At 32.9% G+C, this 576716-nt stretch overlaps 9 protein-coding genes across 17 annotated transcripts in view; 6 read left to right on the forward strand and 3 right to left on the reverse strand.

Annotated features, from left to right (window-relative positions):
* Nucleotides 1-14569: 14569 nt before the first annotated feature.
* Nucleotides 14570-56774, forward strand: LOC137931007 (protein spaetzle 5-like). Its single transcript, XM_068774394.1, has 8 exons — nt 14570-14760; nt 21735-21810; nt 51502-51644; nt 52349-52572; nt 52948-53263; nt 54415-54585; nt 55976-56152; nt 56453-56774. Exons 1-8 carry the CDS (start codon nt 14738-14740, stop codon nt 56622-56624), a joined length of 1302 nt encoding a protein of 433 aa, XP_068630495.1. The 5' UTR covers nt 14570-14737; the 3' UTR covers nt 56625-56774.
* A 38231-nt stretch (nt 56775-95005) lies between these two features.
* On the forward strand, nt 95006-236006 carry Tet (Ten-Eleven Translocation (TET) family protein). Of its 4 annotated transcripts, none has more exons than XM_068774725.1 (10): nt 174590-174803; nt 189991-190008; nt 218707-218904; nt 225063-225132; nt 225587-228217; nt 228435-228574; nt 229018-229246; nt 229836-230114; nt 230386-230614; nt 231048-236006. In XM_068774725.1, the coding sequence occupies exons 3-10, from the start codon at nt 218707-218709 to the stop codon at nt 233314-233316; spliced, it is 6045 nt and encodes a 2014-aa protein (XP_068630826.1). In that variant the 5' UTR covers nt 174590-174803; nt 189991-190008; the 3' UTR covers nt 233317-236006. The 4 variants fall into 4 exon arrangements, with proteins under 4 accessions (XP_068630830.1, XP_068630826.1, XP_068630827.1 ...); XM_068774726.1 differs by having other exon boundaries at nt 218725-218904; XM_068774729.1 differs by lacking the exons at nt 174590-174803; nt 189991-190008 and adding an exon at nt 95006-95052 and having other exon boundaries at nt 218725-218904.
* A 108-nt stretch (nt 236007-236114) lies between these two features.
* On the reverse strand, nt 236115-270593 carry Pdss2 (Decaprenyl diphosphate synthase subunit 2). Its single transcript, XM_068774167.1, has 7 exons — nt 270042-270593; nt 262587-262718; nt 261548-261736; nt 248354-248490; nt 239483-239643; nt 238992-239183; nt 236115-237967 (listed from the first exon to the last, which is right to left on the reverse strand). The coding sequence occupies exons 1-7, from the start codon at nt 270353-270355 to the stop codon at nt 237815-237817; spliced, it is 1278 nt and encodes a 425-aa protein (XP_068630268.1). The 5' UTR covers nt 270356-270593; the 3' UTR covers nt 236115-237814.
* A 1610-nt stretch (nt 270594-272203) lies between these two features.
* On the forward strand, nt 272204-350965 carry LOC137931263 (uncharacterized). The gene is made up of 44 exons (XM_068774690.1): nt 272204-272413; nt 277338-277447; nt 279767-279897; nt 316660-316829; nt 318575-318660; nt 319019-319141; nt 320386-320495; nt 320569-320666; nt 321200-321451; nt 322389-322510; nt 322941-323063; nt 324898-325055; nt 326077-326205; nt 326950-327106; nt 327430-327607; nt 328989-329093; nt 330285-330427; nt 331024-331144; nt 331252-331339; nt 331803-331922; nt 332633-332760; nt 333922-334046; nt 334667-334811; nt 335653-335861; nt 336622-336767; nt 337473-337582; nt 338206-338339; nt 338658-338843; nt 339343-339491; nt 340845-340981; nt 341471-341597; nt 341883-342031; nt 342468-342609; nt 343071-343301; nt 343620-343885; nt 344607-344743; nt 345347-345430; nt 345990-346180; nt 346563-346772; nt 346863-346988; nt 347559-347647; nt 348012-348182; nt 348618-348704; nt 349681-350965. The coding sequence occupies exons 2-44, from the start codon at nt 277340-277342 to the stop codon at nt 349806-349808; spliced, it is 6129 nt and encodes a 2042-aa protein (XP_068630791.1). The 5' UTR covers nt 272204-272413; nt 277338-277339; the 3' UTR covers nt 349809-350965.
* An 11167-nt stretch (nt 350966-362132) lies between these two features.
* On the forward strand, nt 362133-369222 carry GC (gamma-glutamyl carboxylase). Its single transcript, XM_068774621.1, has 8 exons — nt 362133-362289; nt 362476-362631; nt 363383-363548; nt 363724-363909; nt 364894-365057; nt 366327-366775; nt 367842-368337; nt 368852-369222. Exons 1-8 carry the CDS (start codon nt 362133-362135, stop codon nt 369220-369222), a joined length of 2145 nt encoding a protein of 714 aa, XP_068630722.1.
* Nucleotides 369223-371153: 1931 nt separating this feature from the next.
* Baldspot (elongation of very long chain fatty acids protein baldspot) lies at nt 371154-457217 on the forward strand. Its single transcript, XM_068774298.1, has 4 exons — nt 371154-371729; nt 407834-407971; nt 452520-452741; nt 454066-457217. The coding sequence occupies exons 1-4, from the start codon at nt 371539-371541 to the stop codon at nt 454430-454432; spliced, it is 918 nt and encodes a 305-aa protein (XP_068630399.1). The 5' UTR covers nt 371154-371538; the 3' UTR covers nt 454433-457217.
* A 741-nt stretch (nt 457218-457958) lies between these two features.
* kri (krishah) lies at nt 457959-462416 on the forward strand. The gene is made up of 4 exons (XM_068774351.1): nt 457959-458128; nt 458308-458500; nt 459317-459484; nt 460646-462416. The coding sequence occupies exons 1-4, from the start codon at nt 458001-458003 to the stop codon at nt 460826-460828; spliced, it is 672 nt and encodes a 223-aa protein (XP_068630452.1). The 5' UTR covers nt 457959-458000; the 3' UTR covers nt 460829-462416.
* Nucleotides 462417-465920: 3504 nt separating this feature from the next.
* The window catches only part of LOC137931236 (four and a half LIM domains protein 2-like), a 230379-nt gene continuing 119583 nt past the window's right edge, over nt 465921-576716 (reverse strand). For 2 of the 6 annotated variants that reach the window (XM_068774657.1, XM_068774655.1), the window contains exons 3-11: nt 542190-542337; nt 541405-541621; nt 541208-541311; nt 539893-540036; nt 506066-506266; nt 501403-501577; nt 468891-469060; nt 468147-468333; nt 465921-467510 (exon numbers count right to left, since the gene is read on the reverse strand). In XM_068774657.1, coding sequence (XP_068630758.1) covers nt 467353-467510; nt 468147-468333; nt 468891-469060; nt 501403-501577; nt 506066-506266; nt 539893-540036; nt 541208-541311; nt 541405-541621; nt 542190-542337 — 1504 coding nt within the window. In that variant the 3' untranslated portion in view covers nt 465921-467352. Of the gene's footprint in view, nt 467511-468146; nt 468334-468890; nt 469061-488687; nt 489134-501402; nt 501578-506065; nt 506267-506635; nt 506889-533606; nt 533696-539892; nt 540037-541207; nt 541312-541404; nt 541622-542189; nt 542338-574272; nt 574507-576716 lie in introns of those variants that run through there. The other 4 variants (XM_068774656.1, XM_068774658.1, XM_068774660.1 and 1 more) reach the window with 4 other exon arrangements.
* Nucleotides 515578-517167, reverse strand: LOC137931238 (serine/threonine-protein kinase fray2-like). The gene is made up of 2 exons (XM_068774661.1): nt 516367-517167; nt 515578-516163 (listed from the first exon to the last, which is right to left on the reverse strand). The coding sequence occupies exons 1-2, from the start codon at nt 517011-517013 to the stop codon at nt 515725-515727; spliced, it is 1086 nt and encodes a 361-aa protein (XP_068630762.1). The 5' UTR covers nt 517014-517167; the 3' UTR covers nt 515578-515724.

The following is a 576716-nucleotide window of genomic DNA, read 5'->3' on the forward strand; positions in this document are numbered from 1 at the left end:
GGTTGAGTTTTGTACCTCAAATCGTCTGACTTTAGTTTTTAAAATGAACTTTCGACAAAATGTAAAAATATCTTAAATTAAATGAAAAATGAATACATTTAAACATCGCAATGTATTTTTTCATGTATGTTTTCAATAATCTGTGTGATTTATTCGCATATTTTTGATCACTCTGTATATGTTCATTCGAGTTGAAAGTGACCCTAGTTGTTTTTTCAACTTGTAAGTATTCACGATACATAAAGGATGCGTATATTTGTGCTCAAAATGTGACATTTTGAAATGTACGATAAATCCTTATAATTATAATTTTTTTAAGTAAATATTTCATCTCCTGTATCATTATTAGGAATCGGATAGTTGGATGTATTTGCCTATAGTAATTTCACGATGTGTTGGTTGAGCCCGGAATTCCTTAAGAAAGAAATACAAATTGATTAAACTTGAAAAACCCAAAGTTTCGATACAAAAATATAATACAAGGTCATTATCTAAAACTAATTATATAGGGCGATTGGAAATAGACAGTGAAAGCTTTAAATGTATAGTACATTAGCTGACAAAAATGAAATGCAATACGGATCATTATTTTTTTGACTTAAGTTTCACCCGGTATTAGAACGTTCCGGTATTACGTTCCATATTGTCGTATATATCGTCATCCATAAAACATTTTTTATGGATCCCGAAACCTTGTTTTACCTTGAGGTTAATTTGTTTCCAACTATCCGAGGCCTGACTTATGTTATCATGTATTTATTTTAAAGTTTGTTAAGTTTTGTGATTATTTTTGTTAATTTATGTTAGTTATTGTCTAATTATTAATGTATGCCACGATTCAGCTAATCGGTTATAGAGTTAAATACGGCCTTTATGTTTTCATAAAATTACATACAGTACCCGGCGATAAATATGGCACATCGACCTTTGGAAAGACACAATCGGCTAATTTCGGCTTCGTAGAGTATTACCTCTGTCTCACACTACCTATGTGATGTTTTGTCAGTTGATTCTCTCTTTCCAAAGGTCGATGTGCAATATTTGTCGTCGGGTATTGTAATTTCATTTGTCTAAACCGAGTGCTCGAATTTCTTTCAGAAATTTGGTATGTAAAAATAGATATAAATATAGAAAGTGCTAGAAAATATATAATACCAGTTTTTTAATGTTTAATTTTAGTTATTTGAGTTTGATACTTTTATCAAATTAAAAACATTTGCATCCATTAATTAAAAATAACAATTATTGAAAAAAAGTAACCTTTTTTAATTTTGTTTTATCATTCAAATGGTTTAAACAGATATTTTATTATTGCAGATCCCATAATTATTTTGCATATTTTTATTAAATTAATTAGAGATGATATTTTTGATTTTTTTAATTGACTAAATATTTCCTTTTCAAATTTAATAATATTTTTTATCAATTTACCAGTTTTTTCGGATGCTTATGCCCCAAATTAACTTAATATAGGTTTTATAATAAAATGTCTAATATCATAGTTTATAACGGCTGTTCGATTGACGTCGCACGACGCCTATAACAAAGTTTAATTGCCATAGGACAAAGTTATTGTGTTAAAAAATGTTTACGTGAAGTTACAAACACAAATATAAGTGAGAGTGCATAAGTGAGGTTTAAACATAGCTTGTTTCACGGCTTTATTAAAAAAATATCACTTGACAGCTTGACGTTTGGACGACGCCATTATGAGATGAATTGCAAATGGCGTTTGATTGAAAATATTTTTTTGCATAATTACTGTTTTGTTCTTATAATGCTATTTATCGTTAATAAAGCAACAAATTGTTACCATTATTTTAATTTGTGATGGAGCTTAATGTTTACTCCTCATTTGTGCGCAAAAATAAATGTCGTTTATATTCAAGTATTGATGTTTATATTGTAAGCTAGTTAAATGAGTATTAAATTAATGTGTATGTGTGTTATAGATGCGTTCAAAAATATCAAATCACATCTGCTAAGCGAATTTGGGATTATATATAGTTTAATAATTAAATTTGACTTTCATTACCGTCGCTTGCGCTTGCCGCCATTTTAATTATGATAATGGCATTCAAATCGCTTGAAATTAATCTCAAATTCGCAACACACGGCTGTTCATAGATATATATTCAATTAAATCGGTTTTGAGATCTAAGATTAACCGTCAAAAGCTATAGAGGAATGATCTGATACTGTGGTTTGTTGTACAATATTTTTATTTTACAGCAGATGTTTCGCGGATTCGAAATTTAAGTGCATAAAGAATCGCTATAAAAAATTTGCAACAAACCACTTACAATACATGTCGTCTGTAGACTTAGATGTGACTAAACTATTTGTTATCTATGTGACTTATTGTATTGAAATAAATTAAATAAATTCCATGCGTTTTGTTTATTTTTTATTCTCCGTGTAAGTGGCCAGAGGCGGTGTTGAATTCATTTATCAAAAATTAATTTTGCCTTGAAATGAGTCCGTATATATTATTGCTTTAGGCACACATTCAAAGCTGGATAGCCCAGAATTTTGAAGTTCGTTAGGTAATTTAAGGTTCCGGGCTACCGCGGTAACCTTGCTTGGCCGTTATATCGCTCAATATTATCGGCTTGTTTGGCCGCCGAGATCATGGAGCACTTAGGTGGGTGTTCCATGGAGCGACCTGGTATGGATTCCTGAGAGGATTTGGACTTGGGCTGTCACTCAATTCGTGTTTTGCATTCTACGTATTCCCCGGTTACCCAGAGAGCAAAGGAAGATGGATATGCGCGGCGCTATGTTGCGTGATCGAAGCAGAAATGAGATTTGCAGAAGAAATAAGGTCACCAACGCACAGTGAATCGAAACCATGGTAGAGCGGACTTAGCACGTTTTTTTTAATGCCAATCGATAGACGTAGTAAAGTTTAATTGAACTTGTTCTGTATAACTTTTTCGTAAATGATGTCTGAATGAATAATAGGTGTAAGATTTTGTGGGCGAGCGTAGCCGACGGGCGAACTTAGTGTGCCGAATTAGTGCAGCGGGCACATGCACGCACCGGTGACGCGGGCGCAGACCTTTTGTTACTTTTGTTTCTTTTGCGCCTTTGATCTATTGCCCGCTTTCACTCGGTCGCGGAGCACATTGCGCCCCAGAGTCCTACGACGAATGCACGTCCTTTTTGCTCGCACTCAAGCGCTAATAAAAATTTGTTCGTGTGTTAAATAAATTGATAAAGTGTTACAAACGTCATTTAATAAGCCACTCTTTATAGAAAAAAAAAAGTTTTTTTTTTATTTGGAGCCTAACCACAAGAAGTAAATTACTGTTAAATTATAATCGATTCACCTTTGAGACCTTTTATATGCGTTATATCCTGGGTACTATTCTACACGAATGCACTGTAAACGTTTGCCTATAGTTGCCTATTGTGGAAATAAATTATTAAATCGAAAAAATGTAACAAAATGCTATTTTTAATATTAGATTTATATTTTACAACGTAGCTCATTTCTCGTCTATAGTGGCAGTGCACGGTAAGCTCTCCAGTAGGCGGACCGACTATTGAATGTCGCGGGAAGCAGCTTTATGTGGGCAGTGCAAGACCGGTCATTGTGACAATCTTCAGGGGAGGCCTTGTAATGCCTATTGGCTGACATGATGATGGTTCCGACTCAAGAATACCTGAGAGGACCGAACTTCGACTTGATCGGTTGCTAGTACCAGACTTACTCTGAAGGTAGCGGAAAAACCTCTTAAAGCAACAGGATGAAAGGGAAATTGTAGAGTTACTCGAAGGAATAGTATATGTTAATAATTAAAACTGAAAATGAATTATAATATTGTTTCCCTAAAAAGTAGTGGTATTTAAACACGACATCTGGACCGGTGCATTAATAAAATGGAATTATAAATCAAACTTTTATTTGATATTACAGTTTAGATTACTACAGACTTAGAAGCAGTATATTTTGAAACATTGCAAACATCAAAGCCAACTAACCTGATGTACTATACACGTATTATCTTTATGGTGTATGTGATTATCGGAAGTTTTGGTACTAGGCATTTCAGATTTTCAGATTATATGGCAGGGGTGACCAATCTCCTTACGAAATTTGGAGTTCGCGAGCTACAATTGAACATGTATTTAAAGGGTATTAAAGAAATTTAGCAATTGTATTTATAGGAAACATAAAGTACAATATATGTGTAGTAAATTTAAATATAAAAAAAACAGATTTATTATACTTCTGATATTTCTATTATATTTGATGACTAAACTAATCGCCACGAATTTTAAATTGGAATAAAATAATTTGTAAAAATAATCCTTCAAAGGGCCGCATGTGGCTCCCGAGCCGCAAGTTGACCACCCCTGTTTTATAATGTTTCTTTAATTACTTAATAGTTGTATTTATAACCATGGAAACACGTGGACACAAAACCCCTGGAAATTGAACCCAAGTTCTTCAAACAATCACAATACCAAAACACTAAGCTGTAACTGATTTATGGTGTAGTAACATTAAAATGGGGTAACAATTTGCATGGCTACTTTTAAGTGGTAATCGGTATTCTTTGAGAACATCACGATTAGCACTGCGTAATATATTACCTCCTGCTCCAACAAACATTTTCACCGAAATGACTCACGCGTCAACGCATGTCACGTATGAGAATATATTTCGAGTCGGCCAGAAAAGTGTCCACATGGTCCAGACTATTTAATATTTACTTCTTGGTAACCCAAGCAAGCAAAACTAATATAGATACAATATTTGTACTAAAGAAGAGTACTACTGTTCTATCTCTTATTCACGTTGAGGTACGTGTTGAGTCTACCACCTATTCGAAAGATAAATGCCTCTATTACACTTATTACACCCTGAATAAAAAGTCGTGTCAGTTACACCTTTAAGTCTAGAATGGTACGACCTGTTTTTATGATATTGTGTAAGAACACAAATGTCATTAGATTTGTCTTCCTCCAGAATTGGATGATAAAAGAATTAAATTCGGTTTTGGCAGTCTAGTTTGTATAGAATATGACGCCAACTTAGATTAGCTTGGCTAAACTCGATTTAACTCGAGACACTAGGAACACAAGAATTAAGAATGCAAGAAGAGCGCGCAAACAAAAGTATTGTGAATAAATTATTAATATTAATTATTAAAATAAGGGTACAAAAGGCCCCGAATAGCGGGGGCCATAAAAAAATTTAAGAATTAACATATGACGTTTATGAATTATTCAAATCTTGCGATCGTACGCCCAGGGTTCGATTACCGATACAACCTTCTATACAACCAGATACAACTTTCAATAATTCTCGCTTTGTGCACTAATTATACAGAATTGTCACTGCTGACAAACAAGTTTCCAGAGGATAGGCAGCAGCGACCTCCTTATACAATAATACAACACAGCGATCGCAAACCATCCTCCCAAGCGTAGCAATTATGGTATATCCCCCCATAGATATATTTTGATGAAGCCTATACCTTGTCCTGGGGTCTTTGGACTGAAACGACGAACTTAAAAAATATCATTAACCCTTGGTAGCTTGATTTACGAAAGTGATGTTTTTTTTTAATATTCATACTACTAATAGATTAAATAAAACAATAATGACATAGATTTTTTTTATTTCGTTGGAAAGATATTGTACAACAGTAAAATACGTACAGCCAACCTATAAAAAAAGTAATAGTAATGTGAACAATCGGTTTAAAAAATTAGATTAAAAATTGAAACTCTAGGTTATTAGGGTTAAAAATATCACACAAAAATCAGTCCAACCCGTTAAAAATTCAACTTGGTATTTTCAGTTTTTTGAAAATTCGAAAACTATTCGTTTATTTACTAACAAATGACTGACTAGAAAAATTTCGACATTCAGTTAAAATCTTTAAAAAAAGTTTTTTTTTATATCATCGACGATAAAAGATGTATAATATTAATTATTATAATAATAAAGATTCGATAAAACTGAAATATTTTCTTTTATTTTTGTACAAGGAGGTGTCTTAAATTCATTTTAATATTTGTTTAAAAACTCATTTTTTTTCTTTCTTTTTTCGATTTGATAAAATAATATTATAGTAATTTAGCTAACCTTGATTAAGTACATACCTAAGGGGTGTTCTTTTCGAAAACTTTCCATAAAGTTCAAAAAAAAGAAATCATATTTATACGTAATAGTAAACCACTACACTGTTACTTGTTCACCAACTCTAGAAGAATAATAGTAATGTAACATTACGAATGACATTTAAAACTAGATTCAAATAAGTATACTTAAGGCGACTTGTGTTTGGATGTTGTCCTACTTTCACGTGTTTGTGGTTATCTCTGTGCTTAACTGTACGCGAGTTGACCACGGATTTGTCAATTTGTCAATGGTTTTGTATTTTCCTATGTATGTACAAGGTTTCAAAATATTATCTTATGTCTTCGATGATATTGACTGTTTGTTTGTCACAGAATGATTTATTATGGATGTGAAAGTTTTATAAGGATGAATTCGTAGCTCATTTGCTATCAGCTTATATATGATAAACCATAAAAACGATTAGTTTTTGATATAAAAAAAAAGTTAAATAACGAAAAATCTTTTTCAAAATTCGGATTATTGCGTGTTAAAATTAATTCATATTAATATGTTATGATTAGATGAGAGGCAAGATCTTCAAGCTTATCACTGCTAAATTACTTCGTATATGGTTTCGCAGGCACAAATTAGGCAGACGAATAAGAATTACGACAAATATCTCCCTTCTTTACCGAATTTGCTTTATTTTTTAATTATAACAAAGAAGACACTGTACCTCGCTTCCTGTTGAACAGTACTTAAATTAACGATGCAAATGATATTATTTTTGTCGAAATAATATGTTACATGAACAATTTACTCAGCATCTTTTTGTGTTAAAAATTGTATATTAATTAAGACGATTATTTAAGACTTATAGAAATTTACATTATAACATATAAAATGATTGTATACAACATTTTTTTGTGGGCGTGGAGGGGACTAATCTAAGACCTCCTTTAAAGTAGTGACAATTGAAGGCTCTCAAGGTTTCCGAGCCTCTGCCCGAGATGCTACATTCTTCTATTTTACATTGGGATGTCGTTGATCTCGTAGATCGTTTAGGCGGATGCTTCATAGACTAACTAGGCATAAAGGGACCTACCACTGGACCTGGTCTTGGGCTGTCAATCGTTGATAACATTAGCTTAGCATCACGATATAAACTCACCCGCGAGGGCCTAACTTCAACTTGGTCGGTTGCTATTGTCTGCCACTAACACTTAGATTGTTAGTATTGCTTCTATCTATGATGATACTATACAATCATGGGACTATCCATTTTGGGAAACCGTTGCGATTGCTTTATGTTACATTATGATTCTTCACACTTTTATTGAACGTAAGCAGATTTCATAATATCTAAAAACAAACCCGAAAAGTGGTTAAGTAATATAATGCGATAGCGTACCTGCAGTCGGAAGCTAGTTCCGGACTGGACTGGTTTTTGCATACAGACGAGACGAAGAACGTGCGCCGGTGGATTCCCACGAGTTGCTTGCGCAAGACACGATCTTGTTATACGCGCTTGCGCAGCTCCATTAACCACTACGATTCGATAAATAATATTTGTATAGTATTTAGTTATAACGGGAGAATGTATTGCATATTTTATGACAATTAATGTACGGTACACTGTACCTAAAAATCAACGGTTTCAAAAACAATAACGTAATTATAATACAGTAAGAAAAAGCATTTCAAAAAGTTCAGATAATTTGTAATTAATTATTATTAACTGTCTATTCCTGGACAGCGTTAGAACAGTCATTGTGGTATCCTTTGAGGAATGCGTATGCCTTGCAGTGGGTGTTTATCGGCTGCTATGATGGTGGTGATGATGACATTTTACAATTATTATTAGACTGTGTCATTTAGAGTCATTATTTTGTACATGGTGATTTGAAATAGAAGTAAAAACCTCTAAAGCTATTTGCTGAAAAATGGCCTATATATTCTGCTCTTTAAAGCTTCTACACCTATAATCAAACATCATTTATACAGACGTGATATAGAACGTGTGTATTTCGTGGCAGTTTCAATATTTACGGGTAAAACATATAGGTTATTAGTATTAGTTAAGCTGAACACGGCATTGTCGCATCTTCTTTTTCTTCTATTCAGCCGATGGACTCCCACTGCAAGGTATAGGCCTCTCCAAAGATCGCCACAATTACCGCCCATGTGCTGCCCGCAACCAGTGACTTCCTACAATCTTAACTATGTCGTTATATATATATATATATATATATATATATATATATATATATATATATATATATATATATATATACATAAATATATTATATAAATATAAGGTAAAGAAATCTGGATATTCTAGATACTAGTTAGTTAAAAAATAAAAAACAAAACAAAATGACGCATTCGATTCCGATTCATTAGGATTAGACAAATTCATTTGAAATCGCTTCACTAAGGGAACTGCTATTATGGAGAATGTCATATCATACGGAACCACTAAGGTGTTCTTTCCGTCGTGATGCAATTTCCGCTTAGGCCACAGCTAGAGTTTGACACGGTGCTCGCTCAGGTGTTTACGAGATTTCTAATTGTTTGCTTAATGATAGAGATGAAATACGTTTATTCAATATTGGAACTTTTAACATAACTCTTGTTGATCGTCAACTTATTATCAATTAGTATTTGAATCCTATTTTATTTTTAACTCTTCTTCGCAGATTATTATAGTTGTGTATTGTAATTTATCGTAGATTTATGCTTATACACTTTATCAGATATAGCCTAAATTTAATCAAAATGATCAGGTGACATCACTGGAAAGGATTTTTAACATTTTATATATTCGTTTATTGAGTAAGAAACTTTTTTCATCAATTTATCTTTAAGAAGGGCTTTGAATTTTGTTAATAGCAGTCCAATAATTAAGTACATGATAACAATCTGGTATGTGCCTGGGCCCCAAACAAATACAAATAGAACAACCTTTAGATTGACAATATTAAAAATGTAGAAGTATATGCTAATGTACAATGAGATTATTTAGATATTGTAAGTACATAGCGAGTTAATTAATTGAGTTAAACAAATTAGTAACGTAATGGGAGCTGTAATTAATATAACTTTATTTATAAAATTTAACGTATGAGGGTCTGTTCGTACGCGATAAATTCAAAAGCAAAACCAATCTAATCGTCAGGAAAATTTGGGCAATTATTTTAAATAAGTTTATGTTTGAGATATCAAAACTGCGTTTTTGTTCAGAATTTTAATTAAATGCATGACATAGCAATACGTGAATGGATATGTCTAGTGTAATATACATGTGTGTGTGTGTGGATTAAGCATCAAATTATTTTTAAGATTTTATTTACTTATAACTCCATTAGCGTACCTTATTTGTCATTTTTGTTTTTTTTTTGACGTTTAACTGTCAAGTCATTGAAATGTCACGAGAAATATAAAGTGAAAAGATTGTTACGATGCTAAAAATAAAATAAAGACTAGTGTTCAGGACCGCCCCCTTATTTTCTGACAACTCCACATATATGCTACATGCATAGATTAAAAAAGAATACATTAAATTATATTTAAACAATAGATAGCACAGCCAATCAAGGTTTGCAAATCAATACAAGATAATTTATGTATGAAATAAATAAACATGTAATCAGAGGAACTAGGGAAAAAATGTCATTTGTTCGATGACATTTGTTAAAAAAAATAATTAATTTAAAGTATATCTGATTAGTCAAAGGAGGTGCAATGGAAACAATCGCAGTAAGAATATGGCAAGGATGATAATCAGAATTCTGACCGCGTCGCGTGCGTCTGCAATCTGAATAAAAAGGGAAAGCATTTTAACTCCATTTATAGTCACTTTTATTAGAATATAAAAAGAAACCAGAGTAGATGCGTTGCCGGAATAGGCGATTAGCTTCGATGACGAACGTGAATTGCACAATAGGACAGGTTGCCACATCCGCTCGGATTCGATAGGCTTTACGGATTTTTAGACGTTAAAGTGAACATAATCGTTCCTTTGTGAATAAATCTACCCTAAAGAACCTTCACAGCGAATGTTCCTATGCCTGATAATCAACATTGTTTAGTAAAGCTTTGTTACAGATTTAAATGTTCGAAAAAAAATCACAATATTTGAAATCTTTTAGATATAAGCTGGCATTATTTTGAATACAGCCTACTATATGCAAACATATTTAATTTTGTACTATGTTATATGAAACTAATTTGAGCTCATATTATATACTAGTTTACTAGCTACCTGCAACTTTGTACGCGTGGGTTTTAACAAAAAAATACTTAATTTATTTAGTTTTTTTTTATAAAGAATTTTCGTAAAATTAAAGTAGCCTTAGTTACTCCTTATTATATTAGCTACCTGCCACTATAAGCCCCGTCAAAATCGGTTCAGCCATTTCAGAGATTAAACGAAACAAACAGACAGACAAAAAAGTAAAATAATGTAATTTTGGTATATATACCATATGTGGTTCATCTGCATGTAGTAAAAAGCTGTTATTTTAATATTATAAACAGACACATAAATTTTACATATTTGTATAAATAACTATTGGCTTAATAAATATAAAGTTACTTTATCATATGTTTCAAAAGAAACTCGTAATTAACAGAATATATCTATAAAACCTTGTAATAATTTCTTAATATAATTAGGTGTATTTCAATCAAAAATAGTTGATAAAAACAAAAGGAATACATATGATGTTCTGAGAAAAAACAAGATACTTGGATGTATTTTCATTAAGTTTTTTTTTATTTCCATTTTTAAAAATGAGGTACTATAAAATAATTAACAAATATGCCTTGATTCATTTCCACAAATATTGTCTATCATTCATTATGAACACAACTAGCGTATTATTATTTTTACCTTTACTCATTTCAGAGAATTGTTTATTTAAAATAATATAAATATAAACCACAGTGAACTTCTGAAATTATTTTTCATTGACGCGACCGAAACATGAAAAAAAGTAAGATCTTTACGTATCGAGTTACCTATGTTGAACTTAGTGTACTCTAGGAGAGTTTAAACATCAATTTCGGCACCTCGGTATTACAAGGGATTTGGTGTACTTAAATATAATGACCGAAATATTTCTAGTAAATCACTTTTATCTTTTAATATTTTACATAAATGCAAACTGTTAAATGTAAAGTGTGAAGTTATCTGTAAAGAAAACGAGCTTCGTTAAAACTATTGGCACCTTAGTTATATTTTAACTACGAAGACGCGAAAAGCAAGGAAAACTACGGTGAAAATATACAGGTTTAAAACTAGGAAGTGGTATTTCACTTTCCAGTTTGTTCTTGTTGATTTGTTAGGGCAATGCTTTTTATGTAACGAATACTTAACACGTTTATTTCTAAGTTAGCTCCAAGAGGATTTATTTACAATGTGAAAATATTTGATTATTACGAAACATTGTTTATGTTGGTTACATTGACACCAATTTAATCATCTTTCAATTCAATTCCTAACTTAATTTATAACTGTATAAGCAAAAGTGATCTAAAATACTAAAATTTAATTAGGTACTTTGTCGTAATAAAAGGATTATATTAAAGACATTAAAAATTGTTATGTAAAATTTGAAAATTTTCTAACACACATTTGATAATTATTTTAAGCAATTACAATACCGTATATTGCATAAAAACAAAGAAGTCTTACGATTTAATTAAATTAATAAATAATAAAATTAAATAAAAACTAAACTATACTATATAAATTAATAAAAATAGTTTTCCAAATCTCCGAAAAGTGCACATAGCGAATATTGGTGTTGACCTGGATAATTTGCTTTTAGACAAGGGTAAGTTACAAAAATACAAAACATTTTCTTAAGTAATTACTACAGCATATGTCTGTAGTCTAACTCGAACTATAAATTAGAACGAGACGTTACGTCCTCTCTCAGTATTTTATTATAGAAATCATCACAAATTATGAAAAAGCAATAAATTACTAATTTGTGAAAGTATTATATCACTTCCTTATTAATTAATTTTTAGAATCATATCTATTTCTATATTAATAAAACTAATCACTTTGTGTTGCTAAACTCAAAGCCCAAAAACTCGACTACCTCAGCTACTTTTGAATTATTGTGAAGTCATGTAGTAAGTTCTTATGGAGAGAAAGAATGTAAAAACTTCGAGAAAAATATAGAGTACCTCAATTTAAGATACCAGCCCCAGCGCTGAAACATTTGACGGCGATAAAAATAAACGAACACGTTTCAGTATTTCATTTAAAACATTATTAGCTTCCGATATTTTTGTTATTATTTTATCCGTGTATATCCTCAAAAAATTACATAAATAGATATTTTTTTAAAAAGCTTACATACAGAAGAAATTGTTACTTAAGCGTTGCTTCAACAGATAAGTTATTACTATGTATTCGTCGCTTATTATTATCAATAAATAAAGTGATCACTGGGAAATGATATTAATTTATTGATCTTGTAATGATTTGCGATAAGCAAACGATGATAAATATAAAAAAAACCTCTCTGTTATATGTACAGGTTGATTAGTTATGGCTGTAAAAGATTTAATGGAGTGAATGCATAGCCCATTTGGTAATAAAAAGATTTAAAGCTGTTACATCTATTTTTAATCACTTTGTGCAAAATGGTGATACTGAAATATTATACATTGAATTGGATGGTCCACAATAATAATTTTATGCAGTAATCAGAATTTTGAAGACGATTTGATAGCTATATTATCATTACATTATTTATTATTTCTTAAATCTATGAATTTTTGGAAAAGGTATACTTTTATTGCATCATCCATAGTAATTAAATTATAAGTTCACATCTTTAAAACTTTTACACCTATAACTAATCACCTGTACATTTCTTTAATGTTTTTTTTTCACAGAAAAGGACTGTCAAACAGGATCACATAGGCGCTTCTACAATATCTAACCATAGGCGTCAGCACCTTTCCAGTATTACGTCATGTAATTATACTAAGCAAAAAATAGAGCTACAAGCTTTAAAAATATGATCGAATAGCGTTAAGTAGTACATACAAACAATTTACGTTACGTCAAATATCATGTTTGTTACACTTATTATATATTTTATATTAAATTTCTAATAATTAACTTCAAAAGTATGAAATTAAAATAAACGAATGAAGATAAATAAGACGCAGAGAAATTTGTAAATGCATTAATCTAGCGACGCCGCAACTTACAAGGCTATGCAAAAGTTATTTCTTTCTCAGACGATTAGTCAATAAAAGTGCATGAAATATTTTCCGTATTAAGACAAGTTTTCGTAACACTGGAGATGTCTCGAGTCACTGAGTCTAACACATGTAGTATTCGACCTTGTGTGAAATTCATATATCTATATTTAGTTATACATAATATTCAAATGCGTATTTAGATCAGATGTCATCTTTTGACATCTCATGTTCGTTACAACTCACAGGCGAGTGGGAGTCACGCGGAAGGAGATGGCAACATAGAGGACTACAATGCGTCTAAGGCATTGCTTTCTTTGCCATGTAAGTAGGTTGTTTCGGTTTTCGATTATGTCAGGTGGGACATTCTAAGAGCTGCTGAAGTGTGACAAAAAATATTCAAGAGTGATAAATTTTGTTACAACTTAAAATATTTATTATTGCTATAGTTTGTTTTGAAATTATATAAGAAATAAAAACAACTTTTTTTCTATCTATTGTGTTTGTGACAAAAACAAAGAAATTAATTAGTGAAAATTTATTCGTAATATTTTAAGTCACAATATTTGTTATTAATGCAAAAATTAAACTGGTGGTAACAGTGACTTGACTTAAAAAATACACCGCTAGTATAATTCATACTAGGCTAGCGTTACCAAGCGAAATTTTTAATGTTTTGTTTTATTTAATGGATTCATAGTAGAAAGATTTTGTCTAAGACAATAACCAAAGGTATTGAACTGTGGTTGTGTTTTTATTTAGTGTTAAGTAAATAAACATATACTCGTACTTGCCCTGACCACGCATTGTCTAGGACCCCGTTTAGTGGGCCGACGACGTAGTCAAGGTCGCGAAAAGTTTCTGGATGCAGCCATCGCAAGACCGGTCATCTTTGCGATCTTTTAGGAAGGCCTATGCATTGCAGTGGGCATCTATCGACTGATATAATAATGATGATGAAGTACAAGCACATAATAGGAAATAGTCTAATTTTACAGGCCTAACGAAAAATCAGAGCTGCCAAACAATCTTTTATTAGGTTTTTTAGGGCCCCTGCTATTAGGGACCTCTCGTTTTCCTATCTTGTGGAAGGACATGGTCATTTCTTTTCGTTTAATATTTTTTTCACATCTTATTTTATTTCCGCACTCTTTTTTTGGGTTTTGGTTAGATCAGCTCTATAGATGTCCTCTCATTCGATTATGCGGAGTGTGTTGGCGCGATTAGCACACTTACGTCGGCCGGGCCAGCTGTTCGGCAGTACCCGCTCGCAGGCCACGGCGAGTGCTTGCGTAGCTCTACCAGGCATTCCATGCGAATGCAGCGATGCACGTGCGTAAATTCGCCGTCGAGAAATTCGATCTAGTGAGGTCCGTTCTAGACGTTTACGATCGATAAATAAAAACGATTCGAATAATTCGCGGGTGTATGTGTGTGTGGACTTTGCGACGGTAGGTTGATTTCAACGTTCCTTAATTTATTTCTTATTTTCAATTATAACGTGTTAATTTTAATTATAATATGTATGTATAAATTAATAATAATCGAATGTAAATAATCAAGACTAATTTTCAACTAGCACGTCAACCAACGACTATTTTTAATTTTTTCCCCAATATATATCTTGTTGTAATTTTATTAACAAAATATATTGCATATTACTAGATCATTGATTATTTATCCTTTAATTCATTTTTTCTTTTTCTAATAAAATATAGTATGCCTAATTTATTATAAGTATATATACTATATGCATATGTATATGTTTTGTACACGTTAACTACCAGTTATTTATACTTCTACCGTTTCCATAATTTGGTTGTCTGGAAGAAATTGCCTCGTGTGATAAAACTCCCATTGTACTTTTTCTTTACTATTATGCAACAATGTATAAATCTTTTAGCGTGTACAATATATAATATGAAATAAAATATTATACGTTCATGTGATAAAAGCCCACATTTACGTACGTTTTTTTATATGTTACAAATACATTTATTATTGTAATTAATTTGTTATTACTAAGTGTAACTTAAAGTTTAAATCGAATTTATTTCAGGAAATCCAACTTGATTTGGTGCGTATGTAAATATATATCAAGAACGCACTTACACTTACTAAAAATCTTACTGAAAAACATCAAATTTAAAATATCACTTACGTATACATTTAAAAATTAAATAATTGTTTTTGCGTACTTCACTTGTACCAACATAGTTTTCGGTATTGTTATATATGGTATACAAAGGCAACCTCTTGCGTCGGTTTAATGACTTATTTACTTTCAATAAATGATAAAAGAATAACAAATACATATTGTTATACTTAGATAAGTCGAGCCTTGTTTTAGTGACAAACATTATTGACATAAAGCAAGTCTATGTGATACACCTTATCGTACTAATATTTCTATATTATACATCTTTAGATTAATATATAATAGGTTCTTTAAGCTGCCCACTTTATTACACATGCGGGGCTTATTGGTTATAAGAATTGTAATTGAATATTGTAACGAATACGTTGTCTTATAAATTTTGGAATGTTTTTAAGAATTATATTATACGCACTACATTTTTAATATGACTATTGTCAATTTATAACAACTGTGGTGTATTTATTTACGACAATGCATATAATTTTTTGGATGACTTTTTAAAAATGGACATATTCGTTTCCTTACCACTCAAAATATGTAAATCATTTATTAGCTTATACATTCTACTCTTTGAGCTAATACACATTAAAAGTGTAGACATATTTTTATTTTTAATTATAAATAAAAAACTTGCTTTAATGTTGCATGCTACGTGCATAAATCAATGTCTTAGATTTCGTGTAAAACATTTTAAATTAAATCAAAATATCACTTACAAAATCTATCGCAAATTAACACTCTTTGCATCTCCTAATTACGTAAGTTATATATGTAATATGTCAATATAAGAACATGGTGGATAATTTGTTTTGATTTGATTTGATGCTATCACATTTGAAAGATATAAAAAATTTTCAGCGGATCCATTGTATAAATAAAATGAATTTTTTATATATAATTGTATAACGAAACAATTATGAAAGAGATTAAAAAGATATGGTCTTGTAACGAACATTTTTTTTATTTGTTACATTTTTTTCGTACATTTTTTGATTCATGTATATTTTAAATGAATCCTATACAAATTACTTTTAATTTCTTTTTACTCATTTTTTTAATGAAAGTTTTGTAAATGACTCTTACAATTATTAAAAAAAATCATATCAAATCTGAATTAAAATTTTACAATATCATCTTGTTATTAAAAGAATTCGTTGATGTCTTTATTATGAAAGTTAAAACTATTAAGCTTTTGTACTATCGACTTGTGGATTTTATCGGATTAGTTTTAAAAGTTTTGAATTACAATGTCTTTCTATTTTAATATATATTCGTAAGTTTTGCATAAAATACTTCTAAGTATTTTGTAACACTTGTATAGCCGTTGGGTCGTCAAGACTCCATAATAGATCTGTATAAAAAAAAATCCTAATTTTTTCCGCTAACATGATATAAGAAGCTTAATAATCCCAATTCTAAAAACAGTGATTGATTCTAGGTGTAAAAGCTTCTAAATTAATGTATAGTTAAGCAATAACAGTAAAGTAAGAAAAATCTTTTTCCAAATTCAAATTACTACATATTACTGTCGATTATTGTTTACTATCTGTCCTTGCAGACACTGTACCGCTAGAAGTTTTTGGTCTGCAGTATTGTTACAGAAAAAAATAACGGTAACTTATTTCAGAATGATTACTTAATATAGATTGATTGTAAATAGGTGTAAAATATTAGGTCTTGTTACTGCCATAATTGTCGTAAATTTAAAAAGGAAGTAATAAAAAAAGTTTACAAAAACTAATCGTAAATAATATTTATTATTAATTTGTTGTAATTAGAATTTCGAATACGATTCTTCTAACTTTATTATCATTATGTTATTTATTATTTCTGAAACCTTTGATTTTTGGATAGAATGTACCATGAATTATTTGAAAGCAACTGTATCGCTACATTCACTCCTTTAAAGCTTTTATACCTATTACCAATCATCCTGTATCCAAATTCACGGATCAAGATCAAGGATAACCTCAATATTAACAGAAAATACTTCATGTGTGATCTGAAATATCTCAATACGTGGTATGTCTCAACGTGTATAATTTATATAAATTTTCAACGAACGTTAGTCAAGGGGTTAAGTAACATACCACGATATAAACCTTTCCTATTCTGTTTTAGCTTAACTCACGTCGCACCGAATAACCTTTGGCTTCGTAACATTTCCTTATGATCTGTTTATTTTTGCAAGGGCGCGATAGTTTATGGCTGTGATGTAACAAGGCATTCACCTGAGGACCTATGTGACACACTTTGCTTATTCCTAATAGAGGTTTTTTACATTAAATAAATATGTAATATATTTCAAAAATAAATAATTCCCCAATATGTTTAGTCACCGCAGAATTCTCGACTAATCCTCCAAGCTATCAGTAAAATAGCAACGGTTAAAAAAAAATACTATACATGGCATCGCTAAATACAAGATCATTAAAGTTAAACGAAAAGCTAATAAAAGTAGAACGAGCGTTAAAACATATATAATACACATATATATATATATATATAACTTGGTATAAGTGACGATGTTGATCGCAAGAAAAAATAGAAGAATATTAGTAATACAAGTTCTAATATAAATATTCAATAACAGGAATTTACGATGTGGGATAACAAGTTAACAAATTCCTAAAATGTAATATGATACAATTCAAAGGAATGTAAGACAAAAAAGACCAACATTACACAACTCTACTATGGTAGAACTGTCTTTTACGTGCGAACGTCATCGTACATCTAGAGTACGATAACACAAGCAAATTTTTTTTGTAAGTTCACGGATTCTCCAGTTCCGTGAACTCAATTCTGATGACGTTGTAAAAACCCTCTGGCTTACAGTATCAGCATCAACTGAAACCAAGCAAGTAGACAAAATAGCCATCTTAAACATTATCAGATTTTAATAGTTTAGACATTAAAAGCATATAAAGAAAATAAAAATCTTTTTGACGAAAATAAATAAAACAATGAAGCCTTTAAATTTAAAAAAAATGTTTTGGATTTTTGTAACAAAATTGGTCAGAGTGAAAAACATGCCTTTTTGCTTTTTTTGCCATCTTTTGTCGGTTGTATACCGACAAAAGAAATGGCAACGGACAAATATTTAATTATAAACTACGCATTAGGATATAACTTATATAACATGAATAATATCTATAAAAGAAAATTTAAAAGAAAACGTATGTAGGAGTTCCTCGAATAATATAGGACCTAGAATGAAAATCTGCCAAAAGAACAAGCAAGGTTTTCTAGTGGTTTGTAAACCATCGAGCACATTCACACCATAAAATACATAATTCTGAAATGGAAGGAATACGTGATAAATTATTACTTATGGTTAGTAGATTATAATAAGGCATTATATTCTACCAAATACGAAAAAATATTAGAAGCTCTGACGTCACAAGAGATTCACAATACGTACATTTGTATAGTTAAAAAAATATACGAAAAAATTACGGCAAAAAACGGCAGAAAAGATGGCAAATATTTCCCTAGATAAGGAAGTCCTGTCTCCTGTCTAGTAAGATGGGCAGGAGAGACAAGAGCCTCTTTGGTGCTCTAGATACAATAAGAGAAGACGAGATAGATATTGCCGTAGTATAAATTATTATAATAAAAAGTAGTAGAAATGTCTGACGTATAAATAAAATAAAAATTTTAAATTAGTATTAATAAGTAGAAATAAGGAAAGACGTTATTTGAACACAAGACTAAATTTATTTATTTATTTAATATAGCGACTAAGATCAAAGTTGAAATAAGAAAACTATCAAGTACGATCATTTAGGAATTGGATACCGATTAGCTTCTCTTTTATTAACAAATTTATATTTTTTGATGTGATCTGTCATTACCATTTTAAAAAAAGATGACATTTACTTTGGTGATGATAATGGCGTAATACTTTATATTAACACAATTAATTCTTAATTTTTTTATTGACATTTTTCTGCTAAGAATAATCCGTTGACTTCATGAGTAATTAAATATTTTTTAAAGCAATTAATTAAAATACAGTAGTTAAATGTCGTTAATTATAATAAAAATCCCCTTCGTAATGACCAAACTTATGATTTACATAACAACTGGTTCCTTCTCACCGCGTGTATATAGACTGTAAAATTATTACTGTGAGAATCGTTACTGCTATTGTTTGTCGAACGAATTTGTTTTAAAAAACTGCTAGCTTAGAGATTTTTTACGCGGTAGTGACGAATATATATTATTTAATGACAGAAATTATTATTTTTAATTAAAATTTTTAATTTGTTCTACAAATAAAAAAATATATTTAATTTTTCGCCAAAATCGTTATCATCGGTTCTTATATTTAAATATTTTGGAGGCTTCGTTTTTATTACAATTTATTCTCCGATTCGTTTATTGGTGATGACTCTATTTTACAATATATCGCTCTTAATACAACTCTTTGATAGTCTCTATGGGGAAATGAGGAATAAATCAAGTATTATTACTTTTAAATTCCAGACTCTCCATAGAAAACAAATAAACTTTATTTTATCGGAACTACTGAACATTGATATTTCCTAGAAGCAACGTAAAAAAACTATCGTCAGTATATTGAGCGAATTAATCACTGCAAATTATTCACTATTCATCACAATTGACTATATGCGAAATATAATCGTCATCGTCATCATTTCGGACAATAGGCGCCCACTAGATACATGAATAGGCCTCGCTCAAAATTTTTCGGACAAAGGTCTTGGGCTCCACGCTTCCAACGACCTATGTGTCTATCGTCGGTCTACTTCGTGGAAGCTTATCTAAGTCTGTGGTCAGTTGCAAAAGCGACGTGCCTCTGCCATTTCAGACGAGCAATTACTCAAGCCTCGTCGATGACCTTGGTTCTTTTAGGGACTCGAGTCTCGTAGCAAAGTTCCCAGCATATCCTTCTTTATTGCTATATTAATCCAGATTAATTTTAATCTAATATATAAAATTCTCGTGTCACGGTGTTCGAACTTGAACTCCTCCGAAACGGCTTGACCGATTTTTACCAAATTTTATATGCGTATTCAGTAAGTCTGAGAATCGGATACTATCTATTTTCCATACCCCTAAGTGGTAAGGGTGGTCCATCCCTAAATTTTTTTTATTTTTTAGACAATTTTTTAAGTTTTTTTTCTTTTATTATGATACAGCATACAAAAATGCATACAACCCTAAATTTTTACCCCTCTACGATTAACCCTTATTTTTTATTTGTTAATTAAAAACTTTAATTTTTTTGCAAAACAACGTTTACGAGATCAGCTAGTATCATATAATATAAGATCGAGTAGGAAATGAGGAGTTTGTTTAAAGTGATAGTGGGCGGGGTACATCGCTCGTGCAATGAAAGGTTCTCGAGTGGAGATCACGAGCTTCTACACGTGGCGTGGGTAGTCACCCACTAGATGGACCGACGACATAGTTAGAGAGACTGGTCATCGTGGTGAACCTCGGAGGAGTCCCAAAAGAAGAACATTAATCCTATTACATGATTTATCTTTGGTCAATAAACTTCAGGAAATTTCAGTTTGCAGCAGCTTGCTCCAAATTGATACTTTATAAGCAACTCAAATAATAAAATCCACAATGATGTGTTCAACCTCGCAATAACAATGACAGAGAAATCCCCGGTGTCATGGCCGCGCACGAGCGGATCTCTGTTACGGCCCGAACTGAAATTGACGTACTTATCTGCGGTTATTCCTTCGGATCTCTTAATAACGTATTTAACAAGCGAAGAAACATTTCTGACAACGTACAATTATCTAACTCGTTTTTTGTTTTCTGCACTATTGTACGGTTTTTTGATGAATAATTTATTGGTTTATAATTTTAGGTTACAATAAAATATTTTTTAATATGTGCGTTTTAAACCACCTAATGTCAGATTCTTTACATTTTTGTGTTTTTAAATATTTACTTGTTGTAAATGAATAAAATTTTAAGAAAAGGTTAATATATTTTTTATTCTCATAATTGAGGTTTTTACAAAAATAAAAGGTTTTATACCTCTTTAAGCTTTAATTTTTGAATAGAGTTTTTCATACAACAATTGACATCAAATGAGCTAGCTATACGATGTACGAGCAATGGGCTTAGCGGAGGAGGACAGACATGCGGTCGTAGGCCGCATGTTGGATTCCCGAAGTACAATTTTACATAATTCACACTATGTGTTTTTAATAACAATAAACAAAAAGATCCATCATGTTTTCTTATGCAAATTCAATTTAATATATTTTGTTTCAGATCGAACCAACACGAAGCTTTTCGCGTCAATATCACCACAATGAAGCGGTCAAAGATTTATGCGGTGATATTACTGGTAGGTACAATATTTATTTGTAAATAGTTCACTCAACAGACTTAGTACTGTGGGTGAGTTTAACAGGTCAGATAGGCAATGTTAGAGACAAAACCTAACGAGCTGGAGCACAAAAATTAAAACGCTTGGATGAAAGATAGACAGTTTATTTTAAAAGTCATCTGCCTACAATTTTAGATACACCGATGCCGTAATAAATTATTTGTCATGCTAAAGAAATTATTTTCACCTCTCATTTGAACATATCAAACATTGATTCAAAATTGATATAAGATAGTCTTTAATTCCATATTCCATCACCGCACTAAAGATTTAATACAAATTCACAAACAACAACACATATGTCATTTGACGCCGTTTGCCATTCTTATAGTTATTTCATAATATTTTTCGGCGTGAGACGCGGTTTTTACAACCGCCTACAAATCATACGCCGCGCGTTCTTAGATTTTAGACCGAAAGATTGACAGATAAGCGAAAGCATTTTGACAACTGTGATCATTTCGCTACAGTTTTAATAGAAACAATTGGCCGGACGCAGTCCAATAGAGAAACGAACAACCAAACAAATAACTAAAACGTATTATAAAGTGATCACCTTATTTATTTATTTTGTTTTTTGACTTTATAATATACAAGGATTAGTTATAAAAAGTAATTATTAATTTCGTTAATTGTAAGACCTAAGTAATGTACTTATTATATTTTTTATTGTACCGCTTTCCAGAATATGATATTATTATTTTACCACATTATATTACGCCTTTTGTCTTGATTCGCTTCAAATCTTTGACACCTGGAGACGGGTGTTATAATTTATCTGTGCTTTGAAAAGTAATAAATTATTATAATATATAAATAAATTCATATTATAATAATAACATGATTTTTTTATTATTGTTTCTATAACACGAAATGCGATAACAACCTCTGTTTAAGAAATACATTACACTATGTAAACCTCCATAGAATCAATTACATTTGAAATTACACTTTGAACTGGCTTGCAGTATAAGACAGTGCTGAAAGTTTAAAAGTTAAAACATAGGTTTTTTTTATTCCTCTAGGTATTTTCCCCGTCGTAAAAACTATAATTATATTAAACAAATTAATAATAATAGAAAATATTTTTTATTTATTCTGATATGTAATTAAGAAGCGATAAGATTTTTTTTGATTATTTCCTTCGTAAAACAATAAAGCGCATACCGTGTTCCAGTTTGAAGGGCGACATAGCTAGTGAAAGTTCTGGGCTAATGTAACACAATTATGTCTCAAGGTAACTAACTCAAACACGGTGGTATACTCCTACGCCTAGTGTTTCATAAGTCTAGGCTGTATGTCTATGGATGTTGTTGACTTTTGGCAATCTAGAAAAAAAAAACTGTTTATGCCTTCGTTATGCGCTGGCTATTGCAAAAGTTTTGTAGATTCTACTGTTCTATTTATGTTTCATATTTAAGAGAGATTATCGTAACATTAACACCGAAATAGTTTCATATATCGTAATACGTCAGAAAAAGGAATACGGAAATAGTGATAGTGACTATTATGTCCTTATACAAGATAGACTGATGAACGTGCTAAGGTTGATGGAAGACGCTACATTTTGTATTTTTACGTATTGATGAGATCCGTAACCTCACAAAAGTAACAAACATAACTCAGTGGGTTGACTAAGTGCAGTGGCAGTCTACAGATCAAAAAGAACGTATTGCAAATGAAGCAAGAAGGTTCTGGACTGGTAACAATGAACCTGCAAGTTCAGCGCGTGACGTCTAGTCAAGAGTTGGACAGATGTGTTTGTTAAGGTCATCGGATGTAGCTGGAGATATGCTGCAAATGACCTGTCTTATTAGAAGTCTTCAAGGTGGTCTATAGCTGGAAAATGATACCCTACGACTTAAATATGATGATAATGATACTGCTGATAAAAAGACCATGATTTCATAGTGACATAGTGGCGTGAAAAAAAGTGAAATATCTTATTCTCTTAAATCCCTCATCAGCCGATAGACGCTTATAGCAAGACAAGAGCTTCCCCAAAGGTCATCACAGCGAATGGTCTTACCCTGCCCGTAAACCCGACTTACGGCAACCTTGACAATATCGTCCGTCCATCTCGTAGGGAACCTAACCACGGAATGTCTACCGCCTTGTTGTCGACACTAGAAAACCGGCTTCAAATCTCAATCACTTCTATATTGTACTATAGCATGTCATACGTTGAGCGAGTAAAAAGTCAATAATTTTTGGTGAATAATCTAAGCTAAGCTCTCTGTATTTTGTTTGCTCTGTGGCGTTTTGCTGTTGACGTAATGTTTTACCGATAATACGGGGCACAGAGGATTGTTTCGCTATCTATCATACTTTAATAAATGTTACGAAAAGTAGCTTTATCCAAGTTCATAGTGGAGTATGGTTACTAAAAAATATGTTTTGCGGACAGTAGGCGTTGTGATTTTTTAATCCTAATTTGAGAATATCAAGCACTTTCGCAATCACTTTGATAATTATTGTAAAAATTTCGATTCTTATTGCAATCCTATCATTAAAATTTGAAATTTGATATTATAAAACAATGGTTGAAAAGTATATGAACTTCCGTTATATTTTTACTTTAGCTTTTACGGTACCTAACTAACAATTTATATATTAAGGGTATTTTTACGAAGTCTTATTTATGACTGCGTAGGTATATACAGTTAATGTTTATATATAATGATATTATTTAATATTTCAATAAATTACTCTAGTTCGTTATTTATTCAATTGATTATATTCAAATTTAAATAAATGAATTCTTTCAATAATATATATTTTAATTTAATTATTTGAAAGCAGTATTCGTTTGTGATGAGACCGCTCCTTGTATTAAATTTTTCTGTCAATTTCAATTGTCAACAAATAATAAATAAAATAATTTCTTTAAAACTCTATATAAGTTAAATAAAACAATAACAACGACACCAGTGAATAACTTCGAACAATTAAAGGTCAATACTAGAAACTGAACTGTGGCCAAATGGTCCACGCCAGCGCGAGTATGACGTAACTGTCTCCCACCCACAATGTATCCTTCACTAACCGAAATAGGAAACTATTTCATATGTAATCGTTTCTGCGAACTATTCGAACAGAAATTTATATCACGCGGAGAATTGTATCAATTCCTGTGATAAATTTAAAAGTTAACATCACAGCAAAATAATTATTCGTTAGCTATCATAAGCTTTGTTTAGCGAGAACTTATTGACCTTTCGCACTCAAATAGATAAAAATAAATTAATATATCATATTTCAGAGTCACCACTTTAATTATTGGTTAAATGTAAAATAAATAAATTTATTATGTTATCTACAAATACTGGCTGGTGTAAATTTGGAACGCGAGCTGTCAAATAAAGTTCATAGCGAACTGTCAATTATAAAAAGTTTCAAAGTTTGTCGCCGTTGTTTCAGCCCATAGGCTTCCCTCAAATATATCTATAGTGGTGATATATCATAATCACCACATTTGGCAGGTGGGTTAGCGATCACATTGTGTTATTATAGTATGCAGAGGACGCAGCTAAAAAAAGTTTCAATAGTCATTACATATTCTAAAATTTTTCAACTTTCTGTCTGATTTTAAGTTTTTTTTTCAAAACCATAGAGTATCTACAGAGTATTAGGAGACTTGTAATTAAAAATCTTAGAAGACATTGTTACGCTGTTAGTACAAAAAAAAAGGATTTCCCGAGGCTGTACAGTATTGGAAATTTGTTAATTAAATTCTTGGAGCAATTCTCGACTCTTTTTTATCCAAAAGAATTTCCTATAAAGTTCTATTAAATTTATTAAAAAAGATGAATGAATCGCTAGTGCCGTTATTATAGCTAGGTCATAGCGTGACATATGGCAATAGAGATAATTTTTTTCCTATCTAAATTAGTAGGTTAATAAACATAAATGAATGCTTACATATTCATCTAAATTAATGTTATTGTTTTTAATATTTTACTGGATTTTTTAGGTTAGGATACATTTAGTACACAAGAATGAGACATTATTTTTTACATACGAGTATATCGTTCATTAATTACCTATGTACCCACTATCGAAATATATATTAATAATGAAGATTATAAGTATTTTTAATTATCAAAATAAAGTAATCAAAATATGATGTTTGTATAAAATTTGCTATTTTTGAATTTGCACAAAACATACAGTAGCATGTTATGTTAAAGGCGGTACAAATAATTTAAAACGTTGAAGTCTTTTGTATTAAGCTTCATACACGAAGGACATCTCTTTTATTAATAACAATTTTAAATTATTTATTTTAAAAATTCTTTCAAGTCGCTTTACTGTACCTCTATATCTAATATACATACAGGTTACATTTTACGAAAAAATCTCTTTGTAATTTAAATCGTTTTATAAGGTAATTTGTTATAGATATAAAAGTTTTAAATAGGTGAATTTACAACATATATACAGCAAATTTGCAGTCAAATAATTTACAGTAGACCCTAATCAAAAATCAATAATTTCGGAGATAATAAATAATCTAATGATGATATGTTAAGAAAAAAATCATATTATTACTTATTAAAATTAATTATTGTTTACTCTTTTAATGCAGACTCTGTACTTCCAGAAGTGAGCAGCCTGTAACATTCCAATAAAAAAAAGACTTACTCCAGGGTGACCTCTACGAGTATATACAAGATTGAAAGAAATACAATTAAAACCTATAAAGCTTTGCCCTGACACAGGAGCTTTTACATCTATAATCAACTTGTTTAATGGTATGTTTCGTTATTCTAATGTTTACAATAACTTTGATTTTACAATACCGAAACACAGCGATGCGTACACTCTTCAATTCGAATAAATACCCATGCGTAATATACAGATGTTCATAAAAGATTCGTGAGACCAAAATTTCAATGTATATGTTATTATTGTAACTTATGTAAACACTATTGATTGCTGTGATCATACTAAGCGAAACAATTGAAGCGTACCGATAATATAGGTTGTTATATTTAAGTTACAACGTTATAAAAGAGGTGCTAACAATTTAACTCTATTAGATCAGTTTACATCGCTGAATTAACAATAATGGCTATTGTCTAGATTGATTCACTTGACAAAACGCAGGTGCATACGATAAACTGACATGTGTCAATTTGGATTGAAAGAAAGGAATATTTAAATCTTCAAAATTAGTTATTATATAAATACAAAGAGTCATTGATGTAAAAGAATAAAAGCGGTAAATGTATAGTTCAATTTGTCAGCAAAAAGTTTTAAAGCTTATTTATAATCATCCTGTATTATTATTAGATTGAAACAGACCAATAAATTGTGGAAGTATAGTCAGTAATGACAGATAGTAAACAATAATCAATTTTAGTACTTATGTAGTATTCCATATTTTATTATATACTGTAATTAAAATAATTATTTAAATTATAATTTTTAGATAGTGTGTACATTAAATAACGGCAAATAATTGCAATTAACAATACATATAATCCTTTAAAATTTTTTACTCCTAAAACCAATAGACCTGTAAATATGGGCGACGACAAGAAAAACTTTGTGTAACTGATTGTAATTTTAATTTAGTTTAAAAGCAAACGGAAAATTTTGCTGTCATCGTCTTCTTTCGGCTATTACGCACGTCGATCATTACTATCCAATAATATTTTTATTAAGTAATAAAATATATTTTAATCGCCCGTGTCAATTATAATAATATTTAACAATTGAAAGTAATAATAACTTTAAAAACGAATCTAGATTGAACACAAGCCACAATCATTGTATTCAACATGTATAATTTGAAAGCGAAATAATGTCGTTAATATTTGATGTCAAAAGAACAACCATTATATCCAAATACAAATTCGAACTGATAGTCAATAATAGAGAATGAAATAGCACTTCACGCGTTACCAATGTGTAATTGTTTGCCTTTCGCAGAAGCCACCATCGACCTTTCACGGAGTAAAGAGGTCGCAACTGTCACAATGCTTGTTGTATTTAGTTGACGTCAATTTCAAACATAACACGTTGAATTATATTCTTACATTTTGTTATGAGAGCTTCTGTTTTGATATGAATTTTGTAACGTAATAATCAAAATCATCACCATCGTGTGAGGTGATAGACGCTTACTGCCAGGCATAGACCACAAAGATGACCAAGATGATCGATCTAAACTTATGTATGATGTATATGTATATATGTATATGTATGAAATAAAAAAAATATTATGCATTAACTAAATTTTAAATTGTGGTTCCATGATCCAAAACCCTAAATACATGAAATAAGGATGATTTGGAATTAAATTTTCTATACTTAACGTTGTATAATGTCGGATAATATTGTAAAAATAGACGCCATATTGGTACTTATGTTAATGGCTTATTACATGAGACATCAATATTAAAAATATATAAAACTCGCTGTTTCGACATACTTTGTACTGCTTGAAATTATTGAGTAGCAGCATTAAAATACCGAAGAGGTAATGCTTGCAATATATACTCGAATGATCGCTAAATTTATTATTTAAATGTAAATTAAATCATTTGTTTTTTATGTCGATTTATGTTGACCATTGCGACTGTTAAGACGATAATATAATTTTGCACAAACTATTAAACTTCTAGCTATATTTGATTGGTGTTGGACGCTGTTAGCCATTCTGGCTTTTACAGCTTTTTCGGACTCAGGCCTCGTGGATCGAAAAATCTACAGACAGATATCTACGTCATATATATCTACGTCACAATATATCTACGTCAGATAACACAGTTAACTATGAACCCGATCTGAGCTTATTGACTCGAAAGTATCGACCACTCACCAGCTTCAATCCCACGGCACGTGAACGACAACCGATTCAGTTTTAAAACGCGCCGCCCTCACATCTGTGTGCGACCTAGTGCCACACGCACCGGCGACTCAAACCGATCCTCTCCTAACTCCGAAAACGATTCAGATAAATTGTCTTCGGTGGAAAGGATTACACTTTTAATTTCTTCGAAAATAGTAAATATATCAATTAGTTTGTAAAGTTCATAACGAGCTATCAAATGTACCGTTTCAATAGTTATTTTTCTTACATTCTATCTTACGCTATTTATATATTTAGTGGTATGCATACTTAAGATATAATTTATTAACTTTAAACACTAAGACATTTATAAAATTAAATGTAATACAGGTTATATTAGAGTGTAGTAACAACGTTTGATTTAGTAGCTAGCTCGGCTCGAGCTTGTCACTTGTCTTTACTAAAAGGTTAATTTAAACTTAAATAATTCTCATAGCCTACATAAATTATAGTTTAAATTATAGACTATATTCTGAAACTGTCAGCGTCAAGTCCTTATGTGACAACTGCAGTATTTTGTTGACGACTGTACCACTGATAAATTATGTCACAGTTATCAGCGTCCTTCTCCTTATGCAGCGAAATATAACAAATTTTTTTTAAACGCAAAAGTACGAATCGTTATTGTCGTCATTGTTTCTGCCCATATAGGCCCACTATAAACTACAGGCCTACTTCAAAGATATCTATTGGGGGGAAATACCATAATTGCCACCCTTGTCTGGCCGATTGTCGATCGCAGTGTTGTATTATGGTAAACAGAGGACACTGCTGTCCATTCTCTATATACTTTTTGTGAGTGAAGTGTTAATTATAAAACATCCCGGGAATCAAACCCGTGACCTGGGATTACAAGTCTCAGTCGTCTACCAGTGGGCTACCATAGTTCAAAGTACGAATAGCTAAGTATAACAAAAATAAGTTAAAACTCATTTATAATATTATCTAACATTTTATCATCGTTTAGTATTCTAATAAAGGAACCTATTCTTAGAAGAAATCGCCGGCGAATAGTTTGTAATATCTAATGGATTCAGGCGTTATTTTGCGGAAGTCCATCCTAAATAAGAAAAGGACCAATATATAGCTACTTCCGCCCACGCTTTGTTTGCCGCATGCGCATTTATCAGCTGGCGGGCGGTGCACTTTATTGCACGACTACTACTGCATTGGCGGAAGTAGCTATATATTGGTCCTTTTCTTAAATAGTTTGTAAAACCTAATAAAATTTTTATTTATTTATACGTTTATACGTATGTGAGTGTGGAGGTGGTAGAGAATGCAGTTTGTGTTTGTTTCATGTCTGTTAAGTGTTAACGAACAATAGAATACAATAGGTAGACTGGCAACATGATACCCATGATGAAGAAATACCATGATACATACCTGCTTAAGGTTTTGTGTTTCAAAATCTTGTGTTAAACATTTTTGTAATATCTGATCACCCACCGCAGAACTTTGTGGTTGAAATTAATTAACATGTATCTGACTCTCTTTAAATATGAACAAACTAACCATTCTGCTAAGTAATACGCATAGTGTAAAATATATTTGATAAGACGACGTCAAATGTAACTTTCGAAATCTTCTGAAAAGTTAAATTTACTTTACACTTAACGCTTGTAATTGCAAACGTGATAATTTTATTATACAAATAGCCTTTTTTGAATTGCCGCTTGTCCACTCAAAAAACGAGTCCTTGAAACTTTCGTGAGAGTCGTAATGTGTAAAGAGGCTATTGCCTAAAAAGGCTTTATATGGCAATAAACAAATATGAAAATGTTCCAAAAGTCAAACGTAATATAAACGTATTATATATTCTATGTTATTTTTACGTTAATTATTTGATTATCTGTGGTGTACAATAAAGTATAAATAAATTAATAAACTTCCTACTGTCAAAGTTTCCATATATAAACAAGAAAGACAAGATTGACATTGTAGATAAAGTTAATTTTAAGTTTCCTGATTTAGTTAAGCTATTCATCAAAGAGAAATAGGCAAAGAAAGAGAGTCTAAGAGTGATTAAAAAGATACTGGTATTAAAATAATATTATATATACTTCTTCGTTTAAAGCAAAATCTTTTATTTCACAGACCGTTCGATTGTGAAATTATTAAACGTTGAATATAAGACGTGCTAACTCACTACCGATCTTTAAAAATGCTTAAGCACTATTTAATATAGCTCTGATTATTTATCGGTTTATACATATTTTTTTCTTCCTCTGTTTTTTTATTCTTTCTGTGGCAAGTGCAATCCAAAACAGTTTGATGTCTTTATTTATTATTGTATGATATTTACAAAATGTATCATACCGTAATATGTATTATGTCTTATTTATTATAAGTATAAGTGTGTATAACACACATATGTATGTTTGTATATATGTATATTTTAGACGTTAACTACCCATTACTTATACTTCTACCGTTTCGATACTATGGTTGACTGTAAGAGGATTGCCCCGTGTGATAAGATTGCCCTGTGTACTTTTTTATTATTATTGTGAAACTAATTAAATGTATCCTAAAGTGTACAATAAATAATAAAAGGTAATATTATTTGATTCAATACGCTGTTATATCCTAGTGGATGCCCTAAAAGACTGCGAGATATAGTGTAGGCCACCAATTCGATTCCCACTAGACGTATATATTGTATGAATTGTTTAATAAAAAACACGGACCTAATTTGTCGTGGGCTTCTATTAAGGAAAGCCGTCTCTGGAACCTTTGTTACCATGTATTTTAAGTTTAACCCTTAAATGCATGACTTTTATTTATACTTTTAAAATAAATGTTCATCTTGCAGATAAGTACACTAAAATGCAGGGCAAACAAAAATAAAATGTACATAATATTTTTTAAACTTACTTTTTAAAAAAACATTATGTTGCATATATACGACACTATGGATTTACTCTCTCATTTTACGTTTAAGTGGTATGATGCAGTTTTACATCATTATGCATTTAAGGGATAAGAAAATGTTATTCTATCTAACCTCGTTTTGATCCATTTTTTTATCAAATTGTGTTCTTTTGTCATTCTGTCTTGTCACATGAGATCGTAAAAAACTTCTCGCAAACCTTTTTCTAGTAACAGTGCTTGGCTGGTCTCAGATATCTTGCCTCGGACGTTACATTATTTCTTTCATCGGTATGGGAAGACATTCTTTCACCTTGTCTACGATTATTAAATGTATTCAAAAGTAATAAATCAAGTCACACGGCCGTCAAGATATAAGACACGTAAGCTTTCATTTGTAAGCGGCAAAAGATATACAGCGACAAGTTAATTTACGCGACCGCTGTGAATAGAGACGTGACATTGACTTTATATCGATATCGATAATAATATAAAGTTTTTATTTTTTGGCATAGTGTTGTCCATAATTATATATTTCATAAATATGTTTAAAGCATAAAAAAACAGGATATATCAGAAGTAAATATTCTAAAAAGAAGTTATTTTTTTAAGTTTTGCTAATTCAAACAATGGTAGCTTAATTGTGTTTGATTCCCATTAAGCAATCACTTTGAGCAAATGATGTAACCCAGAAATGTCGTGAACAATGCTCAAACCAAAGGAACCAGCCAATACAAGGACTAAAAATCAAAGAAGTCCTCCTATTCCAGGTCAGTTCACGCTTAGTTACGGATATATTTTTCAGGAAATAAGCCTTTAAAGCCTGCAAAGGTTACATGTGCCAATTATCATCAGTCGTTGTTGACTAATAACGTTTGAAACATGACTCGACAGCAATTGAAATAGTTTTCTTGTATAAAATGTTTAAATTCTTTTGTGCAAATCCTAGTTAATTCTTCTTTTAATAATACAAATAATAGATGCTTTTAATTCTATTCGATAGTTTTCGAGAATGTCACGTATTATTTTGACCTGGAAACTTGTTGTATTCCAAAGCAATTCTGGTATCATAAATTTAAAAACGTCACGATAGGCGCAAAGAAGATACTAAAGTGTTCTAATCATTTAAAATTTGTTGAGTGACAAGACAGAAGATCTATAATTAGTTGATTAAGTGAGGGCTTTGACGAATTTGTCTCCGAATTTGTGCATATAAAGTGCCCCGGAGAAATGGTAGGAGATAGAAGGACCGTGTAGTAATCCCCAAGAAGAGAAGAAATAGCTGAACCGCGTTAAGCTATACGTACGGCGAGATAGAGAAGAGTATCTATATAGCAGTACGATAAGAAGAAAATTTATTCACAATGAAAATAAATTAAGTTTTTAATGCCATTTTGAACATATACGCCTTTCTAAGCAATTTCATTTTTCTGTAACGGTTTTAAAAAAAATAAACACGCCTTTATTGTACCATTTCATGATTTAAAAGTATTATGTTCAAGTGCAACACTAAATAACATGTTGAACATTTTTTCGTTGACAATTTAAATAAATTTCTACCTTCTAACATAAAAGCAATGATCGATGGCGAAGAAACGTAACGACGTGATGTCATTTGACTAATATCTTTCTAATTTTAATGATGAAATACAGATTTCTCCGAATTTCACACGCGATGAGACTACATTTCTAGCAAAATCTTATTATTTTTACAAAACTTTCAAAAACATTTATAATCCAATTAAAAATAATACTCATCAAAAGTAGAACAAAAGTTACGATAAAAATTACTTAGTTATTCAAATCAAAATACTACTACATAAATTTTATAAACAATCATCAAATTTTTTAATACCTTAAACAGTACATACAGAGTTACATCTATTGCAATTTTAAAAAAGATGATAACAGGGGAAAGGTTTGGCAATTAGAATTGGCAGTAGGCAGGTCACAGTGCCCGGAATAGATGACTGCTAGAGCCTTAAGGTTTTAGAGTGGAGACCACACACCGGCAAGCGCAGCGTGAGATATCCCCTTTCCAACCGATTATAATGGAAATCTATTGGAGAGACCTACGTCCAGCTGTGGGCATCTAAACGCTGAAATGTTAATCATTAAAGACCTACATTGGCCACTCATAGTGTGTTAAAAATTTTCAATCATATTTTATAAAAATGGCGAGTTTATTCAATCAAACACATCAGGATTTATCAGGTTTAAAGCAGCAATAGGCAAATAGACAGCGACCAACACGCCGCAGCCTCATGGATGGACCACGCAAGATACCACAAAAGCCTTAGCAATACAAACTGACGAAGACTAGGATAAATGGCGTATCATAGTGTTCGTGGCATATTTTTATTGAAGCGGTTGTCATTGAAGTCATATTTGTTGTCTAACTTCATAAATATAGTTAAAATTGAAAAACGCTAGAGTTTTCGTTCAATAGAAAATCCATGTGTTTCCATGAAATCGCTATTTTTACTGACAAGTGGTTGTGTTCCGGCAAGGAGGTCTACACACCTGTTGAATATAGAGGACCGTGGTACCTCAATATGTTTACAACAGTGATGTCAAAAATTTTGGGTCTTAAAATCCTGCTTATTCCACTTATATTATCTTACTTACAATCTTTAAGTATTTGTCATGGCTAATGTATGCATAGTCGGAAAGAAAGCGCAGGTCAACAAGTTCACGGTCGAACGACAACCTCATTAGTTGATTTTACGCGAGCCGCGATTTTGAGGTCCCTCTATAGCAATACGCAACACACCAAAATTAATTTATTTAAAAAAACATGTTTTTTATTTATTATCGGTAATTACTCTTTGCAGTTACTACTTCTACAGTAACAGACAACAGATATAATAAAAAAAAAACAAATTTACTGTACAGAATGATTGTTTACAAGTATAGAACCTTTAAAAGGGTGGAAATCTCAGTGAAAATCTTTAAAGCTTATTCACTTTTTTCATGATCACTTTGAAGCATGTTACGTTACCCTATTTTTTATTGGAATATAATAGCCGTTTAGCTTCAGTCTGTACAAAGTCTGCACGAACAAATAGTAAACAATAATTGATTTTAATACGCAGTAGCTTGATTTTAAAAATGTTCTTTCTTATTATAATGTCATAATACGGCGAATGTCGTGACAATGCATGGCCCATTTGCTGACAATTAAGATACGAGTATATTATACTATATCTAAAAATAAATGATTTAAGAAATACTTAATAACGTAGAGATGTTATAGTATGAAAAGTGTTTTTAAAACCCTTTTAGCTTTTAGACTTTTAACCAAACACTCTTAATATTTTATATAAAATAATTTAATAAATTTCAATAAATTAAATTTAATTGCTTATACGTTGTAAATGTTTTTACTTATTTAATATTCAACTATGTAATTTCAAAAATATTTAAAACAATTTGATAAGCAGATTCATAATTAACTATGAAATAGCAAAAATGGAGGTTGTAAAGTTGTTAATTAAATATAATTGAAGTGGAATCATAAATTAATTTAAAGTTTTTTCAAATTAATAATAAACAGGTTAATACAATGTCTTATTTAGTTTTTATCGATTTATAGGTAATCATTAGAAATAATAAAACCATACTTTAGATAGAATTCCAATCGTGTAATCATATCACAAAATTTATGTCTGTATTAATGAACCAGCCTTAACATGGCGTCCGGTTCCGCGACTCGGTAGACAATTACGAACTGAACAACCATGTGAATAATTTTTCGAAGTTGTTAATCTATGACTTCCTTAATAATATTTTTTTATTCGGACCTTGGACATACCACTGCAATTAAATTACGACCATAAAGTATACTATACAAGACAAATATTTTTATTGTAATTACTACGGACAATAAAAAAAATTGTAGATAACTAATACGAGAATACTTACTTGTACTAACTATCTTAATGTTCATTTAATAAATATTATTTTCAATTATTTAAAAATAACACATAGTCAGGCTGAGTATCTTTCATCTGTTCTTCTGAGATATTTATCACTGGCACAGGTAAATATAACATGACGTCAATGGGAAATGTGGATTACAAAAATTCTTCATTCTCGTGAAGAATTTTTGAATTTGTAAATTGTCGATCATTGATTCTAGTTAACATTAATCGTTTTTGTGGGGGCTAAAGTTCATACAGAATGAGTTTATATATATAGTAAGAGTATGAATTTGACTTTTTTATTTTATTTATTTCTTATTCATCCGTTTTATAGCTATGACAGGGCACTGTATTTTTAAATAAGTTTTTTATTTCTTTAAGATTCGCCTTCTTTTATCCATCTCAATCTCCTCCGCTTTCTTTTCTTGCATCCTTCGTAATTTCTTTCACTTTTCTGACTTTTACAAATCAATAGTACACCGCTTTCTATTCTTCGCCACATTTCTTGACATTTTACATATTACTATATCTATGTTTCTTATCTTATTATCTACATTATGCATAATTTCCTTTTTTAACTTTACTAAAGGTTTAAAACATTAATTTTTTTATTACAAATTGTTCATCATGTTTAAAACTATGTTGGCGCAATGCTGTATGGTTTATTAGCTCTATTTTCTCACCACCTGGCACAAGCATTTTCACAGAGAGATATGCGCTATATTTTCGCTAATTTTTTATTAACTATCGATGTTACTATACATATGCATATAATTTTTTAACCATATCGCGCCTGACTTGATTCACTCTGGTGTTATATAGTGTTCTATTATTCAAAAATTGCACGATCTAAGTTATTTATTAATTGAAAGTACCAATAACAAAATTAAACTAAAATTTCGACAATGACAATTAGTTTGTAATTTTTTTGTCATTTCATGTATTTAATTGCATTCAAACCAGCCAGATAGTCTCTAACGTAAGAGATTATATTTGACCTTTTTCTTATTAAATACAAAAAACTTTCTACGACGTTTTATTTATCTCTCTCTTTGTTTATCTCAACTATCTCTTAATAGTATATTTCGCGGTGGCAAAAAGTATTATATAATATTAATAAATTAATAAAGGAAGCAGTATAAAGCATGTACACTCTTTCACATTTCCGATACGTAATTTTTTTAGTTTTTACGCTATTACTAGATAATTTGTTAAATTTTCAAATATAAGCTGATTGGCTATAGAAATAAAAGCCTAAAAAAGGATGAATGTATAGCACATTTGGTGTTAATTAATCTATCCAAAAATCAACGATAAAAAATAATGTAATAATAATATAGCAAAAAAAGTATTTTCAAAATTCGGATTACTGTCTGTTAAAATTATTTATTCTTTACTTTCTGTCAGGCTTTGTAATGCCTGAAATTACTTTACCAGTCGCATTATATTAGAAAAAATAAATTAATGTAACATATTAAGCAGGGATAACTTGATATAGGGTGATTGGAAATAGGTTTAAAAGCTTTTTGCTGAAAAATAAGATATACATTCACCCTTTAAAGCTTTGCACCTATAAACCTTGTATAACGACAGCAAAAATTAGCGTTAAATGCGGCAGAAAAGTGTCATGTCGTACGTCAACGGCAATGGTCAGTAATGGAACTACTAAAAGAGAATGTCGAAATATCTTTGCTGACTTAAATGTCCTGTTCACAAGGATTTCGTGCACATTCCTAATAACTATCGAAAGCACAGTACGACAATCAGATATTAGATGTCATTATAGGCTGTGACAAGCTCATTATATAAATAGTTGCATAATTAGATTTATATCTCGACACGACTTAATGAGAATAACAATAGTAATTAGAACACACGACACGACACGACGACGACCTTGTCCGTGATTTATCGTGTCGTTGCAAGCCTTTTAAAAAGATTTTATTAATTAGAACGTAGTTAACAGAAGGTTAGGCGTTAAATATTGACTTGTTAAAATAGACAAGCGACTCTGGTGGCTTATAGTCAATTAAGGTAAGCTTTCAACTATCCTATCCTATTATCTCCAGTCCTATTGCATGTTATGCAGGCCTATGTCTAGCCGCAAACTCCCTATGACAAAAATAAAGATGGTTAAGTCAGTGGTGTAGATCAATTTTTAGTTTTTATTTTACATTTACATATTTATAGGTACTCAATATAATAAAATTTTGGAACCTAAACTTATTATATATATTGTAAATAAAATAATTTTATTGTTATTGTAAACTTTAATATGTTGTCAAAGTGGTGTCGGTTGATCATTTTTATACAAAGCATTCGTCGACTCTCTAAGTATATGTAATCACACTAACTTGAACTTGATTCAATTTAACATCGATTTGTTTTAACGAATTGATTTTTTGTAATTTATCAAAAAAGTTAGAAAATCATAATTCTCTTAATTATTATAAATTAAACGTTCTTCTAAATCGATACTTTGAATAACGTTCACCAATAGATAGTTTCGTGAGGATTTAATTCATTAAACCTTCGTATGCCGCAACATGGAGCTTGTCTTTGTCAGAAACGATTTTTTTTAAATAATAAATTAAATATTATTTTTTATGATCCTGTTGTCTGTAGTACATTCAGAGCAAGCTATTTTAAACTGTAATTTTCAGGTGACTCGATATAATGTTTCATACTTTTTTTCTGGCAGATCTAACCCATACGCACCAGGGGAGTTTGGACAGATATGTCTATAGGCAGTTGACAGGTTAAGTTTCGTATACTTTTTTGCTAAAACAGAAGAGATACCAAAAACAGTAATGTTTACCGTTTACAAGCTTCTAGATTTCGTAATACTAATTGGCTGAATTAAAAAAGTATTCCGCATCGTATTTGGAGAGCCAGTTAAACTATAATGTCAATTATTTTACAGGATTATTCGTTTTAAATGTAAGAAGAAGGGAAGGGAATGGAAGAGAAGGGAAGGGAACTTTAAAGAAGGGATACTGAATTGCTGTGTAATAGTTTTTATTGCCATAAATTAAAAGGCAACTGTTATGATATCGAAATCTTTTGAATTAGACTCCCGGATACATTAAATCTAGATAAGGCAATCCAAATACAGAATTATCGATTTTTTTTTATTGGATCGAATGATATTATGCAAATAGAATGTTTGACAGTAGGCGAGTGTGTTGAACTCGGTCGTGACCGTGCTTTGTTTTGTCACGGTGCCGCCAGTCGTCCGTAAATAATGGCGGTTCAACCGCTTGCGAATTGTATAAGCAGATAGGGTCAGACACTCATTATATAATAATAAACATTTAGTCTTAGTCATAACTATTTAAAAAATCTATATACATATTGTTTTTATACATAATATATATGTATATTGCATTACTGTAATACTGTAATACATTACTGGGGTAATCATCGATTCCAATTTGTCTTGGCTCCCGCACGTCAATGAGGTCAGCAAAAAATTACATTTTTCACTTCACTCGCTCAAATGCCTCCAGAACTTTTTACCTCTGAAAACCAAGATCTCCCTCGTACAGACTCTCCTTTTCCCCATTCTTGACTACGCTGACGCGTGCTACCTGGATGCCACTGAGAAGCTTCTAAACAAACTAGAGCGTCTCCAAAATGTATGTATTAGATTTATTTTCGGTTTACGTAAGTACGATCATATTTCCCAGTTCCGATCGCAACTCAAGTGGCTTCCAATTCGTCACCGCAGGAACGCTCATGTTCTTTCTACTCTCTATAACATCCTGTACAATCCCTCTGCTCCTTCTTATCTCCGTAACCTCTTCCACTTCTCCCGGGCCCAGGACAAACCTTGTCGTACGAACGTAAGGACGTCACTGGCCATCCCCACCCATCACTCTGATTTCTTTTCCTATTCCTTCACTGTCCATGCTGCAAGATTATGGAACGCTCTCCCCTACGAAGTACGTGATTGTCCATCATTACCTGTATTTAAAAAGCGAGTCAAAGAGCACTATTTATCGCTAGTTGTCTAGTATATATAATATTTTTAGTTATATATGTTATATATGTATTTATGCTTATATTATGTATATATATTATTTATTATGCTTATTTATGTAAGTATATAATATGTAAGTATACATTTATGTTCATGTTAAGTATGTAATTATGGTCAAAAGTCGTATCTATTGTAAATATTTCAATTTAATTATTGTGCACGTTGTGTCTGCCTTACTTTTTATGAATCTCCTTCCGTAGGCCTACTGGAAGAAATTTCTGGTTAGAAATAAGTAGTGCCTGTTGTGTCAGTTATATTTGTATTGTTACTTTAGTGTTTTTATTGTGTACAATAAACTGTTAAATAAAATAAAATAAATACTGCTGCAGTCGGTCACAGTCGTTTAGAAATGGATACAAAAAAGAAGTAGAGAATTATAGGTATCAGGGTACCAGGAGACGATCGACGGTTTTTTAAAGACCTATTTGAAGCTCTCGAAAAATCTACCACAGTACTCTTTGCATCTTTGTATCATTGTATTTCGAAAAAATTATTATCGTTCGATTTATGTTTTAGAAAGTCTTTTAAATTACTGATAAAAAATAATTATTCATCAACTTCTTAAGAATCCAGTAAATACATATACAAATACATTTGGTTTTCAATATTGTATTTAAATGTGTTGTCACATATTTTTTCCTTTTTTGTGTATTTTCAATAATAAATGTAAAATAAATTTTTGTTTAAATTTAAAAACGTGTCGAGACTTGTGAAATTTTTTTAATTTTGAAAAATTGCTCGTACTTTAGAGGAGCTTGGTGACCCTTACTGCAGATGTACAGTGATTTTTTGTTCTTTTTATTTTCTCATTGTTTATATTAAATACATACAAACATCCATAATGTTGGATTTTGTTACTCTTATTACTATATTATACGCATATATAATGTTTAGTGATACAAAAATAAATCCAGAGTTTGTTGTAGGCGCTTTTCAAACCAGGCTTCGTTAGTAACCTTATAGCTTCAAGCTGAAGTGAGAGCTGGTTGAGCTCCCATTTGATTCTAGTTTCAATCACATTGAGCTTTTTTCATCTTCTGTGGCATTACATGACGTGCACAAGTGACCACTGAAATTAAAGTTTATTTTATACACCCAAAACTTGATAAAATAGTATCAGAAATTATCATTAGTAATGAGTAAGTGCGGAACAAAAAGGACACCTGTCTACAATTAACATTCAGGCTGTCTGTGTCCCCAAATGACATGCAAGTGGAGCAAGGCTGTGTAGTCGCGAACAAAAGTGTTAAAACCTCTTACCTAACTAAAGTCGGATGTGTAACGCTATGTGCCTGTAATGTTTCGACCGACGATTTGAGTAAAACATCTTTACTATTGCACTGTTATTATTTCAAACACAAAATTTTCCCTTACACTTCAGAATTTTATAAAACCTTCTTGTCAATATGTTTATATATTTATAAATCAAAGAGTTTTATAATTATTGCATTTGTTAATAACGGGTCGACTACGCTATGAAATATTATATCTATTTTAGTTAATTTACGTGGTACAATTTTTTCTTTTAAAAAACAAACAAAAAATACACTATGGAAAATCGAATCAAAGAGCCATTTCTAGAAGCAAACTTTGTATTTCTAAAAAAAATATATGGTTATGCGTACATTCTGTATGTTGTCTTTGCTAAGTTCGATTCTTTTAAAGAGTAATGAAGAGACGAACTAGAAAAAGACAGGACTCTTCGCAAATCGCAATCTGAAGCGTCATTAGAGTATTCATCAAAAAGAAGATGAAAGCAAATGAAAATAAGCTTCACTGATAAGAGATAAAGTGTATTCTCCAATATACATCTAAGTTTAAGACTATCAAAACATTATCACAAAACTTTTTACTGATTCGTGAACTTTGTTTGTCAATCTATAGAACACCTTTTAGGTCGCAATGTGTTTTTATGATTTATTTAACAAGCTGCATTATTCTGTTTCACGACTGTTTTATTGTGGTTATAAATTAATTATAAATGTCACATGGTCAATCTTAATATTATTTAAAATATTATATTAATCGATCAAACTATAGTACATAACATAACAAGGGCCCCTGTAAGTTTAAGCACGAGTTTAAGTATTAGTATATCTTTTAAATATTACTGCTGTAATCAACTAATCGTTTTAACAAGGTTTAATAAAAGTCCGTAAACACACTTGAATTGGCATCTGAGAATAATAAATATTTTAAAGTTCACAAAAAAGAAATAAGCCGTGAACGCGTTTTCTCAAATAACACGTTATTATGCGTAGTATTAAATCTTACATCGAGTTAATGTTTGTTTTATTAATATAAAAAGTTTGTATCCTGACACAAAATCTTTAATTTCTTTAAATAAAAATAATTTCTGGTATTGATTTATGTAAACAAGTTAATAGATTTTCGCCCACAATTGTACATTTTTCTTCCTGTAGCACAATACGCAAAACTTAATGGCGACACCATTTTATATCGGTTTACAATAAGATTTATTTGCGGACTACAAATTCCAATGTGTCAATAACAAGATAATGTTATAAATAAGGATGAATTAATCTCTGTAATATTTATTTCCTGGAAACATTAATATTTATATTTATATACATTTTCTTATATTGAGTAAAATGCGTAGAACTATAACAGAGTAATATTTACTTTTGGCTTGTAAATGAAGATTAATTCTTAAAATGATGTATTTTGTTTGTATCTACACTATCTAACTTTAATATAGACATTTTATGTACGTAAATGGATTTTAAATATGCCTTTACTTATTGTACTGTATTGGATAGATAAAGATAATGCAACAGAGGGGTCTCTCAACCACACTTTAGTAAGCGAAAAGTACAGATGATTGTAATGGGCATCAACAATAATATAGAAATTCTAGCTGATCCGGCAAACGTTCTTTTGCCATATAAATTATTTCTAGGGTACATATAATAATAAATAACTTATGATAAGCGTGTGAAGGAGGCAGGAAGTACTGTGAACGGCGACGGAATATAAAAATAACAAAACAATAAACTTTTTTATTTCTTTACAATAATTTATACCTTAAAATGTTATATACCGTTAATTACAACAGTAAAACTAAAAAACAATATCAACCCCTCAATGTAGTGTGTACGTCATAAGTGATCAATTTTTGACCTCAAAGAGTATTAAATTATTGAAGTGCTAATATTACTATTAAAAAATAGGGGTTAATAGTAGGAGGATAGAAACTTAATACTTTGTTGAATAAATAAATATCCACCATTATTTACACTTGAGTGTTTGAAATATAGTTTACAAGCGATTCTCTGGCTTACTGAATATACATATGAATTTTCAAAAAATCGGGCAAGCCGTTTCAAGAACGATGAGGCGAGGATTTTGTATATATATATATTTAAATATATATATATATATATATATATATATATATATATATATTTATATATATATATATATATATATATACATATATATATATATATGTATATATGCGTTTCATCAAAACGGTTTCATTTTAGGACGATGTGCGTTGTTAGAAATAAAAACTTGTTAGAAATGTAGTCGTGTGAATTTAACTTCAGAAAACGACGTTATATTCCGGTTCCCCTAATATATGTAATTCCCCTAATGTATGTTTATATTTTAATGCTTTGTGGTACACATTTTTTATGTTGATTAACTTCAAATTATTTATTATCTAGGTATAGGTGATTTAATTTATAATGCGGTTTGTATGGGAATAAATAGTGACGTTTTTGCTTTTAACATTTTTTATCATCTATATATATTGTATTAGATGCAATTTTACTGAAACATTTACATACATACATTTGTATTGTACAAGGAATTAAATACATAAAGCTCTACTATGAGTGTGTCTTGAATATTTCGCTGACCACTCGAGACAAAGCGCTCGCAATAATTAACATAAATAACAAATAAAGCCGAATGATGTGACATTGAATAAATGAAATTTAAATATGAATCAGTTATGGACAATTGATCGTGTCAGTCGTTTCGAACAAGGCTAAATGAAGGGTTCATGAATTAGCATTTTCTGTCGGAAGTGAGGTAAGCACTTCTGTGCGCGATTATCCTTGGTCGCGCGTTGCTTTCCTTCACGGGGCCTGGTCACGAATCGATTGGTACAGGCGTGGTTCATAATGTTTCATGTATCTACTTAATTCATTACATGCTCTAATGATTTGAATATTAATCCATATTAAAGTGCTTAATTGATTGCAAACTTCGCACTTATTTTAATATTTATGTTAATTATATTTATAATCTATTTGAAGTTACTTATTCAGTTAACTAATGCGAAATGTTTAGTGCAACTTAATCAAATTGAATAGAGAACATTCGTAACATTTATTTTAATTTATTCACAAAACCAACAGTGCTTACATTTGACAGATTATTTTGTAAATACTTAAACATGCAGGGAAGACAATATAAGGTTTCCACGTTTATGTTCGAGCATAAAAATGAGTAAAAACTTTTCATATATTACTAATATAAGTTAAATCAAATATTGCAATAGAGCGGAAAATAACAGCAAGCAGTTGTAGCCCAGCGATAAGGATTGTGATTTGCGATTGTAGGTCGCTTCCCGAGGAGGAGTTCGATTCCCGAGATTCAATCTTGTGTAATTTGCACTTTGTGCAATAAATATGTAGGATTACTGCTGTATATATGAATAGGTTTCCAGAGAGTAGGTAGCTGCGTCTACTATGTACTATAATACCACAATGTGATCGCCAACCCACCCGCCAAGCGCGGCAACTATGGTATTTCCCCCAGAGATATCTTTGGTGGAAGGCTATTCTATGCAGTGTGCAGTCTATGGACTCAAACGGCGGCGACGGACTCTATGTTTGGCACTAATCAGTGTAACAAACCTCCTGAAGATGCCCCATGGAGGGTTGAAACACTTGTTGAGTGATTTGACTATGGCAGTTGTGTAATACGCACTGTTTGCCGCATACGCATTTATCAGCGGGCTGGCGGGCGGTGCGCTTTGTTGCACGGCTACCACTGCATGTGCGGAAGTTGCTAAATATTGGTCCTTTTCTTACGTAAAAACTTTTCCTATAGGAAAGCAACACGCCATTGACTTTTGGCATTACAAAGTCTACAGTTACAGACAGTAAATAATAATTAATTAAAATATGTAGTATCCGAAATAAAAACAATTTTTCTTTTATTATCATTTAACTTTTTTTACTGACAGTAAATAAGCCAACATTCATCTCTTTAAAGCTTTTAAAATTTTACCAATCACAGGATGATGTTTTATTTTTTTATATCAGGAATTAAAACGAAAACCAAATAAATATATATAAATTAAATGAAGTGAATGGCAACACTTGATTACATAACTAATTCGGTCTAAAAATATGTGTATAACAGAGACACAAATATAAATATGATTCATTCGCTTATATACACGCCCATTGTAAGGCACAGGCTATAGCATATCTATATATAATTATCGACTAACATATCCTGGCCGTACGATAACAAAATTTACAAAAAATATATACTCTGTAAGCTTTTTAAATTGTAATTTATAAACACTCCACGTCAATTCTTAATGATTGATCGCATTATTAACATTACTAGGAACGCGACAATTAAATGTTATGATACTAAATTCTTTTTAATTGAACCGCAATGTTTTTTATTTACATTAAAACTTACGTTAAGGTTTCTTAGTATATATCTTATTATTCTACTACTGTACCTTTGTCCATATAAAACAATCATTAACTATAACATTATGATATAAACAATTGTTATGTGCAAAAGCAAAAAAAAAAGTTTTTAGCAATGATTACTGAATTAAATTAAATTAATTCGTATGAAAATAACTGAACTATGTGAAAAGTTTACAAAAAAAGTACTGGTTTGACAAAGAATGATATCTACATGCATATAAATTATAGATACAATAATGTTGACCGGTGAAATCGATACATTACAGAAGATAGAAATTTACCCTGTATTTTCTCTTGGTTATCCACATATTTGTACTTGTTTTAATATGGATTCAATTCAACTACAACATACTCTAATAGATATAATTAAGGACTTGTATTGTAATTGTAACACACTTGTAGTGTATTGTAATTGTGGACATACGGTAATTGTTATCAACTACATTATAGATATAAAACAAAATATAATATCTCATCAAGCAGTATTCAAGATACTCGTGTAGATTTAAGCCTTATTTATGATATCTAAATTTAAAGTTATAATTAAATGATACAATTTTACATTACATATTCGCCACTATTTTTTACGTAATCTTTACTATTTATATATTTATTAGATTTAAGATACACATTGCTTTGAACTGTGTTATCAATGTTAACTTATTATAACTTTTTATTGAGTCTTGTTCGTACGTATACAAATACATGCATACATATATATAAACATACATATATATATATATATATATATGTGTGTGTATATAAAAATATGTGTATATATGTAATATATATATATAAAGGTATTGATATATAAAAATAAGGGGGATCCTGAGTAAGTCAAAAGTACCGACGATCATCAATGGTAAATCATATATAAGGTTTAAAATTGTCTTCCTCCGAAAGGAATATTCTGTTTTCAATAGTTGTTCAAAAGCTTTTAATATGAAACAGAGTAATAGCTATGCACAACTGTTTAAAGGGTTGTGGTACTGACCGAGATGGTGCTTAGCGAGAGTAAGTATCATTAAAGTAAGACAGATTGTGCGAACAAACAGTTTCGTACGGATCATTTCTATAACGTCGCCGCACCGTTACCTCATTGTCTGTACGCATTACAATACGTTTCGCAGGCATACGTAACTCTTTACACTTCCGGTATTATTTTTGCTGTAATTAATAATTCTCGGGAAAGGATCGTAACAGATCTAGTTAATGGCATCCATTGCATTGCATAAGACATCATGTTGCCTATGATCTTAACAGTTATATAGTAAAAAGGCATTAATTGTTTTTAACTTTATTATGAAATTAAATTTTAAATTTACCTATCTGAATTTTTATAACATATCCAATATTTAAAACATATTAGAAATATATTATATTACCTGCTCAACTAAGTTATAGCTGTTTGTAAAAAGATAGTCACAAGGGTAAATACATATAGTAGCTATGTGAATTTATATATTTAAAATAGCTGGCATTCGTTAGGTTAGCGAATTAAATGTACCTTCTTAACCAATGGGGGTAGTATTTTTAAAACTCTTCCTTAGTTAACTACTACTTTGTAAAAGGAAAGTTCTAATAACCTCTAAAACAAATTTTATTCTTCCCGGCATACCGCGTACTGCGCACAGTGGAGCCTGTCTGACCCCAATGTTTACGGGGCACTGGGGATTCTCAGGGTACATGTATAGGTTTAAGCTCAAAGGAAGTCCCTCGTGTATTTATGATCCAGTGGTGGACAAAACCATGGTGCATGCAATTACATGCTATACCGTATACGGAGGGCTTAGAGTGGCTTGCGAATTGGAAATGGGCAGGAGCTTTGCTTGCGGCAATATCGCTTCCCTTTTGGTAGAGAAAGAAAGCCCTCACACTTTTCTCGTGGTTTTGTTGCAGGTTGGTGGGTGACGTAATTAGGCATAACGAAATCGTGTAACAGAAAATATGGCTAGGGATGGGAGAGGCGATGCGTAAATGTATTGTAAATGAATGCTGTATGTTGAATGTACGCTGAATGATAGAAAATATGAAGGATGAAAGAAGGAATAAAGAGAGAAATTGTCAAGGATGAGAGAGGCAAGATGCAAGTAGGGGAGTGTATTTACCTATCCCAAAACCAAGATGTGGAAAGAGTATTTAAAACAAAATTTAATTATATATCTTTCTAAATCTCTTTTAAGTGCATGTACACATATACACCTTAAAGTACACCAATACACTATACAGTATTAGTTAGGGTATAAAACACCAAAATATAATGTTAATTTGAGATATTTATTTTTAGTTGTTTAATAATAACTTATCTCGCGGTAGCAAAAGCAATTCATGTTTACTTTCGGGATTTATATGTTCAGCTTTAATTTATTTTTACTTAAGAAAAAGAATAGTGATCAATAAATACAATTATTTGACATCTATACCACGTTGTACAAAGTAACTCAAATACATAAATAATTTACTGACAAAATTATTCAAATCCTTTTGAACGTATCGCACATTTAATTTCCTTTTCTATTTGAATGCATTTGACAGCTAAAGAAATAAGTCACTGAAATAAATTGTATACAATTTCGTACTTGATTTAATGTAAAATCAACACTAACTTATGTTAAGCTTTTTATTATAACCGTCTAAATTTTTGTAACTATCAATACATATTTTTTTTAAATTTAATAATCACGCAACTCGAATGTCATACAGTATCGAAAGATAAACAATTTGGTAATAGATGGAATATACGATAATTTAATTGCATTCGATCAAACTCAAGGTGCTTTCTATCGATCTTGACACAAAATCGCCTAATTACGTCGTAACCAAAGAAAAAAATAATAAATAGACGTTCAGTAAATCACCTATTCTAATATTCTTTTGATAACGGCCTTGTCTGATTGTCGCGTTGAGACATATTATTGATGACACAACGAGAGTAAACTGTAATTCTTCTAATGAGTAATAATATGATTGTCATTGTTTATATTGGTGGGCATTGTAAAGTTTTGTCTACACTAAACAAGAACATGTGCCTTTTTATTACATTTGTAATGTAATGAACAGACAATAAATTTTAAATAGTATTACGTAATAATGTGAGTTGTAACGAGATTGTAAAAATAACACTTGGTAATAAAGGCGTCGAAGATCTATATTCTGAAGTCTTGAAGTTTAGAGCAAGTCTATCTTAAAAATAAATTACTTTTAATATCAGCAATTAAACAATCTCAAAACATCTCTTGAATTTTGGAAATAGTGATAGTAAAATATATTCTATAAAGGTCAAACCAAGAATTTGGCTTTCTTGGTCACCTTCCAATGAAAATACTAAACGCGAAGCGGATATCCTCTTTCAAGAACCCTTTTACTCCATGACATCCACTAATGAGTTTGGGGCATCCCATTCAATGGAATCAATTAATGCAACGGTCTGAGCCGAAGTTGCTGAGGTAGCTCTCCAGCTTAATTACTGTAGAGGTGTAGGTAAAAAGCTTTTAACAATCTTCCACTTCAAACCATATTCACCAAATTTAATGCCAACGGGAAAATATAATTTCTTGATGTTGATTTTATTTCTTATTTTTTAAGTGCCCTCGAGCCAAAGATACTTATAACAATTGTCTTAATTAGCATGTTTTAATTAATTTATTGTCAACGTTCTTTTCCTCAATATTAAGTAGCATTGACATAATTAATTACAATTTGGTTAGTTATCAATTTGGTAACAGGAGTTATCGCCAAAGAACTCCTTATACCTGCGATGCGGAATGTTAGCCTCGAGCACCGTACCTGGTCCGTCTTCGTACAACGCGATAGACCCATCAAGACGAATTCATGGAATATAAAGAAGCAATATCTTTGACTATATATGCAAAATAAATGATAGTGATAACTTGTGCTATCTTCGTAAGGTTTAATAAAACAAAATCGATCACAACAATAAAATGTAGATTATAATTATCTTATTTCATTTATAAGTTTGATATTCAACTAAAATAAACTGTGAATACTAAATAAAGTGGAAGCAATGACCACGATCAAAGTACGGGCCGTTGGCAAAGGTGTCAGCGTGCATCACGTATGCGGCGCGCATAAAGGAAAGTGGCTTAGTAACTAATCCGAGACGTCCCGCGCATATCGTACCCACTTCTCACGGTTTCCAAAGGCAAGCTTACACGGAGAAGGCTTTATAGTTTACGCCATACACTATCGTACCGACCAGAAAGATTAACATATGCGTTCTTTAACATTTTTAAAATAAAGTAACTATTTTCAACTAAAAAAGCCTTAACGTGCTCAATCGGATGTTATTTCCAGACTCAACTCTTAAAGTTTTTTGTTAGTTTGTGATCTTTGATAAACATACGTTTACATTTTCATCTCTAACCATCGTATATTATTTTGGTTGGTGCAGTGGTTGGAGCTTCAGCCATCTTACACTTACTCTTCTATTCCTGGCCAGTGCAACTTTTACTACTATCTTGCAGAACGAGAGGAGAATCAGTAGTAGACCAATAAGAGATGCAGTGTGTTCTCTTCCACATTCGGGTCTTACCCGCACGCTTGACTGTCTTTTAGCTTAAACCGGTGCAGATACGCGGAGAATCCGGTAATTATCTTGGGTTAGATTGAAACGAATACTGCGCATCGGCTTATAGAACTATCGAACTTCTGGCAGAAAGGCTAATTGTAACTATGGCGATTCCGCCTTTTGAGTAGCATCTCTACCAGGCGCCCATAATCGCCTCCCTTAACAGGCGTTTAGCATGCGAAAGAGATACTGCGATGTTTTTTTATTAAATCTTAGTAATTTTTCCTTTTTTTCTGACTTTTGGCTTACTGGCAGGTCTCTTTTTTATTTGAGGCTATCTAGTTTAAAATAACTGCAGCATTTGTATTTTCAAACAGAAATACGGATACATTTGTGTACTACTGCTTTTTCAATATGCTGATTTCTGATTTAATAATGCATGTATTGCTTTCTTATTTTTTAATGGAGGTAAATACGAACACGGGTTTTATATTTAGAATACCTTGTGTAGAGCATTGATTATCTAAATAATGATGTTATTTATATATGCAGTCATAACTGTGAATTATGAAGTGAATTAATAATAAAGATAAAATAAAAAATATGTTTTTGCTATCTAGCTTTTGCGCTTGTGTAATATTATTAAGAAATCCATTAATATTTTTATTTTTTCTGTCATTGAATAATAAAGATATTACTTATAAACATTAGCCTTAGATCAGACTAGGTCGACCCACGATATAAACAATGTCGCAATAAGACCAGTTATCGAGGGAATTTTTTGGGGGAGGCCTTTACCGTGCAGTGGGCATTTGGGCAGGATGATGCGCAATATCGCATTACGGTTGGACTGTATAGATCAATGTTTCCCAACGTATGGCCCACACCCCCACAGGAGAATAATTTCATTAAAGGGGCAATTCGAATATGGACTCGACACGAGTTTAACCCTTTCGTTTTAATATGAAAGTTATGTATGTTACACAGGAGGGCGTAACAATTTTAGGAAGGTTAGGAAAGAGCATGGCACAAAAGAGGTTGCAAAATACTAGTATAGATGATGGTATGGTATAAGATAGATAGATGACAATTTTAAGGTTGTATGAAGACGTTGGATGCAGGCCTATTCTACTGAAAATATATAGGGGATTAATGTTCATGTCGAGCAGTTGACGTTCTAACACTGAAATGATGATCAAAATTATTAAATAAAAAAGAATAACAACAATTTGAAACATTAGCGACTAATTTCAGAAAACGTAAATATTTCAACAACGCTTTATTTTATTTTTTTTGTAAAAACAGGTCTAAATCTTTTTAAATACATATTACAAGATTTTTTCTTAAGTATTATATGAAAACAGTTTATTAGTTCTATGTTATTTCTTTTCCAGGTGTAATATTTTGTTTTAATAAAAGCGCATAATTATTATACAAATTATAAAAGCTGTTATCTTTTTCTCCATAGACTTTGGAAATTATCTTAAGTTGAGAGTTAGAAATTAATATAAGACCGCCCATTGTACTTTTATTTAGTATATATACATAATTAGGTTTTTCGTTCTTCACGTGTAAAATTAGGAGTATTAAATTAAATTGAAATTATAATTTGTAAGTGTAGACTTATACTAAATAAATAAATAAACAATTTTTAAATAAAATTGTTACTAATGGCTTTGTGTAAACTAGTTTTGTAAAACAGCTTGTGTTTTTTGCAGATAGTGTGGGCTGTCTGTGGCGGCGACGGGTACAGCTGTCCCTACGGCCAGCAGTGCGGGTTCGAACCCGCGCCCCCGGGGCGCTCACCGCCCTGCGCGCAACCTGGCCTTACTTACTGTCTGCACCCGGAGCCCTACCCAGAGTAAGCCTTCCAACATTAATTTCTAAACTTTGACAGTTGATAACGGCCATCTTGTTAAAGTCTGGCAAATTTGTGTATTTAGTAATTTATATATTTTTTGTCAAATCACTATGATTGGGTATAAGATTAAACAAAACGTTCACTTAATAAATTTATTTTACTAAAATAGGTTTTCTGTGCGGGCACCGTACCGCGTGCTTCACTAGTTTTACATGTTTTCTTTTAATTCTCATAAGAAGGTTTGTTTTTGAAGCAATGCAACCAACAAACAACCACCACACCAGAAAGAAAATTATTTTCTAAATAGTAATATATTACAATAGTTGCTTTCTTTAGCATAAGTAACTTAAAAAAAACTCAATTAAAATTATTTACTTATCTAATGGATTCAGGTGTTACTTTGCGGAAGTCCATCCTAAGTAAAAAAAGGACTAATATATAGCTAATTCCGCTATGTAGCAGTAGTCGTGCAATAAAGTGCACCGCTCGCCAGCTCGCTGATAAATGCGCATGCGACAAACAATGCGAATTACACAACTACCACCGTTAAATCACTCAACACGTGTTTCACCCCTCCGCGGGGCATCCTCAGGAGTAATATTACACCGATTAGTGCCAAACACCGAGTCTGTGTGTGGCACGCGGAAGTAGCTAAATATTTGTCCTTTTCTTAATTAATTACTTGACCGTTTTCTTTTTTATAGACACGTCATTCACAAGTTGATAGAGGCAGGCCAATACGACATACGGACCCTGCTGTCAGACGAGAGTCGAGACGACTTTGACTCTAAGAAGAAGGGGACCTACCCTTATGGCTACGGACCTAACTCGTTGCCCCACGTCGACCAGATTTCCCTGGTCAATGAACATTTACCGCCCAACCTATATCCGAAAAACAATAATAAATATCATGGACTTTTCAACCAGGGTATGTGTTTAGACGTGTATTTCAAGAAGTACGAACTTATGAGTAAATTGTTTAACCATATGGTATTTATTAAAAAAATCTTGAAACACTAGAACTTTTTTTTTTCCAACAAGATCATCAGCGACATCTGGTTTCAATAATTTCGTACCAAATTTCACAGAGTATAAATGATTTTAATTCGAATCTAATTTGTAATTAATTTTTTTTGGCTGTTTCTTTAAGTTAACACAAAGTTTTAAAACTCAAAATTCGTAACGTGATTTTCAAAATAGACAATAATTAGATTTAAATAAAACTTAGACGTTTTGAGTACGATTTTTGTAACATCGGAGTGTTGCTATTTACCCTCAACAAGTTTTGTTATTAATTTTACAGATATCTTTGCGGATAAAACTCCTTTACAACCTCCATCGCCAGTGGACCCTTCGCCTTACAACATCAACGCATACCAACCATCAAATTATTCCAAGTTTGGCTTCAACGACTACCACATGTCTGCGGATGGTTACTGGAACCCGTCGACTCAGAACGACTATTCGAGAAAGGGCTTGAGGCATAATAGCGCGTTACCGAACGTGGATGGTTATAACCACGGTTTCTTAAACGGACCCAATCTGTATCAAGGATACGAGGCCGGCTGGTATCAGCAGCCTTCTGAAGTCACACGCTATAACCCTAATGAATGGTGGAAGTGAGTATCTTTGATAGTATTGAATAATAATTGCGAGACAATTATAACAATATGGTACGTATATTCTTCTTATTTTTTCTTCTCAGCCGATGAACGGCCCCTGCAAGACAAAGGCCTTCTCTGAAAATCGCCATGATGAACTGGACTTACGCTGCCCGCCTCCAGCGACTTCCTGCGACCTTAATTATGTCGTCGGTCCACCTATTGGATGGCCTATATACAAATATGTATAGTACGAGTATTATCAAAATCGTATTATTGCGCTTGGGAATGGTAAATGTTTGTCTAATGTTCCAAACAGAATTCCACGGAGCGTCTAATTGAATGGCATTAATCCTTTTTATTGAAACTAAGTTTAGTTCTCCTACAGATCTCAACCATCTCATATCTAGAGAAATTTTGAATACCGACACAAAACTAACATTGTCCCATTTAAAAAGTAAGAAAGGGACTGATATATAGCTACTTCTGCTATGCAGCAATAGTCGTGCAATGAAGTGCACTTCCATTTATTCCTCTTTTTTATTTAGATTTTCTTTCTTCTTTTCTTATTTTTCCTTTCGTAAATCGCCTTCTCTGCAGTATCCTACATTTAAATTTTTTTTTTTGATTATTTATGGGTTTTATATTCATTGCCTTAATTTAATATTAATATTAATTTGTGTCCTTATTATCAATACACACGCTCATAGTTTATTCTTAGTCGATTTTTAAACTATCACAGTTAATTGTCACTTTTCAGTTATACCCTTTTTTTGTTGGCTCTTATCGTAGGTCCTTTAGACCTCCAAAAACAAAAAAAACCTTTTTCTATAAGTCTAGAAAAGTCTTTCGACTTTCCTTATTGCTCACTAGTAAAGCAATGGTTCTCTTCTCAATATTTTTCTACAGAAACTAGTTATTCGCTTTTTTCGCGGGCTCTCAGATCAGGGCGGATTTGGAAACTTTGTTTCTTAAAGTTGATTTTCAGCCATGAAATCTGACCTCTCACAATGATTTTCTATAGAACCGAATGGAATCGGCCTGCATTCGTTCTTCTTCCTTTTAAGAAGATCGTCTCTACACCTTATGGATAAAATATAAATAAATGAATGTAAAGGTATTTAAAGTCATACATTAAATTGTGTTTATTTAAAACTTTGCTTATTCAGATACATGACACCCACACGATCCGACGACGTGACGATCGAGCGCTCCGTGACGTATCCGACGCACACGACTACTGCCAGAAGAGTCCGGCGCAACGCCGAGCTCGTGGAAGCCGCCGCCAAGAAAACCCTCACAGGCGCCGAAGCTCTGCGGATAGCTTTAGGATTGGCTAAGTAATCAAAATATTTTTAAATCCTATTACACTTGTAGCGTTCTCGAGCGTTTTCACTTTGACAAATAAACATACACAGATGTATTCATGACTTCTATAATTTCGCTTCTAATAAAATATCGGCATTTTAGCCCATAAACGTCCACCACAAGGCATAGGTTCCCCCAAAAATCTATGGGGATATTTTATAATTGCCATGGTTGACAGACAGGTTGGCGATCAAGATGTGGTATTATGCTACACAGAGGACTCTGCTGTCCATGCTCTGGAAACTTGTAAACAGTGCAACTCTTTGTAAATAATCCACAAAGTGTGAATTTTACAAGATCGTTTTCCGGGTGTAGTACCCGCAACCTACAATTGCAAGTCTCAGTCCTATTCCGTTTGACTGCCACCGCTCAAAGGATATATATAACCTTCATTTTATTACATATATCTGTTCCAATTATCAGGCTCTAATTTATAGATGTTTATGGTATAGGTACTGTGTAAAACTCCTTATATTCGATTATGTACAACAATGTCTTCAGAGACCATTGTTATTTATGAACCTTCAGTGTACTTACATTCTCCCGCCCTCAATTGATATGTTCTGACAATCAGGCGTTTAAATAATATGCGTCTAGTCTACAATAATCAATTTTCAACAAGTACAATGCAATTACGCCGACTTATCTATTACTTGCGTACGTAATTATTAGTTTCTTTTTCGCATGTAATAGGTTTGCACGAAGAAAAATAGAGTTTTAGTTATAAGTTTCATCTTAAGTTATTGTCAAGATAAATTAAAATGTTTTTGGTTTTTTTCAAAATTGTCGTAGCACCAGGAACCGGACAGTGTCAATTGAACTCTCCGATACTACCGCTGCCTTTTTAACACGTGGAAAGCTATTTAAAAAATCGTGTATTTCCATATAGGCCACGCTGCTCACGGGCGAGCCATCTCTCACTCAACCATTTAAGCCAAGGAGGTCACCTCTGAGCCGCGTATAAGGTTCATTGGAATCGTTATCCACGAGCGACATATCGCAACTATTAAACAAAAGAGATAAGCGAGCAGCGTGGCTCTGGCCTGCGTGGTTTTCAAATCTAAAGGAACTTTTAGGTTTGAAAGCTTTGGCTATATCTTTAAACTCTAATTTACAGTCTACGGTAAAAATCTCTAATTTTTATTTTATGTATGAATAACCTTATTTATATCATTTAGAATATTGCGTAAAACTCGATTGATGAAAATAATTGACGGTCCAAATAAAGTAGCTTGACGTGATAGTTTTCTGTGTTAAAACACATGGTATATTTTACCTGTTTGATAACTATAGTCTCTCTTGCAGCAGGTCATATCGTTGATAAAAATATCATATAAGTAACATGCGTTCGACTTTTAACAGTGAGGATAGCTCCGCTGAACGACCAAGGCGGCAAACACAGGACAACACTCAGGAGCTGTGCCGAGTCCGAACACAGTTCATCACGCCCCGCGCAGCTCTCAACAACAAGGGCAGCTGGAGATACGTCGTCAACATGGCAGACAATATGACGCAGTTGGTTCGCGCTGAAATTTGCGCGTAAGTCTTTTTTTTATGGAATTCTAAGTAAATGGGTTCAAACGCGTAACTCAATTTTAAAGGAGAGGTAAAGGGTGTTTCATTAAAATTTTGTTAACATTGGTCCTTTTAAACAATGTAACAAAAATGTTTTGTCTGTTTATGAATTATTGTACACATATTCCTAAAGCGCCCTCTAGTTGAATTGCTGGGAATGTACATTGCAACCATATTAGTGACATCTGTGATTGAATAGTGAAATTAGTGACGATTTATTTTAATGTGTATTCAACGACATTAAGCTTTCAATAAACTTTACAGGTCAACTGAATGCAGTGGTCTGTGTACAGTACCGCTTGGATATACTTCACGATGTGAACAGAAATATATTCAGAAGAGGTTAGTCGCATTGGAGACAAGTGGTCAGACGCTTTACACGGATTTGTTCTGGATTCCTAGCTGTTGTCAGTGCACGATCGTCAACAATAATTGAACATTTATAACATTATTCGATTTGATATAAATGTGATGCAATTTGTGTTTTAGGTTAATCTATTTGACGGTAGATGGCGCAAAAGCCAATGTAAAATGTAAACTGTTTTATGGAAGACAATTTCCCTCAGTCATGACAATAATGTTAAGAAGTAATAAATGGTGAACACAAAATTACGTTCATATTATGTGAAACTTTCTATTTACAAGGTGTTACAAGCGTAAATACTTATTACGTTCAATGAAGCAGTTGATTTTATAATTTAGTTCTTTCGTTTCCTACATACTACATATATTTTGCAATTTTTTAAATATAATTTTAAATGAATGCTAATGATTTTTTCTTTATAGCCAAAATGTTTTAGATTTAATTGGTAATAAAATTTACCCATCTGCAATTTCGCTTATAAATTTTATGAATCAAAATTTTCCTAGTTCATTCGCTTGAATCTATTTAATTGTAATTTCTAAGTGAACGATTTGTGTAGATTAAATATGATGTTATTTTATAAAATTTTAGTGCTGTGCATAAACTTAGATATAGATTTAGCGCAATAATAAAAATCGGGTTTTTTAATAGTTTTAAATATTAAAATAAATTATTATTTCATGTAAAAATAGCAATAAATAATTTACGTTTAGTGGGAGTTTTATTTTTAAATGTACTTATAAGGTTTTGGTACTCATTAAAATTAATTATTCTTATCTTTAATGAAGGAAATTATTAAAATATTTATCTAGGAGAGCAAAGAAACCTAATTTTTTACCGATGAATATTTGTTTTATTATATTGGTTGATGGCTAACCAAGAAACCATTATATTACAGTAAATGGACGTGGCATTAACGGAATATTTTAGTTTGACTTAAACGGCTATAACTAAAACATGTCCTAATATTTTTTTCAAATCAAAATCATAATTACTTTATTATGTAAGATTATTATCATCATCTACAGTCGTCACCTTAAAATTAAGTTCAAGTTAGTTCTAAGCACGCCACCTACTGAGAAGAATTAAAAAGAAATTCAATGGAGTTTGTAATTTTTTTTTTTGATAATTGTTTCAATATTTTTTTTCATAATTATTTTACAAACAAACTTAACTTGTACATATTCTGAAATGGAGCAATATTCTTTGTGGCAGAGCCTGTGCTTAATAAATTTCTTAAATTTTCTAAGAGACAAATTTACCGCGTCGCTTGGTAGTTTGTTATAGAATTGTAAATTATTTATTACATTTTATAATGACTTACGAATGAAAGAGACACTTTATGGAGCTTAATAGCAGATACAGAGTGTTTATTTTAAATCCTGAAATCACACTGATGGAGATAAAAGATTCCATTTTTCTGCTGGCTATAAATAGTAAATTATACCTATCCGTTTATTAAAATATGTTCCAAGGGAGTAAATAATATAAGAAAACAATGTAAGAAAAAATTGCGCTACGTAATATTATTTTATTTTTTTATCCAGTCAATAACAAATGTACAATTGTAATATGCGCAGGTATTTCATATAGATGATTTTTCTCTGTTAAAAAGTGATCATTATTTATTTATATACTTCTAATATGTTGTGTAATGGATGTAACTTCTTATAAACATTCCCTACCAGTCGAAATGAAGTGAAGCAAAGATAACCAGCAAACAGCATAGAAAAATACTATAAACTACGTATATATACCACATACTATACCTGTTATATAATTACCATATATAGCTTATTAATAGTCACTAATTGTAAAGTACACTCTGTCGTGCAGAAGTTGCCCAGCGGTAGAGGACTGAAACTTGTGATTGTAGGTCGCGGGTTCGATTCTTGGGCTACAATCTAATATAATTCACACTTCGTGTATTAAGCTTTGTTTGAGGATTGACACTGCTCATAAATAAGCTTTCAGAGGATGGAAAGTAGCGTCGTCTGCGTACCATAATACCACCTTGCGATCGCCAACCCGCCTGACATGCGAGGCAATTATAGTATATCCTCCCATAGATACCTTTTAGAGTTCTATGTTTTGTAGTGGACGTCTATAGGTTGAATCAAGTACGAACTAAGAGTGTAACTACTCGGTCCAAAAATCGATAATTTAAAAAATAACAAATAACGTTATGGTAATATATAGTCAGAAAAACATTTTCAACATTTCGATTACTACATATTAAAAATTTATTATTGTTCACTACCTGTCCCTGCAAACTATAGTGCCAGAAATCATAGGCTTACATTCCAATAGGAAAAATAAATTAATGTAACATATATCAGAGTGATCCTTTAGTACAGAGATGATTGGAAAAAGGTGATTTAAAGTTTTTTTACTGATAAAAGCTATACCTTCTCCCCTTTGAATTTTATACACCTTTAATCAATCATATATCTGTATTATTGTTTTGGGCGTTTAGTTTCCATTATTTATCGGTACTTTGAAACCGAATCACAAAATATATATACAGGAAATTTAAAATCAAAAATATTTTAAAATCTTAAACAACAGTTCAGTTACGCAAGTTTTATGAATGGTATTGTTTATATTTCTACTCGGCGTTTCCAAATTTTTCCCACCAATCTGCAATGATCCGAGAATTATTTTCCTATTTGAATGACGCCATAGAAATAAAAATAAACTAATTGGACTAATACTTCTTGACGACTTAAGTCTGTAGTAAAATGGAAAACACGATTCGCTTGATTTTTATTTTGAAATACGAGTGAACACACATATATAGAGCAATTGATTGTAGACTTTATATATGTCTAAGTTAGGGATGAATGTATAGCTCATTTGCTGTCAACTAATGTATGTTTATATGCAACGTTTCCATAATTCAATGGTTTCAAAAATAATAAATATATGTATAACATAGTAAAGAAAAGGGTTTTATAAATTCAGATTATTACACATTAAATTTATTATTGTTTACTATCTATTCATATAGAATTTGAATAATATGTTATTGGCTTGTTAAATTTCAATAAAAAAATTAATCTAACTTACAATAAAAGCTTCTTATTCGTGCTTTCTTCATTCACTATTTTGTTTTCACTATTTGCGGATTTCAAAATGCCTTCCGTATTCCTATATTCGCAGCAAAAAACTTTATTCTCGGATCTAATAAGTACATACATAATAATAAAACGATTCCAATAGGTATCCAACCCAATATCCTCTGCAAATGCCGTCAAATGGACTAGTAAAAAAGTTATGTTAAAATATTAAAGTCATAGCCTATTGAAGAAGAGGCTTCAATAAGCACTAAAACTTGCCAAATTATTTAAAAAATTAGTGAAGGCTTAAAAATGGCAAATAAGCTTTGCGATTTCTTTAGGACCATGATCCGACTATGAAACGACGTTATATTTTTAAGAGGCAAATCGCTAATGTGACTGCTACGTATCACTCTGAATTGAAGGAGCTTTTAAATTGTCAAGAAAGAGAATTAAAAACCGCCAAACTTGAGAAAATTACAAATTTTTTAAACCATTGTTTAAACCTTAAAATAAATAATCAAAGAATTCCAAAAAAATAGAATTTTTAATAATTTGTTTTTTATTTTGTCACCTGAGAATGTATCTCCTATAATCCCATATAAATAACAATTCCGTATTCACGGTTTCTGTATTCGCGGCATATTTACGGAACGTATACGCCGCGAATAAAGAGCTTTTACTGTATTTAAAAGCGATCTCTTTATACACAAAGCTTTTACACTTGTGGAGGCGTTTATTGTGAGAACATATAATAGGAAAAAGAAATTGGTCTGACATTTACTTCACAACAAAAAAAGGAATATTAACGCCAGCGAGATAAAACAAAAACTTGTCTCCTGGTGACCCAACAGCAATCACAGAGTGATAGGAAGTTTAGAAGAACTTTCGAAAAAACTTTAAAGCTTTTGCTCACGAAAGAGGTCTTCGTTCACCTCTATGAAGCTTTTGCACTTATAACCAATCACCTTATAAGGATCTTATGACTTACGATCACGAAGTAAGCTTTCGTTCATCGATATCCTGACATCATCACCGAACATTTGACTAACCGACAGTTATTTATAAATTAGAACGAAATTCTTAATTCGAATCTTCACAACACATAAACATTTTTTTTTCTAATATAAATACCACTTGTGAATTTTATTGTTTAATTAAATAAGGTTTAAGTAGTTATTATTATAAAAAAAAATCTAACCTAAACTATTGCAAATAATTTCGGTAAATTATATTCGATGTGTTGTTACACTCTTAAATATTGATTTATTTTGATAATATATGCAGAAACGTTCGTTACGTTGCTTCAAAGTAAAATCGTAAATAAACGTTACTCGCGGCTCCATCTATTGGGAGGGAGATACACTAAGGTAATCGTCCACACGTCCACAATTAGAAAGCGAAGTAACGTCACCTATTTTGATGCATGGCCATGTCAAAGACTATTAACTTACACCTTTAAGAGAAAGTGTAACTTTAACATTATCAGTGAATTAATTTTAACTTGTACAAGCGTAATATATTTCATAACTTTTCTGTTCGCTCCTAGTTGTAATGACTTTTTTCAAAGACTTAATTAAAGCTCTATTTTCTTTACGACTAAGCTTAGATTGCGACGAAATATATACGAAGTTTTAATTATTATTTTATATTTCACCTGACGACAGATTATAAACGCAACCGTGGCCGCAATATTAAAAATCTAATTCCAATTTAATGTGCATTTTAAACAGATCCGTTTTACCAACGAATCTGTTTCAATCAACAGACTGTAATATGGTTATTATACAGCTACGTTTTTGATTACGTTATATAAAAATACCATAAACTACTAATTGTAAAACTTAATTTATTGATAAATTCTATCTTGAACGTAAGTAATAGAGACTGATTTGAAACAATTCTCATTTAAAGACTTCCTAACTGCCCTGTCAGGAAAGCAGGTAGTGTTCATAGTTTTTCAACATATATTACGTATAATAAGGACATCATTACTGCTTCGCAAAAGGCTACATTTTGCGAAGCAGTAATGATGTCGAAGCAGGCTTTACAAAAAGAAAGAGAACTTACATCTGAGCTCATCATCCGCAACCGGAGACGTGGACGTCACAGAAGATTTTACTGCACCCTTTTCAGACCTTCATCACAGGACCCTTGCGACGGATTCGAGGTGATCTACAGCTAGTAGCTGCTTCTACTCACGTCGAGTCGTTAAAGCACTGACTTCAAAACTTGTAAACAAAAACGCTCCAGTAATTTTAACATAAAGCGTCAAATTATACCGTAGGATTTCAATAGGTAGGAGTCCGGCATCCTTTCGTTTCTGTTTCGTTTTTCTATAAAGGATATCTTGATCATTTTATTCATATTAGATAACGTTGGTGCTACTGCTTCTTGAAATGTCAAGCTTATATCCGAACAGTACGAGTTATTATGTCTCTTATTATGTCGGTATAGACCTCTCCCAACAATTTTCATCATGACTTCGTACTACGTCGACTTACGTACGACATCGGTCTACCTTATGGATACATGTAGACCGACAGTAAATCTATTATGAATCGGATTTTATAAATACTATTTTTTCTACTTTAATAATTTTAAAGTGCTTATTAATATTTTTACTGTCATTTATTTTAGTTTTTTGAGTATTACAAACACGTAAAATAAAATTCTTTCTATGCACTGAACGCGAATATCGATTTGCAATATAATGAAAAAGTTATAACAAAAAAACTAAACGTCCATTCTTCTCTTTATTTTCAGCAGATAGACACCCGCTGCAAGACATAGACCTCCACCAAAGGTCGCCATGATGACTGATCTTGACTGATCTTCCAGCGATATTCCGAAACTTAACCATATCGTCAGTCTACCTTGTGGGGGGGGGGAGGGCTAACCACGCCACGTCCACCGGTTCGTGGTCGTCACTCGATTACCTTTTAATATTATTATAACGCTAATACGCGTTCATTTTTATATTCCCTCATACTTATTAAAAAAAAAACTTGCACCCATCGCACTGTAAAAATTTTTCATTGAGCACTCACTTCGAAAAAGGTTGACCACCGCTGCAATACATTAACGTTACAATGCATTATAATATAAAATAATATCCGATAGTAAAAATCTTGATCAACAAGTTATAATGTAGACATAAATCAAATCAAGTAATTTATTTGCATAAACGTTACATTTATGCTAAAGTAGTTACGTGTATTTAAAGTCTGCTAAAATTCGACTCTGCGCGAATAATACAAATGAAATATTAATTCAAACACAATATTTACACATTTATAATTAAATAAAATAACTGTATCACAGCCTAATATTAGAGACCAGAAGGTAATGTCGCTTTCTTAGGTTTTTCACATGACTACATTTTTAAACAAGTTTTTATTTCTAATCAACAATATATTCAACTTTTATATCAACAACTTTATTCCATCTAGTGTACAACGTAACAAGTACGTAATGAACTACCAAATGACAATCAAATATCGACATGCGCAGAAACGACATTACTTTCCGGTCCCCCCAATATATGTCAATTATAGTGATGTAGCATTACATTAATTTCAATATATTCACTAATTCGTAAATTTTATAACAAGCATCATCTCGAAGAGTTTATTTGTTTTTGTGTGTTCAGCAGTAGACGTCATACGGCAATGAATATAGTGATAGATAATGACATTGTTTAGGAAGAGAATAAAACACCTTAGGTCTTTTGATAGTTTTTTTTTTGTAAAACCAATATTAAAAACGAAACAATTACGGTATGCTTTTTATAATTAGAGATTTTCTGGTGTGAGTTTTAAATTCAAAATAAGAATAGAATAAACACTTTAACGGGGTTAATTCAAAATTTACGTTGTACAATGATTCAGCCGTTTCAAGGTTGTTCCGAGTTTTGAAACACCTGCCGCTATAAAAAGAAATTGGAGAACTTGTTGAAAATTCAAAAACTTTAATTAAACCTTTCGTAATGCCTTTAAGTGAGATAAAACTTACCTAAAGATTCATTACAATTTGTGATATGAATTTTCAGTTATGTTTTGTTAGTGAACTAAAAAATGGTTATTTGGCATTTTAAGCCGGTACCTATTGCTCTTACAAATCAAAGATGATAATGGAACAAACTTAGTTAAAAGTACAATTCCGTTTGGAATAATTATCACTTCAGATGCAAGACGTTCACTGTTGAACATAGGTCTCTTTAGAATTTAGGTCCAGTTAAGCGCACCGAAGAACTTCCAGCCACAAGATTATGCTATGGTGATCGGAAGGTTCTGATCGATCATCAGAAATAGATTAGGACAGGACTATACCTAGCGGTGAAAGTCCTACGACTGAAATAACGATGACTCCAGCTTCAAGGGATTTGAGGTAGCTGAACGCAAAGAGTGCTTATTCTATTTTCTTTTTCACTCTACTCTCTGCCGGTAGGTTTAGGTTTAAAAAGGTTTTAAAGGGACGCCATAAATTTGTTCGAAGGGCCCCGGGTAGGAGTCGAACCTTCTCCAATATCTTTTCTGTATCGCAGCAATCTGAGACCACTTCGCGTAGCATCCTTTCTCATGTCTACTGTTCAGTTTAGCTCCTTTTATTTAGTTCCTGCAGAAGTCATTTCTTCTTGTCCTGTCTGTTCGTTTGCCTTCTTTATATCCTATATAGCGATCGGACTATTTATTGCAAGCTTAATAATAATATAAACAAAAAAAAATATAATAATCATAGAAAAAGGCCAACTATATTGTGGAAATAATTTTTATATATTATTCATGTAATATTATTTACGAGACCAATTCGCGTTGTGTTCAACTCCCTTAAGACAACATATTTTCCTACTATTGAGTTAACGACGGATGAGAGGGTGGAAATCGCCACATCTGTGAGGGATTGAGACCTCAACCCTTGGGCCCGTACCCAGGGGGCTACAGAGCCTACCTTAACAAGTTTACCCTTAACTTATAAACATGTAACCTTTGAAAAACAATTTTAAATTTATTAAAGTACTTTAAAGTAGAAAATAGGAAAAATAATAAAATTACATACATACGTGACACGAATGTAATGGATTAATTAATTTACCAAAATATTCATCATTAAACTAAAATAGTATTTTATTGCAATCGTACTTTTTTTTATTTATATTTTGCAGCTATACTCGAAATAAATGAATTGCAATATAGATAGTAAATCAGTACCAACATAATATATAATAATATAATAGATAATAAAAATGAACTGCACACAGACAAGGTGGGTAAAAATCTAACACAATAATTATTTTATTGTTTTAATTGGTAAAACTTAAAATTTAATTTAGACGTTTTATAGTTTTGGAGAACTTTAAACAAATTAAAAATGAAAATGAAGGCCTGTGTATGTTGATCATTGGCTGATTAGCGTGTGTTTTTATTATTTATTAACAACGTTTTCAACCAAACCTTAACATAGTGAGGTAAAAATTATTAACTAGTGTTAAAAATAATGTTTTCATTTCAATCGCGGAAAATTATGTCGGAAAAAAAATTCATACATCACTCAAAAAGAGTTTCGTAAAAGCGAACGTTTAAGATGACTAGAAGAATAATAGCACTCGCGCGTCAAAACTCCTGTATCAAAGTCCCTGTATTACAATAAGTCTAAAAGCAACCGCGGCGAGCGCCGAAACTCGCACTTTTAAAAATAAAAATCCGAGCAAAAAGTCGCTCGACACGCGTAAAAGTAAAGAGGAAGCGGGGAAAAAATCAATGCTGCGTTTTATGTTCTGTGCGTGTGACAGATCGGTCGCCATGGCAACGACGGGGGACGCCGAAAACGGTCAAAGAAGGTCTTATGTGCAAGAGGTGTGCACAAAATGGCGCGTACGCTTCCGGCTCAAAGTTGGCGTTCGCGCGTTCCGTTTTACGCTACTATTCTGCCGTTGTGTTTCGTGCGTGGAAAGAAAGAGACGGACTGTGGGGCAAGGGAGCCAGTAATCGATATTACGCACTTTTGTAGCAATGAAATTGGCGCGGCGCGATGCAAGAGCGCGGTTTGCACGCGTTGCAACCTTTTTAATTTTTGATTCCGTTCCGTTCCACGTTCGCACTTTGGAATGCTCGCCGTTTGAGAAGAGCTCGCCCGGGCAGCGTCAAGTTTCTCTTATCAAATACTGCTCCATTCCTACATTATTCAACAAATATAAACAAGAATATACAAATCCGTATCCTTCGCTGTTTCTTAAAATAAATACTTTTTGTTTTTAAATCCAAAAAAATAAATTTTTTACTATGTTACGTTATATGTTATAAGATTTTTAATCAGTTCAATTAGCTTTTGAAATACATTATAAAAATTACATTAATAAACTTTCTAACAGACATAAAATTAATTGACTATTTGTAACGAAGAAAACAGATATTTTCATTTCAATGAAAGTTAGTCAGGATAATATACGTCATAATTCTGACGGCGAAATTTCGTGAAAACAGCTATGAGTCATCGCGGTCTATCGTGCAACATAATCGATTGAACGGGAACGCCGCCAGCAAATATATTTTGTTCCTATGAATCTTAGACGGCTTATGCCGGGATTCGCGTAAAACATCGACGCCAACGACCAGAAAACTTCAACAACATAACTTACATATTATTTTTCTTAATTATAATTCAAAATTAAAATCTTATAATTATGAATAATAATCTTATACCATTTTAAAAGTTTTTAGTAGATCAAAATATGTGAAACTTAGTTTGTTGACTCATTATATTATATACACTTAACACGTATTTAAATTTTATTTAAAAACAACAATTGTTAAGTTTTTGGACGACTTTTCTCAGCAAATCAGTACTTCGAGTCGGTAGCTTATAATTTATTGTGTTAAAATAATCTAAGATTCAAAAGTACATGAAAATGTCTATTTAAAACATTTTAATGTTTGATGCATTATTTATTACGTTACAAGATTTAAATATTAATTATTATTATGTTATGTAATTTAAGATAAATGTTTAATGATTGGTGTTATTTAATTTCAAATAAAAGTTTAGAATCATTTTGAAAATGGAAGGTCAATGTCATTGTCAACGACGTGCATCAAATAATTGCGTGTTGTAAAGGTAAATACACATGAGTTTCAAGCACATGCGTCATTAATAAAAATATTTTACCGGATTCCCGAGTACTACATTAAATATACTTGATATTTGCAAAAATTAATTTCAATTAAAAATGATTTTTGATGTATTTATTTGAACGGATTATGTTAAATTCGTTTATAAAATACTTTAAATTCAACACATACAATATGATTGGTTATAAATATAAAATCTTTAAAGAGGTGAACGTATAGCTTCATTTGTCAGTAAAAAGCTGCAAACCTTTTACACCAATTTCCAATCACCTTGTTTAAAGTTATCATTCTGAAATATGTTACATTAATATATTTTTTCTATTAGAATGTGACAAGCCAAATATTAAAAACAATTAATTTTAATGCAGTAATCCGAATTTTGAAAACGCTATTTCTTACGTACGTTATGTATTTTTTCTAGAACCATTAATTGTTTGATTGTATTTATGTCTGTAAATATATAATTACCAAACGCTCTATATATTTATCACAAATACATATTAGTAACACCATTTATAGCTAAAGAAAGGTTGTATCGATTTCAATATTTTTTGTTTTTTTTTCGTATGTTTTGCCCGAAATAGATAATGATTATCATGTATATATATATTTATAATAATCATCAATAAAAAAACATCAGTCTAGCTATTAATTTATCATAAATGTATAGCAGAATGCAATTGACAGCTTGCGTAATGTTTTCTTTAGTTTGTTCAGAATATATATTATTGCTTATTCTTGCTGACGCGTCAAAAAAAATTTTTTTAGTTAACTTACATTCCAATTAACAAATTGAACTTAGTAATTTTGTATTCATTTTAAAATTCTAAATCTGTTCATTTATGATGACGGAACAATATCCGCTGGGTGAACTAGTTATGTATCTTTATAATCGTATCAAAAACTGCTAGTCAATAACAAAATACTGATTCTGTTCTTTTCTTTATTATTTTCTATTTTTAAAATTAGAATCTAGTTTTCCTTTTAGACAGAAACTCAATAACTCTAACTAAAATAGTTTTTATCATAATAACATGCTATATGCTATCATGCTATTTATCATTAATGAAAAGAATAAATTGTTAGCGTTTGGAGATCCATCGCTCTTGTCTTCCCCTGGGGTGTCGTAACCTGTATGGAACTACAAAGTACGATCATACTTTATCTGGCTTTAGGTCCGGCACCCTCAGGTTAAGTCAATGTCCAAAACCATCTATATCGCCCTATTCAATACAATTTATATTATAAAAACAAGTCAATAGCTTTGTGTTGTAATAACGAAATATTTTTAAAGCTATACATATTTAAAAATTTATATTAAAAGAATATTTAATTGCCTGGTGTTCAGTTTAATCTATAGTAAATGAACTATGCGATTTTATAAAATTGAGATCGATGTTGATTTTTAAAAAAAACTTTCAGCTGTATTTTTTTTTTAATATGTTTAAAAGTTGACCTGTATTTAATCGCTTCTTGAAATGTAAAATTAAAATTAATGTGTGTTTTATACATTATTTAAACACTCATTTACAATTGTGTTTTCACATATTTAGTCTAAATTATTATATTATTTGAGAAAAAATATTTTAGAGATCAGATGCGTTAGTACAGTACCCGACGATAAATATTACGTTAAAATGTCGTTGTATTTCGTGCGACAGAGATAACGCTCTACGAAGCCGAAATTAGTCGATTGTTTCTTTCCAAATGTCGATGTGCAATATTTATCGCCAGGTATACTGTACGTAAATTTTTTTCTACAAAATCGTTAAGAACTATCTATGTTTGCAGCTTTGGACAACATACGGCTTAAATCATAATGGACTAAACACAGATGTATAAACGAAATATTTGGTGGCAAATGTGTCGGCATGTCCAGGCGACCTCTCAAAGGACCTTTTGCCTGGACATTCCATGGTGCGTTTACCTAAGCGAACTAAGATCTCAATAGCCTCTTAATCTATTTATAATACTTTGTAACGGATTAGACCAAGGATCACGAATGAATCCTCAAATTTAGTTTCGTAAGACTAGGTCTAGGTTAAGCGCCTTTCGTGTTATATTCTGAATATTTAAATGGCAAAAAAATAGCAGTGACCTTCCATCACAAAAAATCGTAGTGCTTATCTGAACAGTATCAAAATAAAATCAACAGAAAACCATAAACGGTATATACGACGTTTAATATTGTTTATGGATTGAAGTTGTGACTTCAGATCGGCAATCGCAGCGTAGGAACAAGATGGACAGACAACATTATAAGTTGGAAGACGCTTGATGGAGGTAGCTTCCAACCCGACATATCGAGGGTCTCTGGTTGATTCCTATGTCCAGCTGTGGACATCTCATGTCTAAGCGTTGATGATGAACAATAAATACTGTTTATAATTCATTTCACATTTTCTTTTTGCTTATGTATCCTAAGTTTTAAAAAATAATGGAATACTATGACGTACAGGCTATTGTCTAAATAACATAGCTAAAGTATTTTTAGATAGATATAATAAGGAAAATGCTAATTATAATAAGAGCCGAGTCTTCTATTGCATGTTTTAGAAGACTCCGTTCCTAAGTTTAAAAAGGAGGCTCCAGATACTGGTAATACTTTAATAAATACATTTTGTTATTAATAATATTATAAACTTTTTTTATTGTTATTAGTATTGGTAACAGATTAGTAATAATCACAAAAAAAGGGATTCCATTTTCAAAGTACAGCGGCCAAGGGTCACGGTTTCAGAGGGGTCTAACCAAAGATGTATAGGTGAACATGCTGGGGTTCAAACCCTCTTTGCACCTTACATCCTGGTTCCGAAACAATCGGAAACGGCAACCTGTCGCGATGTAGGGAATAGGCCACCCTCCTCGCGAAAATGGCTAAATAATTCCATTATTGACTATTGGATATCGCATGAAGAGTAGCGCACATCACAGGTGCTTGGTGTTATCAATTTATAACTTTATATTTAAACACTTGAACTTTCCGATAAATATAAATTACATTATAATGGTAGTAACTAGGAATATGACATTTTATTCATGTTGAAATTATGTTGTAAATCTAAAACTACATTTTCACAATATTTCGTCTCTTTCTATTTAAAATATAATTTATGACTTCATTTATATTTTATATTTATTTGAGAATTATATTTAAGAGAGTCGATTTTGCGATGTCATTATAAATGTATTTTTAGATTTTTTTGTGCGTTCTAAGAATAGTAACTCTTATCGCTTTTTAAGAAAGCACGATGGATAGTAAAAAAGCTAAAAAAACAGAATTTAAAAATAGTTAATTTTAGTAACTTTTACAAAGAAACTTTTTTTAAAAGGTTTATTTAATTTTAATTCATTTCCAAAAGCATTGTGTTTTTAAACAATTAAAAATTCTTACATTTTTTACTTAAAAATAGTGGCAAGATATGGGGGAAAGGGAATAAAAATGATAGACCTACAACTTTCGAGAATTCGCATGCACCCAAAAAAGAAGTGCCAAAAAATGATGATTTTTTCCTCATTAAACAATTGATATTATTCTATTATTCAAGAGTTTTTGTTAATCAAAATGTGCGAAACAAGACTTGTTGACATATTTACATGGTTGATATTATAACGTATACATCAAATGTTCTTAAATTTCATTATAAAAAGAGCAACTGTTGAGTTTCTTGTCCGTTTTTTACAACAGTTCAGAAATTCCGAACCGATGGTAGCTTACTACTTATATTGTTAAAATAATTGATGCGTGTAAATACGGCTTACAATAAGATTAGGAGCTTGGTCGGCGAGAAGCCGATGAAATATGAAGGTTCAAGTGGCAGCTACAATATTTAACATTTGAATTTGATTAATAGTTGAACGTGGAAATACGTGCCCAAATAACGAGCGTAGCATCGATCGTGCGGCATCGTAAGCTTCGAAGTAAACAGATCGAAGCATCAGCGAATGTTCCGAATCCCGCCAAATGCAGCGACAGCTGTGCGTAGCGCGTAGCACGTAGCTGCCGCGGTGTAGAGGCGGCGCCACCGTCCCTATTATTATTATTTGTAAACAAGCGTGTGCGGGCGCGGGGCGTCACGTGACCGCCCGCCATTGGACGCAGCGGCAGCTGTGTGCCTCAAAGCGTAGTGATGCGCTCGTTGTAAATAGCATACGTTATAGCTCTGCTACATATTCTTTAAATTTACTTTAAATATACTTTTACTTAGTCTATTGTAGAATAAACATACATTATTTATTAATATGGAATAAATTAGTTACTGATCAATTAACAGATTTTATGATTTTTATGAATAAAACTTGTAAAATTTTTAATTTTTTTCGTTCAAAATATCTTTAATTAAATGGTTTAAAACATAGTAGGTGTACGGAATCAATAATTAATTAATATGGTATTGAAAAAGTGAATAAGTGAAGAGCGCGCGAAATAAAAATAGCGCAGCTAAGCCGGTGCTGTAGATTGCAGCCGTTACTCCAGCTCTAGGCCGCGCGCCAGTCTGCCGCCGACCGCCGCCGCGATTGATCGCGTGTCGTTCGTAACAACGACACGCACTGACGCGATCGCGAACTTCTAATCCCTTTTTGTTTATTTTTCGCGCGCGTCCTTCTTGTGTTTCCGAGGCAGCGAGACGGAGAAAAAAAGGAGGCGCGGATGGATCGAGCAACCAGAGAAGGTATCGGCCGCGTCTCGATGCAGAAAGTTTTGTGCGAGCTTTTTAAGTTGTGCAAGTGTAGTTTAAGTTGTAGTGGTAGATTCTGGATGGTTTTTTTGTGGTTTTGTTTGAGGTACGGCGGCAGTAGAGCGTGAAGCGAGGTCCGGTGTTCGTTCGCGTGCTTCCGTCGGTGCTTTCGCCGTGGAGCTTTCGCGAATCGATTCCTGTTTCATTTTGAGCTTTTCGATATATTTGTGTGTTTTATAACAGAGAATTTAAAGTGCTTTTATTGTTATCAACTATATTTGTGGATCTGTTAAAAGCTTCCATATTTTTGTATAGAATATGTTTTTGTTGTGTACGCTTAATTGATAATCCCGTGTAGCTTGGTCTATGATCTTTGTACAGGAATGTAAATATTCAGGCGTGTGGCATGCCTGTGGGAATAAGGGCCGGTATGAATGGAGAGTTTTGCGATGACGCATCAGACCGTCGCTATCGTTACTGCGCATGATGTCACGCAATTTAACCCTTAATTACGCGCAGCGATATTTACTTAAAAGAGTCCATTTTAATGACATGTAATAAGGGCGCGTCTATCTGAACGCACGTTAATAGATACCTACAACGTTAGCGTCGTCGCGTCTGGAAGCATTAAGTCGTGAGTAACGCTTGCATTTGTTTCGGCGTTGAGAAGTATACGCTGATACGTATTTGGAATACGCATTGCGTTATAGAAATTATTCGATTTTCAAATTAAACTAAGAAAAAGAGCATAAACAAATATAAATTAACTCTCACAAATAGGAGTATAAACGATATATAGACACTGTAAGCATTTTTAATTTTTTTTTAAAAGGAATTGTAAATGTTATTTTTTTAATTTTTAATGTATAATACATTAAAGATTTTTATATGGAATACATACATTGTGCGTAAATATTTTTCATTACATTTTTTTGGGTTGTAGCTTTGTATATATTTAGATATGTACTATGTAAACAATTTTAGATTATATTAATTTTTAAATTACTTTTCAAACCATCGATGAAAAACATTAGTCTATCCGGTCATTCACATATGATACTTACATTACACTTACGATATTATATATAAGTAGGTATATTTACTTTATGTGGAAAAAATTGAATTCTTTAAGATCCTAGCCGGAATATATAGATTCTTATAAACTCATCCCACTGCATGCTTAGTCCGAGACAAATATGTAGAGCATTTTATCTGAAGAGTAGTGGAGATATTTATCTATAAAATTCTTGTTAGGAGTGTTTAAGCTGCCTTTGATGTTTAATTTACTTACTTTTGTCTATTCCGTTTCTCAAAATTGAATTATTTTGCAATAGTTAGTAGATATTTTGTGGCTTATTTTCATTTTGATTGTTATTTTATTTGCCTATACATTACTTTTTATACCGACATTTATATAACTTTAAATATTAATATAATTTTTATATAAAAAAAGTATTTTGAAAGATTTCTTTCCTTTATAGATATATATAAATATCATCGTTGTAGATTCATTGTCTTAATTGCAAGAAAGATAACATTTAAATATTAAATATTAAAAATACTCTTAAAATTCCAAAATTTCTGATCCAAATATTATAAAACATAACTTCTTGGGCAATGCATAGTTTCATTTATCGTTCATTCACATAATTGTCTTGATACACGTAAATTTGGAAAATATTAAACGTAATAACGATTTCTTAGATTCTTTCTTGTAAGTTCTCGAAGTTTCTAGTGCTTCGCAGCACCTATGATCGCGGCGAATAACTGGTAATTAAACAATTATTCTTTTGTTCCTTTATGAATTCCAAGTTAAATGAAATTAAATCGTGGTAACTTATTTTCAGAGGATTATCCTTGCATTTCCCCTCACACCTTTCTCTAGGTTTCGGTTCGAAGTCTAACAATTTTTTAAGTACACATTACAATAACAACAAAGTAAATTGGCCAATAAAATCAAGTTTCACACATTTCAATCAAATAAAGATTTGAATGCTATATAATAAGATTTATTTACTGAAGTATTTTTTATTTTATATCATAATATAAATAAACGAATGAATGATCACAATAAGCGATTTATCGTATTGTTGAACATACACCTTACGTTAACATGATTCGATCAAATCCAGTCCCGCGTAAAACGTAGTCGCCTTTACTGAAACGTACACAGCCACGATTCTGCACTCCTTTGACGGAAACCAGTCGCGTGTCGGTCGTGTGAAAGCGCTTTACCAGACGCCACCGCTCGCCGGCAGAATCCCGGCCGGTCCCACGGAATAATCGGATAAATAATACGCCTTCCTCCCGTGAATGCGATAATGGGGAGTCAAGTTCAGCGAGGGCAATGAAAACAAATAAACAAATTGGCCAATTTCGCCGCAGCTAACTGTTGCTATAACCAGAGCAGCGCTACGGATTGTGCAACACACTTGCTTCCTTTTTAAATCGGACCGCGAGCTATGTTTCCTATGAATTGGTTTTGTTTCTCTTTTATTTCTAAATCGAATTCTTACATTTACAAATGACATGCATAATGACGTAAAACAAAATTATCAAAACTTAAATATACAAAATGCATTTTATTTTATATTTTATCACTTTAAATCATTGATATTATTTTTAATTTTATCTTATCGGTTATCAACATTTTTGTTTACAAGTCTACGACAAAATTAAAGTTTTAAATTCTGACCAAATTTAATTCAAACTTGAGATTCAAATCATCTTATGTATACATATATCTACTTTATCAATATATTTATAGTAATTAAACGTAATATATAACTTTTGTATAGATTTACGTAAGAATTAAAAAAGCTGATAAAAATGAAAATAATCTATATTTCCTTAACTTATTACAATTAAAGTTACTGCTTAATGAAAGCTAAGCATGTCATATCTCGTATAACGTTGAAATAATAGTATAAACTGTTATTTAGTATTAAACAATACTGAAAAATGATTAATTAAGATCTAGGTACATAAGATTGTAATTAATATAGATAATAGTTAAGTTCATAAAAATGTAAAAAAAATAATTAAATTTCGAAAAATAAGCGGCAACGATTTTATAGTTTTTTCGTGGTTTTCATAAAATTGCGGTTGCGGTGTGTAAATACTTTTACGATTGTATTTTAGGCTTTCCAATAGTTAACTTTGCAGTTTTTATTTTATTTAATCAATCTATCGATATCTCTATAAATTATCTACACATATTATTTTCCTATTGAACTATTGTTTGATTGAACATATTGAGAAATATTTTATATCGGAGTATTTAATAATGAACTGCGGCCAGTACGGCATGAACATCTCTGAGGCTGTAATATCTTAAGTCGAATCATACTTTCTTAAGCCCTTTCTTATTGCTCTTGAACAAACTAAAAAGACGCGAGCAGTTTTCATAACGGGGAGCACTTTCTCTATCGTCTAGGCGGTTAAGGATTTCGTATATGGATAAAGTTTCGAGTTTTGGACTCTCCAAGTTATTTTATAAGAGATATACTACAAACTTATTAACGTACCATTTTATTATACAGTTCAATATTTACATATTATACTTGAGAGATCAGGAAAATAGCTGTAATTAATTACTATAGAATTTAATATCCTTTATGTATTTTAAATATAGAATGTAAAAAGTCAATCATACACTATGTAAAAGTAATATAAATATACGAGGAATCTTAAGTAATTATTAATAATCTTACATGGTTAATATTTTATATGTTACCTTACTGCACTATATAAGATACATATACATCCATGCACGCTTTTATGAGTTTTATCTATTGTTCGTATTTTTAAAATTAGAATTGTTTGTTCCACTGACTAGATTATAATAAATAATTTAATATAGACAAAGAACAATGTGCCCTAACATAAGTTTTACTCTGCTTAAAAGAAGACACTAAAACTTAATGTTAAATGTAAAAGAAAAATTAGTTAAATTTATGAATTAAAATCTATCAATACTTGGTTTATCACCTTCATAAATGCACACATTACCTATGACACTGTTAGGTAAACATCGCGCTAGACACTAAAGTTTATAAACTTTCTCGATAATTGCACGTTTTCGCATAAACTCAAGAATTCCAAAGTTGAACACACAATAATAATACACATCGGTTGAAGAGCATTTGAAATCAGATTCCGGGAATTTAATATAAAATACAAGAGTACTTAGTAACTGCACTTTTAGGCGTTTCTTTGTGCGGAATTTTCTTTTTGATTTCGTTATTCGATTAATTTTAAAATCTAAAATCCATGATGAAATTGATTCGTATATATTCAAACAAATGTTGTTATTTACGGTAAAGTATGGAAATTATAAGCATTCTATAGATCATTTAGCATATTATTTAGCAGTCATGAGCGATTTTTATTTTTTATTTGAAATGTCATGAGGTCGTGATTCGTAAATATTATGTGTGTCTCATATTAGGTTAGTCAAAAGTAGTCAAAGAGAATGATACTGGCACAAACTAATTTAAAAAAGGAAACAATAGTAAATCAAACAATCACACCGTGCATGTGTGACTTCCTTCAGACAATTCCATTTTAAACGCGCCTGATGAAAAAATGCTCAATTTCCTATGTCGCATCCGATAGGAGAAAGACGTGTGCGACAAAAAATCTTTACAAAACTGTATCGTCCAATAATGTTTTGCGCTTCATATTGTACAATATGTAACATTAAAACACCTTATTGTGTGGTGCGAAGGATCAAATTTGTGTCAATATTATCTTAATAGAAAGCAACGTTGTTTGTAAAGGTATTAAGGCATCAGAAAAAGTAGTAGTGTGGGAAAGATTGTTGTAAAAAACGCCACATCTGCGGTCCTATTCAACTGGATTCGAGTGCTTGAATGGGATGGGACGGTAACTCTATATCGGGAGATTCTTTCGTCGCCTTATCATTGTAATGTGCCTTAATCGCGCTATTGGCTTTGTCTTCGGCTTTTAAATTTTAAATTAGTGACGTCAAATGAAGTGAAGTTTTCTGGTATGCCTGCACTTTTTTCTTTTGTTTTCTTTTTTTTTTATGTTCTTTTTTTGAATATCACTCCTTTTATCTAGAACACTTTTGATTTCAAATCTAGTTTAAAGTAATGTATTTACTTTTTAATTAATGTAAATGCGAAAACGGATAATTGTATTTAAGTACCCGGTTTAATTTTATTTTATGTATGACAGAGTTATATTTAGCCAAATCAAATGCAGGCTAATAAACCACGTTTTTGAAACAAAAGGACGTGCCACAAAATTATAAAACAATGCTACTTCAGAATACTTAACTTTCAACGGTAATTTTTGGAATACATGACTATTACAAGATGCACATCTAATTTATAACACGAGTTTTAGATAAATATACTTCCCATTTAATCTATATAATAAATATATAATATTCATATATTATAAATATTCATTTGCATTACCTGTACTATCATTCCATCTTTATTATAATATAAGAGAGCTCTATTTTACAGACGATGTATTGATCATTTAATGTTCTCTATGGACTATGATAATAATAAAATAATGGACTATGATATTGTAGTCCACAAAAAAATTTTACCTCAAAAATTTTTGTACATTTTTCTATATAAAAGCAGCCTCTCTTATACAGGATGATTTGAAATAGACGTAAAAGCGTTAAAGCAAGGCAATGAGTAACACATCCACACCTATAACCGATCGCACTGTATACAGAAAAACGATGAAATAAATAATTTTTTAGGCGCGTCTTCTAACACGTCTTTTTTACAGTGTATTGTATGAAGTTTTATGAGCAAATTTCTCTTTTGTACAGTTGCACATAGGACAGTTGTGTATCAACCCGTCGATTTAACAAAATAACAACTAGGATTGAACCCGCGGCGGCGGGCAATCAAATTGATGTACGCATCCTGTACTCGCTGTCATTACACTGCGATGACGCTATGTAGGTCTGTGTGCTGTGAGAAACAATGATTTACATGTCGCGTTACATAAAACCTTCTTGATAGGCCGCCATTTATGCAGACCATTTTATTTAATCCTTTTTTTTTTCAGTTACTTTTAATCTACCGAAACGAAGGCTATATATTGAGATTCAAACCTATTTTACTATCTGTCGTTTCGGCCCATAGATGTGAAGATATCAATGGGGATATATCATAATCGCCTTGCATAGCTCCCGGGTTGGCGAGCGGGGTTTGGTATTATGATACGCAGAGGACACTGCTACCCGACCTCTGTTTCCACATTTATTTCTACGATACCTTTTAACAAATTTAACTGTTAATTTTTTATTGGCAAATTACCATTGAGATTCCACAGTATTAAAGGTTTAGTTTAGATCTTTATTGTTACAAAAATATAGGATTTATTTAGAAGGTCCTTTTTGCAATATCCTCTCTGGGAGGATCCCGAACAGGGTTTTATAGTTCCATATGAAAATAGGCTCAAATTATACATGCCTCTTTTGGTATGAAGGTAACGATAAATTTATCTAAATAAATCGTCTCCAATTTTAAATAATTTCTTGAATTGGAGTAATAAAATAGCATGCATTAGTGACTTTAGTATAGCACCGCGAGTAAATATGAACTAAATTCTTTTAAATATGATTTATCACGAGTAAAAGTAATGCCGTGTGCCGTAAAATGTTATGGTCTAAAGATTCTCGAGTGGTGATCCCGAGCCAGTAGACTCAGCGTGGGTGCGTGGTCATCAGTCTACCTAGTGGGGAACCCATACCCCACTACTAGTCTACTGGCTTGTGGTCGCCACTCGAGAGTCTACCTAGTGGGGTAAGGGTGCACTAGGTGGACTGATGACATAGTTAAGGTTGTGGAAAGAGCAGCGCTAGACTGGTCATCGTGCTGACTTTAAATGGAGACTAAGGCCTTGCAGTGGCCAGCCATCGGCTGAAAAGAAGTAGAAGAAAATTTTTAACCCGTACTAACATTATTAATAATTTTCGTTCATTGCATTTTGTATTCCAAAAATTACGGTACTTGGTTCTTTCTGTTTCTTCAAAACTCTACTGTTTCAGTTCTCTACTTTCTCAGGCATCTTATATTCTACCTCCATTACTGTTTGGTAACTCCTGTGTATATGTAAGTTTGTTATAGTCAATCATTTAGCCAAATTTATCCTGACTTTTATGTCCATTCACTTTCCTTCTCTTTGCTCTGTGCTCTGTCAAGTTCGTCTCTTTATTCTTCTTTGAATATCTAATTTTTTAACTAAAAATTAGACAGGAAAGTATTAAAAAGTTAAATGTCCTTCTTGCTGTTGAAATTCTATAAGTAAAGTAAGAAATAATAAATGTAAAATGTTAAAAGATAACTAAATGTTTGAGCGTTATGACCACAGTTATAAATATCTGTTATAAAATAAATAAAATCACATATGTTGATATATCTCAATATATTATTTCTATTATATTTTAATGTATTATTGAATATTGAATTTGTTTAGGCGCAATATTTTCAAGTAACTTACCAAGGACCTTCAGCGAGCGTGCGTGTCGGACGAAAATGTTTATTTATAAATAATAATGACAACGACTGACTAATTTTACTGCGCGCTTAATGGACGTTTTCGCTCAAGATTTGCATTTAGCTGTAAACATTCTCTTATGCGGTGCACTCGGTGCATATTCCTTGTCTGTCGATTCGTTAACGTCCAGTTCTTTTTTTTTTGTATTCGAGTGTAAACTCATAATGTCTTATAAGATAATTAGCAAAGTCAAAATTGATTTTTAAACGCAGTACAGTAATATCACACAGTAAATCCTAAAAGATAGCAACTTAACCATTCATACTAGCAATACAAAACAATATTTTAAACGCATCGCTTAACAAAAAATATACCATCGTACAGGACTTATGAATATAGACGATTTGTTTTTCCTACTTCTGTTACTCATGGTAGAACATGTTAACATCAGGCTACTTCAGTAAATACCGTCTATTATATTTATACCAACTATATTAAACTTTAACGACGACATAACTAGTGAAATTACTAAGAATACTACAATATACAAGATTCTAAAGATACTCTAGTATCTATACTATGTACAGTAACAATCAAAGTGGAGTATATTCCTGCTTCTTCTCTACAACTATAACAATCTCACTAAGCAGAGTAGATTAAAAAAAATAAAAATAAGTTGACGATCAATAACACTTTTGTTAAAAGTTCCAATGTTGAATAAGCGTATTTTATCATTTATATTTTTATCTTATCAGTGGTAATGTTGTGCAAGGTTATTTCAAAATCCGGCTTTAAACACTAACTTGTTGATTGTAGGTGATGCTACTTACAAAACAATCACCCCTAGCACATTCAGACACCGCGCCTTCATGAGACCCAGACGTGCTCGAGTCTTTGGACGTTCTAAAGACATGCATCTTATAAAACATTTGACAGCTATTGGAAAATCAACATAGACGGAATCGAGCTATGCTCGTATATTACAAGGGTCGTCAACCATCGGACATTATAACTAGAAGCATTGCTGAACTTTCGCTTATGAGATCAACGAGCTTGGAAACCTCCTAGTCGAGTAAAACTGTAGTTTAAACCAGCTCAAGCCGAGGTTCCCTAGGCAGCCTTCGAGCTTCGCTGTCTCAAAAGGTAGTTTAAGCTGAGAGCTATCTAGGCCCTGCTCGTTCAAATCCGCGGAATCTGCAAACGTCCCATGGACATTGTAATCCAGAACAATTTTTTTTTAAATATGGCATACCACAGAATAAATATATTCTAATCGTATACATTATATCGTATAATTACATAAAATATCCTAATGCATCCTAAATTTAAGTGGTAATGCAATTAAAATGGTACAATCGTTAAGAAAACGACACGTTACCTTCTACGGTTAAACATGGAATACCTCTTTACGACCCGAAGTATTATTTGAAAACGTAATCCAAAAGAGTTTTATTGGGCATAATTATAAATAAGATAGGTTGAGTTAAAGAATGTTGATGAATATAGAAACTTAGTAAACGTTCATCATTGTCATCATTATAGATATAGAATGTCCGAAACCTAAACTCCAAAACCTTCCTAGCTACTATTTATTCTACGCGGTATGTATCTTGCCCACTGCTACTTCAACTTTATAATTAACTTATTTCAGCGAAATCCTAGGCTTGCCAATGAGGTTCTAGTAGGCATGATCGTAGTTATCAATCGAAGTATCTATGAATAAATGTTAACTGGTGAAGAATCACGAAAGCGTCAATATAACACATCCAGCTTATCAGTGATTATCAGTGAAATGATCACCGTGACATTGATATCAGTTTCCGGCGCAGGTATTATGCGCAGGCGCCGCCGGATGTGTTACTTTATGTAGCACATCTGGCTGTGTCAAGAAAAAAAAAACTCGATCAAATAGTAGTCAGTTGCTTGAACCCGTTCATTGCCATATAAAAAAAGCCTATATCGTATTCCAGGAAACGCCATGCGTTACTTTTACTTCCTCTTTTATATAACGTTAATTTGACTCAGATAAACGTACAACGTGACGAACGTAGAATTGGGTTAGCGCGATGCAATTAACACAAAGAAATGTATCGCCAAGACTATGTTGAAATTCGATAACTATACAGTGAGACACATTTTCAACTTTTTCTATCTAAATGTAACAAATATATAATTCTAAATAAGGATTAAATATAATAATTAAAAATAATACAAAATATAAAATAAAAAAGTGAATGATAGTGGTCCACATTAAAATGTTGGAAATTGAAAATAGTGGTTTACATTTTAATTTTAATCTTTTTTTTTTTTGGATAAATAGCCACACATCGTGTTAGTGCTATGTGTCAGTAATTTTAAAGAACCTTATATTAATTTGTTTTGATTTACTAAGTTTTTTTTTAAATGTCACACTTCTACGAGGAACAAGGCGAATTTACAGGCAATCTTGGTTAAATAGAGATATCATAATCTTTATTGAAATGTAATAATACAAAAATAAGTATTTATTAAATTATAATATTTTTTGATTATTAATTAATGAGTCTTTGTAAATATTTATCAAATATACATATAAAGCAGGTTATAATTGAAAAACTGATAATTAGTTTTAAAACGACGGTATAACAAATGTTTAGAAATAAATACATGCAGGATGATTGGTTATAAGTGTAACAAAATTGAATATATAGCTCATTTGGCATAAACTTTTATACCATTATATACTATACTTTGTACAAATTGATCACTTCGAAATATATTGCATTATGGTTTTATATTGCACTGTGACAGACTAAAAATTTATAATAGTATATAGTCTGCAGCGATAGATAGTAAAAATAATTAATTTTAATAAAGTATTAATCCGAATTTAGTAAACACTTTTAGTACTTACGTAATTATTGATTTTTGGATCTGGGTGTACCGTACGAGACAACCTTTATATATTTTTACATGATAAAGATTACGTATTGACGTAATTTATTCTTCACCATGTTATAGATTGCATGAAACTAAAATTGTGTTGATTGATAAAATTAAAGAATTCTCTTTCATATATATGCAAAAGAGGTAACCTATATAGTAAAATGTCGTCTTTTACTGATACAGATGTCACGTGTGGTTCAAATATACAAATAAAACAAACCTTTTTATAACAAAACGCACGACACAACAAATAATGTAAACTGAAAACATTTCAGTGCAATATTCAAGTTCAGCTTTTATAAATTTCAAGGATTTCCGAGCGTCAACTAAACATTCCCGCTCTGCGCCGCACAAAAAAGCGACAACATCCGCCTCTAAAAATAAGCCGTAGAATTATAGCAAGGCGCTTTAAGCGCAGCGCTTTCGCTGCAGCGGTTGTACGGTTGCCCTTGACAACTGAGACCCAGATACTATCGCGTTCAACGCACACCAGCCCGTGGCACGCACACAATAACACAGACGAATCCTCGATCCCCCGAGCAACAAACACACACACGTAATTTCGAGTTGCGTTCCGTTCAAACTAGGCTGAACAGAAATTTTGTAATTTTAATCTGTCCCGTTTTAAAACAATAATATTTTATCAAGCCGCATAATTTCAACATTAATTTACACATAATAATAACATTGATATTTAACTACTATTTATTTATAAATATTTATTGGTAAATTATCAGTTTGACTAAATTATTCATTGTTATTAACAGGACTCGTGTCCTTAATTTTGATGATATATGGTAACCAGAGTGCCGAAAGAGCTTTTTAATCTTTTTTTTTTCGAAGAACGCTCTTTGTGCGCATCTACAAAGAGTTTCGCCCGGTGATTACCATCCAGGACGTTTTGATCGTACATTTGTAATGACGATGACGTAATAGTCGAATAGTAACACGTTAAATTTCAATACGACTTTATCAAATAGTTCTTTTAAGACTCGAAAAGAATGAGAAGTACCATTAATATTTTACAAAGCGGTTTTATTGAACAACCGATTTGATACAAGATGCGAAAAGGAGGGAATTAGACCGAAAATATATAATTGTAGTTTTAAAAAGAGAACACTTATTTAAATGTTTCCTAATGATTCCAAAACGTGCTGAATATCTTTTAAAATTAAAACTAGTTCTTACCATAAAACCGGCCGAAAAAAGCTCAGTTACCTCAGAATTTTAAAAAAGATAACAATATCAAAGTACAAAATCAAAATCTCATTGTAAATAGGAAATAAAAATACGCGTTTATATACAGACATATTATAACAATTATTACTATCTAAACTTTTTTTATAACAATAAAGAATTAATGTAGAATGTTTTAATATAAAAATAAATTAATCTTCATAATTCATCGATCACTTTACGTTAATAAATTTTATATTAAATATCCTTATATTACTATTAATTACCGTAAAATAATTTCGTGATATAAAACATTAAAACTTGTTCCGTAGTTTCACTGACGCGTTATTACAACAATTATTGCTTTTTACGAATAGTATTATTAAAAAAAATCAGATGCAATAAAATATTGCGGCTCTAGTTATTCTTATAATGTATATGACAATGTAATATTTTTATAAGAAATTGACTCGTAAATTTTTCTTTACTTTAATTGTCTAAACCGTCAAAAAGTTTACATAACTCCTTGTCATTCCGAACGAATGAAAAAAAGAAGTTTCGGGAAAAAAAAAAGTCGCGAAAATTGAACGTTTTTAAATTGAAACATCACGAAAATAGTTTCCCTTAAAATAGAGACTCCGAAATAGAGCGTAGCTTTACTATGAACGTACCCTTTCTATTAATAGTTTGTTTACAAGCTCATATACCGAACCACGTGATGGCCGCCGAAACATTTCCGAGACGATTACCGCATTACAACTCGAGCCGTGGACTGCTTTACTAACATTACATGCCAAACAATATATTACTCTCTTTATTATTTCACCAAATATACTAATTATAACATATTAATATATAACCTATTTTAAAGAAACTTCTTTCGTACAAAAAACGTTTACAACAAATATTGTATAATAATTTTTGTAACGATATTTATTATTATTAAAATACCACTGAAAAGAGGCTTATATAACTGTAACTGTATAAAGAATAATTTAATTAGTACTATAGTGACTGTTATATATATATATATATATATATATATATATATATATATATATATAAGAAAAAGTATTTTATCAAACACTATTTAAAAAAAAAACTACTGATTCATAATTTTATAAAATATGATACACGATGTAGTGTTATGGTATATAGCGTCTTCGTCTTCGTAACATAATAACACATTGGGATCGCTAATCCCCCTGCCAAGCGTAGCGATACATACATACCCCCACAGGGAGGCCTGTACCTTGCAGTGGACGTCTATGGGCTGAACCAAGACGACGATGTAAAGAATATTTTCAGCGATTTCGGCTACCTAATTTTGAAAACAATTCTACGGAAGGTTTTAGACACAAAAAATAACGTCGATTATTATGTATTAAAAGCCTCTTAGATTAAATGTTACATAATCTTGTAACAAATCTCTGAAAAAGTGTACTTGGATCTTATGTCCTTCAATTACATAACAAACAAAATGTACTACAGTTTGAATTACTATATTTAGCGATTTATTAATTTTGTTCACATACATTTTGATATGATTTAACTACAATTTTTAAATAAAATTTATTTAGGTGTTATTGAAGTATATAACATCTGCCTCAACACTTTGTAACTGCCTCAACAGCTTTATACTGTCAAATCATTGGTCTAGCGCAGTCCCATAGGAAATATATTTATAAAGCGTAATTCAGAAAGATCACTCACTATTTTTATTGACTTAATGTCTCGATAAAAAATAATAATTGATGTCAAATATTTAGCGAATGTTTAAATGTTTAACAGTCAGATATGTTGAAAGTGATTCTGTGGTTTACTGTTTAACCCACAAATTTTTAATTTTCATTTCCATAATCGTGTCTTAACGATATGAAAAAAATACTTGAAATGGTCGATCCGTTCTTAAACATAAAAAAGCTTTGATACATTTGGCTATTCATTTTTATTTATAAGTTAACTAAATATGAACACAAACGTATCTTATTCAGTGATAAAATAATATCTCATTGTAGTCGGGAATTCGCGATATTGGTGCACAACCGAAGGGCGTGAGGGGGTGTTGACACCCGTGAGGAGTGGGGTCCCTGTGACGTCACGGCCTGCGAAATGTTAACAGTACATGACAACGTGATTATCGGCCGAAGTTCTTTATCAACGGGGCCGACGATACGCCGGCTGCGATTCGCGAGACACACTCCGCTTCTTTATAAGCCGTAAAATTCCGACCGGAATTTGTTTATACGAATATATGGCACACAGTTCTGGATCGTACTATATTTATTGATATATTTTTCTTTGAATGTAATTTTATAAAAAGGTAAATTATTTTATTTTGACTTTATTGTCTGGAATATGTAAATAAGATATGAATTTGCTTATTAGTCAGCAAAAAGCTTTACCCCTTTTTCCTAACACCTCGTTTAAAGTTATGCGTCTGAATTATGGCATATCAACTTATTTCTTTTTTTGTAATGCAACAGGCCAATAGCTTCTGGTAGTACAATATATAGTAAACAATAGTTTTTTTCTTACTATATCATAACGTTATATATTATTTCTGAAACCATTGACTTTTGATATATTATATTGGGTAGTGAAAAGTAATTTAGTTTTTTCCGGACAGAGGATTTAATTGTATTTTTTTGATCCCAACTTCACAATTAAGCCGCACAAACATTATATGTTTTGAGAGATGATATAGCAAGACTTGTGTGAAAAAGTTTAATTGATTTTACGCAGTAGTTTTTGGTTGGTGCCATTTTAAACATGGAGAGCAATAAGCAATAATCATTTACGTCATATTTTTCTTGTTTTTACTATAAAAAAGGTAAAAATGTTGTTCAAGCGAGAAAAAAATTAATCGATGTGTATGGGTTTGTGTTGACAATACGCTAGTGCTAAAACTAGTAGGCAGAATTTCGATCGGACGATTTTGATGTCGAAGATGCATCACGTTATGTAAGGCTGTTTGAAGCTGATAAAGACATGAAAAAGGCATTATTTGATGCAAATAACAACACATGAGATCAGTGAGAGGTTAATTTTATTGAATTAAATTGTTTATGATCACCTGAAAGGCTCGGGTTTAACCTAAAAACTTGATAGATGGGTTCCCCATGTCCTCAGTAACAGAAATTTGTGTCGTCGCATTAAAATGTCACGAAAATAATCTATTTTTAAGGCATTATTACTAGGGACGAAAAATAGGTTGTACAACAATATCAAACGTAAGAGATCATTTAGCAGAAAAGATGAACTAGATTAAAACATTTCGAAAGCCAATATCAATCAAAAAAAGGTTTGTCTGTCTGTTTTGGTAAAATTTTAATGGAGTCGTTTTTTTGTGCTTTTACCAAATAACACTACAATTATTTCAGAAGTCTACTGTCATTAAGTGGACAAACTAAATGATGCACTTTAATGGAAAAAGCCTGAATTAATTAACACAAAAAGTAGTGTTCTACCAAAATAATGCGAGACCTCATACATGTTTGGTCACTCGCCACCACTATATTTACCGGTTCTGGCGCCTTCGGAGTATTATTTATTTCGGTCACAGCAAAAATTTTGGAACGGTAAAACCTTTACCTCAAACGCAAACGTCAAAAACCACCTATATCAGTTTTTTTGCCAGCAAACACCTAAAATTTTAGGAGCGTGGAGTCACGCCTACCAGAAAGATGGCAAAAGGTTTTAAATCAGAGTGGCCAATGTAAAATTTAATAAAATTTTCGTAAAAAAAAACAAAATTACTTTCTGAACAACCCAATACATAAGTACACAGCAAAAGAACGTTACAATACACAAGTTTTTACTCCTATAGTTAATCGATAAGAAAAGAAAGGTGTAAAATTTAGTTTATATGTAAATTATTCTAATCGGATATAATCTAGGATACGGCGAATTGCAGTAAACAATCCTAATTTCTAAATTATAAACAAATAAAAATCAAATACTGGCGACTAATTACGCATTGCACTATAAAAAAAAAAGTAATTGTCCATTTATTATTACTGTAAAATATTATAAAACTGGCCAACAATAAAAAATGATACCGTTAAAAATAATGAAAAAAAAGTTGTAAGTTCGCGCCACAATTTCCGTCATCGATCGGCAAGATGGCAGACGATCCAACACGGACGCGCGTGCGCCTCGTTGGCCAGTAAATATGTCGTGCCCGCACAATAACTTTATAAATATTCCCACGCGTTTCGTTTCACGGCTTCATTTCGAATTAATTTATCCTAAATTGCAATAACTTCGAGTTATTGGGTAATTCTAACTTACGCCGAGAATGAATAACAATTTTTATAAATAACCCGGTTGTCTTCATTCGCAACAAAATTGTAATTCTAAATGAAATTCGTACGTAACATATTAATATTTGTTTTTAATAGAATGCACATTCAATTCTGTATTTATACGGTGGATAGAGACTACATAAAAGATTGCAAAAAAAACTTCATGGTAGTTTAGTACTGTCCGCAAAACAATTAAAAAGTATCTTTTCGAGCAGTGGGTTAGGACTATTTAAAAATTCACTTAGAAAATGACTCAAAACCTTATGGATTTGTCACTTGTGCAGGTTAGAAACGAAAACAAAAAACCATTCTGTTTCCTTCAATAAAACTTATTCCACCTACCCGCCAAAACGAAAAAACCCAAAGATTAAACTATTCGGCAACTATCTCATTACCAAAAAATCAAATCGTTTGTAATATGATAAAAATGTAAATATAAAAAAATAGCCAGTCAAACCTGCTATTTTTTATCTATAAATTGGTCAGATATGTTCCTATTTTTTATATATACCACATACACATATTTAATAAAAGAAGCCTACAGATGCGCTTTTGCTGTGAAAACTTAGATTTAATGTCTCGCTGCCTTAAATTAGGTCATCCGTACGTTATACTTCACAAAATCGATTAAAAAAAAAACTTCTGCCTACTCAGTGGATGAAGACTCTTTTATTATAAGTAGAAATAATATAAAAAATATTTACTAATATATTAATTAATTTGATACAGAACCTGTACTAACAAAGTAAATGTTTGTCCACAGAATCGTGCAGGCCGCACGGATAGTACTGGCCAAGTCAGTCACCTAATGCATCGCCCCGCAACACAGAAGACAACAACAAAATCAACCAAAATACACGAATTCCTCAAACCAAAGCCTCCAGTCATATCTTTCGTTTCAAAAAAAATAATATAAGCACTATTTTTTAAAACCTTTTAACGTTAAAAGTAAAATAATAAAACTGACATAGTATACGCTAACTCCCAAACAGTACAAATTAATTTAAGTCTGAAGCAATCGGTATTTACAATTAAAAAAAGAAGCCTTCGAATGAGCAAAGTGTAGAAGAGAATCTATCAACGACCAGTATTTAAACGTTCCAAAATAATAGAGAAATCGTTAAACGAGTGCACAAAATATTTTATCGATAGTTAAACAAGTAAACGAACCGATTCCTCGAGCATTTTCTAAAAAGAAGTCAGCCAAAGATTTTATAAGCCCGTAACCTTAAGACTCGTATAATTTAAGCTGTTAAGAACTTTTTTACACTATTTATTTTATAGTGAGCAAACGAAGAAATTGTGATTAGGGTAGTGTAAACCGGTGTGCCGTATAGTTTGTAACGTAAGTGCTATTTAGAGTTAGAGCGAACTGAAGCCAGATATTTAAAGTACAAATTAACAAGTTCCAAGGCAGTTCCGAGTGTTCAGTACAACATAGACATAGTTTAGAGCTTATTTTTGTATGCGTTACGGTTTCGGAAAACGAAGTGACGCGATGCGGGCGCGCGGAGTGGACGCGTCATGAGCGAGGCGCTCAGGAGCCAGGCGGGCGCCGACAGCGCGCACTTGCCGCCTTTCTCCACCTTCGGTGAAATGGCGGACGAGCAGAGGATACTCACCGCCGACGCCCGGCTGCTCGACCCGGGCTGGGAGTACTACGAGAGGACCGGCGACACAGTCTCCGTGATCGCCAGCCAGGCGCAGTACCGACCGTGGGAGTCCATGCCCATCACGGTCAACTCCAAAGATGCAATACTGAGGGCCGGCTTCTCCGCACCGCTCGACTACCAGTCGGTGACGCTGCAGCCGATACCGAACAAGCTGCCGTCCTTCCAGAGCCAGTTCCAGACGTTCCCGGAGACCACCGTGATACCGGAGACGGGGTTGCCGAGCGTCACGCCCGTGCCTGTCACGGCGAGCCCGACGCCCAGCGCGAGCCCTAGTCAGTTAACTCAGCTCACGCAACTCACGACGCCATCGTCTCCGGCGCATCTCACTACATTGGCACAGGTCACGCCTTTGTCGACCACTTTAACTACACTGTCGCCGGTAAACGCAACAACATTCCATACGCTAACAGCTGTGAACGCAAGAAGCTATCCGTTAGTTCCAGCACCTCTACAGGCGAGAGAGCTGGCGCCGGCCGGTCAAACTTACATAGACGACCGCCACATACAGCTGTATCAACCCAATATCGCTACAATTAACGCGTTCCCAACACAGAACGGTATTTTACATCAGAACGGAACCCTCTTGCATCAAAATGGAAGTCTTATACAGAACATACAAAGTCCTACAGTTGTTCACGTTCTAAAAAATGAACCATTCGATATGAAGTCCTTACAAGACAAATACACGCCGAACGGTCTACACCACACCAATTTCCAGAACCCAATGTTGCTTGACAACGGGTACGACAAGAAGTCTAACGGTTTCGGAAGTGCATCGTCTCCCACGAGGTCGGATTTTCGGAAGAAGGAGAGACGGAAAATGCGTGCGAACAGTTCAGAGTCTGATGGGTCTAATATGGAAATGGGATCCGAGAGCAGTGGGCAGGTCGCAGCCGTATCTTCTACTGCAGGCTTTAAGTCTCCGATGCACGGGGCTCCTCCCATGAACACCGGACCCATGGAGCTGGACGACATCTCCAGCGAGAAACAGGTGAGACATGTTCATTTCTGTTTAATTATAAAGTTGAGACCTATCGAGGACACAATAATATTTATATATTTTCTATTTAACTTGGCCATGTGTAACTTATGTGAATCCTCTATAGTTTCTCGACTTAAAAACTCGACTCCGCCCACATCTTTATTAATACCTACACAATTTAAAACATAATTATGTAAATGTACAACTTTGTGTGGCCATGCACGTAAATAAAGTATAAAAGTCGCTTGGGATTTGCGAAAAATGAACTGAATATCTGAGGAAAGATATGAGAATTCTCTAAATTCTATCTTACGCGCCGTCGAAAGAGGATATAGGAGTGATACCGAAATAGAGAAACTTTCTCAGTAATTCCACCTTTTATTATTCGGGGAGCAGTTTTTATTCTCGAGGCCCCCGAGTTGCAAAATGGCCGAACTCTGTCTTCGTGGCAATAAATTTAATAGTTAGCCGATTCGCTTGCTCCGCCAATAAATTAACTTCCTCTCCCGTTTAAAATACAAATTAAAGTCGGCCGATTTACGCGTGTCCTGCTTAGAAAATTTTATGACTTTCATTTCAACTTAACGGTCGGCGCAATTAGGCGGCAGTTTTGAAGAGGCCGTTGCTTCTTTGCTTCTTGAGTTTTATTACTAGGGAAACACACCTTGTCCAGGAATTTATATGTGCACAAGCGTTTCATAAATACATTACTGATTTATGTGACCGCGTAAGACTGTCAATTTGTTATACATGCCTTGATAATTCTCCGTTATTTGCAATTCGAATTATTGAAAAAAACATCATCTAACGATTATATGAGATCGTGAATTCTTTTCATATTAAATGTCAGCGTTTCCCGATCTAACAGCAAACACCTTTGGTGAACAGCTGCCGTTCTCGGCTAATTATATTTACGGAACGGTTTTTTTATCATCACTTTAGATGTTAGAAGCATCTACGTAATAATTATGTAAGTGACTACATAATATAATTAGGTATTTTATTTACAAACTTATTATAATATTTTCAATAAAGTTATTTAATCCAATTAAACACGTCACCTGCATTTTCTAGCATTATTTAATTCTCTTAATACTTACGAAGAATTTTGAAAAGTGTTCAGTTTTTAAGAAGCTATAAAAATTTAATAACAATCACAATAGATATGAAATTCATTACTTATTGCAAGTTACAAAGTACATAAAAGATAAATTTCTAACCAGTAAAACAAAAATAATGAAATAAATATATCAATATAAATATAAATATTGGACTATTGTTAATAATCAAATTCTTCAAGCTTTGTCGTCGAAAAATAAAAGCTTGTTAAATATATAATTTAAATTAATAATACAAAGCAAATTCACCTTTATCTTCAATATTTATTATAGTTAAAATCCCTTTACATAATAATAAAGTTGTATAGGAGAACAGATGTATGATTTGCTGCAATTTATATAGCTCTTATATAAATAACAAATTTTCTGTATAGAGTGCCGGCCATAAAATAAGGGTCATTATCCACTGTACCGTTACAGGACTCCCGACCAGCAACGATTGTACCTTATAAAATACAATACGTATATTATAAAGATACTATCGCAATACTCGTTACAAACACGCGAAAGCTAATCACAATGTGCATTTTAAATAAAAACAAACAGTAATTTTGAGTATTGATGTAGATTTATTATTTTCCTACATTTTAAATAATCTCAGCGTGTATGATGATAAAGTTTTTATTAAAAAAATATTACTTAAATCGTACTTAAATAACTTATTCGTTTGATCGTAGAAGTAATCGTTTCTATATTGCCATTATCATAATCAAATTCGATATTTAAAATTACTTACGTATGTATATGTTAAGGTTTTGTATACGAGATCGATAATAAATTGGTCCATTGGCGATGAAAGTAACAGATATAGCCCAATGCATTGGCATCGTGTTAGCAGTGGGCGGATTATATCGCGCCCAGGACAGATGGTCGCAGATCTTAAGGTTATAGAGGAGAGGCTAAGGCAAGTAGCGTAGGACGTTTAGGCAAGACGGGTGGACTAACTCATAATACAATTTAAATCTATGGAGAGGAAACTGATGACATTAAAAGTAGACATTTAAAGAGTTATCGATATACATGATGTTGAAACTATACACTAAAATTCGAGAAACAATTCTTCAAAAGTATACTTTTCAGACCCGTTCATGTTTAAGCAAAAATTAAAAATATAAAACAATATTTTGAGTGTTTTAGATGTGTTCATTACTATATTATAATGTATTAGAATATTTTCAATGTCAAATCTAAATTTCCAAAGTCATCTGGGTACAGCGAGGGGATAGAATTCAAGGGCGTTTAAATATCGTTAAGGGGGAAAATTATTACGTTCACTTAGGTTGATTACGCAACACGTTAAAACACTAAATCAACTTACACATACTCTGTTACAGATATCATTTTCTTTTTTTATATAACGTTCCTAATATATAAATTTAAAACCAGTAAACACAATTACACTAGGCAAATAAAACTAATAAATTTCGTTACCAATTGTTATTGTAACTAAAATAAAACTAGAAATGTATCATATAAATATAAATAGTCTCAAAACGTTACGGAACATTCACAAGAGAATATGTTTAAGTAAACATTCATATAATAAAACTCGTGATACAGCATTTTTCTTTCGTACTCTTATTAATACAGCCATAACAATTTGATCTATATTGTATCGAAATAGAACTTATTTTCGTGTAACTTGTAATTTAACGATTCGTAAGTTACCAACTCATTATACGAATGAGTCAAACCGGGAAAATCCATTGTAAAAGTTTCCTAGAACAAAGAACATAACAGGGAAAGCGGAAGAGGCGACAAAATTTTTGGTGATTTATGACTCAAATGTATGGAACCGGAGAAAAAATAAACTTCACGATACACAATGTTCGCCAAGTTTCCAAATTAATGTGTTTTGTTTTTGGTTCCTTGATTTAGATTATTATGCATATAACTTTAATTTAAACTAAACTTTTTATTTTAAAATATGTTCGCATGAAAGTACCAAGATGACACCGTTTCATCTGCAAATAATTCTACATTTTGTTTTCATTCCTAATCCAGACACAAGAAAAAAATAGCAAAGAACACAAAAAGTAGCTAGTAAGAAGTGATTTTTATTAAATAAATAAAAAAAAACAAATTAGGTTATAAAATAAATTTGAAAATGGAAAAAGAATTGAATACTTGAATTCTTGGTGATCGAGCCCGCCATTTTATAATCTGTGTCTATAGATTTTTAAAACGTAAAAAATACTTTTAGTAATTAGCAGCTGAGCCCGAGACATAGTAAAACCGGTCTAAAGAAATAAAACGTGAACATGAATATTCCCAAAATGCTAAACAGTTAATCTTACATAGAAAAAGTTAGAGAAAAACTATTCTTTTTACGTGCGTCAGCTGCTTGTCTGTACAATCGGCTGATTCCGATTACAACCGAAGATAGTCGAGCCATATACGAACGAAATTGCACCAAAATGGCGCCGATATACACTGTATCACAGCTGTTGTATTTTTTACGGTTGGGGATTAATTCTAAGTTATAAACGGGCGTAATAACAATAGGAACCATAAATTAAAATGCATTACTAAATTTACAAAAAAAAAAACTCGTTTTATGTTATTCTCTTTGATTGGGATGGAAAATTAAATTATTTACTTCTATTACAGTCTTTAAAATAACTTAGATGACCTTTTAGGACATATCTAATTTAATTAAAAAAAAAAACAGAAAATGATTTTTAATCATATTTTGTATATAGACTTATTCGATTAAATTGTAATAAAATATATCAGGAATGATATCTTACAGTTAAAAATAAACACTTTATATGTTTACGTAAATATTATAAACCGTCGCCTAAATGTTTTTTGTCTAGTCATTCGTCAAAACGTAAATAATAAAATGTAAATGTAACATAATACATAAAAATAAAAAAAACATTCGTTATATAGTAATAAATCGATTTAAAAATCGATTATAGTCGACGGTGAAAGACAATACGTAAACAAACCTAAAAAGGATAAAAAGTCATATTCGTCAACATATCACCTGATAGACGCTCGTTTCAAGAAATAGATCGCCGCGATGATTGGTTTTCGCTGTTCTCATTTAGCTTCCAGCGACGTGCAATTTTTGGACTTGAGTCGGTGACTTTGGTTCTCCTGCGGACCTCGCAATTTCCGATTCGATTAATACTTATATAAAACATTTAAAAATACTGAGTAATATCCTAAAGACGTAATAAAACCGTAATCCTTACATATACATACGAAGTAATTTTCGAAAAATGAGATATCAATTTGGCGCGATCGTTACAGTTGGCCGCGGACGCATGACCCAGACGACCCATTAACAAGGTTCGCAGAAAGCGCCGAATTCGCGACCGCCTTATAATAACATTCCTTGGGTTTTAATGGGAACGAGTCCCGGGACCGGACACGCGAAGATCGAACCCAGATACGCTTGGCGTTTTCGCTTTGAATTCATATATGAAAGGACCGCATACAAGTACCAGTTACACGCGGACTTATTAAGTTTTAAATATCTATGAGAAATCCTTTTTAAAACAACCTTTGCCTAAAATATCTAGTCAGCAAAAATAAAAATATTTAGTAAATATTAGATTCCTTGCTTCTTCAGGACATCCAAATTTAAACTAAATAAATATGTAAGTTATTATCATTACAACTTTTGCTCATAGATCGTAAGCGAAGGAGGTTTTATTTAAATATAAAACTATTTTGTTAAATGTCTCAGTCTTTCACCTAGATAGTAGAACGAACGTTATTAATGAGCGGCGGAGTCGAGACACTTATCTTAATTGCGCAAAGAGAAGAAACGAAATCACTTTATTGTAGTGCTTCCCGTCACAGACTAAAAAGAAACGGAAGCGCTGCGGCGAGTGTATAGGCTGCCAACGCAAGGACAACTGCGGCGACTGTGCACCGTGCCGGAATGACAAGTCGCACCAGATCTGCAAACAGCGACGATGCGAAAAACTCACCGAGAAGAAGGTAAGTTTATTTATTAAACTAACTTATTATATTTACATGTGATATATATACATCTGGTGGAAGTGGGCGGGGCTTTTGCAACCGAAGGCCGTTGGGGCCGAACGGCTTTCAAGTGACGGCCATAAGCAGTAGTAGTAGGTGTGCCCCCAATAGCTGGACCGAGGACTTAGTTAAGCTCGCGGAAAATCGGTGAATAGTCAACGTGGCAATGTTTAGTAAAATACAGAATACTGTATAGAAGCGTTTCCGAAGTTTCTTCTATCACTTCTGCTCCCAGCGCTAATGATTTCCAAAGTAGTAATAAGCAACCGACTAAGTTGAGGTTCGTCCTTCTCGGGTGCACTTGATTCGGAATGCTAGACGGGTAATATCGACGAGAGAGAACCGGGCCGAGGTCCTCTCGTGGGCGCTTTTGAGCCTGGTCACACCATAAAGCGTCCAAGACCAGCTCTTGCCCGGCCCGAGCCGAGGAAATAAGGAATCCTTGCGATCCGGAGTAAGCCAGGTCCAAATATAATAAATCGTATTTAATCTGTGCACTGATGATCTTTTTAGACTATTAGAAAATATATTCAGATGAAATCCAACACAAAGTTCAACTACAAAAATTTACATATTTATTTGTATTAGCCTTAGAATTCAAAATTTAAATAGTTTATCGGTGTTATAAAATTGTTCTGTAATATTTGATATGTTTTTTTTATTCCATACAACTTTTTATGTATGGTGCTCGAAGAAGTATCTGTACTACTTAGACTATTAACGTAACATATTTTATATTCCATAAAACATTAATTTATATTCAGTGATTGCGATAGAAAATTTTATAATATATATATTATTTAGTTAGTGTATATATAGAACATTGTAACCAACCTCAAAAAAATAGTTATACAAAATTATTTTTATAGGTAAAAGACGGCCACTTTACGTAAAATCATAAGATTTTTGTAGCATAATCGTATCAATGCTTATTTTCTATAAAAAAATAACTATTCTACCTATTCCTTGATAGTATAGAACAATTTTGAAATATTAGTTGTTGTGACATTCATGTACATAAAATATATGCATTTTAATATGTAGACATTTTAAAAGAAGCTATTGATCTCCGGGCCTGCTCGGAATAATAAAATAAATTATTAATGTCATAGTCGTATGATAAACTTTAGGACATTCTTGGAATTAAACCCATTGCAAAAACTTTTGCATTGACTTGCAGTGACGCAAACGTACATTGTATGACATATTTACGGGCTATCATTTGCATTAATTTATTCGTCTGCATAGATTACCGCCATCTTGTCTTGCCGCGCCGACATGGTGTACCGCAGGTTTGTAAAATGGCCGCGGAAGTAATACATTTACGTCTCTCTGAAAGTCAAAGTGTGTTGGTAGTTGCTTAAACAAGTTTTTATTTACTTTAAAACACGATATATATATTTTAATATTTTTAAGATATTTTATAAAAAATATAACTTTGTTTGTGATTCATAGTAGTTCAGGATTCGAAAATAAATTTTGAAAATTTAAACCACTGTCAAAAAAATTTCACGAAAGTCTGCAAACTTTATCTTTGTAATTTTAACTATGAATGTGAATATCTAAGAAAATCATATATAACATAAAAATATAATAATGTTTCTAGTATCATAATTATATATTTTTTTACTTTTAGTGCAATCAACATGGTAATTACCTACGCCCAGTTTACCCGAAAATTTTGGACCGACCATTATATTTTACGGACTTAATCGTGCTGACTTTGCTGAGAAAAATATTCCTTTAATTAATATCTTAATCGCTTAGTGTAAGAAAGAAACGATTTACTCAAATAGAAATTCTGAAATAAAGACGACTTATTACCATAAAATAGTAATAAAATATTATAGCGAATTTAATAACCCGAGAAAATGTCTTTACAAGTTTCTATTTTCAATTGAAATTTAATGTATAACAACTAAAGAAAACGGAAAAATTGAACAAATAGAATCACGATGTGTATGGATTGTTAAAAATGGAAGAGAAAAAAAAGCAGAATACGTTTATATCGATAATCGGACGAATTTGTGATATTGCGAGTTTTCCTCAGTAATGAGATCGATTCTTACGAAAGCGTTTTCTGATAATAATAAAATTTGTACGAGAAAATTCGAAATACAAGACTTGATTCTGTATTTTTATCACTTCTTATAAACAATAATACAAAATTGTTTGAAAGATTTAACTGAATAAACCCTTAACAAAAATGTGCTGTGCTAGAAAAAGCATTGGAATAATTATTGGCTTTATCGGAACATCTGTGTTTGATAACAAAACATACAAGTTCGTTAACAATATGAATACATAAAATTTTTAAAATCTCAACTTTAATTTAAACAAATGTAACGTAAGAATTTTAAGATCTGGGTTAAAAGATTTGTACACCTAATTCCTTAAAAATCATGTTGAATGGTGGTGATTGAATACAGTAACATTATTAAGCTAGCAATTATGTCTTAAATGAATCTAATAAAACCTTATAAAACATAATTAGTCCAGAAACTTGCAATGCCCAGGCCTCAACCAGAAAAAGTTCTGCGGAGAAGGTACTTGACTTAATTTACGATTATAAGTTAAGGACTGCAAAGTAACTTGGCAAATTAGTTTTAAAACAACCACCGTGAAGCCTCGTTGGGGGGGAATTGGGGAGACACCTTCCCTTGTTCTGAAATCACCTTTATTTAAACCCTACTTAGTAATCTCCAACAATCTGTTAGCTGATTTATTTCCGTGAATGATACTGAAATTTTAGAATTGATTTCTGGTTAAACCTTTTCTTTATTGAAATTAATTTAGTTAACATGTCAAAATATGTCATAAAAACCGATCTATAGTCATAAATATAATAAACTTAAACCTTAAAATTGTCAAAAGCTCTGTTATGTAATTAAAGTGTGTACATATAAAATAGACGAGTTTATATTGCTTAAAATAAGAGTACAATTTGGAGAAGAGAATTAATTAAAGGTAAAGATTCATAATTGGCTCCGATTAAAATGAATACAGGCTAGATATTACATAGGCAAGATATCAACTATGGCTGTTTTAATACACATATTAAATTAAAGTCAGTTTAAGTATTTTATGTGAATGTAAATAATTATTCTTTTTAATTACTTAAATCTAATCTCCATCTTTAACATGTCAAATATATCGGTGACAGATTTGAAAGAGACAATTCTAGATTACGGATTTCCGTTGTAGTTTTGCCTTTTTTTCATCGTTTACATGAAAAAAGTTCAACCTTGTGAAGGCATTATTTATACCGCACGGTTCATATGTCGGCCATATTATCTCCGGTGCGCACGCGTCCCGCGCAATGTGTGCGACAGCTGCGCATGCGCCCCGCTCCAATCATGGCGCGCTGTCAAACTACACCTCTAGGTCTTTTATCGTAGAACCGATTGTATCTATTGTTGACTTAAAAGGTGTTTTTTGGTGCTTGATTGATGTCTTATCATAAAATGCAGCTGGATTTTATCTTTAATACTTCTAAATCATATTTTTACTCTTATTAAAATTACTATTTACTTATCTAAACCCATACACACTTACTTCTTATGCATTCTTTTCATCAAAAAGTAAATAACTCCTTCATGGATCTGTGTGTACGCACTTGTAATAAGACTTCTTAGTCATTCCTATTCTGAATTTTGTATCTATAATTAAAAGTATATTATTCAATGAATCTTATCGTAGGATTTAGGAGTTTAAGTCGATCGAAATGAGAGTAACTAGGTTTGTTGACTCGATTAGGTGGTTGTTATTATAATGTACACATCAGACATTGTAAAATTTCATTTAAAAAAGAACAAATTCTTTTTTAAATGAAATTTGAAATGGATTTCTGGCTCTTCCCAGCGGGTCAGCATTCGAAGCCGGTGGTAGTTGTTACAATATTTGATGAGTCAAAAGTCTAGTAGATGGCTACTCGGATGAAGATTTGTTGAATTTTGATCCCCAACATTTGTTTTAATTCTGAGACTGTAAGAAATAATTTTATTCTAGTAACGTAGTGTAGTGATAAGTTTATTTTTCATTTTGGTTTTAAATAATACCGTTCCTAAATCTTTGGTACTTAAAATATATCAACTTTATCTAGATATTAATCTTAATACTAATATTACATTCCTCCACTTGAATAATAAAATCGAGCTATAGTGCCGTTATCTTAAAAGACTTTAAATCATTCCGTAAAAGAATTTGTAGCTACAAGACAGGCGAAAAAAATTCGACGCCAAAATTGTCTCGCCAAAGGAATAAATGTATTATCGTCCATCCTCGCAAACATTACAACAATAAACATTACCGAGAAACTTTCTTATAAATCTACCGCTTTCATCGCAGATTTTAATGGCTTTTTTGTTTCGCAGATTATTAATACGCTCACTCCGATCGGGTTTTTTTTTTCTTTCACGAATTAATGGCACAGAAATGTGTCAGGTCGTGAAATTAATCTGAATTTATTATCTAGGGATTCCACGTTTCTTATCAAAAACACTGAAATATATTTCACATCGCACATCTCTAGATGAACTATTTAGGAGAGTAATAGCGTATTATAATTTATTGCCACTTTGTGTCGTTCCAAAATATACAATGTTATGAAATCAAATTTTGAAGTTATTTTTTTTTCAAATAACAATAAACTAATTAGATAATTCCATCCTTAGAACTGATTAAATAACATTTAAAATTTTTATACAGGATGATTGGTGGTGCTGGCTGTAAAAAGCTTTGAAAGGAAAAAAATATCCCACTTGTCAGCAAAAAGCTTTAAAGCTTTTACACCTTTTTCCAATCACCTTGCATAAAGTGATCACTTTAAAATATGTGACATTAATTTATTTCTTCTATTAGAATTAGAAGTTAAATTTCTACCAGTATAAAGTTTGCAGGGACAAATAGTAGATAATAATTTATATATGTAGCAATCAGAATATTGAATTTCGAATGCTTTTTTTTTACTTTTTTGTGAAATATATGTTTGTAAATAAAACTTTTTGGTGATCTGTCAATATAAAATAAAATCCTGTTTAAAAATGATCAAACCGCCACGTGAGTTCACCTACATGCAACAGCACGATTATAACGGTCGACGGGAGTTTACACTTTCGGTTGTTTTTTTCCCCGGGCCGGCACGAGCCAAGGGCCGGTGATTCACGGCGGCCGGCAGATGTTAGGTGGAGCTTTTTGTGCTATCAGCTGATGTAACGGGCAGGACGGATCGACTTGTTAATGATGCATCTTGCGCGCACCGCGCGGGACTGAACGTGTGACAGGACACGCGTTGCGTAATATGCATTTTTTCCTTTTTTTATCGAATCTTCTTTTTTAAAATTGTTTGCAGCCAGTATTCTCATTGTATCTTTTAGCAATGAATTAATATTTGGCACTTTTTTAATTAAATACGCATATTTTCGTAAAAAAATGATTTGATATGAATTTTACAAATATAATCATTAAGACATCGTTACCATAATTTTATTTAATTTGCAATAGGCGTTGTGTAATACAGATTTTTCTTCTTTTTTCAAATCTTCTTTTTTTAAAATTACAGCCCGTGTTACATTGTATCTTTTATCAATGAATTAATATTTGGAACTTTTTTTTTAAACTAAATACGGATGTTTGGGAAATAAACTTTGATATCAATTGCACACATAATTATTAAGTCGTAGTCATCGTAATGTTATTTAATCTGTATTAGGAGTTGCTAAACATAGATTTTTTTCTTTTTTATCGAATCTGCTTTTTTAAAATTTGTTTGCAGCCAGTGTTTTCTTTGTATTTTTTTTATCAAGAATTAATATTTGTGAAATTTGTTTTTTAAATCATATCGAATATTTTAGTTAAAACAATTAAACATTGATTTCAATGTTACACGCAATGATATAAAATCATTTATTTGTCGTTACTAATATACTATTAATGCGTTTTGATATAATTTTTTATGTGTGTTTTCTCGAGGAATTACGTTTCAATTTTTATAAATTCGTGCCGAATATTTTGTTTCAATTAAATCGAGAATGTGACCTACAGAATCAAAATTACTTAATAATATGTTTTAGGCACATGTTTCATTAATTGTTTATAAATATATTGTAAAAATATTAATTACTTCAGTATTTACGTGGTAAATATCAATTCCATAACTATTTCTTCGAGAAATTTAATTTGTTTGCTGTCAAAAAGCCACAATAACATTGCGTGTCTTTCCATTGTGAAACAATAAATAATGATGTAATGGTTTAATAATTAAAATTGCTGTTTTAATATAAGAATAAACATTCGTTTAAACTCTATTTTTTTGAATATCAATTTTATGTGAAAAACTGTTTCATTTAAGATAATATATATAATCTGTTTATCATTCGTATTAAGCTTTTCTAAACTTAAATAAGGCGGTTTATGTCACGACAGACTTTTAAGTTCGTACAAACATTCTATAAGTTCATTTTTTCTTATATTTTGTTAATTTTAATTTTTATTTACACAATTAACTCTTCATTGATAAATCATTAAAAAAATGAAAAAAGATTTAACAATTTCTTTTTCTATAACAAATTCATTCGTTCAAATGTGCGTTTGGCTATAATACACCGCTTCAGTAAATATTCAGTTAATACCATAGCCAAAATATTATCTATGACAGATTATTATGTATTTAAAATTAGTATAATGTATTAAAAAAAAACTTATGTATTAACAAATGGTTATAAGTTTTAATTCTGCTTGTTACAGAAGCGTCAATAATATGACTATAGAGTTAAAAGTAGAAGTTTAAAGTAGAAATTAAAATATCAATTAAAAATATTAATGGAAACATTCGTCATCTGTATTTTCATCATTTCCTTGCACGATTCTTTTAAACTGTTAACATTTTTCTTGTTATAACTTTAAAAATGAAAGTCAATTTTTTCGGAGTAAAGCCAAAATGTATTTTATACCATACAAGTACAAAATTATTTAACCCAAAAAACACAGGACCCTTAATTTGTTTACAGTGAGGCAATTACTCTCGACTCATCGGACGTACGAAAGCTCCACAGAACTAAGCAACCCAACAGCAAATCAATACTTTTTCCTAGCAAAGACTACCCCAATGCACGCAACTAATTCATACAACCTAGTTATATATATCCGTTGTGTTAGTTGAGTGTGTGCGTAGATCTCAGCCAATGGCGTTCCAGTTTCTCAGTGTACATGTATATTACAAGTACATGCGCGTGTAAGTGCGTGAGGGGTGCGTTGTTGCACCCCTTACCATGCATTCGACACGAAAGTGCGTTTCGTTTATTATACTGCACTATGAAATCGGGTTTTTGAATTGTAAGCTCCGTTGGGCTATAAAGCTTTCGTAATTTATGGCGTGAGTTATTAATAATGAAATAAATGACGTTATAGCATGCTAGTTATTTTATTCGACTAATTTGTATTTCGAATAACGAAAGAATAATTTGTATTCTATAGTGAAACTCTGGTTTAAATTTGTATATTAATTCGTTATAAGCATTTGTACGTAATAATAAAATTAAATAAATCCAATATTTAATTTGAAAGGATCTTAAATTAAAAGTTTTTAATTTAAACCTGAAAATGTATTACACTCAGAATTTTTTTTGAGATATTCGTCTCATTATTGATTTAACCACAGACAATATTTTAGTGAAATAATTCTTTAAAATTTATATCTGTGTATAAACAAGTTAACGAAAAGCAAAAATACACTTTAATATACAAATTTTAATATGATAACTATCTAAAATTATTCTCTTATTGCATGTATTAATATCTATATTATGGATATAGAAACAAAACAAATTACTATAAATTGTAAAAATAAATTTCATGATATACTGGCAACACATAAAACGTGATTAAGTTTAAAAAAAAATAAAGAATGTAATGACGTTTGCGAAGCGCTCTATCCATAACCGCACATCGGTGTGCGTAAGCGATGCATATAAATGTTCAATGTGGTGGTAAAATCGTGCGCGACCACGCATACGCTTGTCCTCCCACCCTTCTCGCTTCGACTACTCCAATAAGACTTGGAGAGCTTTTAACATACATTTCTTAAAATGACTTAGTATCCGTTGATATTTATATTCACGCAGGCATATATTTATTCAATATTGCATTCACTGTCATTTCACAAATTAATTTATTTTTTTGTGTAGTGTTGCCATTATAATAAAAATCGAAAGTGATCATAATTTTTTTAGGTATATATTATTTACGGATGCCTTAAATTATCAGTAAATTATTAAGATCCCTAAAAATTTAGAAAAAATATACCTTTTTCATCAGTTATTGAAATGTATTTATATAAAATATTAAAACGGTGTATCATGGTTTCATTCAAGCGACCGTTATCTATATTGACGGGAAGGATATTAATTATTATTATTATTATTATTGTTATCTAGCTTACACTGCTGCCAAAATGGCATTTGCAGATTCTGCGTGTTTCAGCCTTTTTCAAGTTCATGGGCTCCATGAGAAATCTCGGTTCAGGACTCAAAATACTAAACATTTCACCGAATTAGATATATAATTATATTAATTAAAGTTGTGTAGTGTATTGATTAACGTATGTACCGGTATTAAAATATCTAAACATAATTTGCTATAGTTTTACCTACGCAACTTCTAGTTCATACAGTTCATTAGAGACTTTCCCTACTGACACGCCGGGGCCGTGCAGCGTGAACCCCACACCTCACACCCGCATCAAGCCCGGCACAACACCCCACACGTCAGAGAGATCTAATTCTGCACGCGTTGGAATACCTACTTACTAAGATCGAGTTACCATAAACGTGAATTTTTGTTTTTATATATAAACTTACGAATGTGACAATTGTTACACATGCAGGTTTCATCTGTGTTTGAAATCAATTTATAAAATACGATTTTTGTAACATTTTAATTATGAAGAAGAACACGTCATTAACGATATTCGTCTTTCTTTAATTAACATTTTTTGATTGCCTGTAAGAAATTGCTTAAGTGATAATACCGCTTATTGTACTTTATTTAGTTATCAAGTACCTGTGTATTTCTTGGACAATAAATAGTATTAAATAGATAAATCGTCAGATATTTATAATTTTTGTATATATTTAATACTTTATTTCGTTACTTTAACATAACCTTTGAAGCGATTTATCTTAAATATCCATAAAAGCTTTGATTAAAACTATTAACCAATATATACACATGTACCAGATAGATTAGTCATTAATATAAAATTCCAGCAGTGATTGATTTTTAAAATAATCTTTTTAGTTAATGGCTGTGTTATAAATTTAAACTGAATAATACTTCGAATCATACTCGATATGTAAATGGCATTTTTTAGAACTGGCCACGATAGATGTTATTTAAAAAAGACACATAACGTCAAAATCACTGATCCGATTTTTTATAATTGTAAACTATAATTATTTATACGTGTTTAAATAGATGTTGCAAGCAATAACTGATGTTTTCTTAGAGTTTAGATATTAAGAAGCGGTTTATTTTTCTATTTATTTTCGTAAAAATCTAATATATAAAATTCTCGTGTCACGGTGTTCGAACTTGAACTCCTCCGGAACGGGATGACCGATTTTTACCAAATTTTACATGCGTATTCAGTATGTCTGAGAATCGGCTACTATCTATTTTCCATACCCCTAAGTGATAAGGGTGGTCCACCCCTAAATTTTATTTTTAATTTTTTAGACAATTTTTTTGGTTTTTATTTTATTGTATACATCATACAAAAATACATACAAACCTAAATTTTCACCCCTCTACGATCAACCCTTAACTTACATTTGTTAATTAAAAACTTTAATTTTTTTTTGCAAAACAACGTTTGCGGGATCAGCTAGTTATTTTATATATTATCGAAAAATCTATGTTAAAACTATTGAAGATTTAAAGCAATTCACCAGTGACCACGTTGAGATATCGCGCATACCTTGTATTTTATAGTAGTCTTAATCCCTGTGCTGTATTGACACAATTAAATATTGAAGCGCACCTCATCCGCACATCAAAGCTTGAATGATCGCGTTACAGATTAACCTGAGTTAGCGCGTTTACGTTAACTGGTTGTTAAGTCGTTTGCGTTTCGTTTACGTCGCTCCACACGCAGGGCTGCCCCCGCCTCGTCGAGGGCCCGACTGCACGGGTAACCTACAAATCTGCACTCTAGCTGACCTGCGATTCGTAAACCGTGTCGGGCGACTTTGTAACGAGTTTCAATCGAGTTGTATCTTTTCTTTTTTTTTTAATAACCAACGCACGTGTTAGGGTTGGACCAATTGGCAAAGTACTTGAACATTGTATAGGGTATTTAAGGCGATTTATTTTTATCTTACTATAACTTAGCTTAATATTTGAAGTTACCTTTTATTACGATTTGTATTTTACACGTTTATTTTGTAAAATATAGCACGAATTAAATCGAAGAAATAACTTAAAAATCTCTCATTGCACAGCACAATAAACAGCTTCGTTTAAAACATCAAATATAAAGATATTCAACTATTTTCTAAATACATTTAGTATGTAAATATGTAAAATATTATTGTACACACAATAAAAAAAACTGCTCTCATCAAAAAGCTCTACATGTCTCAAATGTCAAGTCTTGTGGTATTTTTGTAAGTAATTTTATACTTGGCCGTGTTATTCTTTTTGTAAATATTGATCAATGTTTTATTACATTCACAACGTTATATAATTTAGTATAAGTATAGTAAAACAGAGTTTTTAACACAATATAAAAAAGTCGAATTTTGTACTACATTCACTTATCTCTTTAAAAAATAATGTTAACGAAATTACGATGTACGTTTAAGATTTCATGAGTTTTTTCGATTAAAAAAAAACAAACTCGTGTATAAATAAACGATTTCATAATAATAACAAAAACTGCAGAAATATTTAATATCTCTCTATGATGTACTCCATGATCGCAACCATAAATAAAAATGTTGTTCTCAATTAAAGAAATGCGTTTATATTTTTTCATATTTCTAAGATAACAATTTCTTAGTTACCTTAGTTACTCCGGAACTCTAGTCTCCGAGAGTAAATAGACAGGCTCGGTATATAATGCGCGCACATAAAAGAAGGCGTAGCCTAGGGGAGGCACGCATAACCTACTGAACCTAGTACCTATTTAAGAGTAAGGGGGAATACAAATATACATACAATTGGACCTGTGTGCCACTGCAATTACGCAAAAGCAGGTACATAAGCAATTTTTATAGGAAAGGGGAAATAGAAAACTGTGATCACGACACGCCTAAGGGAAGTGACGCAATGTTATGAAACTTTTAAAATCACTTTACATCCTTATAACATGATATTTAAATCTTAAGATATTGAATTACACAAAACCACGAAAACTACTAAGCTGTCCTAACCTATTTCACGTTATGGAGTGAATGATTACAGACTTAATGATTTAAAAGTTTAATTTATATCACATTAGTCCAATTAGTCTACTTAAATGATCTGTTTGAAATACATTAATTTATATTCTCTTTTAGAATGCGACAAACGAATAACTTTTGACAGTATAAAATCTGGAGGGACAAATAGTAAATAATAATATGTGATCCGAATTTTAAATCTCTTTTTATTACTATTCTATCCATATTTATTATCTCTGAAACCATAGATTTTTAAATACGGTGTATCATACATTAACTGGCAATAAATAAAACTCTTACACGCATTTCCAATCATAATGTATAAAAAAGGAACAAAATTGTCTATGCTCATCTTAAGGAAAATTATTAAAATAACACTAAACACTGTCATCACTCTTAAAATGTATTAAAAATCCCGATGTGTGATTTAAAACTTTACATCATAAATTTTTTAACAAGAAGATAATGTAAAACAAAATTTATAAACATATATAGGACGATTGGAAAAAGTAGTAGAAGTGTGTTTTAGCTGACAAATGAGCTACACATTCAAAGCTTAAAGCTTGTTATCTATAACCAATCATGCTGTGTATTTCAAAATTCCCACAAAGCATAGTTACGTCAACATTAACAAACCCCAGAAAGATATTTTAGCTACTATGGTACTGTGACATCTAAATCATTTTCGGATGCATTTTAAAAGATCGATGCGCCTAGCTAAATTTGTTTATTTTCGTAGAAGCTTATTTTTTAGTTAGTAGAAGTTTATTCTTTATTTCGCAAAATTTAAGATTGAGGAACAGTAAAGTAAAACAAGCAAAAAACAATTAAACAAACTTTAAAATTTACTTGTAGTGGATTTTAACCCAAACTTTTCGTCAATCGGATATTGCATCCGGAAAGATAGAATTTATACATATCGAACATATAATTGATGTAATGAATTTATCTCATGATTTTAGTTAAAAAACATAGTCCGGTTGACGTGTACATATCTTTTTTAATCTACCTCTATCTTCTTTTTCCTAATGCTTTTTAAAAAATCTTAAAGTAATGGAGAGAAATATCTTACAAAAATATTTTTGAAAGTCTAAAGCCAGGGCTTTATTCTACATTTTGTACTATAAGAAGGTGTAGGATTTACTTTTTATATTTCTTCTATATGCAATACGATGTAGTGAACAATAATGATAAAAGTAATAACAATATTAATAACCTAAAAAAGTATAAGTTTTTTCATACATTTGTAAGTTAGAACTCTACACGTCTTCCAAGAATATATGACTAAATGTGTCGAATCATACTGTACAGTTCTATGAAATGAACACCGTATTAAAATTTTATTATTAAAGTTTCCCTATATAATATTTTCCCGTTTATTTACATACAAGTGACTCATTGCACCACTCATCGGACAATCAAAGCCAGGCTAACGACCTCCCGGTTTCAAGCGCTACTACCCTTTAAGCTTAAACCAATATCACCTGATCCGCGCTCTACGGTACATCTCCGTGTGCACCTTCGCGTTTTTCAAATCAAAGGGAGGCAGAACAGGTCTAAGATAGCTGGAAAGGGAGCCAAGTTGGTTATTGTGTGACCCAACTGATAGGTAATTGCAATTTTTTATGCGCCGATGTAGGGTAAGGGAGATACTGAGTGCGTGGAAGGCAGCTGAAGTAAATGAAATGCTCTTAATGGTGATAAAGAGTACTAATTACAAGCTCAAAGGGTCTTCGATTGATTACTTCTTTTATTCCTCCACACGTGTCTTTTCTATTCTGCGTCAATCATTATCTGCTACAGATAGATTCTCTTTGGCTAAGATAAATGAGTGGAGAACAATGGATTTTTAATTAAGACAGGTCTTAACCGAGCTTACTTTTATACTAACAAAACAATGAATCGTATTAATTTAAATAATTACTTATAATGCATTTATAATACGAAATCATGCTATATAATTACGACTAAAGTAACCGTAACAATTTCATTATAATGGACATATGGTCACACTTTTTTAAAAGGGCTTATACTCTAAAACTGGCAGCGTCGGATAATTAAATATATTACTTTTCGTTTATATTAGTGATTATATTTCTCTGAAAGAATATTTTTAATTATAAATCATCATTTTTAACTTTTTAAAAACTTTTTTTTCAAATATAAATAAAACATAGGCCTTATATAAAAGCATTCAAACTTTAATAGCATAAAAAAGAATATAATTTAAATTTAATACCAATTTTAAGTTTTTTTTTTTAATTTACTCCTTTAATGGTTTATTTAGTTAATTCATGTAAAATTTGTAAATAAGTCCAGTTAATTAAAAACCCTTATCTTACTTTTAAAATTATTTGTTTGTTTTCAATAAATCTATTCTATAAGTAGTTGTGTTGTTTTGGATAGGTTGTTGCCTTGCAGTAGGCTTCTATCGGCTGAAAAGAACAAGAAGACCAAAAGCGTTTTGCGATAGCTTGGTATACTAAGTAAGCCTTAAGTTTTATTCTAACTTCAAAGGACCTCTCCTCAAGATCGCAAATAACGACCGGTTTCGTGTTGTCCGCGACATTTACTAGGTTGTCGGTTATCTAGTGACGAGGCCTCTCCACGCCGCATCCATCTTGGATACGACTCAAAAACCTTTCACCCTTAAAGGCTGTTTCACGTGCGATATGTCCTGCTAATTATCACTTCAGACGAACAATTCTTTGAGCTTCTTCGGTGACCTTGATTCTTGTGTCTCTTTATTTTTGATGCGATATCACTAAGCACATTTTCATTGCTCTCTAGGTCCGTCTTATTATTCACTTTGATTAAAGTAATCTCTTTTACTCAAATTCAGAGCTTATGATTATCAATTCCGTCATAATATTCGCTGCGACGGCTGCACGTACGTGAGTGCCAGCGGGTACCGTGAAGTATAATTTATGATTCGGCCCCAGTTCGTACCGAGTCGAGCTTCCGCCGCGCCGAGCTCAAACACTGTAACGCTATACCACACCACCTTTATTTGATTTATACCTTAAACTTTTTAATTTTTTATACACCCAAAAAGCCATGGGAACATGATGACAGACAGTATGTAATAAGAGTCGTATACACGTGGTGGCTGTATGAACGTTGACATCGTCCTTTTTTTGATCCGTGATTAAAAAAGTTAATTATTGACGTTTGTTAAAATAATTATTGTACGTATCATTGAACATTTCAGTTTATTGAACAAAATAATTAAAACTAATTAGAAAATAAACTAAAGCGATGCTCTGAAAATAAAGTATTTGTTTTAATACTTACATCTTACTCAATAAAAGACAATAATAATACTGTTTAACCTAATACACTTACTATTCTACCTAAAAACAAAGAAACTATATATTTAAAGTTTCTAACCTATATTTTCAATTCCTTTTAAACAATCCGTGATGTCTCAGGCCTTGAGAGCTGCCATCCCTTACAGTATATTCATGACTACATCAAACTTTAAATTAGTGTTTACAAAGAAAGCTGTGTCATCATCATCATCATCACATGTCAGCTGATAGATGCGCATTACAAAGCATAGACCTCCCCTAAAAATTTGTCATAATGACAGGTCTTACGCTGCGAAAATTAAGCATATTTTTACATATATATTTTGAAGGAAGTTCGTTCAACACAAAATATATATATTTAAATTTGAAACATAATTTAGTTGTATATTTGCTACCAAAGACTTCACCACATTGTCGCTTTAACTAACTATTCTATGTTAAAACCATTTTACCGCTTGCTATCTTAGCCTATCGCAAATGTATTATAAAACTAGTAGACATAATTAGTTTAAATTAGCGACATCTCCTAAATTATCTGGTTATTAAGGAATATTAAAAACTTTTTATGTTATTCCTAACTGAAAACTGTGTATACAGGTTGATTGGTTATAAACGTAAAAGTTTTAAAGTTGTGAATGTATAGCACATTTGCTGACAATTAATATATGATACATCCTGTACAAAAATCAATGGTTTCAGAAATAATAGATAATGTAATTATAATGTAGTGAAAAAACCGTTTTTAAAATTCGGTCTACTGCTTGTTAAAATTAATTATTGTTAACTATCTGTTCCTGTAGACCTTGTACTGCCTGAAGATATTGGCTAATTACATTTCAAATAGAGAAAATAAATAAATGTTTCAAATGTTATATTTTTGGTGACAAATTCAAAATTCAATTTTCTCTCTTTGAATCTTCGATTATTTTAATACTATAATCAGTAAGATACCATCGGCTCGGGGCGCAGATTTGTTGAGAAGAGCCGGCTAGAAACTAAACAGTTATTTTTTTAAATGAAATTTATCTTTTTTCGTGTGTAAATTATAATAAATGAAGTTCCACGTATTTCGATCAAATAAAAACTCTTTGAATGCTATAATAAGATCTATATTTTAGATTTAAATCTAAGAAACGGAAGGTCCATGGTATCTTATGGGCTATATATTCTCTCTTTTAAGCTTTTACATTTATTACAAATGATCATTTATAAAATGAACTAATTATTTTTTCCCAGTAATATCGCCTTGGTTCTAAATATAAATGTTATTTTTTTAATTTACTTTATTGGTTACAATTCTCTGTAATGTGTTACGTCATGGGAACCGATGTGTAAGAATAATAAATATGAATGTTTAAAAATATGTGCCAATTCACATCCGAATTGAAATTAAATTGATAACTCCATAAAAAGTAGGGATACGTTCGACACGCATCTGCTGTATTTCTATTAAATTGTAATAATATGTCATATGGTTTTGTTGTCATGTTTAATAGGACATTGTTATGGCATATGGTATAAATTGGACAGCGTTAACGTTCTACGTTTAACGTTGAAAATAAAATAAATATTATGAATATTCATAAAGGTGGCACAACCATATGTATGTCATAATTATTTAGGCTACATTACTTCAACGTTGCTATATTATTCATACGAAAGATATTGTTACATCGAAACATAAATTTACTGATAATAAAGCATATCACCTTTTATCCTAACAGCTAAAGGATTGTCTATTATCAAGCTTGCTTTGACTAGTATTGATAGTAGATATTGTATTCAGTTTTTTATATAATTTTACAGTCCTAATGAGAATTACAATAAATTAACATTACTCGCAATAGCAAAACTTAACACTTAACTTCTTCCGCTACCTTGCAAGCAGTTCCATGGATATAAAAGAATAATATGTTAATTTTGTTCCATAAAATAAATAATTAATATCAGAAAAATTGAACTGGCTTCAGTGTTAGCTAGAACAACAAACTGAACTATGATCTTTTACTTTTTATTGCACAAATATCTTTATTATTTATTTTCTCAAAATATTTAATAATCTCAAAATAATTAATAATGTTCTGAATAGCTGGCTGGATTTAATTACTTTATAAGCAGTCAAAAATAAAATTAAAAAGTTATTTAAATTTTCTTTCATAAAAGACATACAAAGCCAATTTAAAATAAATACTAATGCAGAGGTAGCCTAGCTATATAGGTCTGAGATCTGCAGCCGTGAGTCGCGTGTCAAATCCCCGGAATACAATGTTATGTAATTCACACTTTGTGCGTTTAATTATATAGGATTGCCAGTACTCACAAAGAAGTTTCGAGAGGATAGTCAACAGCGTCCTCTGCGTACCATAATAAAACACTATATGTTCTCCATAAATATCTTTGGGGATCGTATGCCATGCAATGGGTGCCTATGGGCTGAAAAAACAGGCTTTAAATATAACGTACCTTTTATTAGATCACAAAATATAGGTAGTTTCAGTGCTCATAGATCTTTGTCAAGAAATATAATTTAAAGATATCTCAACAAAGCATATATACACTTTTATCAGTACAGCAATACAGCTTCCAAAGTATCAAGTAATTACAGAAACAACCATCATATAAGTCGACGTCAAAATATATTATTAATATTTAAACGTGTACTTAACTTCAACAGCACATCTGAAAGCTTTTTATTTTTTACTGTGAATGTCATTTCCTGTTGTAAATGCGCACCTCATACTTTGTTCGCGTCTGTGTTTTAAGAAAATTTTGAGCTTAATATACACAGGATTAACATATACATATCAAATATTTAATGCCTAGTGTGCAATTGTTCGTTAAAATTGTTTAGTGCGGTGTATAGAACATTGCGAGGATGTTCTAAATCCCAACGGTATCAAGGCACACGGTATTAGATTTTAGTTTGAGAGAGTAAAACCTTCTTTATTATCTTTGCTATTATAAGTAAGAATTCTCGATGCATATTATATTAAAAGGTTTAGAAACTTATTAACTGATCAATTTGAATTTAATCGGTTTTCTTTTATTTCATTAAATCTGATCCTTGAGTGATGATTTGTTTAGGAGCTTTTTCTAATAATTAATTATAGATATGTTACGAAAGAGGCAGCCCAGAGGTAAACTGAGACTTTGGATCGAGGGTAGCGGGTTCGATTTCTGGGACACTGTCTTATATATAATTCTATGCATTAGTTATATCGATTTGCCATTGCTTACAAAAGTATTACAACGTACTTACTTTGAAGTGAATTTTTAATACACTGCATCTTATAATAAATAAAATAGACACTTTAAACCTAATTGATACTGTTTCCTATATAAAATTTGTGGTACAACAAGTTACCTTAATAGATGCTATCGATATATATATAATTTTTAAATAAAGCGATAAAAAATATATTTGTAACACAAAATTTATAATTCGAATGACATAACTCATTTGTCAAAGGATATCTAGGGCTTTCATCTCTAGAAAAATTATACAGGAATAACATAAAAATGAGCTATCACATAGTTATATATCAATAATATTTGTAGACATAAAATTATAAGTTAAATATTTCTACTAATACCAATATAAACGGTTTTTATCACAATGAATAAAACTGTTAATACACTTTATAAAGGATATTATAATATACATGTATGGTTTAAAAAATATAGAAGAGAAGTGAAACAAACAATGGTCTCGATGTCTACTACGCAGCCAAAAGCGCATTATTAACTGTCTAGATAAAACGTTGAATGGCGGTCAAAACATTTCGCTCGCGTGATAAAATACCTCCGCTTATTATATTACAGTTTCAATGCATAGGGAATGAACTCGAAGTAAATCGCTCCAAACCAAATTCATTCCACGATAACAGGCTTGCATTTATTAATTTTTGACATAAGCGGCTGCCATTTTGAATGGGAGCAGCTGTTGCGACGAGTTCGATGACCTGTTTTTTTATGGTGCATCCAGGTAGACGACTGTTCTATGGGTCGAATAGAATTTTGAAACCTTATGTCGTTCGACAGCGTTTAATTGTTGTAACATATTATTATTTTGATGTTATTATAGTGCGATATCTTGAGAAAAAAATAATAGAGATCGGTTAAAATAACATCGTCTTGCCGTGAACAAGTTTACAGTTACTTAAAATAATGATAATAATAAAGCTTTATTTCGTTCCATACAAATGACTTAATTAGTAATTTTAAATAATAGTTTTGATAATTTTGTACTGAGTTTGTGTGGATCCCCTCAGGCTCAAAGCCTCCTCTGAATCTTTGGCACCTTGAAACCATTCGTGACCTGCCGTAGCCACGATCTCGTCAACCCATCTGACATTAGGTCTGCCTCTCGCTCTGGTACCTCGTAGTCCCGTCCATTTTATAAAAATTTGTGTCCACCTATTATCAGCGAACCTCACAACGTGACAGCTAGCTGCTTGCAAACCATAAAATAAAAAATTATATAAATGTAAAAGCTTTAAAAGTTTAAATGTCCAGCTTATTTTCTGTCAATTAATGTATGTTACATTCTTTAAAAACGAATGGTTTCTGAAATAATAAACACCGTAATAATAATACATTAAGAAATAACGTTGTAAAAATCCGTATAAATGCATATTATAATAATTATTGTTTACTATCTGTCGTGTAGGCTTTGGATCAACGGAAATTATTGGCCTGTCGCATTTTAAGAGAAAAAAATTATGTAGCTAATTCCATAATGATCACTTTATTGTGCATTGGAAGTAGTTGCAAAAATTTTAAAGCTTTTTACTGACTAGTGATCTATAAATTCACGCATTTAAAGCTTTTAAACTTATAACCAACGATCCTGTTTTTAACCCTTTCAGGACCATAAGGTTACGGTACCTTATTTAATCAATTTTGCTAAATGTAATGAATTAATAGGCATCCTAAAAACATAATTTATACTAAAAATTCAAAAAAGTTTTACTATTTTTTTGGAAATTTATGGGACAAATATGTCCCTATGGTCGCTAAGGGTTACTTTCTACTTAAACATCTAAATTTTGGTTTACTTGTTGGTAAGTCTGTTTTGTTGTAAATAATGTACATTTGTTACTTAGTGTACTTTTTTTTACTTGTTTATGAATAATATAAATATAATAGGGCCAGTTATTTGTGATACTCGGCAAAACAATTCCTTATGTTAGATGATTGGTTGATGATTAGATGGATTGTTTTTTGAGACGTTGAAGGTTCAGGTGATTCTTGCCGTTGAAGAGACGTTGTTTCTTCACCCTCGACATCAAATACCCTTTGGTCATCATCCTGTACTAGAAGTCTTTGGTCATCGTTATCAAGCACTAAGTCATCTTCCTCATCGCTATTGTCACCCACAAAAATTTGAAGAATTTTATTTTTTCGAAGTTCATAAACTCCACGTCCCTTACGAAACATATTCTGAGAAAAATATGAATAAGAAAATGATAGCATTTTGGTATATCACCAGGCCAAAAGTTAAGAAATCCCGTAAAAAGTATCCCTTTACGCCGACAGGGACATCCGTGTCCCATAATCTTTATAACGATTTATCACAGAATACAACATAAATACATTACTACTGAACATTTAGAATAACAATTTACTTACCAGGTAATGATAATTTGACACTGTAAAAACTTGAGAAGCGCTTTTACAATATCAATTATTTATTCCAAACAGCAGATCCTTCGCGCCAAAAGAACTCTAACGTTCCGATGACGATAAACAATAAACGGTGTTAGTTATCCTATATTGCCAGTAAAAAAATAATAAAAAGGTACTTTCCGAAATATTAAAACAAAAAAATAATTTACAATGGTTACGTAAATATTTAAATAATCCATGATTTTTGCTTGGGACACCGGCGTCCCCGTGGTCGTGAAAGGGTTAAAAGAGTTTTTAATTTTTAATTTAGTTAATTAATTTTAAAATGATAAATAAAATAATTTGTGTAAGGCTCTGTAAACAAAATATGCAAACACTTTAAATGATAAGCGATAAACAATTTTTATCTACAATGGGGTAAATTAAAATTTTAATCGCACCCTTTTATCTTAATTAGGCCTATTAATTTTCTTAACAATACTTTCGGAGATTCTGCTTAGTCGCTATTTAATATAAATTTATTATAATTATTTTACAATATATTTGCCAAACAATTGATTTAATTTATGTTAAATGGCATAACACTCTTTACGGGTTGGCAGTTATGGTCATATTATATGTTCATAGTTAGTTACATGTTAGTTTATTCGGTTTTGACGCGTTGAGAATTATTTCTACTTCTTCTTTTCAACCAATCTTCTTCCAGGACTTCTCGCGTACCCTCCCCACGTCTCCGTCACGAACGATTTGCCCCGCCCACTTCTAACAAACGAGCAATTCTTCAAGTCACATCGCTGATCTTAATTCTACTGCAAATTTCCACTTATCCTCTTCGATATCGCAGCGAAACTCCGAGCATAGCCCTCTCTATTGCCCTCTGTGTAACCTTGAGCCATCTTATGAAGCGTGTCGTAACCGACTACGTTTCGGATCCGTCAAAGCCGCCGTCTTACGAGATTTCTATATTTTCAGGATTATTTTTCTTATTCATTTATTATCTTTGACCATTTGTATACGTCATGAGAAAACTGCCTTAAGAGTTCAATTTGATAGAAATTAGAATCTGGTTAAACTATAAATATAATGACAACCTTTAATTTAAAACTACTAAGATTTCAAACAGCGCCCTGATCTGATCTTTCAAAAGCCCAAAACAAAATCAGATTTGTTTTGTGTGATCACTTACAATATCCTTAACATAGTACTAGAGCAATATATTTCCAAACGTGTTATCACTTAGAAACCCTTCACATTATAATAGGATTTTTAAACAAAATTTTATAAATTTTACTTTGTAAATTTATTACAACATAATTTTGAGACAACACATGCGAGTATCCTTGTGTAATAATTTAAAAATAACTTATTTAAAGATGTTAGGAACGTTGCTATATATATAATTATATATATATAATTATATATAATATGTAATTTTAAGATAAAAAGCTTATGGCAAAGCGGTAAATTCTCTTTTAAAATGTATAGCCGAATGTTATGCAAGTATGTTAAACTTACATTATCTTATGCTTTCTCTTCTTTTAAGACTGAGTTCCAAATGACACAATGCTGCGGAAATTTTAACGCCTTCACACAATGACTAAATTCAACCTCTAACCAATCGATACATCCTGTATTTAACTTTGCCTTACTTAATGATGGGTTAACGACAGTAGTTAAAATCTCCAATTTTCTATTCAACGCTTTTTTTTAACATCCGGAAATCACACCTTGCTACAATTTTTGAATTTCCATTGACTTGTATTTGACAGGTTATTATTAAGACAAAAAATAAAGGTTCCTTTTTTGAAAAAAAAAATAAGATTTATGTTTTATCGTCAGTCATATTAATCGAATATAGTCTTGCAGTTAATAATACTCACTAAATTATCTTAATATTAATGCTGTTTACAAAGATTGCACATTCAAATCCGATTTGTACAGGATGATCAGTTATAGGTGTAATGTAATGTAATATAAGGCTTTTAATATTTGAACGTATAGGTCAATTGCTGTCAATTAATGTATGTTACATCCTAACCAAAAATTAATGTTTGCAGAAATGAATATATAACTACAAACAGCGTAATGATAATATAGTAAAAAAAACGTTTTTAAAATTATAATTTCTTCATATTAAAATTAAATATTTTTTTATATATGTCCCTGCAAATTTTATGCTGCCGGAAATGATTGGCTGTCATATCCCAAATTTTAGAAAAAATGAATTGATGTAGTATTTTAGAGAGAGTTACTTTATGTAAAGATTGGGTTACTAGAAAAAAAGGTACAAAACTTTTTTTCGGACAATTAAGCTATATATTAATTTCTTTATAGCTTTTACTCTTATAACCGATGAATCGTGCGTCAAATAAAGCTAAAAATGCTTACATTTTTAATCTATACATATAAAAATGTCCCCATTTTAGATTTACATAGCGTAGAACATTAATAAGTCATATATTACATAGCAGAAGTCAATGCCAAGCCTATATCCATATTATTCATGTCAGAACTTAATCAACCTTTTACTTTGTTTTAATGACTTATTTTAAACAACAATGCTCATTATAAATAATGTTTGTGAAACTTTACAATGACTACTATGCCAAATTACAGGGTCTAAACTTTTGACAGATATATATTTTCCACAAGAAAGTACATCGAGTAATAAGAATGTATATCTTTGTATAACAAAAGAGAGGCATAATAATTTTTTTAAATTACGCATTTCAAGTCTCTGCCAAAGTGGCAGAAGTCTTTTATATTAAGTTTTTAATTTACCTTTGCTTAAATTGGATATATATATTTCGTATTAATTTATTATACCAAGGTACCGATTCTTACTAACCCATATACGGTCACTATTTATATATGTATGTATACATTCAATATGTTATGTGTGACTTGTGAAACTTAAATAACTTATTCTAGGCGTAATTATTTATTATTTGGCGTTTCTTACAACGATAATTTAACTTAGATCTGCGTGTTTTTTTTTTCTTGCTACAATAAAGTTATTTTTTTAAAAATAAATGGAATATTAATAATCATATTTTGTGCTTGCTGAATAAACATATTTTATTTAAATAAAAGACGGAGCGTCATTCATTTCTTTTAAAGTATTTCGTCGAAGTATTCTCCAAACAATTCTTTAACATATTTCCAAACGACACTGAAGGTTTTCAAAAACACGCTTGCTAAAGTTATTTAAACCGCCATTTACATGTTTCGTCTTAAATACTATAACACGCTTTATTGATTAATCTTTCTTTAATGTAATCTATAATTTTTCTCAGATAAATGTGAAATTACTTTAGAGATTTTATTATAGAAACGTATACTTAATATTAGTTAAGCGGCCATGCTAAATGACAACGACAAGTCCCTTGTATGTCAACGTGAATACACCACGTTATTTGAACGATTTCGCCCAAAAAAATAACTGTACATCACTATATACAAAAATTAATCGATAAGAGAACATAGGTCCCGCATTCGGGAGCTATCGCATAAGCCGAAGCTAGCGCACGAGCCAACAGCTGTCGCCAGGAAGTAACACACATGTACCCACTGACAGCTGCAATGTCGACAGATTTATCGTAGTGTACCACTTATCGATATTCTATGATGTCTCACTTAGAACGATCGAAAAGACGCCGGTTCGATCTGAGCATATCAACATACGATAAAGGTAAAATGGTTTCAAACTTTTACATTGAGGTTGACGAAGTATTTTTATACGTACAATAACGTAAATACGAGTATGTTATTTAAAACCGACCAAAATTTTGTCACTAATTACAATGTATTAAAAATAAAATAAAATAAAATAGTTCACGTGCAATGATTTTTTTTAAAATTGCATAGAACACTTTAATTTTAATGAACCTAAAACGAAAATTACTTATTTCTACTACCTAATAAAATGTTTTATTAATAATTTTACTACGATAAGATTTGTTATCTTTCATGCTTGTTCAAAAACTGTACATGTTACGGCAAAGTATTAAGGTGTTCACACACTAGGAATTACAATTTTACATTGAGGGTTAAAAGGAAAGGAATATTTTTACAATATTTAACTCTAAGCTCCATAATTATATTCTATGCATTCATCTTGCCTTTTATATAAAATAATAGGTCTCCTACTATAACAATACTTCTCACTGTTTAGACATTGTCAGGCGTTTAACGAAGTTATTACTTTTGTTACAGGTAAGTGTTTCCTAGATTATTTCAGAATCAACAGAAATGCTGGGCGGTGATCGACGATAAGGTAAACTTAGAAATTAGCATTAGTTTGTTGCTTTTCAATTGTTTTATTTCAGATTAGCTTCCGCAATGTTTTTGAAAAGGTCGAATCTACTTTTATTGACGACTATTAAATAAAACAATTCAGTGCGATAATAGAACGGAAATTAAAAACGGTAAACATTGAAATACAAAAAATCACGCAATATTATTTTTTTTTACAAAATGTCCGAGCGAAAACATAAAAATTTTTTTTTTTAAATAAACGGATGAAAGCGACAATCTTGTGAGAATTAGTGGTATCAAAGCTCCAGTGTAACTAGAAAGGTTGAATGAGTCAGGCGGGGGGGGGGGGTGAAAGGGTGCGGGGTTCACAATCGGGAGTGAAAACTCGGCGTTGCATTTTTTCCCGTTCCCGTTTCAACGCAAAACGCTCTGTTACCTCTTTAATTACAGAGCTGCGGCATGATTTTTTTAAAACATAGACCTCGGCCATTAAAATAAATAAAAAAAATATAATTGTCTACGGGAAAAAGCTGAAAGACTGTACTCGACCTGCGGCTTTTGCCTTTTTCCTCAAAGGTTTTATTTATTTAAAATATTTTATTTCACTGTGTCACACGTTTTGTGAACTCATTTACAAAGTTGTGTGCATGGTTTTGGAAAAAAATAGTAATTTTAATTCGTCTTTTCGAAACTTCGTTCGTTTAAATTGAAGTAATTAATTAGTCGTAGTACAAAGACTTTAGTAATAACATGAAGAATTTACATAAATCGATTAGTTTTATTTCAAAGTTTCTCCTATATTCATATATTTAATGACATAAATAAAAAAACGTACAAAGGTCAAAACATTAAATTCCGTAGAAAAATCGTCTAAATTTAAAATAAATAATACATAAAGTAATAAATGAATTAAAAAATTTGGCAGCAATTGAAAGTACGAGTGACCGGCATTTGACACTCGACTAGCATCAATTACTTTTGGTTACTATCTACCAATCCAATTTAAATTAATTACAGTTAATTACTTTTCACGTATTCATGGAATCAATTAAAACCGTTGACATTAATGGAGTAGGAATGCGGTTAGAAACAGCTGTTGGATGGAGTGCCCGTGGAACTTAATGTCAAGAACTTCTAACAATGATCATAGAGGCAGTATGAGTTTTTTTGCTTTTTACGCTACGCTATGTGCAGAAATGATATTCCTTTACATTTTATCCTGTTTCCGTAACATCTTGCACATATAAACGTAAATTAAAATAACTATCTTTTAACATATGTATGATGTTCACTGTAATTCGTAATTATTCTATTTTTAAATTATGCAAATAAAATAGAAGATATTCCGTTATCTTTTACGATCGGAATGATAAATTATTAACGTGAGACTATTTTCACGAATTTTTGCGGCAATCGATAAAAGTCTGTGTAAATCTTTCTGCGTTTTATAAAGTTAGTCTTAAATCTCCGAAGCAATCGCCAGGTGTGTTCTTCGAATAGTAAATTAGCAAACAATTTATCTGCCATTGTGCGAAATCGCAGCTTACGTTGTGCAAGCGTCCCGGAACAAATGCCGCTGCACAAAAGAGACTACCTGGACTTTATTTTTTTTTTTATCAACCGTCAAATGTCAACAAGCGATAGAGCCCATATAAACATAATGCGAAAAATATTCTTTATTGTGAACATTGTTATGTTTATTAGATAAGAAAGTCCAGATGTTTAGTAGTAAGGATAATTTATTATTGCATTAAAAAAAAGTTCCCAAGACTTTATATCGAATATTTTGAATTTATTAATTTTTTTATCACTGTTCAAATTTTATAGAATATTTTTACGTAATAATATACTAGATATGCCGATTCATAATCAGCAAGTAACGAACGAATTAGATTTATGTACTAGTAAATATTAAAATAGACAGTTATTGCATTAAAAAAGTTACCAAAACTATGTGACAAAGATTTTAAATCATGAATCATAGATATTTAAATAGTTCAAATGTAAAGTATTTTTTCGTAATAATGTATTAATATTATAATGCATAACCGGCAAAGAAAAAAGCTATTTAGTATTACATATAATAAGTATTAAAACCTTTAACTTGAACTATGTCTAATAATTTACTTTCGTGCTACTAAACATCGTTGCATTATAAAAGTTTAAGATAAATATTAACATGATAGCAAATTTTTGTATTTTTTACATAATTATTTAATCGAATGCAGTATACATATTTAGTTTTAATGAATTTATTTTATAATATTTCTTTTCTTGGTGTACTTTAAGTACAAAAAAAAACTTAAAAGCGAAACTGCATAACCCATTAAAATATTCCAATTCAAAGCGAGTAAAAAATAAAAACTAATTTTCCTGTTTTAAACGACAAAAAAAACTGGCTCGTGCACTCGAAACAAAAGGACATCCGAGTGCGTAAGAGCAAAAGCAAGATGGCGTGCGTCCGGTGGCACTTCCGCCACATCCGGCCGTAACGCGACTCCTGCGCAGCCTGCTCTACAACCTTCACCAATCGATTTACTTTATTACCGTCGAATTTCGTTTATTTTTTAGCTTTTTGGGACTCTGGCCAATTGAAAATGGGTTCCCCAATTACAATGCCCATCTCCGGTTTTAAAGACACAATTGAATTGGTTGATTGAATATTTCTAAGCTTAGACTAATTTTACCTTTCTTTTTAGAAAAAAATAGCTCGTGACTCCCAATTTTCGTTTGTACAAAGTTGATTTATTCTTTTTGAAACAAGGTATACTTCTGTAATAAAATCCCTGGGGCAATTTTTCGTTTATCAATGTAAAAATACAAAGCTTTGTTACGGAAAGATTAACCAAAAACATATATTATTAAAGATTATACGGATATAAAGATGCCTGAGATTTGTATTATGTTGATTTTCATGGCAAATAAAATTGATTACACGAATAATTGTAAATTTGGTTTTAAAATAATAACTATCGTGTTTCCCTGAGTCTCTATCGTTATCAGGTTATTCTAGATAGAATTAACATTCCGACCCTGACAGTATTACTTATGTATGGAGATAATTGGTACCAATTATCTCCATACATAAGTAATACTGTTATACTGTAGTAATACTGTAATATTATATATAAATACATATTTAAATGTGCATTGGTATATTCTATTCACTTTTCGAAGTCGCTTAGTAGTCCTTTCCAGGGGTGGCCAACCTGCGGCTCGCGTGTCACACATGAAGGATTATTTGTGGCTCTCGATAAATGTACCTTAGTTTACTCTTCACTTTTGTGCCAAATGTTTATTGTGTTTCGAAATGATTTAAAAATTTTGACAGTAAATTATTGCGTTCCAAATTTTAAAGAATTATCAAGTTAAATAAATGAGTTTAATTTTTAATATGTAAAAACCGACATCAAATTTTGTATTTGTATTTACTTACCAAAAATAATTTTTATTCTACTATATTTTACGTAAATTTTGATGACAATAATTGACGAAAAAATATTTTCAATAACAGTTTTTGTTTAACTTTTAAATACTTATTTAATTGCGGCTTGCCAAGACTAGCAAGGAGTTTGGCCACCCCTGGTCTGTTCGAAATTATAATATTTGTTTCATTGTGTTTATTTTAAGTAATGATTAAAATAAAACTTATCTGTAAGGTAAACCAACCAATAAGCCTGTGCAAGTAAACTTTAATTTCATTGCAAATTACATTTATCATAGATTTATTTAATTAATAAAGTAATAAATATGTTAATTGACACTAATCTTAGCTAATGTTTCTTGAATTTTGTTTCATTGATATGATTTACAAGTACTCTCCCAAATCGCTTACAGTTTTTGTAATTTAAAAACTAGAAACTGGTGGGATGAAATTGTATAAGTGGAACCTGAATAACGTCAGTCAAGGCTTTTGAAATACAAAATAACGTTAACACTTGCAACAATAACACAAAGATGGTATACCTTCTAATATAGTTTGCTAATTTCAATACAAAGGAGGTTGAATATATGATGTTTCTGGAGAAATATATAATCTGGAACAAAACGTTTATATTGCTGAAAATAAAAAGGATTCTCAAGTGTTGATAGACGTATTTATGTCCATACAGTACGTCTCGCATCGATCTTTGCACAAACAGAGCATTCTGTTAGTTCTCTCCTAATGGACTACAAGAGAACCCTTTAAAAGAATTATTTTTTCGCGCTTGGACCGTGAAATATACTCTCCTGCAATTAGTTTTCTATGTACATTTAATTCGCTTTATTTATCTAAAAGCTAACACGTTATATGATCGAAATAAGTATTGCCCTTGTATCAAAGAAATACATAGATGGACGCATATTACATATTACATACAATGTTTTAATTTCTTCATGATACACATGAGAGGTCTTTGAGATCATCAGAGAATATGAAACTAAAAATGTCGACCAAATCTTTTACCACACAGGCCGTTCGATTGTGGAATGATTTACCGCTGTATATAAGACGTGCTAACTCACTACCTATTTCTAATAAAACGGTTAAGAACTATTTACTAGACCTATGATTATTTATTCTTTCTGAGGCAAGTACGATCCGAATCAGTTTGATGATTTTATTTATTATTTTATTATATTTATAATATTAATTTTACCGTAATATGGATTGTACCTCGGCTATTAGGGGGGCCAGAAAGTATTGTCGACATATTTTACAGAAAAACCGATTGATTTTTACAGCTCCGGCATTGAAAATTTGTATACTAGATAGCAAAAGGTTGTTGACAACGAAGGTGAATATTGTTGATTAGATATAAAAGTTGTTAAGAATGTAGTCGTGTGAATTTAACTTAAGAAAGCAATATTACTTTTCGGACCGCCTCATAAATATTTATGTTATAAACATATGTATGTATATAATATTATATGTGTCTGTCTATGTATGTTTATGTACATATGTTTGTATTTACATATCTATGTTTTGTATACGTTAACAAGTTATTATATTTTTACCTTTTCCATACTATGGTTGTCTGCAAGAGATCCTCATGTGATAAGACTACCCATTGCACTTTTTTGTTTATAATTATGAAACTATTTGAATGTATTCTAGCGTATACAATAACAAATTTTACAGGGAATACTCAAAGAATGTTATCGTTTCGAGTTTTAGTGTCTTTAAAAAAATTACGTAAGCCGGTCAAAAAAAATTGTAAAATTCAAAAAAGGAATAATATTTTTTTCTGTGAAATATTTCCTAACCATTTATTATTGCCATACGTTAATCCTTATGAAAGAAAACCTAGGGAAATAACAGGCGTCAAGGAGTTTTTTTTTTTTTTTATAAAAAAACTAACAACGTATCACGTATCAAACTACAGATTTCTAATCTACCAACCTATAAGGAAGCTTGTTAGCAACACTTTGGCCTCGATACATAAAACAACGTATAAATTGTTCACAAGCGACTTATATCCGAAACTCATTGTTATGGTGAATTCATTAAGATAGCGACAAGGTCTCGAAATGAAAAAAAAATTAGACGCAAATGCAAACCATTCACAGCGTCGGGCATCTAAATTCGAACAAAATTGAAAACGATTCCTACTAAATCTTCGCCAGGTTCAACTGGAAAAATATTTTTTGAATATTACAGCCAGTATTGATGTTAAATTTTTAATCAATGATAAAAAATACAATTTATTACTAGCAGTATTAAAAAATTTAAAGGTTTTTTTAAATATAATTTGTAAATACCGTAAATAGACACTTTTCAATTAAAATATTTTATTTTTATCTGTGAAATTAAATTAGACTTTCAGTTTCAAATCTTCACCAAGTTAAATAGAAAAGATATGATGTAAAAAATATGGCGACGTTGGGAAACTAATCTTTAATAGATAATATATAAAAAATAATAAACTGGTAGGAGTATAAAATATTATTATTATTATTATTATTAAATTGATTTTCACTTTTACATTTGAAATATTTTACTTCTATCTGTGAAATTTAATCGATCTGTCACATTCAATAAACGAGATGACGTTTAGTTCATTGATTTTTGATTACAATTTAATATAATTATAAAATTAGTTTAAGAAACTTAATAAAGAAAATATAATTTTTTCATTTCGCTTCATCGTTGGAAATTCGCAAAGCAATAATGGCAACCCTGACACGAGCGACTGGAGGGCACTGGCCTCCCCAGAGGGTATGGAGCGCACACGTTGCTTCGCTGCGTTTTGGCGAACATTATGTGCCTTTTGAATATATTGTTCTCAAGAATTCAGGTGTCCATAGGGTATAATAATTATTCATTGAAGTAACAATAATATCAAAGTAATAATATTAATTAAAAAAGTAATATAAAAACCTGTATGAAAATGAAATATTTTATTCAATTTATTACAATATTAACATATATATGTGTAATAGAATATCTACTTCATAATTTTTAGGACAGTGTCATTGTTTAATCATCGAATAAAGATTCAAAACAAATTAATAATTAATTAAAAATAGCTTCTGGCATAATTATTGTTTCCTCAACCGACATATAGGACATAAAACATCATTGAGGCGTTTATATTATTAAAATATGTAAAATTCAAACATGCCTTCGATTTACCAAAATAAAATCGTCATTAAAGGAAAAACCGTTTTACGTGCAAATATAAATCTATTTAAAAGTCCAAGTGTAATATTGTAAAATTCTAAAATGTACGAAAGTATTCACCTCGCGTCCCTTCGCGAGTCGATAGTCGTGAGAGAAGGACAACAAACTAGCCGTCTCACTCCCCCGAGGATGACACTTCCGAGAATCGTCTGAGCTTTGAAGTGGGTATTTGAAATGCCCCACACACAGTACCGTTAGTTTACTACAATTCTCATTTTCGTATTTTTTTGACAACACTGTTTCTTACATCCCCTTTGCATTCTGCAAACCCGTTGTCATTGATATCCATTCATCTATAAGTTAAAAAGATCATGGTTTAAAGAATGTTCATTTACAATGTCTATCTAAAGAAGCATTAGCTGTTTCTCTCCGAATAATGAAGTTATTTTATCGTAATACAAATATCGTTTTTATTTCACTTTCGTTGCATTTTATCTCATTAAAATAAACATGGAGCCATATAGATATAAAACTCCATTAGAGGAGGTAAACGAACGATGTATAGCCTTTACTTCTTAAGTTTTTACTGCCTGGCAATACGAGAATCGTTTTAAAATCACAGTGGCAACATTAAAAATAAAAATGTCGTTTTCGGAACGAACTAGCCGTACACCCACCCCATTTGAAATGTCGACGAACGGGGAGGCGTCGCGCGACGTTGCCAAAACGGAAAGTGAAATTTCGTCACACTCTCCCTCTCATTCACACACACCAACACAGAGAACGTCTCGTTGCATATACATCACATCGGTGTGAGTTTAATTCGGCAGACGCGTTACGTCTGTGTGCGTTTGTTTTGATGAATATTGGAATTTTCGATGTGTGCGCGGTCGAATTTGTGAAAGCGTTGTAGTGTAGGTGAGCTAGGCTTCCGTGTTCGATCGACTTCGTAGACTACGACTTTACGTGCGTACTACGAACAATTAAAGCTCATCAAATACGAAACTGTCTGTCTCTCTTATAAGACTATTAAATTTTATTTACTTTAATAACTTAAATGGCTATGTTATAACTTAGTACACAACAAAAAAACAATCGTTGTTTTGATCATAGAGCATCGTAAAATGGTTTCCGATAAATTGTAAAAATTAACCTATCCGTTAATATCTCAAATGTATTATAAGGACATACTGATCATAAGTAACTTGTGTTCAGTAAGATTTGTTGAAAATCGAGAATCATCTTGGTACACAGGATCGTTAAAATGCTAGTGAAAAAGCTGTTAACCTTTGTGCTGATTGCGTTCGGGCTCACGGCTGAGGCGCGAAAATCCGATAACTTTCGTGACTACCCCACCCCTGCCTTCACTTACACCCGGCCCCCGCCACCTCTCCTTTAATGGCATAAAAAATCAATTTCCCGCCCAAATTACGCCGAGTCGACAAATTGCGAGCGCGTCTAGTCTATAATCGAGTGTTTTTCGGTTTCGACTTCTAGTTTTTCTTAAATTTAGCTTATCAAACTCCTTTTTACAAAATATATATATTAAAATAATACTAGCAGGTTTAATTGAAAATAGATTTATAAATAAAATGTCCATAATTATCTAAAAAAAACATTAAATGGATTTACATATTATAATATTTTACAAGAACCAATTAGGTAATGTTGCATCTATTAACCAAAGTAAATGTTCTAGAACACATATTTATTACTACGTTTTAATAATTATTGTAAATCTTTTGCCAGGATCGCTGGTACATAAAAGAGATTCACGATTTATAAACCATTCAATACATTGAACTCTCCATTACGAGTGCGTGTATTAAGCAGAGCGCATGCTACAGATTCCACTCTCGATTTCCGAACGCATGTCCACATCGTAAACATAACCGAAATCGCACGGAACTTGCCCGATGCACACAGGCGCGTTCACACCGACGGCCGCACCCGCTGCATGTCTGTGTGACCTTGACGCGAGGGCGAAAGTCCTCCCTCCCTTTACGCCCCACTCCTGTCTTCCGCGTCTATTTCAGGTCTATGTAAGTACGGTCTTTTGTCTTACGGGGCAGAATTAAAAGAAAATCTAAATTGTAGACGCGAAATAAACCAACCACGGAAGGCGTTGGTCTATGATCCACCATTTTGACTTTTTGAGTATAGATAATAAATGTTATAAGAAGGGTCGACTTAAAAAATATCAAAAGTCAATTTCGCTACTAAACGGCATACAATATTTGCTCCGTAATATTATTAATTTTCATCATTATATTTATTTATTATATAATTAATATTTCCTAGTAAAAACATTTATAAATTAAACCTTTTATAATTCCAATGAAACCCCTTATACACTAGTCTTAACATTACGTAAGACGGATGTGCACATTTGTACACAAAAAGAAAAACTATTTTTTCTGAAAAACCTGACAAACAGGATTTTTTTCATAATTTTTTCCTTAGTCATTTTACACCAATTTAGCTACAGAGTTTTTTTTAGATTCATTGGATACAAAAAAATAATTCAGGTCTGAAAGGGTTAAATATTCTCAGAAAAATTACCGATGAATTCAACCATAATAAGAGTAAATAAATATGATAAGGACATTTGAAAGTCTCCATATATATATATATATATGATGCGAAGTTATCATATATATACAATTATTTTATGTAAATATTGAATACCGTACCTATTAATTTTAAATAAAATAACGCAATAAAAGAATATTGTTAAAAAAATATGTCAAAATAGACCGAATTTATCCTTTCGTGATTATATTTATTTGTTACAATTTATGTAGAACTAAAACTCGTAGCGACTATGACGTAGCATAATCTTAAACAATAGCTACTTGAATGTTCGTAGAAGTCTAAGTGCGAAATATTGTTTAACTTAACCGCAATACTTTCGCATTTACTCAAAAATAAATTGACTTATATTTCAGTATAACTTGTGAGCTAACTTAAATTGACTGGAATATTTATTTTTAACGTCAACAGAAACTTTTTAAATATTCATTATGTTCAGGCTCGATACAGGACATTTTCAACCGGATCTATTGGAAAATTACGTCTAACAGTGATGAAAAAAAATCTGATGATGATTATGATGTTGATAAAAATAATTTTAACTTACTGTTTTTATCTCTATAACAAAAACAAAACTAAAAATCGATATATTAAGGTTAAGTGTATATGAAACAAAAATGAAAAATCATAAATTAAGAAAAAAAATATGGTTAAAAAGACCAAGGTCATGGAGATGCGACATTCAGATTATAGTATTTGCAAACACGACCTTGAAAGACTATCAGATAACCACAAGAGGCATTAATCTCGATACGTTCGGGATGCGGGCAGCAGACACACGCCAGACGGGGCCCCTCGGAAGGGACCGCCGATATCCGTCCGGAAACTCATACACCGCTGGGACGTGGATCAACTCGCCTGCGTAATCCGCGCAATTTCGAGGTAAAGAGGTCGCAGTTAGAGCCTATGACCGCGTGACACCTTTAACTTCAAATTTAAAAAAAAAAAACTATTTTCCCGCCAATGACACTGACGTGCTTATTTTATCTGTAATGACTCTGTTGTTCCTTGGTATAAGTGTCATTCTATTTAAAGCAAAAGTTTGTTTTATGAATTAAATCTTATTGATTATTACTTGTAATTAGTAATACAAGTAATAATTCGGTCATCGTGGAGATTTTCACGGAAGGCCTATGACATGCAGTGAGCGGCTGTCGTCCGACATGAATATGAGTGGAAAACAAAAATAAAATATAGAAAGATAGTCAGAGAAATGAAGATAGAAAAGACCATTATTCTCTTTATTTATATTATTTTAATTTTTCGTTCAATCTTATCACGTGTACATGTGATTTAATTTTACAAAAATCTTAAAATGTATATTAATAAATACCTATATTATTATATTTTCAAAGGACGCTTTATAAATACTTAAATTTAGAACCTTTCAATGAATCTTAAACTTTCGAGACGTTTGAATTTTTAATACAAATAAAATTAAACGCGATTGCAATGTTTTGCTGACAGTTGACACGCAAATGTTACTATCAAGAGGCTGTTGTTGTACTTACGTGACTTTATAATTACTATTATAAAAGGCTACTGAGTTTAACTAACAAGGGGTCACTTAAAATGTAATTAAAACAATAAACAAGCGTAAATGTAACATAATTAAATATATATAATACGTCTATGTACTTACATGTACACCTTACATTATATCGTAATAATAAAAAAAAAACAGATTTTTAAATACTAGTTTACTAGACTCTAGATAAGGTTCTAGAGTGACGACCACAGTTGGTAGACCCGGCGTATGTAAGTTCCCGCTTGGTAGACCAACGACATAGTTAAGATGGCGACGGGTCATCGTGGCGACCATCGGCTGCAAAGATGAAGAAGACTCCAGATATGCAAGCGTGTTAGGAACCATCGTTGCTTTAATATAAGGATACCAATAGTTTTTCATCACGTTCTATTGTATTTTGGTCACTGTGTGGATAATAATTACAATCACATTACAATACTTTTGCTTGCTAACAATACGCATGCTTTTACATTTCGCTATGTGAAAATAAATCGTTTTGTTTTGTTAAATGAAAACCTTATAAGTAAAGACGTATTATTTTTAATGTCAAAAGGTCAAAACACTCTCTGTTTATGTATTCAAATAAAATCTCGGCATGGTTTGTTTATAGACCGATGTCTAGAGATTGTCTGCTTTGACAGGATTATACTGGAACGTGGAAGTTCGCCGCCTTAATCCCCGAACGGCCGCGGAGGTCAGGTTTGAAACTTCCTCGTCCTATTCCCTTAGATAAATAAAATATGTTACAAAACGTCGTAAGGTATGCATAAACATTAATAAGTGTTAGAGAATGATTGGTTATAACTTTAAAAGCTTTGAAAGGGTAAATATATATCTCATATGTCAGCAAAAAGCTTAAAAGCTTCTATAACTATTTAGAATTATACAGTGTAAAGTGCTAATTCAAGAACTTCAGTTCAAAGTCTGCGCGTATTTTTGCAATTTGAAGGTTTGTATTACTAAATGATCATTAAGTTACTTGTTATTTTTAAAACTTTTGTGTTTTGGATAGGGTGTACATATTAATTGACAGTAAATTAGTTTACATTCATCAATTTAAAGCTTATTGCTTTTACTTAACTTAAAATGAAAGCTTTGCGCTTATTAGTGTTAAAGTTAGAAAGCGGTGATGTACCACGGAAAGAGACACATCTAGATATTTATATTCCTATTTTCGGACGGTATAAATAGAACATATAAACGTGCGAGATGTAAGGCATCACGTAATGGATAGGGTAAGAGAACAAATCGTCGCCGCCCAGAGTGACTGCCAGCTCCACCGGCTGGGCAAATGGCGCCCCGCCTTTATTTCACCATTTCACTCACGGGGCGTATCGCGCTGACACTATTAATAAACTTAAAGTGATTTCTATTTTTTTACACGGCTGCTAATGCACCGTGTTATGTGCTAGTCGGTGAAATGGAGCGCATATGTCTATTCGGCGTAACCACGGACGCCATTTTGAATTAGACTTGACGTTTAGAATGTTTAAATATGGATTTCAATGTCACATGCATTATGTGTTTCGTTTCAACTATTATATTTATAAGACGCAATATTTTTCTGGTTTCAATTACGTTGAATCCGGGTCCTATGATATTAGATTTTTGTAAAACTGTAAAAACTGATATCAATTGGGACGAATAATTATTTAATTTCTACGTCACTCGACTGTGTTCTGAATATTCGTTTGTTTGTGTCATAAAATAGATGAAAATAGACAACTTCGTCGATTGAATTCAATTTATTCTGCACCTCGATGGTATAAGATTTTCGTAAATATACCAACACTGCAAAAAAATTCTTGTTAGCTATTGATGTAAATATATATTATACATTTTATTCGAAACTTATCCGTGACTCACAGAGCTAGATGTGACAAATGAATTTATAAACGTCAAAATCATTTCTTAATACATTTTTACCATAAATCTGTAAAGTTCTACGTGCTAGGATAGAACCTCTGGATGTTGAGTCGTAAAAATCTTTATTTATTTAAATAGAATGTTCGAGACTACTGGCGGAAGATTTGACGTAGTTATTGTCACTTAATTAATATATAGTATAATTAAGTATTTATTTTTAAAATATATTCTCGTCTTTTATTATGGTTTTTTTAACTAGATAGTAAGTAATAGTACTTATCGTAAATAAACAGTAAAAAATTACAGTAAAGTCTTAAGTTCGCCATTATACGAATTGAAAAATTTCTAAATAAAATTCACACATGCATCTTTACCTCGTGTTATGTCGAACAATCGTTAACGACGGAACCTGTGTGTTTTTGACAGTCACAAACCTTCCATCTTTTTGAGGGTTGGAATTTTTAATCAACGGAGGAATTTACGTTCTATGAGCTTCAATATTCCGCAGTTGCTTTTTGTGAGACGGGAGTGCATTGAAAATAAAAGTTTTTGATGGCGACGTAACACCGATAGAAGCATAGGGGTACAGGATCACTATCAGAGAAACAAAAGGTCTCTGGTATATAGTATGAAAGATTTTTTTACAACAAGGGCTTATTTTCTGGGTTATGCATCTGATATAATATTAAATACCTAATTTTCCTGAGAAGTCGTCAAAATATTGACTGACCAATACGCCTGGCTTGAAAACCACCACAGCAGATGTTTTGTTACATAATAATACCACATAACTATGTCTTTTTATATAAAGGCCAATGTACTACTCTCTCAGTTTATCAACATCGAAATATAATATATAAAATAAAATAATTTAAAAAAAGAATATAAAATAATTTTTCATATTCGAATATGATAGTATGAATGATTAGTTATTTGTAAAAGTTTTGAAGGGGTGAATACATAACTCTTTTGTTTTGAATTAATGTATGGTATACTCTATCCAAAAATCAATGGTTTTAGAAATAATAAATGACGTAATACTAACATATAAAATTGTTTTGAAAATTCGAATAACTATAAATAAAAAATAATTATAGTTTACTATCTGCCTTTACACACTTTACACTGCCAGTAACTATTGACATGTCGCACATATTTCAAAATGGATAACTTTATACCAATTTCTAATCTGCTTTAAAAGTATTTGCTAAAAATGGGCTATACATTCTTCTATGTAATCTATTACACCTGTAAACATTCACGGTGTATGTTATTAATGTAAATGAAGTTTATTATAGTTGATGTAAATACAAAAAAAATTTTCGCAAAAAAAAAATATCATCCAAAATTACATCAGTACAAAGGCTAATTTAATTTTCACAAAGCAATAACGTTTCGACGCCCGTGTTTTGAAAAAAAAAAAACACAAATTTCTTCAGCGTGTAAATTTTCCTTTCATGTTTTCACATTTGACCGCGAGCCGTTTCCTCGTACAAACATAAAGAGGTCGTGGAAGGAAAATGGTCGGGTCCTCGAGAGCCCGTATAAAAATAGCTGATTCGGGACACCGGGCTTAAGGGTAGACCCTCGTGGCCGAGGTCAGTGCCGACCGTGAACTTGATGATACGGACCCAAGGGTTATTGCACCCATTGTTGGTTTCCTCGTAAACATCACATGCGTTATGTAAACAATAGTAAAAACTTTTTCGTTGAAACAAATACTGGACGACTACAACAGTCATGGAAATTTCTAGGACTTATATGAAAAAGTTTATATTAAATATGCAAACTATTAATGAGATTAGTAAATATTTTTATTTAAAAATTTACTGAAAAGCATTACACAACAAATAATTATAGATAAACAATGAAAACCGAACACGAAATGAGTATCAGAAATCTAAGAAGACTGTATGGGTTGCATATAAAATATATATAGGTATAAGCAACTTAAAATTATATTTAAAAAAAACAAAGGTTAAAATTGACTTAAAAGCTTTATAGGGATGAATGTATAACGGATGTATGGTTTTAAAAATAATGATAGATATATAATGTTAAAATTAATTATTGTTTACTATCTGTCCCCGCAAGTGAGCTGTGGTAGCCCAGAGATAGAAAGTCGAGACTTGAGATCACAGGTCGCGCGTTCGATTTCCGCGATACCGTCTTATATAATTCAAATTTTTTATTGGACTCAAGCAAGTTTCAAGAGAATGGGCAGCAGCGCCTGCCGAGCGTGGCTATTATGGTATATCCTTCCATAGATATTTTTAGGAGAGGCTTATGTTCTCCAGTGGTCTACAGGCTGAAACGACAAAGACAATCTGTACCTGCACACTTTGTATTACCAGAAGTTATTGGACTATATATAAGACTGTCTATAAGAATTAAAAAAATTAACTTATATATTGCAAAGTGATCACTTTATACAAGGTGATCGTTGTAAAAGCCTTTTGTAAAAGCCGAACTTTTTACTGACAAATGAGCTATACTGCTGACCCCTTTTATATGTGTATGTAATGTTCTTGCCTTGTAATATTCCCACAGTTGGAACAGAAGCCATCAGAAAGAATACTAGTGATTTCGCGTAATTACATTACTCTCTAATTGTTTAAAAACATTCCAAACACAACACCGGTCACGGATGCGCTGTGACTCAGTCGTCTGGATGGGACACAATGTAACTGAATCGCGCGCCAATCGAGCTTTTCCCGCGAATTCCAAATTTAAATTATTCAAACGCCGCCATGATTGACGTTTCTTTGTTCCCGCGTAAACAGTTTGAACGTTTTTTTTTTGTTGATTGACTAACCGTGTAACGTAAAAAGCATAAGCAAATAATTTAACATATGTAATTATTTTTGTATTGCAAAAAATCGCAAAAGGAGAATTGAAGTAACGGTTTTGTCGTTATTTAATAATGAAGAAAAAACAAAACATTCTTATTTTTTTTTGTTATTCCTTTGAGTTTTTTAACACAAAAATTTAGACAGTCTCACAAATAAGACTTTTTTGTTTGTATCTATTTAAAATCGAAAATAAAGTGGGAATAATTATCAATTTAATGTCGTAGCGAATAATTGAATTGAATTCTAATTATAACGTCACGATTGACAGATTGTATGTTTATTCTTTATTACCTTTGACCGTCATATAGTTCTTTTTGCTTTATAAAGATATTTTAATTTAACGTATTAATCTATTTTACACGTAACAGAAATAAATACACTGAGTTAAAATAACCTAAAAAGTACAATTTGTAGTCAAGGCAATGTTTTACAGACGACCAATATAGAGAAATCGAATATATGTATTTGTTAATTAAAGTAACACTTTGAACGACGCTTACAAAACTGTTTAACTATACAGGGTGATTGGTTATAGTTTTCAAGCAAGTTTCTACTTGGAGTTAATAGTTATAGGAGTAAAAATTTTAAAAGGGTGAATGAATAGCTCATTCATCGGCAAATAGCTTCAAAGCTTTTACATCTATCTTCAAACGCCCTGTATAAAACGATTACTTTGAAATACATTACATTAATTTATTCTTATATTTGAATACGATAAGTCTAGAGGGACAGGTGGTAAACAATAATTGATTTTAATATATATATATATATAGTTATCGGAATTTTCAAAATGCTTTTGCTTACAATATTATCATTACATAATTATTATTTCTGAACCCATTGGTTTTTTAAATGTGTGAACTATACACTTATTGACAACAAATGATCTATATGTGTACCACTTTAAATTACCACACCTATAACCAATCATCCTGTATGTAAAAATATAATAAAAAAATCGTTTCTTAAATTTATTTACAAATAGAAATCTTCTTATAAAATTTCAACAAAACGTATTGTTTTAATTTTGGAATGTATTTCTGAGTACTAATTTTTAGTAATAATAATTTAAAAACAGTTTTTTTATTTATCTCTGAAATGATTGAATTTTAGTTCGTAAACACTGATTTATACTTAAAACTTTTCTGGTGAGCAAAACAGACGGAGACGGAGTTGGTAGACGTTTGAATCATTTTTCATTATGATCCATACATGATGCCTCAAAAGTGATAAACATGTAGTGTCTACAAAAAAATAATTATTTACTTTTAGACATTTTAGAGAACAAAAAACAAAATGTAATACACACCTGAACCACACCTTCTACATAAGTTTGTTAACACTAGATTAAATTATTTAATGACTTACTGTCTAAGTAACAATAACTTTATGGTTAAAATAAGTAGAATCATGTGACACCGGGGATATATTGAAAATGTAAGAGATTAGCTATTAAGGTTTATGTACTTTATAATAGAAGTCATATGAAAAAGTTAAATTCAAAATATCTTTATTAAACTAGATTTTAACATGACTTTTTGACATATCGATTACTTTTACAGTATAAATGGTCAGCTACCACTGGCTCGAAACGCAGAACTGTTGAGAAAAGCCGACCAGAAACTCAACTGCTGCTATTTTAAATTAAATTTAATAATTTTTTTTCATGTGGACATTATAATATCAATCACGTAAATATGTCAACAATCCAAGTTCAACACATATCAACTAAAACTTTTGAATGCTATGAGATCGATTGAATAATATACATTTAATTTTAAATTTAAAACTAAAAAACGGGAGGTCTAAGATATTTCGTGGAAGTTTAATATACATACGTATCTCCCATAGTCAAGTTAACTCTTTAGAGACGAAATTTAGGAGTTATTGTTTATTTTTATTTCTTGTAAACATCATGTGCTTGTAACTATTTTTCTTATAATATTTTACATTTATATCAAAGATTACTGATCCCTGCCGTATGATGGCAGGGGTGGTAAAGTGGTAGTTTAAAAAAAAGACGTCTGTGCATGATGGGAGATAAAAGGCGAGAGTAAAAGGGTACTATAGTATTGTAGGTAACTGTGTGCTATTAAAATATATCATTGTGGACAGTATAGCTGTGTAGCGAAGTGCGTCAGCGGCATCATACAACTTCCGCTGCGGCGACGGAAGGCGCTCCAATTTGTTAAATTAGTGACATTCGCTCGCCGCACAGATTCCCTACGAGTGGATTGTGAAGGATGTCAATGATTTTCGCGCTTTGTTCCTCGTGAACGAATGGGAGCGGCGAATGGGAACGGCTCAGCCGGCTGATTGTGGAACATTTTATCATTTAAACTATGCGACTAGTTTATATTAATTTAATTATGATTTCTTTTTAATGAAAATGATAAAATCATAACTCTGCATATTACAATACAGGTAAATTTATTATAGCTTTAAAAACTAAGAAGCGGAATGTATAGCTTATTTGCTGTCAGTTGCTATTTCAGAAATAATAAACAACGTAATGATATTAAAGTAAAAAAGCGTTTTCTAAATTCGAATTTATGCATATTAAAATTAATTATTCTTTGCCACCTGTTCCTGCAAAGTTTGTAGAGCCAGAAATTTGCCTGTCGCATTTTAATAACAAATTATATAACATATACCAGAGTAATAAGTTTACAAGAGATGATTCGAAATAGATGTGAAATCTGTAAAGATTTTCATCGAGAAATGAGATACTACAACACATATACACCTATAAAAAATCAACCCGTGTATATTTAAGATAATAATTTTATTTGTATTTTTAATGTTATAAATGCGTCTCGTGTAATAATTTAATGTTTAGAAACATATTTTAATTTTGTACAGCGTACATAAAAAGTTTTGTAAATTGAACGAAATATCGGTGAAGTGATTTTCAACATACGCTCCTGCATAACAGAAACATTCACTTTATACTCGATTTATGTGTATTCACATCATTAAAATTATTATATCGTATTATAATTAAACGAACTGTATAAAAGCTTACACTATATTTTTAAGCTTTTATATTATTGTATTTGGTTCACTTACTTGTGGTAATTAAATAATTCAAATTATACGTAATAATCATATATACTGTTAGACGATAGATTTATTTAATTCATAAAGGAACGTGTGTAAATTCTGCAATACAATTTTTTAGTGACGCTGCTCACCGCTGGGCGCGCTGCTGTGCACACTAAAACTAAGTGCGTACCGCGCCACCGCTCGATTGCTTTGAATTGAGCTTCCGCCGCCGACGGGATAAAAGCCCCGCGTCCTCGACGTCCATTAAACAATGTAGAGTCCGAACGCGCCGACAGACGGGCCGGCTCGATATAATCGAGTACTGATTCAGTCGTCACTCCCGTGACCCCGTGAGTCAAAACTCTATTGTTTTGCATCATTGTTGGCTTGCACTAAGTATACATGTATTAGGTAGTCCGGTTGTAAAAGATTACTTACGATCGCAGAATCAATTCCTGACGGTGAAAACTGAAAGAATACATTCTAAGCCTATCCTTGGAACAATATCAAAAAATATATAAAATCAATTAAATCGCATCAGACCCCAATGGATTACGGCCGGCAACTTTTTCCTTCTTCTAGTGAGAATGTATTATTATTTGTACATTGAATTTTCTCGGAAAAAATATTAATTAGTGTATATACTATGACAAATTCTTCAGCAATAAGCTCTTGGATAATTATAAGATTTCTTTAATAAAATAACGAATATCCAAATTGTGAACCATTTTTCTATAAAAATTTCATACTATACATAAATACAATTTTAATAATCTGTTATGTAATAAGTGATACAAAATTGTTCACATATTATATATATATATATATGCAAATTTATATACACATATATATATATATATACATATATATATAATATATATATATAATATATACATATATATATATATATATATATATATATATATATATATATTTGCAGAAAAAATAATTTTTTTGATGTATTCACATATCATGTAAGATGGCATGTATTTTAAAATATACCTACTCAACACTTCACTTTCGTTGGGCACTAATTCATAAGATGACTAAACGAATGACCACTCAAACCTGCAAATAAATAAAAATAAATGATGACAGTATTATGTATATAATACATAATAATATTATATATATTTTTAGGCAAAAGATTATATAATCGATACAAGGGGAGTCCTTAAGAGGTATTACCATGTCTTACCCTAAATTAAGAGACTAACCTTTTAATATTTCTGCTCCAAGATCTCAAAAGATCGATGAAAGTAAGCTCGGATATACCTCGTTTATGAATATTACAATCCGCTCAATTTCTTACATGTCTACAAATACCCAATCGGTCCGTAACGAGCTGCTTTCTAGGCAATTTGCGCCCCATCAGGAGCCCTCGCATTCCCTCTCGTCCCTCCGCGTCCAAGAGGGATCTATCTCGAACTGCGTCACACCTGTTGTAACCTTGGGGACGGTACTCGATCGAACGCAATTTAGGGTGAAATCTGTATCGCAAATAATTATCTATTTCATTCCCTCTGTCAAAATTTAGGTTTAAACTTAACGAGCTTCTTTAGTGGCGAGACGATGTGGCCATTCACCTGCTCATATGCCTTTTTCACATTGCATTATTCAACATGATTTTGCAAAAAATATGCAATAAGCCTACGATTACTAATCCTAGAACTGTGTAATAGCTAACATGGATTTATTAACAAGAAAGACATAAATAGATATAAAAGTTAAGTTTATAAGTTGGTATCAAGTAGTCACTAAGTTAAGTGAAGAACTAATTCAATGTAAGCAGTAACACATATATTATATACATTTTAATCAATAGTTAAAATAATCAAAATATAATTAATGTATTGCAAAATATATTGTTTTTTAAGATAAAGTTTTTTTTATTAAATTTCACCTACTGTATGAGACAATCGCGGATTAAACCGCGCTAGGATTTCATTTTTTCTTGTAATTTGCTTTATGTTTTTATTTTATTAATTTGAAAGGCTGTCAACTATTTTCAAAAAAACATGTATAAAAAAATACACCTCATATAACTACACACATAACTTCTCTTAATACATTTATTAGATTCTAAAGAAGTTTAATTAGTTGTTAGATTCAACGAAATACATTGAATAATATTTATAATAATTATCTTTCTTATAATGTTTCGCATAGCACTGGAACAAATAAGTTAATATGAAATATTTCAGAATTATCACTTTATTTATTGTTAAATGTGAAATTAATTAACTTTATACATAAATACTGCCCAATACAGCAGTTATAAACGACAATCGATGTCTGCAGCGTGTAAACCTTTAAACACCAAGTTTAAAGCGAACTGTGTAACGCGAAAATATTAAATAGACATTTTATTTTACTAAATTTATGAAGCTTTTGAGCAATTGGTTAGTATGAAAACCTTTCACAATATACCAGTATTACGAAATTAATAAAAAAAGTATAAATAAAATAAGTTTGTCGTTCTCTCATCAGATTCTAATCCTACGTAAAAAACCAAAATAGACAATTTATCATGCCCTAAAAATTTGAAGGATTTTTTTCTTACAATAAGTCTTTATATATATATAAATATGGCACGCAGTCTCTTTTGCTTTCCCTCTTAATTTACTTTCTTGATTGAATGCATCTATAGATCGTATAAGAAATTATTCTGTAAAGGTAGAAAAACAGATTTCTCATTAAATACATATAACTATACCAATCTAATTTCAAACATTTTAGTTTATTTTTAAATTGTTTATATTATAAGTCATTTATTACAGTATGTGATAAAGTAAGTAAAATAAGTAAATAAATCATGAGCTACTAGACACACTGTGATCATGTGTTTAAGTTGCTTATTTCTTAATATGCTTTAGATTTTTAGTGAGTAATTTAAAGTATTTTTAACAATGGCTTACGTTTTTTGTTATATCTCACAGATATAGTCCTGCGCAATTGAAGAACAATATAAAGAAAAACATTAAAAACCGTTTAATTATACATACAATTATTCTTTGTTTCCGTATGATAACGAATTGAAAACATAAATTATTCTAAGAGCCATCTGTCGTTGAATAGCGGCACTAAATATATAATAATTATTTAACGGTCTGCAAAAACGGTTTAAACCGCCACAGCACAAAGCAAATTCCAGCTAACTTCGTTACTTTAACTGTACAGATTATTTTAAAAGATTATCTTTTACCTTTATTATCTGTCGGCCATTGCACCTGTCGGTTTAACGGATTTTAAATAAGTGCCAGTTGGATCCATCATGGCAACGTTACGTTAAGCTACTTCGGACACGTTTTATTATCGTAAAATATCTTACAGTGTGCTTTTTAAATTATGAAAACAAATTTATGTTATAACGACCAATATAAAACACTATTCTAATTTAATTTTGTGTATAAAAAGTTTAATGAATGACTCATTAAACTTTTTAGTTTAATTTATTATAATAATACCCAATATAATATTTCAAATAGAATTAATATATCTAGAGATTATTACTTTTTTAACTTCATGTCGACTAGTCTCATGTGTGAGGTTTTAAATTATTATTGATTCGACGGTTCTAATTTTCGTCAAACAATCTATTACTCTTGTCTTTTTTCATGATTTCATAGTTGTAGCCGTATTTTAAAAGTTCCTAATTATAAACTATTTTATTTCTACGTCCTAATATTTTTTAACATTGAATTTACAAAAGAGGTAATAAACTTTTTCATCAATAAAGCCATTCCTGTTTATATTAAAATTTAAATTACTATGTACATTAATATCAAATACTGTTGACTGTCACTGCGCCTATATTATGTCAGAGATATTATATATCTGGCCCCTAAAAGTTTTTAAACCAATCTGTATTTACATAAAAAACATACAAATTAAAAAACAATAATTATAAAGTATTGTGTAATATGAAAGTATATTCGCTTAATGAGTTATAGATTAACTGTTTACATTGTAATAAAGATATCTGTGTACTCATAACAGGCAATGATCAATGAAATATCGATGCGATCGCGTGATGTTCACGACCTACCTCAACAGGCCCACGCGTCCTACGCATACGCCACATTACGATGCCCGCCCACGCACAAAACGCCACGTGCTCGAGTAAATCTCAACGGAGTAAAATTCCATCGTGACTTGAGCATTCAGATTTCGCTTCTTGACCTGTATATAAATTCTCTATAAACATAAATTGGTTATGTAGCTCAAAGCGATACCACACTGAATCATTTGAAACGAATGTCATTCACATATCAAATATACAACAGATTCTTTAACAATATTCAACATATAGTAAAATTCAATATTAATTTAAATATATTCTAGAACACTTTTAAGTTAACTTAAATACTGTTTAGTCGTCAATACGTTGTTAACGAAACAGTATAGCAATGAATATGACTAAAAATCTCTTAAGAAACAAATATGTTTGTTTCCTATTAATCGTTTTTACATATAGTAGTACAAAAACAAGATGTTGGTAGTTTACGGAGATGTGTACATATCTAAATAATCTTATTTTATAGAGATAGTACATAAATGAGTAGTATAAATAATTAACCGCCAAAACGATCACAACGCCATCTATTATAATCCGTTGAGACTGGTTACGCTGGGCAGCTGTCGCAACCGTCGCGTTTGTTTGTCCATTACCAAATCACACGGCAGCACGCTATCCCGACCTGTCCCAGGGTTACTTATAAAACCTGCGATTTGAATGAGAATAGACGAATTCGTATGGTGTCCACGTTCGCTGTACCACTTTTCAAGGACGCCCCTGAAGTATATAGTTATGTATTTAATTACTTATTAAATATTTATACAAATAATTTAATATTCCTGTTGTTTATTTTAATTATATTTATATATAAAAGTAACTGTAATATTATCTATCTTTTTTATACTTTCAAAATGAAATAACGTAAATACAGGCGCTTTCAAATACAGTGCTGCGAATCCAGGATCTATTAATTGAAAATATAATATATTAAGTATCAATATAATCGGAGATAATTTAAAAATGACATAATGTATGTTTAAAATTTTAAAGACGTTGTTTATGTTGATTTTGGCTAATGAATAATAATTTTTTTTCTTGACTAAAATAAAATTAACCCCTTTACAAAAATAGTGTCTAGAAAAGTCCCATATAAAAACGAAATACTCTACACACTATTAGATAAAAGAGATAGCGAGGGAGCGAAGGAGATAGCTATCCAGCAAATGTCGTGCGTTCTAATACAAAAACAGGAGTAACGAACTAAAACGCCAGGTGTGAGGTATGCCATGTGCTTGGCAACAGAGCGCGTTCGAACCGACGTTGCTCCCACCAATCCCACCACTGACGACTGATATTCAAAAAATTTGACGTCTAATGCTAACCTAATACGATAATTATAAGAAAGTCCTTACAAAAATATATATTTTTAAATACATAGGTCTCATTTTTGAAATGCATTCAGAAATAAAAAAAAGTCGTTCCCGAAATTTTATGTCTCAATTAACAAATTTACTATACAACAACCAGTTTTACTTTGAAAGTCGTAAAGCAAAATTTAAAACAAAAATCACTGTACACGACAAGCGTTTCCGATAGAACAAAATAAAAATACTAGCCTTGGTTGTAAAATGTGCTTTGAGAGCTCACATTATTAAAGTCGACGGATATCTGGAATTTAGCTTTCAAACTACGTGAAACTTACGGATGAAAAGCAGTCTAGACAGAATGTACAAACTTGTAATTTTGATTTATTTTCCCGCTACCTAATTGGACGAAGTCGGAATTCAATTCGTACAGTACAAACTTATTTTATCGAATATTTAACTTCATCAAGATTTAAATCGTAATGTTTAGGTCCTTTAAAGTCATATTATTTAGAAAAAAAGACTATTCACTAATAAAATTATATTTTTAAAACAATGTCAGTAAAGTTTTCAAAGCGCCATCTATGTTAAAACCGTGTGTTCTTTTTGTGCGCTGCCTAGCGGTGTAAAGCTTAACTATAAAAATGAACGTATCGTCATAACGAAAGTACAGATGGCACCACATACCGCAAATTATTTCCATTTGTTTGCCAAAGTTAGAGGAACCCGTAATTTATGTTTTATTTTTAGTTACTGCCTCATTAATGTTATAACTTTCATTTACTAAAATAACTAATCTCGCCATCTAACCTTCCACTGCATGTTTGTTTATTCATTTTTCCCTTTTTGTGTTAACATTCACTTTTTGTTTTACTTACTTTTATTTGCTTTATGTTAAGTCTGTGGTGTGTCTGTGTTGTTTTAGCTTATTTTGGGGCCGGACGGGACGCTGCAGACAGTGAAGAGCGAGTCGCGCCGGGGTCGCGGCAGAGGGCGCTCTACGACCACACCAGTGAGTACCACACCACTTCCTTACCTTTTTCTTTTTTTTTCTTTCATCCCTTGTCATGTGTAACCTGTCGTTCGTTATATTGACTAATCGTTAACAAAACTTACACACATTAATATGTTACGATATAACTTTGAAACATTGTTGGATATATTTTAATATCCTAAATTTAAATTTGAAAAAAAAAACAGAAAACTTCTGTTTTCTTGTTGAATTTACTACTAACTTTGAATTTAAAATACGATAATAAATCAGTTTCGCATTGTTTTATTATTATATTAAAATATCTTCATACTGTTTTATTACTTAAACATGTATTTTCAAGAATATTATTTTGAAAACACTTTGGTTTTTCGGAAAAAACCTGGGTGAGTCGTTATGATAAATGTCATTCTGTCGTACGCGTGACGGAAATCAAACGTTGCATTCGTTTTTTCGTCCTTCATTAGACCGGTCCGGCAATAAATCAAACACAAAAACGGGAACACTCTCACTTTCACGGCGGGACACCCAAATACAGGAATAAAGTGTAGCCACCGCGGCTTCACGGTCGCCTCTACCGGATAATGTATGCCATTCAACAAATTAACACCGCCTGTCAAACGTGCGGACATTACGCCTGTACCCTAAACGTTACCACATTCGAACTCACCAGTCGCAACACTTTTAACAAGCGCAGCAATGTACAGCACACGTTTCGTACGCGTCGTGATCGTTTGTATTTTTGCAACCGCCTCTGGCGTGCCACCTGTGGGGTCATTCACACGGCGCCAGCGAATTTTGAATTGTAAATTGTAAATCAATGGCCGAAAGGTTTTAAATCATTGCTGGCAACCGACCTTGAAAATGTATCACTGGATTGCCAAGCGGAAAAGGAAAGTCATCATTTTGTACCACACGCGAGTGTTATTTAACAGATAAATGTTATTTTAACTCAAACACCGAAACACTAAATTAAAACAATTTCGAAAGTTGGGAAGGAACATCGAGATATTTCGTTTAATAGACCGGTACACTAACATAAAGAGCAAAATGCAAGCAAAAGCAAAGAGAGCTAAATGCCAGAAGATTAAAATTTAATATAAACTGGAATCGAACTGCAATCTTTCAACTTAAAACAGGTGGTAACAAACAATTTCAAGTTCGCTTTTAGAAAAGCTTACAATGAACTTCGTGGATTTTTTTTGGTTTTTCTATTAACTACACTACCATTTAGTTACAGTGAAAAACCTTCAACTTTTAAACTACAAGACTGTGATAATAAGCTAAATGCTGCACTATATTATATATTCCACATATATTATTACCTCCTAAAACCTCCTCCTTTGGTGTTGATTATAGGTAGCTAAGTACAAGTTAATTAACTTTACGGTTTATTTACGAAAAGTTAAATGAAGGTTTCATTATTTTCATTTTCCTCGCAATTTTTCCTTTTTTTTTTGATGAACGTTCGTGGTGCTTTATGTAAAAATTGGCAAATCGCTTAGACATTTTACACAAGATATTGAAATATGTAAAATTATTTGTCATATCCAATACGAATCTGAATTGATAATTATCATTAAAATTGGTAAAATAAGGCGGATAACGTATATTCTAAACATAACAGTTGATTATTAAAGAAATTTTAAAAATTGTTATTATAATAACTTCGTAAGTAATAAAAATGTAATTATAAGTTGTTGGTAGTTGTTTCGTTGGTCCGTTAGGACTTTCATTAAAACAATTTCGTGGAAATTCTAGTCTAAATGAGCGCCGGAGGGCGCATCTGTTGCAGCCACTTCACACAAGAATTAGGTCAGAAAGAGTAAAATGACATTATCTGTCTTGTTTATGATGCGAAAAAATTTATAGGTGGAATTATGGTGTGAATGCCTTTGCCCAAATTTCTAATGTTAGAGACTAAAACAAATCTTTAAAGGGGTGAATATATAAATTATTTTCTGTGTAGTTATGTATGATACAAACTATCTAAAAATCAGTTTTAGATATCATTATGGTTTGATTGAATTGATCCTTACGAACAACATTTGGTCGACAGAAACACGACCAAGGTAAAGTTTTACCCCACAAATACTACACCGATGTCTCTATTGACGACTTTTATTTATAATAAATTATTTTTCTTAAACATTAAATAGTTTTACGACTTTTTTGAGTCTTAAAGTATGATTATGATAAACGTAACGTAAATATTTTTCGTCATTTAAGACTATAGATGTAGGATACAGCCCCCCCCCCCCCAAGGATATCTATGGGGGATATACCATAATCGCCACGCTTGGCAGGCGGGTTGACGGTTACGGTGTGGTATTATGGTACACAGAAGACCCTGCTGTCTGCGCTTTGGAAACTTGAATGTCAGCAGCGGCAATCAAAATAATTAATGCACAGATTATAAATTATATAAGATTATATTTCAGGAATTGAATCCGTGACTTACTATAGTAAGTCTGAGTCCTTACCGCTGGGCCACCACTACTCAGAACTAAGTGACATATCTTATTTAAATAATTTTCAAAGATGTTCAATCACCGATCCTTCGTCGTAAAGTCACATTAATATTGTCTGTCGGACAAATGGCTATAAGTATTATGACTATACACGGTCGTGTACGCCAGCATGCAAGTAATTTGATTTTTAAGCCGATCGAAAGGCATATTCATTTTGATGTAATGGCATTGAATACATTAATCCATTAGCCGCTTCACTTGCAATCGATATAGAAGGGCTGGAGTAATATCGAAAATATTTAATCATTTTTATCGATATTTGCATTCTTCGGTACATGTTTCTCGATGCACATAGTCTTTTTGTACGAATTTGTTTATACAATGTCTGTTAAAAAAGTATCCTGATTATGATTTTCTAAAATTCTTCTAAATTTTTTATGAGCATATTTTACTCTCATCGAAATCTTTGAAGTATTATTTTTCTAATACTTAACGAAATATATGTTTAGTGATCATATTCGAACTAATTCGATACATTTTAAACACACACATTCGCGATACTTTTTTAAACAGACATTACATAGACAGAAATTAAAAAAATTCTTCAGTTATTTAGTATTTTAAATGTGTCTTTTTTAATTATTCCAAATATGTGTAAACCATTGTAGGTAATACAACAAAGCGCCTCTTTAACAGGATAAGCAACTCTACTAAGCCTTTATTAGTCTCTAAGACTTCTTTGCTTATTCAAAAAAACACGTAATTTGTAATAAAGGATACAACCAAATAATTACATAAAATGACTGTATCTACATTTTTATATAGACTATTCATAGATACTCAATGTTAGAGCGCATGTTAGGATTAATAATTTAAACCTCTAAAAGCCTCTCACGTAAAAATCATAGAATGAATTGTAAAAACAAATATAAAAAATCAGTCGGTACAATGTGATAACGTGGCGTGGCTGAAAGAACTTATTTTGAACGAAAACAACCACTACTATTGTATTTATTTTTAATTTTTACATTTAGATTCTTAATTCAAAAAACATAGGTATAATATATATTTTACATTATAACTATAAAATAGTTTATTTAAAATTCATACATTTGTAAAAGTTCAACAGCTCCGAAAATATTGAGAAAATAATATAAAACTATCTGAATTAGAATAGATTTTAAATTTATGAATCTTACGATAATAATTTTGTAATCCTAAAGAAGTGACTCGTAGAGAAAATGTGTACGGTGCTTCTGCCTTAAATAAAAAAAGTTGATGACGTCATCACTGTTTTGTTCTCCAAAATGTATCTTCAGGCTAAACGTCCGTCAGACATGAAAATAGTATAAGAATAATAAATAAGTCATAACCTGACAGTGAAGAAAGTTTAAAATAATTTATATTAAATATTGGAGATTCTTTCACTTGGTAGCGGCTATCGTTCACCCCCACCACCCCCACCGAACTTAAAAATACAAAGAGCAGGAGTTGGAACTAACGAGCGAACTGAAAGATTGGACCGGTCGCGGAACACGGCGAGACAAAACTTCCTCAAATGGTCTCTTTGATTCGTAACGATCTAGAAGAACTAGAAGTGGCTGCTCATTATATTAACAAATTAATTAGCCCATAAATATTTTGTTTGATTAAAATAAATACTTTTTACTTAAACTAGATGATGTAGACCTTTGAAGAAATAAAGGTTTTTAACGGGAAAAAAGTTAGGATTGGAGGTGTTCTGTAATTTTAGTGTGATTTGAACATCTATGTCGGTTTTTGACAGACGGGAATACGTTAATATAGTTTTCGCTCCTGAACTGACATACACCCATACTCCGTGTGCCTTCGCAGACGGAGACTTCCTCTTTTATTCATACCATCATCAACATATCAGTCGATAGGAGTCCACTACAAGGCAAAGGCCCCACCCATAGATCACCACGAGGACCTCTAGCGCTGCCCGCATAGGCCAATTTTTTGCAACCATAACTACGTCCTCGATCCGCCTACCGCTTACTGCCACTCATTGTTATAATTCAACTCGATTTGTATCTATTTTTTATTAAAGCGAAGTGTATTCTTGTACAAATCTTCTAAAATTGATTCTTAATTTGAATCTATTGGCCGGCTATTCTCAACAGACCAGCATTCCTAGCCTGTGGTAATTCACGGAACGAATATAATAATCTTTTTGAAATTGCTTGATTCAAAATTGCTTTATTTGGATTAATTATTTTAAATATAATTAATTAAAAAAAAGTCATTTTTCCCTAAATATGGCACTAAATTAATAAAATTGAAGTGTAATTCATTTTGCTCAATTATGGAGTCCTTATTCAAAAGTACACCTGTCACGTTTTAAGGAGATGTTCACCATTATAAAAGTTATGCGTGCTAACAATTACAGTGTTTCTAATATACTGAAAAATTAAATTTGATAGCAAAGTTATCTTTAGTCTAAAATTACTTAGCTGCGACTATATAATCATAACCAAGTTACTTAATAAATAATGATTTTATAACATTTACAACAAGTACATACATATAACTTGATTTAATTTCGTAAATTACTCACATATGTTTCAATAAAAAAGTTAATATAAATGAAGCACTTTAGCAAAACTTCCGAGTGGATGTTATTAAGCAAACACGATGTGAAAGCTTTCGTATTATTAAGAACACGTTGATTTAATTTATTATGTATTAATTTATTCCATACATTTCTATGTTCCAAGTCACCGATTGCATTAACTTGCGAATTTCATGTTCGATAATTATTTTTAGAATATAAAGTACAAAGAGCTGCAAATTATAAATTTTGAGTTCTTCTAAATCTTTTCAACTTTAACTTTAGCGATGTATAGTCTAATGCAAGTGCAAATAATTCTATACTTCTTTCCTCGTTTTATTGCAATAATTTTTTCCGAAAGGGGAAATTAATTTAAAAAAAACATTATTGGAAACTGGATAACTTAAGTCATTTACGAAATTGAATTCTAAATAATAGTATTCGTATAATGTGATAGTTAAACCTACTCTAGACAGTAAATACGCGGCCACCGCGTTAAATAATAAGTATTGTTATTATCGAACATAAGCAAAGCATTTGAGTTTTGTCTCGCCTGATGCTAAGCGATGACAAGATCTACAATGGTATATGCTAGCCTAAAAGATAATTATTCAGTCTATACATGAAGACTCCCATGTTATAACTAGCTGAAAACAATGAAGTCGGTAGATTGTTCCATTTCTTGGTTGTTCGCGCTACCAAAGTAGTAGCGAAACGCTTAGTGCGGATTGAAGGGATCTCAACTGTGCAAAGATGTCGTAAATCCGTGCGTCTTGATGAATTCAGAAGTAAGGAGACGAGGGAATTGAATAATGTAACTGTGAAGCACAATCTCCAAAACGCAGGCTATAGAACACTGATAAGCCGGCAACTTTTCGCCGATGCTCCAAGCTCTAAAGCTCAGCGCTTATCAAAGCATCGTTACCAAAAATTGGCTGTCTCCTTATGGAGTCCAAAGATTAGAGCTGGTATTAAGCAACTTTTTAAAAAAGTTAACGCGAAGGTAGAGAGGCGATGTATGAAAGGTAACAAGGTATGCAAAATAATGAAATAGAATGAATGATAAGCACAACAGAAGAATGAATAAAAGATATTAAAAAGGACAAAAGAGGAACGTGGAAATAAAAAATGCAAGGAAGTACTAGATGTAAGCAAAAACGGGCGCCATAAAAAGAACTGTTAAGTGATAAATGAAAATAAAAAATAAATGAAAATGATTAAAGATTCCTGCCATGTATTGGCAGAGTGTTTTATATAATGATGGATAAAAATATCTTATTATAATAAAACTACTTAATTAGCCTCGGATAAAATAATAATGACTCTCCACAATTATAAGCCACTAGAAAATATTGTACTTATTTTGAATATTAAAGAAAATAATTGTTTTAGGATACGTTCGCAATATTTACAACAACCATTTACTGGTGATGATATTTTACCGGGTTTCTTTTTTGTGATCGATTTTATTATTATTTTGAATACAGTAGTTAAAGTAATTCATTATCTAGGTTCATTATTACTTAAAAATCACATATACTGTAATATGATTTTACTGTCTTTTATCGCGACATACGTATCCTGAGTAATAATATCAATTTACATTAAAGGTATAACAAAATAAGTATTGGATAAAAAATTGAGAAATTTCTAGAAATATTTGTCATTTAAAAAAGATTTTTGTTTGTTGGAATCAGATTGTTGGCAAGAAAACATTTTCTATTTTCAATAAAACTGGTAGACTATAAGTTCAGTAATGATAGAGATATTGAAATACAGCTAACACGAAAGTTAATCATGTTTTATACGTGTACGTATATAAATATTCAGAGCATTCAATAAGTTGGAGCAATCGTGACAGGATCGGAACTTGTCGGAAACTATCGCGAATCCTAATTCGTAGAGTTCAATTCGGAAATAAATTGAAACTCGGCATAATGAAGACGGGCCGCATAAAGCCCGTAGACGTACTAATTTCGCGGGCGCCATCTTGTGGTTGCTATAGCAACGAGACTGCACCAGACCCCCCACCGCCCCTTCGTCGTCTCCCCCTGCCTGCACTTGCGTTACACTCTAAAAGCTAGACTAGACTATGCCTAGGTCTAGATAGAACGCCTCGCTGAGATGGGTCCGTTCGCCTAATAAGGATACTCGGGAAGGTTTCCGTGAAAACTAATAAATTTTTATTGACTATCAACTCGATTTATAACTTAATTGCAGATACTGAGTACATTAAAAGTATTTTTAATTGAAAATTTATTTTCAATTAAAATATTTATTAACAAAATTTATTTTCAAGACGTACGGTAATTAATTATACATATAAAAACTTTAAAGGGTACATTTAATATATTTTATTTACTGTCAATTATTGTACGATACACCCTCTGGTTTCAGGAATAATAATTAACGTAATAATAATATAGCCAGAAAAAGCGTTTTCAAAATTCGAATCGCAACATAAACTCAATTAAAAATTAATTAATATTTGCTATTTGTGACTTAGTACTGCCATAAGTTATTGGCTTGTGGCAATACAATAGATAAATTAAAATAATGTATAATTTTTCAGAATAATCACTTAATACATGTTGACTAGAAGTAGATGTGAAATCATTAAAGATTTTTGTTCACAAATGAGCTAAACGTTCAACCCCAATACAATTTTAACACCAATAACAAATCATCCTGTGTATATATAATAACTTGATAATAACAACTTCATGATTATGGTTTACAAACGACTAGGTTTAAATAAGTTTTTTTTTTGTTCTCATTTTTTTCTTGCATTTCCATTATTTAGGTTCAAACTTACGTGTTGCTTAAGCTCCACAGTAATAAAATGATTCAGTTTAAATAAAACCTAAAATAAAATTGACGAAATTATTTAAAAATTAAAACTTAAATATATTATTTATAAAAAATTAAAGAAAATACGTGGTTTAAAAATATTTACATTAAAAGGTCATCAATTAATGGTATTAAATATTATCCAGTTGAAAAGATTATAGGCCGAAATACGTAACTATGTAATATGTCATCATCGTCATCATCATTACAGCGGTAAGACGTCCACTGCTGGAGATAGGTGTCTCCTGAAACCTTCAAGAGAACTGTTTGGTAACCTTCTGCATGCAATTTCTGACGGCGACCTTAGCATATATGTTATAACTACTATATTTATATACATATGATTATGTTTTCTATTATAAATATTAGATGTTTATGTAAGATGTCCAAGTAAATATGGAATAATTTATACATTTAATATTTAATTTGAAATATGAAACAAAGTTTTCAAATTACTTTTTGAAATGCGATGTTATCACGCGAAGTTTATCGATTCCGAATGACAGTGTCAAGGGCAAATGCAGGTTCATTGTAAAATACTTAAAATTCGTTTCACAAAAATGAATGAAATCAGAATTGTTAAGGCTCGTTGTGAAATTTTCCGACCACCGGGGGCAAGATGCTATTGGCTTCAGTACCGTCGGGAGCGGTGAAAATACTGTGACAGATACAAAAGTCGAGATCTCGTGCGCTCTCACGAGTGGCCTGCCTTTATGTTCGAAAACGAAAGTACTATTTCACAATTGTGTCATTGCTTTTAATATAGATTAGAAAAATAAACTGTTAAACACGTAATTGCAATAAAAATTAATAACTGATCGAAATTCTGTTTTAGAAATTATTTATTTTATTATAAAAAGATTGAAACTAAATATAAACATTAAAAAATTCAACGTATTTTTTTCAACCTTTATTTCGAATTTCACACAAAATGTTTAGTTTTCACCAAAAAAAATATTTTACGTCTATAGGTAAACTGATATTAAAATAAGTTATGTGGACATTTTTCACTTTGAATATTTTTCATTTCGTACTGCCATTTGCATAGACTTTAAAACTATTTTACCGATTCAATTAATAAAACGATACGGTGGCTATATAATAAAATAATCAATTGATATACCCTTAAATGCATGACTTTTATTTATACTTTAAGAAAATATAAATCTTGCAGATACAGATGTACACTACAATGCAGGGAAAAAGATATATATATTTAAATAAAACATTTCTTTTACTTATTTATTTTAAAAAACTTATGTTGCAGACATACAACACAATGTAAATGCATTGTGTTGTAAGTGTAGTACTCATTTTACGTTTAAATGGCATGTTGCAGTTTTTCATCATTATGCATTTAAGGCTTAAAGGAAAATTTTTTTTAAATATAAATAAAAAGCGGAAAATATGTCGTACTTATTGTAATAGATTCGATTAAAATGAATATTTAATTTATTATTTTAAACAGAACTTGCACGTAAAAAGACAGAAGTACGACATCCCTAAGCTCGAGCGAAATTTGCACAGAGCACTTTGTAATTGCAAATTTCGTAGCTCGGCGCATGCGTCGCACTTCGATCAATACAAGACTTTGATAATGTTTTTTTTTTTTTCAAAACAAAATACAACTTTTACTTTAAAGTTTCCTATGTAGTTTAATCATAAACTATAACGTAATTTGAAAGTTTGGTAGTTTTACTAGTGTAAAAAAAATCGTTTTTTTTTTCCCAATCAGCGAGTTTCGTATGCCGATTGAAACATAAATTGATGAAACTTTATGATCTTCAAAGTAATTATATGTTTATAAAATACATTTAACGTTTAAATGGACATATTGTAGATGTTTCATCTGAACAAGTTAGTTTTATAAAAATAATAATCATTGTATTATAATATATATTTAATAGGTTTTAATTTATTTATTTTACGTTATTATTTCCAATCTACTTTTTAATAAAATGACTTTTACATACTTATCTTTCTGTGTCGCAAGTTTTCTTAAATTGAGATGAATTTTATTACGAACGACTTCATCATTAAAAAATTTTAATTTTATTGAATATATATCTGTTATTTAGTATATACTATCTTAGTAGATGAATATTTTTATGACATCTAGTGGTCTTCGATTCGAACCATGCTGTTGGTTACCGCTTCACGGCCCAAACAAAACCTTAGGAGATATTAAATTCAACAGCATTTAAAGCCCACCACCAATAAAGTACAAATATAAAGTGATAAATTTATAATTCCATTAATATATTCCTCATTGGCAAACAACACAGTGGCATAGGGATTTTTAATCTGACTTGCTCAGCTGCCCAAATGCTATTTTCAGAAGTTCGGGAGCGTGAGGGCAGGTCTCTGAAGGCGCTTTACTTATCAATTCTTTTAAGGTAGCAAAGTTTGACTACTCCCTAAGAAGCCTCTTTCTGCTGAGCTCTTAGATCGTACCGGTAGACGCTCCATTAAGTGATCATACTCAAAGTTTATCCGCAATGGGATCTGGACTTGGGATCATAGATAAGGATATGCCGCGATTTCTCTACGAGATCAAATTAGAAATGAGGAGATCCTTAGATGGCGGAAAGTAGTCGAAATATTCTAACGGTTTGATAAGTTGAAATAGCAGCCCATAAAACATGCAAAATAGATGTCCGGTGAGATCTTGAGCTTCTAATGTGGAAACTGTGAACCGGCATGCGCATCGTTCGCCAATGGATGCAAGCTGTTGTCAACTGGTCCTATTAAAAAACCATGGGAGAGGTCTATGTTCAGTAATGAACTTCCTATGGCTGAAAATATGATGATAAACGATGAATATTCCAAAAGAAAATAGTAAAAATAACCTCTTTTGAATAGTTATGATGGAGCTAAAGAATTAAAAATTAATAATAAACGTTGATACATTTTTTAATAAAATACTTGAATATAATATTTAATTAAATAAAATTTACGCGTGATGCGATAAAATGAAATGCATGAAAGCGGTTATTTCCGTAAGATATTTGAAAATTTCATAACTTTTCAGACGGTCTCGATGTTACAAAGAGCCGTTAAATATTATATTTGGCTCGCTGTTCCCTCTAAATTGTTCTTTTGATTACAACGGTGTAAGGCCTTCAATTGATTTCGTAAATATTTAATGTGCTTCACGTAACAAAATGGCGGTGTTTTTGCTTCTGCTTTACACAATTGTTTTGGCACGTTGCCAGTGTCATTAACAAAGTTTTTTTTATAAGCCTTTATCATCTTTGTTTATTTTTATTCTTTTGTAATCTCTTTTATGATGTAGCATTAAAATCGTTAGTGTATTTTGTTAAAATTATTAATATAACCAGACGATAATAAGTCTTTTTTAATGGATAAATGATCTGTGATTTCATAAAACACGAGATAAAATTCCTGTTGTCAATTAAGTCAAGGCTGCCAACGTGCAGCGTTTAAAAGGAGTAGTTTTTTTTTTTTTTAATATAACAACAATGTGCGATTGTGAGCCGTCTGGCGCGCACACACGCTAACATATGCACGGAATGCACGCTAAAAACTAGGGTTGTCGTCTGGAAAATTCCACAGCTTTCATATGCGTTAAAAGAATGCCATAGTCGCAATCTTTCGAGTACTTCTGCTAATTTTTACCTCTCTTTTTCCACTTGCCTAACTAAACACTTAATATACATTTAAAAATAATTTATTTTTCGCCCTACTGAAGATTGCTTGAATTCTACAATGATTATCACCACTTGGGAAATGATTTATAATTGTTTTTAACAAGTTTTTAAGATCGTAAACATAAAAAGGTTTTGCAGTTGTTCTAAATAGCGTGAAAGAAGTCAAAATAATTAACATTAATTACATTATCTGTAACAACAGATAAAGTAATTAATGTTAAATAAAAGGTTTCAGGCACGTTTTTAAGTAACCAAAAGATATTAATTTATTGTCACCTTGATTCAACCAATGACTTTCCTGTGTATTCTTAAGTAGTAAAATATAATGAAAATGTGAGAGTAAATGTCTTTAATTACTCGAAATTAATTAAAAATAAGCATAAAGTGATAAAATAGAATGGATGTTTCCAGATTACTGAATATAGGCCGCGATAAATAAAACAAAATGGTAACCCTGTAACCATGGGTTCGTACGTTTTCGCCGGTATTGTAGATAGCCATACTAACTAGCCAATATGCTGATGCAACCGTCTGCCCGCAGAGAATGTTCCGAACCTATATGTTTACTTGTAAGCATGGAAACGAGGCTGTGAATCGGAAAAATCCGATAGAACACGCTATTACACTTTTATGGCGGGCAATTTTCAAAGAATTCGCTTCAATCTGTTTCCGCTGAGTGCGATTGGCAATTTTAGAACGTTATTAAAAAGAAATGTAACTTTTTTTTTAAAAAAAGTCTAGTAACATTTTTATTTTTGTATCAAAAAGTTGCTAATACAGTTTTATTTTATGAGTCAGATATCAATTTAATTCATAAATTAATATTGTTGTTTTTCACATTTATTTCTAAATCCTTGATGATTCTGTCAATTAATGTCTGGTACACAAATCAATGCTTTCAGAAATAAATAACGTAATGATAACATAACAAGAAAAAACGTTTTTAAAATTCGGCTAAGTACATATTACAATGAAATGTTATTTACTAGCTGTCCCTGTACACTTTGTATTACCAAAATTTATTGGTCTGTGGCATTCGAATTGAAAATATAAATTGATGTAACATATTCCAGAGCGATCGCTATAGAAGAATAATTGGAAATAGTTGTAGGGATCTGTGCCAATAAATAAGCTTTACATTGACTCCTTAAAAGCTTTTACACCTATAACCAATCACCCTGTATACGGTACCTGAGCTCGAGAGATGCCTCAAGGGCCTCGTTTCGAGTCCTTTATTCAATTTTTTACCAAAGAGGGGACAGCCAGGGTGAGTAGATAACTTTGGCAGTCATTTGACTAGGACCGTAAGACGTCGAGAAACTTAGAAGACAACTCACAAAATGATTTCACCACTAATAAAACTATAAAATACGAAATGACTTGTTACGTTTGTAGGTTGTGTGAAAAATTACTGAATTTACATACCAACAAGTTTAATTTTCGTTAAATTGTAACTTTTAAACTTTTTTTCGTTCGTTTTATTTTTTACCGACAAGCAAAGGAAAATTGAACACTCTGCTCACGGGTATAAAGATTAGAAAAGCTTACAGTTCATTTTCACTGTAAACATTGAATTCCGCCCTATTTGTGTTTGTGTTACGTGAAATATTAAAATTTATGCTTTTTAACATTTTTACGCTTAAAGTGTGTTCGCTTTTTCATTACATTATTACGATGAAATATTGAGTTTTCCACTTTGCGTATAATATTTTTATTTTTATAGAATACATCTGCGACGCCGTTTTTATTACGGATATAACACATAGGCCTTTTCAAGTTTTTTCACAAATTATTATATTTTAGTATATTACTATGATTATCGTAAATAAAACATATCGGAGAATTAATAACATATATATTCTTCTCTTAAAGGAATGCACAAAAGTAGGAAGCAGTGTACTTATATATCTAAATAATTTTTAATCCTGTAGTGTGGACCTTTTTACTCATTTTTGAGAATTTCTGTTTTCATTTTCATTCATTTCAGTGACGGTTAGTGCTTTTAACCAATCTTTACGGCTTTTACATCTTCATAGAAGTCAAGTCTCGGAGGCACAGAGTCCGCAAGCTATACTTTACTTAATCTTTTGACTCAGAATGTCGCATATTTTCTGTTTATTTAAATCTTCCTTATTTATGCTTGTTTCTTATATTTTTGATATATAACGCAATAAAAACGATTAAAATAAACCTTTGATTTTAACCGTCAAATTTATCAAACGCCGTGTACAAAATGTAACCAGGTAAGAAAAAATAAAAGTAACCTGTTCCATTTTCAAACACGAGGCAGTGCAATAAATCCGCGTGATATCAAGATGGTGAATGGTGACGCGGTGGGGAATCCCGCCGGGATGCGCAACAAGTGAACCCAAGTGACTCTCGAACCCGCCGCTAATAAGATTGAGCGCTCAAAAAGACGAACGTGGGCAATTCATGTAACAGAGAACAAATCACATTTCAATTCTCTTTTCATTAATTTTATTTGTGTACACAAAATATGACACAAAAATAAATGCAACCAAAAATGCTCTGTGCTAAATACCATCGTGTTTATTTAGATTTTTACATTTAAATTAGTATTATAACTATTACAGGAACACAATAGTATATTTTCTAGTAAATAGACTTGATGGGAAACATTACGCGGTCAAATAAAAAGAAACTCAAACGAAATTCCAATAATGAAAATGGCGGCCACCGCGTACAAATCGGCCCTGTATTAAACGTTAAATCTTTTTACAGCTCGCCCGGTATGCGACGCGCGCCATTAAAATTAGACATTAACCTAGTTTTACGAATTTTCCTACGTCCAACAACTTCATAGCGACGTTGTCAAACCATTTTCCATTATCTGGTATGTACAAGTGTAACTTTGAGGCATATGTGCCTTTATGTTTATTTCCACTACGGGGACACAAAGTTTCTTTGGGGAAAAACATGCAGACCCAATTCCATTGGAAGAGCAAATTAGTAACTAAGTTGAAAGAGTCAGAATTTTTGTCACATAGCTCTTTGAATTCTCGATCCTACAGATACCCTAATTATACCTATCAGCAGTAGTAACTATTTCCACAGATTTACGATCGGTGCTGGACCTAAGCTGCTTTCCTCCTCCGTCCTCATCGTCGTAGCATTTTTCGAGAACTTCTTATACTGCGCTTTCGGGTCAGATGTTTCTACTATATATAAAAATTATATATTTATTTATACATAGGTATATATTATTTTATCGACTTATTATCATTTACAATGCCCACATGTGTACAATAACTTACAACTGGTTGTGTGACTTTTTACGTAATTTTTTCTATACATAAACACATACACAAAAGCGCTCATTAACACATTTGTTTTTATGTAAAGTGGATAAAGCCATGAATTTTTTCCCCTCTTCTCTTCTCTTTTAATTGTAGTTCTTTTTTCTCTTAAATAACTCTTCGAGAGTTTCAAAGTAGTCACCTTTTTAATCATTCGTGTAGCAAAACGCAAATGTACTCCACGAAGTAAATTCACTATTAGCTTTGTCTTTATTTCATTTATTAACGAATGTTCTGCGAAAGCTGGCAACCATCACGGATAGCGCGTTGTGACGGACCGCAGTGCTGGAGTAACCGTGAAGAACCGCAACAAGTGGTTCGCTATGTCCATGTGCCAACTCCACACGCCTTTCACAAATTGAAATATCACGACCACAGGGCAACCTAACACGCCTTTAAAAAGATTTGTTGTATTGTACATCGTTCGGTTTATTTTATCGTTAAATAGAGACGTGAATAGCGTAATATGAAAACTTATTGATATATTTTCGTGCTGGTTATACATCGACGCTTCCGTCGACTTAGGTACGAGTCTTTACTATGAAAACCGTGGTGGAAACGATGATGTATAGAGTTTAGTTATAAAAACCTTTACAACTATATTGCCACCTAAACTGCTTTACCACGCTTTAGGTACGCGGGGCGAGACGGAAGTAGCACATGCTCTTTTTTCCTCGGTTTTGCAGCGGTTTCGGCAGTATCGTAGTGACAATGTCCAGTTCTGTCTTCCCGTAAGATCTAAACAGAGCTTCTTCTTAGTCGTTTCCTCGTGACTCAGGGTCTTGATCTATCATGACAGGTTTTGGTACCATTTTTCTCAAAACTTACAACTCTTTACACGCTTTTAAAACTATATTAGTCCAGCTAGTAAGTGATTTTCCTTTTCTTCTAGTCCTTTTACATTCTACATTACTGACAACTATAGTCTTTTATCTAATCCTAAGATCGTTAAAATTGTAAATGTGGAACTATGAAAACTAATATATAGTTATTACACAAATATGTAACCTATCTATTACAGAGGCAAGGTATGAAAGGTACAGAAATGGAAAATAATGTAATGAATAAAAGAAGATAGAATGAGAGATATTAAGAAGAACGTAAAAAAATTAAGAAAAAAGAGAATGTGAAGAAATGATTAAGCAAAACTGTCCATGTGAATCCAAGACAGAGGTTGTACGAAAGGTCCCGTATAGCGGGGGCCATAAAAAAAACTTATCAATAACACTGCTAAGTTAAACAGAATTTTGAAATTCAAAATTTTGCACATCACCAACTGCGGCGCCTTTAATCAATGTAAAACACAATAATACAATAATGTTCTGTGGTAAATATAAAGAAATCTGTAAGGCTGAGTGATCAAACTTTTCGGTCCTTGTAAGTAAGTATATAGGTAATTAAAAATAAACAACTTTGAAAATGATTCTATTAACGCATTAAAAAAAGTCAATTAAAATGAAAAGTGTAAAATACGCCATACCTTCTTACAATGTACCGAAAAATGACCGCAAAACATTCGAATACATTTGAATTCACTAATTGTAACTCCGCCGTCGGAAGGTTGATTAACATTTTCACGATGATAAAGTTCCGAAGAGTTATTTAGTCCATATACGAACGGAACGAAGTCCAGAGTGACTGCGTACACAGAAATAACGGGCCCATTGTTCGAGATAATAAAACATACATTATGTATTACGCCCTTATGAATTATTCAACGCGAATGTCAATTCCCAGAAAGTTTCACGTTGACATTTACATATTATCTAGTTCAAGAAAAAACTTATGTTTTAATTTAAATATGGAACAAATGTGAGCCGGCGATAACAGTAATATTTGAAATTGGATTTCATTTCATACCTAAACCTGTTTTTCATTATAAATCATCATTCACTATTCATTCAGCATTTATTTTTCAAATTCAATTGTATTTCATTTCCCTTTTTTATTTTAATACATTTTTCTTAAGTCTTTGATGAAATGCTTCATGAGAATGTGAATCGTAGAAATTCACTATAACATTACATTGTTGTTTTTTGTCTTTTCTATGGTAACTTTAACTATAAATAAATTCCTTTACATAAAATAGAGTTAAAAGAAATCCTAACACGCCCTAGTATGAAAGGAGCGCAAGCAAATTAAATCGATTTTTTTACAATGTGCCCATAATTAGATCCAATCGAAAAAAAACTGCGCTTTTTCGAGTACCACAATGAAATGCGCATAAGAAAATTAGAAATAAAGCTCCTACTAGTTTCTTTTTTGTGGTATTCGAGACACTTCTTTTATACCATATTCTGGCCAACTAACTTATCGCATGTTTTGCCCTTTGGGTTCGTCTTCGAATCTCTTGCTTCCTCCCTGATGACTAATCATTGGCCCCACATTTACAAAATTACAGAGAAGTGTTCAGTAACGTATTGACATAATATGTACAGTTAGGTGTTTTTTATACAGATAGACATCGTATTGCCTGGAGATAGTAGCTTGTCACATTCTAATATAAATAATTAATGTAACATATTTCTGAATGATTACTATATTTATTTATTAAATGTAAAATAAATACATTAATTTTTGATCTGTGTTATTCACCAATGCAGGAGATAAACGACAATATAAATAAGCAGTACGTTAACTGTCAAACGCGCGAAGTTCACAGCGATCTGTCAATTGCGTCCAAGTTTCAATAGTCGTTAAGTTTCTTCGCAATACATTTTTTTTCACGAGAACTTTCTACAAAGTATTAGGAAAGTTATATTATAAAAAAAGATAAATGAAATTGGTAAAGTCGTTCTCAAGTTGCGGCTTGATGAATGGAAATATTGTATCATTTATATATATAAAGTAAGATTGTTGTATTTATGACAATCTGTGTCAAAAAATAAGTATTATTTTGAACAGTGGTTACCTGTGGTGGAGGACCGAGACAAGCGGTCGTAGATCACGGGTTCGATTCCCGTATACAATCTTATATTATTCACGCTTTGTGCATTAGTTATACAGAATTGGCAACACTCACAAACAAGTTTCTAGAAGATGGGTTGCAGTATCCTCTGCGTACCATAATACCACACTGTGATCGTCCACCCAAGCATGGCGATTATGGTATACAAATCCATAGATATTTTTGGGCGGAAGCCTATACATTGCAGTGGGCGTCTGTAAGCTGAAACGACAAGGCTTTCACGTGTATTTTATGTCTATTTTATTAAGCGTTTTATGTGATAAAAATGATCGTTTAATGTCTCAACGACTTAGTACTCTGCTTTAAAAATGCTAATTCTTTTCCGTCTTCCCAAATATGTCCTTGGAGTCTACATTTTCATTCTTTCATCTTACCAATTCTCAGTCATATCGAACATCAGGTAGGTGCCGTAAGAAGCTTATCGGAGGAGTTTTAATATATCGCGGATTACCCCGGTACGCTCTAAAATCTGTTTTATGGGCAGATTATGCTTTCGTATAGCTTTAAACCCTGTATATTAGACGCTCTTTCAATATTTATAATAGTCTCAATTCGTCCGATGTAAAATTTTGTTTTGTGGATCTTACATAATGATTATGTAATAAATATATTATAAAATAAATCAATTCAGTTCTACTTGCGAGTGTTTCGATCATAATACGGTACAATTACAAGTAAATTCAAACTAAATACGTAATTTGCCTAGTTTAGTACCTAAATGGGGAATGGGGTACATTTAAATAATTTCACTATAATAAATAAAAATGTACAATTGGCGGTCTTATCACACGAGGCTATCTCTTACAGACAACCATAGTATGGAAAAGGTAAAGTATAAATTAAGGTAGGAGTTAATGTGTACAAAACAAACATATATACATATGTATATAACATATGCACTTATTCTTTTAAATTGCTTTTATCTAACCTATTCTTTGTATTTTCACAGACTAGCGATTAGCGTTACATTTAAAATTTTATTTTAGAAATTCGTTACATGTATCTTAAGTTCATTTATATTTACGACGTTAATATATCAGTGAATCATATATATGTAATCATATAATATTTTTTTATTAAAAAATCTGAACAAAATTTCAGTTTTGATACTTCAAACAAACGGTCCTAAAAATAATTTTTCAAAAACCTTTCTGGGGATATTTTTAATAATTTATTAAACACACGGCGATTGGGAGTAAAGTTTTTGACCAAAACACTCAAATACTGACAGACAGACACACAAATTGATTGTTATATATCTAAAGATTACTCAATTTTTAACGACAAAAATAACTTGTTCTCAAAAATTTAACACTTAAAAATAAACGTACGATTATCTTAGTTTTGAGAGCTTTCAACTTTTTCCGGATGAACGGTAAATTTAATTTTCTGTGGAAATTGCTATCCCGAGGCACGGCGTAGCTGCAATAAATTGAATTTAGCCGATAAAACTCCTATAAATACATATTGTCAGTACCCATCGCTAAATGTTAAAAACGTTATATTTTGAAACGGTAAAAGCTATTTGTATAAATAAAAAACAACTCGTATAGAGTCGTTTTTGAGATAATGTTGTTAAGCTTTTATATATATAAAAGCTTCGTTAGTTATTTCAGTGAACAACCTTTTAATTTCCCTTTCATAGACTTGAACGTCAAACTTTTTAAACAAGTATTTATTACAATACTATTGACATAATACTTATTGTACAACAAGAACAATGGATTTCGCCTGCAATCACGCTTTGGTATCAATATTTTATATTTAAAATTTTCATATATTTAATCATTTATTTATTGACTCTGAAAAATGGTAAATAAATATTATTATGTAACAATATTTTTTTTATGTATCTAGAACGTGATAGACTAGATGTTTTATTCTCAGAACAATATTCTAACACTTTTTATTATATTTATTATAAATGTAATGTTCAAATAGTATCATCTTTCGGTCCGTGATGTTGGTATAGAAATTAATCTAATAATTTTAAAATTAAGGACGTCAATTAAATTTTAATGACGTACTAACAAATGCCTTGACGGTATCAGACAGACTACCATACAAGGCAGTTGTAAGTCAGTGAAAAGAGTTGAACATACATTTTATAGTTACAGTAACGAATCTCGATGTGTTATACTTTCAAGCCATAATAGGTATAGTTTTTCTATTTTAAACTAACAGTGTCTAGTGACATCGAGTAAAAATTTATTAAGGAAAAACATTTTTAATTAATTTAAATTTAATCACCAAACAAATGAACACCTAAAGGGCTAAGATAATCTAGTAAGTAAAGTAGGATGGTCAATCTAGTATTTGGCAATATATATATGAATTATTAGATATACCCATCAGGACACCTTCCATCCGGACGTATTGAAAATATATGAAGATGACCTATATTTAGCAATGGGTCGTACAGCTGAAACGTTAAGAATAAAAACCATGATATTCCATGGAGTGGTCTTACCATGAATTACGTTGTACTCCTGCTTTATAGAAATAATAAAACAATAGATATATAATCATTGAATAAAACAACTGTCATAAAACAAACATATCACAAACATGTTTATCTGGGAGGTCAGTGTTTGAGTGGTCAACAGAAGATACATTTTAACTTATTAACAAATCACACATCAAACTGTCGATAATATCAAATTTCGAGTCGAAACATGAAATAAATTGTGTTATTACACATATATTTTCAATTCTTAACTTGGCAATTCCATCAACGTGCCATCACTTTTCTTAGTATTTACGTAGTAGATCGAACAAGTGTTGGGATACGTCATCGGTAGCCATGTTGCACAGATAATAAACAAATTATCATTTATAAAAATATTAATTTGCATAAAAATAACATGAACAAGTTAACACTTCCGTTTATTTAATAAGGAATAACAGTAATAATTCACTATAGCAATTAAATATTACATGAATCATCACGACGCGAGATCGTAAACATGGCCGTGGTCTGATAAATCATCCTTGAACCTACAATTATCAATACTACCGTAAATCACTTAAAGATATTTTAATTAAACATCTTCTATATATCAGCGAGGGAGGTGGGAGAGGTGAAGGGGGGAGCGGAATTAATTTAATTTTAACTTGATAATATATCAAGTCTGCGTCTCGGTAATAATGAAATTATGTTTGTACTTCGGGAATCCATTTGCATTCTTATTAGATTCGTTACCGTACCTATTCTTTGATGGAAATGTTATAAAATGTTTATAAAGCTCTTAAAATGATATTCCAATTAATTACATTACGATGTATTGTTTTTAATCGCATTAATTTTTTTTAATTAAACGATGGGCAATCTACATAGTGTTTAGAAGAGATGGCCACTAGGATTTTATGGTCCTTAAGCGGAAACCACGGATCGGCAAACCTAGTACACTACGTCCCATTAGGGGGAAAAAGACAATAAGGTTGTTGGAAGACACAAGCCACTTCCCAGGTACTATTGGAAATGTACAGAGAAAGCATGTGGCTAGTAGTGGAAGTCTTACTGCTGAAACGGTGATGACGATGATAATGATATTCCTGTTGTGATAAACTTCATGGATAGGTTCAATTTTGGGCGTAACCGTAGAAGATTTTCAGATGTATTTTAGATTGATTCCACCTTGAAAGACAGACGGCCCTATGAATATTGTTATGAAATAATTTATATTGGTCACTTGTGACGAAAGAAAAATGCCAATAGTCAAATTTGGCAGGAACTAGAATTAAATAAGCTGAACTAAAAAATCTGAAGCTGTCATATACGTTATCATAAAGTGGTCATCGTATTTTTTATGGTTTTATGGAGCCTCTGACGCTTTTAACTTTTAAGGACAAGGAGTTTTATTTCACTGATTTTTTCGTTTATACTTAAGTACGTCCCTTTTATTTTACGATTTCTTTCATTTGGTTACATCTTTCGTTTTTCACATTTTCACAAATTTTATAGCATTTTTACACATTCTTCCTATGCAACCTTTTCGATCCTTTTCCATATTTCATGCAACGCTACATATATATCTACATTTTATTTTTAATTTTTTTTAAATTCTTATTTAATTTACATAGTTATAACATTACATTACATAGTTATACTTTCCACGCTTAAGTAAAATTTTCAAACTTAAACTCCATTTTCTAATACTATATCACAATGTTTACCGTATCATGTATCATCATACACGACCTTACATCATATGTTTTGTTTTTTTAAGTTACCACCTGTATTATTTTTCCCCAGTATAGTAAGTAAATCGGCAGCTTTTCTCATCTCCATTAAGGAGCATTTATTTCCTTAGAGTTGGGGATACTTACTACTGTAGTACATAGAAGGTCATTATATTATGGTATTAACATTAGTAATTAATTTTAATAGACTTCGAGGTCAATCCACCTTCTTCGAACGGTTTTTAGCTAAAGAGACCTGCCCTAATAAATTTGATCCACATTACATAAATATTATTACTTGATTTTTCATATATATTATCGTAATAAATTCCTAAAATTGATCACTAAAAGTCATAAGAAGAATGCCAGAATAACTAAATTTAATTGAAACTTTAAGCTAAGAGAGTTCTCAATGCGCTCTGATCTAAAAAGAACCCACAATAAACTCAAACGGCTTTATTGTGGTCACATTTACAACATTCTTAATACAGTAGTTAAAGCAATTCATCCTCAAACTCTATTTTCACTTTAATAGTCCTTTGCACTGGTAATGGATTCTTTAAAAACTTCTTAAATTTATAAAAGATAGTCTTCCATCCCATTACGTATCGCCTCACAATAACTAAAGAGTGAAAAAATAATTTATATCATGCAGACAAACTTAAAACCATTAGGCTGTTACCTATTCAAACAAAATAGCTACCTATAAATAATAAAGCATAACACAGTGCCTAAAATATTAAACTTGTGTCGAGAAATTGCGTACACGATGCTCCAAGTACAATGACTTAGCCAAGTACAAAGTCCATGTATGTTAGTAGAGTAGTTTAAATCCTATATTAAAGTATTATAGTTGAATTAATGAAACATAATTATAAATAATATATATATGCAAAACTAATGATTTTAGTGAACAGATTACTATTAAATAGGAATAATTTATTTTTAATAATATTCCTCTTCTTCGCTTGTGTACTCTGCCGTGTACACAACTTTTCTCTCTCACCAAGGCCTTTTGCGAGATGTAATAGTACCAATATTGGAGCTTTCGACAATCTAACCACAACTACCATCATAATCATTCTTTAGTTCACTACATTAAACTAAAATTAGAAATTTATATCAACTTTTTAATTTATATCTATATCAACTCGTCTTAAGCACAATGTGGCCAAAGAATGTCCAAATTCGTACGTAAATGGTTACCCTTTGTCGCTACCTAATCTTCAGCTCCTGGAGACAAGAGAAACATCAGCCCGGCCCCGAAATCATAATAAATTTCACTTTTTTCTTTACTTTTAATTGCCCTGGTTTGGGACCTCTTGTTCAACACCTATCATAGGTAGACAAGATCTTTATTTATATTACAATTTTTCAAAAAATATTTACTAATTACTACAGTATTACATTTTCAAGGCATAAATCAATTCTCTCATAACATCATCATTGTCGCTTTAGCTGCACGACGTCCACTGATGGACACCGGTTTCCAATAAGACCACTCGGAAGTGACCAATATCACTTTACATAATGTAGTTGAAATTAAAGTCATATTAGATTCTTACTCAAAGCTTTGTCGGAAATCCCATTAATACTGAAGCTTTGCATCGGTCCAATCATCGGTCGTACATTTGCCTAAAGCATGTATTATGCAAGCATCATCTAAGCCTAAAACATTTTCGTATTTCTGATGGGCAGCCGGCTACGTAGATATTCCATTCAGCCGCCCAGACAATTCGACCACCCTAGATTGCTATTCTAACCCCCCACCACCTCCACCCTCAAGTAGGAGGCAGTCTGCCCGTTCGCATGGCGCTTAATTTCCGTATCGTATGGCCATTAATTTGTAAAACGATATTTGCTTATACATACGACTTGTATGTTTTATACTTACCTATACATTTCTCGTGTTCATTAATTGTTCTACCGGCAAATTTATTTTCTTCGCAAATCATTATGGCATTATATAAATTAAATAATATATAATTATGAATAAAACTTGCATTTTAGGTATCAATAGTTCTAAAATAAAGAAACAATCCGATCATTTTGTCACCGTTCAAGTTAAATTTTTCATGAGACCGCCTCGAGGTTAATGCGACTAAAAGGCGGGAAGTTGTTTATCTGTGGAAGTTTGGCGCCCTTTTTGTCGTCGGCCTGTTGGCGGGTTGATGCGGATTGCCCGACGTCACCGGCGCTCTCCCAGCCAACTTTTAATTACGACTATTGTGAGGAAAGTTTAACTAGAGGACAAAACAACTTTTTTTTCTAATGAAACTCCAAGCGATACCGCTCTGGCTATGTTTTAAGTTAGCTTACTCTGGCTGGTTTTTTAGGTTGATTTAAGAAAATAAATTGTAACTTTTCAAGATTGGGTGACGTCTATAAAGTCTTGAGTACTTAATATTCATTATTAAAAACCTTCAGACATTATTTTTATTTTTATTTATTTATTTAAAATTACAATTTAATAATAATTGTAAAACATTGTTAGAGCCGTTAACGTTCTTCTTAAATAGGGAAAAAGTTTAATTCCAATGTAAGATTTGAACAACAAAAAATTGAAACACGTATTTAAAATTGAGTTATTACATATGCAATTAATATTTATTTATACGTAAATATGAGAAGTTTGATTGTGTCTGTGTTTGATAATAATGTATCTTTATGATAAATATTTAAAGCGTTTAGATACTTTTAACATGACAAACGATTCGACCATCAAACTAAGTAGGTTAATATTAACCAAATTATATAATTTGATTAATAGCCATTATCCTTACTAACACGTTTTGCACCAGGTAATTCTTTAGACAACGCGCTGGGTGATGCCCTAACTTTAAGAAAGAAAAAACTTTGGGCATTAAAAGCACTTATTAAATGCAGAGATATTCCGAATAGGGAATCTAATCTTACCGACTATTATCTCCCAACATTTGCCCACAGTCTGTCGACTGATTACACGATTTAAAAAAATTTGAATTATTAACAAACGAAAAAGCACGCGTATTTACATCTGTATACCTAATTTTCTATCTCTTAGTTTTAAGAAATCCCATTCATTTAATGCATATTTCCAAACTCGAGTGGAACTTGTTCTGGCGCTGTTTGTTCAGAAAACTGAGACGCCATCCCGCATAAATTGCAAGGCTCCACATAATTAAAAATCAACATTTACGTTCAATTCAATCTTCAGCGCTGTCTGTATCAAAGCACTTTTGTTTTCTTTGTCTGTCACTCACGTAACGAATAATAAGCAGTTATAACGATAATAGCTTATTAGCTATTTTTAGTAATAATAAATAACAATTCGTCTCTAACAATCGGTTATATATTCTTATTTTTATACACTATTTTTTTATATATATTTTTAACTTAGTCTTGTCTTCTCTTATTGCCTTATTTATTGTAAGTTATTTTTTTTAAATATGAAAGAAATAAAATCTAGAAACTTAGCGCAAACTTAACCTAAATCAGACTTGTGTCTCATTTGGACTATATTATAAATTAATACCTATTACTATTGCAGATTCAGATCTGTTTGACCGGAATGACTTACCTCGAGACTGAACTTAAAGTAACACGTATTTAACAACTTATATCGAAGCTCTTTCACTGGGCTATTTAAATGTATATACTAGTATTTCAGAAATTAAATAAAAAAACTCTGCAAACAGAAAACGTCAGCTGACATATTTATGATATCATAAATTAAGCCTTATATGTGCCTCTGTACTACCTTGAGCGATCAACAGTGAAACCGGTCAAACTCTTTAAAACAAAAATAACATACATTAACGTTTTTGTTTCTTATAAACGCATCCTCAATCAAAAAAAATCTCATAGTAACTATTCAATGTAGTCACACCGCGAAGAATATCGATTGAAGTATAAGTTATTACCAGGTAAATGCGGGTAATTCGTGTACATACATTGTGAAGTGGACAATAGTGATTACACCGCATAATTTACGTAATAGCCGGTGCACGGGTTCGCGATAACTACAGGGCAGTTGTTTTAACCATACACCGCTGTGGGCTTGTTTATTTTTTAAACTGTTTTCTCTCAAGTCCACTATTATTTAATTTTCGGTATTCTGTTAAGGGTGCTAACACACTATTGCAATGGTAATTCGTATAAAATTAAAACTTAAATCTTTTACACAATAAAAAAAGCTTATATTTTTATAATAAATCCAACTGATTTATTAGTAAATAATATGCGTATGATTGTTGTAATAATTCTGAAATCTGTTATCAGCTTAAATTTAGTTGGTACAGAATATATTTCAAGTTATGAAAGGTTTACTATAGGTTTTAGTCATTGAGATACTTTTAATCATCGTCTTTTCATTCCGAGGAAGTTCACTGCTGGACATAAGCCTCCTATATTGATTTCTAATAAAGACATATTGGAAGCGCCTTTTACTTTTAACATAATGAAATTAAAGACATATTAAAGTCTTATTCAAAAGTTTTTCGGAAAACCTTTAAGAGAATTTCCAACAGGACTTGCCTACGTCCAGTATTCCAGGGACTATTACATTTAAAGACACAACAACACAAGATATTAAAAGAATGAATTTAAAAAATATATTTTACAATTACAATGATAATGATTATAAGTTATATCATTTATTTTAGTTTTCATTTACAAATTAAAACAAGTAAAAGCAATCGGCCAAGTATCGCAACAGAACGATATATCCGCCTAAAAGGAATTGTGTAGCTTAACACTTTCGAAGAACAAACATTATTTCCGAACGATAAAGTAGCGAACTAGCAACTTTAACAAATCTATTTCAAGCAAAAGAAACTAGCAAAGCAATAAAAGCGAAATAATAGTTATGGAAATAGTCTTTCATTTTCCACGAAAGAAAACTCGGAACTACCGACAATATGAATGAAACTATAATATTAGAAAAGTTTCGTCGCTGGAAATGAGAAAGCGCTGTACTCGTTCGTCTAATACGCGTAGTTATAAACTTGTTCAATATAATATCGAGTGGAGAGAGGCTGTCCCGCTCGCACGACCCGGTACCAAACCTTCCGCTTTAATTGCATATTCAGCTGAGTAATGGCACCCTAGATACCTATACCAAGCACTACTTTGAGCTATCATTTATATTAATAAAGGTGTCCGAAATCTTACACTCTACAGCATAAAGCAAACGTGTGCCGCACCGAGAGACTAATCGCAAAACCAACACATATAATTTTATCGTCTATCATCACTTTACTTTGATTTTGCACTAGTGTTTATTTATAGAAAAATACGCAATATAATTTCTCTACAATATACAGAAGAAAGGATTAAAAATATCGATACTTTTTAACCAGCATCACATCTGCTATTTTTATTCCAGTATTAAAACTCATACCTGAGTTCACGTTTATTAATTTTATGCAGTTCGTTGTTCACCATGTCTCATTTATTAGTGATTTTACGTACAAACATATGTATATTTATTTGACTATAATGAAACTTATTAAAATGTAATAATAATTTTCATGTCAATTATGGAGTAATGATAATACGAGATAAATAAATAGATATGTCTACGAAACCAAAGCCCGAATGAGAACATTAAAAAAGAAAGTGAAGTTCACGTGGTTCTGGAGCGGAGACCATAGAGAAGCGCAAGGTAGAACGTACATCCGTAGTTTGAAGATACTGGATGCAGTCTGTTGCGAATCGATTCTTTTGGAAATCTATGGGAAAGGTTTATGTTAACTAATGGACGTACTATTGCTGAAGTGATGATGAAGATGATGAATTAAGTGTATACGGGTCGTTAGTCAAATGAAATATTAATTTGAAATTTGTGGTTAATAAATAATGTTTAATGAACTATAAAATAGTTGATAATAAAATATCGCAAAGTTTAACATGCAAATAAGATTAGCGGTGCATCTCAGCGCGTAGCTGTAGTGTACCTAAAAGCAGAGAGCTCTGTGTACTGTAAGCGATTGTTATGATAATACGGGCTGCAATAGACGGAGTAGCGATGAAATATTGGCCTCTTTTGCATAAGCACCGCGTTGTAACTCGGGCGGAACGCTTCTACGCCGCGCTACGCCGCTACGAGCGGAACTCGTAGCCACTTAATTGCTCATTAAGGGAAACTCTAAAGCAAATTTGTAACGCGATTTAAACTTATCCGGAAACAATAAACATGTTCGTTAGCACGTCAGACGTGCGATCGTTAACATTCCTGACGTCTTATTTATAAGTGTTAGTTCGTGAATAACTTTGACTCGATGCTTAAGCGTTGTATAACCACATTTACTCATTTTTTTTTCTGTCAAAAAAGAAAAAAACAAAAAATATTTATAACAGTATTGTTTTAAGTTAGCTTTTGCTTTCGTTATATACTTTATCATATTTAAACTATTACAATACAATTGGGTATATAGTTCTTTTAGTCGATATACAGAGTGTTTATGATTTAAAAGATTTAAAGGGATGAGTATATATATAGTTAATTAATACAGTACACCTAATCTAAAAATCAATAGTTTCATAAATAATTAATAAAAAAATGATAAGGTAGTAAGAAAAAGCGCTCTGAAATTTCTGATTACTATGTATTCAAATACATTATCCTTTAATATCTCTCCCTGGAGACTTTTTACCGTCAAAAGTTAATAACCTGATATATTCCATTGTGAAAATTAATTAAAATCACATATTTCGAATTTTGAAATTGGTGTAAAAGTTTTAAAGGTTTTCGCCATGAAATGAGATATACATCCACCCCTTTAAAGCTAATACACCTATAACCAAACACTCAGTATTATTGTCAACTTTTTTAACTTATTTTTTCTCTTTTATGATATTAACTTATCTTACATACTGAGCATCACTGCTCCGCCGAAATGTTTAACTGGTAGAGAATGCTTTTGACATTAAGTTTCCTTTTTTTTACTATGTACAAGAATTGTACAAAGTGGAAATAGCATACATAATATAACTCTTGATACAAGGAACAGTAGTTCAGTATTTTTATAAACACATTGATACATGTTACAAATACCAATCTATATAGTAATATAATAATACAAAATGTTATATAAATTGTAAATTCTGGCGATAAAAAAGTCAAACACTTTAAGAAATTTAAAAGTAAAAATTTTTAACAAATTTCTTCATATGTAGTGTATTTATCGTAATAACTATTTTTTTTTATTTACAGTGTTGTCGTAAGACCATTGATACTACAGTTTTTCATAATAAGACTCCCCGTGAACAGCCTCCTTAAGATCAAAATTAAGCCTTTACCGACAAGCGCCATATTTTATTCCAGAGTATTCCTAATTTACTTTTATGTGTTCACTTCGCTCGCCTGATATGATAATGCATATACGAACTTATCGCTATTCTTCGTTGTCGTTCGTTTAGGTTCGGTTGATAGACTGGAACAGCAAATCGTAGGAGGCTTTTTCCGATAAGTCGGAGTGGGATAGCATCGGAGATCCCAATGCGGTGCATACGATGTTTTATCTTCTTCATCGGAAATGTAAACTCGATTTTTTTATGATTCAATTATATTTCTGTTAAGTTTCTTGGATTATTAAATGTAAAACAAGGTGAGATATAATGTCTTAAATGCTATTTCTTTTCACATCTTTGTTAATAGAGAAGTTAGATTTGTCTCTACATTTCAAAAATTATTGTGTTTAAAAGTGTACATTGAAAGATTTAATTAATAATAACACACGCTATTTATCTCAAGAAACGATAAATAAATATTTTTAATATAAGCTTTCAAATATTTAGAACGGTAGTTAACATATATTTTCACGCGAAAAGCTATAAGAAGGTGAAGCTCGCGAATGTATCACAAATTTGTAATTTGTTTATCAAATGTCTGTTCTATGTATATGTAGAGAAGCCAGCTTGAAGGGGGGAGTTTGGGGGGGAGGGCGTCGCTTGCCGCGCTCGCTTCGTCCGTCACACGGGCACCAGTCACGTGCGACGACGCCGTCTCTTCGTGCGTTTTATGTAACATATCGATTCGCTGCAATCGATTACCGATCGCGAATTGCACATCACTCGGACGATTTCCCGCGCGAATTCAAATTTCGAAAGTCGTGTGTGCTTGTGTTATTTTTAGTTTTTTTTCTTTCGTTTTTTGGTGTGCCATAGACCTTGGATTTACAGCTTCCGCGTTCGACGGCTGAGGTAATAACGTGTTACAAACTTATTATTGTTGGATTTGGTAAATGCGGCCTGAATTGTTGCGCAAGAAATGACGTGCTTGCATAAAATCTCATAGACATTGATGGAAAGGTCAATACACCCAGTGGCACGCGAGTAAGACGAAACGAATAAATGTGCCGCTGTGATGGCTAGTCAATCTTTTACTGGATGGGCGATACACACAAATATTTAATAATCTATATTTAATAATTTTATAGCAAAAATATGAATATTAAACATTACTTGTACAGTTTTGTAACAAAAGGATGTTATGTTAATTGAATGTTAATTAAAACAAATACATTTGATATTTAAAAATATTTCAACGGGCAACACAAAATTCCGTCGGTTGATATTTATGCTTTTTACATAAATTAACATTTATGTTCCATTTTGTAATCATAAAATGCTAATATTATTCAAATTAGTCCATTAAAGCAATGTGCGAAAATACAACATGGATAAAATAATATTTCTCATTCGGTATTTGTATTAAGTCAAAAGAAATTATAATAATTAAATTTAAATTAATTTTTCATGAGAATAATATGTAATGAATATGTTAACATATTCCATAAATTAGATTTGAAAATAGAAACGGATGTTTGATTTATTTTTAGTCTAAGATAACTGAATGTATTTAAACAAGTTATCGAAATAAATCAAATTGTGTATACGTCTATATTTGTAGTCATAAATTATCATCATATATATTTCAATTAAATATTTTATTACATTTTTAAGAATACTATAATAATTACATAATTTGCAAATGTATTGCAAATTTAAAAAGCTGTTCATAATAGCGTTATAGATAATTTAATTTTTAATTTGAAGAATTATTAAATTTCCCGATTTTAATAAATATCTGGAAAATACGAATACTTTATAAAGTTAGTATTTCAATTATGCCGAATTCTATATTTATATTATATAAATCGTTTTTACTATGGTATAATTAAAATGATATCAAATCATAAACATATTTTAAAAACATTAACATTTTAAATTTATAGGTAATTTATATATTTAACAACTATTGTAGCTTAAATTTAAATTTTAATGTAAACAAAAATTTAAATTTCATCGTAAATTATGAATGTAACTTGTTTAAATTATTATCAATCAGTTAACATATGTTTAACAATAATTTTAATATACAGGATGATTGGTTATAGGTATAAAAGCTTTAAAGAAGTGTACATATAGCTCATTTTCTGCTATTTATACCCTGTCCAAAATAAATGGCTTCAGGAATAATAGATAATAATTATATATTTATTTACTTGCCGATTGTAAATCGGTGTAAAAGCTATAGATCTTTTTACCGACAAATGAACTATACACCTCTTTAAAGGTTTTACATTTTACATCTGGAATCAATTATCTTGTATGTAGAATAAAATATTAGATAAAAATTGTAGGTTTATTGCTCAACGCTGAGCTAACTAAATATAGCTTGCGATCGTATGTTGTCTGTTGGATTCTGAACAGATGCACACTTTTGTAAATGATTTGAAATTACTTGTAACAAACAGTTAAGGCAACCTTGTGAAAACTGGCATTTATGACTAAAATCTAAAATATTTTTACATTTATTCATCCGGCACTAAGTTCTAGTGATAAAATACGGCCATATTGTCGGTCTTTAAATGAAAATCTAACGTACCTATCGTTGTTATATTAGAAAGCTATTAATTGCAGTAAATGGCGTAAAATTAAATTTTTGATTTACTTACAATTATTCTGATATACTCAGTAGTGGTAGCCCAGAGCCAGAGAACTGAGGCGTGCAATCGTATTCCCTAGATACAGTCTTAAATATAATTTACAGATTATGCATTAATATATTGCCACTGCTTACAAACAAGCTTTATAGGATCGCCACTGCTTAAAAACAAGCTTCAAGAGGATCGACAGCAGCGTTCTTCGTACCATAATACTATGGTGTATCCACCATAGATATCTTTGACTCCCTCAAATCCTATCCCCTGCAATAGGCATCAATAGACTGAAACAACAAAAACTATTCTGATATATAACCTAATATACTATGTACATTAGTATATTATAGTTGTAAATTAATTGATAAACAATTTATTGTCTATGTTCTAAATTTATTAAAAAAAAAAAACATTTTAAAACAACAAGTTGAAAGCAGTTGTTAAAATTTTTAAATTAAGGAGTTACGTCAAATAAAATCGCTTATTAAAACTTTTTTTTTCTGAAATAAGAAAAATAAGATGCAATTTTATTTAATATACGTCATATGTCTTAAGAGAGACATACAGAACGTAAACGAAAATTTGATCAATTCGTTACCCTGATGAGAAGTGATATAGCTCGCCTAAAATACTATCACAGTGAATTTAAAAAGATATGGTGTGTTATCTTACACTCTGCATATGTTTTATCTGTGCTTTCAATTTCAGTTTTAATATGCATTAAAAATTATATATTAATATAAATAGGATTCTCTATAAAAATGGTAAGACTAGATACCCTGTAAGAAAAATATCCACTAAACAATTTATGTCCTTCATAATAATTACAAATCTACATTTAAGATAAAAAATATGAATCAAATTTAACGATCGTATTCGATTCATGTTGAAACGACAGTAAATTAACACGGTAATAAAAATATAAACGCGTTCGAGATATTCAACACAGAAACGTGTGATCGAATGATAAAAATACTCTAAAAAAAATTATTACATTAATGTTCATGGTAATTAACATCAGTAACTGAACGCAGTTGAATTAGAATGGGTGTGCCGGCGGTATGCAGGCTGTACAAAATATTTTTAACTACATTTAATGTTTGTTCATTTCCTTCTTCTTTGAACACATATTAAACAGTGCATGATTCTTAGATATATACATACATAATAACAGTTGTAAAGCTTGTCATAATCAACGATTATTATTTCATTGATCCATTCATTCATTCATCCATTCATTCATTCATTTATACATTCATTCATTCATTCATGTTAGCCGGTAGCTGGTAGGCCCCAAAAACGCCGAAAAGACCCGCATCAAGCAACTTCTCGCGACTTTACCTATGTCGTCAGTCTTTCTAGTGGGGGACCTACCCTCGCTGCACTTACATGCTCGTGAACCAGAATCTTTCGGCCCCAACTGCCGTCAGCTGAAGCGACTACGTCGGTGACTTTGGTTTTTCTGAGAATCTCCCCATTTCTGATTTGATCACGCAGCGAAGCTTCAAGCATAAGTATCTCCATTTCATTGTGTGTGACCGTAAATGTTGTAAAACCCATCGTAAGCGATCACATCTCGGATCTATTTGTCATCACTGGCAATACTCATTGAGCAAAGACCTTTGTACTCGAGACATTGTGGACCGAACATGGAGATGTTGGGATTATCATTTACTTTCTATTAATTTTAATAAAAATTTAAGTAATTTTAGAATCGAATTAGAAACGATGATATGAAACAGTTTCAAGGCAAATACAGCAAGGCTGCTATCGTGTTCATCTTCGCATATAACGTATATAACATTATTCCAGGAAATATTCGATAACTGAGAAATATTTATAAAGTAACAAGATAACTACAACTAAATATTACATTCAAGTTTCCTAAATGAGAACGATAAGATAAGCCCAAAAATTGTTTTGCTTTCATTAGAAATAATAATTTCGACGAATGCATTTGAGCTTTGATATCTTTGTGACTAGAGTAACCACGTTTTTGATAAATTCCTATCGGTTATAAAATATTTATTAACTTGCCTCTATTATCATCATATGAGCAATAAGACGTCCACTGCTAGATGTAAGCCTTCTTCATAAATTTCCAAAATCACTGATTGAAAGCGGCCTGCATTCCGACGGCAAAGTCGTCAGCCTTGTGGATGGACGTATTACGCTAAGCTTGCCAGTTCTTGGCGTTCATTCCAGAAGATCCTACTGGTTATTAGGTCTAGCATTAAGCAGCATGCCTACAACCACTCAAACCTATTCAAGCCGGACCTCTTAAATACTGATTCGATCTTATAAAAAATCTCAACCATATTGAAGGCTCATTGAGTTAATATTGGAGATATATATTTTTAAAAGCTATATTGTACATGATCTTTCTAAGAAACACTTCTCACATATTAAATAATAAAACACAAACATGGTTTCCATTAAACAAATGTCCGAAAAAATCATTGATTGTGGTGACCACAGTAAAATGTGATTCATAGACATTTCTTATCTTTACTTATCCTGATGTAAAGTTTACATAACATAGTAAATTGAGATTGGCTGGGCCACAGATAATGTTTATCTGTGTCCTCATTTTCGGCTTTGTACCATACAATATGGCCTTTTTATTTTTATCTTATACCTATTCTGGACAGGAAACCCAGTTGTCATTTTAGTATTAAGACTTTCTGGTGCATACCTATAATGTTTTTCTCCAATAAAATTAAATATTTAACTCGTTAATCTAAAGAAACAGATATTCTTACAAGCATGAAAATAGTTGTTTATATTAAGGTCAACATTTAAAATTTAAAACATAATTAAAGAATGAAATAAAAATAAATACGTAATGAAAGTTAAAAGAAATAAACAAGCATAGCTAAATTTTTGTGGAAAAAAAATCTTCACGTATGCGCTTTAGGCAGTCATAATTGTTGTGTTCCAAAAATAATTTAACAATAGACGTGAAAACCTAAAAGAATGCTCTTACCCGCTTCATTTTCCGTAGTGTTTTCACGTTTCGCGCCAAAAAATATTTGTAGGCATGGCGGCCATGTTGGCGGATTGTGACAACATTCCTACCTACATAATATGCGTGGCGTGTCGAATAAAAATTTAGGTCACTCTCGCCTCGGCCTCGATCCATTGAGAGCGGGCGATCGAGTGCGTTGCCGCTTGATACATTTGTAAATAAACACACGTGCTCGTCACGCGGTCCTGAAAACTTGCGAAACTTACAGGGCTGTACACAAGGGCGCTTGCAGAAGTTCTACCGAAAGCTATTTCATGCGCCTCGAGCTGTTAACTCTCTAAAGCTCTAGTTCACCGTAATGAATCAATGATGGATGCTCTCAGTACTCTCTTTCATCATCATTATCATGTGAACAGATAGGCGCCTGCTGCAAAGAATAGACCTTCTTGGACGATCATCACAATGACCGGTTCCTCTATGAGACAAAAAGTATATTACATTATGTAGTAATACTTCGACTAACCGCGAATCTGTCCTGATTTATAAACAACGTGTGATGCAAAATTAAAAAGATATGCAACAGGGCTATCAATACGATATTGTACAAAAGGAACCTATCACCGTGGTTATAAAACAAAAACGCCTGAATATTTTAAGTAAAAAGATAATAACATGATCTAGAATCATCGAAGAGCACATTGTATTCAATTAATTTGAAAAATACATCCGTTGAGATGTCTAACAAAATAATTAAGGCTATCACTTAACAAGATAACAAAATTTACCAAAAGCAAATAACAAATATAATTAATTAATTATTGTTAACAATAGAAGTAAATAGTTGATTATTAATGAAAATGTTGAACGTAATCATACCGTTGTCTAATTGTATGTTTATAAAGTCTTTCATTATTCAATTATTTATTAAAAAAAATTATACACCTGTTGCAGACGAATTAAAATAATTACAATAATGCTTTACAAACAATTAAAAATTCAGAAGCACCTGCTCATTTAAGGTGTGTACAATATTTACAATATCTTTACATTGCAAAGGCGATAATAAACGTTTTATGACATGCAACAGCTAAGAAATACTGGTCTATTATATTTTATAATTTAATACTGTGAAGTTTTTCCACCTCGGTATCTATTTTTATCGGGTAGTTTTTTTTGTTTATTGATATAGTCAATGGTGGCAGTATTTTTATGGTTTCTTCTTATTTATTTTGTTTTTTAAATTAAACATTTCAAATGACCTGTTTCATTAGGTGATGGTGCGACATTTAGTAGGTATGTAAAAATCTAAAGGCTTGCTTTTTAAAATTATGCAAAGATTAAAAGAGTTTAATGTATGACTAGGACTAGGAAGCAATCGTCCAAATCAAGATTCTGCCCTTTTGCCCCCCCCCCCCGCCACGTAGCAATCTACTGCCTGATCACTTCAGGAAGAAAAAGTGTCGGAAAAAGTGGAAATATATCGGAACTCTTTTTTCAAATGTACACCTATTTGTTTTAGTAATTGTCAAAAGAAAAAATTTAATTGATTCTACAGAAATAACTCAATATTTATGACTGTCATTCCAGATGGCAATAAACACAATATTTTTTTTAATAGAGAAGTATCCAAGCTATCACGATTTAAAACTCATTTAAAAAACCATTCGCGCTCGCACTGACGTTTTTAATCAAAATGCGTTAATGAAATCTGTCCGTCTGTGAAACGCAGTCGAATAAAACGTGAATATCAATGTAGCAGGCTCTGGTCAAATGAAAGTCCGGAAGCGGAATTAAGACATTACTTTTTATAATGATAGAATAAAAATATATAAGCGATCTTCATAAGTACTACAGAACTGAATAATAATTAAATCTTTATCAAAAAGTCACATATGAACAAATGTTTTAAATTTGTTTATTAATTCAATATGCACACATTACAATTCATTCAACAAAAACCTTTTTATACAGAAGAGACAAATATCAAATCATTTACCTATAAGTACAATGTAAAATCATATTTAAAATTACGGGACATTATTGAATTTCAGTACGTATTTTAAAACAGTAATGGCACAGTAATAAAACTGTTTACATTTTTTATAACGTATAAAATTGAGACATACGTAAAATAATTTTAAAAATTGATTTTTAGTTTTAATAGATGACATTGAAATTTTTCCGTTATCTAAATTTTTTATCTGAAAAATAGTATAAAATACTATGTTTTACTGGTGCGATGAAACAATGCACTTCTACTATTATAAAAGGTGAAACAAAATTTTAAATTTCGAAACCCTGTTTGGTGTCACATTGTTATGATAAAACTCTTAAGATGAATTACAAATAGTCGCATTTATGTAACGGTATCCTTTTGTAATCGATATTTATATATTAAGAAGCTTGTTGCTTTGAAAACTATCCAGACGATAAAGGATTCTGTCCGAAGTACAGGTAAAAGCTATGTAGTATATTCGCGTTGAAGCAAAGCAGACCGCCACCATTACGCACGGAGCTTTTACGTGGCGGCGTAAATTTTAATTCTGGCCATTTTCACGGGTCCCGTAATTGACTTTACGAGTCATATCAAATGCAATTAACCATTCTTCTGGATCCTGTTTCGTGCCATATTTTCATTGTGATACACATATAGACCGTATTAATGAACACTCTCTTATAACTGTTGTTTTAATTCAAATTGTACGTCGCTGCGTCAATGAGAATAAGCGAGTTTTTTTTTAATTTTTTTTATAATTGATTACCATTACGTTTAGTTTATTTATCTATTTACATAGCATACTTGAACTACGAGTATGTATTTGATTATCCATTGTTATATATGTTAACAAAGGTTTTTATTCCTTGAATATATTCATTAATTATGTTTAGATCTTTTGCTTGAAAAAATTTTGTAAATGGAATTAATAGCTATGTATAGAAGTCTTTATTCGTAATATTCAACAAAACTTATGCATTCTAGGCCACATATAAGAATAACACTTACAGTTTTCATAAAAATAACTGTCAACACTGATCGGAAGACGCTCGCTGCTAGTATGTGATGAGATTTCTTGTAGGAGTGATTGAATGCGGCCTGTATCAAGCGTTTACCAGCGACCTTAAAAAGATTTCTTTATGTGAGTGGATATACTGCGTTTGCCGAGCCTTCGTCTCCCCACCAGAATCTTAAGGTCCCAGCAGCCATCTGTCATGAGTCCTATGTACCCCGTTCGTCCGCTTCAAATTGTTGTACTGCTTTTGAAATCGAAATTATGACCGCCCCAGCAATTTAATTTTTGTTTATTTATTCAATAAATATATAAGATACCGATCAGTCAACGAAAGGAGAGGACGAAGTCGTGCTTGCCTTTAGTAAAGAAGTAGATTTAAAAGATCTGAAATACAAACTCTGTAAATATATATATTTTTTTGTCTAATAGAGATCACTTTTCGCTGTTAACTAGTATTTCACGAGAGGTCATCGACCTTCGCTCCGCAGACATCAAACGCCGGACCCGACGTTTGTTTACAAACAAACCGAAATCAGTCTATTCACGGGCGGCTCACATTTCCCGAGCCCCCGGGACCGCGGCGTAAGATTCCGCACTCCTGTTAGCCTTGAACTTGGGGCGCTACACTACTACCACCATGATTTCTTATTTTCCCGGACTTTTCAATAAAAGCCTCACTGCTGTTTACTAAAATTACAAAATAACCAATGAAATTGAAAGCTCTCAATAATAACTTTATTTTTCATTGAACATTGTTTACTAGGTGCACCGAATATTTAGTCAATTTCGCGGGAAATGGCTGTATGCAGCCAAAGGAAGAACGGTTATCTTGACGATCTTTGGGAAAAGCTAATGCCTTACAATGGGCATCTATCGGCTGATATAATGATAATATTTAGGCGTACATAAAATAAACATTACCTCTTGTGCTATTTAGTACTGTGTTACATTACAGTAGGATTTTCACTCTCAATTTTACAAGAATACTCAATTAAATAACAACGAGAACTAAAGATCGTAGATATTTATGCTTATACTAAAAAGCAAGATAGAGGGATTTTAACTATTACAATAAGATAATAATCATATGAATAAAACTAAATATTTTGTTTAAATTTTATGGTTATCCCAAAACGTGGACTATTATTGGTTACCCTATTGACCGCGGCGGGATTCTACCAAGTCGTTGCGGTAGCAAATCGCTCTCGACGTGGGTGACAAAGTATCACGAGACCTTACTCAAGCCGGTCTGTCGCCGACGTTTATTTGTACGGATTGCGAGATAAGCCATTTTATATCGTTATAAAAATACGTTTAAATGCGCTTGGTTTCTAGAATGCTTTAGTTTTTGACAGTCTCAAATTTAATAAAGTTGGACAATGTTAGTTTTATATCCAATGCAGGGTGTAGGCCTCCCTCAAAGATCCCTACCCTTACCCTTAGACCTTAATATGTTCTTGGACCACCTAGTGGAGGGACCCCCGTCACGTCTATTGGCGCGTGGTCGCAACTCTTGCACATTTCGATCCCAACAGCCAACAGAGACACGAGCGTTGTGCCCATAGACGAGCAATTCTTCGAGCTACGTCAGTGGTCTTGGTTCTTATGCAGTTCTCATTTCTGATGTGATCTTGCAGCCAAGCTTCGAGCATAGTCTTCTTCGTTTCTCTCTAAGAAACCTTGAGCTTTATAATAAAGCCCGTTGTAATCGATCACATCCCCCAATCGACTAAAAAAATAAAAAACAATTTTATACCCAAGTATTTTATATCGTCACTGTAAACACTAAACATGGAGAGCGAAATACTAGTGCGTGAACTTGCCCTTTAGCCGGAAGCGCACGTGCTTTCAAAGAAGCGGCATCCCGGGCCAAATCCGAGTGAAATATATCCGGCCACGGGGAATCGGCGTAGACGCGCTGCAGACGGCGCGACACGGATATACAGCGACTGGATGTTGTCGCTATATTTACTTACTTTTTTTAAAGTGTTTCATTACTTTTTAAGTTCAAATATTTTTTTCCAAATTAGTATTCAGATTGACATTTTATTTAAACTACAAATCAAATTGAAATTAAAATATTATTGTATTAAAAAAATTAAAGAAAAAAGGTGTAAACCGATAAATTAAATTAAAAAGAACTTTGCCAGAGTTACGACATAATTAGTAGAAGAGTTAAAAATCTAGGCGTCTTCTGCGCTCTGCTACCTGGAATCCACGGAATCTGCCACTTGGATAACAGTGAAAGTCTAAAAGAAAATAAAAATGTTGAATGTCACTTCTGTAAACTTTACATCCATGTTGCGATTTGTTCACGCGATTACACTTAACCCTGATAAACGGGGCGATAGTGGTGACGGCGCCCGGGCACCCGGGTACTCGGTCCCGACCGGTTCAGCGCGACACGTGTTTTATCGACGTACAGAACCTTTATAGCAAAGTCTCGCTTGTCACACGCCTCGCCTGCCTGTACGTGACAAGCCTAATCGCTTTATGATTCCGCTTTTGAATTTGGAAGCCCGTTTACGTATATACGCTTCGCTTACAGGGCAAACAACAACGAATATATTTTCGTACTCGCATGTTACTGGTCATTTTCAGTGTTTTATAAATACGATCGACTAAGACTTTATTAACAAGTTTTTCCTCTTGCTCTCGTCTACTTACCTGTTATATACAGATTATATATATAACACGACCGATAGGTCATACGAGGCCCAGAAGTGGGGGACGTCAATAACACAAACACAACCTTTTGTTATATAGTAGTATCAATGCCGGAGCGGTAAAATCAATCGGTTTTTCTGTAAAATACGTCGACTGATACGACATTACTTTCCGGTCCCCCTAATATTTCTCGCCCTTCATGATATTTGCGAGTTTGAGATTTTTTTACAATAAGCGATTCCTTCAGAGATCTGAATGATACTACAAGTGAATAAATAAATAAAAATGAAATATTTGAATAAAATCTAAAAATTAAATTATTTTTTCTGAAGGACTAATGATATACAGTTAAACTATTATCTATTTAGTTGTTTGTGACCGTAACTGACCTACCTTACACGTAACAAGCGGTTACGCTCGGGCCGGATAAAATTTCTTACTTGTCGGCAAAGGCCGGGTCACTTAACCCAGCCGCGGACGATGACCCTCGAGGTCTCGGGAGCCTCTCGTCACTCCCGCCCTCCGATCGGTGTTTAACTGACATCACAGACAGCGAAAGTGTAAACGGTCAGTTATATAAATGTGTTAATCAATCGATTTTAATTTAAATCCACTTTGTTAATTAAAAGGTATATGAAAATCTTTTAAAATGTCTTATACATGTTCAAAACTGATAATTCTTATACAGGCGTACTTATTATACTCAATTCTAAATAGATAAGGCATATACTGCTATGTTTGTAAACAAAAAAAATCAAATTTGGAAAATCTAAAATTAAATATTTCATTTTTAAATCCGCAACTCAATTTATGAGCAGAGTGAAATTTAAAACGATTTTCTAAAATACGTACTGATGAAATTTACTTTATTTTCTATATTTTTATTAAAAATTTGCAGCTTGTACATATTCACACTTTTATTATAGTAGTAGAGAACGAACAAAAATTTTTTCACTTGAAGAATTAAACAAAAAACTTATTCTTTTAAAGTGTAGCAACGAATTGCGACAGAGATAATCCCGTCTTCTCACTTTTCACGACCTACGACACGCTCTTTCGCCAACACCGGCACTTTATCCGGTTTTTATCTCTACACTTATCCGGATGTCGACAAGTACGATAAACTGTGGCTTCGTCAACTGGAACACTTGCATTTGATGTTTTATTTTCCAGAGCATAACAGTTACTAGGGAAACTTGTAAAGAAAGTAAATTCCAATATAATTTTATCAGAATGAAAGATTATTTAAAATTTTTTATGTGTTCTCTTATAAAATATTTTATCTTGCACCTGAAACTTATACCCGACAAGGACATTATTGCTCTTCCAATAACCCAAAACGCAAAGATAGTGTCTGCACAAGAATCAACTCAGTCTATTTATGTAACACACTCTTTTATTTATCTCCCATGAATAAACAGTGACTTTTGACCTTTTAATGTTTCTGGTACTGCTATAGACGATCTGGTTCGTGATATTTGGCAGTCATATAACCGTTGAACTTACTGTTTGATTTTAGATGGCATTTATAGTTTCACAGCCGCTGAAGATGCTTTTCTCATACCTTTATATTGTACTAAGTTCAAGCTCCATTGCGAACCTCGGTTTTGATCGTTGGTTTATTTGGTTTACCATATTGAGAGGTCATTGAACACTCCCTTACACAAACTTCGATTTTAGCTATGACTTGACTATTTTTCTTAAATTGCTTCCGGTCTGAGTTCATTAATGTTTCTTCTAAGATCAGGGGACGGTTGCAACCCTCACAACTTCAAATTCAAAAATGTAATTATTTGGAAACAAATGATCTACGCATTTTGTTTTTGAAAAATAACATAAGCGAATAAGTAAATAAATATATATTCTCAATATCACGTTCATAATCTGTGTAATAAATATAAGTAAATAGTTTAAAAAGAGCACACTCGGAAGAGCAGCCATCCTTTAATTCCTGCTTAATGTCAATTAAACACTTTTTTACTCGGATAATATATTTTGACGCGACGTACGGATAGTTAATTGACTTTCCGTGCAGCGAGGTTTTAATTAATCACAATGTGATTAATTAATTACTTAAAATGTTGTATCTCTTAAATTGCAATTAATGCAATTGCGAAAAATTCTTATTATTTTCTTATTTATAGTAATTGTAAAAATATTTTAATCTACATTGTAATTGAATAAAATGTTTACTGAAAGTCAATTGACTATCCTTATGTCACGCTGTCATATATTTATGATAATTTACTTTTATTTTAGACAACATGCGAATATTTCATAAGTTAACTATATATTGTTACAGTTTACTTTATTTTATTAAAAATAACTTATTTATCAAAGACTTCTTAAGTTAATATTAACGTTATGAATATATTCACGCTTGGTTGTTAATTATAAGTCCGTTAATTATACGGCGTAACAGTGGCCTGAAGTGGTCTTATTATCCGACCTGGTTTAAAGAGAAGCGCGAATAAATTAGTTTCAAAACAATGTTTGGACCCCAGGGATGAAATGCCGACAAATGATGAACTTTTAAACGAACGCATTCTGTTTAGACATTGAGATGAGTTTAGACGGTAGACGTAAGGACAGCCATCTGTATTATCAGATGAATTTATATAAATTTGATATCATTAAAATATCTATGTATATGTTTTTATATTAAAAATTATGTTACATCGAATTTATAGATTTTCATTAAACCTTATGGAACATTACCGAGCAACCCTGACATATTTAAGATATATACGAAATAGTACATAATCATAGCACCACTAACACCCAGCGTATACAAATGACACCAAGTTATTACTGAGTAATAAACTTCCTTGATAATGATTTAATTAATATTTTATAACGGTTAACGAATATTTAGTTTAGACAATATACGAAAATTTATTAAATTTGTTAACTACGTATGTATAAATAAAAATAAACAATGTTTACGTATGAAATTATGGTACCCAAATCAAAAATAAACTGACGGAGATACTACCTGCCAAAAACATAGACAGCGTGTAAATAACTTTTTAATGAACAAAAATAGAATTGAGCAGTTGTAGCTCAGCGATGAAGGACTGAGGTTTGCGATCGTAGGTCGCGGATTCGATTCCCGGAAATAAAATAATTCGCACTTTTTTTATTAATTACCTAGGATTGCCACTGCCTAATAACAAGTTTTCAAAGGATGGGCAGAAGGGTCCGATTATGGTATATCCTTCCGTATATTTTTCAAGTCGAGGCCTATACCTTACAGAGGGTTTCAAGGAGACAACGTATGAACAAAGTCATTAAAATTGAGTTAATACAAAATCACATACAACTGTGTACTTAACATGCTTAAATAAATGTTTTCTTTACAATTGTTAAAGAATTTAACATAAATGTCAGGTCATTAGCAATTTTTCAAGTATTACAAGAGAACCATTGTTGTCAATATTCTAAACATATTCTTCTTGTACGTTTTAATATCTATTACATTGTATCATAAAACATTACATTAAAATAAAAGTCATTATGAATGAGACGTTCATGATTAGAATTGCTCGTTATTGTGGAATTTTTCTACAATAGAATTTTTAAAAAGAACATGGAGGTTTTAGGGCCGTATTTGTTATTGAAAAAAAAAAAATAAACACAGAGAAAAAAAAACTAGGTTAAGCTCTGCGACGCTGTGATAAAAGACGTCATTCTCAACCGTGCCATCGATCTATTTGTTATTCTTTTGAACTTTAGATATTTTCACTTTGCATATGCTCCGTACGAAACCAATTCTAAATGTCAAGCGTAACCGGGTTACAACCGTTGCATCGTAATTGTAACTTTATTGCACAGGAAATAAGTTTTTTATTAGGCAATCGCCGTTTGAATTTTTAACAGGCTAAAGCCGGCCAATATCTTGCCAAATGATCTTTGTTCGTTCTATATTTAATATTACTATCTGATTTATAATAAATATTTATTATCTTAATCTGCAATATCCAGCTTTTTAGTACTTGAATATTTAGCCAAGAAACTTCAGCCTTCTTGAACATAAGTATTATCCATTTGAATAATCAATAATACAATATTTATTTTATTTTTACCTATATGCAGCTTCGAGTCTTACTCCTAACATGGTGATAATGACCTGAAATCAAGTGATCAATAAAACACCTTGAAAATAACATATTCTGTTTTTAAATTAAACATACTGATATATTTTGAAAGAAATAACGTTTTAATTATATATTTGGTCCTGTCTTATTTTAAATCCGTTGTCTATGATATGTCTAAGATAACTAAAATTTGTGTGTATGTATTCGCATATATTTATCCATCTTATCGTTTCAACCTCCCATAGATATCTTTAAGGCTACCATATATCATAATCGCCATGTTTGGTAGACGGGTTGGCGATCGCAGCATGGTATTCTGGTACCGAGAAGACGCTGTTATCCATCCTCTGGAAACTTTTTTATGAACAGTGGCAATCCTACATAATTGTATAAGGTTGTATCCCAAGGATTGAAGCCGTGACCTTCGATCACAAGTCCCATAGATGATAGACAAATTTATTATCATAACTTAGGGTTTGATGGTTTCTTTAAGATTCAATGGTGAACATTTACCCGATCGCGATAGATCAATGATAAGTTTTAATAATTGTTTGAAGTAAATGGCCATGAAATGTAAACATAGATATACCCTTAAACATTACCCTATTACATTAGATTGTAAAGCCGAGGTTATCCGTGTGAAACGACTCCCATTGTATTGTTACTGTACAAAAACACTAATATATTTCTAATTGTTTACAGGTCTTGCAAGACATCAAGGTAAATATTGTTATGCGCTAACCCTGTCTAACAAAGCATATTTATTTTCCGTTTCGTTTGCACATTTCTAGCACTACAACGAAAGGGAGGTCACGGATGAGATCGTCTGATATTAATGAGTTAAAAAGTTTAATTAATCGCTCTCTGGTTACTTCCCTTATAACGCACTAAAAGCACGTACAATAATCTTTTTTTTTAATTTCGCTTGTTACTATAACTTAGCTTTATTTAGAATACGTAGATATAGCAATTCAATTCAATAGCATTTTTAGATTGTATCTTCAAGCGAAGCTAAATAGCTAACATCTGTTTACGTACTATTTTTAAAACATAATTTATATTAATTTAAAAAGTTTTTTTTTTCACAAATTAAATAATAATTGATATATCAGGCAATAAAACCTTTTTCAACACATACCTATGTTAAATGCTATTTCTTTCTCACGCTATAACGGCTATGTGTTAAAATGACAATGACTAGAGTCTTCACATTATAACTTTGTAATTTTTTTTCGACTATGTATACTTTATGATATGTATACAAAGGTATACATTGCATAAAGCGACAAAAAATCAGATTTTAATTTTATTCCTGAATAATAAAGAAACATGAATAATAGTAAAACAATTTGTTGAGCTTATTCTGAATGCTAATAATAATATTTTAATTGAATTGAAATAGATTGAAAGATTAAAAATCGATATATTATAAGGCAACAATGTGATTTTCATTACAACGTTTTTTGTTTGTATTATAAAGTAATGTATTGATTAAACAGTTACTTCGGTCGCGATCAGATACAATTGAATTTAAATAAATTAATAATTCATTGTATTTATTATTCATTAACATGCTACAAACGTTTCATATTTTAACAAGTATATTGTGTTGAAGCAGGGCTCCGGAGTTTAATTTTTGGACGAACTCTCCTTTATTTTATAACTGCTACGGTCTATTCTATCCTATTGCACTTTAACTTTATAGCAATTTCACTGTTTGTCAAATTCCTTTACAACTTTTGCAACATATTTCGATATATGCATGTTAAATATAAAATTTGTTTGAAGCGCCATTTTGAACTTAGTATAGATGCCAGCTATATATATACATAGAAATAAATCACTATTATTTATTACAATTAACTTTTTAAAATAGTCGTATGAAGGAACATTGAAAAAGTGTCATTAAACGAAAAGCATAAACCATAAAATATAACATATGTATACTAAAAGGTTACGAAAAGTTTCAATTGAAGGTAGCATGGAATTGGGTCAAAATTAACTAACAAGATTTGAACGCTGGATAAGTGACTAACTAACGAACTAACCGGCGAAGTCGCACAAGTGTTTGAAAAAATTAAATAACCAATTCGCTCTTTTTTTCTCTAATTTAATTCAATTCATATACTCACAGTAAGATAGTATAGTAACTTGGACTCGTATTAATAACCCAGTACAACATTGTTTTGGTATAACATATACATACATGGGCTACTTAATTAAAAAAGTGCCTTACAGTAAATAAGACGAGCCAAGCACAGCTTCAATCTTGTATCGAATCTGTTACTGAGGCAGTCAAAGAGCTAAAGAAAAAGCTTGAGAGACTGAGAGAAAAAATCAAAAACAATTCCGTAATATAACTTTTACTTTAATAAATTGATCAAATTAAAATCCATATTCATATTTTCAAATTCAAAATATCCCAATTCAAGTGGCATTAACATGCACTTTTGAGTCGTCAATTCTTTGAACATCATAAGTGCGGGGTGATAAGATTTTGTGATCTATGATGGAAAATGAATGAATAATATGAAGATTGATAGAAGAGGACGAAAATAGATATGAATAACATGGTAAAAAGACAAAGTACTATCCCCAAAAATTAAATAGGGTTACGAGAGATCCTTAATAACAGGGGCCATATAAAAAATATGGTACGGGCATATGGTCATAGAAGCGCTGTTGAACCCACTTTGACCCCTTAGTGATACTGTGCCACTATTATGTAAGATCATACCGAAATCCTCTTGACATTTTCTTTCATCGTCATCATTTCAATCATAGGATACCCATTGCTGAACATAGGCCTCCATAGACTTCCAATAGGATCGGTTGGAAGCGGTCCGGATTCACCGTCTTACGACACTAACAAGACCGTCTGTCACCCTTGTCGGAGGATGTATCCACTCCAAGCGCGCTGTTGGGGACCGAACTTTAAGGTTCTGCTTTAAGTTCGGTCGCCCAACTGCGCGCCTACGTTTTCAATAAAAGACATATATGATTGTAAGTCGCGTTTCACTCTGTATATGGCACGAGTGAAAAAAATTACACTCATATTTTCGAAAATGTTTTCCATAACTATCGCGTTTTAAATTAATTATTAAAAGTTTTAGCTTAGATAAAATGGTTGTCATGATTCGAAAAGTAAAAGTGATTACAAATTGAAAATTCTACAATTTTTTATTTGTAGTACTGTATTTGTATTTGAGTCGTAATTTCTCTTCTCTTCGTTTTTATATTTGCACGAACGTCTTTGACCTTATAGCGGCCTTTTTTAATATTTCTATCAACTCGTGTATTTTACGATGTATAAGACACATCACATCCGCGAAGGTTCGATACGAGGGAGCAGTGCCGTGGGGGGGAAATGGGGGACTATGGAGGCAAAAGGGTGGGAGGGCGGTCGATGGGTCGTCGACCCCGACTGTATTTCGATGCCGCCCCGTACCGCCTTTCGGTTTATTTATTAAAATTTCGCCGGCACTCGCCAACATAAACAGTCATAATGACGAACTTATTAAAGCAATGACGGAATTTAATTAATTTCAGTGCGAGTTCCGTGATATAGGCGTCGATAAATGCGGTGCGTAGACACGGATAGTGTTGAGCTTTTAGGGTACAGATAATAAAACAATGTGCATTTTGATGGACGTCACAGACGTATCTAATGTATCGATGTTATCAAGCACTCTCTGGGGATTTCCATTATAGTGATATATTTAATTTTCCTACTAACATCATGTACAGGGTGATTGGTAATAAGTATAAAAACTTTAAACGAATGAATGTTTAACCCTTTTGTTAGCAAAAAGCTTTTATTCTTATTTTCGATCATCCTTTGACCATTCTAAAGTATTTTACATAATTAGTTTTCTTTCTTTTGATTTCAATCACTCCTGGCAGTACAAGCAGGAATAGATAATAAAATAATAATTAATTTAAATACATAGTAATCCGAATTGTGAAAATTATTTTTCTTACTTTATTGTCATTACGTCAATTCTTACTCCAAAAACAATAGTTTTTCGCTAGGGTGTTCCTTACTTCAATTGGCAGCTAGTTAGCAATACATTCAGCCTTTTAAATCTTTTACATTTATATCCAATCATCCTATATATAGATATATTAGATACATAAGAAATTTCTCAAATAATACAGTAAATTGTTGATATTTAAAATTTCATAGTAGTACTTCTTGCATCTGGATACATAAATTATGTTATACCACAATAGGATGACGTGAAAATAAAAATCAAAAAATCTTTTTAGAATTTTAAATATATGTAACACTATAAGCAATATTTAGCCAATCGAGAAGGAATACAATGGCGACCGTACGCCTAGATGCCATTTTGAAGATCAGAGTACCTTTATCCAGATTTGAATGTAGAAAAAGAAACTATAAATCTGTTATATTATGTAGTTTGGTACTTAACTTACTTTACTAATAAAATCACCATCATCATGTGAGCTGATAAACGCCCACTACAAGGCATATGCCTCCGTCATCCTCCGTCAGATAGCCAAGATGACTGATCCTGCGCTGCCTGTATCCAGTGACCATCCACGTCCCTGGCTACGTCGCCCTTTAGTCGAAGATGCCTTCCGGTTCGTGGTCGCCACTCGATAATCTTTCAGTTCCAACTGTTGACATATATCTCAGATCCCCATTCCTACCTTCAAATCGTAATGGAATATACTCGTATATGTATTTATTTTTATGTCGTAGAAATGTCGGGAACACTAATGCAAATCTTGACTACATCTCACATTACAGAAACAAAAGAAATATGAACTAGAAGTTCATTTTTTGTTTGGTAATGTTGATGTCTACTGCAAGACATAGGTCTCCACTATTTATTTTCAATAAGACCGGTTAGCAGCGACCTCTAGCATTATGTAACACGTTAGAAATTTACTAAAAAAGCATTTAACGAAATGTTCTTCTGTTACCATTGGTATTAGGGTTATAACTTTGCTTATGCAAGTCTTGTGAAAGTTACTAGAACTATTTTAAAATTTGACAGCGTAACGAAAACTCGACATTTAAACTTTCCAAAGCTCATTTTTATTTCTTATTCTCGTTGAAAGTTATTCGTAATAATTAATAAAGCATCTCGGCTCACTAACCAAAACAAAATCTGATAAAAACCGTGTAAAACGGGCTTCGGTTGTACAAGAACGGCTCATAACTGTACATATTACTCACTATTCCATAATTCAACTACGTAAAGTCCAATATTGTTGTGTTTTTGACACCATTTCTTTCTCTATCATACGCATAGAGCTATCGCATGCGCTCTAAAGGGTTGTCAAGGCATATTTTTAAGGTTAATTGAAAACATACACATCGCGTCAGTTAAATAAATTATAATTATTTTGACTTTAAGATTAAAATTTAACTCGAATACTTTATTTCTCGATTTTTATATAAGTTTCAAAATAATTTTACCAGATAATAAGCTTATATTATATTCGAACTTTAAATTACTTCCATCCCTAAATACTAACATACCACTTTTTTTAAATATTTTATTGGTCACATCAGAACAGAGTAAACGATATATAAAAATCGTAATATTAAACTACTTTATATTATCTTATAAAATGATATGCAAATGACCTCCTCTCACAATATTTTCGGTTATTCTTGCAACCCTGGCACAACAATCGACTTCTATTTACAAAACATTTAACGCGGCGTTGCCATACTCTGCGCTGGCGCAGATGACGTCACGCACTATCCCTCTTTATCTACACGTCCCTTTCTAAACAAGGCGGTCACCAGTTACCCAACCATATTAAATTCATATGAAAATGTTATAAGCAAATTTTTTTAAAAAATGTATAATTTTCTTCAATGCTTACCCTTGCTGCGAGAACATATACCCATTATGCAATATTTAACACAAATTTCCTTCATTTACATACTTTGAATATCTTGATAAATTTAACTCGACTATAAACATGTATACCGCTCAATTGTCTATAACATATTTGAAACCAACTAAAAATAGTATTACATGTTCTTGATAAAATATAACAAAACTTAAAACTTGATATTATTAAACGGTTTTATTAAAGATCAGAGAGCTGCGGTGTGGGTAGGCCCTCCAGGTAGACTAAAGACATATTTAAGTTCGGGGGAAGTGGCTAGATTCGGGCAAGACTGGTGTCATCGTGGCTATCTTTGAGGCAACCCCATACCTAGCACCGAGCGTCTATCGGCAGACACGGTGATGAAGATGATGAAATATAAGTGAAAGAATATATTAATTATTGATCATTAAAAATAACCTATACCAATAATTTTGTAAGTCTGTGATTTAAAACTCATCTATATTTTCACACGTTCACTAATTGCGTATATACGTGATATATTTACCTTATCAGTTTGCTGCAGAGATAAAATATTAATCTTTTGCGTAAACCAAATATTATATATAGATTGTGTTTATCTCAAAAGCGAAATGATTTTTAAACTACAATTTTAATAATCGTGTAAATGAGGACGACGATATGACCATGGGGATATGAAATTGGATCAATTATTGTCAATTTGTTTCAATTAGTGGATTGAAATTTTAATTTATTACTACCTCATACAGTTAAGTGCCATTCACATATTAATATTAACAATATAATTTTGTATTTAAGTGTGAATATTAATATTATAATCAAAGAGAAATATTTTTGTTTATTTTAATCACTAGCATGTATATATAAAAGCTTTCTAAATTGTTAAATGAAACCATTTACAATCATCCTGTAGTAAGTGATCAGTCTTAAATATATATTTTTGCTGGCAGTACAAAATCTGCAATAATTAACTTTAATATGTAGTAAAAGCAGATTTTAAAAAAGCTTTTTCGTACATTCATCATTACCTTATTATTTCTGAAATCTTTTTTTTTATACAAGATATACCGTACGTTAATTAATTGCAAATATGCCATATATTCACCCTTTTCAAACTTTTACACCTATTACTAATCAACCTGTGTAATATTACGGAATCGTCATTTCAAAATCGTACTAATTTACAGTGTCGAAAAATAATTTTTTTAATGACCATATCATCCTGTATCTAATTTGAGATCAAAGTAGTTTTAATTATAATTCTATAAATTAGAATAAAGGCAATAATAGAATCAAGTATACAAAAATTAAGATTACTAAATGTAGTAAAAAGTTTCCAGAGGTAGCGGCGTCTTCTGCGTATCGTAGTGACATTGCCATTGCCAAACCACCTGCTATGTGTGTCGATTATGGCATATCACCTTGTAATGGCAGTTAATGAGTTTAAAAGACAAATGTATTAACAAGTTATACCTAATATTTATCTATGTAGCAAACCTTATTCCAAATGACGCATATTGTTTGGATATCAATGGAGGATGTTTTAGAAATATCGAAGCGAATTATTAGTAGTTGTCAGTGTAACCAAATGTTATTTAATAAACATGGCTACTATTGTTAGCGGACGATAACATAACAATAGAATGTACTAGAAAATTAATTATTAAATAACGTAATGTAAATTATTATTAGCATTGACCGATTTACTTTGCAATAGTGAGCATCGACGAATCTTTATCGAAATATCTGAGACTCTAGTCTACATTATGTATGATCTGCGTCTCCATATTGGAAGTTTTTTCTTTTAATTTAAAATGCACCAATGCAGCAAGAAGAAACTTCGCTTTTTTCTTACATAGTCATCTTAGGTATGAACCGAGTAAAGAGACCCAAAGGCCATACATACTAAAAAGTTAATCTGATCTGTATCTTAAAACAAAAATCTATAAACTGTACGTATACCCTGGACCGGATTTACATAGGCAATTTTTTTATAAAAGGCCAATTATAAATCGGTTTTATACATCAATCATAACAATAAAAACTTCGAGGAGAAGATTTTTAATACGTTTTATTATTTTGTATCAAACATTCATTTCTGAATGATTCTGAATGGAGGTAGCGAAATGCTATAGGGCAGCAAATTCGTAAATCCGGCTCTGTCTACGACAGTAGCCAATAAGATCAATTCATCTATTCAAGAACAACAATAAAACAGCTTTTTAACAATATAAGAATGACCAAAAAAAACTAAAACTTTACTTTAAATTCAACCGAGACGAACCAAAACAACTATACGACCACTTTCTTAGCACCTCCAAGACGTATACAATATTATTTAAGACTTATAATGCTATGGAAATAAAAAAGATGATGATTTTTTTTTATTTCTATACCATTTTGGACCAAAGTCATTAACTGAAGCAAAGCAGAGCGGGCTGAAAAACGGATCTTGCCGCCATAGTTAGAACTAACTAAATTGCAAGCTAATCGATTATTTAAATTATGAACCGTTTCATTACACTGAACTGATGTTCGGTTGTGCTGTGAATAGTAAAAAGATCGTCATCATCATTATTTTAATTTTAGGGCGCCCACCGATGGTCATTTGCCTCCACCACAGATTTCGACTCGATTTAGGACTGGTTGGATGCCTCGATTCAGCGTTATACTCTGCCCTTGCCGAACCGAGGTCTTCACTCAGAACCTTATGGCCCGCCTTGTACTGCAACTTACCAATCCACTGGGCTATGTCAGATATGTAGAACTAATACATATAAAAAAAGTGTTTGTTCATTAATTCGTTAACCGTGGCTTAGAACATTTTATTTCACAATTCCCTTCCGATGCGACAATTATAACGATTGCATGGTCATACAACTCCGTACATCGTATCCCGCTATTGACGATCGTGACAATTTTTAGAAACTTTGCATTGTCATAATAGATACTAAAATGACAAAACCAATTATATTATTGTTGTTTTGTGAATTTTTTTACAATATTAGTTATACTTGTCGGAAGCGAGACGTCGTTAGTCATAAAATAATATTTAACGGCCTAAATACTTTCGTATACTCAGTCGAATATTTAAGTTGTAAAAGCAACGTGAACATCAATACTTCGCCGGGAAATCGATACGTCCCGACGCGAAACTTGCGAAACTTAAACGTTGCCCAGCGCACCCCAGATGCAGCTAGAGAATTGGGCTGCTCCCAGAACAAATGCTACACTTGGTTTATTTTTAGGTTCCACTTTTACTCTTTTACGTCATTAATATTATATGTAGAAACTTGCCTGGGACTAATATCATACGTTATAATCAAATCCTTAATAATACTTAATATATCATTTATTTTTAAGACGCATTAAAATTATTTGAATATTATATATTTTCAAATACAATTACTATTTTACAGAGAACCACTAAAATATTCGTTACTACTACACTTTCATAAAAAAAGTATTTAGGTCGTTATTTTTTTGTATATTTTTTTATTTAGATTCACTTTGTTTTTCGATTCATTTTTTATTTAGATTTTTTTAATAAGGCTTAAATATACATTAGGTTAGTGTCCAATGTAATTGAAGTCCAAAATTAAAATTGTATTTTTCTTAAAAGTATTATTTTTATGATCTTAAATAATCCTATCACTTGTGAACGGATGGTTCCTCTATCATTACTTATTAATCAAGTCCATCCAACGGTTGTCCGAAAGAAATTGCCGTTTGCGATAAGACGGCCCTTTGAACTTCATCTTTTCCTTATTGCATCATATTTCTTATTATATCCTGTGTTAATGCATTGTGAGATAAATAAAATACTATTCTCTCAAATAAATGACGAATAAACACCTACGTCAGTTTAAAAATGTGCTCTTTCAAATTACTAAAGTAATACTTCAATTTAAAAACATCGATTAAAGAGCTTCGTCGCAGTACGGATGCAATCAATCCCGGGGCACAATAGATTCGAACTAGGAAGGTTAAGAGTTGCAATCAAACGACAATAATAGCAACCTTGCTTGTTATTTAAAACATCTCATGCGGTAATAAGTTATATAAATGAAAAGAACTTTACAAACATTGTGAACGTCAAATATGAAGCCGAAATTTGAGAAATGATTTTAAACTATTTATTTCAAACATTTTGATATTTTTATTGACTTCTACCTTATCGCTGTTTCTTGTCACATTGCATGTTTATTTATTTATTATAATTAAAACATGTCATTTCTGCTCTCGATTGTCATATTACCTAACTAGCCCTTGTAAATATTTTTCCAATATTATTTAGTTTTATAACAATAAACTAAATATTTTGTACATTAACGTAAAAAAAGATTTTCAGGATCAAGATGATATTATAATAATATTATAACAAATTAAATTTCTTTATTAAAGACACCTGACCTCTTTTATCTCTACATATGAAAGGCCAGTGATGTAAAACATAATGGAAATTGTTGATTTTTGGAATAGAGCAACCCCGAATCACCTTCACGAATAAACTTGAGTTTATTCAATGCGTTCTTACTTCTTTTATCTTTATATTGTTGTGTCTTAGACTGGTTACGATTCGTATATACTTTTAGATAACGAAAGAGTAAAAGAGCTATGCTTACCATATTTCTATAAGATCAAATTTAAATAGAAGACATTTTAGATAGAAGGTAGCATTTGTAGATTTCGCAGGTTCGAGGTGGTGGTGTGTAAAAGGTACCTAGCCTAAGATCCCGTAAAAGATAACGGAGGTCAAAGGCTCCCGGAGAAGCCTCCGCTCGGGTCGCTACATAACATTACATTCGATTGAACAATCTCAATTTCTGTCAATCGCCGACTAATTGTTCGACCTCGGCTTTTGGTAAAAAAATGTTCCAAGTAGAAACCGCATATGAAAGAAAAAGGTGTATTTCGGCCTTTTAACGGATAGACAAATTTATTAAATACACATGTTATCTAATTACAACGATGATTAATGGCTTTTAAAAAAAATTGCTATTTTTGTAACTTTTAGTGATATAAAAAAGCTAATTTATGAAACTAATATGTATATAACATTGGGGTTTATTTTTATGTAGTTTTTTATGTATGGGTAGGACTGAAGTATTAGATGATTATATTTCGTAATTATTCCGAGGTACGTCAAACTTATTAATTATTTGGGTAATATTCACTGAACGCGGACCACTGGCCATCGGTCTATTTTACAGCGAAACCATATGATAGACCAGCGCCGTTCTGAATGATGGACAACAATATAATAAGCACCAATGTCAAACGAAGTATCATCACCACATTATAGCCACCACTTAATGAAGTAAATAGAGCATTGTGTAAGCGTGTGGCGCAGTAAGCGCGGGACGTGTCGACGTTATTTATGAGTCATAGACAACGCCTGTTTTTGCCATAAACAATTCATTGCTCGTAAATATCGAATGACAAAAAAAATTGCTTTCCGCTCTAATACACTCGAAAAATTTAACGTGAAGGACTTTTAGGTAAGACTTGAGGAAACAACGATCTTACCGAATAGTAAATGAAGTTAAAAATTAGTTAAACACCTCATCATACGATACACACTGTTCGTTGGAAAAATTTTAAATATGATTTTAAGTATAAATGTTTATATACGATTTGTTTGTATATATTTGTATTTTGTACACGTTTATTACCCATTATTTGTACTTCTACCTTTTCCTTACTATGGTTGTCTATAAGAGATTGGCTAGTGTGATAAGACCGTCCTTTGTACTTTTTTGTATATTATTGTAAAACTAAATGTATCCTAACGTGTACAATAAAGAATATTAAATAAAAAAATTAAAATTGATACATTTACTAGTAGTAACATCGTTTGACCTATTAATGTAGTTATTTCAGTGTGCACAAAGCAATACAAATACGTTCTTCGGCCAGATAGTAGCAGCCGGCTAAAATAAGGTTCTGCCCTTTCAGGCGCTTAAGTCAGAAAACTCAACAAGTAATATCGAAGAGTAACAGCCTAAGCCGAGGTCCAGTCGAGGAGGTCCTTGGGCCTAGTCACTACATGGAGCGCTCGTCTAAGCGATCCTCGGGTAAAATTATTTGTCTAAGAGATCTCCCGAGGTTCGCTATTTTAAATAACACTTGGTCACCAATAAGCCCGATCAAAAAGTATGACTATTGTCATCACAATGATATTTTGTGATTATTTTTGGCGGCAAACGCGATCTCTAAAAGAGGCGCAATAACATTATCTGATCTGAATTGGCGTCATGTTCCATACAAACAAGAATAATATTATCATAAAAATTTATTACCTATCCCTCAGTTACACTTTTCCATCATAACGCTATTGATGAGTTGGTGATCAAACTACAAATAGAAAATAAAATATAGAATTTGTAAGAAATTACATATAAAATCTTGCGTGTGTTTCTCACACAATTCTATATTATGCGACATATTTGTAGTTAGTGCAGTGTATTTTTAAATACGATGACATTCGCTAAGCTTCCAAATGTCACTGGGTCAACGCTTTACAAGAATTTCGCAAACAATTGTATGCTATATTATTCGTTATTATATCTTTAATTAACGTAAAATCATAAAACAAAATAACATTCAATTATTGCACCAAAATAAATGAAGCTTATAGCTATTTTTTATAATACGTATAAATTGTTATTATAGATCATAGATTTCGTTTATTTTTACCTCACTACACTACAAGGTCGATTTGTTATAGTTTTCCTGTTACATTTCAAATATACGATAGACGTTGAAATAGTATGTATACTTCGGACTAAAATTAACCAAAAGGTTAAAATAACACTGTGTGGAAAATTGATAACGAATTTATAGCGTATTTATTTATTCAACTTTATTTATAACGAACATATAACAGCGGACGTTAACACCTTTGCTAAATGCTAAATAGCAGATTAACGTTACTTATTATTTGAGTTTAGGTTTATACGTACTTATTTTTTACCTACATCAATGTACAAATCTGGATTTTATAAAACCAAATTATAAATGAATCGCTTTTGCTTATGTTATAGCTAAATTCAGTAAATAACTTCTTTCAATTCGAAGAATAATAATATTTTCTAACTGCTATTTAGCAACGGAAATATGCTTTCTGTTGACGTTCTGCTAGACGCGCTTATTCAAGCATTACAATAATATTGTCTGCAGAACTCCATTCTAGATCCCGAAGATAATATGATATATTGTTAAATACACTACAGACCTTTTCCAATATAGCTCTGCTATAAAAATAATTCAACAATAGCGCTACATTCTTGAATTCTCATTTATACATAGCAATAAACGTCTTGGAGTTATATTAGTACGTCTCCCTGTATACGTGTGGTATACAGGATGATTGGTTATTAGTGTAAAAGCTTTAAAGGAGTAAATGCATATCTCATTTGTCAGATGAAAGCTTTTTCATTCAATTACATTGTATAAAGTGATCACTCTGAAATATGTTACATTATTTTTTTTCTATTGTAGTCGGAAAGGCCATTTTTAACAAAATATTTAACAAATAGATTATTGTTAATAGATTATTCAAATAGATTATTGTTAAATATTTAACAAAATATTTAACAATAATCTATTTGAATATTTAGTAATACAAAATTTAAAACAGTTTTTCCTATATCGTTGGGTTATTTATTATTTCTGTAACCGTATATTCTTGATTGAGCGTACGTTAATATTATCTAATTATGTTTTATTTACGTCTCATCGAAGAGACAATAGTATTAAATATATCACAATGTTTTAGGCAACTGGCCGTAAAGAAAACTTTTAGTGGTCATGATATAACTTTGAATTTGGAAGGTTATGGCTGGTAGTGTTAAACAAAAGAACATCATCAAAAGACTGATGACGTTAGAATTTTTAAAAAACAGTTTGTTACGTTAAATATTCCGGTATTTCTCTCCGTTTTGCGTCTCGTTTTTATTGTCAAGTGTACAGGCTCTGACTGCCACGCACTAGGCGTAGCACATGCGACTTAAATATGAAAAATTTTATATTTCGACGAACCGTTGCAAGGCTGAAGTTGAAGCGGAGAAGGTTCTAGAACATAAAGGTTTCGAACGAAAGATTTTTGAACAATGTTGTTTACTTTAGTTGCACTTTTTAATGATCTTAAATCAAAACTTCTGAAACAAAGGTTACTACCACCAGATTGTTTATACGAATTATTAGCTTGACATTTGTGGTGGAGGGTCAAGCTAGAAATTATTACGAAAAGTGACATCAAACACTTTATTCAAAGGCTATGCAGGACATTAAAACAATAAAAGAAATGATTCTAATACATATATGAGAGAGATTTCATCTATTTACTGACTCGTCACGATGTCTTTGTATCTATACGGCATCGAAGCTTGAACTTTAGCATTAATATTACTTTTATTGAGTAAAGATTGCCTAAGAACTGCAGAGGCTGAGAAAGCTTTCGTTAAAAACAAATCATATTTCCAAACTATAGTTTTTATGTTTTACGCAACGCGAAGCATATACAACATATCAACATTTGAGTGTTGTTTTACACATATTTAGGCAACTGTCATATTTACAAAAGGAAGGGAAGGGCATACTTGTCAGCAAAAAAACAATACAAAACCGAGATCTTTATTATAAAACCTTCTAATATTTCATATTGTTGTACAAGTCCGAAAAACAAACGATTATATTTATTCTCATACAATAATTCGCAAAGTATCAAATTACGAAAGCTCTGAAACCGCATTCCGGGAGCTCGTGGCTTGTACCAAAAAGCACTCCCGCCTAGCGCAGGAATAAATATACGGGCCAACGTGGCTCAACACGTGTTTCACTCCATACTCCTGTGTAAGTATTCCATCAACGCACACATCTAGTAGACGTCTATGCTACGATACACACACAGGTATGGCATACACGTGTGCGTGATGTCGTTTAGTGTGCGGCGAACAATTGAAAATTTAATTTAAACGAACAAACGCCCGCTATTGTTCTTTATAATTTGTACAAATATTCTATTATTTGCACAAGTTGATTCTTTTGAATAAATTAATTTCCCACAAGGTCGACAGGCTAATTAAAAAAAAAAAGATATTATTTCAATTTGTTCACGGTGCAGATTGTTTAGAAAAGAAAAAAATACATTGAACGTGTTTTATAAAAAGTGCTTAATAGAAATTCTCGTAAGATTCTATCTAAACTTTAAATTAAGATCGTTATCTATTTTGAACAATTACTGAACTATCTAAATACAAAGTTTTAATTACAGTGTTATTATCTGTTAATGATTTTATTTATAACCTGTAAAAGCGGGATTAAATATAAATTGTCTCTATCTTTGTGCGTAGACGTACAACAAGTTACCGATCCGTGGTCCTAACTCCAGAATTTTAGGTCTTTACGGACCTTATTAAGGTCGTCGGAAGACGCTAAATACAGGCAGCTTCTAACCAGTTCTAATGCTATTACTATAGAGAAGATTTATATCCAACAGTGGACGTCTTCGATTAAAAGGATTACGTTAATTTTTTAAAATTATTCACAGCGCAACCGAATAGCTTTTCGGTGTAATACAACGCCTAATAATTTAAATGAAATCGTTTAGTTCGCACTATCTATGGAGGCCATAGATAAAGTCCGTTCCTCAACCTGCTGTGCTTTACTCAATTTAGCGGCTTCATTGACAAATGAAACGCGTACTTACTAAAGGAGAATAATTTCACGTAACAATAGCTTTAATTAAAGCAATTTATATTGTTTTATGTCTCTAATAACTCGTAGTTTTAAAACCAATATCGTATTTATTGATGTTAGCCGATAGACTCCTATTGCTAAGCAATAGGCATTTCCTCAAAGGTCGCCACAATTACCGGTCTTACGTGGCTCGTATCCGGTGAATTTCTTCCGTTCTTCTTCATCCTTCATTCCGATTTCTTCATCCGTTCTTCACTATCTCATCCGTTCAACTATTGGAAGGCCTACTCACGCCGTGTCTACAGGCTTGTGGTAGCCGATCAAGAAGTTACTGACCCCAGCGGCCGCCGGTTGCACGAGAAATGTGCCCCACTCAATGCTACTTTAGACGAACAGCTGGAAATCTTCTCATTTCTGATGCGATCTCACAGCAAAGCTCCCAGCATAGCTCTCTGTGTGACTTTATACCTTCATATAAGGCTGTGAAAGACCATGTCTTATATCAAATCATCACCGGCAACATATCCTTGTCCCTTTAAAGACCTTCATCTTCAGACAGTGCAGTATTTATTTTTTTAACCAATATTTAATACAAGGCCCAAATGATCCGAAAAACTATGAAAATTTTCTATTGCGCATAGTATAAAGATGTAAGTTCTCTTCGTTCCTTAGATCCATCGAGCATGTGATATGTATATCGCGTTGTAAATAGAGATACCTAGTACGGTGCTAGGAATGATGACCCGAGTAGCACATTTACGGGGGCCTACTGGCAATTCATTGACCTACAATTTCACCGACGGTTTTAAATGATATTACTAACGCTACTTTGTAAAGCCGTTTCAGATATCTGTTTTCAGATATCAAGCTGATATTCGCTTATGACCGACCAAAATGTTTCAGAAAGTTATAAATAAATTACTCTGTTATACCTCTTGCCTCCTACCTCCATCGCATACAAATTCATCACGGATTTATTCCTAGTTACTTCGTTAATTAGGTCGTACCTATTGAACTTAATTATGTGAACTTAAGTATATTTGTTTCTGGGATACAAAAGTTCTATTTTTCCTGCACATTTCAACGTATATCTTTGTAGATAGACATTTAAGTTTTGGTAGTTACCGTATAATACTTAGAGACATAACTGTAATATCTCTTTATACAAATATATGGTTTATTTTTGCGCGCAGATACTAGTCATCTGCGTATATGTGCGGATAAAGAAGGATAAAGCTCAAATATCTGTTCTTTCATATCTCGTGTGCGTCAATCGCAACTTCTTCTGTCTCACCGCTCATATCATTATCCTAGGTTTCTAGCATCGTATATCTTTAGTTCACTATCAATCTGATTTTTATTCATTTATTGAATCTATATTCCACAGACATTAGTGTTCGTGCCTTTATATATATACATTTAATATTTCTGTAGTTTTTTTTGCCCACATTTGTACATATCACCATGTTCACTGAACTAAGTTACTCTAGTCTCTTATTCTTTAAAGAGTTTTAGAGACTAGAGTATCAAAATTGTTTAAAGATTCAAACAAAAATGTCTGCTCTATCTGGGCTTTTAAAACTATGTAGATTATTCTCAGAATCCATTAGTCAAAATGGTAAATAGCGATGATATTATTCCGTTAATTTTTTCAATGATTAATCGTCTTTGTTTTCTAGTTTTGTGTACGAATTAATAGACAGATACACGGCTATTTATTTAGACTGAATTTTGATTTTGACATTTCTATAATCACTTCTACAATTAAGTAGTATGCTGAGTATATACATAAAGAAGCAGTATGTTTAGTATTAATGGCACATTTTATCAAAAACATGTAAAAGAAAATTCCAATCTCTTCTCTTTCTTCATTGTGAAAAAAAAAAACAAATATTTATTTATCAAAAAGCTATTATATTATGTTGACGTTAATTAACGAGCTATTCGTATAAATAGCATAAAAATGTTTTTATAATTTTATTCCGCGTGCGTTGTAAAACGTCATAAAAAATCGTAAAATCGAGTTTAATTCCAGTCGTAAACGCGCGCTGCCAAACTAAATACGCGAAAATTGTAAATGTCGCATTTAAAATACGATCGTTGTGTGGAAATAACGATCGTGTGTAATTTTGTTGATTAAAATTTAAATAAATCGCCTTTATTGTCACGTACGAGCTCGTGGAAAATATCTCCCGTTTCTTATAATGATAACTTTGTAAATAAACATTATTTACAGAAATAAAGATTGTTCGAGGCACATTTTTCTTGAAGTAAATTAATTCAAAAGAGTAATAATAAATAATTAATCAACATTTTTTTAAATCAATGCCAAAAAGCTCACATGCTAACTAAATTTAACAATTTAAAAATAATGAACGTAAAATATAACTGCTAAATTGATGAAATGACCTATAAAGCGATGTTCAAACAATACAGCATGTTTCTTACAGTATTTTTTTTTACAATGTTGGTATACAAATGACACTATCCCTAACAATTTTTGTTTAAATAAAATCGCATCTACACACGTATTAACGCGATAAACAACAGAATAAACAATTTTAAAAGCTAAACAAAAGCGTACCGAAACGATAAATTTTCCCGCGAAATCAGCGTTTCCCTCCATTTTGAATCGGCCGCGCGGGAACGCGAATAACATTTTTATAAAGAGCCCCATTTATTGCTGTATTCACATTTTTTATTCCCAAAAATATTGCACGCGTAGACTTATTCATATGAAACCTATTATTGTTATATTCCTGCAGGATTTTTTACCAGGCATTCTTACAACTGAGGCCCGGACAAAGAAATCGATATTGTTTATGGTTAGTTTTGAATATCTATACTTAAACATTTATTTAAACTTTTATACAGGGTGGTTGGATTTAGAGATCTTATATCTATAAAGAGCTATTATGGTGTGAACGTATAGTTTAGCTGATTCATTTTAATAACTCATTTATAAATCTTACGAATGCGGGCAACAAGACGGTCATTGTGGCAGTATTTTGGATAGACCTATGCCTTGCAGTGGACATCTATCAGCTGTCATGATGAGTTACAAAAATAAATGTTTTATTAATTTTATCTTATATCATCTTTATCTGTATAATAACTTATAGAACCTTCATGACTCCGAAAAGTAATTTTTAAAAAGCATCCACTCTTTAACTTTTTATCTTTTTGTTTCGTTTTACGAAAGACTGTTTCTTTAGCGTTCAACCGCTCGTACATATTTCGTCGTAAGTTTAAACGTGGAAAATAAACTTGAAGTTAAATTTATCGTGTCCCATTTAACGGAGCGATGGCATGGTGGACGATTAATTATTTTAGACAGCTACCCATCGCATGGCGTACGATAACCTTATCAAATGAGGGCGTACCGCGTCGATGACTACCATCGCTTGAGTGCAATTCCAGTACAGGTTAAACTTTTAGTAGTACGTCCATTTAAGACAGTAGTGTTTTAAATCTTTTCTAAATTCTAGACACAGACAGACAAAAATTGGCAAGTTTCACGATGATGATTTTGTTTATTTTAGCACCTCTATTTATTATCAACGGATGCACTCTTTAACTATCTCATTTATAGTTTTAAAAATATATATAAACTTCAAAAGTGTCACATTGATTTGACAAACTTTATAAAAAAATTACGATATCGTAGGAAATTTTTTTTTCTTCAGCCAGTTACTCGACAATTAAGGTTAGAGGCACAGATTGAAAATCACTGTATAATATATTTTTTATCTGTTCTTAATTTGAACGGTATATCGCTAAGATGATCTGTTAAAAAATTTTGAATAATATCTTATTCACTGCTGGCCTTTTGTATATATAACTAAGATTTCTCTGAGTCATATAAATGTCATAAAAATTTACAAATCTGTAGCATTTAAAAAAGTCAATTTTTTAGCCGCAAATTCATTTCTTCAAACGAACGTTCCTTAATTTATTAGCACAGTTATTAAAAACACCAATTACTTTCATTTCCTTGTTAAATGGAGGTAACTTAATACAGTAATTGGACATCCTAATAGAATAATCCTTGCTCTATCTCACTACGATATTATTAAAACAATAAATTCCAATATCCGAGGCAAAGACGATAATATTTTAAAACTAAAGAAACTTAATCATGGAATGCTAACTACCCGTAAGTTAATAAAAATATCTTAGTTGTTTGAATATGTCAATTGTTTCGCGAAAAACCTAAGGAGAAAATCTTAGATAGATTACGTCTTTTTTTAATTTCAAAATAGTGCAGATGAACGACAATAACGACATAAACTGACATAGCCTAAACGGATTGGCAAATTGTAGTGACAGTGAGCATGCTACATAGCGGCAGGGCCTGACGGCCCAAGCCAGTCCTAAACCACATGGTAAACAGGAGACCTAGACAGAAAACCCTGGAGGTACCCTATGTCCAATGGTGAACGTTTAAATGATATTGATAATTTAAAAGTAGGTTAATAAACTCGTGATGTTAGCTTACTTTAATACAAAATCCATCTATATTCAGACCTTACAAAATCTTACTATATCAATATCAACTGAATGGCCATATACGAGTGAATCTATGTGACGCAATTCGGAAAAAAAGGTAAAAAATAGTGAATATGTTCTTTATTTCAAGAAATCGACTAGATGGCTTTTAGCCAAGTGTTAAGAAGTAGCGTGTTTCATTACCGTGTTCCAGTTTTTAGACAACGCAACATTTTAAGTAGGGCTTATATTAATAACTATTAGAATCAGTATTGGCATTGTGATAAATAACCCTGAAGAAGGTTTACCTAGAGAACCTAAAGAAGAAATTTTTGAGAGAATCGGTGAATGGATATAAAATTCCAAAAATTTGTAACTTCCATAATGCGCTATATTCAGTTCGCGTCAAAAATGCCTCTATACGTTTTAGGATATGATATAGGTAACTGAGATTGACTTTAATTTAGAAAGATTTCATTGGTTGCGGGTCATTCCCTAGTTTATGACTTGTCTTCTTATTTTAAAAAGTCTTTTCTAACAAAATTTGTTTCTCAGATGTGAGATTGACATACACACAAGAGCCATCCTTATTTTATATCCTTCATAATAATGTTCAACCAAGAAATAAAATAGGTAAACAGAAATCATGTCAAAAATTATTATTACTGTTAAAATCTGAGCTACAATTTAAAAGTCGTTCTAACACCTTCCGACAGACTTACAAATAACGCTGAACGTATTTTAGTTCTTACGTTTTAATAGCTTCACAATTTATTATATTTACAACAATAAATACTTGCCATGTAACCTGGCGTTAAAATATGAAACAACGTCTGCACTGTTTTAGATTTTAACAAAATTCTGTCAGACTATTTGATTTATGAGCGCACATGAAAAATCTTCGCACTTCTCCTTGAAACGTAAACGACAATTTATGAAAAGTTATTTTATAATGAGAAATTGGCTGCGAATCAGAGGGAACATTAATACATGCGTCCTTGTTACAAAGTATTGAAGGAGGTTGAGAAGAAGGTTATGTAAGATTCCTATCCATTAAATTTCCTTCGGTATACATCCAGTATTGTGGAGGACCTACGAAATCCTTAGGAACAAATGAATGTCTCTCATACTACAAGTTCCAAAGCTACGAGTTCTTAAAAATATTCTTTTAAAAAAATCCTATAACAAAGTAATAACAGATCTTTAAAATGAATTGCCCTACTATTGTATTAAGGATATTGTGAAAGTGACCAAAAAAACAAGCTTTTTTTTGAACCGGAACCACTGCTGCCACATGGCATTTGCAGATTCCGCAGTTTTGAAGTGGCACGGCGCAGGGGGGGCCTAGACTAAGACCTCTTTTAAAATTACAAAGCTCTATTTTACTGGATTAGGAGGCCGTTTTTAGATCGCTTCAGTGAACGATCTATAAAATGACTAAACTCAAAGGCTCCCACGAGAGGGTTTTTATTTAGGAGTGCTAAGCGGGTATTATGTGTATATGTGTAACAGTCCTAAAACAAACTTGTTGTGCGTGAGTTTATTGTGGACTCTTATCCCTTCAGGACGTTACGTTTAAGGGAACTCTGGAATTCTTCATGACATGGACATGATCACTGTAAACGATCATTGGTGGATAATAATTTAAATAAATAAATAAATAGTATAACCATCGTTTTTGATAGAGAAACCTTTATAAATATAATTACAGCTCTCCAGCTTAATTGTGCCTTGTTACCTCAAATTTGTAAAGCATTACCGCTATATGTATATGGCATTTATTTAGTAATGTGTATGTTAGATACATGTAAATGAACCTATGTAAATTAAGAATATGAATAAATAAATATGTATTTATATAATTCTGCAACAAGGTAACAATCGCCGTTAAAGCTCCATTTCGCATCGCATTACTATTTAAACTATGCTAAACAATTGGCACCAGTCACGTAAATCAAAATGAAATACACCGGCCACATATCATAAGCGAAAGCCAAACAATGGTCGACTAGCGGCGGAATTAATTCGCGAGTCGCACAAAATTGACGATTTATACGTTTTGATTTGGAGCCAAGAAGATCAAAGATGCGGTGACCTTGCACGGAGTGCGTTGCCTTTATATACGATGCTTTATTATATATCGTGATAGAAATCTTTGTCTATCGCTATTAGAAAATAAACTCATCTGTCAAATCAATCATAACTCTCATCATCATGTCAATAGGCGCCCACAACTGGGCTTAGGTTACCCAAGATCGCTATGATTACTTATTTATTCTCGGTTGAAGTTGTTGCTGTTAGTCCGGGGGCTTTTACAGCTTCATCGGAGCTGACTTCACGAAGCAGAAGAGTCCGTGAATACAAAAAGACCGATATAAAAAATCCGACAAAAAAAAGTAGAAAACATAGTAACCATATTGCGTGCAGTTTTTTTTATCTTTTTCCCACACCGAGAGCATCGCCAAGTAGAGATAAATAATTAGCATAGGTCCACTCGTACCATTTTAATAATATATGAAATGACGACTCACTAATTCTATGTATTATCTGACGACAATAAAAATTAAACGTAGAAGCGGTTGCTCGAAATCGGACAAAGGCAGTGTGTACACAGCGGCCAAGTTAGAGACGGCACAATGGGCCTTTTGTTTACAGTTAATGGACGACCTTAGTAGAGGCCTGAATTTTGACTTATTGTTTAATGAACGGCGTGGGAGTGTGTACACGCCTTGAGATATTTTAAACAACAATTTATATTTTTATTTTGGAAATACGAAGGTAAAACAATACAGAAACGAGGAGATCCGTAGACAAACTAAAATAACCAAGATAGCGCAGATGGTTACCAAGTTGAATTGAGCTACATAGCGCACAGGAGGCATGACGGAGTGGATGACGTCCATTCAAAAGGTGAACAGAGACCCTGTTAAGTTTATCGGAAGATGTTCGATACAGGTCGCTTCCGATTGGTCTTATAAAAAATTTATAAAAGGGACCTATGTCCAGCAGAAAGATGTTTGGAAGATACTGTGAAGGACAAAATATGAGGTTGAAAATAAAAAAATTATTAAGTGAAAAACTTTGTACCCAAGACAGGGATATGTACGGGACGCCCCCAATAACAGGGGCGTAAAAATATGTTCCGTACGTTCTACGGTTAAATGATAATAACGATGAAAATAGATCCTTTATTATAAGCTCGTAACCTTCAAAATTACTGACTTTAATCTGTTCATAGTTGAATGAGTCGACATGACCTATTATTGAAAACATTACAAATAATTCAATAAACGATTATTTTTTAGTGAATAATATGTCTTAAGTTATAAGAGAAGGAATGTATAGATATCGCTTTAAGTATAAAGCTTGGAACATATTGCAACAAATTATTGTATAGCACAAATACGCTGAAAGTTACTTCACAAAATACACACAAAAGACGAATTAAGCTAATGTTAAGTACAGTCAACCTGCAATTTGTTGCCGATATAAATATGCGATAACTTCGATAATTGAATATACATTGCTCCTTTTGTAGCAGATGTTAACGTTATTCAGTATTGTAAAGAGGCATTCATAATTATTTCTTTACAAACAAAGATGACCTAAAGATATAGGAATGTAGGTAATACTGTTACATTGTAATGTCATATAATGCAAACTTCTCTTGTAACATTTTAATCTGTTTCTAGGCTGGAATTACAAAATATATTTTTTTATAAAGAAATTTAAAAAAATAAGCTTTAACTTACTTTTATAACAATATATTTAGGTCAAATATTTACGACATTCAGTTTTATCTTGTAGGAAAGAAAGTAAAAATATAAATTTAAAACAGTCGCAACATAAATATTGGCATTTATAGCTTTGATAGGTTTAATCTGATGGAGTGCTAAAAGCATGTAAGTTTCAAAAGTTCAGTTTGCGATCTTTATTCACGAATATATACACTATGAAACGAAATCAAGCATATTTATTTCAATATGTGATTGGTTCCAAATTAAAATATAATATAGTATTTATGAGCTACGCGTTTTTAAAACGTCTCTACTTACGTGCGCGGAATTAAATAACAATGATGATATAATGCGCTTATTCGAAATCATCGCAGCATGAAATTTGGCTACACAGCTGCCGACAAAATTGTTTCCTTTACATCACTTGCTTTTGCGATTTCTAAAGATGTTTATTATATTAATAAACATCTTTAGAAATCTAACAAAAAATCTTTTTTTTCGCATTAAGAACAGAATATTTTAATCCGGTAGTAAAATAATATGTATACACAAGCCGAGTGTATAAAGATTTAAGAAAAGCGCCATCTATGCTCTGCCTCCTAAAACATACAGAATCTACATGCCAGTAGAGAAACACTACCCATCTGTCACAAAAAAATCACAATTGTTTATTCACGTCATTATTAGTATTGATAGATTAGTGTTTAGAAACAAAAGACTGGAATCGAGTCTTTGAACGCATGTTTATAAAAAGATGATGCGTTGGTATAAGCCGTAATAATATCGAAAGAAATTTTCACACGATACTTTTCCGAAATGCGAGTAAGCGGGTAAAAAAAAAACGAGCAGAAGTAACTAAATCACAGATTGTCTACTTCTTAATGACATGAGTAAAAACTAAGTGAGTTAGACTATTGCCTTTTAACTTATGACAACTATACCACCTTTACCTTACTGGACCTTCTCAAAAATGAATCTACTGCAGAATGTTTTGATAAACTAGCCGGGCATTGTTTTAAACTTCATAGCATTTACGATCTGTGGCGCTTAGGCAGTAATTTTAAATATAAAAAAGTAGACAAGCAGGAATGAATGTAAAATTTAGTAATAGTCATAAATTATATTATTTTAATAAGAACCCTTAAGAAAATCATATCAGTGTCGACTACAACTGAAAGAGAACGCATCATGTCAAATTTAATAGATAAATGCTTAGTCCCTTAAAATATCTAGTGTTTTTTTTTTAATACCAGTACTAAATAATGGAAGCATCTAATAACTCTTCCAATTCTGACACGGAAACGTAAACAAGGATAGCCTTAAACATATATATTATATTTACCTTCGTTATCATTATATATATGCTTTAGTATTAATCTTAGAACACAAATAACCATAAGTAATTACCGCAATAAAACATTTCCCAATTGCATTTGTTTACCATTATAAATAACTGTTAGAATTTTTAACAACAAGATAGCGCAAGAAACTACAACTATTTATTTTTGTGCTATTCGGTTAGCACTGAATAACAAAAATAAAATAAGAACAAATTGATTTTAATTATGGCAATGAGGCAAATGGCTCGTGCAACCAATGGTTTTTGGGGCCGAAAGGTTCTTGACCACGAGCCGGTAGACGAGGCGTGGGTAGACCTCCATTAGGTAGACCGATGATGTATGTATGATGCGTGCAGCACAGGATCGGTAATTATGGCAATTTTCGGAGGCGGTATATATCTTGCAGTAGACGTCCATCGGCTAAACAGAAGAAGAATAAGTAAAATCATAGCCTCTCACACGAACCATGAACCAGATGGCGATGCTTGAAGTTTCTAAAAGATTGAATAAGGAATGAAGAGCTCCGAAGAATAATGAATGTAACCCACATAGCCTAGTGAATTAGCAAGTTGAAGCAGCAATGGATTGGCCACATAGCGCGACAAACAGATGGCCGCTTAAACTTTAAGGTTCGGGACTGGAGACCACAGACGAGCAAACGCAGCAAAAGATGATGCAAACCACTCTCTTTTTCTCTTGTTAAAAGTCCCTTGGAGGATACCTAGGTTTATCTGAAAAAATCTTACGGCTAAAATGATAATGATAATGAAACTGAGCTCAAGCCTCCGTTTGCAGTGGCACTAGGAGTATCGCTTTTAGGTTCGTCGTTCGTTATATAAATTAGGTAGTACTCTTAAATTAACAGTAACAGGTCGCAGATTCGATTCCATCGATATAATGTTATACATTTCACATTTTGTGCATTAATTATATAGGATTGACACTGCTCACAAACAAGTTTCTAGAGGATGACCAGCAGCGTCGACTGCGTACCACACTACAATCGCCGACCCGCCTATCAATCGCGGCGATTGTGGTATATCCCCCCTCGATATCTTTGGGGGAGGCCTTTTCCTAATAGAGGCCGTCAATGGGCTGGAACTACAACGACACCTTAATTTTTTATCATGATGATCCGGTGATAATTGTTAAATTTTAGAGTTTAAAAGAATTTTTAATATTTATCTAATGAGTTTATATATGTATACAATGCTATCGCCGAGAATCGAAGCCTAAGTTACTGCCTTTAATCACTAAGCCATCATTCCTCTGGCCTGCACGGCTATCACAAAATTATAACATTTAAACAATTAAGCTAGATTACTAAGCAAGCTCTATTCGCTCGTGATTTTCTTATAATAGCACCCTCTCGTTCGCCTACAAATAACACATAATAAGACGCATTTCACTGTAATAACGTACACGATGTAATTTCAAAATATCTATTACCAATTTAATAATTATATCGGCTCGTATGAGGAACAAATCACGCCATCCACAGGCCTATGTTTATTACGTACGATTTTTTTAATTTGTTTGTAATTAATTTATCTTTTATATTATTATTATAATACTTTCAACATATTACAGATAAATTCTCTTTAATACTAATCAAACTTTCTGTTAAAGTCACTAATAAACAAAAAATAAATTCAACCAAACAAACCAAACAGTTAATTTATTTTTCTTGCGTGCAGTACTTATAGCCAAAGGAATTGAGACACTAATAACCTATTTTTATTTTTTCTTTAGTGGTAATATTTTGACATATGTCAAAATGTAACGTCATAGATTATAAATTAACAATAAAATTTTGATTTAGTTTATAAAATACACTATATATAATAGACATGCTTTATTCAAGAATTTAAAAACAGAATTCCGGAAACTCTTAATTAGTAAGGTGTCCTTCTTATTGTTAATATAGATTAAAAATCAGTGTTGGTGTGGCATTATTTTTATGAAAATAGATAGCAAATGTATAAGAAATGGCGAAATCAAACCATGTTTATTTAAATAAATATATTATGTATTTAGTAACTTAGGTCACCTGATCTATTATATTCGATGGATTCTCTTTATTCTGTTGATTGTTTTTGTTTATCCTATGACATGGCCTGTACCGGTTTTTAGAAACACGCGGTGGACTTCGTAGAATCAAAAATTAATGTAATAGACCATAGACATGGGAACAATTTCTTAGAATTTTATAATATAAAGTATACATGAAAATATAACATTAGTTTTATAATTAAATATTTTTAATATAACAATTACGCACCAGTCTTATAGTTGTTCCTTTACCACCTTGAGTTAACTGGTAGATAATATCTGAAGACATTAAGTCCGCCATTACACAAATTATAAAAAGAGTGTATATAAATAAAAAAAAATCAATATCAAATAAACGCTAATTCCATATCGCATTTCTTTTCCTCGTGATCAATAACATGCAGCTATTATTATATTATAAAATTCAACATTTTTTCTTAATTTTAATTCTAAAATTAAAAGTACATTGTTAAATAAATTTTGTAAAATCATTTAATAGTTTTTAGTTCATCGTTGATTGGTTTTTTTATTCATTTGTTAGGTTGATGTTATAATGTATGCATCAAACATTGTTAAATTTCATTTAAAAAAAATAAACTGTTGAGTTTCTAGTCGGTTCTTCTCAACAGATCAGCATTTCGAGTGAAGTTTTAATTTTTGAAAATAATTGACAAGTGTTTGTAAAGGCTTGCATGAATAAAGACATTTTGATTTATAATTTAAAAAGATTTACTTTAAATAATCCGCGAAATGAGTTTCGGATCTATATTTAAACAGTTTTTATTGTAAACATGCACGAAATGTGTTAGATATTCAAATCATTTTCCGTGTTTACTCCGCGCATAATAATGACGCGCCGCTACCTTGGTTCGGGACCTTCGCGCTGCCCTTGAGAGATCTTTAATTTATAGAATTACAACGGCCATGTATAAATTTTGATTATTTAACCTTGAAACGCTGTAACGAAGACAAATATACATTTTCTATACGTAAATAACCATTACAAATACATTTTATACTAGATTTTAAATTAATGAACTTTGTAATATACCTTCTTACATGACTATCAACATTCGTGAAAATAATATAATATATAAATTTCAATCCTATAAGCCGGGCTCCAAAGATATCGCAATCACTACATAGGTCGGAATCTATTGAACAGGATCATTGGCTCTATGTGTAAATGCTATACATTCACTCCCTTACACCTATTACCAATCATCCTGTATAAAATTTACAAATAAACTACTTAATTGATATTATCAATTTGATTTAATTAAATTAGTTGGTTTCTTGTTGACGTCGGTATTAGCCTCGTGGGGGTGTCACAGCTTCATCGACCACAGGGCTTGCGAATCGAATGATATCGCAGCGTTAAACACATAGATAGCATAAGTGCATTTACTTCATATTTGTTATTAACTATTCTGACTCTTACAGCATTCAGTACACACTCTTACAAACTTCAGTACTTTATCATACGTGTTTTTACGATGAACCTAGCATTAATAGATCAGTTCAAAACGAACTGTTCTAACTATTGAATTAGTTATTGAAACTGATCGACAAATGAATTCAACTGATTTTACTGTGTGAGTACTTCTCAGATAAAGACACGTATGGATAACTTGGACCTTTATTTTAAATCATAGGGGAGCTCATTTTGATTTTTATTTAGCGAGTTAGACGCTTCTGGCATTGACGTATACTAGAATAGAATAGACACAAATCGACCTGACCCGAGAAATTACAAACAAATTCGGATTTTTTTAAATAGATGACGAGTGATTTGATTAGGTTATTTTAAAGAGTCTAGAAAATGATATAATAGACCTATCTTTACTTACACCTTAATATTTTTAAACCATTGTTATGCATGTAGAAAAAATTTATAACTTACTTTAAATAAAATGTCTTAAGAGAAAAGGATCACACCTTTTGAAATTTTTTATAAAAATTAGTAAATACAATACATCAGGCGACGCAACTGACGTAGACTTTTCATAATTTATTAGCTCACGAATGTCGGATCCGCGGGGCCTGAGTCTAAAGAAGCTGTAAAAGCCAGAAATGCTAACAGCGTCCAACACCAATCGGATTTAATCTTATACTTAATATATGCTAATGATCTCCACTTGGGTATCGGTTAGATCCGTTAAATCATATAATTCACCATTTGTTTTAAGTACTTTAAGTTATATTTGGGGATATCGTGGTTATGATTTGCATAGAAACAGATGACTTTCTCGTTACAGAGCTACAGAGGGCGGAAACCTCTCGGCGGCAGTGTGGTGCCGGTGCCAGGTGTACCTGGTCTGAGCCCCGGAGTACCGGCGGCCGCATCTCCATCTCCAGCGCCTCAGGCGCCTGCTGCACCCAGCCCAGCACCTGCAGCCACGCCCGCCATGAAGCAGGAGCATCCCAGCCAACCCATGGTAAGTGCATACATCGAAACATTATCCCAGCCTAAGAACGTCCACAACATCTCTATTATCAACAAAAAATATATATAAAATATGTATACAGATCTTTTACGCCTATCAAAACTGTCCTAGGTATTCCTGTGTGTTTATACTAGACAGATGCTACATCATCACAACCATTTCAGTCGTAGGATATCCTCAGCAGGACATAGGACATGAGAACTGGCCTGTATCCGACACCTTTCAATGACCTTAACAATGTCAACCATGTGAGTTCCCTGGTGGACGTAATACGGTGCGCTTGACGGTCTGTGGTCTCTAGTCCAGAGCCTTAAAGCCGCATCTGTTCTGCGATCTGCCCACTTCAACTTTCCAATCCGCTGGCTATGTGATTGACTTTCGTATAATCGCTAAACATTTATCCTCAAAGGCAATTATTTCCTATCTCTTTTAATAAACGATTCCTTTTCATTTGGCCATAAATACGTAAAGGTTATTTAAAGAGTATATATATACTTTTATTTCGTTTTGTATGTAGTAATATTATTACTCCCTTTAAATAACTACGGATTTTATAAAATACCTTAAAATATTAATATTTATATTATTTGCATATTTTGTTTGTCAACTGTATAACAACGTGTTTTGCCATTTTGAACTTAGTTTTAAATAAAGAATCCGAAAATTTTCTTGTAAAAAAATTTTGAAAACGGTTTAATTTTTTTTATGAATTGAAGTCACCATTCAAAGCCGTAGCAATTTTGACAGTTTCTTCGGATCATAGCTACTTTTTATTAAGTAACTCATTTAATAGGCTCGCTCGAAAACCTCAGTTTGAGCTGTTACTTAGATATTTTACCAAATTAGTTCAACATAGAATACTTACACTGTTACAAATTGCGCCTAGGTTCGATATGATTATTATCAGATCAAAATGATTGCAACCGCCGACCTATTAGACTAAATATTATTGCTTATAACATTAAAATTATAAATTAAGTATAATTTTTCTTCTTAAGTTAATAGGTTCTGTTAACACGGTCATAAGAATTAACAAACTAAATTGAACCTCATTAAACAATTTCCTTCGCTTAAACTGTAATTATATGATAAGGCGATTAAAAAACAATAATGTTACCTAACTAAGCATTCTCAAGATCATCGTATCAACTAGTAAATTGAGCTTAGCTGCCTTAATAATCCGTTACGAAACCTAAATACCTAACCTAACCTAACCTAAAAAATAAATATTACAACATTTATTTGTAATTAACATTTTCTTTTACTGATGTCTATTGTAAGACACTAACGATTATCTACATTATCTTTGTCTTTTCTCATATAACGTTTAAACTTAATTTTAAAAATATCAGGGCCATCTGTTGGCATATATGTACACTAATCGAGACTGAAGTTTTACTAATTCGCAAATAGATGGCGCTAATCGCAATACGTTAAAAATTCTAGGTACCGTTAAAAAAATATATCGTAACTTTCATACATAGAATAACTATACTAGCATACTTAAATATATTAATAAAATGAAAGAGAAAATATTATAAGAATAATAAGTCGAAGTAAATTCAAATATATACGGCAAGTATATGTAACATATAATTTCTGTTATCTCTTAAAAGAATGGCTATAAAGATCATTAATTAATATTAATAATATTAAAAAGAGTACCCCGATAATTTATCATCAAGGCGTAATTAGTATTTCTTTTATAACATAAACTTGAATACAGCTTTCTACGATACCAAGCACTTTAATTAGGTTAAGAGAAAATATTTCTTATTTAAATAAAAGTCGTCGTCTTCGCTCAACTCGGGTAATTTGTTTATCTCAGAGCGTATTGTGTTGTTGCGCGAAATAAAACATTGTTGGGGGACTGTTTGATGATTGTAATCGAGTTCCACGTTTAATTGTATTTATTTCTCGGAGGAATCAACTTTCATGCGGTTCGACGTCACTTAATTTAGTTCGTTAGCGAATACGGCAGAGTTTGTAAATAGCTAAAGACAGCTAGAGATACAGCTTAGAAACGTGCTTTTAATTATTCGTTGCCAACAACATTGATTTAACCATTTTTCTAATTTATAGCATAGATTATATTAGGAGGACAGGTAAGTAATGTCGCTTTCTTAAGCTAAAGTCTCACGACTACATTTTTAACAATTTTTTATTTCTAATCAAAAATATATTAACTTTCATTATCAACAACCTTTTACTATAAATCTAGTATACGTCTTTCACGTACCCAATGAGCTTCCAAATCAAATATTGACATACGCAGAAACTATATTACTTCCCGGTCCGGTCTCCCAAAGATGAAGGTGTTGTGAAGTGCGGAAATTTTTTGGTAGAGGGCGCTGTATACTATTGAATCGCTGCCTAAATCATAAATACAAATTTATGACACAACAAACGTGGTAATTCGCAGGATTATTTTCATATCGTTTTTCGTTGTCATAGTATATTATTATAAATGCGATTATTAGAGGCTATTATTAATAATATTATTTGCCTGCCCGTAACGAATATAAAATAATCGATTCTCAATACTGTTTCTATAAATTCACTTTGGCATTGTAAAAGAAATAAAATACAATTTAATGGCACAAAATCAATTAAGTATAGCGCGCGCGAACGTTAGGTTTTTTTTGTTCAGTTCGTCGCCCAACTTGGGCCATTGGCGCGTTGCCTCAAGAATTTATAGCAGTCCAATTGTTGCGATAGAACTTATTGCGAAATAGCTGCTGCTATTTTTTAAGTTCGAAATAAAAATAGCAGTTAAAATTAATAAAAAATCCATTACCTACCTCATTGGTTAGTAATAACAATCTAAGAATGCATTTACACGAAGGGAAAATATGTGGTTTGTGTTTTATATTTGTTATTGCAAGTATAGAACTTAATTAATGCATTGAGATAAATGCTATTTGTCTAAAACTACAGACGATGATATTGTTTATGTCTCGGTTTGAAGTGAAAAAATAATTCATAGAGTTCATAGCTATGGGACTCCCATAGGAAAGTTCCATAGTGTGACAAAGATTATTTGAATTTCATGCTGGCTTAAGAGCTAGTACAGACATAGCTCGAGGAAATGCTTGTTTGAAATGGCTTTGGGCAAAGCACATCACGCCACTGATGGTAGTAAAACCGAAAGGCTTTACAGTTAGGTTTTTTTAGCGTCACAAACTTATTATTGTTGAAATAGAATACTATCTAATATATAAAATTCTCGTGTGACTGTGTGCGTGATTGAACTCCTCCGAAACGGCTCGACCAATTTTCGTGAATCTTAGCGTGCATTTCGGCCAGGGTGGAGAATCGGACATCTACTTTTTATCCCCCTAAATGTAAATGGTAGTCCACCCCTATTTTTTTATTTTTTAGACAAAATTTTTTATTTTTACTTTTTTATGATACAGCATACAAAAATACATACAACCCTAAATTTTCATCCCTCTACTATCAACCCTTTTTCTTTATAGAAATTTTATTTTTATTAAACTAAAATTTTTTTTCCTAGAAATAACATACATAGCAAAACAACGTTTGCGGGATCAGCTAGTAGTTCTATATGTATACATATTTGTCTCTGTTTGTCCGTGGGCTTCACTTCAGGACCTTATGACCTCGGCCATATGTTCTGAGCGCTGTGATCTGCAAACTGCTACTTCAACTAGCTAATTCGGTGGACTATGTCGGTCACTTTTGTTTGTCTACGAATGTCTTCATGCCTGGGGCCACGAGAGACCACGTTATAGCGTTTTACATAATATAACGTTGCGTAAAACATGATTATAATTTATTTATAAAAGTATGAATTGAAGGCGCGATTTGGAAGTTATAATTACACACATGTAGATAAATAATAAATTAATTAAACAGAGTACGTGTTTAAGTTTTAATCACACGCCCCCGCGTCTGTAATGTTCACATGAATGTTCAAATATAGACGTGAACTCTATTAACGCATGTATAGAATTAACGATTCCAACTCTCTCACTCTTACAACACTGTGTTATAATCAGAAAAACTTTTAGGTATCTTTAATTAAATAATTAACCAGAAAAATTCTGGACAAGTTTTATATGAAAGAGCTGTAGTTTCAAGGCCCCCTCAACCACCGTGTGGGTATAAATTAGTAAAAATCCGTTCTAAGCTGATCTCTACTTGGCTTAAGGAATATTTCTACTAAATTTCAAGTTCCTAAGCCTTTTGGTTCTAGAAATATCGTGATGAGTCAGTACAAAAGTAATATCTCTTATGTATAGATTATAAATACAGATTATAATAGGTCGCAAAAATAAAGATAATATTTTATTCAGAAAAAAAAAACATTATTTCCGCGGCTGTATCATATTTAGCAGCGTCTAACAAATAACAGTTTATCTTATCCATATATGCTGGGAAAAGTTTTTTGTTATAAAAACCATTATAACAAAGTTAGGCATAATATTTGCTTTGTATAAGAAAGAATAAGTTTATTTTAAACAACGCTATCAAAGCGCAATCGGCGCCCGTGTGTACCACGAAATTTAATATTTAAAGTTTAATGTATGTTAAAAAAAAAACTCGTACCTGCTCACATCGAGCCGGGACTCTCGTATTTGTAAAGGAAGTTTATTTTTAATTACGTACGAAGTTTATAAGAGCACTTTAATGTATAATGAAAACTCAATAACCTGCACACGTTTGCAGACGGTTAAATCTTGAGTATGATCAAAGAACGCGGAGAAATTTTATTTCAATTCTTTTTATTACAAGGCAAAAAGATTAAAGGAAATATTATCCGGAGATTGTCTCATTTAATTGCGCCTATCTTTTACACGAACTTATTAAATTTCGTCGCAATATCGTCTCGGTTCTAATTTAATATAATTAGATTCAATAATTTAATTTTAAGACAATTTGTTTAAGTAAAAATCTGTTAACAATATTCAAATTAAACAAACTAGAAAAAAATAGGAAATTATAATTCCTAGTTCATTATTTTTAAATTCATTTTAGAATCATCAACATAATGTACATGAACACGAACAAAAATCATAAAAAAATGATGAAACAAATCAAATAGTCAAATTAATATCTCATTTTGACAAAATAAACTGGTGTTTTTATTTTCGAAAATATTTTTAAATTATTTAGTAATAAAATCGCTTCTTTAATAATATTCAAAAGAGTCATGAAATACCGGTATAGTCCTAAAAAAGGTAAATTCATGTCACGTTTGGTAAAAATACCGAAAATTATTGAGCTCTTCAGATGAAAATCGGAATTTATAATTCCAGGTACATTAAAAAATTATTTATTACGACTAGGCATCCCTCATTCGTTTCGTGAACTTATTGTCCACCCCCTCAAACCACTTTCAGGCATTTACTCAGCGAAAGGACTATTCCTACCAAAATCAAATATCAAAGACTTGTGAATCCAGAGATACTGTGATTAATCAGTACATAGGCAAAAATCTATATAACGTCACATATATTTATAGCCAGTACATAGGAAATCTTTAATATAACGTTTGCATATATGCGTTTTTCCGTGATTTCAATTTTCTGTTACGATTAACATAGAAAATTTTTGAAAAACCTGACAAAATTATAGCAAACATGTAATGAATCAATAGCCTTAAGTTATATTTTTGCATGGTTAGCACATTCTGTCTTCTACTTGTGTCCTTCTTAATTCTATGGGTCATGACATCCACTTGTTCTACCTTAGGATGTCTAGAACTTTGTAAGACTTTATATAGTGGTTTCAAGTATAATACGAATCGGACTATCATATTTGACTGCGTTGTTTTATTATTTTGGTGTCTATTTTTTTACTTAGGTATATTTTTTATTATTTACAAAGTGACTAAACGTATATGCTATACCACACATTACATACGACTGCTTATTATTTTTCCTACCTCGGCTAATGTGATAACTGCAGCCGTTACTCACGCCTCAACGCGTATTTAGACACCCACGATAACGAAATGCGTTATCATAAGTTCTGCCTCTAAAGTTAACACGTACTTATTATTTTACGATCGACATCGGTCAGTTACGACCGGTTTAATGACCGAATAGAGGCCACATCGGTCATTTGTTTAGCTATCTTCTGCTATCAATAATAATATATACAATATTTCTGTTCGTTCACAGGCGCCGATGCCGTTCTATGCAGGAGATCCCAACAGATTTCCAACAACGTGGCAGACTGATCCAACACAAGGTAATGTAAAATGTAACATATTAAACATAGCCAAATAATAAACACAACTAAATTTTATATCTAACAAAACTTTTCATAAAATAAGTTTTTAACGCATACATAAATTTTAATTAACTCGTAGTACAAAATAAAACTATTTTTTAATACAAGAACGATTAAGATTAATAAATAAAGGCACCACAACTTTAAAAAGTATCCAACAAACTAATTAAAAGGAATAACTTAACCTTAACTTTAAAATGAAGCCTGCATGTATGCCTTGCTATTACAAATGATACGTGCGTTTTTTGTATATTGATATTTCTTTGTATATTTATTAAGTTTAACTATCTCTTTGCTCTCAATCACGGACTGTGCTAAAGACATTATGAACAAATTATGTAATTATAAAGTAAAGTAATTATTAATTATTTTTATATTAAAATCATTAAACAACTTTTTTCCTTCTTCGCAGGGTGGCAAAATCAATTTATACAACAAATACCGACGCAAACCGGACAAACCACGCTAGACTACCAAGGCAACCACACACCTTACGCCACGTCACCGCACTACCAAGCGAACACCACCTACACCGTCCAAAACGTTGCTACAACCTTCGATGTAACCAACAACACCTACTACCAAACTGGAGTCCAAGCGGTGCCGGCACAACGACCACCATCAAACCGTGGAGCGTACACGCCTGTTCCATCTCCCAGAGCTCCGCACTATACAACCGAGTACCAACAACAATACGCGCAACAAGCGCCCACCCCCGGCGTTACTAGTGGAAGTGATTCTCGACCAGCCTCGGCAGCTTCCTACCAGAACACAGTACCCACATCAGCAGCTTCTGTGTTTACCGTGAGCCAAGCGAGCTACGATCGAACGGAATATGCAACCGAGCACTCAGATGACTACAATGCTGAGAGCGGCACTGGAGATTCCAACAATGACGGAGATAGACAAGAACAGAATGGAACAAATGGACAGCATTCGGGAAACGCCGAGCCTGGATACCTGCAGGGGAGCAACGGTCCGCGAGCTTCACTCGACTGTAGCGGGTATTCGGGCGCCTACAATAGCGGACAGTACAGGGAAAACAACCAAGCACAAAACCAAAACGACTGGCAACAACGTCAGTGGCAGCACAACCAAAGACTCCAAAACCAACAACAGATTCAAAACCAACAACAAATTCAAAACCAACAACAAATTCAGAACCAACAACAAATTCAGAACCAACAACAAATTCAAAACCAACAACAAATTCAGAACCAACAACAAATGCAGAACCAGCAGCAACTTCAAAATCAACAGCTGCAGAATCAACAGCAAATGCAGAATCAACAACAAATGCAGAATCAACAACAAATGCAGAATCAACAACAAATGCAAAACCAACAACTAAACCAGCAGTTAAGCCACCATCAACAAAGTCAACAGCAACAAATTCAAAACCAAATGCAAATGCAAAATCATCAAAACCAGCAAATGCAGAATCAACAAATGCAACAACAGAGACAAGAGGAAGCAGAACAACAGATGTTTTCGCAGTCAGACCGTGTAAACTTGAATTCGAGATTGAAAACAATGATTTTAAATAAACAAAGCCATACGCGGGATGGCACGAATACGCCACCGGATAAAGGAGATCCTGGTGAGGGGCCGCCCCGAGGAATAGACGATAGAAAAGGCGGGATGACCGCCGGTGAAGACAAAAGCACTACCGGTCATTTTTTATCGTATAGCCACCATCTCCGAGATAATTACCGCATAGGCGAGCAAGCTTATCCTGCCGCTGGTAATTATTCCCAAAATGCTCATGCTTATGGCGTGAGCGAATTCGGAGGTGGTGGCCACCACGTATGGGAGGGCGGGACGGATGCCCCGCGGAGTTTTGACAAAAACATCTCGTCAGTGAACGTATCCAAAACAACAAAATTGCCCTCTTACTCTGACATGAGAGGTCAATACACTATATACTCGAATACACCATTCGAATCCCAAAAGTTTGTAGAGTCTTTTAGTAGTGATAGTTTAAGTTTTAGTCAACAAGACAGTAAAGATTTCCAGTCAAAAATGCTCATAGGACCAGTATCGGAGATCAATCAACAAAACTGCACCCAGTCAAGAGAAACGAACGCACAAAAAAAGGCTTTCGAAAGAGAAGCTTATGATGCGAAATTTCGGCATCCAAATGCACCATTGATACCTAAATTAGAAGTCTCTGATAATTATCAGTATAACAAAGACGACAGATTAAAGCCAGATGTGATTAGAATGGTAACGCAAAATTCGTATCAAAAGCAGAATGAAATGGCATTGAATAATGCTTATAGAGAGTTTCCTAATGGAGCTACATCTAGACCCTGCCAAAACACTGTACTTCCTCCCATATCAACTATAAAACAGGAGAACTTTGGTCAAAATCAGCAGACTTTTCAAAACTTCCAAAATTTTGCTTTTGATCGAAAATTAGAATCGAATGAGAATTTTGCTCAAAATCCACGTGCCCAGGAGAACATTGGTTTCCAAAGATACAACAGAAACTACGAGACGAAGTCGAACAAAAGCTCTAACATTAAAGGAAATTCTGGGAGGAGCACACCCAATGAACCTAAACCACCCTTTTACATTGAACAAATCAAATCGGAGCATTCACCTCCAGGGCACAAAATATACAAAAATCTTAATTACGGACCTCCGAAAAACGAACCTTACATGTATCCTGGAGATGGAGGACCGGTTGCAATAAGAAATGAAGTCGGATATTCGTGTTGTCGTCAAGGCTCCACACGAAAACCACCACCGGAACATTTAAGAGATGGAGCATGCCCTGGATTGCAAACAAAAGATGAAATTTTGGAAGATGACCCTGACTCCACGGAAAAATCTGATTCCAAAAAATCTTCTAAGCCTGGCACCCCTGTACCAGAAACCATAACTAAGCCGCCTAAAGAGAATCAATTCAACTATTCAAAAGAGTATCTTGAAAATTTAGAGAAGTTAAGAAATTCATCAAGAACAGAAGTGCCCGATTGCAACTGTTTTCCGGCCGACAAGAACCCACCGGAACCGGGCAGCTATTACACCCATTTAGGCATGTATTTTCTTTAATAACTATTCCTTTCTCCTTAGTTTTATTAATGACTTTATCGATTATTAAAATTTACAATTACAAAATAGTTTTTTCATGAGTTATTACTAAGTTTTAAACTTATAAATACTTCATAGAAGGGTTATGAATTGATAGTAGTACTTAGTTTAATATGCCTTAAGTTATATTTCATTAATTTAATTTTTCTCATCTATTTCAGGTGCAGCTTCGAGCTTAGCAGAGCTTAGAAAAGATCTAGAGTCCCGCACAGGCTTATCCGGAAAGGAATTAAGAATAGAGAAGATTTGCTATACGGGCAAAGAGGGCAAAACTGCCCAAGGATGCCCTATGGCTAAATGGGTGAGTGTATGGATCCCAAGATGAAGTTTTCATTCGTTATTCTTTTAAGTTATTTCGATATTAAATGACCAGACTTTGTAAATTTTAGAGACTTTTTGATGAATAGACTATTTAGAGTATTTCGCTATTAACTACTACTAGGTACAGTACTACTCTACAGTACCACTACATAACGCGCAGAACAGATAGTCGCTTGGGTCTTAAGATCTGGAGTGGAGATCATAAATCTGCAAGCGCTGCGTGAGACGTCTGCGTCCAGAAGGTGAACACATGACGTGGTGGAAGGTGGATAAAGTGGAAATCGCTAATTGAGATCAAGACCACTTCCATCCGGTCCTATTAAAAATCTTCGGAGCAAACCTGTGTCCAGCAGTAAACGTTCTATGATGAATCATGATGACGATGACTTTTTTTAAGGACTAAGGACATTATTATTCTTACAGATAATAAGACGCGCAAACTACACGGAGAAGGTGCTGGTGGTTGTAAAGTGTCGCAACGGGCACAAGTGCAACTCGGCGTGGATCGTGGTGTGCTTGGTGGCATGGGACGGCATTCCGCAGTCGGAGGCCGACCTCGACTACACCCTGCTGTCACATAAGCTCAACAGATACGGACTACCGACGACTAGGCGGTGCGCTACAAATGAGAACAGAACTTGCGCCTGCCAAGGTACGAAGTACGAGGTAATTGGTGGTACGTCTCTTTTGCGAGAGGCTATCTAGGGCATCACTATGGTGCCTTTAAACGATACTAAGCGTCACTTTGTTCTTATGTAATATAAGCTGTGTACTAGCAAAATTATTATGGTAATGAACTTGATTAAACGTAGCATTTCGAATCGAAAATTAACAAGCACAGGTAGAGCAGTAGCACGATTATAATTTTTAACATCTGTGCAATACGCGAATACTTGACAAGTATCACATAAAATCAGATGATCACCTATTATTTTCTAGTACAATTCAAGAGCCAAATTACTTTATATAAGCATTATTACTTCAACATAGGTAATTTACATTTCACATTAGCTAAAACAAGACTGGTAAAATAAAAATTTACTAACCTTAAGAAAACAAAACAAACTCTTAACTGTAATAACTTCATATAATTATTTTCATAGTTCCTCATTATATCCTCGATGTGTATTTGCTTCTGAGATGCGCCCTTGTAGGAGAAGTCACTTAGGTCATTTACTTTCAAATAAAGTTTCCATTGATTTCGCAAAATAATTTCAAAATCGTGTTCATAATTTTTCCAGGGCTTGATCCTGAAACCTGTGGCGCCTCCTACAGTTTCGGATGCTCGTGGTCTATGTACTACAACGGCTGTAAATACGCAAGGTCAAAGACTGTCCGGAAATTTCGACTTTCCGTCAAAACCGAAGAAGCTGAGGTCGAGGAGAGGATGAACGTCCTTGCAACCCTGCTCAGTCCGTTGTATATGAACCTCGCTCCTAAATCCTTCGAGAATCAATGCCAGTTTGAAAAGGAAGCATCAGACTGCCGCCTTGGGTTTAAGCCTGGACGTCCTTTTTCCGGTTTGTATAGTATCAATTTTTCTTATGGATTACTTTGTCAATTTTTTTATTTGTATAAATACTTACAAATATTTTGATAAAAATTAAATATACATTTCCGCTAAATTATTTTCAATAAACAATTACTATTTATTAGTGGTAATGTTCGATCCTTATAGATATGTAGATAATACCCTTTGTGGGTATAACGTAAATTTTGCCTCAGAGAGAAAGCTCTGAAAGAAAGCAATATAGAACAACATCAATAGTTACAAATGATTGTCATTATCAGGGGTAACAGCTTGCATCGACTTCTGCGCACACGCACATCGGGATCTCCACAACATGCACAACGGTTGTACAGCTGTGGTTACCCTGGCAAGGCACCGAGGTCCGGCTCGCGCCAACCACGAACAGCTACACGTGCTCCCGCTCTATGTGCTAGATAACACAGACGAGTTCGGCTCCGTGGATGGACAGGAGGACAAGGTTCGCAGCGGTGCACTGCAAATACTTGACAAGTAAGTCTTTTTGCTGTTCTTAAGATCAAAACATCGACTTTTACATTCTTTACGTCGTTATTAATTATTGTATAAATATAGTCTTGGATTGTCCTAACATAGGGTCAACTGTGATTTTTGAATATAAAATATACATAGAATATACAGTAGGTACCAGATTTCATACAGGTACCCACATTGTGTGAATAATAGAACATCGCCTCTGCCAGAATCCGATAAATATTTGCTAATAAAGTGGTATATCACAGGACTAAATATCGATATAATATGCATTTTAAACAAACCAGCACACATCCGTGTGGTGGATTATAATTTCGTATCTTCAAACCAAAAGCCCAAGAAAGTTAAAGATATAGAGTACCATTTTCACACCAAATTATGTAACCGTGAAATAAGTCTTAAATTAAATTAAACTTGCGCTTGTCGTTTTCAGATTTCCAATGGAAGTAAGAGTGCGTTCCGTGCCATTACAACCCTGTAGGCGACACGGAAAGAAGCGTAAAGATGAAGATAATTCAGAAAACGCCAACTCATCCGCGACTACCGGGACACAACAGAATAATAGCAACCAAAAGAAACAACAACCAAACAACAATTCGGCGCCAAGAACTCCACAGCCAGACAACAGAAACAACGCAAGTCCGAAGAGCCAGAGCAGCGCCTCGCCTAGGGCCAACACTCCAGCTATGAATCAAACGAACCCTTCAGCTTTTACTAATAACTCACCGTATAATTCAGCATTTGTAAATCCAAATATGCACAACAGTTCCTCAGGTCTCATAAACCCCAATTTGTCAAATCCGGCTTTACTAGATATGGCTTCAATGATTGATAACTTCACCGATGCTCAATTACAAAGCAATCAAATATCTAGTACAGTTTTAGATTCTCCTTACAATCCTTACGAACAAAGCTACAATTTACATCATCAAAGTGGTCTTTACAATCCTAATCACGTCTCTCCTCTTATAGAAGGCAACTGTCAGAATACTAATCCTAACCAATTGCCTAGTTTTGCGTCTGGCTTGCAGAAGAGAGATACACAATTTGGCGCTAATACCGAAGAAATACCTCCACAAAATCAGTGGCCCGATTTTGCGAACTCAGAGATGTTTAACAGTGTTGTTAAGGAGGATCCGGACTCGACCACCGCCCACCTTAATGGTCCTGCTAATAATTTCAGCCCAGATTCGAACAGAAGTGAAACAAATTCTGATCAACTGCCACAGAAAAATACATCAGAAAGTGATAAGCAAAATCTAATCGGAGATATCACAAACAAAATGCCCGAATTCGATATGCCAAACTCCCCGCGGTTGACAGAGATATCACAAAAATCCCAAAACACCCCGGAATCTCCTGCTTCTTCGCAAGTTCTTGATTTAAAATCACCAAGCAATGATGGGCTAATTTCCCCAGATTCGCGTAAAACACTTTGGAAATCGCCCGATTCCAAAAATTGGGATCCTCTAAAACCCAAAGATTCTATAAATTCTGAGACCGACAATACTTTATTTAGGATACCGAAGGCAAGGCCACCCTCTCGATCTCAATTACTAAATCAGTCTGATGGCATGGAAAACTCCACGTTTCTCAAACCATATCCGCCATCAGAAAAACCCCATTTAAGTCAAGGCTACGAGCATAGAAGTCCTTATGATAACAGAACTCACCAAATGCCTCAGCCTCCAACTTCGCAAGGCAATTTTACTATCAATCATGAAGACATGAACCAGACCATACCCACAACCAATAAATCGGTTCACGAATTTACGGGAAACAACTTTCATTCTATTGGTCAAAACAACTACGGAAATCAAGCTTCAATTCAAACTTATGGTAATTATCCACAGATGGCTAACGCTTACCCATTTCCACCAAGTCCTTACGGACCGTTTAACCCTTATGAGAACTCATATAACGAATACAACAGCATAGCGTATTATAACGCTGAAAAGTATAAAAGAGAGGAATTGATTAGAAACTCACATTGTTACAATTCTTACGGATATCAGTATAATCCAAACTTTGCTTCTAATTTTTATCAGAATCCAAGTCCCAACTGGTGTCAATCGTCACCCAATTGGTGTTTGTACCCACCACCTTTTTCTATTCCATATCCTCCGGAGCCACCTAAAGCCGAGCCTATAGGGGAAGTGACAGAAGTCTCTGATAATTTGGAATGTTTTAAAGATAGCCAAATGGGTGGTGTGGCGATCGCACTAGGCCACGGGAGTGTACTATTCGAATGCGCTAAACATGAGATGCACTCGACCACGGCAGTAAAAAGTCCTAATAGAGTAAATCCGACACGAATTTCACTAGTTTTCTATCAGCATAGAAATTTGAATCGTCCAAAGCATGGTCTTGAAGAATGGGAGGAGAAAATGAGATTAAAGAAACTTGGCTTAAACCCTCCTACACCGGGAACTCCAGGACCGAATTCGAATTCTGTTTCTCCTGCATCTACACCAGGGCCGGAACAAAGACAAACACCTGGACCTGAGAAATGGAAGAATAATGAGACTACTATTCCGGGAGGATATAGTTCCTTGGCTGCTTTAGTCGAAGCAACAAATGCCGCAAAGAAAAGCGGGCAGGTAATGTTGAGAACTGACACTCACACGACAATGTCTTGGACAACTCTGTTTCCGATGCATCCTTGCACTGTAACAGGCCCCTACCAAGAGTCGGCCACCTGACGCAGGCCTCGCGCTGTCGCAACCTAACCGTGTTGTCGACTAATGTTCTAAATTATTGGAGTCACTTTCTAAATAGAATTTGACTAGAGTCATTCTGCAGTCGTAATATCACGATATGGGCTAATTATGACAAAATACTAAATTAGTCTTATGTTACTTACATATGTAGTCATATCTACAAATGAAATCGATCAAAACATCTTGGAGTATTTATCATACATTTACGAATTTTCTGTACCTTTCAACTAATATATGCTGTGGTGTAGGTTGGTCCTATGAGCCGGATTTCACCATCGCGTTCAAATCGGAATTGAATACCGTTTTACAGTATAGGTTTTGTACGCAAACAGAGTGAGTTTTAATCAAAGATGTTATTTAAGTTTTATTTGAGTAGTGTGTATCGCATTTCAACTAGTCTTACGTTACTACGTTAGTGTCTATTGTATCACATAAGTGGCTCTATCCGTGTAGTTCTTTTGTTTGTATATTCATGTGGTATTTAATTTTACCGATATCGAGTCGACCTCCGTGGAATTAGTTATACAAGTTTCATTTGTATAAAATAGAGGCATTAATGTACGATTGTCTGCATATTTTGTCTTGTTTCTAATTAAGCGCATTATGAATAAATATTTAATGCGACGCAATGATCTCATAAACTACTAACACTACATGTATACCTTATTCAGAGCAAAAGTACAAAACGTCACGTTTTGTAGGGAGCAGGAGAGCGTGCGGGGGAGGGGACTAAGGGGGAGGATGGTCGGCGATGGTTCATGATATTTTTGTACCTTTGTCTGTGTATTTATTACTTTATTTTTACGTTATAATATTACCATTCCTCTGTCTAACTGTATTTGTTTGTTTTGGCTATATTTTTCATTTTAATTAAATTCGTAAAATCGTGACGGTGGAGCGACATGGATTTTACTGCAAACATAATTGAGTGCTTTTCTATTAGGTTAAGATGTGTGTATTTTTAACTTTTTAGAATATTTAACTTATTTATATTGTATTACGTGAACCATTATGAAATGATTTTCTTTGTAATAATTTTAGTGTTACGGTAGATATTAATAATTAATATATTTGCTTGACGGCTCGACATTAAAGTTGTGTTAAGAATGTTCCAAGCCTTCTTTACTTTCCTGTCTAGTGCCTGGTCTGGACCGAGACGCTGGTCTCCGGTCCGCGTCAGTAACTACTCGAATATCCGAACTGTGAAATTGTGTCCTTAACTAAGAATCACGAGAGCGTTCTCCGAAATCATCCCTAGTATTTAGCGACGAATAAGTTTAATTGAATTATGTTCAAGAAAATAAAGTAAAGATTAAATGAAAAAAAAAACTACAATTATAAATAAGTATTGCGAAAAAAAAACAGGCGCTTGGAAAGATTATAAAGTAGGCATATTATTGAAAAAAATGAATGGAAACATACGGACGAATAGTTATTAATATATAATTAGGTTAAGAGAAGTTTGTTTTAAAGATTAAACTATTGATATAGTTTATATTTTTTACGTGTACGTATTTATTGAATGGTAAATTTATTGGGACGAACGTGAAATTATTTATAGGTGAAGTTTTGTGAGCAAAACTTATAAAAAACTAAGCAATAATAGACGTTGTGTCTATGTACGTTGTAATGTAGGAGTGAAAAAAATATAAAATTAAACGAATGGTGCGGTATATCGTCGATCTTATAGAGTTGCTTAACGTTTCGAACTGTTACCGGTAGTCGCCTAAATTTGTGTTCTGATATTATTGTGTGCGTTATTCTTATGCCCTCGTTCTTGCCAAACCAAGCGAACCATACCTTTGAGCGTCGACGACACATATCTACCTGGGCACCACGTTGAAGCAAGCAAAACATATTTTAAACTGTATACGGATTGTATTAAATATGTTTATTAAAGCACTTATATGTGCGACCGATGAACTGTGTTGTGAATAATTTAACAGGTGGGTTAAATTGTTCGCGTGTACTTTGATCCGTTTAAATTAAAATTGTATTGTAGTTAAAAATTGCATTTGTACAAACGATGTAACGAATGATGTGTAACAAATCCTTAGCGTTAAATTAGTAATACGAAAAAAAATGATATCATATATCGATAATGAAATATTGTGAGTTTATATCCACAGATTAAAAAGACTGTTAGATGTTCATGAATTTACGTCGTGTGTTTATAATTTATGCGGTGCGTCGTTTGTAAAACTGCAGTTTTTATGAGTAAATTATGAAATTGTAGATGAATAAATTGTCTAAATTGGATTTTATAATAAAAATTATCATTTAGGTCACACTAGAAACCTGTGATATAACCATTAAATCACGTGTGCTTGATTGCTTGTGTCTTTCTACGGTGTGTTCGGGCAGGTCTCTGCGCAGATAAAAATATCGATTTCACTATTTTTTTTTTCGATTTTTAATCTATGCAGATATTCATTATTGTTTTCTTAGCTATGTAAAAATCACAAAGCCAAAAACGGTCAGTATTGTCAGAATGTTGTAAGCTTTGGTACCAAAAAAACATTTAGTTGGTTTGCGCGATGCTTCTATGACCGCAGCCGAAACGCTCGCTTTTTGTTTGTTTTAAGACGGACCTGTTTGTGTAACGATATTTTATTGTCTTCTGCCAAAACAAAAGAATGTGTCATGTAAATAGAACTACCATTATTTATTAATACAATAATTAAAAAAAAGGTACGAATGTTTTATTTATTCACCAAACCTATATGAACTTTTTACATCATAGAATAAAAGGTGCAATAAAAATTTCGCTGCCCCGCCGAATAAAATGACAAATACTGTTATTATTTTTAACAGGTTTTTAAATATTTGCAGTATACGAGCTTCAGAGAACCTTGAAGGAATTTTTTACATTTTCTGATTAATGAAGGCGAAAATAGACATAGTTATAAATGAAGAAGCTTCAATTATTGTGAATAAAACACTAAATATACATTGACTACAATAAAATTTATTTCAATATACAAGTATAGTAATTTATTACTAATAAGTCTTCGTTAATGTATTGAACGGACGGTAGATTGGTAGGATAGTTTTGGTAAGTTGGTAGGATCGTTTTGGCAGGTTGGTAGGTTTGTTATGGTAAATTAGTAGAGTATGATTGCTACCTACTAGCCACCTTGTAAAAAATATATTCCTGTTAAACTCGCCTAAACAAGCTAAATTTAATGCCGATTTGCGCATTTTATAACATTATAATGTTCGTTTGTAATGTGCTTAAAACAACAATTTGGAATTAAATTACCTGAATATTATAATATGCCAATAATGGACTAACATACTTATATCTAAGACTCCATTTATAAATTTAGACAAAAAAATGAATGATATTGTGATGTACGTATATTAACAACTGCAAATTGTTTTAACAAGTTTCTTTTTACTTTAAACCAAAAGTGTTTTTGTTTAATATTTCACAAACATCAATAGAAAATGAAAACATTAATCTGATACAACAATCAATACTTTAGGTACTTACTAGCGTATGTAACTAAGTGTACATAAAACCAAATACAAAAAATATCTTAATGGTAACAATTTTAAACGATGAATTAAATAACTAATTAAAAATAATATACAAAAAAATGTCATAACAACAAAAAATTAGAGATTATGAAATAAATATATGATGTTAAAAAAATGTAATATAACAACAATAAAAAAAAATTAAAATTTGAATTTCGCAAATACAGATCATAAATTCTATTGACAAATAACTGTTTTTCTTTATACCAACAAAGTGTACAAAAGAACGCCGGCAAGACATCTTGACTTTCCCTCGCCTGATAAATTTTATTCGGATTCGTAGGTTTTTGCACAAAAATACTTAATTAAATTTTAATATGTTTGTATAGCATGACAGATGAAAGTTTATAAAATACATAAAAGTTCATGAATATTTATAAAACAATATAATCGATATATACAAGATGAAGATCGATCAGATATTTTCTTATACATATTTTTATAGAATATTTTTATAATGTGTTTTAATAATAAATTTAAGGCACCAACGGGGTAACTCGTTTAGTTTATAAATATAATAATATATCGCAACTTTATAGTTAGTGGACATACAGACTTGTATAAATGTCTTTTCCAGCTTTATAGCATAAATATTGAATGGTGTTTCATAAAATATGATACTAAATAAAAAATACACATTAAGTAAACATTCTAATGACGATTTCTCCATTAAAGCATTATGTTTAATATTAATATAAAATTAAAAAATTGTTAGAATCTTCACAGGCTTATATTATGATTCATTATACTGACGTAAATCAAGAAGACAACTTTTTTTTTAATTTTTGGTGTTATTATTCTTTTAGCCAACCACAATTAGAAAAAAAAACAATGATTCGCAAACAGTATATTAATACTAAATTGTGAAATTAGCACCTTTAACCATAGAGTATTCATTTTGAGCAACGCATGTGTCTGCACGTGCGTGTGTGTGTGTCTATGCATCCATGGCAACGATGATGTTTGCCAGCGCCGTGCGCGCGTCGCAGTTGGGGAAGCTGTCGAGCACCTCGCAAGCTGTGCTGATATGCTCGCGCTGCAGCTGCTTCGTCTGCTCAATACCGTCGCCCTCCAGCACCGCTTGGTACAGCTGATAACAATACCCATCTATTTACTCAAACATAGACTAAATGAAATAATTCTAGATTGTTCTGGAAGTTTCTATAGCGCTGTTTTTAATCTTATATATAGCTCGTCATCTTAAGATAAACTGGTACGTCTTTTTAAGTTTACGTATCACAATAGCACCCTTTAAATCGGAACAAAATAATGTTTATACACTACTGTACTCAGAATGAACTAACCAATAATCTCCGAACTTAGTTACTTCATATACTCGTATTAACTACGATCTTCACCAGATGTTCAATTGCCGTTTAACGAAATATTGTTACCTATCTTCAAACCAGAATATAGTAATGCTTGCTTAATATCGTAACCTCTTACAACTAAGGATTAGTAATAACAACATTCTTGTCGCTTCCCCCATAAAAGATGATGAGATTCGTCGCATCTTCTTGCGATATTGTAAAAAGGTAATAAAATCAAACATAGGTCTGGTTAGGAAAAAGAACAGGCAAGAAATAAACTGTGATGATAAAATAAGATAAATTTTGATTGTAAATTACATATGTATTTATTAAAATATCAAAAATTTAAGGAAAATATCGAAGGAAAATTGTAAAAATTAAATAAATGGAAAGTGCAAGAAATATGGCGGAAGGATGTTAAAAGAGAGTGAAAAAGAAATTGTGATTGAAGAGAGACAGAGAATGCTATAAAAAACGCTTTAAAAGATAAAGTTCCTATCGTGGAATTAAACAGGAGGTACGATAGGCTCCACAAACGGTTCCATAAAAAAAAAAAACAAAATGGTCTTCTGTGGAAAATATTGTGAATTCACCGCTACCACGGGAGCCAATACACGCCTACTACAGGGCTTAGGCTTCTTGCAAAGCTCGCCACAACCACCGGCCTTGTCGGTCCACCCAGTGGGGAGGGGGGGGGGGGGCTACTTTACTAGGTAAAGCTATTTATTATAAATAAATTAATAACAATAGAATGTACAGTAAATTATTTTAAGTGGACCACTTGTGGTCGTGAACCGGACTCACCGCGTGATAATCGACGTCGTGTACACTGCGCCGGCCCTGTTCAATCAACTCATATAGCTCGGGGCGCGCTTGCAGCGTGAACGCGAGAGGAGCTCCCACAAGCGAGAAGCTACGAGGCTCTGGCCCCGAGAACGCCTCCAGGTCCAGGAAAGCCTGCCACGCTAACGCCAGGTGGCAGCCGAATAGGTATCCCTGAAATTTTAAGTAGATGTATAAGTTAATAAGTGTGTTCTAACGTTGCAAGCCTTCGATCGAAGATGTTTGTAGGACATATATGCCAAAACTTAAAAGGGGTGAATGTATATTTCCTACTAATAGTTTCAAAATTATAAATAGAGTACGTAATAACTATTGTTACAAAAACAGTTTTCAAAATTCGAAATACTATGTATTAAAGTTATTTATTGTTACTATCTGTCACTGAAAACTTTGTACTGCTAGAATTTAATAGCCTGTGAAACTAATTTAACATATTTCGGTAGTGTAGTCACCTGAGTCTGAAGGGCGGGTGCGTGTCCGGCCAGCTTAAGGGCGGCGGAACAGCTCTTGCCCAGCAGTGCCCCGGCAGCGAGCACATGTCGAGCCGCCCATTCTCTCCGCGCGCATCCTTCAACGCCGCCCATCGGCAGCGGCTTTAGCACACACTCCCACTCTGTGGACAAGAACAAACGTTATGATCAGATATACACGTCATTAGATAGTTTACATCATCGATATAGGCTGCTGAAGACGCAGCTTCGTGATGATCTATAATGGAGTTCTATGCCACAAAGTTGGTGTCTATCAGCTGACATGATGATGATATCAACATAGTCTTCATTTCAGTCGAAAAAGGTATTCTGCTGGACATGGAGCACTTCTATAAAGGGGTGATAAGATATAGGAGGGGATACAGATATGAATTCGTTATATGATAATAACATTTTAATACGTGTATCATCTGAAGTATTATATTCAATGAATAATAAAATAAATAAAGAAATTCAAGTAGTACAGACATACAATGGGCAGCTGTAAAATTAATAATCAACTTTATGTGAAATTACTCGCTACTTCGTCTACTTACAATGTTGTAAAATAAGACGTTACGTCTGTAATACAAGAAAATATTGAAGGTATATTGTGGCTTAAATTTAGTATATTTCTTCCGTATTGGACTTAAACATAATCTAATATAAAGATAAAGATAATAACATCCCGAATAATATTAAAATAATCGTAAACTTTTCGTATTTTCTTTAAATTATTTTTGCCAAAGGATATTATATGCTTAAAAAGAGACTTCTTAATTCGGCTTCTTTATATTTAATTACTGAATGCGTCATTTAATTATTTCGTTATTTGAAAAGTACGTTGACGGCTGTAATAGAATTTACAACCAGTGCTACTACCAACGATACGATAGAACTAAATATCCTGTAATTTTAAATTAATAAATATATAAATAAATAGAGGTTGTTCGAGTGTTAGGAAAAGAACGCTAAAATATATAAAACATTCCACAGTTAAAATGTTTGGTTGGTATAAAAAAAATTAAACTATACGAAATGAATTCCTCACGTCATAAACTAAGGTAGTCAAACAATTAAACATGCTTCGAATACTTAAAAGATGTCTATATAAGACATGCGTTTGCGCGCATACTGATTAGTTAAGGCAACTTGAACTGGCTAATTAAGTCAAATTATTTATATAACCTCTTTAAAAACTGGTTCAGATGGAAAGATCTCATCTAGATTTTTCATTTTCACTCAGAAAATTTGACAAAAAATGTGAAAATTAAATCTAACAATTGAAATTCGAATTGCAGCCGAGTTCTAACCACTAATTAATAGTTTTCGAAAAAAAATGAGAAGGAATTGGTTAATCGACTTTATCAATTGTATATAAAAGTTTTTAGAAGTAACAGTCTCTGAAATCCTGTATATAGGAATAGGTGAAGACTAGCCAATATTTTAATTCTTCACTATCGAAACTTAATAAATCTTTGTGGACCTCCGCTTACAAATTTTTAACCACCATTAAAGTAGACCCCTGTTGAGTCTCCTATAGACCCCTGGGATGGATCTATTTGCAACTTAGAAACTAGTGGTTTAGTAATTTAATTATGTATCACAATTAAAAAAAAACACATGTACATTGCATTGACAATTACAGCCATGCATCAGTGTTTAGATAAAACTGGTAATGTACTTTTTGTTTCCCAAACTTTTTGTGCCACCTTAGCATTGCTAAAAATTCGCCCCCTATGTAACACATAATTTTTATGTCAAAGTGAAATGGTTAAACTTGTGTCGAGTACACTTTTGAATTGCCCCCTTTAACAATTAATTTTCCCCTCTGTGGGGCGTGGGTCCCACGCTGGAAAACACTGATCTAGATGGACCATGATTTCCATCTAACAAATTATGGACTGCTATTCGGTTACGGGTACATTTCGAATTGTTAATCTCTCTTCCGATAAAGGACTCAACTCCCTATATTTTGTAAACCCGTAGACCTATAAATAAATAATATTTATTAGGTTAAAAACTACCAGGACTTAGGTACTGTACATAGATACTAACAACAATAGGCAGTGTAACTAACTGTGTTAGTTAAACTACCGCCAGATAGGCACAAAGTTACAAAGGTATAAGGTAGTAAAGGTAAGTATAAGGAAGTAAAGGTAACAAAATAAAAATGAACATAATGATATGTTTGAGAGTGTATTTGTGCCTTAATCAGTCATTTTATCTGTAGCTTAGTTGAGTTTTAGCTATGATTAACCTTTTGAAATCTTAAAGCGAACTGTAAAATGAGAAATTTCGTATTTGTAAAATATTTAGTTTTTGTAGATTTTGTTTTAACTTTGAACCTTCTAAAAATATGGAAAAATAAAAAAAGATGATTGAAATCGATAAAGCCTTTCTCAAATTATGGAGTGAACAGGGGAAATAGGGAATAATATTATATATATGTATAAATAATAGAAAAATGTATATATTGAAATATATACATTTTTCTATTATTTATACAAATTATAACTAAAAACGCTGCTAATAAAAGGTTATATTTTATTTTTATAGTATTTAATACGACTCAAGGCTTTGTCAATATTTTTTTAAGTACTTTCTCGATATTTAACACTAAAAATAGAACAGATTACCCAGAAAATGTCGAGGAAATGTGTTGTCTTAGACATTAGTGGGAAAACACATATGAATACAAACAAATAGCACAAGAATAGCGATGGCCGAGTACGCTTTGTATGCGAGACTCGTACACATAGCACGTCGCTTGCATTCAGGGTGCGGCCAGCGGTTCCTCGCTGACGGACACAATGGAGAATTTTGATGTCCGTCATGCGATCACGCAGGTTTTTCCTGAGCCTATTTAAGATAGTTCTTTACTAAATGTCGCAACCAACTGCGTCAAGTCATTTAGTCTTTCTTTTGTAGTCTTTAACTGAAGTCTACTGCTAAACATAACCATCCTCTTTAGACTTCAAGTAAGAATTGTAGGAAGCTGCCTGAATTCAGCATCTGCCGAGACCTCATGTGAACATCCTTAGCTACACTTTCCAATCCGTGGTCTCTACCACAGAATCTTAAGGCCCCAGCTGCCATTTTATCTACCTCTTCACCTAGTCAATCCGCCGGGCTAGTTGCTTACATTCGTCTACGGAACTCATCATTTCTAATTCCATTTTATAGACACTTAGATAATGATACTTAATAAGTTTTATGTTTGAATCAGTCTCAATCGAACTATATGTATGACTGTAGATTAGAATAGTCACACCTTCCTAAGTTGTTTTCCCCAATTCTGAGGTCGCGTTGTTTGAGAGGATTTTTGTTTTATTATTTCTTTCAATCTCTATTAGTACTGTGCAATGTATGAGACACTGTCTATTTTCAATGTATCTATAGATATTTTTCCGGTGAACTATATATGAGTTAAGTCTTTTCACCATTTAATTACATGTGTAAAATGAACTTAGTCACTTAAATAAAATCTGAATGAAATTTCACGTTTATTGATCACTCTAGTGATCTTGTAATATTTGTAACATCCCCTATTTTGATCTTAATTTATGGTGATAAAATAGCTCGCGTTCACTGCTGAGCTTCTGAATACTCCTCATGTTGGATATCTCGTTCATCGTAAGGAAACCATTCTTTACAACGTTTATATTCGTGAGTGTTGGAATTGTGCAGTACATAGTGAAACTTCAGCTTCAAATGAAATTAAGCGTGTGATATCTCTACCCAGAATTGTGACAGCTTAGAATATATATATAGACTGATACGTCAGTTTTTCGTTTCATCGCTGCCTGACTTTTATCGATGGTTTTCTTTTACACACACAAGATTGCTTAGATATCATCATCATACCAGCCGATAGACGCCCACTGAAAAGCCTGTCCCGAACATCGTCTCGATGACGGGTCTTACGAAGCCTGTATAGGCTCTACCCTCTCGTATTCACCACAAAAAACCTTTATATACCATATATAATAAATTTAGTAGTGTAAATAGCGTTTCAAGCTTAGATACGTGTCTTATTGATCACAAAATAAATGCTATAATGTGTTAAGAGAAAATAAAGTCAACCCAACAGAGTACTTAAACATTTATGTGACGCCCAGAACACCTTACCATGCGTAAAAGCTAAAACAAATGTCACATTCATCGCCATGTCAATTTCCGGGTCACTGTGTTCCGCCACAGAGTAGTTTTGAACAACACTAAAAAGAATACGTTTTATAAAGATAAATATTCTAGAGTTTTTTCAAAATATCTAATAGCGTTGGTTATTAAATCTACAGGTTAATTGATTATATGTTAAAGCATTAGAGGGGTGAATGCACAGCTCATTCGGCAGTAAAAATCTTAAAGTTTTTACACAAATTTTCAATCACTCTCTATTGACGACTCTGAAAAAGTTTTATTTATTAATTTATTTATTTATATTGGAATACAACTGGTCAATAACTTTTTGCAGCATGAAATTCGCAGGGACAGATAATAAACAATAATTAATATCGGTTTGAAAACGTTTTTTACTCTGTTATAGTTACGTTTTTTTCATTTTATTTAAGTGTACCGTACATTAATCGACAACACGCTTATTAGTAATCATCCTGTATAACTCCGTTTGTATATTTGGAATTTAAGGCTCTGTTGAGTAAGTGCTCTGTGCAGAGAACAAGTCGGCATATTGACATGAATCGAGAATGTACGTGAGTTTGAACATTAATTCTCATGCAAATACGATCGTTCGTGTGTTACTATTTGTCCCGAAAATCCGGTAAGAAGAACTAAGATCCAGTTATAAACGTACATGTGTTGGTGATATTTTTACAGCACTAACCGAGATTTCTGTGGGCACGCCTCGAGGTTAGTTACTGTAAAGAGATTCAGACTAAAGCCTGAAACTGTAAATTCATTTAATAAACCGTTTTTTTCACGCTAGAAAATATATACACAGATTATGAAAATACAATGGGCGGTCTTATCACACGAAGTAATTTTTTCCAGAAAACCATAGTATGGAAACAGTAGAGATATAAATAACTGATAGTTAACATGTATATATAGGCAAAACATACATTTATACTAACATACATACTTATAATAAAAGACTGCATTAATCAATATTATAATATTAATTACGTATAATATAAAACACAAAACGATGTCAGCGACAAAGTACGTATATATCTATCTATATATATAAACGATAATAAGTATCTAAAAATAAATAGCTAAATGTTTTGGTAAGTGTAAACGTATAGATTATAGAATGACTACTCATGAGGTAGACAATTGACTTCTTTAAGACGTCAGAAGGCGCTGGGTGCAAGCCGCTTTCAACTGATACTATTGGAAATGTATGAGAGATGCCTACGTCCAGCTGTGGACTCAATGATGATGATCTAAGTGTGGACGAATATTTAACGAATGATGTAATTATGTATTTTAATTCGTTATATAGTTATGTATAGAGAATATAATTCCAATCTCCGAGTAACTGGCAACGATCACAGTTAACACTAAGTGTGCTATTTATTTATACTATTTATGTATTTACTTTGTGTATATTTTTTTATATTTAATTATTGTAGCGTAGTTTGTTTCAGCGGCCATTGATCCTTCACTAGATCACTTAAAATTATCTTAGCGATGCAATTTACACACATTATGGTGACTGGTCAACTTCCAACCACGCTCATGTCTATCCTCTTTACTTTTAGTCACAGCGTGTAACATTTGTATGTTTTTTTTTTTAAATGGCCCTTTTATAAACCTCTCGTTCACCCCTACTATTGAAAAACAAAGTGTTTGTACAGTAAACATTTTTTCACTGAATAATATTATTTTCATGCTTCTCTATCATCCTTCTTAATGTCATCCATTCATTCCTTTTTCGATTCCACATTTAGATTTTCTTTTATTTTGGTTTGTTTATTTTTGCTTTCTACATTTATTTGCCTTAGTTACATTAACATTTTTTTATACCTATGTATTGTAAAGTTACGTCAATGATGAATAAACCATTTTTCTTTTTTTCTTTCTTTCTTTCTATTGTAAGTCTAACTTAATCAGATACATTGTGAGAATTAAATAATCTAATCGCCGCTTTACAAACAGGGAAAAAATTGTATTCAACCAACTGGTTGAATACAATGTTTTCCCTGTTACATCATAGGAGACAAATTTCATAAGTATTACACTACTATGATTAAGTTTTCATTTGATTCTGTTTCGGTCTAGATCTACAATGTTTTCCTATCGATATTAACAGACTCGGGTTTAAGGGAGCAAAGAGTGAAAGGCACTTGGCATAAACGTTGTTTAAGTAACTTAGCTCGAAAGTTCACTCGGGGAAGTCGGCTTAAGTTATTACATCCAGTCCAGTATTATCTGATCAGGAAGCTTTTGGGCTGTTAGATCTCTTAGAGGGGTTACATGGATTGATCCGACGGTAGAAGAAAAAGAGTAAGAAGACATTGTAATATATTGCGCTAGTTAATATTTTACGAAGAAATTATTATACAGAAAATGAGAAAGTTATTATTGTATTGTATAAAATAGCACGAAATAGAAAAAATGAAGGAAAGAACAATAAATATAGTTAATTGGAATTGTAAATAATAGTAATTAAAATTTCAAGAAATATGGCGAGGGATCGGAAGCGATGCGTGAATGTTTTTCACAGTATTAATGTAAATTTATACTGTGAAAGTGATAGAAAATATGAAAGATGAATGAGGGAACAAAGGAAGAAATTGTGAAGGATGAGATAGAGAGAGTGAAAATAGGAATGTCCCAAAAATACGACGGAGAAACGAGACTTCCAGTAATGAGGACCATCAATAAAAAAAATCGAGTGTGGACCTTGGCAAGAGCGGTCCCGAAGATCAAACCTCTACTTGGTCGGTTGCTATTACCTGGTTAACATTACGAACATTTGAAAAAAAAATTAAACAGAAATAAAAATGAAAAATTAGTAGTGAGCAGATGAAAGACAAAGTAAGAAAGGAAAATAAAGTATGGAAATGAATGATAAAAAATGTCTCGCATAAGAGACAGATACTGTAAAGGATAAACAATAGCATACTCAAGGCTGGGGTTATTTAGGCCTTAAAAAAACATTACGAACACATTAGTAGAAGTGGCAGATTCTTCCGTTGCCTGGCTAACATTACTACCAATAAGAGACTGAAAGAAAACTTTAATAACACTTCTATCAAGTATGAACAGTTCTTTATTTAAAAACATTCTGTGAAAGTCGGGTTGTGTACAAGGAAAACATTGCAAACCAAATCAAGAGCATGTACTAAATAAACTTTAAAAACCTATGACTGTAAAAAGATGGAGACATATAGGTAAGTAATAAGGTAGATACAATTGTAATTTTTTGCTGATGTAATTGTCCCGTTTCAAACACGATGGACATACGCCAGTTATTAATGAAGGCATAAACGAATCAAGCCGCTCGGAGCGCTGGACAGCCGAATAACGGAGTGAAAGTCGATTCTGACTCACGGACGGTGTTTCTGAACCTTACATGCTCTTGTAAATATTACTTAAGCGACTAGTACAAGATTTGACCGGTTTTAACTGGTTTCTAATGTATGGATACAAATCATATTTAGATTGTATAAAGATCGCTCTAGAATCTTAAAAAAAGATTTGTAACTGAATTTGTGCGATTGTGAAATGTCTTTCATGAAACATAAATTACATTTGCGTTAATAAACTAAGGTGTCGACTTTTTATTTCTTTAAAAATATAATTCTGTTCCATTATTAATAGTTATTTTGCACAATTGAAATTGAAATAAATCGAACAGACATTTGAAAAACTTAGTGTCGTTACTAAGAATACATTAAATAAAAAAGTAAAGGGGAAATCCCGCCCTTGAATATGTAAAGCTTTTTCCGTGGACTTTCAACTTGAGATTAATGCATAAAATGACAAATAAATGTGATTACCTCATTGGTTTGGACAGTGCATATCAGCATATATAAAAACAATTGAACGATATTTTCCGTATAGTTTTAAAAACATATTTATTCTCCACCTTTAATTCTTAAATTGTATTTGAGGGAAGACAGTTGAATATTAACCATCAATATTAGTTATAAATGATTTAACATATTAATTATTATTTTTTTGTAAGACATAAATAAAAACATTTCAATAATATTTGTAAAGATTAACTTATCATATCCGCGGACGTAAGAAATAAGAACTATTCAGTTTTTTTACACCTTAGAAAGGTAGTATCTTATATTATATCGTTAACTTTAGCATTAAGTGCTTAACTTAAGAGTATATCTACAGAATGTTTAAAAGTAAAATGTTGCTCATTGATATTCTTCATTCGAACTCATTTTCTAAGCATCATAAGTAATCTATATATAAAATAACATACAGGTTAATTGGCTAAATATATAAAAGGGAATGAAGGGATGTGTAACTCATTTTTTTCACGTATATATCGTTTGATAGAAAACATATTTTCGATCAACCTGTATTAAGTGATTACTTTGAAATATGTTACATTGATTTTTTTTTTTTGGAATGTGACAGGCCAGTAACCTCTGGCATACAATCTGTGGGAACATAATGTAAACAATAATTAATTTTAACATGTATTAATCGATTTCGAAAAAACTTTTTTATTCTATGATTATTATGTTATTTATTATTTATGAAACCATTGTTTTTTTATATTGACAGCAAACGAACTATACATTCATCCCTTTAAACTTTTACATGTATCAACCTGTATAAAAGTATATATAAACTACACAAATATTGATTACGTTATAAATTGTAACTGAAGGTTTCGTAATCATTGCTGCCTACCTGAAGCGGCTTCTATTTGATCTTCGGGCAGAGGACGAGAAGGCAGGGGATTGTTCTGTTCGTCGCGCTCTCCCAGGAACTCCGCCTCAGCCAGATCACGTACCGCAGATGACATTAGCTCCACCAACTCTTGGTTCCTGTCAAAGATTACACAAAATTTGAATATGTCACTTTCTAAAGATTTTTTAAGTACACCTATCCCCCGATTTACACGGTACTTGTTTTACACGGTTTTCACAAAAAAATTTAAGCAATTGTTAATAACCGATTTTATTACCATCTCTCATAATGTAATATTTCTGCTTCAAACATCAAATCGGCACAAATAACTTCGAGTGATGAAAGTGAATTCGAACCTTCGATTCCGAAAAAAGAATGAGAGTAATTTCTGACAGTGATAAAGGTTTGTTCTTCTGTTTAATGTATTGCAATTAAATAAAAAAAACATTGTTTCGGTAATATATTAAATATTTTAACTTGTCAATGTATTTTATTTTTATTTCTATGTACACCTAAAAATATTGAAAAAAATCACAACTGTTAAATAACAAAATTATGCATTTTCTGCAAGCTTTTCGATTTACACGGTTTTGACTTGAAAATTTTTAATTTTCGATTTACACGTTTTTCTCAGGAACGTATCTACCGTGTAAATCGGGGGATAGGTGTACTTATACAACTTAACAAATTAACCAGATGATTATTAAGAAAATCATTCCACTTTTAATTCATCATCACCACCATTTTCTACCGTGGGATGCACCAGATCTCCCCCTTATATAGCATTTTGTCAACCTTAACTAAGTCGTCTGTCCAACTAGTGGATGGACGCCTTACGATTTGCGCTTGCCTGCGTGTGTTCCTAAACGTATTGTTATAAAAATACAAGGTTTGATATATCCGTATGTATCATATTTTTAATATGATTGACATATATTTTGTAAATACGTGATCATATAAAAGTAGTTATTGATGGTAGACGCATCAACGACACAAAAGAAGAATTATCTCGAGCCTTTAAAACGTAATTACGCTGTTAGTACAATGTAAGAAGATTCTCCAAAATTATGTCTATTGAAAGTGAGTAATCACCGTAATTATTTAACATTATAAAACACTCATGTGGCTATTTCTCTAACATATTATACATGCTATTTTCAGCTCAACTGCTAGATATAGCATCGAAAATAGCAGATATGTATGTATCTGCTATTTTCGATGTTTTTATTAATTGTAAGTAATTTACAACATTTTATGGAATGTTTACACAATTTCGAGTTTAACATACGAAACGATTAAAATGCATGTCGTATCTTTTTATTGCAGTCTCGCATCTTCCTCTCATCGTTAAAATTAACGTGACAACATCCCTGCATAGCAATAAACAACTGTATATACTTTTAAGAATGTTAATTTCATTGCATTTTTATCCTTTTTTATAAAAGTACTGTTTGATTAAAATCGCAGGAGTATGTTGACATAAATTGCTTCGATACTTCGCGAGGCCGTGGCATACATTTTGCCTCCATCTCGGCAAGCCATATCTACAGGGTTTTTTTTAGAGTTTTATATATACATAGTTTTAACGAATAGTCATTTTCCTGTAAGGAATCATTGTGAGCGCCTATAGCTTAGCATAGAAAAATCAAATATGAGCGGCACATGGCGCCTGTCGACCGGAAGCTTTGTCGCTTACAATCTATCACGGATCATGCGCTGTACGATAGAGAAAATGCGTGAACAGGCTTTACTTTACGCAAGGATAAAATAAAAACACGGAATAGGACAACAAATGTTGAAGTACAAAATCAAAGAAACAAGTTTTAAAAAGAGGTCCCTACTTTCTCGATCCATACGTCGCAACGCGTAAAAGCGAACGGCCGAAACCATCTGATTGTGGTCACATTGCCGACGTAATATTTGCAAGTCATTACCTTTATTTTGAGAGTGAAAACATTTACGACGTGTTCCAAATGTTTTATTTACTTACTTCGACATACTTCGACTAGTAACTGTCCTGTCACGTGTAATAGCAGATAATATATAGGATTATTGGTTATAGATGGAAGGTTTAATGGTTTAAATATATTATGTAATACATTTGCAGTCAATTTATGTACGGTACTCCTTATAAGGAAATCAAAGGTTTTAGAAATAATAACGTAATGTTATAATAAGACGAAACGGTATCAAAATTCTGATTACTAAATATTATGATTAATTATTGTGCAGACTTTGTACCAGCGGAAGTTATTTGCATATCGCTTTCCAATAAAAAAATAATGTAACATATTTGAGAGTGATCATTTTATGCAGAAGGAAAATAGCTGCTATTAGCTTTTTAATGACAAATAACTTATTCGTTCACACCTTTAAAGCTTTTACTCTTACATATAACTAATTGACCTGTTTAAATAAAACGCACTTCAGTGTGATCAATTTATTAGTAGTCTTTTCAATTAAAAACTATAACTTATAAAAATAAATCTTCTATCTGGTACACTTTGAGAGTTGAGTAATAATGTGTCAACATTTTCACTCTAAAGGTTCATGATTCTAGATACTTCTAATTTTATTATACCTAATAACACTTTTTTGTATTAATTGATGTCAAGTGTTTGACAGTTATAAGAATATTTACTCTGTGGTTTGTATGGGGAAAAATTGTTCTCCCGAATTTTTTTTTCTCTCCACGAAACAAAGGTTCAAAAAAATATATAAAAATAGAATATTTGTAAATGCATATAACTCTTTAGAATATTCACATTTCATTAATCATATTACTGGTTTAGTGTTTTAAGCCCGCACAAAAATATTCTGATAAAAGGCTAAATTTGTAGCCGACTTTCATACAATGTTTTGCGGCAAAAATAACTTCTCACGATTATAGTCAATTCCATGAGTTTCTGTATCTGGAACTGACCATAACGGGGTAGACCGGTAAACACGCTCTCACGGAATACCAGAACGGTGACACAAACTTGTAAGAAAACATTACAGTTTAGAATTTGTATAGAAACTTGTTTAAGGACAACTTCCACCGAGGAGAAAACACCGCCTGGAAATCTTGCAATCTTGCCTCGCCATGCTTTCTTAAGATGCGGTACAGCGGTTTCGGTAACTCTATAAAAATAGATAGCTTCTACAAATAGTCTATCTATTTCACATAAACTTCTGTTGCGCCTAATTCTGACAAATATTTGTATCTAAATAGACTACTGTCTTATCTTTTGACGCTGGGGATGACGGCTATATAATATTTGCGGTCATAAGTACGATAAAGTAGGGTATTCCACCTGAACTCCCGGGACGAAAATCGACAATAGATCTCTAGAAATTGCACTATTGATATTTATATATTATTTCTAGAGAGAATTGTCAGCTTTAAATAAAAACAATGGCGGCATTGGAAAGGAAACTCTTAATGGACATATTATGTAAGAAAACTTAAGTACTAACAACATTATATTATTATATATATATATATATATTGGTGTGTAAATATGAATGCTTATCCGTGTCGTAAACTATGCTTTGTCAATTGACAATTTGTCAAAATTTACCAGAAGTCATTCGTTTTTTTTTTTAATGTTGTTGCTAAAACTAAACTCCCACATATGTCAAGTAATTTTGAAGTTTCACGAACAAATAGATACTGATTTATTATCTGTACAGATAGAATTTTAATATATACTGTATTCTCTAACGCAGCTTTTAAAAGATATATATTTTTTAGAGATATATTCAAGAATTTTTAACCTTCTCGTTGTTCTTAACCTAACCTTACATTTCACTATATCTTATTAAATATACTCCAATAATTATTATATCATTACAGATCTGTTTCTGTGTGACCACACTCATTGGTTAAGCACTCAATAACAGTTTAATTGCACTTGCGGTCGATTAGAAAACCAATTAAATGCTCATATATATCCAATAACATTACTTTTTAAAATGATTATGGTAAACATAAACATTTTTAAGTGTTATTACATGATTGTAGCAATATAGATAATAGATAAAATATTAACAATTTGATAAATTTTTAATTCATTAAACTAAATTGTTATTACATGTTTAAAGAGAAATTTAAACATGCCATACCGCAATGGTAGCATAGATATGTAATTTTTTGTCTATGGTATCGGAGAAACGTGTTATTTTTAAGGAAATTTAAATACAAGGTTTCAATTCATGAACATATGTGAACTAATTAATATAAATGAGTAATCGCACTTTCCCCTGTACTATTGACGTAATTTTTTAAAATCATTATCAGCTTCATCATGTCAGCTGATAGAAGCCTTCTGCAAGGTCTCCCCGAAAGATCGCTACGATGATCAGCCCTGCGCTGCCCGTATTCAACGACTTCCTAAGAGTGGCACTGAGAACTCATAACATTTTTCCTTTTTTATTTTCCAGAATTTTCTTAAAATAATTAAATTAGACTTTGCATACTTTTTGTTCAAAAAATAGTTTATTAAACAGCATTTTCTTTAATAAATTAGAAACGTTTAAGAATTAGATCCAATTACCGGAATTATATTTCGAAATTCCAGAATTACTAAGTAACTTCCCGACACCTTGACCGTCGTCGGTCGCCAAGTGGGTTCTTTAATATATATAAATAAATTATATCAACTTTCCTACATTAACAGTAGATATAAAACACTGCGTGACACACTAGTAGCTTAGTGGTAGAGGACTCAGATTTGAAATTGTAGATCGCACGTTCGATTCCCAGGGTACAATCTTATATAATTCATACTTTGTTAATTCATAGAATGATCATACATGGATGGGCAATAGCGTCCTGCGTGCGCCTTTAAACTGTTGTCAATATAGACAAGAAATTCAAAACGTTTACGATCGATTATGAACAAATTGCAGACGATATGACAACCCAAATATCCCATCAAAATAATTTTATATTAAAAATATGTCATTGTTCTTGCTAACATCTTTAATATACATTGTTCTGTATTTAAATTAATAAATGAACATGGTTTATAAATATGAATATTAATTTTATATTTGTCGGATCATGAAATAGTTGGCACCCACCATGAATTTTTAATTTAGTATTTCACTCTTTACATTAAAAACGTTGCCCTCTTCGTTTGTACTTTGATGTAACTGGAATACGATCACCCAGCGTAAATTTTTCGCCCGCGGAACTCCTGTTTCCGCGGACCTAATTTCAATGAAGTTGCACAAAGCCTTAATCGGCTGGCAGCACAACTTCAAACACGTCAAATGCAAATGTGTACATCATCCGGAAAATACGCCATCTTTTGTATTCCAAATTGAGTAATATCAAGTTACATAAACCTCTACACGTAAAAACTACATTGAACAAACAATTGACGTTTGCTATTATGTAATGTCTGTTATGTAAATACTTCTTTCTTCATACTATAACAATAATTTTAAGAATATCTATTAAGCTTTTAATAAACATTAAGGCTGTAGACTCTACAATACCCGGCGATAAATATTGCACATCGACCTTTGGAAATAGAAAATCGGCTAATTTCGGATTCGTCGAGCGTTATCTCTTTCGCACGTCTGACAAAACGTCACATATGTAGTGTGGGACAGAGATAATGCTCTACAAAGCCGAAATTACCCGATTGTCTCTTTCCAAAGGCTGATGTGCAATATTTATTGCCGGGTACTATAGATTTTCTACGTTGATCCGTTACAAGCGATAGCAGTGGTAGTCGTGCAACAAAGTGCACTGCCCGCAAGCACACAGAGTCAAAGTGACTCTGTATTTGGCATTAATCCGTGTAACATAACTTTTGAAGATGCCCCGTGGAGGGGTGAAACACGTGTTGAGTGATTTAACGGTGGCAGTTGTGTAATTCGCATTGTTTGCCGCATGCGAATTTATCAGCGGGCTGGCAAGCGGTGCACTTTGTTGCACGACTACCACTGTATGTGCGGAAGAGGCTAAATATTGGTCCTTTTCTTACTTAGGATGGACTTCCGCAAAATAGTGCCTATTAAATATTATTTTTTTCCCATCTTTTTTCCTTCTCAATGTTATTTATGCATTCATCTATTATTCTTCACAAATTCTTTACCAGCTGTGGGTGTTTTAGGCTAACATAATAATTATGATAATGTTAAAGCATACTACACATTAGCATAAACATAACAATTAGCATTAAGGGGTAATGTTAGTTATATATATTTTACAAACTTAAACGGACGAAAAACTAAATGGTCGAGAGCCATTACATTAATTTTTATTTTGAAATCTTATTTAAGAGTCAAAAAGGGTTCATTAAATTAAAAAAAAAATTCGAGGTACTTTATTACAACAATGCCTGGCTTTTTTCCGTATAAAATACAGTTAATAAAAATAGATATTTGTAACTATCATATATTACTGATCTTGCTGTAAATGAAACAGAAAATTTGTTTTTGTATGCATTTGTTATTTATTATAAAGACGTCTGTGTATGTCTGTGGGGCAGCTATTTCTAAATAAGAATACGAATGCGGGTCGTGAAAGGTAATTTGAAAGATCTAGTGCAAAATTATCATATTTTTTATGTATATCAACTAATTAACAATAATTGGAAGCACCTCGAATTTGGACTTCAGTGAAAGTTTAATTGTTTATACGCGATCATGGTACCTAGTTTAGAACGGTTAACGGTTTGAAATTACACATTTGGCATGCGGAATTCTTCTCTATCTATTAGCATTGTAATATTTAATAGAGAATGCGAGCTTTGTTCTACCGCGTGGACTGGGATTTATATACAAACTGATTGTAAGAAGACGTAAAAGCTCTACAGCCATAATAAATTATCACTCTGAAATATAATACATAACTTCTGGTAGTACAGTCTGCAGGAACAAAAAAACGCTTTTTCTTAGTTTATTATCATTATTAATTATTTCCAAAATCATTGATTTCTGATAAAGTTGTACTACACATTAATTAACAGTAAATAAGCTATATTTTTACCCCTCTTAAGCCTTACATCCATACTCAACTTCCATGTTTATGATCCCTAATAAAAAAAATCATCAGCGGTATCGTTGTAATTTTTTTTTAAAGGGAAAGATCTACAACTACTTTGTGGTTTGATTTTTTAAGTTTTACAATTAAAGCAATTATAATTTACAATTATTTGTGTCCAAATTTTTTCGGTCTGTTCAGCAAGACGAAGCATTCGAATAAAAAGAAGTATTCAGTAAAATGCTTGGCAATAAACGAGTGTGCATCTGTATATCTTGAATAAAACCTTTAAAGCCATTCTTTAAAGTATTATTCATAATCCATATTTTACGTTCACGATGTCTTTACATTAAAATTTACTTGTTTTTGTCACATCTGCTAACAATAATTGCATACATTAAATGGAATTGATAACAATACGTTCGTATTGTATTTCTAATTGTCGTCTTCATTATTCAATTTAATAACTTTTGTCATTATTTAAAATGGTTGATTTAACCGCGATAACACACTAAGATATATAAACCGCAGTATTGTGATAGCTCGGAGTTTTGAAGCCTGGATATCAATTTATGATTTTAAAAATTATTTAAATACCGTGTTCAAAAAGTAAAATCAAATGGTCATTTAAAACTCCTGGGCATTAGGAAGGCAGGTAATTTTTTTTCTTAGGTTGGTACTCGTAGGTCCTCTATAACATTTACCAAGCGGCTGTTCGTCAATAGTTGTGATATCATTTGGTTCATGCGTCAAAAACTCTACTCAACATCATTCCGCAACCACCGTATTCTGATTTGGCTCCGTGCGGCTTCTGACTATTCAATAAAAATCCTATACGGGGACGCCATATTAACACGGTTGAGAGGATAAAACAAAATCTAAGAAGGTCTTAAAGGCTGTACCTGAAAGACTATTCCGACTGCTTCAAGGAATGAAAAAAGTGCGTTTTACCGGACGGAGATTACTTTGAACGGGATGAAATTGATTTGGCAAAGTGAATAAATAATTTACGTTTATACAGCAGTTAATTAGTAATCTACATAATTTTTTAAAATCCTCTACACCGTAGTAGGATTTTGTACATTTTTTTTATTTTATAATTTATTGAAATTTGTCAGTCCTCCCTCCCCTCCTGACTCGGTGTTTAGCACTAATCTGTGTAACAACTCCTGAAGATGCCCCGTGGAGGGGTGAAACACGTGTTGAGTGAATTTACGGTGGCGGTTGTGTAGTTGGCATTGTCTGTCGCATGCGCATTTACGAGCGGGCTGGCGGGCGGTGCACTTTCATGCACGACAACCACTGCATGTGCGGAGGTGGCTAGATATTGGTCCTTTCTTATATTTACTTAACACTAAGCTTGTTTATTATATAGATTGATTGGTTATAAGTGTAAATCATTTGAAAAGGAGAATGTATAGCTGCCAATTACTTAATGTATGATACAACCAATGCAAAAATAATGGTTTAAGAAATAAATAAAGTAATGAGAATGAAGTAAGAAAAAGCTTTTTAAAAATTCGGATTACTGTTAAATTTAATTATTATTCACCATCTATCTAAGTGTGAACGTACACAAAATTTTGCAATTCTATCGATATATATATCGTAAAAAAAGCTCGTCTTAGCTCGTCATGAGTCGTATTTTCTATAAATCACGAGCAAAAATTAAATATTACATTATTACGAATTCTATTCTCGGGATATAATCTTATAATGTTTCACACTTTGTGCATTAACTATATAAGGTTGTCACTGTTTACAAACAAGTTTCCAGAGGATGGGCAGCAGCATTCTCTGCGTACCATACTACACAGCGATCGCAAACCCGCCTGCCAAACATGCGATTGTAATATATCCCCCCCATAGATATCTTTAGTGGAGGCCTATGAGCTGAGACAAAGACATTTATAGTTCGACAAAAGAGATACAACCATAGATAATGATGTGGTTGAAATATAGAAAATAATACATTTAAACTGTCTGTACGTATTTAAAAACGTTTCTAAAAGTTGGTAAAAAATTAAAAATCGTAAATTCAAAACAAGAAATATATTAATTACAATCGTTATTAAATATAGCATCCGGAAACTTCTGAAGCGAAGTACAAAACGTTGAAAAGTATAAATAAAAATCAAAATTAATCAGTCAATTAAAAACATTAAAAATTCTGACGCCATTTATACGAGGAAAGGACAATGCCACACTAGTTGGGTTAAAATGTTTATTATCGATGACTTTTATTCGTCGTAATGGGATAATTACATAGCCTACCTTTACTTTGTTTTCAAGTACGTATAAAGTTTACTTTAATTATAGAAGCGGATCGAGTGAAAATGGTCACAAAATTGAACAATTTGGCAATATTGATTGCGGAAACTTCTCAAATCAGGGCGACTTCAGTAGCTTCGAACATTTAAATTGAGCAATTCCATTACAAAAATGCTATATTTGATTCTAGTTCACGTTACGTCAAAGTATATTTCACTTTCAATCATTTATAATCACTTGTGTATGTCATGAAAATAATACCAGAAGTGCCCAATTGGACAGAAACTAAAATCAAATTAAACTTCTCTATAATGGCATCTTTTAAAGTTTGAACATTCCAGAAGCACCCTGACTAGAGAAAAATCCACAACAAAGTCAGACGCGTTTTTATTTTGAGATCTTTTTCATAATACAGAATAAATACAGAATACATAATACAGATTCACAGTAATAAACATAAATCCATAGTAAACTTTACGCTTTTATAGGGTTTTTTTACGAGTTCTCTCTCAGGGATCTTTACCACCGACCAAAAGACCTAAGAGTTTGTTCCTCCTAATCCGGTGCATTATCTAAATTAACTGCCTAAATCGAGGTACCCAAAGAAGCCTCCTGATTTAAATCTAAAAAAGAGGCTTTAGGTTTAGCGTCCTTAGCTGCCTCCCGGCTCTAAACAACAATAGATCCAGAGAAGTGTGAGCTGGAGATGGGGAGAAAAATAGAAGGCGAAATTATCAGCTTCCTCTTGGGCAACAATGAGTGACGCCCATCATTTCTAAAGTATTGCAGAGCAATGGAAAGGTTATTGAAAGGAACAAAAATTAGTCAATGGGTGTAAGACCATAGTAATGTAATATATATAGTAGTTACTGAGTTTAAGATAAATCATAAACTAGTCAAATAAAATAATAAAAATTAGCAGATGATAACCAGAATAAAGTAAATAAGTAAATGTGGTGAGAAAACTGTGATAATAATACTTGGAATAAAAACCGTAATATTTTAAGAATGTTCATGGATAATAAGGTTATGGGTGAAAGAATGACAAAAATGCCAAAAGAGTGGAAGACTTTATTACGGATGTAAGGAAAGAAATTGAACGAAAGATACTGTGAAATAAGAAAGAGGAAAACTATAAATAAAGAAATAAGTGATAAAATTATTGTGTCTGAAATTGTAAAGTCCCCGTTCCAACAATATGATAGGAGGAAAGAGAGGGACTATCAAAAAATAAGAAAAAGGAAAAATCTGTAAATGTCAATATGATAAGTAGTGATCTTTCGCAACTTTATATTTTTAACGAAAAACGCAACTTTTACATATTATCAGAGTTATGCTTATAGGAAAACACATAAACTTTAAGATGAGTAGTATTTTTTCCGACCTTGAGTGTGGGAAGACCAGAATAATTTATGTGACATCGGACATGAGTACAATTAATAAAGGATCGTTAAATAACAAACCAGCGGCTTATCGGAAAGATTCGAAGAATGTTGTCATTGTCGGAACGGAGGCTTTGAACCCGCAGCCCTGTGAAGGCGAACCGGACGTCAGTCAGTGCAGCGACCTTTCCTATACGTCAATTTTATCTCTTTACTGCAAAGTGTTTATGAGAAAAGGTAACTAAGAGCACTTTAAATCTTGTGTACTTTACTGAGGTCACCTCGGTCGTAACTGTTGCTGGAGAAAGTTGAGGAAGTCGTTACAATTGCTATTGACCTTTTTTTAATTTCCTTTCAAATTTAATGTTAATTTTATTTAATTGGTGGCTGAAATTATGATGATGGTGATGATGAAGCAAACCTGTTACTTCCTCATGAATGACGCCGCATAATAAAATTGCTTAAAAATGAAAAAGGGCTAGTTTTCAGATGCTCAATTAAGTTAGTCGGAAAAACAAATCAAGAATTGGGGATCAGAAGGATATTCGACATTTTCTTAGTCAAATACAGTGTAGTCAGGATTCCAAAGATCGAAAGGATTCCGGAGATTCCGCGAGGGCTTGTCATCCGACCATTTTAACAACACGGGAGTTAGTAATATGTACCTACGTCTAAATATTTTTATTACCAAAATATTACGAGCAAATCTTTTACTTAATGACAAGTGTATAATACACAAGTCATCTAGAATCATTGACCGGCATTGTAGTCATTTCGTTTACAACTCTGTTCTATTTGGAACATAACACTATTTGGCGAGCGTAACCGAAATAGCCGAAAGGATTGTGAAGTAGCATTGTTAGCGCTCATTACTGATAATTCCTGGAACCTTAAGGTTCTGACCGTGGTGTCTACGCCGACGGGGACAATTGGAAAATGAACTGGACACATGTTTAACTCTAATCTTTTCTTTCTCTAATCCCTTCCTCCTGCAAGTTAATATTGTCAAAAATCTGTTGTAGTTCCATTGTAATAAGTTTAGTTGAGAGAGGATTGCCTTGCCTCACTCTTCTTCAGATAGGTATGTCAGACCCTCGTGTCTCGGTTTTCTGTACACTTATATAAATTTCGTGATAGATCGTGACGTTTAGCGTAGTCGATAAAAGTGATATATATACATATATATACATATATATATATATATATATATATATTCACAGAATGAAGAAAGGACCTTGATATGCTCGTGGCAAGACGCTGGGTGTAGGCTACAGATCTTATTACAAACCTATATGTGGATTTGCCGAAAGTACGGAATCTAAGGTGATAGTTACCTTCGCAGCCTCTCAAAGTAGACCTGCCAATAACAACTTGTCCATCGTCTTTCCTCAAAAATTATAATCCATATGACGACTACTCGCTACCACTAAAATTATCTGAGGTACACTATAACCTAATTAGAAGAATTTTAATATCCTGAGTTTCTACTCCTTAAAAACATTAACATACCGACGAAGTTTTGCAACGACGATGTTAAATTTAAAATAGCTCGTAAATCGAAAGTGTTAAAGTCTATAATTGAATAGAAGGCGCAGATATTTCACAGTAGTTGGCTTAGCAATGGTAGCACAGATTGTGATGGTACGAATTTCGACAATTTGCAACCGGTTTTCGAAAGTGGAACTCTGCCATAAAACAGTTGGCCAAAGACATATGGCGTTAGATAAAAAAATTCCGTTTCCGATTCATTTTCTATTATTGATTTTATTGTAATAAATAAATCAATATAAACCCGTTATTTTTTTTTAAACGCTTTCGATTTTGCAATGGTATGTAATTTTATTTTGACTGTTATATTTAATTTTCGTGAGAATTCATAGCCCTTTTTTGTTTTTCTGTGTAAATATAGATGGAAAGTATCTTAAATAACCGAAGTAATGCAAACAATATGTCTCTGAAAGGCAGTAAATAACAGCGTTATCTTATATGTAGCTTTAAAGTGGTGAATGTATAGCTCCTCTGTCAAATAGTATACGCGCAATCCAAAAATCAATAGTTACGGAAATAATAAATAACGTTATGATAATAAAGTAAGAGCGTTTTCAAAATTCGAATTACTGATTCGAATTTTGAAAATGCTCATATTAAAATTAATTATGATTTACAATTTTTCCTTGCAGTATTTTACTGCTAGTAATTAACATTTCGCATTGCTAAAGAAAAAAATAGTTAATGTTTAAACAAATGACCAATTCCCTTGTAAGTTTTTATGAAAGTCCGTTGCTTTATTTTTACGTAAAAGGTTCGTGAGAGAGTATATATAATTTAATTTTAATTTAAATTTCTTTATTACACACTAGGATACATTTAAATAGTTACATAATAATAAACTTAAAAATACATTGGGCGGTCTTATGACACAAGGCAATCTCTTTTAGACAACCATAGTATGGAAACAGTAGAACTATAAATAATAGGTTTTAACGTGTATAAAACATACATATATACATAAACATACATATGTATATAGCATGGTTTTATATACATCGTGAAACTTACCTAAGATTGGCGAGCTCGGAGCAGGAGTTGGCGAGAAGGTAGTCACCGCCGAGGAGTGCAATCTTGTTGCCGAACATCATGTCGTCAGGGTCACCGGGACCCACCTGCGGCGCGTTCATGTTCACCAGACCCTTGTGCACCAAGTGCGAGGTCCGGATCATCTCCGTCACTTCGGCCAATGCGCGTTGGCTGACAAAACAATGCATTACATTGTTTCTTCCGTATATTAACGAATGATTTTTATGAAATGGTAAGATTTGCTCACTTGCTAGAGTCGGTAATCAAGAGAGACAAAGATAGGGTAGTGAAGGGGGAATTACTATTTCGGATACAAACATGTGCAAATAATACAAATAAACGGATCCTTTCTGAAAATCAGTGCCCATCCTCACTGCATTATATACCTGCGTAAAGGTTCCTATAGTTAGTTTACACTTAAATGTTCCACAGTGAATGAAGTTAGGCGGTGTTGTAAAAACGTTTTGGCATATATAAGAAATCAAATATAATGTCAAGCTGTCTAATAACAGAAATGTATTTTAAGCTTTCATTTTAATTTACATAACATCATAATATAAACTTTGTCATTGCTCTTTAGTACCACTAAACATTTATATGCAAAAATGTTAAAATTACATCATTGTAAAATAATTCCTAATATTTTACTTTGTAAAGGCATCGTGCGTGATTAAGTAATATATTTGTGTGTATCTATAAAAATAATAAAATCATTTTTAATATTGGTTACAATATTTTGACAATTAAAATCTATATATAACAACTTTGTTCGAAATTAGACACCCCTATTCAATAGGTAAGTTTATAAAATGTAAGATTAACTTAGCTGGTATTCTCGTGGTTAAATTAGACTTATAGTCATCATAGGCCACGAGTTTGAATGTATCTAGTGAATAATAACTAAATTTTGTTTACTTATCGGGCAACCCATTATTGTTGTTTGTAACAAGAGCTATAAGATCTGAAAAGCCGTAATATTAGAGGAAGCTTCTTTACCGAGAGTGGGAATATAATCACATACCTGTGCAGAACTCCAGCAGCCTTGTCCTGCTCCATGTCGGGTATTTCGGGGCTGTGACCGGCTGCCTTCGACACCAAAAGAACAATGAGGCCCCACGCCTGCATGTTGTTCTTGCCATTGTAAATCAGATTCCTAGCGACAATACAAACCTTTGTTATAAACATAAGCAAAGAAGTTATATGTAAAAATTAATATCTATTGCCCCTGATAACGCTACTTGATAAAGACTACTAATTTTTTTATTAATATCGTAATATTTTTTATATTTACTAGTGAAACTACGCGTTTGACTATTCGCTGAGAACTTCTTGCATGTTTGACAGTTCGATATGAACTTCGCGCGTTTGACAATTCACGCTTTGCAGAATTATATAGTTGTTGAAGAGATGTATAGATCAGTATTTATAATTCACATAAACATGTATTATTTCTCTTTTAATCAATAAATAGAGTGATCGCTGTCAAATATTGTATTATACATTAATTATTTTTTTTTCTATTGCAAAGCCATATACCAATAATGTCTAGTAAAAAATAAGAAACTTTAAATTTATCGGTGCCACAGATAATGAATATATAAAACCTCATTAGTAAAGCACCAGTCAATTAAGCGCGTCGGTGTGTCATAAAGGCTACAAGTGGTTGCATTGTATCGGAATGGTTTCGATTCATTTTGTCAACTGGTTTCACAACTTGTCCGGTCTGAAACTGTACCGTGTCGATGACATGGATAATGATTGTAAAACGTTATTTATCTCGATTTAATTTTCAACTGGTCATGACACACATATATTCGAATAAAAAATAGACATTAAACTTAAGTATTGAAACCTATTGTTTTTATGCTTACCAATAATGAATATACAGTAAAGCCTACTTTTCTATATCTTTAGGATTAATATAATGCAAATAAATGACGATGGAATGTTTATAGAGAATATAAAGCCTGTATCGAAATTATTTTCAAAAATTAAATCTGTTAAAATATAGGCTTTCCTATATTTAGACGAAGAACCAGTTATCATTTCATACACCTAAAGTTTATAGGTCTATTGTTCAATTTTTAAATGGCCGATGAAGAATGGGCTATATATTTGGAATACATAGCACGGACAATACACATTAGAACGCAACGAAAAAGGATTGAAGAGATGTTAGATAAATACGGATAAACAGATTTTTGCGGCATGGATGTAGATATTCTGAATGTAACGTGGATAAATGATCTTGTTAAGTTCATCTGAACCCGCATACTGGTCGCTTCCAATCGATTGTGTATCTGTGGGAGGCCAATGTCTAGTAGTAAACTTCTGTCGGCTGAAATGATAATCTATGAACCATTCTCCATTGTACAAGTAAGTTATACGATTCATAAAAAGCCAGTCAATTAAACTGAATAATTAAACACGAAAATAACTTCATTATCTTTGCACGCGAATACGTTTATAACAGGTGTAGTCAACCCAAGTCTTTGCATGTCGTTTTAGAAATGCATCTTACTCCAAACCGTATTGCATAAATATTTTCTAAGCGAAATACAATATAATTTTTCACTATATTAAATTTAGTTTTCTATTACATAACTATCAGGTTCAGGAATTGCTAGTTTATCTTGTGTAAAGATTTTAGGAAAATCTACTAGAACATTATTAATTTTACACAGACGCGGAGATAATATTTCGACTTTATATCATTATCTAAAGGAATTTGGTTTGTGCAAGCGGTAGTCTGCAGACAGGATATTGTTACAACCCTTAAGCTTCCCGATCAGAACACATTCCACTACGTAAATTTATGTACTTAAAGGGTAAAATATACACCAATGCGCAAAATGTGTAGTTATGGATCATGTCCACCTTATCTTCATTGAATCTGCCGAGACCAAAGCATTGAAGAAATCTATCAATACATATGATAATCAATTTGTTTGCTAAGTAAACAATATTCTGACCTTCTCTGCATCGAGAACAGCTACAATAATTAATATTTAAAAATAATATTCTTAAAGTTGTAAATATTATATGTTGTTATAATAGGTTATAAAGATGTTATTTTGTAAAATCTCAACCAGTTACTACTATTCCACAGGATTTTACATTTATTCTTATTATAGGAAAAAATATAAAATCCTTTAATGTATTTTTTGTATTTATTATATATTAATGTCAATAAAAATAGATTGACTATACAGCTATACAATTGTACCCGAGTATCGAAACTTCTGATTTCCTGAAACACTGAATTATAATTATAGGTAATTAAAAAATAAAAGAGATTAATTCGGAAATAAGGAGAACCGCAGAAGAACCATGATCACCAATATCGCTCGAAGAATTGCTCGTCTGAAATAACAGGGGTTGGGGCACATTGCTCATGCAAAGGATAGCCGTTAGGGCCGAAAGGTTGTATAGTGTCCATAAGAAGCTGGTGAACCGATGATATGATTAAGGTCTTGGAAAGTGTTTGAATGCGGGCAGCGCCAGATCGATCATCGTGGCGATCTTTAGAAAAAGCCTTGATTACAACGGTGCCTCCAGACCAGTATTTTTCAACATTTTATGTACCATACCCTACCTTGGCCTTTCTTAAATTCTTACACCCCTCTAACATATATATTTCTATATTAAAACGAAAGGGTTACACGTATACAGTCCACTTTCGAATTGCCGCCCTGTGAGCGTGGGCCCTATGTTGGGAAACAATAATATATACGCTAAAATGAGTGTGGGATGTGATGACAATAAAACAATAAAACGCTATCTATTTATCTTACTTTCATAACTTAGATATATATAGATTGTAAACTAACCGTGTCTCGGTTTGGATATCCTAAAAAACAACGTATCAAAAACGTATATAAAAGACAGTATTATTTTATTACTATATGCTTTCTTTCTTTAATACCACTTCTGAAGGTCTTATACGTTTATCATGAAACAGTAATAAATATCTCTTTTGACACACGAAAATTATCACGTTAGCGACGATCCATCTTTCCGTGAGGATAACGAGACTGAGATAATTTCACTTTATTTATGTCGATTTTAATTCTGTAAATTGTATGAAACATGACGGATAAATGAATGAAATGAACCTATCATTGCAACTTATACGTGCGGGTTGTGTATTTATATTATTTATTTACTCTTTTTTGCCCATCATAGACAAAAACACGAAAAAAAAGAAACATATTGTAAGTGTATATGTTACCTGAGCCCGATAAACAAAAGGAGTTCGCATCATTATTACCAAGGCCAGTCTCAATCCTTCAGTTCTGTCTGATGTCCTTTCAGCACTTTCTATTCTATTATAATTGCGTCTAACAAATGTCCCTTCCTAGTCTTTTTTATTTGGAGGGGGAGAGGGGAACTTCCGGTTACCCTACCTCTGGGAGAAGCACAGGGTTATGTGGGATTCCTACCTACTAAACCACGATCGCCTTCCGCGCTATGTGATAGACTGCGGTATCTCCCGGTCAGGGTTCACGTCGCGTTTGTCCCTTGCGATTTGTTATTATTTTATATATATACACACATAGTCACGAAGAGACAAAACATACGTAAAGGGAGGAAAAAGAGAAAAACTTGACATGATTAATATCAACATAAAATAAAAAGTTTAATACGTCTACTAGGCCTCGCTGCATGCAACATGCCATAGAGATTTATATACATAAATGTAAATTATTAATTATATAAAATGTCTACTGTATCATTATATTTATTAAATAATATAGTGGTAAAAAACTCATTGTATTTGCGTCTCATGTCGTCATCTGCCCTTGAGAACGTTCTAGATTCGACGTTTCATTAATTTATAAAAATGGAGTTCAATCACGGATGCGTTGAGGTAAAAAAAATCGAAACTGCGACGTCGGTGACCTCGTCGTACAGCAGCGAACTTTCACGGCGCAGAGATTTAAAGTCGTTTAAGAAAGTAGCCAAAGTTCATGAACGAACAAACACTGGCTGGTTTTATACGGAAATATCTAGTCGATTGATCGGAACAAAATATTTCCTTTTGTTTTTAATTATTCCATTTTTGAACTTACTATTATTTTTATTAACATGACTGTTTGACATATGCAAACTAATATGTATACGTTGTTTGACAGTTATCTTACTGTCACAAAAAAAAAAAAACAAAAGGCAAAAGTCATAAGTATGTTGTACATTGATACACCGATACAGGTGGACGTTGTAGTTTAGTGATACTAAAAAGAACCCGTCAAATTTAGCATATTAATTACAAATATTTATTTCATTATTAGATTCCGAAAAATGTGTTAACATTAATAATACACCTTTGAAACATAATCGAAAATTTTAAAGACCTACAATTTTTTTAAATCGGGTGATAAGTATCTCTTCCTAAACCTATTTAACAAAAAAAAGTTAGTTTCGTCATTATCACCATTCCAGTAATAAAACATCCACTGTTGGACATAGATAGGTTTTAACTAAGACCGATGGGAAGCGGCCTGCGTCCAGTGTTGTACGACCTTTACTAGGTCCACTTATGTTCTCCGCTCTCCTACCATGAGGCCCCAGCAGCTATTTTGCGCTTTGGTGTGATGTATGGATGTCTATTGTATTAAAAATGCTATATGAATGCTATATAGTTAGATATATACACAGAGAAATAAACCAAGCTAGAAGTTATAGCGTTTAAAGCGTGTTATAAACTTTAATATTATTATATTAATGGTATTTTATTTCTATTACATATTGTTTTTTCATTTATACACTCGATAAGTCGACTAAAATTAAAATGTCGTAACAGAAGATAACCAAATGTATTAAAAAATAAACCTTAAATTATTGCCATAATATGCGAGAAAATTATCTGTAAAATTAAAGATATATTTCGCAAAAATCAACCTAACCTGTCGTTTAGATAATTATATTTATCTGGGCACCTTTCAAATGACCATTGAGGTCATGGTAAACACGCATTAAACATCTATACGGTTCTTAGTTAACTACAGATAAAAAATAATAGTTTTAAAAAAGAAAATTTCAGTATAATAACTTACAAAATATAAAATTTAAATCATTGATTGTAAAGTAATAGCATTATTATAAATTCGATATATTATTAAGTTCAGAATATTTTTTTTATTATCTGTGATATTTCTATAGTATATCACAGATAATAAAAAAAATATTCTGTACTATAAACTATACTATACTGTTTTTAACTTCGATATATGCATTAGTGTTATTCGTTATCTTCCAATTCTATACAGAAAAAAAAAAACAGAATTTATTTTCATTTAATTTTATATTAAAAATTTCTTTTCTTATCTGTAAATAAAATGCTCAGAGAATTAATTGCACGCGTAAGTCTCACATTGTGAAAATTTAATAAAAAAATACGCATGAATGTAACTGAAAGAGAAATCTGGTGAAAGAAAAAGTCGTAAAATGCATTGCTTTACCACAATGAAACGTGTGCACGGCTGTATTGAACTAATAATACCGATTTAACTTATCGATATTTAATCGATTTTAATTTTAACAATCATTGTGGTTGTTACTAATTTTTATTTAAATATTTTATTTAAAAGTGTTATATTTAATACGTTTGTGTAAAAATCTATACTAAATCAGGTTAACCTTATTAAAAATACTATTGTAAAATTATTTCCGACGACCACTCCAAATACTAGAGGCAATTAAAATCGATTCGAATCGTAAATATGTACTTTATTTTTCATATTTTATGCAAATGCAGGGCATGGGAATAAATTGCTTTAACTACTACATTAAGAATATCGTAAAATTAACCAGAAATAAAACCGTCCGTGTTTGTTGTGGGCTCTTCTTAGATCAATGCTTGTTTCGAACCCTCGTATCTAAATGTTGTAAGGTGCCTAAGAGAAGAGTTCAATCTAATTCTAGTATTCTAATATATATAATCTTATGTGGACAGTAATATAAAAAAATATATGTTCATAGTTTTTTTTAAGTCTTAATTAATTTAGTCTAAATTATTAAATATGTTAAATTATAAAATGTCAAATAATGTCTGTATTATTGACTAAACACGCACATGTCAAAAATATGGCGGGAAACGTTGTTGGCTTCGCGTGTTCCCGCGTTTGTGCATTAAATTATCTGTGCACACGTAACGTAACGCAATTACGAAATATCGCATGCAAAGAATTATTTTCCTATTTTAAAAACAATGAATTATTTTATAAAATATATCGCCTGCGTAAAAGAAATTAAAAAATGATAATAGTATTATTATGTAATTGACTTTACTGGAAATTATAAATATAAAGAAATAAAAAACCATAGCCTGCAAATTTCCTGTTGATTCAATTTTCACGACACCTTAGTTTTATAATGCTGGTAGGAAATTTTAGAGAAATTTAAATTTGGAAGACACATATTTTTACTTTTAAATGAGGAGTTACAGGTATAGAAAGTTAAGTAAGGGAGTGGTTTGATATAGATGTTATAAACTGAAATATATCATTTCATTCGACGTTCAAGCTGATCTTTTTGTTCTTTGTTTCGTTTATGGATTTATAATTTATAATTAATTCTACCTAAGGTAAACTATGTTACACTAAACTTAACGCTGTCTTTATGTCTTTATTTTGTTGAGACTTTAATACAATAAAGACATATTATTTTGTTTTATATGTCTGGCATGAATAACGCTGCACAAAATTTTAGCATGATATCAATTTTAAAAATCAGTTCGTAAAAATTTTATTAATTCATCAAAAACCTGGAAAAATCCACAAGGATTTTTTCACATATGTCCAAAAGTAGAATAACTTCTGGTTTAACCAAAACTGTGTTTATAATTTTTTAAAATAAAGAGACATTCCGACTGCATTAGAAAACGTCGATACACGTCACTTTTGTATAGCATGTCAACAAATTTAAATAAAGTTAACGCATACAGGTAAACCATGAAAAAATTATACACGAATAAAAACATAAAATAAATCGATTTTCCACTTTTTACACGTTTACAGATTTTTTTTGCTTTTTTTATTTTAAGGTTATTAAAAAATTTTAAGCTACACACGATAAATAAAATCATTGGAATTCATCCAGTCGTAATCATTATGAAAAGGTTAAAATACTATGGTTATGATATTAATGAAAATTAAATAATATTTTACTGTTTATTACTGAATCTTCACTGTCAATAGGCAGTATGGCAAAAAAAAACAATTAATACACAAATGTAAATAAGTAAAATACGAGGATGCATTTTGTAAGCTTGACGACCACGAGCTGGTAAACGGGGCGTGGGTAGATCCTCCACCGACGACATAGTTAAGGAAGTCGCTGGATGCAGCAGACTGGTCATGGTGGCAATCTTCGCGGCAGCCAATGCTATGCAGTGGGCGTCTATGTGCCGATCTGTCAGTGATGATGATGATAATGATTTTTGAAGAGAAATTTTAGAAAAAAAATATAAACATACTTAGCCGTTTTCAAAAGAGGATGGTTGCTCCCGACTAGCTTTCGAAGATGAAGGGCAACATTTGCAATCTCGTCGCTGAGGACCCAACGGAGGCTCAGAAAGGACGTCGGGTACCCAACAATCTTCTCAGCCTCGCTGACGGCGCGGTTCCAATCCGGCTTTGTGTTCTGTTGGGTAATGGCCGCATATTGCGTACCACTAGTGCACACTTCCCTTCCAGCACAAGGTCCCCGAAGTTTCGCAACAAGCACGCTTGATGGGGAAACTTTCACCAAACTGCACCTCGCGACGTTTCTCAAAGAGCTAAGACTCATTTCAATTAAACAAATTTATTTCCAAAAATTAAATATTAACGGACTAAATTTTTATTTAAATGTCGCTTTAATCGTTTAACTACTTTTATAAATCAAATATATATTTCACGCGAATATTGTAATACAAATATTTAATTTAAAATTTTGTAGTATATTTCTTATTACACTATTCAGCGATTAAAAAATATTTTACGTATGTACTATATTTCGTGATTATAAAAGAAATTTCTGTTCTACGTCCAACACTGCCGCGCTATGACCGTAGACTGAACATAAACATTGGTTTGTGATTAAAGTTGAATGAAGGTGTGTGAATGAAATTATTGCGAACGTGTAAAGGAGAATGTTGACTGGCAGTGCTGTTAAGTATTTTATTTTTGCCTACGATCATTTTAAAGTATAAAAGTTTATCTAGGAATTTTTTTAAGTATTAATACGTTATTTTTTCTCATTATTATAATAGTTTATTCATCATTTTAATAACTTATTTTTTTTTGCTGAATAAAAGAAAAATTATTATTAACATTGTGTGTAGGGTCCCTTAAAAACTAGTGAGTGAAAACCCGCAATTGCTCGTGAGTGTTGCTAGTTAACAAATATTTGCTTAAATGGTGGAAAAATTTCTTTTTTAAATTCGAGTTTTCGTCTTTATATTTAAAGGTCTTTTTAATTAAAATATTTAACATTTAAAGGTTTAAAAATTAAAATTATAGATAAGAAAAATAACACGCTAAAAATTATCGTGTAACAGCAATCTTAATACGTTATGTATATACGCTACCAAATCGTCGAATATTACACAATATTTTTAGCCAGCTTTAATAATTGGTATATTTTTCTTAAAACTTTTGAAATTTCACTACCCAGGATTACATTTCTACTATATAATACAACTATTTTATTCAACAAGGTTGCCAACTAAGTCATTGCCGATTTCAAATAAGAAGGAAAACTCAGTATTTTTGTATAATATATCGATTTAGCACTGTAAAAATTTCCCTTTCGTATAATGTCTGGTCTTTGTTATTAAAAAGCTGAATTGTGTGTGATTTGACATCATGCGCGTTACTAAAAATTTTACCATTTAAAGAGTTTTGTACGAAACGAAACAAATGTTAATCTGAAGGCGCAAGATCAGGGCTATATAATGGGTGAGACAAAACATCCCAACTCAGTTCAGATAATTTTTGACTAGTGACCAAAGATATGTAATGCCTTGCGTTTTCATGATGCTGCTTTTCTTCAATTGAATCATTCAGTTTGTCGAGCTTTTCAATATGCACATTTCAAATGATCTTTTGGTTCTGTAGCATTCGTTCAAATACAAAGTTCCTTTGTGATTCCATCGGACTGACAGCATAATTGTTTTTTTGTGAATTTCTCTCTGCTTTCGAATATTTTTTGACCTGCTTGCTTCACCCACGAACATTTGGGAGTACATTGGTATAAACAATTTACTTTTCTTGGCCAGAAACCAAGTTTTTCAGAAATGGATAATTTTCATTGAGTTTCAGAAACAAATCACATGCCAATCCGTTGCATCAAATGAATTCCCTTTAGGTGATAAGGTATTCATAAAGTTTCTTGACATGACCAAGGGTTTTTATTTTTTTTGTTGCATGTATGCGATACATTTAGCTTCTTTGCAATGTCTCGCGTTGTGCTGTGACTTCGTTGCCAAACCGATATTGTATGTTCATAATGGAATATTTTTATTAGCTTTGCTAATTCGAATTATTAGCTGACAACTCACTTAAAAATTTCTACCAATCAGCGTTGCGAACAGCCGTTTCGCTCTTCGAAACGTCATTAATCTTTTAGACGTTTCGTTCATCAGTACACTTGCTCCCTTATTCAATCAGTCTCTCGCGCTCCACCGGCCGTTGTAGTCGACTATAGAGGGTCACTACCATTTGCCGGCATTTAGTGCTTGAATTCTTTAGTAAATATATATAAATATTAAAACACTTAAATTACACACGTTAAGTCAGTGAAATTGTGAACTTGACGTGGTGTTGTCAATAGACAGTTTCATATCCTAATTGAATTTACCCTGAGGTAAGATTTTTAATGCAGTTATAGTTAAGTTATTTATATGGAGGTAAAGACATACGGCGAAATGCGTTCCACGTGTAGCGTGTGGTCCAAATTGTATACGTGGTTTAGAAGTATATTTATACTATCACAATGTTAATTAAACCATCCTATTTTTTTCTTGAAAAAAAAAATATAACACTCAAAATAAATTGTCACATTGGAATGCAATTTAATTATACCATACATATCTGTAAATCTGAAAATATATGCTGTTAACACAATTTCATCATATTATGAAATGAGATTTGCATGGAAGTTAGCTTTATTACTATCGTTAATTGTTTTGCCTCTTATCAAAGGCATATTGAACCAGTAACCGGCATATAAATTCTAATCTGTCGATTAAGATAGTGTCAAGTTTTAGATGTACTAACACCGGTTTAATTACAAACCATACGAAATTTAATTTATTTTTTGATTATATTCTAACCTGTAAATTACTTGAAAGTAGTTCAAATTTAGCTAACAGACAATTTTTTTTAGATGAAATATGTATAAGTAATTATTCCTTTTTACATAGAATTCTCCTCTGTTAAGGATGCATATTAAATTAAGCCTTTTATGAAATATGTAGCTTGTTCTCTAAAAACACATTTTTCTTAAAATACCAGCTTTTTTTAAAATTGCCAATATCAGAGATTTTTGATTACTTTTCAAATTAAATTATGCAATAGACTAATAGGTATATTTAGTACAGATATCTTTATTACAGATATCTTTACTACTACAAATGTTTAAATATTATTATTGATTTTATATTATGTCAAGTTTTAACTTGATTAAATTACATATACAATATTGTATAATTATACACTTCAAACTAAATATTCAATATAAGATGATGACATTGTTTAGTTACAAAAAACTTATTTTAAACGGTACAAGATTTGAGACTTAAATTGAGTTTTTGTGCTATTCACCAGGATTGTTTTAATATTTATTTATATCATATGCTAAGAATCATTTAAAGTGATCACTTGTGTATCTCAGAAGAATAATAGAATATCCCAATTTGGTAGATACTAGAGTCAGATTGAGCTACCATATAATGGAATCCTTCAACATAATGCTTCTGGGTCGAGAAAAGAGAAGTTAAATACACATCTGTCATTTTTTTTGTAATCACTTTCACAGTGAGCAATTCATCATAGACCTTTATCACTTAAAAATTATTTTCATTGTACAAGGGTTTTTATTTAAAAAACTTTGATAACTCAAAGACATTATATGAGGAGTGTATTATAAAACTGTAATGTTACCTACAAAATAACTATATTTATGAAGTCTAGAGAAAAGTTTAAATAAAAATATGGTTTACTTGTGATAATGGATGCAATTATTACAGAATTTAATTCATCTATATATTAAAGGATGTGTTTAACATATAGTATTTAATATCATATGTTGTACATGTATAAACTGACTAAAGAGTCATTGTAAAGACAACATCTCTGAAACCATAATGTTCAGAGATTTGAAATTTAGTTTGAAAATTATTTTTAACAATGTACAGGTCAGCTAAGAATGGATTTCATTAAATTTAGCCAGCAAAGGGGGTTGAAGAGGTATTTTTTAAATTCAAATTTACAAATTATAGCTCTGATAGGTATAAAGCATTTCTAGCATATATTATTTGCTTGATAAAATTCATTAAGATTGGATTTTATGATCACAAAAGGTAGTGTGGATCCCTAAAGTGTGTCTGGAACAGCAGGTTGTATATATAAACTTTCCTTTGACCCTGTTTGTTCTCATTTTACCTTCTGGGTGGGAGTTTTCTAGATATCTTATCGGTAATAATATCTCTTTGTGATGTAGCTAGTGATTGCTGTTACAGAATGAACTTTAAACGGAATGAAGCTGTAAATTCTGGAAGGAATACATCATTTGTGAACTATAAAATAAAACCCTAACATAATTTATTTAATAACTCATATTTTGGATTCTATTCACTTCATTAAGAATCTTATGTCTCTATTATTAGTTACATTTACATTTTATAATACAAAGATGTAAAAAAATAATCTTTTACTATTCTCAACAAAAATTAAATTAATATCAATTATTAATGGTAATCTATAATAATAATAATAATGCATAATCTAATGTAAAAGAGGTAACTTTTTAGCAGTAACAGAAATGGAAGATGCATTACATGCAAAAATAATTGCTACATTTTGGCAAATGTCTTAATTAACAAATTTTCTGCAATAAGATATCATATAAAATTTGTAAATTACAATGTATGACTAATTCTTCAGCGATAAAGACAGGAAAACATTAGAAGTAACTGAAGATGAAGACATTATATTTTGAAAGAATTTTTTAATTCTAGTATGTGTAATCTGTAAGATAAGTTAAATTAGTTTTAGTAATATATTTTTTTAAATAGTTAAGGTCTATATGACCTTTAAAATTAATATTACATAATAAACAAATATCTAGTTTCATTGAACCGCTGTCCTAGTTTATAGGACATATAGATAAGATTCTTCCAACCCTGAGGTAATCCCAGCAAACATTGTCTTTTGGTTTTTTGTATTGATTTAGTACAACTTGTGACAACACCTTTTATGCCTTAAGATAAATGATATTATGGAGCCTGTAGCATTTGAAATAAAGTGGAAGTTGATTTTTCAATAATCGCTACAAAATACATTTGTTAAATATACTATTTCAATGAAAATAATTTTTACTAAATTCCCTATCAAATGCTTAGGTTATATACATATAAATATGACATGTGTAATAGGTAGTTTTTTGTAATAAAATTGACAGTATCATTGTTTTGTTTTCCATTATTGTTCGGTAAGCTGAGACAATCACATTCAAATAATGTATCTTTCAGGAATTGAACATGGGGTTATAAAACATAGTTTTTAATCATTAAGTTACCTCTGTTATTGTTTTGTACCAAATCTGATGGTAAATAGTATATCTTGTCTATTGTGATGTTACTTGGGAATTTCAAATTTAAAATTTAGACCAAAACTGTGTAAATGATAAAAGATACGCAAAATAGTTTAGTACAGTAATTTATTATGCTAGAGACGGATATTTTCAGAATTCTATGGAATGTAACGTGTGGGTGCCGTGTCCATCGCGTTGTTGGAGGAGGGGCCGGGCACGGTACTTGCGTGTCAGGTTTAATAAAGCCTCCTTTCAATGTATTGGTGTTCATAGACTAGACATAGAATAACCCTACCAATTCTGTTTTAGAAGTTGGTCACAGAAATGAGCTGATGTTTGGTGTTAAAAGTCCTAAATCCAGCAGGTTAAAGAAAGATTTCTTTGTTATACATCTTGCTCCTACCTCCACTGTATACAAATCCGTTAAAATAAATAAATCACACCAATATTTCTATGGGATTCTGACTTTTCGGAATTACTATATGAAGTAAAAAAATATATCATGTGTAAAAATGCCGCAGATTATAAAATGGAAATAGTTATTGGAAATTTTATAATTAAAGAAAAACGCTCAGAAACTGATAGTGAATAATATAATGACGAATTTTTATACTTCATGGAATATTATATGTAATATTAGTAGATATGTGAACGCATCTTTACCTAGATTTACACTATAACGACCAATCTTCTAAAGTCGATTGTCTATCTCTTTCACGTGCAACAGTGCGTTTGAAACAGCGCTATTCGTTCGGCAAATATGCTGTTATAATACAATTTTTATTTTTCGTGTCTTAGATGTTATTAAAATGCAAAAACAACGTTTTTATTCTATATCTATAAGTAATACTTTTTGCACTCAACAGATATTGGTTCTTCAACGAAACGTTATCAATATTCAGGTCACTGTATTATTACGGCTATTCGCACTGTATCATAAACGTATGTGCATTTATATGCGCAATATTTGTTGGCGCTCGCTCTATATTATAAAAAGTATAAACCTTAAGTATTTGATTTACGAGCGCTCGTAAATATATCGATTGCATAATGTTACTTGCGATTTATCTATCGCGTAATTGCCAATTCTTTTATACCAGTAAATAATCATTACAAATACACGGTTAATACAATTTTTTAATTATTTCGCTCATGCTCTTTGTTAAAATCTCCTTTATTAATTTGATTTATGGGCATTTAAAGAAATAAATATGCCAGGGGTTGTCTAACTGCGGCCCGCGAGGAAATACGGCTCTTTGAAAGATTATTTTTGGCTGCGATTGATTGTCGAATTATTTCAATATTTAAATTTATATTAGCCATATCAGTCATGGGAGATCGAAATAAATTACTGGTATGAATAATAATTATTATTATTCCACTATAAAATTAGTGAAATACAAACACCAATCATAATTAACTAAGCGGCATCTTAAGTATTGTTAGAAGTGCTGTCATATATGTGTGCCATTATATCTAACTTTAACACACATATTTTGTACTTTTGTCATATGATTTCGATATTTTAAAAAAAAAACATGTTTTTGCGTCTTTTAAATGCGCATTCAAACATTCGAAAAATGGCTTGAACTATCAAATAGCTTGGCTACCCCTGTTATATATACACCTACACAGCTGACAAGTGGCATTTGTAGATTTCGCGCGTTTGAAATAGCAAGGCGCTTAGGGGAAAGGATTAGACTAATATGCCATCACATGGCATCTATATGATGGCAAAATGTATGACGTTAAGACATTGTGGAAATTTTATTATTTTTATATTAATTTAGTGTTAATTGGGAAACTGAAATAACTTTTATTGGAGTAGGATTTTACATACACTATACATGTCTATTATTATGAATTAATGTTTATTTTAAGTACTTAATGTATAATTAATGGATTTCTTAAATGAAGATATCTGAAGTTTAACTTTTTCAGTTATGCCTTGACTCAGGTTGATTTTCTGTCTTAGGTATGGAGTGGGAAGGGCCGGCCAAGCAAGGCTTGTACGACCCTCAGAACGAGCACGAAGCCTGCGGAGTTGGTTTTGTTGTTGCTATCGACGGCAAGCGCAGTCATAAGGTAATCACGTATGTTAAGGCATTTCTACACTACTTTGGCACTGCATGAAAGACATTGGGAATATTTTATAAATCCTAATGATACAGGAGTATTTAATGGAATCAGGCGTTACCTTGCTGAAGTCCATCCTAAATAAGAAAAGGACCACTATTTAGCCACTTCCGCACATGCAGTAGTAGCCGTGCAACAAAGTGCACCGCCCGCCAGCCCGAATGCGAATGCGAATAACACAACTGCCACCGCCAAATCACTCAACACGTGTTTCACCCCTCCACGGGGCATCTTCAGGAGTTATGTTACACAGATTAGAGATTAGAGAAACACAGAGTCCTATGTGTTTAGCTTGGGTCCTAGATACAGGAGTACTTTACACAGCGCAGAGGAACAACTAATGTGGTTTATGAGTAGGGATCCCATATCACCCTGTCTTCCTCCCAAAGGCAGGGTATCTTGAAATTCAAAAGATTTTCCACCCGAAACAAAAAATTTCAGCTTTATTTCACTTTCTGGCTTCGTGTAAAAGTAAGTTTGCAGTTTTATTAAATCACGCCTTCGTACCTCTACCACCTAACGACAGTCTATTAATCTTAGTAATATAATATTTTTTTCAGTAAGCACCTTTATTTCCGCGATTTTTCTTTGATCTTTTTGATTTTTATCCTAGCTTATCAAACCTATTCCAATACAACATGGGAATCGAACTGCTATATACAATCCTATACTTACTCTATTTATTGCAATTATTTGATGCCATTTATTTATTAAAATAAATTAAACAATAATTTCTATTTCTTTTTTTTATTATCTACTTATTACTATTTTAGCTTAGCTCTTATTTTTAATATATTTTGTGTTTCTGTTAATTTTGTACCGGGCCGTTCGCAGCCGGTGCTGTATCTGTATCTGTTAATTCGTCCACTACTTTGCGGGTGTAGCGAATTTCCGTTCCTGACCAGCGTTTCTAGTACTATTTTATTTAACGTCCACTCAGCGCAAATGAGCAAGCGAATTGGCAGGTTGAAATGGCAGTAGACACGTCAAATAATGTATAGAACGGATGGCAGTTTATGGTTCTGGAATACATGGAGCAATAAGCGCAACGTACGGTGTCCGCCCACAATGTTGACAGACGTCTTTATTCAGTTCATCGGAAGACGTCGGTTGGGTAACCAGGTCTCTTCCAGCCGGTACTATGGTAAATCTTTGAGAAGGCTGAGTCAGGCAGAACACTTCATACAATGAACAGTTTATCCTGAGAAATGCCTTTAGAGCATGGATGCACAGACCGCGGCCCGCCGGTCGAATACTGGTGGCCCGCCGACAGCAAAAATAATACTCTCGTACATTCGAAAAATATTGAATTCTATTCAGAATAAAACCAAAAAAATATAATTACCCATACTTCTGGCGGCCCGCCCGCCATCAGTTCATGATTTGCCCGAGTTGCCCCTAGTCTTAATAAGTCTGTGCAACCATGCTATAGAGGGTGCCCAATTTATAGAACCGTTATGATAATGAATGTGTTACCAAAAATCGCATTTCTTACATATTCAGAACTGTCTTTCACTCCACTCTATTTCTTGACGATAATAAATCTAACTAAATTTAGGAAGTTAATCTTTACTTAAACTGCAATCCGATTGGTGACGCTTGTGTAAATATTTTGATTATAAATATCAATTTAAATCAGCTTGGTCGGTCTTATTTTCCCAGAGACTCGGGCCTCGGACTGTAATAACAAAAGAATTTCTATAAAGTACAGTTATTTCAACAAAATAACTCCTCAAATCGATAACGATCGAATAATAGTGCAATAAGTATCATAGAATGTATGTCATCTATGCTTTTAGTAGAGAAGTGGTCTCTAACAAAGGTTCGAAAGGTAAAAGCCTTAAAGGAATAAATGTATAGCCTATTTGCTTAATTATTAATTAGCTCAATGGTTACAGAAATAATAAATAACGTAATGATAATATATAAAGAAAAAGCGTTTTAAAAATTCAGATCAGAAAATATTAAAATTACTATTGTTTACTGTACTGACTGTAATGTAGAAAATTAGTGGGCTGTCGCATTCCTGTAGTTCCATAGTTAGCTTTCCAAGCAGTATAATTGAAAATATGTTTAATAGGTTCAAACATTTTTTCCTGTCAAATGAGCTACATATACCCTGAGGCTTTTATATCAATGATTCATCAACCTTTATATAGGAGCGATTTAATAGGATTATAATCCGTTCATCGTTTAGTTAGGCGACCTTTGTATATCCTTCCAGTGTGATTCGTAAGGATATGATGTTTTATTTTCGTTTTTGTATAGATCGTTCGCGATGCAGAGGTACTCGCTAAACGTATGGAGCATCGCGGCGCGTGCGCATGCGACAACGACACCGGCGACGGCGCCGGAGTGCTCACCGCCATCCCTCATCAATTCTACTGCGCCCAGTTAAGGTATGTACACACATCCAGATGAATGCAAGAAGAGCTGAATTTCATAGAAACCTGAAAAAACTTATGAAGGCATCCGCCTACTTAAAACTACGAGAGTTGAAACACGCCCTAATCTGCAATAAGCTTTGAACAAACTAATAGTTTTTTAAGGGTCATTTGCAATATAATACAATAGAGAAGCAATTCAATCGAAAGCTATAAAATCACTGAAACTTTCAAGCTATAACAGAATTATTATAATAATCTTTAATTATTACTATATATAATTCAGAGAAATTTTATGACATACACTATTATGTAACTATAAAATCACGAAATAATCAGTCTAGAAGTATCGAATCTGCCTAATATTTACGAGACATTAATTATTAATTTATGTCAGTTTTTAGACACAAGAAATATTCTTTAACCCTTTCGTTACCAGCGCCGGAGTTAGCCAACATCCACCTTGTAATGTGGGTTTATGTGTAGATCCCTGTTTTAAGATTTATCACACAAATAAATTACTAAGAATTATCCTAACTTCTATTTTTAATTACACCAGTAAGATCTTTAAATATGTAACGCAAATGAGAAATTTTAAATATCAGCTTACCGCTATGTAATTTGCACACTTTGCGGCGCACGTGCCCGTTTCAATAGCGTCAGTGAACGGAATGGACTACGGTAAGGAAAGGGTTAAATACAGTAATAGCGATACGATTCAGTTTTTATTAAACTTGTTCACGTCCCTGAGGAACAACCGAAAGTGATTGTTTTCGTATAAAGAAAATTTGTCTGATAGAAACTGTCTCGCAGTGTTGGCAAGTTGCCAGAGAACACGACGGTTTCGTGGCACGCCGCTTGGCATCGTGCCAACATCTTTAGAATAATCAATATAAAACTAACTTGACTGCTGTTTCTCTAAGCCTATACCGAAAACGTGCAAAAGGAAAGTTAAATTCATTTATTTTTGGAATTAACGTACCGGATAATATACTTTTTTTAAAACTATTAAATCAAAGATCTTTATAATAAACATCTTGTTTAACTGACGATTAACAAAATCGATCCAATTAATAATCGGTAAAATACACTAATGTAATAAAATAAAAGTTGAAGCAGATGTTGCAGCATTTCGCCTCCAACCGATTTTATTGCAAATCTTTGGGAGAGAACTATGTCCAGCTGTGGGCATATAGCTAAACTGATGATGATATTATACTGACAAATATTCGGGTGACTCTAGAAAATAAATAAGGGCTCTTAAAGTTCCAATTGAATTTGGAATAGATAAGTAAAAAAATACAAAATAATTTGTTAAAGTATACTATAAATGAGCACTGGTAGCCCAGTGGTAGAAGTTTGATACTTGCGATAGTAGGTCGAGGGTTCGATTCTCGGAATACAATCTTATACAATTCATACTTTGTGCATTAATTATATAGAAGTGTCACTGCTCACAAAACATGTTTCAAGAAGATGGACAGCAGTGTCTTCTGCAAGCAATAATACCACACAGATCGCCAACCCGCCTGCCAGGCATTGGCGTAAGAAAAGGACCAATATCTAGCCACTTCCGCACATGCAGTGGTAGTCGTGCAACAAAGTACAACACAGAGCAGTGTTTGGCACTAATCGGTGTAACATAACTCTTGAAGTTGCCGCGTGGAGGGGTGAAACACGTGTTGAGTGATTTGACGGTGGTAGTTGTGTAATTCGCATTGTTTGCCCCATTCACATTTATCAGCGGGCTGGTGGGCGGTGCACTTTGTTGCACGACTACCACTGCATGTGCGGAAGTGGCTAAATATAGGTCATTTTTACTTAGGATGGACTTCCGCAAAATAACGCCTGATTCCATTAAAAAAGCTTTGGTGATTATGGTATATATATCCCTATTTCCCCCATAGATATCTTTAGGGGATGACTGCTTTACAGAAAATATTTTCCAATAGAATCAAAGGTTGTCTAAAAGAAATCACGGAATGCGATAAAACCGCCGACGTTACCTCGCTATTGTCATTTTTATGTTTATAAACTGTTGCGTAAAAATAATATTTTATTAATAATATTACTTATGAGTAATTACGTAATTATTAAATATACAAGAAACGAACCTTACACATTTATATCGGAATTTTTTTTATAAGAGCTATAATTAAAAATTTCGTTTTAATACGAAGACGTTATTAATATGTAAAAGTTTTAGCTGCTTTAGATTTACCCATAAGAGAAAATTGTGTAAGAAAAATTGTAAAAAATTATAAAACGCTGTCGGCCTCGCAGCTGGTAGAAGAAAGATCCGTATCAAATAGCGGCAACCCTCTCCCAACTGTCTGCGTTTAGTAAAATCGAAAAAAAAATATTGTAAAAAATACACTAGCGATACAAATTAGAATTAATAAAAGAAAATACGAAGACGTCACAACTGTTGTAAGTTTTGATAGAACAATTTCAGATGAACCGTTATATTATTCTTGTTCATAATACAAACACAAAACGCTTATGCATTTTTGAACGAAATCTAAATGATTTTTTAATGAATCCTAATAGAGGCAAACTGCGAGTCTCTGTAGTGTTGACCTTGGAGTCATTTTAACGATGTGCAAAAGAAGTATAAAAATCTTTCTTTTTTTTTAAAATGCTTGTCATTTTAAAACTACGTTTCTGTTCGTAATTTCAAATTCAGAGTCTGTAAATTTCTTATAGAAGTAAAATGTGTAACAACACGTTTAGACAGTTAATTGTTAGTGTGGTACTTTTAAATATCCTCTCTGTGCCATATTTGGTAAAGGTCTCCAACTGTTGTCATATCTTTCTGTCTCTTGGTTTTCTGGTACATTGGATTTCTCTGGAATCACTTTGTAGTCGCTTACAATACAGGTTGATTGGTTATTGGTGAAAAAGCTTTATAGAGGGTGAATGTATAGCTCATTTACTGTTTAATTATATCTACACTATCCAATAATCAAAGGTTTTAGAAATAATAATTTAATTTAATACTTTAATATATATTAAAAAAAATAATTGTGTTTTCCTACCCGCATACTGTGAAACAAGAACTTATTAGTAAACTAGCTGATCCCGCAAACGTTATTTTGCAAAAAAAAATAAAGTTTTTAATTAACAAATAAAAAATAAGGGTTGATCGTAGAGAAGTAAAAATTTTGGGTCATATGTGTTTTTGTATGCTGTATCATAATAAAATAAAAACCAAATAATTTGTCTAAAAAATAAAAAAACAAATTTAGGGGTGAACCACCCTTATCACCTAGGGGCATGGAAAATAGATAGTAGCCGATTCTCAGACCTACTGAATACGCATATAAAATTTGGTGAAAATCGGTCAAGCCGATTCGGAGTGCGGTAACTAACATTGTGACATGGAAATTTTAAATATTAAAAGATAATTATAAAATATTTCAGTGATCAATTTATACAGGCCGATTCTAAATAGATACAAACGCTTATAATCTTTTTTTTATACAAATGTACTGTGCATTTACCCCTTTAAAGATTTTTCATCTATAACCAATCACCGTGTTCATGTATAATATTAATAAATAAATACTTAGCGTGTCCTGTGTAATTTTTAAGTAATGAATATAAGGTTTTATGAGGGCATATATGTGTGCCTGTGGGTCTTTTTTCATTCATGTGAACTGAAAAATGCCTCTGCAAGGCATACGCTGCCTATATCTAGTGACTTACCGCAACGTAATGTCGTAGGTTGGACCCATTCCGCACCTATCACCCAGTAGTCCCCACTTGAATTTTTAACCTTAAGTTTCATCCTCAACGGACGTCATTTGCAAGAGCAATGTAATATTGTTCTATATGCGTTCGTTAAAATAGTCTATTGCGTATGTGAATGCGTATATAAATTAGGATGAAGTACGCTATTTATTTGCATTAATCTTGATTGTTTATTGCATGTTAGTATTGAATGTTTCGCATTGACAACCAAATAACCTATGAGTGAACTCAATTGGCACTGATAAAATTCGTCCGAGCGATTCAACTGCGCAGTTTCTGTTCGTTTCGTTTGTCGCACTATGCCTCTAACCGCGCTAACGAACCCGCAACCTTCACCTCCCTCGTAATGCACGCACATATCTTTAAATATATTGCCATAACTTTTGTTATGTCATTGCGATAAAAGATGTTTGCATTTTATAGCTTCTTCTACGAGTATCTAGTAGTTTATCAGTATGCGTAGCCAAATAAACTATCATCATCTTCGTTTGATCTATAGGATGTCCACGGCTGGATATATGTCTCACCGTATTTCCAATAAATCTGCCCGAAGGCCGCCTACATATATCGTGTACTTTTTTTTATTAATTCTAATTTTTATCGCTAGCGTTTTTTTTTTGCAATATTTATTTTTGCTTAAACTAAACGCAGACAGTTGGGAGAGGGTTGCTGCTATTTGATACGGATCTTTCTTCTCCCAGCTGCGAGGCACGACAGCGTTTTACAATTTTTTACAATTTTTCTTACACAATTTTCTCTTATGGGTAAATACAGCTAAAATTTATATATATTAACAATACAGTTTGGAATACTCAATTACATATTAGTTGCTACATTATTTTATTTCAAGTCGCTGCCCAAGCGCTACAGACCGTAGATCGTATACTAGTATGCAAAATAAAAAATATAGATGTCAAAAAAAGTTATGTGTGGAAAATCAGTGGCAGTAAATATATTTTAGTAAGATGGCAGCGTGGGTATGCATACTAGGTGGACGAAGGTATAGGTCCAGGTTTCGGAAAGTCTCTCGATGCAGGCACAAGGTCAGTCATCGTAGCGATATATGGGAGAGACCTACGCCTTGCAGTGGGCGTCTAGAGCCTTAAAAGATGATGATGACGGTTGATATGAAATCAAAAACTTATCGAGAAAATAATATACGTGATAATGTAAATAGAATTACGTATTACGTTAGCGTTTTTAAACGGTTTTATTTAGTTCGACCCGTACGGAATTTATTTGTTTATTTATTTGGGGTCAAAATTAGAAATTGAAATTTAATCACCCTCCCGTTGTCAGATTGATCTGAAATTTGGTACACACATTTAATTTAGATGACAATACAATATAATAAAATCAATAACATTATAAATCTAAGATGGCCGCCGATACAAAATGGCGGATTACATATTTTTCCTTAACCCCCTCAATATGGGTATCAAATGAAAGGGCTACACAAGTAAAACACGATGATTATGTCAAAATTTAAAATTCAAGATGGACGCTGTTCCAATATGGCGGACTAGGTACTTATTTTTCCACAACCACCACAATATGGGTATCAAAAAACCGTTTAACTTAAAAGTTTTTTAAATGTATTTATATTTATTCTCTATAGGCGAAGTATTTTACCTTTGTCTCAGTTAATGTTAAGCGATAACGACGTCTACGATGGTACATGTTTGTCTAGAGGAAACCTATTCACTCTTGTCTTAAAGACTTATAATTGGTTGGAAATAATGACGACGGTAGGTTGTTTGCACGATAAAAATATTATTAAAACGGTTAGTGCGGATGGAAGGAATTTCAACCGTGTACAGATGTGAAGAAAAGAGATAGAAGTATTATTTGGTGAACTCTCCAAAATGCGTTTAACTCTTGTAAGTGTATAAAATTAAGAGATTTTTATTTATTTTAAGTTTCTTGAGATTTGTCTTGGCAGTTTTGTGGAGTAAATTCATGCTGCCCTGGTACCCTTTATGCAAATCAATTGACGTATGTTACATGTCGCGTACACGTGTTAAATATAAAGAATCAAGACGTCATACATCGTGACCTTAAAGGCTGTGTTCCGAAATGAAATGGTAGGCTTCGGATATCTTTGGATTTTTAATTTGCAGTTGTTCAATAAACTTAATTATAAACACATTAGAACCTCTCCTTCTTGCGTATCCCTAGCAACTGAGATTAAGATTGTCGCGCAGTATGCTACGATATCTGTGCCGATTTTAGGTAGTGTCTATCACTTCGGCTAATGTAATATCGAGTGTGGGTCGGACCTGGTGGAGCCAGTGTACCAAGCTGCGGCCTTGTGATCGCCATCCAGTGATGAAATTGATTTGTAAAAATAGAAAAGGACCAATACATAGCTACTTCCGCCAATGCAGTAGTAGTCGTGCAATAAAGTGCACAGCCCGCTGATAAATGCGCATGTGGCAAACAATGCGAATTACACAACTACGACCGTTAAATCACTCAACACGTGTTTCACCCCTCCACGGGGATTCTTCAGGAGTAATGTTACACCGTTTAGTGCCAAACACAGAGTCTCTGTGTTACTGCATTGGCGGAAGTAGCTATATATTGGTCCTTTTCTTACTTAGGATGGACTTCCGCAAAATAACGCCTGAATCCATTAGGTGATTTGTAAGAGTTCGCTCGAGTGATTTATAAACACCTCGAGGACATAACAAATTCTATATGAGAATAAGTATTGTCGATATACGAACGGGAAGTTCTTCGGTAACATATTACGAATACATCGTGTACAAGCTATTTGCACATTATCCACTTGTGTTATCTTGAACTGGTTACTCAAGGACATAATGCGGTGACCATTCGTTTTGTTTTTTTGTAAGACAGTACGCAGTGGCCCGGTAATGCGTATTATCTTTTGGGTGGAGACCGCAAACATGGTTCATCATTGAATTTAAAAATTATAAGTGATACTTTGTTGTAAAAGGAATGTTGAATACGGTCAGTTAAACTGCGTGCCGATGCAATATCGCAACGTTATTTGAAATTATATATACAACTAGATGTAATATCAAGTTTAACTTTATTTAATAATTATGATAGTTGCGGCATAGTTGGACAGACGCCACATTTAAGGTTGCGGGAATCCGCTACCTGGTAGGAACGGTATCGTGGTGATCTTTGGCAGAGTCCTGTGCTTTGCAGTAGGCGTCCAACAGGTTCAAAAATAATTACGTTATACATATGTGATTCTAAATAGGTAAAGGTTGAAGTGGTGAATATATATATATATATATATATATATATATATATACACACACATACTAGCTGATCCCGCAAACGTTGTTTTGCAAAAAAAATTAAAGTTTTTAATTAATAAATGTAAGATAAGGGTTGATCGTAGAGGGGTGAAAATTTAGGTTTGTATGTATTTTTGTATGCTGTATCATAATAAAATAAAAACCAAAAAATTGTCTAAAAAATTAAAAATAAAATTTAGGGGGTGGACCACCCTTATCACTTAGGGGTATGTAAAATAGATAGTAGCCGATGTCTCAGACCTACTGAATACGCATATAAAATTTGGTAAAAATCGGTCAAGCCGTTACGGAGGAGTTCAAGTTCGAACACCGTGACACGAGAATTTTATATATTAGATATAATTTGTAAATTAACTCATAGTACAATCTATGCAAATGTAAGATTACCACGTGTTAAAATAAATTATCTTACTCTCTGTTCCTACAGACTTTGTACTGACAGAAATAATTGCCTTGTGGCATTTAAATAAAAATAATAAATTATTGTAACATATTTCAAAGTAAACGCGATATAGCGGTCTCGGTCGTATATCGCTTTTAATATGTATTGCATTATTTCCCAAAGCAATACCTTGTGTTTTTAATTAGATGTCACATAACTGTTGTATTTCCTGACCTAGAATGTAATTAGGCAGAATTCTTCACAACTTTTTTTTCGACACTTAAAGATCTGTGATCAAGTCCATAATTCCTACAATATGAGTGCATCCCAATAATAAAATCTAAAACCTTCAATCGGTAGTCGCAGTTCTGCATCTGAAATTCATCGTTTCAGCCCAAGAAATACAAATAGTCTAAGTATTACGAAAACATATGGGAACGAATCGTGACATTTGCAGTTATTCGTTGAGCGAATGAAAGAATGAAAGAAAGATAAAGAATGAAATGGATTGAAAGAAAATGTAACGAAAAGAGGAATGAATGAATGACATTAATATGGAGGTAAGAAGATTATGGAAATAGTAAAGAAGAATTTAGTGAATAAATTATTATTGTAACCCTTATTCCTGTGTACCCAGAATAGGGGAAGTACGATAAAATAAAATAAAATATATTTAAAAAAAAGTTGTTACAAAATTAACACTTGGGTTATTGAGCTATAATATTTTTTTTTCGTAATCTTGGATAATTGTAATGACGTATCAATTATATGTAAAGTCTCTTAAACTTATGAGATTACAATGCATTATAGTATGAATCGAAATCTATAGTAATAAGAAGGAAAACATGTTTAAGATTGAGCATTAGAATCTTTGTTATCAGCAGTTAGGAATGCAGTCCTTTGAGCTAAACATATGTAGATTACCTAATTACGTATCATGGCATCGGTTGGCGTGATTACGTCCTTCAAGGCCGCTGCGGTGTTCGCGTCGTTTGCGGTGTAAGCCAGTATTTGCGGAAAGGTAATGCGATATGAATGAACCGCTATGCATTCGTGATACGTTTTTATTGCCTCTTATATACTACAGTGAGATATTTACGAACATATTGGATTATTATTTTCATATAGAATTCAAATGTCCATTTAACATAAGTGCAAAAATATTTGGCGTGTTGGCCCAAAGGTTATTTAACACTAACTATACCCACACTTATTGGGTCCTACAAGAACGTATGAAATATGGTTGTTAGGTAGGAAATACAAATTATTACTTTTTATAATTAAACAAAATGGTACGTTGATAATTTCTTTTACAAACGCAAAATATAAAAATTTTTGATTCATAGCCCATCATATTGTTCACATTTTCAATGCAAAAGATCAAAATGGGTCATTTGATCCGTAATGGTATATTTAGTGTTAAACCTCTCATAAAACGACGAACTCCATGTGTGCATAAATGCGTATATTTTTTTTGCAATCACAAATACGCATGTATATTTGTATGTGTGAATACCAGGTGATTGGTTAAAAGTTGAAAAGTTTTAAAAAGCTAAATATAAAGCTCCTTCTCTTGTCAAAATGTGGTATACACTCTGTTCTAAAATAAATGGTTTTAAAAAATAATAAATAACGTAATGATAATTTTGATTGCTACGTATTGAAATTAATTGTTGTTTACTGTTTGTACTGTACTTTGTACTGCCAGAAGTTACTGGTGTGTCGCATTCTAATAGAAAATAGCTAATTACTGTGACTTGAACGGAACGATTACTTCATACAGATTGACTGGGAAAAGTTTCAAAAAAAAATTTTTTTGTTGAACTTTTACACTTAAAATCACCTTTTACATTTTTACATTTTTGAAGCACATTTTGGAACACTTAAATGGGTATGCATGACTAATTTAAAATAATTATATCATGTTTTAACAACCGTAAAATCTCTAGAAAAATGTAACGATAATGTATCACTACTTTTAGAAATAGGACAACCTGCAAAACATTACGATTATGAATTCTTACATACATTAATCGAGTAATGAATAAGGTGTTACATTTATATTGCGTCAGATGCAATACTTATTGGTGTCTCCATATAAAATCTATAAAGTTAGCCAATATCTGTAGAGAACCGTTTTAAATATAAAAATAAAAGACTGATGGATATTTATTAAACTCAGAAATAATACAACACTAAGAAAGAAAGGTCAATAAATAATGGTAATGGTATTGCATATGAACAAATAAGTATAAATATACGAAAGATGTATTTAATGTATCCTTACAAGGCGGGCATAATGCAAATGATTGAAATGAGATTTATCGAAGAAATGACAAAGATTTACCGCGATAGAAATTTTTATAAGTGTTTGTCGAAAAATAACCAGCCTTTTAATTTACGTTTTAACTTCTTTTTTGTTTAATTATTATCTGTATATTTAATTTATTCGGTAATATAAATAAAAATCGGTAAATATAATACCTATGTCAGATTTAAAATCGTGCTTACGTATTAATAAAGAAAGAATTCAAAGACTGAATAGCCAGCGCCATTGTACCCTCCGTGGACTAATGAATGAAACGTTTTCTATTATTTATGAGCGTATCCCAATTCCTAGCGTCCGTCCGTTCGTTTATTTTTAGCTCGCTGTATGTATTATTCTCCGTAGCCCCCTCTAGTTCATCTCCTACGCGATTCTTTGCCGACATTCCTAGACGGTAGCAAATTATCTCGACTCGAATGTTACTATTTTCCATTTATTACTTTCGAAATCGAAAAACTTTTAGCTAATTTTCTTCGTTAAGAACGAAAGTTTAATTTAAAATAAAACCTTTCGTATCTAACCATGTAATAAAAAATTCGATTTGAATATGGAATAATCAAAATAAATAATTACACCTTATACTATGGTTATCGTTGCAATGAAAATATAATCATTATAACCAAAGTATTATAATGTACGAAATAGAAAATTTATTTATGTAATTAATACTTTTTTTATCAAGCCATTAAGTCCTTAAAGGAAGTGGTCATTTTTAACGTTCTGTGACATGTCAAAAACTTATTGTCAGACAAAGTAGTTAATATATACACATTTTTTTGTGCATAGACTTGACATAAAACCGTATTTCCTTAGCTGTTCTTCCGTCAACATATTTGTGTATATATATACATGGTTAAATAAATACAGTATACAATGTTGTGTTGATAATGAATGTTTAATATTAAGATACTTTACAACGGATTATAACAAGGCATGTTTACACATAAATATCTTATATTGCCTGCTGTACAATGTACAACAAAATACGTGTGCTTCCATAGTTATTTATAACTTTCATCGCAGATAGCTCGATTACTGATTTATTTATTATTTTACGTGTACACAAATCCAATTATGTAATGTTATAAATCTCCCAAAGATCCGACGTAGCTCGAAGCCTATCTTACTGTGACTTCTGTGGGTAGGTTATGTCGCTCGTGCAGCTGATAGGCTTTTTGGTATTTTAGCCGAAACATCTCGTCCAAAATACCGCAATGGCTGAAGAAGGTCTTTGACCAGTGTGTTTTGCTAGTGTTAACTTACTGATCTGAATATTTAATGGAATCAGGCGTTACCTTGCGGAAGTCCATCCTAAGTGAGAAAAGGACCAATATTTAGCCACTTCCGCACATGCAGTGGTAGCCGTGCAACAAAGTGCACCGCCTGCCAGTCTGCTGATAAATGCGTATGCGGTAAACAATGCGAATCACACTTCTCCCACCGCCAAATCACTCAACACGTGTTTCACCTCTCCACGGGGCTTCTTCAGGAATTATGTTACACCGATTAGTGCCAAACACAGAGTTCCTCTCTGTTTTTGGTACTAATGAGACGTGGTCGCTTATGGTTGGCTTCATAAGATCAAGCAAAAAGCAGCGCAAAGTTCGAATAAGGATCGAATAAGAAATGAGATCCGTAGAAAAAAACATGGTTATCAACGTAACTCGAAGAATTGATTATCTGAAGTGACATTGGGCGGGCCATATCGATAGGCGAAGGGGCCGAAAGGTTCTCTACTGGCGACTACGAGACGATAAATGCGGCGTGGTTAGACGCTCTACTAGATGGATGGTTGCTGAAGAAGACCTATGCCTTAACTCTGGAGTCTATCGGCAGATATCTCAACACGTGTTTCACCCCTCCACGGGGCAGTGATTTGGCGGTGGCGGTTGTGTGATTCGCATTGTTTGCCGCATACGCATTTATCAGCGGGCTGGCGGGCGGTGCACTTTGTTGCATGACTACCACTGCATGTGCGGAAGTGGCTAAATATTGGTCCTTTTCTTACTTAGGATGGACTTCCGCAAGGTAACGCCTGATTCCATTAAATACTATAACTTTTAGCTACTGATAAGCATAGTGACAAGGGCTGCTTTTATTTTGTTGGTAAATGCACTCTATTCGTTGACATATATAGAACCATCGGGATAAATATGGCACAACGCTTAAAGGTGGCAAGGGACCCTCGGCTCTGATATAAGTTTTATCGATCGGGAAAACGTCTAAACTCTTCGATCAACCGGGTGTTTTATTAGGCGACTTGTCCCCTAGAGAGATATTCGACGACTGTTACTTGCCATTGCTCTGTAATGACGTAAATACTGCGCCGATTTCTATACCAGAACCGTATTGTACAACATTGACATAGATAAGATGCGCATGGAAAAAAAGACATGACATTGACCTATACAAAATGGTTTCTTGATTACGGTGTTTGATAAAAACATTATTTGTTTACTAGCGTATTTTTTGTTCATTTATAATACTGCGTTACATCATGAACAATTAATCGATTCGGGGAAGATATTTCAAATTTATTTAATTAAAAATATAAAGAATTCGAAGTAATTATAGATACACGTCTTACGTTCTTTGTAACACGTCCTTGTATACGAGATTGATAAATTTAATATGACATCCAAGAGGGAAGCTCTATCAGCGAGTCGTCTCAGGCTTATTGAATCCCGCACTGGATTTGTCAGTTTTAATTTATGATAGTAGTGCGCATGCCATTCTGTAATTGATAGGGAGATCGGTACATAGGTACGTAGATATCAAACGTAGAACGTAAATGACGTCAATTTATGTGGTGTGATTTTTTGCTTGCTTTCGGTTGAAGTTGATGCAGTTAGTCTGGAGGCTTTTACAACTTTTCGGAACTGTGTTCACGGAGCGGAAAGGTCCGTGAACTTAAAAACAGAAGATGGGCAGACGCATTACAATTGTACGATGACGTTTGCATGTAACCGTTCTATATAATTAGAGCTGTGTAGTGTTTGTGTTGTGTATATGCGGCTTGGGTCCACAAGTGGATCACAGGCGAGCCTAAATTAGATCCAAAACCAACCTCGGTTCGTCCACGCTGTTCACGGTTAAGGAGCAGGCTTCCGCCCCTAAGAACGGGTGTTGTAGTGTAGTGAGTAGTTTTGTTTGTTTGTGTATTTGTTGAGTTTTGTTCTATTGTGAATGACTCGATGTCCCGTGCGGAATGGCATTTTCAAGTTCATCGAGGTTGTGTCTATTATTTTTTTTCTAATATTTGTTACATGTCAGTCAATATTTTAAATACAAGATTTTGAATAGTAGCGCATAAATATTTTATTAAAAATTGTTTTTTTTTTTTAATTTCTTATATACAGTTTCTCCAATAATGGTTATATATGTAATTACAGTTTCGACTCCCAAGTCCAAAAACCAGGTCCAGCTGTTTCTGTTATCTGCTGTGTCATGTCACGCAAATAATGAATGTCTGATTACAATAAGATATAACAATAAAGATTCCCTTATCATGATTGTAAAGATTCCGATGTTAGTGCGATAGACAATTGCTTTATCTTATTTGATCCACAAATCCTTTGATTGTTTTATTAACCGCGCTCACCGGGGAGAATGCCGCCATGTTGTGATTATCATCAGAGAATTGCATGATAGTGTTGTGGCTGCAATAAATTTTGTACTTTATGCCAGTGGAGTCCAATCTGCGGGTCGCTAATTAATTATTCCATTAATTGAGGAAATCCAAACACCGATCAGTATTTACTATCTAGCACATCCGGCAGATTACATTTCTAAGCCGGTGGTAAATTATTTATAATCTTAAACTAATTGACTTTTTAAATAGTCAATTAGTTTAAGATGCGTGTAAGTGCCTACATGTTTAAAAACATTTTAGATTCAAAAAGAATTACTGAGCGCAGTCCTAATTATTCACAAAAGAGAAGTTAAATGTTAGATACATTTTAATTAATCATTTTTAATATTTTTTTTACTTTTAATCATGTTTTCAATACTTTTGATTACCATTTCCGTAGGAATTCAAATAAAAGGTATTTAGTTGTGGCTCGAAAAAAAATCAAATTTATAAAAAGGACCCAGACCGGATTATGAAAAAGATTGAGAACCCCAGCTTCATGGAATTACATTTGTACTAGTGAGTTAAACTCTATATGTGTATTGCTTGTGAAATGTCTTTTATTTAAATTTACTACGGAATTGTTTATTGTTCAATTGTTAAATATACTATAAATCATTGAAATGGTATGTATTTATTGATCGACATTTCAAACTGGTTTAGACCAATGCTATAGAACTTAGATTGCCAATCGTAAATATATATATAAAAGCTGGTAGATGCGGCGGTGGGTAACCCCCCCCCCCTTCAATCACCTGGACTGACGACTTAGTCCAAGGTCGCGAGATGTCGCTAAATACGGTCAGCACAAGATCGGTCATTGTTGCTATTTTTGGGGGAGGCCGGTGCTGGAAGTGGGTGTCTATACTCTGATATGATGATGAAAATTGATTATGGCTTACTATCTGTCCCCGCAGGTTTTCTTCTGCCAGATGTTAGTCTGTCACAGTCCAATAGAAAAAATAAAAATATCCTTCAAAGTGACTAATTTATGCAGCATGATTTGAAATAGGTGTAAAAGATTTAAATTTAAAGCCTTTTGCTGATAAATGAACTACGCATTCACCCGTTTAGAACTTTAACAGTTATAACTAAACATGTTGTAAACATATTTTAAGGTAATCAATTTAAAATAGTAATCTTAATTCTTGATTACTTTGATTTATCCTTAAGCATCATGCTTTGTTATAATAACGCGTTCATTTTCATATGAGCTTTGTCATACTTTAATGCGTTTCTGTACTACGTATCAAGTTACTTCTATAACTAACTTAATCACTTATCATTAAACTATTACTTGTTAGAAATATTTCGTACGAGGTTTACGATGGTATATGTTTGCCTAGAAAAAACCTATTCAGTCTTGTCTTGAAGATTCCTTTTAGATTTTTTAGGGTATTTATATTTTCAATGTTTTAGTGAAACAATAAGAAAACAGCGCACTTGCTGTATCTATCGATGTTAATGCTGATAGCACGGATGTTTTTGCAGTTTCAAAACTGAGGTCGCGGAACTGAAAGGCCTTTCAATTTTTTCTTAAAAAAATGAAACTAGCCCAATTTTGCCAATTAAAAGAAGACGTTTGCATGTAGGTAGAATAAAAGCGTGTGAGTGTATAGTGTTATGCATGTGATCTAGGAATGAAAAGGAGGCAAAGCGATGTGTGAAAGTAGATAAAAAGAGAAGTGATGAAAGAAATGGAAGGACAGGAGAAGAATGATGAATAAATTTAACATTGAAATTTAATTAAAACATTGAAATAAAAAATACATTCTAATGTAAAATGCCTGGCCCAAACACGGGAAGGGGAATATTTAGAAAATAGATAATTTAAACAGCGCAAGTAATTTATGATGATTGTTTGTAATTTATAATTATTGTGATTAAATTACATCCCATAGGCAGGTACCAAAGAAGTAATTTTTGTAATTATTGTGAAAATAACTTACTTTGTCAAACGCCGCCAGAGCCGGGTCATGGACCTCATTAGCGTGACCTTTGTAAAGTAATTGGTCACGTTTTCCCCGTTGTATTAATTATTATTATCGAAAATGTTTCTCGTATGTTGACTTTGTTGCAAAACAGTACAGTTTTAGAACGTTCCTTTATTTTAGATACAAATAAATATATTTTGTATTTATTTCATCTATTGTTGCTTATATACAAAGGTTATATAATTTTATATTAATACTAGCTGAACCCACAAACGTTGTTTTGTATGTGTGTTATTTCTAGAAAATATTAAAAAACAAATAAAAAATAAGGATTGATCGGAGAGGGATGAAAATTTAGGGTTGTATGTATTTTTGTATGCTGTATCATAAAAAAAAATGTCTAAAAAATAAAAAAATAGGGGTGGACCACCTCTAACATTTAGGGGGATGGAAAATAGATGTCCGATTCTCCACCCTGTCCGATATGCGCGCTAAGATTCACGAAAATCGGTCGTGTCGTTTCGGAAGAGTTCAATCACGCATACCGTGACACGAGAATTTTATATATTAGATTATGCAGTAATTGCCGAAGTTGTAGACGATTATATATACCTGGGGTAAACCCTCCAGCTTAGTAAGTGCAACTTTAAGAAAGAGAGATGCCTTCGAAAATTTTCTCGTCCAAAATACTGCAATACCTTAAGAAGGTGTTTGACCAGCGTTTGTTGCCGGTGATAACTTATCCTATCCGTGTGGTCGATTTATTACGGTGATTACGGTGGGTTTACGGTCGGTTGATTACGGTGGGATATGAAGACTCGAGGTCACCCACAGCCAATGGAGAAACCTATGCTCGATGTTTCAGTGAGTGTTCGAATTAGAAATAAGATCCACAGAAGAACCAAGATTTACCAACATAGCTGGGAAAGTTGCCAGTCTGAAGTAGTAGCGGGCAAAGCATATCGTGCAAGCAATGATGGTTAGGGCCAAAAGGTTCTTGAGCGGCGCGGCGACATTGTTTAAGACCAGTTATCGTGGCAATCTTTGGGTGAAGCTTTTATGTCTTGCAATGGGCATCTATCAGCTGAAAAGAAGCAGAAGATATAATTTTATATATATATGATTAGAATTTGTTCCGCAGAATAAGTATTATTTGGTATAGATAAGAAAATAACTTATAACTAGAGGTAATAATTATAATGCATTTGTAACAATGCTACCTTACGAGCTTAAATAACTACATAAAAAAGTCAATGTAGAAATAAGTTTTATACAAAATAAAATTAACATTAATGAACAAACTTTAAAATAGACTTAAAGGATTTTTAACTAGTGTGAGGGTATGCATGGAAATTGCAGGCTTATTTTTAAAAACAAAACGGAAAAAGAATACATTATTAATTATCCATAATTTAGTATGACATTTTGGCGACGGGTTGAATAACCTCTAACTTGGAATAACTCAGACATAGATAAAGAAAACCATATTGATTTGAGAGTAGATATATAGATATAAAATATTACAGTGAAAAATAATGAAGAACTATCGTACTAATAGAGGTTTAGGTTTTCACCGACCCACGAAAATCGTTTCGGAACCGTTCAGCCTGAACAGTAAACTATTTTCTAGAAATTAAGCTTCATTCAATTCTCGTCAGATTCTCTCTATATAAATAATGTTTATTTGTAAATCGACTGATTGAGATTTTAGTCAGCGGACTGTGAAAGGCCTTGGGTTTATATTACAATAAAAGTAATTTGGAGCACGCGCTTATTCTTTGCACAATATTAAACGTATCAAAAAAATTGTCAAATTTTAACACAGCAGATATTGGTTTGAACGCGACAAGATAAATTGTATTTGGAAATAATAATTTTGTTATTGTTTGATATTTTTCCGAACGAGACTAACATTATAATGTAGTCTGGAATTACGCGCATTACGATTGATATGTTTAGATAACGCGTCGCCCCCGTCGACCGTATCAGTGGCAGTCAAACACGTAGCTCCGCCGTAAATAACGTTATCTCAGTTCCCACAATTTTTCCGCGTGGTGGTCTGATACTGATACGTCATATCTACGTCAAACTGAACTGATGAATTCCACCTCAATTGGTTTCGATTGCTCCAGTACCATATTTATCCCTTTCGTTACTAGTGCCTGAGTTAGCCGGGGTCCACTGGACGACCCGTGTGTACCAGCGCCGGAGTTAGACGGCATCCACCTTGTAATGTGGGCTTATGTGTAGATCCGTGTTTTAAGATTTATTACAGCCAAATAAATTACTAAGAATTATCCTAAATTCCAATTATACCAGTAAAATCTTTAAATATGTAACACAAATGAGAAAATTCGAACATCAGCTTACCGCCATGCAATGTGCGCACTTCGCGGCGCACATGCCCGGTTCAGTAACGTCAATTCGGCGGAACGGACTGCCGTAAGGAAAGGGTTAAAAACCATCATTAGACTTAGCCAGGCAATAGCGACCGGCCAAGTCAAGGTTCGGATCCTGTCAGTCGCGTGTGATAACCCAAGTCGAGCTCCCATGGAACATCCACTGAAGCGATCTAAGGTCTCGGTGGCCTTCGAAATCCGGTAATAGTAATGTAGCAGCAAGAGTTGGAGTTCCCCCGAAGGCCTTCGTGCTTCGATACTTTAAAAGATATCTTAGGCTAGGTGCACTCTGCGCCCCTGCCACCTTATACCCGCGGAATGTGCGAATGCCATTTGGGCAGCAGTGAGAATCCTATAAAAATATCAAAATCATTACACCTAAACAACATTCAGGACTCGGTTAGAGCAACGAGATATTCAACAATAAAAATGAAATCATCATTAGGTTCTAGTTCAATAACTTAATACAGACTAAGATAAAAATTATAAGTTCAGACGAAAGGCTTTCTTACCAAATGGAACTGTAGAACCAAAGACAGTACAGAAAATAGAAAACAAAGCTCAGTTTAATTGTGTTAATTGTTTTTTTGAAAACCATGTCAACTATTAGCGTTCACTGCAAGGCATCGTTGGTCTAGCTAGAGGGCGGTCTACTCACGCCACGTCTACCGGCTCGTGGTCACTTCTCAAGAACCTTTCGACTCCATAGGCCATTAGTTGCACGAGTCATGTGCCCCGCCCACTACAACTTCCGACAAGAAATTCTCGGTAAACTTTAGTTCTTCCTCGGATCTTCTCATCTCATTTCTGATTCGATCTCCAAACTCCGAGCATAGCTACAATATTGTCGGTTCACTTAGTGGGTGACGTACCTACGCTTCCTCTACCGGCTTGTAAAAGGTCTTATAGCGAGTAAAATCTTTATGCTAAATTCTGAAATGTTCGTGAATTCATAAAAAAAATTGTTTTATATTAAAACTAATCAACATTTGTTGGTTAAATAACAACGTATTATGTCACGATCAGAATAACTCGAACGCAGTCCACTCGGAGAAATAGATGGATTATTTCCAGATGTTGACTTCACTCGGAAAATTAATGGAACGGAAGTTTAGCATGCGTGTAACAAATGGAGCCATTTGGAAGAGACCCAGACCTTGGCGCCGCCAAATGCCATTACGCCTACCTATGCCGTCGATCAAACATTGACATAATCAAAATATTCTTTATTCGAATAGGCTATTACAGGCACTTTCGAATTATCAACACAATATGTCGGCATTATTATCCCTACAACAATCCACCACCAGCTTATAAGGCAGTTCTGTTGAGATAAGCCGGCGAGAAACTCAACAGATGGTCTTTAGAAATATATCTTTAGAGTGCTTGACAATAATTAGCTTCCTGAGTGAGCATCAACAACATTTATTTCCACACATTAACATCAGAATAGAATAGTTGGATAGAATAATATACATTTTTCAATAATACTTTTATTATATTTGTTTTAAATCTCTCCAGTGGCAGATTTGAAATCGTATGTGAACTATTATTGTTCATACATATACCTTGGATAATAAAGGATTTATTAAATTTTTAAAGACGAAAATTAGGAGCATACAGTTATTTTTTATTCCTTCATTGTTTTTAAACAACTTTGAATATTTTTGCTGACAAACAAAACATTATTATAGAGACACAGAGTAAAAATATCAGCTGATCGCGCTCGCTGAGATGAAATCTACTTAGTACAAACTATATTTAAAACGTGACAAGAGATAACAGATTATATTAGGTAGTTTTTTTTCCCAGTGTGTATAAAAATAATAGAAATTTCGCTGGAGTAACTTCGTTTTTCGTCGTAGCACTAACGCTGAGATTATAATGTTAGAAGTTCTAAAGTTCTTTCGTCATCTCGAGATCAGCTGGTTTATATAAATAGCCATAAATAAAAATAAATCTTACAACAATATTGATAACCTCATCACGGAGGTTAGTATAAATCATTTATTTTTATTTATAGTTCATTATAAAATACGATTATTGTAACATGCTTACAATATTTCATATAAAACTCTGAAATTGTTTTATCTACATATTGTATTTTTTATCTGTCGGTTGAAATTTTTCGCTGATAAAGGTCAATGGCCGAGTATTTATTTATTTAATCTTTCTTATAAGGCATCAGCGTCACACTAGTAGTAGAACTTTAACGCTGGAAGCTGAATATTTTATTCAAATGAATTTTAAGCATTAGCGAATGGCTATAGAGCTGTACCCTACGGATTAACTAATAATGATGATTAGCTATAGGCTATTTGGCCTATTGTGGCCTCACAATATATTTATGAAAATATTTTGTACGTTTACAATAATTAAAGTAAATCCAAAAATGTCATAACGCCATAGTCTATTTACTGCAGTCTCTAATTCATTTGTAATTAACAGAATCGGATTTATAATTAAATTACGCAAAACGTTATTAGACTACCATTTACAAAATTCAAATCCAATAATAAAAATAAATTGACGGAAAATGCTTATTAATCAAATAGTATAATAATTCCTGCTTCTTCTCAACAACTAACATGTGATGATACAGACGATGTACATAAATATGTAGCGATAGAGAATGTATAAATATACATACTCTATCGCTTTTTGCCAACTAATTCTCTATATATCTACATCATAAATATCAAGGCACAATGACATTTGACACCGTTTGTAAAAATTATGCTACGTTCACGTTATGACAATATTTTTGCGCCACTTGATTTAACACCTTGCGAAGCTAAGTCAAAATAAGATAGATTTAAAACAAAAAAGTTGATATTCACTAAGAGTGACAATCATACATCTTTATGAATAACATTTTAGTTTTATCACAACTGGAACTATAAAATATTATTTTTATTGTTTCTATTAAACTTTAACTTAATACTACTGCCTGGATAAAGATACTGCAATTTTTAAAAATGTGTTGATTGATAGTTATTATGTTTACTATAAATAACTATGCCATAATATGTTTCTATATCTCATTATTTTTGCACTGTAATCCGATGTATGTTAAGATGTTATAACATAAATAAATATTTTTTGATATAACGATTTGACTGGTTCATTTGGAAGTTTTGGAAAGTTAAACGGAATTTGAAACAGCTTACGTATCGAAAGTTATAAGTTCATAAAATTATACTAAATGGTGTAGTCATTACGTGTCTTTAATCAATAGGCAATGCATTATAAATATAAGGCTTTTAAGTAATTATCTATTGTATATGTTCGTCTCGAACTGAAGGCGCTTGTTTTGCGTCGCTACGCGATTAAAAGTAATAATATTAATGTCATCAAAACAATAGCGCAAGATAATCCCGGAATTGATAGCAGACAAATATTTACGATCTTTATTGTATTTGTCTTTATCAAATACAAGCACGTTTCAAGTTGCACTCCATATGAATTGTACGATAAACAAGTTTGGTACAGAACGACATGCGGTTAACACGTGAGTTGACTAAATATGGAAATAGTACACCATTTTGTTTATGCATTGGTTTTAGGTACCTGAGGTAAGGGATAATTTATTCTCTAAAACAGCGTTCCTTAAACAGTGTTCAACGAAACCTCGGGGTTTAGCCGTGTTTGATACGCCATGATAATTACGATTCCCCAAAACAGTCCATACTGTTAGCAGTGAGGAATTTTTCATATGGTGCGTGCTGCTATTGATAACTGTTACCTCTGCACCTGCGAAACTCCACACAACTGAACCTATCATTACTCACCACGCCACAACAGCCGTTTTTAGAGAGTGACTACCTCCTCCCTACCCGCGAACAGCGAGGGAGAACCGTGTTTGGATCCGGATCCATCCTCGGCACCCCTGTGGTCCACGCTGCCGTTCAAAGCCGCATTCACACATCACCAACACATTCAGTACACACCTCTTCACGGGTAGAGAGCTTTGATACGTGTGAACGTCTTCATGTAACTGGTACGCGCCATACCAGCTTATTTAGTTATATTCAAGGACCCTTCTGCTCCGTGAACCCAGCTCTGATGGAGCTGTAAAAACCTGAAAGCTGTTTGCCCTCAAATTACGCACAAGGAACACTACCCACTGAAAACTGCAAATGAACGACGAACACTACGTTCTACTATACACACCCTTCTGAATGATATACAAAGGAGTTAAAATTAAAAGTAAATAACAGAAACTACAAAATGAAACACAGACAATTTTTAATGATAAGTAGCAATTTATTTTTTAATAGTTAATTACTGTGAAAGTATATTATTTTATTACATTTATTTACTTTATAATGTAAATGAAGATATAATAGAATTTGAGTACGAATACAAACAAATAGTTTGTATGGTTCAATATTATAAATGTATTTTTTGCGAAACTAATTATGTATAAAAAAACCACACTGTAATAGTAGTAAAAGTTATATACATTAAAAGTGTTGTACTTCTTTGTAACATTATTTATGGCAAGACTAAGTATATACCTAGATCACACCTGGCCTTCATTTTCCTCGCCATCTTGAAGGAATTAATGCGTATAAGAGTACCACCACATGCGTTGGATTTAAAAATAAACTAGTTTATCATTTATATTGTATATAATATGCGAATATAACTACGCAAATAAATAAAGTACTCAGATATTTACTCGAGATGACGCAGTGCCGATTCGCCTGTGCGTGGTGGTCATATTATCGTCAATTATATCAAACTAGTGCAGACAGGTTCATTGGTGAAGTATAATGTAAATATAGCACATATGGTTCTTAGAACATTTATAACTAGCAACGTATAAGTTTAATGATTAATTAAACCAATAAGTGATACGTTTTGTTGTGGAGGCCTTGAACTCCCCCTAGCTTCAGCTACTCTCACCAGGGTCTCAGGGGAAACGTGAATAACATACCCCTAGGAACGGGCTATTTAGAATATAGCGCGCGGTACTGTGTGTTTATATTAAAATTACTTTGAAATGCTTTTATTCACTGAGCAATAAAGCCAATCGCTTCGATTCCCGGGTTACAGCCTTATATATAATTCACACTTATCAATTACTTATATAAGAATGCCTATGCTCACAAACATGTTTCATAAGTCATAGCCACACTACTACCGAATAATAGATGTATGAAAAAAAGGATAATATTATTCATTTATTTAAATAAATACTTTTTTTATAACGGCGAACTTAATGCCGAATGCACTCGCAACCATTTGGGCTATGCAGAGATAAATTAATAAAGGTAGGTGAAAGTAGTTAATATCTTAAAACACGATAAATAAAAATGAAATATAAAAATAAAATCAAATTAAGAAGGAAAATAATTACTTAAAAATACCTTATGTAAATATATATAAATAGTATATGATGATGATTCTGACAGCTTGTTAAGCAACAGCTCTCTAGAACCTTCGCTTTAAATGCGCAAAGATTCCTGATCATAAAATCGAACGGGAGTGTTTTCCAAATATTAGGTAATATATGAACAAGACCTTAGAATCATTTTGTCCAATCGTCTCAGTAAGGTAACGGCATATTCGCATTCATAGCAATGTAACTTATCAGGTGAACTGCGCGTTCATCTGTTCTATTTTCGAATAGAGTCGATAGGTCAATGACACCGACGGTCGTTATGTAAGATCGCAATGGCGACCGTGCGACGTTATTGACAGCTGATAGTATTCGTAACACTATTGCAAAATTGCAATGTCGACGTAAATACATCCAACAGATATATATCTCTGGCAAATTCGGAGATAGGAACTTGTTTTTTTTATTTCCCGTTACAATTATTCAAAGGTATACAGTTGACTTTGATTTACAATTATCTCTAAAGTCGTATATATCCTGTAATCATAGTGTCATGAATTTAATAATTGATAATAGAGCTTTGAAATGAATTGCTACATCTTTATCAAAGATATTGTAAATATGACAATGAAAAACCCGTCTAAATCAGCTGTGGACCTTTAGTTCGAGACGCGTTTAGAAACCTAGTAGCTTTAACCGAAGTCTTATAAGGAAGTTGAATCTGATTTTAGTTTCAATCAAATTGGGCTATTCTGGCACTCTTTTTGACAATCACAAGTATTCACATAAAATAATTTTAAAGGTTACACAATAATAGGAGTAATTAGTTTTCTAATTCTAAAAGGATTCTACTCTAGTTTCAGCATTTAGTACGATTAAGATTGTGTGGACGTACAAAACGACCAAAATCCTTCATGGAAGAAAGTTACTCAACATTTTTTATAACTTATATAGCAGGGGTGGTCAAGCTCTTTGATAGTGCGAGCTATATTTCGAAATTTGAAGTTTTCGCGAGCTGCTATTGAATATGCCTTTTAAACACGAAAAAGAATGTTTTCTTTTTATATAAAAATTATATTTATTAAAATTATGGCACTCGTATATGACAGCAATCCTAACAGTAATTAAGACGCCGGTTAATTAAATAAATATAATTGGTGTTTGGAATTCACTAATTTTGTGGTGGAATAATAATTATTTACACCAGTAATTTGTTTCGATTTCCCAGGAGTTGACATAGGTTATATAAATTTAAAAATTGAAATAATTCGACTATCAATCGGAGCCAAAAATAATCGTTTAAAATGCCGCATGTGGCTACCGAGCTGCAATTTGGCCACCCTTATATATATAGTATGTGTAACAAAGATCTTACATGAAATATATATACGTATAATTATATTATAGGTTTTAATTTTCTTATTACTTGTAACTTCGTGAACGTACCTTATTTGTCACTTTTGTTTTCTTGACGTTTAACTGTCAAAGCGATGTAATGTCACTAGAAATATACAAGTGATAAGATTGTTACGCTAGTAATATAAGTAATCATTGTTATGAAATAGTTTTGTGTTCAGGACTGCCGCCTTTATTGTTTGACGATCCCACATATATTGCATATTAAAAAATCGTTATATTAAATTTGATTTAAGCTATATTGGTTTTTCCTAATGATGCTCATGTTATTTACGTACGGAAAAATTTTCCCACACTACAATGCGCTATTATTTTTATATAATGAGAATTAATAAATAACTCCGGTGTAAACGACTTCTAAAAAAAATAGTGAGAAATAAAATATTATACAGCATATTATGTTAAATAAAACAAACAAAAGACTTTTGGACGAGTACGTTCAACTTTGACCTTTGAATGTTGTTAGAATGCTAATATTATTTCCCTCCTGACATTTAAGTCGGAATTTAATTCGTTGGAGTGAGAGTGCTTCGAGAAAATCAATATTCGCGTGTTATATTAGCGAAACTTTTGCTATTTATGGCTCTTGAATTATGGGTTCGTTTAATTAGCTGCTCCGATATTTAAGTGTTTAGTGAAACGGGCCATTACTATACTCTCTAAATTTGCTGTTAAATTTAAAGTATATTGACAAGCTTTTCCTATTAGATCGATCAGGAATAAGGAACTCCGTAGACGAACCAAAGTAACCGTCTTAGCCTAGGAGGTAGGCAAGTTGAAACAGCCTTGGAAAAGTCACAAAGCTGGCATAACGGACTGTCTTATAGTTTTAGAGTGTAGACCACGGATTGGCAGCGCAAGATGGTCCACAAAGTGGAGAAATGAGCTTGCTAAGGTCGTTAGAAGATGCTGAACGCAGGCAGTGTCGGAAAACCATGATGGAAGGCTATGTCCAATTGTGGCGGTTCTTCGACTGCAAAGTCAACGACAATTCCAAAACGAACGTATTGAAATGAATGAACAAATCACACACATGAGATTCTTATAAAGTGTTTGTCACTTTGAAACTATTTGAAAGGGATAGACATATCACTTCTGATAGTACAAAGTTTGCAGGTTACATATTGTGAACAATCATTTGTTTTAAAATGTCGTAATTCGAATGTCAGAAACGCTTTTCTTACTAATTATTACGTTATGAATTATTTCATGCTTTACATTTACAGTACATGATATATACATTCACACTTTAAAATCTTTTACATCCGTTTTCTATTATTTATTATTATCACCTCTATATTAGTTTTTGTGACGTTATGTACCCTTAGATGGCTAGGTGATTACCATGATGATAATATGTATCAACCATACATAGGAGGACACCATCGCTACTGAAATTACTAGGTTAATAAAACATTATTATAACTATAAAGTTTGCAAAAACGTTTGCGGATAATTTTTGTTACAAATCCTATATAGTGATGATTTTTTATAAACATGTCTTTTTATTTAGTCATATAATAGCTTTGTTGTCTCGTGATTTTTAAAGATATTCGTGGGCCGATTTGCATACGATTCCCTTAAATATATACATCTATCCCCCATATACCATAATCGCCATTTGGCTGGCTAGTACGCGTATCATAGTGTGGTATTATGGTACGCAGAAGTCGTTGCTGCTCATCCCTTGGAAAGTTGTTTGCGAACAGTGGTTATATTATGTAATTAATGCACGAAGTGTTGATTACATTATTGCATCCCAGGAATCGAGTCCGCCACCTACGCAAGTATCTGATTACGATAAAGTGAATAACAATTATTTTTATGCTTAAATGTACAATCCAATATGTTTCTCTAATCAAATTGGCGAAGACGATTTAATAACAGGAATGGCCCACAAACACTGACCCAAAAAAAGTCTGGCTTTCACTGCATACAAGTTGCATTTGCTGATAGCAATGCGCAGAGGATGATTCTCGTGAAACCTCTTTTAAGTTAACGAAGGTCAAACTGTCGGTGGAGCCTTAGCTAAGGCGGTTACATGCTACAAATTTTTAGGATTAGAAGGCCGCTGAACTCTTAGATCGCTTAAGCAAACGCTTCGTAAAATGAAATTGTGCGAGAGATAGCGCGTCTTAAAGACAAATATGTCAACGCCACCGGTTCAATCATCAATTTTCCATTATCATCTGACGGTGATGGAGTATTTATCGGTATGAATTTTATTAAAAACGCAGAAGGTGATATAAACACATTCAATTGTGCCAAGAATATCAGTACATTCCAGCGATGAGTCAAAACTGCTATATTTGATTCTCTGTCTCTTCGTCTAGTAAGTTTTAAAGCTGACCATACACGCTGCGATTTATTATCCAACTCGAGACTTGCACAAGTGTTCATGACATATACATGTTGAGGGTATAATCTCGTGAAACAGCTTGTGTGAATCTGGGCTAGTAAAACGTAACGTGCATGGTTAGGGTGCAGTGTTGACAAGTAGATTTGGACGCCGCCCTGGCAAGAATCCAGTTTGCATTCCATTAGGCGATGTATGGTAAACATCACGCCATGTGCGATACGACGCGGTTAAACGATTTTGCGTCGTTTATCTGCCAATCTGAGCTATATTATTCTTGATATTTTAAAAGTAATCACCCATTAATATCATAATTTTAACCATAGGGTGTCCACTGTAGGATATAGAACTCTCGTACATTTTTCAACAGGGCCGGTAGGAAGCAGTCAGCCTTCAGCTTCTTCCAATGACCTTAACAAGGTCGTCTGTTCGGCTTGCGAGTAGAAGTCGTCATTTCAAAACCTCAAAGCTATTCTTATATCACTACATATCTACGACCTTCCATGAAACATTGGGCATAGATTGTAGTATTTAATATAAAAAATGGTGTAAGGGCATCTTCTGTTTAAACACAGATTAAATAGACTTTGAAAACTTGTCCAATAATTTATTTGTACAATTTTGTTTTCAAGTTCGAATAAATAATATTTCTCGTGATAACACATCGTTCAATTGAAGTGGGCGGAATATGCTAGCCTTAACTTTGACAGCTTCTTCTAACTTAGAGTTCCGTGATACGGCGCCCGCGACCTTAAAGTAAAAAAAGATGAATTTTGTTGTGGGTTCTTTTCAGATAAGGTCGCGTTGGAACCCTCGTAGTTTTAAATTGTAAGATGACGTTATAGGGGAGCTCAATCTGATTCTAGTTACAATCAAATTGAGTTCTTCTGATATTCTTCTCAGGAAGTATACAAGTGACCACTATAAATAATCCTGATAATAATGTGAAAACCGCTAAAGTATTTAACGCAAAGGAGACCGCCGGGAATCCACAAACGAGCCAATCGGGGCTGACGGCTAGAAGGTGCAGGTGGGGTAAATAAAACAATAAAGTTATGCGTGCTCTATTGTGAGTCCCTCGCTTTATGTCATCATTCATTGCAGCTGGCAGGCTGTGAAATGAAATAAAGAACGGAATAAAATAGGGGTTAGTCCTTCATGTAGTAGAACCGTCTTAAAATTGCCAGACTGCGGTAAGTTATTTGTCTGAGCTCTTGGGGCGACCATGAAACTATAGTAGGTAACCGAGGGGTGAAGTAGAGTTCCTGACGTTAACTCTGGGTTTTCTGGAAGTTACAGTGTGGCGTTGCCAGTAACAAAAACATCTTTTGAGTACAACTGGTTTAAATACGAGCCCTATCCTGTATCTATCCTGTACCTATCCTGTGTATGTAACAATAATATGAATTAATTAGTGAATGTACGTAATTTAAATATTTTGAATGACTTAAGCGACTTCACTAACAAGTCAATTATATCAAATCTCGAATAGGATGCAACAATTTCAAAACGAAAGAAATAAAACAATGCAAAGAAATAAACAAAGAAATTAGAAAACAAATGAAAGAATAGCCCCATTTATTTACTCTTCAAACAGTAACCTTGACCCAAAGAGACAAAGATTGAAGTCGAATGGGAACTCTTGCTTACTAATTGATTTAAAATACCTTCATTAAACCCCGTTTATACATTTTTATTTGTATTTTTTATCTATTTGTTTGCTCTCCGCAGCTCAGACATTTAGTTTGTATAAGATTCAAGTGGTCTATTTTACTCGGAATCCTGAGATGAAATATCTCGTCAACAGTAGACGGCAAATCAGTTGCCGTCCTTGTGATATATGAATGTTACTCATTTCCGTCTGGCGTTGTTATAAATTATGTAATCAGGGCGTAAATACGTATTACCGAGTAGTGTCTGTAATTTACGATATAAACATACATATTTGCGATAGACTTTCGCAAAGTAAAGTCTAGTCGTGTGCGAAAATATGTGTATTATTCTTCGTTTATTTTGTTTAGTTTTTAAATTTATCTGTTGCGTTTATATATCAATCTTTTCTGCGAATTGTCACAGTTGACACATGTATTTTAAATTGGATAGCCTTAAATTGTTTTTTAGATATATAAAAGAGCACGAACTGGGTGATACATTATCATTATTATTTCAGCATGTCTACTGCCGGTCTTAGACCTGCAGGGCGATTACTTGATTGTAAAAGGCTCTGACCTTGTACTTCTCTTAAAATGACATCTTCTTACGAAGATCGGTGACCATTAGAGCAATCTTAATCTTTGACATCACGACTCTGAAGATCGATCGCGTTCTTTCTTCTACTTAAGTTTTTCAGCCAATTTGTTCTTCTACCAACACTTCGCTTTCTGTCAATTGTATCGCCGGCATAACGAATTTTAATATGGTAACCTCGCCATTCATTGTTATGCCTATAGCAAGCTCAACCAATACTGCTCTTAAAATCATTTCCGAATAAAGATTGGCTATAAAATATACCCCTTACGCACTCTTTGTAAAGTTTCTGTTTTATGTGTCAGTTTACCTTCGACACGTATATTTGCCTTTAGTAGTTGGTTTATAAATGGCACTTCTTTAGAATCGAGACCATCAAATGCCTTTTCACAATCTCAAGCACACAAATAAAAGATTCATATCCCAGCATCTCTGATTTGATATCTGAAAAGTGCATCTCTCGTTCCTAATCCATTGACGAACCAAAATTATGATCTTGATATTTGTCCTTCACATTTTGTATAGATTCTGTTGTGAATTACTTTCAAAAATAATTTTAGAATATGACTCACTACGGAAATAGTTCTATACTCACTGAATTTATTAGCAGAAGCAATATTGGGCAAGGTGACAAAAATAGATCTGAGCCAATCCGATGGTATAACGACGGAATCTTATATGGAATTAAAAAATTTAACTCTTATTTACAAATTTTCATAATCACTTTAATGAATTTCACGAATAGGTTTATTATATTAGCAATTTAACTTTTAATAAAGGGATGGTCTAGTTAAATTTATTTCTTGTATGTAATTCAGATCAGGTCATAAAATAAAGTTACCTATTTTTGTCAAATATTAAGTTTGTCTTAAATTTTTCACAAGATGGCACTGGTCATTCAATAATAAATCATTGTAATTTCTAATTCATTCTTTGATATTTTTATGTACATTGAAGGAATCATGCCTTGCCTCAAACTTCGATAGCAGTACATTGGTTATCTACTCATTTTTATTTTGGTTCAAAACTCCTTTGGATTATCGCTCTGTTCCATTAGGTCTAAGATCTCTTGGGTTACCCAGCAGTTTCTAACTTTGATATCTTTAGTATCGATTGTAGAATTCTTTAACCAATACCAACAAGATTCTCTTTTAATTTGATCCAAGTTTCTTCAACGCCTATACTTAGAGAAAACTCTTTGTTCAGGGAATCATTTGACATAATTACTTTTTTAGTTGCTATGATCCGTATTGCTAGATCTTTTGATCTGTTTACATCAACTAGTTGTTTTCTTGATTTTGGTTTTATAATTTTCATAGCGCAACAAAGGGACGCAACTACTGGCTTTAATCAAACTCAACATCTGCACTAGGATAGATTTTAACCGATGTTATACTTTTACAATGAAATTTTATTTGGCGAGTGCAGTGAAGGTGTTCACGTGTGTAATCTCCTTTAAGGTTGTTTATATTGGGTGTTCGAAATAACAAGCCCAAGTTCTTCACATATTTGTAGGAGGCGTACACCGCTTTCGTTTCTTCTAGTACAAACGGTGGTACAATATCGGACACCTTGCTCTCTCCGATAGTTGCATTAAAATCGCCAGAGACGAGAATGATGTTATGTGAATTAAGCTGTTTCATCGCACGTTATATTTCTTCATAAAAATATAACAAGTAAATCCAATCTTGTTATAAGAGTGTTATACTATAATTTGGTTTATTAGGGTAAAGCGTGGCTAGAGTTTTTTCCTTCTTACCTCCTTTCAACTCTTTGATATTAATCTTAGCAAGGTAATACCAATAGAACAAGTTGAAGTTTGGTCACTAGAATTGGTACAAAATATACGTAAATGAATAAAATAGAAGTTAAGGAAAAATTGGTATAATTAATTCTACAGGTCGTATCTAGGAATTCCCATGAAGCAAATCTTATAAATTATATAAATAGACAGGTGAAGTAAGGTGGAAAAGAAAATAAAAATAAAGGAATCATTTGCTTTATAAATATCAATATTACAAATATACAGAATCGTCATGTGAATAGAATAAAAGTCATGTAAACAATAAAAATTCCACGCGTGCTTACTTTATAACAATCAAACAATAATTACACGGATTGTGTATTGAAAAATGCTATACAAAGATGGAGACGGGAACATAATGATAGCACTGTTTGTATTCGCAATTTCTCTACCAGCGTTATAGGAAGCGGTGAATGGGGAGGCTACTTGTCTTATCGTAGACCATTTGACACAGCAACACAGCGATAAGGCGTGTACACAACACGCCATATAGTCTGAGGTGATCGATTATAATGCTAACGTCACGGCTATCAGGTAACAGTGTATATTAGGTAACTTAACTTTGTTGAAGCAGTGAACAGACAATTAATTACCAGTTATTTATATTAGAAAAAGTAAAGATCATTTAAGATTAAATATTTATCGATCTATTCGTCTCACTTCTCATCTTTCTTCGAATAATTGTTAATCATTTATTTGTGTCACATATAAAGGCTAGTTTTTTCTACGAAACTCAGTATTTATTTTTTTCTTTTAAATTTTGCCAAACGGGTTGACTGGTAGGGAATGTCATTAAATATTTTTCTGTTTTTTTTTTTAAAGTATTCCGTGGATTTTTAAAATAAAACTATGTTAAACAAGAATTCGGTTTTATTCATGAAATTTTGTTTCACAAAAATATCTTGATTAAGATTTCAAAATTAATCCTCTTTTTATGCTATGTTATTACATTCCATTTTAATTGGGGTTGCCTTCGTAATTTTATCTATCACTGTAAACGTTGATAGATTTCAGGCGTTAATTTTTGGTTGAAATGTATTTATGTTTTATTTTTTGATTCTTGATCATCCGTGGGCATTCTACTATTTTGTTCAGCGTTTTCCAGAAGCTTCTAGATTTCTTCTCTCCTCTACTCTAAACGTTATAACAGTAACTTATACCCCTTCTATATGTATTTTTCCCTTCATCTTTAGGGTGTTTTCATGTGGACTAGTGCAGCATTTTTATATATGTATCATACTTTGTCCATTTGTTATTCGTAAATTGCTGCATTAGAACCTGCGAATTTAAGAATACACGAGACCCCATTTTAGTTGTCATCATCGTCCACTAGTGGATAAAGGCTTCTTCTATAAATGTTCTAAAGGACCGATTGGAAGCGGTCTGCATCCAGCGTCTTCCGACCTTGACAAGGTCCGTCTATCAAGCATATGCGCGGACGTCCTAAACTGCACCTGCTGGTCTGTGGTCTCCCCTCCAGAACCTTAATGCCTCGGCAGCCATCGGTTCTTCTGTTATGCTCACAGCAGCTTCAACCTGCCTATCTACTGAGATATGTTAGTTAATTTCATTCGTATATGAATCTCCTCATCACCAACCGCCTTATCGCTCTTATATTAACATTCTTTTTATCAATAAAAATATTATTAAATCAAAACAGGATGCAGTGATATTAATATTACTAAAATTGACGTCAAAGTAAGCGTAACCATCGCAATTCTTAGTAAGAAAACATTCAAAGAATCGATATCAACAAAAAACAAAATTCTGTGAAGCGCACAATAATGCAATTCGATAGTTGTATCGAACATTGTCGCCCCACTTTTACCTCTAACTGACTTCTCATCGTAAATTTCTTAACGAAATAAATACCTCTAGAAGACTTTCGTTATTAAAAATGATTATTCTTTTTGGTAAAATATATTTAATATTTTGATTATTAGTACCTATTGAAATGGTGGCGTGATTGTCGGAAAAACATTTATTAATGTACCTTTGCGATTTTGGCATTTCGAAATATAATTCCGGTAATTGGATCTTATTAAATTTGCTGTTTAATATACGAATTTTTTGAAATAAAAAGTATGCAAAGTCTAATTTAATTATTTAAAAAAGACAAAATGTTATGACTTCTATGTGTTTTACGTGCCAGTTACATTTAACAATCCTCGTTTGTTTATTATTAAGCAATAGTATAAAATACTTAATAATAATAACGAAATAGAGAGTCGTAATGAACTATCCATCATCGTCGGTCTACCTGCTTATATTGTTCCGACATAGTCGAGGTTGCAGAAAGTCGTTGGATGTGGGCAGCACAAGGCCTGCCACCTTGCAGGGGGCGTCTATCAGCTGACAATAATGATGTTGAATAAACTTCTTCTATTCTTTTCTATTTTCTATTCGCTTCCCCCAAAGATCGCCAAGATGACCGGTCCTGTGCTACCTGCATGCATCAACTTCCCGCGACCTTAGCTATGTCACCAGTCTACCTAGTGGGGATCTACCCACACTGCGTCTACCGACTTGTGGTCGCCACTCGAAAACCTTTCGGCCCCAACGGCTATCTGTTACACAAGCGATGTACCCATTGCCGCTTCACGATGAACTAAATAAAGGATTTGTTTATTCTATTTGTTGTCTTAATCGATACGTATAATTCTAAACGTCGATATTGTCAGCATATCAACGTTAGGATACCCAGTGCTGGACATAAAATCTAACTACCATTGACAAAACTTTTTAAATTTAGCAGAAAAAATGTTAAATCTACTCTATCTCTATGTCGTTTCGTAATAGTTTTAAAAGAATACATGTATAAGTAGCTATACTTATGAAAACTCAAGATCGTATAACGTTAAAGACTGATGATTATAATTTAAAAAAATGTGCGGCTCTTTCCGTAATTGCTTTTTATCATTTTTAAACATACGCTTGGAAAAAATACAAAGGCGCTGTAAATTATTCGCAAAATGTTTGCCATTAGACTTCATTTGTATGTTTGTTCGATCGTGTTTCGCTTCATAATACGACTTTGTTTTAGTGTGAACACAAACACAAATTAAGAAAGAAATGATGACTATAAAAGAGATTCTTTATGCTTCTTCCCTCCAACTATAACTCCTAGCGAAGCAGAGTTAGGTCATAAATAAAACAGATTAAAAAAATAAGTTGACGATCAATATAAGTTCTGTTAAAAGTTCCAGCAAATTTTATCTATAAACTTTTTTTACGTAAAATTTACGTAATGGAATTTAGTTGTGAGACGACATAAATATTTAATAATTGTTTAAAGTTCAATGCATATGTAAGTAAACGCGTGCAACAGGCATCTAAAAACCATATACCATCAACTTAAAAGGAATTCAGTAACCAATGTGTTACAAATACTAGCCCAGATTTTCCATTTGTCGTATAGACGACGGAGATTGCGCTTGTGTGAGTTGAGTAGCGCGCGCCTGTGTGAGATAATTGATAGACGGTCTGCCGAGTTTCGTGCACGGTTCTATTGGTCAATAGTTTGGATCTGCTACGTCAGAGATGCGCGCGCATCCTGCATCTCCCTTCCACCCTCACCTCCTACTAGGTTCAACATATTTTTCGGACTATTGTCGGATAAGACTATTGTCGGTCCTAATAAGTGATGTACAGGCTGATTAGATACAGGTTAAAAACCTTTAAAGAGGTGAATGTATAGTTTATTTAGTTACACAGATAATAAATAACGTAAATGAAAATATAGTTAGTGAATTGCGTGATCTATATTCGGTTTTCAACATATTAAAATGATACTACATGTCTTTGTACTATCAGAAGTTATTGGCCTGTAGTATTCCAATAGAAAAATAAATTAATGTTCTATATTTCAGAGTGATCAATTTGTACAGGTTGATTAGAAATACAGGTTGATCAGAAATAGGTGCAATAGCTTTTTGCTGATAAATGTGCTATACATTCACCCGTTTAGAGCACCGCTAGCTAAACATAAACACTCTTTATATATATATCTGAAGATAATCTATTAAAAATAGTAATTTTTATTCTTGTTTACTTTGGTTTATTGTTATGCAACTTGCTTTGTTATAACAACACGTCGGTTTTCATTTGAGCTTCGTCATACTTAAAGGCGTTTCTGAACTACGTATGATGTTACGTCTACAACTAACTTAATAACTTATCAATAAACTATTACTTGTTAGAAATATTTCGTATGAGGTTTACGACGTTACATGTTTGCCTAAAACAAACCTATTCAGTCTTGTGTTGAAGATTCCTAAGTAATAATTGTCTAGAAACAATGAAAACCTACCGGAGGTTTATGAGCATTATCACAACGGTTGGTGCGGGTGGAAGGCATTTCAACCGTGTACGGATGTCGGGAAACCGTCTGATGGCAGAAAGTACATCGGGGTATTATTTTATATAACTCCGCTGCTCGCTCTGCATAATGCAATCTGTAGGATACTGATAAACTGACAACTTTTTACCGATAAATCTTTTTTACTTGCTAGTAAGTTGATAGGCCGTGGATAAACTTACTTTTTTTTTATGTATCTGTCAGTAATGTATCAACTCAACTTCTCAATTATCTTTAGTACAGTACATTATAGCAGTGGTAGCGCAGGGGTAGAGAATTGACACATGCGATGGTTAGTCGCGGGTTCGTTCCTGGCATACAATGTTTATAAAATTCGCATTCTGTGTATTAATTATATTGAGTCGCCACTGCTTGTAAATAAGTTTCCTAAGGATGACACAAGCGTCCTGTCTATCATAATACAACACTGCGATCGCCATCCCTCCTGTCATACGTTGTGATCGTGATGTATCCCTCCATAGATATGAGGAGGCCTATCTTGCAGTGACCGTCTAAGGGCTTCAACGTCGAGGTTCTTTAGTATAATGTCCGTAGAAAAACGAGAATATGGTTAACCTAGTTACTTGTACTTCTGACCTTTAAACAAAGTGCCTATAAGTGCTTATTTATGATTGTCATAGTTCGGTGCTGTGCCGATCTATAACGTCGTCGACATGACGTGCCGTGCTTATGTATATGGTTAGACATTAGATAAGCACAATACTAGAGTGCATATTATAAAACAATACGTGTTTATTAATAAGAGAGAGCTTATAGTTGCCCACTATAGACAAGGTCTCTATACTCGCTTTATTTGCATTTATTAGTATAGCCAATAACGTGCAATTGCGGATCTGTCTATGTAATTGTCACTTGTTATCTAATTTTATTTGTTACCACTATTAATTTTTCACGCGGAATAAATATCCAAGGATATTTTCAAGAGTTCCGTGCATTCAATAAGCCAACTTTTATTATTTTCTTCTTTTGTTACAATGTCTTATGTCTCAGCTTAGGCGCAAGGAAGCTCTCGATTTCATTTTCTAAAAATATAAACCTGAACGCAATATTACCACGGATATCTTTCATGTTTAATGGGTCAAATCACTATATTTGGTTATGTGTGTAAATGTAATTTGCGCAAAATTTTTGATGTTGTATCATTTATATAAATGATAAAAGTTATGGTCTTTGTCTTTTTATAACAAAATGCTAAGATAATATGTAGTGAAAATCGCCATGTGTTAGGTAAATTCCCCGCACGCTAAATTGCAACATACATCTTCGTTTTGTAGTTGTTCGTTAGAAGATAAAGTGAGGTAGTCTAGGAAAATGCAATTAATTTAAGAATGAATCTTTATTAGTTATTTTAATATTATTCTACAGTACAGTGTCTGTATTTAAATTATTTTTAAATGTGTACAAACTATGTTTTATTCTGTAAAATATATAAATGAGACATTATATCAATAATAAAATGTTAGTTTTTATACAAAATTTAAGAATGTTTCCCTTTTGTATTTCTCCAGGGACACCCATCAAATCGACCTGCCGCCTTTCGGCAAATACGCAACCGGCATCTTCTTTCTCGACAAGCTTCATCATCAGGATATCGAGAAGAAGTTTAAGGAGCTCGCCGAGAGCCTCGAACTTCGAGTTCTGTGTTGGAGAACCGTTCCAACTAACAACTCGACTATTGGTAAGTGTTAAGGAATATTATTATAAACTCAATCTTAACTTTTTGAATACTTTTAAACTAAGACTAGAACTTAGAGGTCAGTCGAAGATTGAATTTCATTGTTTTCTTGGACCATTCAATTAAAATTAAAAAAAATATATACCGTGTCTTTGAAATCTTGATTCTTTTATTTAAAATGATTAATGATTTGTAATTGTTTTCGTTTGTCAAATATCTCTTAAAAAATAAAGTAAAGACGAGAACTGCATAAGTTTAAATAACATGATTTATTAAGAAATAGCTTTCTCTATATGTCAATACACACGTTTAGTGTGACAATAAATTATTTTAACTGTTATTAGTACAGATATGTTTTAGGTGCTATTTCAATAAATTAAACTAAATATTTTTTTTAATAAGTCTATTGCACAATGATTCATATAATTTATTAACGTTACCTCTCAATTATTATGGGCCAGTTAAATTTTAAACAATATTTCTTTAATAACATTTTTCAATTGAAGACGTGCTAACTTTTGAAGTAATAATAGTTTTAATATCTTAATTATGAAATCCATACCATTTCAATCAAATGATAATGTTACTTACTGTAAAGGTTTATGTAAAAATCGATCTTGTTTCATTGCGCTAATTATTTGTTACAACTCACGAACGTCATTGTGAAGTAGACTTACTACAATATCTCGATAAATTTTCACTTTCACTGTTTTTTGTCGACCAAAAGTGAACGTTTTCCGTCACCGAATCTCGTTTCATTCACAAATAGATATTACGTTGTTGCGATATGTTTGCGACTATCATTACAGGTGGTACTGGTAGTAAAGAATTGCTTGGGCCGACGCGGTTATGAGATGCTTGACCATCTGGTTTGTTGAAAATATGCGGTGGCACGTAAGACCAGCTTTGCACTCGCTCCACACACTTGCGACTCATATTACGATATTACGATTTGTTTCGAGTATAAAAACTTTTTTTAAAATATCTTCGATCGTATGTCGATCGTAAATCAAGTGATTATGGATCGAGTGCAAAGTGACTTTAACATACATGGTACCGCTCCATAATGAGTGTTATATGTGTAACAGAATACCTTTGTCAATACTTCGATATACAAGTGTTTATTCATAAAATATGCGATTCTGTTACATATATAAAAGTCCATAGTAAATTTTTAAATAATTATGGCACTGTCCTGTTCTTATATGCTCTGTTAAGAGTAAATAAAAACGAATTGATGTTTAAGTCTCTGGGTACAGGATAAAATTTTTAAATAATACAGTAGTGCCATAATTATTAATTTTTACACATTTAGTAATTGTCATAATTTATTTCGATTGCATTATTGATTTTAACTTGAGTTTAAATATGCATTGTTTAAATATGAATTCTTGTGTTTATAAATATATGACTTAAATTTCAGTGTATTTATTCTCAAGTTATAGCTTTACGAGTATAATAGACATAATCTAGTTTTATTATCAAATATTAGTAACTTATGAAAACCTTTAAAATTTTGAAATCATTGTATGTTTCATGTCATAAATGCTCTAAATATACCACAAATTTCAAGTCATTAAAAACATTCATTTTGTATCGCATTTATGACATACCCTCATTCTCTTTGTCATGGTAATCATCAATTTTTAATTGTATTTCGATGTAAAAATGTATGGTGTATTAGTGTAATTTAGATAAGTGTGTAGTGTTGGCGAAGGTAGTAATGGCCGATTTTGACTGGCTTTCAGGTCAGGTGGCTCGTAATTCAGAACCGTATATGCGACAAGTGTTTGTAACCGGCGATATCGAGGACGAGAAGCAACTAGCCAGGCAGGTAAGGCACGGTCGCTGGGCTGACTTCAGTCACGGGTGTGAGTTACGGATAGGAGATAGAAGGGTATGAACACGCAATAGAAATGAGAAATTGCGCTTTCAAATCCTTTAATGATGTCATAGGAGGCAAAGGACTCTTGAAGCATTTTTTTCAGATCGACGACCCGTGCGCCTGCGAGCAGGAGCGGAGGTCCTCTCCGTTGAAAACGTAAATTTACACATCCTTATCCTTTATCCTTAACTATTGGAACGTTTCGATTAATTTAAATATTAAAATTGTTTGAAGTTACAAATTTCGGTTCATATCAAATGAAGATTTAAATTTCGAATATGCGTAGATGTGATGTGCGTGTTCGCAGATATTCGTGTTGCGCAAGCGCGCGAGCCACGAGCTAGTTGTGCCGGGGGCGAGGTTCTACATCTGCAGCCTTTCGCTGAGAACTGTGGTTTATAAGGGTCTGCTTACGTCTAACCAATTATGGGTAAGTGTAACGCGCCAACACGAAATTCTTTACAAATTAACATTTCTTAATCCTATATTACTTAAAACTAAAGTATTAATTATCTTGAAGTTAAAATATTGAACTTAGATTAAATTTTAGACACCTGTATTTCGTACTTGCGGTAGAATATCCGCAAAAATTTAATTTCGCTATTTGGACATAAATTTATTAAAGCACAAGTTGGGCCATTAAGTTAGCGGATTTTAAAAATCATAGAAAAGAAACTACAAAACCTAGGAAAAGAAGATTTCTTTATAATATTGTAAACAAAGGCGATTTGTATTTTTTCAAAAATTACTTCAGTAAATGCCATATAAAACATACACACTTCAACGCAAATTGATGAAAACTCGCAGGCATATCGCTTGGGGGACACCAGATATTTCTTCGCGATTGTTGTTTGAACGGACAATGAACGTCGTTTTATTTACGTAAACACGGCTCTTGAGGTACACTCAGAAACAAAAAAATCTGGAGATTAATTTTCCACTAAAAATTTTCCTTTACAAGCCCTGAAAAATCATTGATTGTTTGGGATGTTGCACTTGTTGGAACCAGGTCTTGCTGCTGTAGGCTTTAAAATTATCCAGTTACGGAAAGAAAAATATACGTAACATTCATATGCAGCGTTTAATTGAATTGCGCTTTTCAGACTCATCCAGTATATGCTATAAACACATTTACAGAAATTTTTCATTAAATTTTTTTTTGTTAACTAGATCTAGAATCTTATAGATCAGGGGTTACCAAACTGAAGCTCGCGAGTTGCTCTAGGAACGATTGTTTTTGGCGCCGAGTTATTATTGAAATATTTCAATTTTTCTATTACCTATGTCAGCTCCTAGGAAATCGAAACAAATTACTAGTGCGCATAATAATTATTATTATTCCTCCATAAAATTACCGAAATTCAAACACCGATCATAATTAACTTAGATCATAATTAATAACTAGGAGTGCTGTCATATACGTGTGCCATTATATTATCTAACTCCAATACACATATTTTATGCTTTCATCATATAATTCCAAAAAAATATTATTTCTGTAAAAAAAAAGTATTCGCTTGCGTGTTTTAAATGCGTATTAAATTGCGGTTCGCGAAAATTTTCAGAATTCGAACAATGGCTAGAACTACAAAAGAACTTGGCCGCCAGTATTATATCTAGACCCTTAGTGTTTTTTTTTTTAAATTTTGTTAACATAAAGTTTTGTCTTCACAGGAATATTTCAAGGATCTAAGCAACCCGGCTTTCACCACGTATTTGGCGTTGGTTCATACACGATTTTCGACAAACACCTTCCCCAGTTGGGAAAGGGCTCATCCTTTGAGGTAATAAGTCTTACATTTTATTTGCAACCGATTAGTCTTTTTACAAATAATTTATTTACGAATTCCATCGCAGAGTGCTGGCTCACAATGGCGAGATAAATACGTTGCGGGGTAACGTCAACCTGATGAAAGCTCGCGAGGGTGTTATGAAGAGCGAATTGTTTGGATCCGGTGAGTCTTGAAGCTATTTCGATTGTATTATTTTTCCTAATACTTAACACTAAAAAGACGGGAGCATAGTATATACCTATACTGCTTGAAACCAGTCAAAATTACTACATTGTGACAAAATAACTAATGCGCAAAAAAATTGTTTAAAAGTATGTTTATATCACTTACAGTTATAGTTATTAATAAGTGTTAACATTAAAAAATATATTTCAGTTAAAAAAAATAGTTTGTGCATTATCTGGGCTTTTCAAGCAAATGACACTGCAATTCTTTATTCTTATCAATTTGAAATTGCCGATATAAACGATGATTTATTTTAGTTGTAAAAACTTTGAAGGAATAAATGTTTGCTCGTATATCAGCATCTCCAATCATCCTGTATAAAGTTTTCACTCTAAAACTCTCTTGGAATACGACTGGTCAATTAGCAACTGGCAAAACTGGCCACAATGTCCGCAAGAACAGATAGTAAACAATGATTAATTTTAATACGCAGTAATAAAAAAAATAAAAGCTTTTTCTGCCATCTACAGATTTAAAGAAGCTGTACCCGGTTGTGGAGCCAAATCTATCGGACTCAGGATCAGCGGATTGTGTACTGGAGTTCCTTTCTCACTGCGGTCAGAGATCACTGCCTGAAGCCGTAATGACGATGGTGCCAGAAGCTTGGCACGCGGATGCCACCATGGCACCTGCTAAACGAGACTACTATTGTTGGGCTGCTGCAGCCATGGAGCCCTGGGACGGGCCTGCGCTCATCGCCTTCACCGACGGCCGGTACATCGGTTAGTATCGATATCTTTTTACTTGTACTGTATAACAATTGTGTACAAAAGTAATGTCATAATTTATACCGAAACCCATTTTGTGATAAATTAAAAAAAAAAGAATTCTGTTTTTGAATAAAGTTTATGACAAAGTGCAAGAATAATGACATTGATTGGAAAAAATTATACCACTGCTCGCAAATTGGCGATATTTTCTTCAATGTTAGCTTTCAAGTCTTGTAAGATGCGTGGTTTGTTGTGGTAATCTCGACCAAACGCTTGATTGTTCGAGCACCTGGAACACGACGACGAGAAAAGACGACGCAATTACGTTAAAACAACAAACTGAAAAATTTGTCAAATAAGCAATAAATTAATAATAATTACACGCTATTGAAGTGTGTATCGCTCCATCGCTTGTTGACAACTATTTCTCTATATATCTACATCGTATATATCAAAGCATAATTACATTTGGCGCCAATAGTAAAAATTAAAGTACGTTCTCATTATGACATTACTTTTGTGCCGCCTTTCATTTATAATTTTGCCTTTAGGATAAGTTTCTATTCAGACAAAGGTCGTAAACAATGACGGTGCAGATTAATTAAACATTTTAACGGATTATACATATAAAGAGTATGTACAAATAAGTGACCACTGCTAATGATCCTAAGAACTAAGTGCCAAACACACTAATCGGTGTAACATAACTCCTGAAGAAGCCCCGTGGAGGGGTAAAACACGTGTTGAGTAATTTGGCGGTGGCGGGTGTGTGATACGCATTGTTTGCCGCATACGCATTTATCAGCGGGCTGGCGGGCGGTGCATTTCATTGCACGACTACCACTGCATGTACGGAAGTGGCTAAATATTTGTCCTTTTCTTACTTAAGATGGACTTCCGCGAGGTAACGCCTGATTCCATTAAATGAACAAAATGTTTTCTTGCGCAGGTGCTATTTTGGACAGAAACGGACTGCGTCCTTCGCGTTTCTATGTAACCAGTGAGAATATACTAGTGATGGCTTCCGAGGTCGGCGTTTATGACGTGGATCCCGAGAAAGTGATACACAAGGTAAATACGACAATTATAATATAATACCTTGTTGTTTTGGTTATCAAAAAACAGTTATATTTTTAAGGTTAGTACGCGGTGCGTAGGATACGGATCCTCCAAAGATCGCCATTATAAGCGGTCTAGCGTTGACTGCAAAATTGACTATGCCTTCGTTCCACCTAACGCCGCTGAAACCTTAAGCGACTAAAGTCCTTTCTGTTTTGCGTGATATATGGCTTAATCACTGTCACTTCAACTTTCTATCTCTCTCTCTTTCTTTCTTTCTTTCTTTCTTTCTATCCTTCGCCCTTTCTCTCTCTCAACATCAACGTAACCTTACAAAATTCCAGTAGTTACTTGGCGTTCAATTAACGTTAGTATTTCGTGAATTGATATAATCAAGGAATTTGGCAGTAAAAATTAAATATTTGTATTTTTTACAACACAGAGTCGATTGAAACCTGGACGCATGTTGCTAGTCGACACTGTAGACAAGAAGATCATACAGGACGTGGAGCTGAAGATGCAAATCGCCAACAGCCGGCCGCACTCCGACTGGCTGAAAGAACAGGTGAGAAATAGTGTCCATCCCAGTATGGTGGAGGTCATCGAGAGAAAGATCTGCCAAAAGAATAAAACTAGAGAGGATAATTTTTTTTTCTGTTCTCTCAGTATAAAATCACTATCCATTGAACCTAGTATTAGAAAAGCTTTTACCATGAAAGGTCCATACATAATATAATATAAATATTTCTTATTTTGTATGGAATGATAAAACTGATGTAACCTCTCTGTAGATAATGTTATTATTTTCACAAGTCCACATGTTCATAGACCAGGGGTGGCCAGGCTACGGTTCGGGAGCCACATGCGCCTCTTCGAACGATTATTTTTGGCTCCGATTGATTGTCGAATTATTTCAATATTTAAATTTATATAACCTAAGACAGGTCCTGAGAAATCAAAACAAATTACTGATGTGAATTATTGTTATGGTTATTCCATCATGAAATTAGCGAAATCCAAATACCAATCATAATTAACTGGCATCTCAAGTATTTTTTAGGAGTGCCGTTATACACGTGCGCCATTATATCTAACTTCAATACACATTTTTGTACTTTTGTTTAAATAATTTTAATAAATGTGGTTTTAGTAACAAAAAAAAAGATTATCTTGCGTGTTTTAAATGCGTATTCAATTGCGGCACGCAGAAACTATAAAATTTTGACAAATGGCTCGCACAATCAAAGAGCTTGGCTACCCCTCAGTTCAGTTTTTAAAACGAGAATATGGAATAGTGTAGGTGTATACATACAGTAAAAGTATATTTTTTCGTAAAAAACATGTGAGAGATATGAAAATTGGTAAGATTTTTTAGACTAAATTTCATGATTTCTTTACAGTAGTTGTAAATTCAAATTCGAAATATTTTTATTCTAGTAGGCATTTACACATACTTTTGAACCGTCAATTATTTTAATATTATAAATTCTTAACTACCACCGGCTCTGAATGCTGATCTGTTGAGAAGAGCTGTCCTGAAAATTACAGATACAACTACGTGTTAATAGATGAATTGACTTTTTAAGGACTACCTGCGCTTGCCGGTGTCGTTTATTAACTTATTTTATAAAACTTGTATAATTTTTAAATATAATGCATATTTTAAATAAATCAATAAGGATAAATGTTATACAAATATATTTAAAATTAGATACATGCTGTAGTTGTATATATATTATATATATGTATAATAGTATTCCTGTAGAAAGGAATTGTAAACATAATTTTAACATACAAGGTTAATATAATTACTAGAATTTAATTTAGCAGACACAATCTTCTTATTAGTTCTTCACACTAAGTGGCGCTTTATGAACTAACGTATACTTAATTTTAACCTGATGATTATAAATCATTGTAATGATCTAAAGCTATTTTGACTTTGATTTTAAGAGATATTGATAAAAATATATGAAAATTCCCAAATAAAATTTTACCAGCATATCTCTGTCTCGCTCTCCATTCGCATTCAGCTATTTCATTAACAAATGGCCCCCGTTGAAGTTGAATGGTTAAATACTAATGATAAAAATGGTGTACTTACGTTGAAAAGTTACCCAGGTAAAAATTTCTATTGTATATTTCTATGTTCACGCTGCATTTGACGTGACTGGATTTAAAAACGAAAAGATGGTGAGTTGTGGACTGAAACATATCAAACTAATTATACTTCATGCTATGCTAATTTTATTGCAATTTTGTCTATGCCCTAGTCATAGTGCTGCTGTGTATCAAAAACACAGGCCTCACAGGAAATGAAAAAAATTAAAAAGCTATTCTTCGCACATTCTATTTTTAAAAGTTTATGAACATTACTAAAAGCTTTTCTTTTCGTACAGATAACAATGGAGGAAATACACAAGCATGTTGGAATGCAAGAAGGCGGTAAAATTCTTAACGGGTGCACTATCTCGGGGCTGTCGGATCGACGGCTGGCGCTGTTTGGCTACACCATCGAAGGCATCAATATGCTGCTTCTGCCTATGATCCAGAACAAGTTAGTACAAATCCAAAAATTAAATTTATACATATAAAAGCATTAACATATGAATATATAGCATATAACACCCTATCCAAAATATACTTGGGACAAACCGTCCAGCTTTGTAAGTCCAACTGCAAAAAAGAAATCACTCGCCGAATCCAATGGTCGGTGATGACATGCGGATCCGAAATATCGTTTACGACAGCCTCAAAGGAAGGATCAAGGTCACCCAGAGTTTCGCTGCGAGATGTAATCAGGAATAAGATTCGCATAAAAACCAAGATCACTGATGTAGCTCTATAATAGTCCGTCTGAAGTGGCAGTGGCCGGAGCATATCGCTCGTGCAACCGATGGCCGTTGTAGTTGAAAGGCTCTCAAGTGATCACGAGCCAGTAGACGTGGAGTGGGTGGGCCCCCCAATAGGTAGACCGTTGACATAGTTAAAGTTAATCACCCAGCTTAAATGTTTAGTCGGCGGACCTCCTGTATCAGCGGCTTCTCGGAAGTTCGATAAAGCTGCACAAAGCTCAATTTGGCTAGCAGCACAACTTCGAACACATCAAATACATGTATTGGCTGAAAAGAAAAATGTAGTAACAGAAGGAGTTATTAAAATTAAATATTGTTTACTATCTCTGCAGACTGTTGCAATCCATATGAAAAAGTAAATTAATATATGTTACACAACTCAGAGTTTAATGTAGACAGATTTCTTTATAAGACTCAACGATCTGTCAAATGGCTATTCAATATTAGTCTTTTATAGACACTAGATATTTCAACCTACATACTAACTCATCATAGATTTCATTTCAATTCTTAATAAAGTAACATCCATCATCTTGATACGATTCTATTTTCAAATTACAAATATCAATTTTGATAATAGTATTTTTTTAAATGCTTAAAAATAGGCTCTTTTATTTATTTTAACAAGGACATCTTATCTGGTCTATAGTAATCAGTTTCGGAATTCTTATGTATGAAATTACATCTCTAAATATAATACAAATAATATATGTACTATTTTAGGAAAGAGGCTCTCGGCAGCATGGGAAACGACGCACCTCTGGCTTGCCTGTCCCAATTCCAGCCGCTGCCCTATGAGTACTTCAAGCAACTGTTCGCTCAGGTCACCAATCCACCCATTGACCCCTTCAGGTGATTATTTATTTTTGTATTATTTTTATTCCCCTTGAAAGATCAGACAAGAAATAACCACAGATTAAAAAAATATATAATTTAAATATAACATAAATAGATGACAAGCAAAATAATATACTAAGAAAGATTTTTATTAGACAATAATCCACAGTAAAAGTATTATATAAGCAAGTAATAAGGAGAAATGTTAAATGAAATGAAATAATTTTTTAGAAAAACTCTTTTATCGGAAACATATTGTCTCTGCTGTAGGCATTAGAGGTACAAAAAAACATTATCAATGTTTTTTTTATTTCAATCATGTAACTGAGTCAACAAAACATGTTCCACACATATCGATCAACTAAAAAATATAAAAAGACTAAGAAAAGTAAAATTTGAGATATAATGTGATACTAATATATGTCTGTACAGTCATGGAGTTAAGCGTTTCCAGTTTATTTTATTTTTTGTATTTATTATGTGTATGTCACTATTTATTACATAAAAATAATATTATTAAATGAGTATTAGCAAGTAAACGTTTAAATACTAATTTCTTTAAAAGGAAAACACTACCTTTTAAGTTATAGCCCGCACAGCTCTTTTTTGTATAATAAATACAGAATTAAGTACGGCGGCACTACCCCATAGTGAAATACCATAAAACAAATTAAAACAAGCCGCAATTAAAGATATTTATTTTCAATATTTGATGTTGAACGCTTCTTATTTATATTTATTATGACATTTTTAAACCAGGGAGAAGATTGTGATGTCCCTTCTTTGCCCCATTGGACCAGTGGCCAATATACTAGAGCCTAGTGCCGAGTTCGTGCACAGGCTGTTCTTACCGCAGCCTATATTGTCGTTGCCTGATTTGGAAGCTCTCAAGAGGAGCTGTCATCGCGGATGGAGGGTAAGTAATCTTTATTAAATACAGAAACATTTGTGGAATTATCTTAAGAAATATCTTAAAATCCGCACAATTCACAATAACTTTTTCAAATTTCTTTTTATATATGAATTTTTTAAATATATATAAATGTGTGTTTTAGGCCCAAAAGTACTTACAAATCTGGCTTAAAGTAACCTGTAAATTATTAGATAAATTATCTTATTTAGAATCATTAATCTTGTATTGCTGTACCTGTAGTATGATTTTAAATAAAGTATATTTCAAATTATTTTTACGATTTAACACTGCTCAATTAATTTAATAATTTTTTTTCAATTTCGCAGACAAAAGTCATTGATTGTACTTATGACTACACTGAAGGTCCCTCAGGACTGGAGCCAGCATTGAACCGTATATCCTCAGAGGCGTACTCTGCAGCTCAAGACGGCTGCCAGCTGCTCGTGCTGAGCGACCGTGCTGCAGGACCTACCAGGGTCCCCGTCAGCTCGCTGCTAGCATTAGGTAATATTAGATAGACATTGTATTGGACAGATAGATTTATTGCAAGGCTCTTTCAAATTTAAACAAATGAAAAGGGTAGATGTTTTGGGCGTCAATTTTAAAGAAATCTAAAGATGCGTTTACACGTGATGCTATTTTAAAAAGTGACTTATTATCAATTTTTTAATGTAATTAACATTTCGTCATTACCTGCGTTACTGTTAGTTTAAATGTTTCTTACATTAATAAAATTTAAGTCTGTTAAGAATATTGTTTCGAGGTACGTTACATTTAAATATAAAACCAAAAAGTCTGTTTAATTATGCTATCACATGCTCAAATGAAAGATTATGTACAGTCTAACAGTTCTCTGGCTGTGATAGCTTGAACTAATTCCCCGGCGTTAGTAACGGTTCTTACTTCCACGGGTAACATAAAAAAGTCTTATGGTCAATGGCACGGGACAGCAACCTTTAAAAAACCAATTATCAAGTCATTTTAAATTTTAAAATTTTTTGGCGAGCCGCACATAGTGCTTCAAATTTATTTTTAATAAACATTAGAATAAGAAAATATATAAATTTTAATGCAAAATTAAAATAAACAAGATAAGAACGATTAAACGAATAAAGTTGAAAATTTTAACTAGAAATTTGGCATTGTTTTCGATACAAGCGTATACATAATACGTATGCAGCTTTCTAATCGTGCCTTACTTAGTTTTAATCGGTTGTTATTATTAATTGTTTTAGTTTAGCATGTACCACCATTTTAATTATAATTTATTTTGAGAAAGTCGATAACATAAATTTATTTTTAGAAAGGCTTGGCGGGCCTTCATTTTCGAACAGTGTAAACGCCTCAGATGTTTTTAAAACATACTTTGCTCATTGTCGTTAACGGTATTAACTTTGTCCGGAGAATGCAGTATACAAAAATATAAAATAAACATAAACAGCGAAATTGAACCCGGCAAATACATAAGACTCAACAAAGTCAACAAGTGTTTTTGTCCTTTGCCACTCAAATAAACTAATTAGGTCCCCATGTTGTTTTTTGTTTCAATGGCCTCCGTTATTTGGGGCCCTCTCTTTCCCCCTATCGTATTTGTGACAGGGACAGGAGGGAGGTATTTGGAACAGGGACTTTATTTAGCAATAATTATTTCATTGTTGCTATATACTCTTCCATTCGTCACATTTTATTCGTTCTCTTTTTTTCGTTCATAATTCATACACGCATCGTCTCTCTTCCTTTGCCACATTCTTTGATATCATTTAGTTTGCAATTGCAAGTTCCTTGTTTCTGACCTTATATTTTTAATGCAATCTTTATTTTCGTTTATAACCTCCTTGACAGCTTTCCTGATCTCATGTGATAATGTTTGATGTACTATGATCAGGGGCGGTACACCATCACCTGATTGAGACAAGGCAGCGCATGAAGGTCGGAATCCTGGTCGAAACCGCTGAGGCGAGGGAAGTCCACCACATGTGTGTGCTGCTTGGTAAGTGTTCATATAATCTCTTATTATCACCTATTACGTCACAATTTCTTACTCCAAATATTTTTATATACGTTTCTTATGATCTTAACATTTTATCCAAAAGCATCATATCCTCGGAAAGTATAGGATATTAACACATTCCATGCCTTGTGAAGCGTATACGACCCTCGTTGCTCCATGCAGTTCTCGTTGAAAAACAAAAGATTCTTAAAAATGAATCACAGGGTCGAATATAGGAAACTTCATATCACGTATGCGCGTACGTAATTCATATTAACATTTATAACTTTACTCCGCTAATTACAGCTTTACAGTATTGAAAAAGTGTAAGGCATACTTTAATTTCTAAAATGTGAGTCGTATTCGACGCCTCACGCGACCTGATCTTAAAAAACTACCGTGACACGGAACGTGTTAAATAATACCATCTAATAGCACAATTTTTTTTATTAATGTAATATTGTTATAAGTAAACATAACACTTAACTTCTTTTATTCAGTTCAAATCACATTTAAAAATTATTCACGAAATTTTATTAGCGTGGAGATGCGAAACTGATTAAAAAACCGAATTGAGTTTTTTGCGGTGCAAACTAACTTCATGGTAAGAGAAACCATTGTGTGAAAATTAAATTTATATATAATTTTTATCATATTAAGTTCTTCAAGTGTTCTATTGATATATACTTAAGACTGGTGTATGTAAATAACGAGGATTTTAATTTATCTTAATTTAACTTATTTTAAATTATGTACTATTGTTGAAAGATGTCTTCAATAAGAGCTTATCCGGCCGCGAAACTAATTTCTGATGCAAAGCATGTACGAGTATTATTATAAATTTATGAAGCATATTGTTACTGTAGTTACATTCAATATGGTTATATTTATATTTCAGATTTTAATATATATAGATGGACAATTCAAATATAAATATGTATGAGTATTGTGTTTCATGTCGTCTATATGTTTTAATTTAGGATTTTTATAATCACATTTATGAATCCTAAGTCCAGGATTTCCAATAGAACCGGTTGAAAGTAGCTTGCAACCAGCTTCTACGACAAATTTGACAAGAACATCTTGCTTGTCATTCCGTGGTTCCCACTCTATAACCTCAGGGGCTGTAGGGGCATCCGTTCCACATGCCAGGCTACATCTTTCGTAAACTTACGAAAAAAAAACTTGTAGGCTATGGCGCGGACGCTATCTGCCCGTACTTGGCGTTCGAGCTCGCTTTCGGACTACGCAATGACAACCTGATCGATCGCAACCTTACTGACCAGGATATCTATACCGCATACCAGAAGGCCATTGAGACCGGCATTGCCAAGGTAAGTGCCGAAATTAATTACATTGATTTTAATCTAATTACAGGGTATTTTGCTATCATTAGATGTATGGGATACCCTATACAAAAATCAATGTTTCAGAGATATAAGGATTTAGTTTTGTTTTTATTATGAAATACCTCGTTAATAAAAAATACTTTCTAAAGTTTATTTTTCTTTAATGATTCATCATACTTGGTATTAGAAACTAACACTACGTTGTAGTTCAATGACATAAATTAATAAAAAAGATTGTTTACATGATCATAAGAAAAATATAATAAAAATGTTTAGAAATCGCATAAACCAATTCTTTAGTTTCACAGTTTTTTTAAAAAGTACCTTATATTTAGAATTAAATGTTTATAAAAAGCACATATATTGATAATTTATATATATATATATATATATATATATATATATATATATAACTTCCTTTTTCACTATTTGCGTTTTTTTTTGTATATTGTACCAAATAATGTATAATTAATAGCAAAAAAACTATATATTCACCCGCTTAAAACTTACTTCTAAACTATGTAATGTAATCAAAGTGTTGATAAAGTAATTGTAAATGATAATAAAAAAATATATTCAAGGTAATGGCCAAGATGGGTATCAGCATGCTGCAGTCATATAAGAGCGCACAGATATTCGAAGCTGTCGGTCTCAGTGAGGAAGTGATCGACAAGTGTTTCAAGGGTACTCAGTCTAGAATCGGTAAGAATCCCTTCATATACACTTCAGACCTAATCAGAATTTTTTTTTTTTTAATTTTACACATGTGTAATCTGTATCCTTGTATGATATTTTTTTTTTTATTCAAGGTGGTGTTACTTTTGAAATTCTTTCAAAGGAGATATTCGATAGACATGCCTTGACGTACGGAAATGCTTCTGACACTCTGGTATTGAGGTGAGAATTGTTTTATTTATTTTTTTGTTATATTAATATCATATGGTCTCAAGGCTGAGTTTATTTCTCTTTATTAGCGAACTAAGCTGTGGACCATACTAAAATCAGCTGATCAACTGATTTAGTTAAACTTATGATGTTAATAGTTTGCTATATATATGTTTATATTGCTACGACATAGTATATATGGGAAGTGGATCGATGTGATGTGGCGTAAAATGGCGAAATGTAAATATATCACCATCAAATTAGACTACATTTTTCAGGTTTTTTCATATCATTCTAAACGTCACCGTTTTACCCCTAAATCTATGCTTGCAAAATGCCTCAGTACGATATAAATGTCATCACCACGATTTTGCTGAGATGACTTAACTATAAAGCTTGACGACTTCCTTACATTGTATAACGTAACATAACTATTTTGATGAATTTTGTCGAAATTTAAAATATTCCATTACAGGAATCCGGGACATTACCACTGGCGTGCTGGCGGTGAGAAGCATATCAACGACCCTGCCTCCATCGCCAATCTGCAGGAAGCTGCCATCTCTAAAAGCAATTCTGCATATGACCGTTACAGGTACAAATTTTTTTTGTTTTTGTATTTATTTATTTTAATTTTAATTCAATCGAAAATAATGAATACCAACTTAAGAGTCTTATTAATGAACGGTGAATGACCATGTTTAAACTCCTTAAAACAGTTTGAATAGTAACATGAGATTAAGCACAAGGGTGTAAATACACCTTCGTTCTCAAAAGCAAAAACATTTTTATCAGAATTTTAATAAAGCAAAGCTAATATATAAAGTTGAAAAATCTTGCCATAGAACAGAGCTTCTTAAACTTTTGTCATTCACGACCCCATTTATGATTGCGAGTTTCTTGACGACCCCATACAAGTATTAAAAAAAAATTAACATTTTTTGATGATTTATTTATTAGGTAACAATATACATATATATATAAAAATATATAGTTTTAGAATTCGTTTTTAAACATACAAAAATCTATAATTAAAAATTGCACAAAAAGTTATTAAATTGTATTTATATTAGTTAAACCTTCAACAAATGCGCGTGTCTAGATGCTGCAATTCCACTGTATTCCGCCAACTCTAGTTATGTTATAAATTGGTATATATAAATATTTGACATTAAAATCTCTCGACCCCAGAATTTTGCTACGCGACCTCATTTGGGGTCGCGACCCATAGTTTAAGAAGTCCTGCCATAGACAATATATGTGAAACGGTTGCAAAAATGTAATGTTATCGTCGCTCATGTTTAGAGAGAGTGCGCTAGAATCGATCCGCGCGTGCACGCTGCGCGGGCAACTCGAGCTGGTGAAGCTGGACGAGCCCATCCCTATTGATGAAGTGGAGCCCGCTACCGAGATCGTCAAGAGGTTTGCCACCGGTATGCAAGTGACCAATTATTTATTTATTTACGTGTTATATGCCTTCATATTTATATATGAGGTTTCTAGACCTTTATCAAAATTTAGCTGCTCCCGGTAGACCTCTGCAGCTAGATTTCTACTGTATTCGCAAAATTCGTCAAAAAATTTAAGAATTCTCTGTGAACTAAGGATCTAAGTCAATACTGGAATACGAAACAATAGGCATTGTTACAACATAATTGAAACCTTATAATCTTTTACTCTCTTAGACAAAAATTATTTTAGAACTAATAAGGAATTTCCAAGACAGTAATAACGGTAACGATTTTATAAAATATGTCAACACATAAACTGTGTTTCAGTGGTATAAACAAAGAAAATATCGAAAATGTTTTATTATTAAATTCCATCAATTAAAAATTTATTCAAATAATAGCAAAAATAAAATTTCTAATGACGATGCTACAGGTGGACTTGATAAGGCAACCTTTTCGTGACTAGACCAAACACAGAGTGAGCTTTTGGCTTTTGCCTTTTGTTTGGCACTAATCGGTGTAACATTACTCCTGAGGATGCCCCGTGGAGGGGTGAAACACGTGTTGAGTGACTTAACGGTGGTAGTTGTATAATTCGTATTGTTTGCCGCACATGCATTTATCAGCGGGCTGGCGGGTGGTGCACTTTATTGCACGACTACTGCTGCATTTCTTACTTAGAACGGACTTCCTCAAAATAACGCCTGAATCCATTAGAAATTATAGTGCTACCGAAACCACTGTACCGCGCCCCAGGAAAGCGCTGCGAAGAAAAGGAGAAGAAATGAATATAAGCGCCGCCGCCGCGAGCGTTGACGACAAAGTCAAAGTTACTTCTGTGTTCCCCTTACCCCTCTCGCCGCTTTCCTAATGCGCGGTACTGCGGTTTCAGTAGTACTAACTAAAATTTGTGGTAAAAGATAAAAATAGTTTCCTAGAACAAATCTCTCGTATTAGTGAGATTTATGTTTGTCCGTCCACTTGGATTTGTGGTCTTGCATTCTAGCTAGTGGAGTAGAATTTTGCAATTTACCTCATTTTGTCAAAATAAACAATTTTTTGAGTCGTTTTCACGGAAAGCACAAATGCAATATTAATATCGTTACTTATGTCATGGTTATTAATAAAGTTTGTACTATTAAGGTGCGATGTCCTTTGGGTCTATATCGCTTGAAGCGCACACGAGCTTGGCGATCGCGATGAACCGCGTCGGGGGCAAGTCCAACACCGGCGAAGGCGGTGAAAACGCTGACAGATATCTTAACCAGGTAAATATTCCATTACACTGCGTAATCAATCGGTCTAGACTTTTCTCATTGGTCATAATGGGCTTAAGCTGCGTTTACATGCAACTTCCGATTAATCTCTTCCTGTTTACTCAACGACTAGGCATGTTATTGAAAAAATATTTTTGATGTCAATTCTGATAGTTGAAAGCAATAAACTAAAATGTCAAAACAGTGACAGAAATATAAATTATTAATGTAATGAATCCAAACACTGTTAATAATTCATATAATGGCGCATTATATTTAGGTAAGATTGGAGAAAAAAATTGTTACTTACGCAACTTAAAAAGTTGTACACGTGTAAACGTATCTTTACTTTTCTAATACTTTAACAAGAGTCAACCACTGTATTAACCCTTAAATGCATGACTATTATTTATACTTTTAAAAAAATTATCTTGCAGATAAGTACACTAAAATACACGAAAACATGAAAAAATGTATATAATATTTTTTATACTTACTTTTTAAAAAAAACTTATGTTGCAGATATACAACACTGTGCATTTACTCTTAAGTGTAGTACTAATTTTACGTTTAAGTGGTATGTTGCAGTTTTACAACATTATGCATTTAAGGTTTAAATAATTCTCGCACAGGACCCCGAGTTCAACAAGCGATCAGCGATAAAGCAGGTTGCTTCGGGTAGGTTTGGCGTGACGGCGTCTTACCTGGCTCACGCTGACGACTTGCAAATCAAGATGGCGCAGGGCGCTAAGCCCGGAGAGGGCGGTGAATTGCCAGGTAACTTGTTATTATAGATTTCCTACATTCATTCACTTCTAATGTTCCCATGATCATTTGTTTTCATAGTGAAAGTTATTTAATTTAATATTCTGTATTGTACAGGCTAGGATACTTTAAAAAAAATCATAAAAATGTACAAAAAAGTATAATGGACGGTCTTATCACACAAGGCAATCTGTTACAGACAACCATAGTATGGAAACAATAGAAGTATAAATAACGGGTAGTTAACGTGTATAAAACATGCATATATACATTAACATACATACTTATGTGTATAGCATAGTTTCATTCAATATTATAGACAACTATAGTATGGAACTGTAATGAACTGTATTTATTTTCATATAAAAATGCGGACATACAGAGTGATTGATTTAGAATTTTAAATGGGTGAATGTATAGTTTATATGCTGGCAATTATTAAAATTATAACGTAGTGATAATATAGTAAAGAAAAGTATTTTCAAAATTCAGATTTCTATATATTAAAAATAATTTTTGTACACTGTCTGTCCCTGCAGACTCTCTCTGCAAAAACTCTGCAGAATATATCAGCCTGTCGTATTCCGATAGCAAAAAAATAATGTAGAATATTTCATAGTGATCACTTTCTACAGGATGTTTGGAAATAGATGTAAAACCTTTATTTTTATTTTTTATTTTTTTTTGATAAATAATCGTTATAATCAATAACCCCATTTAGTTATTGGAATCACCAGCTTTCTTATAAAATTTTTAACACAATTTATGCTATACGTGTGATAAAAAAAATAAGTTTAACACCTATGTATCTAATTAGGAATGATTTTATTTTCAATGATAAATTATTTGGCAGGTTATAAAGTAACGGAAGACATCGCGAAAACCCGTTGCTCTGTTCCCGGAGTGGGGCTGATTTCACCACCACCCCACCACGATATCTACTCCATCGAGGATTTGGCGGAGTTGATCTATGACCTTAAGTGCGCCAATCCACGGGCCCGAGTTTCAGTTAAACTGGTGTCGGAGGTCGGTGTCGGCGTGGTTGCTTCGGGCGTTGCTAAGGTAAACACTACTTTAAATTACTACAGAAATGAGTCGGTAGATGGCGTTTTTAACAAATGCATGAGATTCTGTTTTTATGAAAACTACTTCATAGTTTATTCTCATATTAATGAAAAATGAGATGAAAATGTGATTATCTATAATCGATTTAAATAGCAATAAGCAAGTTATGTTGGCAGGAAGCATATCGCGTATAACAGAGGGCCACCGGGTTGTATGTTCCGGAGTTAAAACGAAGAATTGACAATCGCCGCTTAGTAAATTCACCCACAAGGTAGACGACTGTATTAATATCGTCGGAAGACGCTGAATGAGTGTAACCGGCTCTATCGTAAATCTATGAGAGAGGCCTGTGTAGCCGCCTGGAATGGAGCTCTCTATATCTTATTTACGGTATCTACTTTACTGTATGTGTATAGGTTCCTTTAGCCTACCATATCAAACTCCTTAAAGTTCTTATAGCTAAGAAGCAAACAGCAATCAATGCTAAGAAAGAGATAAAACTACTTGTCGCAATACGGAAATATAAAATCTCTTGTGCAATAAAAAATGCAAAAAATATTTGGACAGACCCTTTTTGATTTAATAAGGTATCTTATAATTATTGCTATAAGGTTCCTTTTGTAAAAGGAAGTCTAATACTATGACGGCGCGTTTCTAAAGCTTAGCAGTAGAGATCAATATTGTCAAGAGAAGATTGCCAGAAGTGCACAACTTAATCCTATGGAAAAACTCTAACTCGTATTTTGTTTTATTCCAGGGTAAAGCAGAGCACATCGTGATCTCTGGCCACGACGGCGGAACTGGAGCCAGTTCCTGGACCGGCATCAAGAGCGCCGGGTTGCCATGGGAGCTGGGCGTGGCTGAGACGCACCAGGTGCTCGTGCTCAATGACCTTCGGTCCAGGTTAATATCATTGAGTATTTAATCTGTGTTTGGCTTCATCATTTTAAGTATACTAAACATTCAGCAACAAAATATTGAGATGGAATCTTTTGTCAAGCGGAACATCTTTTGAATCTCTTTCTATGGTTAAAAGGTATTTTAATTTTGCCTGTACCAGATTGACTAGCCTTATTAATCAAATCCAAAAAAGTACATATAACTTGAACTGGTTAACAGTATATTTATTTCATAATTCAATAATAACAAATATGTAACTATGTTTACAGTCCATTTAGGTAAGTAATTTACTTTGGTATTAGGACAATGCTCTGTGTTTTGAGAATGACAATATCTGTCTTTTGATTAAATAATTTAAGAAGCAGGCAAACTACAATTAATTAATATTATACCTGACTGGTCTCCAGGGAATACGCAGGAGCGTTCTCTGCGTAACACAATACCATATTGCGATCACCAACATATCTGCCAAGCTTGGCGATTATGATATGTCCTCCCATCGTCTCTATGGGCTGAAACGACGATAACGATAAGAAACTATGAAAAGAATGCTATATTGTTTGAGATATACAGTGAAAGATAATAGTATTTTATGGGAATTTTTAAAAAAAATTGTTGGAATAAATTATTTTTAACTCAAAAAAAAAAGAGTATAATTTTTTGTTTCAAAATTTGTGAGATAAATTTTATGTTATATTTTCTATTTAGGGTGGTGGTACAAGCGGATGGTCAGATCCGTACCGGCTTCGACGTGATGGTGGCTGCGTTGTTGGGTGCCGACGAGTTTGGGTTCAGCACAGCGCCTCTCATTGTACTTGGTTAGTAATGTTAAAACTATCTCTATCAACTTTAATAGACATGATTCTTTGTGGTTTGATCATTTTTATTTATTCATACGCAACAAATTTATTAAAAAAAGATTAACTGACTCTAGATAATTTCTTTTCCTGTCAAAATAATCCTACAAAGCTTTTGACTTAAGTATGTCTCCGACTCATAATAAAGCAACTGCATCTTGTGGGAGAGAGGAGAGTAGATATGTAGAGAATTTTAAAGTCTGTATGTTACCGTTCTTGTTATTAAAAAGAGTTCTGGACCTTTGTAGACTGGCCTTTGGGCACATCAAATTGTTGATTCCGTGAATGTCAAAGTGCAAACACCATTCAGTACTATAAATTAGACACAACGTATTATCACATAATACAAAATCTGTGCAGTACACGTTAAATTTTAAATAATTCTTTCGATAAAGTAAACAGTTAAAAGTAAAAATCTCATATCAAAATAAGAGGCCTTATCTATCATACCTCAATGTTTTTGAAAATTACATTAACATTAAATTGAACTGTTGTTTTGAAGGGAATGCTATCTGCTAAATAATACGTCTTTAAATCTCATATATTTGAATGTGTATATTTCAAAGTAAACTTTTCTATTAAAGGATGCACTATGATGCGCAAATGCCACCTGAACACGTGCCCCGTTGGTATCGCCACACAAGACCCCGTGCTGCGCAAGAAGTTCGCCGGCAAGCCTGAGCATGTCATCAATTACCTCTTCATGCTGGCTGAGGAGGTACGAGATACTCTGTGCACTCTCTTATTATTTTGCTCGTTTATAATTATATGATTTCTGCTTGTCCCTCTTTCTTCGCTCCTGCTTCGATCCTCTCACCTCCTCTAATCCTCTGACCTCCTCCAATCCTCTGACCTCCTCCAATCCTCTGACCTCCTCCAATCCTTTCACTTCTTTAAATCCCCTCACCTCCAATCCTTCCACCTCCTCCACTCCTCTCACCCTCTTCATCACATTTCGTCTCATATCTCTCTCGTGTTGCATTAATCTTAGATTATAAAATTGGTTCGGATCGTTCAAATTCTGCTATTCCTCCAGGTTCGTCAGCACATGGCGGAAGTGGGTGTGCGCCGGTTCCAGGAACTAATCGGGCGCACGGACCTCCTGAAGGTCCGCGAGAACAACGACAACCCTAAAGCGCGTCTGCTGAATCTTAGCTTGATACTGAAGAACGCTCTGCACATGCGGCCTGGAGTTAATATCGTGGGCGGCTCTAAGACACAAGTAATTGATTTATATTTATTGTATTTAAGAAGCAATTGTTCTATATACACAGGTCGGATACTTGATAATGCAAAACATATCTCATTACTTTAACAAAGTAAGGATGTGTTTACACGGTGGGAAAATGTCAATCACATCTGTTATTTTCATGATGCAAACGTGTTTTCTTGGTCTTATTTTTTCAATCTTTATTCCCTAGCTACTTGATTTGTTTTTGTTTTTTCAAATATTAGGCTTACGTTTACATTATATTAGGTGCGCATATCATTTACAAATATTGTTTCAATTTATCATATAACTATTATTTAAAAAAAAACAAATTTCTGTCTATATATTACATTTAAAATTTAATATCACTAAACTACCGATGACTACTGGGGGCGTAAAGTTCTCGAATGGCAACCAACTCTTAGACGCGGCATGAATACACCCCCCATTATATGGACCGACGAATACTGGTTATCGTAGCAGATACTTACTAAATTTAAATTATTTACAGGACTTTCAGCTTGAAAAGCGCCTGGATAATCAGCTGATCGAACAGTGCGCTGGCATCCTGGACGGAAGCCTTCAGCATGTGGACGTAGCTATGAAAATTACCAATGAGGACCGCGCCTTCACTTCTACACTCTCTTATCACATCGCTATGTACGTATATAATAACAGTATAAGTGTTTGCAGTGTTTTTATTAATGCGGATGAAACAAATTCAATGTATTTATTTATTTATTTACTTTATTAGAGGTAAACAGTAACAAAAGATAGTAAGAAAGTACAAGCTTAGAAGTTTAGAAATATAAAATTAGTTACAGTTGTTACCTTATAACTATCTCACTGAGAACATATAATGATTTATAGTCAAACACTGAAAAATATGAATATATCTATGTCACAAGTAAAGTTTTGAAAGGCATTTACAGCTTGAACAATTTTATAGTCATAGACTGCTGAGGTCATTTAGTCTGAATCTATAACTGACCATCCTTAGGAGTTTCAGCTCGGGGTATTGTATTGTAAGGCAGTCAAGATCTTTGATTTCTTATTTGGATGCATTTGATGTCAGTATAAATTTAGCATTGCAACCTCAAAGGTGCCGGAAGGCAATGCTCGACAGGAAAATAACCCATGAAAAAGAAATATATATTATGTGACAAATAAAAGAGAGATGAGTAAAAGATATTGAAAAGGACAAAAGATAAAGATGAAAATAAAATTATGAATTAAAATATCCCTGTGTGTCCAAGACAGAGGAATGTACGAAAGGCACCCAATAACGGAGGCCAAAAAAATCTGTATGTATATATATGAAATGCGAAAACTTACATATGAATAAGCACTATAGTAATTAATTCAAAGCGATATCGGGTAGATATAGTTTTTGCTTGCATTTCTCACTGAAATAAGACTTTGTAAACTAAATTTTTCAAGTAATTCAAATGGCTGTTCTATAAATGATCTAATTGCTATTAAAGGATAATGATGGCTATTAACCCTTCGTGTGCTGCAACATGGCGCCTGACATTGTCGGGAACGATTTTTTTTTTTAAATAATAAATCAAATATTACCGTTTCCGATCCTTTGGTCTGTAGTATATCCAGAGCAAGCGATTATAAGCTGTATTTTTAAGGTGATTCGATATAATGTAGCCTACTTTATTTCGGACAGATCTGACCCGTACGCACCCGGGGAGTTCGAAAATATATATCCATAGGCAGTGGACAGGTTAAAAATTGTCTGGTAGAGATCACCTCGAGTGATAAGACCGCCCCTTGTACCTCTTTAAAATATATATATATATATATATATATATATATATATATATATATATATATATTTAGTTATTATCTATGGTGTACAATAAAGTGTAAATAAATAAATGATATTGCAAAGAATAATATAACGAGGGATTTACAGTCATGCAGGCATACCGCACTGTTCTAGTGTAGATGTAAAATATGTTTTTGCGACAACAGAATGAATTTAATTCTTTTTTTTCACAGGAAATATGGTGATGAAGGTCTTCCAGATGGTACGACCGTTAGAATATCGCTGGTAGGCTCTGCGGGGCAGAGTTTCTGTGCGTTCCTCTCGAAAGGAGTCAGTGTTACTTTGGAAGGCGATGCCAACGACTATGTCGGTAAGTACAGGATAGAAATACCTTCATCATTTCAGCCATAGAATCTCCGCTGTTAGATATAGGTTTTTTCCTATAGATTTATAAAAGAACCATTTGGAAGCACCTGGATACAGCGTTTTCTAACGACTTTAACAAGGTCATTGGTTTACCTCATGTGTGGAATGTACCTTATGCTGTTTTTGTCAGCCTATGGTCTCCACTCCAGGTTCCTAAGAATAGTAGCAACCATCAATCAGGTATACGGGCTACTTTCCTTCTTCTTCTGATCTCGTCATTCCTGATTCTATATAGTAAAATTTTTGACATGGCTAAGTGAGAGAGATTAAAATATAGTTGTACATATTTCATAATTATGGCTTACTAATTATTTTTTAAAACAAATGTATCAATAAATATTCTAATAGTAGTACTAAAAAATAAATAAGTACTACTTGATTTTCTTGTTCATAACAATTATTATTATTTTAAAAATCCATTTGTAATTCCTAGGTAAGGGTCTGTCCGGTGGCACAGTGGTTATCTACCCACCAAAGAGTTCACCGTTCGAGTCGCACCTCAATGTGATTGTTGGCAATGTATGTCTTTATGGAGCTACATCCGGACGTGCGTACTTCCGGTAAGTTTTAAATTACTCTCTCTCTCTCTCTCCCTCTCTCTCTCTATCTATCTATCTCTTTCACTCATTTTGTTGTTGTAAAATTAGAAGACGAGTGTTCATCAGAGAATGCTGTGTAATATCTTTGCTTTACATCTTGAGATACACACAGGATATTAATATTACATCTAAATGGCACATTGACGACATTTGGTTTGGTACCCTCAAATTGGAAGATTTGAAATTTACTGTTTAACACAATTTTGTTTTCTGGACTTTTTAACAAAAAAAGGTGTTTATGTGCAGGGGAATAGCGTCGGAGCGTTTCTGTGTGCGCAACAGCGGGGTGACGGCGGTGGTGGAGGGCGTAGGCGACCACGGCTGCGAGTACATGACGGCCGGCACAGTGCTAGTGCTCGGACTCACCGGCAGGAACTTCGCTGCTGGCATGAGCGGTAACGCCTTCTTTTCTTCTTCCTTATCACTCTCTCTATCATCTCTCCTTCTCTCTCTTTTTTCTTCTTTCGCCTTTATTGAAAATATAAATTTGTCATAATGTTCATTAGTTTTATCATTAAGGTAATATTACCTAAAGCTTCTGTATTATTGTTAACTGATATAGACGCCATCTTTATTTTAATCACTTGGCGGGAATTTTGCTAAAAAAAAACAGTATCTAATACACTAATTAGTATATTAGTACTCATTTTGTCTTGCCTTGAATAATGATTATATTTATAATTTGGCATACGTAAGTAGTAATTATAAGAGGTAACATAATGAAGTATAGTAATTCCTAGACTTACGAAAGCATCTATCTTTCAATCCCTTCTTTGTTTTTCTTAATAAAAATTATAAAAATAGTATTATCATTTTAATATTTTAATTCAGGTGGTATCGCATACGTATACGATGTTGATGGTTCGTTTAAGAACAAATGCAACTCTGAAATGGTAGAACTTCTGCCCTTGGAGAATGAAGAAGATTTAAATGAAGTCAAGCAACTTCTAGAAGAGTTTGTCGAGTACACTGGGTAAGGTTATTTAACTTGTTTAATATCATTTCGTATGTAATACAGCTTTCTAGGTATAAAACTATATACCAACAATCTTTATTATTCTAGACCCTAAGTTTCAAGTGTTCTAGTTATTATACCACCAAGGTTCCACGGGTGAGTCGAAAGAGGCAGACCCTTTGTCAGACCCTTGGCAAACCCAAATGTTACCTTGACTTCGCCTATCACTAAAGAAAATTTTTTTTTTTTAAGAATCTCGAAATTTATACTTGTAAGCTGACAAAATGATAGAAAATAAGCTGCAGTGGATCTACCAGAATCAACATAATTTTAAAAGTAGTATTTCTGAGAATCCTATTGTTTAGAGATCCATATTAAGTAATTTTAATAAATTTATAAATACCGATTCCACAACTTAGTTATATATCGACTAAGCTTTACTAATTTTCCACTTTACTAATTTGTATTTGCATTCCCAGATCCATCATTGCCAAGGATCTTCTTCAAACATGGCCAGAGCCCGCCAAAATGTTCATCAAAGTTTTCCCCTACGAGTACCAACGCGCTCTGAAACAGATGGCATTGAAGAAGCCGGTGCCAAAAGCAGAAGTCAACGGTAAAGAAGAGAATGGACTGATTGATATAGAAGAGGCTGTCAGAGATATGGAGCTGGATAAGAAGAATTTGGAGAAGGTTCTGGATAAAACTAGGTTAGTTTTATCAATATAGTCATTTCAACCATAGAAAATCTGAACAGACTGTTGGACATAGGCTTTCCCCATAGATTTTCTATGAAAAGAGATTAATATTCGGAAACATTTTTGTATATATGTATATGTTGATTTAAATTTTAATATACTATATTACTTTTATGACGAAATTATTGCACAGCCGTATTCGATAATAATGATGGTGCTTAATAATAGCCTTTGATTTTATATTATGCTACTTTTAATTGTTTCGAGTGTGGACAGTTTGTTCAGCGCGCAAGTTAAGAATCTGTATATGAAAGAAATCTACTCTAACAGGGGCTTCATCAAATACCCTCGCGAGACATCGATGTACCGCGCGGCAGAGAAGCGTCTGCGCGACTGGGACGAGATCTATAACTTCAACCACGTGAGACGTGGGCTGCGGGTACAGGCAGCGCGCTGCATGGAGTGTGGTGTTCCCTTCTGCCAGAGCTCGCACGGCTGCCCGCTCGGCAACATCATCCCCAAGTGGAACGACCTCGTCTACCGCGGAGACTGGAACCAGGCCCTCTACCAGCTGCTACAGACCAATAACTTCCCCGGTAAGCGCCCATGAATTTTTTGTTAATCATGTCTAGTAAATAAAAATAACTTAAGCTCTAATAAAATAAGAATAGACTGACACGTTGTTACGGATAGACCTAGACTGTGATCATTGTGCAGATAATGAAAGGCGATGCAAAGAAGGAAATTAAGAATGAATGAGAATGTTAGATTATGTGTTAAAAGAGCGAATGAACGATTATGTCAAGAATGGAAGAAAAGAGCTAAAATAACAGACACGTAAAAAATGTGCTAAAAACGTATAAGTCCCTTTCCCGCAATAAATTAGGGGTACGAGAGGCCTCCGAAAACTGAGGTCATAAAAAACCGTGGCTAAAAAGCCTATGTGCTTCATTAAGTTTGCCGATAGACACCCAATGACTGTCTTCTACCTGCAATTATCAATTTCCTGCGACCTTTACTATGTAATCGGACTACTTACTGGAGGTGGCTCTACTCATGCCGTGTCTACTGGCACATGGTCGCCTCTTCAGAACTTTTCGGTCCAAATTTTTAGCTACAATATAGTTATTTATTATTCTCACATAGGGCGTCCACCTACAAGATAAACGAACTACTTAATTAACCCACCAATCCTTTTGTAATTCTCTGGAGATTGTTTATGTCCAGCAGTGGACATCTTAGAGCTAAAGTGATGATACTGTAAGCTTCTAAAATAAAATAAAAACTCGATTATTAATTCTTGGTGGTCATGTACAGAGTTCACGGGGCGGGTGTGTCCGGCGCCGTGTGAGGGCGCCTGCGTGCTAGGCATCTCAGAGCCGCCCGTCACCATCAAGAACATCGAGTGTGCCATCATTGACCACGCCTTCGAGAGCGGCTGGATAAAGGCACAAGTAAGTCTTTAAAAAAACATTACTTTGTAGTATAGTTAATTATTTATGTATAAAAGACATAAGGAATATTCTTTCCCACTCTACGCGTTGAACAGAAGTTGTTATGACATCAAAATAAAGCTTAAATGCATGAGTACAATCATCGTACATGCATTCATTCATTCGTAAATACATTCATCTATTTGTAAATGAATGTATATTTGTATAAAGTACATGTGGAGGTAAATAAAAAATTATCTTATTACTTTAAATATTGGTGCGGAAGAAATTACGGTTTACAATAGGAGTAAATATGGTATGCTCTTTGTGTGTATGTATTATTATTTAATTATATTTTTCCATATATATTTATATACACTATACTCTATTATAAAATGAAATCAATTTTGCTATAATTTTTATTTTTGGTACATATTTCAAATATTATCTTTATAGCGTTCTCTGACGCAAATCGAGAAGGGTAATCCCCTACTAGCCCTCCGTATTGCCTTAAATACATTGTCATTGGTCCCCATATTTATGAATTTATAGAAGTACCGTCATGTTTACTTTACATACATATTAATACCCTAGTTTATCTTATCGCAAACTATTTTATTTAAGATCCCAGAGCATCGGAACGGAAAAACAGTTGCTGTTGTAGGTTCCGGGCCTGCTGGCTTGGCTTGTGCACACCAGCTTAACAAGGTGAGCTTATTTGGATTATTTCACTATTTTTTAATGTTTTATCACTTAATAGAGATTAAAAACAGTAACTTTTGTAAAGTGCCAAATAATTTATGTAATAATATTACCGCAGTAAAAGTTTCGCTAAAAGTACATAAATCTCAAATGTATGTATTCCCAATGCTAAACAAAATTGAATTTTGGTTCCCTCAAGTTCTTTTGTAATTCACACTTTCTGATCACACTATCTTCATTTACATTTCAGAAACTTTTTTAATTATATTTGTGAATAAAATTAACAAAATGATACATATGTAAAGCAATTTAAAAAATACAAGGCAAGTTGCAATTTATAGACAAACAACTTAAACGTAAAGTTTCATGTCAAGGGAATTGGTACATTTTAGCTTTTTTTTGTTTTGTTTTTGGTAAAATATTTCGCTGCTGTAAAAATTAAATTGTTAGTTTTATTCAGTTTTAGATTTTTTTTTTTCTTATTGAGTCTGGTTTGTTTTGCGTTTGATCGCATTTCTACCATTTCTTCTGTTAATTCCGAAATAACTTAATGTTTGTTTCGCAGGCCGGGTATATAGTGACTGTGTTCGAACGCAACGATCGTCCTGGTGGGCTGCTGCAGTACGGCATCCCCAGCATGAAGCTCAGCAAGCACGTGGTTAACCGAAGGATACAGCTTCTGGCTGAAGAAGGCATCTCCTTCAAGTGCAACATCGACGTCGGCAAGGACATCTCTGCCAGCGACTTGGCGAATGAGTAAGTATCTTTAACATCCACTGTAACGACTTATGGAGGGAGTATATAGAAAGGTTTGACTTCTTGGTTTTGAAGGCTTCGACAACCCGGAAATTCTTTCTGGACGCCAGGTCCGGACATGGTTCTAGCCCATGCACGGGCCACAGGGGATTCGCTGAGTACCTTCACAGGTTTAAGCTCAAGGAAAATCCCTGGCGCATCTATGAACTGGAAGTAGACCAGACCGTGGTGCATGTGATTGCTTGCTGCCATGTATCTGGGCGCCAACGGACAGATTATAGTTACGTTTGAAAGAAAGAGAGCCAGACAGCATTGCACGATTGGTAACTGAAACATAATTGAAGATTATTTCTCATTGAATCCGAAATATTTCCGTCAACAGATACAATGCTCTAGTCCTGTGCATGGGCGCTACTTGGCCGCGCGACTTGCCGTTAAAGGGACGAGAGCTGAACGGCATCCACTTCGCGATGGAGTTCCTCGAGGGCTGGCAGAAGAAGCAGGCCGGTTCCACCACTCACCACGGCAAAGATCAACCCGCACTTAGCGCCACCGACAAGCACGTGCTCGTCATCGGCGGAGGAGACACCGGGTGGGTTTTGTCTTTATTCTAAGATTAAGAACGTCTTTTTATTCCCTAGGTATACAACTCCTAAAATAACTTATTGTTTTTGGTGGACAGGTGTGACTGTATCGCCACATCCCTGCGGCAAGGCGCACGCTCCATCACCACCTTCGAGATCCTACCGGAGCCCAAGCGCAGTCGCGGCGCTGATAACCCCTGGCCGCAGTGGCCTCGGATCTTCAGGTATCATCGTCATTATCATTTTAAAAATAAAAATAAAAAACAATCAATCACATTTCATGAAAATTATACATAATCTTTTTAAGATTTGGGCACATTGAATTTATTTATGAAATTAATTAATCTAGTTAGTCAAATGTTAATGTAATATATAGCTAACAATTTTTTAATTGTTTTATAATTTACCTTATTCTGCTTGTTAGTACATTTTAAAATGAAATATATTTTAAATTTATATTTACTAATGATGACCATGACTTCGATAACGCTACACCTATCACAGAAATCAGGGGGAATTACACAAATTGTATATATATATATATATATATATATATATATATATATAAATGTGTGTGTGGTGTATTCGTCGATTTTCATTAGTTAATAAATATCGTCTTATGCGGTGTCCTTATGTGTAACTACCCGTGACGCAATCCAAACAGTAGATTAGTACCAATAGTAATTAGCGGCATCTATCGACGATGTCAAAAGTAACAGCGTTCCGATATATATTTATTTTAATATATGTATGATTTATTTAAATGTGTTATTAAAGTTATTATTAATTTGCAGAGTGGACTACGGTCACGAGGAAGTGAAGGTCAAATTCGGAAACGACCCGCGCCAGTTCTCAACTCTCACGAAGGAGTTCCTAGACGACGGTATGCTTACAAATTTACAAATGTAGATCTATTAACTACTAGTAGTATTGTAGTCTATATGTCATGTATGTTTTTGATATAGCCATAGTTTCTATAAAAAGGTGATATCTGAAATTATCAACTAAGAGTTTTTTTTTTTACATATATAATCTAATGTTATTTCTTTTACATGCATATATATTTATCCTGTTTGATATTTGTTTAATATGTATTATTTATTCATATATACAACATTGTTATATTAACGGTCATGAAAATTTTCTTCAATATTAGTATTTGTTACACCTAGAGTAGATCGGAATGGCGACCAAGTTAAAGACTTAAGGGAATGTGTCAAAGTTAATTAAAACAATATTTATAACAGGCGAAGGCAACGTGTGCGGGGTGACTTGCGTGGAGGTTGAGTGGACTCGTGGACCCGGGGGACGATGGGAGATGCAGGAGAAGCCGGGCACGCAGCGCGTGGTGCGGGCAGACCTGGTGCTCCTGGCTATGGGCTTCCTGGGTCCAGAACGACACGTCGCTCATCAGCTCGGTCAGTGCCCTACTGTATTATATGTATACCTTTTATGTATCTCTTTCATTCTCTTCTTATTCTCTAGTCTAGAGGATTGCGGCTCCTATTACTCTGTAAATCATAACCATCCTGAACATAGGTCTTTACAGCTGAATTCTCGACGTTTCTTTTCTTAGTATTAAATCGAAAATTGAATGTTATTAAATCAATTTTATAGAATTAAATGGGTTTTAGTTGATCGAAATGCGAGGAACTTTGTTGACTTAGTTACATGATTGATATTATAATGTACACTTGAAAGATTATTAAATTTCATTTATAATGTAAAAATAATTGTCTCAAAAGTGTAAATGTTTACTCTACGTATGTAAGTACTAATTGCCAATTCTGGTTTCTCATGTCCAAATTTAGTTTCAACTTTATTTATTCTAAACAAGTTGTACCAATCCGCAGATCTTCCTTTGGACGCACGAAGCAATATCGAGACGGACAAATCCAACATATACAAAACACCGGTCAGCAACGTGTTCGCAGCCGGAGGTAAAATAATTTATTTATTACTTTGCATTTCAACTGTGACCGAGCTGGTGGTTAAGTTGAATATGCTTGCTTAAACCTCTTCAAAGACGGAGCCTCCCATAGGAGCAACAGCACAGGGTTTTGTTTTGACATATATTGTTTTAATATACATATTATAGCTAATTTGTCAGCCTGTATGCCTCTTTCAAATAATCCCTGCACATGTTACATTATTTTTTTTTCTATTACACTGTTACTTGCCAATAACTTCAAGCAGTATAAAGCCTACAGGAACAGATAATTAATTTTAATATGTTACACTTTTGTTACTATATTATCATTGTGGCACTTTGTAAAGCGTTGCTTACAATTAATGAATGGTACATTCATTAATTGTAAGCAAATGAGATGTACATTAACTTATTTAAAGCTTTTGTACCAATAAATAATCAGCCTGTACATAAAGAGCTGCAAAGAATGTTTGTAAACTGTAAACTTAATATTGTACTGAATTAAGTTAGTTGGGAAAACGTTCCATGTGTGTTATTTACGTCACAGATTTCAAGTTTTTGGTTGTAATCAATTACTTTCTTTGTATATTATCTTTAATACAGTTTCACAATATTATAGTGGTGTTAAATATCTCAACGACTACAGTTAAATAATAACTGAATTTCGTAAAACTATGCTTGGAATTGGAAAATGTTTGGATTTAAATAATTATTCCTTTACCTGTATGACTTGTAGCATGTTCTTGCTAAAACCATTGGATATTTATTGAAACATTTTAAAAATGAATATTAGTTTATTACAAAAAGTAATCAATAAATACTACAGTCCTTTGCTTTGAAAATTTACTGAATCTTTTTCTGCTGCATCTTCAAATCGTCCTTTATTAGAAGTTCAAGTTCACAGTGACCAGTTTAAGGCATATTATTGCAGATATTCTTAATGAAAGTCTTATATAAGCCTAGATTAAAAGATTTTCTTTTATCAGACTGCCGGCGCGGACAGTCGCTGGTGGTGTGGGCCATATCGGAGGGCAGACAAGCAGCTCGTGCGGTCGACATCTACCTCTCCGGCAAATCCGACCTACCAGGCCCAGGCGGAGTCGTCTACGCTTGAACAACGTAAAATCAACCTTGCTCCACGAACACAGAGCTCAAATTTGAAAATCATTTACGGTAGCTCGTAATGAGCCTTTTGCATACGTATTTAAACCTTATTCTGTTTACACAAGGCTCATATTGAAGCGATAAAATTCGGCAAATTCCTTTAGAAGTAGACATAAGATTATGTAGTGTCTAAATAATTTCAAAAATATATATAAATGAATTGTTAACATGATCTGTTTCTAGTAGAGATTATTAATATTATAACCTAGTGTCAAAGTTTTAACGTAAATATTAAATATTTAATTAATCTTACTATAGTGATGGTATGTTCCTTTTAATTTTGAAATATAGTACGATATACCAATGAAATATACCGAAATATATAACATAGAATAATGGTTACTACATGAATTTTGTTATGAAACATTTTAATCTAATGTCGATTTTGTAAATAAATGTTTAATTTAAATGTTATATTCAACATTTCGTTGTGATTTCATATTGATTCGATTATTGATGAAATTTAACCTGAGGGTTTTAATTTTGTAGCTAATTGGCTACATTATATTGTATTTATTTGTTTAAAAAATAAGATATAACTTGTAGTTTTTGGAATAATTTCATGTGAATATTAGAAGTGACTTTGTGATTATTATTTTAAGAACATTCCGTTGAGAATAAGTCGCTGAGATAAATGTTTTGTGGTCATATCAGAGCAACGAAAATAAATTTTAGACATTAGCAAAAATGTACGCATAGACTAGACTATCCAAAGCCAAAATGGTTAAATTTGAACACTTTATGAGCTCTTTCAAAGTAAACCTCGAAAAACTATGAGGAAGTTATTTGGTTAGAATCAGTTGTCTTTTTAGAGACAATTATTTTATATACTAACATAATTGAAATTACAATTTTTCGTATCATTGCCCACTAAAAAAAAAGTTTTTATTATTAAAACCGAACTTAATACAATAAATATAAATATTATATAATTTTCAATTCAAATAGTCTCACAATCTAGATGCGATTGTTTTATGACGTCATAAACTAACTCCATATGTCAAGATAAAAGAGAACCTATCTGTTTTCAGTTATTGATTGCAAAATTTGCGAGATATTTCTAAATTTTGAATGTCGAATTTAATACTTTTGAAATGAACATAGAAAATTTCCACTTCTAGCTTCGATTCCCGAAATGCCTTTCGTAAGTTTTAATATAACAAAATTTTTTTTTGGTAAATTTTATCATACCCAAACTAATAATTTGAACAAGTATTATATTTGCGAGTGGATTTTAATAAAATCCATTTTAAACAAAACCTATAACAAATTGTATTTTGAAAATGATTTTTTTTAATAAACACACTCTAATCTTCCCTTACGGATGGTGTTACGTAAAATTAAAAGGTTAAAAAATTTATACCTGTTATAGCTATAGCATGAATATGAGCATTTTAATGAACTATGTTGCATTCTTCTTGCCGATGGAATATCATAAAAAATTTCGTACTTAGATGACCTTTATTCAGCGAAAGAAATATTCCTACCAAATTTCATTTCTGTTCATCAGTGAAAATCTCTTATTTATTTATTTACCCTTTTTACAATTTGTTTCTTTAAGATTTCATTCATCATTCTCTAAGATTCAACCACCAAAATGAAAGTCTTATATAGATAGATTATTTATTAGCATCTAATACAAGAGTCTAGCATTGGGTCAAGCCTCGTGTACCACTTGGTCATTCTTTTACAAAAACAAGCAAAGAAAAAGCGACGCATTGCCAATAGAGCGGACCTAGACCTTGGCCGGGTCTTCCATCTGAAGCGCCCTAACCTACTTTACGATAAATCTCAATATTGAAATGTGTTAACGTTGCAAAAATTTTGCAAACCACTACTTTGTTAATGGTGATTTGTTTAACCCTTAATAGCCATATTTACGAAAGTGTTTTTTTTTTAATATTACTGTGTTTGCTTGATGGTCTAAATGAAAGGAAAATTAGAATTTTTTTTTTAATTTCGTTGGAAAGAATATTATGCGACAGTAAAATGCGTACAGCCAACCTAAAAAAAACTAATAGTAATGTGAACATTCCGTTTAAAAGATTGGTATCAAAATTAAAACTCTGGGCTATTAAGGGTTAAAAGTATATCGATTGTCATAAAACTGGTAATGTAAAGTACCTTTATATTTTTGTTTTGTTGTTTTGTAAAGGTTAAAGACGATGTAATAAAATTAATTTAAATTTGCGTAACAGAATTACTTCATTAAATCTATGAAACAGTACACTAGGCTTACCCTTTCTCGTTTAACATTAGATGATACTGAAATATTAAGAGAGAAAAAAAAATAAAGAGAGCTTCAACGACGATATAACAGTTCAGGTTTTTTCTTAAAATTTTAGTGTATATTTGACCAATTTTAACAAAGTTTTCGACACTAAAATTGCGTTGGTGTTAACAGTGAAAACATTACAAAGATAGTTCATACATATCCGGTGGTGAAACCGAGAACTTATCTACTCTGGTATTAATTGAACACTATAATGACTTGTAAATATTTTTGTTACTCTGATATAACCTCAAAATTAAATTGATCTCTAGTGTGTTATATAATGAAAATTGTTGAATAAAATAAATGTTATTAATGTTATTTCAGTGCATCGGTTTGTTTTTTTTTTGTTTAATCTCTTTTATAGATTATTACTCGAAATATAACAAATATCGAATAATATAGTTAAACAAATATTCGATTAACAATACCAAATTATTTATAAATTAAAACGGATGACAGTTACAACGCGCTGTGCACGTTCCCGCCATTTCACGTGACTTGTCTCAGTGACGTCACTATCGCAAACGTCAAACGTTCGAAATTAAATTTTTAAAATTCTAAATGTCACTAATTTAAAAATAATTCAAGTACTTTATGCCATTGTTTTTTATGAAATATTATTTACTACCCTTTCTGATGAATTCCGCGTACAAACAATTTGTTTCAATAATCATTTTTATATAAAAGAAATGATACAGTTTTATCAACTAAAGTTGTTTAGTATTATTCGTATTTGTAAAAAAATATACATCATGTATAGAGTTAAAATATATTTGTCTGGTGTATAACCCTTGAAGCGAAAAGTGAAAATACACACAAAAATAAGAAATATGGTTAATTCTTAATCTAAACATAATTATAACGCATATTGTGTTTCTCACGCCATGTTCTATTTACAGAATATACACAGATTTGTATCATTCATTGAACCAAAAGTTTTAGATGTGTTTACGACAAGTTTTATAGAGAATCAAAAAAAGTAATGAAATTCCCAAGTCCTTTTTAAATTTTATTAGAAAATAAGTTTATAGAAATTGAATTTCATCTATCTATATCGGCATCATGATTTTAATTTTCCTTTTTACAAGGCATACATATTTTTTTAAATTTGTACATATACAATACCAATGTTATATCACTTATAAGTATTTTAAACTGTGTAAAGAATTAAATAAGAAAGTTTGTGTTTAATACGAATGACTTTTTTTTTCATTTTTGATTATATTCAATTGTCAGGAACGATTTAAATATAATCTATAGTTTTTTAAATAGATTAGTGAATTAGAAATGTCATATAAAATGTTTTTATGAAGATTAAATCATCTGTTATACAAAAAAAAGAGTAAATAAGATTATTATCACTGTTATTATGCTTATTTTTGAATTTATTGTCGCTGATACTAATTATTAAATCAGCTATAATGAAGTCTGATACGACTAATGATGTCACGACATTTGTAACAAAAAGACAATTATTTAAACAACCAAGTATTTGTCTTCCTCTATTATTGAGATGATCTACTAAGAAACATTATTCCGTGGGAGCGTAATATCTTTACTTCGTGAACACACTTTTTTATTAATTTAATTATATTATTATTTTATACAAAGCCTGAGAAAAATGCTACGAAGGTACAATGCAATAGAAATACGAATCAAATTTAATTCCTCTATAATGGCATTTATCCTCGACTGTTAGAAACGTAGACGGATTTTTTGTGAGCATTTTCACACACACATATTTAATACAGTTAATTATTCACTGCAAAAGGATCCTACACGAAATAACCATTCAAAATAAAACAATAAATTGTCATTTTCTGAATTAGCCAGTTGCCGGATTTCTTGCATTAAAAGTATTTTATTGTTTTATGATGAAATTTTCACATTGTTAATTTTTTTGTTTAAACGACCTCTGCTTTTTTAAAATGATAAAATTTTAATAAATTGTACATTTAATAGTAATAATTCGGTCCGACAAATACAGTATTGTGTATTTTTAATTATTGAAACTTATAGTATTTATTTCTAAAAGTAAGTAACCAAATTATTGTCAGTCTGGAAATATTCAGTGCTACCGCAACCTCTATACCGCGCTTTAGATATACGAGAGGGGATGAGTCAGTTCGCCGTTAAAGCTCGGGGCGGCGGTGTTCACACACCTTTTACCTTCGCGCCCACCACGTCGAGTTACTAAGGCGCGGTACAGCGATTTCGGTAGCACTTGATTTCTAATATAAAAGCAGCGTGAATATTCTTCTTATGAAGGAATATATTGCAGGTTTACTGTGCATGTCATTTTTGATGATTTTTATATTTTAGAAGGCTTTGTTAATCGATTACATACATAACTCTTATATGATACGAAGTTCAATAGTTACTCAAGACGCTCTCGGTTGTATTACACGAATAAAACGAAGCCATATAGCAGTTTTACAATAAAGAGAAACTAAGTGGGACTGCGATGTGATAATGGCGGGGTAAATTAATTGGTTCCGTCATGAACGTGATCACTTCTGTCTTATTTCAATTCATTTGTTTTTTTTTTTAATTTGTAAATTTTTATTTCTAATAAAGTTAATGCGACTTTATTTTTTATTTTATTTCAAAGCATCCATATAGCAATGTACCGGTTATTAATTTATTTATGAGTTTTCATCTTTACAAAATTTATGCGTATATATGTTTTAATTTTTGAACTATGAACCGAACAAGAATTTATTCTGTATTTGTTCTTAAGAATGTTGCAGATATTTAGATATTGTATAAAAAATATTATTTTGCAGTATGACATTGTAAACAACCGCTTCGTCATTCTACATATTATTTGTACTTTATTAATAAATATACACACAGTCCTGCCTTAAAAACCTGTCCACTATCTAAAATATCATAGTTTCAGAAATTAAATTTATGAAAATAATGTAGTTACGAGATGGCGAAGTTACAATGTTTACTACGCACGTATCTTTAGCGCTTTCGACTTATTCAGTTTAACCAATCGCCAATATTCACCAATAAGTTGATCAAAAATTTAAAAACTCTTTTCTCGGAGCGTTTTTTCCCTTAGTTTCTGTTGATCGTTCTTTGATCGATGATCAAATGAAAATTAACAAAATAATTATGACAAATAAAAATTTATTGGCCTTTAAAAATAGTCGAAATAGGTAACACTATTTAATTTAAATTAATTTTTTTCTTGATGTAGGTAATATCTTTTTTTCGTATTTGATATAGCGATCTAACGTTTGCTTTCTTTAGATTGATTTATGTGAACATTTATATCTGAATTAACCACTTCCAAAAAATAACCTAAAGTGATCGATTACGTTCTATTTCTTCATAGTAATACCCACTTGATCATTTATGGTGATCAATTCTATATACCTTGAGAAGAATGTCATACGAACCCAATTTGATGAGCTCACAAGAAATTTAGTTGATTTTTTGCGATCATTTTTACAATTATTCTTAATTTAATTATTTTTTTTAAATACGCAGTTGCCCTGAATTCCTTCCGATTATACTTCTCAGATCTCTGGCATTTATGATCCGAACAGGCGATAGACTTATCACTAATGTATCGAAGAAAATTTTTTTTAATTTGACACTAGCTAGAGTAATTTATTTACAAACAGTATTTTAATTTAAAGGATGCTTCAGGACGTAATAGGACTTTTCTAGTTTATATTTCATGTTCAAAGGCATACGCTGTTAGTAGTTTTTCATAAAGCGCTCAAGATTCGTGCAATTAATTTTAAATTTTGTGTCTGATTACAATTTGTGACAAAAAAAATCGTATAAAAATTTAATGTTCATTAAATTTTTATACAACGTAAAAATACTTCGTAGAGTAGTCGTGGTGACTTGATATCGATATTATAATTGACAATAAATTAATGTCTATCTCAAACAGTTACGTAAGAATATTAAACAGTTTTAAACCGTATATGTAATAAAAAATAAAAGTGTACGTTGTAGTTAAATTTTGGCGTAAATTAAAATAAACGAATTAATTCTTTGTTTTATTTCTTCCTTGTTTTTATTAAAAAATGTAATTAATTTTAATTCTATTTAGATATGAACTAGAGTCGAAAACATTTTCATGGCCATAATAAAGGCACACATGAAAATAATGTGAAAACTGTAATAATAAATGTGCAGTAGCATTTGATTAGGTACATAGGAAATGTTATTCTTTAACAAACACGTTCAGTTTAAATATTATACTTAGTCTGGCCATGAATACTGTTCATAATTAAAAAGAACAAAACATTAGTTTTGAATTTGGAATCTGTCATTAATACGTAATTGATGACATAACGTAACAGTGCATCGTCGTCAGGCTGAAAAAAGCGGAATATAACTTAGAAATATAACAGAATAGAACTTAATTTCAATAATGCGAACAGATGTTGTACTAACGAACTCACTGCAAAATACAACAAATGCTACTTACAACATGTACAATGTACAACAATGGACACTACATGCAGTGCATAGTACACATAGTACTTACTACACACAGTACATATAATACAGAATGCTTACTAGACACTGAAAGCATACTACACATAATGTATATTACATAAATAATGTAATTGTACTGTGTGTAGTATGCATTCTGTGTGTAGTATGCATTCTGTGTGTAGTATGCATTCAGTGTGTAATATGCATTCTGCGTGTAGTATGCTTTCTGTATACTATGCATTCTGTGTGTAGTGTGCATTCTGTGTGTAGTGTGCATTCTGTGTGTAGTATGCATTCTGTGTGTAGTATGCAATCGGTGTGTAGTATACACACAGAATGCACACTACACACAGAATGCATACTACACACAGAATGCATACTTCACACAGAATGCATACTTCACACAGAATGCATACTACACACAGAATGCACACTACACACAGAATGCACACTACACACAGAATGCACACTACACACAGAATGCACACTACACACAGAATGCACACTACACGCAGAATGCATAGTACACAGAAAGCATACTACACACCAATTGCATACTACACACAGAATGCATACTTCACACAGAATGCATACTACCCACAGAATGCATACTACACACAGAATGCACACTACACACAGAATGCACACTACACACAGAATGCACACTACACGCAGAATGCATAGTACACAGAAAGCATACTACACGCAGAATGCATACTACACACAGAATGCATACTACACACAGAATGCATACTACCCACAGAATGCATACTACACACAGAATGCATACTACACACATAATGCATACTACACACAGAATGCATACTACACACAGAATGCATACTACCCACAGAATGCATACTACACACAGAATGCATACTACACCTAGAATGCATACTATACACAGAATGTATACTACACACATAATGCCTAGTACACACAGAATGCATTCTACACACAGAATGCATACTACACAGAGAATGCATACTACACAAAGAATGCATACTATACAAAGAATGCATACTACACAAAGAATGCATACTACACGCAGAATGGATAGTACACACATAAATTATACTACACACAAAATGCTTACTGCACACAATACATACTTTAAGAAAGGTAAGAAATTGTTTTAATTGAGTGTTATTCGACTACACGAACTCTCTCTACATCCACAAATTAGAGGGGTGACTTTGTCTGGAATAGAGGAGGGAAACATAACTAATCTGTTAGAGGGAGAATCAAGTTAAAATTCTAATCTGGTAAGAAGAGAAAATAAATAGTGAAAATATATGACGTAGAATTTAACAATGCAAAAAGAAAAATGTTAATCATAAAATTAGAATATCAATTATATTAATAAACAAAACTAAACCAATAAAAATAAAACGAAAATAAAAAAGTAAAACTACTTTTACAGTAAGGAAGGTGATGTTAGAAAGGAAAATAAAGTATGGAAAGGAACGAAAGCGGATGTGACGGATAAAAGATAAGGATAAAAAAATTCTAAATTTATTAAGAATATATTGACTGTACGACAGGTCCAGGTAATAACGGTGCCAAAAAAAAGCCTTGTGGATGGACGTTTTACGTTGCGCTTTGTGGACTTCAATTTAAAAATCTAAGGCTTTGGAAACCGTCTGTTCTGCGCGCTATGCTATAGCAGTTACTTCCGTACACCTAGGTATCTCCGTATCTCTCATTTGATCTTGTTGAGAAATTCCGGTTATAGCTCTGTCCATGGGTAGTTGAGTAACAATAAGTTTGTCAATTTAGTTTCAATAGATACAATACTTGATAAAAACCGAAAAGATGGAAACAAAAAACTATACAAGTGTTGAAACAAATACCGCATTAAAGTATCTCTACAGATAACCCACTCACGCCTACATATTGAATTCACCTAAAACAACTCACTTCAATAAACACCGAAGGGGCGTACCATATCATACCTGACAAGCCATGTTCAATAGATTGGAACTACGTAGGAGTTTAACGGAGAATAACATAATTAATGTGATGCTTATTTCCATAAATATCTTCATTATTGCTGTTTACCTAAAGGAGCCTGGATAAGAACGATTCAGTGTGAATACGGCTTTTATACCAGCATCATATCCGGTAAGTTGTGGTTTTTAATTAACTTGTGATATTGTCTATAACTTCAATCATCTTAAAAAGTTTAATAACTTTTAATAACTCCATATAACGGAAATCACTAGAGAACACACAGTGTTTTAAGAAACGATGATTAAATTTTTATACAGAGTGATTGGTTATAAGGAGTGAATCTACAGCTCTATTGCTGTCAATTATGGCACACCTTACCAAAAATTGATATTTTCATATATAATAAATACAGTAATGATAATTTATTTAGTTAACACTTTTTCAAAATTTGAATTGCAGAATAATAAAATTAATTATTGTTTTCTATCTATTCGTGCAGACTTTGTTAAAAAAGATCTTTAGAAGTAAGTGTAAATACTTTAAATCATTTTAATTATAAATGATCACCAATTTAGATCTTTCCATCAATAACTAATTATTCTGTATTAATATTTATGTTTCTAATCACTCTAATTTTAATAATCTGCAATCTGAATTTTGCGAAAGCAATTTCTTAGCATATTTTCATTACGTTATTTATTATTTCTTTCACGATTGATCATTGAATAAGGTGTAGCTGGCATTAGTTGACAGCAAATGAATAGTTCATTTTTCACCAGCACATTCATCGCTTTGAAGCTTTTTACACCTATAACTAATTATGATAAAAGATAACATTTATATATTCAACATTGGAAGTTTTATCAGGACTCTTTTCGATCGTCAACTTTTTTTGTTTTAAATCTACTTTATTTTTGACTCTACTCTGCTTCGCATGGTGTTATAGTTGTGGAAATAATACAGGAATAAATTCCACAACAAAACACAATATAAAAATGTTTAACAATATGGTTTTAACATCTCAATCTAAATAATCATGCGACATCATTGCCAAGGATGCAATCATCATACAACTGGAATTTAAATGGGAGCCTTATGATATATGTATATGCCTCACCCAAAGATATCTATGGGGAGATATATAATAATAGTCACGCTTGGCAGATGGGTTAGCGATTGCAGTGTGGTTTTACGGTACGCAGAGAATGCTGCAGCCCATCCTCTGGAAACCTGATTATAAGCAGTGGCAATTCTATATAATTAATGCACAAAGTGTGAATTATATAATATTGTATCCCGGAAATCGTACCCGCGGTCTACGAAGTCTCAATCCTTTATCGCTAGTCTACTGCTCAATGATGACATTCCTATCTCATCCTTATTATAATTGGGACTCATACTCTCGACTTTGCAATATCAAATAATTTCTAATTAATTAAAGTACGTGTGTACTCTGCTTGTATGTGCAAGTTTATTTTTGGATATTGCCATCCACCGGTGATGTTTGTAATTTATAATTGTGCGGTAATAGAATCCGCGGTCTGCGAACAATAATCAGTTTCTAATAGTAGTTCATATATTTATACCTAGTTTATAATATTGAACTAAAATATAACTATCATTTGTTCATTTTATATTTCGACTGGCACCTCCACCAGCTATAATTATTAACACCTAAAGTAAGAAAAGTTTATTTTTCTCAAAGTGGAATTTATATCGCTACAATTGTAACATTCGAATTTTTTTATTTTTTTAAGCTATCATTTTTTATGCTCATTCAACTGCCATCATGGCTAAAGAGGGTCTTTATTTACATAATAAGTTTTCCAAACTGTAATAATATTGCTACATAAAAAGTCGCCATATGTGAAAGTTTCCGCGGACGTCGTCACAACGCTCAACGAGCAAATGGCTCGTCTCGCCCACTCGTCTCGCTCATTCGCACGGCGTGCACTATATGCGCTCGAGTGAGCGAGACGAGTGGGCGAGACGAGCAAACGGTTGAGCTTTGTGACGACGTCCGCGGAAACTTTCACATATGGCGACTTTTTATGTAGCAATATTATTACAAAACATATTTTTTTTAACTTCCATACTTATTTTTTGTCCATCTCTTAATGTCTTTCATTTACTTCTGTAATTTCCTTTACAATATCTCTCATTCCTTTCCATACATCACTTTACTTCCTTCGCTTTCTCCCAGAGTTTGACAATTTTACATATTTTTAACAAATTAATTAATTCTTAATTCTTATTGATTTTCTTACTATCTAAATCGCAGTTAATTTACTCTAACAATGATTAGCAGCGTAGTGAAGCTAACACTGCTAGAAACATAAAGTGTTAGTTATTTTGATTGACAAGTTTGACTAACCATGTACTGGTCTGGTAAGAGTGCATTAACAACCAGAGGCTCTTTGTTCATCTTACGTACGTAACAAAAAAAAATTAAACAAAATATTAATCAAGATAATAAAATATTGCATTAAATTAATCACTGATATCTTTTTTTAATTTAATTAATTGTCGTAATATCTCATCTGATTGTAATGTAGAGAGATGATTGATTGGTTTCGTAAATCAGATATAAAAATTGTATTTCTTATTACAAATTAATCATCAATATTCTTCTGAAAATAATAAATTGATAATACATATTTGTTTTTTCCTCTCCTTTTTGGGAACTGGCTTTATAGATTTCTATATAAGTTTTTAATATTTAATACTTTTATACATTCTCTTTATTTTATACATTCTCCTTCCTTCATATTTTATCTAGCAACATCCTTTTATACTTCACAAAATCTTCCCCGCACTTACAAATTTTCTTCCATGCTTCACCTTTATTCTCCTCATCTACATTCGAAAATCACAGTTTTAATGAGAGAGAATGAGAATGTAGAAAAAAAAAATCAAAAAACCCTTTTTACCCGAGGCAGAGGTACAAGAGGCCCCGAAAAACGGGTCTCATTATATAAATAAAACGCAACGTGGTAATTTATAATTAATAGGCAAAGCGTGATTAAAATTCCCAGTAATCGAACCCTCGACCTACAATGGCAAGTCTCAGTCCTCTACCGCTGGGATACCACTACTATACCAACACCCTCTGCCATTTTTTATGTCATTGGTACTATAATTGTTAAAATAAGGACCTTTTTAATAAAGGGCTTTCGCGTATATTCTATATCTATTTTATTAAGTGTTTAATGTGATAAAAATGATCGTTTTAAATCGTTTTAAACTCTTAACAGCATAGTACTCTGCTGCAAAAACATTAATTCTCAGATCTGCACCTGCACTGGGCTACCAGTGCTGTGTCAATACTTGACTACGAGGGTTCCATGCAACCTGATTTGATAACAGCCAACAGTAAACTCGATCGATTTTTTTTATCACATTCTCAAATATCTTTGATACACGTTAGAAATTTCTGAGGTGTGTTATCACTAAAAAAAAATTCTGCACTATAATATGAATTACTTTATAATTTATTTATTTATCATATAAATATACGCAGTATCAATTTAACATAGTTGTTACTTAATAATAATAAGATATTTTACAGAAACGAAAATGAAGGAAAGAATAAAGTTACTTCACGATAGATTAGACGCAAAGTTTTTCGAACAATTTGGTTTTCACATCAGTGATACGAATGTACGGAATATCGTAGTCTACATGCACAAACCGAAGCACGCTTCCAGTCTCGCTGTGACCAGGATACTGTTTGGTGAGTTTTTAAACCAATTTATATATATATTCCCATTTAAAGCACTGTATAAAGTAAGTCAAATAAAAACCGCAACTTATCGTATTAGGTTCTATGGATAGATAGCTATATGTTGACTTATTTAAATCTTTTATACTTATAACCAATCACCATCGGCAGTAATTACATGTGGCTTAACTCTTGCAGGTATTGCAATGCTATTCGACATACCGGACGAACGCGGCGGTGCTGCCATGACGGAGAGATGGGGAAGCTCCACCACGTGTCATTTCCCATTGATATATTTCATACAGGCGCTGCCGATGCCTTACATGGCTATCATATACCTCGCGCTGTGGTTGGGTAAAGTAAAAAACAAACAAACTTTCAACTAATATCTGATTAAATAAATTAATGTAAATATCATTTACACGTAATATTATTAACTTTGGATCATATAAAGTGATCAGATAGATACGATAGAAAAATGCCAGAAGGCCTTTATTTTTACAGAAACTAAAATCAACTTGAGCTAGTATAATAGTGTCCTTCAACTTGTAGCAATGGTTGCAAACGTCTCATTATTTCAGAAGAGCTCACAACAAACATAGATAGGTTTTTTTTGCGGTCACTTTTATTGTATCCTACCCCGTTATCGTTTCATCCTAAACACTGCGAAAGCAATTGATACACGAGTTTTATTATCACTTAAAAAATCCTTCAAACTATAAAAGGATTTTTTAGAAAGTTATTATTAAACTTCTTAAAACATATAGCCTGAAATTTATCGTTTCTAATATTTTTTTATCAATATTTTAAATTGTTATTTGAGTAGATGTTTTCAAATTATATAATATTAATACACGTTCAGTTTTTCTAATGATAGTCATTTTATCATAAAACGAAATTAAATATTTTCCTGTAAAAACTTATTCAAAGTTTAATATAGTGAATTGTGTGAAGATACTGGCCATAAATAATATTGGCTTTTGCGCATAAGCCAGGACTGTTGTAAAAAAAAGTTCTTAATGTTTTGCGAAACAATACAATTGGTTTAGTGTCTTATAACCTATTTAAAAAAATTCTTTAAAAAAAAACTTAATTTCTCCTGCAGGTGCGTTGGGAATAGCACTCGGTTATAAATTCCGAGCCAGCGCCAGCATATTCGCTGCTAGCTTCTGGTATCTTCTGCTGGTAGACAAAAGCTACTGGAACAATCACAGCTACCTGTTCGCTCTGGTCGGTTTGCTTCTCTCGTTCACGGAAGCTAACTGTTATTGGTGAGTTGCTGATCTGACTTCACGTGTCGCCATGTCTAAATAAAAAAAAACGGAGGAACTTTTTACATTCTATTTCAAGAACGTCTCTAAAGAGACGAATGTAATTCGTTAATTTATCTTCACCTCTGTACAGAACATTTCTAGATTTTGATTTTGTGTTTGCTTACTAAAACAGGTCATTGGACGCTCATTTAGAACCATCTCTATCGTCACAAACGGTACCGTACTGGAATTACTTCATCTTGAAATATCAGTTTTTCATCCTCTACTTCATGGCTGGAGTTAAGAAAGGCAGTGCTGAATGGTTGTCTGGATACTCGGTACTTAATCTCAGCGAGCACTGGGTGTTTAATCCTATCAAGTAAGTTTATCAAAACTATTTTTTTTTCTAGACAATATTCTGGTTTATACTTATTGCAAATCACTAAGAAATATACACTCAAGATTGACAGCGACATAATACATCTTGCACACATTTCTTCACCATCATCATCACCATTTCAGCCATAGGCCGGCCACTGTTAGCTGTCCTGTAGATTTCCAAAAAGAATGGTTATGAGACGCCTACATCCAGCGTTTTCTAACGACCTTAAAAATACATTGCAATGCGTACTTCTTACAACCGTTTAATGATAATTCGACTATAGCATCCAATATATCAATATTTTAATTCCAATGTTTAATGGTTTTCGAGTGAAATCCGTACACGAGGTTTTCTCTCGGAAGCTCTTTCATACTTAATGCGACCTCCGCTCAAAGGATCGAAAAGCTTGGTTCCTACCCATCAGACGAAATATCTAGTGTAACAGCTCAGCAAACGTTTTCATCAAGTATTGTTATTATAAATGTTTATGCTAGACCTCCTCAGTGCAACTGCAGCTCGTTGTTACTATAAACAATTTCCTTCTGGTTCCTAACCGTTCATCAAAACTGAAATTGTTTACCAAAACTTTCGACACTTCATTATAATTTTAGTCGTATATTGTCATCCGGATATAGAGGAATGCCCCATAAATTCCAAAAAACCGGTTACAGCCTCTACTCACGACTTTACAAAGATCGCCTGTCATCCTTACCAATTTGCGATCTAGACTCTAGAACCTAAATGCCTATTAGTTCAACGCGCTTAGTGGGTTACCCATTATAAAACATTCTTTCGTTATTACTTTGTCTGAGACAATCTATACATAAAATTTTTTAACTTTTAACTTCTGGAATATAAGAATCATAAACAATAATTGCAAAATGTCTACGTCAATATACTACAACATCTGAAAGCTGGTCATTGGTAACTTTACTGCGACTATATAATCTAATTGAGAACTAAAAATCAATACTGTTGCAGGTTATTCCTCACGGTTCGACAAACGGATTACCTGATAGTGCATTGGTTCGTATTCGCGTTCGACCTTACGGTGGCTTTCTGGATGATGTGGTCACGCACGCGCCACGTCGCGATGATATTCTGCGCGCTCTTCCATTTGATGAACAGCAGACTTTTCAGGATTGGTTTGTTGTATTTTTTTTACATATACGAGTACATTTATTTTAATAGTAAACAGATATTGATGCATGGATTGCTCAAGATTGATTGGTCATTTCTAGAAGATCATTGTTCTGATTGATTTCGATCTAGATATTGGATTTGAATAGTATTCAGATTCAAAATCACATTCTTGTTCTATATTAGGCTATTTCTATTATTTAGGCTATTATTCATAATTATAATTTTAGCCGTAGAGCGTCTCAGCAGTGGACGTCTTCATTAATAGGCTCGGCTGTTTACTTTGTGAATGGTTATACCACGCTCCGCATGCCGGTCTCTGGTCTCCAGTCCAGAACCATAAGGTCCTATGGCAACTATCTTTTGTTCTCTGAGGCCTGTTCACTGCCATTCCAATTTGATAGTCTACTAGGATATGTCGGTTACATTAATTTGTCTACAAATTTCCTCATTCCTGATTAGATCTCTTAAAATAATCCTGAGAATCCTGATTTAACTGAATATCATTCTCTAATAGTTTTAGGCGTTACCATGCGTAATTCCATCTTAACTAAAGACACTAATATATATCTACTTCCGCTATGCAGCAGTAGTCGTGCAATGAAGTGCACTAGTTAGTTCATTCTACACGTGTTTCACCCCTCCACGAGGCATCCTCAGTAGTTGTTACACCGACCAGTGCCAAAAAAAGTGAAACTCACTCCGGTGCTCGTGTAACGTGAATTAACAGTGATAGTTGTGTTTCGCATTGTTTGCCGCACGCGCATTTATCAGCGAGCTGGCGGGCGGTGCACTTCATTGCACGACTACTGCTGCATAGTGGAAGTGGATATATATTAGTCCCTTTCTTAGTTAGAATATTATTCTGTTATAGGTACATGTTTCCTTGCCTTCTAAAGTTTTCACTCATTATCTAACACATGCCTCTTCTAATCTATCACGACAGCTTACTATGAATTGTTGAATATCACATAACTTTCGGATTCTTGCTCAATCTTGCTATAAAATGAACACAGGAAATGTCGAAAATTGAACTCTAGATCTATCGTATGTCTTTAACTACTACGTTCCAACTAATCTCGAATTTGGAGCTTTGATATTCTTTAAATTAGTCAAATAAAAAGTCTTCATTGAATTTCTCAGAAAGTTCTAGATTTCCGAAAAAAAAATGAATGACATACATATCATTACAGGTTCAAAAAGTAGTGACATAAGTACGTAATTACTGTAAGTGTTATTGGAAACAAAAACGATAGATCCTTTTAAAATTTCAGGTATGTTCCCTTGGGTGTGTCTAGCGACAATGCCACTATTTTACCCTTTCCACTGGCCTAAACTAGTTGAAAGCTATCTCAGAAAAATATGTTCAAAAAGCAAAACAAAACTAGTGAAATGGATTTTTGCGCTTAACAATAAACTTGTAAAAAATGACAATGTAGCTGCAGAAGTTACAAGTAGTAAGAAAAAAGAGAATGAAGAAGAAAAAACCATCGATGAAGTTTCGAAAAAAGATTTAGACAATCAAATCGAAACCTTGGAAAATTATAAAGAAAGAGGCGTCAACGGAGAAAATAATGACAGCAACAAAATAAGTAAAATTTCTAAAAGCGAACCTGCTAACACAGAACTAAAACATGAACGTAAACAAACGATGACGTGTATTGTAATAGGTTTATATGTGGTATCACAAGCTTTTCTTCCATTTTCACATTTTATTACGAAGGTAATTTTAATGAGTTATTAAAATATATTTAAACAATAGACGAGATGAAAATTTTCCGCAAATAATGAATGTTGTTGGATGATTAATTTTTTAATGTTTCAACTACAATATTTCTCAAGATTTTGCTTATTTAATACCTTATTTTTTAACTTTTATATTATTAAACATAAATGTTTTATGTAATTAAGTGAAATATAATTAAATAAATTCGTAGTAGCTACCAATTCATTGGGTCCTGATAATACGAGAAGAATAACCAAGAGAAGCGTGTAGGTAAAAGGCGATAGTAAGGCAAACTATCGCAGATCACAGGTAGCACAGTTTGTTTTAAAAATTACATATTTAAGATTACTAAACCTATTAGATGGTCAGAGGCCCGAATGAACAACCTGCTACTGTAAAAGTAAGTTACACGTTAGTAGTAGTTAGTTGTTCCCGCTTCCAATTAATAGAAAATGGGCTTCGTATTGTTCTTCTTCGTATACTTTCCAGGTAAACGCTTAATTACGAATAATTTTATAAGCGGACGTAGCTTGGTCCGCGGCAGGGGCGGCTCTAGCTCGTGTAACGCCCGTGTGCAATGAAACTCTGGCGCCCCTGTTAACTATTAACTTTGCCGTCGTAACAAGAAAGTTTTTTCATATTCCAACAAGTTATTTTATAAGTAGATATAGCTTACAGCATGGTATTAGTTACGGCCTTTCTTCTTATGGCGGCAGAATAACACTCATTGTTTTTATGCCTTGCGTTTAAATACGTGAAATTTGGTTTCTTTCGAGTTGAAACAAAATGTTCGAAAAAGAAACCGCCCATAGGGCGCTCACGTTTGACAACTGCCGCCACCGCGCTGGCTGGCCGTTTCTGTCATATTATTATTGTACCGTGATGATCCAAGACAATGCTCTTAGCTGTCTCAAGGAGCACCGCAGCGACGCCCGTGTGCATTGCACACCCTGCACTATAGGTTAAGCCGCCCCTGGTCCGCGGTCTATGATAATTCATTAGATTCATAACGCGAACAGACTGTAGCACCATAGCCTATTTTCATTTAGTGATCTGTTTCTAGGGTTACAACAACTGGACTAATGGTCTTTACGGGTACTCTTGGGACATGATGGTTCACACGTGGGACGTGCATTCGGTCGTCGTTAAAGTCGTGGACAACGAAAGGAACGCAGAGTTCTACGTCGACCCTTATCACTTCACGGGTAATGACAGATGGAGCAGACACGGAGACATGGTACACCAGTATGCACGATGCTTGAGGGATAATATATACAACGAAGTAAAGAAACGTAATTGGAATGATCCCAAGCATATATCTGGTAACATCTCAATATATATCGATGTTTGGAGTTCCCTCAACGGTAGATTCACTCAAAGAATGTTCGATTCCAAAGTGGATATATTGAACACATCCTGGTCACCGTTCGCGCCTGTTTCATACCTGATGCCACTCTTGGACGAGGGCTTGGATTGGAGAGAACGATTGTTCGACATACGAGAAGTTGTCCACTCTTGGAATAACAAAAGCGATGTTCTGTTTATTGCCGATTTTCCTGGTAAGTAAATTTGAGGAATTCTATAATAGAACTCGTAATCTGTACTAAAGATACTTTATTTAGATTAGGCTTTTCGTTTTAGATCAGTCAGAACAGGGATTTCAATTTCTATTAAATTTTTCACTTTCTTTTATTATTTTTATTCTCTTCTTCCATTTCTCGCAATAACTATCTTTCTTTTACTTTCATTCCATAATTCATTCTATTTTTCTCTTCCGCTTTTTTAACCATTCATCCATCCTCATTCACTGCAGTTAGGTCTAATTACTATTTATAATATCACAGATTTTATTTTTATTTTCCTCTTATACATACGAGTATATCACAGTTCTTATTGTACTCGTATATATCACAGTTCTTTAATTTATCACGATTACAGTTCTCATTTTTTCTTGCCTGTTTTGCTTATTTAATAATATTTATCACAGTTTTTGCTACTAACTTTCAGAACTTGAGGAAGGTTTCTCTTCCTTCTTCTATCATAATTATAATATGATTAAACTTTTTCTTACAGGATACGTATACGAAAGATACATTCCTACTGAGCTCAGAAATGTTACACTCACTATTCTGGACGGGGTAGTTGTCCACGAGCCTGAACTTTCACCCAAAATGATCAGCAAGTCCAATCAGCTTGAAGGAGGAGATTCTATAAATCTTGCTTCTGGAATCTTCCATAAAGTTCACAATATTGGAAAAAAGACCGCTTTTTACATGTATACCTTTTACAACAGTACTGATGTTGATAGCACTGTCATCAAACCGGCTCCAAAACTGCCGATCGCAAATGAACTTCTAAGACGCTTCAACAACATGAAGCGTTTTTTGAAAAACATAATTTCAAGTTTATTGAAGATATATTTTAAATTATCTAAATGTCAGTAGATTATATGCTGTCTTTCCACTGCTTGTTAGCGATTATTTTAGTAAATAACCGTGTAATAATGTTAATATACATAAAATGTATAATTTATATATAAGGACGTAATTTATTTTACACCTATTGTACTTGTGAAAACTATCTTAAATTTCTTAATAGCAGTTGACGTCAAAATGGACAGGCCTTAAGCAAGCAGAACAGATAGTCGCTTGGGCCTTGAACTGTGGTTCACGGTTCGACAAGCACAGCGTAGTATGTCCTTCCACAAGGTGAAAAAACGACTTTGTTAAATTCGTTGGAAGAAGCTAGACGTCCAGCAGGGGACTTCATATGGCTAACAATGATTTTTGATTTTGGTTAAATAAATCTGTTTTGCAATATGTATTGATTTTTAAGTGATAAGAAAAATAAGAATGAACAACAGTGGAGTCACATAAAAAGTAATGCTAACACCGATTTATTCATATCAACAAATGCAACTTACCATCTGTTTCCATCTGTTAATTTCTCCATGCCCCTGATCGTAGAGTGCTACCAGCCTTCGAAAATAATCCACTTTTATTCCTTAAAATTTTAGTAGCTCTTTTACATGTGATAGAAGCCCACTGCAAGGCCTAGGCATTCCCCAAAGATTACGCGTCATAATAATTATTATTATTCGTTTAATACACTTTCCCATAAGTTCAGGTCAGTAAGTTTAAAATTTATAAGGTCATTCACTGTGTAATTACAATTCCAGCGTAAAATTGAGTATACATATAACGAAAATCTAAGGTTTAAGGATATCTGGTTTAAAAACCTGATTATGTATAAACTTCTTAATTCGAAATGCTTTTATTGTATTTTCTATGTTATGATATAATTGTCTCTGCTAATATAGTCTTAAAAACACATTTAAACGTAAGATTAATGACTATATTTCACATATTTCTATTCTTGTACTGTTATTTAAAAAATTACGTGTGGAAAACGGAGACAACGATTTTGCACTATGGCCACAGATTGCAACAAAAAATAAAGTAATAATTTTTTTTCTTCTGAATAAAATGTGTAATATTGATAACAATTAAAACAATAAAAAAATCTATAATTTTGGGATTATTTCTGTCTCTTTTTTGTTTTCCTTTTTTGCTTTTTTACATGGTTATTGTTTACATAAATATTTGTGCGAAATATACATAACTTCACATTTTAAAATATTTTTCACGAAACCTGCGTTCCTACTATAATGAAAACAAACAAGAAAAGAGTTGTTAATAGGTGGAGCTGTTTTGAATTTAACCAAAGACTTGTATTCAGAATCTGATTTTTTAAAAAAGATTTAATCCATTCTCCCTCTCGGTTCCTATTTCTTATATAATTTGTAGTCAGTTATTATGTTTTTTTTAAATTAAAATTTTAAGTCATAGTTTACAAGTTACGATTCATGGCGTTTATTTTGGGTTCTACGATCTCCACGACCAGTAATAAATATCTTCTGCAACTAGAAATCAGTCCAAGAACTTGCTAAATCGTATGGTAGACAGAAATAATCATTATTAGTGCTAGAGAATCTGACCTCCATGTAAATGTATACTTATTTTGTTATTGCTTATCAATAAATGAATGTGTGGGTAGAAATGGTTGAAAAGAATGTTTTTTTTGTATAACTTTCTCTGAAGAAAATAATACAAAAGCTTTTCTGTAATAATTCTTATATATAATTGGCTAAACAACTGAATATTATTAGTTAAAATGTATTTCTACCGAGTGTTTGAGACTTGAATTGATTGAATTGTCTTAGAATGTGTTAACAAAAAATATTTCTAATATACATTATTACAAAATATCATAAAAAAATCTGCACCTATCAAATATAATCTGTGACAATCGAGCGGAAGTCTGACAGTTTGAAGACTAAAAAAGTGTTTCCTCGGAACTTCAGAGCGGCTACGATGTGGTGCGGGCGAACAGTGTAATAATAATGTCACAAGTGGCGTGATCGGAGCGCCTGTGTGAAGAGAACGTCGCGTTGAGTTCATTCATCGTCTCGTCGGCGCAGTGATCAGTTGAATAAGTTCGGGCTCGGCCGACGCCTCAACTCCTCATCGCGAATATATAATCAACTTTCAGACATTCCGCGCTCACTATAAAATCCAGCGCCAATAAGGCGGCACGTTATACCTTCTTTCAAATATTAGCATTTTAGTCATCTGTGATATAACGTATAAGTAACCTATTCAGATTTTTAGGTTAATCATATACCGGTGATATCAGTGTGAATACCCACGGTGGACAGTGCTATTTTGCCAGTGGATTCAAAGAACTATTTCATTTAAATTATGGAAGGTTCAATCAATTACAACTTAGATGTCACACCAAACTACTCATATATTTTCGAATTTGAAAATGAGTTCATACACCTAAATTATAAAAAATGGATGACAGAGAATTGGACAGTGGCTTTCTACTATGTCGGAGTATATATGGCTTTTATTTTTGGTGGCCAATATTACATGCAGAATCGTCCCAGGTAAGAAATTATTTTTTCTACTTGTATCTCTAATTAAGGTTAGCAGCTGAAATATTGTATAGCGGAGTATTTATATTTTTTCGTGAATTTTTTGTAACGTCTCGTGTACAAAATTGTTACAAGTTTTCACACATGTTTACTGATTCGAATAATAAGGCTAGTTTTTCAGTTTTTAATTATTCATAGGCCCAACTGTTTTGGTCCTCAGCCGAATAAAAAAGAAGAATTAAAATATTATTACCAACATATATTTTTTTACTGAAACATTTAAATAGAAGTATCCTTGGAGTATATGTACATTTTAAATTTTAATTATATCAATTTTATTAGCAAAGTTAATATTTTATGCTTTCGAGTTTCATATTTGATACCAATGTTACATACAAAACATTTCTTGTTCTAGTAAAAGTATTTTTTTAGAATTTTAAGATAGTGTGCATTCAATTTTTTTATTGTATAATAAAACATACATCATAGGAATGACAGTTGATAAAGTGAACAAAATGCATTATTAGTGATTCTAATCGGGATAGTACTGTTTTCCCGCAGGAGCATTTGACTTGTAAATAAAGTATTATCTATATTATTATTAGTAGATTATTGTGCCTTCTAGGTGGACACAACTATAAAGGTTATTTCTATGATTATTGTTTTCCAGTTTAACCAATGTTATAGCCTTTTAAATAATTAGGATAATATGGACCATATGCATTTCAAAGTATCTAACTTGTTCAGGTTTTTATTCTGTTGGGTGTATAGATAATGTAGCCTATTAATAATCCTGCTATATAAATTTTGCAACTACTTAGGTTTTACAGATTAAAAACCTAAACACATTAAATTATTTTGAAAGACATCAGTATGTATTATCCTAGTAGGTCAAAAACAACATGTGCTCGGCCCAATGACATTGTTAATATGATAGCTGCGACCCATGAACTTTAGTCTAATGAACATGAAAATTATAGTAATTGCATTAATCTTTTATATTAGTTTTTAAAAAGAATAATTATTAAAACAAACAATTAATTTATTTTTGGGCAATTACACAATTATTGTTTTTAAAAGGAAATGGTTACCAATTTATTTTACTTTATTTGCCCTATTAACTTTGAAATGAAAATGTTATATATGTATAAAGAAATGTATTTTTTTTATGTTACATATAAATGTAATAAATGCAATAAACTTTTCAGGCACAAGCCTAAAACATTAATATTTTGGTGAGATTAAAATTGAATTTCTCTGTTAAAACACAAGCATGTTTTCTTAAAGCTACTTGCTCTTTTCTGGAATGTAGCTTTATGGCATCTTGTCTGTTGTTAGGTAAGGGAATTTTATCACACTTAAACTATAGTTGATTTAATGGGTCTTGAAGTACATGAGATCTTTGCATAAGTACAATGCTAATTTAAAATTGAACATCTGTCGGATAATTAGAAATATATAATATGATAACTATAAATATGAGCTAACTGCAAATATAAGACTAAGAATGGTGTGGTATTAATCTAATTTTCTAAAACGAGGAGAAATGGGAAGCTAGTTCTATGATGTGTCATAGGTTGAATTTAGTGTCTATATGTATTGTACAATATAGTTTCTCCTTGTATTTCATGAGATTTTAACCCAAAATGGGACTTATGTCTAAGACATATCTTACATGTTTTAATTTGTATAATATACATCACAAGATAGGAATGCTTGCCATCCTGGTGTATATATATGTCTGATAAGATGCATTTCATCAACAAATGTGACATCATTACTTGTTTATTACATCATTATTATTTAGTAATTGATATAATCAATGATATTTTGTTTTGTTTGTATATTATCAAGATGCAAATAAATATGTGTTTTCAATGATGGTTACAAGACAACAATTAATATAAAGAAAGATCTAAACTCTAGTTTTTTAGCAATAGAAAAATATTTAAGAAAAAATCAAACAAAATGTTTTTTTGAATATTTATGTTGATCAAAAATTTTTCGTAAGCCTTTATAGTTCATTGTAATATAAAGTAATTTGCTGAGGAAAACTATGTAGAAAAAAATGAAACAAAAACAAATGCTAAACGGATTTATTGCGAGCGTAAACGGAGATCTTGCGGGAGATGTAGGTCGGTAGATAAACTGTGGGGGTCGGGGGAGGAATATCTGTAGGGGCTCGGAGATATGTTTCAAATAGGGTTGGTCAAAAGAAAATAAATTAAACTTGTTTACTTGCCAAAAATATTAGTCTTATTGGATAAAATTAATGATGTATGTCTCTGTTATTGAATATAATTTTATCTTGATAATTTAAACGACACTGTTATAAAAGTTGGCAGCCCTAGCGTTAAGGTTGGCGGGGCTTCTGAATGAACCGGCCTCCGCATCTGATCTGCAACATTATGTAACCAAGCTTTCTCCTCTCTCCTCCCTCCCGTGTACGTAAAATTGACCCAGAGATTGTTTTCGTCCCTCCTAAAAAGAGGGTGTAAGCTGGTAATAGATATTTGTATTGAATTTTGTTTTACAAGGACAATCCTTTTACTTTTTATTGGCAGATATTCCGCGCGTCTAATCTTTCGTACAAAAGGCATTGTTGTTCAGGCTTGATGTCCCCCATAATGATTACAAGGTTAATGAGACGTATGATCTCTATTTAGTAACAGCTGCTTATTACCGTCCGTTAGTTGGTCATTTATATTAGAATTCAGAACACTCCCAAACATGTCAATACGAAAAAATCGTACATCGGTAATTAATGTCGAATTTGCATACCGTGGTAATTGATTTAATTGTGTATTTCAACTTATTTTATAATAGAAGATTTGTAACATGAAAAATTGTAAAATTGGCGTTAAAAAGAGTGATTGTCAAGTTTCTTGTCAGGTACTGGATAAAAACAACATTTCGACCCTGGCAGTAAATAGAGAAAATTGGGACCAATATGCTTAAATACATATTTAAATGTACATTATATGTTGCTGTTTTGATAGTGCTTAACAAAGCTTATATGAACGAGTATTTGTGTCATAGTTATATATTTTTAACTATAGGTTTGATTATTTTTAAACCTTCTCCGTCTCCATTTTTCTAAGAAAATAGTAACTGGTGTGTCCACTTTCTCATTGTCATCCCTCTTTTCCATTTGAGGCCTTTTCTGGACTCCATTTCTATACGCCTACTGCTTGCACCAGGAATATTGTTTTTACCAACGTGACCTTTTCTCGTTTGTGTGTTGCCATTTTAAGGCCGTTAACTGTGACTTTTGTAACGTTGCAAGTTAACGTCCCATAAATCTTAGTTAAAATTTTAACCAAAAAATATAATCACGAGAAACGTCTCATAAATCGCAATACAGCAAAAAATTGTTCAACCCTTAGCGGGTAACGGTATATCTCAAGTGGCGTGGGGTCGTGGGAGCGTGCTATTGGTTTAACGGATCTTTGTTTTTATAACAAAAATTCCTATGCGCCCGCGCACCAGCGACAGCAGTTCACATTTGCCAGGCAGAAGGATCCAGGCCTCGGTCGCGTTCACTAGCTAGGTGTCGTCTCACGCACCGACGCACACTCTTTGTGTCGGTTGCGTTCACCAGCTATGTGTCTTCATACGCGCCGGGGCCAATTAGAATTTACGTTATAAATTCACGCCTTGGTCCTATTCATTCTCCGGGCATCATTTAGTTCACGCCACAACCTTTACATCGTCTCGCACCCCAAGGGGTAAGTGTTGAACAAATATTATAAAGACATCATTATTAAGTAGCCTTTATCTATAAGTTAGAGCTCAACATGTTGTCTGTGTCCATAGTTTCATCATTGTGTATTCATTATTACTTTTCAATTTGTTTAATTGTTTATCTCTCCTATTATTGTTTTACATGCTTTACATTTTGTAACTCCGTTCTGACAGTAAACAATCACATCAACTGCTTTCGGCTTCTTCCCTTCCTTCGTCGCAAGCCATCTCGGGGTTTACTGTCAGCGGAGCAAATTGTACATATACTTATATATGTATATCATAACTGTGACATTTATTCACAGGTGCTATCTTTACACTGCAAAGTTTATACTACGAGTTTTAGACTGCAAGTTTTACACAGCAAGATTTACACCGTTGAAATTCATATCAACTTTCACCGGAATCATCACATACTGCAACCTACCGGCGCTCCCTGCTCTCGACTTGCTGCCGCCTGACCAGTCCTGGGAGGTCGTGCGGCTGACCACCACCACCATCAGGGGAGTACCGAGCTGCGGTGCAAAATTAGACCAGGCCTTCTGCCCACTACCCTTAGATAATTAAACACATATATATTTTTCTTTGTGTGCCTTTTTGTTGCCAACTACCCATTTAAATAAATACTTTTCTTTTTCTCAAACGGCACACTTTATCATCACATAGCTACCTGTTTGTCTTTCAATCCCTTTCGGAGTGATGCCCACCAGCTTCCTCTGCTTTGTTTCCTCAATTATTCTTAGAATATTTATTGCTTTAGTGGTAAATCATGTTTCTGTTTCATATGATATGACGAGAAAGACGCATCTATCAATAATTTGACGTTTTATGGCGAGCATTAGAAAGTACCTGTAAACGTCTGATATCCTTTATATCAGTGTCTTAAATTATACTCAGTGTCATTAGATTTATTCAAAATACCTTTATTCAAGTAGGTATTTATATATGTTCTTTTGAATTGTCGGTTATTTTAATATTAAGCAGTAAGCAACTGTCGGCTCAAACTGTTGAAAGAGCCGGTCAGAATCTCAACTGTTGTTCCTTTAAATGAAATTTAACAAAATTTCATATGTACATTATATCAATCATCTAAATCTGTCAACAAAGTTGCACACACTTCGATAAACTAAAAATTCTTGAATGCTGTAATAAGATATAAAAGGTTAAAGATATCTTGTGGAAGTTTATTATATAAACGTACGCCCAGATCCTCGAAGGATTAGTTAATTTATGCAAATTATTGCGGTAAATAGGATCTAACTCGTTACTTCGACAGAAATATCGCGTGGCATCATCGGAAAAGGTGCAAAAAGTATGAAAAATATTGTATATATATAAAATTTCTGTTGCAATATTCAAGCGATCAGCTTACCGTATGATATTAAAATCATATAACCGTGTCTAAATATAATCATTTGCGCAAATGCCATAATAGACGGAAAATTATATCTCAGAAAGTTCTATTGACTATTTTATCAAGTTCAATCTTTGTTTTGTATTATTTTTGATAACGCAAATTGAGAAGACGTTATTAACCCTTTCGTTACCAGCGCCGAAGTTAGCTGGCGTCCAGTGGACGACCCTCGTGTACCAGCGCCGGAGTTAACCGTTTTAAGATTTATTACAGCCAAATAAATTAATAAGAATTATCCTAACTTCTATTTTTAATGAATATACCAGTAAAAAATTTAAATATGTAACACAAATGAGTAAATTCGAACATCAGCTTACCGCCATACACACTTCGCGGCGCACATGCTCGGTTCAGTAGCGTCACTTCGGCGGAACGGACAGCGGCAAGGAAAGGGTTAATATTAATAATGTTTGAACTTTTTGAATGAGTATTATAAATAAGAGGATGTAACTTATAACTTATAATTGCATTAATTAATTCCTATTTTCTTTGTGTGTTTCCTGGCAATTTTTTTTAATGAAGCCTTGTAGAAGCTTTACGTAGATAGTTTTATATCGACTGTCTCTGTTTTCGTGTTCTGACTATGTTATACAATATAATCAATTTCTTATGCCGGGTTTCAAGCATAATTTTTGGACGACTTTCATAGAAGTGACCGGTGGTATTGTAACTCTTATGGCAGAAGTAATAGAAATCGAATTTCCTTGGCAGGTGATTTGCGTAAATTGCAGACACGTTGTTCACCGAATCAAAGAACAGTTATTTCTTTAATCGTACGTCGTGACGGTTGCCATAAATTTAGAGTCCATCGGATATCCGGACATTGGCAAAGTGATCTAAACGTTACATTCTATTTCAATATTATCTTCAAAAGTTTAGAAATCTATCCTAAAGTATTTTGGAAACCTTAATATTATTATTTTCTCTATTATATATTATTTTATTATAGAAACCTTGATAACCTAAATGACATTTTTTGCAAATTGTGTATAAATTATGAAACATTTACTTCATACAAAAAATTAATTTCTTTTCAAAATTACGTGATCAAATCTTTATATGTAAAAGTATATTTACGCAGGGTAATTGGTTGTAGGTTAATGTATGGAAAATCTTATTCAAAAATCGATAGCGTTAGATATAATAAATAACATTTAACTAAGAAAGAGTTTTTAAAATTCGAAGAGGTTTACAAAAAAAAAATAGTGTGTAATATCTGTGCCTGTAGACTTTATACTGCTAGAAGTTGATGGCATATCGTATTCTAATTAAAAATAATAATTTAATTTATTTCAGAAAAATCACTTTTGCACCTATTTACACCTATATATCGACTTATTACGACATCTCTCGATATACGTCTTAGAGATTTAAAATTTGGTAAGAAATTTCCTTTCGCCGAGTAAACGTAAGCTGAGAATTTTACGAAAACTGTAACGAAATTCCTCCCGCAAGGGGGGGGGGGGGGGTGAGAGCGTTCATTAACTTTGAGAAAACGGCTGGGGATAGCTAGTAATTAATATTTCAATTTAGTTTGATCAAAGACATCGTGTTAACTTTAATGCATAAAACAATGTGTTTTAGCCAAACAAAAGCTTGGTAACATCCTATATATTTTATTGCAAAGTATTGTGCATATGGTCACCCTACTCGGTAGGTTGTTAAGCATCGGACTCCTGATGCGGTTCAGACGAGATATTTTTTACCGAATATAATGACTGCCTTCTCATAATATAAGCGCGAGATAAAGCTCGCTGGCTGTTATATGTTATGTGTATGAGCAGAATGTTGTGATTTCTCACAGAAAAACATCGGTTTGATATAAAAGAGGATTGGTTATAGCTGTACATGTTTTAAAGGAGTGAATGTATAGCTCATTTGTTGGTAAAAAAAAACTTTAAAGCTTTAAACCTGTATAAAGTTTGGCAGCACAAAGTCAACGGAACAGATTCTGAACAATAATTATTCGAATTTTGAAAACTGATTAATTATTTCTAAACAAACCATTGCTCTATTCTTTTTTCGAAACTTGCATAATTTTTACACATTTCCGCATTATCTCAAACATGTTTTTATTGCGTCATGGAATTTTTTTTTAATATAGACTAACAAAAAATCTTTTATAATTCATTTTCACTATCTGTTACTCCTGGTTACTTCCGTGTGAAGTTTAATCAGTTTTTTTTTTTTTTAACTTTTTGATGCGCTTCGCGGGTCTTGATGATAGCAAAATTTATTGTCAATGTTAGCCTTGTAGAGGCATTGATAGCTTATCGAGGCATGTGAACGATGAAGGAGCTTAGCTTTAACTTGAAGGCGTCCTCGAGTGCCTACTCTAGGCTGTTTAGGCAACAGCAACAGGCTCCATGAAGTAACTAGGCTCAAGAACTGTCATTTAATACGCGATTAGTATTTTTGTTTAGGGTTTTTTTGGTTATTACAACACTTTCCACACCTTACTTAACACCACAATTTGAAAACCTTTATTATTGAAAGAAGTTTTGAAATAAAGAAAAAATTTGCAGACGATTAAGCATTTTGTTATTTTTGGATGTAAGCACACGCTTGCAAAAGAATAACTGGTTGAGTTTTTGATCGACTCTTAGCATGTCGTGCCGGTGTTAGCTTCATGTTTATAATGATAAAATAATCGACAGTTCAAAAGTGCATGGTAAACGCCTACTTTTATAAAGGTTTTTTTCTGAATTATTACAGTCTTGTGTTGTCAGAAATACATTTTTTGAATTGTCATTGAACAGAACATTGAATCAACGAAAGAAAAGGTCGCTTTGAAATGCGTTATGATAATAACTAGCGTTGCTATGTTGAATATATAATTATATGAGGTTATACCTGAATATTTTACCAAATTTTCACGGCGACATTCATTTATATATATATATATATATATATATATATATATATATATATTTACAGTAAGTGGCAGCTAGTATATAGATATACCGTTGGTGAGAAACAAATAAAAAACTAAAAAGTTTGTCTATGTAATTTAATAACTGCGTATTGTTATTCTTTACATATAAAGAACAAAATTTTAATAAATTTTCTTTAAATCTGAATAAATTTGATAAGTTTTCTTAAATCTTTTCGTTCTCAAACTAGATGCAGCAAAAATAGATTATAATAAAATGATAATTAAAAAATAAAACATTCCGTTAATATTAGATATAAAGGCTTAATTAGTGTTTCATTGGTGATGCGTAATTAATTCAGTCGCTAAGCCACGGAGTTGGGCCAATTTGTCTTTAGTTGACATAAATTATTTCGAATTCCATGCGGTGCGGCGTTGTTATTTGTTAATAATTTTAACAATAATTACCTTTTTAAAGCTAAATATAATTTTTATTATGAGTTTTAACATTTATATTTTATCTATGCTTATCGTTTTTTCGACAATTGTTTAAATAACTTTTTATCTGTTAAAAATGATAACTTAGTCTGGTTTGGTTAGTTTACTTTTTTAGATTAATTGTTACGTTGTTTTATACGTAACCAACATAGATAGGTATCAATAACGATCATCATTTCCGCTATAGGACGTGCAATTCTGGACACTGCTACAAACAAAGATTTCTGCTAGAAGCGATTTGAATCCAGAGCCTTCCGCTAATAAACATTGGAGAGTGTTTTTTTTTAATTGTCATCATTTGTATAGAAAATGTTTCCTCATTTTTCCTTCTTTAAAATCGCATAATGTAGTATGTAATTCCAGAAACGTTTTTATATTTCCGACAGACATACAATGTTCATTCCGACTGTTTGACGTCATTGTCGTTTCGTTAATAATGAAGATTTAAATTGTAAATAAAGAAAACAAATAAATATGTACTGTGAAATAAGAACCAATGTGAAAGAAATGCGGCGTGTGAAAGAATATTAGAACGAAGAATGAAAGATTTTGTGAAGAGAGGGAGAAAAAAAAGGAGAAAGAGCATTAAAAATTAAAAATAGTTATTTACATTTGCACTGTAATGTCTCTTTTTTTCGTGGGTAAATCTTGCATACCGAACTCCTACCGGCTATAACTCCACGGTATTCTTCAACGCCTTTTGTTAAAACTATGGAATCGCTTTCTCATACTACTGTAGTTTCCATTGCGGCCTAGTGCCTCAACTCCTTAGACTGGTCCTGCAGTTCCCCATCCATCATAAATACGCGAGATCACATTCCACCGCAGGGCCAGGACATGTGCGGCGGATCACTCTGAATCCGTCGCCAAGGCCATGTTATGGAGGTTAGAGAAGGACGCGGTATAACACCCCCTGACTTGCAAGTTTCCCTGACGTGATGAGGAGCTTAGATGCTGTTTTACTCTCTCCATTATACGTACATGCGACCCTGCCTCAAACAGCAGGGGAAACTACCTTTGAATTCGTGATTATTTTAATCGATAACAATTCTACTTACTGTGATGAGTTATTATATTTAGTCTGATATCAAACCTTTTTCATCACTTTATCACCTCATTGTTCTTGCGAAGAAAAAAGTTAAAACACACTTAAAAAATAACTAGAAACCATCTTAAGTTACTAATTAAAAATATCACACGGTTTGTGTTATAAAATAACAATTTGTTTTTATTTTTCGTTATATAATGTTATCGGAGTAATTAAGACGAATATTGACCAAATAAACAGTTTTTAATTAGCATTTCTATTCACGGTTGCGTAGCCAAAGTCACCTTAACAAGTAAAAGTTTCAGATTGCGAAGTGAAAAACAAGCGATGTGTGTGTTTTCTCGGTTATCGATCAACCTTTGACATGACGACGTTTGTGGCAATCAATCATTGATCATCCACGTACACGACCATCTGCGTGTGCTAACACACTCGTGCAATTCTATATTTCTGTAATAGTTTAGACTGACTTACATTTGTGTCGATAAAAAATAAACATAAAATTCAATTATTCAACATTGAAACTTTCAAGAACTCTTCTTATTAACCGTTAATCATTTTTTTTAAATCTATTTTATTTTCGATTCTACTTCGCAATGTGTTATAGTTGCGGAGAAGAAGCACGAAGTAAATCCACAACAACACATCTTTTAAAAAAGTTTAACAATACATATTGGGAGGACCGGAAAGTAATGTCGTTTCTGTTCACATATTTTACAGAAAAAAAATCGATTGATTTCTACTTTTCCGGCGTTGAAAATTTGTATACTAGATGGCAAAAGGTTTTATTAGAAATAAAAGCTTGTTAAAAATGTAGTCGTGTGAATTTAAATTAAGAAAGCGACATTACTTTCCGGTCGCCCTAATACAGTAGGTTTTTACGTCATGTTCTCTTACACGGATAGGTAGGATTGATTTACTTGTTTTATTGTGACATGTATATTATGTACATAAAAGTACATGTACAGTATATTTATGTATATAAATACATATAGTTAAATATGTATACGCGGGTAAAATGTACGCGACGATTTATAGTTAGTTTATGTCTTCTTGTTTTAAAATTTGCGCTATGTTTCGTGTTATTATGCAGTCAGACAAACAGTGACCATGAAACTTTAGTTGTCTCTGTTGACTAACTCTCTTGTTAATATATTTGTATATACATAGATATACAAGAGTCCAATTTGGAGGCAGCTCCTCGAATCGCAGCGTAAGACGTCGTCCACAGGAACCAGAATGTAGACAGAGGTTGGAAAATGTTAGATGTAGACCGCTTCAATCGGTGGGGGAATATATCCCGCATTGTTCGACGTGTAGGTAAAATAATGATGATGATACGTATAAATGGTGGTTTTATATAGTATATAAATAAACGCAGAAATTTCAAAAGTAAAACTTGTTCAAACATTTAAATCGTGTTACGATGTGAAATCATTGTTTTTACCCATCTGCTGTAAAACACCTGGGTTAATACACGCAGAATTTTTGCAATTAGGACTTCTGTCAATGTATATTTGTATAAAGCTGACATATTCAGAATTTAGTGAATATTTTTTGGTGTAGACGAATTTTTAATTATTGGTTTAGTCTATAGAGTCCGATAAATCAACGTTAGTGTAAAATCTATGTCACCAAACTTTTAAAATGACTGCCATTAAAAAAAAAATTTTATGCTCCCTGTTCAATGCCTTTCTTTACTATTACTACGACTACAAATTTTTATGTTTTTTTTCCATTTTTTTAAATTTTATAATTGACACAAAAATTCGCACACTGAAATGGCCATTTAAGTAAATTAACACTTCTTGTCAACTATATAGTCAAAATATGACTATATCAAAGTTTTACCGATCGTGTTCGAATAAATGGGCGCCATGCATTTTTATTCTAGAATTAGATACTATTTGTCCTCTCACCAGATGTCGGTCTGACGTTGATTTATGGGACACTTCTATGTACTGCAGCGGCACTATCTAGACCTTGAACCATGCCGGTCATCGCGCGTGTAACACGTTAGATTATATAATCACTCTGCTCTCGAATGTGTTAGCAATGATATTAATCTAATATATGAAGGTTTATCACATGTGAAAAATAAAGGCATATTTGTAATGTTTAATATCATTTATTATATACTCTTGGTATTAAATTCACAAAGTTACGTAGTCGCGGGTTTTGAAATTAGTTCGCATAGTTTATTACAATCTTTTTAGTATTATTTTGTCTTATACCATAATACCGTGGGATAATGTTGCTGCAATAAAGTCGATTTTTTGTCCCCCCCACAAAAGAGCTTTTTGTGATATTTAACAATTAAGTCGTTAAGTGTCTTTGTAATGTTTAAATAAATAATTATCTATAGTAAAACTAGCTGATCCCGCAAAGGTTGTTTTGCAAAAAAAAATTAAGTTTTTAATTAACAAATAAAAAATAAGGGTTGATCGTAGAAGGGTGAAAATTTAGTACTGTATCATAATAAAATAAAAACTAAAAAATTTGTCTAAAAAATAAATAAAAATAATTTAGGGGTGACCACCCTTATCACTTATGGGTATGGAAAATAGATAGTAGCCGATTCTCAGACCTACTGAATACGCATATAGAATTTGGTAATAATCGGTCAAGCCGTTTCAGAGGAGTTCAAGTTCGAACACCGTGACACGAGAATTTTATATATTAGATTTTAAAGATATTTTTTACTGTGTTTATATTGAACACTGAAATAAAAAGTATATGATGTACTAGTTTTGTATTTTTGTTCATTGTAAACATCAAAGGAAAAATAAATAATAAATTAATTTAATACTTTACTAAGAGATAGTAGAGAGCAAATAATTTTATATCCAGATAAGGAAAGCACGCGAGATGTTAATGTTCCGGGTCGATTTTCGCACAGGCGGGTCGGGTAATAACGGCGCGAGTTGTTCACGTGCGTCGCACGTCGTTGCGTTTCTATGCCGCCTTTGCTTAGGATAATAAATAAAATGTAACATATAATATCATTAATAAATAAAAAAAACTAACTAGTAAATGTATAATTAATCTCTCTTCTCTCTTCTTCCTTCCCTTTTCCCTTTATTTGGGGTCGGGTCTCCTTATCAATTTGCGCCAGGCCACTCTATCCTGGGTTGTCCCTGCATCAAGTTGAAGGGTTTCCAGTTCCTTTCTGATATTAGACCACCACGTAGCTTTTGGACGCCCTCTCCCTCTTGGGAATTCTGGGAGGCTTAAGGCAGTTTTTACCACGTGGTTATCTGGTTTCCGTTGAATGTGGCCATACCATCGTAATCTTTTTTCCTGTAATTTGCTGGGGATCGGAGCTGCCTTAAACGAACCTCTGATATATTCGTTCCGTATTTTATCCATTCTAGTGACGCCACCCGACCATCTAAGCATCTTCATCTCATTGACAATAATTTAAATTAATTAGTTTGTACTAACATAACACGTCACGTAAAAAATGAAATGTACATTATTTTACACTATTTGATTTGTGATCAAGTCTATTACAAAAAGACGTACGCAAGTTTTTGTAAATCGAGTGTTAGTATATTAATATTTTTACTAATGGGACTATGGAAAATCTATTTCTAGAGTTATTAATGCTATATTTTTAATGAAATTTTATTTAACAGTACTCGCTGAGATTTTCGTTTTATATGTCTTCCTTATATGACGTTTTATGATACACATATATGTACAATAAAATGGCAATGAAGCTATTGATTGAAGGCAATTGAAAATGTGTATTGTTTTCGTTATTTAGAGTATGCTCCTTGAACAATAGAGACCTAAATGTCCACATAATGGACGTTCATACTGACCCTTATTTCAGCCGAAGGACGCTTTCTGCTGAACATAGGTCTCCCTATGTATATATATGTCTCCCAATATATATGTGTATATATATATATATATATATATACACATATATATATATGGGTGCCAAACACAGAGTCTAACTAATCGGTGTAACATAAGTCCTGAAGATGCCCCGTGGAGGGGTGAAACACGTGTTGAGTGGTTTAACAGTAGCAGTTGTGTGATTTGCATTGTTTGCCGTATACGCATTTATCAGCGGGCTGGCGGGCGGTGCACTTTGTTGCACGACTACCACTGCATGTGCGGAAGTGGTTAAATATTGGTCCTTTTCTTACCTAACCGGTTTCCCAATCTAGTTAATATACTCATGTAAAGTACCGAGATGAAGGCTTGCTTTTATTTAGTAATCTGATTTGAGGAGTCTCTCAGGAATGAAATGAGAATTTTACGCTTAGCTATCTCAGCACACCCACACACCTCCAATCTGCCGAAACTGTAAATGCTGGACAAAAAGTGGCTTTCATTTACCAAAATTGGAAAAAAGTTTGTCCTATATAGATACAGCGTTTTCTCTTTGTGACGAAAGACAGTACGTTTTATTATGCCTGTTATTTTTATTTACGATTTACGTCAAACAATGACACCAGTAGTTTGTGAATTTTAAAGGCTTCTTATTTTTAATAAATTTGACATTATTCTACTTAAATTGGTCTATTACATCACTAGATATCATGATCGTTCACGAATTATTTGAGTTTTTATTTGGAGAAAATGTGATGAAAAAGGTAAATTGTTATGAATAAATATCGTCTGCAATTTGAAATTGCTTCTGGCGTTTTTTTTTTCCATCACTTATGCGACCGATTCGTGCGAATAAACAACATTTCACGCGATAACCGGTCGTCATGCAAATTGATTGTATTCGAGTGACAATTTAGCCGTCATTAAGTAAATTGTACTTGTCATATCAATTGTCTTATTTGTTCACCGATCGTTTTGTTTTTTATGTTAAATGTAATTTATACGTACTTCCTTGCACGCAATCACGCCTTAGAGTTGAAAACGCGTTACATCGTTAAGATTTTTATATTTTATATACGATTTAGTAACGGTAGCGCACAATTGTTCCTCGCCTTTCAATCCACTCATTGTTTGTGCGCATGGGAGAAGATAGAGCCAAGAACAGTAAACAGCCGAACAGCCTATAAAATTTTGCGTTAAAGTCCGTTGTATCTGTGTTCAAAATAAATGACAGGAGATATATTTGAATTGTAGGAGAGAAGTTATCTTCGTAGCTGAAATCTGAACGGATTATAGTTAAACGCTTTTTGGGTGCCATCTTTTATTTGCTTAAAACGGCACATTAGCGGGGTCGATACGGACCGAACATGATTAATGTTGCTACTGAATAAAAATTCCGTGGTGGATAGTCTTGGTACTTTGTAAATTTATGAAAAAGTAGCAAATTTAAAAGGTCGTACTTTACAAAATTTTAACGTAAATTTACGGACAATTTATTATAATAAAATGTTTATTTTAATCGTAAAGACTCACTCCACTACTACTATTAAAGTGTGAAGTCTAAATAGACTACACTCTTATTTCTTAGATCACACTCTATAAAGTCAATTTACTGCTTTTTCAATATAATAAAACTCTATAGCACTGCTAGTCTTATAACACTCGTTAAGCTGTCCACGACACTGACGCCCGCTTTTATAAGGTAGTAGTGGGGCAAATTACTGCCTTATCCAAGATAATCCTACTTTAATAGTTACCTGCAAAGTATCCTAGCATTATTTTAATGATTGCTAAAACAAATGTGCAGTAAATCATTGGAGTGGCCGCCTGTAAACAATAAGGCACCGGAAGACAAAAAATTCTGCTGCGTCATAACATTAGGAGGTAAATTGCAAGTGCTCAGCAATTTACATTGGCTTCAGTAATCCAAGAAGTTTAAAGCAATTATGTGGTTTTTTTGCAGAGTAGCTGAGGAGATTTTAGTTCTAACATCGATAAGATCGATTGTCTATATCCGACCTTGTGACAATTGTAGATGTTGCTGATAGAAGGCACGTGTTGTATAGATTATATTGAGAGTTTTAAGATAAAATTTATGCGATGTTTCGTAGTTACGTAAGTTGAAACTACGCATCTGCTTAGTGACACAAAAATATATTTCCGCTTTCATTTGAATTCTGTACTTCGTATACGTTGATGCTTTACTTTTGTTTTTGTTGTAAATGAACAACAGATTCAATGGCATTGTTGCCATTTTTACATTAGATCGTTATCTTTGTAACGACCCGTATTGTATTTTTAAATACAAAATATTCAAAATGTAAAAAATAAAATAAGAGTTTGAGTCCGATCGTGTTAGAATAAAGCCGTCATCGTTCATAATTAGAAAGTCGATTTCACAGTGACCATTTAAAGGCTTAATTTTGAACATGCATGACTAGGCCAATTAACAATGGTATATCGTTATTAATACAGCTGTAAGAGGCCCAGTGTTGAACATATGCCTACCGAGCGTTTCGCACGATCTTAACAAGGTTTTCTGTTCACTTTGTGTCCGTATATTACAAGCTCTGCTAGAAGTCAACAGATCCATGAAGGATCAAGGAAGAGAATTACAGAACTTTAATGTATATACGTATATCTATAATGCATAGATAATAAAGTTCCACGAGATATCTTAGACCTTCCGTTTTTTAGTTTTAAATCTAAAATTAAAAGTGTATTATTAAACAACTCTCATTACACATATAACTTGATTTGTTGTCACTTTATTATGGTTGACATTATAATGTACACATATAATTTTTATTTTATTTAAAAAGGGCAATTGTTGAGTTTCCCGCCTCCGCTTCTCAGCAGTTCAGCATTCCGTGCCGGAGGTACGCTTACTTCTAGTTTTGTTAAAACAATTGACGATTCAAAAACTTATGTAAATGCCTACTCGAATAACGACATTTTAAGTTTTTTTGCACTATAGACCCTTAAGGCTTCAGCGGTCTGCGCGCTGCGGCATATCCACTGCCACATAAACTTGTTAATTTGTTTATCAGCGTTGATTTCGTATAGTAGAGATAAATATTGACAGGCGTAGATGATGGATGTAAAATATATATGGATATATATTTGGATGTATAATGATATTCTCAGATGTCAGTTAACAGGAGTGTAAATAAAAGGATATTATGTTGATATAACGCAAAGATTTCTCAAGTTTAAAGTGTAAATTACATATAAACGCAAATGATTTATGCGGCTTCATTTGGAAACCGCTAACCGAATGATTGACGCACGAAATTTAGTTTTAATTTCAAATCGAAACTGCTTATCGATTCAGACTTTATATCAAATAAATAAATACATACGTTGTACGATTTTTGTCCAAATAACTGTGATGGTTCTACGAAATATGTGACATTGACTTAGGTCAGATATATGGATGCATGTTTACGAAAGCTGTCTTTGCTTATAAATTTAATTTTTTTGCGCACAATCACAATTGGTACTTCTCTTTTCTCGCCTATTTGCATCTTAAGATTTTTACGATAATTTATCTGACTATCGTTTATAAAAGCGACTGCCAGATAACAACATTGGCTAAGTATCTTGTGAACTATATTCGGATCAGGATACATTTAAAACCCTTTAATTTGAGGGTAGACATTAAAGAGAAATCAATAAGTATCAAACAGGGTCCTCCAGGCTTTTTTCTGTATATCATGACTTAATGAAAAATGTGATTTTACTTCAAAGGAAAATAAATTTACATTAGCAAGAAGGGGCTCGGCATCCCGAAAATAAATATACTTTTCATAAATCTTCACTGTATACCGAACATTAAGATCACAGTAAATTCGAAAGCCGTGTTCATATTGATCTATCAAAGCAAGCCATTCCGAACTCACGGACGTGTCTTTTCTTCATTTTTAAAATAACATGAGCTGACTATGAGGAGTAGCTATTTATTTTCTTGACATGAATACGTTATATTTAAGTAGGTATAGCTGCGTTCACGTGTTGCTGTGTTATGCTACTTGTTAAAAATCGGAACAAAAAGGTAGATTTGTTACCTCGAACTGGTAATTTTTTTTTAAACCTTCCCGCGGATATATCTTATAATTTACCAATTTTTTTTCGGCAATTAGATGTATGGTTTTTGAATCTATCGAGTACAGACAGACATTATATATATGGTGCATTAAAGATGAAATTATTTTTTTGTTTTAAATTACCTATAATTTCATTAACGTACAATATTTGTCACTGTTTTCTTGACGTTCAATCATCGATGGAATGTCACGTAATATGTAAAAAGATTGTTACTAAGAATAATACAGATTTGTTTGAAAATCCCCTATATATATATATATATATATATATATGTATATGTATATATCCTCCGGAATACCTTGTTGGAACCAAGGAGGAAGTAATTACCTGAAAAAGACTTTACCAATTTCATTCATCTCTTTTTATTTAAGTTTTCTAATGCTTTGATGTTGATGAAAGTTTTAGAGTTAGAGGGCTTTTATGAAAAATGTAATTTAGGAAATGGCGCGGAAGATTGTGTAGCTACGTGTTTGACAGTTCGCTTTTTAACCTGGTTGTGTTTGTAAGGTTCATGCGCTTTGCAAATTTATGTTGTCGTTTAACACTTTAGCCTGTCTGTATTCATTAATCACAAAATTAATTTCTTCATATTTAATCGATAAATATAGTGATTACTCTGAAAAACTGACCATTGACATCTGGCAGCACAAAATTAGTCAAAATTTCTAGTGTCTTATAACATAAACATTTTTATTTGATTTGTAATTACATAAATGATAATTTATTACGATGTGCAAAAGCAAAAAATATATATAACATAATAAATATGTAAGAAGGATGTAAAATGAATGTATGCACGTGAATAATAAACATGTAGAATAAATAATTATTTTTACCGTAATGTATTTCTTCGAACTACCTTAGGATTCCATTAAATATATATTAGTTGCAGTGAAGTGTAATAATGTTTATTTTTAACGTAAATATTGAAGGTTCGGATGACATGTGCATTAGACATTACAAATAAGGATAACAAACAGTTTCCAATGGTCACGAATGTTGAATTAAAAAACTCAACTGCAGACGTAATTGTTTGTTTAAAAAAGGTTTCACGGTTAAGATTGTCATGTCCTTTGAAATAATGGTGGAGTTACGGATACTTGGCATTGTTATGTGTCCCAATTGGCTACTTACTACTCTATTTTGGCACTTACATTTCTCTGCTCTAGGATTATTAAAGACCTACTTTATTTATTCTATTAAGGTTATAGTGTTAATAAGTTAATAAATTAATAAGTGAATAAGTCCGATACCCAGCAAATTACAGGAAAATAGATTGCGATGGTATGGCCACATTCAACGAAAACCAGATGACCACGTGGTAAAAACTGCCTTAAGCCTCCCAGAATTCCCAAGTGAGAGAGGGCGTCCAAAAGCTACGTGGTGGTCTAATATCGGCAATGAACTGGAAACCCTTCAATTTTATGCAGAGACAACCCAGGATAGAGTGGCCTGGCGCAAATTGATAAGGAGACCCGACACCAAATAAAGGGAAAAGAGAAGGAAGAAAAAGAAGTGTTAATAAGTTACCTTGTCGAAGTTGTTGGAAGTCGTTGGATGAAGGCTTCTTCTTTTTTTAGCTGATGAACGCCCACTTCAAGGCATAAACCTCCCCCAAAGATAGCCACCATGACCGATCGGCGTTTTCCCGTGACCTTAAATATGACGTTTATTGGCTTCTGGTCGCCATTCGGGAACCTTTCAGCTGCACGATCAATACGCCCCGCCAACTGCCATTTCAGACGAGCAATTCTTCGAGCTACGTCGATAATCTTGGTTCTTTTGCATTTGTAAGTCAATTGTAAGTCAATCTCACACCGAAACTTCGAGCATTAACCTTTCCATTGCTCTCTGGGTTACTTTCAGCGTTCTTATGAGGACCGCCTTCAAACTTCTGAATGGCTGCTTCTAATCGGTTTAATTTGAAATCTATGAGGAGACCTATGTCCAGCTGCAACACTAGTAATAATGATATCATTTTCATTGTAATGTTTTATATGATGTTTTTTTACATCCCAACACGTCGTTTCTTACTTTCGATTGACGTCAACAGTTTGACAGCTAGAGACGGATATTTTAATTTACATACGTATGGGAAAAGAAAATTGTCCGCTTTTACAATTCACTTTGAAAATTGTCATTACAAAAACCTTCAGATTGGTTGAACCGTTTTGAGCTTAGCATATTTGGCGATTCATTTTTATTTATATGGAAATATCGAATAGAATACAACTAGTGAATAGGACTTCTGCCAGGTGGCAGGGGAGGCCTATACCTTGCAGTGGACGCCTATTCGTTTACATGATGATGATGATTAGATATTGAATACTATTTATTTACTTTGTTGGAGATAAACAGTAACAAAAGGCAGTAAGAAAGTACAAACTTTGAAATATAAAATTAGTTACAATTGTTACCTTATAACTATCTTACTAAGAACATTTAATGAATCAAAATAAAACAATAACATAACAAAGAAAAATATTACCAAACAGGGATCGATGATCCAGCTCATTCGGCAGAACAGACAGTAATAATTACGTGTCATAGCAAGCCGTCACGTTCTAATGACGTTTAAATTGTGTATATTCAATAATTTCGAATGAAATTGTCCTTTAAAAGATACTATGTTATATCTTATATAGCAATATGTTTTAACATAGATATATCTACCGTTTCAGACAAATAGTTTGTATTTTTATTTACATTTAAACACCTTGGTATCGACGTATATGACCATTTGTACGTGGCAAGGTTTTTGATTGTACTTGTTGAAATTCGCCTTTGCAATAGTCCGGTTTTTTATTTTGGCGGCCGTTTTAAATATTTAAAATAAAAAAGATATTTAATAATGTTTTATGCAACCTTCTATAAAGACAAATCAAAGTTATCTAAGTAATAATTGCAATAAGAATTTCAGTATTACCCGCTCTTCGAAAGCCCAAGGCAGACTGAGCTTTACAAAGCATCTGTTTTGACGACGTAACAGTTTCGCGGTCAACCAATTCACAAAGTTTTTAAAATATACAGGGTGATTAATTGTAGATGTAACAGCTTTGCGGTATCTAAAGCTTTAAAATGAGCATTCTGAAATATGTTACATTAATTTATTCCATTGAAACACGACAGACCAATAACTTCTGGAGGTACAAAGTCAACAGGCACAGATAGTAAATAATAATTATTATTAATATGTTGTAATTAAATTTTTAATACTTTTTTTTTTTTGGATAGCGTGTATTAACATTAACTAAAAGAAAAGAGCTTTACATTTACTCCTCTTATACCTATAACCAATCATCCTGTATAAATGGAAAGTAATATGTACCGTGATATTTATAAGATTAATAGAACCAACCGGAAGCGACCTCGTAATGTTGCGAGGTCAGTTTTCGAAAATTATTTTTTATTTTCGCTCGCTTATAAAATGTGATTATTATTCTATTTAAATTTTCATATACGGTTTCGACTGTTACAATATTATGTATTTTGTTTTTTTTTTTTACATAAGACTTATTGCAATTCATCACTCATGTTTTAACCACAACAATGTATAAGTTGATTGTTGATGTTCCACGTGTGGTCGATCTTATGCAAAACTACCCACGCATCATTAGGAAAATCCGTATAATTGTTGAGACAAAGCAAATGAATACAATTTAATTGTGCTAATATACATTGCAATGTTGTTACGATCGCGTACACAAGACGGAACTGACTTAATTTTTAAAAACAATAAATTTAAATTTTGGGCAATTATTATTATAGAAAATTAGCAATGTTCCTTAATTATATATACATCATGAGTTTGTTATACTTTTTCATATACTTAATTAATTTTGTAACTTTGTAGGTAAATGCATAATTACTTACAATTAAGTTTGCATCGAAGTGTCTCAGTATTATCATAATAAATAAATTCTGTCAGCATTGGTAGGGCAGCGGAGATCGCGGATTCGATTCCCGGAACACAGTCTTATATATAAAATTCACACTTTGTGCATTAATTATGTAGGATTGAAACTGCTTATAAAAAGGTTTCCAGAAAAAGGTACAGCAGCGTCCTCTGTGTACCATAATACCATATACTGCAATCGCCAACCTGTCTGACAGGCGTGGCGATTATGGTTTATCCCACCATTGATATCTATGGGCTTAAACGACGAAATACTATCAGGAAAAGTTAACAAACTTAGCAAATATTCCTATTGAAGTTTAAAGTATTTTAAATGAAAATACACCTTGAGAAGAACTTCTTTTTTCAATAAGATCTCGACTGTATTTGTTATGATCTCTTCTCAGATAAGGGTGCGTTTAGAACGTGATGCCGTTATAGAGTAGCTTAATTTGAATATTTATTAATAAAATATAAAACGAATGGAACATGTCAAATCGAATAGATTACTTGAATCTGTCAAAATTATTCTCCCACGACTATCCTAAGATATGCAGTTGTGTGGTCGGCCTCGAGGATTAAAATAGCTCGGTCATCAGTAATTGCGTCTCCAGTCTTCTCCACTTGTAACACGGATTCACGGCCCGAGACCGGATGATTGTCGTCACAGTGGTGTGGTGTGTTCGTCGTTTCCGGTCAAGATGACCACTTTGCGCTGGTCATTTCTGCGTCGCATAAGAGTACTCGTTATTTGTTTTTATTACCTCGTCTAGTGAAGCATCTTATATATATAATCATATAAGGAATTGCGTACTTTGGATTATATAAGTGTGCTTTACAGGGGAAAATATGTATCTTATTTGCTGTCAATTATTGTGTAGGACACCCTGTACCAAAATAAAACGTTTTATTTACTACATTTTATTATTATTATTAAGTTATGGATCTATCACAAATCTGTAGATTAAATAAATTAATGTAACATTTTTTCAACCTGATCACTTTATACAGGCTGATTAGAAACACGTATATAAGCTTCTGCTGGCAATTTTGTTATACATTCACGACTATAAAGCTTTTATATAATAGGTTGTCAAATATCTCCCTTCCGCCTTTTTGTCTTTTGAATTTCGCGGCTATGTACAAAGCGCTACAGAGCTCGTATCTGGCAATACTATACATAATTTGAAAGGTCTTGACGTAACCTACAAAACAACGCTATGCATGATTAGTTTGGATATTGCGTTCAACAGTTATAGACGTGTAAATATGGAATTCACTAACGCCGAAATTCGCGCTATTTTAAAGTTTTCCTTCGTTAAAGGCAAATCCGCTAGAGAAACGTTCCGTGAGATTAATGGTGTTTTGGGGGATGGTACTCTATCACTTCGAACCGCGGAGGAATGGTTTCGACGATTCAGAGCCGGCGAAAACGACACCATGGATAAGCCAGCCGGCGGAAGGTCTGTGACGACAAATACCGATCAAATCATGGACTACATCGAGTTAGACCGGCATGTGGCATCTCGTGACATCGCCCAGGAGATGGAAGTTAGTCACCAAACCATTTTAAACCATCTGCAGAAGGCTGGATACAAAAAAAGCTTGATGTTTGGGTGCCGCATGATTTGACGCAAAAAAACCTTCTGGACCGAATCAACGCCTGCGATATGCTGCTGAAACGGAACGAACTCGACCCATTCTTGAAGCGGATGGTGACTGGCGACGAAAAATGGATCACATACGACAATATCAAGCGAAAACGGTCGTGGTCGAAGGCCGGTGAATCGTCCCAAACAGTGGCCAAGCCGGGATTGACGGCCAGGAAGTTTTTGCTGTGTGTTTGGTGGGATTGGAAGGGAATCATCCACTATGAGCTGCTCATTTATGGCCAGACGCTTAATTCTACCGTCTACTGCGAACAACTGGACCGCTTGAAGCAGGCGATCGACCAGAAGCGTCCAGAATTGGCCAACAGGAAGGGTGTAGTGTTCCACCAGGACAACGCCAGACCACACACTTCGTTGATGACTCGTCAGAAGCTACGGGAGCTCGGATGGGAGGTTTTATCACATCCACCGTATAGCCCGGACATAGCGCCAAGTGATTACCACCTGTTCCTGTCCATGGCGAACGCCCTTGGTGGTGTAAAGTTGAACTCAAAAGAGGTTTGTGAAAAGTGGCTGTCCGAGTTCTTCGCAAATAAGGAGGGGGGCTTCTACGAAGGAGGTATTATGAAATTGCCGTCTAGAAGGAAACAGATTATCGAACAAAACGGCGCATATTTGAACTAAATCCGATCACTGTAACACTTTTTAAAAAGCATTGAATAAAGAGCAAAAATGCGGAAGGGAGATATTTGACAACCTGTTATATAACTAAACATCCTGTATAAGGTCGCTACAGCTTACGAACTATGGAATAAATTCAGTCATGTCAGTAAATAGGATGTATTCTCGACTGCGACTAAAATTCGGAAAAAAATTGCCCTATGACTACCACCGGCTTCCCTTTAGATTACGTTTATAATTCACCTTTGCGATTGCGTCCCAATCTCAAGCCTGAACATTATAGTAAATGTATTCAGCAACCCCATTCTTGTTCCAATTTAAATCGGGTTCCCGTCTATTAGGCCCCCAGCTCTTATAAATCATAATTGTCGTCCCTTTCAAGCTAACTGGCGACGTATGAATACGGAATTGATTTGATGAAAATTATGGAGAGGAATATTAAGAGATTATCGTTTTAAAACAGTTAAAATTTGAATATGTTCTAGAACAGAAAATCCCAGATTTTTTTCTCATTGACCATTAACAAAATTTTGGTGATTAACTCCCTGTGGCTACATTTCTATTTTATTATCACACGTAAAAATGTTTGTAACTAAATATAGATTGCGCTGTGCATAAGTAACAAATCCAATTTAATATTTTTTTGAAAAAATAATGGAAAATTAATTCTTAAATTAGATATACTACGAGTATATATATTTGGTCCCTTTGCACGCCCATACTTGCGGACGACGACGGAATAATGACGGAATATGGAATATACAAGTTTTTACGAGAAACAGTCCCTAATCTTAAAATAATATTTACCTACATTAAAAGGCGAAGTCAAACCAACATTTTTTTCTTCAATATCGCAGGTAATTTTTAGGGGGCCCTCGCTTACAGATGAACATAGACGTCAAGTTTCCTGGAAACTATAATTCTAGAATATTTCAGAAAAATTTCGAACTACATGTTTTTAGTTTAAGTAATGTTAATCAATATTATTTTTTTATATATCGACAACTTCTCGTGAACGAAAATTTTCCAACAGCAATAATAACAGGTTTATTTATTCTATTTATTTTAATGCTCTCGGTATTAGCGTTCATATAATTATATTTATATGTTGCAGATTATTACGATGTATATTATTACTTAGTTTATTATTTAAACATTCGCATAGTGCTATTATAATTCGTTACACTTATAATGAATAAGGTGATTGAGGAAACTTTTCATATATACCGTACCTGTTAAAGAAGTTATCTAGTGGTTATTTAATTTACCTGTTATTAATGCTACCGGTTTAAAAACCCAAGTGCATTAACCAGGTGTTACGTCACGTGTTGCTCTGTTTATCCACAAAGGTTCATATTTCGAGTAAGGCTATCTTTCCATCTAGTACATAATTATTGACTTTAATACGGACCTATTTTTTAAGAAATTTTTTTGGTCTTCGAGTTTTTGGCAGTAATGGACACGGGATGAGATGTTGAACATACATATGTCGTAATTACCTTGAGGTACCTTCAAACTGCATATTCTGATGACCACTATATCTTTAAGGTTTTGATGTAGATATCACGTTCCAGCAAACAGCGTAGAACCCACAAGGTCAAGTTCAGGTTTTATTGGAAATTAATGGGGTAGGCTATTGTTCAACGTTGGAAATCCCACGATTAATATGACGATGAATGCGGTTGGTTCGATCTAGTCAAAATGAAATTACGGTATCTTGAGATCATGCAATGTAACCGAACATAACACTATCTCAAATGATGTATATACTTATATCTCACATGATGATGACAGTTGCCGCACAAGGTTTTTTTATGAGCTAATAGGCATTTGATTTGTGTCTCGTCTAATGTTAAGCGATGACGAGGTCTACGACGATACATGCTCGCCTAGAAGATGCGTATTCTCTCTTGATTTGACGACAGCAAGTTGTTCAATTCCATGCCTGTTCGCGCACTATAAGAGTAGTAGCAAAACGCTTAGCACGGGTTGAAGGAATAAAAAGGTAAAATGCTTATCACATCGACTACCTTTATTGTGAGTTTAAACCACAAACATCAAATATATCGGACGTCATTAAAAGTATTATTTTCGATATTTAATGGAATCAGGCGTTACCTTGCGGAAGTCCATCCTAAGTAAGAAAAGGAACAATATTTAGCCATTTCCGCACATGCAGTTGTAGTCGTGCAACAAACTACACCGCCCGCCAGCCCGCTGATAAATGCGCATGCGGCAAACAATGCGAATTACACAACAGCCACCGTCAAATCACTCAACACGTGTTTCACCATGGGGGGCATCTTCAGGAGTTACGCTACACCGATTAGTGCCAAACACAGAGTCTTTGACTAAATATTAGTCCTTTTCTTACTTAGTATTATTTTCTTAGGTTAGATGATCATTTCTTCCTTTAGCGCTTCTAGTCTATTTTAGTACATTCCTTTCTTCTTTGTTACTCTAAAATTTGAAAATGTATCGAATTTCTTCGTTATCCATACATCGTGACGGAAAGAAAAGCAATTGAATAATATATCCAAAAAAAGAATTATTAACTTTATTTTGAATTTGGAATACAAATAACACCGCTAAAGAGGTTTTATTACGAGTTTATATATACTATTCAAAAGGATTTTTTTTATAATACGATTATTTTCATATAAATGTTTGGTCCTATATTGGTATTGGAGTTTTATGTAAACATTTTGTTCTACATAGACATGCTAATATATTTCTGATCAAAAATATTATAATTTAGTACTGTTATTACTTCGTCCGAGGGAAACAAACGCGGTTCTGTCAGTGTTGACGTCACGGCGCGATATCGGATATCTCGTCGCAGCCGGACGTCCAATAATCCGGTGCATTGTTGCGAGCCGTACCGCGAACCGCGTCGCCCGAAAGATCTCCCTTGTGTAAACTCTTTGTATATCGTTACTTGAATGGATACTTCGCTCAATAATCGTAACGAAACCTTCGATGCTTTTAGTTGCTTTTGCTCTATCGTTACAGGATCCTGTGAAAAAAGTCATTCCTTTTTTAAACATGGATATCGAAGAAGGCCGATCCAAATCGTGTTGTTGTGTGATGACATACGGATCCGAGACGTGGTCACTTATGACGGGCTTCATAAAATGGCTCAAGGTCATTCAGAGCAATGAAAGGGCTATGCTGGAATTTCTGCAGCGAGGTTGAATTAGAAATGAGAAGATCCGTAGAAGAACCAAGATCATCGACGTACCTCGAAGAATTGCTCGTCCGAAATGGCAGAGGGCGGAGCACATCGCTCGTGCGATCTATGGTACTCGGGTGGCAACCATGAGCTGATAGAGCCCCCCCCCCCCCCACTAAGTGGACATACGATATAATTTAGTTCGCGGGAAGTCGTTGGATTGATTTGGATGAGGTCAATGCCTTGCAGTTGGCATCCATCAGCAGAGAAGAGAATAAAAAATAAGAATATCTAAAAATCAGAGCCGGACTTTCTAATATCTGCCTGTGCCGAGTTTTAGCGTTTTTTTGGGCAACATATCTTCACGCAACTAATTGTGACTGGTGTCATAGGCAAACGTTCGAGAAGTTGAAGCCCTTCGACACCAAAATTCACTTGGTTCGATATCATAGATTGGAACATGAGTCGCAGCTACGTAAGTTTGGTGGTCGTGCCATGTTGTGTCACAAAGAGAAATCTAGGTTTTTACTTAGTACATTGTTGCCTAGGCTTAAACGAACATGTTAATTGTATATGAGAATGCGGTATCTGACTCAGGACACACAATAATAATGATTTTATCAGAAAATATGTGAGATAAGGTTATTTACTAAATTTGTACAATAGTGTCACTGCAAGTGCTAGTCAATCACTGAAGTATATGTGCGGCACGTAGGAGGTAGTTAAACGTCAAGCCGTCCGTTCTTAAATATCACATGTGCGTCTTTATTCACATACCTGTAGCGGTACCAGTATTCCTTATCTATGGAAATTTAAAAAAAGTTTTTTTTTTTAATTTGCATCATTATAAAGTGAATTTGAATGCGTTGGAAAAATTCTAAGCGGTCAAATGTGTGAGGATATAATTGTACTTACATAACCCGACCACGAGGTATCTACAAAGTTATATAATGATGTATTTTGAATTAAATATGTCAATATTTATCTTAACTATACCTAACCATGGTATATTCGAATATGTAAAAGAAAATTACAAATTATTATGTCGTGTCAAACAAAGCATTTAAAAAAAAACGTGTTGTTACGATTGATTGAAAATGATGTATGAATATACAGGATGATTGATTATAGGTGTAAAAGCTTTAAAAAGGTGAATTTATAGCTTATTTGCTAACGGTTAATGTATGGTACGACCAATATGGAAACCAAAGGTTTTAGAAATAATAAACTATATATTATACAGTAAAATAAATTGTATAGAGCAGTGATAGATAGCCCAGCGGTAAAGGACTAATACTTATCATAAGTCGCAGATTCAGTACTATGGATCCAATTTTATATAAATTTCACTTAGGATTGACTATAGGGTTGCCACTGCTCACAAACAAGTTGACAGATGATGGACAGCTGCGCCCTTTGCGTACCATAAATACCGAACAAACTTCTATATGTTCTATATCTTCTGGGGATATATCATAATCGATTATGATATATTCCCATACATATCTTTGGTGGAGGCCTGTACCTTGGAGAGGGCGTGGAATAACATTACGAAAATAAATTACTAATGATTTTTTTTGACTTTGTACTATCAAAAATTGTAGGTTTGTCGCAAAAATTAATTAATGTAACTTTTTTATTGTCATCACTATAAACAAGATAATTGGCAATGAGTTAAATAGCTTTAGAGCTTTTGCCTCTGAAATGAGCTTTACCTTTTAAAGGTTTTATATCTACAACCAATTACCATGTATAAAAGAAAATTACAAATCGAGTCGTACAAAATATCTCAATTAAACGTGTCTATATTATATTTCTTCCTCATTCCTCATTAATATTATTGTTAACAGCTATTTAAATTTAAAATAATATATATTAAAAGTTACATTTAATAATTTATATTTCCGCACATTTTGCACAGGCTTAACTAACTGAATGGCGCATTTTAACATGAACATGTAATGAGTTTATCGTAATGCGATAAGAAATAATGACTGTAGTTGAATAATCTTTGTTATCGATTTCTTATCACTGAATTAGAGCTGTCACTTAATGCTATTTCACGAAACTAATCCATTCGTGTGTAAAAGGCTAGCTTATCGATTATCAATTTTTGATCCTCCTTGTAATTGTATGCGTACGTAGAAATGTACAATCCGGTTCACTACATCTAGATATGTTCTTTAAAATTCAAAAAAAAAATATAAAAACGATAACGGAACGTAATGAAGAATCTTTCAATGAATTTTAGGCGGAGTTTTATCTGATTGTCCGAGTGATTATGAATCAAATTGTGGTAACTGTGTAAATGATACTGCATCAGAAGAGATCGACTCTAATATAAGCCACCAAAATATAAAAAAAAATATAAGAGAATGGAACCAACATGTTATTACACTAAACTTACAGAATTATCTAAATATTCCTGGTGCAGCTTTTGGAACTTGCTGACGCTCCGACTATCAGTAGGGTAATGGCTTTATTTTTTGATACCGTTGTTTTTAATTTAGTCACTACGCAGAATTTGTATGATTCTCAAAGAGTTACATTAAATTTATGCAAAACCCGGGCCGGTGACACGAGGTAAATTTTCAGTAAAAACAACGCGCAGAACATATGGCCACTTGTGGTTTACGGTTCGTGAGTGGAGTGGCGAGCCAAGCATAGATCCACGGCATACAACGAGGACAGTTGAACTTGTTAAGATCAGCAGACAGGTAGATACAGACAAACCGGTCTTATGAAAATTCGATGGGAGAAGGCGACGAAAGTGAGATACAAACGGAGCAAGAAATAAAAAAGAAACAGAGAATACGTGAGGAATAGACTAAGAAAGAATAATTGACATCGAGATAGACGAAACATGAGGATATACGTAGTAGAATTTCATGAAGAAATGATTATTGTTATAATATCCCTGTGTACCCAAACGGGGGCGACTAAGAAAATAAAGACCGGTATTATGAGAAATCTACTTCTTAAAGTGTCATCTTTTTACGAAGGTCGACGACCATTAGAGCAATCTTAATCTTTGACATCGCGGCTCTGAAGATCGAACACATTCTCTTTCCAAACCACTGGCGTAAGTTTTACAACCAGGATATTTGTCTTCTCACAACCACTTACCCTGAACGATAAGTTGCAGAAATCTACAGGGGAAGCTTATGTCTAGTAATGGAAATCCCACAGCTGAAATTATGATGAACGCGGTCAATTTTAAGTCTGTGTAAATTTGCAAAAACATTGGTTAGCAATCATTTCGACCGTGACTGATAACCGCAAGATAATAGCGTAAAAAGTCACGATGGATTTTTTTAATTGTTATACATCGACGCATTATTTTCATTGTTATTTAATTTGCAATTATTTTTAACTGCAAATACGTGAAGTTGAAATTGTAGGAACTTTTTTTTTATCAGTTTTATGGCTCTTCCTTGTGTCATTGTCCCCACTACTGAGGTTCATGTTTTTCTTTCCACGGAGTTAACTCAATCTTCGTTCGTAGCTTCACCAGTGGCACACGCAGCACGGTCTCGTGGAAGATACTGGAATAACCAGACGTAGTACCAATATTTCAAAGTTGTGAATGCAAATGAAATATATTTATTTAATGGAATCAGGCCTTGCGAAAGTCCATTCTAAGTAAGAAAAGGACCAATATTTAGCCACTTCCGCACATGCAATGGTAGTCGTGCAACAAAGCGCACCGCCCGCTAGCCCGCTGATAAATGTGTATGCGGCAAACAATGCGAATCACACAACTGCTACCGCCAAATCACTCAACAAGTGTTTCACCCCTCCATGGGGCATCTTCAGGAGTTATGTTACACCGATTAGTGCCAAACACAGAGCCCGAAAACTAAACGTTGGGTTAAAAAGTCGTGCGAATTATACGAAACCTATCTTTACACAAATGAATAATTTTTGAAGCTTACATCAGCAGGACCTGGTCCTAATAGCGATAGTGCGATAACCCGTACATCCAATGAATCTTTAGGAGTTGTATACAAACTGTTTAGTGGTGAACAGATATCGCGTTTAGGGAATATCCCGTGTCTTTCCCGGAGATCAAATTTTTTGCCACCACTTTTGTTTCTCTGGGAGTACTAGGAGTCTTGCGTTTACGACTATATACCGTCGACGATTGCCCAGCTCTAAAACAACATTCGCGGAGAAATATCCGCTATCACACGAGCGATGTGCCAGCGAGTTTTAACGAGTTTGCGGTTTAGATTCAAGGAAGACGCATATTTAGATGGCACACATGCCAGTAATGTTATTTTTAAAAAATATAATCACTACGTTTATTACAATGTATTAGGGGTACCGGAAAGTAATGTCGCTTTCTTAAGTTAAATTCACACGACTACATTTTTAACAAGTTTTTATTTCTAATCAATACATTCACCTTCGTTATCAACAACCTTTTGCCATCTAGTATACGAATTTTCGGAGCGGTAAAAATCCAAAGGATTTTCTGTAAAATATGTCGACAGAAACAGTTACCCTAATATATGCATTTTGTCACATAAGCTTTGTAATTTCTTTTTCTATGATTTTTGAAAACCGCTAAACTTAACTGCCTGTCCCGTATATAACAGTAAGGTATATTAAAAAATCTTTTTGCGCATGCGCGCAGTGGTTCAACCGGCACAAAGCGTTGTTTATAATGAATCCACAGGACAGCGTCGGAAGGGAATGTTAATTACTATCGCAATGTTCAGCAGAACCTGTCCGGGCAAGGAATTAAGCTACATGTAAACTTGCTGCATGAGACTTCGTAAATCTTACATTTTTTTTTTGTTAACCGACGATAATACAGTAAATCTTTCAACATCGGCATCTTGTATGAAAATTTCTCATTTATTTAAATTACAAATCCGAACCTTCGCGAAATTAACGACCGTAAGAACGAAATTGAATTTCCTAAATTTAGCTCCTCGTTGACCCGCTATACACGAAACGAATACACCAAAATTTAAGTCTAAGCAATTTAGTTCCAAATACATCGTAATGAGTCAGTACTGATTACAAGTATATAAATGTATTTAAAGGAATCAGGCGTTATTTTGCGGAAGTCCATCCTAAGTAAGGAAAGGACCAATATTTAGCCACTTCCGCACATGCAGTGCATCTTCAGGATTTCATTGAGAGTTTACCCCGTTGAGGGGTGAAACACGTGTTGAGTGATTTAACGGTGGTAGTTGTGTAATTCGCATTGTTTGCCGTATGCGCATTTATCAGGGGGCTGGCGGGCGGTGCACTTTGTTGCACGACTACCACTGCATGTGCGGAATTGGAATTTTATTACAGAAAATGTCTTAAATTATAATATAAACTGATTGATTGATACACGGAGATTTTTTTGCACTGCATCTTAGGACAATACAATAGACAAGGATTCCGTCTTATTAATTGTTTCTGGTAAAGTAATTAGTTTACAATGTTTCAGCAATGGACATGAACAACGGTATAAAAAAACTCTTCTTCGATAAACCACGATAGTAATACATAATGCGCATTAATACCTTGTGTTGGATCAGTCTTTTTCCGAGAGACGCCTGTGTCAACAGTGAGCACATTACAAGGTTAACAATTACAGTACTGCACTTTAATAAGGCAATACATTGTAGTTCATTGAAATTTAATGTTTTTTTATTTGTATAATTGCGGTCTTAATACCTCTCACAATTATTCTCTACCAGTCAATAGAATGTGGTGCAGAGATAACTAGTAGGCCTTTTGGTAAATATTATAGAAAAATTATTTAATCACATAATATAGTTTATAGATATACATACTTGAAATATAGCACTAATGTATTGTAGCACTAGGAAATATACATATAAATATATAATCAATCGTCAATTGATCGAACAACTTTTTCTTAAAAGGGTTGCGTATTTGGTTTCGAAAACCGCCAGTTTGTCTTTGTTGCTTCTATGACGCTGGATGTAGGTCGCTTGCTACCCGTCCGGGGGATTTCGAACAGTAATCATCATACGGCTTAAATGATGATGATCGAATATTCCGAAATCACTAACGTAATTTTGGTGATTATAAAACTTGCAACGCAACGCACTTCCAGAGAATCTTTTTATATTAGGCTAAGAGCGTAACAATGTCTTGAGACCCAAACACTCCGGCGGTTCAAGCGACAACTCTATCTCTTTGTACTGTTGCGCTTCGTTATTTATCTCCCACCAAATGCAAATATTTGTCAACCCACAATATTAATTTTTACAATCAGGTGTTGACAATTTATGTCTACTCTCAATCTAATCAATTTTCAACAATTCTATGATTTTACAACGCAGTCACGCCTGTATAAGCAAATTGTTACTAATCAATTTGGATTCCCTCACACACACACACATACGCACGCACGCATGCACGCACACACATACAAACATATTTATTTATGTATATCTGCTATCAATTTTTTTGCTTAGTACTTTTCGGTCTGAGACCAGGCCAGGGTTATATTAAAAACTATCCACTAAGACCCGGTATCCATTTCGGATGGGCATCATTCGGAAAGCTTCTAATATATACCGCAATGTCTAACTACGACGATCTTTGACTAGTCTGTTGCTGGTGATGACTTATGAATCCGAAACGTTGTCGTTAATGGCGGGCTCAAGGTTACCCAAAGAATAGAGAGGACTATGCTCGGAATTTTGCTGCGAGATGAAATTAGAAATGATATTAGCAGAAGTACCAAAGTCGTTCGTCTCAAGTGGCAGTGAGCAGAATATCGCTCGTGCAACCGGCGTTGGTATCGAAAGGTTTCGAGTGGCGACCTTAAGATGATCGGCGACTTAGTTAAGTCACTGAAAGCGAGCAGAACAAAACCTGTCATCGTGGTGATCTTTGAGGAAGGCCTGTGCCTTGTAGTGGTGTCTATTGGCTGAGATGGTGATAAACACCTCTTCAGTCGTACCTCTTGGCGAATCTGCCGTTCTAACGCTCCGTAGTCCTCCTAGTTTTGGACTATTTGATATGTTCACGGCATCTCCAAAACTTTTTGCTATCACGGTGGTTCGAGAAGTCGATATATGCTGTGCTTTAGTGTCCAATCTAAGCGAACTAAGGCCTATCGGCCTTCGCAATGTGCAAAGTTCAGCGAAACGTCGACTATAGGCATAAATATTTGCGAGTCATTTATGCTCGCGCATGTGTAGGTGAACTCGTTAATATTAGAATTTCGTTTGTGATTCAGTGACGCGTTGGCATCCAATTGAATGATACGTTCGCAATCTTTACAACAATTCACCGCACACTTAGCGATACGCGTTCATATGATTCGACCCGTACATAATGCTAGTCTAGATTTAGACGCACTGACTGTTCGCCAAGGTCACCGGATTTCTAGTAATTATTGAAACGTACGTGGGCGGTTGTATCTTCACTCATCTTATTTGCTTTCCATTCTTAAATTTTCTTTACTAACACACACACACACACACACACACACACACACACACACACACACACACACACACACACACAAATACAAAAAATATATTATTAAATAAATACTTGTACTATACCAATAGCACCCTATAATCCTTGGGTGTTGTATAAAGTGGTGCAGATTACAGTAAATAGGATCCTTATCCTTGATACTAAAGATTGGTCGGTAAAACTGGCAGGAAATCAACAAAACTGTGATAAAAAAAATTATAAAAACAATACAGGGAGGTAAAATAATGTTATTTCTAAAAATTATAAATTTAACTCCAATTGTAAAACTAGAAATAAATTGGATCATTAAAATCTCTGATACATAATGTAATATAAGATCAGCTTATGTGGATGAGGGAAGAATGTACGGAAGAAGATTTGCAAGTGAGGAAAGAAAGAGCATGTGAAAGACAAAAAGAAGGCATAAAAGATATGGTGGTGGAAGAATGTGAAAAAAAAAATTAAAAACTCATTTACCCGAAATGTAATGTCCCCCTACTCCACACATGGGTTAACCAGAGATCCTAAAATACGGTGACCATAAAAATACTAACAGTTATTTATTTATTTACCACCAGTAATAAAAACCTATGATGTATCATAGGTTTTTATTACTGGTGATATTTACAATAGTCTCATAAACATCATCATTTCGGCCCCAGGAAGTCTACTGGTGGACATAGACCTCTACATAGATTTCCAATAAAAACGATTAGAAGTGGTCTGTGGCGTCTTCCAACGTCCTTAAGGCTGTTAAGAGACTTGATGATATTTTGTGTATAGCCTACAAAAAAGTGTAGGCCATAATTTCCCAACGTAAGGACCGCGCCCACAGTGGGGCAATTCGAAAGTGGACTAGACACGAGTTAAACCCTCTCGCTTTAATATATATATTTATCATATAATGATGCAAATTCTATGCATTGCACAAAAAAGGTTGGAAAATACTTCTGTATGCCTTTTAGTGATATTTATCAAAACATTTAATTTAGAAGCTAATTACCAATTTTTATTAAAAAAAATATTTTAAACAGCTTTTATTTTTTACGAATTTTTAGTTTATAAAATTTTTGAACTCTTAGCATAATATTCAGAAGTATGAAGGGAGTGTATAGTACAACCGTACAAGAGATTACTTATTTTATAATGCCAGGTATAAACTATCTTATCATTATTTACAGCGATGACCTTGTCTAGATTGCAGTTTTGGATGTATAATATAACACTATTCGAAATTTAAATTTATTGCTTTTAAAAATTAAGTTAGTTCCGTCTTATGTAAGCGATCGTAACAGCATTGCAATCTATATTAGTACAATTAAATTGTATTCATTTGCTTTGTCTCAACAATCGTAAGGATTTTCCTAATGATGCGTAGGTAGTTTTGCATAAGATCGACCACACGTGGAAAATTAACAATCAACTTATACATTGTTGTGGTAAAAACACGACCAATGAATTGCAGGTTTTGTGAAAGAAAACAAAATACTTAATATTCTCGTAGTCGAAATCGTATATGAAAATTGCAATAGACTAACAACGACATTTTCTAAGCGATCTCATTTGAAGTGAAATTAAGAAATACTTTTCGAAAACATATGCTATTTATATAAATATAATAAATAATAAAATCAAATAATTGTGATGATTCCAACAGCTTTCGAACCTGTTACAACTATAACGAATGTTATTATAGATTCCTTAAATTCATTAAACTTACATGTATGCTTGTCGTATTTATATCAATATTGTTTTGTCGCAGGTTCGAGTTGAAACGTACGCTGATAGTGTGGAACAGCGCGTTGGCGGCCTTCAGTATCATGGGCGCTTGTCGGACGCTGCCGGAGTTCATACACGTGCTTCGGAACTACGGCCTGTACCACTCCGTCTGCGTGCCTAGGTGAGTCGACACAGTGCAAACCAAAACAAGTAGTCTTTCAACGTACGAGTGTAATTATCCACAGAACTTACTTTCCTTGAAGTTTGTGCGCCGGAAGGGACATTTCCACATTAAGACCTCTTCCGATGTCAAAAGTCGTAAGCCAGATGTTTCATCTTACGTGCGATAACTTCTTCGTGTTTAATATTTTTGTTTACTTTTTATTATGTAGTATATCTAGTCTAGCCATAAGTTCCGTTACTGGCTGTTTTACATTAAAAAAAAACATTAATTTGAATTTTGAACATTAGCTTCTTCGATAAAAAAATAGGCTTCTTTCCCACCATTGTTATTTGTTTTTTGTTTAGAACTTATTTGTTTTGAAAATGGAGTGGGACACTAAAAAGAATAATAGAAGTTAGTAAATTTTAACTGTTATTTCACCTGTTAAAAGGAGCATATAAAATATTTTGTATACGGTAATTTTAAAAGTATTTTGGGTGTGTTTGGTAGTCGGTGTAACATTACTCCTGAGGATGCCCCGTGGATGGGTGAAACACGTGATTTAACGGCGGTAGTTGTGTGATTCGCTTTGTTTGCCGCATGCGCATTTATCAGCAGGCTGGCGGGCGGTGCGCTTTATTGCACGACTACTGCTGCATGGCGGAAGTACCTATATATTGTCCTTAGGTTGGACTTCCGCAAAATAACCCCTGAATCCATTAAAAAGTACGAATAAAAAAGTTTTCGTAAAATGATGGGGGCTGGTAACAACAATGGGAATAAAATAAGAGAGATGGAAAAATGAACATTTACAAGAAAAGTAGAAGATCTCAAGCGTTTAGAAAAGCATTCAACTGATTTGAGTAGCAACTTATTCATCAGCAATAAACAGTAATGTTTGCTTAACCCGTGTCCTTACCAGTTTACTAGGACCTAACTTAAGAGTTGTCAAGTAAATAGGTATCTTCTAAGCAAACATGTACCATCGTACACCTCATTTTCGCTTAACATCAGCCGAGACATCAGATGATTTGTCTATAACTTTGTTGTATGAAACGAAATTGCGCCAAGACACCATCTAAAATTGTTTTAGATTTTAATAAATATATCTATCTATCTATGTAAATAGAAATCTAGTCATAATCATATTCAGTGACGTATTCCTTTACGGATCTCTAAGACACATTTCTAATGTCTTACTTTCACAGTTTCATTTTAATTCGTGATTATAGATATCATTCTTAGTCATTCGCATCGAGACTAAATCGTGAATTACTTGACGAACAATGGCCTGTAGACTACGGTGTATGTTTATCTCGAGCCATTAATTTTTTAACGGTGTATTCTCTATTCAAAAATTTACTATTTCTTGAATGTAACATAACTATACTATTTCATGTACATGTGTACATACATATGAGGGATTAAATTATTATTAAGTTTTTATTTACTAATTATGAATAATTTCAAAAACGTACCTTATTTGTTGCTTTTGCTTTTTTGGCTTTTTACCGTCAAGTCAATGTCACGAGAAGGTTGTTACGCTGCTAAGAATAAAATAAATACTTCTTTTCGGGACCGCCTTTATTTTTTGTCAATCCCATATATATATATGTGTGTGTATGTATGTATATATATATATATAAATATATATATATAAATATATATATATATATATATATACACATATATATATATACGTTTGAAGAGCCCGCTACAAACTCTGTGGGCTTTAAACGATGTCCTTAAACAGTTGTAGACCATTATCGTCACTGATCTTTAATTAATGCTTCTTTATCGTGTAATAGCCATCTCAATTAACGAGTTAGGTTTTAGCGAGTAATCCAATCAAATATTTTAGGGGACCGGAAAGTAATGTCGCATCTGTCGACATGTTTTACAGAAATGTAATCGTGTGTGTTTAACTTAAGAAAGCGACATTACTATCTGGTCCCCCTAATATATCTAATATTTACGTAAAAATGGTAAATGTTGAAATAAAAATAAGTTTAAAATGTTTAAATTAGGAATTCATTTGAATACAACAGAACTACAGAAGTTAAGAGAAATAAGTTGTATAATTGTGCCTATTGCATATAGGGAGTAATGAAACGTAATCGAACTTTATGTGCTTCACCGATTGATCGGTTAAATTGACTGTACAAGTGTGTGTGTGTATAGAAGTTATTGTCAGACTAATACGACAATATAAAAGTATGTGAGACTTAATTTAAAATCCATATATGAAACACCAACATTTATAAAGATACATTAAAAGCTGTGAACACAGAGGGTGCTCAAGGCGGCGGTATCGCCTACCAGTGAGCTCTAGAGATATGAGAGGCGGTAGTCTGAAGACAAATGTAGGGTGTTAAGAAATACTTGTTTTTTAACAAAAGTTTTATCTAAGCGTCTACACTGCTTATCTTTTTATGCTTCGGCTTTGCATTTAAGTTTTAATTTTCTTCTTACTTATACTTTGTGTACAACTAACTATACGTACGACGTCGAAATTAAATATTTTATATTACAGTAATTTAATATTATAATTAGTAATCACAATCCTCTGCCAAGATGACGAGAAACAATAGTCTCCTTTGTTTAACTTAACTGTTGTTTTTTATAATACTCTCACTGCTGCCAAATGGCATTTGCAGGTTCCGCGAGTATGAGGTGGCAGGGCATAGAGTCCGTCTAGCTTAAGACTTTTTTTTAAATAGCAAAACTCGAAGACTCCCGGAGGAGCTTCTGCTCTGGCTGCTGCATATAACTATTTTATCATTGAAAGCCGCCCTATCACTTTGAAGGTTCCATGGAGTGACTAAATTCAAGTGCCCCTTGAGGGGACCTCGGCTGCCACTCGTCGATAATACCCGCTTAGCATTCCGACACAAGGCCGCCGGAGAGAGCTGAACCTTCGGCATGCCCGGTTGCTACTGTCTGATTAATATCACAATTACCACTTCGGAAAGCGTTGGCTCTGAGAGAAATGGCGGAGGAAACTCCAGCAACGCTTCTATCTAGTATGATACGAGTGCGGTTTGCCTAACTTTATTTTGTTCAAAAGGATGTTAACTTTTTTTCTTATAAAGATCATAACATTCTTAGAATCTATGATTATATTCAGCCACTGTTTATCAATGTTGTTTCACAAATATAACATCATAAACGTTTCCTATATGTGCGAAGTAAACAAATTGAAATTAATTTTTTGCAATACAAATGTTTAGCAAAGGTGCTGAATCGATTGTGCGAATGTCATTGACGATCTATCGCTTACGGATTGAAAATAAAATACGTAAATGTAAATATTTAATTAAAAGTCACGCAGTAGCATTTTAGCTAGTAACCTCTTACCGCATACCAATCGGTTCGTAAATGAAAACAAGAAATATTTGTGCATTATTTCTACATGTATAAGGCTATAACATGGAAATACAATATTATAAATATTTTAACCACAGGTTGTCCACTGCTGGGCGTAGAACTCTTCCGGAAACTAATAGGACCGTTTGTTATAGACCTCCAAGAAGCATCTTCTGTCCTTAAAATCATTTTTAAAGTATTTTAAAAGGGTTTTGATCACCCAAATATATATAAAGGTATGTTAAGAATTCTGTCTGCCCCATTTTACTTATCGGTCAGCTGAATTAGGTCAATTTAAACTGATACACTAACATCTTTATGCACACGTTGTTGAACGTAATTTTTATATAACATGGCATTAAACCCATCGTCAAAATCGACTTGCAAATTTTTATATGTATGGAACATAATTCATTACGTAAAATATACGAAAACATTAAATTCAAATACATTGTTGCAAACAATAGTGTGATTTAAACTATGAGAAATATTTATTTATTTAATAATTATTATTGTATATTTACATTAGAAAGAAAAACTTAATTAGTGAATAATGGTTCTGATTACGTAATTAAGATTTTTAACAGTTGTTATTAACTTAATCAAAAAACAATATTATATAAACGTAGCGGCAAGTGCAGCGTAAGACGTCCGACTACTGGGATGTATAGACGACCTCGATAAGGTTGTCGAAATACCCTGGTTGCAGATCGCTACCAACTAGTCATATTGGAAATCTATGTTTAAGGTCTGTGTTCAGGAGTTGACAGCCTGCAGCTGAAATGATGATAGCAACCTAGATAAAGTACAACTCTGTGTTTGGCACTAATCGGTGTAACATAACTCCTGAAGATGCCCCGTGGAGGGGTGAAACACGTGTTTAGTAATTTGGCGGTGGCGGTTGTGCGATTCGCATTGTTTGCCGCATACGCATTTATCAGCGGGCTGGCGGGAGGTGCACTTTGTTGCACGGCTACTACTGCATGTACGGAAGTGGCTAAATATTGGTCCTTTTCTTACTTAGAATGGACTTCCGCAAGGTAACGCCTGATTCCATTAAATAAAAAAAGTACAATTGGCTGTCACTTGAGGCAATTTTTTACATGCTACTGCAGTTGACGATTATTATACGAGATAGATGGAGATATAATGAATATATGATATACCCGATATGTCAAACATATACAAGGTGATTGGTATAGATTAAGTGAATGCTGAGCTTCATAGCTTGGAGCATCGGCAAAAGTTGCCAGTTTATCGGTACTCTACATACTGCATTTTGGAGTGTGCAGCGGAATTACACGAAATAATTCATCCATCTCCTTTCTTCCATCGGACAACAAGATGTACACGGTTAAAATTCCTTCTACCAGCACTAAACGTTTTGCTAATACTATTATAGTGCGAAGAGCCAAGGAGTGAAACAATCTACCGGCGTCATTTGTTTCCAAGGAAGTATAACTTAAGAGTCTTCAAGTTGAATCTTCTAGGCAAGTATATAACATCGTAGATCTCGTCATCGCTTAATATCAGGCGGGACAGAGATCAAATGCTTCGCCTATAAAGGATAAAAAAAGACCCGAGTATATAGCTTATTTGTCATCAAAAAGTCTTTTGCCCCATTTCCTTTCATTCCTATATAAAGAGACATAAATGTAAAAAATCTAAGATTAAATATCTTTTTATATTCGAATACGACATGCCAATAACTTCTGGCAACATTTTTTTTTCTGAAACTGTTGATTTATGTGGTGATACATACATACATTAATTGACAGCCAGTCAGCTACATATTATTTCCTTTAAAGTTTATACGTCTATTTTATATTTTTTTACAGACTTTGTGATTAAAAGTCACCTCTCCACCGTGCCTTTTCGTACCCGCGGAATTAGCAAATGCCACTTGGGCAGGTCAGGTCAGGTCAAAAAGAAGATTAGACATAGCACGAGTTAGTTTGCGTGGTCAGAACATATTTGAAATTTCGGCGACCCTAAGCAATAATGCGTTTATAAAACCTGTATGTCGTTAAACTTTTGACCTTGAAATTGCGTGTTTTATTATCGGGCCACATTGCGTGACTTTGAAATTCAAAACATTTTTTTTATATCAGATTACAAACGCCTAACAATTGTAACTCTCTTAAGCGTGATAAATATTTCTTTACTGCTATCGAGCGTTGCGGAGAAATTAAATTATAAGGATAAATAAAGAATAGAAATATCATTGAAATTTTAACAGAAAACAGTCGGATAGAAGATTTGTACGTTTAAAGAATAAGGTAAACTTAATATTGAAAATGGATAGAATGATAGCGTAAGTGCTTTGGTCAAAAAGGAATTTTCATTAAATAAACAGAAACCTTTAATCTTAAATTGTATTTGAATATAAAAGGAAAGAATATTAAAATGTGAAGTGGAGTAATGTAGTCAATAATCTCCAATGAATTTTGTAAAATAGCTTTCAGTTCAATGATCGTGTTATTTAATAGAATTGCATTTTGAAAGCTAAGGGAAGTCGTTAATTACTTCGAAGTGCGTAATTTTCATCCTTAAAAAAAATGTTTTTCAGCCGATAGACACCCATTGCAAGGCTCTCTCTCGAGAGGAGAAGGAGAAGGAGATCTCTTTCCCAAAGATAGTTGCAATGATCAGTCTTGCGTTGCCCATATTCACACGACTTGCACTGCCACTTTAACCGCGCAATTTTTCGCGCAACGTGATTCGACCTCTCGGCGAAACCCCGAGCATGATTTCTTTTTTATTTAAATTTAATATATTACAAAATATTTTTCCTTTATATAATTTAAATAATAACGCAACTGAAACGTATTTATTTATTATTGCTTTATTATAAATGACTTCCAGCAAAATTAAAGTTAAACAAACCGACAGTTTTAGATATATGTGATACGCTTTCTAAATGTACAAGGCTACTGTATCCGGCTTCAATGGAACATGCTGAACCTATTCTAATTAGCTTCTCAATAAATAATGGCCATGGTATTCACATAGGATAAGTTTCGCAAATATCCAAAAGTTTTTCGGTCCACATTTAACACGTTCCGTGCCACAGCAATTTATAAAGATTTTCCATTCAAAGCGCGCGAGGTGTTTACGATCCACGTTTAAACAAAATTAAAGTTATTTAAGACGTATAATATACACTTTCTCAATACTTCGAAGCCATAATTAGCAGGAAAAAGATGTAAATTTTAATATGCATTACGTACGCGCGTACGTGATGTCAAGTTATCTATATTCGATCCAACAATTCATTTGTTTAAGAATACTTTGTTTTTAAATGAGAACTGCAAATGGCTTGAACGGAAAGTGCAGTTGGGGTCATATACGCCCCACATCGCATGGAATGTGTTAAAATAAAGCGCATCGAACGATACGTGTCTAATTTCAAGATATACGTCTGTTATCATTTAAACTACAACAGTATAGTAGTAAAGTATAAATAAACGAAACACTAAAGAGACAGGAACACAATATGTACAGGATTGCCGATACACGAACGTTTACAAGCGTGACCAGTTATAGTTCACCGAACATTTGACAGGTGTAGTCAGTTTCCAAATTTGAAATAGGAAATAGGGGTTATTCCCCTAGTGTAAGTCTATTTATTCTGTGTGCAGAAGTTTTATTTTACTTACGAAATTACGACACAATTCACGATGAAAATTCATCTGATCTTTTGTTATTCTGAAAAGATAGTAAATTGAAGTACCAGGTCTTGTTACGAGACCTGGTATTTCAATATACTTTAACATTATGTTTACCTTTAGAACGTTTGAGTAGTAAAGTGGGCGAAGCGTAGAACTAGTTGCATGAAGATGTAGCGTACGCTTAGAGTACAAATCATCAAATTAGCTAAGTAAGGAAACGAGTAAAATGAAAGGAAGAATAGAAATAATTAAAAAGTAGTCAGAGAAAAAAAAATTGTAATAAATAGGCCGTATATAATAAGTAGTTTATTATAACATTAATAATCAATAAAAAATATTAAAAAATTACACCTTAGAAAGAAATTCTGTCATTAGACGGAAAAGGTTTAGATGGCGACATAACAAAAAAAATCACCAAATTATTATGTCAGCTGATGGATGCCCATTGTAATGCATAGGCCTTTCTCAAAGATCGCCATGAGTCTTGCTTTGGTCGCATCCAACGGCTTCCAATTAGATTAAAGAATAACAGAAATCTTAGTAATATTACAAATTAATTTGAGGAATATTAGAAAGATAAAGACACAAAAAAAAATTTCTTTAACCGTGAAGGTAAACATTACTTGAGTTTACCAGGTCATTTCTATCATATTAAAATGAGAGTCGCCCGCGCCTCGCACGCGTCGTTCCTTATTCCATTCGCGTCGTACGGCGAAAGTAGGTTTAGTTGACCGCCGTACTAGAGCTCCAAGGATTACGTTACTGTATGTAATTACAGACAGTTTCTACTGCTATACCATGATGTTGTATTAAACAATGTAGTTCATTCTCATATGAAGTACTATCCGGAAAAACATTAATTCAGTGGCTGCCAACCTTTTTAGTACTGCTTGATAATTTGATTCATATTTATAAAAATGTTCCATAGTCTGTCTACCTATCTCATACATTTCGAAGTTTTGTCTCTAGAAACTATCGTTTTTAGTATACACCACTCTTATTTTATTCCCAACAAAACTCGTAAAACTTGCGTTGAATCTAAACATTTAATTGTAGAAATCTGTCGAGATATGTAAAATTTATTTTTGCATCCAAAATATTTCAAAATATAATTTAAAATGTATTTAACAATCAAATGAACTTACAACGCGATCAACAAATATTTTACGATTTAAAATCAATTCACTTTTGTCAAAATGCAGTACTGTATTCATAAATATGTTTTTAATCATATATTTATTTGTGTTTTGGCTTACGTAAGAGGAATGTTTTACTTATTACAATAAAAATAGATTCTTTTACCTTAAACAAATAGCATTTAGTTTCAGTCCTTAAGTTAGCAATTCCTTTTTTATATCAGGGGTTTAATCTTCAGGATGGACACATGATACCTTGTCCTCCGGATGTAGGACAGGGTTTTGTGAGATTCTTACCCACTAAAAACCACTTTGGTGGTCGTCTTCGGTACCTTTGAAGGGGCGCCGGATCTCCTACAGAACTCGTAGCTGTCCCTCTATACTGTGCTAAAACACATCGTGGGAGGAAGCTGTGCCTCCACTGACACCAATTCGTGTCGCTTCCCTTCTCGGGTTCGCATTGACTGGACGATGAAGGCCTCCACCCTCAACGCCCGGAACCCGGTGTCCATTTAGTTGTCTCTTACGACAGGCAGGGAATACCTTAGCCCTATTCTAGTGAACCCTGGCTAATAGGTTAAAGTTAGTATAATATATACAGCTTACAGAGCTTATAAAAGTGACTCAGTTACACAATAACTGGCATTAGTCACAGAAAAAACTTAAAAACATTACATCTTTGTTAACCTTCTCTATCCATAATTTTTCAAAAAACCTTGACCAGCGACACAAACATAACGAGTTAGAAGCCCCTTATTAGTTAAAACGATTATTAATAAATTATGATAAATAATTTTTCCATTTACGTAATGTGGACGACTTTGTTTTGACCTCATTGAATTCGTCATCCGCTACTTGTTTTGATTGCTAATAATTAGGCGCGTTCGATGTTGTCTAAACGAACTTCGCGTATATAGAGAAACGATGGATGTATGGAAGTCCAGAAAATTAACAAGCGATCATCAACGTCCTCCACCCCCTATCCCCCCAGAAGTTCACTCGATTATTAGTCTTGCATTAATTATGCAATAGGTGTTGTGAGTATAAATATTCAAATTTAATTATTAACAACTTTATTATAAATTACTATTTTTTGTATCATGATTCATTGGTCGTGGGAAGCTAGACTCGGGCTACGCTAGACCGGGCATCGTGGTGATCGTTATAGAGGACATTCCAACAGCATTCAGCCCCGGGTTCGTCGCGCACAACCCAAATTGGATTGAGCAAAATGTTCCAGAACTCATAGAGGCTGATGGAGTATACATTGTGGTCTGCGCTAGAAGACATGGCTTGCTCTAAGCTTCACCCAAATATTGAGTCGCTCAAGCAATCTTTGGAGGAGGCGGCAATGACCAAGTTTCCAATGGAAACCGTTCGTAAATCCGTTTACCGTTTAAAGGCGTGCGTAAAAGCTAAGGGTGGACACTTTGAATTACTAGTTTAGTACGTTAATATATATTTCACTCTACATAATCACATATAATACTTTATAACAAAATATATATTTTTTAAATTTATCTGATATTTTCTTTGTAGCCGAACTAACTAACAAAAATGATTTTAGTCGTTAAACTAGTTCTCTTGCGGTGCATGCCTGGGTCGTGCTCGCCGTATTATTAAAACTACATATCTATAATCAGTCCCACGATTTGCTTCTAACAATTGTTTCCGCGGACATTCACTTCTCTATCAGAGACTTTAAAAAAATTAACAATTGAATAGTACAACGTTTTATGAATTAATTTAGTTTTTTGATTATCCGGCGATATTTGAGGTCGAAAAAAACCGATTTAATTTTAAAATTTAAATTTTGTAATAATTCTGCTAATGTAATTAAGGAGTCATGCCCGGATCGTTTAATTTTAGTATTACCGAAGTACATGTGCCTCGCCTTAGTCGTGGAGGGTGGGGGGGTTATTCAGCCGTCAACTGTTTTGTCTGTCAATATTTAGCGATTACGTACAAAAGTTTTCTTCTTGATCACTGCAAGACTTCATCAATAATGTGGTTGAATTTTCATTGTAAGTCATTATGGTGCACGAAATTTTTTTTTAATCGTTTTTACACGCATTACTTGTTTTAATTGTCGTCAAAGGTATGACAGGTGTTATAATTTACTCTAAGGTGTTGTATTGGAAAACAAGAGGTTTTATGTCAGATTATTCTCACAGGTTTTGTTTTTCTTTTCAAAAGAACGTTTGTAGTTTTTTTTCGAAACTACAAAAAACAGTAATTAGTAGATGCGTTCTCTTCATTATAACAAAATGATAAAAATATGTAAAAATAAATACAATGGTATTATTTCATGTTCATGTTTAATTATTTTACGTATACATAAAATAAATAAAAATTATTTATTATACTTGTTGAAAGATGCACGTGCACAAAACATGTGTTCAACGACTTATTCTTACTATATTACTTTAAAATATTGATTCCGAAATTATTTTGGATAAGAAACCACTTTTTCACACGACTGCATTGCTGAAATGCGGTGTCCATTTTTTTTTCTATCGGTACAAAATATTTACAATTTAAAAACCAGTTGGTTGAGTAAAATTAAGATTTTCTCGTAACTTTAACTAACTTAAATAAAATATGTTATCATGTAATTTTATTCAGTTGTAAACAACAATGTGGACAGAAGAGAAGGTGCAGGATGCAGGCCGCTTCCAACAGGTCCTATTGGATATGTACGGGTCGCCTATTTCCAGGAGAAGATAATTTCAATGAAATGACGATAATTACGAATCCCATGAAAATACTTATGAATATAGTAATTTTTGAAAAATTTAAAATAAAAAATTGAAAATTCAGCCTGATGACTTTGCAGTCAATGTAGCTAAATCATTTTTAATATTCACATTTGTTGATTTTGCCGCGGTTTAACGTTTGTCGCCTTCAGTTTTTTTACAAGTACAGCAATAATACATTATTTAATTATAATTAGTCATTCTTATAATAAGTTAGAAAACTACGGAGCCTATCGTAACAAATCTTACAGTGCCCTTATTGGTAAGCTAGCTGATAGTTGTTCAACAAACCATAAAGGTAATGCCTGGGATTTCTCTTCTAAATCGAATTAGAAATGAGAAGATACGTAGAAGAATGAAAGTAATCAAAATTGCCCCGTGGATTGGCATGTTTTAGTTTTAGCAGTGGGCAGATCATATGCCTGCTGGGACCTCAGAGGTTCTGGAGTGTAGACTACAGGCCGGCATCTTAGACGTTTTTCCACAACGTGTACACATGACCTTTTTAAGGTAAAGCTTAGTTTATTTTATACATATATTTATACATATACATGTGTGTGTGCGTGTGTGTGAGCGTGCCTCTAACAAATCCACTCTATGCCCAACTACGTCATATGGTTGGAGTGATGAAGATGATAATAAACTGTATCACCACTTATACAGTGTTTTTCTATCCTTTATAGGCGAAGTATTTGACTTCTCTCTCGCCTGATTCTATACGATGACGAGGTCTAGAAAGTTTCAAATAAGAACCTGTGGTAAAGTAATAGTATCGTATATATTTTGAAACTTTGTTGACCATCAAAGTTTTGGTACATGGGATCTATATAATTAAGTAATCACTGTTGTATAGCAAAACACCCACACCGATACAAATTAGTAGAATAGAGAAAAAAGTAATTGATGATGCAAGAATATTTTGGCGTTTGTCTTATGTTTACTTCTGTAAACTTGTTTAAGTTTAAGTTTTAGCTAACAGGTTTATTAAAATTTGTTTATAAGTAATACACGCACATTAGTGTTTAGCTAATGACGACTGAATTGCTATTATCGTTTTCATATTAACATATGTGCGGTGCGATCGAATTTAAACCTAAAGGGTATGGTCGTAAAGATGATTTTAAGTCTGTATAGGAATGATAAGTATATCGGGCGTTGAGCGTAGTTGTATACGTGCGTTGGTAGTTGCGTAAGTAGTTCTGTAAGTGTTGCTGAGCGGTCGCCTTCAACTTGACATTATCGCTCTTTTCTTTGTAATTAACTGAATCGATGAATATAAAGGTGCTTACACATTATGTCGTTCAGGAGAAAACCAAAAAAAAAAATAGGCTTAAACTAATTATTTATATTTATCGACTATTCATCCTTTAGGCTTTTCCTGTAGATTTTCGATATGACCAATTTTCAACTGCTAGAATCCAGCGTCTTGCGATGACCTTGGGAAGGTCATCAGTCAACTTAGTGGGTAGACGTCATACGTTTCGCATGACGATCCGTGATCTATACTTTTAATTATACTATATAATCTGCATTCTTTTTAAATATGGAATTTTTACTTCACGATGATGAGCAGTATAATATATTCGCGAGTGTTTGTCAACACCTTAACCACATGGAAAGAAACATAGAAGGAAAACCTTTTTTTTTTAAAAAAAAATAATCGTTTATATTAGTTATGATTATTTATGGTTAGTTATGATAAAAAGGAGATAAAGACATGTATAAAGATTGCAGTAAATCTTTCTCAGTGAGAACGCGCTGTCCCGATGACGAAAGGACGTAATAATTCAAAAAAATCGATGCCAATATCCCGAAAGTCTTTAGCGATAAAAGTTTGTCATAAACACTTGATATCATCACAAACTTTAATTAAATGTTGTAATTGAAAGTAAGATCGAATTATAAATGACGAGATCCGAAGAAGAAACAATGTCACTGACCGGCATAGCTCGAGGAATTGCTCGATGGTCGCGAAGACCAAAGGTTCTATAGTTTCGACCACGAGCCGGTGACAGTTAAAATCGGGGGACTCTGTGTTTGGCACTTATCGGTGTAACATAACTCCTGAAGATGCCCCGTGGAGGGGTGAAACACGTGTTGAGTAATTTGGCGGTGGCGGTTGTGTGATTCGCATTGCCGCATACGCATTTATCAGCGGGCTGGCGGGCGGTGCACTTTGTTGCACGACTGCCACTGCATGTGCGGAAGTGGCTAACTAATATTGGTCCTTTTCTTACTTAGGATGGGCTTCCGCAAGGTAACGCCTGATTCCATTAAATATTTAAAATCGGGGAGTTGTTGGATCCGGACAGACCTATCATCGTGGCGATCTTTAGAGAAAGCTATGCCATGCAGTGGGCGTCTTTCGGCTGATGATTAAAAGTTACATAATCGGCTTTTGTTATGAGGCTTGGTGCACAATGCAAGGGCTTACTAGTAGTATATTTTTATGCTTAAAACTTTTCGTTTTGATAAATTTCCTCTTTTTGCGTTGTTTCCTCAACGCTGAGGGTCGTGACCTCAATCACACTGATCTTATCTTTTACGATATTCTTTTGTCTGTTCCGGTTCTCCGTGACGTGTACTTTCTAAGAAACGTTCATGTTGAGTTGTGTGGACTAACAGACCAGGGATTAGGACTACCTCCCCTTAGTCTCCTATCATCGACTTTGCCGGCGACAGTGAGTTTTTATGACTTCATTATTTATTTACTGTTTTCATAAATGTTAAAAAAAAGTTGTGATTAAAAAAGTTGTGGTCTGATAAGAGTATACTGGATGTTTTGTAATTAATGGATAATACTTTAGTGCCTAATACATCTGGAAAAGCTACCAAGAGTTAAATACTGTTGAAATTCGAAAAAAATATAAATTTCATTAGATTTACAGTATAGAGGCGTAACATCATTAAAATAAATATGACCTCATAGTTTCAGTATAAGGTATACAATATCAGTACAGTCAGCGACGAAATTATTCATTTCTACATCGCGTGTTGTCCTGACTCACCGCGTAATTGTATTCTATTTTTTCGGTGTATTCATATTTACACTATTTTATCTCAAACCTCTACGCGCTTTAAGGGGGATTTCTACTAACAAAATGTACAGGATGATCGGTTGTAGGTGCAAAAGTTTTAAAGCAATGAACGTACATCTAATTTGTTACTCAATGTATGGTACACTCTATTTAAAAATCAAAGTCACATAAATAATAAACAGTCATGATAGTATAGTAAGAAAAAGCGTTTCAAAAAATCTGACTCAGTACATTTTTTTTTCTGTCTGTCCCTGCTAATTCTGTAACTGGCAGAGCCTATCGCATTCCAAAAAAAAAATAATGTAATAATACAGATTATATGATTGGAAAATGATATAAAAACTTAAAAGCTTATATACCTACAAGTAATCAGCCTGTATTAACGAATTTACTCAAACATTAATGTGTAAGAAGTACGTGTGCGTATGTTCGTATATGCAAGTTTGTGCGTCTGTGTGTGACCGTGAATGTATATTTTTAAAATTTGATTGTTGTTATTTGTTACTTTAAATCATTTGAGTCCATCAATTAAAAAAGAGTTTTCGATAGTAAATAAGTTACAATTATTGGATTATTTTGGGAGTTCTAACTAGCAAGTTTAATTTTTTTAAGAATTTATTCGTAAATAAATGAACATTTTTACAGTACACTGCTGAATTTAATATTTAAACATGCTGCCAGTGATATGTATATATATATATATATATATATATGTATATATATATATATATATATATATATATATATATATATATATATAATAGTCTTCAGTAACATATTTAGCTATTTAAGATTAAATCAAAAGGAAAATAAATATTTGCGAAAATTCGCAACAACTTGTTGTAATAGACAGACATATACATATACAGTACGAATGTTTGTCTCATTCATCAACATAACGCTTAAGAGCTTAAACCTAGGTGTAAAATCCTGTTGTTAAACACTGTATAGAAAAAATCTATTTAAAATATGTTAGATTGCAATGCGATTAATGACTTTTGCAGTACAAAACACGCAGGGACAGATATTACATAAAAATAATTTTTATACGGTGATCCGAATTATGGAAATGATTTTTATTTTTAGTACGACTTTCGGCATGAAGTAAAATTAAATTAAAACATTGAAAAGGTTAATTGCAGTAAATAAAAGAAATCATTATCGAAATTGAAAGCATTAAAGTAAATTTAAATTCGTCCGCATTGTCACGTGCCATAGTTATCTAACACACGAAAGCAGTTCTTGAATGAACCGCGTGAATGGGAGGGATCGATACTTTACTGAGGAGGGCAGGGAGGGACAGCCCGCTGGGCGACGTGCCAAAAGAGCGAGTGTTATCTAATATATATAAAACTAAAACTGTTACGAAATATTTGTTTTATAAAGAGAGAGAAGAGAAAATATAATTTGGCAGTGAGAGAGATAGAACTTCCATCTCGCTACATGGTGATACGGTGATCACAGACTCATCCTGAACCATCGGCGGAAGCATCTTCGTAACGCACTCTCTTTTCTGTCCAAAATTAATTGTACATGATTGTGATGGTAGAAGTTTCGTTTCATTTCAACGAATGCATTATTTTGAGACAATGATTTTATGGTGTATATTTTAAATAGATATATCTTTTGCGGTCAACAAAATGTCATCTTCCGGTACAGTCACACCATTAGACACCTTCGCTATTCCTTTCACCATCAAATCAACGTTATAGACAGGTTTTTTCGGTGAAGTATGGCGTATGGTAACCATGACAGCAGATAAAGTCACCGAGACCTTTTCCGATTTGGTACTCCTTGTACTAACGATAATCAACTAGGGTCGCCAGCACGAATCTACTGTATCGTGTAATTAATATACAACGAATAGCGGAAGTATCAAACTCATGGCAGTATCAAAAACGTAAATAAAATAGAAATGTGCATTAGAAACAAAATTCTAATATACGTTATTTATGAACTGTAGGGATCATTTTAAATCGTACACACGAACATGCTTTTGCGGCCCGCTTAAAGTTAAGCATATTATTTGTCTTAAGTTAGATTTTGAGTTTGACACCCCTGATGTGTAGTGTAATGATTAAGCTGTTGATATAGTTTGAATTTCATTCCTCATGACGATGCTACGGAAGAGTAATATATCGATTGTTTTTTTTTTATTCTGCTTATTTTATTGTGTATATATAAAGACTGAAGTAACACGCAGTACCATGCGAGTTGCAAATAAACTCGGGCTCGATGCTTCGCGCAAAGTATTTGCCGTGTGCCTGTTTGTTGAGTTAATTGTCGTTTAGTGATCCACGTCTGTCGATACGTAAATATCGTATTACTTATTATTTTGTTTGGTTGCCGTGAACGGATATCGACGTGTTTAACATTTTGTTGTTTAGAACTAAAAGCGATTGTTAGTCTGATCCGAAATTAGTTACTGTTGACTGTCTTGACTAACTGAGAATCGAACTCAGTCGTTCGATTCCTGGGCAATAATCTTAAATAATTCACACATAGAAACAAATTTTCAGAGCATGGGCAGTAGAGGTCCTTTTCGTACTATAATACTACAATGTAATCGCCTACCCGCCTGCCAAGCGTGGCGATAATGTTATATCCCCATAGATATCTTTATGCCGCATTCTTGAAGCCATCTACCATAGGTACCAAGGCTAGTGGTAATGTTTATCGTCTTCATTGATATTAAAAAAAATAATTGTAAAATAAATCCGTGATTGATATACACGAGAAAATAATTAAACCAATTAAAACTGTGATACTGTAATAGAAATGGTTAACTGAAGTGTTTGAGGATGTACGAAAGGAATGGAATGATTGAGAAAGGAAGATGGAATTGTAGAATGATAGGAGGAAAAAAGATATTGTGTACTACGACAATAAAAATGTTAGTGAAAAAAAAATATATTAAGAAAAACAAAACCTTGTTCCCAATTAAATAGGGGGTGGAAGGAGAGGTCCCCAATAGCGGGGGCCATTAAAAAAATGTTTATCGTCGAACTGTGAGACTTTTTTACAAATTGAAGGTAATGTAGGTAGTACTTTTGTTGACGGAAGACGTATGAAGGCGTTTTTTATGGCTCACGTTTTTGAGAGCCTTTCGTTCCATCGCTTTGTGTGAGGCAGGGACGTTATTTGTAACCGTGTAGAAAAAGTTTAAGTTTTAAATTTCTTTTTCTGCATTCTCTTTCACGTTATCTTTTACACCTTCCTTTTATGTTTCACATAATCTGCCTTTCATTTAAAAATCACCCTTTCCTGCATCGCCTACCTTCCTTCGTCTGCATTCCCAGAATTTTTGACTCATTTTGTTTATTTTATTTATTTGCCGACTTAAAATTTGGCTGTAAATTTCTTACTAATAATTATAATAATATCACATTATTTTCCCTGTGCTTGTTAGATTCCGCGTTGGAAGATCAGGATGCCAAAGATGCCTTGCTTGAATCTAGTTATTTATAACAGAGCTCAATGACTATTACTAAGACCTCGGGTCGAGTAAGGGTCGTTTTACATATATTATGAATTTGGGATACTCCGAAATTTGGATATTTTGTTTTGGTTATATAACAACGTGACAGCTTTGAAGAAATATATCGTGACAAAATTAGTGGATACCATATCATTCTTCAATCCTAGCAGAACTTGTATTTCCTTTTTAAACGGTTTTATTTAATTGGGTCAAAATTAGAAATTGAAATTTAAGCACCTTCCCGTTGTCAGATTGATCTGAAATTTGGTACACACATTTAATTTTGATGACAATACAATATATTAAAATCAATAACATTATAAATCTAAGATGGCCGCCGATACAAAATGGCGGATTACATATTTTTCCTAACCCTCTCAATATGGGTATCAAATGAAAGGGCTACACTAGTAAAACACAATGATTATGTCAAAAATTAAAATTCAAGATGGACGCCGTTCCAATATGGCGGACTAGGTACATATTTTTTCACAACCACCACAATATGGGTATCAAAAAACCATTTAATTTAAAAGTTTTTTAAATGTATTTATGATCTTTTTAAGTAAATATATTAATAATTAATGTCAACTGTAATCGTTTTTCTTGACGAACAGTTTAGTCTCATTTAATATAGTACGCAAAATGAAGCCTACATGTTTGAATATTAATTCTACATGTTTTTTAAACTACACATAGAATATCACAGAGAGTATGCGAGATATTGAATTGGTGCCATTTGGCTCAGAGTTCAAGTTGTTATTCTCAGTTTATATTAGAAAAAAATAATAAAAAAATTGTTTTGACCATGAGTATGGATTAAGTATTAGTTTTTACCTGCCATCTTTGTTATGTTCAAAATCTACATTTAGCTCATACTATTCATTATAAATTGTATACAAACTAGTTTTGTATGAGTTTTATATCACAAAAACAAATAAAATAAATGATTTCAAGGAAAAAAAATTAATGCTGTTTCAAGTTTATATAAACATGAAATAACTACCACGAAGTTGTTCGAAAATTTCCATAGACGATTGTGACGTTTTAAAAGTAAATGTTTATTATACTTTACAGCGAAGTAAATGATTTGACGTTACTTGTACACCCGTTAACGAACCTCTGTGGAGAACTATATTAAGTATATTCGTACGTATTAAAATCGATTACGAATTTGCATTGATAATTGATTTTAATACGTACGTTTGTTAATTATTCCATAAATCAACTTCAAACACAAGTCGAGTGGTAGAGCAGATAGTGGCTAATATGGCACAAAAGTAATAAAAACCCGTATGTTTGAAATTTTCAGTAATTGTTTTTAAAAATTTTCGTTTATTTCGTATAAACTTAGTAAAATAAGACTGAAGAAAGATATTTGTACTCGTAGCAATAGGAAGAAAGAATGAATTAAATCTCAAAATTTCATTTCGATTTGTTTGGATGTTTAAGTTGACATTGATTTATGGGGCACATATCTATTGATTTGTTTGGGTGCACTTGACGTTGATTTATGGGACACATATATCAAGTTCCGTGGCACGACAATTTTTGAACATTTTCTATTCACGCCGAGAGGGACGTATACGATCCACACCTTTAAATTTAAAAAAAGTCGTTTAAGACACATGCTTTACACATTTTCAATACTGCAAAGCTATAATAAGCGGGAAAAAGTTATAAATTTAAATATGCATTTCGTACGCGCGTACGTGATGTGGAGTTATCTTTATGCGACCCTATAGTTCATTTTTCAAGAATCCTCTGTTTTTCAATGAGAAATGCAAATAAAAAAACGAATAGTGAATTCACATATACATGTTAATCTTCATTCAAAATCATGTTTGTTAAGCAGGAACATAATAAAATCGATTGTTGTATATCAACAGCAACTTTACTCGTTTGTTTAGCAAAGCACTCGAAACGCCGAGAATATGTAAATAAGTGGGATTAACCGTAGAAAATTGTTTTTTTTTTTCTAGAATTTACGTCAATTTGTTTTTAACAACTTGGTGATTCACCAGGAAACTGTAAGTTTATGTAAAAAAAAAGTAGTTGAAAAAATTGAGTTGTAAATATAGAAATGTTTGTGTTATCACAAAACAATTTTAAGTCGTGAGGAATTATTACTTCCGTAAGTAAGCAAAAAAAGTAAAGGATCAAATGAATAATTTCCTTGATAATAAAATTTTGTAATGAAAAAGGCCTGTCTCAACAGTGGAAACATTGTCAGGATATAAAGCTAACTTAAATCTGAAAAGTAAAATTACAGCGAATTTACGCAAACGAAGACGCGTGCGAATGTAGATTGATTGCATGTATATGGCGTGCGGCATTGGATTTCCTTGGGTCAACAGTCTCCGCTTAGGGGTCGGCAGTTACTAGCCTTCGCATTGCTTGCTCCACACCGCGCGGAGGTCGCGTAATGAGCTGTAAATACAAATTGTTTATTAAATTACCTACAAGCAAACAATGCTTGTTTACATTACTGTTTAAACTAATTCTTTAAAACGGATACAAATGGCATATATGTGTTCAATATTATGTTTCTTATTAACATCATAAAATTATGGGACAGGCATTTACCTCATTAAGTAAGAAAAGGACCAATATTTAGCCACTTCCGCAAATGCAGTGGCCAAACACAGAGTCAAACACACAAAAACACACACTAATAGGTGTAACATAACTCCTGAAGATGCCCCGTGTACGGTTGAAACACGTGTTGAGTGATTTGACAGTGGCAGTTGTGTAGTTCGCATTGTTTGCCGCATGCGCATTTGTCAGCGGGCTGGCGGGTGGTGCACTTTGTTGCACGATTACTACTGCATGTGCGGAAGTGGCTAAATATTGGTCTTTTTCTTTCTTAGGATGGACTTCCGCAAGGTAACGCCTGATTCCATTAAACATTTACCTCATGTCAAGTGGTACGATCGGCAAATAACACTGTTGATTCAGAAGATAATAATGAAACGAGGCACCTCGAGGAACGAAACCTCGCTAGCGCTTTGATAACTCGAAGCTGTAAATTTCATAAGACAACCTGTGCTTATTAGTCAAAAATAGAAATAAGATATTAAACTGTCAAATGAAGATTTGTAGTAGTATAGGAAACAATACTAAATAAATAATGTGAACGGAATAAGTAAACTAAGGTCAGGGCACGAGATTGATGTTTTCAAAGAAAGGAAAAGCACAAAAAAGTCTACATACAGTGAATACGCAATAAAAATAAAACTCGTGTATTGCTGTTTTTGCTGATAAAGTAATAAGATAGTTTTAAAGCGTAGTTTGGTAATCTGCCATTGAGTTGTTATCACGTATGAGGTACTCCAAACAGGTGGTAGTCTCGACTTGACGTCAAGAGATGTAATCTATGATGAATAATTTTTGAATTTGTAATATCTTACTGTGATTAAAAATTAAGGTGAAATTTTCATTTAAAACTCCCGGGCGTTAGAAAGCATGTAATTTTTTTCCTAGGTTGGTAGAACTGTCTATAACATTTGCCAACCATCTGTTTGTCAAAAGTTGAAATGTCATTTGACTCAGCTCAAACTATTTTGAAGGTTGTTTTGTCTTAAACGCGTCAAGTCTTGATTGGTGCTGAAATCGCTCAATTTTTTGTAAAAAAAGCGTCAAAAACTCGACTGATAACGTTCCACCGTATTCGCCGAATTTGGTTCCATGTGATTTCTGGCTATTCAGCTAACTTAAAAGACCAATGCGGGGTCGTTTTGACACGATTGAGCAGATAAAAACCGAATCGAATGTCCAGAAGGCTATATCGGAAAAAGACTTCCGACGATTTCGAAGACTGGAAAAAGCGTTGACGAAAGTGGTTTGGTTGTTTGATTTTACCAGACAGGGATTACTTTGAAAGGGTGAAATTGATTTGGAGGAATAAATAAAGATTTTACATTTCATAAAGAAATTTACTTTACCCTTTGATCATAAACTTATATAAAATGATTTAACTGTCAAAATATCAATGATTGTCTCGAAGATATCACCTTCGCCTATTTTATAACATATTTTACAAGAAAAATCGCAATAAATTTATAGTTACAAGTTATTTTTTTTAAATTTGTAGCCGTTACAGATTTACGACATCATAACAATGATATGTAGCTAGTTAAGTCAAGGTTTAATTAATATAGTACAGTTTTATAGCGCAGGAATCCAATAACGGTAAATTGCATTAGCCTTCAATGTGGCACGATAGTTTTGACCGTCTGAATCGAACCCTCGAGAAATAAAGCCTACTTTACTACGCAACGGGAAAAAAAAAATGTTTCAAGTTGTAAGTTCCATTTGGCTTGGCCGCCATTTTTATTACTTTGTTGCGAAACATAAATTAATTTATAAAGTTTTGATTAGATAAAGCATTTTTTTGTGGATTGGATACAGGCCTTTTTGCTTTCTTCCTTCTATCTGTATGATTGTGAGAAAAGACTTTGTAATAGGAACTACTAGAAATCACGTATGTGTAGTGTGGCTATAGTAGAATAAAAATAGCGGATATGAAAGCTCAATGTATTGATGCAAAATTATAATTATTATTACTTCCACGCGATGTACGGCTATGACGCGTTCAAACCGGTCCGGCCATTTTGGAAGTTGATCGGCCTTTAGTTCGCGGCATTAACATGTGCTACCGTGTTTGAGTTCTACAGTATTCTATAGGACAGTCTATATTCAGCGGAAAAGATAATTATACCATGCAACATTTTAATTCCCTTGTTCAGTATATTTCCACCATAACTATTAAAAATGTTGCTTGTTTTAAAAATGACGTCAATATTAATTTCCTATTACGTTATTGTAATTTATAATTAATATAATAATTGTATAATTATTTCCACCATTTTACAATGAACCTGTACAAAAAAAAATAGTTACACAGACAATAATTTTTTTTAATTTAAGTTTGTATTGCCTATAAGTTATTAGCTTATTAAATTCCAATATATTTAATATGACATATTTCCCAATAAATGACTTTATACAGGTATGATAGTAAATAGGTATAAATGCAAAGCTTTCTGCTAACAAATTACCTATACCTTTACTTGTTTAATAAATTTGCATCTAAAACCAATCACTCTGTATAGGTATGTTTGACTTTTATTTATATAATAGAACCAATATTATACATTTATTAAATTGCAGTCTATACCGTATAATGTTAACATTACCTTACGACTCCATACTATAGCGGTTCGTAAGAAATTGTCTCTAAGTCCGCCATTGTGCTTTATTCGTGAAAATAACTTGTAGCTGTACAAAGCCTGCAAAGACAGAAAAACTAATTAAGTTTAATATATAGTTACAATACCCGGCGATAAATATTGCACATCGCCCTTTGGAAAGAGACAATCGGCTAATTGGGCTTTGTAGAGCGTTATCTCTGTCGCACGGCTGACAAAAGGTCACACAGGTGGTGTGGAGCAGAGATAATGCTCTACAAAGCCGAAATTATCCGATTGTCTCTTTCCAAAGGTCGATGTGTAATATTTATCGCCGGGTACTGTATAGTACATATTTTGGAAACTCTTTTATTCTGCTATGTTATTATTAAGTTATTTGTTATTTCTGAAGTCATTATTTTTGGAAAATATGCTTAAAAAGTTTTTACACCTATAACCGATCATCCTGTAAAGTTTGGTGAGATATCCAATGTTTTCTAAAATAAACGATAATTTTCATCATTATTGATTATTAATATAAGTCTCTATCGTTGTAAGCCCTAAAACCCTAAGGAACTATAAAGTTGTAACATAAGTAATCATTTATTTAATATTGCATGATCAAAATTTGGATATGATGTAATTATTACCAACTCAAGGTAATTAAAAATATGTTATTTATTTTAAAAGTGACATTATATCTTTAAGTTATAAGGAACTGTAATCAAGGTAATAATTTATTTAATAGTGTATTTTAAAAATCATGTATATTATGTGATTAATGATTCATTCGACATTTGTAGTAGATGTACAAAAATGTCTATTAATATTCACTCGTGTTTGTAAAATCAAATTAAAGCTAATTGTCTGTTGGTAAAATTAAAATAACCGCTTTTTACTACATGCGTTTAGAGATACAGCTATATTATAGGTTTTAATTTTACGGGAGCTACTAAACGACAATGGAGCTGTCCGTACAGTTTAAATCAAAGAACGTCGACCGACACGCGCGAATCGTCCCTTTGTGGACATTCCACGCACGCATTTCCCTTGCCTTTAAATGTGTGCTGCAAAGAATTTGTCCAAATAACACCTGGTCGCTTTCAAGAGAACAATGGATGATTTATTAAGCTGTAAGAAAATTAAGCAGTAAAAGACCAAAGTAAGTGGACGATCACCCACGTGATGGTCCAAGTTAATATATGGACGCCGTATTATTACTGCTCCGAGGAAAGCTGAGGATGAGATGATAAGGAAACAGCTTGGTATCGATTTCGTAGAGATTTTTCAAAACATGACCTTCGATATAAAAACAATTATTGAAGGATGTTAAAGAGAAAAAAGACAATTGTGAATAATGAAGGAAAAAGAGTGAAAACAGGAAGAGTATGTCTGAAAAAACAAGTCTCTATGGATCAAAGAGGTATTCTGTGTAATTAATAGATAAGAAAAAACGATACTGGCGGAACAAAACATTTTTTTTTCTATGGACTCCCATAAACATGCGTACATACCTTTTAATTATCAATAGGCGATAATAGGATTAAGTAATTAACGGTACGTGTTCTTTGTATAAAACTGCTATAATCAATAAAAAAATCAAACAAAAGGCAAATGAAATGAATAATGAGAACTATTTATACCTGTCATATTGATTTTATTACGATTCAAGTTTTTTCTTTATTTCTATAGATTTATTGTTATGCAGATAATTTACATTGTTATTAAAAAGTAATACAAAATCGTCGCTTGCGCTTTGTTGTGACTGCACGTGTTAACGATGTCCGGTCCGGTGAGGTCAACGACCTCCACTGTGTTAAAGTGCGCTAATTGCAATATCGTGGTGAATGAATTACTTACTTTCATTCAAAATAAATGTGATGTAATGGACGAGGAAGGGATGATTCGCCTTTGTACTACAGCATTTAAGCCAGAGGATATTTCTGAAGCCAAAAGTTTGCTGTTTAGCTCACTAAAAATAAAGAAGACAAAAGTTAATCGTAAACGAGAGGGAAAAAGTCAACGTGAGTTGGAAGATATTATAAGCACAATAAAAGAAGTAGACCCGGAAGAATTGCCGAAATTTGTAGCTCGAGATTTACAAAAACTGCCGCCTGTAACGTTTGATCATATTGACGTTACTCGCCTGTTAAAGGATTTATTATTATTACGAAACGAGATCGAGAACATTAAAGACAACTGTGTAGATAAGAATACCTTTTTAAAACTACAAGATGAGTTTACGAACGTAAAACAGACTTTAAGTATCGATAACGATTTTGAGCGCAATAATTACGTGAACAAAATGCGGGGTACTACTAAAGAAGTAGACAGTTTTAATTGTGATAGCGACCCTATAGGCATAATTCATGTACCACAAGAGTCGATGACCCCAAACAAAGGAACATTGGAATCGTCGCTGTTGAATAGTAGTGCAGGTAAGTCGTTACCTATTCATAATAAGCGTTTAGCGTCCCTCCCGCACGCGCAGACCAATGCACTACCTATCCTTTTTCCAAATTCATCAGCACAGTGCGTGGAGGCCGCGACCTTAGTTACGAACGGCGAAACCGCAGTGCGAGCCTCATCGGCCGTAAGAGTATCGGCTACAAAGAAGATAGCTACAAATATTATGGAAAACAGGGAATTAGCGTGTGAGCTGAATACTAATCAGTTAAGTATGGCTGATATATTACGTAAAAAAGGCGATAGTTGGAAGGATAAGGAAAAAAATGAAGGATGGGAAGTTGTGCAACGAAAGAGATATAGAAACCGTTTTATAGGTGAAAAAGGTACATGCATGGATACAGAGCTAAAGTTCCGCGCTGCGGATCTAAAGGTTCCTCTGTTTATAAATAATGTGCACACAGATACGTGCGAAAATGATATTATTACTTACATAAAGGATAAAACAAATATAGATGTTACTTTACAAAAAATTAAGGCCAGACAACAGAAAGAGTACAACTCGTATAAGATTTTTGTTCCTAAACATAAGTTAAGTATGTTTTTGAACTGTAACTTGTGGCCTGACGGTATATCATTCCGCCGCTTTGTTGACTTTCGCCTACGCAGGCAAAACAACAAAGATACGTGTTCAAAGGGAGGCGTTACTGAAACATAAAAATTATGAACGATACGACACTGATTAGTTTTAATTGCCGATCACTGAAACGATCAATGGAGTGCGTTCGATCCCTCAGCCAAAAAGCTGACATCATTGCTCTGCAGGAGACATGGCTTCTACCGAATGAAATTCAGGAACTAAGTACCGTGAACAAGGCTTTTGGATACGCAGGTAAATCTGCGGTTGACACTTCAGCTGGACTTTTACGGGGACGTCCATACGGCGGTGTGGCCCTTTTATGGAATAATTCGAGATTCGAGCGCGTCTCGATTATTGCGTGTGAGAGTGATCGAATCGTTGCAATTAAAGTGAGTGTTATGGGTCGTACCATGCTAGTGTTTTCAGTCTACATGCCGACGGACTCATCAGAAAATCTTGTGGAGTATGTAGAATGTTTAAGTGAGATAGTTGCCGTTGTGGAAACTAACAATATTGAATGTGTGTATGTTTTGGGAGACTTTAATGCACATCCGGGGGAGCCTTTTTATCAGGAATTAATAAGTTTTTGCTCTGAGCAAAACTGGGAGTGCATCGATTTAAACACATTAGGCTCAACATCTAACTCATACACCTTTGTTAGCGATATAAATGGTAGCCGACGTTGGCTCGATCACTGTTTGGTCACCGAGGCCGCGAGTGGTTCCGTAACTCAAGTTAGGATACTTTATGACGTTTACTGGTCGGACCACTTCCCATTGGAAATCCACTGTGATGTGTCCACTTTTCAAAAGACAGCGGAGCCGCCGCGAGCTTCTAAAAACAAAATTGTATGGGGGGAGCGTGATGCTAAGCAGATTGAAAAATACGCCAATTACTGTAATGAAAAGTTGAAATTAATTGACTTTCCTCACGCTCTTCACCACTGTTGTGATTTTATTTGTACAAATAGTAGCACAGAACATACAAAGGTTATTGATGACTTGTATAACAAAATAATAGTGACGTTGCAAAAGGCCGCTAATGTTAGCTTCTGTGCTAGTCAAGGTGGGAATAGCAGAAGCGGGGGCAGGCCCATAGCTGGGTGGAACCAGTATGTTCGTGATGCTCACCGGGATGCCAGGCAAAAGTTCTTAAACTGGGTATGGTACGGACGACCTCAGCAGGGCCGCATATACAATGATATGTATGTCTCTAAAAAAGTATTTAAAGAAAAATTGAAGTATTGTCAAAAAAATAAAGAGTTAATAAAAATGAATATTTTAGCATGTAGTCATAAAAATAAAGATTTTCGAGGATTTTGGAAGCATACAAAAAACATGAGCCCGAAGCTAGGCGTACCGGCGAGCATCGAGGGCATACACGATCCCAAGGAAATAGCTAATCTGTTCAGCTTAAATTTCCAAGTGCAATCGCCTTTAAAAACACAGGTTGAAGATGTTGAAGTCGTCGTGTCCGGTGTGCCGAAACGTATTAGCGCTAAAGAGGTGGAATTATTAGTAAAAGGAATGACGCGAGGCAAGTCACCGGGGCATGATGGCCTCAGCATCGAGCATTTTTTGTATGCCGGGCCCCACCTCCCGAGACTGTTGAGTTTGTTGTATACCATATGTATTAGACATTCGTATCTGCCGGCGGATCTAATGCGTTCGGTCGTGGTTCCCATTATTAAGAATAAGACGGGCGACTTAGGGGATAAGAACAACTATCGGCCGATCACATTGGCTACTACTGCAGCGAAGATACTTGACGGTTTGATTGAGGGACAACTTAAGCGCTACTTAGTCCTGCACGACGCTCAGTTTGGCTTCAGGCCACATTTATCTACAGAGTGTGCTATTTTGACCCTCAAGCATACTGTCAAGTATTACACGGATCGGAAAACAGCTGTCTATGCTGCATTCCTGGACTGCTCCAAAGCATTTGATCTGGTTAGGTACGACATTTTATGGCCTAAGTTAGTCGATGCTGGTGTGCCAGGTGAATATATTAACATTTTAAAATTTTGGTATGGCCACCAAACTAACCAGGTCAAATGGCTGGACCAGTTTTCCCGCACGTACAGGTTGGAATGCGGGGTGAGGCAGGGCGGTCTGACCTCGCCCTTGCTTTTTAATCTGTACATAAATCAGCTAATCGTTGGGCTCGGCAGTGCCGGTGTCGGCTGCTATATTGATGGTTGTTGTATAAACAGCATCAGTTATGCGGACGACTTGGTGTTGCTGAGTCCGTCGGTGGCTGCTTTGAGAAGGCTGATGGCTATATGTGAGGGGTACGCGAGGTCCCATGGCCTCTCGTACAATGTAAATAAGACAGAACTCCTTGTGTTCCAAACAAAAAATCACAAGGTCACTCAGGTACCGCCCATTAAACTTAATAGCGAACCGTTAAAAAGAGTGTCGTCTTTCAAGTACCTCGGCCATGTGGTTACTGAGGACTTGAAAGATGACAAAGATATTGAAAGAGAGCGGAGGGCGATGGCAGTTCGCTGTAATATGTTGGCCCGCAGATTTGCACGATGTAGCACAGAGGTAAAGATCACCCTGTTTAAGGCGTACTGCCAGACATTGTACACGTGCAATCTGTGGGTCAGCTACACGCAGCGGACTTTCAGTGCCCTCCGTGTACAATATAATAATGGTCTTAGGATGTTTTTGGGGCTTCCACGTCACTGCAGCGCGTCCGAGATGTTTGCGCTTACGCGCACCGACGGGTTTCACACCGTATTGCGCAAACGGACCGCATCACTTCTGCACAGAGTACGTGGAAGCACCAACGACATTCTACGACAAATTAGTGATAAGCCTGACTGCCCTATTCTGCGACACTGGCTGCGTGTTCATGTTCACGTAGCCGGCACGAGTACGGGCAAATATTTAAATTAATTAATTACATATATTTTATTGTAAAACCAATATGGACAAACGTCCGAAATAAATGATAAATAAATAAAAAATAAATAAAATTATTATTTTTTTTTCAATTTATTTTTTCTTTTTGAAGATATACGTAATCCATGATGTAAAAATTAATATACAATCCCGAATAAGTAGTTTAATAGATAAAAATGGTGAAGCAACTTAATACAATGTTAAACAAGGAAATTGCCTTTATGGACTTGTAGGAAACCTTTATGGATTTGTAGGACGAATTGAACATAAATAACTGTTTATTAACAGCTGCAAGTTCCCAGTCGAACAATAGATAAGGCACATGTTACGTTAGATTCTCATTATGCTAATGATACGTCAATATAAAGATCATGCGTTATTTTTTTAATTTTTGTACTGATTACCTAGTTTAAATAATTCGAATATGGTGTAATACCGTTCTATTTTACCTTATTAAAAAGTCCATCTAATGGTTGAATGGAACAAAACTCCTTTTGCTATTACGCTCCCCATTGCGCTTCAGTTTTTAAGCCTATTACATATGATTTCTCTTTTTATTTATTGATGTACAATAAAGAGTAAATAAATAAAAATATGTGTTGGCTAATGTTTCCACTGCTGGGAAACAAAATTTATCTCTACTAGGTTTCAAATATCAAATATAAGAGAGTCGCTATGATTTGGAACGACCTGTCCGGGTCTGTTTTTCCTGTGTTGAATTCTGGAGCCTTCAAGAGTAGAGTAGACAGGTTTCTTTTAGATGGGCGTGTACCACGTTCGTCTACACTTTCCATCATGTGAGATGGAAGACAAACGCCTATTCCATTACAACTATATAAAAAAAGAAACAGAAAAAAAATATGCCGTAAATTCTGTTCACAGTTTAATAATTCAATTTTTAAAATTATGTTTTGGCTTCGTCACGATTATTAGTGACTTCTAAGAAACAAAGTGAACTCCGCCAATTACTACCCGCAATTCCATTTTTTAATTTTGATGTTCTGTAAGATATGATTCTAGAGAAAGTTTTGAAGGTAATTTGAGTGACTATATTTTTTCTTTCTTTTTTATAATTTCGTTCTCCCTATTATATTTTAAATAGACTTAAATTTTTCCTGAATTTTCTATTTTTTTATTCGTCACACTTTTTACTGAACTTTTATTCCTTGCACCTACTCCTACAATCCTTACTTTACTTTGTTTTACTTATAACTGGCTGTCACCATCTCCCGCCAGGGAGGCAATGCTGTTCCTCCTTTTTCCTCCTTCCCAGCTACATCTCACGCTCTATTCTCTGTCTACTAGATACAGGAGGACAAACCTTTAACTGTACCAAGGTTTTGTCCACCGCTGGGACACATGTACACAAGAGTGAATGACTTAGGCGAAATACGTAATATTATCAATTCCTTCCAAATGGCGTAATATTTTATTATAACATATTAGATAAAGTTGATAGACGATTTACATATTATATAAATAATATGATAATAATATAAAAAATTGAAGAAGGAGAGGTGTCATCTCAAATAATTTTTGACATTTTTAGTCAGGTCTTACGATATCACGCCATCTAATAAATGTTATTGCTGTTCATAAATAACAAGTGTAATCTTACTGATTGTTTAAAAAAATACTCGATAATCTTTGATCCACGTGCAAATGCACAAAATAATTTCATGAGGTCTCCGCGTAAGGACGTTGTTATTAACGAGGTAGATCAAGGGTCACATAGATATGTCTGTGTTATTAATTAATCCAATTATTATGTTTTTTAATGATACAAGATTTAATTAAATACCTTTTTATAAATAATCTGCAAATGAAGTTAATTTTAATTGTTTCTTTCTCGTGTTATTCCACGGTATATTTACTATTCATAATAGTTAACGATATACAATAAGTAATAATTTGTACAACAAATAAATTATATAAGTAAAGCGGTCGTAGGTCGCGGTGTCGATTCACGGTATACAATCTAATGTAATTAATTCGCATTTTGTGCATGAATTATATAGGATTGCCATAGCTCACAAACAAGTTACTAAAGGGTGGCCAGTACCGTCTTCTGCGTATGATGATACCACAGTGCAATTGCCAAACCGCTTGCCAAGATATGGTGTATCCCCCATAGATAACTTTGTAGGGAGGCCAATGCCTTGCAGTCGATTGGCTAAAACGATGAAACAAAAAAATAACTTAAAATAATCTTATGGTAGAGCTTTCGAAATTCACTACCTTAAAAGTAATCTTAGGTTAGTTATCATTGCATATTTCGTGCCACCCGCTAAATCTGCAAATGCCATTTGGAAGCAGGGAAAATTCGGTCTTAAAAAGAGTATTTCCCTTTTGCCATTCGTGAATGACCATTACCGTCAGTCAACGAATTCAATGCCTCCTTTATATAGTTTTCTACTACAAGTTTTTTATATCTTAGCCCAATTTATAAATGCCATAGAATATTAGACTAAGGGAACAATGAAATTTATTTATGGAGAAGAACCATATCTTATACGTCACCACGAGTTAAAACGACATGCAGCATACATCATCAACAGCATGATTTGACGATGGTGAAAGGTTTGCCTTTACTGGTTCATGAAGAACATGGATATGTACTGACACCAAACAAATGTAGGACTCTAAACAAATCCACCTGCGAGCGGTGTTAACTAATTAAAAGCACTTTCGCTTTGGTATTCTGTCGGAACGCAGATTTTCCAAGTTGCGCAATACGCTTTCTAACGTCGCTCGGTCAGTCGGTCGCACTTAGACCGCTGACGTAACCTTTGCTTCGGCGTCCGTGCTACGAGATTCCAAATTGTTCGGACATTTGTCTAATATAAAAATTATTACTAGGTTAAAAAAACGCGGCTTTCTAGAGTTGAGATCACAATTGTAGTCCGCAGTCTAAACGGTTCTATTGGAAATATAAATATGAGGAAGGCTTGTGTCCAGAAATGGACGACTTACGGCTGAAATGAAGAAGATAAAAAGAAAGCCTGACTAATTTTGTCGTGGGTTCTCAGTAGCCACGTATTTTAAGTTGTAAGATGCCATTAAAAAAAGAATTACGATATTCTTTATTCGAATAGAGTATTGCAAGCACTTTCGAATCGTCATTCAACTTAAAATATCGACATTGTTATCCCTACGGAAAGCAACCACCGACTCGGAAGGCAGTTTAGCCGGCGAGAACTTCAACAGTTGCTCTTTACAAATATAGTTTTATAAAGAGTGATTGACAATAATTAGCCTCCTGGGTAAGCAATAACTACATTTAATTCCACGCATTAACACCAGTTTAGTATTCTTTGATAGAATAACATCCTTTTTTTTAATAATATTTTTTTTATATTGGTTTTAAATCTCTCCAATGGCAGATCTGAAATTGATTGTGAAATTTTGTTGTACATATATACCCTGTGCTATAACGATTTCTTTAATTTTTGGAGACTAAAACTAGTAGTATACATCTATTATAGGGAAGGTACATTTAATTCTAGTTACCATTAAATTAGGCTCTTCTATAAAATATAGCATATAGGAATATAGCAGATGAAAAAAAATAGCAACTCGCGGTATTTTTTAGAAAAAAAATTTTATTCATTTGCATCAAGATTCAAATTTGTAATTTAATAACAAATTAATATTATTCTAGTTGTGTTGAAGTACATAAAATAATTAAGTAATATAAATTGTTAGTACCATTTGCAGACATAAATATCGTTCTACCAATTATATAATTATTTCGTAGTACGCAAGTGAATAATACTAGATAATAACATGAATTAATGAACAAATGCTTCTGGTTGGAATAACGAAGATTAATAAAACACGAATTCGAAATAATTAAAAAAAAATAGTTTTTGCATTTTTTTTCATTTGCATCAGGATTTGAATTTGTAATTAAAACAGCAAATTAATATAATTCTAGTACTGATGAAATACATAAAATAATTAAGTAATATAAATTGTTATTATCCACTTGCGGACATAAACACCAGCCTACCAATTATATAATTATTCCGTAGTTCAAGATGCCGTATCCTCGCCACGGATCTTGCCACACCGGTTACTCGAGAAAGAATAATTTACATGAAATATTAATACACGTGTCATTACGATTGTCCTGCAAATAATCCAGCTGGTTTTTCGATTTTCTGTTCTTTAATTAAATGCTAGGACTAATTATCTATTCAAATAAGGTAAAACACTGTCAAAATTATTTGACATTCCACTTCCAAGGACATATATAAGTGCAAATCATTGTAATGAGAGTGTTTAAAGGCTCTCATTAGTTAAATATAAGTTGTATAATTTGGAAACACTCGTGGTCACTCAGCTAGATCGAATCAAGAATGAGATCGGTGGACGAGAGAAAATTACCGACATTGCCACATAGCACGCAGGAAAGATGAATGGGTCATAAGTTTGTAGAGAGGGGAGACCACAGAGCGACCCAGTATAAGTCATCTGCCACAAAGCAGACTTACGACATTGTTAAGATCGTCGGAAGACCCAGGATGCAGAACGCTGCTGCCGGTTCTCTCGGAAAACAATGGGGGGGGGGGGATATGTGGACTTCTTATGGCTTAAATAATGTTGAAAATTAGTATGACTTTGACAACTCTTTTTCTGCTATAAAACTTATGTCTGTCTATAAAGTCGTGATCACAGAATAAAAAAAAACATAGAAGAGAACAAAGAGTTTCTGGCGAACTCAACTTCTGTCTTTATTATCTAATAAAATGTCGTTTATGTCAAATTAATAGACTACTTTCTGTTGGTGCTCTTAAACTGGAAACAATATATATACACACTTTAATTTTAGACTTAAGTATTAAAAGACTTTGGTTAATTTGGATTTTATTTTAATATAAATAATAATGAATATGTGTTGATGACAAAATAATGAATATAACGCAGTCATCGTTATCATTATGTTAGCCGGGAGACGCTACTACTGACAGAAGTCTCTCCCAAAGATAATGCGATGCAGGTATCCAGCGGCTTCTCGTGATCTTGACTATACCGTCAGTCCACTCAGTGGGAAACCTACCCACGCTATGCCCACTGGCTCATATAGTACATAAATTGTTATAAAAACAACTTACCTTTTTTAAAAATGTATGTAGTTTTTATAATAATTTATATTGATCGTGTTGGCCAAAATACAAAATAATCGATAAAGAGAGACATGAATTATTAACGTAATTTTTCTTTAATCGTTAAGTGTGGAATGTTTGAGTTGGATAAACAATTTTTTTTAAACATTGTCCTTGACCGCGAGTGGCACGCGTCGGTAACAATATGGATAATGATAGACGTTTTGTTCATATGTTAAATGTACAAAATTAAACGTTTTTTAGAAAGGTTAAAAACGTTAAGGCTAATGAATAATAATTTAACTACTATAGAAAATACTAGTTGAATATTGATATCTATCGGATTATTAAATAATGCTTTTAATTAAGATATCCAACTATATGGGATAGGGCCTTATTTATAGCAAGAGTGGGCGAATTGAGTGATGAATGGATGATGAGTGATGAATGGCAGAATTTAGTCTAGATTAATTTTTAATGTATAGCGAGACAAGAAGGTAAACATTTATCACTATGACATATTTATTTTTTATTTATTTACAGAAAACTTATTGGTGAATATAATAATGCTATTTAAAGAACTAATTTTTGCGTGAATTTCAGAACTATTAGGACAAATATCCACATTTTCCTTGTATTATTTTATGCTATTGAAGGTTTCATAATGCTTCTCGTTGAAGTTTTGGTCTTTATTGGCCAAAACACTCAGGAAGTTTTGTAAAGTGAGAAAAAGGTGGTAGATGCGTGGTGCCAGGCCTGTTCTATATGATGACTATGAACCTTTTTCGCTGTTTTTTTTTATCAAAGTAATTCACAACTGAATTGACCAAACAAATAACTAGAAAAGATTTTAGTGTGAAATGTAACTGTTAAAATGAACTTAAATTTGTTATTGTTTGATCGATACTTTACGAGATATGGATCACTATTGCTATCCACTGAAAAAAGTAATCGATTTTTCTTTCTACAACTATGTTATGCTCTCCATACTATAAATACACTATTCTGTTACATTCATAATAAAAAATAAAAGTTAAATGAATGTTTAATTTAGCTATAAAATGATTCTAATTTTTAATTTCATTTTACATAAATCAGCGCCAAAATATATGAGAAAAAAAATTCTTTTGGCCAAGTAACTTCACTAACCACGGAACCCATAACCGGTTGTAAACCGGAACACAATTATGTTTACCACTTACGATTAGGTAATACGATATTGACAGCGATGGTATCAAGCTAGTTTGGCTTTAGGATTATGTCACCTGCGAATTCTACACATAGGGGATTTATTATAGATATGAAAACTGTAAGTAGGTAAATATGTGGCTCATTTGTTGTCAATTAATGTATGGCACACCCTATTCAAAAGTTCAAAAGGTTTCAAAATTAATACATAGTGTTACAATGACTACATATTAAAAATAATTATTGTTTACTACCTGCAGATTTTATACTAACGAAGTAGAAGTTATTGGCGTGTCGTATTTCAACAGAAATAATTCATATTTCGTAAAGGTTTTAAAAAGCTCTTCGCTCAAAAAATAGCTATACATTTCACCCCTTAATTTTAAATCTAGTTAATCATCCTGTATATATGTCCGGTCTCCCATTAAGAATCTTGTCACATTGCGAGCTCAGCGCTTGGAGCGTTCGGACGTGTCTCCGACTTTCCTGTCTTCCGTATTGCTGACTTGCTGCCCTTCAAATCCTGTGCCCCTACGCTCGGCGTTTGGAGTGTCAGTAATGTCCTCGGACTTTCCCGCGTCCCGTAGTTGCCGACGTGGTGTCCGCCTTCTTGCACTGAAGTGCAAGAAAACCCTGCGATCAGCTTTTGGAGTGTCGGAAGTGTCTCTAGACTTCCCCGCCTCCCATAGCAGCTGACGCAGATTATTGTTTCTAACTGTTAGAGAACGTTTAAGGTCGTCCTTCGACCTCCCGCCCTCCCAAAGTCGCCGCCCGATCAACCTCCTCAGCTCCCGCGGAGAAAGCTTCGAAGCACACTTCGAAACCTCTTTACCCTACTCCGCCCCCCAGCCACTTCAGCCTGGGCGAAGCCACTCTTCCCGAGAGGCTAGCCCACCACCCTCCCTACCGCCCCATTGGTTGCTCATAAGCAACCGAAACTCGCCAAACCCCAAACCGGGTCCCCTTCGCCTGTCGAGGAACTTAAAGTCCTCGCACAATACCTAGCGACCTCGACGAGGTCTTCATCCTTGTCGCAAAACTCCGCAAAGCCTCCGGTCCCTCGGAGCGCTTTCTCTTTATAGCGGAGCATTTGGTCCTTCTCGCCGCCCTTAAACCGGAATTTAAATGATATCTGCTCCCCCGTATCAACGCCAGGACACACGCCTCACATCGAGCCCCGGCGGCCTCAATGCACATGTCATGCACTACACGGCGGTCCGGAGAGCCCGTGTCTCTCCCGACCGCCGAGTAGGCCTCGGTTCTTCGTGCTTCATACTCTACACCCAACTCACTACACTATACACCTACACGGTTATAGTTCTCCGCGTGTGGACGTCTTCGTCATAGTTGAGGTACGATCCCCAGCGAAAATTTTTAGTCCGTAAACCTTTGTTTCCACCGTCTCAATTTCGATGAAGTTGTACAAAGCCTAGACCGGCTGGCAGCAAAACTAATACATAAAATAGCAAGGATTTTGTATTGTTGTACTTCGCGATATATCCTAAGATCAATAATAAATTCAATATTTAAAATAAAACTATCAAGCATGTCTTCTACGTACAGTGTATTCTATAAAAAATGTATATAAAAACGTGGTTGAAAACTCAATAGGAACAAAACAATTTCCATCTCTGTTTGAAATATTACGCGGAAACTAAAAAGATTGCAAAAAAAACTGTGTGTTTATAAATTCGATACTCTATTTCTCGATTAAAGATGTTGTCAAGAATATATTAAACCTTTTTGCTATCCTGTCTGCTTTTTTTTGTAAAAACAAAAAATTTCTTTTGCGTGTGTTTATCCTAATTTATTACTCCGAATCAATATACAATCTTACATAAAACTATAGAGCAAAATAGATAAAAATTATTTCGAAGCATAGATAAATGGGTTGCATAGTGATATTAAAAGAAATGTGTGACCGACCTGGTCCCTAATATGGTGCACGCACAATGATAATTTTGTCTTTACGTTATAAAATTGCTAAATTACGTAAGTTACGTATTTAGTTGCTTTACAAGTGACCTTGTATGATCTAATCTAAATGTAATCTTATGCTTATTATGTTAAACGTGGACATCGAACGGGAAGCTCCGAAACATCTTCGCATCCAAAACATCACAATGTCTGAAGACGAAGGTCTTTGATCAGTGTGTTTCCAGTGATGACTTGTGGATCTGAGACGTGTTCGTTTACGATGCGTTCTATAAGTGTCAAGGTCATCAGTAAGCAATGAAAAGAGCTGGGCGCTTCGCTGCGAGATCAAATCCGAAATAAGAACTGCAACAGAAACAAAGTCACCGACGTAGCTTGAAGGATTGCTCCTCTGTGCAGTGGGCGGGGCAGGTCATGTAACCGGTGATGTATGGTGATCGATATGATATCATCGAATAATCAAGGTTGCAGAATATCGCTGGCTGCGGTCGGCGCGAGAATAGACGAGTCATCTTAACGATCTTTAGGTATATGCCTTGCGGTGGGTGTCCGTCGGCTTACCTGATGATGATGTTTATTATTAAGACACCATACATTGTTCGTTGACCTTGTAAGTTATAACCTTAAGCAAATCTTTTCATGGAGGATTGTGTTTTAAAAAAAACAAGCTTATTTTTCTTAAACACATTAATGAACGAAATTAGCATGTCATAAAATTTATATATAGTTCTGAAGGAAAATTTTTATTGGTATTTACAATACTCAATAAATTGGTATGATAAAGCCTTGTATCTTTTCAAGGATATAGTGTTGATTTTGCGTGTTATTTTTTAAATTTTTAGTACATAAATTTCCATTTCAAATTAATATTAGAACCAACTAGAACAATCGGCGGCAGATGTAAATAGATCGAGAGTGCGCCGGCAAGAAGGTCATGTCTATATTTAATTATCACTATGCCTTATATATCCCACATCAACTATACTCAATAGGCAGAGGGAAAATTTTTTTATAGGAGTATCGATTATTTTTAATTCGATTCTCAGATCGATTAGATTTCATGACACAGATACGAGATATACAAGAAATTAATCGATTTCGAAGATTATAATATTCCAGTTTATTTATTTTAAATAATTTAATTTATTATAAATCTACGTACATTAATATTTTAGCTGTAGATTTTTAAGTCTTTCTTGATGCAAATAGTTTACATTGTTAAAAATGCATTATAATTGTTGATCTTTGCACAAGGCTCGCTGACCTGTGTTGCAGGGATCGCGGTGGTTACAATCACGTCTGTTTATAATTGATTTTTTTTAATTCTTGTTAAATATTAAACAAAAAAAAACGAAGAATTACGTCATTAGTATGTATGTGTGTATTAGAGTGTATGCGTATTTTTATTTTATATATTTAGAATTGAAAATATAACAAACAATACTACATACAAACAATAATAAATTTAAATAAAGAACTAACTGCAATTTTAATGACAGTCAACCGTATCGCGTGCTAGTGTAATGAAATAGAAGAATTAATGAAGTTTGAATTTAGACCAACAAATCTATTTACACACCTTAATCTAATTTAAAAAGTTAGTAGGTTTTTATTGACTATTTATTGTTTATTTATTTTTATCAGCATGTTAAGTATTATCAATATGTTCTAAAGCATTTTGTTCGAATGAAGGTAAGGGGTCATGGTAGATGTATTTGTGTGAGTTCAGGACAGGGGGAAGGAAGCCGGGGTGGGGGAGTTGTGAGCTTAAACCTAGATAAGGTATGAGACTAATCTTTAATTTTAATTATTATATTTAACTGTATTGGGTAACCTAAATGTTCATTTAAAAATGTATGAATTGATAAATATTAATAGGCATGTTCGATGTTCGTGTTTATTAAAAAAAAGTACAAACTTTTTCTTTTTGATCACGTAAAATAAATAATACGTCGTTGGTATTTTAGAAAGGGAATGACGTGCAAGTGAGAGATAAAATTGTCAGTTACCTTGATATATTATCTCTGAGATGATATTAGGCAAACAAAATTCCACCGAATGAGAGCTCTTTACATATTAAAATTATATATATGGGATACATTTATGTATTTGTAGATATTTGTGCGAGAATGAACGTAAAGATTACCATATATCATTTCTTTTAGTACGACTCATAAAATTATACGAAACGTATTTCTTCAGCTTTTATTATTTGGAATGTATCGTTACTAAATTTAAGTCATGAAACATTATCATCATACCAGCCGATAAACCATTGCAAGGTATAGGCCTTTCTCAAAATTCATAATTTTATCAGCTTGACCATTTTGGCGCTCCCCGCGTCTAGAAATTTTAACTATGTCGACCTAGTGTAGGGCCTATGCACACCGCTTCTACTAGTCTATTTTATGTACTCCATAAAAAATAATTATAAGGGATTTTATTAAAGAAAAATACATAATAATAATAGTAATGCTTTATTTTGGATACATGTTAAAAAATTATATTAAAAATCATTTCATTCATACTCAATGTTAATACATTGTCATCTTCAACCAGACATATCACAAAGCCGGTCTTACATGTAGGAACCCTTGACATAAATGGCGATAATCGTTTTCTGTGAATTGGGTTAAAATATCCACTCCAACTACCTCAAACATTCGAGAAACATTGCAGTGTGGTTGTGGCCCTAATATAGAGTATATACTCAAAAATGTAGTTATAGACTACTGTTGTGCTATACAGGGTGAGTGGAGATAGCCTTAAAGTATCAATGTATAGATCATAAGGCATAAAACAGCTTTAAAGCTTTTACACCTATTTTCTATCATCCCCCATATAAATTGATTTGTAACTCGATCGGAATGCGACAAGCCAATAACATCTAGCAATACGAAGTCTACAGGAACAGACAGTAAAAACAATAATTTAATTGATTTAAATATGTAGTAATCGTACTTTTGAAAATGCCTTTTCTTAGTATACTATGATCGCTTTGTTTATTATTTCTGAAACCATTAATTTTTGTATAGGGTCTACCATACATTGTTTGTGAGCTAATAAAATATATTCAATTTACACCTATTTTATGGCCCCCGTTTTTGGGGCCTTCTTGTGGCTCCCCAGCCATGGGTAAATTACATTATTCACTATATATTTTTCACAATTTTCTTTTGTAATTTTCACTACTCTCTTCTTCTTCTTAAGAGCTTTCATTCGCTCCTCTAGTATCCTTCTCATTCTCATCCAGAACCGATACTAGTGTAAACGGCGAACGTATTGTAGGAGGTCCATCAACAAGGTGGATATAGACCGGTGTTGGATATAGGCTGCTTTCAATAATATTTATTCATAAAATATGAAAGAGGTCAATGTACAACTGTGGACCTCCTACGATTGAAAAGGTTATGGCCTTAATTTTTTTACAGAAAAAAAATCTTACAAACAATGTAAGTAGTTTTTGTATTCTCTATTTCGAAATGCCCTTCCATCGACTTGTCAAACGTGAGAAGAAAAAAATCATAGTCGAACGTGCGTCTTTGTACAAGTTAAGTACAGCACATTATCTGCTTAGAGAGAGAAAGAGAAAGAACATCTGAGCTTCCAATCCGTAGTCGAAGACCTGGATGTCGGAGGGTGTTATACCGCACTTTTCTCCAACCTCCTTAGCATGGCCTTGGCGACGGATTCGGGGTGATCCGCCGCAAGTAAGGAGTTGATGCACTAGGCCACCATCGTTGAAACTACGGTAGTATGCGAAAGCGTTCCCGTGGTTTTAACAAAAGGCGTTCAAGAAGACCGTTGGGTTTTAATTCGGCATAACCACTTCGTTGCCCCCCAAGCAGAAGAGTATTCCTTGCATAATTTCCGTACGAGTAAAAAAAAGTACAGCACATTATTCAATTTATTAGATTAACGTGATAAGATGCCGCTATAAAACGCGTGTAAACCGAATGTTTTGTAACTTAATATCTTCACTCGATAGTGAATATATACCATAAGGAAACAATTAATGCGTTTACGAGATATTTTTTTTCGTAACCCGGAACAATAAAACCCTGCTCTGTACACATTGACATTAATAAAATATGTGTGATTATAACATTTAATTAAGCACATAATGAACCAGGCTTCAATAATTATTTATTAATTATGAAAATAGAATTTTAAGTAATTTATAATAATTCTAAACTTAAAATAACCGCAATCTCTGTACAGAGAGAGATTTTTACACTAATAAAGATATCGGTGTCACGAACAGATCGGCACTTTTAGCTCATTTGTTTTTCCTATTTCTATCAATCGCCTAATTCAGAGGTCGGCAACGCGGCGCCCGCGGGCACCACTGCGCCCTTCAATAAATTTTAGTGCGCTCTTAAACTATTGTTAATTTAAACAGGAAAATCAAAACGACGTGTTTGATCGATTGTGAAAAAATTGTAGATGATATGGCAACCCAAATGTCATTGCTATTGCCACCATCTTTAATATACTTACAAACATTCTTCTGTATTTATTTAAGATTATGATAACCTTGCTCTGTAATTAAGTTTTTAAATTATAAAATTAATAAATGAAAATGTTTTATAAATATGAATCTTATTTTTATATATTTTGCCATGAATTTTTAAATTGGTATTTCACTCTTTAAATTAAAAATGTTGCCGATCTCTAACTTATTTATTTAAATACTAGCGAACTCAATGCCGAATGTATTGTCTAACAGCCAACCGTAAAATAATAACTAATTTACATTGAACACTTCCTAAATTCACTTTAAATTACAATTGTATCTTATAAAATAACGTCTCGGAATATGCATTCACACTTAGTAATATTTATAAATAGTTGTCTCTTTCCCGCTTCGCGTATCTCGAATTGATTTTTGTAGGTGTTATTTATTATATTATGAGAATTTCCGAAAATAATGTATGTAGCCTAAGTTACTCCTTATTACATCAGATACTTGCCATTACAATTTACGTCAAAAGCGGTTCAGCCGTTTCAAACATTAATCGGAACAGAGACACAAAATTAAACAAAAAATGTAATTTTGATATATGCACAGTTTATATAATCATATGCATGTAGGAAATACCATTTATTTTAATATTATAAACAGACATCACAATTTTATTTATTTGTATTAATTATTTATGTTATATCATGATTTTAGAGTTTGATATCGTACAAATTAGTATGCATGATGGCGCAGCAAGTTTAAGCTTCCCGTTTAAAATTAATAGGCGAGTCTCAAAAACTGCATAATTTTTTCACGTGTTATTAGCGTGAATCAGATACATAATTTGTTTCTACATATCTATATATCTATCGCATACGAATATAGTTTACTATTTAAAAAAATATGCATATATATCTGCAGAAAAAAAAAATTTAAAATAATTTTCACTTATTACTCGAATAACGACATCGATATACAAATCACAATACCATTTATTTTGAACTCTAGGCAACTTTTAGTTTGCAATGTATATGACATGCCCATATGACTGACGTAATTCCGATTCTGTTTCCAATAACGTCACCATCATAGAATGTGCAGGCAAGTAAATAATATAGTGATAATAACGTTATAATATTTATTACAAGCGATATAATATCCACTTTGCAAGTGCAGTGGAGATTTTATGACGGTCCGTGTCATACGAGTATATATAAAAATGTATCTCTTAGATATGTATTTATATTTTATTAACGTTAGATCTCTTGCAAGAGATGACTAAATTAAACTGTAGCGCCTTTCCTAAATAAAAAAAAACACTAAATAATACTATATTTATAAGAAGCAGTTGTTGATGGACCAATGAGACTGGAGAATTTATGCGACATGGTGTCCCATAAATCAACGTCATGTCAAAATTGGGCGGTGGAACAAGCAATTTATTAAAAAAAACGTGTTTGTTTACCGTGGCATAGGTTTTCCTAATTTCAGGTCTTCACTATGAACGTACCGCGTCATTTCGCGTGTCTCTGGAGTGATTTCCATTAACTTCCGTACATGTAATGGCTTTTTAGGTCTTTTTTTGAGAAAACAAATTTAAGATTTTTTTTAAAGTTTTTATATTTGTTTCCAATCATCCTGTATAAAGTGATCATGCTGAAAGTCTGTTGAAATGCGACAGGCCAATAACATCTAGCAGTAAAAAAATGTAATATGTATTTTAATCTGATTTTTGAAAAAGTTTTTACTTTCTTTACTATCATTAGGGTTACTTATTATTTTTAAAAACAATATATTCTGGATAGTTTGTATGTATGATACAATCTATCGATAATAAATGTCTATAAACAATCACTTGTATAGTTAATTTGCTGACTGATCTTTAATATTTCTATCTATATTTTATCTAAAATTATTAGCGTCTGTTCTAAGTTCTCGACGTTTTATATTATTCAGTGAAAAAAAAAACCGACTATCTAGTTTAAAGAAACCAAGAGTTTCTCTTCCGTTACACATGTAAGCATCATTGAGGACCAAAGAATATGTACCAATTTACATATTCTTTGAATACAGATGCCTAAAGAAAAAAACATGTATTTTTAATTATAAAGACAATGAAATAGAACAGTATACTTAACAAGTTTGTGATTGAATTCCAATTTTATTTATGTATGCTAAATAGTTTACCATTTAAAATATATTGTCAAGAATATTAATTATTTATATTTCCTTGTTATTGTAATACGAGATCTTAATTTTAATAATTATACGTTCGAGTTTTATCTACGGTTTTTAGTCGCGTCACTGCCACTTGATTACCTTAGTCGTCGCCCGCTCAACTTGCAAGCATAGCGCTAATTAGTCGTGTTAAAAATGTAATAAAAAATAGCGGCTATAATGTTTTTAATACTAGGTGATATCAGCAACTATGACATCAGTATTACAGGTTCAAAAACTCGCACTTACAATACAATACACAGAAAATCTTTTAATATTACAGCGTAAAAATTTTTAAGATTCACTGTTCAAATGATTATTATGTCCTTTTGTACCATTTATGCTTACCAACAAGGTTCTTAACGACCATTTTGTCCTAGGCAACCCAGTTAGCCTCTGTTATTATCATCATCGCCATTATGTCAGCCGATAAAAGCCTACTGCGGGTTCTGCAAGGTAGTGGTACAGACAAATGATAAGAACAAATCTAAGGATTCAAATAAGGACTCGGGTAAGCCCCACAACAAGAAACCAAAAGTTAAATGTAATAAAATAGTAAGGTCAACTACTTATGATTATGGCAAAATAAATAGCTATGATTGAAAATATCTATGATATAATATGCTGTGATATAAAAACCAAATGTAGTATTGTAGATGAGGGAGGTGAGGCAAAGTGTCAGAAGATCAGAACGTTAAGAATGAAAGAGTTTGTGAAGGTTGTGAGGAAATAGAGAAAGAATTTGCGAGGAAAGAAAGGAGCAAGAAGAAAGAATAAAAACTGAAAAAAATATTTATAACTTAAATGTAATTTCGTTGTCCCACACACGGCTGCCTACGTGTATAGACTTTGATTATGTCTTCGTTAGTATTTTTGTTTTGTTTTAAAAAAGTTGCAAATAAGCTATGTATTAGAAACTAGAATGTGCAGGGGGAGTAAATTGTATTGATAATAATGCCTGTAAATGTGTCGATAACACTGCATTTTAGAAATATATGTTTGTACTGCCTTATTGTAATTTAAGTATTATAGTTAATTAACAATATTCTTATCTTTATTTTCAGTTTTATTGAACAAGATAAAGTCTGTGGATTCTGGACAACAATGTTCGTGCTGTCGAAAGTGCCCGAGCTGGGTGATACGGTGTTCATAGTTCTGCGGAAGAAGCCGCTCATCTTCCTCCACTGGTACCACCACATCACGGTCCTGCTGTACACCTGGTTCTCTTTCACCGAGTACACCTCCTCAGCGCGTTGGTTCGTCGTCATGAACTATTGTGTGCATAGGTGAGTTCTTTTTTGTTTGTTTATACTGGTAGTATATTTTAGGCTCTCTTCTTCACAATGTGATGCTATCTGGGATTTAGGAATATACAATCTTATACTATTACACTCCCATACATCCCAAATCCAAGCTATAAACACCGTGAAAGTGTTAATGGCAGTTACCTGTATTGTTAAAGCTGTTCTATTAGTAAATTATAGCTTTTATATTACGTTGAAGATAGCTGTATATTATAGGTCAAAGTTTTTGCACCAATTCAACCAGTACATTGCAGTTCGTCCGCTCAATTGTGACTCGTACGGTGTGAGTCGGCAATTATATTTAGAGCAATTGTAGGCGCATGTCCAAGGCTAGAAATAGCTTTCGGCGGTTTTGCCTAGTGTCCGTCTTGTCAACGCTAATAGGGAAGATCGATGTCCTTTTTTGTAGTCGAAATATCGTTCGAGGTAGGCAGGCCGTTCACCTGAAGGTTCCCAGATTTTTTTATGCAATGCATTATGTAAGAAAATACGATAATTATTTTGTAGTATGAGATGACACCTCATAAATTTTTCTAAGCTTTTTTGAGCAATTGCACTGGTTCATAGTTTTTAATAAACGTTTTTGACAGATATCTCGTACTGACAATAGGTATTGTCCAGTCACGTTCCAAGAGGAATAATTAATAAATTAAAAGTAATGGCGTCAAATGTTTGACAGCTAGCTAGTTTTTTTTTTATATTTCCATGTGACATTGACATATAAATTGACGTTTTAGTATTATGCCTAAAAGTCGTAATTAAAAAAAGGTAAACGTAATTTATTTTTTAAAAATTCTGAATTTGCCGAGCGGTTGTAAAGTTTGGCGGCTAGCGATATATTAATAAATTTTCATATGTGTAGATTGGTAACCGCTTATATTAAAACATAATGATTACTCATTATTCTGTTAATATGTTTCATTTGACACTGTCAATAATAAGACAACAGTCATTAGCTATTCAGCGTGGTATTAGAAATTAAATGACTAATTTACTTTTGAATCATTTCACTGGTCGCACCGTTGGCCCTATTTCGGGATTAATCGCAAGATTATTTAAATATCTAACTTTAGTATTAAATGTTTTAATCGGGAATAAGTAAATCTCCTTATGTATACCAAAATGACTTCGCTTAATTATATTTGATAAGAGATTAATGTAGATCAGTTTTATAATGAACATCTAAATTTGTCACGGGAAGTAAAGTTAGTTATATTGTTAAGTTAATGAATGTAATTAGAAACAATGTTTCATTACCGTGAAACTGACGTAATATTAATTTTTATAATTTAATTGTCCATTTCAGTGTGATGTACTCGTACTACGCGTTGGTGAGCATGGGCAAGTACCCGCCGAAGATGCTGGCGATGACCATAACCTTCCTCCAGCTGAGTCAGATGATCGTCGGCTGCGCGATCAATATCTGGGCGCACAACTACATGGCAACGGCCCCGCCGCACTCCTGCCACATCAGCAACATCAACATCAAACTGTCCATGGCCATGTACTTCTCCTACTTCGTTCTCTTCGCGCGATTCTTCTACAAGGCGTACTTGTCGCCTAAGCGCGGCAAGGGCAAGAAGGCTAAGGTCGAGCCTCTACCAGAAGAGCCCACAGCGAAGAAGATCGACTACGACAGTTACCCCAGACAGAGGAATGGCGTCGTCCACTAGTCTTGTGATATTCCTATACAGGTTACTGACGCGCGGGTACAGGTTACAAATGGGGTTTAACGCTTGGGCCATACTACTTTAGAAATACGCTTAATAGGCGCGAAGTCCCTTCTCCAAAAAAAAATTTAAAAGCAATATTTTTTTAATCTGTACTTCATATTAGATGTACAGTCACAATTCACTTCGTATAGTGACTTATTTATTAAGTTATTGTCGCCTAACGAATAAAAATAGTGATTAAAAATGTTGTTATGAAAATAACTAGGAGACTTTTTGATACCCAATTGTAAATGACCGTAATTGTTTTTAGAGGCATTTATTTTAGAGTTCGTTGTGAATATCTTTGTTAATCTACTCCTTAATCCTGTTTATATGGTTTTCATTTATATGTTATAACATTTTAAATTGTTTCTCTAATCTCTACCAAATTAATAATTTTTATTTTGCTTAAACAATTTAATAATAAAGGTAGTTAGAAATAATTAGATTGTGGATAAAAAATATATATTTTTACGCTTGCAATACATTTGCCTTGTCAAAGGGTTTAGTAGTTCTCATTGAATTCCGGGATCACTATTGGCAACTCAGGCACATACGCGATACATTCCATGCTACATTCAACCCTCTCGGTGTGGCCCGGGCATTAGTTTTACTTGGCGCCCCAGCTGGGGCCTAGGTCGCTGTACTATTCTATTGAGCTAAACAACTTTTGAAAGCAACATTTAATGAACCTAAGTGCTATAACATTAAGGTACAAATTAGGCTAGGCTAGAACATACTTTTTGACATTTCTAATGATCATAGAAAATAGATCTTACCTTACGACTAAATAAGTTATCGAATTGCAAATTGTATACCGAATTGATTATAAACCTGATTAAGTTGCATTGTTAAAAATTAAATTACGGACGAATAGTACAGCGCCCTCTATCCCGGCAGAAAAAAACGGTTTTAGTTATTGTATAACGTATTTATTACTTAAAAGCAAGAGTGATGTTTTTTTTAAATAATTTATTTGTAAAATCATAGTTTTATCGACCTGTACAGAATGTATGTGTTTACGTCGCTTGTCCAATGGCACCGCTCTGTTGAACGGAGGGTACCTAGATTTTCCAGCATACGTATGTTACGTATTGGGGGTATTCCCCTAGAGTACAAAGTTGGGAGACCTCTGGTGAAAACTAGTGCTTTGAAGTGCTTGTAAAACAAGTGCGGCGATCCCTTGTAGCGAATCGAGCTGTCACTTTGACAGCTGTCAAAATTCGCGCCATACTATTCGATTACATAAAATGGCAATTGTCCATTAGGAAAATTTGTGTATTATTTTTAATGGATTCAAGATATACATGACATATGTTAGATGAATACATAAATAAAATAAAAATAGCAGCGTAAGTGAAAGTTCAAATCACAACGCACGAGACTTCAAATCCTTTGACCAAATTACCTACTGCGCTTTTAAATAGTGAAATATTTTGTGTGTATTATAAGCAGCCGTTTCAAGCATTCATTTTTCAAGTAAATATTTTTGTTCCTGAGTAATAAATTATAATAGACACATAAATTTGAATGTAAGCATCCTAGTGTGTCCATATTTTATGTTCTCTTGTAAGTTGAGAATTATATAAGGGTTCAGAATATTGTTAAGTTTGTAAACGCCATAAATGAAAGTACACAAAGCTTCTATATAAAAGAATATCTAATTTATTACAAATTAATATTGTCGGGTGATTTCAAATAAGTGTTAATAGATTGTAAAAAAAATAGTTCTGTTACACAACCGATTCGGACTTAAGTGAAGGTAGACAGATTTTTAGTATAGATTTAGGGCCGGTCAATTTAATCTAGAACCATAGAGAATTTTGACCATAGACAAGTTGAAAGTTTTAGATAGTTCAAGGCGTAAATTGCTGTGCGATCTACGACTTGTTCGGTATTTAGATTAATATAACTCCATCGTACATTAGAAAAGTTATGTTCATTTGGGTGGGTAGCTCATTGATTCATAGGGAACGGGAATAGTAATTTACTTTAGCTGAACTGCGCAAGGTTGGGAAAGAAATTGTTTTCGCTCGGTGCCAACTTACGTCTTTCTACATTTTTATACGAGTTATTGCAGCACTTTACCCCAATTGTTTGTTTTGCCTTTTGTTACACTACGCATATTTGTAAATATCTAGGATCCCGCTTATAATTTAGATGTTTTGTTTTTGATAAATTTTACGTCGCGTTTGCAAAACGTGGCTCTGTTTATTTACCGAACAGAATTTATTGAACAATTACTTGTATTGTGTTACTGGCTTATTGCTTCGTCGCAAATGTTTAGATAGGATTATTTAACTTGTTTGTATGCATCCGAGCAGTTGTTATAAGTAACGAACTGCTATAGATCGCGGTAGGAGTCGCAAGTTCCTTGTGAAGATTTTTTTTTAGTTTTATTTATATTTCTTGTATACAAATGTTTTGATAAACAACTACACGAATCGCTCGAGTCGCGATAGACAACCGATACAAATCAATCGTTAGGACCCAGTCATGGACACTTGGCATTTATTTATTTTTCTATTTGATCGAACTCTCGCATTTACAAGAAACTGTTGTTAATCAGCCTAGAATGAATTAGCGGTCACAGTTCCATATCGAAAGGAATATTTTGAATAATATATTTTTATGAAGGATGTTTAGTGGTTACGGTGGCGTCAACACCGGACGCGTCTAACACAAGTGGAATTATTCTTGCATTCATTGATTTGTATTTTCTGGGCAAATAAAGCGTTAAGCATTATATGTGTTTGATTTATTTTATTGTTTATTTTCCCTGAATGACGTAAAGAATTGTCACAGTCCACATAGGGCAGTGGCGTTGACTGTTTGTCTTATTATGCTAGCATACTGTAGAAAATAGTAATATTTTTTTAATTAAATAATCGGTTTTATGTGACTACATGTAAGTTTTCATTTCTTACAAAAAATAATACAATGATAGATTTGTAGCATTCTCTTGAGACGCTCCGTATTACTGGTGACAATAGCCAGAGTACTAATAAAATTTAAATTGTTATTACGCCTTTGAAGTAGAAATTGAACCCTGATTTGAATTCAGACGTCGGCAGTGAGTCGCTGCTATTGTGTTTGACTCAGTCACGATTTGTAAATAGTCTGCATATGTAAATACACAACTTAAATCATACCTGGCTTTTCTTTTACCTTTAGCATGAAAAATTAAATAGCAAAAGTCACTTTAAATGTATACTGTAACTATGCTTCATAAATTATTTCTAGTATAATTATTATACGCACCTAACAAAATACATAATAATCAAAATATAAAAATTACTTTAATTTTTCAATAATGTATATGTTTTAAATACCTAATAAAAATTAGTCATATAAAAAGGTGAAGTAATTTTTTTTTCTTTTTACTTAACGCAAATTAAAGGAAATAAAAAAGATATATTTCCGAACGAAACGTTAAAACAGCTGGTTCGTGTTTTTTTTACATATGACATTTTTGCGAATTTGACATTTAGCTGTTGTACATTCACGTTTTTCAATCATTTTCGCTGAAATGGAGTTAATCGACACAGATATTCGGCCATGGAGCGCCGAGGATGTAAAGGAACAATTTGCCGACAGCCTCAGCCTTCTTCCTTCGAACGATAACATTAAAGAACTACAAACTATCCTGCGGGACAAGTAAGTTAGGTTATATGTGGTAATGATTTGTGTTTATTATCAGAAATATCTGTTATCTTTAGTAAACAAGTGCGAAGATTAATTGAAAGTGATATAATATGTATGTTTTGTATACCATATCGGTCGCAATGCTGATAATTGTAAATAGTTTAATTTTAACAACTACGTTATTCTTTTAGAAACACGACTCGTAGTGATTTCAAATTTTATGCCGACCGTCTTATTCGTCTTGTTATTGAAGAAAGTCTAAACAACTTGCCATTTACTGATTGCGAAGTGGTTACACCTACAGGAGCTTTATACAAAGGTCTCAAATATGGTGCCGGAAATTGTGGAGTATCTATAGTGAGATCAGGAGAAGCTATGGAGCAGGTATACTGCAGTGTAATAATTAAATATTTGTAAATATTATATTAAACAATAGATTAACGTAGCTGACTTACTTTTCACAAACTGTTACATATTATATACCATTATTTTAATCGCTTTGAATAAACTGCAAATTCAAATTAGATTCAGAAAATTTATTGTCATTATTTCAACCATAAAACCTTTCTTAAAGGAAGATCACAGTAAGGTCTTTTGCCCACCTTGAGAGTTTGTAACTTAAAATGGACTTACTGACCTGTGGTCTCAATTTCAGACCCTTATGACCTCATTGGTCATTTATTGTGTACTATGTACCCTGCCCACTATTTCACCAAATGTATGTTTACCTATTGTATATATTAGGGGTGGCCAAACTGACTTGTGAGCCACATGCCTCTCTTTGAATAATTATTTTTGGACCCAATTGATAGCCGAATTATTTCAATATTTAAATTTATATTACCTATGTCTGCTCCTGGAAAATTGATAAATTACTGGCGTGAATAATAATATTTATTATTCCACCATAAAATTAGCGAAATCCAAATGGTGATCATAATTAACTAAGCGGCATTTTAAGTAATGTAAGGAGTGCTGTCATACATGTTCCGTTATATCTAACTATGTGTATTAAACACATTTTTGTACTTTTGTTGTTAAATTTCAATAAATATAATTTTTGGTAAAAAATTGTGTGTGTTTTAAATGCATATTAAATTGCCGCTTGTGATAAATTTCAACTTTGGAACAATGTCTCGAACTATCCAGAAGCTTGAAGACTCCTGGTATATACAATGGTTTAATAATTGCAACTTCCAGGGTCTCCGTGATTGCTGTAGATCAATCCGTATCGGTAAAATTTTAGTGGAGAGTGACACAGACACCCATGAGGCTCATGTTGTTTATGCAAAGTTCCCAGAGGACATTGCACGCCGGCAAGTTCTCCTCATGTATCCCATTATGTCAACTGGTAACACTGTCAAACAGGTAACTATTTTATTTATAGCAACTATTTTAATGCTTCAATTAGAAAAGTAATGGCATATACATGTTTCATTTTATTAGTGTGAAGTAGTCTACTATATAGGGCATTAATATTTCTGTTTATAAAATATAGGGTTGGTAAGGGTGTAATTTTGAAATTTTATAATGAAATAAGATTTAATTGTGCTATACAAAAAATTAACAAATCAACATATCAACAAGACATGTAACCCATCATATGTGGAAATTTTTTAAATGTTATTAAAATTGAAGATTTATTTGGATTGATGACCTTCTGTTATTTTTCTGTTAACTTCATAAACCATAAGATTTCTAGTACTTAACAGGAAGAAACATAAGTGATTATGTGCCATGAGGTGACAAAAATTTTACCATTTAAGAAGTTTTTAACACTTTGAAATATAATTAACAGATTATATTGACACAGGGCTAGGCAGTTCATAAAGTTAATTTATTTTCACTGCTGTAAATGAAAATGTATAACTCATTACACAATAAAAAAGGTAGTTATTTAAAACATATTATTGATTACTTGGTAGACTGACTTTTACCTCATTGGCATTATTGTGTTTAAAGCAGTTGATTTTTGGGTTGAGTGTATTATTCATTAATTGATAATAAATGAGCCATGTATTCACCCCCTTTACATACTTATACACTTATAACTAATCATGTTGTGTATGTGTATATTTATGTATGGTGTAACATCTTAAATCAGGGAAGCATGGATTAATTTTACTTCTTTCTTTCTAAACCTGTGTAATCTTCTATTCATTTAAAATATAAATAAACAGGTTTATAAAATAAATAAATAACGATTATAACAGTGTTATACCAGGGGCTATAAGTTCAAATATTAACTTGGGCTAATTAACATTGCTTATCTTTAAATAGGCAGACAATAAAATCATAGTATCAAGCTAAAAATCATTGTTGAGAAGTTTTCTATGAAGAAACAAATATTCTTACTTTGTCAAAGTTAAATTACTATTTGTATCTTGGTACTTGACATCTCTACTAATATTATCTATCGGGAGAATTTATGTTGATTGAGACTATTTTAAAAAATCACCCATCAGATATATTGACTGCTGCAAGTTTAACAGCCTTTTCTTACCATGATGATATTATCTTCTTTTTCAGGCGGTGAATGTGTTGACACAGCATGGTGTGAAAGAGGAGCGCATTATCCTGTCAAATCTGTTCTGCACGCCGGCTGCCGTGCAAGCGGTAGTGGATTACGTGCCCAAGATGAAAATCCTGACTTCGGAACTTCACCCCGTAGCACCCAACCACTTTGGACAAAAGTACTTTGGGACAGACTGATATGAGGATGAATTTGAATTCTAGCTCCAGGACCGACTTTCAAATACGGTGATATTAACAGGAGCTAAGCCTTCACATATATGTCAAGGTATTTACAACTTTGGTTAGCAGTTTAACCATTTCGAGTCCCAGGTGGTATTGAAAACCACTCGAGAAGAATTACCAATAGTGCAACTGTACTCAAACCAAAAAAATTGTACTATTATTGATTGTAAAATGTACTATTTATGTTTAAGAGAACTGTGTGATACACTTTTTTGTATTTTATATTGCTAGGGTGTTTTGTTTACAAAGTATTTAATTTTTCTTTCATTTACTGAGTGCAGCTAGTTGGGAAAGTGAATGCTGCTCTTTAATTATATGACAATATGTTGGATCAGATCATCAAAATTCTGCAGCAGATTTTGTCTCGGGGAGATTTCATAGGTTGAATTGTATCATTGTGCTACAGTACTATCCTACCACGGATTTCGCAAAAGTTCACATAGTTACTGGTCTTTTACATTTAAAATAGGAACATTGCTTGCCCAAAAGTCTGTACTGTGAAGCTCTCATGGGCCGGTATCATAGTGGATTAGCTTAAAATGGTGCTGGTACTGCTTGCTGTACCCATGCCTGCTTAGCATGTACGATGTACTTGCGATTTTTTGCTGTGCTTATGATGCTTGTAAGCATCTCCATGGGAGACTTGTTGTCAAATGGCGGCGAATCTTTACAGAGTCTCCACATACAACGTCCCGAGTATTTTTGCTTTTGTAATTTGTAAAAGCAAAAACAGCTATTTTTATTAATATTACTATGTTATATTGGATACGTTTTGTAGGAAGAATTAGGTGTAAAAATACACTATCGAGCTTGCCTTTTTGACCACCTCGATACAGTACTCTAGTCGTCAAATTAGAAATTTTAACCTATCCCTGCAATTTCAGCTTATTATAATTACATAAGGTGATAGTCGTATCACCAATGTATTTGGTGTGGTATCAAAAAATGACATTTATTGTAATACTCTAAAACTTGCGATTTATATATGTAAAAAAATTTTCAAATTTTTCATTTATTAAAATAAAACTTAACATATTGAAATACCGCACTAAAAACGCTGTCCTACTTACAAGATGTGTCAGCCTGTAATATAAAACACTCTCATCACAAATTTATTAATGAGCAAGAGATGCTGTGTCGCTGGTAAGAGACTAATTGACGCTCGCACCAAAGTGGTTAAATCAATAGCATTGTTTACACATCATACATGATTTTTTTCAATGAAACTGCTCGCTTCTACTTAACTGTTTTATTCATAGTATTTATTCGCCAATATGTGTAGAATAAAATAAACGAATTGTCTGCGATCTTAACCAAATCAAAAATGTGTGTTCATAGATTAATTACTTTTATTATTTAGTCTTTTCTAGTTTCACAAGATATATCAAGTACATACATCGTGTGAAACTAAAAAAGTTGTCTAAAATCTATGACAGTATGAGCCGGTTTGTGTTAAGGAGTTGATAAAGTCTCTGTTTAGTTCCATCTTCATCATTTGCACAAATTTCTGATTAGGGTATTATAATGAAAATTTTGAAACTATTGTCCCATTTCAAAAAGTATTCAATTTTATAATAAATATCCGTAATTCTGTTTAAAAATTAATCCAATTAAATTATTGTAAATATAAAACTAAAAGTCTTTGAAATAAAATTCGAGTCTTCGATTTGACTTCTAGTTTTACTGATTATGTTGTATATTGAAATATTATATTTTGACATCTATAAGAGAATCTGTACTTAAGAAAACAAAGTGATTGTGGTTGGTTAAGAAAGTAAATTTATTAGGTTTTTATATTTAGATTTTAATTTTCAACATTGTGCTTATGTTCATATTTTATTTTAATTATTTAATTCTTTAAAAGTGAGATTTATTTCACTATTGATTCATCTACTTTATATATAGTGTTTTAAATGTTTAAAAATAATTATCAAAAGAAGCAAATGATACTTGTTTTCCTAATAGATGCCTAGATTTTTTTTTGTAGATTAGACATTAATTTCCCAAATCGTACCGGTTCTTAGCAACAACTAATTTTAGAAAAAAATATTACCTCGGAAGACAGGTATTAACATTGGGAAGACAGGTATTAACATCGAGAAGACCGGCATTAATAATGGGAGGACCGGCATTAACACTTGGAAGACCGGCATTCACACTGTCTGTGGAATCGTCGACAACGAATTTGACGATACGGTCTTTCCGGTGTTGGAATAATAAAATTTTGACGATGTTTCTAGTAACTACTACTTAAATGAAGCTATAAAAACTTATTGTGTGATATAGATTGTACATTTATCTCAATCATTTATATTGAAACTCATAAATTCTGCTCTGTACATGTGAATTTAGTTCGTACGAGAAGTAATATTCCCGGTAAAAAGGTGACCAGTGTCAAGAATTATTTATTAAATAAAATTGTAAATATGCTTAGAATTTAATATCAATATGTTTGTCCATGAAAATGCGTGTTTTGCTTATTGCGTGTATCGTTTAGTACTTAAAAAAATATTAAAATTGAAATTTAAAAGTTATCAGATCATGTTGCATTAAAGTTTATACCAAATCAGTGGTTCCCAAAGAGTTTAATTTCACGGACCCTTTCGCTCCGTGAACTTGGCTCAGATGAAGCTGTAAAAGCCTTCGGGCTAACAGCACCTACATCAATAGAGAATAAGTAAGTAAAGGGTTAAAGATGGTGGTTTAATTCCCAGCTCGCTTTATGTGAATGTGTGTGTCACAAACACAAGTAGACCTGTGTATACAGCGCTGATACGAAGTAGGTGTAATATAAAGCAACATTGGCACATTTGTTGCAAATTATTATTTGTTTGTAAAGATGAAGTTCCATCGTGATTTTTATTTATCTTATGTCGCGTCAGTCAAACAGGTACAAGTGATGTCATGTTTAATGTCAAGTAACATAATTGTAATGAATTTATATAAATTTATTATTACCAAATAAACAGCTTTCTGTCAAATATTTGCATCAATTGGTTTGTATTAATGATCGCTTGTAAATATATAAAATGGCTACCTGTTGTCGTTTTATTACCGATCTTTTTGATTAACCCTTAACTGCTCGCATGGGGTCAACGCATTTTCGCGTATCGAAAAAATGCACTTGCAACGGTTGGAACCTCCCCGCACGCCCGCTAGCCTCCTAATATGCGCTAAAGAACATACTTTAGCGCCGTTCAGGCTGCTGCAGGTAAAGACCACGCCGCTGCTCTCTTGAGCCGTGACCCTGTGCGAGTACTTACGTAACTTTTTTGAAAAAGGTAAGTTTTTTATATTCTATTGTTTTTATTTAGATATTGATATTACTTTAAATGAAATATTATAGTAAATGATAATTTCTATTGTTTTACTGGTTTAGAATTTTTTTTTGTATTTTTCGTACAAATATGTTATTTACATAGGTCTTTTTTTATTCCTCAGTTATCAAACATGGATGCAAGAGACGAACGTATTGCACATTGGCTACTGGATGTACCTGATGTCCAAAATTCCAACCAGTTCCCTCTTTGGATTTCAAAAAACAATGAGCGTGCTATCCTATGTACCAAAGCCAAATAAATCTGTGATATTACTGCCTTCAATGCAGACGTTGACCCAGTGTCTGGTGATAAGAATAAGCCTGCTATAATTACTTATTATCATAGCACAAAGGGTAGAGTAGATACTAATGACTAATTGTGTGGGACATATAATGTTGGAAGGAGAACCAAACGTTGGCCATTAGCATTATTTTTTAATTTTTTGAATGTTACATGCATAAATGCATTGGTTGTTCACAAAGCGAACACAAAATATGTACGTACGCAAGAATAGACGCCTCACGAGATGAGGCGTCTATTCTTGCGACAACTTGCAACGGAACTTGTTGAAAGTCATCAAAAACGTCGAACCAACGTCAACGCAACTCCGAAAATAGTAAAAAGGTGGCTATTGGAAGTACATGGTTGGAAAACCCCACCTGCTCCACCTGCCACTAAACGTGGGCGGTGCTATAATTGCCCGAAAAAGAGTGACCGAAAAGTATCCACAAAATGCAGTAAATGCAAAAAGTTTTTGTGTAATGAGCACTTCATTGTATACTGCCAAAACTGTAATAACGATGATTGCCATAGTTCCTAAGTATTCATGAAATTTTAATGCATGATCTCATGTTGTGCCAAAAATGTTCCTTATTGTAGAAGTTAATATTTTAGTTATTTTTATGGCTTAGAAGATTTTATTTTAAGTTGTGGTTTTTATGTCTTATAGATTAAATAAAGTACTTTCATAATTACTATTCGCTTGTTTCAAAAAAAAAAGGAATCATCAAATTTTATCCATACAAATTGGGGTCACCACGGACCCCGTGCGAGCAGTTAAGCGATTTTATTCGTGCGAGTAGTTAAGGGTTAAGAGACTTAATTTTTAGCTCAACCACTTCGGTCCGGGTGTCGACTATAGTCGACGGGCACAGGTGAATGCGCATAGCCTGTCTGTCATCTGCCGCGTGTATGATGAGTGTTTTACATTAGAAGCGGATACAGATAAACATTATGTTCACCTAATGTTATTATATATAATAAAGTATAATTGCAGAGATAGTTTAAAATTTCGAGTTTAAAAATCGACCAAAAACCTCTGTTTTCTTTGACGTCTTTTTTTTTAATAAATACGCTTTTGCATACTACAGTAGTTCCTGCGATACTAGACTACTCAATCTATCTCTATAAGTAGAGATGTAGTCCCCCCGCCTTTATTAGAATATAAATTGAGTTTTTTATAATGAAATTTAAATTAATTAATAGATATATTTATAAAATCATTTCTTTATTGTTGAGATGTCAAAGGGTTTATTAAATATTCTGAGATATCTATAATTGGCATTGCAATACGTATTCTTATATCTACACTCTTTTTATACTAAATGAATCTACTTCAGAGCGAACATATGTTGGTTCTCGTTGAGAAGAAATAATTATTGTTTATTTTAATGTAATAAATACCTCCTGTTTCACTGTTAGTAAGGTACGTAAATAACAACTCACAATTATGTTATTTTGAATAGTTTTATTTTCGTTTCATAGTTTATACAATCTATGGGTAGATAGATACAAAGATTAATTAGATCAGATCACACAGCTAAGCGGTTTGAGTGTGTACACGTCATAAATATACTTTCAACATTAATAATTTAACCCTTAACAAATAACCTTTATAAAGTGATCCCCAAACACGTCGTGGTCTTCTCAATGCCGAGGCACTTCCGTTAACACTAGGTAATATTACAATGTAAAAATATCGATAACATTCAATTACATTATTGTAACGACTTTCTTATTCGAGAACAAAAATATTTTTATTAACTTTATTAGTAGAAACTAGTTGACGCAACGTCGCTCGTAGTGTTAGGAAGCGGGGAGAGCGCGTCTCCCGTACAAAATAAATACTTAAATATACACATACTATTTTTAAACTCACTTACAGTTACAATGTTACGCGATGCTCCAATGTCCACCGTCCGGGTGTACATGTAGCATTAGACATGAAGTCTACCCTCCGCTATTATGATCGCTAAACAAAATATATATTCTCGAAATTGACTTAGATATGTTATTAAGGCAACGTGTGAACTGCACTAGACGAATTGACAATATAAAAAATACCTAACGATCTACAAACAGCCAAAGCAATATGGAGTCGAGTCCACGGATGGATGTTTCGAATTAGTAACAACGGTTAAATAACCAAAATATATAAATAACTTAAATAAAAATTCGGTAAAAAAAAGAAAGCGAAATTAAATACTTTATTTGTGCATCCACATTTTTTTTGTGATTTTCGTGTTTTTTATTTATTTATATATAAAAAATATCGTGAAAGTGTTATTTAGGGTCGGTCCCGGTGGTTTGGGCCGTGGGTCGGAAAGGGTCTCGCGCCGCACCGCGGAGGTCAGGAAGGCACCAATCCCGCGCTATAGCTACCAACGGTAGGATCGTTTGGTCGCTGCGCAAGCACAGAAACATTATCAATGTATGTACGTGTGTGTACACATTAAGCAGAAAAGCCACGTGTTTGGACCGCACAGAAGTTACTCTACCAAAAACATCTAAAAATAGTTTTATATCCATTATAATTTATAACACACTTCGATTATAATCATAATTAACGACAAGCCTAACTTCTGTTAGGTTGGCATTATATATCTTATTTTATATGTTATTCAACTAAAGTGCGGTCTTGGCGTAATGTTGGCAAATTAAATCGAACTACCCGCAAAAAACATTTGCATACATTGTTATTGTTCGCGACGAGAAGCATTAACAGCACACATCTGTCTTGTTCGTGTCATGTTATTGCTACCTTTGTTAATAAGCAAACAGGGTGGATATTTGATAATGAAGGTAGTTTGAATATGGGCGCGTGTGTGTGGGTGTGTCGAGTCGCATTCGCGGGCGCGGCGCGGCGCGAAGCTGACGTATTTACATGAGCTTCTGCTTGGCGCACTCCGGGCAGATGATATCCTGTCCGTCGGTGATGAAGCCCTTGCCCACGAGCGACGTCTTGCACTGCGCGCAGATGAAGCAGTCGTTGTGCCAGTGTCGGTCCTCGAACGAGATGAAACGCGTGCCGCCGATACCTGAGCGAAACATAAATGTAATATTTATAGGAGCAGAAATCTTTAAATATACTGTCATCATTTTGAAAGTTACAATTGTTACAAAGGATTTTATCGGCCCACATTCTATTATTGTTGATGCCGATGAAATCATTATCATATCAGCCGTAAGACGTCCACTGTCCATATATACCTCCTTAATAGATTACCAATAAGACAGGTTGAAAACTGCCTGCCCCTGCGTTTAGCGTTTTTTAAAACCTTGACAAGATCCACCTTGTTGGTGGACATCTTACGCTAAGCTTGACGGTCTGTAGTCTTCTGCCTAGAACCTTAAGGCTTCATCGACCATTTGTTCTGTGTGGTATGTGGCCTGCTCACTTTTACTTTAAGTGACCATTTCGCTAGGGTAAAGCTGTTGCTTTTGTTCGTCTACGGATCACATTCATGATTCTATTCTCATTCCAGATTCAAATAAAGGTCATTCATTCATACATTCACGTTCAATAAAGTAGAAACTGGGTTTGAAAGGAGTAGAGTAAATATTAAATAGTATTTAATTTAATTTTAATTATTAGTAAATATTAAACTTCATTTAACTCCGGTTTAAAAATAAAAGAATGATGTCTATAGCTTATGGATTGTAAATACACTTACCAGAGATGGGCTTGGAGCAAGACGTGCAGCGCTTGGCAAAGAGCTCGCCGAAGCACTCGGCGCAGTATGGCTTGTCGTCGCGGGAGGTGAAGCGCTGCCCGGCCAGCGAGGTGTCGCAGTGCGTGCATGTGAAGCACTCGCGGTGCCACGGCTCGTTCTTGTACGTCACGCCGCCTTGCGTGATGATCTGTTGTACAAATAATTTTTTTACTGGTCATAATCATCAATCCAAAAAGCGGTCAGTATCTGAATTGTCCATTAAAGCCGAGATCAATATGTTAAAATTTCTTAAATAGTTCGCTCAAAAAGTTATTAGCTAGATTTTGTATAATCTGTAAGACATGTATTGTTTTACCTACGAACATTATTATTCGCTGTCATTAGTACATATGTCTCTTATCAGTTTAAATATAAAATCCAACGATTAACATAATATTGATCTTTCGGAAATTGTAAAATTTAAACATTGCCATAAGTGGAGCGTTGATCCATTTAATAAATCGTGAATGTTATTATATTTAATTAACATTTTTTTCGTAAATTTAGAAGTCATTAATGTGATCGATTATTGCTATTATTAATCTTAAATAGTATGTACTGAATGGCTTTGGTAACTGGTGATATATAACTTCACATATAGAAAAGTAAATTAAAAATTATTTTTAATTATGTTTAAATTGTTATTCACATGTATGGTAGTTCACGATAATCCTGCTAGTGTCCAATAGATGGCGCTGAGCTCACCTTGTTGCACTTAACGCAGCGCGTGGCGAACTTGTCCTCGTAGCAGCCGGCGCAGTAGATCTCCTGCTCGCGCGGGATGAAGCTCTTGGTGCCGATCGGGTTCTTGCAGACCACGCAACAGAAGCACTTCTCGTGCCACTGCCTCGTCTTGTACTCCATCTTCTTAGTGCCTGTGATCAAGAAAAGATTATAATTTAAAAAATGTATTATTAACTGTTTAATTATATTTATCACACATATATGGACATAATTTTTTAAAAAATCTAACATGCTTCTTATACGAGCATATTGCGTTTTGTAAGTATTGTGAATACTTTTTTTAAACAATCTTCAGTAATAAACGAAAGTTATTCGACTTTTAATGTATTGTTTGCAAACCTCTCTTCAAAAAAATAAGACAAAATTGTGACATTAGAACAATGATAATTTAGCCTACAGAAGAGATCGAAATGACTATACCCCGTCGCCAAACTGCCATTCTGGCGATGCCTGTCGTCCATATTTCTGCCATTAAAATCTTCGAGTATCGATATTGTCCTGATACGGAGTTTCGGTGTGTTGGTACAGAATGTCTTTTTATTACAACTTATTACGAATACCATCTAACTAAATATGCAGACGAGTGGAAAATGATAGAGAGAAAATTGTGCCCAATAATACTATGTACGTGATTGATATATATTTAAAAAATCGTTATATCAATGTTTAAAAGGTGCTTAACAAAGCTCATTCGAAATAATAAATATATGTTTAAATGATTGTAAATAATTATTTGCAATTAGCAAGTTTTTAATTTAGCTTCTACCACATAGTTTTTCTTTATCACTTAACCTTACAGTTAAATATGATGTACATAATTCCTATCTCATTAAATGTTCGTCCATAAATATAAAAAGAAAAACAAGTGATAGAATACTGATAATATATATATAATAATGACAGATATTTGCCAAGCTATGGCCGTTTTATAGTATATATCTGCACGAAACACAACGTAAACTCTGGAAGGTCGAAGTATTATGTTAATTATTGAATGTTTCATACAGTTGTCTCTGCATTCCGTCAGAGTTTACCCTTCCTGTGCCATGCGCGACTCGAGTCACGGAATCACAAACTAGTTTGATGGATTAACCGCGGTCAACACACCCACGCGAATTGCCGCGGGCCAAGGTCAGGCAAGGTCGCGGCACGCAGCTGTCACCGATTTTTTTTTAATTTTAATTCATTTTGTTTGCTGGCCATTCACAGCGTCATTGAGTTTGAAGGTGGTATATCACCGAAGGCGTTTAACTAAGATGTCTTTAAAGTAACTAAGAACGCTAGTTCCGTCGAGGACCACAACTTAAGTTTGAAGACGGCAAATCCTTCATTCGTTTAGGCGATATATGGCACATCCACCTTTGGAAATAGACAATCGACTCATTTGTCTCTTTCCAGGGATCGATGTGCAATATTTATCGCCGGGTACCGTACTTCGCGCCACGGTCCCTGAGAGGATCGAAGTACTCTTGGTTTATTTAAATGTCAATTCAAATTTGTAAGTGATAAAAAAGACGCATGACTTTGTTCGTTGGCTCCTTTAAAATCATGGCGTGTTGTCCCTTATTGTTTTTTTTTTATTGAGCGATGCCATTATAGGGGAGCTCATTGATCATTTCTTAAAAGAATGCCACAAGAGTACTCTTTGAAATGGTTGAAACGATTTTGACGAGATTTATACTAGTAGGTTGGTGAAAAAATAAGGACCTTTATTTTAGAAAACTCTTAGACAAAAAAATAAACTAGTGTAAATAATTTTTTTGTTAAGTTCCACACAGACGAAGTCGCATTTTTGTACGTTTTATCAACAACGTCGTTAACACAAATATTTAATTAAAAACAAAACGTAGCCTTTTTAATCTGTATTTATTTGATAATACTCATCGCTCAAGTCACAGACATTATGTAGCCGATACCAAAAAAGTAATTAAATGAACGACCCCGAGTTAATTGAGATAAAAGCGAAAACGGCGGTCGCAATTAGCGCGGGCCTTTTGAAGTCCGGGCCCGGGTCGCGGCCGACGGATGGGTCGGCACTGCAATGCGCTAATTCACCTTCGTTACGACGAATTTAACAACACAACGCACGAGTTCACAGTTAATCATATACAACGAAAGTACAGACACATGCATAATATCTTGAGCCCGTACTTTCGGCGTGATATTTTTATGTATGAGGCGGACCGGACAGTTATGTCGCTTTCTTAAATTAAATTCACACGACTATATTTTTAACAAGTCTCTATTTCTAATCAATAATATATTCACCTACGTTATCATCAACCTTTTCCCATCTAGTATGCAAATTTTCAATGCTAGAGCGGTAAAAATCAATCACATTTTCTGTAGAATATATCGACAGAAACTGCTTTACTTTCCGGTCCCCCTAATAAATAATAATGAAGAAAGCAACAGAGATTAACCACTCATAACATAAGTTAAAGATTGTCAGTAGATCAGCGATTCCCAACCTTTGGTACGTGAAGTTTATTATAGCGAAAGTATTGAGAAGTTAAAACGTTTTGCTTAAACAAACGTTGAAATGTAGTTAGTGGTTAGAAATTGCTGCCACCATATTTGAAAACTGTGTATATATGTTGTTTGTTCCCTGGACATCATTAAAAAAATAATAGTTTCATTATTAATTTTAAAACGAAAATTATTTACATCATACTAAAGTGCTAGGTATATTTGACAATTAAATTGACTGCAGATGGACATTAATAAAAACAGAATACATTTTGGTTGGTAAAGGGAAGGGTAACCAAAAGTTTTATCAACAGGACACGGGTATGAAAAAGGTTGAGAAACTCTGACATAGATCGTGGGTTTGTACTACAATAGACTATGTGTGGAGTTATGATATCACCGTTACATTCGAACCGCGTTGGAAAACATCGCTTGTAAACCGACATTTTCTAGAAACAAACAAAAGATTACCAATCTGGGATGTATTGTTTTTTATTTATTTGTCTACGTAACATATACATATAAAACACACCCGTAGATTTGTATCGCAAAGATCCGAGTGGTATTTTATATTTTTTATTAATGTATATTTTTATATATGTTATATAAACTATTTGCGAGCGATGTAGAATCTTCGCAGCGTGTGAGAATATGGGAGAAAGTGTTGCTTCAGCCTATTTACGTCCACTACAAGGCATTGGGCTTCCCCAAAAATGTCCATGGGGGATATACCATAATCGCCACGCTTTGCAGGCGGGTTGGCGATCTCAGTGTGGTAATAAGGTGAAGTTAACCATGCCTATCCTCTGGAAACTTGTTTGTGAGTAACAATCCTATATAAATGATGCATAAAGTATGAATTATATAAAATTGTATCTAGGGAATCAAATCCGCGACCTACCATCACAAGTCACAGTCTTCTACCACTGGGCTACTACTGCTCAATAGCGGGAGGAGTGAGTGTAAAATACAATACGTGTACATGAATATATACGTTACACCTGTGTGAATAGCATTAATCCTTCAATAGTCTTATAATTGAAGTTCGAAAATAAAAAAAATATTTTTTATTAACTAATATACTATGAAGAACTCGTGGTGAATTATGTTCGTACTGTTTTGTTAAAAGTATAGTGTTTTAATGAAATAGTAAGTATGTGTAACTTAAACATATAGTAAACTATGAATTCAATAAATACTCTTTTGTTACAAAAGAGTTTGGATAGTTTTTTTTTTTAAATAATCGAAGCGAATACACAAGCGTGTTTTTCTGAGTTTGAAATTTTATGATGAATTCATATCTTTTACAATCAAATTAATTTTATAACTTCAAATCTATTATTGTACATATTTAGTCTTTTCATGAATATTGTTTACAGAGAAAAACATTTTATTATTCTACGTAACATTTACTACTGCTAGTGGGTTATTGTAATAAGTATGTATAAAACCATTAAAATTTTATAAAGCTTATTCGAAGATACATTTTTATCGTTGGCAGCACACATTCTTTCTATGGAAAAATCTTCACAGCCAATCACATAATAACATATAATGACGTTTAGAGCAAGCTTTACATTATAAAACTGATTTTAATCCAGTGAACTAAGATCAGGACTTGACGATGACTATAAAATCGCATTACATTTATTAACATAGTACAGGCAATACGATTTCAATTTGATTATGGTATTATATTCTTACAGAGTAAAAAAGATAGCGATAGAAGAGCGTAATAAGTAATAAAAGATAGAGCCGGAACTGAATAGCAGTAGGTACCGCAATCTAGGCATCTGCACCGACAATAATATAATGAACGCGCTGTCGATTCACTTCCAGACAGAATCGTCCGCCATTTATAAAGGCACGCGCACAAAAAGGCTTTTCTCTATCGCGTTGCTACATACAGTTTAAAAAAAAATCTCTTATTCACTTCTATTTAAGTTTATATGTGGTCTATTTAATATGCGTATTCAATAATACTAATCTATTATCAAAAATAAGAGAAATCATTTCAAAATGTTATAAAGAGTTAATTGTATTTGTGTGTTTCCTGTCAAATAAGTGATCATTATCATTTCATCCGAAGCACGTCCATTGTTGACATTGGACTCTCTTAAAGATTTCTAATAACACTGGCTGGAAGCTCCCCGGCATTCATAAGTAATTTTATAATGAAATAACTTATAGTTTTGTTCAAAAGTATGCGAATTTGCTTTTCTAACTAGAAGGATCTTCAATGGAGATGTATATATAAACAGGCTAATAGTGGTTTAATGTCATCATTCCAGCCGTATTATGTCCACTGTTCGATATAGGACGATTCCATTGATTTGAACCAGAAAGTGATCGAACATTTCAGAACACAGAAGTTGCACTAATGCGTGTTAGCATAAATGTGCAATGTGATCACGACTTTGTTGTACCCACAGTGATACAAAGTATGGCGATGTCGTGCCGTCGATATATCGGAATTGGTTTTGCGTCCTTGAATAACTTTATTCCAGTTGCATGTGGCAACGGTGCCGCGATATTTGCGTAGTCCACGCGATATCTCCTCAAGGTTCAATGCCCAGATATTTGTTTCTAATCCTTGGATTCATATTTAATTCATTGATTTTATTTATTTCCTTAAACTCTAGTTCGCTTTTCAAATTTTTTCCTGATTTAAATATAACATTTTCAACATTTTAAGATGTGTATTATAAAATTTTATAAATAAAGAAAGATTAAAAAAAAGTTTATGTAAATTTAAGCGCATTGCGATCAAGCATCGTTAAAAAAAAGAATTTGCAAACGTCTACAGGCAACGGTAAGGGGAGAGAATTGTAAATGGGGGTACATAGAGAGATGCATGGCCGTGTACGTTGTGCCGTATTCATGAATTAAATAGAAAAAAAAGGAGGTGCGCTTTTTGCTGACAACTCGAATATGAAATTTTCTGCCTTTATTTTGTAAAAACAAGCTTTCAGAGTGTGATGCATTTTTTAAAAAAACTGAATTGTAAACTTTGGCGAAATCAGTTTGTGACTACATGGATGACAACTAAATTTTGTACAAAATGATCAATTATAGATACTCGTATAAAAGCTTTAAATGAGTGGAAAAGTTTTCACACCTACTACCAATCACTTTGTATAAGGTGATCACTCTGAATTATGTTACATATATATATACTAGCTGATCCCGCAAAAGTTGATTTGCAAAAAAAATTAAAAGTTTTAATTAACAAATGTAAGATAAGGGTTGATCGTAGAGGGGTGAAAATTTAGGTTTGTATGTATTTTTGTATGCTGTATCATAATAAAATAAAAACCAAAAAATTGTCTAAAAAATTAAAAATAAAATTTAGGGGTGGACCACCCTTATCACTTAGGGGTATGGAAAATAGATAGTAGCCGATTCTCAGACATACTGAATACACATGTAAAATTTGGTAAAAATCGGTCAGGCCGTTACGGAGGAGTTCAAGTTCGAACACCGTGACACGAGAATTTTATAAATTAGATATATTTAATTGAAATGCGACAGACCAATGACTTTTAGCAGTACAGAGTATGCAGGGACAAATAATACACAATAATTACATTCAATATGAGGTAATTCGAATTTCGAACACTCTTTTAATTAATATATTACCATGGCGTTATTTATTATTACAGATAGCATTGCTTTTTGATTAGGTTGTACTATGCTATAATTGATAACACATTCACTCCTTTAAAGTTGTATAACATCGTGTAAAAGGGTTTTTTTTTAAAACTGTAATGTGTTAACGATATGAACAATCAGCTTATGATGGCCAGTTTCTCGCTATTAATACTATGAGACCTAGCAACATCGCGTTAATATCATCATGAGATACTTGATAAGTTGTTATCAAACGTGGATACGACAACAATACGAAGTGGTTCCCTATTGCCTTGCCATAGAGTAGAAGTACTAATGAACTGATGCGTTCTGTAATCCCAGAGTCCCTTTATAGTACTCGTACTAGAAAGACCATTAAAGGAGTTTTTAGTACCACATAACCGTTTATATTTCCCAAAATGAGAGTACTTTGTCTACAAAACGGAGAATCCCATATTCCAAAATCAAAGATAGAAAGAGTGTATGTCATTAGTATAGTAATTATTAGGCAACGTTATCTGTGTTAAGTATACTAATGACATTTTTCTTTCGTTTACGAAATCTTTAATGATTTCTTTTGACCTGGCTTACACTGTTGTGCAAGTGGAATTTTGTAGATCAAGCAGGCTCGTGTGGACAGAGCGCAGAAGGCGCTTAGCCCTAAGCCTCTTTAAAGGTAGCAAAGCTCGGGGGTTCCCCAAGGAGCCTCGGACCGCTACATTTCAAAATTACTAATAACTAGTTGTAATATATCTTTTTAACCAAAAACTTTCCTCAGTTGATTGTGTACGATTTCATATTGAATATATTTCATAAGCGTTTAAAATTTAACAGTTATTTTGCTTAATAAATTAAATTTCAAAAGCTTTCGAAAGTGAAGCCCGACGGGCGAGTTTAACTACATTCAAGGTGCACTTTCACTTAGGAGACTTCTAATGTTATATCTATCCGTAGACAACATTTTACCGGTAAAAATAGTCTGCAATGTAACCGATAAAAGCACTGAAACAGCGTATAACATATCATAGTGAAAGTAATCGTATGGGTAACTGGATATTTTCGGCGATTAAAAACAGTTCATTAAAAAAGTTTCACTTATTACCTATATTACTTTTTGTTGTATATTTATCTAATAAACAAGATTTGGCTGTATGGACTTCGTTCCTTTGCCTTTTTCAAATAAACAATAGAAGCGTCAAAAATAGAAATATAAGATTTAATAGCTGTGTTTAATTTGACAATAAACCGTAAATTGTTAATAAATTAAATATAATGAAATACTTCGATTTTGTTCCTCGTTTGTTACAAGACAAGCGATTTTAATTTATTAAATTTTTATTAAATTATTTAAATTTATATTCCATGCCGTGAAATCGGGAAATAGTTACCATGTGAACCTTTAGACTTCCACGGCTGCTCTAATATATCTAATATGCCTTACCCATTTCTATTTAAAATTTGATCTAATAAATTAACATATTCATATATCCTTTCTTATTCTTGATAGATTTTAAATTGTTTTCTGCGCCACGCCAACATTCCGAACACGGACAAATACAATTTTACGAAAAGGCATTAAAGTATAATGGGAAAACTTATTCGATTGTATACAAGATAAAGTTTCCTTTTGAACGTATCGCGTGATGGAAAATGACATAGTACACGTAAATACCCGCTGTCGAGGCGCCTGAACCCACGTTCTACTACTAAAACTACGGTACTTCCCCATTTTCACCATTTCATCCATTGATAAAACTAACGGGTGTTATATAAGATATAATATTTTATTGTGAAGATAAAACTACTAAAAAATATTACTTATTTATAAATGAGTTACTTTTTCAACTGGATATGCATTTAAAATTATTAATACGTAGTTTTAATATTATGTTTCAAAAGCACCGTTTTTTGACAGGGTTTGTATATAAAGTTATAACATTAAATTTGATGAAAAATGACATCTTATTCTAGTAAACCTTTACTAGTCCCACTGTTGGGAGGTTTGTTACCATATTGTAATCTATTGGTCCAAGTCTCTTGAGGTAAGTCAGTTTAGCCAAGTTTATCTAAGTTGACACTACCGGTGTCAAAAGTGTGTTATGTTTCATAAGTTATATCTTTATTAATTAGCATTGTTAAGCGAATTTCATAAGTCATAAGTTGACTTAAGTTAAATTAAGTCATAAAGTCATAAGTTGACATAACATCAACTTGTGACCTTAAATAGTTTAGCTTAACTTAGCCAAAGATTTATCCACAAGCAATATTAGAACCGGAGGACCCAGTGATATGAGTGTCATTGTTCAGCAAAAAAAAAATGAAGGCAGCTTCAATAACATGATAAATGATATATTAAATATGAGACCTTTTCCGGAGTTTATTTACGCACAATGTGGTATACAAACGTAGTTTCTATATTAAACCAATACTTTATTTCTTTTATGTCAGACACGTAAAATTTTAAATCAGTGACACAGGAAATAAAATCGATAACAATATTAGAACTATACTCATGACCAAAGCATTATCATACAAGTTGACATCGAAGCCTACGTCAATGGTATCAGTAGGTCGAATGATGTCAGGCTGCGTGGGATGTACTCAAGTCAATACAGATTTCTTCGCTCGTCAAAAACTGAACAAGGCATTTTAGTAGTTTACGTAATAAGCTTAAAGAGTTTATTTGCATTTACGTATTTGTACAAAAGGCTTTACAAGGGAGATCGAGCGTGTAAATATTTTTGTTTGAATATTTTTCAAGGATATGTTTACATTAAAATGCCTTCAAAAGCTGATGGATTTAAAGTACATAAAAATTGAAAGATGTTGTTTAAAAATACTGGCTTATGTACTCGTATTAATATGGAATACTTTTCTAACGTCCTTACCCGAATATATAACATTTTTGGTCATTTTATAGACCATTGCAATGCTGAGGGAATCTATAAAAACAATTATATCTATATAAACAATTTCACTAAATAACTATGACCTTCTGACTTTATAAATCTATGAAACTTTACGAGGGGTGCCTAACTGCACTAATGGTCCGACAGCTTTTCGTATTAAATACTTCAAAAAAGCTCTGAGTATAAACCGCCAGCTCTTGGATAATATTGCGTTATAGTAAGCGCAATAAATAATAATGCAAGTAGCGAAAACAAAAATTTACCCACTTGCAATTAGTAACTGTTAGCAATAAGTTCAAAACTGACTACTAAAGAAAAATTATAATCACTAGCAAATTCTGTTCAACTCTTTATACATTTAAACACAAATAACCGCATATTAATGTATAAATATATTTACTGCCTGTATGGTAAGATTTTTGTTGTTTATGCGTTTTAATGTATTATTTAATTATTTCGCTATTTAAGGAGAAGGAAGCTTACGGGTATAACACAGTTTATGACTAGTGCAGCTGCCATATACAATTCATACTAGAAAAAAAGATACTTTAATTGTTCCATAAGATATCTTAGACCTTTCTTTTCTTTGGTTAAATTTTTAATTAAAAGTATATTATTGATTAAATATTATAATATTAAAGACCATTTTAGTGGATCGAAATTTTGTGGAACTTGGTTTTTTGACTCATTACATTGTTAAATTTGTCAAAAGATCAGCAATTCAACCCGGTGGTAGCGTAATATTTATAATCTTAAAATAATTGACAATTTAAATGTGCGTGTAAATCCCAACTTGAATTAAGATTTTTTCTTAATTCTTTAGACATATAAATAAAATGACTTATTCAGATATTAATACGACATTAGAATTGAAAATACAGATTGTTAGATATTTATCTGTACATTATTACTATACAATCATTATGTTAAAATATGTGGTAAATCCCCGAGAACTGCTTCATTGATCATTCCATGCCCATATTTAGTCATAATCCAATATTACGTAATGAGTCATCGGAATGATCGATTCAATTCTCGCATTCGATTATTCGAAATGCCGTTCCGTTATTTCGGGATACATGCGTTGCGGCAAATAATGCAAATCAAACTAACGCACACCTGCATAAAGCGCTGCGTAGTAAAAACGATAACGAAAATTTGCAATGCATTGTTTCCTGCCAGCAATTCCAAAACGTAATAATTCATACACTACAGGTTGATAATAAATACGTGTAATATTCTTAAAGGGGTGAATGCATAGTTCATTTGCTGTCAATTTATGTGTAGTATTTATTACTATAGTATTTAGAGTATTAGTATTATTGGTAGTAGTATTACTATGGTATCCTGATTAAAAAAAGGAACAAATAATAAAAGATATGAAAAATGTAGGTTACCACATATTAAAAATAATTATTTTTTTTGTGTCCCTTTTGATTTTGTAGTGCCAGAAGTTATTGACGGGTTGCATATCTACAGGATATATTAATTAATGTACCGTATTTTAGAGGAATAAATATATAAAAAGATTATTAGAAATAGGTAAAGCTTTTTCCCTTTAAAGATTTTTACAAATGTTTCTCTAATCGCCTCGTGTTTTTCTTTTCCAGTCAGATTCATTAAGTTTAATTTCTCATGCACTATTCACAATTTCAAGTTTAAGCAATTCTCGTTGAACCGTGTGTGAAACGCAATAAAATTAATCATTGTGCAAAGGTTGCACGAACAGATGGCGAGCGGTTCGCCTCAACCTCCGACTCCTTATCACGCATGATTAGCCTTAAAAGCGAGTGCTTCACGAATCGCGTTTACCATATACGTACCGATGTAATACTCGAAGGGAAAAGATTTAATGTTATTACATTTCTTATTAACGTCTACTCCAATTACCTTCGGCTCACAAATGTGACAACATATTCATTATATATTTTATAATATTTTTTAAAAGCAAGGATAATAGCGTCGCACAAAAGGTTAGCTTTTTTGGTGGACCTTATTCGAGGCGGCAGGACAAAAACAAAGATAGGCTATTTATACTTTTCTTTAAGCTACTTAAATTAGTAACTTTAGCTTTTATATCAAACTGAGCTCCTTTTAATGACATTGTTGGAACTAAAAATAATACTATGAGAGTTTTGAGAGAAAAACTATAATTATTTCTCAGCAAACTGCCTCTCACTTTTATAACAAACTCCCTCGTAAAAGTAGAATTAATGTATTTGTATTATCATGTAATATATATGATTAGTACATAAAACAAAAGTTAAAATGATGTAATGCGAAGATTTTTAAGTGAAAATTAAACTTCTTAAAAATTCAAGTAATTTAATAAACTCCTCTGTTAATACTCTACTAGTAGGTTAGTAAAGTGAAAGAGATCACATAAAAACCCATCTGCGTAACTAGTGCTATGTTCGATAACGCATTTGGAAACCCAGTTGCTTTTTGTAACTTGAGGGATATATTTACAGGCAGCTCATTTTATTTTAGTATAAAATAGAGATTTCCAGGCATAATCATTTGGATATACATCAATAATGATATATAATAAATAATGTAAATAATGATATAATGATATTTATTTAAATCACACTTATTGTTAAGTCTAAAACAATAAGAATTGAATAGGAAAGATAACGCAGTCGTGAGTAATGAAGAATAATCAAATTTCGCCTTTTGTTTATAACGGTTTAATTAGCTCCGACAAGTGATGTACATTCTTTTATCGATATTCATGTAAAATGTTTGGTTTTATGTTTCTATTTTGAATTTTCCTACGTTTCAAAGTAGGAATAAATAAAGCATCGTAAAACTTGCAACTCTAGTTTCGCGTGCAACGGTTTTATACCAACGAAAATAGTTATATGCCTGGCTTCGCTAATATAAATACTGGTCGGTAAATCGTCTAATCTTGTTGGCTATGGAATTATAAATAAACGAAATGGAATGTGTGAACTATTTATGTAAACCAATGTGCAGTTTATTCTTATAACCTAAAAAGAGAAAAAGTCTTTCTTTTTCTCAAGCACTATTTTAAAAATTACCAGATAACAGTTATATATACTAATATATGTATATATACAGTAATTTATATAATTTTTTATAACAGCTTTCACATATCATGTTTCGCTATATTGCTTAATCTACTTCTAAGTTACCACAAATGGCAAATAATCCAAAAAATATATTACAATATTTTTAACTAATTTTTTTTTAATTCAAAAGGCTTAATCTAATGCAATAAATTGTTAATGTATTTATTTATTCCTATTGCACTGTTTCTAATAGCCAATCATTATTATAACATTTATTTGTTTACAAATTTAAACTGTTATAATTAAGCATTTGGAAACGCTTTGTTTGAAGCAATGCTTTATTTTATTTGCAAGCTGAAACTATGTTAACATAGGATATATCGAGTTATAATGAAGTATTCTATTTTAGAAATTATTTTACAGAAACAACGTGTTTAGATTGTCAATATTTATGCAGGAATATCTACATTCCATCAGTAAAGCAACTATTAAAATTATCAATCCATACTTGTTCGCTTTGGTCTTAGCAATATTCCAGTGAAAGGCGTTTAAGATATATTTATTATTGAAGCACTTTAAGCTGCATCGCCCACTCGCTCACGATTCTATCTAAACACGACCACGGACAAACTTCCCACGTACCTCACACTGTTCAAATATACATTGTACAGATTAATAATATAAAATAATCTGTTTTATATATAAAAACTTTTTGCTATTTGTCTTATTTTAAAAAAAGAAATTGTCTTTCTGTGAAAATCTCTATATTTTATTACTATAATAAATATTCCTGTAGAATATTCGAGACGTATTTCAAAAATATTTATTTTGTTTAAAATCAACGGCTCAATGTTTTGTATTATAGTTAGGGCGAGTTAAATTAAATTTTTATACTAAAGATTTGAAAACTGTTTGTGTTTCTATGACTTGATTCCAATAGAACAGAGCCATTTGTCATACGTCTAACGCATAGAGGTCGTATATGTTCTTAAGAAAAGTAATATTGAAGAGGGTTACCCCCTACCCATAGTGATAAGAGGTGCAGATTTGTCGCCTGCATTTTCTTTTTGGGGGCATCTCAAGTCTTTTATAACTCGCCACATTCTGTATTGAAGAAGAACATTCCAGAAGAAATCGCGACTGTTTCAATAGCTAACTTAAATGTTTAATTTTAAAATCTCCACTACATATATAAAATTCGAACGAATATATTATATTTTAAAATAAATAATGAAGGAATAAATTAGGCTCATTTCTTTCGGATGTACGTGTAATACGTGCGATTTACATAAATTAACAAATTATTATATTTGTATTATCAATTTTACATAAGCGTGATTATTAAACAATTGATGAAATAATTGAACAAGTGGAAACCAAATCTGACGCAACTTCATGGTTTTCAATTAATCTACCGAGTGTAATTTATTTAAGAATGGAATTTTTTTTGATAAGATTATATGCGTTTGGTTCGGTCTAAAAGAACAATGAATCGTAAAAACGTTCTGTTAATGCTAAATAAATAAATCTCGTTATGGTCATATAATGTCAATAACATAATAGGGCCTTTCATTTATTATAAATTATAATTAAAAAAGAAACTTTTGACAAGCTAATATTTAACTAATTATGAACAGATCCAGAAATTCAACCATATTTAATGAAAAAAGATCGCCTTTTGTTAATTAAAAATTAGACAATAACACATAACTTCACCTTCGAAAAGTCAAGTTGTTGATATAATGATGTACATTTAATTATACATTTATACATACTATTATTGGTCCAAATTTTCTTCAAGTACTACTGGCAGGTACAGGCTATAGATTCTATCTAGAAGAGTCTAACAAGAAACTGGATAATAACTCTTTTAACGCGAATTTTACAATTTTTTCATCACATAAATGTTTCTGTCCCATTAAATAAGTATGGCGTAATCCTAGGAATGTTTGCCTCCTACGTAATCTTTAATATAATAATATGATTTATTGATTGACGTTTCCTTAACATAAGTTTTGAAGATTTTCACGGATAAATGTAAAGTTGGACAATCAAACGGCGTAACGTATGTAATATTAAAATTGGAACGTTTTGTTACAACCAATTTTTTTAGGTGAATAAACTTTTAACCAATGTCAATGTTCAGTGTTGAATAAAAAATATCCGGCGAATAAATACAAAAGTATACATTCAATTTACGTACAACGAATTTCAATAGCATCACTCTTTATACCGTTTAAAAGGAGTCACGACTCACATCCATAAACCGCTGCTTTGAATTTACCCCGGCTATAAATAAGGGATATTTTTTTAAAGAAATGGCGGTTCTTTGCATAAAACCTAACGACTCGTAGATCGTTGGGCATTACTTTCTATTCGTATTTAACTTTCGTATTAAAAATTATCATTACAAATTTCAATAATTTTTTTATTCTATTATTTATCTCTTAATTACGATGTAAAAAAGAAGAGAAGGTCACCCAGATGTCAATAGAGAGGGCTATGGAAGCTTCGCAGTGAGAATTAAAGTTAACGACATAGCTCGAAGATTATCTCGTCTGAATTGGCAGTTGGCGGGGAATATCGCTCCAAAATCGCTATAAACGTCTCAAGTGGCGAACACGAGCCGGAGGACGCGGCGTGGGTGAACCTTCCACTGGGTGAATCGGCGATATAGGTTCAGAGGAAATGCTAGATGCATCGCAGACCAAGGCAAGGTCATGGTGTCGATCTTTGGGACAGGCCTCTCCCAAGCCCCTTGACCAAACAAACAAGTGCATTTGCAAAATGTCAAATATTATTTCTTATATAGGCCGATATTATAATTATAATATTATGTACAAAATTCAGTACTAACTATAGAATGTATAATTCATAATAATTGTCAAATTGAGTACAATTAGCAAAAAAATTTTTGATTGATTTTGATTGCGATGGGCTAATGTTTTCTGAGATTAAAATTTGCAGGCACTGACAGTAAACAGTGATTAATTTTTTAGAAATTCTTACTTTAAAAAAAAAACTTTGATCAAACTGACAGCGAGTGAATTGTACTTTGAATTTCTAAAAGCTTTTACGTACATACATAATCCCTGCATATGATGATTTATAATAGTACAGATTTGTAAATTATCGATTTGCGTCACCCCATCCCTAGCTTTATCGCAATTTTTCTCAATAGACAATTTCCGGGAGGTCTTGACAATTTCCGGCGTGAAGCAGGATGTGACTGTACCTTATTACGTATCGACATATTTCTATCGTGAAGGCAATTACAACTTAAATGAACTTTCTGGCAAATTTATACATAATTACCGTAATAACTGTGTGTTTACTCTAAAATATATTCATCATGATCTTTTCAGGCCATGGTCTTCTGAACATAAGCCTCCTTCATAGATATTTAATAGAACCGGTTGAAAGCGATTTCAATCTAGTGCCTTTTGACGGCTTTAACTAGGTCGTTTGTCCATGTTGCGGGTGGACGTTCTGCGCTGCGTTTGCCTGTTCAGTGACTACCTGCCCACTATGTGGCCTAATTAGTGCCACTACAACTTGCAAAACGGCTAGGCTAAGTTACATTTGTTTGTTTGAGAAAATCCCAATTGACGTACACGATAAAATAATTAAACCAATTAAAACTACTGTAACAGAAATAACTGAAGTGTTTGAGGATGTACGAAAGGAATGGAATGATTGAGAAAGGAAGATGGAATTGTAGAATGATAGAAGGAGGAAAAAAGATATTGTGTACTATGAAAGACGATAACGAAAATAAAAATTATTAAGAAATACAAAACCCTGTTCCCAATAAATAGAGGTAGAAGGAGAGGTCCCCAATAGCGGGGGCCATAAAATAATAATTATAAAAAAAAATAGAAATCCCTAGCATCTGGATGTCTCGTTGAGTAAATTATATATCATGTAAACAATTATATTTGACAGTGGTAGCTCAACGGTAAAAGACTAAGACTTTTGAACGTAAGTCGCGGGTTTCATTCCCGGGATACGATCTTATACAATTCAAACTTTGCGCATTAATTATATAGTATTGCAACTGCACATAAATTTCCAGAGAATAGGCAGCAGCATAATACCACACCGCGATCGCCAACCCGCCTATCAAGCGTGGTGATTATGATATACCCAAAGATATCTTTAAAGAAGGCCTATGTCTTCCAGTGGTTGTCTACAACAATATTTTTATATAAACCTTTTATATGCCATGCCTCAGCTCAACCTTTTTAAAATTCTTACGCCTCCTATGCAACATATGTATGTTTTATAAAGCAAAAAGGTTAAACTCGTGTCTAATCCATTTTAGAATTTCCCCCTTTACAATCAAATTGCCTCCTGTGGAGCGTGGGCCCACGTTGGGTTACACTGGGCTTTAGGCTAAAATAACGAATATAATGTGGACGCCTATGGCTGATTCGTTGAAAAACAATTTATAAAACTGTACTTAAAAGTGTCAAATTTTTCTGTACATATGACACATTAATATTTAAAAAAATACTAATTGTATTGTAAACATGTTTACGAAAACAATCAATGTGTATACATAAAGACTTTTATATGTATTTTCTGAAAACCGTGTCAAGGCAGCCCACAGCTGGTGTAACAAACTGTGACAGTGACGTCTCCGGTCGCGTCACAGACAATATAGAAGTAGATGAAATAATAAAAATGATTCTTGCTATTTATGACTTCTCTTTATTGTGTCGGAGTGCATACTACTTTCTTTAACAGGGTATAAAATAAAATGATTAGTGATTATAACTTTACTAAATTCATAGAAACACATTTTAGATTTGCGTTACAAGCACATAAAAGTCCACGGTATAATCCGGTGAAAATTAGTTTTACTAATAAAATTTCTAAAGTATTGCGTCATTATCTACCTTAATTTTTAAAGAATTTAAATATATTTAGCTTACTGCGTAAAGACGATAGATTCCTTACATATATCGAGAGGATTTTCTTGTTTGAAATAGTTAATTATCCTGTTACTCATACGAAAGGAAAATATATTAATCTCAAAATGTAGACATGTACAAAAGTATATAAGCTTCAAAACTAGTTCAAGAATTCAAGTCGTTCGAAGAATTCTATTTAAAATTTCTTTACGTAAGATACGGTACAATCTATGTGTAAAATTAATTTTAAATCATCTTATATATGGGAATAAAGTTCGAAAAGTATAGCTACGATTTCAATTGTCATTTCATAATATTAGTACGTGAGGAAATCAGTACTAAAGTTAGATATGAACGTGGCGCAGGTACTCGGGATTGATGTACATTGTTTTGCCTTGAGGAGGTCATTTGCAGATTCTCGAAGCATGAAGTGACCGAGCACTGAAGGCGCTGAGCCTTAACCTCTTTACAGTAACTAAGGTAGAAGGTTCTCTCAGAAACTCTGGTTCGGAATATTACATTTTATACGATACTATAAATCTATGTATATATATGTACACTACCGTCAGAAGAACCGCATACGTTCCTGATGCTAATTAACGAAATTTACACTGACCCGCGCCGTTTAATTAAAATTTTAATTGAAATGTGTATTCGTTAAATTTGTCATATACAGTATGATTTTAAAAGTAACAAATTTGATATTATACGAGGAGGCTTTAAGGTTCTAAAGTTGAGAGTATGTACTGATAAGCGTGGCGTAGGATGTCCAGCAAGAAGACGACATTGTTAAGTTCGTCACAAGGAACTTGATGATGGTCGCTTCCAACCGGTCCTATTAGATATCTATAGGAGAGACCATGTACAGCAATACGGCTGTAATGATGGTGATAATAATAAAACAACATAGGAAAACTTTGTATTGTATCATCTAGTATTACGTAAGTTATTTATATATATATTATACGATTATATATTACCTATCGATTATCTTTTTAAGTCGATTAAAATATACGTAAAGTAATGTATACACTATGATAAGTACTATTAAGAATAAAAGCTTAGTAAACAAGTTGACATCAAAGTTTGCTCATTAACAGGCTTTTGATGATGAAATCTTGAGCACGTGTGTTGCCAGACGCAGTTGCCTTGCAGTTGCGTGAGGGGTTGTTACTTTTAATTATTATAAGTATATCTTTACTTACGCTACTTTATGCGTACTTATTTTATTTACAACCGGGATTATATCAGGTGTGTGTATCTTAGGATCGTATCACGAATTTGACTGCCTTTTTGTGTGAATTATAAATATACACTCTTTATTAACTTTCGAAGTAAATATAATGCATGTAGTAGAATACGTTTATTAATATAAATAATATTTTGTTAATAAATATATTAAGAGAGATCTTTTCCGCTTCTTTTGGCTAATTTTGTCAACGCTAATTATGGATGTCTTTACGATTGTCAGCTAATATAATATGTTATGATAGTGCGTAATGAATATGCACGACTTGGCTTTTTAATTAAAATAAATATGTTACAATTATAAATACTAAATATAATCTAGGTATCCACATTGCACTTGCATTGTGTGTTTACTTATAATATTTAGAATTTTTAAATCTATACCCTGTCTCAACAGTGACCTAGCGACGAGTAACTCGTGGGTTCGATTCTTGAGATAAAATCTTACATAATCCACACTTTGTGCATTAATTATATAGGATTGCCATTGCTCACATGTTTCTATAGAATTGGCAACAGTGTCCTCTGTCTACTTTAATACCACACTATGATTGCCAATCCATCTGCCAAACGTAAGCGATTATGGTATATACCCCTATAGATATTTTTGCAGGAGGTCTATGTTACTTTTCGTTTTTTTTTTTTTTTTAATTTCGTCGCTGCTGTGTGTATTGAGTGTAATAAATATATCATTATAATAATTATTAATAAATTGTTACATGAAAGGTTTTACATCTATTTATACAGGCTGAACGAAGACACTTTGTAATATATTTTGTAATATTAAAAATATTACAAAAGAGGATTGAAGAAGGAAATATTTGAGGTTATAATTTATAATACATTTATATAACCCGGATAATCAAGTCAGAAAAATGTTATTTCTCACGCTTCTGTCATTCCGTATACGTAATATGAAGTCAAGAGCAATAACCAACGATATGGGAAATAATTTATTTCCGTTTATTTATAAATTTCTACATCTGTTCTTGAAAGCAGCCAGTAATATTAAAACCGAGACCAAAATCCAATTAAGGCTACATTCCAATTTAAGTACTTTTCTTGTTATGAAACTCGTTCGGATATTTCCGAAACAAGTTGAAATGCCATTGAAATGTTTTTACATAAAATTGCAACGCGAAGAAGTTTCAGAAGTAATTTATTTTGGTTCGTTTTGGTTCTTCTTACAGAAAACATACATTAATAAGTAGAAAGTGTTAAGAAACGAAATATTTTAATAAATATATATATATGTTCTAAATAAAAAAGGATATACTCTATGTACATTTGATTAATCTTTGTATCTATTTGTATATACAAACAACTATAGTACAAACAGACGACGTAACACGAACAACATAATAAAAGTATCACCTTACATTATCACCAGTTTAATGTTGAGAGCCACGTGTAAAATCTTCTGTAATAATTATACTATACGTGGGTAGTTTTAGAAAGTCCCTTTCTGGGAATTTAAGCCTTTGTAATACAAGTCAAAGAAGTGCGAACATGATGTTAGATTAATGATAGAATAAAAAAATAAATATACACCTGCAACAGTTTTTCTGGCATCTCCTTGGAGGCATTTGTCTCTCAAAGCGCAACAAAATTTCTTGTTTTCTCTCTCCGCCGTCGCGTTGGGTAGGAACATCGACAATATAGCAACATCCTCATTATTCTCCCTTGCCCTTCGTATTCTGTCCTGCCCTACAGTTTTCGTAGTTAAATGCAGACGTGATTTAAAGTCGTCACTCAAAACGTCCGCGGACATTTTTCATATAATTCCCCTTTCCTTTTATTGTCAAAAAAACAAATAGATTTTAATTAATCGCGACGGTTTATTTATTAAATAAAATTCAATTTTAATTAAATAAAAACACTGAGTTAATAATTGACAGTTCGTTTTTTACACAGGTAATAAATATGTAAAAGCGCGGGAAAAATGACAAGCGAACGGTCGAGTGTCGCCGTGCAGGCTTCGCGGCTCGCAGTGCGGTACTGATGGCTGGTAGGTCCGCGAGCCGGCCTCGTGCGAGGCTGTGGATTTAACTTAATTTATCGTTCATACACGATAAGAGTTACTTCGAATTTCCTTCCCGCTTAGCCGGCAGTTGGTCATGAGTATAAATTGAACAGATAATATCAGTAGAAGGTACGGCAGTCGCGTTTCTGGACTTTCTACTCCCTTTACAATGTTTAAATCTTAATTCAGAGAAATTCTATCAAAATATTGCGTGTTTGCAATGAATTTTATATATTTTTATTACATGTACTATCGCTGGTGTAACTATCAACTTTTCATACGATTTTTACGATAATTCTAGTACATTTTTACGCTTTTTTTTTTAATTTACCGTTCTCAATGACGTTTCTAAATATCTAATAGTATTTTTTTTAATTTACACATTTAAAGAAAACACTTTTATAACCGGTCTTAAATAATTATAAATAGTTATTTTTAAAATAAATACTATGTGATATAAAATTTATTACTTTTGAGATTAGTGGATAATTCGCATCAAACAAATGGTAATTTAACATGGATGTCATATAATGTAGGTTGTGTATTAGTCGCCTGTGTGAAGTGAAAGTGCACTGTCATTTTTAAGCGCAGGATCTGTTAGCTCTTGATAGCTCATCGCGTTTTCAAGTGGTCTGGATGGATCTACCTGTCTATTTTTTTATAAACCACGCTCATACGCTAACATTCTATTCATTTTACACAAAAAATAAATATTTCACTTTGTCTTTCTAAAAACATATCTGCTTTGATTTGTTTTTTGAAATTCATTTATATGTGTTCAATTATTTCGTCCACGTTTTTTCTATTAGATTAATGTTTCTTAGAACTTCAGATTCGAACACCATCACCATATGAACAGTTTAATGTCAACTATATTGGATTTTTTTTATTTTTTTTCGTTATTAACAATTTACTTATTTCTTCCTTCACATATTATTAATGATTTTTCTTTCTTTCATCCATTATAAAATCTTTCACTCCATAATCATTATTGTCATTCGTCGTCTTTCATCCTTCATCTCCTTTCACAAAATATCAAAGATTATTTATCACAGTATTGTTACAGATTTTGGTGGGTACTTTTTTATCTATTTTTAAATATTTTTACATTCCTGTACCATATTGGAATTCGTGGTAAATCAAACGTATAAATATTTTTGTAATTATTTTTGAAAATAATTATTATTATACTTAATAGACTATATGCAAAAATAAATCAGGAGAAAGTTTTTATCAATATCATTATCATAATTTCAGCTGTTGATACTTCCACTACATAGTCCTTTTCTATCGATTTCCAATAGGACCGGTTGGAAGCTGCCTTTCTCCAGCATCTTCCAACAACTTATTAAGGTCGTGTGTTCACTTTGTGGGTGGACATACTAAGATGCAGCTACTATCCATGGCCAGAAGCACTGCATGCCACGTTGCCTATATGCTGCCACTTAAACTTGGTAAGCTATGTCGGTTCTTTTCGTCTACGGATCTCCTAATTCCTAACGTAATAACAAGCTAATATCTTAAATATATTTCAAAATTATTAAAATTACTCAAAATTAACTAATTAAATTTTAATGTAACTCCTTTTGAAAATAAAAAGTAACTTACATATGTAAATAAATACTGTTTTAAAAAAAAATTAATATTGAGTAGTGGAGGCAAAGTTAAATCAAGATATACTGCCTAATAATCTACCGCTATGCACAATGATCACACATGGCTATTTATCTAATAAAATGCCATCAAATAATTCGTTAAATGTCTGTGTGATGAATGTAATGGGCGATAAATTATCACCATGACGCTACGTCTATTCTAAAAGACCTTACTTTAATTATAATGTTCGTGTCTACCCACACTTCGCCTTGTTGCAACTCGATCGGTGAAAAGATGATTATTTACTGTGTAAAATCCCTTATGGTTTATGTTTTATAATATTTAAAAATTTAACCTGAAATCAAAACAAAATATTCATACGGCTTCAGTTTAACGAATCTTGGATTTATTTATTTTGTTTCGGATTTGCACTGTTATTACCATTAATATGTTCCGTGTGTAATGTTTAGTCTAAATCTTGTTTACGTAAATTAGCCTGAAGGTTTCCTGAGGAACCACGACTCAGGCCGACGCTTGATGTTTGTCATCCTAATGAATACTTATCTCATCGGTTTAGGAAGATTTTGATCAGGTCAAAGCCGACCGGAAGGACGAACATCTATATTTCCGTAACAAAATTTTATAAATTATATTTACTTAAAAAAAATAATTTTAGCTTATTTTAAATTTTAAGGCTGCATTGATACCAGATGATTGATGGGTAAGGATAAGAGTCAACATAATCACTCCTTTTACAAATACGCTGAACGAAGCTAAGTAAATTGAGTACTATTTTTGGTTCAATCTATGGTAGCTTTTATATAAATGTTTGTAACGAAGTTTAAATAAGATGTTCAATGATCAAATTAAAATTCATACCCATACTTTAACGTTGTAATGGAACAATTACGTATTGGTTAATTTAGTATGTACCAGAAAAACAACATCACAGTATTTTTACAGACAAAAAGGGACCTTATGCAATATATGTTAGAACTCATTCATAAACTGTGAAGGACATTTTTTTTTCTTTTTTTTTTTATAAAGCCTGTAGAATTAACATAATTCGTGTGGATTCAGAGAATTCAAATTAAATAAACTTTAATTTGTGTGAAAACAATATAATAAGAACCAGTCTGAAAGATTATCAGCCTGAGATAATGGTGTATTGAGAGCTATAATTTTAACAACAATAAAATTTATATTATTTATCTGTGGCATTTGCGATGTGTGAGTTGTTGACTTTGTGTGTGAATGCGTTCTGTTCTATTTTTTTAATCATTAGAAGTAAAAAAAATATATGTTTTTTAAATTAGTAATCAATAACATAATATTTTTTAATGAAATGCTGGCCGTTTAAAAAAAATAATAGCTCTGTTAACATTGTCAACATAGCTTTAGCTTTATAACGAATTCATTTTTATAGCGCTACAGAAAACATGGCGGCATCTTGCAAAAGGACACGTCAATTGTCAACCACAAGGTTGTCTTCCGATACAAAAAGAGTATTATTTACACTGGATTTATTACTTTGTAACTATTTATGGACAAAATTAAAAACATTGTACTTTTTTACTTATCGCTTATAGCACTAAAAGGTATAAATAACATTATTTAAATAAATTAGTTTACGCTATTAATTTGGGTTTATAATACATTGGTTATGTATAACGTATGGTTCAAGCTCTAATAAATTATTTATTTTTCACTACTCTTGAGTCGGCGAATTAAAAGTAAACAAATTGAAATATAGTAATTACCAAGCGAATTCCACGATATTAAATAACATTTAAATATATTTTTTCATGAAAAACATGGTACATGAATAATAAATAAAGCTATATATTCGTAGATTTAAATATCAAGTATAAGCAAACCTTTAAGAAGAAAGATAATATTACGAGACAAAATTAAATAGCGAACAATTTATATCCGTAACTGTTTTTATATTTCGCCGAATAACAATACGCCATGACGGATGACGAATTGTCGTTTTTTCTTCAGTTATGACAATTTCATTAAAGTTTTTTTTTTATTTATTTCATTTTATGTTTACATGTTGTTGAGTAAGATAATTTAAAGTGAAAAAGTGTGATCTTGAGACGGTTTGAGGTTGTGCCAGTACGTTATTTTTTTCCTTAATAATGGACGAAAAATCGCAAGAAATACGTACCCATGATTTTCACAGAGAATTAAATGTTGCTGAACATATTTAAACATGTAGAAACGTAGCCCAAAGAGAAAATTAAAAATGGAACCTGCCTTTCACGAATATCTGTTGCAGTTTCAAACATCGAGTTCCATTTTTGAATCTTGTTTACGTTTAAGTTAGTTAACCAGAACACATGAAGTATGTTTCAAAAATATCACCGATTTTTCTATTGTACTATAACACCCGAAAACAGACGAGTTTTGTTAAAACGAAATCTGGTAGGGCAGCAGTTTTTTCCTGATAAAAATGTTTAAAGCGTCGGCTTTTATAATGTTTTTGAAATGGTTGTCGGTGATTTAGCTGTTTAAACAGTGATGGATTAAAGTTACATGTTAAATATGTGATATATGCTAATTCCAACAAGTGAATAATTTACCCCAAAGTGAAACAGAAGCGCACCTTCACAGAGCAACATCTAATGAGTTCTCTTGTATACTATAACTGCTTTAAATAACTAGTCAGTAACAAAAAGCTATAGTTTGAATTTCGAGCAATGCAGATAATTTGTTGTTTTTTTTAAAAATAAAATGACTTGTATAAAGATACATTTAAAATGAACAGATGATCCTTTACGCATACCGATGGTAATTTTGCGCATGAATGAAGTGAGCAATCAAAATTCCCATAAATGGTCAAAATGACAGCGGCCACAGTCCATCCCTAGCGTGCGTTATAATTTATTACCGATTCATTTAACCGACTATGACTCAATACCTGCTCATCGTCATTACGTCGATTAAAAACAGACAGATTAAAAATAAATTAACTAGTGTAACTATTTACACGTGTTCGGTATACTAAATAGATTAATAATCGTTTTAATGTCGTTTGAACATATGACGCCAGCTTTTAAAAATGTAATGTCAACTGCCTAGAATTATAATGTTCCGAATGTACAGCTTGTTGCAAGATAAATTTGATATACAGGGAGATTGGTTATAAGTGTAAAAGCTTTAAAGAAGTTCTAAACCTTTTTCATCTATTTCCGATCAACTTGTATAAAGAGTTCATTCGCAAATATGTTACTTTAAATATTTTTTCTATTGAAATACTAAATGACTTTTGACATTACAACATCTGCAGAGATATATACTAAACAATAATTAATTTTATTATATAGTAACGCTTTCTTATTATACTATAATTACGTTATTTATTATTTCTGACACCATTGATTTTTGGTTAGAATATTGTTTTGTGAATTGATAGAATTAGGCACATTCAATCCTTTAAATCTTTTACATCAATAACAAATCATCCTACGTCGCTTTATGATACAACTTTTTACAATAAATACATGATTAAATTGTATAATTTTTTTTTTAAATAATTGTCACGATTGACAGACTACTTGTTTGTAAGGATCATATTGCATGCCAGTATTTTAGCGTTTAAAAACGCGAACCAAAATAGGTTTATATTTTGTAATAAATATTCAGACTGGTATGAAATAAGTAATTAATAAAAATTACAGAAAAAATATATAATTATCGCAAATTGTAAACAGGGCAATATTTATATATTAATAGTGTGTTACGAAGTATATTCGTTTTATACCGGTATTTAATACAGAGTAAAAAATAACTTTTCAAATAATTTGCCTTGAGACATAGTTATCATTTAAGACATAGTTATCATTTGAGACGTGAGTCGTCAACTGCTGTACATAGATAGGATTTTCCTGCCTGTTTAGAGTAAGTTTTGGAGATATATTTCGTCTCTAATGACCAACTTTCGTACGAAAAGACGGAATTGAGCACTAGATTTGAATAGATGTTTCTAGAAATAAACTAATAAATAGCGAAAATGTAACTAATGCATATAGACAAGTGAGTTAGACATTTAGAAACGTTACAAGCGAACTGTTTTTTTTAATGTTTCTTATATTATTAGCAAGTAGCAGATAATAGTATAGAATTAAAAATTAGCGCTCAGGAGGCGCTTCGCGTAGCCAACTGGATCTAAAACTAACGGTGCTCAAGACATGTAGTCGAGTAACGGTAACACGTCCTGCCGCGATATGGACCTAGTGTTATGTGTAAACATTTGAAAACTGTTGCGGAATTGAAATTCCAATTTTTTTCTTATGAATGTACAAAATTAGTTCATAAAACGGAACGCTATATCATTTCATTAGTATTATGTATAGTCTGATATAACGCAATGGGATTTTATCGCGACATTACGTAAAATCGACGAGTGATTTTTTTTATAAATAAATAATACCTATGTGACATATGGTCTATTGTTTATATCATCATATGAATAAACGATTTAAAATTAAATAATAAAAGGAACGCACTTGCATGAAAAAATGGTGAACTAAATACTCTTTGGTATATGTCAAATATTGTTCTGCATTTGTCAATGATTAAAAAGATAGAAAGAGATGCATAGACTCCGAGAAGCATAGTGAACATCATATAAGCCAACGATCGTCACAATGACCGGTTCTGCTGTCGGCAGTCCTGATATACTTTTATGTTATTATTTTCATCATAATCAGGCGTAGAAAGTACACCGTTTTACATAGAGTAATAAGACTAGATGTATGTGGCCCACATACAGTTGTAAAATGTACTTAAATAAACGACGTCGTCGTTATTTGCCAAAATAAGAGATATGCCTCTTCTAAAGATATCTATGGGAGGATATACAATAATTAGCCCGCTTGACAGGCGACTTGGCGATCGCAGAGAGGTATACGTACGCAAAGGACGCTGTTACTCTTTCTCTTGTAACTTACTTGTGAACAGTGGGTACTCCATATAATTAATGCACTAAGTATGAATTATGTAAGATTGTATCCCGGGATTAGAACCCGCAATCAACGATAGAAAACAGGTCTATAGCGCTAGGCTAACACTGCTGGGACAAATAATAATTATAATTATTAGTAAGATTTTTGAGACTTGATAGTAATCCGGATATTTACAATTTACTATTAAGAAAAAAAGGTAAAACGTTCTTACTATCGATGGGTGACTATTTGGAAGTATTTCTGAAAACAGCGAGACGCAAACATAACTTTTAATTAAGGAAACTAACATCTATGTATTTAATTAAAATTAAAACAATGTCTAAAACATACCGTCATATTTATCGGCGTATGAGTGTGAAAATTCGCATAGTAGTGACAAAAGTTTAGTGTTGCCATTTTGTAATAGAACATTTTCCTCCAAATTGGCCGATTGTAACGAAAAAAGCTGTGATATATATAAATTGTGTAAATAAACTAGACTGTAGTAATTGAGGATGGACGAAAGGAAAGAGCGGAAGAGAAAAATAGACTTAATTAAGGAATGAAAGAACAGAATGATAGAGATTGTGAGGAATGGAAGAAGAGTATGAAAATAATAAAAAGGAAGTGAAAAAATTAATAAAGAATGTAAATCTCTGTTCTAACAAAATAGGGGGTGGAACGAGAAGTCCCCAATATCAGGGGCCAATTAAAGAAAAACTGGCCGATTGAGACGTAAACATTTCCAATATGGCGCCTTATTCAATCCAATTTTGTTTTCCAAATTGTCGGCATTGGTAAGGCATCGCTGTTGTCAGCTTGTTCGCTGCCTAATTGGGCGCGGGCTATAAATTACTACATACAGGCGTCGGTGAAACATCGCTAGTTAATTTCGTAACGCTCCGGAACTATTTGGGGACGTATTATATCACCAACTCTAAAGCGATGTCCGGAATATGGTCACGAGATTTATTATGAGGATATTTCAATTCTACAATTGGAAGAAATAACTTTATTTATAAGCGTGGGATTTATATTTATTATGTCTTTATTTCAAATTAAAAAAGGTATAAATATACATAGAAGATATTTTAAATAATATTGTGACAAAATAGTAAGGCGAATTTGTTTATAAAATGTTAATTCTTTATTTATTCTTTCAAATCAATTTCATTCCTTTCAAACCCCCATCTGATAAAAAGCACTTCAGTCAACGCTTTTACAGTCGTCGAAATATTGTTTTTCCGGCCTTCAAGACCTTCTTCGATTCGGTTTTTATCTCTTCAATCGTGTGAAAACGGCATCCCCGCATTGGCTTTTTCAGTTTTCTGAATAGCCAGAAGTCGCGCGAAGCCAAATCAGGCAAATACCGTATTTGCCTGATTTGGCTGGATGTGGAAAGATGTAAGTCGAGTTTTTGACGTTTTTCCAAAAAAAAATTAAACGATTTCAGGACCAATCGAGACCTGACTCACTTGACGAAATTATAACATTGGACTAAAACACTTGTAACTCGGAGATAATAAAGCCCTTTGACAAATAAACCCTGTCGAAACGTTATAAACAACTTAGGAAAAAAATCCCGGAGCTATAAAGTATACCGAACTAGACATTGTCATCATAATTTATGGGTTAACACCACTAGTGATTCATGGTACTGAAACATGGTTTCAGTTCGGAACTTATTGATAAGCTTATAGTCACTCAACGAACCATGGCTATGGTCAGGATCCTCTGCAAGATAGAATCAGGAATGAACATATTCGTAGATGAAGGTAACAGATATTGCTCAGCTGGTTGACAAGTAGACGTGGTAGTGAGCAGGCTACATAGTTTGCAGAACAGATAGCTGTTCGGGCCTTCAGGTTCCGGAATGGAAACCATGGACCTACAAGGTGGACAGCCACCATGATAAGACTGCTAGAAGATGCTATATGTATGTCGCTTCTTACTTGTTTTATAGGGGCGGCCTATGTTTAGCAGCGGACATTCTACTGCTGAAAAGATCATGATGTCAAGTATTTAAAATATTTATAGATAAGTTTATATTTTATTAAATTATATATAAGAAAGCTGTGTTCACATTGACCAGTTTAAGCTTTTCGGAAGATACAGATACGTTTTTTAACTTTTTTTTAAAAAAAATCAGTGACAAAGATGAGCGGCAATTTTTTTTGCAATTTATATTCTTCGATATCGGATACGCGGAACGTCACTATTTTAAATCTGTACACCGACAGGCGTCACTCGCGTATACGTATAGTGTGAACAGAACACGAGGGGACCTGTCCCCCGTCCAAACTAAACAAAAGGACTCAGCCCCGCGTGTAAAGTTTGTGAATTTAATTACAGTTCAACCGTGAACTTTGCGGTGAACGAGCAACTGAAATCCCAGTAAGGGTAAGCGCGTATATTTAATTATCAAAAGTGAGTCTCACTGCCATGAGTGATTAGTTTGGTGACACGATCGGGATTACACCGTCTGGCAGGTTTTACTATAACATGGATATAATTCGGATATTGCTCAAAAGTAAAACCTCATTAAGAAGAAAAAATATTTGATTGAATATTTATTAATATTTGATTTGGCATGTAAGAAATTTGAAAACTCTGTTTACAGCTCCGTAATTATTATTATGTAAGTTTTCGTTGAAAGATATCATTGACGTGCCAAATCAATTGCCAGTTACTGTATACGGTAATTTTAAATTCCAGGCACAAAAAAGTTATGCAATAACATATAACATATAACATCTAACATTATTTACACTGCTTACAAAAAAGTTCACAGATAATTGGCAGCTGCGTCCTTAGCGTAACAATACTACACTGCGATCGCCAGCCCGCCTGTCAAGCGAACCGATTATGGTTTATCGTCTCATAGATATCTTTGGGAGAGGCTTCTGCCTTGCAGCAGGCGTCTATGTGCAAAAACAACGACAAATATTATATAAACTCTGACTTGAATTTTCATAGAGCATATAGGCATAATAACGTATGTAAGTTTTAAATACCATAGTAATAGATATATATATTTAGTAAGTTGATATGTGACCGCTATTCAGTCATTCGTAATATAAAAATTCAATTTAAACTGGCCGCCTTTCTTAATCTCCGGATTTAAAGAAAAATCCATATTACAATTGATAACAATTATTAAAAATAAATCCGAAGTGATTTTACATACTCTAAATACAATTTTGATTATTGTTACAATTAGTTTCCCCATTGTTAAAGAAGGTTACCTTTTTCTTCAACAATCAAGATATTAGTGTATAAGAAATTAAAAACATGTAACTAGTAAGTGGAGATCAAGCGGACGATCGAGCGCAGCGTGGGATGTTGTCCGAAAAAGTGGACAGATTAAATTGGTAAATGCCCAGCTGTGGACATACTATGGCTGAAATAATGATGTTAAAATAACTCGGGAATATTACCCACAGTAAACGAGTAACATTTAAAAATTGTTTTTCGTGAAACTCCAAAATAACTCGGAGCAGTCAAAACACTTCAAAAGGGCATGTGGAGTTCACAAAGGAAAACAGGTGGCGGTATGCCACATATTCTAGGAACTCGTGGGTCATTAATGTGCGATTTAAAAGTCAAAATTATACCCCGTTATTATCGCGGCTAGGTCGCGGCATTGGCAATGGCCGGGTTTTTTCTCGGTTTAACCTTACAGACGCCTTATCGAGCCAGAGTAACTCACGCACCTTATATAGATTATATTCGTTGGCGAGTTGCATACAAACATTTTAGTATATGCCAAAAGCTCTGATATCTAATTAGCTTTTATTTAAAAATTGTAGCAAATTTATATATGATAATATACATATTATTTTTAATCCTTAAAAAACCTAAACTATAACTTTTTTGAATATTAATTTTCATTTGTAACCTTACGTATCTATGACATAACTATATGATTCAATTAATGATTATATTGTTTATGGTCTAAACAAATATTTCATAGAAATTCAAACAGTTAAAACAATACAAACAAATTTAAGACAAAATAATATTTATTTACAGTGTTCGCTATTTTCACTAATAGTTGCAATAATTATTTTAATTTTAACTAATTTGTAAATGGATTAATGGGAATTGCATACATAAGGTAGACACGGCTAGACTTTATTCAGAAAACAAATGGTTTGATTTGAATAATGAAAAAAAATATATCCAATAGGATAACACATTTTATTGTCAAATTATAACTGAAAATGATTTCGGAAAAACAAAAGAAACAGATAGAATAATTTTTATCTTGGATCTATTTTCAATTTAATCTCATCGATGAAGTAATAGGCTCAAAGTGTATGTTTGAGATAGTAACCGCAAACGAATGGTCGCAGCAAAAAATGTCCGTCAATGTATTCGCTGTCCGCATGCGAGCCATGAGTCATGCAAGCACCTCGATAGTCCCTTGTAACAGCGGCAAAAGGATACTTTAAGAACGCCTTGATTCATCGCACCTTATTTAGACGAATCAATTAGTTCGGTTTATTTATATGTCAGAAGTGCTTATCCAAATATGTGAGGAACAGCAGGAATTTATTATAATAAACATCTGCTCTGTCTCGGTTTAAATGTTATCAACAACACTGGTAGCCCTAAAACCTATAAAGAATGGAGGGTTCTTCACATGACATAATCATTAGCAAAAAGTCACCATTATGAAGAAGATAATTTGATATTAATTGTGGTAACATCACATAAATGTAAAAAGAAGGAACATTCTCAAAAATCTGACTGAATACATAATAATAAAGTCACTTTAATTTCTTATTACACTAACTAACTTGTTTTATACGACTAAAAGAGACTAAAAACGACAGTTCAATTTCTGATGACTGAGATAGTATTTCGGAGCAGTGCTTTTTGTAACTTCTTCTTAATTTAAGTTCATTCTGTACTACGTAAAAGGAAGAACTGAACTGTGAAGACGGTTTACATTGAGTAAGTAATATAATTTAATAAATATTTACCTTCATAATAATCTTCAAATTTTAATTTACTTCCTATAATCTGGCAAGCAGGACGCATTTAGTATCATAGAGTGAAGATGAACCAAACATTACTAAGTATGTTGTCAATAAATAATATTTTTAAATTATTGCATGAACTTGAGTTATGTCCATAAATCCGAAAAATACAGTAGATACAAAAAAAACCTACTTCTATTGTGGTATATTAATACCTAGATTTTAGACATTTAGTAAGTTAACAAAAATTAAAACACAACGGCTTTAAAGTTCAAAGGAAAATCTAGGATTCCGACAAAACGAAATCATTCGGATAAACATAAAACTACAAAACACAGACTAACAAGATGTATTTCAGTCGGAGTAGAATTGTAGAGAACACGAAAACGCAAAAGAATAATACGGTAATGTGTATAAGATTAACTGTGATCTAAAGATGAGTTTGAAAGACGTAGATGGTATTATAGTATTTCTTTTAACTTTCAGGATATATATTCCCATCCGTGCCTTTGTTTCTACGTTTAATATTTCCGAAATTAGTTTTTGCTTAGTGTTTACTTAAGTCTTTTGATCTAATTACTAACTTAAATTATAAACTATTTAAAACTAAGTTTAAGTGAATTATCATCATTTTTCAAAATCATTGGTGTCTTGGTTTTAACGACGTGCTAGCAATCTTATTGTAATTTAAGATAAATCAATGAACTCACCAGCGCGGAAGACCTCGCCGCATCCGTCGCATCGGCTAGCGAACTGGGCATCGTAGCAGTTGCCGCAGTAGATCTTGTCGAGCTTGGAGCCGAACTGCTTGTCCACCAGAGAGACGCGGCACTTGGCGCACAGGAAGCAAGCCTCATGCCAGTGCTTGTCTTTGTACGACAGATCCTATGGAAAAACGCTTTTCATTAGTTCCTTCACAAACATATACAGTGATCGAAATAACTTGAGTCGTCCTTTCAGCCCATAGACACCCCATTGTCTCTCCCAAAGATATCTATGGTGGGATATATCTTTATCGCCGCTCTTGCCAGGCGGGTTGGCTATTGCAGTGTAGTATTATGGTACGCAGGGGACGCTGCTGCCCATCGTCTGGAAATTTCTTTAGGAGCAGTGGCAAAATTCTATATAATTAATGCACAAAGTGAGAATTATATAAGATTGTTTCCCGGGAATCGAACCTTAACCTCAGTCTTGCGCTGAGCTATCACGGCTCACTGCCATAAGTTGAGTAATTATTTGAATTTACACCTAGGTAACTTCACCGCAATCGTGGTAACAGAACATTAAAGGTAAGTAGCTTAAATACCTTTACTTAACCTTAAACGCGTCTTAGGGAGTGTCTACACAAGTTATTTCATTATTTCGATCCATCGTAACTTTAATTTGAAGCATTGTCATTATTAATTAGTATTATTTTATTCTAGTTTCTATCAAGTTGAACTTTTGTGGAATTTTTATATGTAAATAAATGACTTGAAATAATTCTTAGTGAAAAATAATAGAAACAAATGAATAATTATTTATTTTACCCGAATGAATATTACGTCTAAAATCAATGTTATAATTAAACATAATATATCTTGTTTATGTATTCGCTTGAAAAATTTGGTATGGAGTCCGCCGAGGAAATTCTAAATATAAATCGATTTTAGAAGTTTAAATTGGCCACCATTTGGAAAATCGGAAAATGTTAAGTACAAAATACATGTCACGTGACACAAATGTTTTCTTGAAAGATATTTTCTATAGTATTTATTTACTAGTGTTAACAGTACAAATATTAAAAAAATTGAGTTTTCGCTAGCCCGAAGTTAAATATCCGAGTGTCATTAATAATTATTAAAATTAATCAATTAATTTTCACAACTTTTTCCTTTACAACCATGATGAGTAATATGAATTTAAAAAAAATCCTATGAAGTTGGATCTACAATTAAAACGCAATATACAACACTTAATCCATAAGAATCCGTTAGAATAGTGTGGGTAGAGATATACAGAAACATTAGCCATTCTCACAGGCTGTTTGCCTCGTCATCATGTACTGTTTACCACCCACAGTAAGATGACCGTTACGTATAACAATGAAAGGTTTTGTTGAACTTTTTTTTTTGCAACAATAGGACCGCGGAAAATTTTGAACATCGCAAATAAATATCACAAAGTATTCATCTATAATACAACTAAAGACTAACAATTTTAAATAGTTTTTATATCAATTTTCATGCGTTATATACTCAAATTAATCTTGAAATTCTTAAGTGAAATTTAATAGATCCTAGGTTAAAAGTAATATATATTGAATATTTATAGCAACGAATGCCGGGACAAAACATAATAATTTATTCATGTTGTTAAATAATTTTCGATTGAATTTTGAAATTTAAAATTTGAAAGAATAAAAAAAAGTTATTGCTACATTACTTTTCGTCGATATGGGAGTATAATAATGAAAATTAACTTGAAATACGTTTTTCTTTTTGTGGAGGACGGTCACTATTGCTCTGTTGGCATTTATAGTTTCTGCCGTTTGAATGGAATATGGCTTAGATGGCGTATAACCTCTCGATTTTGAAAGCAAAGATCATGAGTTCACTCGGAAATCTCGGCTCGGAATTAACCAAAACCATCAAATAATATTTAATGTTAGATATGGTATATTGTTTGTTATTTGTCATAAAGTCATACACAGTGTTTCATCTCAAGAGAATTAGCATCTTCAATCAAAAATTTTGATTTATTGCTACTACGTATATGTTATGGCGTTCGAAAGACTAAACGAACCATGAAAACTTTTTTGACAATGAACTTCAATCCATTGATATTGTATACTCAAATAAATACTAAAAATTATCTCAATTTATGATTTAAGAAAATATTGTAGTACAATATTGTCTCAAAATATTAAAAATTAATTCTAAATTGTATCTATTTACAGAATGATTGGCTATACTTTCATATATATTACATTTTTCTATTAGAATTCTACAGACTTATTAATAAAGGCAGCAGCGAAGTGTGTACAACCAAACAATAACCATTAATAATTTTTATATATAGTTAAATGAATTTCAAAAACACTCTTCCTTACTATATTATCTTTGCCTTATTTATAATTTTTAAATTTATTGATTTTGTATACATTAATTTCAGAAAAGAGGACTAATTTATAAAAAACACCGTTGTAAAATTTTATTTAAAATGATTCTAAATAATATTCTCAAGAGATCAAAGAACACAATCGAAAAATAAAAAACGTGTTTATTTAGTTCAAAAGCAAGTATGTGAAATAAATATAATGCTATTAATATTTTAAAATTAAATCGATGTTTAAAATTATTGTTTCTGTTTTCCATGATTTCAGGTCGATGGGTTTGTGCAATAGTTGGAGCAGATTCAAACAATCGATCAAATGGTAATCCTGAGTCTTGATATTTCACTTTTAAAGATAACAACTCAAGAGCATACATTACTAACTGGAACGCGAATCGGGTTCACCGCCCAACTAACTGTGATTTGTGATTTATTGAATTACATTTATGATATGATACAGCCTGCACAGCAGTTGTAGCCTAACCGGTAAGGACTGTTCACATACAAGTTTCCAGAGGATGGGCAGCAGTGACCTCTGAGTACCATAATACCACGCTGCAATCGCCAACCCGCCTTCCAAGCGTGGCGATTATGATATACCTCCCTATAGATATCTTTAGTGGAGGCCTATACATTGCAGTAGGCGTCATAGGGCTAAAACGACGACGATACCCCAACCCCATCCAAAAATCAATGGTTAAAGAAATATTAAATAATGTAATGATAATATATTAAGACAACGCTTTTTAATAATTCGAAATACTACATATCAAATAAATTATTGTTTACAATAGATAGATACAGATATGCTGTCTTTATAGTGTCAGAAATTAAAGGCCTGTCTGAATCTTTTACAAATATATGTACAAAATATTTAAAAATTTATTTCTGACAAATATACATTCACCCTTTTACTTCTTTTACTTCGCAAAATCATCATACTGTTTCGCAAATTTGTAAAAATTACTATATTACTTAGAATAAAAAAGACATTATTCTGCTCAGTACATTAAAATATTAAATCTAATTAACATTTATATTTTAACAGGTTTGTTTGTTTGTAATATGTATCTTTCAATCACCGCGACAGGGATGTCACGGCGTGGACAGGTAACGTATTCATTTCGCAGACAAGTAAAATGATAAGCTTTATTATTCATCATACGAAAGCCAGATGACATTTAATGTTCGTCTAAACCGTATACGACGGTCGTTGACGAATGCTTTCGGTTTCAAAATAAAGCTCCCCTCATTCTACGTTCTATTCTTGGCAGCCCATCAAGAACCGGAGAACTCGCGTTTAAAACTAAATGTCGTAATGTCAATAAAATATGAATGTTTATTTTGGCCGGTTACGAAACACTTAGCGGGATCGAAACCCGTATAAATCTCTAGAGAATCGCCCGATGGATTCATCCGCCGCTTCTCAAGGTTAAGCCCGATGCGAAAACGTCGGTAATGTTGTATCTGTACCGAAAATAGTTCAGCTGGAGAATCAGCGTTTGTTTTTTTTTTTCTGAACGCATCTCTAAAATTTACTCATAAACATGTATCTATGTAATTGATCTATAAAATCTACAATATAGATAATATTTTAATGTTTATTGTGGTGTATAAAACTAATCTATTTATAATAACTTTCCTTAAAAAATTTAAAAGTTCAGCATTCAATTCGTATTTGAATATTACGAAAAAATTATTAAAGGTCGCAGAAAGAATTTCCTTCACGGACTATGTGGAAATATTGTTGAAGTAAAAGTCAAAGACGCTACATATAAATGTATACGGCGTCGCTGTACGTTGGCTTGGCAGCGCTGACTAGGGCCGTGTGCAGAAGTGCGCCTGAGAAATCTGGGGCGGCTGGAGTGACATAACTAAATTTGATCAGTGTAACAAAGCTAAGCAATGCCATCGAGTACGATGCTATTATAAGGACGGCATTAGACACATGAGCGTATCTAATTATATTTTAAGACTGCATACTTTGTCTAATTGTAGAAAACTAGATAACTACATAAACATCTATAGGAATATCTGATCGTATGGATATTTGTAAATAAATTGTGAAACATTTCACTAGAATACTTGATAATGATTATATTTAAATTAGGATTTTTTGTTTGCTCTTTTATAAGATATAGCTAAGTTCTTTAACGTTAGACGACTAAATAAGATACATTTCCACATTAATAAAGTAACTAAAATATACAAAACGCCAACGGCAGTTGATGTAATGAAAACTTGATGTTTTTAGATAGGATTTGGATTTAGCATGCTCACCTTAGAGTCAATGCCGATGATCTTGTTACACTCTTCGCAGCCGTTAGCGAAGGCGCTCTCGTAGCACTTGATGCAGAAGGGGTGCTCGTCGCGGAGCACGTACCTCTGTCCCGTGAGGGACTCATCGCACTGCCAGCAGCAGAAGTGGCCGCTATGCCAATCCTTGTTCATCGCCTTAGTGTATTCGCCGCTGAAAATGAGCTGAGGAGGAAAAAGAAAACATGTACACATTCGTTGAAATGTAAGCAATCAATCTACAACACTGCAAGAACTCTCACAAACAAGCAGCGTATGTTACAATTTGACGTTGTAATTTGATAGTGTACAAATAGCGTAGAGATTGAGTAATTTTTGTCGTCGATGATTTTCCTAATTTATTAATATGTACCTTAAATTAGGTCGGGTATGTGAGGGTGGCCATAATGGGATACCAAACGTAAATGCAAGCGAACGCTACACGTCACTAGAGGTCGAACGCAATCGGTAATCGACACTCGGCCGCCACAGATGCACTAGCGTCACATTGCACTTCTCACGAGGGTCAAGGGGAGCGGCCACCGCAGCACATACCCATCGTCGTTGGTGGCGGTGGTGTTGGTCTGCTCGAGCTCGGTGACGGTGACCTCGCCATCCTTAGACTCCCTGCGTTTGGAGGTTTTCTTGACCTTCCTGGTCTTCCTCTCAGTGGTGGTGTACTGGACTTGTACGTCTACGTCGGCCATGGCAGGAGTCGGGGCTGCCTGTCGTTGCGAGGAAAGCGATATCACCGAACGCGGTCGCGACCCGAATTCGAATGGCGAGCACCGGTGGCCGAATTGGAGGAATTATTCCAGAATGTTGTGCGGGGCACGCGGACGCGCCGGTGGGGGGAGTTTCGGATTTAAATTTGGAAGAGTGACGGAGAGGGCAGGTGCGCGGGCGTCGCTTCCGAACGCCCCGAGAATCGCACTTTTCCCCCGCGACCGTTCATCCTCCGTGCCTGAGGAGATCCGACACCGAGCACTCACGAGGCGCAGGCCGGCAGCCATCACTTATGTTTTGACGGAATCCCATATCATTTGGCTTGTGTTTGGATAACGTTCGATCGAAATTGGCAGCCGATTATTAATTGGCTTTTGAACACAGACCTAGATTTCCTTGACGCCAGTCAATTTGTCGACAATTCGTTCCCTTCATGACTATTTGTTGATGGATATGAGGCGATCAGGTTGGCGTAGGGAATACGCTTGAGATAAGTTTTAAATTTCATGAGATAGCTACTGAATATTCCTGAGAGGGCAACGATATACGCTCGGTATATTTTTCAAGGCGTTAGTTGAATTAATTTGACATGAAACATCAAACGTTGATTACGTTAATCCAAACGATTTCTTTACCATTAATGTTTCACAGATACAAATATAAACATTCCGTTACAATATGTAAGTTTGTTAGTTCTGTAACAATAAGCATTGTTACATCAAAGATGGTACGTTTCGTAGAATCGGTTAAAACAAATTTAGAAACGTACGGATTGACGGATTACAGTACACGCAGTTCTATTTATTTCTCGAAGAAAAGAAGATGTAAAATAAAATCAAAGCGCAATGCTTAAATAAAATAATAAAGATTTTTTAGCAGATCAGTTTGTGAGTAATTCGTATTAAATGCTTTCTTAGAATTCATCGAATCTCGAAATGTCTGGACGTTGACGGAGGCGGTCTTGGATCAGCAAGGTCTTGGTCGGTAAGATTCATTCACCGATTTAAAAATATACGTTCCCCTCTTTTCTTTAGTCAGTGTGAAGTCGAATATTCAGCTATAAAAAACTTGTTGCTTCTTAACTTACAAATATTAGTTCATAAGATTTCTTAAAAGATCGTCACCCATATATAGTATTATTTTTTACTAGAAGTATTTCTTTTTATAAAATGGAAAAACGGTTTTTACGGCGTCAAGCTTAACTTTAGCTGCATCTCAGAAACTCAAATGTCGCTCATGCTTCCTTTTTTAAAAGATCTTATTAAAAATGGACTAGTGCAAGCTACATATTTAATATAAAAATTCCAATACTATGTACTGTGCTTGTTGTTGACACAATGTGTTATGTCCATAAAGGTCCCTTTTTTGCAGTTTGAGTCACATTTTTTACCTTTCCTTAAAAACCGAAAATGTGCTGAATCATTTCATTTATATGAAGTACATTCACTCATTTATGTAGTACAAAACACAATTTTAAAGTGGCGGGAAATATTTTTTTTTTGTTTAATCAATGTTATCTATTTATTAGTGTCATATAACCAGTTTGGTGCAATATAATCAAAAGAATATTACAAAGTTTTGGTAATAAAATATTAAAAAAAAATTATTCACAATATATTTGAAATGAATTTTTAAAAGTGGAATCTGGTAATTTTCTCAATTTTTAAATAACAAACCGTTATATTTTTTACATCAGAAAGATATTTAGATTGAATAGAAAGAGAGGTTTAGTAATCAACCATCGTTTCATTAACTTTTTAAACAAATATTAATCAAAATTTAGTACAAAAGCATCAGTTGTAAATCTAATTAGACTTAACTTAATCAGTGACTCGGCAAAATAAGTTTAAAAAAAGGTTAAAGAATTATTTTATTGTCCTATATTGAGTTATTTTTTCATATCAAAAACTGACAGGAGCAACGAGTTCGTCTTAAATTTAAAAAAAAAATGTTTTCCTGTTTCTATACTGCATTCGTCCCTTTTAACCGCACTTTTATTGAAAGGGACAGATGCTAGACTTATGAGATTAGTGATAATCAACAATTATAAAGGTCTAAAGATGCTTTTACACGTGGCTATTTTATTAAAAGTGCGAATGTGACAATAATTTTTTTTACATGTATTAAAATAAACCAAAAAAATTTAATTTTCTGACTAATCAATATTTTCTACGTTTCCTTTATAACAGTTATATTGAGTAATTATTTAAATAAAAGTTTTAGTTTTATTTTTGCATCGAAACCCATTGAACAATATTACTGAATACTTTTCGAGTCAGTTGGGTTGGGTGTTTTTTTTCTCCACAGATATAGATCAACAATTCGTATATAATATTTTTTCAATGTAATAACATTTCTTATAACTTATTCGTAATTTATTTATTCGCATATTATAATGCGAAGAAATTATTATAATATTACAATTATATATGCACATATACTACTTTGTATATGGCTTGATGGTTTCACACAATCCCTTAAAGAGCCACAGAGAAAGGGGTCGAAATTTCTCTCGATATTATATCACAAATGAGGATATCCGTAATGTAACGAAATTTACATTACGGATACGGATACTAAATTGAATTTATATATATTAATAACCTAGCGGATCGGCAAATTGAAGTGGCGGTGGTCAAGTCAAGTAGCGTGCAGAACTGATGGCTGCTGGGGTCTTAAAGTTCTGGAGCGAAGACCATAAACTGGCATCCGCAATATAAAACGTCCAACCATAAGACATGACTTCGTTAACGGACTTCGGACGTCGAAAGACGCTAGATTCAGGCTCCTTCTTAACATTACTATATAAAATCTTTGAAGGAGGGCCATGAGTGGAAACCCATCCCCAACCCAACCCATCCCAGCAGTGGAAGTACTACAGCTGAAATGATGACTAAGTAAAAATAAATGAAAACACCCAGCATTTTAATAAACAATAATAAAATCATTTTTGAACGTAAACTATTATTTTTACTATGGTGATACTGAGGTGTTCAAAGTGTTGCCAGGTTGAAATCGTAACAATAAATATAATACAAAACAAAACATACGTTCATCACAGCAAATTATTACGCGCAACGTCCCACGCGTTGCACAAAAAATTGAAATGTCGTTTGCGTATTTTTGAATAACACGCTTTGTTGTCATGTAAGAAATCTATTTCTGGATTTCTTTCACAATAACTATTTAAATAAAACAATCTGACTTTTCTGTTATAACCAAATCATTAGACTTCGACGATTTTAAATATTCTGTGATCAAAAAGTAAAGTGAAATTGTCATTAAGAACTAAATGCCCGGGCAATCGGTGGGTAATTTTTTTTCCTAGGTTGGTAGAACTGTCTATAACATTAGCCAAGCGTCTGTTTGTCAAAAGTTAGAATAATATTTGGCTCAGGTTAAACCATTTTCAGAACTCACATCTTCCCGAACGACCGCTTCATATGACACCGTGCGAGTTTAAATTAAAAAAAAAAACAGCAATGACAGCTCTAAATAATTAATGCACAAAGTGTGCATAACACAAATTTGTGTCTCAGGAAACGAATCCACGATCTACGATCGTGTCAGTCCTGTACCGCTGGTATACCTTGGCACGATCTTTGGGCAGGATCACACTTACGTAATTTAATCACTTTTATACTAATTAAATTATTACGAGTAACTAACTAAATTGACAAGTTGAAGTAGCGCGTAGAACCAAAGAACAGGTGGTCCATGGACCCTAAAGGTTTTAGAGTGGCGAGAGAGGACCCTGATCAGGTCATCGGTAGACGCTGTACGCAGACCGTTTCCAAACGGTTTTATATGAATTCCATAGGGGATGCCTAAGTCTAGTAGCGGACGCCCCAAAGCTGAAATGATGATGATACTAAATAAATTGCGTATTTTGTTTGGAAATTTTTTTTATTTAATTTTATTTTTCATTGGCGAATATAAAGCTCAACGAATCCGCTGGCTTGGTCACTTGGAGCGAATGGGATCGGATCGGAGCGTGAAGGTAGCGTACCTGGAAAAACGGAGGGGTCGAAGACCAGTGGGTAGACCTAGGTATCGCTGGATCGATCGCGTTGAGGCAGACTTACGCAAATTGAATGTCAACCAATGGCAGACGATGGCGCAAGATAGAGGAAAGTGGAAGACTCTCGCTTCGGAGGCCAAGACCCACTTTGGGTCACTGAGCCAGCGGAGTATGTAACTTTGGAAAAAAAATTGTAAAAACCCCTTTCAAATCACGATTATTATTCCAAGATAATCTTTCGTATTATAAATATTGATATCTCATCAATATTTCAAATATAATTTCATAAAGAAATCCAGATGGTTAGAAATAGAAAGTGACGAACATATATTCTCTTCAAAAACCGTTTCGTTTGATTATCGAAAATATATCTAAAAAGAAGTTGTTTATGGAGTAGCTATTGACATTAGCTTGGCATTACGTCAAGTCTGGAATATTTTTAATTTCGTGACGAATGCCGCGGGGCTATGGCGGTTTTAAAATTCAACATAGCGCGTTCGTGAAACTAAAAATGGGAACTAATTTTTACTTAGACAACAACAAAAAAATAAACAATATTTTTTTTTTAAATTTGACTTGAGTAAGCCATCCCCTGTTTTCATTTACTGTTATTTTTTCTTATTCCGTTTATGAGGACCTGTCGTGCACCCCTGCCATGTGTAAGCAGGGATATTATTTACACCAACTTTCAACGGTTTGTTTTTTTACTTTTTCCTCGCTTATCTTTATTCCTTTATAAGATCATTCTTAAGTCATCGGGCTGGTCACCCAAGTGATATTTTTTATCACAGATTTACGCTGTTTAATTGTATTTTAGAGGTAATAGAATGTTCCAGGCACTTTGCTTGGATCTTTTTACAGTAAGTATGCTTGAAGGTTTGAGCAGTTCCGCGGATATGTCACAAAACTTAAATCGTTCAGAAGAACGCTTCGAAATTTAATAGTCTGAAAGAGTTCCGAAGAGAGAACTACAGCTTAACCTGCTGTTCGAGCGGAACCACATCTTGACCTAACATTGTTTATATTTATTTATTTATCCATGTTAATAACCATACAAGATTATTAAAAGCGATCAGTTGTATACGCTTTCAGGAGAATGTACGAAGACCTCAATTTGATTGAAGCTAAAAACAAATCGGACTACGCTATAACGGCATTATTTAACGTAAAACCACCAGGATTCCAAACACGCGTTCATATAAGAAAAACTAATTCAAACTCGGGTAGTTTTTTTGTTAAAAACAACAGTAGAAGAATTCATTTTCAAGGTTTATTATCACTTATCAATCGTTCCCATAGTAAAAGGATTTTTATGAAGTTAAATTTATTATATCATAATTCAAAGACTTTATATGAGAGTATTTTGAGATACAGTTGCCCACAAAAGTGTTACCAATTTTATTAAACCTAGAGAAAAGTTTAACAGGCCTGTGTTTATCTTCACTGCAAACATTTCTACCATTTCGGTAAGTGTGTTTAGCTAGGGGAGAGTGGTAGTATAACATCCTACAACGCTTATATTTTAAAAAGGAGAAAAAGTTTTTTTTTTTTTCTTAATACAAGATCTATATGACTCGACATCTCAGGATATCAATACGAATTTTATTAACATAGTAATTTAAATCTACGGAAACTATAATAAATTGTATGCTTATATCTATTGATAGGAAGAAATCCGTGCCCTGGGATATAGACATTCCTTTTAAAAAGAAAGATCTTCAGCACAAGAAGTAGTGATATAAAAAAATCTTTGCTCATTTGATAACCAATATTTTTTTTTTTTATGATTATATATTTTTTTCATTATTTCAATATTAAGACAATAATTTTAAAATTAATTGGAAAAATTATTTAAAATTATTTTTCGGCAATGTGTGGTTGTCTGTACTTTAATCAATAAATCAGAATGACTGCGAGAAATATTTTTTTGCATTTGCTATTGTAATGTTTTTAATGTTTACATAGCCCGGGAGAGTGATTGCTCCTTGGCATATGTATGTCAATATTATATACAATATCATATCAAGGTCAATTTACACTCTTTACGGGATCGGCTTAGGCTATATTTGAAAACGGGTTTAGCGCTTTAATCACGATATTACCATCATTACTTTTATTTGTCCTAGATTTATCCTTAGTTTGATCTTCAGCATTCTTTGCCTATAATATATAAATTAGCTTTCTCCACAGAATAAGTTTGCCGCTACGGATAAGTAAAATGTCAATTCTTATGCATGAAGGATAAGTTAATCCAAGTTACTGGTCTAAACTACTGCACTATTGTGCTTCTCTGAAATAAATATAGCCGTGTTGGTTTACACCAGGAAGCCTATTGTGTTAGCAACGACCACAGTAATAACATCGCACCGTCGCCGACACGTTTTCTAAACCGCAACTCAGAACATGTTACAGCGGCTGAGTATGCGTTTAGACACACTTTATACACGCGTAGGTACTGTCAATCACTAAAACCTTTTATAAATAAAAAAAATAATTTGCGTTTTGTAATGTTACATTTTTTTTAATTTGGAATACAAAAGTTTTTACGGTCGGCGAATTTGAAAATTTATCGGCCAAAAAACATGACACTAACATAGTATATAAATATATGTTGATTACTAGCACTAGTTAAAAACCACTTTTCTTTGATGGACTGTCATTATGGCCGTATGGTTTTTTTGGAAAGGGCAGGGCGGTGTTGGGTACAGATTTACAACAAACCTGTGTAAAATGAACACTGTGAAATATGTTAATATTTTCATATGAGAATGCGCCAGTATCTTTTGTAAAAACAAAGTCTGCAGAGGCAGATAACAAACAATGATTAATTTTTATACGTAGTAATCAAGTTTTTGAAATGCAAGTTTTAAAACGCTTTTACTAAATATGTTATCTTACATTATGTAGTATTTTTGAGACCATTGATATTGGACAGGGTGTAACATAAATTAGTTGACAGCAAACGAGCCAAACAACCCTGATCCTGTTAGAATTTCTAGTTTTTAGGATACACAAGATTTTTACTTAGTTATAATTATTAGATTAATAATATTATATTCCGTGTTGTAAAACAAAAAAAAAAATCATTAGAAATATTTCACATATTACCGAAGAACTTTTTAATTCAAAATCTCGAAGTTATAATAGAAATTAGTTTACCAACCAGTATGAGTTTATATCAAATCTGACACCTAATAAAGTCATTTCAAAATTCGATATTGAATCGAATTTGTTTTTTTACAATTTCATAATCATTATAACATATTAACCAATAGACGCTTCTAAAAACACAGTGGCCGATTTTGCGCTCTTTTTAAAATTTACTGAAGGATATATAATAATTTTATTTGATATTAAAGTATACTTTAGGTTTATTAGTCTAAGTTTGAAAATAAATCTTTTTAAAAGAGGTTTAATCTCAAGACTTAAGACGAGAGCGTATTCGTATTTAAAACACTACTGCATTATCCTATTGTTAAGAAGTGAATGTCAGATATTACGCTCCATTTACCTCTTCATAGTTTGATTAAAATATTGCTAGCGCACTAATATATTTTTATCAAAACAAAAAGCCACCTAGGCTTTGAATGAGGTCTCTGTCACGAGCGTACGACACGAATAAAGTGTGTTGATTAATAACGTCAATAATCCTGTAATAATGGGAGGTACTAATGAGAATCTCCCGCAGTCGACTCGTCTTCATTATTATAAGTGGGTCGAGGCCCTGGCCTCACCATGTCTGGATATTTTCGTATGGCTTATGCAACTCAGTTTCAATCGCGACATTGTATAAATCTATATTATCGTATTAACCTATTTAACACGACTGCCGGTCCATTTTACAACATCCGTAAAAAGTTTCAAAGGGAAGATACTATACAAATACTATATAAAGATATTTTGTTTATTTGAAAAAATCAAGTTGCATCACTATAGTGCTACCAAAACCGCTGTACCGCGCCTAGGAAAAAGCGGAGAAATTGGAGCCGAGGAATATAGCTTTCAAGCCACCAAGCGTTGACGTGTCGCCGCGCGCAAACCTAGTGCGTGGTACAGCAGTTTCGGTAGAATTTTAAATATTTACTCTCGAGCGTCTAGCTACTCTATGGAGCATCAACTTAACCATTTAGATGTCCAGAGAATAACAAAAATAATTCCAGAATTCGGAAAATTACTTTGAACAGTCTGCATATTGGCATTTACGTTTGATATGTAAATGCCAACAGGTAAACAATGTCTACTGTCAATAAAAATAAAACACTTTTAGATCGCATTTTTGGCACTTGTCAGGAACGAGCTTGTAATGCATTCTAGCATACCGGTAGTACTTGGTGGCCAATTGTACGTAACTGTCCGTAGCTCTGATGTATTTACATAAAATTAATTATAATTACCATTTAGTAAGTAATACACTTTACCAGAAAATGTAACAATCATTAATTAACTCAGTTTAATTTTATTCTTGTTTTTATTTGTATTTAAGTTTTAAATTACATTTCTAAAACTTCATGGTCACTCTTGTATCTGCAATAAAACAGAAAATACTGGAAAACCGAAAAAGGATATTATCTGTACCTGTAATTTATTATAACTTTATCTTATACTTAGTAATGTGTTTATAATTAAAAGGATCGATATTGCTGTATTTAGATACAATTGTGTAACATTGTTTGTACAGGAAGCGTATAAAGCATAATATACTGTCCTTAAATCGCTAATTAAGCCACACTTATTAAAGCATATACTCAAAGTTCCCGTCGCGAAGGAATGTACTATGAAGATAACTAAATGTGATAAAACAAAACACAAGGAAGGGTCTCATCACTTTATATTTAACGCTATCAGTCATGCTCGTATCGAAGCTTGGTGCAAGGCGTGCCACGGCAAGTCCAAGCGCTTAATCTCCGAAGTTAGCCCAGAAATCAACGTCGTCTTCTGTCTCATCAGTTACCTCATTGCCATCTTTATTCTCATCTTTCTCCTCCGCGAATGAATCTAATCTCGACAAGTCTTTTTCTTCTGCCGCGCTATCTACAGACACTTCCGTGCTCCATCTATCATTTCTTTTTTCTTTCGACTTCTCCCTCGACCGACTTCTGGAATAAGAACGCGTCGATAAATTAGGAGTGCTTCCGAATCTTCCGAAGTTCTCATTGTCATTCATTTTTCTAAATTCTTCCTCTTCGAGGGACGTGAACATTTTTAATTCTTCGTCTCGCGATGCTTTCGAATCTTTGGACGAATTTGATGACGATGATCGGCGCTTCCTAAAACTCCTGCGACGTCCGCTAGGATCGTTTCGTTGCAAAGGACGAAACTTAATCCCGTCAAGTGATCTTAAACAAATTAACAATGTTTGAGTCGTATTACAAATGAGAACTTATGAATCAATGAAGTGAGAAACTCGCTTATCTACATTCGTGCTTAAGTGCTGATGAACGTGCACTAATGTAAACAAATTTGTAACAAAGTCGCAATGATTCTATATGTACGTGATGTCACTCTCACAGCATGCTCTCCAGTATCAGTAAATATTAACCTTAAGAATTCTTCGCTGTAAGATGGGTTGTCCCTTTCAGCGTCATATGATTGAAAATGTATTTCAGGTAGTTGCTTCCTTGAAGGACTCTGGGGTTTGTAATGCCATGATAATTTTTCTTTGTCTGCAATCGCCGCATTTAATTCTTCTTCGTTATCGAATGAATTTCCGGAATAGTTGGAGTCCAAAGTATTTTGCGGAGTACTTATTCTACTTCTCGTTCCTACGCTGAACGACTCGGAATTGTTTGATATAATCGTTTTAGTCTTAGTCGGAGTATTTCTATCCTTTCTATAGTCTCCGTTGGCTTTTGAGTTCTCATCGAAAGATTCTTGGCCGAAACTGGAGATTTTAGTTGAAAACAAAATGGCCGCCGTACGAGTCTGCCCGTAATACTTAATGGCGGCAGATTTAAGCGATCCTTTTTTATCTTCTGTCAAAACTAGGTACCCTTGCCCAGATTCTTTTATCCAATCTTGATTTGTCGATTGATTAGTTGACTTATGAAGAAGTCTTGCGTAATATTCTACGTAATCTTGAAAGTCGGGTTCACCGTCGGGCACGACGCCTCTGATTATGTGCTTCAAGCATTCTATTGTGTCGTTGATACCGGCGTATGATATCACGATAGATAGCATAAGTCCCATTATTCAGAGGACCAAGAGGGGTGGGCTGGGCGAGGAGGTAAGATCTCTTCGTGTCGGGGAGCGAGATGCAGCGATGTAACACCGGGACAAGACATGAACAACTGAAAATTAAAATACTATTCTTGCCAGATTAGTGTTCACATTTAGAATTAGATTTGGCCGTGTGACCAGACTACGTTTCGTTTATGTCTCGTTTCGTATCGGTTCTCAGGGCTTATGATACGGTTAAGATACGTGACAATGAATGTGATTGATGTAGTGATATATTGCAGCTATTTTGATTATATTATTCGTTTAAGCTTTACCCACAGACAGACATGGACTTGTGGATTATATCATTAAATATCTACCCAGTGCAGAGACAGAGAGCGGCGGTGTATGTATAAAAAGTAATAAACAAATAAATAAAAATATTTAATAATATACCAACTATTGTTCACAGCCAACAGTGGGTGGTTCAAGGGCATGCAATTTTACAAGAGATAAATATAAAGTATTAAACAGATTCGAATATATAATAGCAGGTTGACTCGAGCATTTGTTATACTACTTTCTTTTTTGAAAGTTGCTTTAAAAGTTTAAACATAAACATTGTTTAATCAATATCACTTACGATTTTTATTTATCATTAAAATATGTATAATATAATGCTTCAATAATTATGGCAATCAGTAGCCTAGTAGTTTATTATATTTTTATAATTTAATCATTTAAAATTATAACTTATTTCTTTATTTCACTATACAAGTTTTGAACTGTATTACAACCGACATCTACCTTTTTTTTAAGTAGCGAAAAAGTACTGTGATCATGTAAGGCGAAATTGTTAAAACTCCCAGGCATTAGGAAGGCAGCTAATTTTTTTCTAGTTTGGTAGAGCTACCAGTACAATTTGCCAAGCGTATGATTGTTAAATATTGGAATATCATTTGGCTCAGCCAAAACTATATTGAAAGATGTTTTGTTTTTAAAACGCGTCAAATTTCGGTTAGTGCCAAAATCTCTCATTTTTTTGGGAAAAAAAGTATCAAAAACTCGACTCATATCGTTTCGCAACAACTGTATTTGCTTAATTTGACTCTGTATTACTTCTGGCAACTAAGCAAACTCAAAAGGCCAATGCGGGGACGCCGTTTTGGCACGATTAAGGAGATAAAAACCGAATCAAAGAAGGCCTTAAAGGCCGTACCGGAAAAGACTATTCCGACTTTTTCGGCGACTGGAAAAAGCGTTGACAATAGTGTCTTTTATCAGACGGGGATTACTTTGAAGGGGATGAAATTGACTTGGAAGAATTAACAAATAAATTACATGTTATAAACAAATTTCACCTAACTTTTTGATCAAAGTATAACATTTGAATATAGAAATGCATGTGTAAGTAGAAGGTTGTAAAAATAATACGTTTTTTACAATCCCACGACACTTTAAAGCTAATCCACTTAGATTTTAATTCTTCATCTTATGAAATACATATGTATATATATATATATATATATATATATATATATATATATATATATATATATATATATGTAATTCTTATATATATATATATATATATATATATATATATACTCTATTCTCTTTTGCACCTATTTTCAATCACCTGTATAAAGTGCCACAGGCCAATAACTTCTGGTAGTATAAAGTCAATAGGGACTAAATATTAAACAATAATTTATTTTAAGAAGCAGTTATTATAACGCTAAAAACCGTTTTTTTTTTACCTTAAAATTACAACAACTGAAATCCAAACATCTTTATCGTGAACATACTCTGAAATAGAGCAATATACCCTTTGGCAGAGTCTGTGTTTAATAAATTTCTTGAATTTACAGAGAGATGAATTTACCGCGTCGTTAGATATAAAATCGTATATCTACGGATGAGTGAGACACTTTATGGAGCCTAATAAGCGGGTGCTGGAAAATTATTTTTATTTCTTAGATTACGTTATTACGTATTGTTTCTGGATAGGATGTGCCATTAGGAACGAGCAGTTATGGATATAGCCTTCTGCGGAAAAGTGATGTTGCAGAAGGAGGCTGCAGAGAGAAAAAGAGGAAGAACATCACTCCTCCGCAGTCGGAGGCATGGATGTCGGAAGGTGTTATACCGCCTCTCTCCCACCACATTAACATGGCCTTGGCGACGAATTTGGAGTGATCCGCTGCAAGTAAGAAGTTGAAGCACTAGGCCACCATCGTTGAAACTACGGTAGTATGCGAAAGCGTTCCTGTGGTTTCAACAAAAGTCGTTCAAGAAGATGTGGGATTTTTGCAGGTAGTAGTCCGGCACAACCCTTTCGTTGGCCCTGCAGCGAGTATCCCATGCAGGAAAAAAAAGGATATACCATTAGACACCAAATGAGTAGTTATATATACATTCGATTTTTCATCTAAAAACAATCTCCTTATAGTTAGAGGTGGATTTAGGATTCAACATTTATTTATTGAAATAAAACTCTATTGGATTTTTAATTTTAGTTGTATCTTATGGTTCGTTTGCAATTGTTTGCAACCCGTACTTCCTCTATTAAACGAGACTTATTATCAAAATATGGCAACGTTGCAATATCAAACGACTAAGATGCCTCTATTAAAAAAAATGAATATTTTGTCAACTGACCACAATTTAATAGTAAATTTATAGAACCAATTAAATAATAAATTATCTGTTTCATGTAACAACTAATTCAATGAAAGTCACAAGTTTCTAATTTTTGGTTCCAAGATAAGTCGGTTTCCTATGCATGTTTACCTTTACCGTGTGTGAGAAACAACGATGTTACATAACTCACACGAATCTGCATAGAAACAATCCGTTCGCTTCATTGCGTTGTGTAATAAATCTATTTCTGCCGCGGAGTTTAATAATTCAAACAAATATCGCAAACGAGTCGGTCATAGGCGGTGATTTATTTTGATAGTCTAACACGTCCAGTGATCTGACAATGAAATCCTACATCGCAATTGCCAAAAATAGTGTTTGTAAAAACATGTTCAATATGAGTCAGCGACCTCAGAGTTTGAAAAACATAAATGCGAAGGTTGCCATATAATTAATTTTGCTGATTTGATTTAACCCTTAATAACCTAGTTTCAATTTTGATACCAATCTATTAAACCGAATGTTCACATTACTAATAGTTTTTTTTTATAGGTTGGCTGTACGTATTTTGCTGTTGTATAATATTCTTTCCAACGAAATTAAAAAAAAATCTATTTTTTCCTTCATCTAGACCCTCAAGCAAATACAGTAATATTAAAAAAAAAACCCATTCGTAAATCAGGCTACTAAGGGTTAAGAAATCAAGGAGTGGTAGAAGACTGAGAATTGCAATCGTACGTAGCGGGTTCGATTCTATCCTATATAATTCACACTTTGTGCACTTGTTATATAAGATTGCCACTGCTCACAAATAAGTTTCCAATGGATGGGCAACAGCGTCCTCAACATACCATAATATGACACTGAGATCGCCAACCTACCTGCAAAACCAGGTGTTTATTGTATATCCACCATCTATAGATATGTTTGGGGAGACATATGCATAGAAGTGGGCGTCTATGGGCTGAAACGATGTTTTAAGAAACGTAAAAATAATCTTGTAATTCGACTACGTATGTATATTTAAGTAAAAATAATAGTGACTCATCTTTTTTCTTTCCAGCAACTCTCCTTGCACAATTATATCACAGTAAAATATAAAGATACATATTTAACGAAGAGCTTACTGCAACTATTCAATGTGAACACGATTTTCTTAAAAGGAATAACCTATAAATAAATTTAACTTTTGAAAAACTTATGTTCTAACATCCTCAATAATTCGACTTTCTTGTTGATATAGATAAGTATTTTTACGTATTTACCAAAAGTAGGGGAATCTGACCCATATGTGATAGAAGAGAAGACGCAGTCATTGCATAAAGAAAGTCATGATCCTATGAGAGACGCGAAGAAGCGAATTTTAAATAAATTCCCCCCTACAGTGGTCAAGAGAAGCCTGCGTCGCTACCGACTGCCAAGTCCACGCTTAGTAACCTATACTACACATGTCTCAAAACTTACACGGGTACAGTCCCCTATTCGTGCAAGCGTCATTGTTATAACTGGAATACATTCAACAAGATTGTTTAGTTTAAGGAACTCTCCGTGAGCTAAATTTTGATGAAACAGCACAAAGCATATAGTGGCTGGAAGCATAACATAATTTACATCAAACGTATGTGCAATATACAGAGTGAATGATTATAGGTGTGATAGTTTTTCTTTGTTTTATATCACATAGTAAAACAAACTGAAACGAGGAATCTAAACAATCAAAGTCTTATTATCTGAATGTAAAAGAGTTTTGTATATGGCGATAATCCACCCGAACTGTGATCACATCACCACAAAATATTTGCAAATAAAATTAGTACACCGTATTCTAAATTCGGATAACTGCATATTAAAATGTATTATTGTTTTCTGTTTGTCCTTTTAGACTTTGTACTGGCAGAAGTTGCACGCCTGTCGCTTTATAATAGAAAAAAAAACTTTTTTGCTTTTACAAATATTTCCAATCATACTGTACATAATCTGTCATTCAAGAATATATTGTACGTGCCAGATATAAAGTGTTTAATATTAAAAGATTGCCACTGGCAACACTAAAATTTGCGCACGCGCCTTTTAAAAGACATGACATTTAGCGCCGAGTTTTCATAGGAAAACATTGGCCATGCCGTTGTCAAGATGCCAATAATTTTATTGCCAAGACTACAATTGTATGCGACACTGTACAAATGAAATTCTTAATCTGATATTAATTATAACGACATCGTAAAAAAGTTTCAAGTTCATACAACGTGAATAATTTTTAAAACGTTTTTCATTTTAATTCATGATTATCGTCGTTGTCAAATCTATCTCTGCCATGTTCGAAAAATATTATAATAACAAAATTGATTTATGTCTTGTAAAGTTTTTATTTCTAAGATCATCGACGGAGTTTCCTTTTTTGCACAAGTGCCTGTATCAGTTTTCTATAACTAAGACATTACTTAAAGGTTCTATTTAAAATAACATGAAAATTATTTATTAATATAAAACAAAAACTTTTCAATCTTACAGAGTAATTATGCCATTTTATTCCATTTAGTACACGTGTGGGAGTAAGTGGGAGTGAATGTGCGTGTGTGAATGTGTCTGTGTTTGCGTGTGTGTTAATATTCGTTGCAGTGCTGTCTCTTTATGGGAGAAGAAATTATCCAAGTTTTAGTACACTTTTCAATTGTAATTATTTTCACAGTAAATATCCAATACATTTTGAACTTTATTGTTGGGTTTACTGGAAGTTGAATGTTTTGTGTATCTGTAAAGGTTGGATTTAATTTTGTTATTTTTGCTTTAGGTTTAGGACAATGTACCGGGCCAACTCATCAAAAGATTCTGCCGTAGATTTTTTCCTGAGGAGATCTGGTAACTTGAACGGAGGTATATTAAGGTTTTCGCATAAGGTCGTAGTATTTGGTCACGTTAGTTGTGTGATTTATATATTTATATTTATATATGCCATGCCGTTTTGTTTTATATTTTTAAGACTCTTATCAACAAACGACGGGTCCTTTCTTGGTTGTATATCGTAGAGATCTAATATTTATTTGAAGAAGCTATGTTGCAATCTATGTTGTATAACATATTTTTATGTATTACATACCATGTGATAGATTTTCAGTTACATTTCTTAATTCAACTCTGAAAGGTGGTTCTAAATCCGTTAGCCAAGTAATATGCAAACAAGGTCTGGATATAAAGAGTAGAAAATGCGTTAACTCGGTCTCATATAAATTTTATTGGTCAAGAACTCTAGACTTCAAAGAACTTTGGAATAAGGCAAACAGCATCGTGTGATATTATCAATGTTGGTAACACATCAATGCCAACAGCAACGTGTATACAGGATGAATGCTTACATAACGCATGATAGCGCATCTTAGCGCATCAGCGAAAAGCTTTTACCTATGACACCTTTTTACAATTATCAATAGGTATCTATTTTCAAATATCTAGGACAGATAATAAACAATAGTTAATTTAAATAAGTAGTAATCCGAATTTTGTAAACTATTTTTCTTACTGTAATATCACTATGTTATTTATTATTTTTGAGATCTTTGCTTTATGTGTTCATACATAAATTGACTGCAAATGCGCTATACCTTCACTCCTTTAAAGCTTACATCTATAACAAATCATCAGGGACACAGTGTCATCTTTATGTTGATAGCATTACAAATAAATCAATTAAGAAAGTTTTGGACAACAAAGTTTCGTATCAATGGTAAAACGAAATCTATTGTGAAACTTCCTGACTATATGCACACTTATGTTATTTTACACAAAGGATGTATTATTCAGATAAAAATAAAAGGCACGCTGCATTCGACCAAATGAGCTTTGAGTTTTTAAATCAATCTTGTAAAAAAAAATTATTAGAGGAGTGGTAGTCCAGAGATAAGGACAGAGGTATGCGATCGTAGTCGCAGGTTCTATTTCTTGGATATAATCTAAAATAATTCACACTTTGTGTCTTTAATTATAAAAAATCGTAAATGCTCACAAATAAGTTCCCAGAGGATGGGTAGCAGCGTCCTCTGCGTATTATATATAATATTCAATGTGATATTATGATTAGCAATCCACCCGCCAAGCGGCACGAATGTGATATATCCCCCATATTTATCTTTGGGGAAGGCGTATATATATTGAAGCAGGCGTCTATAGGCTAAAAAGAAGAATATATCGTGGACGTTCTATGGCTGATTAATTTGAAAAACAATTTGTTAAAGTGTACTCAAAAGTATTTAATTTTTTACTCATTAGCGCAAATTGTTGACAAAACAAATAGTTTTATTATTAATTTTGTGATCATTTGATAATGTAGTTCGTCAGAGAAATAATTACAGAGATAATATGATGATAGATAAATAGATGATAATGTGTGAATTACAACAAATTAATTAAAGAAATTATAGTTGAAACACAATTGTATTTCCATTATATTTTTGTATTACCAACACTGTTATGCTATTGCTATATATAGTATCAGTGATAATAATTTTTTAAGTATGACAGAAACGTGTCTTATTTATTAATCAGTCCTGGAAGCTAGTTCCACTAAATTAAAAATCTACTTTTGGTGTTGCCAACAATAATGGCAGTTAATAAAACGTGTTCATTACGTATTATTAAAAGGATCGTGTCCAATATCTCAATGGGAACATAAAAGGTTGATAACATCGACTGTACCGCCATAAAACATGTCTCAGTGATCTGATCTCGTTTAGAAGGCGTTAAATCTCACAGATCTAAATGCAGATCATCTGACGTAATAGTGACGCGGGCAGATAGGTCCGTGTGAAACGTTTTCCCGCGCTTGCAGATACGTATCCAGAGATCGAAACAAATTAAGTGATAAATATTAATATTAACATACGCCATAAATAAAAAAAATCCAAATAAAATTACGTAAACTGGAATTTATAAATCTACGCTGGGTACAGGCCGCTATCAAACGGTGCTATAGAAATATAGGTATGGGCAATATTCGGCAGTAGGCGTCTTACGACCGAAAAGATAACTATGATATAACTAGAAGTTATTAAAGTAAATTTACGGTTATTTTTGTTATTATGTATATATATATATGTGTGTGTGTCGGTTGACATGTCAATAACATTGAATAGTCCGGCAGGGAGTCTCGATAAAAAAATTTACGAAAATTTAAAAAAATCACAAATTTCTTGTGAATTCATTTATTCCTATTAATATTCGCTTTGGATCATTAATAGCAATCGCATAAGCGAAGTATTGCGTCATGAAAAGTATGACATAAGAACCAAATTTGATATAAACTAAAACCGGATTGTGTTCCTCTATATTGGATTTCTTCAACTTACAGCTATGAAGGTTCTTCACACGTATTTATTTGAGAAAATCCTTCAACAAACCTTCCTTCAACAAACTCAGACAGTTTTTTTTTCATATAATCACTTACTAAAGACCAAGAGTAGAAAAGGCCACCAGCATGACTCATCACACGGATTAGATACGCACATGCAAGAGAGCTGCTAGGAAGATGGAAACTTCAATACCGAGAGCTAGAAAACCAACCGAAACGATAGCAACAGCTATGGAACGAAGACTACCCCTCTCAACACCACCAGGTGGAACGAAAAAACAGTGCACCAAAGTCACAGACGCGCCAGATAACATCCAAATGGCGCAAGGGTACGGGCAGAACTAGTAGTGGGAGTAATTTAAATTTCAGCTCGCGGACTGGAGATCGAAAGCTACAACAACCCCAAAAGGCTAACAGCGCCAACATATAACACAAACTAGAGAGACAATTGTAGGAAAGCAATTCAAAGGTATATTACTTGAAATAGTTGTAATAGGATTTTTGAAAAAGCTTTGTTGAAAAAAACAAATTGATAACACAATTATTTAGAGACATTAGATCAGTGTTTCCCAAAGTGGAAGCCACGCCCCAAAGGGGGGCAATTCGTAAGTGGACTCGACACGAGTTTAACCCTTTCGCTTTAATGTAACAATTATGTATGTTATATAGGGAACGTAAGAATTTAAGGAAGGCTGTATAAGAACGTTTATTTATATTTAACCAAATTTGATAAATTTCAATAAATAATGTCAGTCATATCCATTTTATGACTTCGTAATACAAGAACAAAAATCCCTTGTGATATTCTGAACGCTAGTAATATTTTAATTGTTTACGTACTTTATTTTTATGCGGTGTTTATTATTCTGCTAACTGTAGACCTTTGCATCGTTTATCTTTGTTAAAAAATACCTGTCATGTTTATAACATGATATTCTTTTTTTTATATATTATTTCATTATTATTTATTATCATAAATAAATACAATAAGTTTATTTATTTATGATTCGAATTTATGACAAGTAACCTAGTACAATGTTACGTGAACTGATTTCAAGATTAATATACATTTTAATACATAAGTTTTATAAAGAATATTCAATCTAAATACGTCATAAATTATAATTAATCAACAGATAAAAAATAAGAACAAATTAAGTTTTATATACTAAATTAAATATTTATCAATATATTATCAATCATTTACTGTTAACTAATTAAATAAATATTCGTAATCCTTTTTATTCTATATAGCAATTTTCCCAAAAACTATTAAATATTTTTAATAGGCAACACAGCGTGGGCGCTTATCTTTGTTGAGTCATAAAAATCCGAATAAAAATATTTCGGTTCAGTGTACAGTTCAAAGCATTTGCGTTATAGTTATTATTTAAAATTTTATAATTTATTACATTGACGCGAAACATCTTCGCCATGCTCAAATTAAAATTCAAAATATTTTTATTCAAGTCGAGTTTTACATGTACTTTTGAATTGTCGATTATTGTAACTTTATAAGTTGTATGCTATGAACGCTGATCTGCAAAAAAGAGTCAGCTAGAAACTCAAAAGTTGTTATTTTAAACGAAATTCAACAATTTTTCATATATGCAATATAATATAAACCATGTAAATGAGTCAACAAACCCAGTTTCACGCATTTCGATCAACTAAAAAAAACTAAAAACTCTTGAATGCTAGGATAAGACTCATTTAATAATAAATGAGTACACTAAGGTCTACGAAAGTTTTGTTAAGTTTTTGGAGACGAAATTTATGGTAAATAAAGTAAAATTATTTGATCATTAATTATAAGTGTATGTATTTATTAATTAATTAATTTCACATGTTTATTATGCATACATTGATTAATCACTATTAATATTTAAAAATATTGTAATCGTATACTTGATAACATTGGAATGTTTAGAAAAAAGGGTATGAATTTTAAAAAACTGTTGGGAAATATGTAACTATTTTCATTGTTTCATTTCTATTTCCATGATCAGTTTTTTTCTGTATTTGATAATTAAATATCAATTAATGTCTTTTATTAAATATTTTGTTAATAATTAATTCAATTAAATAAAAAAATTACGACAATATATTCTATTTCATTTTTAAATTCTATGAAATAGATGTCACAAAAACTTTAACAAACTAACATTAAAAATGTAATATTAAACTATTACAAAATAAAATGCCGATATTATTATAAACAATATTTTGAATCAACTTTTCAGTCGACCTATTAAGGCGTAAAAACCACTCGAACAACGAAAACCAATACAGATAAGGAAAACTAATTAATTTCACCATCATATACAAAACGATTTATTTATAGTCCAGCAAGTGTAAGCGGTCGTTTAAAACGTTCCAATGACCCTAAAAGCACGCTAACAAGGTTGAATTTTAAATAACGAGGTGATATATTGTCTGTAATCGGAAAATTACATTATGCAGATGTTATAAACACTTTTCTCGCTGCCCGTAAAAGCTACGCTTGACCTTGTCTTTGACTCGAGTGAAAGTGTTCGCGAGTGTACCGGACGGGTCTTGGTGGGGATGAAATCCAACACCGCGTGACGTCACGTGTGCCGTGCGCACGAGTGGAAAGCCCATGCAATAAAGCAGCAAGCATCTTATTAAAGTCTATCAGACACGCTTATGTTAATATTAATGACAGATAATACTACCTGTTAAATATTCTACGAAGTGATCTTTTACCACTATCATAAAATTCTAACTTTTAGTGTCAATAATAAATTATGTTATAATAATTTTTTTTCTCAGTTTTCTCTTCATTTTTAGAGGTCCAGGTCTCCGTCTTGAAAAGCCTTAATGGAATCAGTAACAAGCTTTTACCTTATTATTTTATCTAAAGTTTTCCTAAGCACAGTAGTAATGAAAAATCCAGTTATTGTTTTGCTTGATCAGACCAACCTACCCAGTTGACGGCCTGCCTGGTCTTTAACCGTCAATTTTACATACAAGTAGTAGTTTGCCGAAATTATCTGGTTTTCTACGGGTGATGTGGTCAAAATAACTTAGGATTCGTTAGTAAGATATTTTAGGCATGGAACTGAAGCTCGCATATAAGTAGTTTTACTTGAAATATGGAGTACATCTGATACGAATTCATTTGTTATAAGAATAAAAATTTATTCATTGACTAAAAAGCTTAGAACAAGGTTTTCGTGGCCTCCGTAGAAGTTTCATGCCTCCATTGATAAAAAAAGAATAGCGCGGAAAAAATTTGAATGAATTCGAAAATAGAACGTAAATTGAACAGTAGAGTTGTACTACTCGTAGCCACGGCTTGGCTTTAGAGGATATTTATAATGAAGAACGTATTTTTTTTTTAAAAGAAAACTACATTTTTTAAAAACACAAAACTTCTACACAACATGTCTACACGTAAATATATCAAAAGTGTAAATGGAAAATACTTTTGCTTATTTAAAAACATCCGCAAATAAAATATTAAGAAATTTAACAAACATAATCTCGAGATTGGTGTGGGTAGTCCATCCAATAGGTGGACAGACAAAGTCAATAGGCCAGACCGGTAATCGTGGCTATCTACGGAAGAGACCTGTGCTTATCACACACATTCTCGCTTCCTGCACCATCACTATCTCACACATACATTCACGTATTAAAAAAATAATGGTCGACAAGACTTTTCCTTACATCTTCCCGACTGCGAACTTCGTCGAAGATCGTCAGGATGACCGGTCTTGCGTTGTCCGCATGTAGCGACCACCTAGTGAGCGGCCTAGCCACATAGCGTTTACTCGTGGTCACCACTCGAAAACCTTACAGCTCAACAGCCTTCGGATGCACGAGCGGTGCTCCGACTATTGCCACTTCAGAGGAGCAATAATTCTAATTATTCTCACGGCTAGACTTCGAGGATAGCTCTCTGCATTGTACTTCAGGTGATAAGACGCGATAAGGCATGAAAACAACCTCAATATAATTCAACATTATTGAAAACAAACGGAGATGCGGTTTGTGTTTAGTAATATACGTACGTAGATAGATAATTTCACATCTGGCTTATGCATCCGAAACTGTTAAAAGATTACACATTTAAAAATAAAGCTTCAAACATTTCGATTCAGGTTTACCGGTTATTTATTTTCGTTTGTATCAAGGTTGTGTTGCACAGATAAATAACGGTTTTCTCATTCGAGTTGAGACATATCGGATAAAATCATTCCCGGTCTATATCCTTTGATACGCAGACGTTCGAGTGGCGTGAAAATGTTTCCCGCCAATTTAGCTGCGACTTCAATCGTGGTTTGCCTGAATTTACGCTCTCACAACACACCTTACAGTGAGATATATTTTTATCCTTGTCAAGCCAATATTAGCTTTTGATTTTTCTTAGTAAACAAGCAGCATGTTTTCGTTGTTCTAGACCATAGATACCCACAGCAACACATATGCCTGCCACAAAGACAACTAGCATGATCCCCATGCTTGGCAGATCTGTTTGGCGATCGCAGTGTGGTATTATGGTACGCAGAGAGCGATGCTTACCATCCTCTTGAAACTTGTTTGTGAGCAAATGCAATCCTATGTAATTAATGTACAGAGTGTGAATTTTATAATATCGTATTTCGGAAATCGCGACCTACGATTTTTGATTTTTGATTTTCGATTTTTGATGATTTGGCTCGGCTATCGAATCGCTAAAGCATATTTTAAATAACCTATTTCACGGTATAATGCTTATATTCATATAAAAGTACTTTTACACGAAAGTTTTATTAATAATTTAGCAGTTAATAATTATAAGAAAAGATACAGCACAGGTAGATTGATTATAGGTTTAAAATCTCTAAAGTCGTAAATGAATCATTTATGAGCAACAAGACTTCAAAGCTTTTACATCTATTTCCAATAACCCAGTATAAAGCGTACAAAGTCTATGGGGTTATATAATAAACAATAAATAATGAATATGTAGTATTATGTATTGTATATGTATGTACAAATTTTGTTTTGAACTATCGGGATGTATGAACAATTAAAAAACTGATATAAAATAAATGACACGAACTCTGTTCCTTATTCCCAAGATACAACAAATAATACAAAAAAAACCAAGCGTTTTTGACAGTTGGTAGCACAGATAAAAAAACATATTGCCTTTTAAATAGTATTAGGCGCTGCAACAAATTTGGAAGTGCATTGTCTTATTACATTATCATTACGTTGTTTATTATTTTTTAAAATTTGACTGACTGTCTTTAGATACAAAATCAAACCTGTAAATAATTAGAGCGGTAACCCAGCTGTAGAGGACTAAAAGATGCAAACGTAAGTTGCGGTTTCAATTCCCGGAATAAAATTTTGAAGAATTTCTTTTACAAGTTTCCAGAGGATGGGCAGCAGAGTCCACTGCGTACCATAATACCACACTGCGATTGCCAATCCGCTTGCCATGAGTGGCGATTATGATATATCCCACGATAGATATCTTTGGGGCAGGCGTGACACTTGCAGTGCAGGTTATAAAACCAGAACGACGAGAAATTTTTAAAAATAATTATAGAGAAATTGTGACAATTTTTTGTCGTATACATGACTCAAATATTCCTCGATATTAATTTCAGTGTATAAAAATAGTTTCATATGAAATGTCTGTGTTGTAACTGGAAAGATATTTTCACGAGAGGTTGCCAACGAGAAAATTATAAATCACCTCACGAGATATCTCCATTAATAAATATTGATTAACTAATTCTAAATCATTACGACGGTTTTAGGTCGAAAAGACGTTTCACTCGGAACACAGATTATTAATTATTTTCAAATTCCAAAATAAATTGATATATAAGGTTACGCAGAAGTAATGTCATAATTTGAAACGGTCGCCATTTTGTTATAAACTAAAAAAGAACTCTGTTGTTGTTATAAGTTTATTTGAAAGTTTAAGATTAATGACATGTATTAGAAAATAAATCTATCGTTCAAGTAGCTATCACGTATTACCACATTTGGAGTCATTTGTAAAAATTAAGCCACTTTCACATTATGACATTACTTTTGCGCCACCTGTCACATCAAACTTTTACTAACCCATAACTTGCTGTGTCAGTTCAAAAATGGTATTTACCACTAAAAGCCACTAAGGTAACACAATTAACGTTGTTAAATTAATGATTACATATGTGGTAATAAACGGCATTTGGTTGGACCAAATCAGTATAAAATTACGTAAACATTGTTATTCCAAATTCGAAATGTCATAATTAATAGTTTGTTAAAGGTTCATTTCGATGAAAGGGATTTATGTGGTTTAAAAAAATAGATGGACAACATCAAAGCGCGCCATGATTTGCATTATTATACAGAAATAGATCATTATTAAACATTATAATAGAATTGGCGCGCTGTCAAATTCTGAACGTTCATCTGTCAAGCGATATACCGCTTGTAGATACTTCAATTTGGCAACTTTTAGAACATAACGCTTATGTCAACGACTTTTTTCACGGTCGACCTTCATTTTGTGCGGCAAATATCAATGCAAATAGATGAAAGGTGTTTGGCGCTTATTAAGTAACTGATTTGATCTAGGAGGGCGTGGGTTTAATAAATTCTATTTTTAAATGTTAAGACGTAAAATTATAAATAGTCTTTTATCCTATTTCATAAAAGCGGAATATAATAAATAGGAATATTTTTGGATAAAATATAGCCTTGGCTCGTTTGAATAAGCATTTTTATTCATTCCAAAATTCGTATTTTGACCTGAAGTTAGAGTAAACAGGGTGATTGGTTACAGGTGTGAAAGCCTGAAAGAAATTAATGTATAATGTGTAGACGCGAATGCCCATTGGTCGGCAAAAAGTTTTAAAGCTTTACAACCTTTCCTAATCACTTTGTATAAAGTGATCATTCTGAAATATGTAACATTAGTTTTATCTATGTACAATAAAGAATATTAAATAAATAAAAAAGTATACATTTATTTAAATATAAATATAGTGGCCACTCCATATTGTGGTGCGCAGAGGAAGTTACTGCCCATTTTCGATTTTTCCAATTTGATGTTTTCAACATTGTTTTTGAGCAGCTGCAATTCCATACAGCTATGAAGAGAAGTGTGAGTTATCATTAAGAGTGTATTCAGGGAATTGAACTCGCGACTTCCGATCGCAAGTATCAGTCCTCTACTGTTGGATTACCGCTGTTCACTATTAGAATGTGTCAGGCAAACAATAATTAATTTTAATTTGTAGTAATTCGTTTAAAAAAAAAACCTTTGTTATACTATGTTATTATTACGTTATTATTTATGAAACCACTGATGTTTGGATACTGTGTATCAAAAATTAATTGACAATAAAGGAGCTAAACATTCACCCCTTTAAAAACTTTGTATCTATTAACAATCACGCTGTATATCGCCCAGGTAAATTGACTTTATAATGAGAGATTCGTTAAATATTACAAATAAATTATATTAATAACTATGACAAAACTTATTAATCCATTAATTTAATAATTTTAATAACTTTTAATCCCGATTATTCAAACTTGCTATTGATCAACTAATAGAAACAGGTGCTTTTGCAGTTGGCGTATTTACTACCTAAAGTTTTTAATCGCGTGGACATGATTGTACAAGAAAAACTACAGACAGTGTGTTTTTCTCATTTTTGTTCATAAACCTTAATAACTAATATTTTGTAAATAAGCCGAAGTCATGAGAAAAAAGCCCATTAAATACACGAAGTATCGACGGCCAGCATAAAAATAAAACATTTAAGCCGATTGTTTTAAGCGCCATCTATTAGCGAACTGTGAGTTTAATGTATTATATTTATGTACAAATATAATACATATATTTTAAAAATATTTTGTTTCACGCAGCTAAATTAATGAATAAATAAATTAATTGTAAATAATTCCCCCTATTTATTTAACAAGGTAGCGTCATATGAAAAGCCAAACATGTTTTCAGATGCGGCATGCGAATGTTACGGTTGCAGTTTCGTATAATAGACGACAGCTATTATAAAATTACAGATAGTTTAAATAAGGTAATTCTCATAACATATTTATGCCATAAAGTAAAAGTGCAAACGTTATGGCACTTTTACTATATAGCACAAAAAGAAGAAAATAATTTTTTTATTTAAAAAAAAACAAATCTGGTGATGTAGCATAATTTTTTTCACTAACTTTTTAAATTTATATAAAATTACACTACAAATTTAATCTTATTTAATATTTACAATTTAAAGATAAAACATTAAAATATATTTAAAAACATTACTTCATTAATTTTTAAAGACATTCCAATGAGAACTTAAACGGTTATAATAGCGCCATCTACCAGCGAGTAGTAGAACTATCTATACAAAACGTCCTTGTTATGGTACGCAATAATTACATAAAGTATTATAATTTTTATAAATAAAAACAGGTTTTTAACTGAATATTATATAATAATATTTAATCTGAATGTGTCTTTTATAATAATCAATCGACAAAGTTTTTAATGCGAAAGTAAAAAAATGTTAATAAAAAGCACTAATACATTACTTATAATTATTTTGTTAAATTAAAACTTTATTGTACATTTCATGCATTACAATTTTAATGAAACCACTCACAAAATAAACTTCACTTTTGCAACCGTTTCGAGAGCACAAACACAAAAGCGCGCGCGAATTTAAATTTCGAATCTAACTATTGTCGCCTGCTTATTATTTTTTTCGAGCTGGAGGCAAATGCTAGAAGAGATACGTCCTCGGCAGCCGTTGAAAGAGGATTGAGTTCACACTTGGCGACGGTTAGCGCAGTGTTACTAGACGTGTTGTACGTTAATTATATTTATTACATCGAACGAATGTCTATAAACACTCACGGACGACGGAGACTTCAAAGCGTTCAATCGCTATTTAAAGGAACGATGAACGAGTTCTCTACTCGATCGACACACCTCACCATTATAGCGGAAAATTGGAAAATCTAAAACGTTACTACAGGCCGCTAATTTTAAATTATTTTTATTCTGTGATTTTAACAACATAAATTGCACGCTGGCCTAATAAAACCGTAGCTAGATTATGTTAGAGAACATGCATTTATATTAGATTGGTAGAAACGAGTCAATAGCAATAAAATTAATATAGTATCATCAATATTTTTTTATTTAAAGTCATGACAATGTTTTAAATTTGATAGCAATTAACTAATTGAAATCAAAGTCAATTTCGCGTATTAAAATTAGGCAACGCGCCTCTTGAGCTCCGCCAATAAATTGTTCTCGTTCAAATGTAGGCCGCCACTTCATATGCTCATGTCGTAAATTAGTTGCAAATACATTCAACTACAAAATCGAACATAACTAATGCTAGTTTAATTGCCGCCACATAAATTAAAACTTAAAATACTATTATGAATATTTTCTGTAAATTATTCTTATGATACGTATTTTTTTAAAGCAATTATTCGACGTGAATTACTATTTTAATAAGCAAAATGCATTTTTTTTTAAATTTTATTTATTTTAATTGTAACTTTAACAAAGTCCACTACTACTTTTATATAACCAACTATTAATGAATGAAATGTAAATAAAATAAAGGTAAGAAGAGATAAGTAAATAAAAAAGTCGTCTTACCTAAAAATATAGTCACTATGCACTTTTTAATCTGTGTATTCAAATGTCAAATCCGTTAAAAAATTAAGACTAAAATGGCGCGAAAAATTCCCGCGCTGCGCATAGCTCCCGTCGGAATGGCGAACAAGGTGCGAGCGAAACCCCGCTTGCACAGTTAGTGTACAAAAGTTTATTTTTAACTTAAACCACACAACTAATGTTATTTATTAAGCGAACGTGCTAAATTGTATAGAATGTATCCCTGCGGTGTATAAACACTTAAAGGTCTTGGATTCCTTCAGCCGAGAAGTTTGCGGTTACTATTATGAATCTAACTTTATCAAGAATAAAAAAGTTAACATTTTATAAATTCATTTTAAAAAATTCAGATGTTAATTAAATAAAATAATAAATTTAATACTTTAATACAGGCATTATTTTAAAATATTTTTAATATGTCAATGAATTTGATTCGATATTTGGTTGTTTATTAAATTCAATATAATTGTAACATAAAACTATGCAAATGCGTCGAAAAATCATTCAATCTATGTACATTATAATAATTTAGTTGTCAACGTAAATCTTTATTAGGATTGGTAAGACATATAAAAATAAATTAAATGTGATCTAATTTATATTGTAAACAGTTGACAAATATAAATGATTTCCAAAAATATCAATAGTTTCAATAATGATACGTAATATTTTTAACTGATGTAGAAATATCAAAAATATGAAAGAAATTTTAAACGGTAATTTAATACAGTTATTAAATTTTAATGTGTTTCACTTTATTTGATTATATGTATAAGGTAAATAGTTTTCATAATAAAGTTGTTAAATATATACTATAACAAAAATAACATCATAGATAACAATTCTTAATTATATTAAAATAAAACGAAATAAATATCCCATGACGTCAATGCGCGGATCAACAAGCCGGGACTTTGATGGAAATAAGCTAATACTAATACTGGAGGAATCGCATATTTGATAAAGAACGTCATGTACTAATTAAAAAAAAAAATATTTGAGAACGATTTTTACGATAGTATCTATAAGTAAATTTATTTTGAAATAATCCAAATGTGTCTAAAAAATGCTAAAGTTCATAACTGTACTCATTTAAAATTAGTTTGAGTAACTCTCAACAGTTCAAGTAAATTTATCACATTTAAATATGAAACGTAATAAAATTTATTGTTTAAATTCTGTGTTTATATCTCGAAAGTTGCAAAAACCAGTGTATCATTAAAAATGTTTCTCAACCCTGGTTTCACTCTAATAAGGTCGACAAAAGCCGTAGTCTTCTTAATGTATTATTTATTTATTCATTCATTATAATATTCATGTATTATTCTTCTAGGTAAATATAAAAGTAGAATGATAGAAGACTACTTAGACTAATTAGATTTATAGTACAATCAAATCGAACTTCCTTGTTATGGCATCCCTAACTTAAGTAGCGAGTTCCAAGAAGAGATCTGAAAAGAGCCCCCGATAAACTAGGATCTCTTGTGACTTTCACCAATATCCTTAATGCAACAGTTGGAACAATTCATTTCCTAGTCTTGTTGTAATCCAAAAAAACGATAATTAAAAAGTTTGATAGGTATGATTCTTACACCCTATACACTTTCAATTCTAATAATGCGAATAAAATAGACACTAGGCTGTTTTCCAGTAAAAACCTTGTGCGATGACCCAGATATTAGAAACGTATTTGTCACCTACTGACTTTTACGGGGCTTTAGAGGACGGCCGGCCTGCGGAGTTTACTCAGTTAATTTATTTAGACATCGGGGCATGAATGGGAGCACAGTTGCGGCTCATTAATATTGTCATGGGCATATGCGGGCGCATTGCAGAAGACGCGAATATTTCTTAGAGAAGAGAATATATAGATTTATTATTATTTTAATTAGGCACTGAAATAGATAAACACGATATAAATATATGTGAGTTTCATCTAACATTGTACAAACTTTGCCTTTAACTTTGGCCGTAATCATGCTAGTTAAAAAAACAATAAATGGATTGTCCAAATAATTTAAAAAACTCTAATTTATTTTTAATAAACAAAGAGTTTTTATTGAAATTCCGCAATGCTTTATAAAACTACCATTTATAATATTCAAAACACATTAAAAATATATTAACTAAGAAGGCATATTTTTTAATAAAAAAATATTTGACAAGAATCCTTGACATGTTGATTGATTATTCTGTTTTTATAAAGTTATATCATACTGAAAGTGTATGTGCATAAATATGTGTTGTAAAAGGTTTTCTACATAAATACTAATAAATAACAAATACTACACAATATCCAATTTTAGAGATCAAGGAAGTGTACTTTTACCATCTTTTTAAATGCAGACAGCGATTTAGCGCATTTCATTCTGGTAACTCATTCTCTAACCTGACATCGACAATAGTGTAAGATTTCTCTATAAATGCAGTAGAACTAGTAGTCATAGACAATTTCAATTCTCCGATGATCTAAGCAACTTAACATGTGAGTCATGTAATGAAAGAAATCTAGATCATATACAATATGTAACGAGGTATTAGTGGAAGTACAGAGGTAAATATTACAATATCAAATACTGATGTTTAAGTTGCGAACAAAGACGGAAACCCATGGTAAATATGCCTTGACTGGGAATCTTGGTTTGAGTCGTTACGTTTATATTACATCAGATTAAATGAATATCATTGAAGCAAATTTAAAATACGAGATAAATCTTTATGAATATGAAGCATTTTTAAAGCAAATCCGTTATGACTTAACGGCGCAAAAACTAAAAATCACACGAACTATTTCAATTACTAAAAATTGAGATTTCTTTCAAAAAGCATAATTAGTTACTTAAAACATGTGTCGAATCATTCATATAGTCGAGTGCGGTGAATATTGTAAAGGGGAGTTGTAATTTACTTTGCGAACACTGTCCACCGTAAACATGAAGATAGACAAACGATAAGTGCTGTAGAACATTATGCTTGGATTTAAGATGTCACCTAATGAAGTACATTTGTTCCTAAAATTCAGCAAAGAGATCTTACAGACTGTAACAAAGAGAAATAAAACAAAGCAATAAAGGTTATAGTATATAGTAAGGTATTACATTATAAATAAAAAATTACAAAAATTGTATGTGAACGTATTTAGATAGACAAATAGGATGAATATAACCAAAGACAAGAATTCAATTGTACTGTGATGTTTTGGGAGGAAAGAAGCGAGAAAGGTGATGTAAAGAAGAAGACAAAACCAGAGGAATATGAGATATCGTAAAAAAAATAGAGGAATGTATGTCTGAGATTGTGGCAGAAGAAAGGAGAGTAAAAATAAAAATAGAAGAGAAAAAATATTTAAGTGGAAAGAACTTTATCCCTCCCAAGGGTGAACGAAAGGTCCCCAATATGGTGGCAGGTTGAGAGCAAGATGCGAAATGGAACTGGGTAGGAGATTCTCTTGGGGCAGCATCTCTTCCTTCTTGAATTAGACGAGCGCCGCCACATTTTTTTGCGGTTTTATGCAAAGATGGTAAGCGACGCAATAAAGCGCAACAAACTGTCGTAAAGAAGACTGGAATGTGATATAAATATTAAGAAAAAATGTAATATAGAATTTTATTATGTTAGAGTATCACAGGGAATGTAAATAAGAAAAGTAAATCCAAAACGTAATATTATAACCAGTGAGGTGAAGAATGATAGATAATATGAAGTATGAAAGAAGGAAGCAACTGTGATGAAAGCGAGAGAGAGTGAGTTTTAAAAGAAAAAGATTTGTAATCTAAGTATCTGTCCTAAAACATAATAGGGGCAACGAGAGACCCCCAAAAACGATATATATATATATGTGTGTAATGATGCTTAGATACGTTCAAAATAATCAGGAGATAGCGATCCATTGTCGTAACTATGTGATATTATTAGACAAAATGGTGCAAGGTTTTTGCATACAGAAAGTGACGATCAGATGTTCTTAATGCAATCACCAGAAAGACCAAACGAGATTGAAAACGTTATGAATATCACCGCCCGCCAATCAATGTTTGATGACTCTGTGTTTGGCATTAATCGGTGTAACATAACTCCTCAAGATGCCCCGTGGAGGGGTGAAACACGTGTTGAGTGATTTGACGGTGGCAGTTGTCTAATTTGCCTTGTTTGCCGGATGCGCATTTATCAGCGGGCTGGCGGGCGGTGCACTTTGTTGCACGACTACCACTGCATGTGCGGAAGTGGCTAAATATTGGTCCTTTTCTTACTTCAAACTTACGCTATCAGACATACATAATATATTGCCATAATATTCAGCAAGTATATCATCATCATTTTAGCTATGGGACGCCCAATTCTGGACATAAGCCGCCCTGATAGATTTACAATAGAACCGGTAAGAAACAGCCTGCGACTATTATGTGGTTAGAACAGTACATATCTGCATTCTTTGTATGATCAACGCTTCAAGGTTAGTCGTATAAAGAAATATAGAGACATTATTTTGTCTAGAGACATGTTTAAAATACAGATGGAAGCTGCGTGAGTTAGAGCTCCACTATAACTAAACATCTTCCTCCATCTTTATGATTAGACTTCGAATTCAAGCTTGATCGAAATAGCCAAATTGCGGCACAAACACTACAAAACAATTATCAAGAACGACGGACTAGTGTCCAGATTTATTCAATAGATGCGATAATGGAAACTGTATCTGTATCTACCATAGAATAATAATAAACAAATTTATAAATAAACGCGGCATCAATGACTTCTATTCCGGTCGCAAACGTCTCACCTGCCGGCCAAATGTTTACCAGATGTAAGAGATGACTCTCTGTCAATATATTATACCGTTTAAACCTTCCGACATTATTAATGAAACGTAGGATTAGCAACAACATTCCGATATAAACCAAATTGTTTTTGGAATTGAGGATTCTAGGATCTACCTACAAGGCCGACATGACACTGGATGAACATAATAGTCCAGGAGTGGAAGTTCTACGGTTGAAATGATGATGACTTTAACATTTTTATGTTGAAAAAATTTACAGTAAAATTAGCATATTATTAATAAAAATCAGCGCTATACGAGTAAGAATCTACTTTATTTGATTTCTTTCTTTCTGTAAAACGTTCACTCATTTGAAAGATTTCAGGATATGGTTAAGTATATATGAATTATACACAAACACTCGTGAAATGAGATATCTAGAATCAGTATAGTACTGAAGATAGCAGAGGTTCAGATCTATTTAAAAGGTTCTTACCTCATCACAGGCGTGGCATCGAGGCTTGAGGCGCTGGGAGTAATGCCGAACGCAGAAGAGCTGACCATCCAGTGCACAGTACGCCAACTCTACCAGTAACTCGTCGCAGTCGGTGCAAGTAAAGCAGGCAGGGTGGAACGCAACCTACAACAGCAATAAGCCTTACAATAGGAAATACAATACTATAGTTCATTCGCGTTACTACGAGTAATAGTGCGATATTAATGCTACCGTAACCGCTGTACCGCGACATAAGTATGCGCGGAGCGAGACGGACGACAGTATCGATTGCTCCGTTCCGTCTTAGGATTCCATCTGTCATTATTTGTAAAGGCGTGGTGCAGTAGTTTTAGTAGCTCTACAATAAGCATACTTTAGAACAGAACGTGTTCCAAGTTTTATTAATTAGGTCGACGGACAATGATAATTAACTGCAATCTTAACGTGAAAGAACTATATATATACTTTGTTCGCTGATTAAAGGTAATATAGCGTTTCTCCAACCGCATCTTTGCAAGCAAGTTTGAGTTATATTCGAATATTTTTAATTTGTATTTAGAAATATATGTCAACTCCCGTTTCACGCGTAAAATGCAAACGTGTCGCGTTTTTATTCTAGATACAAGTTACTATAGTGCTTTTTCAACAGCACTTGTATGCAAGTGAAAGGGACGCATGTGAACAGTTGTAAAGAAATTTAGTGATGCATTTACATGCAGCCCTTTTAAACTTATGTTATAATTTTTACATATTTTTGCATATTCTTTACCGTCTCAATTGATGTAAAATGCGACCCAAAATAATTTATTACTCGTTACAGATAATCGATACAAGAACAGGACAAATCACAAGTTAAACAGAAATCAATTTAAAAATACTCCAAGTTGTCTCCAACTCAACTCTTTAGTTGTACCTGGTTGCTGGAGCAAAAATAGGAACAACAAAGTTCATTTGTAACGTTCCTTTTTGAACTTGACCTGCTTGATATCTTTTTCATTCGGTCACTCCTAAAATCTAAAATAACTTTATGACTTCATGCAATGATATCATGAAGTGGAAGAGACTACTTTGACGTCAGGTGACGTTTTGCAATCATTTAAATAAATTTTGTTACATTTACTTTTGAATACTTTGCCCGCGCAAACAAAGCTGTGGCAAGTTTGTTTTAGTACCTTGTTTACCAATTTATTATTTTTAATCAAAACGAAATAGACGAAACGCGAAATAAGTTTATAATTTATTTAAACAAGTTTGAAATTACCGCCATCTAGTGATGAGCTGCAACATTATGTAATAATAAATTTGTAAACATTACCTCTTCACCAATCCGCGGAGCTTGAACTGCAATACTTCCATTACGAATAGGTTTGGTACATCCCGAGCATTCCACAGAAGATCCGTGATGCTGGTAAGCGAGACCTAAAACAGCAAATATCAGATTAAGTATATAATGGAATACTTTAAAACTTTGTACTTTAATAAATCCTCTTGGCGGTAGATGGCGCTACTGACCGATATCGAGTGCTATTTCATTTCTTGCTGCTACAAAATTTTCGAACTCCTTGCGGTGAACCTCATCTATATGTTGACAATGAGATAGAGAGAGGTCTTGTTTGGGCAGTTGCATGGCTAAGGCACGAATTCTCCAAGAGCGCCATGCTGCAGAACCAGTGGCGCCACCTACACTAGTCGGGGCTCGCTCCGCTAACGACGCCCAGAAAAGTTCCGTCTGAAATATATGGAATTTTTTTAAAATAACGTATAAAATAGTGTTATTGGGTAATGAATAGATTGTCGTTCACATCGCTTGTTACTTATTTCGTATGTAGGGAGCGCCAAGCACTTAGCTACTCAGGTAAATGTTCCTTAGAGTGACAGGTAAAAGCTACCGATAAGGGACCCTAGCTTAGGAAGTTAACCGAAAACGCGACATTTTGTTACCTGAGAAGGAACCGAACCACTGTTTAATCGGTTTAACAAGTGAAATTCCTGACGAATTGCTTCAGTAAGGAATATTTGGGCATAAGATCACGAAAACTAATTAGAGAAAAAGAAATTGGCTTGCGGACATAAAAACCGTATAGTTGTAGACGTCACAGATTACCAAGAGGATCAGCTAAAAGCAGCCTAGTGTGTTCCAACGACTTTAAAAACATTCATTGTACTTTCTATAAATACTCGAAGAGCCTCTGTTCTTCATTGTAAGAAGTGGGATCAAATTCAAATCGATTTATCACCAAAATTATGTCAATTATGTCAAAGCTTCTTCTCTTTAAATAAAAAGATGAGAGATGCACCTGCTTAGCGGTGAGTCCAGGCGGGCTGTCGTAGGCGTGGTGGTTGACACGCGTGTCCCGCAGACCGAGTCGGTCGCGCACGGAGCCCAGCTCCTCGTGGTACACGGAGTGCTGCAACCGGTCGCAGCCGCAGGACTTGCATGTCTTCCTAAAATCACACAATAGATGTCATTACTTCTATTGATAACTATGAAATTTTTTTACATTATACTACCATGATTTAACATATAAATAAAAATCTAATTACGTATATCTATATCGTAGATACACGTAATTAAATTTTTACTTCTATTGACAAATATGAAAAATTGTTACATTATACAACCACGATTTAACATATAAATAAAAATCTAATTACGTATATCTATGCCGTAGATATACAGGTAAACGTAAAATATGCAAAATGGGAAGTACATAAGGTAGTCTTATCGCAAACAAAACATTAAACCTTACAAAAAAAACATTGGAAGGACTTATTCTTCATGGGAAAAAAAGCTGTCAACAAATGATAGAATAAAAATCCGATATATGTATTAAATTACAAAAAGGGTTTGAAATAAACATTAAAATAGAGAATAGTTGATATACAATTTATTTTAAAATGTACTACAGAAACAAAGACATTTTTAAGTAGATTATATATTTATATATATTATATAGCACTATATGTATAATAATTTTTGATGAAAATATAAAATAACACATCTGTATTGCAGCGGTTCGTACTAAAATTTAGCTACCATACATTTACGAATCAAAAATATTATTTGTAATGATAAAAGAAACATGAAGAAAATTGTACTTTTTTATGTTGTTACTCTGTTTTTTCTAATAATACCAGCACAATAAACAGTATTAATTAAAAAAAATATACCATAATAATATTGCTTATAAAAAATACCGCACGTAAAGGCAATAAAAAATCTCCGATTACTTTTAAGGACAACAGCTGTGTGGACAGATTATAAAAAAAATTACAGAAATTAAATATAAATTAGGCAACATGGAAAATTAAAACACGGAGCGTTCTTATATGGACATCCAAAATTTTTTTTTCTTCCGCATACTACATCTTAATACTATACCCAAGCACGCTATGCCATATCAGGTATAAATAAATTCGAGCGAAGGTGAAGACATACTGTAATTTAGTACAGATAAATATGGCCTTACAAAATTATCATGTAAATATGCGTTATGGTTAAAATTAGATTGCAATCGATGTGCACGGAAATGTCAACAAGTAAACAAGTAATAAATGTATATTTAAACCACGAAACCGTTGATGGATCATATGACGAATATGAATATATATAATACGAATATTTGGAATTTAGACATTTTTTTGTTGCATCTTGACATAGGTGATATGTCAAGATGCAACAAAAAAAATGACAAATGTGACATATGCAGAGACTTTCCGCGAATTCGACTCAGTCGTCCGTCCACCTGATGGGGAGCCTGTCCACGCCGCGTCCACCGACTCGTGGTCGTCTCTCGAGGACACGAAAGACACTACATAAATTATATAATTCGCTTTATAAACAAAGAACACAACCATGTGTGGGGTTTGTCTTATTGTTTTCAGCTGATGGATACCTACTACAAATTTTACGCTGCTCGCATCCAGCGAGTTGTCACAACATTCACTATGTCGTCGATCCAACGGTTTTTTTTTATACTCGTACTCCCTATCTGGTGTGGGACAGGGACTTTTTGTTTACATTTATTTTATTTTTCACATACTTTTTTTTATTTTCTTTCTCTTCTTTCATACTTCATATTATCTGTCGTTCATTTCTTTCTTTCCACAATTCCACCTTTCTCTTTCTCTCTGTATCGCCTTTCATTCATTCTTTTATATTTTCTTATATTCTATATCACATTTTTTACTTATATTCTATTTTTATTCTATATTCGATCCAACGGTTAGTGGTCAATACTTGAGAACCTTTAGTTAACAACGGCCATCTGTTCCACAAGCGATGTGCCATGCCCATTGCCTCTTCAGGCGACCAATTCTTTGAGCTACTAGATGATCTTGGTTCTTCTGCAGATCACCTCATTTCTGATCTCACGGTAAAATTTCGAGCTCAGCCCTCTCCATTTCCCTCTGAGTGACCCTGAACCTTCCTATGAGACCTGTACTTGGTCTCTATAGATATCGGCCCATATCCTCCGTGTTAGATATAAGACATTTATCCTATCGGCGATATGATAAATGCATTATGCGACAAATACTATATATGAAGACGTAGTAACGTTTATGGTGCCATCTGACTTGCAATAACCTAAAACTTAAAACTCAAATTGGACTAAATATCTTTCACTATGATCTATTCATTACAGTGGACTTCTATTAGCTGTTCTTAAAATAAATCGAGATGCGGTAGAAATTAGACAAAAAAAATAAAATGTAAAGGTAATAACTCAAGCTATAAGTTCGTTACAGGTGAAGATGTAGATTTACTTATTTTTTAAAACAGAGATAATTGCTAATACTGCATACATAATGTTTATGTAACTTTAACGAATATAATAGTAATAATTGTTTTTGATAAAAATGGTTATTTTCAATTACACTGTTGTGACTAATCACAAATACTAATAACAAATAAAATATGTACTACCAAGGTTAATGTATTTTATACCAAAATCATTTTAGCGAGTAAGCGGTATACTTCCAGTATTCGTTCTAAATTGTGCAAATTACCTGTAGAAGTTGTAACTGTCTGTTTAATTTCAATACTGTAAGTGGTAGAAATTATAATTAGCAGCGATCGAAATAGATGGAACGATTGTGTAAAACGTATATAATAATATGGATATTCCTATTATATTTTACAATTTAATAATTAATATTACGGGCACCGGGAAGTAATGTCGCTTTCTTAAGTTAAATTCACACGACTACATTTCAAACATGTTTTTATCTCCAATTAACTATATATTCACCTTCGTTATTGACAACTTTTTGTGATGCAGTACAAATTTTCAATGCCGGAGCGGTAAAATCAAACGGTTTTTCTGTAAAATATATCGACAGAAACGACGTTACTTTCCGATCCCTCTAATAATTAAATAAAATATAGGAAATTTATTCAAACGTGGCACTTCTGTTGAGAGCAATTATCGATATTATTTACGAAATGTACAATAATCTTTAGTATTAGTGCAACCTTTGATTGTTAATCACAGTGTATCTTTGCGTAAATTTTATTCTTTATACATGTATTCACTTTTAGAAAGTCGTACATTTGGTTCATTTTTTATATATATCTTTATTTATAACTTTTAGAAAATGGTTATGAAGTATTTGCTAGAACAATGATTATTTGTTGTTGCTTTTATTCACTCCTTTTGTTCTTTTATTCTTTCTGAAGCAAGTGCTATTCAAGTCTGTCTGTGTTTTTATTTATAATTATATTCATAATTATGTTTAAGTATGTAGGTTTTGTACACGTTAACTACCCGTTATTTTTACTTCTACTGTTTCCAAGCTGGTTGTCTGGAAGAAATTGCCTCATTAGATAAGACCTTTTGTTCTTTTTTTTAATATTTATTATGAACTGATGTACATAGATTTTAGCGTGTACGTAAAGATTATTAACTAACACGTTTAATCAATTAGATAATAAGTTACTCATCTATGGTAATAGTTTTAAAAAAATCACATTTATCAACTCGATTAGAAATAATGCACATTAAAAAATAAACATTATTTTCCAATGACAGATTTTTAATTTAGCAGTGTGACTATCCGGTGCAATTTTTAATTACAGACAAGGTGTATCCATGTTATGAGTTCACTGAATAACTACATTAGGCACTAATGCATTAACTCTAGATAAGTTTAAATTGTATTTAATCAGAATAAAACAAAAAAGAACCCGTTACGTATTTATTGGTGGTTTTTTAGAATTCTATTTCTTATTTATAATTTCGTTTGTAAGAAAAAGCATTGTTATTAATGTCATATATATAAAATTTCAATAAAACGTCTCCACTTCTAAAGATAAATGCAATATAAATAGAATGCATCACTTCCCAGGAGTGCCAAACGTCTGGACGTGTATGGTCTTTTTTCTGAAATACGCGATCGCCAGTGGGGTGAGAACGATCATAAATAGATTCCAGATTTATGTTCAGTGTTGCCACGTGTCAATGATGTCGAGGGTCGAGGGGACAATGATTCATGGGTATTAAGAGTTCTTTATAGATTGATATATCAGCTATCGCTTTATAAAACTCACACGTCACAGATTGAACTGGAATCATTAATTCTACCAAGTTGCAGATTAAACAGGAATCAATTACGCTCCCAAGTTACTGGTTAAATAGAAATCACTTTTTAAAAACACTACTGAGGCGCTCTTCAGTTTACGTATACATTATAATCACGTTGAAATTATCACGCGTTATATGAAGGTTTGCTGCATATTAGGGTTGTCACGTTTTTTTTCTAAAATAGTCAACGTATTATTTATTTATGTGTCAACCCTGTGAGATTAATAATCCGCTCATACAATTTGCATGAACAAACAAGAGCAGAGTACCAAAGCGCTCGTGACGAGCTGTCGTGCACCTAATAAGTCTGCGATCTTGCATGACCGTCTGCCACACATCACTGGCCGTAACACAAGGTTCGACATCGTTAAGTGTGATATCATTATGCAGATTATTTATTGATTTTTATTATACTTGTCTTAATACGTTTTTGTTTAAAATTTTTGGTCTTAGATAAGTTTAATCGTAAATAATAATTATTTTATCTGGTTTAATAAAAAATATTTTCTTTTATTGCACATTGCATTTTCTAATGTAAAACTAGAGCGTAGGTGTGCATCGTATATCGCAGTTTCGATCCCGGGATACAGTCTTAATTAATTCACACTTTGTGTGTGTGTGTGTGTGTGTGTCTTTAACAATATAAGATTGCTACTGCTCATAAACAAGTTTCCAGAGGATGGGCAGCTGCGTCTTCAGCGTCACATAATACTACACCGAGATCGCCAACCCGCTTGCCAAGCATTGAGATTATAGTATATCCCCTTATATATATCTTTGAGTGAGACCTAGGCCTGGCCAGAAAAGACGCCGACGACGATATGTAAAATTTAAATTTTTGGATTCGATAAAACATGTAAAGTTCCTAGGTATAACAATAGACTATAAAAGACGAAGGAGGCAGAGCATGTTTCGTCTGTTACACCAGGAAGGTGATTGAAAGCGTAATCATGAGAAACAAAAAATGAAATCAAAAATTAAAATAGGGTCGGGTAAGCTATTTAAACAAGAATAAAATCATAGACGAAAAAACTATAAACTGTAATAAATATACATCTGTTATACAAAAAATAATTAAAACTTTAATAAAGTAAGAATATACTGTGATACATTGTTACGGACAGACCTAGACAGTGATAATTGTGCAGAGGATGAAAGGAGATGCAAAGAAGGAAATTTAGAATGATTGAGAATGTTAGATTATGTGATATATGTCAGAAGAGTGAATGAACGATTATGTGAAGACTGGAAGAAGAGAGCTAAAATAAAAGACACGTGCAAAATTTATTAAAAATGTATAAGTCCCTTTTCCAGAATAAGCTAGGGGTGTATGAGAAGCCCTTTAACACAGTGTACATATAAAAAAAATAAAAGGTTAAATAACACCAGGGCCCCTGTCAATAGGGGCGGATGAGCAGACTTCTCAGATCTGAAGTATATCATACGAACAGGTCATAGACTCATTTTGATCTCAATAAGAAATGTAAACAAACCGATGTTAAAAAAAAAGTTTTTTATTTCACTCTTAATTTTTATTTCGGAAAACGTTAATTAAAACTGACTATTTTCAGTTCGTGAATACTAAAATGAACAAGCTAAAGAAAAATACCATTCAATGTTTTACATTGTATAGGGCATATGCACAGATGTGATTTCAAAAGTACAATGTGACATCTCATAAAGCCAATGCTACATTATTTTTAACAAACTAGATTAACACTTTTCAAGCTAACTCCTCCTTCACAAATGTGATATATGTTAATAGTAATTTTATATAGAAACGTGATATGATAACTCTTGAAGTAGAACGGAAGTATCATATATATAAGTATTGTTAAACGATATACAATTATGAATGTAGGAAAAATATAAACGTGCCGTTTCGCAAAGCTAATAAACATTCACTTTTTTCGGTTATTGTTCACTGTAATTCTTTTTTATAACACGTTAGATACAAGCAGTACAAGACCGGTTATTGTCGCGATCTTTGGGGCAGGCTTATGCCTTGCCATGAGCGTCTATCAGCTGATGTTATGGTGATAATGATGATTGATGACGTCTTAATGATGAGATCGAGCTGTTCTATCTATACGCCTGGCTAACTTTTTTATCGTACATTACATCTAAATTAATTGTTTGTTAAGTGGTTTATGTGAGACTGATTATAACACGACATAACTTGAGATGGATTGTTCAATATTTTTTAAGTTTTCAAAACTTCTTTTCAGCCGATATACGCCCACTGCAAATCAAAGGCCTCCACGAAAGGCCCCCAATGTGACCGGTCCTGCGCTGCCCGCATTCGGCGACCTTTCGCAACTTTAACTATGTCGCCACTCAAGAACCTTTCGACCCTAACGGCCATCGGGTCTACGAGCGATGTGCCCCGCCCACTGCGACTTCAGACTGTCATTTACTTATTTAATGGAATCAGGCGTTACCTCGCGGAAGTCCATCCTAAGTAAGAAAAGGACCAATATTTAGCCACTTCCGCACATGCAGTGGTAGTCGTGCAATAAAGTGCACCGCCCGCCAGCCCGCTGATAAATGCGTATGCGGCAAACAATGCGAATCACACAACCGCCACCACCAAACCACTCAACACGTGTTTCACCTCTCCACGGGGCATCTTCAGGAGTTATGTTACACCGATTAGTGCCAAACACAGAGTCACTGTTGACTCTGTGTTGGCTGGCAGGCGGTGCATTTCATTGCACGACTACCACTGCATGTGCGGAAGTGGCTAAATATTGGTCCTTTTCTTACTTGTCATTTACTTGCTATGAATACAACTTGCGTACTACTTTTTCATCTTTCATAGTCTTTATAATTTAAACAATTTAATCTTAAATAACTAGTGAATTCTTTTACTACGTTTATATTTAATAACTTAATTTATTGTTTTTAATATTGGCTCTAAAAAGCGTCACGATTCAGATGATGTATAGTCAAAAATTCATATTGTAGTCTCGAATAAGTAATTGTTATACAATACAAAGTAATTTGTTACGTCTCAATGCTCATCGTTAACGATAATATTAATACGAAAATTGTTTTAGATATGACATTGGTTATGGATTATGATGTAACCTATGACGTCAACAATTTAGTACTTCTTTAATTCAATTAGGTGATCATCATTGTGTCAGCCGATAGGGGCCCATTGCAAGGCATAGGCCTCCATCGTCGTTACAATCTTACAATGCTTGTACCCTTGACTTTGCTACGTGGTCGTGGTCACCACTAGGGAACCTTTCGATCTTAACTTGCACGAACATTGTGCCCATTCAACAACCACTTCAAAGGAGGAATCCTACAAGCTACGTCCCCGACTTTACTTCTTGCGTATCTACTTATTTCTGATTTTATATCGCAGCGACTCTCCAAGAATAGCTCTCTTCGTTGCACTCTGGGTTACCATGAGTCTTCTTATATGTCACATCGTAAACAATTTTCAAATTACTACTGAAAATAAATAAAATTATTCCGCTGAGAGTAATGTTATTACGAAGATTGGTTTGACAATGACGATGTACAGAAATCGCTTCCTATATACACTACGATAATTTAAACCAAAAACATATACAAATTCTAAATTTAACTCGTTAGGGAAGCGGTGGACGACAGCTAGGCAACTTGCCGAATAACACTACCTGCCGCCCGAGTGCGTTACTCCGTCATATCACGGGCGAACGTCCAATGAATCACTTCTTCAATAGTGTAACCACGAATTTTGAAAAAATAAACAGTACATATAATTACATTTTTCCTATTACATATAAAAAGTCACATAAAATAAACAACTTCACAACTAACACTTTGGAAATTGAATTCTAAAAAAAACTTCAATATATTGTACCTAATGGAAAAACTTTTTATACATCTTCCATAATATAAAATTACAGAACGGAATCGTCGATTAATAGTAGGACTGGCCAAAAAATTCTACAAACAACGGATAGAGTTATGCGTAGTATTTTTCTATATATAATAATTTCTTTTTTTCTTTCGGAAACTGCCGTTTCTCTTAGTTACATTTACAGCTTTCATTTCAAGGAGGCAGAGCGATGAAAGCCAAGTTTTTAGTAATGACACATGATTACATAGATTGTTATGCTGCCGCGCTCTTAAGTAACTTAAAACTAACTAAATACCCTCGAGAAGGGACTTCGGATTGAACTGTCAAAGAAATAAAGTAACTACCAAAATCAATTAACACAGTTAGCAGTAGGCCTGAATAGTGGACGGCAAAAAGGTTAAGAGCAATCACCTTCTAGATAGACTGACCACCTTAGAATAGCGACAGAAAGAGAGTGGATGAAGTAAGCAGAAGAATGGAAGGCATTAGACAAAGTCTAGGTCTAGCAGTATCTTTTTCCTTTTTCCAAACGGAAAATCTGTATGCTTAATACAAGATGATTAAAATTGCGCTATTCAATCAATAAAATATTAATATCACTAGTTAAATTTCTTGCTAATATAAGTAATTTCGAGTCCATCAAAAATTTAAAAATCATGGCTATGCTAGTAAAACATGATAGTATCCGGAACACTGCGTCAACGTAAAACAGTAACGTACTCCCAAAAAGTTTTTCTCGATTACCGGTACATCACTAATGTTATATTTATATCATAAAAACTGAAAGGTTCAAAGGTGATCACTGGATTAGTGATGTAAATCGTCATTTCTTTGATGATAAAAATGTCGATACAATAACACTTATTAATTTACTTCTTAGACAAAAATTAGCTCTTATCTATTTGAACTGATAATTTTTCTGGCGTATGTTGATCATTAAGAATCCCAACTAAGTAATATGTCCTCCAAGTAACAATGTACCCAAAATATTTAAAATAAAAATCACGCTCATTAAGCTATTTGCGATCGCGAAAAAAAAGGGAAATGTTAGAAATATTTTCGCTTAAGATTTCGTGTTTTATTCCTAGAAATAATTTTCAACAAATATATCTAAACATAAGCTGGGTCCATATATACACGACTTGTAAAACATTTACACAAATGTTTTTTTGCCAACGGATACGTCGTTGAAATAACAAAGACACCGGACAACCTTACTTATTCATAAATATTAATCATAATTTATAAAATGACGAAAAAATGTCACCTAGGCCTTGTCTATAAAACTCATTGCGTTAAATTTCTGTCTCATCGGAGGTCTAAGCTAAGAAAAATAGATTTAATTATAACAATAATTTTAATAACACATAATTGTGTCATCTATAGTCTTTGCAACACCACTCACATTCTTATTTGATTACCTCGTGTTCCCTTTTTAAAAATTTGCATTAAAAAAAGTCGTCTCAAATAGATAAGATACGGTAGGAGTAAACAATTCAAGTCCATACCTGTTAACCGTCTCCTATATTAGCTGTGATATCATCCAATGAGCGAGAGTGGAGCGTTATCGGCAACCTTAACCGTGCCCCGTGCCCCCTGTCCCGTGCCCCCTGCCCCTTGCCCCGTGGCCATGCACCGACAAAGGCTCGTCTTGACATTTACGCGAGACCTCCCAACTCATCGGAGGTCGATATCGATTACGTCTTCACGTAACGATGGTCAGCACTATTTTTATCGTGTTTATTTATAGCAAATAATATCCGAATAGATTCGAATTTTAAAGACCAATAGTGTTGTACAAAATTATCGTAAAACTAAAATTATATATCGATATCATACTATATGTACTTGATTGTAACATGTTTGTAGTATTTTGAAAATTATATTTTAAGGTTAAATTTAATAATTCAATACACACATTATATATAGGTTTAAGGATATACATAAAACGTCTACGTCCGAACGAAAAAACTTCGCAATCCTTGTTTTTTTTTAAATAAAATTGTCCTGTGTACTGCTATAATGTTCGACAATAATAATTTCATCACAGAATTCTATTATTTACATCCTCGTGTTTCTTCCATAGTAATATCAATTATTCGTTCTTTTATTCTTCATATACTCTTTCATACCTTTTCATTTCTTTTTTTCCGTTCAAACTTCACCTCACTTCTCTCGCCTTCCATCACCATAGTTTACAGAAACGTTTTGTGTATTACTTTATTTTTGTCTTTTTTACTTTCATATACATTATTCATGTTGTTATATGTAATAACTATGCTGAATAATTTAGAAAGTTTTCAGGGTAAAAATGGAAAATAGCAGAAACTTGAAAAATTGCAGAAAATACTTTTCAGCTTTGCGCGTTTTTCAGTTCACGCGGTACAAAATTATATTGTAGTTACGGGTCAGTGTTTATTGATAAGGAAATTAATTTATTTTATATGTAATCATCAAATAAAGTCATCATATTGAAATATGTTATATTAATATATTTTTTCTATAGCCAAATGACATGCAATAACTTCTGTAAACTAAAGTTTGAACAGTTATATGTGTGTAGTTATTTAACTGACTGCGATATTAGTTTTTCAATGAGAATAATGTTAATTAATAATTAAAGGATTAATAGGTAATGTCTGCGTGTTGCGCAAGTCGTTGACTCGGCCGTAGAGTCGATACCGCGGCGCATACCAATTAAGGGAATTACGAATGCCGTGAGAAACTTCGTTATCTCGTATCAGCTGCTGCAAACATTATTGTCTACCACGACCAAGTCTAACTTGACATAGCTTGACATCATGCCTAACATATTTATAATCATGAGTGATAAAATATCTCGTGATATTAGTGTGATATAGGAGGTAAAAAATAATAAAGAATTGAGAATAATTAATTTTTTGAACAAATGTATGAAAGGCAAAAAATGAAGATAAAATAATGTAAATTTATAGAATCATAGAGGAAAAACGAAAGAAGTTAAACGATGTATGGAAGGAAACTATGGAAAAGAATTTGAGATATTGTGAAGGAAATTAGAGGAAAGAACGAAAGACATTAAGAAGGATAAAAGATGTTTACAGAAATAAAGACCCTGTCCATCGATGATAGTGGTAGAACGAGAGGCCCCAAAAACGTGGCCATATAGAATAAAATATTTATGATACAAAATCAAAATAGTATATATATGAAACATAAATTATTATTACACTTCTTACATTCCCACGGTTGTGGCCGGAAACCGCCCCGCGGATACAAATTTGATTGTTAGAAATCATTTTTGGCATCGCATTCCACTAAGTTCTCCACTATTAGTAATCATACGCTAATGTTATTCTAAAAAGTATAAAATCAAAAACTTACAGAATAGTAACTATTATACAAAATAATTTTTTAATATTTTTTACACAATAGAGATTAATTCTAGGATTCTTCTTTTCATCCGATAGACGCTCATTGCAAGGGGTATAACATAGCTTTAAGCTTGCCACGATGGCCGGTTCTGCGTTATCCGCAACAACCCCGTATCACAAATTTTTTATAGACAAATTAAAAACTTGTATCTGTATAAAAGCTAAAATTACAATACGATACAAGGAAAAACATAACATACACTATACTATATGATTATAGAAATAAAATATAATTTAAAATGTTTTTTAAAAGGTATAAAGATCAAAAACAATTATGTGTACAAATTGGTAAACGACAAAATTTTTTTATGTACAGTTTCACCAGAATTAAAAGTTTACATGACATGATAATGTTTATGTTCCATGTTTCGGTTATATTTAAAATGTATAAAGAAAGAAGTTTTCATTTATCTATAAAGACGTATTTCTTACAATGTAATCCATCAGCAGAACTTTTAAGTTATTCACTTAATAGTCGTCGTCATTTCATGCTATATACGTCTACTTTAAGGCATTGGCCTCCCCCAAAAGGAGGGCTATTTATAAAGGGGTTACAATATATACAATCGCCACGGTTAGCAAGGGAGTTGGCGATTGGAGTGTGGTATTATGGTACACAGAGGATGCTTGTAATTCCATATAATTAATGCATGAACTGTGAATCGCGACCTACAATCGCAAATCTTAGTCCTTTACCGGTGGGCTACCCCTACTTGCAAACATAAAAGTAGACTAAACGATAATATATTCCTCACGTATTATTTTGATTTATCGATTAAAATTATTTTTTGTGGATATATTTAATTTTATTTTATTAAAATCTATTTGTACTTTATAAAGGTATAGATATCGTTAAACATTAAAAATTCAAATACACAGCCTAATTAATATAAAGTCAAAATTAAACTAAAAAAATATATATATACTTTCAAATTTCAACACTTCATATACGATACTATAACATACACTGAAATCATGTACAATCATAGACAAATGTTCGCTTTTTAAACATAAATAATACAAGAAAGCACTTTCTTATATAAAAAACGTTGCGTATTTAAAACGGTTTTAATTGAATACGTAACAATTCGGTTAAAACGATTAACAAGTTTAAGCACCTAACTTTCATCATTGAGATCATCTCATAAGTTGCATTACTCTTACTGTTCTAATTAGCGTGTCGTTACGTCTATTAGGGCAATTAGTGATAATAACTAGATATGGCAGCAAAATAATATATGATGAAAGAGTTTACAATTTTTTTACACCTATATTACACAGACAATGGCATCTGTACCTTTCTTCCTTTCTTTTTACAATTATATTTTTTTTTAATTTCGAATTTTCTTTTTGGTCGCGTTTCTACATGTCAGTGCTAAGTTTCTTAAAGTATTTCTTAACTCAAATGTTAGGTTCTTAAATTATTGTGCCTCTAACACCGGGCCACACCTTTTAAGGTCCTGCCAGTGCGGATGGGTTGAGTCTGGTTTTAGAGTTTTATGATGCCTAAGATCTTGGCCTCGGGCTATAAACGACTGTTTTGTATTTAGTAGCAGCCTCCACGCACCTAAGGAGTTACAACTAACACAATACATTTTATGTCGTACTATATACCTGACATTAACATATTCTTTTATAAGCATCATCATTTCAGCCGCAGGACGCCCACAGCTGGCCATACGCCTACCCCAGTAAACAGGCAAAAGGGCACAGAAGTCCACATCGCCCAAAAAGACTTGGGGAGCTTGGAGAAGCTTACAAGTAAAGCCAAGCTTCTGCCCCAGGAAACCGAACTATGTATGTATACTAAACTATACTGTCTATATGTATACTAAACTATATGCCATACTATTGGGTGATATCTGTTTACAATACAATACACAACAAGATGAACCATGGTAATATTGCTGGTAATAAAGTAAATAACTAAATAATTTGATAAATATATTGTAAACAGATTAGACTATATAAAGGTCAGTTATTCAATAATTATTTATACCGTAACACATTTGGTTCACCGGCCGTGGTTTTGTAACGAGACATTAATGTTTATAACACATGTCGTTAAAATGGTTGCGCTTTGTTCCGCGCGTACATTTCGGCGTGTCATCCATAAAACATATTCTACGAGAAATTAGTTTGGCAACTGACTTTGTTTTTGAGAGATCTTTTCCAAAATCGCATTTTTTAAATATATAATACGGCCCCGTTTTTTGGGCCTCTCTTTGACCCTGTTATGAGTGAACAGGGTCTTAAATAACAATTTTTGAAATATTTTTAATAAATTTCCATACGTATATTTCATACTTCTCAATGTCTTTTAGTCTTTCCTCTAATTTACTTCACAATATCTTTCATTCCTTTCCCTACTTTCCTTCCATACATCTCACTTCCTTCACCTTCCGCCCGGAGTTGTACTATTTTTGCTTTTATTATTTTTATCATTTATAAAACAGTTTATTATAGAAAATCAAGAAAATTTTTGATCTAACATGTCATCTAGCACTAACAATAATTCATTCAATGAATCCATCCTTGAAAAAAATATATTAATAACATCTATTCGACTTTCAAATAACTGCTGCTTAATGTTTTTATTTCACAATTTCAGTTACTGGTCATTAGCCATTATGACTAGTGAAATAAAACGGATTTTTAAGTTCTTACGCATAAATAAATGTGTAGCATTATGAACGCGCAACGAATTATTTTGCTATGCGATTTATACAAGTACGCTTTTAATAAAATTCAGTGTTTTAAAGAAAAATTAACGAGAACTAGATACGTTGTAATTAAAATAGCTTATTAATGAAATTATTTAAAATCTAATTGTTGAAATTAAAAAATACTTTTTCAATACTTCTTAATACTAAACAATTTCACCTTTCTTAATTTCTATTTTACATTGCAGAAAGTTTACACAAGAATAAACAATTTTTTGTTACTTTCTAAACATTAGTCTCGTCTTTTCTGGTGATAGATGCCCACTGCAAGGCCAGAGCTTCCTCCAAAGATGTCTATGGGGGATATATTATAACAGCCACGTTTAGTAGACGATTGGCGATTGCAGTATGGGATATATATAATTAATACACAAAGTGTGAATTATATATAAGACCGTATGCGTATAAGATCGCAGATTTTAGTACTTTACCAGTGTAATTTTTCTATTATATTTTCGTTCTCTCTCTCACCTTTTATAGTTTCTATTTCTACAACCTCATCACATCTCATAATTTCTTTTGTTCTCTTCTTCATTTTACATTCTTTGATATCCTTTAGTTTACGATTTCAAATTCCTTTTTCCAATTTTTTTATATTTCACATTTTCCCTCGTTATATACCCGACCTAATACATAAATTCTAATCTTTATTTTTGTTTGTAACCTCCTAACTACTAACTACTGTTTAATTATTGGGTTATACTCTCAAATCACGGTAACACCAATTAGCAAACCAATCTTTGTTTTTCTCATGTTTGAGGTTGTTGCTATTACATTCTTTGACTTTGAAAAAATTATACTTATTTAATGGAATTAGGCGTTACCTTGCGGAAGTCCATACTAAGTAAGATAAGGACCAATATTTAGCCTCTTCCGCACATGCAGTGGTAGTCGTGCAACAGTCGTGGTAGTTGTGAAGTGGCTAAATATTGGTCCTTTTCTTACATAATTATACTTATTTATGTTTTGTGATAAGTGTTTATCATTTTAAAAACCAGTGAAATCTAGACAGTAGTTTTGCATTTTCGTCCGTCTAAACTTTTGCTTTCAAATTAACGTTCGTTTATCGTCTTCTATTACTCAAGTGATAGGTTATCATAGGTGTGATGGAGGTTTTTATAAAAGAAGAGCGATAAGAATATTCATTATTAATAGACACATAAATTACTTGTAATACAGGATGTTTACAGGTAACACGCATGTAAATTTATATTATATCTGTTGCGATGCATAGATTTTAGGTCCCGTGTATTTTAAAACCAATCAAAAATCCGTCGACGGCTATTAATTCTTAGCATCGACGCAAACGAAACATCTCCCGATAAACCCGCGAACACATTGGACCGATTCCAACAGAGTAATCGCGAAAAATTATTCTGTCACATATTTCGAACGTGTACGAAATAAATAAATAAAGATGATTTATTACCCGCGCATAGATTTGACCGCTGGACGGTTAACGACGGCCGCAATAAATGACGATTGTAAATTAAGAATAGATTTATGATTGTTTTCATTGGACGCGGGAGTGCTGTGATTGACCGCCGTTTTGTTTTCGCTCCGGTGTGTAGTTGTCTTAAGGTAATTAAATACGTCATCTGTCTTTCAAGTTTTTCGATTCCTGATTACTTTGAAAGACTTAAAAAAAAGAGTTTAAATTAAAACGTAAGGAAAATATGTGACAGATATACCGCTCCGATACATTCGCAAAATTACAGGTAAGAAGTCAAATAAACGTAAATAAATGAAAATAACTTGAAATCAGAGCTGAGACTTCGCGGTTCTTGACCTCATTTATCTTTTATTTAAAAAAATCATTAATAAGAGACAGCAAGAACTACAGAGAAGCACAAGTAACCACAGATTAAAAATAATTTATTTACGCGTTAATAATATTGAGTGATAGGCTATGAATGTAAAAGCTTTAAATGATATAAATTTATAGCGCATTTGTTAACAAAACGCTTTAAAAATTTTTACACCTATTTCCGATGCCCTTGTATAAAATGATCGCTCTGGGATATGCAATAATTATTTTTTTGCACTCTGTATTTGGCACTAATCGGTGTAACATAACTCCTGAAGATGCCCCGTGGAGGGGTGAAACACGTGTTGAGTGATTTAACGGTGGTAGTTGTGAAATTCGCATTGTTTGCCGCATGCGCATTTATCAGCGAGCTGGCAGGCGGTGCGCTTTGTTGCACAACTACCACTGCATGTGCGAAAGTGGCTAAATATTGGTCCTTTTCTTACTTAGGATGGACTTCCGCAAAATAACGACTGGTTCCATTAAATAATTATTTTTTTTTCTAATGGACAGACATCAGGCATTATAAAGTCTGGAGGCACAGATCGTAAATAATTGTCATCGTTGTCGTCGTTTTAGCACATAAATGCCAATGGCCTAGGCTTTACCTAAAGATATCTATGGGGGATATACGATAATCGCCTCGCTAGGCAGGTGGATTGGCAATCGCAGGGAGGCATTATGGTACTGCCCATACTTTGGAAATTTTCCTATGAGCATTGGTAATCCTATATGACCAATAAACAAAGTGGGAATTAAAAAAGATTGTAACAGGGAATCTAGATCGCGACATACGATCGCAAGTCACAGTCCTCTAACTGTACTACCATAGATAATCTATAAACAATAATTGCTTTTAATGTTTAAGAAATCTGATTTAATAAAAAAACGATTTTTCTCACTATCGTCATATTATCATTAAGTTATTTATTATTTCTGTAACCAATGATTTTTGGCTATATATTTATACATGTAAAGCTTTACTACCAATAAACATACACCTTGTCTTGTTTGTTTGTGTAAATATAAATTTCATATTTTTTTTAAGATGTAATATCGTACCTGATAGAGTTCCAACAATTTGGCCGCATTTCAAAGATGACATATAGCTTTGACACAATATTAATGTTCGTTATTTTTTTTACTGATATTACACCAGTATATTATTCTGACATTACTAATGACAGCTCTGTGCTTTAATTATAGCGTGTTTCCTTAAAGAATAATAGAAAAGGCACTGGTCGGTGTAACATTACTCCTGAGGATGCCCCGTAGAGGGGTGAAACACGTGTTGTGTGAATTAACGGTGGTAGTTGTGTGTCGTATTGTTTGCCGCACGCGCATTTATCAGCGGGCTGGCGGGCGGTACACTTCATTGCACGACTACTGCTGCATAGCGGAAGTAGCTATATATTAGTCCCTTTCTTACTTAGGATGGACTTCCGCAAAGTCACGACTGAATCTATTACATATTTATGTTTCTAGAGAATGGACAGTGTGGACACACACTACTATCGCAAATCCGTGTGCCACGTGTGGCAATTATGGTATATCGCCAATTGATATCTTCGGGCGAGGTCTGTGCCTTGCAATATGTGAGTGTTCTATGGGCGGACACGACGAGCTTTTAAATAATTTATAATTTCTTGTGATAATACAAAGAGCAAAAGACTGTGCTCCTAACTTCGCTGTGAGATAGAATGAGAAATAAGATCTGTAGAAGAACGGAAATCCTTGATGCAGCTGGAATAATAATAGCCCGTGTCAAGTGGCAGTGCACGAAGCATGGCCTGCGCAAACGACGGCGAAAGATTTTCGAATGGTAACCATAAGTCGGTAGACAAGCGTGGGTCCCCTACTAGGTCGACGACTTGGTCAAGGTAGCGAAATGCGGATGCGGACAGTTCAAGACCGGACGTCATGACGATCTTTGAGATACCATCCAGGCCTATACATGCAGTGGATGTCTATCCGCTGACATGATGGTAATCATGTTTATTAATATAAAATAAAACTAAAATCTACATTGACAATAATGTTTATTGCATTTAAAATAAATATGAGGACAAAAAACAAAATAGTTTAAATAACCACAGTAAATAAATTACATTTAATTTGTCATCAAAATTTTTATGCTTTATATAAAATGTTAAAAATATTCGAGGCCATTCAAAAATAGGCCGACAAATATTCGAGTTCATTGACTTTTGCACGCTTTCTATTCCTGAATATGTACAAGATAAATTAGAATTTCTAACGTAGAATAAGCAATATTTCAATTTTAATAAGTGTGTTAAAATTGAGATATGCCAAGAGTGCAGAGATAAAGTGAATTTAAAGCCAATAACATGGCGGAACTCTGTGGACGTCATGCGGCTACGCATTGAACGAAAGACAATAATTTTTAAAAGGAGTTATCACTCTTATTGTTTTTATAATCAGCATTAATGTTTCAATTAAACGAAAAGGTATTATACGGAATTATTTATGAGAGTTGATTGAATGTTTTTACGTCAAAATACACCGAGACTGCAATGCATCTTTTTTTAAAAAAAGAAAAAAATTTTGCGAAATTTTTGCTTAGTGCATAGGCAAGATTTTTGAAATACATAATTCTATAAATCGCATTTTTTGTAGTTACTGTAAGATATGAATTTTAACGTTTATTTTTTCCCAGCGATTAATAATTAAATACATGCAGTAAATGGAAATATTTACAGGGGAAATATTTAAAATAAAAATTAAAATTTCTGGAGGAAGAATAGTTTATTAAATAATAATATTTATCGCCGGGTACTGTAGTATGAAACTTTATTGTAATGTGACGGATCAATAACTTGTGGCAGTACAAAGGCTGCTAGTAGAGATAGTAAAAATGGTTAATTTTAATATTTACTTTCTTACTTTACTAAAATTATGGTATTTCTTTGGATAATTTGTACCTTCGACAGCAATTCAGCTATAAATTCAACCATTCAAAGCTTTTTAACACCTATAACTAAGCATATTATTTATTAAATATAATAATATGCATGTAAAGGAGAATACACAAAATTAAAATAATATGTACATATAGCGTGTGTTCATGCCCTAATTATAAGACGTACATCTCGCACTGTAAAGCGTTCGTCTCAGAGAATACGAAACACAAGATAAAACAAAGGACATCGCATGTTCATTATAACCAGACAATAGACTTTACATACGTAGCAGAAATATAATGATGATAAATAAACTTTGACCTACTTATTGTAATATTATTTTATATCTACAATCAATGATTGCTTAACATTTTTTTTAATACGATCAATTATAATGAAAATACATTCGAAATTCGTACAACATTTAGACATCATCTTTAAAAGATGTCCACTGCTGAATAAAAGCCTCCGCCATAGATTTTCAAGGGTGCTTGCCGATTCCAACCCCTCTTTTTCGTCTTCCGAGGATCTTGACAAGGTTGTCTGTCCACTTTATTTGTTTACCCCGTTCACCCCTCGTTGGGGACAGGGACATTACATTTCGGGGTTAGTAATTTTTTCAGGTAAAATTTTTATTAACAGGTTTTTCTTCTTCCATTCTTTATATTATCCTTCGTTCTTTTCTTTTCGTTCGTCCTTCACAAAGTCTTTCATTCCTATATCTTTATTGTTTCTCTCAATCATCGGCTTTCCTCACACTATTCCTTTCGAAATTATTACGGTTTGTATTTGTTTTTGCTTTCCATATTTTTGTATCACAATTTATAAATTTCTTTTATTTCACTTATTTGTTTTATTTTATTGCTATTCATATGGTTCGAGTTTTTTGTTTTGTATTTGGCGTTGTCTGTCCATTTTGTAAGTGCACATTCTACGCTGCACTTGATGATTCGATTACTTTTACGAATATAAATATAAAATAACAATTTGGTGTTATTAGTCAGTAGCTAAAGGTTTAATATTAAATGTTTTGTTTGAAAAATATTAAACCTAAATCTATTGTTGAAAAACTACTAATTTTAATTCGCACAAAGCATCGACTCACCTATGCACACCTATGGAAGGGTACAGGGACAATTTTGTAGGTAGGCAAAATATTATAACATCGAAAATAAACAAATAATTTGTCTCTTCTGTCATGAAATTGAAACTAGATGGAGGGTAATATATCCAAAGCGCCGGTTGCGGCTATGGTTAAGAAATAACTGCGTAATTTTAGTCACTTTATATCGAACGAAAAGACAGCATTACCACAATTCGTATTTTGAATACGTGTAACGTTCGCATAAAAACTCTTTATGTCGCTGGCCACGACAGCCACGATTTTTTTTTATTTTTAATCATTCATACGCGTTTGAATTGAAATTCGAACGAGGATTTGAATTCGCACGCCGCCAGTAATGGCGTAGATTTTGAGGAGGATATACGTGCAATATTAGTATCTATGGTATTATAATTTACTAACACGTGCTATACTTGTATATATATGTTTTATTCATTATTACACTTCTAATATTCTCACTAACACAATATTAAAGAGTGTAAAGAAGGTAGATAGCTTAAATAACAAAGATTGTTATTAAGTGGTTGTTCATGGCCACATTAAAGAAAGGCCCGATTTTAGCAAGAAAAAATGTAATTTGGTTGAATTATTTCTATCTTTACAATAACACAGCGCAACAAGCAATGAAATTACTATGGTAATTAAATAATACAAAATATAACGGGCAAAGGTACGGAAATGTATAGAATTCTGCCTTTTAAAATGCTGGTTGATAGTACCACACTAGATTACAGATAAAGGTGTATCCATCCGTATATTCATTTTCATTAAGTCAAGAGAAAAGTTGTTATGTTATAAGTATTTTGATTTTGTTTTATTTTGAGTTCGTCTTATTCGACGACTATTAACAGGCAAGATTCTCAAAGTTTCCAATAATACACCAAAGTATTCGTTAAACTAGCTTATTGCAATGGAAATAATCGTTGACAATAATAGCCGAACTGTCAAAGTAATTGTATAACAAAGGTTACATTATTTAATAGTTCTTATGGCGAGGGAAAACGGAAAAATTACTAGGAAAAAGTAAAATCACACTTTTCTTTTCCGATATAGAACGTAGAATTAATTTAAACAATTGTCTTTAGCTGTCAAACATCAAAAATCAAACCTAGAGTCTGTAAGGATGTGATCAAACGAAATATCGTTTACTTTATGACATTACAATGAAAATACAATAATATTAGCACTAGGCCTTCAGTGTACAGAGTAGAAATCATTTTATTAATGAATAAATGAAAAACTTCTATAGGCAACATAAATAGCACCTTGTTTTTAATTCAGTCAATTAATATTATTCATTATAGCAAAAACTTTAAATTGAGCCGTGCTAGCTGAGCGGTAGAGAACTGTGATCTGCGATCGGAGGTCGTAGATTCGACTCTCGTGAAATATTCTTATACAATAAACAATATACACTTTGTGCATTATATATGGATATTATATGGGATTGTCGCTACTCCCAACAAATAAAAAACAATTTGTTTCTAAACAAATTGTCCTACTCCTTGCGCTAGGGTCAGAAGCAGCTTCTTCTGCTTACATACTACGATCCATCCATAGATACAAATACTACATAGCAGGCGTCCATGGTCTGAAACGACGTGGATAGTAAAAATACATATTTAAATGCATGTACGAGTTTTGAATATTTAATCTTCTAAGTGCTAGAGAGTTGGAAATAATAAATACAATTTATTTTCACAAAGGCTGTAAAATTTTATTGAATCTATTTTCCCTGGTTAATCGGAAATAAAATAAACAGTTAACTTGACCATAAATACGGTACATTGACATACATCTCTTCCTGCATTCGCTCGTTTGTGTGAAACACCAAAAATAGATTGTACATTTTATTTATTACATTGATGTAACGTGGGGTTGGATATATGTAACATGAATGAAATTACGTCACGGAAAATACAAGTTTCCTGGGCGCTGTTCCAAGACAATCGTGCCGCATGCACGCTGAGATCATGTCAAAACAACAGCTGGACGGACAAAGCTACGTTTTACATACATGTTTCTCTTAAATAAACCAGTTTTAAACCCATAGTGAATATTGATGGTCTATTGTAGAACATTTATTACTTTCATCTTTGCAAATAAATCAGTAGCATCAGAAACCAAATACTGATTTCCTCCTTGTTGAACCGTTATATTTGTGCTTCTCTACAATGTACAAAAATTAATTACCAAAAGTGACAGTCGCTCATCGAGCCATAGTGGACTATACTCGGGATTTCTCTACGACTTCAAATCAAGAATGGGGAGACCCGTAGACGAACAAAAGTAAAAGACAGCTAAGCAGGTTGAAAAAAGTGCCGCGTAGCGCGCAGAACAGATAGCGGATCTATATGCAGACAGCTTTCAATCGATTGTAAATCTATTCGGAATGCCTATACAGTGAACATCCTACGGCTGAAATGATGTAAATAAATGATTGATAAATCTGTAATTTCTGTCATTTTAGAAGGGTCTTATATGTGTATGGGTTAAAAAAAATGATATATTGATGCTTATGTTAGTGGTACGATACACTGAAATAGTCCTCTGATTGGATACTATTTTGGCATCTTATTCAGAAGCCAAACATTGTTAAGTAGACATTCTATTCTCTAATTTATTGTCGTAAATTTTTCAGTATTTTTCAGTAAAGTGTTACTGAAATATCTGTACCGAACGTAAGGAAGGGACAGCGTAGTGAAGGCCGAAGAAAAAAAAGCTGGAGCGAATCCGATGATACTTCCACGTCTCGCCGCGTTGTATCTAAGTCCCAGTAAAGCTGTTTCAATAGTACTAACAAAAACCCTTATTCAGTATTGATTTTATAAGCTATTCCACGTGCCATTTCATGAAGCACGCATAAACCTTTTTTTGACAATGTGACGTTAGTATACTCAGGGACGTTAAACATTTTATTACAAAGTAAAAAGATATAGATACGTAACATATAGGTGCTCGTATTTTTCTAAACCGATAAGTAAATGTGGCTACAAAGAAGAATCGCCTTACATACGCTTTCGTAGGGTTGTCGACTCAATAGAACCTTTTTTATATTAATATTTAGTTTTACGACTAACTAGGTGACGAAAAAATTAAAATATTAAATAAAAATAATAAAAACATGATCATAGCTCACGCAAGTAATAATCCATAGTTTTTAAACCTAAAATAGGGCAACATTGAGAATAAATATAATTTGTCTAATCATAGAAAGAAATTACTCACAGAATCAGAAGTAACGTATAGATGACCTGTGCATTGCACATAATAGATAAAGACGCAACAAGTAAATAATATACACAAATAGACTAATTCATACATGAATAGATACATAATAATAAATAATCAGTATATAATATTAATAAACATATTTTTGAAACTGAGTAACATTAAAATTTTAACAAAAAAAAAAGATGAAGTATGTAAAATCCAGAAACAAAGCATAGAAATATAATATCAATTTAAATATTTAACAGACTGCATTCATATGTCTATGTATACGATGTACATTACAATTTTTTTTTCAAAATAAATCAATTGTGAAATGTTTAAATTATTTTAAGTAAATGTTTCATTAATCCAAGATTAGTTAAAAGTAACACAGTCCAATTTAATGCCAAAACTCGAGAACTGAAATCTTCGTTCGTCTTACAATACTTAAAATGCTTATTTTGGTATTATTTTAGTCTAGACCTCGAAACAGTTGGAATAGTTTTTTTCATGTATAGCCTTAAAAACCTTCGATTCCGTTTTTATCTCCTTAATCGTGTCAATCGGCGTCACCGGATAAGCCTTTTGAGTTTGCTGGATAGCCAGAAGTCACATAAAGCCGAATCAGGTGAAAAAGGTAATTGCGGAACGATGTGTGCAGTTTTTAAGGTTTTTTTTTTTTAAAAAAATATGCATTTTTGCACCAATCGAGACTTGAAAAAATTGAATTATTTATTAAAAACATGTCTAACTCGATAAGGTGTTTGACGAAAAGACGCTTGGCAAATGTTACAGACCTTAATTGCCAGGAGTTTTAAATGACAATCACCTTACTTTTTGTCAGAGTTGTACAGAGTAAGTTATGTTATATAACAAAAAAAAATAATAAGGTTTTTATAACCAACTAATAACCACTTTTATGAATTAGAACTAATATTTTTTATGAACATATCCTTTAACTAAAAAATTTGACTAACTTAGTAATATTTTAGAGATTCACTAGAGTCTGGAATAAAATTTAATTTTATTATGATATACAATATCTTGGTTAGTTAGCTAATTAATATCTAGAAGGTATCAGGTGCGGTGTGGAAGCCCTGATGTCAGATTTATTTTCTTTGTAGCCAGTGTAAAGTAAATGCCATGGGCTTGGCTGACTCGTTCCATTAGACTGTACCAAAGGTGAGGCACGAAGATATACTTTAACTGGAAATGACTTAAATTAATTAAATTTAAAAATTACATAGAACATTTTTTTCTTGTATCGTTCTAGTAAAGAAATAAATAACTGTTAATGTAATGTGCTATTATTTCTTTTAGTGCCGTCTATGAAAACATTGTTCCATTTTTAAAATTAAATATGTAGCTAATGTAAGCTGTTTCTGTTTATACGAAATGATTGGTTATGGGTGTACAATTTTTAAAGGGTAAAGGTATTTCAAACATCCTGAATAAAGTGATCGTATCCAAAAAAATGTATTTTTTTTATTACGTAGTAATCAGAAACTCTTAAATTCAAAAATTCAAAAACTCTTTTTCATAGTACATAATCCTTACGTTATACACTATTTTTAAAACCTTTGACAAAGAATGAAATAAATATTTACCTGTTTTAACCTTTTACACCTGTAGTAAATTAACTTACAGAACATTTTTATCTAATTTCAGAGAGAAAACTATATTTTCATATTTATTTATGGTCACCACATCTGTTCTACATTTTCATATTGAACGGAGTGTAACTAATTACATTTGTCGGATTGATAAATCGTTACGAATATTACATTTTATTTAAATTCGAAAGTATATTTATAATTAACGACTTTAGCATAAATATCGGTTCCAACAATCTTAAATTTAAAGCCGATATATCTATTGAAACATAAAAGAATCGAACCGGAAACGGCTGTCAAACTTTTCTAGAAGTTTATATTAGAACAGCGGTTTTGTATGCGATCTATTTAGTTTGGGTATCTAGGTTATCTTTTGTATACATATTTACGTTTTCAAGTCTTGTATTTTCATAAGAAAAATATTAATAAAATTCTTCGTAACCAAGAAATTTGGATTGTGTAAATATTATCAAAATGTTATGGAGGTAAAGTGGAAGTAATATTCAGATTTCGTACCACAGATATAGGTACATAGGTTTTATGCTAATACACAAAATAAAATACATATGCTAATACAAAATTAAATAGTGTAATTTGAAATTTGTCACGTCGTCGCAGTGTTCGTACAGTTGTGATTTAAATTTCAAATTAAGATGTCATTCTCTATATTCAATTGGTCCTGGCCGGTGTTGGATTTTCAGACTTTTACAGTTTCTTCTGACTCTGACTGATACCAAAAAAAAACCTCACGTCAAATGTGATGCCTGACATAATGTATTAGCTAATTGACATTTTCTTGGCTGTCGGAGGAAATCGTGAATCACTTCTCCGATTACTTTTAGCTGAATCAATATCGAAAAATTAACACGGGTTACATAAATATATTATAGCTGGGTTCGCTGGTGTTGTGGGCGGGAGCTTGCGGTTCAACGAAGATACCAGGGGATGGTTCAGCTTTCTCCTTTTTCCTCCGGGATAAGTCATGGCCCAGTACAGCGGGGTACCCGTGAGTTACGTGAGAAACCCGGCCGCCCCTCCGAAGAACGACTACCCCAAGTAGTGGCTAACATAAAAAAATAACTAAAAATGTATGTATGTAGGTAATACTAATAGAAAAAATGAATAATAAGTGTTTCAAAGTAATTGCCACTAAAAAAAAGTAAATATATTTTAAACACATAATGTTCCTCCAACTGTTATGACTGCAAATCCTTATACCGCGTATATAGTAGCAAAAAATTCATCGAATAAAATTCAACAATTCAAAATTCAGAATATCTTTACTCACGTAGGCATTTACATGTACTTTTAAATCGTCGATTATTTTAACATTATAAGCAGTAAGATACCGATGGCTAAGAACGCCGTTGAGTATAGCCGGCCAAAAACTCAACAGTTGCTCTTATAAATGAAATTTAACCATTTTTATGTGTACATTGTAACATAAATCATGTAATACGTCAACGAACAAAGTTCCACATATATGGATCAAGTACAAACTCTTGAATGCTATGATGATATTTATTTAAAAATATACTTTCAATTTTAAATTTAAAACTAAGAAACGGAAGGTCTTAGATATCTTGTAGAACTATTAGATATGTAGTATGTGTAAATATGTGTAAATTTATTAGATATATAGGCGTTACATGGGCGTTTATTTTGATAAATGACCTAAATTTAGAAAAATCATTTACCCGAGATCAAAGACTTTTTTTAACCGGTTAATGACAAGACAATTAGGGCTTTCATCAATAATGGTGCCTTGCATACTTTAATTATATTATAAACAGAATAATGTCACAGTTGTATATACACGTAATGGTGTTTACAGACAGATACATGGATACCCAATGGTACCAACTTATATCTACAGCACGAAATAACTAACACAATCACCACACGAGATGAAAGGTTTTACTATCTTTGATCTTCTAACACGGTTGCTGTGACGTCAAAGAACATGCCAAATTGACAGTTTATTACTGAGATCCTACCTTAGCTGGCCAGAAATCTTGCCAAGAATGGCATCTCTGTATCACTTCAAAAAGTAATTTGATAATTTGTGGATATTCTCTTTGCGTCCGGATTATTAAAGAACAAGTTAAATATAACTATATTTATATCCTTGTTTGTATTGTCTTAAAAGATGTCGCTGGATACGGGCCTATTCAAACTGGTAGTATTGGAAATCTATGAAGAGGCTTTATACCTCACGAATTGAAGGATTAGGCCGTTTTCAACTACACTAACGTATGTAGCCAAATAATATCCCGGTTTTATCCCGATGTTTTTCTTTGCACGTTTATCTTATAGGTATATTATTTACATAGAAAATCACCACAAAACGGCGAGAAAAGCAATTGAAAAAATTAAAGGGAAGTAAGTAAAAGCTATATATATGGAATAAATTTCAACAATTCAAGACGTCATCTTATTTATCTTAATATTTAAGAGATCTACCAATTTGATCGCTAATCCTACACAGAAGTTATAAATAAATTGTTTGTAACAACTTGTTTCTTATTAACCTATGAAACCTTAAATGTAATACGTGATTTTTATTGTTATAGCTTCCGTCTAACGTTATTTCTTTATTTTATTGTCACAAAGATACAGATAATAAAAGCCAATGAAAACCTACTATGATCTTTTTCAATTTGTTATGGAACACCTTAAATTTTTTTAAAAGTGTTCGTCCCCTACCATTGTCCAAAGCAGTATGAGCAGTGCCGAACAATGGTATCAACTTTCAGTGTTGTAAACTTTAACCTCATTGACAGATTTATGTAATTTCATGTATCTACAAATAAACTGCGGAATAGTTATCTATATTTATATATTTATAAGAACATAAAAAAAAAATTAAAAATATATTCTCAACTCGATCTAGAATACTTAGTAAAAAGATAATAGTAGGGGTCGAAAAGAAACATATAACACCTAACTCGACAATCAGTATTCATGTATCAAGTCGACTTCGCCGTACCTATAACAGGGATTATTATTACGGATCTAAAAATTAAAATAAATACAGTAAAAAGCATTAACATTAAATGACAATTAAAACCAAATAAGGCTTATCTTTTTTCTTGCAGTGTAAAAAATAGAAAACCATTTTTGTAAATCAACATTATTTAATACCAAAACATTAAATCAATTAGTAAAAGTGAAATTTGATTGTGGATTTTTCTGTAATTATAGCGCGTTTGGAACTCACGTGGCTTTTTTTGTTATTTTTTCTTTATAATTTATTTATCAACTAAATCTTTCAAACCAAAGTACAGTAATTGGAACTTTTATTTATATTTGTTAACACTTTATTCCGCTTTACTTTAAGTTTAAGGTTCTTCTTTTGACGTCATCGTTACTTCAGACAATCAACGCCCATTGCAAGGCTTTGGCCTCCCCGAAGATATCTATGAGTGATATACCGTAATCACCACGTTTGGTACGCGGATTGGCGACCAGAATCTGGTATAATGGTACGTAGAGAATGTGTCTGTGAGCTGTAGCCATCCTATATAAATAATATACAAAGCACGTACACTGGTGATCACTCTAAATAATCTTAGTGAATATAAACAAACTGAAATGAATAAACAATGTTTTCATCATTTATATTCTGTATACGTAACAGGCAATTAACTTTTAAGAGTACAAAGTCTGTCAGAGAAACTAGTTAACAATAAAATATATTCACGTGTTACTGCCAAGGACTCATAAACTGAGTAATCGTGGAACTCTCGGGTGCTTCTGAACATTAATGTGCAAGTAATATTTTGGTTCGTTTTTAAGTACATCATCAAAGAAAATACCTTGGTGTAAAACACAGACGTGTTTTTGTCCAGAGATTTCTATATTCTAGACAGTATAGCTTTATTACGACTTCGAAACTCCGGTCAGCGTGTCAGCGACAAATCTATCATCTAAAAAATTGTAATTTTACTTGAGAGCTTCTTTTGTAAAAAAAAAAAGTTGCTGTTTTGAGTTCTATATTGATTGCCTCTTAATTTTCTGGGATACATCTAGACACGATTGAATGATAAAATTTTATGGCTATTATTCTCATTTTTTTAATTTATTTACTTTATAGGAGAAAAACAGTAACAAAAGGCAGTAAGAAAGTACAAACTTAGAAGCTTAGACATATAAAATTAGTTACAATTGTTACCTTATAAGTATCTCAATGAGAACATTTAACGATTTATAGTCAAACAATGACGGAAATTTAAAATAATGAAAAAAATTAAAAAGTAATGTCAAAAGTTTTGTCAAGTATAATTATTTCTCTTAAAGACATGATTTAAATTTGCAATAAAAAATCTTTTTCTATAATATAGTTATTCGTATCAATTGGGCAGGGATTGATTTAAAATCAACACCCAACGTCACAACATATTTTAAAACATTTCAATTGTATATATTCCTAATGGTCGTCAAATATTTCAGCCGTCTACTACTAAGCAAAGGCTTCTCCCATAGCTTGCATCCAGCGTCTCCTAGTGACCGTAACACATTCCATGCCATGTGGGGCGTACACGACCCCGCCCTGCACTTTCCATTCAGACCATTTCCAGTTCTCATTAAAAACCAAGGATTCATAAAAAATGAATTGTAGGGTCGAATATAGATAACTGCAGATCACATATGCGCGTACGTAATGCATATTAAAATTTATAACTTTTAGTTTTGCAGTATTAAAAAAATGTAAAGCATATGTTTTAAGCGACTTTTTAGAATTTTTAACGCCCCACGCGGCCTGAATGGGAAATATTCAAAAATTCACGTGGCACGTGCTTTTTTTCGGTTTCGGTGGGCGGGGGGGAATCTTCCGGACGTTCAAGATGCCCCGCCTCTGGGGGGAGGACAGGGGTATGTGGGATTCCTAACCCCCCCCCCCGGTAATCGCCCTCTGCATTATACGGGGGATCGCGGTATCTCCCGGTCAGGGATCGCCACGCGGTCTTCCCTCGCGCCGTGCTATTTTTTCGATAGCCTGTCCGGGGATATGTGTATACGCTACACGTCGAACCATCGTCCGCCTCAGAGTCGCCGAAGCTAGTGGGAGTTTAGGGCCCCCACCCTAAACTCCCGCGACTCCCGTTTATAGCAGGGGACGTGCCACGTGCTGTGTTAACCGGACCACTCCATACCCTCTGCTCTGGAACATTAAGACCACAGGGGCTATTTGTTCTGCGCTATGTGGTCTGCCCGTCACTTCAACTTAATAATAAATATTTTTTTAATTATACTAAAAGAAAGATATCAAAATTATCTTATCTTTATTACACAAAGTGCTAATAAACAAAATGACATCAAATAAACAAATATGGAAACACAGACACCAAACAACGATGTTTGTTTCTTTTTTGTAATTGACACACTTATGTTGGTGTTAACAACGGATACATAGATGGTAAACATTTATTCGTATAAAGGTTTCAAACCATTTATTCATACCATGAATCATTTTTATAAACAATATGTTTAAATACATTGGACACCTTAATTACTAAAGTTATTTCATAAAACATAAGAATAAATTAATATAAGTATAGAGTAATAATCTGTAAATGATTAAAAACATATATTTATAATCTAACTGCACAGCTGAAGGTAGTGAAATAAAGAAATAAATTCTTGTTTACTGATAATAGTTTTTTTAAATAACTAACGCCTATTTTTACCAACAAACTGTAAATAGTTTGGCGATTCTGTATGTACATATAATTTTTGTTGATTATACATATGAAAAAATAAAAAAAAACGTTTATAAAAATATGATTTGAAATAACTTTTATGAAAATGGTTGCTAATTATTACTAATAATAAATAATAAAGAAATAGGTGATAAAATTATTTGCCATACTAGGTTAAAGGTGTATATATAGCTCATTTGTCAGCAAAAAACTTCCAAGCTTTTGCACCTAAGTTCAATCTGTATGAAGTAATCTTTCTGAAAAATTTTACATTGATTTTTTTTTTGGAATGCTTAAAGTCCAATTACTTAAGCCAGTGTTAAGATTGTGACCAATAATAATAATAATAAAATAAAAAATACATAGTAATTCGAATTTTGAAATATATGAAATATTTTACTATGTTATCATTACGTTATTTATTATTTTTTAAAGCCATTGATTTCTAGATGGGGTATACCATACATCAATTGACAGGAAATATATATACATTCACCCCAATAAAGCTTTTATATCTACAATCAATAACTCTATATAGAGAGTACAGCCAATTAAACGCTACCGCCTTTTAATTAGAAGCTATTTATGCAAGATTACACGGGTCTTTGATCTTCAATCTATCCGACGTATCGATTAAACTAGTAATACTGAATCGATCATTAGCAAGCCATAAATTGTAACGATAAACTAACGGGCACTGTTTTAATAGCTACAAAAAGATATTGCGCTAGTACTATCCTATATACAAAATTTTCAGGCCTGAAACTACAATGTTTGCTATATAGGCATCAAGAATAATATTTATTTTCTTATTAACAATACCTTTATTTTGTTCATTTTTCAAATTAAATTATGATAGAGCTATTTTTAAATGTATATAATATATACTGATAAAAGATGTTAAATGTGTCTATGATGTATAAGTATTTGTGTGCTCGAGTACGTATTTGCGTGTTTTGCGATTTGGTGTGATATATATATATATATATAATCTAATAAATTGATTTTTTCTGCCGGGAATATTTTGTGATAGTTCGTTTTAATAATGAGCAAAAAAGAAATTTGTAACTTAGCCCTTAAATATCAGTTCCACTTTCTTTGAATTAAAAAAAAAAAACTATAAGTATCTATTAATAAACTCACGATGATAAACAAAAAAATTGTGTGAAAAAGCACCATTTTTCTCGTAATTTATTTCTTATATTACGTATGAAATAACGCAATAAATCCTTGATGGTTCTTTATACACATTATAAACTTTTTACTATATAATTACGTATTTAATTATTGATACGCATCTCACCTCATCACTCACGTCCCTCTCTTCACCTGCCTGGTTATTATCAGACTAAGTGATTCCCAACCCCCCCCCCCCCCCTTTAAAGAGAGAAGGTTTTTTATGAAAGACACTGTTAAACTTACCTAAGAACCAAATCCAAGACATCCTCCTTCTCGAACACCTTGCAGTACAGGTGAAGTATCTTCAGACAAGTGTACCGCAGGCCAGTCCACGTGATCTCCGCAGACTTGAGGGCCTCGTGCCAGGGGCAGTTCTCGTGTCGCGACAGGCACAGCATGCCGTCGATAGAAGTCTCCGTCGGTGGCATTTAATGAATTTTCGAATTTACTTTTAAACTATATTTCACTGACATCACCCGTGTCGTCTGGTTCATGGAAGTAATAACCGATAAGTAACGTTTTTACGAAAATTTAGTAAGCAATGGTGGTAAATTGAGATGATTAAAACGTATGACTTAGTTTTTCTATATTCGTGAAGATGAAGGTGTAATAATCTGTGTACATCGCTATACTCGTACTAATTAAAAAAAACTTACTAAACGTTGTAAACGAATTATAATAATAATCATTGTTCATGAAATTTCCCGCAGAATAATTTATAACACACTTCTAGCGTTTTACGAGTAGAAGTGGCAGTGGCAAGTCATATAGCGCACAGAATGGTTGACCTAAAGGTTCTGGAGAGAAGACCACGGACATGCCAACACAGCGTACACCAACCTTCAATGCGGAAAGACGACCTTGATAAGGTCGTAGGAAAATGCTGGTTGGAGGCTGCTTCCAAAGGGGTCCTATTGAAATCTATGGGGGAGGTCTAAATACATCGCAGGACGTCCTAAAGATAAAATACGTTTATTCAATATAGGAACTTTTAACACAACTCTTGTTGATCGTCAACTTTTTATTTATTTTTTTAATCAATTTTATTTTTGACTCAACTCTACTTCGCAAGGTATTATGGTTGTGGTGAAGAAGCAGTAAGAAACTCCGAAACACCACATCTTTTAATAAAGTTTAATACAGATTTGTACATACACACTTTGTCAGATAAACTCAAAATGTAATCAAAATAATAAAGTGACATCACTGCCAAAAATTCTTGTAATTTAAATATTCGTTTATTAAATAATAAGCTTTTTCTGTCAATTTATTTTATATGCGTTTTGAAATTTATTAATGGTAGCCTTATAATGTTTTGCGGCATTTTATTAAAAGATCCAATTCCGTTTATTACAAATGAATCGCAGTCGAAACTTAGATGCACCCAGTTTTTCTTGTAAATACACTATTAACGTCCCGAAACTATTTGAATTTCTTGTAATTATAGTAAATGTACAATTATGATAAAGATATTACGAGGTCACTGTAAGAGTATTGATCTCTTTAAACCAATTTCTCAAGGAGATTCTTACGTCTGAAACTATGTTGTATTTGCTTTTTCTTTCTTTAGAAGTTAATTATTATACTTAGTCGCTGTTTTTATTATTTTATATCATTTAATGTATCTATTGCCTTGTTAATGACCCCATTTAAGGTACAACTAGTTCAAATATTTCGTTCGATTGATCGATGGTAGTCTTATGTAATTTCTCAGACAACCACTTAATGAGATAACATAGAATTAAACTAACAAGTTTTCAACAGCCTTGGCAAGTGAAGCACATTGCTTTAATTGATACAAGCTTTTTTAAGTTAAGTTGAATGAACTCGCGCTCGTGTAATTAGCGGTAATTGCAGCTTAAGTGGTTGTTGCTGTTGTTTTATTGTTACATAATAAAGTTTAAGAGATGCGAGAGTGAGTACTATGCTTTATATGCTTTGATTAAAAGGAAACACTGATCGGTAGAACACACTGATGATAGTTTATATCGGTAAGTAGGTATAACTCCTTAATTGTTTTACACTTGTATAATTTGATTTATATTATAGGAATATTAAATATACATAGATGTTACGGAGGTTATTAATTGGCCCCACTAAATGTAAATGCAAGTAAGAAAAGGACCAATATTTAGCCACTTCCGCACATGCAGTGGTAGTCATGAAACAAAGTGCACCGCCTGCCAGCTCGATGATAAATGCGCATGCGGCAAACAATGCTAATTACACAACTGCTAGTGGTCCACTAATCGGTGTAACATAACTCTTGAAGATGCCCCGTGGAGGGGTGAAACACGTGTTGAGTAATTTAACGGTAGCAATTGTTTATTGGTCCTTTTCTTACTTAGGATGGACTTCCGCAAAATAACGTCTGATTCCATTAAATAAGGAAATGCAAGTGTTTTATTGTAAAAAATAGAGACATTTTATTGTAAAAAATCATAGAAATTAGTGCAGTAACTTGAAAATTTAAAAAAAAAAAATTATTAACTTATGCAACTTGGCGGTTTTGAACTTGATGCCTCTCGTGCTGCGAATTCATTTTCGTCTATATTTTTCAAACATAAAATTATGTAACTTCAAATATATTAAATAAATAAAGAGATGATTCGGAAATTAAAGAAAAGAATTTTGTTAGAATTAGAATCCGTCTGGCCATTTTCTGTCCGTATAAAGTTGGAACAGTT

This window comes from Battus philenor, unplaced genomic scaffold (genome assembly GCF_028537555.1).
Source record: "Battus philenor isolate CCGP_79_NKW_IND1 unplaced genomic scaffold, ilBatPhil1.0.hap1 SCAF_7, whole genome shotgun sequence".
Taxonomy (NCBI): Eukaryota; Metazoa; Arthropoda; class Insecta; order Lepidoptera; family Papilionidae; genus Battus; species Battus philenor.

Excerpts from the sequence above, each read along its gene's own strand:
- LOC137931007 (XM_068774394.1), top strand. The coding sequence starts at position 14,738 with ATGTGTGTGTGGACTTTGCGACG. Across the intron at positions 14,761-21,734 it reads TGTGTGTGGACTTTGCGACG|ATCGAACCAACACGAAGCTT; the intron begins GTAGGTTGATTT and ends ATTTTGTTTCAG. Across the intron at positions 21,811-51,501 it reads TTTATGCGGTGATATTACTG|ATAGTGTGGGCTGTCTGTGG; the intron begins GTAGGTACAATA and ends TGTTTTTTGCAG.
- Tet (XM_068774725.1), top strand. The coding sequence starts at position 218,707 with ATGACTTTCTCGTTACAGAGCTACAGAGGGCGGAAACCTCTCGGCGGC. Across the intron at positions 229,247-229,835 it reads CAGAACTTGCGCCTGCCAAG|GGCTTGATCCTGAAACCTGT; the intron begins GTACGAAGTACG and ends TAATTTTTCCAG. Across the intron at positions 230,115-230,385 it reads GCCTGGACGTCCTTTTTCCG|GGGTAACAGCTTGCATCGAC; the intron begins GTTTGTATAGTA and ends TGTCATTATCAG.
- Pdss2 (XM_068774167.1), bottom strand. The coding sequence starts at position 270,355 with ATGAGTCTTAGCTCTTTGAGAAACGTCGCGAGGTGCAGTTTGGTGAAA. Across the intron at positions 262,719-270,041 it reads CCTCTTTTGAAAACGGCTAA|GAATCTGATTTACAATGGCA; the intron begins GTATGTTTATAT and ends TATTGTCGCTAG. Across the intron at positions 261,737-262,586 it reads GCTGCTGGAGTTCTGCACAG|CCAACGCGCATTGGCCGAAG; the intron begins GTATGTGATTAT and ends TTGTTTTGTCAG.
- LOC137931263 (XM_068774690.1), top strand. The coding sequence starts at position 277,340 with ATGGAGTGGGAAGGGCCGGCCAAGCAAGGCTTGTACGACCCTCAGAAC. Across the intron at positions 320,667-321,199 it reads GAGCGAATTGTTTGGATCCG|ATTTAAAGAAGCTGTACCCG; the intron begins GTGAGTCTTGAA and ends TGCCATCTACAG. Across the intron at positions 334,047-334,666 it reads CTGACAGATATCTTAACCAG|GACCCCGAGTTCAACAAGCG; the intron begins GTAAATATTCCA and ends ATTCTCGCACAG.
- GC (XM_068774621.1), top strand. The coding sequence starts at position 362,133 with ATGAAGGAAAGAATAAAGTTACTTCACGATAGATTAGACGCAAAGTTT. Across the intron at positions 362,632-363,382 it reads ATACCTCGCGCTGTGGTTGG|GTGCGTTGGGAATAGCACTC; the intron begins GTAAAGTAAAAA and ends TTTCTCCTGCAG. Across the intron at positions 363,549-363,723 it reads ACGGAAGCTAACTGTTATTG|GTCATTGGACGCTCATTTAG; the intron begins GTGAGTTGCTGA and ends TTACTAAAACAG.
- Baldspot (XM_068774298.1), top strand. The coding sequence starts at position 371,539 with ATGGAAGGTTCAATCAATTACAACTTAGATGTCACACCAAACTACTCA. Across the intron at positions 407,972-452,519 it reads CACTCCGTCTGCGTGCCTAG|TTTTATTGAACAAGATAAAG; the intron begins GTGAGTCGACAC and ends CTTTATTTTCAG. Across the intron at positions 452,742-454,065 it reads ATGAACTATTGTGTGCATAG|TGTGATGTACTCGTACTACG; the intron begins GTGAGTTCTTTT and ends TGTCCATTTCAG.
- kri (XM_068774351.1), top strand. The coding sequence starts at position 458,001 with ATGGAGTTAATCGACACAGATATTCGGCCATGGAGCGCCGAGGATGTA. Across the intron at positions 458,129-458,307 it reads CAAACTATCCTGCGGGACAA|AAACACGACTCGTAGTGATT; the intron begins GTAAGTTAGGTT and ends TTATTCTTTTAG. Across the intron at positions 459,485-460,645 it reads CTGGTAACACTGTCAAACAG|GCGGTGAATGTGTTGACACA; the intron begins GTAACTATTTTA and ends CTTCTTTTTCAG.
- LOC137931238 (XM_068774661.1), bottom strand. The coding sequence starts at position 517,013 with ATGGGACTTATGCTATCTATCGTGATATCATACGCCGGTATCAACGAC. Across the intron at positions 516,164-516,366 it reads TACAGCGAAGAATTCTTAAG|ATCACTTGACGGGATTAAGT; the intron begins GTTAATATTTAC and ends AATTTGTTTAAG.